Source organism: Aotus nancymaae, unplaced genomic scaffold, assembly GCF_030222135.1.
Source record: "Aotus nancymaae isolate 86718 unplaced genomic scaffold, 86718_ANA_hifiasm-v0.15.2.pri h1tg000046l, whole genome shotgun sequence".
In the NCBI taxonomy this organism is placed as follows: domain Eukaryota; kingdom Metazoa; phylum Chordata; class Mammalia; order Primates; family Aotidae; genus Aotus; species Aotus nancymaae.
The window spans coordinates 7,190,884-7,767,599 of NW_026988460.1; the positions used below are offsets into that span (position 1 = coordinate 7,190,884).

Consider the following 576,716-nt stretch of genomic DNA (forward strand, 5'->3'; position numbering starts at 1 on the left):
TGGGCCCCAACCCTGAAGTTTCTGATAGAGTAGATTTGAGTGGGGCCCAAGAATTTGAATTCTAACAAGCTCCCAGGTGAAGCTGATGCTGCTGGTTCAGGGAGCCCACATGGAGAACCACTGTGTAGACTTTCTCTATAGCTTGTCACAGCATAACCTCTAGGCCGGTGTTTTTATCCTTAGCTTCACCTGGAGAGCTTTTAAAAATACTGACCCCTGGGACTCACCCCACACTGATGGAATTGTTGTCTGTAGGTGGGGCCAGCACATCACTATTTTTTAAATGCTCTGCTCCAAGGGTTGTTTAACAATGTGCAGCCAGAGGTGAAAACCACTGGCTTGGCCTAAATCACATTTCCCTGCTTCCAGTCTTGTGCCCTATCACTGATTCTGTGCTCAGCAGCAGAGGTTATTTTCAAAATATGAATTAGCCAATATCATGGCATTTCTCTGCTTGAAGCAACTTCATTTGCTTCCCCGTGTGCTCAGGACCTGTACTGACCTCCAGACTCGGCTAAGTCTACACCCTCCCAACAGTGCAGCTGCACTGTCTCTGCATCTCGCATAGGCACCAGCACGTGGGCCTCCTTTCTGTTCCTCCAACAGGTCAGCCCTGCCCCATGCCAGGCCTCGGCCTTTGTCCTTTCTGGCTAGGCTGCTCCTTCCTTCTGTCCTTTGAGCATCAGCTCAAATGTCCCCTTTCCAGAGAGGCCTTCCTTGACCATCCACGTTTACATGGCCACCACGTAGATTTGTGCAGCTTAAGGGCTGTACAGTTCGATAGGTCCCCCTTCATATCATGGTTATACTCTCATATTTCTTTGCCTACTGTCTTTTTAGTGCAGATCAAATTTAATGTCTTGTTTATTTACTTGACTACTAGCGTATAGTATGTCTCCCAAACTAGAAATTGGCTTCCAGAGGGTAAGGACTGTGTCTGCCTCGGTCACTGCTGTTCCAGGTGCCTGCCAGGTAGTAGGTCCACAAATACATTTGAAGTGAGTCTTTAAATCGGGGGCTGCAGGTACTTACTCTGTTCTGCGACAACGGCTGCAGAGGACCAGCAACTCCAGACAAACCTGAAGATAGATTTTTACAGCCATTGGGCTACATCTGGGGACACTGGAGGCCAAGTTGGGCTTCCTCTTGCTCTGAGTGGACTTCTCACTGTCTGCCCATTACAGCCTAGGTCAGTCAGTGATGGGAGGGCCTGGCAGACCAGCACCCACACTGTGCTTGGCAGGGAGACATGACAGGTGATTAAGGGGCCTGGAGTGCTTCTCTTACAGAAGGGTGGAGCTGAAGTGTCAGTAATTGATAATTGTCCATTTTATATGGAGGGTTTATAGGCTAATCTCAATTAATTGTTTCTGAAAGAGTAGTAAAATTAGGCAAGGAGGCCATCCGTGATGATGACTCGTGAGGGGTGGCTGCACAGACAGGCGATTAGCAACATGGAGGTCAGAGCAGTCTGGATGTGAAGGGCATCACATGCCCAGAACAAGGCTTCCTGGCTGAAGCATAGTCTTTCAAGGAGCCTAAATGGCAATTGCAAGGTTGCACTTGTAGTGTAAGAAAAGGCTTGGAGGACAGAATTCTGTGCTGCAGAGAAGGGATGTAGAGTCACAAAGGGTCAGATCTGAAAATCTGGTGATCAGAAGCAAGCAGGTCTTTTTTCTACAGATTTTTTTCCTTAAGCACAAAGAAGTTTTTCACAATTATACAGATCCCTATACTTTTTGCAGGTGCAATATTTTCTTGCAGGATTCATATAATGTATAATGCAAATTTCTATGCAAAACTGAAGTGAGATGGAAAGAAATGAACAATCATATAATTATCCTTGAATTTCAGGATAATAGGTAACATTGTCCAAAATGTAGCCACCCACTTATACTCATTAGGTCAGGGAGTGTGTTAGACATATTACTATTCAACAAATTTTGGTGGGGTGTGGTGGCTCACACCTGTAATCCCAGCACTTTGGGAGGCCAAAGTGGACATATCACTTGATCCCAGGAGTTAAAGACCAGCCTGGGCAACATAGTGGGAACTCATCTCTCAAAAAAAAAAATAGCTGGGCATGATAGTGCATGTGTATAGTCCCAACCTATTTGGGAGGGTGAGGTGGGAGGATCACTTGAGCCCGGGAGCTGAGGTTTGGAGTGAACTGAGATCATACCACAGCACTCTAGCTCGGGTGATAGAGTGAGATCCTGTCTGAAAAAAATAATAGTAAATTAAAAAATATGTCACTAGGACCTCAGACTTGTGTGTTTGCCTCTGTATAGTGGTACAAAGTCACTTGCATACATAAATTTAGATAGAAAAGTATGAGTTGATTTTAAAGAACACAAACAACAAAGAGATAGAGCAACAATTATATAGAGGCTTGAGAATTACTGGGAACTAGGATTAGTGCATTCAGACCTAAGCAAATGATTATTTTTTTCTTTCTTTTATGGATGGAATTGTGGGGAAAATTGGTTTGCTACACATTTTCGGCATAAAAATTTGAGAAGAGTGGGATTAACTGGCACCTTTGATCACCTGTTTATTCTTTGAATGGATTGGATGTTTCTTAAGGGAGGTTCAGGGAGGAGGGCTGAAAAGCAAGGAGAATCTACTTAATCAACTGGATTAGCCTCATCAGTTCTGGCTTTCCGATCGATGGAAGACAGATGCTGTCGTCAAATGATGCTAGCTTCCTCCAAAAATCTGCACTGCCTCTGGACACAACCTGGAAATCCTTTCTAGTATCCTTTGGCCCTGACAGGAAGACAGAGTTGGCAAGGCTCAGCAAACGGCAATCTTTTCCTACATTTAAAATTTAAAGCTTAGATTAAAATTCTTATTTGTGGGCCAGGAGTTGTGGCTCATGCCTTTAATCTCAGAATTTTGGAAGGCCAAGGTGAAGGGGGTGGGCGGGGGAGTGGGGGGAACATCTGAGGTCAGAAGTTCGAGACCAACCTGACCAACATGGAGAAATTCTGTCTCTTGGAGAAAATACAAAATTAGCTGGTGTGGTGGCACGTGCCTGTAATCCCAGCTACTCAGGAGGCTGAGGCAGGAGAATTGCTTGAACCTGGGAGGTGGAGGTTGCGGTGAGCTGAGAACGTGCTGTTGCACTCCAGCCTGAGCAACAAGATGGAAACTCAGACTCAAAAACAAACAAACAAAAAAACCAAAAAGCAAAAAAAACCAACATTCTTCTTTGCACTAGCCACATTCAAATGCTTAATAGCATCATGTAGGTAGTCCTACCGTATTGGATAGCACAAATAGGGAATATTTGTTCCTGAAAAAGTTCATTGGCCAATTCATTGATTCAGAACTTAGTGAGGCAGTTCTGAATGAATTCTTTCTGAAACTTTGGACCAAATCAGCCTATTTTCCAGGAGGATCATCCAATCCTGAGGGATTTGGGGTATGTGGGTGGGTGTGTTGCGGTGAGGAAGACGATCAGCAGCCAGTAAGTTTTTTTTTTCATTTTCCCATTCCTCCCCATTTCTTAGTCTACCTGCATCCCCCCAGGATATGCCTCTTGTCAACATGCTACTCCATCTGGAGTTGATTGGTTTCTCTATACGAGTTCTGTGTCTATCTCGGGTTTACTAATTCAAAGGAATTCTTGCTATTTCTGGAAAGGGTTAATATGCAATGAATCAAAAAGAAAAAATCACGTCCTTTCCCTCAAGGCAGTGAAATAATCCACAGGCAATGATAGCTCTCTTTGGCAGACAGTATATTTAAAAGAATAAGAAAAGAGGTGACTTAAAGGTGGAAGGAAATTTATTTTGGAGTTTCTCCAAGTGGAGCCAGGAGATTGAACTAGAAAAGCCAGAAGTGGCTGTTGAAAACTCTGGATGTGGTTGTTAAATGGGTCTCATCCCTTGCAGCACAGACTCACCTTGCACTTTGAGTGATGCAGAAAAAACATCGATTGAGTGCTAAGAAAACAAGTATCGCCACTCGATTGGAGAAAATACATTGTGCCACATGCTTAGTGAAAATCAATAATGCAGGAAAATTTACTGGCTGCTGTTCATATCTTAGTGCCCCTAATTGTAGGGGCTGGCAAAGTCACTAGTTTTTAAGATTTAGAGGTTAAGCAGAACATACCAATCACTGGCTCTTTGGTAGACCTGAAAAGAGTCTTAATTGAGTTGTTTTCTATGATCATGGAATGAGAAACAAGTAGAGAAAGGCTGCTAAAAAACAGGCCTGCTAAAAAACAGGCCGGAGGCTCCTGCGCTGAGAACTGCTCCTAAGAGTTTAGGGTTTGTTGTGTAGGAGAGAATGTGAAGTGCTTGGAGCAAGGTTTCTCATCTAAGTAGGAATCCTTACCCGGCTTGCTTCTTCCACATAAGTCATCCACCTGGCCCTGATTGGGATTTGAGTTTATGACCTTGCTTTGGGGGAAACTTAAGCATTGCTTATAAATAGTCCAATTTGAAGGCCCAGAGAGAAGGGAGGGAGAGCCTTCAAGGAGCTCGGGACTGGAGGAGTTGTCTGTTGTGGTCAGAATTGGAGGTAAAAGCTGCCTACCATGGGCCATCCCTTTGTGAGCCATTTTAAAAAAGGGAATTTAGAAACAGAGTGAGAGAATTAAAATGTAGGGCAGGGGAGAGCTAGTGGAAGGGTGTGGATACAGGACTGATGATGACTGAACTCTGGGCAGTAATATGATGAATTATAGTTCCAGCCCTTGAATGACGGCTGGAAGTCATCGAGTTTTTCAGTTTTACCAAGTTGTCACTCACATGTTATATTAGCTGAACCGATAACTGCTGCATACTGCTCAGAAGGGGAAATAGCCCTCCATACTGTATTGCCACTTGCATGGTATTGATTTTGTGTGGGTGGATAGTAATTCATGGAAGCCCTCCTCCTTCTTTGTCTAGCTCCAGATTTTCAAAAGTCTTTTGTGAATCGCACATGTTTAGCGATAACCCACCATGAAATCTTATTGTGCATATAGATGATTGCTTGAGATTTTGGGGAGGGGGAGGACTAGTGAGAAGATCACCAAATATGAGGTGACATAAACAAGGCAAGGAGTAAGGTGACATCTGTCAACCAGGGATTGAAGAAAACAGTTCTGACTGTAGCTCTCACCCTTGAACTCAGAGGCATCCCTGTGGACAAAGAGAGGGGAAAGTAAATGTTTGGAATGTTGCTATTTCCATGTTACAAAGTTGTTTCTCATGCCTGTAATCCCAACACTTTGGGACGCTGAGGCAGGTGGATCACCTGAGGTCAGGAGTTTGAGACCAGCCTGAGCCTGACCAACATGGCAAAACTCTATCTCTAATAAAAATACAAAATTAGCCAGGTGTGTAATCCTGCCTGTAATCCCAGCTACTTGGGAGGCTGAGACAAGAGATTCACTTGAACCTGGGAGGCAGAGGTTGCAGTGAGCCAAGATCGCACCACTGTATTCCAGCCTGGGCAACAGGAGCGAAATTCTGTCTCAATAAATAAAATAAAATGACATTATTCAAGGCAGTATCTCTCTGTCTTTTTTTTTTCTTTTGCTGAAAAATTTGCTCCAGAAAGGAAGATCTGTTTCTGGAGACAATAGACCAGGTGAGTCTTAGTGAGGCAGATCTAATGTTGCTCAACACTATATACTTAGGTGCTGTGGGAACTTTTCTGCCTCTCTGCTTAGCTGGGATTTGGGATCTGAAGCTGACTTCTGCTGATTATCAATGTTCATTTAGACATGGTCCTGGAATACTGATTCTACTCTCCTCCACACCCTCCCCATACTCTTGGCTGATGTCGAAGAGTGACTTTTGGGAGAATCTTGAAATCGGGAGGTGTTTTATATGAGTAATATCTTGACCTTGATCTTTGGCCTAGGAATTTGGGACCTCATTCTTGGAATATTTTCACTGTAATTGTTTTCTTTTACTCCATTCTATCTCTTTTATCTTGTTTTTTATTTTTTGAGAGGGAGTCTCTGTTGCCCAGACTGTAGTGCAGTGGCGCAATCTTGGCACACTGCAACTTCTGCCTCCTGGGCTCAAGCAATTCTCCTGCTTCAGCCTCCCAAGTACCTGGGATTACAGGCATGAGCCACCACACCCAGCTAAGTAGCTGAAACTACAGGTGTTCACCACCACACCCAGCTAATTTTTTGTACTTTTTTTTTTTGTAGAGATGGAGTTTCGCCATGTTGGCCAGGCTGGTCTCAAACTCCTGACCTCAGGTGATCTGCCTGCCTCGGCCTCCCAAAGTGCTGGAGTTACAGGTGTGAGCCACTGCACCTGGCCATATCTCTTTGATTTTAAGTATCACATTTAGCAAGTAACTCTGATTCAACATGCGATATAATAACAATATACAATAATGATAACCATTGTTATATCATTAATGCATTACGTATTAATCATATTATACTAGTTGATATTGTATACCTTATCACTGCTGATATAATTTTTATCACTAGTAACATTTATTGAGCCCCTAATATGAGCTTGTTGCTGTGCTAAGGACTTTTTATGTATCATCTCATTTAATCTTCTTAAAACCCGTAGGTGAGTATTATCACTTTGTTCATTATAGGTGGGCAAACTGAGATTTGTATACAGGATTTAAGAAATGGGCACTGAGACATATAGCAAGATGATGGTAGAGCCAGGCCTTCTACCCCCATTGTCCTCATTTGTCATCTTCACCCCACTCACCCTACCCACCTTTTAAGCACTGCTTAGTGATTTGATGTGTGATGGTGGGTACCTTCAGGCCCAGGAGGCTGTTCCTCCCTCAAACCTTCTGCTCTCAGGATGGTGAAGCCAGTATTAACAACCTCCAGGAAGATATCATTTTCCAATTACCTGATGATGGCTCCAAGCCCCATTAGTTGACTGGCACTGTGGATTTCAGGGTGACTGTTTAATGGATCGTAGAGCCAGTTCACTTCTGGGTCACCCCATCCCCACTGACCCTTAGCAATACATTCATAGATGGGTGCAGAGCTCATTCTTCAATGGTGAACTCCACAGGGTACAGCTCCTGGGGCAGAGCAGTGATTCAGATCTGTTGACTAGCAGGTTATTCTCCCTGCAGTATGGGCTGCCACCTCTAAATAATGTGTGAGGGACTGTGCAGGGAGTCATGTGATGATGAATTATGGTGGGCGCCAGGGCTGGGAAGTGGGTGAAATTGACCCAGGCTTGTCTTTGTTCTCATTGATAAGAGTAACAACAAATCCCAGTGGCTGAAGATGGAACCTTCCACCCCCATCTCATGGAAATATGAGCTTGGGTTTGTCTTATTCATTCCCTGCTCTGGGGTGCCCAAATCAGCCTACAAAGCTAGTTTTGGCAGTGAAATGCTGGTATGTATTTTGGGAGCACCAAAATGCAAGCATATGTAATTTGTCATGTAACAGATAGCTGGGAACCTGCACTAGTGTTGTCCTTTCAGCTATACTGGGATCCCCTGATGGTTCCAAGGGTGCAGCAGACTCTCCTGCTGGCAACACTGCAGAGGGGCAGCATAGCCTAGTGGTGAAGCTTTGCCTGGGACATCTTGATTTGCCTAGGACAGTCGCAGTTTGTACTTATTATCTTGGAATGCTTTTTTTAAATTAAATTTAATTTTTTATTGTATTTCAGGTTTTGGGGTACATGTGAAGAACATGCAAGATTGTTGCATAGGTACACACATGGCAGTGTGATTTGCTGCCTTCCTCCCCATCACCTGTATCTGGCATTTCTCCCCATGCTATCTCTCCCCAACTCCCCACCCCCTGCTGTCCCTCCCCTATTTCCCCCCGATAGACCCCAGTGTGTAGTGCTCCCCTCCCTGTGTCCATGTGTTCTCATCGTTCAACACCTGCCTATGAGTGAGAACATGCGGTGTTTGATTTTCTGTTCTTGTGTCAGTTTGCTGAGAATGATAGTTTCCAGGTTCATCCATGTCCCTACAAAGGACACGAACTCATCGTTTTTGATGGCTGCATAATTCCATGGCGTACATGTGCCACATTTTCCCTGTCCAGTCTATCATCGATGGGCATTTGGGTTGGTTCCAGGTCTTTGCTATTGTAAACAGTGCTGCAATGAACATTCGTGTGCATGTGTCCTTGTAGTAGAATGATTTATAATCCTTTGGATATATACCCAGTAACGGGATTGCTGGTTCAAATGGAATTTCTGTTTCTAGGTCCTTGAGGAATCATCACACTGTCTTCTACAATGGTTGAACTAATTTACACTCCCACCAACAGTGTAAAAGTGTTCCTATTTCTCCACATCCTCTCCAGCATCTGTTGTCTCCAGATTTTTTAATGATTGCCATTTGAACTGGCATAAGATGGTATCTCAGTGTGGTTTTGATTTGCATTTCTCTAATGACCAGTGATGATGAGCATTTTTTCATATGTTTGTTGGCCTCATGTATGTCTTCTTTTGTAAAGTGTCTGTTCATATCCTTCACCCACTTTTGAATGGACTTGTTTGTTTTTTTTCTCGTAAATCTGTTTTAGTTATTTGTAGATTCTGGCTATTAGCCCTTTGTCAGATGGGTAGATTGCAAAAATTTTTTCCCATTCTGTTGGTTACCAATTTACTCTAATGACTGTTTCTTTTGCTGTACAGAAGCTGTGGAGTTTGATTAGGTCCCATTTGTCAATTTCGGCTTTTGTTGCTAATGCTTTTGGTGTTTTGGTCATGAAGTCCTTGCCTACACCTATGTCCTGAATGGTTTTGCCTAGATTTTCTTCTAGGGTTTTTATGGTGTTAGGTCTTATGTTTAAGTCTTTAATCCCTCTGGAGTTAATTTTAGTGTAAGGTGTCAGGAAGGGGTCCAGTTTCTGCTTTCTGCACATGGTTAGCCAGTTTTCCCAACACTATTTATTAAACAGGGACACCTTTCCCCATTGCTTGTTTTTGTTAGGTTTGTCAAAGATCAGATGGTTGTAGATGTGTGGTGTTGCCTCCGAGGCCTCTGTTCTGTTCCATTGGTCTATATCTCTGTTTTGGTACCAGTACCATGCTGTTTTGATTACTGTAGCCTTGTAGTATAGTTTGAAGTCTGGTAGTGTGATGCCTCCCACTTTGTTCTTTTTGCTTAGAATTGACTTGGCTATGCGGGCTCTCTTTTGGTTCCATATGAAGTTTAAGATGGTTTTTTCCATTTCTGTGAAGAAGGTGATTGGTAGCTTGATGGGGATAGCATTGAATCTGTAAATTACTTTGGGCAGTATGGCCATTTTCACGATATTGATTCTTCCTAACCATGAACATGGAATATTTCTCCGTCTGTTTGTGTCCTCTCTTATTTCGCTGAGCAGTTGTTTGTAGTTTTCCTTGAAGATGCCCTTTACGTTCCTTGTTAGTTGTATTCCTAGGTGTTTTATTCTCTTTGTAGCAATTGTGAATGGCAGTTCGTTCTTGATTTGGCTCTCTTTAAGTCTGTTATTGGTGTATAGGAATGCTTGTGATTTTTGCACATTGATTTTGTATGCTGAGACTTTGCTGAAGTTGCTTATCAGTTTCAGGAGATTTTGGGCTGAGATGATGGGGTCTTCTAGATATACAATTATGTCATCTGCAAATAGAGACAATTTGAATTCCTCCTTTCCTATTTGAATACCCTTTCTTTCTTTTTCTTGCTTGATTGCTCTGGCTAGAACTTCCAATACTAGATTGAATAGGAGTGATGAGAGAGGGCATCCTTGTCTAGTGCCAGATTTCAGAGGGAATGCTTCCAATTTTTGCCCATTCAGTATGATATTGGCTGTGGGTTTGTCGTAAATAGCTTTTATTATTTTGAGATATGTTCCATCAATGCCTAGTTTATTGAGGGTTTTTAGCATAAAGCGCTGTTGAATTTTGTCAAAGGCTTTCTCTGCATCAATTGAGATAATCATGTGGTTTTTGTCTTTGGTTCTGTTTATGTGGTGAATTACATTTATAGACTTGCATATGTTGAACCAGCCTTGCATCCCCGGGATGAAGCCTACTTGATAATGGTGGATAAGCTTTTTGATGTGCTGTTGCAATGGTTTGCCAATATTTTATTGAAGATTTTTGCATCTATGTTCATCATGGATATTGGGCTGAAGTTTTCTTTTCTTGCTGAGTCTCTGCCGGGTTTTGGTATCAGGATGATGTTGGTCTCATAAAATGATTTGGGAAGGATTCCCTCTTTTTGGATTGTTTGTAATAGTTTCAGAAGGAATGGTTTCAGCTCCTGTTTGTATGTCTGGTAGAATTTGGCTGTGAACCCATCTGGACCTGGGCTTTTTTTGGGTGGTAGGCTCTTAATTGCTGCCTCAACTTCAGCCCTTGTTATTGGTCTATTCAGGGTTTCGATTTCTTCCTGGTTTAGGCTTGGGAGGGTGCAAGTGTCCAGGAATTTATCCATTTCTTCCAGGTTTACTAGTTTATGTGCGTAGAGTTGTTTGTAATAATCTCTGATGATGGTTTGTATTTCTGTGGAATCTGTGGTGATATCCCCTTTATCATTTTTTATTGCATCTATTTGGTTATTCTCTCTTTTCTTTTTCATTAATATGGCTAGTGGTCTGTCTATTTTGTTGATCTTTTTGAAAAACCAGATCCTGGATTTATTGATTTTTTTGAAGGGTTTTTTTGTGTCTCTATCTCCTTCAGTTCTGCTCTGATCTTAGTTATTTCTTGTCTTCTGCTAGGTTTTTTAGTTTTTTTTGATCTTGCTCCTCTAGCTTTTTCAGTTTTGACTCTAGGGTGTTGATCTTAGATCTTTCCTTCCTTCTCATGTGGGCATTTATTGCTGTGTATTTTCCTCTAGACACTGCTTTAAATGTGTCCCAGAGATTCTGGTATGTTATGTCTTCGTTCTCGTTGGTTTCAAAGAACATCTTTATTTCTGCCTTCATTTCATTGTTTATCCAGTCAACATTCAAGAGCCAGTTGTTCAGTTTCCATGAAGCTGTGTGGTTCTGAGTTAGTTTCTGAATTCTGAGTTCTATCTTGATTGCACTGTGGTCTGAGAGACTGTTATGATTTCCATTCTTTTGCAATTGCTGAGGAGCGATTTACTTACAATTATGTGGTCAATTTTAGAGTAGGTGTGATGTGGTGCTGAGAAGAACATATATACCGTGGATTTGGGGTGGAGAGTTCTGTAAATATCTACTAGGTTTGCTTGGTCCAGGTCTGAGTTTTAAGTCCTGGATATCCTTGTTAATTTTCTGTCTGGTTGATCTGTCTAATATTGACAATGGGGTGTTAAAGTCTCCCACTATTATTGTGTGGGAATCTAAGTCTCTTTGTAAGTCATTGAGAACTGGCTTTTTGTATTTGGGTGCTCCTGTATTGGATGCGTATATATTTAGGATCGTTAGCTCTTCTTGTTGCATTGATCCTTTTACCATTATGTAATGTTCTTTGTCTCTTTAGATCGTTGTTGGTTTAAAGTCTATTTTATCAGAGACGAGAATTGCAACTCCTGCTTTTTTTTGCTCTCCATTTGCTTTGTAAATCTTCCTGCATTCCTTTATTTTGAGCCTTTGTGTATCCTTGCATGTGAGATGGGTTTCCTGGATACAGCACACAGATGGGTTTTGGCTTTTTATCCAATTTGCCAGTCTGTGTCTTTTGATTGGGGCATTTAGCCCATTTACATTTAGGGTTAATATTGTTATGTGTGAATTTAATCCTGCCATTTTGATGCTAGCTGGCTGTTTTGCCCATTAGTTGATGCAGTTTCTTCATTGTATTGATGCTCTTTACCATTTGGTATGATTTTGGAGTGGCTGGTACTAGTTGTTCCTTTCTGTGTTTAGTGCCTCTTTCAGGAGCTCTCATAAAGCAGGCCTGGTGGTGATGGAATCTCTGAATACTTGCTTGTTTGTAAAGGATTTTATTTTCCCTTCACTTATAAAGCTTAGTTTGGCTGGATATGAAATTCTGGGTTGAAAGTTCTTTTCTTTAAGAATGTCGAATATTGGCCCTCACTCTCTTCTGGCATGTAGGGTTTCTGCTGAGAGATCTGCTGTGAGTCTGATGGGCTTCCTTTGAACCCGATCTTTCTCTCTGGCTGCCCTTAGCATTTTCTCCTTCATTTCAACCCTGGTGAATCTGACGATTATGTGTCTTGGGGTTGCTCTTCTTGAGGAGTATCTTTGTGGTGTTCTCTGTATTTCCTGGACTTGAATATTGGCCTGCCTTGCTAAGTTGGGGAAGTTTTCCTGGATAATATCCTGAAGAGTATTTTCCAGCTTGGATTCATTCTCTTCGTCACATTCAGGTACACCTATCAAACATAGATAGTCCCATATTTCTTGGAGACTTTGTTCATTCCTTTTTACCCTTTTTTCTCTGATCTTGCCTTCTTGTTTTATTTCATTGAGTTGATCTTCAACCTCTGATATCCTTTCTTCCGCTTGGTCAATTCAGCTGTTGAAACTTGTGTATGCTTCGTGAAGTTCTCATGTTGTGTTTTTCAGATCCATCAGTTCACTTATTTTCCTCTCTAAGTTGTTTATTCTCATTAGCATTTCATCAAATCTTTTTTCAAGGTTCTTAGTTTATTTGCATTGGGTTAGAACGTGTTCTTTTAGCTCACAGAAGTTTATTACCCACATTCTGAAGCCTGTTTCTGTCAATTCATCACACTTATTCCCCATCCAGCCTTGTTCCCTTCCTGGTGAGGAGTTGTGATCCCTTGTAGGAGGAGATGCATTCTGGTTTCAGGTGTTTTCATCCTTTTGGCATTGGTTTCTTCCCATCTTTGTGGATTTATCCACCTGTTGTCTTTGTAGTTGTTGACTTTCAGATTGGGTCTCTGAGTGGATGTCCAGTTTGTTGATGATGAAGTTATTTCTTTCTGTTTCTTAGTTTTCCTTCTAACAGTCAGGCCCCTCTGCTGTAGGACTGCTGAGGTCCACTCCAGGCCCTGCTTGCCTGGGGATCACCTGCAGTGCCTGCAGAACAGTAAGGGTTGCTGCCAGTTTCTTCTTCTGCTATCTTTGTCCCAGAAGGATACCTGCCAGATGTCAGTCTGAGCTCTCCTTTATGAGGTGACTCTTTGGATATATGGGGGTCAGGGAGCTCCTTGAGGAGACAGTCTGTCCTTTATAGGAGCTCAAGTGCTGAGCTGTGAGCTCTGTTGTTCATTCAGAGCTGCTGAGCAGGTATGTTTAAGTCTGCTTCAGCAGAACTCATAAACTGCCTTTTTTTTTTCCCCCAGGTGTTCTGTCCCAGGGAATTAGGGCTTTAATTGTGAGTTTCTGTTGTGCTGCTGCCTTCTTTCAGGGCTGCCCTGCCCAGTGAGGAGGCAGCCTAGTCCCTGTCTGCCTGCAGAGGCTTTGCTGAGCTGCTGTGGGCTCTGCCCAGCTGCTGTGTGAACTTCCCTGCAGTCCTGTTTATACGGGTATAGTTAGAACTGCCTCGGCAATGGTGGCCCATCTCTATAATGGTGGACTCTCTCTGTAATGGTGGGCTGCCTCGGCAATGGCAGGCTGCCTCAGCAATGGCGGACTACTTCTGTAGTGGTGGACTGCTTTGGTAATGGTGGATGACCCTCCTCGACAGAGCTGGACCATCCCAGGTTCAGCTGTGCTTGCTTTGAAACTCTCAATCCAGAGCATTTCAGATTGCTGTTTTTTTGTGGGGGGGGGACCAGCCAAGCCTGATCACCTGGCTCCCTGCCTCAGAGCGCCCCCCACCTTTTTTTTAGTTGAATGGTTGACTCTGTCTCCCAGGTGTTCCAGTCGTCTGTTGAAAAGGTGCAGGGATCTGTGTGATTTCCCATGCAGCGACCCACTGCATCTGCTCCAGCTGAAACAGCCGAGCTGAGATTCATGGCACTTTTTTGCCCGGGAATCTTCTGGTCTGGCTCCCTGTTTCAGTCCCCTTTTTCATCAGTTGCATGGGCAGCTCTGTCTGCCAGGAGCTCCAATCACCAGCTAAAACAGTGCCCGGACCCATGTATTTTGTATGGAGAACCACCGCGCCAGGGTGCCGGCCAAAACAGCTGCGCCGGCCAAAACAGCCACACTGGCCAAAACAGCTGCGCTGGCCAAAACAACTGCACTGGCGACCCGTGGGGCTTCTCCGCCTGGGAGTCTCCTGGTCTGTGGGCAATAAAAATCTGTCTGGAAATGCGGCATCCACTCACCCTCCACACATTCGCTAGGAGCTGCAATCCTGAGCTGCTCCTAATTGGCCATCTTGGATCCATCCCCTGGAATGCTTATTAATAGCTTCTTTCACTCTCAGAAGTGTCCTGTTAGAAGAGAAAATACATGGTCATTTTATGACATGGTAAAGAATGCAGGTGCTGGAGTCCATAGCCGAAGTGTGAATCTTGGATTTTCCTGTTACCAGCTGTGTAAACTTGTACAATTAGCTTTCTTTTAAAAATGGATATATAATAGTTGTACATATTTTAGGGGTATATGTGATATTTGGATACCTGCATACAATGTGTAATGATCAAATCAAGGTAATTGGAACATTCATCACTTCGACCTTTTTTTTGTGTGTGTTGGGAACATTACAGATCTCTTCAGCTCCAAATAAATAATTAGAAATGACAAAGGGAATGATACTGACTCCACAGAAATAAAAATGACCATCAGAAACTACTACAAACACCTCTATGCACACAAACTAGAAAACCTAGAAAAGATGGGTAAGTTTCCTGGACACATACACTCTCCCAAGACTGAACCAGAAAGAAATTAAATCCCTGAACAGACCAAAAATGAACTCCAAAACTGAATCAGCAATAAATAGCCTATCAACCAAAAAATGCTCAGGACCAGATGGATTCACAGCTGAATTCTACCAGATGTAGAAAGAAGAGCTTGGATCATTCCTATTGAAACTATTCCAAAAATTTGAGGAGAGACTGCTCCCCAACTCATTCTGACAGAGACACAACAATAAAAAAAGAAAACTTCAGGCCAATATCCTTGATGAACATTGATGCAAAAAGACTCAATAAAATACTTGCAGATTGAATCCAGCAGCATATCCAAGTGCTAATCCACCATGATCAAGTGGGCTTCATCCCTGGGATGCAGGGTTAGTTCAACATATACAAACCAATAAATGTGATTTATCACATAAACAGAACTAAAGACAAATACCACATGATCATCTCAATATATGCAGAACGACCTTTCAATAAAATTCAGCCCTCCATGTTAAAAACTATCAATAAACTAGGTATTGAAGGAATATACCTCAAAATAATAAGAGCCGCATATAACAGACCCACAGCCAAGTTCACCCTGAATGGGGAAAAGCTGGAAGCATTCTCCATGAAAACCAGCACAAGACAAGGTTGCCCTCTGTCACTGCTCCTATTCAACAAAGTCTTGGAAGTTCTGACCAGAGCAGCCAGGGAAGAGAAAAAGATAAATGGTGTCCAAATAGGAAGAGAGGAAGTCAAACTTCCCTCTTGGCAGATGACATGATTCTATATTGAGAAAACCCCATAGTCTCAGCCTGAAAGGTCTTTGAGTTGATAAACAACTTCAGCAAAGTTTTAGTTTACAATATCAGCATACAAAAATCGCTAGCATTCCTAGACACCAACAACAGCCAAGCCAAGAACCAAATCAGGAATGCAGTCCCATTCACAGTTGCCACAAAAAGAATAAAATACCTAGGAATACAGCTAACCAGGTAGGTGAAAGATCTCTGCAATGAGAATTACAAAACAGTGTTCAAAGAAATCAGATGACACAAAAAATGGAATAACATCCCATGTTTATGAATAGGAAAAATCAATATCATTAGAATGGTCATATTGCCCAAAGCAATTTACAGATTTAAGGCTACTCATATCAAACTACCAGTGACATTCTTTACAGAACTAGAAAAAAACTATTTAAAAATTCATATAGACCCCAAAAGCCTTAATAGCCAAGGCAGTCCTAAGTAAAAGAACACAGCTGGATGCATCACACTACCCTGCTTTATATTACAGGGCTAGTAACTAAAACAGCATGGTGCTGGTACAAAAATAGACACATAGACCAATGGAACAGAATAGAGAACCCAAAAATAAGGTCAAACACCTACAACCATTGATCTTTGATGAAGCTGACAAAAACAAGCAATGGGGAAAGCACTCCCTATTCAGTAAATGCTGCTGGGATAACTGGCTAGCCATATGCAGAAGATGGAAGCTGGACCCCTTCTTTGCACCATATGCAAAAATAAACTCAAGATGGATTAACAACTTAAATGTAAAACCCAAAACTATAAAAACCCTGGAAGACAACCTAGGCAGTGCCATTCTGGACACAGGAATGGAAGAAGATTTCATGACAAAGATGGCAAAAGCAATTACAAGAAAAGCAGAAATGGACAAATAGGATCTTACTAAGCTAAAGAGCTTCTATACAGCAAAAGAAACTATCAACAGAGTAAATAGACAATGTACAGAACGGGAGAAAAGTTTTGCAAAGTAGCATCTGACAAAGGTGTACTATCCGGCATCTATAAGGAACTTAACTTTATAAGAAAAAACTCCATTAAAAAGTGGGCAAAGGACATGAACAGACAGTTTTCAAAAGAAGATATACATGCAGCCAACAAGCATATGAAAGAAAGCTCAGTATCACTTATTAGAGAAATGCAAATAACAACCACAATGAGATACCATTTCATGCCAGTCAGAATGGTGATTATTGAAAAGTAAAACAATAACAGATGCTGGCAAGGTTGCAGAGAAAAGGGAAAGCTTATATACTGTTGGAGTGTAAATTAGTTCAACCATTGTGGAAATCAGTGTGGTGATTCCTCAAAGAGCTAAAAACAGAACTACCATTTGACCCAGCAATCTTATTACTGGGTATATACCCAAAGGAATATACATTATTCTCTTTTAAAGACACATGCACACATGTTCATTGCAGCACTATTCATAATAGCAAAGACATGGGATCAACCTAAATGTCCATCAATGATGGATTGAATAGAGAAAATGTGGTACATATACACCATGGAATACTATACAGCCATGAAAAAGAATGAGACCATGTCTTTTGTGGGAATATGGATGGAGCTGGAGGCCATCATCCTTAGCAAACTAATGCAGGAACAGAAAACCAAATACCACATGTTCTTGCCTATAACTAAATGATGAGAACTCATGGACACAAAGGGGAACAATAGACCCTGGGGCCCTACTTGATAGTGGAGGGTGGGAGGAGGGGGAGAAACAGAAAAATAACTGTGGGGTTCTACACTTAGTACCTGGGTTGCAAAATAATCTCTATGACAAGCCCCTATGATACAAGTTTACCTGTACAAACCACATATGCCCCTGAACCTAAAAGTTAAAAATATTCCCCCAAAACAAACCTAGTTATTTTGAAATATATAATAAACTATTGCTAACTATAATTTCCCTACTGTGCTATTGAATACTAGAACTTATTCTTTCTAACTGTATTTTGTACCCCTTAACCACTTTGTCTCATTCCCTCTCCCCACTTCCCTTTCCAGCCTCTGGTATCCACCATCCTAATCTCTGCCTCCCTGAGAATTACTTTTTAAACGTTCACATGTGAGTGAGAACATGTGCCATTGGTCTTTTGTGTCTGGCTTATTTCACTTAACATGATACTTTCCAGTTCCATTCATGTTGCTGCAAATGACAGGATTCATTTTTTTTTGAGACAGGGTCTAACTTTGTCCCCGAGGCTGGAGTGCAGTGGTGTGATCTGGGCTCACTGCAGCCTCAACCTCCCAGGGTCAAGTAATCAATCCTCCCATCTCAGCCTCTCAAGTAGCTGGTTTATATATATATATATATAAATTTTTTTTTTTTTTTGTAGAGACAGAGTTTTGTCATGTTGTCCAGACTGGTCTCAAATTCCTTAGTTCAAGTGATCCACCAGACTTGGCCTCCCAAAGTGCTGGGATTACAGGCATGTACCACCATACCTGGCTGATTTCATTCCTTTTTTAAGGGTGAACACTTCTCTATTGCGTATATGTACCACATTTCTTTATCCATTCATTCATCAATGGGCATTTAGGTTGATTTCATACCTTGGCTTTGTGGATAGTGCTGTAATAAATTCGGGAGTGCACATACCTCTTCAGTGTACTGATTTCCTCTTTTATGGATATATACCCAGCAATGAGATTTCTGGATCATGTGGTAGTTCTGTTTTTGAGGTTTTTGAGAAACCTTAATATGGTTCTCCGTAATGGCTGTCCTAATTTACATTTCTACCAACAGCATATGCAGTTTCCCCTTTCTCTGCATCCTTGCTAGCATTTGCTATTTTTTTTTTTTTTTTTTGTCTTTTTGGTAACAGCCATTGTAACTGGGATGAGGAGATATCTCATTGTGGTTTTGGTTTGCATTTCCCTGATGATTAATGATGTTGGGCATTTTTCTATATACCCATTGGCCATTTGTATGTGTTCATTTGTTCTGTATATATTCTGGTTATTAATCTCTTCTCTGATGGATAGTTTGTGCATATTTTCTCCCATTGCTTGAGTTTTCTCCTTTGTTTCCTTTGCTGTGCAGAAGTTTTTAGCTTGATGTGATCCTATTTGCATAGTTTTTCTTTGGTTACCTATGGTTTTGAAGACTTACCTTAAAAAATCTTTGCCCAGACCAATCTCCTGTAGCATTTTCTTCTAGTAGTTTCATAGTCTGCGGTCTTAAATTTGAGTCTTTAATCCATTTTGAGTTGATTTATGTAAATGGTGAAAGACGGGGACTTAGCTTCATTCTTCTGCATATGGATATCTGGAGTGCAGTGGCGCGATCTCGGCTCACTGCAATCTTTGCCCCCCAGGTTCAAGTGATTCTCCTGCATCAGCCTCCTGAGTAGCTGGGACTGCAGGTCTGCACCCTAACACCGGGCTGAGTTTTGTATTTTTAGTACAGATGGAGTTTCACCGTATTGGCCAGGCTGATCTCAAACTCCTGACCTCAGGTGATCCACCTGTCTTGGCTTCCCAAAGTGCTGGGATTACAGGCATGAGCCACCACGCCTGGCCTCTAGCACTATTTATTAAAGAGACTTTCCTTTCCCCAGTGTATGTTCCTGGTCCCTGACAATCAGATTTCTGAGCTTTAGCTTCCTCATTTCTAAAATGGGAAGAACAACGGCTACTACTTTTGAGGGTTGTTCTGAAGATTAAATGCATTAGGTTTATATATGTGAAGGGTTTAGTATGAGGGGCCTACCTGTGAAGCATTCAATGAAAATTGAGTCTATTATGCAGTGCATGTGAATCTTGTGAATTCTGGTATGCAAGAAATAAAAATTGGCTTGTTTTCTACAACTTAATCTAATTTGCAGCTCAGAACCCCTTCCCTACCCCCTCATTTCTTGAGGCTGGCAATACTTCACAGTCTGCTCAGATCTTGGCCCTGCCAGTTACTAGCTGGGCTACCTCATGCAAGTTATTCTGCAGTTCCTCTGTCAGTGTCCTCTTCTGTAAGTTGAACTGGTTATTATAGCATAAAATCTGACACTATGGGCTCTGAAGCTGAAACAGACCCAATAGTCCCATAGACAGTTTTTTGGATAAAACCTAGAAATTGAACCTCTTGTCTTAAAACTTGAAACTTATATTTCTCTGAGTTCCTTCCTTAGGAAATGACCTTAAGGTCATTCAAAAAAAGTATCAAAGAATTGAAACTTGCCAGATCACCACATCCAGACAATGAGATGCCAGACCTTTCATTCATCATGATTGCTTCCTGGCCTCTCCCTAGTTCCTACTTTCTTACACATTGTTACATTTCTTCCCGGCTGTGTAAATCCCTAGTTTTAGTTCGGCAGGGAGATGGATTTGAGACAGAGCTCCCATCTCCTCATCTGCAGCCCTCGATGGAAGCCTTCTTCCCTGGTAAGAATTGTCTCAGTCACTGGCTTCCTGTGCAGCAAGCAGCAGGACCTAGCCTGAACCCTGGTGTTTCGGTAACAAAGCCAGGAGTCTGCTTTTGCATCCTGGTTCATCTGTCTCCGAGCTGTGTGACCTTGGAGGAATTCCTGTACTAATTTGTTTATTTTCCTTATCTGTAAAGTGGGGATAGAACTACCTAAAGTGTTTGTGAGGATTAAGTCTCTCTGAACTGTGCCCAACACATAGTGAGCATTCAATCAATGTTAAATATAGATAGTCTTATTTTTCAGGGAGATATGAAGAAATTAGTGTTTATGATTCCATTATCTAAAGGCATCCACTGTTAACATTTTAGTGTATTTTATTAATATTTTTATATGTAACTTTTCAAAGTACAGTACTCTATTAGACACCTGGTTATTCTTTTTCTTACATCATAGCCATTTCCTCCATGTCATTGGTTTTTAGAAACCTATTCTTTATTAGCAGCACTGTATTCTGTCATATGATGAAATTTATTTTTTCTTCCTCTATTGTGTATTTACATGGGGTCTAAGTTTTTTTATGACAGTTACTTTTGTAATAAATGGCTTCAAGAAGACATTTCTGGACATTCTTTGGTTACTTCCTTTGGCTAGAGTCATACCTTCGTAAACACTAGGTCCTGTAGCATGATTGCTTTTAAGTCTTTTTACAAATATATTGCCAAATTGTGCTCTAGGAATACTGCACCAAACCTATGTTCTCAGCAGCTGGATTTAACAGTGCCCATTTCACCACACCTTCACCAACATTGAGTGTTTTTTTAATTTACCCACTGGCTTTTGTAAATACTCTACTCTTATCTCTAGCCCAGTGAGGTCCAACAGAATTTTGCAGTGATGGAAATATCCAGTATCAGCACTGGCCAACGTGGTAGCTACTAGTTACATGGGGCTATACAGTCCTTGAAATACAGCTAGTGAAACCAAGGAAGTGAATTTAAATAGCAACATATAGCTAGTGGCTGCTGTATTGGACATTTCATCTCTGAACTCTCTTTATGGTGAACACAGAGTGCATGATTGTTCTAGACCTCATATAGTGCTCTCTTCTATCTGTGATGGGAGCTGGGTGACACAGCAGGACAACCACCAGGGATGTGATCCTCTTTTTTCTTCTTGTGTCACTGTTCCCAGAAGGCTACCAGCCCAGAATGCTGGGGACACTTCTCATTAGAGGGATTTAAATTGTGTACCCAGTAATTGGCTATATTCTCTTCTTTGTATCCAGAGTTGCTGCCTCTCATACCCTGATATATTTAGACCTATTTCCAGGGTGCTATAGAAACCCCAGAAAAGCTGTCTCTGTTGCTTTGCCACCTGGCTTGTGTGTTTGGAAATTGATGAGCCTGCTTCCTTCTGCCTCTTCAACAATAGATGACAGTCCTTGCTTAGAATCTAGGGTTTTGGTTTCTCACACTTTAAATGCTTTGCTTGTAGCATATTCAGTATTGTGTGTTCTGTCCATGTAACTAGTGACACAGTATGGCTCACTGCAGGCCTGAGCTCAATACCTCCGATAGAATCAGCCGGGTCCCTTTGCAAAGTGTTGCTCCATCTGCTCAGCCCTGACCAGTGGGGCCAGAATTGAACAAGAACAAGACCAAACTGCCCAAGGCAACAGCTGCCAAATGGCTCTTGGCAGACATGGAGATGCCCTGTGGCCTACTCCTGACCACATCAGAAGAGAAATTAATGTCATACTGTATTGTCTAGTTACTTAATTCTTGGCAAGCCCAAGCTATGGATAATCTCATTTGTAAATAGATCAAATCATTTCAAACCTCTAAAAGGAACAGGCCACAAGAAATGGTAAAAAGGTTTGAATCTGCTCTTAGATTGAAGAGGATGTTGTAACTTATCTACTGTTCTAAGAGTAAACCTATGTGGTCCCCTGTGGTCTGACTACCATTGCATTTTTTTTGTAAATCATAACTAATAGTTCCACAAATTGAAGAAGAGATCAGGAATCTACCCAGTAAACTATTATATCTGAATTCCATCTAAGGCAAATTATTTTCAAAGTAACTGGGATAAGAGACAGCCCTCTTAGATGTTGGTTGTGTGTTTGCTGAGTGTCTGATATGATGCTCAATGCTTTGCATGGATTATTCCCTTTAATTCTTACAATATTCTCCTAGAGGCAGTGACATTTTAATTCTTATTTGCAGGTGAGGAGGTTTTAAGGATAGTGGCTTGCCTAATGTCACCAAGATAGTAAGTGATGAAACTAGAATTGCAATACAAGCAAATTGACTTGAAGGGTCTATATTTCTACCTCCGGTGCTAGTAATTACAACCGTGAACATTTGGGGGCCACTTTCTATGTGCCAGAAACTGCTATGCACTTCATGTGAATTATCAGAGTTTTCTTATTTGGTTTTTTTCAATTATCACAACAGTCTTACAGGCCATGGATATCACTCTTACCCCCAGTTTATAGAAGAGCAAAATGAGGCTTACAGACTAGAAGATTGACCAAGGTCAAATGGGAGGAAAGTGGTGGGCCAGGATGGGCTCACAGGTTAAGTCTTCCTAAAGCCCAAGTTCTTAGCTACAAGGCTGCATTCCTTCCCCTGCCAGTTTGAGGATTTGTCCTGGGAGGTAGCCAGAGTGTTGCTTCTTAGAAATTTTCAACTGATAAATAACACAATAATATGTTTTTAAATTAAACTATGAATTAGGGCAGTGCTACAGGTCTGTGGTTATGGAGTAGAAGAGATTTATGGTATAAATCAATGCTTCTCAAACTAGTAGTCATGGTGAAGTACTAGGTTTTAGTTTCATTTTGTTTTGAGACAGTCCCACTCTGTCACCCAGGCTGGAGTGCACTGGTTTGATCTTGGCTCACTGCAACTTCCATCACCTGGGTTCAAGTGATTCTTATGCCTCAGCCTCTCTAGTAGCTGGGACTACAGGCATGTGTCACAATGCCCAGCTAATTTTTGTATTTTTAGTAGAGACAGGTTTTGCCATGTTGGCCAGGGTGGTCTCGAACTCCTGACCTCAGGTGATCTGCCTGCATTGGCCTCACAGAGCGCTGGGATTACAGGCATGAGCCACCCCACCTGGTCAGTAGTAGGTTTTATTTCCAGTTCATCACAGATTTGTTCATGGTCTTACTACTGATGCCGCTTGGGCCACACCCAGCTCACCAGGGAGCTAGCACCCTGAGTGATCTATACCTGGTTTGGTAAGACAAGCCACAGACTCTTTACTCAGATATCTCAGTAGTGTCAACTTGTTGTAAAAGTTAGTAAACTTATTCTCAATTTTGTGACTGATCTCATTTTAGACAGTTAACAAATAGTTAATGAACTGGTGCCAGGATGGGCATCTCAATTATCATTGAGAATCATTATTGAAAAATGAAAGTTTTCAGGCTCAGAATCCAGGAATCATCAATTCTAGTTCCTGCATGTACCTTGCTGTGTGGCTTTCAGAAAGTCACGTAAACTCTCAGAGTTCAACTTCTTTGTCTGTCAATGAATGAGTCTGGAGCTGAGAAATAAAAGATCCCTGCTAGCTCCAAGACACTATCATTCCATGTTGATTTTAAGAGTCTTCTGTGCGGCAGATGCCAGTGGCCAGGAGCATGAGAACAACATACAATTTAGAACATATCAAAATGCTCTGTTTCTTGACAAAGCCTGGCACAAAAGAGTTGGGAGCTTTGCCTAATAAAGTGTTCTTGTGATTTACAGCCAGTGACATCCTTTTGTTTGACAAATGAATTTCAAGGGCACCAGAGTAGGTTGAATATGCTGAAAATCAAAGCGTGCACAATGTGCCAAAGTGAGCTGTGTGTGATAAATCTTTGAGTTTAATTACAATGATAGTTAAAATAACAGGAAATATAATGAGGTTTGTGAAGTACAATTCCTTTGTTGGTTGTTAAGTATGGTTTCTTTCAACATCAGTCAGGAAGCCAGGCCCAGGATCCTGGGTTTCTACATCAATCGTGTTTGAGAAAGTGATTCAAGGGCCTCCACTTCTTCTATGGTACCTTCAGAGGGATGCTTTTATTCTGTTTTCTAAATTCTTGCCATCCAAAGTGTGATCCACAGGCTAGCAGCCTTGACATCTCCTCCCAATTGGTTAGAAATATAGAGTCTCAGGTCCCACCCCAGGCTGAAGGAATCAGACTCTATATTTTGACAAGACTCCCAGGTCAACTGGAGTGTGGAGAGAGCAGCTCAAGTCATGGAAATGGATGCAGAAATGGGGAAAACGGAAGCAGCGCTTTCAATGGCCTGTTATATACCAGACCCTGTGCCAGGTACCAAGGATGGGGCCTAGGGGACAGAACTGATACCCCTTTTTAAAAAAGGATCGTCTAGTCACTCATGTCACACTGGACTCAGTACTGTGATGGAGCAAGTGAGTGGCACCATAGGTATACAGAGGACAGGTGCCCAACTCAGACCTAGGGGAGTTGGGAAGTCTTACCAGGGACGTGGCTTTTAGGCTGAGACATGAAAGTCTAATCAAAGTGAAGAGAAACATGCAGTTTCTCTAGTGGGGGTCATGATGTGGGGCCATAGGGGCTTTGCTTTGCTTTCTAGCTTGGAAGGAATTTAAGGTGGGTTTATAGTTGGCCCTTGCTTCCCCAGACCAGGGGCCAGCAAACTATGTCCCATGAAGTAACTTCAGCCTGCTGTTTGTTTTTAGGAATAAAGTTTTATTGGATTACAGCCGTGCTCATTTTTTTACACACTGTAGTTGGTTTTGTGATACAACAGCAGGGTTGAGTAGTTGAAACCAAGAGAACTTCTAGTCTTTTAAAATAAAAAACGTTTACTAACTAGCCCTTTCCATAAAATGTTAGTGGACTCTTTCTAGACTAGTGGTTCTCAAATTGTTTCTAGCTAAGTAGCATCAGCATCCCCTGGGAAATTGTTAGACGTGAAAATTCCCTGGCCCTACCCCAGACCCATTGAATCAGACCCTCTGGGGATAAGACCAGGCGATCTGGGTTTAACACATCCTCCAGGTGCATCTGATGCATGTGCAGTCTGAGAAACACTACCTCATATCCAGCTCCTTCGTGCTTTAGGGTCTTCACATAGTCACTTCTCTCTGGACTGGCTTTCCTCAGATCATTGTGTGCCTGGCTTCTTTTGTCCTTCAGGTCTCAGCTCAAGTGACCCTCCTTCAGGAAGACCTTCCTTCAACACCAGTCTAAAGATGCCTCTTTGTCCAGTCTATACTATCATCTCTTTTTTTTTTTTTTTTTTTTTTAAGCAGGCAGTGACCCTGACACAGAAAGACATATTCCATGTATCAAAACAAAATAATATATATATTCCAAGTATATATTTTATTATATTGTAGTACAGTTAACTAATAACTTTTACTAAAGGTAACCATATTACTATTAATAGTAATTTCAGCAGTCAACATTTACTGAGCCCTTACTTTTTTTTTTTTTTTTGGGGGGTGTCCTCTTCAGGCAGTAAAATTGATAATTCAATTCTAAATTTTCGTATGTGTTTTTTTTTTTTGTGGATTTCACCTAAATTTATTTATTTATTTTAAAAAGGAAGAAAGAAAGAAAAAAGAATGAAGAAGAGGAAAAAAAGGAAGAGAAAAAGAGAGAGAATGGGAGGATTGCTTTCTTGCCCAGACTAGAATGCAATTTAGTAATGGGTATTGAAAACCTCTTTTATACCAATAATTATACTTAATGATGTAGACAGGAAGGAATAAGGGAAGAAAATAATAAACAAGCAGCCAACCAATATTTCATTTAAACCTATGAAATGCTGTGCGATTACTGAGGAGTGATTTACTTCCAATTATGTAGTCACTTTTGGAATAGGTGTGAGGTGGTAATGTATGTTTTGTGTATTTGAAGTGGAGAGTTCTATAAATGTTTATTTTGTTTACTTGTTCCAGGTCTGAGTTCAAGTCCTGGATGTCCATGTTAATTTTCTGTCTCATTGATCTATAGAATCGTTAGCTCTTCTTGTTACATTGATCCTTTTGCCATTATGTAATGTCCTTCTTTGCCTATCTTTGTTGCTTTAAAGTCTACTTTATCAGAGGCGAGAATTGCATCTCCTGCTTTTTATTTATTTATTTTTACTCTCTGGTTGGTTGGTAAATCTTCCTCCTTCTCTTTGAGTCTTTGTGTATCGTTGCATGTGAGATGGGTCTGGATGCAGCATACCGATGGGTTTTGTCTTTTTATCCAATTTGAATATATATGAGTTTGATACTGCCATTTGATGCTAGCTGGCTGTTTTACCCATTAGTTGGTGTAAATTTTTCATTGTGTTGATGCTTTTTGCTTTTTAATATAATTTTGGAAAGGCTGATATTGGTTGTTCCTTTATATGTATAGTGCTTCTTTCAGAAGCTCTTGTAAAGCAGGCCTGGTGGTGGTGAAGTCTCTAAGTATTGTTTGTTCGCAAAAAATTTAATTTTTCCTTCGCTTTTAAAGCTTAGTTTGGCTGGATATGAAATTCTGGGTTGAAAGTTCTTTTCTTTAAGGATATTAAATATTGGTCCCCACTCTTTTCTAGCTTGTAGGGTTTCTGCTGAGAGATCTGCTGTAAGTCTGATAGGTTTCCCTTTATGGGTAACCTGACCTTTCTCTCTGGCTGCCCTTAGCATTTTCTCCTTCATTTCAACCCTGGTGAATCTGACGATTATGTGTCTTGGGTTGCTCTTCTTGAGGAGTATCTTTGTGGTGTTCTCCGTATTACCTGGAGTTGAATATTACCCTGCCTTGCTAGGCTGGGAAAGTTTTCCTGAATGATATCCTGAAGAGTATTTTCCAACTTAGATTCATTCTCTTCGTCACATTCAGGTACACCTATCAAACGTAAATTAGGTCTTTTCACATAGTCCCATATTTCTTGGAGACTTTGCTCATTCCTTTTTATCCTTTTTTCTCCAATCTTGTCTTCTCGTTTCATTTCACTAAGCTGTTCGTCGACATCTGATATCTTTTCTTCTGCTTGATCAATTTGACTGTTTAAACTTGTGCATACTTCGCGAAGTTCTCATGTTGTGTTTTTCAGCTCCATCAATTCACTTATATTCCTCTCTAAATTGTCCATTCTCGTTAGTATTTCTTCAAACCTTTTTTCAAGGTTCTTAGTTTCTTTGCATTGGGTTAGAACAAGTTCTTTTAATTCCCAGAAGTTTCTTATCACCCACGTTTTGAAACCTGCTTCTGATAATGGAACATACTTGCTCTCCATTAAGCCTTGTTCCGTTGCTAATGAGGAACTGCGATCCCCTGTAGAGGGAGAGGCATTCTGATTTTGAGTATTCTCTGCCTTTTTAGGCCGGTTTCTTCCCTTCATTGTATATTTATCCCTCTGCCGTCTTTGTAATTACCGACTTTCTAAGTAGGTCTCTGAGCAGACGTCCAACTTGTTGATTCCCAGCTCCAAAATCTGAGCAATCCACTGCGCCGGCCAGAACAGCGGTGTTAAGATTGATGGTGCTTTTCTGCCCGGGAATCTCCGGACTCTGCACCAAGAACTGCTGCGCTGAGGCGCCAGCAAAACCACTGCGCCAGCCACAAGAGTCGCCCTGGCGACCCGTGGGGCTCCTCCGCTGGGAATCTCTTAGTCTGTGAGCAACAAAAATTCGTCTGAAAGTGTGGCGTCCTCTCGTTCTCTGTGCTTTCACTGGGAGCTATGAGCCCGAGCTGCTAGTGATCAGCCATCTTGGATCTCTCTCCTCATCTCTTATTTTTTATGTCACACACCCTATTTCTCCACATTTTTTCAAATTGACAAATAATTGTATATATTTATGGGGTGCAATGGGGTATTTTGATATGTGTATGCATTGCAGAATGATTAAATCAAGCTAACTGACATATCCAGCACCTGATCGACTTCACTTGTTTGTGGTGTGGTGAGAACATGGGAAATTTACTCTTCTAGCATTTGGAAACTTACAATATTATTAACTATAGTCACCATATCGTACTATAGACCACTAAAACTCATTCGTCCTGTTTAAACTTTTTGTCCTTTGATCAACATCTCCCTTTCACCTAACCCCAGATTCTGGTAATCACCATCCTACTCTCTACTTCTATAGTTTTGACTTTGTAAGATTCCATATTGTATTAGTCCATTTTCACACTGCTATAAAGAATTACCTGAGACTGGGTCATTTATAAAGAAAAGAGGTTTAATTGACTCACAGTTCTGCATGGCTGGGGAGGCCTCAGGAAATTTACAATCATGGCAGAAGGTGAAAGGGAAGCAAGGCACATCTTACATGGTGCCAAGGTGGTGGGGGAATACCACACTTTTAAGCCATAAGATCTCACAAGATCTCACTATCACGAGAACAGCATGGGGGCAACCACCATGATCAAATCACCTTCCACCAAGCTCCCCTGACATGTGGGAATTACAATTTGAGTTGAGATTTGTGTGGGGACACAGAGCAAAATCATATCACATGTATGTGAGAGGTCATGTGGTATTTGTCTTTCTGTGCCTGGCTTATTTCATGTAGCATAATGTTCTCCAGGTTCATCCATGTTACAGATAACAAAGTTCCCTTCTTTTTAAAGGCTGTGTAGTATTCCATTGTATGACAATTCGCAAAGTCATTTATTCTCTCTTTGCTTCAGTTTCCTCATCTGTAAAATGGGGATGATTATTGCACCAGTGTTACCAAGTTGTTGTGAAGAGTAAATGAATTAAAGGGCTTAAACCTGGCTCACATAGGTACTTGCTTAAGAGATGATACAGTGTTTTAGAAGTTCCCTGGCGTAACTTGTCAGGAGTCACTTGCCAGAGTAGGGAATTCGTTTTGGTTTGGACCCCACATCTCCTGAACACTAAGCTACAGTTAAAAAAATTGTTTTTATTTCCATAGCTTTTGGAGTATAAGTGGTTTTTGGTTATGTGGATGAATTGTGATGAATCTGAGGTTTCAGTGCACCTGTCACCCAAGTAGTATACATTGTACCCAATATGTAGTTTTTATTCCTTACCCCCTTCCCAACCTCCTCCTTCTGAGTCTCCAAAGTCCATTAAGCAAAATTTATTTATTTATTTTTTTGAGATGGAGTCTCACTGTCACCTGAGCTAGAGTGCAATGGCACAATCTTCACTCACTGTAACCTCCATCTCCCAGGTTCAAGCAATTCTCCTGCCTCAGCCTCCTGAGTAGCTGAGACTATAGGCACCTGCCACCACGACCAGCTAATTTTTGTATTTTTAGTGAATACAGGGTTTCACCATGTTGACCAGGATGGTCTCGATCTCCTGACCTTGTGATCCACCCACCTCGGCCTTCCAAAGTGCTAGGGTTACAGGCATGAGCCACCGTGCCTGGCCGCTAAAGTTATTTTCAACTGGGCTCCTTCAGTCTCTTGTTCCAATAACTGGACCAGTAGAATGCTGGTGCTGATAGATCGTGAATGTACTCAGAATAAACCCTCTTGTTTGATAGTGAAGGAGATAAGTCCTCGGTAGGAACTCCTGGCTGCTCTATTGTTGTGGAATGCTTTACTGGTCTTAGCTCTTTCATCCTCCAACCATTCTTCCTTACCCCCAATTTTAGCGGAAATACCTGTGGCTCAAAGAGTTTGACTGTGTTGGCTAAAGTCACACAGCTAGAAATGGCATAGGGGTGGCTCGTACCCAAAGGTTTGTGTTCTTAACAGGTGTCTGGGACTAGTCCTAAAGCATCCCAAGTGAACATGATTTCTACCTGTGTGGCTCCTTTTGAGGTTGTATTCTGGAAGAGTAGAATCCAAGCTCCCAACAATGACATAAAGCTCGTACACATCCTTATTGCTGTCTACTGAAATGGTCCCAGTGGGCTTTTCTTTGTGGATGCATGATTCAGAAAATCCGAATAGAGGAAATGCCAAAAGGACTGGTTAAGCTCATTTCCCTTGAATGTTCTGCTTCTTTCATTAGGTTTGACACTGTTGACACTGAACTTGGTGCTGCTAGGATAGCCGTTAGCATTCGGCTAACTTGAGATCTTGCTGGGCAGGGCGAGGGGTGGGGGGTGAAGGGAAAAAGGACACTATGTGGAAAATTGAATTGTCAAGGTTACTTAAAAAGGTGAGGGTGGACCAATATCCACTCACCTGTAGGAAAGTTTCAATGCAATGACTATAGAAAAATATTAACATGTGATGAAGAATTGCTTGCAAAACCAAATATGTAATTCCTTATGGCCTATGTTTTAAGGGTGAGGCACTTTGAAATAAGGCAGGCATGAGACTGATAATTACATAAAGGTAGGTCCTCCTTGTTCAAAGAATTAACAATAAGGGGTGCTGGCTTTCCCTGGCAGTTCGTCTCACGACTTTATAATTACTTTCATCTTGATAACATCCCAGGTCAGTTTATTTTTATTGCTTGCAAAGAAGAAGTGCCCTCAAGTTATCTAGGAAAAGCCAGCCAAAAGCACATTTATAAAGGTATTGACCTTAAAATAATAAAGTGTGTGGTTGAGGGAGTGTAAAGGCATATTGGGCTTCTGCAGGATTCTGAGGCAAGGGTATTGTCGTTGGGGAGCAACTGAGGGTGGAAGAAGAACTGGAAAACTGGAACCTAGCAAATGATTCAAATGCATTTGGATACATTTATTTGTTTATTTATTCTGACTTTGAGAAATCAAAAGTAATTACAAATCATAAATATCCATTGTGCTCAGTGTTCACATAGCTTTCTTTGAGGCAGCTTCAGTGGTATGGAAAATATAGGAAGAAAAGAAAAGCATTTAAAATAGTTGCAGTGCTGAAATCTTAGCCACAGAAAGGTTCAGTAATCAGAGGCTTTTGGATGGAGCTTCAGTTCTCAGATGTAAAGTACAGACTTTGGGGAAGCACTATGGGACAAATAAAGCCTTTTTCCTCCTTCTCTGAACCAAACATTGTGAAAATCAAGCCAGCTCTTGGCCTTAAGTGTGGACATGGGCCTATGTTGTGGGATTCAAGGGAAGAAAGTAGCTAACAACACTCAAAACATCTCTCAAAGTCCCTCTCTGAGATCGCAACCCATAATGACAGGTGGGTCTCTTTCTTTGGATAACTCTGATTTATTGGTAGTAGATGACTGAAGGGCCGTGTTGAGAAGGATTCAGAGGTCATCTCTGGCCTTGGCAAGAAAGAGTGCCACAGTTGATTAGTAATGTCTGCCGTGGAATTGAGAGGGGCATGGTTTTGTGTGTATTAAACAGTGGCTGTCACCAACTTACTGTTGAGCTAAGGTGCTATCCCAGGAAAGTACTATGCAATGCAAATCCCTTACATAAGTTGGACAGTAGCCTCATTCTTAATGATTGACTGAGAGTTTTAATATACAAATATGTCTATTTGCTTAGGTTCTGTGGTAGATAAGTGTCCAGTTGTTCCGAAGGCTAAAGTGACTGTAAAGCAAGAGTTGGCAAACTTTTCCTATAAAGGGCCAGATAGGAAATATTTTAGGCTTTGCAGGCTGTTCAGTGTCTGTCACAGCTATTCAGCTCTGCCACTGTCATGCAAAAGCAGCCATAGACCATATATAAACAAAAGGCATGGCTGATTTTCAATAAAACTTCATCTACCAAAACAGGCGGTGGACCAGATTTGGCCCTTGCGTCATAGGTTTGCCAACCTCTGTTGTAAAGTAACTGCAGATGCCCTCTGGTAGAGGGAACAGTTAATAGACTGTGACTCTGACATGAGGTGGTTTTGATGAACACCTGTGTTCACAGGTTGAAAACTCATAAGTAGAGGAGCTTCTACAGCTATGACCCATGGTCTCTCGCTTGTTTGCAGGCAGGTCTTACACAAAAGAGGAGGATATCACAGCTTTGGTTTTTGGGCAAGAGATTATGGCCAAGTATCTACTTCTCCTTTGGTTTGTAATTATATAGTTGCTTCTGGAATTTGTTCAGTACTTACATAATGTGAACCAGATTTAGAAACCTCATAGAGACTAGTGTTTTTGTCCTCTATAATAAAATGATACAAAATACAAGACTGTCTCATTTAAAAACTTAAATAAAATAGAGTTTATATGTTATAAGCGCGCTTAACTTTCCGTAACTTCCCACTTCTGGACTTGTCTACACCCATTCTCATCCTGTTTCCTTAGAGGTTGAGTTAAGGGTCCTTCTCTGGGCTCCCAAGTCACTTGACATATACCCCTATTGGCACATTCAACACTTAATTGAAATGAGCTGATTACATACTTGTCTCTTTGGTTAGGTTCAAGTAGCTTGAGTGGCTTTTCCTTCTCATGTCAGTGTCTGCAACACCTAGTGTAATTTGTGGTATATGGCAGATATGTTTAGTGAAAACAACATAGTATGTTTAGGGAAATAGTGGTAATATGGTTAGTGAAAATAAGTATTAAATAGTCACTAATATTTACTGTGTGCTTTCTTTATGAAGGGTGTAAGGTGTTCTGCATATATTATATCATTAGATCATGATATCAACCCTATGAACTTTCATTAGTAATTTCAAAAAGTGTTTCAGCAACCCTATACATAATTCTGATCTTACAGATAATAAAATAAATATGCAAAATGATATATGAAGAACTTATGGTTATGAGTTGAAATAAGTGTCTATTTTCTACCTTTCAATTGTTGAGTCCACAGGAAAAGCTTGCAAATATTTGACCTGTGTTGCATTGAGTTCAAATGCTAATTATGAATGTTTACTAATAGGAAAGTTAACAGTTCTTGAACAATTAGAAGATGTGGCCACACCAGGCCTGCACTTATCCATGGCAACATGGTTGTACGTATAGGAGTTGCCAAACTTTTTTTTTTTTTTTTTTCTATAAAGGGCCAGATAGTAAATAATTTTGTAGCTCAAGAGACAAAATCAAGGATATTATGTGGTTATTTATATAATCATTTAAAAATGTAAAAACCATTCTCAGCTCATGGGCTATACAAAAATAGGCAGCATGCTGGATTTGGCCCATGGGTTGCAGTTTGCTGACCTCTGATATAGTGGATTCAGAGACTTTGCTGTGTAGATAGGGCATCCTCCAGGTTCCCACAGACCATTCCCTCTTCCAAACTGGCTGCTGCCTTTATTTACATAACCTACTGGATTTTTCTAGGCTATTAAGTTTGCACCTTCTAGGCTGTAGGAATGAGCTCAAAGCATAACATCGTCCTTCAAATTCTTCGTATGTCATGTCTTCAAATAGCTCTGCTGGGTGGGAGGGGGAGGAAGATGGACACTTGAGGGTAGAGAAGAGAGAACAAGGGCTGGCAGGCTCCAGCAGATGGTTCTGTTAGGTTGGAGTCATTTGTTAGTAGGAAGGCTAAGCCTGGCTGTGCCATTAACAAGCTGTGCGACCTGGTCTAGCTTAGGCTTCCTGAGCTTCAGTGTCCTCACTTGTACAATGGGGCTGCTGATGTCTGCCTGCCCTGCCTGCCTGCTGCCAAAGCTTGTTCTAAGACTCAGGTCACATTCTCTTATTACTTGAAGTTGTATTGGGAAATGTAGTGTTTAATCTTATTTTCTTCTGTATTTAGTATCTATAAACTTTGAGTCATGGACGATTGAATGAAGGTGAGTTCCTAGTGTAATTGGAGGGCTTGAAGACCACATCCTGAGAGACCAAAATTGGAGAGCACCCTTTCACCCTTGAATGGGTTAGTCTTAGAAATGAGAGCAGAAAACGTCACCATTTGGCAGGTAATTCTTAGCAACAGTTACTGGGTAAAGCTTAATGATGGGAAGTGTCAATTTAGTGTCTTAATTGGGTATGGACAGAAGCTCTCTTTGGTTCAGGGTCTGGCCCTCAGCCATGGGGCCTCAGACTCCTGACTCAGCACTGTCACCACTGTGCCTGTCTTTCAGGGAAGAACTTGTGCTGACCAGGCTCCTGGGACTGATGCCTGAAAACCAAACTATTAACTTATTCATTTTCCATGAAAACTACAGTTGCCAAAGAGATAGAAATGTTCATGCCCAGATAACCACCTGCTTCTCTCCCTCTTAGCAGAACCATGTGGAAAGCCAAGCCCTACCCAGAAGGCTGCTTGGGAAGCAGGGAACTCACACCAGGGTGTTGAATGAAGTAAGTCCACAGGACACAGGCAGAGGTTACGTGCTTTTGCCATCTCCTAGATGTCCAGGGATAGCTTTATCCATGAGACTGAAAGACTCAAAGTGAAAGACTCAAAGTCTATTGCCTAAAATTTTTCCTAATTGCCTTTAACAAAGAAAACGTTTTTACTAGAATACCATTGAGAAAATCCAGAGAAGCACTAAAAAGAAAACAGAAATAATCTGTAATCCCATTATGCAGTTATAATCACTCAGTTAATATTTAATGGGTATTTTTTAATATTTATACACCTATATTAGCAAAAATGACATTATGCAATACAGTAGTGTTTTAGAATTACTTTCTCCACATCACATATTGGCAACATTCTCCCATTTCCCTATATCATCTTCTGCAACACCTTTTAAATCACACCACATTTTAATGAACCATTTCACCATTGTTGGATACTTACACTGTCATTCTTAGGTTTTTGATGCAGTTACCGAAAATCATTTCTGGAATGAGAGAGATGTAAGTAGGGAAGTAATATATTGTGGTGACATCATAGGGGACAAAAGGCCTCCCTACAAAATGTTTTGTTGTTCTACCACCAGAGATGGCTCATAGACCTAGCTTTACAGGACAGCTCTACCTTCGTTGCCTGAGCCGCCTTTATGTACTATACATCCTATTCATTTTCTTCATAAACATCTACCTCTATCTAAAATATTCTTATTTATTACTTCCATTCTCAACTAGAATGGAGGCTCCATCAGCACAGGAACCATTGTATCTCATGCACTGAGCACATAGTAAGTGCATAACAAATATCTGATAAATGAAAAACATATATCAGAGCAATATTATATCAAAGAAATCTGACTTGCTAGAATCTAATTTGTTGGCCTGGAAAGGAAAGGTATCTAACTTTTTAAAATAGTTAAAAATAATAACAAATGTGAAACATATACGACTTTTTGCTTCAATTAGACTGAAGCTGTGTTCATTTTTGGTGGTATTCTGTCGAATAAAATTCTGGGAAGCAGGTCGTGTAGATACAGTAGTTTTTTCTTGCTCTCTCTCCTCTGCCTTTTTTTCTTTTTGAGATGAAGTCTTACTTTGTCACCCAGGCTGGAGTGTAGTGGTGTGATCTCAGCTCACTGCCACCTCCGCCTCCTGGGTTCAAGCAATTCTCCTGCCTCAGCCTCCCAAGTACCTGGGACTTCAGGAAGCCACCACCGTGCCTGGCTAATTTTTTAATTTTTAGTAGAGACAGAGTTTTGCCATGTTGGTCAGGCTGATCTCAAACTCCTGACCTCAGGTGATTCATCTGCCTCAGCTTCCCAAAGTTTTGGAATTACAAGAATTAGCTACCGATGCCTGGCCTCCCCACCTTTTTTTTTTTTTTTTTTTTTTTTAAGCTCAGCATCTTTATCCTTTAAGTCTCCCCATTCCAAATAAAAGGGCATCACTGAAAAGCTGGCAGATAGTATTTGGAATACCTGTGAGTCCTTGCCATATCTGGAATGTGCCTTATGTGTGAGAGCATTGTGGGTGAGGGTGGCAGAAGAGGGAAGGAGCTTGTGCACAATCCAGAAAGACCTCTGGGTCTTCTTACCTTTGACCTCTTGATTCCAGTAAGTAGGAACCTTATCCTGTAGGCCAGAAGGCAGTCTGCGAAAGAGCTGAGTTGGTCAGATAAGGCTCTGTCAGTCATCACCGTGTAAAAGGCAGTCCCCTGGGCTTGGTATCTGCCATGAAGTGGGGTTCTTTCTGGCAGTGAACATTATCAGTGACATCTTTTGGTCTCCAGTGATGTTGAGTGGAGCTCTGCTCTTCACGTGAACTAGGAAATTTTACAGTACTAGCAGTCAGCAAAGTTTTTGGTAACGGGCTAGAGAGTAGATATTTTTGGTGTTACAGGCCAAGGGGTCTTTGTTACAAATACAGTAAGTCTTTACTTAATGTTATCGGTAGGTTCTTGGAAACTGCAACAAAGTGAAACAACATACAGCAGGTCCTCAGATAACGTCATTTCCCTCAATGTCTTTTCATTATGTTGATGAGGAAAAAAATTGGTTTTATGTGGTTTCACTTAGTGCCACAGTTTCCAAACACCTATCGATGGTGTTAAGTAAGCACTTATTGTATTCAGTCCTGCTGCTGTAGCTTGAAAGCAGCCTTCTCCAGTACATTCACAAATGGCGAGGCTGTGTTCCAATAAAGCTTTATTTATTTATTTATTTATTTATTTATTTATGAGACAGAGTCTTGCCATGTTTCCAAGGCTGGAGTGCAGTGGTGTGATCTCAGCTCACTACAAACTCTTCCTTCTGCATTCGAGCGATTCTCATGCCTTATCCCATGTAGCTGGGATTACAGGCATATGCTATCATACCCAGCTAATTTTTGTATTTTTTGTAGAGATAGATAGGGTTTCACCGTGTTGGCTAGGCTGATCTCGAACTCTGGGCTTCAAGTGATCCACCTGCTTCAGCCTCCCAATGTGCTGTGATGAGAAGCATGAGCCACTGTGCCTGGCCTCCAATAAAACTTTATAGGAACGTAAGGTGGTCTGGATGTGGCCCCTGCAAGCTGTAGTTTGCATGCCCTTTCACTATAGCATTGTAATTACAAATGTGAATTCTGGAATGAAACACACCTGGTTTCAGATGCCAGCTCCATGGCTTTCTGGTGGTGTGACCTTGGGGAGGACACTGATTCCCCTGAACTTAATAAAGTTTGGAGGAATCAAGGAGCTTCAATGAGGAAAATGCACAGGCCTTCACATTACTGTTATCAACCCAGAGAAATTACATCAGGAACATTTTACCTTCCACTTAGAAATGGAATCTCTTTAGTAGGAGAGAAAAAAAAAACTCCCATTTTAAAGCAGAAGATTAGGCCTTTTAACCTTGGCAAAACACGATTCTGTGGCCACTTGAGGTTCTAAGCAACATAAAGCATCAGAAAGGAAACTGATCTATCAAAAATCTTTTGCTTTAAAAATCATGGAATAAACCAGACTGGCATCCTTTAAACATGTTAGCATTTTTCTCATCGAGAAAATAAAGATACATTTCTAAAATCAAACTTCCCTTCGTTTCCCATGAAAAATGTATTTTAGAACAGACTGAAAAGCCTCAATGTGCCTGCAAAACCACCTCCGTGCAGTCCAGCCGGAGCTGTCTGCTGCAGAGTCTCTCATGGTAGTGGCTGTTCAGCAAAATCCAGGGGGGTTGCTTAATGAGGGGTGAAGACAATATGGACTCAGAGATGCGGCCAGTTGTTTTTTCACAGTTGGTAGGCAGTGTTGCAGGTGCATTCTCTTAATGAGGGTTAATTTGTCTCATATTTTAATCTGACAGAATCTGGCCATGTTGTTATGTATTCCTCGGAGGTAACTTGCTTGTTCTTAGTTGGCATAAAGAGAGAAAATGGAGCATAATTTTGGGGTTATTCGAATGATGAAGTGGCAAGCTGGAGTCTGTAAGAAATTTTGCTTTTCTAGTGCCCCGAGTGACATTTACATGGAATAACATTTTAGCAGAAATGGCAAAGATGAAGGTGGGCTAAATTGCGTTTCTAGAAGACTCTAGTTTGCAGCCGTTCCCTATACAATGAACTGAATCAAGCAAACAGACTAGGGGTGTGATTTTGCACAGCATCTGTAGTTTTGCCTGTTTCAGATATTGCTGCCTACAGGGTATGCTATGGTTCCTACCTTAAGAGTGAATACAGATTCTGTTTTTGAAAAAAAACAACAACCAATTTTTACTTAAAAATCATAAAATAATAGCTTATTGTAAAAAGTTAAAATTAGTGAATAAGGTTGATATTTTTTTCCCTAACTCAAATCGCAATCAGATGTAAGTACTATTAAACTGACTAGATATGTGTTGAATTTGGGGAGGGGTCATGCATAGGTATCTGTGTGTATATTCAGGATATCTAGGAGATTCTTTTACTTGCACAAGACAAACCCAACTGAGGCTCGCTTAAGCCAAAGTGAAATCAGTTGCTTATATTATTGGGAAGTCTAGGCATGGATCTGGCTTCTGGCATGATTCCATCCTGGGGTTAATTTGAAGTCTTCCCTCCTCTTTCTGCCTTTTGCCTTTTCCATCATCTAGTTGTTCTTCTTTTTTAATTTCAATTAACTGCAGATGGACTTCCTTCCCTTTGTGGGAAATATGCTCACCTGCACGCCCAGACTCACAATGCACCTATTCAGTGATTCCGGTATAAGGAGGAGTGTCTATAGCCACAAGCCTGTAGATCAACCCCTGAGAAGGACAGTCACTTCTTGCTCTGTTAGGGCCATGTTCCTACTGCTTAGACCAAACCCACTGCAGCTAGTGGGGTTTCCAACAGGTTGGACTTGGGTCACCCCTATCTCTGTGCCCAAGTGGGGTGGTGGTTATCACTGGATGCTGCAAATGACAGTACCACATGAACTCAAGGCAGGGAGTTGCTGGCACTAGAAAAAGGAAAGAATGCTGGTTAGACACATGAGCACACACATACACTTTAAAAAACAAGAGGGATGCCCTATAGAATCTTTGCTATTCTGTAGCTTCATTTTTCACTCGTGTACACACGGGTTCTTACAGCTTTCTTTTTAAATACTATATAGTCTTCTTACATAGGCTATTTAGCAAAAGGAAAATCCATTTAAATAAATACAATCATTAGCATCCACCTCAGAGCCTTACGCATTTATATCTTGATGTTTTCTTGTGTGTTTTTGGCTATCCCTAAAAACTCCTGATTTCATTAAATAGATTTTTTTTTTCTTAAAGCCAGAAAACAAGAGATATCATATTATGCGTAGGATTGGCCATCATCAGCAAAAAGGAAAGCAGAGCTTTCCAAACATTCAGGAAAGCCCTGACTTGTTCTTTGTTGCCTAGAATTCCACCTCAGCGGCTCCTTTCCTTCTTTGCTTGAAAAATGAAAATCTTAGCCCTGGAGGGGTGATAATGTAGCACTGAATCGCTTTTATTCCTTAAGGTAAATAAATGTTTGTCTCTAAGCCTTTTCCCTGTGTGGGGGTTTGGTGGGAGGCAAGAGAAAATCTTGGACCTCTGAGAACAAGAGAGTGCTTCTTGGCTGGGGGGACGGAGAGAAGTAAAGAGACGTGAGGATAACACCAAATACACAGGTGGTTCTGGGGACACACTGGAGCTCCGGGCTTCATTAGATGAAAGACAGAAACTTCCTTGCCCCTTGGAGATTCAGCTCCATTTGTACCGGACCCTGTGAATCCAGCATACCCCCACAATTTTTGCTTGTGTCTTTCTGCCTCCACTCCCCCCACCTCCATCTAGACATGCTGCTTTGCTCTTTATTAGTTAATATCTAAACAACAAAGTGCAGGTCCTTTCCTGGTTTCCAGAGAACACTGACTCACACCGTAGCAATGATAAGCATACGAACTCTTGAAAATTTGTGGGAGTGCACAGAAAGGAGCAACGTTAGGATCCATGTAGCTTTTTCTGCCACCTCCTTGTGCCACTGTGTTTCTATCTTCCTATTTGCCTCCCTTCTGGAGTCCAAAGACATCCTTCGTGTGCCTTCTATAGCATAGTTGTGTACAAAATTCCTGAGTTTTCACTTTATACCACAAGCACTTTTCAAGAACTGAAATATTGTTCTCCATCTGGCTAGAGCAGTGGAAGGGAAAGAGCAAATGTGTTGGATCAGGCAGGCTTGATTTCACACTCTTGTTCTTTTGCTTACTGACCGTATAACTGGGCCAGTTACTAAACCTCCCTAGACTGTTTCCTCACTGGTAAAGATGGCAGTAATAACGCCCACCTCAAAGCATTGCTGGGAGCATGAAATGAAGTGGGGCTGGCAGAGAGCACAGGGTCTGGAGACTTGCGAGGCTGGAGGAGAGGAGGCCATTGAATGGCCAGTTGGGGGCTCTTAAAGGTGTATTGACAGAGCTGGGTCTTAGAAAGATAGTTCTGAGAGCACAGAGAAAGATGTATGGTTCAGTGGGTCCATGTAAGTGCTAATGAGCTCCGGGGCGAGGACAATAGCAAATTTGAGCCTTGTCAGGAGAGTGTCAATTGAATTTGATAATTTACTAGATTTTACCTTGGAGTCAGCTTCTGTTCATCAGTCACCCTCTGCATTTATTTTTGTGATTTACTACTACCCACTCATGCATGTAGCATATTTTTCTAATTACATATTATTTTCTAATGGCAGCCAAGAAAATGCCTCAGCAAGATTTGTACCCTTTACACTGGTTCCTAAGCATGAGGGCTTCTTCTACCGTGGTACCCAGGTTGGCCCTGGGACACTGAGGCCCTTTAATAAATATTACATGAGCCATCATCTTTGTACTTGTTCACTGTAGAAGAATTGAGAGGTATGAAACATAGGTCCTCGGTGAATTCTTTGGAAGAGAATCTTTTTCCCAGGCAGAGTTGCAAACACCTGTCTACAAACGGTAGTTACCTCTGATCACAAGGATTATCCAGAGTAGGTATCTCAGTAAAATTCTGTTACTGTAATTTTTGCCATCTGCATTGAGAAGATGCTTGATGCTACTCTGATGCTTACTGTGTGGGGTGGGATGGTTGAAGAAGAGGCGGAAGAGTATTTGCAAGAAAAGGGATTGGAAAATGCCATGAGAAACTGTGTTTTCAGACAAAACACAAAACTGTCAGGAATGAGTTTTCTGTTTTGGCAAAGTCAAACAGGTTTCAGAATTTCCCCCAAATTTCAGGTGTGAACAATGAAATTACCTCTAGGCTGTTTCAGCTAAATCATGTGATTGGTAGTCGTTTGATAAGCCCTGTCTCCAAAGGCTTGGTAACCAAGAAGGCTGCTCTTTCGTTGGATCGTCGAGCAGTTCTCAGACAACTTCCCTAGTGTTTGAGGAACCAATTTTCTTCTCTAGGGCTGGCAGCTCCAGTGGTACAGCCTTCTGCCTTGTTCCATTCTTGAGTTTATTTGCTATGGGGCAGATATAGCATGAAATTCCCAATTCTGTTTATGTCTGACTTGAACCATGTTTATCAGACTCATCACTCCTTAATTATGAAACACTGAGATGGACCTTTGAAATGGAAGCCAAGTCTTGTTAAAGGCTTAATCACAGGTCTTCAAGCTGTAAATTGTTTGTGATGCTTTCTCCCTCTCTACTTGTGCAAAGCAAGTGTGGTGTCTAAAATTCTGTAAGGTCATTGAGCTAGAAGAGCTCGGATCTAGTGTGAACTTGTTGAAATTATAAAAAAAAAAGTGTGTAAGGAGAATAGATTCCTGTTACATACACTACCTGTTCATTTAATCTTTTTAGTTTTATGTTCTCATTACTCAGGTCTAAATTTGGGTTTCTTTCCGGGGTAAGCCCTGGAAAAATGAGTCTTACAAGCCCTGCTTGTTGTGCAGAACGATCGCCTACTTTCATGGCCTGTAATCACTTAAGTGCTACCTGAGAGTTTGATGTGGGAGTCTGTATCGGGATTTCTGTTTCAATAGGGTCTGGGACCTTCAAATCTCACTCCCATGGGTCCATGAGACCCATCTCGCAAAGAAACCAAGGAAATTTTCCTGAGCTAAATAATGTTCAGGTCTGCCTGAGGGCTTGTGAGGGAATGAGAAAGACAGGAGAACTGTGCTTATTAAACAAAGCTGTCCATCCTGAGTTCATCCACCCAAGGTTAAAATAAAAAGAGAAAAGAATGAAACAGGAGATTTTGTTTGGTTTTGGTTATTGCTGGTTTTTTGCCTGCTGTCGTCAAGTACTTTCCTTTGTCCACTTGCCAGCTAATACGCAGGTTACCCCCTGTTATCCTGGTCTATACTTGGCAACTCTTGAAAAATCAAACTGCCCTTTATTTTGACTGTTTTTCATCAAATACAAATACTTACAAATACACCAAGGCATAAGGTCAGAAATCAATTCCATCTTCCTAAAATTACTTGTATGCGGTAGACTGCTGCTCCAGGGAACCCAGTTCAATATCTCATATTTTACTCTTGGAGATTACTTGTTTAGATTCCTAATATCTGGAACATGCTACGGGATATTTTCTTATTTTCTTTTAAAGCAAGTAATTCAAAAGTGCTTAATGAAAGGAGACTAGAAGACCAGAGAAGGCCAGTGTTTAAATTGTGTGCAAATACAGCTTTTAGCCACACCAGATAAACAGCCGAATCCTGGGTGCTGCTGGCTCACTCATCTGTGCCATTGTGTGGCTGAGGATTTTGTCACAGGGTCTACGAGTCCTTACCCCTCAAAAGGATGCAGGTGCAATGCATTAATGGTATCACTTCCTTTCAAGGTGGGTAGTTTTTCTTCTCTTTTTTTTTTTTGAGACAGTCTCTCTCTGTCACCCAGGTTGGACTGCAGTGGTGTGATCTCAGCTCACTGCAACCTTCCCCTGCTGGGTTTAAGTGATTCTCCTGCCTCCGCCTCCCAAGTAGCTGGTACTATAGGCGTGTGCCACTATGCCCAGCTAATTTTTTATATTTTTAAAAGTGTTGGGGTTTCACTGTGTTAGCCAGGATGGTCTTGATCTCCTTACCTCATGATCCACCCACCTCAGCCTCCCAAAGTGCTGGGATTACAGGGGTGAGCCACTGTGCCCTGTGCAGTTTTTCTTAATAAATTAAATATTTGTCACAAAGGCTCTTTAGTCCCATCAACAGATGTCTCTACTCATTGTGAGCTGTGTTGCAAGTGATTTGATCCTAATAGTCAAAGTATCAAAGCTATCCATTATATATTATTTTCAAAAGTAAATTAATAATTTCAAAGTCATTTCTACAATAGTATTCTTCCTGAACACCTGCTATGTGCTAGGAGCCAGGGCCATAGTGGTGAACAAGGCAGACAGGCTTCCTAACTTCACAAACCTCACAGTTTATTGGGAATAAGATAAAAGGTGAACATAATATTCGTCATAATTTTTAAAAGGCAACAAAATAATTTCAGATAGTGGTCACTGGCATAAGAGAAGTAGAACAGTGTGGAAGAGGGAATGAGATGACGGGGAGCTAGATGATCAGATAAGATGATCAGAAGATTTTCCTGGGTGGTCAACACTGCAGCTAAGGCTTAAGCCATTAGAGAGATTGGGCCATGCAAAGGTCTAGGGAAGAACATTATAATGAGAGGAAACAGCAAGTGCAAAGGCCCCATGGTAGGAATCAACTTGGTGTGTGTGAAGAACAGTAAGGAGATTAGTAGAGAGGAATCATTGATAATGGAAAGAGAGGCAGCATGCAGTTGTTTCTAAGAGCATGGACTCAGGAGCTGGCCTGCCTGCACTGGAATTCCAGTTGCCTCACTTACTAGCTCTGTGGCCTTGGATAAGTTTGTTGACCTCTCTGTGCTTTGTTTTCCTCATCTGTAAAGTGGGGGCAGTGATAGCCCTACATCATTGTATTTGTGTGATAATTAAATGAGCTGACAGTTGTGAAGCTCTTGGAACAGTGTCAGGCACAGAGCAAGCACCGTATAAATATTTGTTAAATATTTTTCAAGAAATTAGACCAAAGAGAATTGTATGGGATAAATTTTATGCCTAGGAATTACGTTAATTCCACAGACATAAATCTTTCAATGCCATGGATATCACTATTAAAGGAAGAAATGGTTGAAATGCAGACCTAGTTCAATACCCTCATCCTAGAAAAGAAACTGATCTTCACTTGCGGTTTCATTTAAATTATTTATTAAGCATAGTATCTATGGCTATGTTCTTGTTATAAGACATTCATATAATGCTGCCAAAGCTAAATTCTGCACTATTTCTATCCTCAATTCAAGTCCTCTCTGGAGGTCAGTATCTGGCCTTGTTGACATTTATCTACACATTCATATGTTTAAGCCATACATATGAGAAAATATAGCTTAGTTTTTTATAGATGATATTATAAAAATGCCTTTTAAAATTATGAAACACTGAGATAAAATGCACGTAACATAAAATTTACCATCAACCATTTTTAAATATACACATAGTAATAGCATTAGGTACATTCACATTGTACCTTAAAGTTGTTCTCATTCTTAAAATTGTCTTCTCGACTTTTAATGTATATATTTTAACTTAACAGCATGTCTTAGAGGTTTTTCTTCAGCATTGATGTAGCTTTTCCTCATTCCTCTTAACTGCAGCCTGGCATTTCATGGTGTTGTAAATAGCTCTTTGCATTATTTCCATATTAGTAGACATTAAATTACTTCCATTTTTTTTCGCTGTTACAGGGAAACTGAGTCTTTAAAATATTTTCTCCTTTTACTGCTAAATAACAAAATGCAATTCAGAACCATATTGAGTCAGAGCGCAACTTTTCAACATTTTCTTGTCGCTTTTAAGGCAGAATGGTCCCTTCCGCCTTGGCAGAAGGTAGAGCAGTTGATCTGCTGTTGCTCGGTAATAACCATCTCGGGTTCCAAGCTGGCCCAAACAGAGCTTTGGCGTAATGAATTATGGAGGCGAGATACCTTTTAAATACAGCCCTGCCTGAGAGAACTGCAGTCTGCTTTGTCTCCCATTTGTTTGCCTGCCTTCGTAATTTGAGGGGTGCTCAGATGTGGCCTGGTAAATAATGGCGGTGTGATTTGTAATCAGACACCTGTCCATCCCATCACAACTGTCGGGATTCACAAGGGTCCCTGCGCATCTGGGGCAGTGCTGGCAGCCACACGTAGAGCCCAGCAACCCTTTATTGGCTGAGAGGGCATGAGAGAGTTGGGCTCCTGGGGAGATATGACACTCTCTGAATCCCAGGCGCTGGAGGCCCGGAGCTCCCCGTGGATCGGGCGTCGGTTCTTCAGCACTTCTCTACTGGCAGGGCTTCCGAGTGGAGTGTGGCTGTGTGGTGCTGTTAGGGGCTGACTGTGGGCTGCCTTATACATGGCATGGACTGTTCCAAAGGGGAGTGCCTATTACAGATGAATTAAAATACAAAACAGCAAGCGTTTGTAAAGAAGCTTTCATTTACATTTTATGCACGGTTTATGATGTCAGATGTCCACATCAAGTATTATTACTCTTGCTGTGGTTACTGCCTTGACTACTGCTACCTGGAGTGCTTTAGGGAGACAGATTATTGGATGAGCCTCAAGACTTTCTTAAAATAGTCCCTCCATAGCGCTGCTCTTCCCTTCACCCTTGCTTATTTGTTTGCAAGAAATCTCTCTGCTACCCTTTTTTGATGAAGAGGATTCATGGTCCAGCTTTCCACAAACTAGACCCTCCTTTCACCTCCCAGGTGTGCTAATATTGGCTCGATTTGAATTAGTAGGATTTAATCTTGAAACGTGTACTTAAAAAAAATATATGAATTTTCTGCCCAACACTCAAGTTTGGCCAGAACATTAAAGAATGGGTCTGCTTGAGCATCTGATGACTCAGGGAGACTTGGCAGGCAGTCAGGTTCCAATTATCCCATAAGTACTATGGTAGGCCTGGCTTTGCTTTGATATTTTCAAAGGGAGAGAAAAAGAGAAAACAAAAACCAAAGCAATAACAGCCACTGCCACCAAAAACAGCCTGAGATGTTCCCACCTGAAGGGGCAACCTGAACTAGATCTCGAGAAGACAGGAAAATGGTGTCTTGCTGCTTGGCTAGTTAATATTCTGATATTTTGTCTGGAGCATGCAGAGTTTGGTGTTTTAGAAATTCCAAGTTGCTCCAAAGTGAGGAAGGGTGTGTGTCCATTCTCAAGTGATTTCTGTCACCTGCAGACCATTCACATTCCTAGGGATTTAGTGCTGGGGACGTGCACTCTGTAGTTTGTAACTGACCAATTCCAGTCTGTCTAAAGGACAGCCTTCATGTACCCTGAGAATCACTTTTCATTTGGAAACATCAAATCATCAGTTGCCAACACTGCCTGGTCAATGCCAACAACATTGGAAATGCTGACAACTTGGTCCTGGTCTTGTGAAGAGACTGGTGTTTTGGTGTTGCCACAGAGAAAGTGGCCGTGTAGCTCAGGTTAAACCTGGTTAAAGGTTTGTTCATAATGAGAGTTGACATTTATTGAGCACTTATTATGTGCCAGGCATCACGGTGACTTTTTCACATTAATTCAATCAGTTTTTATAGTAACTTTAGTGGGTAGGGGATATTACTATCCCATTTTAGAACTAAGAAAACTGAGGCTTGGAGTTAACTCATTCAAGGTCACATTATACATATCACTCTAGAACCTTCAGTCTTAATCAGGAGCGAACTATGCCCCACAGGCCAAATCCAGCCCCTGCCTGTTATATAGTGTGGCCCACTAGCTAAGAATAGATTTACATTTTTAAAAAGGCCTTAAAAAATTAAAAGAATGATATTTTGTGACAGGTGACAGTGATATAAAATTCAAATGTCAGTGTCCGTAAACAAAGTTTTATTGTAACAAAGCCTTCGTTATTTTTTTATGTTCTGTCTAGAACTACTTTCACTATATAACAACAAAGTAGAGTAAAATTAATTACAACAGAAACTGCACGATCTGAAAAGCCTAAGATGTTTACTAAGTATTTGGCTATTTACAGAAAAATTCTGCCCACCCCTGCTCTTGATCATCACAAAATTACCTACCTGTTAATCATCACTAATAATAGTGAACATTTACGTCACATTTGCCATATACCAGATACTGTTCTAGGCACTTATATTAATTCAACAGTGGCTTTGACTCACATGTCATCATTAACCCCCTCGTTACCTGTGAGGAAACTGAGGCATTAAGAGCCACAGTTCTAGGCACTTTGACATCTGTGAATACAACCTTATAGAATAGGTGCTCACCTTGCATTTGATAGATGAGGAAAATGTGGATGGAAGGGTCGGATGACTTTCCAAGGGTTCCACAGTAAGCAGGAACTAGACTCCAGTCTCCCACCTCTCAATACCATGCCCTACCCAAAGCAAGCACTTTTTTGGTGGTGGGGGAATGGAGTCTTGCTCTGTCACTCAGGCTGGAGTGCAGTGATGTGATCTCAGCTTACTGCAACCTCCACCTCCCAGGTTCAAGCAGTTGTCCTGCCTCAGCCTCCCTAGTAGCTGGGACTACAGGCATGTGCCACCACGCTCAGCTAATTTTTGTGTTTTTAGTAGAGACAGGGTTTCACCGTGTTGCCCAGGCTAGTATCGAACTCCTGACCTCAGGTGATCCGCCTGCCTCGGCCTCCCAAAGTGCTGGGATTATAGGCGTGAGCCACCACGCCCAGCCAGCAAGCACTTTTGAGAACACACCATGCTACAGCATTTTTAGAGAAGCACTGTCACCAACAGGTGAGGCTCTCACCTTCCATGGGTGAGTCTGACAGCCTAATCCAGGCTGGCCGCAACTGTCTTTGATCTTTGGAGAGCTGCCTCCCCACCTTCTTTCCTCAGTGCCTCCTACTTCCCCGGCAGCCCATTCATTCATTCTGGGGGAACCAAGCCTCAGTAATGACCTCATTTGCATCTAGGAGGAAGAAGATTTAGTTCAAAACCGAGTGGGCCAAGACGCATTCCAGTGGCATGCCTCTTAAGCTGTGTGCTAATGCAGGTCTTGATAATACCTTCTCTCTCTGGAACCAGAGGATTCGAATCCCAGCAGACCATGCTTCTTTTAAGTCAGATAAATGGGGGCTCACGTGGCATCTGTGGGAATAGTTTTGATGGTTTCACAAGGTGAGCGTCCCTTGCTTTTCCTTTGAAGGCATTGCTTTTTAGGAGTTATGACTGAGTCCCTGTTAGAATAAATTTAGTTGGTATTTCTCAAAAGCCCTGGTGCTCACTCTACGGTGGCATAAGTAGGGCATGTGTTTTGGAGGCATGAGAGGAGAAAGGTACTGCTTACATTCTTCCAGATTTTTTTTTTTCCATTTCGTGCTGCTTTCCCTTGCAGCACCCATCAATTCCAAGAAAATGCTCATTAAGCATCTCATGCAGAAAGCATCCTTATTTAGGTTTCTTTTCTGATTTTTATTCTTAGAAATATTTTTCTCCTTAAAAAATTAAATCAGAATTTCTGACATTTGAATCTACTGAGAGAAAACTGTGTGTAAGTCTTGGTCTACAGGTATGAGAGATATGTGCATTTGAAATAGACAAAATATTTTAAATTCGAAGAAAAGGCAGAGTATGAAGTACTACGATTTATGTCGATTTACAATAACTTAGGAGTGTGAGGGGGAAAGACTAATTGAGAATAGGTGGCTGGGGGCAGTTCTGGGAGGCTCTCTGATGGAGGTGGGATTTGGAATCAGCTTTGAAATGAGAATCGGTTTTACAGAAGAGCATTGGGAATGGATTAGCAACAGGAAAATGGGTAACATCATTCAAGAAGTTAAAAAAAATGAAGAAACATGTTTAGATTCCTAAGCATGGCCAGTTAAAGAATAGATCCAGGATTGGCAATCCACAGCACATAGGCCAAATCTGGCACACGACCTGTTTTCGCAAATAAAGGTGAATGGAGCGCAACCACACTCATTTGTTTGTGTGTTATTTATGGTTGCTTTTACCATATAGTGGCAGAATCAGTAGTTACAGCAGGGTCCAAATGGCCTTGCAAAACTTAAAATATTTACCATCTGATCCCCTTACAGAGAAACTTTACCACCCCCTGGCATTGATAAGGATGTACTAGGTAAATAGGATGGGAAGGAAAGGAGGGAAATGGGGAAAAAGAAGGAGGTTTAGAAGAAGAATGAGGAGAAAAAGTAAGTGAAGAGGCAGAAGGCAAGAGCTTTCTAAATTTTATTTGTGCAAATGTGAGCTCTTTTTTCAGTTCAGCCTGTTTCCCGCTTTCAACCAAATATGGAATGACTGCTATTCACAGGCCTTGACAGCTCCACTTTCTGTGGGACTATGGAGTTACAGTATAATCAGTTTCAGCCCAAGGAGACCTATGATAACAACTTGCCCTGAAGAGTTCAGTGTAATATAAAATTCACAAGAAAAAATTCAAAACTCCAGAGAGCCATAGGACGCATGAAGATGTGCCACATGGGGCCCAGGGGCCAATGCATTAGCATCCTGCTTTAGAAGCTCCACACTAAATGCGACAACTAGTAGAGCAGCTCACCAGCGTGAACTTAGCATTTCCCCAATTTCTGGATGATTCTCTGGCATTACATGTCAGATAAGTTAGAGAAATGCTGGATTAAAGAAAATTAAACATATTTACTTGCTGCAGGACTTCTCAGAGCCTTTTAATATGACTCACAGAGCTCTGGGAACAGAAGATAAAGTGTTGCGTTTCTCAAATATATTTCACATGAGCTTCACCCACTCCCACCCTTTTTATTTTTTTTGATAAAGCATTTTGGGACGAAGTGGCCTAGGCATCATTTTGAGATCAATATATTCCATATACATTTAGATCTAGACAGAATCTTAAAGGTCATACCACCCCATGCCCTCATAATTGTTATGAATTATCTTTTCAGGAATTTTATAAAATCACATTTAGGACTGAGAATCTGTGCTATTGATATTAATGTTGCTCTTAGAAATTTGTTTATGGTGTTTGGGTTTAGAAATTTTATAATTGCAGTTTCTTATCAAATTCTGGCCTCAAATTCTGTACTCTTCTTAGCCGTTAATTCTTTCCTTCCCAAGGGGGTAATGTCAAAAAGAGGGTAAAAGTGATAAAACTTAATAATTGACACTTAAAGGCCAGCCACTGGAAAAAATGAACCAGCGCGTTGACTCAATGGTCGTGGATGATGAGTTTTGGTTAAAAAAAAAATCCCGTATTTCAAATACAGCACAGAATTAGCCCTAATTGCCTGAACCGTGAGCTTCCAAATGAGTGTTTGGGAATTGGCAGTCAGTACCAGTCCACATCTGCTGTGATAACTCCTGACTCTACCGCATCCCCCATCACGTGAAGAAGCCTTACTCTTTTCCCCAGTAATACTGTCACTTTAATGCAGATTTTGCTTCCTTTGTGACAAGCTTTGTGAACAAGGGAGGGTTACCCTCAGGATTACCCAAGGGGCGGTGTGCCACGGTCTCCTCAGAGCTCCAGAATAAACCCAGAGTATTTTCCTGAAGAGTCATTTTAAAAATCACTTTTTATTGAAGTGTAACATACACACATACGGAAAAGCACACATGACGATTGCACAATTCAAGTTTTCAACCTGTGCACATGCCACAAAATCACTCCTGGAGTATCAATTTTAATCACATATTCTACATTAAAGCAAGCACAGATATATTACAATAGTATATCTCATGTTTAAAAATAAAATATCAGACTTCAAAGAAGTCAGAGCTCTTCATGGGTTGCTGTAGGTTCTGACACCAGAAAAGCTGCTGTATATTTCTCCAGGAAAACAAGCACACTATTCTTTGCCATTAAGTTGTTTAGTGAAAAAAGTTCAGGAAGAACTGACTAGGCAGGGAAAAAAGTAATCATCCCTCACACTGCATACTTACCCTGGGTTAAGCATTGTGTACACAGTACCATAAATGTTCACAATGAGCCTGAGGGCAAGTACATGACACACTTGGGCAACTGAGGCGTCAGGGAGTGGAGTTAGCTGCCCGTGGCACAGCCAACTGAGTTAGTTAGGACCCCAGATCTGAATGGCTTGAACGTCCATTTTCTTATTAATCACTCTGTTCAGCTGTCTCTGTGGCATTTCTGTTTTCTTTTGTTTAGGGCAAGTAATCTTACAAAGATCTCTCTCTCAAGATATTTCGATCTCTCTTTCACCCCATCCTGCTCTCTGTATGGATTGAATATCCTGGCCTCTTGTTGTAGCACTCCAAAAACAAGAAATTCATTTTTAGGATGGAGACACACACTGACAATCTTGTTGCATAGCCCTCTGTCGGTTTTAGAGCAAAAGCAATCCAAGTTGAATTTGGAATGAATTACCTTCAAATGGCTATGCTTTGCAATGTACTACTGTAATCTGGGATATTGCAAGGCAGCTTAATGTGCTGGGTGATGACACGTATGGCCATTATGTGGCTCTCCCTCATTGAATGCGCTGGGCGCAGCCCAAATCATAAATCTGCCAGCAGACAAAACATAAAATTTACATGCAAGATCAAATCTCCCCTGTCCTGATTTTTACACAAGGGTCACCAGTGGGTAGTAAATTAAGATTCAGAATAAAAGTTACCTGCAGGTGCTAAATCACTAGACCATGTCAGGATCATAGAATTTTCTTTTGTTAATAATGCCAGTGTGTGTTATCAGCGCCTGTGCTTATATAAAGCACGGGTCAGTGTTTGTATAAAGAAAGGTGCCCTTTGTCCCTCAGAGATTTTGGATTTCTTTTGTCAAACATAGTTATATTGTTTTCCCAAAGAGCAGGATATCTGGTACAAAGACCTGGGTTTGAAAGCTAAACATAGGAGACCAGACATGCTTGGATGGTCTGTAGTACTAATAAATCTCTGGTTGCTAAGAAATTACACATATATTTTAATTTCATTAGCTTTCAGGAAATATTTATTGAGCACCTGCTGCCAGATACTGTGCTGGCCACTGAATGTGCAAATATGAGTAAGACAATTCCATTGAGAAATGATCAATCAGGGACCAGGGCAAGAGAAGGAAACTACTCCGGGTATTTTAAGCAGGCAGAGATTTTATGTTGGAAATAAGAGGCTTATAAAATCCCAGGAAGCATTGAAGGAATGCTTCAAGTCTTGGCTTCCAGAAATGATGCCCTGAGCACCGCTGAGGCACTATCCAGTCACCAGGAAGGAGGTACTAAGAATCCATTGTCACCAATGCTTCCACTGCAAACTGTCTCCTGACACTCAGAGTAGAGAATGCGTTCTTCCCAATTTCTACCTCACATGTCTCTGAATGAGTGTGTAAACATAAAAGATGTATTTTTTGTAAGATGTATTCAGGAAAAAAACATTTTCCTGACCAGACCTGGAAATTGCTTATGTTGTATAAAAATACTCTACTTAGGGCTAGAGAGCGCCACGTAAAGATCTTTGAATCTTCCAGCTGGCCTGTAATGTGCATAACTGATTTGTGCTGCACTTTCTTTCAACTCAGTAGCATTTATTGAGGAACTGCTGTGTACTTATTAGCACTGAGTTAAATTCTAGAAGGAATACAGAAGACATGTATGATGCAACATCTGTTTTGTAGGGGTTTACAATAGTACCTTGCAAAGACAATATTTTAAAATTACAAAGTGCTCCGGAATACATTTTCTTCCTATGCACCTAACAGCCACACACCTGCCAGAGTGGGTATAGGGGTGTGGGGACAGAGTAGCAACAGGAGGAAAGCCGCATCAAGTGGCCCACGTATCTACTCTCCATCTGTAAAATCGCCTCTTTCTTGCTGGCAGAGTTTTATACCTGATAGAACAGGGACCATGGGATGGAAAGCAGATGGGAAGCAGCATGCTCTCCCCTCCCACTGCACTGTGCCAGAACTTCCCTTAAAGAAATCCTCTGTGTGCAGAGGATGACTGGTGTGTTGGCAAAGGTGGCGTGGGTGGGTTTGGGTATGAAGAGAACCCAGAGGTTTGCATTTTATTGTCTCATGCTTGTTAGCATCCCTACATCTACCTTGTGTAAATGGCAGTCTCCTTCAGGTAGAGAGGAATAAAGTGATGAACCAGCTTCCTTAGGTGATGCTGGGGAAGGGTAGAGGGAAGTTAGCAAAAGGATAGCTTATAAGGAATGCAGGACATCCCATAATATCAGGGCTCTTACTGAGGACATAGCAGGAATCTGAATGTCTGATAAAGGCTCCCGTGATGATGGTAATTATTATCATAACAAGCCACTAATAGTTGCTGAGAACTTATTTCATTCCAGGCACGGCACTAAGAGCTGTATTTCCTTACCTCTTTTTTTGTTTCATTTTTAACTTTTATTTTTTTAAAACAGATAAAAGAGTCACAATTCAGAGAAGCATAAATGGATATTCCTGTTCCCTGGACAACTGTGTTATTATTTTTGTGTATCCCTGCAGAGATGTCTTATGCATATATAAGCAAATATCTGTATTTATTCTTTATCTTTTGCTTTTAAAACACAGAGGCATTCTGTACACCTGTTCTAGACTCAGCATTTTCACTGAACGATATGTTGTGATATTACTGTTCTTCCCAGGGAAGAACATTAAAGAACCCATTCATTTTTATTTTGGGGAAGGCAGCACTATATCCTATTGTTTGGATTAACATAATTTGGTTAGTCTTCTGTTTATAACTGTTGAAATTGTTTACAAATAGAAATAATGCTGCAGTGAAAAACCTTGTGTGTTAACACATTTCTATTGCCAGTAGATCTGTAGGATACTCCTGGAAGTGGAATTGACAAGTCAATAGGTATATGCCCCTTCTTCCCTTTCCCTTTCCCTTTCCCTTTCCCTTTCCTTTTGAGTGGGAGTCTTGCTCTGTCACCAGGCCAGGCTGGAGTGCAGTGGTGCGATCTTGACTCACTGTAACCTCCACCTCCCAGCTTCAAGTGATTCTCCTGCCTCAGCCTCCCGAGTGGCTGGGATTACAGGTGGATGTCACCATGGCCTGGCTAATTTTTGTATTTTTAGTGGAGAGATGGGGTTTCACCATGTTGGCAAGGCTGACCTTGTGATCCACCTGCCTCAGCCTCCCAAAGTGCTTACAGGCGTGAGGCGCCACGCCTGGCCAGGTGTGTGTATTTCTTTGTATGTTTCTGGTCGTTATCCTAATACCATTTATTGAAAACCTATATTTTCTCTCTGATTTGAGATGTCACCTTTATCATATACCATTATTTCATTTAATTTTCATGAAATCCTTTGAGGTTGGCATCAGGTTCCCATTTATATAGATGAGGAAACTGAGGCTCAAAGAGGTCACATAAATCATGCCCCTAGAACTGGGGCCACCTGGGTTTGAGCCTGGGTCTGCTCTAGTGGCCATTGTGCTACACTGCATCTGTCAACGGCAATTCTACAAGGTCTCAGTCAGGAGTTGTGCTTTCTGCTCCAACTCATGTTACTGTGGCTCAGCTTTTGTCTGTCTCTGTTGTTACTGCTCCAGCATTATCTACTAACACCTCCTCTCTGCAGCTTTTGGGTTCAAATGCTTTAAAAGGGAGGCTGATTCAACAGCCTACAGCCATCCACTGGAGCACTCCTGTTGGGGAGAGCTCTCAGACAAGACCGCTTCCAATGCCGTGACCTGTTTGTAGATCTGCTGCCTACCTTGCTGGCAGCCTCAGTCAAGGTAGAGAGACCAACCTCTGTGATGCAGCCACCCATAGAAGAGGGGTCCTTCACTCTGAGACTTCCCAGAAGGAGGCAGTTTGCACAGCTGTCTTGGGGTATGGGCAGTTTTCATCATTCTTGGCATGAATAAAACCTTATATCCTCTCTCTACAAATCAGGGCTTTTGGGTTGTAAGCAACAGAAACCCAACTTGAACTAACTGCAGCCAAGGGGAAGTTATAAAGAACAGCGGTCTAACTAGTCCAGGGATGCCAGGATTCAGGAACTTCAAAACCAACAAGGGTCTGTCTGTCTTCTCTCTTCCTCTTCTTCTCTTTCTACCACTTCATAAATCCGAAAGAGGCCATGTGAGCTGACAATTTGACAGTGCGGAAAATCCAAGAGAAAGATTCTGACAGGCCAGACTTGGATCATAGATTTTTACTGAAATAATCGCTATGGGCAGGGAAGGGAGGCATGAGATGTGTGAATGGCCCTGGGGTGAGGGTGAATGGGAATTGTCATTGGAAGTTGTACCAAAATCGTGTGGTTGGAAGGGGGAGGGGGAGAGAGGGTGACTTTTACCAAAGAAGAGGAGGAAAGATGTAGGGGTAGAGAGCAAAACTACAGATTGCTCCTACTTTATTCTGTCCTTTGGCTTACAGCCAAATCGAAGTCCTTTGTCTGATGTTATCTAATTTTGGCACCAAATAATGTCTCCTTCTTCCCTTCTTATTTCTAGGCAGTCTCATTCTGCCTAGAAGTTCCTGTGAATTTTAAAGCAACTACCTTCTTGGATTTGTGGCTACTGATCAGTTTGTCTCAGATAAATGTATTTGCATACTTACGGCTTCTCTTATCCAATAAAATGTTATTGAATTCTATGTGCTAGTGGCCTGCTCTTTGGATTGGAGATTCAAGATCTATAAATGTCAGTCCCCTGAGGTATCAGTTAGGAGAAACAGAAATCCTCTAGCACTAGCTCAAGCAGAATGTGGGATTTGAAGAGGATGCCTTGGAAACGAGACCTCAGAAAGGAACCAGAAAGAGACTTAGGAAGGATTCAGGATTTCTTGTGTACTTTTTTATGCTTGCTTTTGCCGGTAGGTTTTCTTCCGTCTTGGGCTCAGTGTCCACATGTACCCTATTGCTCCATCTCTGGAGCTTATATATTATAGTTCTGGACACCTACAGAGACCAATTGTATTCATTTGCTAGGGTGGCCATAATAAAGTATCACAGACTGGGTGCCTTAAAGTACAACAGATATTTGTTGTCTCACAGTTCTGGAGGTGTGAAGCTCAAGAACACGGTGTCCACAGGGTTGGTTTTCTGAGAGCTGTGGGAATCTGTTCCATGCCCCTCTCTCCAGTGGTTTTCTGGCAACTTCTGTGTTCCTTGGTCTTTAGAAGTATTGCCTCCATCTTTGCCCTCACACTCACATGATGTTCTCCCTGCATATATGTGTCTGTGTTCAAATTTCTCCTGTGTAAGGACACCAGTCATTGGATTAGGGCCCATCCTAATGACCTCATCCAGACTAGTTATGTCTGCAACAACCCTATTTCCAAATAAGGTCACATTCTGAGGTATTAGAGGTTAGGATTCCAACATACGGATTTTCAAGAGACACAATTCAACCCATGACACCAGTTCTCTCTCTGTTTAAATTTCACACCTCCAGAAGACAGAAGCTGACTTGCCTATTTTGAGTCAAGTGGCAGGCATCTACCTCCAATCAAATCAACATGGTAGATTGGGGTCGGGAGAAAGAACACCTCTCCCTGTGTACTGGGGAGATTTACAAGAACTACAAAAAGTCTGCCTTGGTAGCTTTGCACTTTGACTTCCCCCACCCACTTCTAAACTGCCACTGCCCCTAAGTGGCCAGTCATTATCGCCAGACACCTTGGCAAGGACTTAGCAGAGCTGGCAAGACATGATGTCTTTCAATCTGGTAACCAAAACTCAGACTCGCCCTGACCAAACGGAACCTGGTCACATTCCCCAGACTTCATGTTTGGCAAAATGTTACATTTACACAAATCCTTGTACTCCTTTCTTATTTTCGCTAAGAAAGAAACAAACTTTGTTACAAGTTATAAATGTTATTTTTTTTTTTTTGCGGAAAATTGGATAATGCAAAATATGAAGCAAATATAAAGCACCACTAATCCCACTTGCCTGAAATAGACACTGTTAACACTTTGATATACTTTCTTCCATACTTATTTGTTACTTAAAAACAAACGTATGGCCGGGCGCGGTGGCTCAAGCCTGTAATCCCAGCACTTTGGGAGGCCGAGGCGGGTGGATCACGAGGTCGAGAGATCGAGACCATCCTGGTCAACATTGTGAAACCCCGTCTCTACTAATACAAAAAAATTAGCTGGGCATGGTGGTGCGTGCCTGTAATCCCAGCTACTCAGGAGGCTGAGGCAGGAGAATTGCCTGAACCCAGGAGGCGGAGGTTGCGGTGAGCCGAGATCGCGCCATTGCACTCCAGCCTGGGTAACAAGAGCGAGACTCCGTCTCAAAAAAAAAAAAATACAAACGTATGTACATGCAAATGCATGTGCACATGTTAACCTAAGTGGGGCAGTGTTATATGTAATATTTTGTCTTTTTAATTTAAATGTTATTGATATAATTCCATGTTAATATATATAGATCTACATCCAAATAAAAAAATAGCTACATGGCATTTCATATTTACTCCTTCTATGCATAAATGTTATAGATTATTTTCAAATTTTTGTTATTAGCAATAAATTAATGACTTCTTATCTCCATATCTTTATGAATTTTTAGAAGTAGAATTACAAGGTCAAAGGGTATGCTCTGTCTTAGATAGGAAGATAGGAGAATAGGTTAGTAGTGGCCTGGTAACTACAGTCTCTCCCCAAACATACACAGACAATTAGGAAAAGTCTGTTTATGAGTAACATGAAGTAGCTGAGAGAATCAGTTTCCCAAGCCCCCGATAGGTGCTGTTTCTCAGCAGGAGTTTGCATCAGGTTGCTCATGTTATTGGGCATGATTTCTTTTGCTCTCATATATCAATTTATAGGCTATAGCCCTGTTCTCCTGAAGTGGCAGGCACAGATCCAGTGATGAGGCTGCTACTCTCATCACTAAGGGTTGATGAGTTTTTCTGTCTGGTTTACAATTTAGCTGTAGATTTCCGCTCTTCATACATCTGGGTTGAAATCTTGCTTGTGAGATGGTCTGATCTCCTGTGGCCTCAAACTGGGTGCTAACTGGAGCAGGTGGTGGGCCTGCTGTGGCCCAGGAGCCTGCGGGGAGAGGGCGAATTTTTTTATTTTATTTTATTTTTTATTTATTTTATTTTTATTTTTTTGAGAGGGCGAATTTTATGTTGAATGCAGTGGGCAGCGGTTTTCCTGTCTTAAAGCCAAGCATAAACCAAACAAAACAGAACAAGAGACAAGTCAAGTGGCTCTTTACTGTCCAGGAAAATGTCCCTGCATTCCTGCTTTAAAGGCCTTCCTGCATTAAATCGAGGCATTGATGCTATTTTGATGCTATTATGGCATTTTATTCAAGCTGGAATTATTCTTTATGTCACCAAAGACTGCTTTCAAATCACCTGCACATGACAGATTATAAAACTCAGGCAGTTCTGACATCTGGGTTGACAGTTCCCCAGTAGATCTTTGTCTCCTGGGTTGTCGGTAGATCTGTAATTCTTGGCTTGTTTGTCTTTTGGTTTCTGGAGCCCGTGGGGCTATTCTGTAGGAAGGGGACAGGAAGGCTATGTGTGTGCATGCGTGCACTCACCCATATACACATATCAGGCACAGTTCCTGTATCATCAAAGGAGTTTAACCTGGGTCCAGTTGCACAGCTTCTTATAAAGCCTTACACAGAAATATATCTATTTTAAAGTGTCCCCATACTCACTCCTTGTGATTCATCCTGAGATTATTGCAATGACTGGCAGACTTTTTGCAATTACAGACAACTAGTCCTCAACTTGTAGACCACAGTGACTGAATTAATGGAGCAATAGAGAGGTCAGAGAACAGTAGATCCCAGTAGGCACAAGGTACGATGGTTTGAAGGAAAAAGGAGGTGCTAACTAGTTTTTTTTTTTTTTTTTTAAATGAGTGTTATAGGATGTGAAGGAGGGGAAACAGGCTAAGCGAATCCAGACAGACCCTTGAAAATGCATATCCAAGGTGCATTTGGAGATGAATTGAACTACCCTAATTTTATAATTTAGAAAGTGTATCATGTGTACCCAGAGTTTACTATGCAACAGGAACTATACTAAATGCTTTACATACATCATTTCATTAACTGCTCATAAAACCCATCTGTAGCATCATTATTAGCCCATTTTACAGATGTGAAAGCCAGGCCTGGGAGAAGCTACATAACTTGCCCAGAATCATACAGCTAATGCACAGTGAGCTGTGATTTAAACCCAGTCTTCTCAGACTCCAGAGCCCTCCTGTGCTCTTACTGATGGTCCTAAATCCCTCTCCATGTCCTCAACCGCAACCACAGTTCACATGTGGCTTTTGGTTTTGAAGATAATGCTTACCTTGAGACAGTAGATAAATGCTGAGTGGACATCATTCTGACAGCAGTATGATGCTTTTTTTTTTTTTTTGAGATGTCATTTCGCTCTTGTTGCTCAGGCTGGAGTGCAGTGGCGCGATCTTGGCTCACCAGAACCTCCACCTCTCAGGTTCAAGCAGTTCTCCTGCCTCAGCCTCCAGAGTAGCTGGGATAACAGGCATGTGCTACCATGACTGGCTAATTGTTTTTTTTTCCTTTTCTTTTTTTGAATTTTTAGTAGAGATGGGGTTTCTCCATCTTGGTCAGGCTGGTCTCAAACTCCCGACCTCAGGTGATTCACCCACCTCAACCTCCCAAAGTGCTGGGATTACAGGCGCAAGCCACAGCACCCGGCCAGTATGCTGCTTTTTAATGCTGGAAAGATGGTTTTTCGGTGGTGAGATTATAACAAAACTTATAATACTTGGAGTTAATTGAGCATGGACTAGGGACCAGTTTTTGCACTAAGGCCCTGACATGTGGATCTCATTTAATCCCCACAGTAACTCAGTGAAAGAGGTAGTGTTACAGTCCCTACTAGTTGTAACGTTTTTGTCCGTTTAATTTTGTTTTGATCCCCTTATCTCCATTAGAATCTGAACTTCATGAAGGTAGAGATCATTTCTTCTGGTTCACCAGTATGTTGCTAGTATCTAACATACCTAACTCAATGTCTAGCAAATGAGGATTCAAAAAATTACTATTGAATCCACAAATGAATGCATAAGTGAAGTCTGGAGAGATTAGGTAAGTTGCTCAAGGTGGCAGGGGACCCAGGAGCTCTTTAATCATTTGTCTACTCCAAGTAGAAGTTAACAGTTATAATGAGGGAAAATCAGGCCTTTAGAAAATTTTTTAGGAATAAAATTGCGGCCCACTCTACCTTGGGTCAGCAATATGTACCAGCCATGAAATTCCTTTAGCCAGCTATGCTTCTAGAGAGCAAGGCTGCACAGCTGTGGTCAAGTTTGCCACATTGATGTCCCTGGACCATCTATGGTGGGTATGCTGAGGCTGCTATAACAACATACCCCAGACTGGGGTGGTTTTAAACAACAGACATTGATTTTTTTAAGAGTTCTGGAGGCTGAAAGTCCAACATCAAGGTGTTGGTAAGATTGGTTTCTTCTGAGCCTTCCCTCCTGGGCAGGAGATGGCCACCATCTTGCTATGTCCTCTTGTGGTCTTTCCTTTGTGCGTGCACATGTCTGATGTCACTCTGTATGTCCTTATCTTTTCATAAAGACACCAGTGAGATTGGATTAGAACCCACCCTTATATAAGGCTTCATTACCTTAATTATCTTTTTGAAGACACTGTCTCCAAATACAATCACATTCTAAGTTACTAAGTGTTAAGACTTCAACATAGGAATTTTGGGGACACCACTGTTCAGCCCATAGGAATTACAGGAATTTGGATGTCACTATTCCAGCTTAGGAGTTGGAACAAGATATTCTTTATAATTTATTTGTATCTACGTTTGAACACTTCAAAATTCCTACAAGAAAACTGCACTGACTTTTTTGCCAGAAGGCGTCTAGTTTCCTCGGCACTTCTTGCTATGTGCCTCGCTTCTTATAAATCTGTTTAAAACCCTGCCTTGTGGTTCTGCAAGCAAGAGCACTGTCCCAGGCACACCTCTCTCTCAAATCAGCAGGGAAACTTGGAGGAAGGCATTTATAAACAGAAGCTACGGAGATACTGCAACATGGAGCCAGATGCTAGTCCATTTAGACTGCTGGGATGTGACTATCTACCTTTCTTAGGGATAGGAGTTGTTGAGATTAGGCCAGGATGGACTGAGAAGACACTAATCTAGACTTCAGGAGAAAAAGAAATCAATTTACAAACAGCACCTTGTCTTTTTTTTTTCCTTGCTCATTTTAGTCACTCCTTACTTAAATATATTAAGCACCCGCTGAGTCCCTTCTCTGAGTAAGACACATCACAAAGGGTTCTGCAACCTGGGCATTAACAACATATTTATTGGACAGATAATTCTGTTAAGTAGCATCCTTGTTCTCTATCCACCGGATGTTCTCTATCCACCCTACTCCCAGCTCTGAGAACTAAAAATACCTTAAGATATTACCAAATATCCCCTGGGAGGCAGAATGCCCCGTTGAACGTCACTGTGCTTCCTGAGTGATTTATATACATTAAAGCATTTAATAGCTGCCTACCAGCAATTATTTCCTACTCTGCACAGTTGGAGCCTGAGCCACAGGAAGTTAGATGTTACACCAATTGTCCTTACCCTAGACGGCAGCAAGGGTGCAACATATCCCCAGAGCTGAGGTTTTAAATTGCAATGCCTCTTGTCACCCTGAGAAGTGCCATAAGGTCTGACTAGAAACCCAGGTTGCATACCTGAACTGGGCAATTTCTACTGAGGAGAAGGCTTCTGATTTGTTCTTTTGTTTGTGCAACAAATATTTTTAGAACTCTTATGATACGCCAGGCACTGTTCTGCATGTTGGATGGGATGCTGAAGTGAATCAAATGATACAGATCCCTGCCCTATGGGGTTGGGAATGTACAAGTAGGTGACGTAACATTCCCTGAGTCCTCAGGATATGTGAGAGGGCAGTGAGACCACGTTATCACACAGGTGATAGGTTATGTTGACATTTTGATTTTCTTCCCATTATAATTACTGTTGTTGTTGTTCTATCAGTACTGAATCAGCTTAAGAGCTTTACTCCAGCCAAACTTTGAACTCCAGGGCATTGCATTTCAGCTACTGAAAAAAACCTCTACACTGCTTTGGTTGAATTGAAATAGGCTCAGAAGCAGAAAGCCTATGTATTTTTAACGCAGTATTGCAAAATAGCTGCTCAGCGTTTTTTCAAATCCTATCAGTTAAATTTTGTCTCATTTCTCTCCTTACCTGGATAAATGATGGAGTTTTGATGTTCTTGCAAGTCATTTAATAATAAAGGCTTAAAGCTAGCCCATTTAAACTCCCTCCTAATGGGTAGAGTTGATGCTAGTTTTTTTTTTTTCCAAAAAAAAGAATTTTGTTACATTTTAAGGTCCATGTGAATCCTTCCCATAAGAGCACACACATAAGTTTCTAACACTTATGGAAGTCTTTTGATAAATGGCACCATAAACGTAGGCAATTTTCTACATCTTGTTCATAGGCTTTTGAAATTTACAAGGTTTCCTTTAATACAATTGTCTATGCCAGCTAACAGGCAGTTTTATGGTCTATCTGTATTTATCATTAGGATAAAAAATACCCTCATCTTAGGTTCTTTATTCTCACAGGCACATAAATAATTCCAAATAACCAGCAATATCTTGGCCACTATTTGATTTGGTAGCTTTGGGGGAGATAGCTCCTATTTTGCTTACCATTAAACCACTTTCTACCGTGTACATTTTCTTGAGTTTTGAAAGGCAAGGGCAAATTCTAAAATGTGTGATGTGAGTCTGACTAATGTATTCAGGAGCATCAAAATGCAGTTTTGAAACAATCCTGACATGACTGAAATTCACTGGAACCCTTTGCGTACCTTTATCTTAGAAGCTGGGGGAGGTGGGCACAGGGAAATGCTTTCAGAATGGTGGGTGGGTTTTCAGGTTCTATTTAAGACTGTCATAGCTCACAAATTTATAGAATTGTTAAAAATTGAGTTACATTTCCATTATACCAGAGCAATCAGTTGAATAGTTTGTCATCCTCTTAAGACACTAAACTCAAACCAGTTCGTTCTCCAAAAGACTGGAATTAACCTGTTTTGACAGTTTTTAATAATTATTTTAAAAATAAATTTTGACCCCTACTATAGTTACATCTACTTCCAATGTGGTACAAAGCACAAAAAGATATATTTGTTGTTGCAGGAGAAATATTACATTATATATTAGGTATTTAAAAATTATATTTTCTTATGTACTGTTACTGATCTCATATAGGTCACATGCCATTGTATTAAGACTGTTTCAGCTGTATATTGTAGTAACAGAAAAATGACAGGAAAAAATAAGATTAACTTCTCTTTTATGTTCAGAAAACTAAGTCTAGAGATGGAAGTTCAGGGCTAATATATATGATGGTACCACAAAGGCACTGGAGACCCTGGCTGCTTCTAGCCATTTGTTCTCCATCCTTACAGCGATCATTGGCTCTTGGCCCACAATGGTTGCTGGAGTGCCAGGCATCACAGCCAGTTTCCAGGCAGCAGGAGGGAGGAAGAAGAGAAGTCTCTGCCCACAATCTTTTAAGGAGACTTTGTGGGAGTCTCACACAATATTTCTACTAACATCTTTTTTTTTTTTTTTTTTTTTTGAGACGGAGTTTCACTCTTGTTACCCAGGCTGGAGTGCAATGGCGCGATCTCGGCTCACTGCAACCTCCGCCTCCTGGGTTCAGGCAATTCTCCTGCCTCAGCCTCCTGAGTAGTTGGGATTACAGGCACGCACTACCATGCCCAGCTAATTTTTTGTATTTTTAGTAGAGACGGGGTTTCACCATGTTGACCAGGATGGTCTCGATCTCTTGACCTCGTGATCCACCCGCCTCGGCCTCCCAAAGTGCTGGGATTACGGGCTTGAGACACCGCGCCTGGCCTCTACTAACATCTTTTTAAAAAATTACTTAACTTTTATTTTAAATTCAGGGGTACATGTACAGGTTTGTTATATAGGTAAACTTGTGTCATGGGGGTTTGTTGTACAAAGTATTTTGTCTCACGTATTAAGCCTAGTACCCATTAATTATTTTTCATGATCTTCTCTCTCCTCCCACCCTCCACCCTTTGATAGGCCAGTGTATTTTGTTCCCAACTATGTCTGTGTGTTCTCATCATTTAGCTTCGATGGATAAATGAGAACATGTGGTACTTGGTTTTCTGTTCCTGAGTTAGTTTGCTAAGGATAGTGGCCTGAAGCTCCATTCATGTTCTTGCAAAGGATGTGATCTCATTCTTTTTATGGCTGCATAGTATTCCATGATGTATATGTACCACATTTTCTTTATTCAGCCTATCATTGATGGACATTTAGGTTGATTCCTTGTCTTTACTATTGTGAATAGTGCCACAGTGAACATACATGTGTATGTGTCTTTATAAGAGAATAATTTATATTCCTCTGGGTATATGCCCAGTAATGAGATTACTAGGTCAAATGGTAGTTCTGTTTTAGATCTTTGAGGAATCTCCACACTATCTTCCACAGTGGTTGAAATAACTTACACTCTAACCAAGTGTGTTGTGTTCCCTTTTCTCTGCACCCTCACCAGCAACTGTTATTTTTTTGACCCTTTAATAGTAACCATTCTGACTGGTGTGAGATGATGTCTCATCGTGGTTGTGATTTGCATTTCTGTAATGATCAGTGATTTTGAGCTTTTTTTCCATAGGCTGCATGTACATCTTCTTTTGAAAAGTGTGTCTTCATGTCCTTTGCCCACTTTTAATGGGATTGTTTTTTTCTTGTAAATTTGTTTAAGTTCCTTATAGATGCTAGATATGAGACCTTTGTCAGATGCACAGTTTGCAAAAATTTTCTCCTATTCTGTAGGTTGTTTACTGTTAATGTATATATTGCTGTGACGAAGTGTTTTAGTTGGATTAGATCCCGTTTGTCAATTTTTGGGTGTGTTGCAATTGCTTTTGGCATCTTCGTCGTGAAATCTTCACCCATTCCTATGTCTAGAATGGCATTGCCTAGGTTGTCTTCCAGGGTTTTTATAGTTTTGGGTTTTACATTTAAGTCTTTAATCCATCTTGAGTTTCTTTTTGTATATGGTGCAAGGCAGGGGTCCAGTTTCAATCTTCTGCACATGGCTAGCCTGTCCCAGTAGCATTTATTGAATAGGGAATTCTTTCCCCATTGCTTGTTTTTGTCAGCTTTGTTGAAGATCAGATGGTTGTAGGTGTTTGACCTTATTTTTGGGTTCTGTATTCTGTTCCATTGGTCTATGTGTCTGTTTTTGTACCAGTACCTTGCTGATTTGATTACTGTAGCCCTGTAGGAAATATCTAGAAAACTCTATAATCTCAGCCCAAAAGCTCCTTAAGCTGATAAACAACTTCAGCAAAGTCTCGGGATACAAAACCAGTGTGCAAAAAATCACTAACATTTCTATACACCAACAACAGTCAAGCAGAGAGCCAAATCAGGAATGCAATCCCATTCACAATTGCCAGAAAGACAAAAAAAAAAAAAAAAAAAAAAAATTACCTAGGAATACAGCTAACCAGGGAGGTAAAATATTTCTATAAGGAGAACTACAAAACACTGCTCAAAGAAATCAGAAATGACACAAACAAATGTAAAAACATTCCATGCTCATGGATAGGAAGAATCAATATTGTTTAAATGGCCATACTTCCCAAAGCAATTTATAGATTAAATGCTATTTCTATTAAACTACTATTGACAGTCTTCACAGAACTAAAAAAACAATTTTAAAATTTATATGGAACCAAAAAAGAGCCCAAATAGCCAGTGCAATCCTAAGCAAAAACAACAAAGCTGATGGGATTTATTTATGTCTTATTGGTCAAAACTGAATTACCTGGTCATATCTAGTGACAGGGGAGGTTGGGAAGGCCAGTCTTTTGGTTTGGAGGCAGTGTACCCAGTTGAAAACCAGGATTCTGTTACTGAGAAACTTGAACAAATAGTAGTGTTTGCCACCTGCCTATTCCACTAGGCCAAAGAAACAGACTTGCCAAGGAAATGTAGCTGGGCCTCTTCTGGTTTCAAACAGCTACCCTCAGCATAACTGTATCTTCTTTGAATAAATGTTGATTCTCTCCTCTCTTCCCCTTTCTATTCTCCCTGAGTGGCATCTGGTTGAGGAGTAGGCTAACCACCTCATGGGACAGCTGGTTGGTGGGAAACCCTCTGTGTTTGGACTGCTGCCTGCTGTGGTGTGGCTGAGATGGGCTGGGCCGTCGTTCTGGTGAATGCTTGGTCTCTGAGGTTTGCACCTGTCCCCTGCTACTGGTGACTGCAGACTTGGCCACCCCTCTGTTCATGAGGTCTCTCCAGTCCTCTGAGAACTTCCACCACTGCCTCCTGGGTTCCCTAGGAACTTCTCATCTAAGCACATGTAGATAGAGGGAATCGGAGGCCAGACCTGAGGCCAAGATCTTTACCTGGGGCTGTCTCCTTCCCATACTTCTCTAGAAGGGGTGAAGAGTACCCCCAGGTGATCTAGGGGGAATTAGGGTGCCAGCCCCAAAGTTTCTGCCGTTTCCTTCTTTCAAGGTTCAACCTTGAGGGTGGAGGAAGGAGCGAATCAAGGGCTCTGGGCTGTTGAGTCTCTGTCTTGCTTTCTCTCTTGTAACTGCTGCTTCTGGTTTCTTGATGTCTCCCTGCTCTGTGGACTTCATTTTTGTGGGGGAAACTGCCTTTTCCTTTCTCAGTAAGCATCATGGCTTAGCCTTAGTGGTGAAAGGGCTTAAGGGAAAATAAAAAGAAAGAAAACTTTAATTTTTAAAAATTTACAAAGGAAAAATAGTAAAATATCCTTTTGACACATGCAAAAGCTGCTTATTTCCTGCAATATAGGAGAAACATTGTGTGTGTGTGTGTGTGTGTGTGTATTTTATTGGAGCTGCAGTAAAAAATCAGCTTTTATTCTACCTAGTTATCAAAAACATCAAATTAACAAGAAACCTTGTTAAAAGTTGTTGTTGTTTTAACAATACTATTAACGCATGGCAAGATTAGAATGTGTACTATTTTTAAAAATACTGAGTTATTTGGATTTTAAAAGTGTTGTATTTTACTATTATTAGTGTTTCCAGTTCCTAGCATGTGTTTCTTGAATGAATAAATGAACTAAATATGTACTTGAAATCAAGAATGCAGAAGGAAGAAAGAAAACTCACAAATCTCAAGATGAGTCCCTTTTTTTATTTTTAACTTCAGATATTCTTCCCCCCTTTGGCATTTTGATGATCTTAATTCAAACTCAGACGCCCCTCGGCACATTTTTTATCCTGCTGAGAGGCGATATGAAATTTACACTGTCTGTCATTGGCAGTAATTGCTTTAGGAAGCGTCATCGATACCCTCCTCCCTCCGGCCCACTGCTCTGGAGTTGTGCTTCCAGCCACGTCTCAGCTTCTGTCTGTGGAAATGCATGGCGTCCACGTTAAGAACATGTTTTATTCTGTCTCCTTTACTGAGTGACACTCAGAAAGGAGGATGGTTACAAAGCTGAGAGGGGAGCACCACTTTTTCTAAAGCAATAAACATTTTCTTTATCTTTTTCTTCTTTCACGTTTGTGGCTGTTAATTGTAAACTTTTGTGATATTGGGAGCAGTAAAAAGAGCAATGAAATTGTTCCTGTGGATTGTGGGACTTTGGCCCTGTGGCATTTATTTGTTTAGATATTTATTATTTTAAAAGTATATATACTTTAAAGATCTAATAAGTTTTCTTGACAGACCCAGGGTAGCGGCTTTTTTTTAAATTAAGGTGGCCAAATATTAATCTAAAGATTAATGAAGTTCGGCTAGTTTCCTGGGGCTATACAAGGTGCTATGACTTTTGTTCATACTTACCTCATTTTTTTTTCCAGAAAGGAAAATGCCTTATGACTTCATGAGGGCTTTACTGAACTGTGACTGGAAGTTTGAGTCTTTGTAATTCATCTACCTAAGAGAAATGGCCATTTTTGCATTACTAGTGTAATATTTGCTGGGTGTTTATTTGTGGGAAACATTTGCTTTGGAGGGAGAAGGCAGGTTTTCAATTCACTCTATAAGCTATTGGATGGTTCTTTTGGATGGATTAACATGGCTCCTTTGAGGAATTTAAACCTGTCCAATCTCCTAAGTCTTAAACTGCATTATAAAGCAAAACTTGAGGGGAAATGAGTGGCTGGCACCTGTATGGTAGACAGGAGGCTGTTTGCCTCACTCATACTTGGAGACAGAAGCTACCATCAACCCCATCACTGGTGCCCTGTGAGTTGAGCTAAATGTTTATGTTTATTTTTTGCTTATGGCCAAACTATGTATTTCTGAAAAACCAAATAGTACAGAAATATAAAAAAGTAGACAGTGAAAATCTATGTAAATCACCTTTAGAAATAAGTTATTACTTGGTGTGTATCACATTATGTGGATTTTAAAAGACTTGGAAAACTCAGAATGTCTGGAAACCGTATGGTTTATGAAATAGACCAAAGCAGAGGAGGTATGGTGACTCCACAGATCAGTGATCCCAAATCCTGACTGTCCATCCAAGGGATAGATTTCACCAGTTTCTGGTGAGATGAGAAAATAAGAATAATGCATTCTCTCCTTCCTACTTTTATGGTGTTAAAAGATCATTTTTGAAATGATAATAGATGTTAGTGTTATTAAGTCCTTCCTTAGAGTTGGAGATTAGGTGGTCATTCAAAGTATTTGTTGCCCATCTGCAGAGAACCACAGATACAAGGCTTGGTCATGAGACTTGCTTTGGCTATTTCATTGGCCAAATGTACCCTTTCCTAGCAGAATCTTAAGAGATAGCATGTTTCTCTAGTATCTCTCTTCCTTCTTCCGCAGGGTATTGCCTGTTCCATCTGCCTGAGTCTCAGACTAGGGTGACAAGGAGCAGAGTGTCAGCCAACTCATATTGGGCATTTTGTTGTTGCAAGCTGTTGAGATTTGGGGTTGTTTGTTAGTGCAGCATAACTTAGCCTAAGCAAACCAATATTCTTGGCAAAATTAAATATGGTCAACTCTGTAAGGCCTCATCAGGTAGTTACAATTTTTTTTTTTTGGAGACAGAGTCTCACTCTGTCACCCAGGCTGGAGTGCAGTGGTGCAATCTTGGCTCACTGCAACCTCCACCTCCTGGGTTCAAGTGATTCTCCTGCCTCAGCCTCCCGAGTAGCTGGGATTATAGGCACGCACCGCAATTCCTGGCTAACTTTTTGTATTTTTAATAGAGATGGGGTTTCACCACATTAGCCAGGTTGTTCTCAAACTCCTGACCTCAGGCAATCCGCCCGCCTTGGCCCCCCAAAGTGCTGGGATTACAGGCATGAGCCACGTGCCCAGCCATGTATTTACAATTTTATAGGTCTACAAATTTGAGCATTTGGGGCTCATCACTGTATGTAAAAATGAAATGGTAGGTAGCAATGCTGAGTGTTAGCCTAGGCCTATGCTCTGATACAGTCACCACTAGCCACACATGTCTATTGAGCACTTGAAATGTGGCTAATCAGAATGAAGATGTGGTATAAATGTCAAATACACCCCAGTTTTTGAAGACTTAATACAAAGGAATATATGAAATATCTCAATTTTTATATTGATTACATGTTGAAATGATAATGTTTTGAATCTATTGGGTCAAAATCAGAGTGGTCGCTTTAATTTGACTAGTTTCTTTTTTTAATGTGGCTACTAAAATGTTTAAATTACATATGTGGATCATATTAGATGTTTACTGCATAGCTCTCCTCTAGGCTATTACATCAAACAGGCTTTGGTTTCTTTCTTCATTCTGTCAATGTCTCCTTGTGACCTTGCAGAAGTCACTTCATATCTTATACTCCTCAGCTGTAAGACAGAACAATACTTGCCCCCTGCTTTATTATAAGGACTCAGTAAGATTGTGAGCATAAGTTGTACCACCCATAGTAAATGCCCTTCTTTTCTCAAATCACACAGTGATGTATTTTTTGGAGGCTTCCTTTTGAATTAAAATGGGCTCATGATTTCTGTCAGGAAGGGCCAGTTCATTTAATAAATTCCAAATGCCTCTGGATTTTGGGACCTCAGAGTAATGTGTGAGATGAACTGGTTGGGCCAGGGTCTTGCTCTGAATAACATGAGAGGGAGCTTCTCATTCCACTTGTATACTTTGGCTTCTCTGGAAGGTAGAAAACTCTTTTGGATTACTCTTCATCCTGATTTCATTATTCACATCTTTAGAAAATGCAAATGGCCCATGCACTGTAATGGATTATATTGGGATGTTCATCTTGAAATGGTTCATCTTTATTGATTCTTTTGACACAACACAATTGGGTGCATGAAAAGCAATTTCCTTGTGGACTGCAAGCTAATTTCCTTTATGAGTCCACCCAAAGATGCCAGGTTAGTTTATTTTTCCTGATGACTGATCCATGAGACAAATTGAGCCATTTGAAAAATGTCTTACTGAGTTAAAACATATCCATGTAAATACTTCACCTTACTTTAAGTAATTCACTGAATCTATATATTTGTTTTATAAATATTTGGGATCCTTTTGAGAGCTCTTGGCATATATGTATAGCAGTTTGCAAAGTTTGAAAGCATCATTAATATCACAAACTGGTTGATCAAAGAACTTCAACTTGTGGTGAGTTGCTTGATGCTGTGAGTAGCAAATTGTAAAGCTGTGAGCCCTATAAGTTCTACAGCCCGTGTCAGATGTGATACAGTTTAGCTGTGTCCCCACACAAATATTACCTTGAATTGTAATCCCCATAATCCCCACGTGTCAAGGGCAGGACCAGGTGGAGGTAATTGGATCATGGGGGCAGGTTCCCCCATGCTGTTCTCATGATAGTGAATGAGATCTGATAGTGTCACAAGATCTGATGGTTTTACAAGCATCTGGCAGATGCTTGCACTTCTCCTTCCTGCTGCCTTGCAAAGAAGGTGCCTTGCTTCCCCTTCGCCTTCCATCATGATTGTAAGTTTCCTGAGGCCTCTCTAGCCTCAGATTTAACTTACGATTACTCTCTTTTCTTTATAAATTACTCAGTCTCAGGAAGTTCTTTACAACATATGACAATGTACTAATAAAGTTTGTTTCTCTCCTGTCTAAACAAAGTTCTGAGATAGGCAATTCAGGCTGCTAGTGTGGCCTCCCAAATCCCCAAGGACTCAGCTTTTTCTCCTATCCTGCTGCTCTGGAATTCTCAATCTCATAGTCCCAAATGGCTGCTTGAATTCCTGTCATCATGACCTCATGCCTGTAAACAGAAAAGAAGGTAGAAGAAAGGTCTGCCCACAGCCTTTTAAGCAGACTTTCTAGAAGTTTCACATAACACTTCTGCTTACATATGACTGGCCAGCACTTAAGTCATATGGCTGCATCAAGCTGCCAGGAAGACTGGGTCACGTCGTCTTTATCCTGAGCAGCCATGTCTCTGCTAAAAATTGGAGGTTATATTAATAAGGAAGATAGGGAGAGCAGATATTGAAGTAATGAACTAGTAGTTTCTTGCCATCTTTTATCTAATAATTTTTAAGGAGTTTTGTGGGCCTTATTTTATAATACTCGATTAGTTCTTGACCCTAACAAATGAGGAAGTTGTATTATCTCCATTATTCAGATAAGAAACTGAAGGTCAGGAAGGTTGCCTTTCTACGAAATCAAGGTCATAAGGTTATAATAATAATTATCACTCTGAACGTTTTATGTGCATTACCACCATTAATTTTGGTCCTGGTCCCTCCAAAATCCAGTGAATTTGCTCTGTTGTACCCCAGTTTTGTATCCAAGGAAATGTTGGATAACTTGCCCAAGGTCACAGGCTACTAAATACAAAGAAGAACTAGTAAATAGAATCCAGTCATCTGATTCTAAACGCCTGCACCAGAAACTGTCAATTTTTTTCAAGCCTTTTTTAGTTTTCTACTGCTGCAATAACAAATTGCCACATATTTGGAGGATTGAAACTATGCCTGTTTATTATCTAAAAATTCTGTAGGCCAAAAGTCCTGTGGGCTAGGTTGTTTTCCTGGTTTGAGGTCCCACCAATCTGAAATTACTGGGTCCACAATCCAGGAAAATTCCTGTATTTCTAGATTAGCTAATTAGTAACCTTAATTCTATCTGCAAAGTCTCTTTTGCCATGTAATGTAACATATTCACAGGTTCAGGGGATTAGGGTGTGAAAGTCTTTGGTGATGGCTCTGGGGACTGTTACTCAACCTATCATAGACTGTAACCCATAGTAAGACATACCTTCTATGCTGCAACCCAGTACACACATGTATATGAGCTGGAATGAGTTTCACCAAACAATACTTATTCTATCCTATTTTATTATTTAATTTTTAAGAAGTGGTGGCCATGACCCAGCAAACTGATTTCATGACCCACAGCTTGAAAAAACACTGCAAACCCTTCTCCCATTTCTACTGCTATTACCTCAATTTGGCCATCTTCCTCTCTTGTCTAGATTATTATGAGGTGGTAGCCTCTCAAGTGCTATTCATGCTTCTAGGCTCTCCCCTTTCCAGGCTCCCTTTAATATAACCTGCCAGCCCTCCTTACTGTGCATATGCTGCCTCTTACCAGATATCTGCATTCACTGTGGCTTATGAGCTAAGATCCCTGATGGGTATTTCAAAGAGTATCCCTGAGTGAGATGATCTCTTGTTTTCATAAACAAGGCCTTGAGAAAGACTATAACTTCAAAGATGGCGCATGGGTTTAACGTTGATATATTGGTAGTGTCTGATGCTCTGGAGTGCTATGAAAGCACTGTGAAATCTCAGAAAGGAGAGGCAGAGGACACTGGTATCAATTAGAGATGTCTGCTGTGGACATAAGAGGACAGAGAGAGATGGAACAGTGGCCAGACATATGCCATCTTGGTATTAGTGGATGTCTATCACAGCTGCCATTCCAATTAGCAGGGGGACATCCCTGAAAGGACAAAACTAAAATAAAAGGGGAAGAAAATTAAGGATGAATGAATTTGAATTTTGAGAAGAAAAGAGTTTTCTCCATTTGTGTGGAGTACAACATAAATAAGATAGAGCAACTTGTAGGATGCAGGGAAAAAGAATGATTTTTGTCATTTGGGAATATAGCACTGGGAGATACAAATCACTTTTCTGGGCTAAGAGAATTCTTAGCTCATTAAAACCTATTGCTGCTTTTACAACCATCTTCAGCATCATAAAACTGTGCTTTATCATTTCAAGACCTCTTTGTATTTTCCTTGCTCATTTTTCTGTTTCCCCAAATACCTACAGGGAAGTCATTTGGTGGCAATGTGGTGACCTGGTTCAGAGCTCTGCTTTGGAGTCAGGCTGTGTTTAAATTCCAGCTCTGCCATTTACAATGAGCTTGGTTTTTGAGCAAGTTGTTCAAAAAATGGAGGGACAAAAATGGACCTCTTGGGGCCTCCATTTATCATTGTATGCTGTTGACAATGTGGGTGCTGAGAAACTAGGGGGCATTTGCCATTTGATGGCCTGTGGCTAATGCCTGCTCCCTTGTGGAGTGTTTTGGAGGAACAAGCCAGATAAAGTGTAAGGAACGTGAGGCACGTGGTCAGTGAGTGAGAAGTGGCAGTCATTATCGCTGAGTCAGAATTGATGGCTCTTATTCATACCATGGCTTAGCCATGTTTGAGTGATTTGTTTACTTGTTTCTTTCCTCCATCAAAGAAGACCAAATGCTGTCTTCATCTTCTGTCCCTCTCAGTATCCAACAGAGGGGGTCTGGATTTTGTCACATTCTATATGTCCACCCTTGCTCCCATAGTCTCCTCCACCCAAATGGCCAGGTCAGTCTTTATAACACCTTTCACACCGGATCATGTTGTCCCCTGGTCAAGGCTCCAGTGGAGTGGACTTCAGCACCCTGCGTGATTTGCTGTCCCCACGTGTACCCCTCTGACTTTGACACCTACCATGTCCTACTCCACTCTAGCATATCAACCTCCTTGCAGGTCCTTGGACATGGCAAATATTCTCCCCCCTTAGCCTTTGAACTAGCTGTTCCCGCCTTCTAGAACACTCTGCCTGTGGATATTTTCATGGCTCGTGTTTTCACTTTATTCAGGGCCTTGTTTAAATATCACGATCTTGGGGAGGCCCCTTCTAACCACCTTTTCTAAATTAGAACCACCCCATCACTCTGTCTTCTTGCTCTTTGCTATTATTCTTTGAAGAATTATTTTGTATCCTGATGTGTTGGATTTTTGTTATTAGGTTTTTAAAAAAAATTCCAACTTTTGTTTTCAGTTCCAGAGTACATGTACAGGATGTGCAGGTTCGTTACATTAGGTAAATGTGTGCCATGGTGGTTTGCTGCACAGATTATCCCATCACCCAGGTATTAAGCCTAGCACCCATTAGCTATTCTTCCTGATGTTCTCCCTCCCCCAACCCTCAATCCTGCAACAGGTCCCATTATGTATTGTTCCCCCTTTATTAGTTTGTTTGTTTTTTTTTTTGTTTTTTTTTTTGGTAATCTGCCTTCACCCATCTAGGGCTTGTTTGGTTTTTTTCACGGCTGTATCTGCTGTGCATGGAATTCTGTGTAGCACACAGTAGGCCCTCAATAATATTTATTGAATAATTGGATATATACAAATTTATGCCACAGATTTTGAGAACCTACTCTGTGCCAGTCCTATATCAGGTTCAAGTATATACAAATTGAGCAAGACTGGACATGGTCCCTGTCATCTTAAATTTTGTGATTGATTGAAAGATACACAGACACAAGCACATAATTTCTTGAATGTGTGAAGAGTGTTATGATAAAGGAACTTGAAAGGGCTCTGGGAGATATTATGACAGTCCTATCTAACTTAGGGCCTTCCAGAGAAAGGGATATTTAACCTGTAACTAGAAGGATTGCAGGACTTGAGTTGGATGAAAAGGGGTATTGAGAGTGGGGAAGTGTTTCAGGCTGAATTGAAGATGTAATCACTGAAAACTTTTATGGCTATCTGGATTTATGACACTCTAGGAGCCGTTTTACAAGTTGCAGTAGACACATGTTGGGGACTCCAGCATTTCTATATAGTAGAGATTTGGGGGCAACAATTTGATGGAAGGAGAGAATTGCTTTGAAGCAGTATTTGCAGAAGAAGAACAATTTGTAATTGGATCTAATTCTTGGTTTTAGCAGGGGCTTAGGGTCTGAAGAGGTTAAGGACCAAAGCTTACCCGTCTGGCCACCTATTAGTGCCACAACCATGGGTGCTTCTCAGATAGGCTGTCTGGTGCATGATTTCTGGGGCCAGGCCACTTTAGGCACCATGACTTTCTGCATGTCCTCTCTCAGTCAGCCAAGCATGATGCCATGAAGATAATTAGTCCATGAAGAGTCCACAAAGGAAGGAACTGAGGCCTTCTCCTAACATTCTGCACTGTGGGAATGAACTATTTTAGAAAGGATTCTCCTGCCCCAATTGAGCCTTCAGATGACTGCAGCCCCAGCCAACTTCTTGAATTAACTCTCATGAGAGAACCTGAGATAGAACCCACCCATCTGAGATGGTCTTGAATTCCTGACCCACAGACACGACAAGATAATAAATGTTTGTTTTAAGCCACTAAGTTTTAGGGTAATTGACACACAGGAAAAGATAACTAATCCACAGTCACACTCTTATTGCTGTTATTTCTCTCTCTTAGTAACTGATACTTTTCTCTGCTCTTATCCCAACTTCCAAACGTCTTTGTTTTATGGATCACATCGAATAAAGAAATGGATAAGGAATTTCTTAACAGTTTTGTGAAAACTGAAATTTGTCCTATCTGTGCTATCTGTGCCTTTTTATCACTCCTGATTTCAACTGTTGATTGGGCATTAGCTGTGTACCACACATCTCCCTGTGACCTTTTGAATACATCATTTCACTTAATCTTTTCACCAACCCCTTGCAATTGTTGTTGTTATTTCCCTTTATTTTTAAATGAGAAAATGGAGGCTCAAAGAGGCTAAGTAAGATTACAAAATCCAGACCACATGTCCTGTCAGTGACAAAGCTGCCATCTCACTGGTTTCACTCTGGGAGCCATCTGGCGCTTGAGGATAAAGGCAGGAATGGGAGACGTGAGGGAACTGAGGGTGTAACCCAGGGATCCCAAACCTTAGCAAGCATACACTGTAACCTCAATCCCCCCAGGGGATGTTGGTACACTGTAGCCTCTGACTGAGGTCTGGGCTGGGGCCTGGGATTCTGCATTTCTAACCAGCATCCAGGTCATACCATTGCAGCTGACCCAAGACAACACTTCGGTTAGCACAGATGGAGAAGACTTGAAATGTGAGATAAAACTACCAGGGGGAGGCTCTGGCCCCAAGCTTACTCCTTGTCGCAAAGCTCTGGAGATCAGATTTCCCTGAGCAGTAAGTGCTGACAAAGCTGTAAAAGGATTGGCACTTGGGAGTTTCGCCTCATTTTGGAAGCAGTTAGCCAACTAATTTGGTTTAATCATCACAGGAAAATGCAAACAGAGAGAGGCACACAGCCCTCATCCACCACATTGTATTTCAGGCTGCCAGACCTCTGGACTCTTAGCTTTCACTGATACTACACAACGGATTTATATGTGGAATAAATATTCTTAAATCTTTATAAGGTGCCTAAAATATTTATGGCTGTTTTAGTTTGGTTTGCATGCCATATTGCACTCTTACATTAAGCAGTTTTTACACCATCAAGCTTTCCTATTAATCATTTTGGCCTGTTCCCAGTTATCTAACTGAGGGGAGATCTATTACATTCAGCAACCAGGGCCAAAGGATCTAATTTCTCCTTTGGCTGTTTCATCGAATGGTTCATAAAACCATGGCTATTATTGTATTAGGAAGACACATTGTGGTTCTCTAGTGTCGTGTTGACATGTTTATGTTTCTTTTTCTTAAGAGAAATCATGATTAAAATGGAATATTCTTTCACAGAGGACATTTTATAACAATTTTGGCCTGATGAAATTTAAAAAAGGAACAGCCAGCCTCCAACAAATGCTGAACTGGTTGAATCGCTGTCACTAAAAGATCAAAACCATCTTGCTCCTTTCTTCTTTGGCCATGAAATGATTTCAAGAAGCTTTAAAAGAAGATATTTGCTTAGTGAGAATATTATCAGGGGAAGACACCAAGTTATGGTTTTATTTTAGGAGGGGATTTGAGGGCTTAGCATGGGAACATTTGATGGCATTATTTCACTGCCCACTGAGTGTACATGCTTTTGAGAAATAATTTTCTTGGTGTTTCAGAGTCCAATTTGACTCTTGTAACTTTAATATCATTCTGAATTAATGTTGAAGAATTGAAAAGAGGAAAATTACCTCAAATAAATTGTTGGTTTTGATTGATTTGTTTGGGGCTTTTTGTGTGGTTCCTTAATAGCAGAAGGAGAAATGGACATAATCACCCTTGCACCTGAGCCATATTTAGACTTTCTTATAATGCAGACTGACATTAAACAACCATCACCATAAAACAAACCACCAGCTTAACCCCTTTAAACATGCAATAGTTTAGCTGTTATGAGAAAGCAAACTCTTGGTCTATTTAGGTTATAAAATTACCTTAACTTTAAAAACTTAACCTTTGATTCTATACATGTTCACAGTTATATTGCATCTGGAAGGAAATATGGCATTCTTGGCCTCACAGCATGTGTGGAGAAAATCTACGTAAGTTCAGAAGTCATTTTTGGTAAACAATTGCTTTCATTCACTAAGTCATTATTACTAGCAGAAAATATACACACATGCCATATTCCTTAAAATCACACATCTGAACAGCAGTTTTCACAAGCCTCTGTCTTTGCTTTTGGCTGTCATTTTGCATTATTATGGACAGATATGAACCACCTGTGCAGCTACCTACCATGTAAACCTGATTAATTTGCCACAGTATCAAAAAATACACATTGGCAATCAGGGAAGGAAATTCACATGTAATCAAAATGAGTCCAAATCAGGTCAAATGGGCTCAGTCACCAACCCCGGAGACCTCTCACATCCATCCATTGTCAGGACCCCTTTTGTGAATGCGAGATCCAAGATTCTGCATTTTATTCTTATTTTTCTTACAACTTCAATTTTGTTAATAATTCTTGCTGGAGAAGTAAGTTGGTAAGGAGGACTAACCAAGAGCTAGAATTCAATATTGTTGACCAAAATTCAAAACCAACCTAAGTTTTGTTTGCACATTGGCAGCCCCAAAACGGCCCATTAAAAATACATGAATGCAGATGGCTATACGCACAAAAGTCACAGCTGTTCAACCCAGTACGATTCACAGGCACATGTCCTCAGCTGAAGGTATCTGAAGCTTTAAGCAAAAAGGCACAATAGGAGGTGCCGTTATTTTGATATAATCATCCCTTACCTCTGCCCTCATTTCTCCCCTCCTCCATTCCCTTCCCCAGCATTATGAGGCATGAAACGCAGCCAGGCTGTGTCCCCCAGGGCCATGATTATTTAATGATAACAACACTCTCTGGAGTGGTCTTATTGGTATTATAAAAAGTGTTTATTGTGGAGAGAGCCTATATTTTTGGTGATGGCAGTGAAGGCTACTGCAAGGCAAGCACAGCTGAGGTTATGATTCGCATCGATTAACCTCATCTCGTTAGCCAAAGAGTAATCCTAAAATAAGGAAATTCGTAGAAAGAAATGGAGCACATTCAGAGTGAGGCCATGACTTGCTGACTGCTGCACACTGCAGTGAAGTTTCTCCCAAGTCTGAGTACCGCTTGCTCCCATTGCAGGAGAAATGGATTTGTTACAAACCATCCCCTGGCACAATCAGTTTTGGGTATCTGGTTGGCCCTTGTCATGTTTTCTGAGCCATGACATCATCTGTTCCTTGTTCTCGTCCTCTGAGAGGAGACTCAGAGCTAAATAATGAAAGCAGCCAGAAATCAAGAGGAGACTATCATGAGTATGGAGAAATTTGCAACCTGACGGCTGTGGGGCAGCAGTGATTCCCATGCCTTCTGGAGGGCACTGAATATATCCACTTGTCCGGTCAGCACCCTCAGAGTCTCACTTCAGCTCCTGGGTGGAGTCCTCATGTAGGTTGTGGAAAGGGGTCCAACTGTCCATCTCTAACACAGATATCAAACATAAAATTGGGTCTTGCTGTTAGCGGCAGAGCAGATACTTCCACACTGAAATGGGTACATGTGGGCACAGATCAGTAAGGAAGAGTGAGAGGCAGTAGAAATGGTCAGTTCTCTCCAGGACTGAACTGGCTAAGAAAACCCAGTTAGATCTGCCTGTCTCTAAAATGCAGCTTTCTGTACTTACCTCAGTGACACAAACCTCACTGTGCCCTGCTAGCAGAGATGCAATGAGCAGCCTATCAGGGACTGTTTATTGAGCATCTATTATGTGCCAGGCACTGTGCTGGGTGCCAGCAATTCAAAGGTGAGTGACACCTGGACTTTGCCCTCAAGTCAGAGAGCTCACTCTCTGGGTTATTGGGGGAGGAGCAGTGTGGCTTTTAACCAATTGTATGCCATGGATCCTATTAGCCATCTGATGAAGACTTGGGTTCCCTTCTCAGACACTGTTTTAAAAATTAAGTCATGATAGGCATGCTGCTGTTCATTAGGTGTCTAGAACTTACTTGTCTTATAATTGAAAGTTTATACCCTTTGACCAACGTCATCTCATTTCCCCAAACCCCAACTGCTGGCAACTGCCCTCATCTCAATTTCTATGAGTTTGACTTTTTTAGATTCCACCCATTAGTGAGATCTATAGTTAACAATAATGTGTGCTTGAAATTTGCAAAGAGTAGATCTCACCACAAAGAGGACACCACGTGAGGTGATGAATGCATTAATTAGCTTGATTGTGGTAATCATTGCACAATGTGTATGTGTATCAAAACATCACATTTTATACCCTAAATATATATAATTTTTATTTGCCTATTAGTTTATTCTTGCATTCCCATAAATAAATCTCTGAGACTGGGTAATTTTTTTTTTTTAAAGCTCATTTGGCTCACATTTCTACAGGCTGTTCAGGAAGCATGGCAGCATTTGCTTTTGGGGAGACCTCAGGAAACTTACAATCGTGGTAGAAGGCAAAGAGGGAGTGAGGCATCTTACATGACAGGAGCAGGAGCGAAAGAGTCAGGGAGGTGCTACACAATTTTAGACAACCAGATCTCGTGAGAGCTCTCTATCCCCATGATAGTACCAACAAGTAGTGTTACGCCATTCATGAGAAACTGCCTCCATGATCCAATCACCTCGCATGAGGCCCCACCTCCAACATGGGGAATGACAATTGAACATGAGATTTGGGTGGGGATGCAGATTCAAACCATACCACCAATTATACCTCAGTATAACTGAGAAAATGCATTAAATTGCAGAGTCACAAAGGAAACCAATTATACTGGCAATTATCAAAAGATAAAAAAACTTTGATATATTAGTGAATATGGTTCTTTATTAATGCCTTCAATAACTCAGCTAATGATGGAGCTAATAGATAATTTCAGATTAAAAATGTGTATAAATAATATTTTGACATATCTATAATAACTATGATGTAGTATAAAAATATATGCAATTTCTATTAATGGGGAAGTCACAGATACTTGTTGCCTTTATTTGTAACTGAAATATATGCTCAGTTTGTGAGAGTGGAGGTGTAGGTTTGTTTTGCATCTACGTTCAGGGGGCCTTGTATTCTATTCCTAGAACCCAGGTTAAAGCTGAGATCAAGGTGGATAGACAGAACGTCGTCTACCGCATCTCAAGTCATTGTGATATGGATGATGGAAGTAAGAATGAGAGGAAATCGCCCATCTGAGAGGGTCAGGAAACCCTTTGTGGAGGAGATGGTGTTTGGGCTGAAAGATGAGATAGAGCTCCTCAAAAATGGAAGTGTGGGGGCCAGGGATATGTCAAGAAGAGGCATAGTAGGTCTAGAATCTTTTTCCAACAAATTCTTTTTTCTCTTAGTCTTATGGCTTCTTACTACTGGGCTGAGTGGGCAGTGATGCTCCTGTGCAGGACCCTACAGGTACATGGCCCAGGTACTGCCTCTCACTAATCCCATGCCTAGAGCAGACCTAACTAATCAACTGGAATTATAAGTATAGATGTGGTCCCACAGATCTTATTAAAAAGAGTTTCAAATGGCCATTGCCAGTTCATGGGTATGCTGATTAAACATGTTTGCCATTTCAGCTCCAGGTGCAAAAGTCTCCCAGACAGCGTTTAGAAGGATGACATTTACAAGGTTAGAGACTGAATACCCAGCTCTAGCTATGCTGAGCTCATGATTGATGAAGTTATCAAGTTCGCTTAGTCTTATTTTGTTTTCTCCATTTGTGATACTTCTGTACAGTCAAATGAATAATGATTGCTTTTAACAGGGCTCCTGAGTATGATTGTTCAGGTTGTACACTGACCAAATGTGCTAGGTTTGAAGGCAAGTGGTGCTGAAGCCCAGCTTACATTCCTGGTTCAGAGATGATTTTATCTGCAAGAGCCTTTTTGTTCCCTTAAGTTGGCCCGCGACACCTTTTGTGAAGAAAGAACCCTAAGTCTTGGCTCAGTCTCTCCTTTAATTCCCTAAAAAGTATGTTATTCTTTTTCTAGCTCCATCTTCCTCCTATGCCTGGCTCAAGTAAAAGCCCCTGCTTGGTCATTAGAGAACTGAGAAGCTCCCCGGTTGTAGGGGGAGGCCATTTAAGATGTCCTTATAATGCTCTGCTTCCACTCTACTGGCAGAAGATCCCACATCCTATAATTTTGTTCCTCCAAACTTGAGTCATTTCTATTTCATGTCATGTTTTTACATATCCACTTGCTGCCTTTGCTATTAATAACTTAATATTTTAAAAATTATTCTTAAATTGGTATGTACAAGAAAAAAACTAAGTTGCAACTGTCAGTGGAAAATAGATGTTAATTGACATTTATTTTGGAGGTAATTGTGAAAGTAAATATTATGCTATGAAATGCAAAACTATAAAACTCCTGGAAGAGAACAGGACAAAATCTAGAGGACCTTGGACATGACAATGGCTTTTTAGACACAACATAAAAGGCACAATCCATGAAAGAAATAATAAGCTGGACGTCATTAAAGATGAAGACTTCTATTCTGCAAAAGACAATGTCAAAAGAATGAGAAGATAAGCTACAGACTGGGAGAAAATATTTGCAAAAGACATATCTGATAGAAGACTGTTTTTTGAAATATATGAAGAATTCTTAAAGTGCATCAATAAGAAAATAAATATGTCAAGTAAAAAGTGAAGATGTCTTTTGCAAACATTTGGAACATTGACAACACCAAATGCTGGCAAGGATGTGAAGCAAGAACAACTCTCATCATTGCTAGTGAGAATGCAAGATGGTACAGCCAGTTTGGGACAGTTTGGCAGTTTCTTACAAAAGTAAACATACTCTTACCATATGATCCAGCAGTTGTACTCTTTGTTGTTTGCCAAAACATTGAAGCAACCAAGGCGGCCTTTAGTAGTGAATGGATAAACTGTGGTACATTCAAACAATGGAATATTATTCAGCACTAAAAAAGGAGCTGTCAAACCGTGAAAAGACATGGAAGAACTTTACATGCATATTACTAAGTGAAAGAAGCCACTCTGAAATGGCTACATACATACTGTATGATTCCAGCTACATGATGTTCTGGAAAAGGCAAAACTATGGAGATCCTAAAAGCATCATTGGTTGCCAGAGGTTGGAGGGAGGGCAGAGGTGGAGCACAGAGATTTTTTTTTTTTTTTTTTTTTTTTTTTTAAATGGAGTCTTGTTCTGTCGCCAGGCTGGAGTGCAGTGGCTCAATCTCTGCTCACTGCAACCTCCGCCTCCCAGGTTCAAGAGATTCTCCTGCCTCAGCCTCCCAAGTAGCTGGGACTACAGGTGTCCACCAACACGTCTGGCTAATTTTTGTACTTTTAGTAGAGACAGGGTTTTACCATGTTGGCCAGGATGATCTTGATCTCTTGAGCTCCTGATCTGCCTGCCTTGGCCTCCCGAAGTGCTGTGATTACAGGCGTGACCCGCCATGCCTGGCCCAGCACAGAGGATTTTTAGGGCAATGAAACTACTTTGTATGTATGATACTACAGTGATAAATACATGTCATTATATATTTGCCCAAACCCATGAAATGCACAGCACCAAGAGTGAATTTTCATGTCAGCTATCAACCTTGGGTGCTACTGATGTACAAATAGATGTAGGTTCATCCATTGTAACAAATGGACCACTCTGGTGGGGGCTGTTGACAATATGGAACACTATGCCTGGGCAAGGGCAGGGAATATATGAAAATTCTCTGATCAATTTTGCTATGAACCTAAAACTACTCTCAAAAAATAAAATGTGTTAAATTTTAAAAAATTTATTGCACTTTGGGAGGCCAAGGTGGGCAGATCATGAGGTCAAGAGATCAAGACCATCCTGGCCAACACGGTGAAGCCCCATCACTACTAAAAATACAAACAAATTAGCCGGGCGTGGTGGCACGTGCCTGTGGTCCCAGCTACTCGGGAGGCTGAGGCAGAAGAATTGCTTGAACCCAGGAGGCAGAGGTTGCAGTGAGCCGAGATTGCGCCACTGCACTCCAGCCTGGTGACAGAGCAAGACTCCATCTCAAAAAAAAAAAAAAAAAAAAAAATTATTGCCATAGGTTTTGGTGGAGCAGGTGATATTTGGTTGCATGAGTAAGTTCTTCTGTGGTGATTTGTGAGATTTTGGTGTACCTATCACCCAAGCAGTATACACTGAACCCAATTTGTAGTCTTTTCTCCTTCATCCTCTTCCCACCATTTCGCCTTGAGTCCCTAAAGTCCACTGTGTCATTCTTATGCCTTTGCATCCTCATAGCTTAACTTCCACTTATGAGAACACATAATGTTGGATTTTCCGTTCCTGAGTTACTTTATTTAGAATAATAGTCTCCAATCCCATCCAGGTTGCTGTGAATGCCATTAATTCATTCATTTTTATGGCTGACCAGTATTCTATCGTATACATTCACCATATTTTCTTTATCTACTCATTAATTGATGGGTATTTGGGTTGGTTCCACATTTTTGCAATTGTGAATTGTGCCGCTGTAAACATGCATGAGCAAGTATCTTTTTCATAAAAAGTGTATTTAAATTTTAAAAAGTTTTTAAAAAGAAAAACTGAGGATGTGGGCCGGGCGCGGTGGCTCACGCCTATAATCCCAGCACTTTGGGAGGCTGAGGCGGGTGGATCACGAGGTCAAGAGATCGAGACCATCCCGGTCAACATGGTGAAACCCCGTCTCTACTAAAAATACAAAAAATTAGCTGGGCATGGTGGCGCGTGCCTGTAGTCCCAGCTACTCAGGAGGCTGAGGCGGAAGAATTGCCTGAACCCAGGAGGCGGAGGTTGCGGTGAGCCGAGATCGCGCCATTGCACTCCAGCCTGGGTAACAAAAGTGAAACTCTGTCTCAAAAAAAAAAAAAAAAGAAAAAAAAAAAAACCTGGATGAAGAAAAACTGAGGATGTGTTCTAGATTAAATGAGAGTAAGGAAACATGACATGTAAATGAGGCATTTGATCCTGGGTTAGGTCGTGTACAGAAAAAGGACACTAATGGGACGATTGGTGATATTATAATCAGGCTTATAAACTAGAATATAGTATTTTATGAGTGTAAATTTCCTGATTTTGTTAAAAGTACTAGGGATATGTAAGAAGTTATATTTGAGGAATCTGAATATAAAGTATGTAAGAATTCCTTATGCTATTTTTCAACTCTTATAAGTTCAAAATTATTTTAAAACACATACTATAACAAGGATAAAAATTATATATGCTGTTCTTGGCAAAGCAGGTTATTTTTATTTTCATTTTAACTAGTGTTTTTATTAGGAATATTTTGTAAATTTAACAATGTTAAATACATTATTGATTTGATCATATGATATTTTCTTATAACTTAATGATTTCTTTATATTGAACCACCCTCATATCTCTGGAATAATTCCTATATGGCCATTTAAAAAAACAATAGATAGCAGGGCCAGGCATGGTGGCGGCTCATGCCTGTAATCCCAGCACTTTGGGAGGCCGAGGTGGGCAATCACAAGGTCAGGAGATCAAGACGATCCTGGCTAACACAATGAAACCCTGTCTCTACTAAAAATACAAAAAATTATCCAGGTGTGGTGGCATGTGCCTGTAGTACCAGCTACTTGGGAGGCTGAGGCAGGAGAATCACCTGAACCTGGGAGGCAGAGGTTGAAGTGAGTCGAGACTGCGTCACTGCCCTTCAGCCTAAGCAACAGAGCGAGACTCCATCTCCCCCCCCCCAAAAAATAGCAGTAACAATAAAAAATTATGCTATGGAAACTAAATATTGATGTTTAGTTCAAACTGATGTTTAAATAATGTTGTCTGAGGGCTCTGAGCCACAGGTTCAAGCCTCTGTTAGAAAAAGAAATGGCAAATATTACTGAAGTTTTTAAGGATCCATTTGCACGAATCTGAGGCTATCTAAAAGAACTAAAAGAGAATTAACTCAGGAAACAGCTTTCTGTCTGGTTTTGAATCCAGCATTATTTGATGTGCCATCCAGAGAGACCAGATGCCTTAATGCAGCCTACCTTGTCCTACAAGGCAGATCAGGGTCTGTTTCCTTAGGGTCTCATTTCACAAAATGTTGGGAAGTGGTTTATACCAGACAATTTATCCCTGACTAAATGTGGATTAGCACTTTCCAGATTTCAGCACCTCAAGCCAATAGTTATTTCTCAACCCTGATTTGAGTGGGTCGTAAAGAGGCAGCTGGCGAGATAGGGGTGGGGTGCTCATTACCAGGCAGTCCTTTGCCTTCTTTTGGTCCCCATGCATATCTGTGGGATCAGGCTGAGCCCAGCCTCACAAGTGGCCCCATCAGTATAATGTGTCAGTTCCCAGGTCCCCCAAGGGCAGGTCATTTGCTGGGAAAAAAGCATGACATGTAGTTTTGGTCACTTAGGGGACATGGTCCCATGGCTTTGTCACCACAGTGTCCCAGGCTGCTTTCTCACTGCCTTCTTGAGCAGGGATTCTTTTGGGCTTACAGCAGAGTTTCTCAGCCTTGGGCTGACTGACATTTAGGGCAGGAGAATTCTTTGTTGTGGGAGGCTGTCCTGTGCATTGTAGGATGTTTGGTAACATCCCTGGCTTCTACTCAGTAGTGCCAGAAACACCTGTTCACCCTCCAGCCCCTGCCTACGTGACACCAAAATGTCTCCAGATGTTGCCAAATGTTCCATGGCAAAAATATCTACCACCTACCCCTGTTAAACATTACTGGTCTAAAAGCATGACATTTCTTGGTGTATCTTGGGAATGAAACAGAACCAAGCCCCCAGGCTAAGCATCTCCTTGGTCTCCTCCCTCTTCAGACACTTTCTGTCCCACCTGTGATACCAGCTAGTCACTGGATGGGCACAGCTAGTGAGTGGGTAATGGCTGGTGAGGTGACATGCTGTCATCTTGCTTACTCCTGAAACCCCAGTGCCAACACATGACACAGCCCATGGCTGATGCCAGCACCGTGTGTATGGGATGAATGAATCTGACAGGCAATAGGAGCTGTTTTCGGGACGTTTCTTGGGTCTAGAGTGGCATTTAAGGAAGGAGTTTTGGAATGGATTGTGGGGTGGACTGATGGAATGAGGAGCAGCTCATCCAATAAGTAAAATACGAAGATTTAGGCAGTGATATTGTCCTGAGTTGCTCCAGGCCAGGCAACTTGATAGGGTTTTGTATCTCTTCTTCCATTTGGTCATTAAGACAACCTTATCAGTCAGGTGTTATTATCTTAATTTTCTAGATGAGAACTCTGAGGTAAGTCAGTTAAACAACTCACTCAAAGTCAAATGGGGTCCATTAACCATCACCAAGAAGCTGTGCGACTTTCAGACAGCACTCTCTGTTCCCCATTTTCATTATTTCTAAAATTAGGAAACTATCAGTTGTTTGGAGCTCTAAAACTCTCCCATAAACGGGGTTGCTTAAAGCAACAGAAATGTATTCTCTCACAGTTCTGAAGGTTAGAAGTCCAACATCAGTACATCAACAGGGGCACACTTCCTGTAAAGGCTGGAGAAGAGAATCCATCCTTGCTTCTTCCAGCTTTTGGGGTCTCCAGGTGATTGTGGCCGCATCACTCCAATCTCTGCTTCCATCTTCACATGGCCTTCTCCTATTTATCTTCTTCTCCTCATCTGTCTAAGAACACTTACTGGATTTAATTTTTTTTTCCCCAAGACAGAGCCTTGCTCTGTTGCCCAGGCTGGAGTGCAGTGGCAGGATCTTGGCTCACTGCAGCCTCCATCTCTTGGGTTCAAGTGATTCTCCTGCCTCAGTCCCCTGAGTAGCTGGGATTACAGGTGTGCATCACCACACCCAGCTAATTTTTGTATTTTTAGTAGAGATAGGGTTTCTCCATCTTGGCCAGGCTGGTCTTGAACTCCTGATCTTGTGATCAGCCTCTCAAAGTGCTGGGATTACAGGGATGAGCCACACGCCTGGGCACTTATTGGATTTAGAGCCCACCCAGATAATCCATGATGATGTCATCCCCAGATTGTTAATTATATGTAAAGACTTTCTCCAGTAAGGTCATATTCACAGATTCTGGGGGCTAAAAATGGTCATACCTTTTGGGGGCCTGTCATTTAACCCACTGCACTGGGTCTCTGCTCCCCATTTGGGAATGGAAGAAACTCAGTAACACTGACAATTCTAGCCAGCCCTAAAATATTGAAACCCTCTGCTTTGTATTAGGATGATGGCACTGAGAGGAGACAGACAAAAATTCAAGAGACACTGAGATCTAAGAAAGGATGTATCTCAGTGGTGGCTTTTACAGTAAAGGTTTCACCGACTGCATTCTTGTGCCAGACCCAAAGCCGAGGTGCTTGACTCCCTGTCTTCCTTCCAAGTTCAGAGCACAAGGGTTTCTTTTCCTTCCTTCCTTCCTTCCTTCCTTCCTTCCTTCCTTCCTTCCTCCCTCCCTCCCTCCCTCCCTTCCTTCCTTCCTTTTTTTTTTTGAGACAGAGTCTTGCACTGTTGCCTGGGCTGGGTTGCAGTGGTGCAATCTCGGCTCACTGCAACTTCTGCAACGTCTGTCTCCCGGGTTCAAGTGATTCTCCTGCCTGAGCCTCCCAAGTAGCTGGGATTACAGGCATCTGCCATCATGCCCAGTTGATTTTTTGTGTTTTTAGTAGAAACAGGGGTCACTATATTGGCCAGGCTGTTCTTAAACTCGTGAGATCGTGATCTGTCCGCCGTGGGCTCCCAAAGTGCTGGGATTACAGGTATGAGCCACCTTGCCCAGCCAGCACAAGGGTTTCTTAGAAAAGCTGCCCTGGAACTGCTCTGACACATAGCTCACCTCAAAGTCTGAGAATTCTCCCCAGGTTTTCAGCTCTGTTTCCCAATGAGCTGCCATCAAAAATAAACCAAGTTATCATTCAGAAAATGCCTGCTGATATCCTCAAATTTGCATACCCCAGATGAGGCTGCAAAGCCATTTATCTCTCAAGAGCAGCCTGCTGTGGTCCCTTTTATATTTTTATGGGATTGTCCTTAAATGGCTGATTAGTTTGGGGGTGATTTATAAATGCTTCAAGCTTGGCAATTTCCCCCATAGTGATTGGACAGATTTGTGTCTGGCTTTAAGCAGACTGGGCTTTTTGTTTCTTCAGTGTGTCATCTCACCACCCACCACCCCTAATTCACAGCGGCCTCACTTTTCCCAGTCTAAGTCAGCTTAGTCTTTCACCAAGTTCTTCCAAAGCTTTAAAATCGAAAGCCTTTGGTTGTTTATTTTTTGGAAGGGCAGATCACCAGGTACAGTTTCTTCTTTCCATTCCTTTCTTATTCAGGGACAAGAGGGAATTGTGCAGACCTTGGATCAGTTATTTATCCTTTTTGGGACTTGGTTTACTCATTTGAAAATGGTGAAATGATAGAATCTTGTTCTGACTAAGCAGTGGAGAAAGGAATTAGCTTCTGTTAGGAAATTGCTTGGCACTATTCTGTGTTCACAGTACACCCTGATGTTAGCTGTTATTTTTACTGTTATGATGATTTGGCAAGACATGAGTGTGAAAGGCGAGGACACTTTCAGCTTCATGAACTTGGACTCCATATGATCTACTTATAGTTATTCATGCTTGGCCTCTTTAAAGTGAAGCTTATCTATGGTAGGTCCAGCTTTCTACCTGTCTGTGATGATATATCCTCATTTATTAATTGACTTTATGTTTTGTTTTGTTCTATTTTTAATTTAAATTTTAATCTCACTAAAATAATAAATTTACATCAGAAGTCACATTCCCATTCTTGGATCTTCCTCTGCAGAGGCAAACTACTTTTATCATTTTCCCTGTTTCTTATGTGATGTTTGTTTCCATATTTTTAAGAAATACACATACCTGGCTATTTCTTGGGTTACTCATTTTGGACTACTTATTGACTTCCTAAAATGGAAGATGATAGATGTACTTCTTATATGTCCCCCACCACATGCAGACACAGCCCACGTGCAAGCTTCCCCTTTCCACATCTTCCACTATTGTTATGTCACAATTTTCAGTCAATTACTATTCTGTATTAATATTGTTTTTATTATGTAAATATTGTTTACTGCCAAACCATGGAATATGCTATAGCTAACTTTTCCTTTCTTGTACAGTCTTTTGTTTTTCCTGGAGTTAATAATTGCTTTGATTAATTTATTTTAATTTGCTTAATTTTCCATGTTCTTGTCATTAATTTTTTCTCAAACACTGATAAACCTGTAAGACTCTTCTCAACATGGGCTAACACATCAGGCAAACCATCAGTTTTATTTCTGGAAAGGCATTCTTTCTGCATCAACCTGAGCTAGTTGCCCTGTAGGTCAGCTGTACAATTATCTTTCAGAGATTTCCTTTTACCGTCAAATGGGGGGTTTTCTTTTCCTCTTGTGATTTGTACTCTTTCTCTTGGATTTCTTGGAAGTTATTCTTGGTTTACTCATTTTAGTGGCTCACATCTCCTAATAACTTGCTAAGAAAGGATACATTGAATACCAAAAATATTAAGACTTTATATGTCTGAAAATATAAAGACTCTCTTTTTTTTTTTTTTTTTGAGATGGAGTCTCGCTCTGTTGCCAGGCTGGAGTGCAGTGGTGCAATCTTGGCTCACTGCAACCTTTGCCTCCCAGGTTCTGGTGATTCTACTGCCTCAGCCTCCCGAGTAGCTGGGACTACAGGGGTGTGCCACCACACCCAGCTAATTTTTTTATTTTTAGTAGAGATGGGGTGTCACCATGTTGGTCTTGATCTCTTGAACTAGTGATCTGCCTGCCTTGGCCTCCCAAAGTGCTGGGATTACAGGCGTGAGCCACCGTGCTTGGCCATAAAGACATTTTATTATTACATTTGATTAATAGTTTATTAGGATATGTAATTTTGGGTTGGAAGTAATTATTTCTTAGAATATTCAAGGCCTTACTCCATTGCTTTCTGCTTTTCAGGTTTGCTGTTGAGAAGTCTAATGCTAATTTCTGTTTGCAGGTGATATCCTGTATATATTTATCTCTCAAGAAGTCCTTAGCTCAGAGTCTTCTCTCTATTGCTAGTGTTCTGAAATGTCCTAATGATATACCTTAAAGTAGACTTTGCCAATTCCTTTTGCTCCACATCCAGAGGCCATTTCATGCTAGAGATTCAGGTTTTACAGTTCTAGCACGTTTGATTGATTTTTATCATTGATGATTTTCTTTCCATTACTCTCTGTTTGCTCCTCTGAGCCTCTGATTTTGGATTCTCTGGATTGAGCCTCTGATTTGATTGATTCTCTTCTGCTTCCCATATATTTTGTCTTTTTGTTATACTTTGAGAGATTTTTCTCAACTGTTTATACCACTTCTTGTGTTGATTCTTTATGATTGTATTTTAATTTTCTAGACACTCTTTGTTATTCTCAAAGTGTTTCCTTTTACAGAATCCTGTTCTTGTTTAATGGATGTGATATATATATTTTAAATCTAAGTATTGTAATTATAGTATTTGAAATTCCTCCTTTTCTTTCTCCCTCACTCACCATCATCTTTTTTTTTGTTTTTGAGGGTTAATTCACATATCTGGTTTGATTGCCCATTCATATTTTAAGAATCAGCTGCTTGGAATTGAGTGTGTGTGTTTGGGGTGTTTGTAGTATGTTTCCATGTCTGGAATATGTGGTATTTGGGGTGTGTGTGTGTGTGTGTGTGTGTGAGAGAGAGATATGTATTTGGGGTGTGCGTTTGGGATGTGTACATATATAGTCACACATTACTTAATGTTAGGGACACATTTGGAGAAATGTACCATTAGGTAATTTTGTCATCGTGAGAACATCATAGATTGTACTTTCACAAACCTAGGTGGTATAGCCTACAACACACCTAGGCTCTCTACAACACAGCCTATGTCTCCAAAATTACAAACCTCTATGGCTTGCTACTGTTCTGAATACTGTAGCCAATTATAACACAGAGGTAAATATTTGCGCATCTAAATATATCTCAACATAGAAAAGGTACAGCAAAAATACAGTATTATAATCTTATGGGACCACTGTCATATATATGGTTTGTCATTGACTGAAATGTCATTATGCATTGTACGACTGTATGTCTTTGGAAGGATGTGTATGCATTTGGGGTATATGTGGATTTGGGTGTGAGTATGTTTGGAGTGTGTTTGGCAGGGAAAGATTGGAGGCTTCACTGTAAGGTAAGCAGGCCCACTCCAGCCATTTTGCCATGATACTCTTCAAATGTGAGTGTCTGGAGGTTTTTTCTCTTGGATCAGTCAGTTTCTCAACCTAGGAATCTTTCGTCTCCTGCCTCATGAACAATAAGCTAGCTCCTAGGATGATTCTAGGGGCCACAATGGGCAGAAGGGACAAGGGCTCTCATTATTTGGTGTGTAGACTTTTGCTGCATCCCCATTTTCTCTTCAATGCTTCCATATTTTTGCTGTGCTTCAAGGGTTTTCAGTTTGGAAAGCATGTCTGGTTTGACATCTACAGATAAAAAAACCCCATTAACTCTTGGGGTTAGAATGGGTTCCAAACTGGCTGTGAGGTGTTGCAAAAAGTGCCCATGAGGTCTAACTGTTCCTTTCATGAACTTTGAGCTAATCTCTTTTTAGTCTTACCCCTTGCCTTCCTTTTAGGGATACCTGGTGCTCCAATTCCTTCATCTTTCTGGAGTCCAGCACACATTGCCATCCCCCACCACCCAAACACATTAGGCCTCAGCATTTTGTGTTCAGAAATTTTTGGATGTCTTTCAGCTGTTGGCATCTTATCTCTTGTTCTCTTTCTCCTTGTGAATTTCTGTCTTTTTGTACCTTTACTGATATTTAAATGGGATTTTGGAAGGAAGCAGAAATAAATGCATGTTTTCAATCAGTGCTTTCCAAAGTCTCAGTTACTCTTTGTTAATGTTTCTTAAAGTCTTCACACTGCTGAGGAGTGTGACAGAAAGCAGGGGCAACTGATGTTTTCTGTTCTTGCTGGGCTGTATGTATTATGGTAGGGCTGTACAAATTAATTTTTTTTCAACATATATCTATTGAGCACCCCTCATATGCTAGACATAATTTTAAATGGAGAGGGGCAGAGGCTAACAGAGTATCTTTTGCTTGTGGTAACCTGTGTTCTAGGTGGTGGTGGGAACACAGGCTGTAAACGAATCAGTAATGTCAACATCATCAGGTGTCTGTAAGTGCTATACAATGTGGAAACTAAAATAGACAAATACTGGAAAGTTATGAGGGAACATACTTTGATTGAGTAGTCAGGGCAGGCCACCCTGGAAAGGGTACTATAAGTTGATCTCTGAGTAATCAAGAGGAGCCAGCTATGGCAAAGCCTGGGGGAAGGGCAATATGAGCACAGGGAACATCTATAGCAGAAGCTCCAAGGTGGAAACAGACAGAGAGATGGCTGGGGTGCAGGGGGTTAGAGGAGAGAGTAGTTTTAGAAGGGGTTAAATATTCAACAGGATAAGACTGTGTGAGTTTCTAGGTGAGGAGAGGCATTTGAATCTCATCCTAAGTGCTGTGGGAAGCTTTGATAAGTTTAAATTTTTGCTGCGGGGAAAGTAGAAGAAGTAGCATGACCTGATGACAACGTTTCTAAGTCCATTCTGGATGACGTTCTGAGCAGAATGGATGATAGGAGGTGTATTAGCTGGCTCAAGCTACTACAACAGAATGCCACAGACTGTGTGGCTTAAACAACAGAAATTTATTTTCTCACAGTTCTGGAGGCTTGAAGTCCAAGATCAAGGTGTTGGTAGGGTTGGTTTCTGGTGAGGGCTCTCTCCTTGGCTTGCAGACAGCCACCTTCTTGCTGTGTGCTCACATGGCCTTTCCTCTGTGTGTGCACTCCAGGTGTCTCTTCCCTTTTTTTTTTTTGAGACAGAGTCTCGCTCTGTTGCCCAGACTGGAGTGCAGTGGTGCCATCTTGGCTCACTGCAACCTCCACCTCCTGGGTCAAGCAATTCTACCACCTCACCCTCCTGAGTAGCTGGGATTACAGGCACCTGCCACTGCTCCTGGCTAATTTTGTTTTTTTTTTTTTTTTTGAGATTGAGTCTCACACTGTTGCCCTGGCTGGAGTGCAGTGGTGTGGTCTCTGCTCACGGCAGTCTCTGCCTCCTGGGTTCAAGTAATTCTCCTACCTCAGCCTTGAGAGTAGCTGGAATTATAGGTGCCCACCACCACACCCGGATAATTTTTTTGTATTTTAGTAGAGACAGGTTTCACTGTGTTGGCCAGGCTGGTCTTGAACTCCTGACCTTGTGCACCCAAAGTGGGTGCACTTCGGCCTCTCAAAGTGCTGGGATTACAGGAATGAGCCACCACGCCCTGCCCTATATTTTGTATTTTTAGTAGAGACAGGGTTTCACCACGTTGGTCTTGAACTCCTGACCTCAGGTGATCTGCCTGCCTCGACCTCCCAAAATGCTGGGATTACAGGCATAAGCCACCATGCCCGACCTCTTCCCATTTTTCATAAGGACACTAGTCCTATTGGATTATGGCCATATATTTATAACCTCATTTAACCTTAATTATCTCTTTAAAAGCCCTGTATTCAAATACAGTCACATTGCGATTAGGGCTTCAACCTGTGAGTTCTGGGAAGACATAATTCAGTCCATAACAGGAGGCTGGAATGGAACCCGCAAGGCCAGTAGAAAACTGTTTCAGTAACTCAGGTAGAGGAGTTGATGGCTCAGCCAGATGGTGAGCAGGCAGCTGAAGTGGGTGGGATTTGATTGGCAGTAAAGAAGGCAGGACTTAGAGTTGGAGTAGATGTGAAACAAGAAGCATCAAAAATAATGTTGGGAATGATTTTCTGCCCCTCAGAAGAATGTTGACACTCCCGATCACCCCTTTTGCCATGAAAAAAGTTGATTTTCACTGAACTTTCAGAGGGTGAAGAGGAAGCTTTTTCTTGACTTCTACATGGGCTGGAAATAAATAACTTCTACTTAGGACACCCTGGCAGGGACTTTCCAAACCAATCCCAGCCCAGGAAAGAAAGATAATGATGTGCCCAAACAAGTAAGTGACAGTAAGAAATTACTGAGTGCGGTAGATGTTGGGAAAAGCTATGCAGCCTGTTGCTCCTGCTCTTTGGAATTTCAAGTCTCAACTGTGGTCACTGGCAGTGTGCTGTGAAAGAGGTGGGTTGCCAGTGCTAAGGGAATAGTCAAACAAGATTACCCAAGGATACTGTAAGCAGCCGTGAGTCCGCACAGGTCTTCAGCCACCTCAACTCTGTCCTCATTAGGAGAAAGAATTCCACGGAGGGGCATAAGCAGGAGAGACTGAGGACATGTGTCCATATGCAACACGTGAGTGATTTGCAGCACAGCCGGGACATGGCTCAGTTCTCTTGACACGTACATCAGCTCGCAAGCGCTGAAGCAGCGAGGCTGTTTGTATCTTCTCTTCCATGAGAAGACATTTTAGGCAGAAATAGACTGTGTCTTAAAAACTTCCGCCAAGATGGCTGAAAGGGAGCTTCTCTGGAGTGCAGCTCCCAGTGAGTGTGACACAGAACGAGAGTGATCTCTGCGTTTCTGAATGAGGTATTGGGTTCATTTCAAAGGGACTGGTTGAACATCGGGATTAACCCAAAAAAAGGTAGCGAGAGTAGCCCAAAGAGGGCTAGCCGAGGCAAGGTGGGGCATCTGGCATGGAGGATCGGGGGCTTCACCCCCTCGGTACTCGGATTCAGATACTGTGCTTCACTCTGTGACTTCTGTCCAGGAAAATGCTGCCTGGCTGAGAACAGCCTCAATTTGTCAACACAGACCTGTCCGACAGCCCTAGTCGACAGCCCCAGCCAGCCTGGTGCCACTTGTTGGTGCAGACCTGGGCGTGACTAACACAGAGAAGGCCTGCAGGACGGAACTGGCCGTCCCACAGAAGGAGGGAGAGTTGAAAGCGGTGAGTTGAACGATGAGGCCAGACAGGTCTCACATCCACAAGATCCAGCAAGCAGAAGCCCTCTTACAGGAGAGTTTTGCAGTTAACACATCAGATTGAGCCCCATTGGGGATGAGTGGGCTTAGCAGAGGGAAAGATGCCATTGAGAAGATGGGGCTAATCTCACCTGTATAAGCAGAAACCAGGGCAAGAATAAACAGCAGCCTGGCTGAGACCGAGACAGCCCAGCAGCACCTCCACAGGCAGACAAGGGACAGACTGCCTTAAGTGGCCCACAAAAGCCTCATACAGGAGAAAAAAACCCAACTTTAACAGAAAGGACGTCCATTCAGAGATCCCATCTGAAATCACCAACTGCAAAGATCAAAGATAGATAAATCCAGATGATGGGAAAAAACCAGCGCAGAAAGGATGAATTCATCCAACTCCAGAACACCTCTCCTCCCTCAAGAGATCGCAGCTCCTTATCAGGAAGGGAACAAAACAGGTCAGAGAATGAATTTGATGAACTGACAGAAGAAGGCTTCACAAGGTGAGTAATAAACTTCTCTGAGCTAACAGATCATGTTCTAACCCAATGCAAAGAAACTAAGAACCCTGAAAAAAGGTTAGATGAAATGTTAACTAGAATAACAGGACTAGAAGAGAAATAAGTGACTTGATGTAGCTGAAAAACACAGCACGAGAACTTCGCGAAGCATACACAAGTTTCAATAGCCAAATCGATCAAGCAGAAGAAAGGATATCAGAGATTGAAGATCAACTCAACGAAATAAAAAGAGAAGGCAAGAAAAGAGAAAAAAGAGCAAAAAGAAATGAACAAAGTCTCCAACAAATACGGGATTATGTGAAAAGACCTAATCTACGCTTGATCAGTGTACTTAAAGAGGATGGGGAGAATGAATCCAAGCTAGAAAACACTCTTCAGGATATTATCCAGGAGAACTTCCCCAACCTAGCAAAGCAGGCCAACATTCAAATACAGGAAATACAGAGAACACCACAAAGATATTCCTCAAGAAGAGCAACCGCATACATTGTCATGTATGTACCTATGCAACAATCCTACATGATCTACACACGTACCCTAGAACCTAAAGTATAATTTAAAAAAATAAAATAGTGAAGAAAAAAAATAATTTGGATACGAAGACTTAAGAATGATACAATAGACTTTGGGGACTCAGGGGAAAGGATAGGTTGGGGGTAAGGGATAAAAGAGTACAAATTGGGTTCAGTGTATACTGCTCAAGTGATGGGCGCACCAGGATCTCGCAAATCACCAGTAAAGAACTTACTCATGTAACCCAATACCTCCTATTCCCCAAAACCTATGGAAATAGTTGTTTTTTTTTTTTGTTTTTTTTTTTAATAATGTTGGGATTTTGGTTTCTTTGGGGGATTCTAGAGGAGCAAGTTTTCAGAAAAAGCAATTAGCAGCACTGTTCTGGAATGTTAATGTTTAAAAGTAAGCCTTTTAATTAAAAGTACAAACTATATACAGAAAAGCAACAACCATCATCAATGATGAATTTTTACCGAGTGAACACTTCTACAAAAGCACTTCACAGATCAAGACACTAAACCTTAATGGCACCCAAAATGTTTAGTTTGAGTAGTCTCCTAGATATCTGAGTAGGGATATTAAGTAAGTGTCTGGAAGACAAGCTACAGGGAAAACTCTGGGAGCCATTTGGTGTATACATGATATTTAAAGCCATGGAACGAGATGAAATTAACAACAAAGAGATGATGGTTAGAACCTGGAAGGTTTTCCTTACTGCCATAGCCTGGAGAGTACTGACTGTCAGATTTGGAGCAGAATCGGCAGACTCACACTAGGAAACTCAACAGGGCCATCATCAGGTAGGAGAGGCAGTGGCTCCCTGGTGGGCAAGATTGTGTTTTGAGGAGAGAATGATCAAATATGCTGAAAGCTGCTAAAAGACTGAGTAAAAGGAGGCCAGAAATGTGTTCTCTGCCCTGAGTGACATGAGGGTCCCTGGTGACTCTGAGATGTACTTTCACTTCTTGGCGGGGGAGATGTCCAGCTGGTGTCAGTGAAGAAGGAAGTAGGATGTGAGGGAGTAGAAACATCAAGAAAACACAAAATTGGATAACTGTTGTCAAGGGGAGCAGAGACATGCTATGTTGTTTGAAGGGGGTGGTGGGATTAACCAGGAGGATTTTCTAAGGATGGGAGATAAGCATACAGATTTGTGAGCCGCTGGGAATGATCCAATGGAAGTGATGACTCGGGAAAGAGTTGAGTCTGTGTCCCGGGGAAGCAGAGGGGTCCAGAGCACAAATGTATTTTAAGGAATAAAGATATTTCTCTGATGATAACAAACTGTAGGCAGATAGAGTGAGTTTTTTCATGCATGGAAGGTGGTGAATCTCCATCCCCCTGCTTTTGTTTTTTTCCTGACGTATCAGGCAAGGGCATTGTCTGGGAAGTGGGTAAGGGGGAGAGAGATACAGGGGTCTGAGGATGGAGAAGAAGGTGCAAAAGAATCATCGAGAAACTAGGGAAGTAAACATACCAGAGATGTGTAGTTGGCCAGGAAGTTCTCAGTGTCTGCTTGAGATTTGCACATGTGAATTTCAAATGCAACCAGTCTTGTGACTTTGTTTCTCCAGCCATGTTCAAATGCTTGGGTGCCAGTGAGGCACAGGTGAACATACACCACAAATGACATCCTTAGTTCCAGCAACAAACCTAGGAGGGATTAGGTCAGTTGCCCAGAGATACAGAGCTTGCCCATGGTGGGGCTGCAGCAAGGCCACTTGACTACAAGGTGGTGCATGCTCTGCTCCCCTCTGCACAGCCACCGTCACAGTACCGAGATAGAATGCAAACACAGACAGAGAACAGGTGACTGCCTTAAATTTGGTGCTTTTCGGCTTTTAAGCTGACAAGGGCTCTTTCTGATTTCCATCAGAAAGCAGAACTGATTTCTGGCTTCTTCTAGGTCTGATTGTCAAAAGAGATCTTCATCAGTTTGCCACACACATTCTAGCACATGATTTGGGGATTATGTGACATGCTGTGTCATCTACCTGTGTTATCTTCTTGATTGATGCAAATAGTAAGGAATTCAATCTATCAGGGTAGAAAGTAACGTTGGTACCTGAGTTGCATCCCCTTAGCCTGCCTCTGGCTTCAGCTAAAGCCACAGGGGGCCATTCCATGCAAGTTCAAAAGCACTTTGAACCTTCTGTGACCCACCTGAAGTCTACCCATCTCTCTGAATTCTGCCCCAGGGCATTGTCACGGAAGCTCACTTATCTGGCACATGCACCACTCAGAAGTAGGTGCATGTGTGTGAGAGAGAGAGACAGAGAGAGAGAGAGAGAGAGAAGGAGGGAGGGAGAAAGAGAGAGAGAGAGTGGGGAGGAGGGCGGGCACCCCTGGATCCAGCCTTCAACCCAAGGGGTCTGGAAGCTGGAATGTTGCAGTCCTCCCACCTTTCTGGGTGACTGACTCTGGGAGGCAGGTCCATCTGCTCAGGTGGTCCCAGGGGGACGCTGCCCCAATGTTCACGGCTGCCCCTGTGACCTTTACGTTGACATTTTCTTACTCCCTCTTTTGTTCTTTCTGCTCTCTTTCTCCTGTTATCTGGGACTGCCTCCCAAATAAACCCCATGTCCCCATGTTCCTGTTTCAGATTCTTCTTTCAGGTAAACTTAAGACAGTCACTTACTTGAGCAAGGACTCCCTTGGGGCAGCTCCCACAAAACTGACTCCCCCAAATTTCCAGCTAGGGGAACTGAATTTGACAAGGGACAGATTGAGCAGAAATAAGCTCCCAGATGCAGTATTGCACAGGAGTTAAGAGCTTGAGCTTTGGAGTGAGACAGACTTGGCGTCCTGTGGATTCTGCTCATGTCTAGATAGGGCATTGAACACATCACTTAAATTTTCTCAGACTCCTATTTCCACCTTTTTGAAACAGGTGTGATATGTTAAGTGTTCTCCAGTTTAGATGCACATAAAAAAGCTGGGGTGCTTGTTAAAGAGTGGATTCCCAGGCTCCACACTCATAGAGCTTGAGTAACTTGAGCTGTCTTGTCCAGTGTTTGCAAGAGATTCTGGCACAGGTCATTGTGCACTGCACTTTGAGAAATGCTATCCTGGAAGATTATGAAATGATATAGCTTATGTAGGATACTGTACATGGTGGAGAAGGGGAGAACCTGCTTTGCTGCCTACTAAGCCCTCGATAAACAGTGATGGTGAGGATGATAATGACAGTTTGTAGTAATTGTTCCTAAGGCGCCACTTGCAATTACTGTGCTAAGCCTGTCGCCTCTAACTGTCCTTCTCCAGAAAAGGAAAGGGAATTGGGGAGGTAGATAGTGTCTGGGCAACCACACAATGAGACCACAGATACCTGGAGGACCCTGAGCAAGCAGTTCCCAGTTGTCAGTGCCTGCAGGCCGAAACAAGGCTATCAGGGTTTAGGCAAGGCAAAGAAGCCACTACCTCATGCCCTTGGCTCTGGGGCATCCAGGGAAGGGAGTGCTGTCTCTCTTACCAGCTGGAGTGGGGGCAACAACACCTCCCTGAGGTGTGCTGGTTGCTGCTCTTAGCACAATATTTATCTCACCACGTAAACCAATCTAGCTGGTTAAAAAAACAAGTTTTATTGCATTCTTAGACGGTGCACTTAGCTGGCTGGTCTCCTATAAAGCCATCTGTGTCTGATGGTAGAAATAACTTATCAGCATAAAGGCTGGGAAAATTAGATTAAGAAATCACTGTGTGCTGAGAAAGTGGACAGAATAAATTTAGAAAGGGAAGAAAGGAGACAAAAAAAAATAAAAATAAAAAACCAGGGAGGAGGAATGTAGCGGTGTCTGAGCCAAGCTGTAGAGCCAGCCTGCCTGGGTTTGAATCCCAGCTTACTTGCTGTACTAGCTGTGTGACCTGGGGCAAGTTACTTAACTTTTCTGCGCCTCAATTTACAAGAAGGGGAATTCAATGAATGAATATAAGTGTTAACAAAGTTCTTAGAACAGTGCCTGGAAACAGTAAGAACTCAGTAATATCAAGTTATAATGTAACAGACCTATGGAAGATTGGGATGTGGTCTTTGTAGGACTAAGTGGGTGATGAGTATGGGGTACTTCCTGGAAGTGTAGATATAAGGGGGTAACACAGAACTCAGTAATCAAGATCAGTAGTACTTTCTTGTAATTGTTTTTTTTTTTTGAGATAGAATTTCGCTCTTGTTGCCCAGGCTGGAGTGGCATGATCTTGAGGTCACTGCAACCTCCGCTTCCCGGGTTCAAGTGATTCTCCTGCCTCAGCCTCCCAAATAGCTGGGATTACAGGCATGTGCCATCATGCCCAGTTAATTTTGTATTTTTAGTAGAGAAGGGGTTTTTTCATGTGGTCAGGCTGGTCTTGAACTCCTGACCTCAAGTGATCCACCCGCCTTGGCCTCCCAAAGTGCTGGGATTACAGGTGTGAGCCACTGCACCTGGCTGTCTTGTAATATTTTTAAAACGTCAAACTCCATGATGCACAAAATTTTAAATAATGACATGATCTGACCCTGCAAGTGTGCCCCCTGCCTCACTTGCCTTACCCTAATTCTGGCCTTGAACTTCCAACAGAATGATATTAACAAAAACAGGTGGCTGACACAAGAGCCATAGTTTAATGACTTGATTTAAAAAATATTATTGTCTTAAAATAATATTCTTATTTTTGAGTTTTGGTCCCCCACCCCTTAAATTTTATAGCCCAGGTGAATGCCTCCCTTGTCTCATGCTATTTTCAGACCTGGATGTTTTCTTTCTCTAAGAAGCTCAGAAAATCTAAATTATATTTTGACCTAAGAGCTCTAGGGGCTAAGAGTTTCCCAATTAGTGGGAGGATGTAGAATAGGAGTCGATTGTGCGTGTGGCACTTTGGGATAGTGCCAGGCTTCAGGAACTGCTCCAGGGTCACCTTAAGGCTAAATTCCCAAGCCCAGAAAAAAAAAAAATCTGGTTTCACATACTCGCCTTCCAACCACAAAGTGTATTTGTGAAATTAAACTAAATGAAGGGGGAAAGGAAGGGCAAAGGGCGGGAGACGGCTGGATGGAAAATCTCGGGTCCCAGAGTTGCTGTCTTTTTCTTTGTTGTTTTAACCTTCTCAGCGCTCTTCAAAAGAAGGCATTTGTCAGTGACACTATCAACTTTAGTGCCCTCCGTGTTTATGGCTTTGGATTTAATAGCAAAGACATAAACATGTACTTTTCATCCATTTTCACTGTTATTCGCTTAGCTCAGACAACAGCTAGGATTATCACAACTCTTTGGAAGGAGCTATTATGGGGCCTGTGGTTTATCCTTGCCCTAGCAGAGCCGTAAAGGACAGCGCCTGGGTGTGCAGAGACACACCATTAACACATCCCAGTCATTGTCAAAGGCCCCCACCCCATTTGTTAGAATTAATCCTCTGTTTTCAAGGCTTAAAGTCAACCCGTTTTACCTCTCCCCTGACAGTTGCTTATAAGTTGCAGTGGATGCGTGTAAAATTCAGGCTATGAACTGACCTTTCTCGAGGGCAAATATGTTAGAGCTTGCCTTGGAATTTGTGTTCCTCTGGCTCTTTGGCAGCAGCACTGGCATTTCAGCCTTTGTCTGGGGCCAGAGAGCCACCATTGTAACCACTCGCTCCAGAGAGCCAGGGAGGAAATGTCCATTCTCTCTGATTTATCTGCCAGCAGCTCGTGTGATCTGAGCCAGGCCACTTAACCAGCCTGGGCCTCGGGCCTCCTGTCTGAATGTAGTGGGTACGATGTCAAAGCCACTACCAACCTGGGAAGGCTGTAAGACTGGGAGTAAGGGCCAGGCTGGAGGGAGGGAGAGATCTTAACGCTGTGTCCCGTATCAGTCGCCCGAAGGTTGTGCTTACAGATTCTGTGACTTTGCAGAGTCTTCAGGAACTCAAAGAATCTTTTAGCTATTTAAAGTGATGTGAAGTAAAGTATGAAAATGACTCGAAAAGGAAAATCGAATACATACACACATACACACACACACAGACACACCCCCCGAAGCAACCATCCTATCATAGAGGAAATTCTGACACAGCAAAACAAGGGTTAATTTTCAATTCTTTCTATGCCAGTCTTTGGTGTGGGGGTTTGCTTTTTCCTATTAATGTGAATTTTGTGACATCTTGGAGAGTATAGAAACTACTCAGTAGTTATTTCTAAAGTATTCAAGTTATTAAAGTTATAGTCTAATTTTTCCTCAAACTTTTAATTCTAATTTATAAATCTCATTATCCTGTTTATATAAATCTCACATTTTAACAATCTCATTAAAGGAAATTTTACCATTGGAGCTTATTTAACTGAGTTAATTCTTTCTAAACATTTTAAATTGCTCTTATTAGCAGACTATATTTAATTTCCTTTTTAAGAACTTTGGTTTACTTTAGTTGTGTGAGTGTTTAGAACTGTGCATGTGCTTAGTAATTCTTATAACTCTAATAAATTGAACTATGTCAATATGGTGAGTATTAAGGTCTCTTAAATGTTGCAGTATTATTTTTAAAATAGATTGCAGCTTAAGTATTGCAAGCCTAAATCAGTTATTCAAGTACATATTTCAAACTGGAATTTATAAGGGTGATTGATTAACTCGATCAGGCTAAATTTTCCATATAAGAAAATAAATGAGCATAGATTCTCTAAAGCAAAAATATTAAATGGCTTTGTTGCTCATAAATAATCCTTTACTTAATTCTAAATATTTATTTAAAAGATAACCAGGAAACAGATGCCATTTCAAAAATGTGGGGGCCTACCTTTTCAAATGTATTTGACCTCATTTTCTCAGGTTCCTAAAGTTTCTGAAAGAGCAGAGATACCATCTAGAATGCAGATTAGATTTATATCATGGCCCTAAAAGACACAGCTCGGCAAAATTGTTAGTTTATACCAGCATCTCCGTAGCTCAGCCCACTGGTCATACAGATCCACATAGGCTGTACTGGATTTTGTAATTCTCTGTCGTTTAAAGTATTTGAACTTTGCAGACCTCTGTCGTTAAAATCCTATATATTTTTCTGTTTGCAGAGTTAAATTCTTACTGATATTACAGTTATATCTGATTGGCTTCTGTATATCACAGGGCTATATTGGATGCATGAATGCTCTTAAGGATTGAACTATATCTCCCAAAAAAAGATATGTTGAAGTCGTAACCCCCAGTACCCTAGAATGTGATCTTATTTGGAGATAGGTCTTTACAGAGGTGGTAAACTTGGAATGAGGTCCTTAGGATGGCTCTAATCCTCTGTGACTGGAGTTATTGTAAAAAGGGGGAAATTTGGACACAGAGACAGACATGCACAGTGGGAAGACCATGTGGAGGTGGCCAGGTGATGTGGGAGTTGGGACTGGAACATTGCATCTTCACACCAAGGAACACCTGAGGCTACCAGGCAGTGGGAGAGAGGCTTGGAATGGATTCTTCCCCAGCACCTTCAGAGGGAGTGTGGCCCTACCAGCACCTTGACTTTGAACTTCTGGCTTCCAGAACAATGAAACAATAAGTTTCTGTTGTTTTAAGCCACTCAGGTTTGTGGTACATTGTTATAGTAGCCCTAGGAAGTGAATCCAAGTACTGAGGAGTCATTTCTGTGACAGTTTGTTTCTGCCAATTGGAAGGTTTTTTTGTTTGATTGTTTGTTTGTTTTTGAGACAGAGTCTAACTCTGTTGCCCAGGCGGAGTGCAGAGGTGCAATCCTGGCTCACTGCACCCTCCGCCTCACAGGTTCAAGTGATTCTCCTGCCTCAACCTCCTGAGTAGCTGGGATTACAGGCGTGTGCCACCATACTCGACTATTTTTTGTGGTTTTAGTAGAGATGAGGTTTCACTGTTTTGGCCAGGCTGGTCTAAAACTTTTGACCTCAGGTGATCCGCCCACCTTGGCCTCTCAAAGTGCTGGGATTACAGGTGTGTGCCATTGCACCCAGCCCAGTTGGAAGGTTTTTAAACCTCAGCTTTAGACTAAGTTGAGTTCATCTTGTTTTAAAAAATGCCCTTCAGGATCATTAGTTAGGTGATTTCTCACCTCAAGGCGTTTGCCCTTGGTGTCCTTCAGCCATTGAGCACCCTGCCCCAGTTCTTCTTGTGGCCATCTCGTCTGATGTCACCTCCTCTAAGAGGCCTTCCCTGACCATCCCTTCTGTCCCCTCTGGAACAGCAGTGCCCACTATTAGGTTGGTGGAAAAGTAATTGCGGGTTTTGCCATTAAAAGTAATGGCAATTACTTTTGTGTCAACCTAATATCACACTTGATGCATTTCTTAACACCCCGCAGTGTCTGAGACTGTCTTGTCCAGATATTCATTGATTGTCCATTTGTTCTCTTATCCCCTACCCAACTAGGACACATGCCTCAGGAGGCTAAAGACCTTGTCTGAGCTATTTCCTGCCATATCCCTTGTGTCTAGAACAGTGCCTGGCACATAATAAGCTCCTGATAAATACGTATTTAATGGCTAAGTCTAGAGCAAGTTCTAGATCTTCCTCCTCCTTTCCCATTTCCCAGGAAGATCTCTGTGGAAATTTTTCCTCTCTCCCTTCTTTTCTTTTCTTTCTCATTTTATTCCCACTTCCTTGGAAGATCTCCATGGAAAACCTTTTCCTTCCTCTGACCCTCCCTCCTTTTTCTTTCTTCATCCCTTCTTCCCATTTCTTTGGAAAACCTCCATGGAAAATCTACCTCTCTCCCTGTCTCTCATTCTCCCTCTCTTCCTTCCTCTTGCTTTCCCTTTCTTCCTCCTCCCTTTTTCCCACCCTACCTCTCCTTATCCCTCCATCCGTCACATCTTTATGAAGTATCTACTGTGTCATAGGCACCATATATGTATCTAGTGTGTAGTACTTAGCGAGAGAGCTGTGTGCCCTGTCCTCATGGAGCTTCCAATCTATTAGGGGTGACAGACATTAAACACATTGTTACAACTTCTGTAAATATTAGGAAATAAAACTCCAAGGTGCTTTGCATGTTTACAATGGAGGACCTCCCTTAGTCTGGACGGTAAGTGTGAATGTCAAAACTTCTCTAAGTATACAGTCATGCTGTCTGCAAATAGAGACAATTTGACTTCCTCCTTTCCTAATTGAATACCCTTTATTTCTTTTTCTTGCCTGATTGCTCTGGCTAGAACTTCTAATACTATATTGAATAGGAGTGGTGAGAGAGGGCATCCTTGTCTAGTGCCAGATTTCAAAGGCAATGCTTCCAGTTTTTGCCCATTCAGTATGATATTGGCTGTGGGTTTGTCGTAAATAGCTTTTATTATTTTGAGATACATTCCATCAATGCCTAGTTTATTGAGGGTTTTTAGCATAAAGGGCTGTTGAATTTTGTCAAAGGCCTTCTCTGCATCTATTGAGATAATTGTGGTTTTTGTCTTTGGTTCTGTTTACGTGGTGAATTATGTTAATAGACTTGCATATGTTGAACCAGCCTTGCATCCCTGGGATGAAGCCTACTTGATCATGGTGGATAAGCTTTTTGATGTACTGTTGCAATGGTTTGCCAATATTATATTGAAGATTTTTGCATCTATGTTCATCACAGATATTGGCCTGAAGTTTTCTTTTCTTGTTGAGTCTCTGCCGGGTTTTGGTATCAGGATGATGTTGGTCTCATAAAATGTTTTGGGAAGGATTCCCTCTTTTTGGATTGTTTGGAATAGTTTCAGAAGGAATGGTTCCAGCTCCTCTTTGTATGTCTGGTAGAATTTGGCTGTGAACCCATCTGGACCTGGGCTTTTTTTGGGTGGTAGTCTCTTAATTGCTGCCTCAACTTCAGCCCTGGTTATTGGTCTATTCAGGGTTTTGACTTCTTCCTGGTTTAGGCTTGGGAGGATGCAAGTGTCCAGAAATTTATCCATTTCTTCCAGGTTTACTGGTTTATGTGCATAGAGTTGTTTGTAATAATCTCTGATGATGGTTTGTATTCTGTGGAATCTGTAGTGATATCCCCTTTATCGTTTTTTATTGCATCTATTTGATTATTCTCTCTTTTCTTTTTTATTAATCTGGCTAGTGGTCTGTTTTATTGATCTAAATACCCATTGATGATAGACTGGACAGGGAAAATGTGGCACATGTATACCATGGAATATTATGCAGCCATAAAAAATGATGAGTTCGTGTCCTTTGTAGGGACATGGATGAACCTGGAAACCATCATTCTCAGCAAACTGACAGAAGAACAGAAAATCAAACACCACATGTTCTCACTTATAGGTGGGTGCTGAACAATGAGAACACATGGACACAGGGAGGGGAGCATCACACACTGGGGTCTGTTGGGGGGAACTAGGGGAGGGACAGCAGGGCGTGGGGAGTTGAGGAGGGATAACATGGGGAGAAATGCCAGATATAGGTGATGGGGAGGAAAGCAGTGAACCACACTGCCGTGTGTGTACCTATGCAACAGTCTTACATGTTCTTCCCATGTACCCTAAAACCTAAAATGCAATAAAAAAAAACAAAACTTCTCTAAGGAGATAACATCTTATCTATAACCTAAAAGAAGAGAAGTTACTAGGGAAAGAGGGGGCTGGGGGCAGGGGATTCTAGAAAATGAAATAGCATATTCAAAGACCCTGAGTGTGAAAGAATACTCTGGAAAAAAATAGACATTTGTGTGATTGGGTGCTTTTATAGTTGTCAAATAAAGGTCATCTCTTAACACACAGTTAGAGAGCTGGGCAGGGTATCAGTTGGCAGAGCCTCCCTGGAGGCAGTATCTCTCAAACTGTGAAATGATGTTATACTTCCACTTGTGGGATTGTAAGATAATGAAATAATTTACCAAATCTGCAAATATGGTTCTATTAGGAAGTTTGCTTCAGTGCTGGTTATAATAGACATTGGCAACAAATTAAATAGCCTTTCTCATGGTCTAATTGAGTATATGGTGTACTATTCATTTGTGAAAAATGATAAAACACATAGTTCTTCATCAACCTAGAAAAATATCCCTCAACAAACCAAATCTGTAGCACATCAAGAAGCTAATTCACCATGATCAAGTAGGCTTCATTCCTGGGATACAAGGCTGGTTCAACATACATAAATCAGTAAGTGTGATTCACCACATAAACAGAATTAAAAACAAAAACTATGTGATCATCTCAATAGACAGAAAGAGGCTTCAATAAAATCCAACATCCTTTTATGATAAAACCCTCAAGGAATAAGGCATTAAAGGAACATACTAAATAATAAGAGCCATCTATGGCAACCCACAGCCAACATCATACTGAATGGGCAACAACTGGAACAAGACAAGGATGCCCATTCTCACCAGTCCTACTGAACATAGTGTTGGAAGTCCTTGCTAGAGCAATCAGGCAAGGCAAAGAAATAAAAGGCATCCAAACAGAAAACGGAGAAGTCAAACTATCTTCTTTTGCTGATGTTATGACTCTATACCTAGAAAACCTTCAAGACTCCGCCAAAATGCTCTTGTAACTCATAAATGATTTCAGTAAAGTTTCAGGACGCAAAACCAGTGTACGAAAATCAGCAGCATTTCTTTCCTTGTTTTTTTTTTTTGTTTGATATGGAGGGAGTTTTGCTTTGTTGCCCAGACTGGAGTGCAGTGGCACGATCATAGGTCACTGCAACCTCTGCTCTTGGGTTCAAGTGATTCTCCAGCCTCAGCCTCCTGAGTAGCTGGGACTACAGGCATGTGCTGCTATATCTGGCTAATTTTTGTATTTTTAGTAGGGATAGGGTTTCACCATGTTGGCCAGGCTGATCTTGAACTCCTGATCTCAGGTGATTCACCTGCCTCAGCCTCCCAAAGTGCTGGGATTACAGGCATGAGCCACCATGCTCAGCTATCAATAGCATTTCTATATACCAATAACCTTCAAACTGAGAGCCGAATCAAGAATGCAGTTTTATTTACAGTAGCTGAAACCAAACCAAACCTAGGATTGTATTTAACCAAGGAGGTGAAAGATCTCTACAAGGAGAACCACAAAATGCTGCTGAAACAAATCATAGATGACACAAACAAATGGAAAAACATTTCATGCTCACAAATTGGAAGAATTAATATCCCTAAAATGACTACACCACCCAAAACAATTTACAGATTCAGTGTTATTCCTACCAAGCTACTAATGTAATTTTTTTTTTTACAGACCTAGGAAAAAACTATTCTAAAATTAATATGGAACCAAAAGAGATCGAATAACCAAAGCAACCCTAAGCAAAAAGAACACAGCCAGTGGCATCACACCACCTGACTTCCTTACTATAAAGCTGTGGTAACCAAACGGCATGGTACTGGTACGAAAACAGACACATAGACCAGTGGAATAGAATAGAAAACCCAGAAATAAAGCTGAACATCTACAGTCATCTGATCTTTGACTTAGTTGACAAAAGTAAGTGGGGAAAGGAATCCCTATTTAAAAAATGGTACTAGGACAGCTGGCCATAAGCAGAAGAATGAAACTGGACTCTTATGTTTCACCATATAAAAAATTAAGATGAAGTAAAGATTTAAATATAAGACCTCAAGATATAAGAATCCTAGAAGAAAACCTAGGAAACACTATTCTAGACATTGGCCTTGAGAAAGAATTTATGACTAAGTCCTTAAAACCATTAGCAAGAAAAAGAAAAGCTTAAAGAGCTTTTGCCCAGCAAAAGAAACTGTCAACAGAGTAAAGAGACAACCTACAGTATGGAAGAAAATATTTGTAAACTATGCATCTACAAAAGTCTAATATCTAGAGTTTATAAGGAACTTAAGCAATTGAAGAAGCAAAAACCAAATCCCAATAAAAATGGGCAAGACATGAATGGACACTTCTCAAAAGAAGATATTCAAGTGGTCATCAAACATATGAAAAGATGCTATGTATCACTAATCATCAGAGAAATGCAAATGAAAATCATGATGAGATACCATCTCATACCAGTCAGATGGCTGTTATCAAAAAGTCAAAAAACAACAGATATCGGCAAGGCTGTGGAGAAAAGGAAACACACACCATTGGTGAGAATGTAAATTAGTTCAGCCACTGTGAAAAGCTGGAGATTTCTCAAAGTACTTAGAACTACCATTCAACCCAGCGATCCCATTATTGGATATATATCCAAGAGAAAGTAAATTGTTCTGCCAAAAAGACACATGTACTCATATGTTAGTTGCAGCACTATACACAATAGCAAAGACAGGGAATCAACCTAGGTGCCTATCAATGGTGGGTTGGATAAAGAAAATATGGTACATATACACCATGGAATACTACACAGCCATAAGAAAGAATGAGATCATGTCCTTGGTAGCAACATGGATGCAGCTGGAGGTTATTATCCTAAGCAAATTCATGTAGGAACAGAAAACCAAATACTGCATATTTTTACTTGTAAGTGGGAGCTAAACATTGGGTACTCATGGACATAAAGATGGCAACAACAGGCACTAGGGACTACTAGAGGCATAAGAGTTGGGGAGGGGTTGAAAAACTATTGGGTATTATGTTCAGTACCTGGGTAATGGGAGCAATCACACACCAAACCTTAGCATCATGCAATAGACTCATGTAACCTGCACATCGAGCCCCAAATCTAAAATAAAAGTTGAAATTATTTTCGAAAATGTCCACAGGGCCTCTTTTAGGGGAAAAAGAATGTTACAGAAATTGTGATCCTATTTTTTGTTAATAAACAGAAAAGGATAGGCCACCTTCCAAGAAAATATGTAAATGCTTTTTAAGGTATTTTCTTGTGCAAGAAACTTCATAGCTTGCTTTCACTAAGGCACGAGGAAAAAAACAAAAAGACTGCTTTTGCGAGGATTTAGGTGGTCACTTGCCGTGACATAAGGACCAAGTCAGAGTGACCTCACGAGGCCACTCTCTCTCAAGCCATTGGTTTTAGGACTGTCTTTGTAATTCTAAAAGAAAATCCAAAAATGTTTGCTTATTTATTTAAAATGGTGCCCTCCACAATGAGTACTCAGCAGGCCACATAGATTTTGGTTGAGAGCACTGGCCTTGGAATCCTGAGTGTGTATCCAGCTCTGTTGCTTGCTATGCGTGAGACTCTGAACAAGTCACTCAGCCTCGCAGAAGCTTGGCATCCTCACCTTTGCAAAGGCACATAATCTCAGAGGGTTTCCTAAGAGCCAGGGGACATTCAAGAGCTTGGCTCAATGTTTGGCACATAGTAGGGTGCTCGATAAATCTGGACAGATTGTTACTACCTGCTTCCAGGCACCTGACTGTTTTCCCTCTATTTTATTTGGCTTTAACAGCCTTTGGGGACCCTGCTGAAAGGAAGATGGTGTATTAAGAAAAACAGTGGACTGTATGCAAAGAATTGGGTTTTTCTACCGTTGTTTTTCCGTAAATCCTCTGTATGACCTTCAGTACCACTCAGTCCTACTGTTTCTTTAACTTTAAGGAAAGTTAAGTTAGACTGGGAAGGCTTCTGTGTCTCTAATTCTGTGACTACACAGTCTAAGGACCAGATAATACCTATTTGACTATCTAGTTCCACCTTCCAGGTAGAGGTCTGTTATCTGTGTGCCCTAGGCTAGAAGGGATCACTGAGGGACTAATAACAAAGAATTGTGTTTCTATTTACTTCCTGATCCTGTTGCACTGGCTGATAGGCCTGCATAAGGCTGTTATCAACAATTTATGGTCACCTCAATGCCATGCTTTTATCAGCAGAGCTAACCACATTTTAAGCTCTTGGAGTTGTTCTGCTTCAAATAATTGCTTGCTTTTACTGCCTAACAAATCTTTAAGTTTGATTCTTTGGTGTGGGATAACTCTGGTAGATGGTTCTGGAAAACTCCAGCTATTTCTGCCCCAGGGAGAAACCTATCAGGAAAAAATGGCAGCAACACATTTTTCCTTTCTTTGCAGGGTGCTATGGGCCTTGGCTCTGGCTGAGGCTGGCTACATGTTGGTGACTGCTTTCTCTTGTGTGTCTCTCTTTAAAAAGTTATCCAAGTTCATTACCAGCATTTCCCAACTACGTTTCTTAATAAGTTGTTCTCAGAGATGTGATTGGGTGTTGTGAAATGAAATATAAAACCAAAGAAGTTTATAATAAAATTAGTGTTTATTTTTTGATATTTGTTAAGTCCCTTGTCATATTAAACACTAACACTTCCCATGTAGTTTAATCCAATGTGTCCATAATCTTTTCAGAATATGGAACTGTTTCGTAAATAATAACACTCTTTGGCATATTGGTGAACTAGTATTTTGAAAAGAGTCTAGATTGTGCTGTTGGCCCTTTGAGCAGAGTGAAACCCTAACTGTAGCTTCTATTAAGAAGAACCCTTGTAGAGGGTTCTGAATTTGACCACCACCCCTCAGCTATGATGCAACTGTATGAGATCCCTTTGTTGAAGCTCATGCATTCTCCTGCCTTCCCTACCAGATTGTGTACACCTTTTGGGGCGTTGTTAGAGATCTCTCTTCCCTGCCTCTTGTGCCTTTTTATAGCTGGGCTAGGATTCCGGAATCAGATGTGAGGGATGTAGAGAACCTCCTCTTGGACAGCCTTCTTCCTGTCCTGCACAACTAGGGCAGGCCAGTGGTCAAGCAGATGTTCTGGTCCCTAAAATCTTCTAACAGTGGAAACCTAAGTCCTCTGCTTCCTGTCAGGAGACTTGATACTCCCTATCTCTACCCCAGCAGGCCCCAGCCTCTCCCCCACATATTGACCCAAGGGTGGTACCTGTGCCTGGCACTTTGAAACTGGCTCTGATTTTATTTCATTTTTTTAAGTAGGCGCTCATAAAAACAGGTAACAACCCTATTGAGAGAAGCCAAGAAGAATGATAAGTAACTTTAGAATAGGCTGGGTGCCACGGCTCACACCTAAAATCCCAGCACTTTTGGAGGCCAAGGCAGGTCAATCACTTGAGGCCAGGTGTTCGAGGCCAGCCTGGGCAAGATGGCAAAACCCTGTCTCCACCAAAAAATTTACAATAAATTAGCTGGGTGAGGAGGCACATGCCTGTAGTCCCAGCTACAAGGAGGATCAACTGAGTCTGGGAGGTCGAGGCTGTAATGAGCCATGATTGCATCACCGTACTCCAGCCTAGGCAGCTGATTGAGACCCTGTCTCAAAAAACCAAAAAACACTTCAAAATAAACAGGCCAAGGCAGCGTTTTGTCCCTGTCCTCTGTTGAAGTATTATTCGGCGAGGGCTGCCATAACAAAGTAGCGCAAACTGGGTTGCTTAAACAACAGAAATTTATTCTGTTGCAGTTCTGAAGGCCAGCAGGCTTAGATCAAGGTGTTGGCAGGGTTGGTTCCTTCTGAGGCCTGGGGGAAGAATCTGTTCCATGCCTCCCTCCTCACTCCTGGTGGTGTGCTGGCAAGATCAGCGTTCCTTGGCTTGTAGACACTTCCCTTCAGTTTCTGCCTTCGTCTTCACGGGGTGTCCTGTATGTGTGTATCGGTCCCCAAATTTCCCCTTTTTACAAGAATATCAGTCATGTTGGGTTAGAGCCCCTCCTGATGACTACATTGTAACTTGTTTACCACTGCAAAGACCCTATTTCTAAATAAGGTCACATTCTGAGGCGTGGGAGTTAGGATTCCAATATACGAATTTGGAAAGTGGGAACAATTCACTTAATAACATTGAGCATTGGTGATCATCAGAAAGGTGATGCTACCACGGCATCTCCCACTCCTCATGGAAAGCTGGAGGAAGGGGGCTGTAGACATTGCCTTGATGTGACCCGTAAGAGGCCCAGGTCATGTCTACACAGCACCAGATGCTTTGCATGTGTTGTATAACATTTGAGAACTGTTTTGGGTACCCATCCACTCTGCAAAACACTGTTATTTTAACAGAGCAAACACAATTAGTTGAAGGCCTGAGTAGATCAAAATTGCTGACCATCATTCAAGAAGAGTTCTTTCTGCCCTCATGGCCTTTGGACAGGGACATCAGCTTTTTTCTTGCCTTCATACTGAAACTTGAAACATAGCTTTTCCTGGGTCTTGAGCATGCCAGCTTTGGGACTGGAATTACACTGGAGGGGACCCAGACCTCTCCTGGGTCTCCAGCTTGCTGACTCATTCTAAAGCTGTTGGTACTTGCTTGCCTCTATAGCTATGCAAGTCAATTTCATGTAATATACTATTTCCGGTAAATATTTTGGAAATATTTATATGTATTACATATATGTGTATATGTGTGTTTGTGTATGTGCGTGTGTATATATATATGTGTGTGTGTGTATGTGTCTTGATATGTGATATCCGCGATTAGAATCCTTAGCTCTCACTCTCAAAATATATATATTTGTGTGTGTGTGTGTATATATATGTGTGTCTTGATATGTGAGTATGTGCATATACACACACACATTCTATTTGTTCTGTTTCTCTGAAGAAACCTGACCAATACGTGGTTTTGTCCACCCCTCTTGCAACACACAACTTTGCTCAGACAATATATGGTCTAAGCCGGGAGTTAGCAAACTATGGCCCACCAGCCAAACCCAGCCTGATGCCTTATTTTTATTTTTATTTTTATTTTTTGTTCATAAGATAAAAATGATTTTTACCAATTAATATTTGTAATCAATTTGATGACAGGGAACACTAACTTCGGACCTCAAGCAAAAAAAAAAAATATTATGCTTCTCGAATTCCATTCTTCTCATTAGAACTATATTTCAATTATATTTATGTACTTTGAAGTTCATTAATTTAAAAATTGTGAAAATTTGTTTCCTCTCTTCTTGTCTAAGTACCTATATAGCAGCTTTGATTTTGTCTTTTGGCTCATGTATCCTATGTATGATATTTACTCTTTGGCCCTCTACAGAAGAAGTTTGTCAATCCCTTGTCCAAGTTGTGGGTATCTTTTTTTGTTTGTTTGTTTTTGAAACAGAATCTTGCTGTGTCACTCAGGCTGGGGTTCAGTGGTGCAATCTTGGCTCACTGCAGCCTTTGTCTCCTGGGTTCAAGCGATTCTCCTGCCTCGGCCTCCTGAGTATCTGGGATTACAAGTGCCTGCCCCAACGCCTGGCTAATTTTTGAATTAGCAGTAGAGACAGGGTTTCACCGTGTCAGCCAGGCTGGTCTCAAACTTTTGACCTCAAATGATCCACCTGCCTTGGCCTCCCAAAGTGCTGAGATTATAGGCATGAGCCACTGTGCCCAGTCTATTGTGGGTATCTTAAGAATATCAACAGCACGATTATTTTTTGCCCTTAAAAAAAAATCTCTCAATATTTGGCAGGTATTTTTTCATGTTGAAAAATGAAATCAAGAAAATGTTCCCAGTGGATACAATTAGAACAAAGCCTGCATCTTCTTCTCACTGCCTCATCCACGTTTCCTTGGCTGACTGGCTTTGTGCATAGCCTGGCCTGGCCTTGGTCTGAATGATGTCATCCGCATCAGGCTGGACTTGGCTCCAGCTCCCTTGCTCTGGCTCCAGGAGGCTTGAATCACTACAGTGGATTTTCTCAATACTGTCTCTTCTGTGCTGCCTTTCATCTGCTCTTTGTGATGCCATCTTGAATTTGTCTTGGAGCAGTCTTTGTTTACTGTCTTGAAATGATGAGGACTGGGCTAGCTTCAAAATAAATTGTCAAAAGTCAGAGCCTCTGCATGCTATGCCAGTTTTCATTCCTTGCTCACTGGAAGACACCTGGGAACCCCTTTTGTCCAGGGTCGCTGAGAGTTCATCCTGACGGGAGAACAAGCCAGGCTTTGTAAATGATGCCTGTGTCTGCAATGTGGCCCTGGTTGGTGGCTTTATATATGTACAGCCAAACAGGAAAGGCAATTGTGCTTGGAGAAAAGGCAAGTTTTTAACCAGATAGTTGAGCTAAGAGGAATCCCACTCTATTCCTTGGATAGTTAAGACTCTGGGTCCCAGGGTCAGAAATGGGACTCTTCAACTGCAAAGGGTGGCTTGTCAGGGAGTCTGCTCCCTTTTGAAGAAAGTTCTTTCCCCAAGGCCTTTGCATTTGCTGCTTTAGTCAGCCTAGAATATTCTTCCCCAGACTCAGTGTGACGATTTCTCCAACTTTTGATCTAATCTTAAATATTCAGAGAGTTCTCAGATAACCCAACTTAAAGTACCCACCTTGGTACTTTAGGTTCCACTCAATTGCTTGTTCATCTCTTTAACATATTTTAGAAAGTACCTATTATGTCTAGGAACCGTTCTAAGGACTGACAGGAGGTTCAGTGATGGGGAGGGGGACCAGTCAAAATCCCTGCTTAGTTTGAGTATTTCTCAAACTGTAGCCTGTATCCATCTGCATCATCTGGAGGCATGGGAAAACAGATTGCTCGTCTCCCTCCCCTGAGTGTCTGAATCAGCAGGTCTGGGGCAGGACCTGACGATTTGCCTTCCCAGCAATATCCCCCGTTATTCTGGTGCTTGGGCCCAGGAACCCGACTTTGAGAACAGTTGGTCTTTGTGGGTCATGTTCCTGTTGGTCCTATGCTTGTTCCTTCTCATGGTTTGCAATTTCGTCTTTTCTTTGTTTCCTTGTGTTGCTTTTTCTGCCTCCCTCACCAGAAGAGGCAGTCTCTGAAGGGGAGACCATCTCCACCTTGTTCTCATTGCATCTGGGTGCCCAGCACACAGTAGGTGCTTTATAAATACTTGAAGGGGTGAAGGTGCCTTCAAGTGACTGCCAATAGAAAGGCTGTCAGCAAGCAAAACTTCTCCCTGTTTCTCCACACGTGCCTTTCTTCATTCAGCTGCATCCATTTCCCATGGGAAATCCTGGCAGCAGGACAGGCAGAACTTGGGTTAGCTTCTTATGCCCCACAAAAGTCTCGTGAGTTCTGTTAACTGTAGAGCAAACAAGGCTTAATGCCACAAGGAGTAAGATTATAAAGCAGGTGAGTAAGTAAATGAGAGTGGGAGCTAAGGACTCTAATCGCAGGTGTCCACAGCTGTGGGATAGGTAGTGAGAGGGAAGGTTTTGTAGCCAGAGATCCTGTGGGATTTAAACATCCAGGCAAATTTTAAGAGTTCCCAGAATTTGGGCAGTTAAGTGACTTGTTGAGAGCTCCCTTCATGCCTAGGCTTTTTAAAGGCTGAAATTGACCTAGAAAACTCTGTGCCACGAAATCTCCCTATGAGGACAACAAGAGGCAAGTCAATCAGCTGTACTCCTTTCTAGAGATAGACCCCTGGCCCTACTAGTTTTACCAGAGCACAGAGTGTCTTTGGAACTTACATCTGGGCATCTGAAGGAATTTTCTAAAAAACTATTTTGGTATTATTTGGCACCATTTATAATTGATACTTCCTCGGAGAGGTCTCAAAGAAGCCTTAGTCCATGCCCTGGACAGTCTTCAGACCTAGGAGACATGGGCGTAATTCATTTCCTGGGCACCAAAGTTAATAAAAGCTCTCTCAGTGAAGACAAAGGAACACTAGACTCATTTTGCCTCAGATCCATTTTACTTCAGATCAGAGCAACCTGGCATCTAGGAGGGCTTTTGTAAAAACTAGGAAGCTCCTGGGATTGCAGATAAAATGTGGCATATATGTTCATTTGTTGGGGGACTCTCCATAGCTTTCAACAGTGCTTGAGGCAATCTATGCTCCTAAAAAACAAAGGGAATTTGATTTGAGTTAGAAGGCATGATTTTTTGTAAATTATAATTAGGTACATATACTTGAAATACAATTTTCTTTATATGTAAAATATAGACCGGATGCAGTGGCTCACGCCTGTATTCCCAGCATGTTGGGAGGCCAAGGCAGGCAGATCATAGGTCAAGAGATTGAGACCCTCCTGATCAATGTGGTAAACCCCCATCTCTACTAAAAATACAAAAATTAGCTGGGTGTGGTGGTGCACGCCTGTAGTCCCAGTTACTCGGGAGGCTGAGGCAGGAGAATTGCTTGAACCTGGGAGGTGAAGGCTGCAGTGAGCTGAGATCACGCCACTTCACTCCAGCCTGGCAAAAGAGCGAGAGTCAATAAAGACTCTGTTTGAGTCCCTATTTTCAATTCTTTTCGGTATATACCTAGGAGTGGAATTGCTTGATCATATAGTGCTATGTTTAGCTTTTTTAGTAACTTCCAAACTGTTTTCTAGAGCACTAGTAATGTACAAGGGTTCCAATTTCTCCATATCATTGTCCACACTTATTATTTTCTGTTTTTTTTTTTTTTTTTTTTTTTTAGTAGTAGACATCCTGGTGGGTTTGAGGTAATATCTCATTGTAATTTTGTATTTCCCTAATGATTAGTGATATTGAACATCTTTTCAATATCACTATTGGCCATCTGCATATTATCTTTGGAGAAATGTCTACTGAAGTTCTTTACCCATTTTGTAAATTGGGTTATTGTTTTGTTGAGATGGTCTCCTAATGCAAAATGGCTGGAGTTCTGTACGTATTCTAGGTACTAGACCCTTATCAGATACATGATTTTCATGTTTACCCTCCTTTAGTTTGCTTTTTTCATTTTCCTAACAGAGTCCTTTGTGGCATTAAAGTTTTTAATTTTGATAAAATTCAACGTATACATTTTTTCTTTCATTTCTCATGCTTTTAGTGTCTTATCTAAGAATCCATTGCAAAATCCAAGGCTACGAAGATGAATGATGCCTTTTGGCTTAGGAGATCAAGTCAACATTTATCATATCTTTGCTTAGGATGACACATTGGTTCTTTAAATCCCTCCCCATTATCTGAAAAATTGTGTGTGTTCTTTATAGCTTTCTCTGGAGTTTTAAAAGAGTCTGTGTGTCAAAAAGAAATAACAAGGCAACTTTTTGGTATACTATGAATTACTGGTTGATTGATTTGGGGTTCTGACTACTGACACTTCTTAAAGCATTAGTTGAAAGATATGTTCACTGTATGGTAAGATTTTGAACATGCCGATTGGGTTTGGTGGTGGAGCCATCATTCTTGCAGGGCTTTTCATATAGGCTGAGGTATTCACTGAGCTCTTGTGTGTTTTAAAAAATACATTAAATATTTGGCTTTGTTTCTAAATGCAAAACTATGTAACAATGTACATACTTCTTTTCAAATTATGCTCGATGCTGAATGAAGGAGTCACTCCAAGCCTGTTTTATAGATTGTACCTGTTGTTCATAAGGGAAACATCATGATAATCTTAGTCTTACACTAAGGAGGAGGAAAAAACAGGAGAGTTGATGGACTAGACATATAGACATAGAAACAGGTCTCATTCCTGTAAAGACTGGGTCAAAAAGAGCCAGAAGTTTAGCAGCCAGTTTAAAAAATTGGTATATATTGGTGCATGTGTGTGTGTGTGTCTGTGTGTGTATATATATATATATGCGTGCATATATATTGGTTTATATTTGCTATGCCTTCCCAGAAAAGTGCCACTTAAACCATTGGTGGCTTGGAATCCAGAATGAGTGTGCCTATGTTCTTAAGGTAACAAAGTCTGTAAATGTTTGTGACAAGGCCCGGTTTAAATTGGCAACTTCTAAAGACACAGGTCATACTGAAAGTGGTACTTAGATTCCCATTTTTCGGTCAAAACTCAATCTCCTTTATCCATAAGATTCTCCTCTAAGACCCAACAGGCAGATTTTGTTTGTTCTAGTAACTGTTAAGCATTTATAAAACCCACATTCTGTGTCTTTAACATCCTGCTTCTCAGAAAATGACAAAGCTTAAATTATAATTAATTAGGAATTCATTTAGCCCCTGTGTGCTGTCTGTGCTTCCAGTTCATGGGTACTGAGAAACTTCTTTATACAGGTGGCTGTTTAGTGCCTGTGAAACCTTGTGGCCTGTGCTTATAATGCTTTGGAGATCATTTATGGAAGGAAGATTTGATTGGGTGGCAGCAGGGTTTGGAAAACCTTGCTCTTCATTGTGGAATCACCCACCCTAATTTACACAGCAAGGTACAATTCAGGAGAGGTATTTCAGGGGCATGGGTAATCAGAGAAGCTGTGGTCCTCAAACCATTTAAATTGCCTTCTTCATTATCCATTCAATGGGACCATCTCATCAGGTCAGGTACTTCTCAGGGGTGGGAGTGAGAACTGGTGGTAAAGACTGTAGCTGGTAAGCAAGGGCAAAGAAGCTCTCTTCCTATGCTCCTGTGTGTTTCCTGTTGGATGATGGAAAATGGAGCCCTGGATTGGGAAATATGTTCTATCTAGTAGTCAGTGTGGTTGACTTTGCAGAAGTGGATTGACGAAACCTGTTAAGTTTATCATCTGCTGTAGCATAAAAATGGGAAGCAACAGGGTTATAAACAGATTTAGTCCTGAGTAGAAAAAGGCAGGTACAAAGTAGTCACCAAAGGTCTCCAGACACTAGGTATCTGCTGAAATATATAAGCCTCTTCCATGGTAAAAACCTGTAAGCTGCCTGTCATGGATGCTACTTCCAACCCAGTGATTCAGTGGGGTCAGAGAGAGCTGGTTTCACTTTTCCCTTCAGCCATGCACCAGTTGGTTGCTTTTCTAAGCCTTCTTTATTTCCTTATTCACAAAATAAGAGCAGTCTCACCCATCAGGTAGGCTATTTATGGTTAAGGGAGTTGGTATACGTAAAAGACTTACCACAGTTTCTGGCACATGTTAGATGCTCAATAAAGGTTGGCCATAATGAGTAGGTATTTATGGTCAAGTAGACAGTGTAGTTCCTTCCTAGCTCTCTTTTTGCACTCAATTCTCTCTATTCTCTTTTCCATTGTTTTTGAGCTCAAGTCACATCTGACTATCTTGTTTGTTTCAAATAGGTCACATCTGTCTCACTTCAGGACCTTTGCACATGCTGTTTTCTCTATTTAACTACCTTTCTAGTTAACTCACGTTCATCTATTGGCTCTCAGATCAACCGTAACTTTTTAAGGGAGACCCTCTCTGAAATCTGTGGCACTGACTTTCATATCTGACCCTTATTCCAGTCTCGTTGATACTTCGTAAGTATTTGTGTGATGATTGGATTACTGTTTTCTTTCTCACTGGACTGTAAGCTCCAGAGAACTCCCCATGACCCTAGACTGAGTATGCACATAGTAACTAGTAGATGAAGGAGTCTGTGCTGGTTTCTGACATGGTTCCTGGATGCATAAGGTTGTCATAATTCCACAGAGCTGTTGCTAAGTCAAACCCACAATGATTGGGAGACATGTAGTTCTCACAAGGGAACTAAAAACACAATTTAATTACTTTGTAGTATATTTTTGAGAGACTCTGATGAGGTTTAGGGAGTTTCCTTTGGCTTTTGAGGATTTTAGTGAGACTTAATAATTGGTGCGCAAGTTTAAATTTGCAATAGCCCCAATGAAGGAGGGATCATTAATTTCCCATTTTTCATTTTTCAAAGATGCTGAGTGCACGGAGGTCAGCATTCTACCATTGAAAGGCAAAACCACATTATAGGCAAATCTCATGTCCCTGTGGACTGTGCCCTTTCAGGATTAGTTGCAACTGGAAGCTAAATAAAATGAACCATTTAAGCAGAAAAACCCCATCTGAATGAAACCCAAAGAACCACACTTTGTTTTATAACTGCTTTAGGGAATTCACATTTAATCAAAATTGAAGACTACAGCATTTGCCAGGAGAATTCTTGCATCTTATCTCCGTTTTAGTGATTTTCTTTTTAATTAGCTGATGCTCCACAGAAATCCTAAAATACTTAAAACCGACAAACAGAAATAAAAGTAGGAGTCTCAATTGCTTGTGGCAGAGTTGTGTTTGCTTCCTTGATTTTGGGTGGTGTTGCTGACAAGTAACCTGTAACCTACTTCTGAAGGCTACCAGTAGATAATTACTTGGTTAATTTTCATATTTCAGTTTATAATCTTAATTAGTTCTTCAACTAGTATTCCCTGGGCGATGTATAATCCTACCTCATCATATTTGTGATTTTTGCTATTTGGGATTTCCTGTTTCCATTTAAAAGATGAAAAACTTAGCTGGTGCTCCCATGTTCCTAGATTTTTATGCATTGTCATGTGTTCTTGCCAGGAGAGTTAGAATATTCTGCAATTTAAAAATGCTTTCTACTTTGAAGTAATTTATTGTGATCATGAATATGTTACAAATATTCACCTAACCTGAACATACTTTGAATTGCTTCTTGAGGAGGAGATGGAAGCACAGGCAAAGGGTTTGGTATTAGGCGGATGTGAATTCAAATTTTTACACTTGTCTGGGCAAAGTTCTTAATCTGAGTCTAAACTGTTAATAAAGCATCTGCCTCATAGAACTGCCCCAAGGATTTAGTAAGATCATTTAGTATGAGGGCAGGCATTTAGTATGTACTTGCCCGATATGTTCTGTATCTGTGCTGCCCAATAGAAGTATAATGCAAGCCACATATATAATTTAAAATCTTCTAGCACTCACATTAAACAGTTTAAACATGTTAGTGATAACTATGTATTTTATTCAACATATGCAAAATATGATTTCTACATAAAAATTATCAAAATATTTTTCATTTTTAAATACAACGTCATTGAAACCCATTTTTTCAGAACATTTCAATTTGAACTAACCACATTTTAACTGCTTAATAGCCAGATGTAGCTAGTGTCTACTGTATTGGGCAGTGCAGCTCTAGATGGTCAATACATTCTCATTTTCTTCTCTTTGTATTCTAGAATTAGTTTAAATCTGACTTATCCAGCCAGTGGGGTGGCTCCTGTGGAGAATCAGAACTCTGTATTCATCATTCCTCAATTCATGTAGCTGTTAGAAAAACCATTAGCACAATGACTAGAAGAGTATAGATACTAGTGATTTGCTAAATTTTAATCACATTAAAAATAAAAGTTATAATAGGAAGAAAAGTAGTCCTTGATATTAAAAGTGGGCATTTAAATCAAACAGTGTGCTGTAAGATGCAGCTGAAATAAAAGTCTGAGAAATAAACCTGTAAAGGTACCAAATTCAGTTATTATAAACTTGGGGTTCTTGCATAGTTAGAGGGGATCTGTGAATGGACTTTGGGGCATGTGAAGTCTCCAGTTATATGCACGTTTTAATGTATTATTCATTGTAAGTACATTTTCTGAAGGAGACAGTCTATAGTTTCCATCAGATCCTTCAATGGGCCCAAGAAGTAAAGTACATGTAGCCAGGGTGGTAGAAAGGCCTATTGGTTATTTCTGTTTACACAGAAGCTAGGGCTTCACATCAGTGAGAACAGAAGGTAGAAATTGTCTCATCACTATTACCCAGGAAAATCTTCAACCCGACCACCAGCTCAGAAATGCACTGTGAGGCACTTGGAGCTCATACTCGTTGAAGAAATGGGAGATTCATGATTCCTTTTAGGTTCACTCTGGAGCATCCCCTGGTGAAGTGCATTTGTTTTTTGGTTGAGGGCACAGGATTTCATGCATCTAAGTTAACCATGCACATGAGGGCTCCTCTCCAGAGTATGGGGTGCTAAGAATTGTGGAACCTTGTGTTGGGTTCTGAGTTCAAATCCCAGTTTGGTTATGAATGAGCTGCACTGGATTTTTTAGCCTCTCTGAGTACCCTGTTCATTGATAAAGTGATGATTTCTAAGCTTCCAATTTCTTTTAAAATTTAATTGGCTAAATTAGATTTGAGAAACCTCATATTACATGTTAGACTAAGTATATCTAGATGATAAAGTGATTTTAAAATAAGTAAAAATCAAAGATCTAGAATTGGATTTGAATGTATGTTATTATTTCCCTCTATTATTTCATAAGTGCAGAAGCTGACCCACAAATTGAGACATGTGGGGAGCCCTGATTAGAAACCCCTGTGCTTGACTGTTGAGGCTAAAGCTATTCTTGTGGTCATGAGCCCCTCTGGCCTTCAATGAGAACACACAAGGAGAGGAAAGCTATTTCCCCATATATACTCATATGCTTATATATGCCTTGCAGAAATTTATAATTCATCTGACTGATGCTATGAAACATTAACTAGGAAGACAGGGTATGAGGTGAGAGGGCTGGGAAAGCGGAGCTTCTCCTGGGAGGTAACGATTGGATTTTGTGGCAAGTTAAACTTGGAGAATATTGGAAAACCAAGGCCCTAAGAGTAGATTCTTTGCAAAAATTTCACCTTGGAGGGCTGATTAGAATAATGTAGCAGATGTAATTATCTTAACAATGCCTAGTTCTGGAAGAGGTAATGAACAGACATCTTAATAATGGGGAATAAGTATTTCAGTGTTTTATTTTCATTAAGTTGTTTTATTATAAGCATGACTACTAATTAGTCTTAAGATTCTGGCCCCAAAGGAGGGATTGTGGTTCCAACAGGGTCTGTGGGAGGAATAGATGTCTGAAATGCCTAAAACACCTGGTCATTTCAATCAAAATTCCATTTGGATCAGTGAGTAAACCAGATGTATGGCATCATGGGAAATAAAAATGACACCCTTCCTAATCCTATCTTTATCTTACTGTTTTTCAACATCACAGCTGAAATCGGTGTCAACATTACAATCAGGAAACGATTTGTAACAAATAATTCATTATTTAGGATCCCGGTGGTTGTAGTAGTCAGCTACCAGATTTGAAACCCACCCACGTTGGTGACCTGTTATTCTATGAAAATATTGCCTGATTTGCAGATGCATCTTAGAAATGGAAAGCTGGACCTACCCACCCGGAGTTGTTAGTTATTACTGATAGGCAGTAATGGTTGCAATAAACCAAAGAGATTTCATTGTAAACATGACCCTGATTGATAAACTTGCTCATAGCTATTCTTGTTCATAGGATATTGGGCCAGGTTGAAACTTTCTGTAAGACAGGCAGTCAGAATGCAGGGTTGTGTGGTCAATTTGACCCTGTATTCTTCACTCCTAGACCTTGGCTTTACATCCATCATTAGGTCTGAGGCTGAATGTGAAGGCAGCAGATGGTCTAAAATCCTTAAATCCTTCCAAGGTGGCATGTAATATAACCAAGGAAAAAGAAGCAAACACTGCAAAAGGCTTTTATTTTATAGGCACCACTGCAAAATGAGGAATCACATAAAAACATATCAAATAGAAAATAATAATTTATTTTAACTTCATTTTACTTAATGTTTGTAACTAATCATGATTTTGTGAACTTGCTTGTATAAGTCTGTACCTTCAAATCTACAAAGCAAAAGTTTACTACAATGAGCACTTAAAATTCCACAAACCATCTCCATCCACAACTTTCCTGTACATGCAATTCTTTCGATGGGCTGCAATATTTGCAAACATGCTTTAAACTTCCATAAAGCTGCATGATATTTTGCTTTCTGTTAAAACCTTTACACTCTCTTGGGAACCTTAACCAGGAAAATGTTTAAATGTATATCCCAACTCTAAACGCTGTGGGTTTGGTTATGTGTACTAAATCGTTAACCACCAGGTTGGGTAGTTTTGAGTTGAAACCTTCACCTAAATAATATCTTAACGGTCACGCATATGAAACATATTCAGTAACGTAACATTATAAAATAGGGTTCCATTAAAAATACATACTGGCAGTTGTACTTGTGTTTTAGGCAGGAAAAAAAGCGTGTTTAACTTTTTTAATATGAATATAGTTTAAACAAATTATTCTGTGAAAGTATGCTTAATAAAAGATCTTTCTGAAATTTAAACACTTTATGTAAAAGGGTACAGGTAGAAAAGTACAATTGCTATTTGAAAAAAGCTCTGTTTGTTTGTTAATATTGCCTTCCAAGATAGTAAGGGTGTTTTTTTTTCTCTCTCGCCCCTTAAAATAGACCTATGACACCCAGAGTTGTAGGGTTTGCAAATTTGGACTATAAACATGAAGACCGTATTTATCTTATATACAAAAACTTGCCGCATTGAACGAGGCAGGAATTTCTACCCTAGTGGTAGTGGTCTCTTTTATGTACATAATGCAGAAATGAAAATTATACAGTAGTCACCGATAGGAAGGAATTGTATACTCTAGTGCCGTCTGGGGATTTTGTGCCATGGGTTAGGAGTTCTTGGATCGTCATCCAGTTATCGAAGATCTTTTTATTCCTCTTCTTCATCATCTTTTTGTGGCTCAGTTCGAGGATGTTCATCTCCTTCCTGTCGTCGGCTGCTTGCTGCTCCTTGAGACAATCCAACCTGCTCTGCATCATGAACTCGCGCCGCCGCCGCTGCTCCTTGGCCTTCACCAGGTGCTGCTTCCTCTCCTCCTTGCTCCAGTAGCGCCCCATCTTCATCTCGCTCACCGCGTCGTCGTCGGTGGTCATGCCGCTGCGCTCCTCGCGGATCTTCAGGGCGCGCTCCCGCAGCAGGCGATCCCGCACGGGCCTCTTGGTGATGTAGCGTGTCCCGTCGCTGCGGATCTTCACCTTCCACTCCATGCGTGGCTCCGACGGGGTAGGGGAGCTCAGGTCCTTGCACATGCTCACCAGGCTCATCTGGCTCTGCGCGTACTCCACGGCCGACTTCTGCTGGATCAGCTGCATATAGCTCTGGTAGTGCTGGGCGTGCGCCGGGATGTGCGCGTGCTTGTACGGGGAGTGGTGGTAGGAGCGCAGGTAGGCGCTGCCCAGCTTCTGACTGGGCGTGGGGCTCGGGCTCCGGTCGCTGGCTCTCCGCTCTTTGCTCTCCAGGGGCTGGCTGGGGTCCAGCTCCTTCAGGGACGGGCTATAGCCAAGGGTGCCCACTTCGGGATCTTCCGTGATGGAAAGCAGATTCTTTGGGGCTGGCCCGTAGGCTTCCGTGGTCCCCACGGCCCCTTCGCTGCCCGGGCAGCTGATGCCCTCTGCTGCTCTCCTCAAGGAGTTGTCGGGGGAGGTCTCCAGGGTGAGTGGGGTGCTGCGGCAGCTCTCGCCCGTGTTGTAGGCGCTCGAGCTGTCCTTGTCGGATTTCTCTGGGAGCTCGGTGATGTCCGAGAGCTCGTGCCTGCGCACGTCAATGCTAGTGTTGTAGTTGCGGAAGCCGCTGTTGTGCAGCATCCAGGACTCGCGGTACTGCTCCTTGAGCTGCTGCATCTTGTGGGCGCGCACGATGCTCAGGCACTCCAGCTCGATGCTGCGCAGCTCCTCGTTCAGCAGCTCCAGCTCCTTGTCCACGTTCTCGGGGTCGCTCTTGCCGGGGTCCAGGGGGCTGCTAGGGTAGTACAGGCCGTAGGGGGTGGCACTCTTCACCTGGCACTTGAGCTCCAGGAGCTCGCGGAAGCGCTCGCACTCATCTACTGGGATCCCCAGGTAGTCAGCGTCCGTGCAGTCGGCCGAGATGAAGGACTCATTGCTGAAGGGCAGGTCGCCGCTGCCCAAGGTGTCCTGGCTGCAGGTAAGCTTCCTCTGCCCCGCCAGCGGGTTGGAGGATGCGGTGGCGTCGTCGCCATTGTTCTCCTGCTCCGAACTCTCGTCATTGCGGGTGCTCTCGTCGGTCCGCCCCACACCGCTGTCCTTCTCATGCTGGTTGGACAAGATGGTGGCTGTATCTGTGGTCCCACCGTCTTCCTCGTGCTTCTTCTGCATAAAACAAGAACAAAGGGTCACAGTGAGGGAGGCCAGCGCAGCAGGTACCTGTGTTTCACCTTCCCCTGCAGTGTTTCTGGATAGGGCGAGCTGTACATTTCTAAGGCCGAGGGGCAGCATCTGATAGTAGGACCAGGTCAAAGGTGTGGGCCTTAGCCCCACCTACCCATATCTATCCGGGAAAGTCACTTATTCTTGTTCTTGTCCTCAGTTTTCTCATCTGTAAAATGAGGATAATAGGCACTTTATCTCAATGGATGATTCTGATAAATGAATCAGTACACAGATAGAAGGATGTATAAAGAGCCCTGTTTAGCTCGTACAGACTCAATAAAAGGCTCATTAAGACTCTCACAATGTAGTAGCATAGTAGGGAGCTATAGAGCTCCAAGCAGCTCAGGTTAAACAGAGGGGACTGCTTTACTGTGGAAAACATGGCTTTTTCCAATCTACGGTAATGTCGACACATATGTTTTCCAAACAAATTATCAGAAGGTCAGCTTTGCTTCAGCAATGTTGCTTACATTTAAAAGCTTGGCAAAGCTTGGCTAGGGACAGTACCAGCTTGCATTTCACTGGTCTGGTGCTCAAAGAGAAAAGTATTTAAGGCTGTTTTCTTGCTGTCTTCCAGGTGGGTGGGCTTCTGATGGTCTTTAGCACCATAAAGGGGATGGAGGAAGCATATTTTCCTCCAGCTCAGCAAGGCAGAGTGTCAGGGACTGGTGCGTGGGTGTTACCTGCTGAAGCACACTAGCTGTGAACTGCATGGCTTGGTGGTGCTGCTCCTCCAGCATGTCCATGTGCAGGTCATCCAGAAAGTCATTCCTGTCATCGTCCATCCAGCCCTCATCCAGCTGCAGGCAAGAGCAGCCAACACATGCCTTAGACGTTTCCTTCATATTCATGTTCATTTATGTTTTTTAAAAAATGACATTACTTGGGGAAAAGTATTTTTAGAGCTTCCTCCAAGAGTCATCAAAATGCAATCTGCCCAGTGATTTGCCATAAGTTAGGAAACTACCCCACCCTCATATTAAAGAGACCCCCAACCCTACACTACATCTGAGGAAGTCTTTAATATCCATGATTTTATTTTGCAGGGTGAAACTCTTTCATCCATCTCAGCTACTTTCAGTGCAGTAAGACAACTGTGTAGAAGGCTCAGGTAGATCTAGCTGTTGCCCCTGCTTGCTGGACCAGACAGGAGTTTAACAGGTCCCAGAGAGAAACTATTTTTAGTGTGGAAAGAGTTCTTTCTGATACAGTAACTAGCTGTTTGGCTTGGGCAAGGATAGCCCTTTTTTTTTTTTTTTGAGACAGAGTCTCGCTTTGTCTCCCAGGCTGGAGTACAGTGGCCTGACCTCGGCTCATTGCAACCTCTGCCTCCTGGGTTCAAGTGATTCTCCTGCCTCAGCCTCCCGAGTAGCTGGGATTACAGGCATGCACCATCATGCCCAGCTAATTTTTGTATTTTTAGTAGAGATGGGGTTTTACCATGTTGTCCAGGCTGGCCTCAAACTTCTGACCTCAAGTGATCTGCCGTCTTGGGCCTCCCAAAGTGCTGGGATTACAGGCGTGAGCCACAGAGCCTGGCTGGATATCACTTTTAAAAGGCCTTTATCTGCCTTGCCCAAAAAGGAGTGAATTATTAAGAAGTTGGCACCCTATGGCTCATGGGCTGAATCCAGCCTGCTATTGTTGTTAAAAAAAAGAAAGTTTAATCAAAACACAACCATGCCCATTCATTGACATACTGTCTATGGCTGCTTTTGCACTAGAGTGGCAGAGTCTGGCAGTCATGGCAGAGATGCAGAGATGGTATGGTCCCCCAAGTCAAACATTTACTATCTGGCCCTTTAAGAAAAAGTCAGTGATTATGTGTGAGATCGTTGCTGAAGTTCCCTTTGAGCTCATGAGGCTCCCATCTGTGGAGAATCAGATGCCTTGTTTGCTGCTGTCCCTAGGTGACTTTTTCAATTGGGTTCCATACTCATATGGTTTGGCTGTGTCCCCACCCAAATCTCACCTTGAATTGTAGCTCCCATAATTCCCTTATCTGAGGGACCTCATGGAAGAAAATTGAATAATGGGGGCAGTTTCCCCATACTGTTCTCATGGTAGTGATTAAGTCTCATGAGATCCGATAGTTTTGTAAGGGGCAACCCCTTTTGCGTGGCTCTCAATCTCTCTTCCCTGCTGCCATATAAGACATGCCTTCCGCCTTACACCATGATTTTGAGGCCTCCCCTGCCATGTGGAACTGTGAGTCCATTAAACCTCTTTTTCTTTATAAATTACCCAGTCTTGAGTATGTCTTTATCAGCAGCATGAAAATCGACTTATACCTCTACCTAAAGAGATCTACTAGGACTGCCCTAGATGTGTTGATGGAGCCATTCTAAGTGGATCAAGAGTGCTACCTGGGAGAGTTCATGATTCCTTCTGTGGAAGGAGTTATTACAACAGTGGTTTCTGAATCAGATTACTTGGGCCTGAACCCCTCCCTGCTCCATCACCCTCCTCTGGGCCTTTCTGGGTAACTTTTGAACCTCTGGAAACTTCATATCCTGGGAAGGCTCTCCTGTGTGTAAAGTGCTCCGTGGAGGGCCTAGCACTTACTCAGTGGTCATATCAGTTTTCATTATTATTTATCATTCAATGTTTTGTTTGTTTTTGAAGGAGAAAGTTTTAATTCCCCATACTCTGCTATTGTAAATGGAACCCACACAGATCAAGGCTGGAACATGTGTCAGCCCTTGGGAAGTCAAATGTCTTGACGGTCATGATTCCTGCTGTGTTTTCCATTTCATTCTGTTTCTTTTCCCCTCCCTATGATCCCTGCATTAACGAACTTGGTGGGCCTGCAGTATAGATGCCAGGGTGGGTATCTAACCAACCTTAAATAGCTAAATCATAAAGTGGATTCTAAGTCACAGTAAGTTTGATTACCTTTCCAGGGTACAAAGCACCTTCAAGTTCACAGCCAATACTCAGGTGCTGTTTGGCAGGCCTGGGAACCTGAGCTTTTGATTTTAGAAATACAGACCCAGTTTCATCTTTTAGGAAGCCAATTTACCTGGAGTTCAGGTCTTGCAATCAGCAATGAAAAGTTTTTGTTTTCTTCACTGGTTAGAAGAGCCACAGCCTCTTCACGGTTCTGCACCTCTATTCCATTAATCTTAAAAAATAAATAAATAAAGGGAATGGGGGGATAAATAGCATGATTAGATGGTGTAAAATCATTCTACTTTATTTCAGACCTGCATTTGTCACCCACTCACAGCTGGAACATAAACCTTCCCTGTAGCTGGAAAAGAATACTGATTTTGGGAAGGAAAGGTCTTGCTCAGACCAATGGTCTATGAGGGAGTCTCCATGAATGTAGTTCATGAGGTGACTGTGATGGGGGGAGTGTGAACAGAAGGGGCTGGACCTCCAGAAGACAGCACTGAGAAAAAATAATGTTGTGTGGAGGGAACATGGAAGCAATTAGACATCATATTCAGGCAGGAGTGTATGTCGACATTTTTGGATAATATAGAAGAAAAAGCGCCAATGTGTATGATGTGAACATTATGGAAACAGGTTAAGAAAAGGGAATGGAATTATACATGGCATTTTGTGCCCCCGGTTTGACACTTTAATTTCTTTAGGCCAGGCAGAGGGTCAAGTGGGTATGACACTCTCACTATCACACTTGATAACCCACTTGCATGGCCTGGTGACTTTGAGCTTTGCTGGTTTGGAGGTCTTAGTCCTGGTGGGATACTGCCTCCAGGGGACACAGCAATGGTTTCACTGAATTGGAAGTGGAGCCTTCCACATGCCTCCTTACACCAGTGAGCCAACAAGCAGTAAAAGGGGTGACTCGGTTGGTTGGAGTGATTGCCCTCAATTACCAAGGGGAAATGGGCTTGCTGTGACACAGTGGAGGCAGGGAGGATTGTGTCTGGAACCCAGGGTATTCCTTGGAGTATCTTTGAGGACTTCCATTCTCAGTAATAAAGGTTAATGGAAAACTCCAGCAACAACAAGAAGGCAGCAATGCTGAGGACCCTGAGGACCCTGACCCTTCAGGTGTGAAGGTTTGGGTCACTTTCCTAGGGTAAGTGATCCTGAGCAGCACAGGTTCTGGCAGAAGGCGAGAGAAACCCAGAGTAGGCAGTGGGAGAAGGAAATCAAAATGACTCATAGTGAGATATGAAATGAGAAAAACACAGTGAATTAGGAATGAGAGGATACAGATCAGAAGAGGTAGAAAGCTAAGACTTGCGGAGATGGTGAAGCCAAGAATCTCAATTCTGTGAGACTAAAGAAGGTTGTAGCCAAAAAGAGATATGAATGGTCTCATTTGGACTAGAAGGAACAACAGGGCTTGAGGTCAAGTAATTACCCTTAGAAGCATTTCCAGTATTAGATGTTGAGTCAGAAAATTTATAAGACTTTTCAATCGATTCTGCTAAATTTGCCAAAAATGTTCCCATTTTATGGACGAGACCCTGAAACACTTGGTCCAAAGTTAATCTTTCAGAGAAATCTAAAATGAGAATTATTTTAGTTCACAAGTTGTAAACTGTTGGTCTGATTTTGGCTCACTGATATTTGTTTTGATCCAAACAGAATGAAAGAAAATGAGGTGAACTGGCTCAAATTCTGCAAGGCCGTCTTTTGAGAGAATGTGCCCCATCTAGTTTGTCTCAGTCCTTACCACTCCCTGTTGCGTCTTAGGACTCAGAGTTAGCCTCACAATTAGTTTAACTTGTCTGGCCTCACTACACATCTGCGTTTGTGATCCCTGTTCTTTAACCTCTCCTGCATTTTCAACCTTAGACCTATCATTAGAACCAGTTTGTTCTTCAGTGACAGGCACATTATGAGGCCACTGTTTGGAGGTGGACTTACCTGGATAATGCGGTCTCCTTCTCGGATGCGCCCATCCTTGGCTGCAATGCTGTTAGGGTCAATCTGAAACACACATGGACCATCTCAGCACAAACCCAGACATGCATGAAAATAAGCAACAGCACTTTCCAAAGCCATCTCTAACACACAGTCATGCTCATCCCTGTGTTTGTGTTTTACACAGAAATAAACTAGACTTAGTGTCTTGTAAGGAGAGGCAAATATGAGCTGATCTGCTTCTAAGCCCTTTCTAGGGCCAGTTCTTGGATCCCTGCATAGCAACCCTGTTACACAGCAGAGGGTGCAGGTTCTGCCAATCTGAGGGGGCTGAGGGGGCACAGCTGACCTTTGTTGTATGCATGGTTATTAAAATCAAATCAATGATAACCTTTCATTATGTTAACTAGCAACCATACCTTATTTTATACCAAATACTTGTATTAAAATTTGGAAAATAACTTTAAAAATATAATTGAGACAAGGGGGACTGATAAGGGGAGGGATGCCCCCAGATGCAGAAAGCCTGGGCTAACTTAAGCTTGGTAGATGACATACAATCAAAAAGATAATTACTAAGTCTAGTAGTTCATTCTGTAGTGACAGATATTATTTCCTGACAAAATCGGGTTTCTGTGCTTGCAAGGATGGGTGTGCACTGTAAAGTTTCCATACTAAAATCAGTTGCTTTGTATTATCTTCTCAAGGAAGATCGAAACAGTGTGCATCTATGTAGTTTGATATGTACATAAAAATCACATTTAACTTAACTGAACTCAACTATATATACTTCACCAGGAGAAAAAAAATGAGAGAGAGAGAGACTTTAAAAAGTGTAAGTGATTCTATCCACCATTCCACTCCATGAACATGAGTTGGGAAATGTGAATCTGCCGTTCCCTTGGGGCTAAACACGCAAAATCATGTAAATGGCTCCATTTTATGGCTGATTTGCAGGCTTCTCAAGGGTGATTTTGCCGTAACTACTGACATTAGGACTTAACCTCCATGGAAAGATGCAATGCCATGGAGTGTGATGAAGGGGACAGAATAATTTATTTGTGTCTTTTCAAAGAGTTCTTGATGAGGTGGGTTAGAGTTGGTGAACAAAGAAAAAAAAACCCTTTGGTGTTGATATGATAGTTACAAGAACAAAATCAGCCTTTGTACCTCACTGATATAAATCCCAATGTCGTCTTCGTCGTCCGTCCGGTAGCACACAGTGAGGCCCAGCTTGTCCTGGCTGTTCATTCTGTAGAGGTCCACTTCCTAGGCAAAGAAAAGCATTCCCAGTGAGACTCCAGCAGGCAATGCGAGTGAGGGGATGTCAAATGCTTTGAAAATATTTTCTTTAAATGATGAACTGGATTTCTTTGCATTCAGCTGTGTACGGCCGCTTAACTTACTAAACAAAAAGTGATTATGGACACAGGATCAATGCCTAGGGCATTTCTGACCTTTCAGTCAATATAAAGTCATTTTGAAAATAGTTATTTCATCGATCCCCCAAAGAAAAATTACCCATATTTCACTCAGCATCAAGACTTCTGGGGCAGCGCTTTTCAAAAGCACTTTTTCAATGTCTGCCACAGACAAGAGTATTTCCATACCCCAAACCACCCAGCCATTTCAGTACAAATGTTTCCAATGTGTTTGGTTAGATTATTTCACATTGCGTTCCCTTAATATTCAGTCATAGAACTTGCAAACAGATTACACATAAATAGATCCAAGAAAGGAGGGTAACGTAATAGTGTGCAATTAATGTTCTCCACAACAGCTGTGATATTTACAGTTGAGAAATTAGTTTCAGCCGCTATTACTGCTAATTAAATAAGATAAAAGCAAAGTGAGCCCAAATGCGGGACACATGCCATTCTATCTGCCAATTGGTCTGTGCTTCAGAATGAAGTCAGAACTTTGGAAATTGTTGGACATCCTGGGGCTCTCAGTGTAACCAGGCTAAGTCACTCCTCACCCACTTTGCCAATGACTTGTGCAAGTTTTTGTAGCACTAAGCTGCAGGCCTATTTGAAGGGCCACGTGGTAAGTTTTCTGGCAGATCCTTTGGTCTAGTTTTTAGTGTTATCTGCTATCAAGCACGAGAATGGAGGGGCTCTGATACGGGGTCTTCACGCCACTTTTATCTGGGGACTATTTCCAAGTGGCCACTCTTGAGGGTCTTCTTGGAGGGGAGGGAGGATGCAGCTATCTATGTGGAGAAGCTCAAAGCAGTTATATGGCAGATACTTCTTGAACTCTCCCTCATATGAAAGGCAGGGTGCCTGGCACCATGAACACTTCCCATGTGGAGGAACTGCAGGTGCAAAGGCCCTGGGCCAGCACGGCCAGAGCCCTGTGTGCAAGAAGAGAGAAGTGGGCTGAGGGTGGCCAGGTGGCACACCTAGACCAGGCAGGGCCCATAGACCAGCATGAGCAACTAAGATTTTATTTCAGCATCATGGGAACCCATGAAAAGGTTTTAAGTGATGACTGCCATGACCTTAATGACTTTCACTAGTCTCTCTTGGTGATATATGGGGTATAATGTGGTGGGGAAGAGTTGGAACTATGAACACAGATGTTCAGATCCCAACTCTCCCTCTTTCTAGCAGCTTGATCATGAGCTGCTTCTTATATCTAAGGCTCTGCATCCTCACTAGCACCTGTCACCTTGCCTCCCAGAGTCACCAATGAGGCACACAGAGCTCTTAGCACATTGACTGGCCTGCAGAAAGTCCACAGACACTGGTGGTATAATCATTACACGCAGGTATGGTTACCTGCCTGAAGTCACAAGAAGTTGTTTGTGGCAGAGTGGGTATATTTCAGTGACCCTCTTAATAAGATTATTTTCTGAACACTGATATGTAATTTAATAGCTTCCTAATTATAGCTCTAGCAATATGGTAAATTCTCATTAAATGAAACCCCATTAATTTCTGATAATGAAGTTAGGTGGAAATTTCTTCATTTTTGAGATATACACTAAGCACGGGTTTATGAGAGCAAGCCTAAATACTTATGAATAACCAATTTGCATACCACAAATACACTAGTCATACATCATCCTCTTATGTTTCATACACAACCCCCTCTCTCTCTCAGTGCTTCATTTGAGTATGCAGAAGAGGGACCACTTTTTCAGTTTTGACGTTTCCTCGAGGTTAGTGTGAATCAACGAAATATCATGACTGTTTAGGTCCAACTGCACAGATGCAGTTCATATGCTGCCACTTAGCCCTGTGCTATCCCTGCAGGAGCCACATCTTGCTGGAACAGGTCCACGTGCAACCCAAGCAGAGAGAGCAGTGGGAAGATTGTAGGAAGAAAAATGAGAAAGATGAGAAATGTTGATAATTCAAGTTGCAGCTTTTTCTGAATGGCTGGCCGCCAAGGTGATTATCTCTCAAGGAAGTCCCAAAGATATTATAGTTCGACTGGACTTTATTCTGCGGCTGCTACTCAAAACATGCTTCCTGGTCATGACGAGGTGAACACAGAAGTTGAGGGAAGTGTTCAGAAACCTCTATAGCAGCTGAATATTGTCACCATAACCAGGGGCATGATTAACAGACTTGTCTCACTGTACAAGGTATAGACCAGTTCAGGTGTTGGTGAACGTGCCCCGCAGATGGGGCGAGTTACACAGTCACACACCGTAGGAACATGTATTGGTCAGAGACAGACAGAAAAGTAAATAAACCAGCCAACCTGGTCCTTGTGGCTTTTCAGCACAATCTGACAATCACAACTCTGTAATTTCTAGATCTGAGTGTTCCATTTGAGAAGCATAAGGTACGAGGAGAATTCAAGTAGGAAAAAGGCCCCTAAAGAATGTGATAGTGAAGCTCTGTTATGTAGAAAACGACTAGATTTATTTGGTGTACTACCAAACATGTAGGTGGTCTGGTATCACGAGGCTTTAGAATATAATTTTGATAAAACCTAACCTGAAACGCATTTCTGTTCTATCTTTTGTCAGTATTTTGATTGACGGAGATCTGGAGGACTATCATACTATAGAGTTGTTGACATTAGCTCATGTGGCTAATCATGATTACTTTTTCTGTTTTCTTTCTGAATCTGTCAATTCCTCCAACGAATCTATGACTTTTTTTAGTCAGAGAGAAAACTTTCTTAGAACAAAGTTTCAGGCTAGAACAGAAGGTACTAAAAACACTTACTGCTTTAAGATATTTTCATCTGAATCAAGAACCATTTACGCTTCCTTCCGTATATACTTTACTTTTTTATATGCTGCCGCTAACTTCACGTATGTTTAGTAAATTACTAATCTATTCTCCATGAATGCTGTTTGACATTTTTGCATGGGAGAGAAGAGGGTCCCATTAGTAGTTCTGTTCCAGTTAGTGTTCCTTTTAGAACACATACTCCTTCAAAATAGCAGAATGGTGTAAAGCCCAACACTGTGTTTGGCCTTTGACTCCCATCACAAATCCTCTCAGGACAAACCATCATGGAGACAGCCATGTTCTCAGTTTCATCTTTAAAACAGATAAAAGAATGGCAGTGTTCTACTTCAAGGGTAGCACTCTGGGAGCAGTTTTCTATCTTAGAAGTGGTCTGTGTTATCACAGGATGAGTGATATTGGAAGAACAAATGCTGGTGAAGCACATTTCCAATAATAACAAAGCAAAGCGTATTCTGGAGCTTATTCTAGGTATTTACTTGACATCGATGTGAGATAGGATGGTGTGGGCTATAATATTTCCTTGCCTTATCTGGCCCTTCTTAAGAACTCTAAACAAAAGCCAAAAAAGCTTCATTTAGAAGGCACAGGATACAACTTAGCCTCGGTCATTTAATTTCTAAGGGATGGTTCAACATCACAGAGAATAATCTGGTTGCTGACAGTTAAGCACAGAGTGATCCATAATAGGTTTTCAGAAGCTCTTGAAAAACAATAGTGTAAGTAAGAGCTGGTATTGTCTCTGGATCTGTATGGATTTATGGTTTACCTTGTTTTCTTATAAAGAAGATTACTGTAAGGGAATAGTAGCTGAATAATGAATTGTGCAATGAAAGCAGTGTCTAGACCTGTAATGCTGTGCACAGTAGGTGCTCAATGAAATTGAATGAATAAGCTTGAGAGTCTAAGGCAGGATGATCCAAATGAAAAACCAATTTGGCTCTGTCTTTAATGAATGAGGTTGCCTTGAGCAAGTCATTGAACTTCCACAAAACTCAGCCATTCTGTAGTTTTAAAACAAGACACAGTATTTTTGGGCTCAGTGGAAAGTAAAATTCCTCAAACTTATTGGGTGGTTTGTAAATTCTCAACATTTCTTTGTAACTCTGATCTAGTCTTACACAATTGAGCATATTGCTGAAAGCATAGAGGTTATCAATAGATATCTGTGATGGAGATAAGATTTCAAAGCAGACTATTAATCAAACTGGTATGAATAATGTAGTAGCATTATCTGGATTACAGCTAGCCCTGTTACTGGTATCTTGTTGCCTACTGGTCTAGATGGACTGTTGATAAAAACGAACGCTAAGCCTAACATTTCAGATGAAATTGAAACGATACTCCAAAAGAGTATTAAGGGGGCCATTCTACCTTGTTGACTCAAACTCTGTTTCAGCACAAGCTACTTTAATCAAATGAGATCTCAAAGACCAATTTCAATAGTTTGTCCACCCCAGGAAGACTGGCCACTGAAGCATAACTCTTCAACTTTTTGGTCCAGGTTGCTGTGCACATTTAAGTTATCTCAACAGTTTCTTTTTCTTTTTTTTTTTGAGACGGAGTCTAGCTCTGTTGCCCAGGCTGGAGTGCAGCAAAAATACACAAAATCCCATGCAAAAATGTCAATCTTGGCTCACTGCAACCTCCATCTCCTGAGTTCAAGCAATTCTCCTGCCTCAGCCTCCCCAGTAGCTGGGATTACAGGTGCCCGTCCCACACCCAGGTAATTTTTTTGTGTATTTTTAGTAGAGATGGGGTTTTACCATGTTGGCCAGGCTGGTCTTGAACCCCTGACCTTGTGATCCACCCACCTTGGCCTCCCAAAGTGCTGGGATTACAAGCCTGAGCCACCACGCCCAGCCAACAGTTTCTGTATCTAGTCATGGTGCTATGTGGGATATAGAAATATCTCTAAAGACTGCATTTTCTCTTGAGGACCTTATGTTTGAGATAGGGTAACAAGGATTTCCTGGGTACCTACTCTATGCCAGACATGGTCTAGGCAAAAGAAATACATAGTAAATGAGTTAGAAAAGAGCCCAGATCTCATGGAGCAGCAGTTTCACAGCCTACATAGGATGCTACTGATGAATCGCCTGGGAAATTAAAACAAAAGACAAAAGAAAAAGCCTTCTTTGGGCATGTATTTTCTTTCTCATTTGCCTACAGGAAGATCTAGAGCAGGTGTTCAGTGCCTGAAAATTTATGGGTAATTATTTGTCTGCTCAACCCTGGGGTACACTTGGGTGTAATCCCTTTAAGCAGTCTCATAATAACAGGGATTTGACACTTACCTAAATATGATCATTTTGTGTACTTTAAAAGAGAGAACATCTGTTTTTACTTTTTCCTTTTTTTTTTTTTTTTTTGAGATGGAGTCTTATTCTGTCAGCCAGGCTGGAGTACAGTGGCATGATCTTGGCTCAGTGCAACCTTTGCCTCTCGGGGTCAAGCAATTCTCCTTCCTCAATCTCCCAAGTAGCTGGGATTATAGGCATGTGCTACCACACCCAGCTAATTTGTGCATTTTTAGTAGATATGAGGTTTTGTCATGTTGGTCAGGCTGGTTTCGAACTCCTGACCTTGTGTTCTGCCTGCCTCAGCCTCCCAAAGTGCTGGGATTATAGGCGTGAACCACTGCATCTGGCCAGAACATCTGTTTTTCTCTGTGCATTTGTTTCAATATCCCAACACACTCATACATATTTTCCTCATATATAATATCCATGGAATGAGTTGTTATTTGGAAGGTGCTGACTTTAGTCCATTTCAATTTAGATGATGAGTGGTCTGTTGAGATTGGCCCCTTTACTTTAATAACAGCCTGCTTTTTCTAAAATTGAACCCAGCAGTTAGAACACAACAGGATGGAATCTAGAAGACAGACTGTAACTATTCTAAGAAATCTCGTGTAGAAGCAGGGATGACAGGCACGTGAAAACTGGGGCGACTTTAGAAAACTCACTTCTCAGCATGTAGGGTTTATTAGTTAACCTTCTCCAACTGACTGACCAGAGGACACCTCTGAAAAAGAGTAATGCTGGAGGCACAGCTACTATTCTCTAGAGGAGAGACCTTTCTGGTAAGTGGCTGCAGTAGGCCGCAGCTGATATGTTCCTAGCCTAGGTGGCCTCAGCCATCACAACCACGGAACTGAGAATGACATCTGTCCAAAACTGCCAGGTTCGCTTTAAGAGAAGGTGCTTAGGTAACAGAAATGACCTGGTGACCTCTAAGTTGCTGTGGACAAAAGACCAAATAAATGTTAAAGCAAGATGTCCGACTCACAGTACTCCATGCTAACCGTTGAAAGGGGCTAGAGATGGAGAATGCCTCTATTCTGGTTGTTTAAGAAGAAATGAAAAGCTAATGTCTAACGGTCCTAATGGCTTGTGAGCTCCTTAAGGGCAGGCAGAGTGGCGACTTCCTGATTTTGCATTTCTAGGACCAAACATTATATTTAATGTAAGAGATATTCAGTAAAATGAACAGAATTGAAAATAAGCATGAATATAAAGTCTGATGCATCCAAGATCTAGCTTAAAATATTAATACTAGACTAGCTTTCTAAATACCTGGGTTCTTTGTCTCTGCTTTTATTCAGGAAAAGAGAGAAGCAGTCTTAGGAACACAGTGTCACATGTCTACGAGGGGCTCAGTCATTCCTAGGCCCTGATAACTTTACATGGACAGTGTGGACCATATTCGTGATTTGGGGGCACATCTCTACACTGCAGTCAATGAAAGGCACCACCCAAAGCCTCGCTGGTGTGACTCATGAAAACAAGAGGAAATGATAGCTTGGACTTCTTTACCTGGGCCTGTGGCCTGTAGGTCAGGGGTCCTCTGGCTTTAATGGGCACCAGGGTACCTAGGGACCTTGTTAAAGTGCAGATTCTGATTCTGAAGGTCTGGGGTGCCAAGGTTCTGCAGTTCTCACATCTCCCAGGTGAGAACTCTACTTTGACCAGCTGAGCTGCTGGTCCTCCTACCACACTTTGAACAATAGGGTTCTAGGGAATAGTTTCTGAATGGCTCCCTCCTGCCAAAGGCAGGATGCTCTCAGATGCTTCATACTCAGGGGAGAAAGACTCAGATTGGGCTAGCCCTAACACTTCTTTATACTAGCTAATCTCCTTAGAGAAAAGGCAGGATGCAGTGGCCCCAGGCTCCCAACCCTCAGCAGGCACCCGTATTGAGCACCAGGATTTAATAACACTGGCTTGTGTCCACTGTATTTAATTGTATGGGATTTTCTATTTAAGGCAATGGATGCTGACTTTCTGCTTGAGGCAGTGGTATAGCGTTTCCTTTAAAATAAAATTACCGTAGTTTAAATAAGTTGAGTCGAGTTAAAGGGAAATAGAAAGCACATAAGAGTTCTGGTGATATTCAGATACAACAAAAAACTGTAAGGCAGAATGGCCCAAATTGGGCAGATACTGTGGGGGTTCAGTGACTCTCCTGAAACCATGTGCAAGCTCTCATAGACAGGAGCATTTTTCCAGAGAGGGACTGTAAGTTGTCAGATTCTCAAAGGTGTTAGAAACTAGAAAAAGAGCTAAAGAATCCACTGCTATAAAGTCAAGTTTAACTAAATATCAAAGACTGCAAAGTCTCTACGACCTCACAACTCTAGCTTCTGAGACACTTGACAGCTTTTTAAAGGAACTCTACTTAGCCACAATTACATCATCAAAAAGCAGTGTCATCCCATAAAGATTATTAAATAGCCCTTCTGTTTGGAGAGCAGTGTTTCTCCAACAGTGTTCCAGAGAACTGTAGACTGGGGAAATATAAACAGGTACTTGGCCAGAGAGGTAGGGGAAAGTCTGCCCACTCCTCCAGGGGATTTACCAATGCGAATTAGATAGTCAAGATTCTCAGAAGTCCTCCAAGAAATCTGTTTAGTTTTCTTCAATCTAGCATTTCCCAAATGTATTTGATCATGAACCCCCTTTGGAAGGAACATACATTAACAAATTAAGGAACACGTGTCCTGAAGGAGTCATGGCTGCTTCACCAAACAGCCCTGAAGTTGGGGTGATAGGACACTAAGTGAGAGGCAGAATCCTGATTTTTGAAAATGACAAGGCTACATTTCCTGTAACAATCATTAAATGGCAAGTGCTTTGGTAAGTGGCTGACAGCAAGCAGAAACAGTAAGGTTCTTATAGTTAGAATAGTGGCCGTTCCTGTTTAAACCAGGTGCATTTAGGGAAAATTTTAAATTTTTAAAACTTGCATTGAGTTAGTCATGCCACTGGCGACAAGCCCTTTGATTTGACTGTATCTGGCGATGGTGTACTGTCAGTTAAGTCGTCATTTGTACACATTTACTGATTTTTAATTTCTGTTTTGGAATGAGAACTCTTGGTAACTTTCAGTTGAGGAACACAGTTCTTTTCTACTATTGGACTGCTTCTGTCCTTGAACCGAATCTACTGCCACTAAACAATTCAACTTCAGAAGTATTGGCAGGATAGCACAGATTACACAACAGTTGGCCATGAAATTGGATAAAATGTTCGATTTTTCCTGGGTAACCTTTTGATGGTGCCCAAGGGCTTACCTGTCAACAACAGGTGTCTTTTTACCTTATTCCATAAAATCGGCTTTCAAATATGCTCTTATATATAATTTTTGAAAACCCATTGAAATATACAAGTGTTTTCCCCAAAATATAAATGCACTGTGCAAGTTAGTGTTTTCTGTATTTTCTATCACCCTTATTAAAAGGAAAATAAGAAGTGGAACTCTGTCGGTAACCTGGTGTCCTCTAAATATTTTAAACCTTAACAGAGATTTGACACTATGTAGCATCTTGAATCTTTTCTCCTGCCTGGCCTTAAATAACACTTAAGAAGAGTTATGGATTTGTTTAATTTCTTCTATATCAGTGTTAGCAAACTTGAAGCAAATGAAGCAGTAGACAGATCCGTTTTTTGGCAGGGGGAGGGGGCTTGCATTCACTTAAGTAATTTACCTACCTACTCTTGAGCCATGCCTTTGAGTATAGAGTGTTGATGACATAAAAGGGAGGAAGGTGAGGAGACTTACGTTAGTTACAAGAATATAAGAATGTATGGATTATGTGGATTCAAAGGTTGACAACAGGATTTACTGTCCTATCTTTTAAGTGATTCAAATAAAAACAAAACTTACATTTCTGCTTTTGGGACTTGATTATTAAGCTCTGTTTCCAAGGAGGGAAGAAAACCTTAGTTGGGCCTTTCAAAGGGCATCAGTAAAAGTGGTTCTGCTTTTGTTATTTTCCATCGGCATCCGTAAACTAATTTATGCTTATAGAGAACTTATTAGGCATTCTGTGTTCTTAATAATGACTCCTAAAATGAGACAAGGACGTTCTTCCTACCTCCAGCTCCAGCTCCTCCCTGTCCATCTCCTGATGGATGTCTCCAATGTAGTCATTTGGATCGTAGTATTCATGGGCTGAGGGATGCCTGAAAAGAGATGCAACATCTTTACAGCCCTGCTTCCAGTGTCAGTATCTGTTTCCCTTACCCCCACTGTCAGGCCAGTGGCACAGTAGCAATTCCCGGGGTGTGGGGCCTTTCACGACTCACTTTCCTCTGGATGGGGCTCTCAGCACAGTCAGGACCTCCATCATCCTAATTTTACCATTTGCCTTTAAGTCCATTTCCTCCGGAAGGACTTGAGATGCAAGGTGCTAGCCTGATGCGCTTTGTTGTTTGCAGAGCCCATCCTGGAGCCTGCCAGTTATGTGATTCAATGTGACTAATTTCTAACTCCATCTTTAAGCAGGAGACAGGATCATATTTTACTGCTTATTGCTTCATTGTTAGATTTTGTCCTTGTAGAGAACTAGAGTCGAGCTCAGGCAACAGTCTAAGATATGTGCTGGCCTCTGAGATCAGTTCAAAAGGCTGAGACTGAAACTGTTCTGCTGTTACTTAGGGCAATGTCTTTTTGAATGTTACCCGCAATAATAAACATGTTTGATATCACAATGCAGCATGCATTTACGTGATTGAAATGTACATACAAACATGTAGGCATAAGTGCATATGTGTGTATATGTTTACATATAATGTGTACACACACACTCATTCTGATAGGAGACTGGAAGCTTTTGTTTCCCTAGGACAACATACGCAAAACATAATTCACAGAACTCACGACGTCTTTGGAAACGTCATTAATGGAACCTCAAGGAGCAAAGGCAGTGGGAATCATAATATGCTTCATCAGCAGCTTTGAAGGGAGCTTAATGGTCCACAGTGCCAGATGCAAAGCTTCAGCCTCTGATTGTTGGCGGGGGACCCAAACCTTCACATTCTCAAAGGTCAGCACAGCAATCAATAGGCTCTGGTCTTCCCTCCCAAGCACTTAGGTTTTGAAACAACAGATCAGACATGAGTGGCCATTCAAACAAGAGCTAGCTTTCAATTTTCTGGACTCATCAGGCAAATACACTACATGCACTTAAAGGGCTTTTAGTATGGAGGATACTGTTGGAAGGTCTGGGCTTTCAAGCATCAACTTAACATTCCCCATTCAGTCCCGACGCACGCTCTTGCTGTTGTCTGACCTTGCAGCCAGAACCTGAAGAGGCCTGACCTCTGGACTCTTCTGACATTTCTCAAGTCACCCCCAGGGGATAAGTCATGTCATGTTAACTAGACTTAAGAGGAAATTACAGGTTTGGCTTCTAAAAGGCCTGTCACTCTGACAGGCCAACATTTAAGAATCAGAAGTAGCTTTAAAGGCCTCATCAATAATGTGAGGCAGTTTGGTCTATAATGTCAGATAAATGGTTTGGATAATCATACTCAGTGAATCAGCCATTTGTTCTAGAGGATCCAATGGGCCACTATACGATATTGTAGTTCAGAGCTGGGAGTCAGGGTCCACTTGACCAGCCTTTCCACCAGCTCAGTGAAACCTGGTGAGTTTGCAGTTCCTCGTCTGTATAAAGGGACAGTCATGAGAAATAAAGGAGATAATAGTTCTTTGCACATATGCACACTGTGAGTGAATGTGAGATGGATGCCCTGCCCTCTGTCTTTACACTACCAGCTGCCACCAAACCTACTTTGTCATGTTCAGGGAATTATCCCTGGGTTCCAATGATAACTACCACTAAAACCATGGAATGAAAGGCAAGCCTTCATTCAGAACTTGACAAAAACCACAGGAACCATGTGCTCACTCTAGCTACTAAGTTACTAATGGGAATCTAACAGGTATTACCCAGTGGATTTTCTTGTAAGAGGTGAAAATGCCCTTTGAAGTAAATAATGATCAAGTCAGTGATCTGATCTGAGATGGAGCTGATGTGGAAAAACACAGGGGTGACCCTAACATCAGCTGGAGAGGTTGTGTCCTCAGATGTGCAAAGTCACACACGAAAAGCTATGTTAAACGTTATGTCAGACTGGACGCCTTGGAGGCCAGCAGTCCATCACAGAAAGTATCTTGCTGTTCATTTTTTCCTGAATATTTTACACCAGCCACTAAATTAACAGTGATCGCTGCTACCATTTACTGAGTGCTTACCATATGCCCCGTGAGAACTTCCCACGTATTGTTTCATTCAATCCTTCAACGATTATGAGAGACTGATAGTATCTCCATTTTAATAAAGGAAAAATACAACCCCACCAAACAAAGTAAGTTACCCAAGTTCCACAGCTAGAAATCGGTGTAAGCATCCAGTTTGTCTGACTTGAAGGCTCTGAACGACTCTTTGTCGCTGGCAGAAATAAGGTGAGAGAAGAGGTGTGTGTAAAGAAATCCATGTGGCGTGCCGAGTTGCAGCTGTTATTTAATTGGTTGATGCAGTACTTAGATGAGGCATGTGCGGGCTTATTACATGGATCCAGGCTTGAAATGAGACCCAAGAAAGCAGAAGCCACCACCTCCAGGGCTCTCTTGATACACACAACTTACTTTGTTGTCTATTTAAAAGAACAATCAGCATTCCCTCTAGTAGTAACTACAGGATCTTCAAATTACCATTTGGGGTGATTAAATTTTATTCTGAAACAACTTTTACAACATTTGTAAGTAATTTTGTTCTTAGGATATAATTTGAATAAGTCTGCTCCAGGCTTATAATAAAGTAATTAATATGTCAGAGCGGTTTTGAGCAGGATTCGATTTATTGCCTCTATAAACAAAGTTAAACACGGGCAACTTGGAGGAAAATTATAGGCTGCATTAATTTTTTCGCCACATGGAAGGGAAAAGAACCAACTTCAAAATACTTCTTACTTAATGCATTAGGGGTTCAAGATTATGTTACTTACTCCTCTGGTAAGAGATAGGGATCCAGCACGGGCGGACTGGGAGAGGACATCTTAGTAAGGGCCATGATGTGTTCAAAGGTGATGTCGGTTTGGGTTCCTGTGTCTACCAGCTGCGACTCTGATGGAGGTGTGAACATTTTGGTCCTCGGCGTTCTTCTCAACACCTGCACCACTATGGGCTCCTTGGCTGTCTTGAAAGCTTCCACAGCCTGGTCATGAGTTGCTCTGGATAAGTCTTTGCCGTTGACCTGTGAAAAAATATTTAGGGTGAGATGAGGTTAGAATGAAGCAGAAAATGGAAGGATGGATACATGGATTGGCTGCTTTCATGTGTAAGCAGCTAAAAGAAGGAAGCATGTGGTGGTGTCAGAGAACGTTAGTTCTCTCTGTTTAGGTCTCCCGAAGAATGCCTGGTGGAGAGAGAGTGAGTTTGGAGGTATTCAGATCTGGCATGAAATAATAAATCTCACAGCTTGGCTTTCCCCTGGAATGTCTTTAACACAATTTCATCACGTGTTAATTTTGCCTGTGAAAGAAAAGGTCAGCCTCAGGCTTTGAGCCTTTATCAGGCAATAATAGCTAACTAAAAATTCATTACATTGTTATGTTTTAATAGCGTGTATTTTTCCAGTTTGTGTCAGATGATACTAGTCTTCCCTTCACAGAAGTAACACGAAGTTTCCTTTTAAAATTAATCCTCCTTTTGCTCTTCTTTAAAAAGTCCATTGAAAATATTAAGTAAATGACAGTTCAGGCCATAGGGGCATACGGCAAGTATTACGGAGAAGGAACTCAAATGGCTAATGTTTGGGGGAAGTGACCACTGGCTTAATTGCTGTTTTGTTTCCCACTGTGTACAGTGCTTAGCTATTGCTGCATCCTCAAAGCCTGCACTTACTGAGTGACTGCTGTCTGCTGCATGGCTTAAATGAAGATACCTCTCAACAGTTCTCTCATATAGTCCTGTAAAGTTGGCGGTACTGAAAGTAAGATCATCTCCCTCTTTACAGCATCAAATAAATCTCATGAGAGGACCGTACTAGTTCATGGTGGGTCAGAACGTTGGCTACTGTGTCCAGGATTCTCCCCAATGGTACAATCAAAACTCACTCAACCCAGCTATCTTTAGAACAGCTTAGATAAAATGAAATAGAAATCAGTCTTAATTCTAAAAATTGAAGTCATTCCAAGTAAGATGCGAGTTCAATGCTTTACTTTATCCTCTGTTTTCCCTTCCCCATAGAACAAAGGAACTATGTTCAAGTAGTTATATGCAGAAAGTCTGGTAACATCTTATGTCTGGACTGCATAAAATGTATCAGGCTCCACAATATTTTAATATTACAGTATTCCCCAAGTGGTTGGTTGGCTTTTAAAAAGCAAATGTAAAATGATGGTATAAAAATCATATTACACAGGACACATGGCTGCAGAAGTTGCTCAGCTTCTCTGGAGAACAATGACCCATTCAAATCACTACACATAGAAATTCCTGAGTTTAAATCTCTTAGATTAATGTTCTGTTCGTGCAGTGTGCATGTTTTTAGCATGTATTTTTAAGTGTCAAAATGAACACCAAACCACAGCCTTTTCCCATCTCCTCCCTTAGTATCTTGGACTTCAAAGTTGGCTGACAATTAGGTCTGTCCTCAGAGCACTTCAGTTTCTCGCTGTCCAGGCAGAACATAAGTATTGATTTAAAGCTGTTTTTCTCTTTTTTCCCCTCTAAACCTTTTCACTCTGGCCCTGTAGGGACAACAACTCTTAGGTTGAAGTGCGTTGTAAACAACTGTTGGATTGAGGAATAGATGTTGAATTCTTTCCTTGTAATGAAGCCCAAATGAATCGTGTCAGTGGAGGTTATTAATGATTTGGATTCAATCCACTTAAGTAATTTATTTACATGATGAGGGAGTCCGGCAGAACAAGAACTCTGAGTCACAAAGTGACTCGAATGCGCTAGTAAATAAGGAACTGTCTGAACCACCAAGCTTTTCAATTCCCCATCCTGGGGGACTCGGAAAGCAGGGTTTAACACTCCAACTGTTGCCATGTTTCTCCTTTTGAGAAAAGAATAAAAGGACAAGAAAGAATTCTTTCTAGCTTTCTGCACCAACTGCCCTTGGTGAGCGCTTCCCTGCTTAGACCCTAGAATGCTGAGGGCTTGGGATGGGAGGGACTGGGGTGTAGATGAGGATGAAAAGCCACTTGGGGTAGGTACTTTGGAATTCATGCCGGGCTGAACAGTTTGAGGCATATCTTTCATTAAATGTGTGACATCAAGAATCAAATAATGCAGGAATTTACAATGCTACCGTAAATTTGTTCCTGAGAATACACTAATGCAACGTATAGCACCCTTTGGAGATGTGGGTGTGGTCAATGCCAATCAGTCACACTGGTCTTCTGCCCTTGGTATTTATTCCCTGGGGATGGCCTGCACCAATGTTAGTTATACCCAAAGTAAATTTTCAAGTGGGTGCTACAAGATGTGTCAAATTTGTTCTTCCGGTATTTATATATAAATACTAGGCCTTTTGCCAAAAGGGAATAAAAATGGGATTTTCTTACTATGGTATCCTTTTTGTTTTTAACTTCCTGTTCTTGTTAAGAGGAACACTAAGCTAAGTGAGGAGAGGATGGTGAATTGGAATCCAGGAATCTTCTAGTTATGTCTAGAAAGGAACCTATGGGTCTACATTTTTTAGGGTCACGTAATTAAGTCTTACAAACACTACAGCAGACAATGTCAGCTGGCTGGGCAGCACGTACCCACCGTCACCCCAGTGCTTCCTCTCTGCTAAAAGAACTCTTTGACTCCTTTCTACCAGATCCTGTATCTTTCCCTCTGGGGGAGATTTGAGGTGTGGGTTTTGATGGGCTCCCGCCTACCATGGTGGTCTTGGTCCTTTTGCCTCATGATGGATTTAGGCATGGGTATACAGTATAATTCTGGCTGGCTGGCTGGGATGGGAGAGCTGCTAGGGAGCTCTGAGGTTTTGTTCATCCTTAAAGTAGGACATGAGGTAGGAGAGGGCCCTTTTCTGCCTCCAGGAGAGTCATCTGCATGTTTTCTTGGACTTGTGGCAGCATCTTGGGACCATGTGGGGAACTGGTCTCAGAGGCCAGGTTAACACACTGAGGATGACAGAGCAGAAAAATGAGAGAATTGTGGTCCTAATAATATCACTGAGTAAGTGAATTAACCAAGCTTAGAACCTCTTATCCCCAAACTTCTTGTCATATTCAATAATACATTCCTTATACTTTAGGCCATTTTACCTACAGTCCGAAACATCCTAACAGGTGTAAATATCACACAGATGTATTGTAAAATTAGGCACCAATGTTTTCTCATTCATTCCTAGAGACATTCTCCTACCTCGGCAAAAGAATTAATGAAAATCCTTCTTCGATTAAGAGTACAACTTAGCTCATTTTTATAGCAAGGTGATGGAAACTATTGCTTTACTTGGATAGATTGTATAAACCAAATGCTAGAACCATTGACTGGATGTTTAAATGGTACCAAAAAAATGATACATGAAGGACCCACTTGGATCAGTCTAAAGCTAAAAGGATTCTTGGCTGCAAAGTATTCCTTTGTGTTGAGATGCACTCAATTACAAAAAGCAGGAAAGCTGTTCTGAATCTGTCCAGGTTTGGGTACTGTAAAATGACATTGATGCAACAACATCCATACTGCCCAGGTTACAGAGGGAAGAGCAGTAGCAACACCAAAGGGAGGCCTGGGGCACTGTGGTGACTTGAGAACCGCCCTTTCATCCCACGCAAGAACGTCCCCCCTGCCTACGGCTGGGTTCCACAGAAAAGCACTTCTGCCAACTGTGCCCAAGAAAACAATTTCAGTAGCCCAATGTCACGCAGTTTTCAATCAAATGCAATTCAAATAATACGCTCCACAAGCCAGGTGACTTCCTCTTTTTTTTTTTTTTTTTGATATGGAGTCTTGCACTGTCTCCCAGGCTGGAGTGCAATGGCGCGATCTCTGCTCACTACAACCTCCGCCTCCCAGGTTCACACTATTCTCCTGCCTCAGCTTCCCAAGTAGCTGGGATTACAGGTACACACCACCACAGCCAGCTTTTTTTGTGTGTTTTTAGTAGAGACAGAATTTCGCTGTGTTGGCCAGACTGGCCTTGAACTCCTGACCTCATGATCCACCTGCCTCGGCCTCCCAAAGTGCTGGGATTACAGGTGTGAGCCACTGCTCCTGGTCAACCTCCTCCTTTCTTACAGCTCAGAGGTGGAGTGTGCAGGGACGGTAATTGTGGGATGAAGCCAGGGTAGGATTCCTGGCTGTGGGCTTTGGGCAATTTAACTGTTCTCTCTGAGTTTGTTTCCTCATTGGCAAAATAAATATAGTGTCATACTTCTTAGGGTAATATAAAATTGAGATAATTTACTTGTAATGCCTAACTTGCCAATAATAAAGATTTCACTAAGACTCCAGTGCTTGTGGGGATTCTATAGCAGAAGAGACACATTTTCCTAGGAGGAAACAATCTATAAATCAAAGAAGCAAAACCCAGCCTAGTGAGGTGTTCTTAAGAGACATTTGTATGCCGAAAGGCTTCTTGACTTCCCAGAAGGTCCCTGCTTATCTTTTGTCTTCCTCTTCCTGGGGTATCAGTATGCACAAGAAAATGTTCAGCCCTCAAGTTAGGAGTCTTGGGGAAGAGGGGGGTGCTAGATAAATTTTACAGGACTTGACCCCTGCCACACGAGCTTCTTGACAAGGTATTTTAGGGATCATTACATTCTCTTAAAAGACGATGAGACAAGGCGGGAGTTTACTATCCTAGACGATCCATTTTTGCAGCCAAATTTGTTTTGAATTACCTTGTGCACATAACACTTATTACACTGTCATCTTGGAATCACATCACTGAGAGACTTAGCGAGGTGATGACTCCGGTGCGTGCCGTCAGCCAACCGAGAATGACAACTTTTATTCTCGGGATTAGCATTGCATCTACATTACACAAAACAGCGGCGATGATGGCTGTGATTATAGACGGGATGCTCACCCGGTGACGTTTGGCCCGGTCAAATTCAGTATCATTAACTCGCCCAATTGAGCAGATTGCCTTTAAAACAGTTTATGCAGCTTTAAAACCAAGTAAATGGAATGTTTTGGAACAGGAAATGCTGATTGCAAACTTTATCTTTATTATAAATTAAATGCTTAAATTATTCACCTAAGGCTCTGGCTGGTCCCCTGGGACTTAGGTGCAATTATGGTGAAACTCCAATCAGTTAGTCTCAAGGCAAACATCACTGCTGCAAATATGACATGACACTAAGGGACCTTAAAGAGGTCCTTTAGCATAGGGTCTCCCAAGGCAAGACAGTTATGCTGAGGGCATGGAACCATTCCTTCTTGGTTCAATTTAGGCTCAGTAACATTGCTGCTACTCTTCCTAGGAGGTACTTGTAGCTGTCTTTTCCACAGTTGGTCCTGAGAACTAACACAAAGCTTTCCATTTGGGAGGTAAATTTCACTGACAACCCATCTGTCCATCTTTCAGTCATTCACTCACTCAGCAAGAATTTACTGAGCTTATTTAGTGAGACCAGTTCCCTTCTTGGCTGACAGAATGTCACTGAAAGAATTTCTGGGAGGAAAAATGAGGCTACAACACATGGGAACCACTTAAGAAATGGGCAGATGTATGCATTATGGGTGGCGTTTTACCAAGACATCCACCGACTCGGAGACTACACATGATGGAAAGCTAGCCGGGCCCATAACCCAGAGAGAGGCTTGGTTTTCACTGTCTACTTAGAAATTCTATGGGTTAAACTATTGCCATACAGTAGCATCTTTCAAAACAGAGTCCTAGAGAGCCTTCAAAGTTTTCTACAACTTCATTGTAAGCAGTTCAGGATATTTTAGAATGTAGTATTTGGAAAAGGCATACTATACTCTCTCCAAATTAGAAACTAAGTACCTATTTATGGGGGACATTTGGTTTCTGAGGTTCAGGATATCACAGTCACCTCTATTTCTATTACATGTGCAAATGACCCCATATAAAGTACAAATGCAATTTTAAATTCAGCCTAGTATAAATTATGCCCCTGGCTGAAATCCAGCTTTTATAGGGTTCATTTAATTAAATACAGGGGCAGTGATTTCATTCTGTAAAATATCACACCTATGTTTTCAAACTAATTAAAACATAGAATCCACTGGAAGCAATAGATGATAATAAACTATAAACTGAAAAGTAAAAGCTTTCAAGCTGTGATTTAGGTTGGATAAAAAAAATCTTTTTTTCATTTAGGAAACTCCTGTCTGTCTTAATTTATTTCAAATTTATGGTCTCCTCTAGGGCTTGGAGAAGGGAAGGTAACTTATCTAAAATGCAGGTATTATGGCAATGAAGAAAGAATGTGAGTTTCAGTGAATGAATGGTGTTCAAATTAAGGTATTTCTGAGGAAAGTACTTCACTTCAGAGATGTGTATCTGTAGATGGCACTGCCACAGCTCTGTTTCTATGTATGGGTGCATTTGGGTTCTAGTTGGGACCTCAACAGAGTTTGTCCCTGGTATTTTCTAAATGCATCCTGATGTTACTTCCCTAGATTCGGCATTTTTAAAACCATCAAAAAAATCCCCTCCTTACTCCATTTCAAGCATCCTGCACAGATAAATTTATAGCCTGGTAATTATCTTGTTAGAAAAAGTCTTTCTTGTGTCTAACTTAAGTGTCTCATATTTTAAAATCCTTTACTATTTTCCTAAATATGGGCTACCAACCCCTGATTAGTAAAATAGATAATGTGTCTTAGATGCTAAAAACATACATACACTTACTTTTTAAAAAGTAAATACTTTAAAAAATGTTATAAATACTTTGAAAATATTATAAAAGACTTGTTTTCAGATACCAGTTTCACCTTAACATGTCCTTTGGAAACCTTGGTGTCATCACATGAAATCTCATTTTAAGCAATGGCATCCAAATAAATGTCCATTGAACTACAGTGTATTTGAATCAGTATGAATAAAAAACTTAACATACATTTTTGCATCATCTTACAGGTGATAATTTGAAGCAGCAGGTCCAGATATTTTAGGGAAGCCAATGGCAAGTACTTGGCAACAAGCTGTTTCTACAGCCAAGTCTCCCTGTCTTCCACATCTCCTAAGTTCTTCTTTGAAACTCGAGTGTCTTCTCCAGTAAAAAATACATACATATTTAATGCTCTTATACTAGACCATTTCTTGATAGGATCGAAATAGTACCCAGGAAAGTATCCCCTGCTTCGTAGAGAATGAAAAAATGAGGTCCAGAAAGGTCTTGGAGTGTTTGCAAAATAATCAAGTGGCTCTGGCCAAGCTCTCCTGCTGTCTCTGGTTTCTGTACTACAGGTGACAAGGTGGGGCCACTTCAAGTGAAAAATGACATAGGGAGGAAAGAGACAAGAAATACCAAATTTGTAGACCTCACAGAAAATCAAAACTGCAAAGTGGCTTTTCTTGGACAACTGATTTCTCTCTCTCTGTCTCTCTTTTAGAACTTCTCTGACGTACCCCTGCTTAGGGTTGTATAGGCTGAGGTGTGAGCAAATGCAAAGTGGCAAGTTGGGCAGTGGGCTAGAGGCCATTTCCATCCAGAGGAAGAGAAGCCTTCCTCTAAATCATGCTGAAGTGCCCAGAAGGGCTGGGCATTCGTCCTGCTTCGGGCTGTCACCAGGCTGGGAGCCCAGCATAGCAGCAGCATGTGATGATCTGGCCTCCAGACTCCTGTATTTAAGCCCTGGACACATAGAAGGGGCTGGTGGGTGACTCAGCTCCCTCTATACCAAAAGGGCTTGCAAAGGGTATCTCCCAGAGCACTCCCTGCTTGAACAGTTCATGAAAGTTGCCATCAGCCACTCTGTGCTTCATTGTTCACCTTTTTATGTATGAGTGTCCAGAATACTTCAAATAAAATGCTGGAGCTTTTGACACTTTAATCATGGTGAAGCCAATAGTGGTACAACACTTCCTCTGGGCCAGACACTATTCTATGCACTCTACCTACATTTACTCATGTAATCCTCACACAAGTTAAGTACAACTACTATCACCGTTTCACAGATGAAAATGAGAGGCACAGAAGGGACCTGTACATCTGCAGACACTTCATTTAAGATGCCAGTGGCTTTCACCTTGAATTAGGAGAGGCATGCTCCAAGTTCAGAATATAGAAGATGACATGTTTCTTTTTTACACGTCAATGTTATTGCATTTAATGATCCACTGGCATTATCTCCTGCTGTAAAGGCAAATACAGCCACAAATTGAAGGAGGAAGGTGTGGTTAGGTTTTTGCAAGCATCATGCCGGAAGCCTTTATGAAAGCCATTTTATTATGCCATTTCCTCTCCCTGGTGTAAACTTCATATTGGTCTCATAAATACCTTGAATAAACTTGAATTTGTTAACTGTTTTCATCAGAGTCTAGAGGGCTGGCTACAATAAAATTTCTACTCTCAAGCCTCTAGTCATCAGAGAAAAGGACATGAAGGAAGAGTCCTCCATCAACGGAATTGTTATCACACAGAGTTAAAAAGTGTTTAATGATGTTTTATATTTTGTGTCACCATAGTCATTTACGTTTAAAATTAGAGGATCCTTAAGGATGCTGCATGAAGATGCAGAGGGGCAGACAGGAGTTCTATTTCTGATGAGGCCACTGTCAAGGTGCAAAGCTTTGGGTCTGTTTGCCTGGGGTTCAGTGTAGGCTGTAGCACTTGTGAGCTTTGCTGTCTTGAGTAGCTTATGAATCTATTGATGCCTTAGTTTTCTTCTCTGTAAAATGGGTTAATAGCAGGACCTAACTCACAGAGCTATTGCTGGAATTAATTAGGCTCAACATAGAAAGTAGTTATGGCTCATGCCTGGTGCATAGCGAGTGCTCGATGAAGGTTAGCTGTTTATTATCCTCATTGATCTGCAGAATCAACGTGCCATGTATTGATAAAGTAGTGACCAACAGTCGGTAACACTGGGTGAGAGTGGGCATCACTGGGGCTTTAGGGTGAGACACATGGGGGTCTAAGTCCGTGCTCTGCCATTTATCAGATGTGTGACTTTGGGTAAATTACTCCATCTCTGTGTGCCTCAGTGTCCTCAACAGAATATGAGGAATATTTAAATACATGCTTCAGAGGTGATACCTGAACAATGTAATTAAAGTTCTTGGCATAGTGCCCAACATCAGCTGTCATTATAAACTGTCCACACTTAGACAAGTTTCCCAGCCTCTTCCTGTGCCTCGTCTGTAAACGGGATTGCAAATAGTCCTTGGAAAAAGCTTAGAAGAGTGCCTGGCTCATAGCACACTCAGTAAACACTATCTTTTCCAGGAAATACTAGCCTTGATTTGGGCTCCTAAAAATTCCAGCTGCCAAATTTCAGTAAAAACCATACTCCAAATAAGTCACATAAGAAAACCCATGAAAAGCAGTTTATGTTGCAGTCATGTCTATGGGAGGAGCCTTTTCTGGATCCTGGGAGCCATCTCAAGGATGTGACACTGTGAACCCCACATACTATGTTTGTTCTGTGTCAGGCATTGCAAGAAATGCTTCACATGCATGATTTCATCCCATCTTCAGAATAAGGAGGTCACTTGTGAGGTGGGTGATGTTATTTCTACCACCTCAGAAGCTAAGCCGCTTCCTAAAAGTTGTGCAACTTATGAAAGTAGAGATGGGGATGTGATCGAGGTCTGCCCGACTTCAAAATGCATGTTTTAACCACTGAGCAGCACAGCCGGCAGTGCTGTTACCTGACCTGAGCTGTAAAGCAAAGGAAGCAGAGGTGTTCATATGATCCCAAGAGGTGAGGGTGTGGTGAAAAGGGGCAGTCCTCAACAAGAGGGAGAGGTGGGGCCCAGAGGTGGAAGGTGATGTTCCAGGGAGGACACTTGCTAAAGGAGGACGTCCACAGCGCATGCCACAGCAAGGACGTGTGAGCTTTACCCTGAGAACCAAGTTAGCTGAGTCTACTGACCTTTCCCAGGAACTTACCTTGATAACGGTATCATATTTAACAAGCAGGATGGAGAAAACACTAGTTATAGATATTCACTAACCTACCGGAAATAGATTTTCTTCTGTCAATTCATTTCTTACTAACTTGTCTCATCACGTTTCAATGTTTTTGTCCTACAAATGTCCTACAGGCAATGTGTAAAGCCCCTGGGATGAAACGTCATTTAAAATAGTACAGTTAGGACAAAAGTAATGTCAGTCATTTCCCAGAGTCAGAGAAGTCTCTGAGCAGTAAGAAAACAAGCAACATCACACATTTTTTGAAGCGCCTGATAATTAGAAAGCAAATTTTGAAAAATGCTTATTGGACTTAATGTCCTATACTTTATTTGTTCGTCTTATTAAAAGAGTATGGAATTTCCTTACTTTAAACAACACAAAGGTCAGGTAACAAACAATGAATGTCAGAAAAAAATCAAAGCTAAAGTTGATTCACTGTAAATAGAATTTCCTGGCTCTTGTGGATTTGTGTTTCAGAATTTTAGTGTAACCTATAAAGAGTGGTTTGGCATCTTTTTTTTGTTTTGTTTTCTATCCAAAGAAATAAAATTATGATGTTATCACTTTGATAAAAATTAATTTTGGCTGCTGCATAGCCAACTAGTTCATCTTCCAGTTTACAGACCATGTGGAAAAACTTTCATTAAATTGATTGTGATAGGATCCTTGGAAGAAAATGCTGTTTTTATTAAACAATGGTTTTAGTGGTTCAAAACAAAACAACTCAGTTGAAAAGAGCCTGGTGCCAATATGAATATAAAACTACCAATGAATGTTGATAGAATAGGCTATTTTTTCTTTTGTTTTCCTATAACAGTAATCATGAGTTGGCTTGTCCATAATCAACAGTCTAAATAAATTATGATAGATCTTCTCAAATGCCTCCAATTTCCTAGACAGCATTTAAAAATAATTCCACACCAGCGATAAAATAAAGAATATGGCATGAATTTGAAATATTCTTCAAGGACTAAAGCCACTTGATTGCAGGAATCACCTTTTGCTTTTTTGAATCTATAGCAATGCTTAATACCGCCGAGTTATTTTCTGCATACCATGCCCCATGCTTGGCACTGTACATTCAATGGCTCATTCATTTGTTTATTGGTCAAATAATGATTGAGAATGACTCCGTGTTCGGCACACTGCCTGGCGCTGCCAATACAGTGGTGAGCAAAACTAGAAATGGAAGCTTCCCCTAGGAAGTTGACAGTCTGGTGAAGGAGAAGGATGGTAGGAATCCCACTACTGAGAGATGGAAAGAAAACCTGGCAGGGAGAGGGACTGGGGTTGGCCAAAGGGAGGTCCCCTGAGGAAGAGGTGTGGAGCACCAATCCAAAGAAAGGGCAAGATTTAAGTGGGGAGGAAGAAAGGAGAGGATATACTCCAGACAGGGAAAGGCATGTGCAAAGGTTCTGTGGTAGGAGAAAATCTGGTGTAACTGAGGGGCTGCTGGTGCACATGAGTGGAGTGCAGACTATTATGTGTTGAGCCTGGAAGGCTATGCTGACCCTTGGAGGCTTCAGATCAGACTTGGTTTTTAAAAACATTTTGATTGCTTATATTTAAGGTGTACAGCATATTTTGATATACAGATGATCCCCAATTTATGATGGTTTGACTTAGGATCTTTCACCTTTACAGTGAAAGAGATACATATTTAGTAGAAACTGCATCTTCAGTATCCACATAACCCTTCTATTCTTCACATTCAGTATAGTATTCAATAAATAACATGAGATTTTCAAAACTTTATTGCAGTTAATGATTTTGCACAACTGTAGCTAATGTGAGTGTTCTGAACATATTTAAGGGAGGCTAGGATAAGCTACAGTGTTCAGTATATTAAAAATATTAAGTGCATTTCTGACTTAAAATGGGTTTAAGATGTAAGTCCATCATAAGTTAAAGAACACCTGTATATATGTGTAATAAAGTGATTACTACAGTCAAGTAAATTAACATATCCATCATGTTACAGTTACCTTTTAAATTTTTTTTAGTATTAACTATGGCTAATAATAGTGTATTACATACTGGAAATTTGCCAATAGAGTAAATTTTAGGTAGTTTCATCACCCAAAAAAAAAAAAGACTTGGATTTTGAGACGATTTAAGAGGAGGGTGGAAAATGGACAAGATTAAAGTTTTTGTTTGTTTGTTTGTTTTTTCCCTTTGGTTTGTAACTTAGAGACATGATCATGGGAGTTGGCTGCTGTGTGAAGAGATTAGAAAAATTTTGGATGACATGGCTCAAGAAGAGGGGCCCTCCCACTGCGAGCCCTCCAGAAAGTAAGTGACTTGCCTAAGGATTATTAGCTATTAAATAGTTTGGGAGCTTTAACTTGGCCTCTTACTCTCCAAATACATTATTCTTTTAAGCTAAAATACTTGAGGTGTGAAGTCTCAAGACAAAGCAAATGCAAATACCAAATTTCAAAAGCTTGAAACAAATTAGGACCTAGATAGATTCTGGGCTTCGTGAGAATTTTCACTGTTCTGCTATGAGATCACTCCATACTGACACAGTCTTTCTGCAATGGGCTCTGGATCCCAAGTCACTGTTCCTTCCTGGGGGCTTCCCTCACAAGTACATGTGGATGTTGAGGACGCTGTCTGCTGTTCTTACAACCTGAGGTATTCTTACAACCTGAGGTATACCCAACCTGAGGTATTATTTATTTCTATAAACTTTGCTTCCTTAAACTCTGGAATCATTAGTCTCCCCCCACAAGGAGGGTACAGAAGGAAGAATGGTTTATTCTGTGACTGATTAGAAAAGCCACTGAATCTTGTATCTCAGACACTCTCTGCAAAATGAGACTCATGTTCCCTAGTTTCAGTGGGGGAAGCTGTACCCACTTGCTCTTAAAACTGTTCTTCGCATGAACTGTCCCATATTGTTTTTAGAACCATATTTAAAAATCCAAACCATATTCATTTTCAACCTCCATATATATATATATATATATATATATTTTTTTTTTTTTTGAGACAGAGTCTCACTCCATTGCCCAGGCTGGAGTGCAATAGTACAATCTTGGCTCACTGCAACCTCTGCTTCCCGCATTCTAATGATTCTGGTGCCTCAGCCTCCTGAGTAGCTAGGATTACAGGCATGCACCACCATGTCCGGCTAATTTTTTTTGTATTTTTAGTAGAGACAGGGTTTCACCATGTTGGCCAGGCTGGTCTCAAACTCTTGACCTCAAGTGATCCACCTGCCAAAGTGCTGGGATTACAGGCATGAGCCACCACACCCAGACAATTTTTAGTTTTGATTTTTATTGGATATCAGCAGTTCAAAGTGGCATTATGATGGGTGATTTTCTTCATTTTCATTGTGAAAATTTTCATAATCTTCTTTCTTCTCCTCCCATGAGAAAAACTGAATAGAAGCCTGCAGTTAGCGGGACAGCCCTTGTAGCTCTCTTTTTTAGAGTGGGGAGCAGTGGTCCGTTTTTTATTTTGCTGAGTTATGACAATTGAACTACTCTGGAGAATGATGATGTGTGTGCACGTGTGGAGAAATAACATTTCATTGCTTATCTAGTTCACGTACAGAATTAAAGCAGAAAAACTTTGTTAAAATTCTGTATTTTAATTGCAAATTATTGCTCAACTTGTTGGGGAAATTTAGGTTACAGGAGAAAATATTTGCCTCTTTTCTGCTGTGTTGATGAAAAGTTGTAAGAGAAAAAGAAACCCTCCCTATCAGCTCAAACTTAATTTGTAAGGTGTATGAATACTCCATTTAGGAGTGCTTACATGCAATAATGAATCTGGATGTATCTTTACTGAATTGGCAAAATATTCTGTTTGCTGAGACCCTTCCCTGCAACCAGAGACAACTTTTATCAGTAGAATGGATACACTGTCTCTGACTATCTCCACTGAAATGTGCAATCACTGGGAGAAATTGATGCAGATTTCTGGAAATACTGGGTTTGCAAGAACCAATGAAAATGAGCAGGAATCAATCACTAACAGTGAAGACATCTATGATGGAAGACACAGAAATTGGGAAGATTTAGAAACTATATGAATCAAAGGTAAACTTAAGTGTGTACTTCTTTCTCAAAGATTTATAAATGTGATTTACAAATGGCACAAAAAGAATAATGATGACATCCTAAGATATTTATCACTTGTAAAATGGGAAATAAAATGACTCACCCTCTCGACTTCACAGGCAGAGAAGGGCTTTAAAATATGACCGCATTATAATAATTGATCCTTGCTTTTTGTGATTACATTTAAAAAAATAAGAATGCTGGGATACTACCATATTTTAGCTGCAGAGAACACCTGACTTAAACATAGGAGGCCCATGATACCTTTGGAGAACTGAAAAGAAATAAAATTAAACATTTTGTGGAAGTATGAACTGGGCTAAAAACACTACAAGATTCATATATAGGTGAGTCAACTGATAAATGCTGAGAATTGAACGATAAAGTAAACAAAATAGTATACTTGCATCTAAAGAGACCACTGATCATTTCTGGATCTCAATTTCCTTATTTGTAAAAACTGGGAAATTAGATAATGATGACTTTTAATATAAGAGCAACCTCACTAGACTGGTAGTTACAGCCTTCTGGATTATTTCAGATCACTCCTGACCTGGTCTTCTATGAATGCTTTACATTCTTCATAGATACAACTCCACAGTCTCCTGCCCCAATAATCCTATCACATCCTGGAAGCAGGAACTGGGCCCCATATCCTTCCCCACCCTGTGGCTATGCAGTTACAACTTCCTGACTTCATTTTCTTGTTCTTAGGTTAGTTACATGGTAGCATCACATCAGCACAGCGGATCCTTCATCTCCCTGACTCCACAGAAGTGATGGACGCCTACCTGTGTGCACCTGGAGAAAGTTTGTTTAGGTGATAAAATAACCCTGGGAATATTCCAGCTCAGTAAGTATTGAAATGAATCTGGGGACTTGGCCTGGCCAAAGCATATTTCTGAAATTTTCTCTGTTGTCGAAGTGTTAAGAGTTTTAACAATGAAGCTAAAGGGCTTGCTTTTAGTGAGAGGAAGGAGAATAAAACTTCACAGGGGCACAGAAATTAGTGTGTGGACTCGATCCCTATGATGGAGAAAAACCTGCAGCATTTTGTAAGATGATTTATTAGACATGGGTAGAATTTGCTAGAAACCTACCAGGAGCAAATCATCTGGGAAGGAATTAATGAACCAAACAAAACACTTGATAATGCAATTAGAACTCGAGGAACTGTAGGGGTTTTTCAGAGAGAGAAAGGGAGGTTCATGTACATGGCTTTGATTATGTCAAATGTAAGGCTGGAAAAAGGATGTTAACAAATTTTTAAAGAGTAAAGCTATCAGAGGGTAGAAGGAGATGTCGGGGGTGACATTTACAGTTCTGATGCATCAGTGTAGTTAGCAAGTGTGCCCAGCTGGGTGGAAACGCACTAGGAGCTTTGTTTCAGCAAAATGGCGTGTGGGTCTGAGAAACAGAAATGAGCTTGCTGGAGGCAATAATATGGATCCCCTATGCACAGAACGGCAGAGAGCAGCCACGGGAGAACGCGGTGTTTTTCTTTAGTTGCTTTAGGCAACACTAAGTTTCCCCTGCTTTTGTTTGGGTCAGGGATTTTTCCTGTAAATCTTTTCTCAGTTGAGTTTAAAACCATGAGTATGAAGCTCTCTAAGCTTTTCTTTGACCTCATTTCATCGTGCCTTACAGATGAGCTCACTGAAAAACGTGTTTTGCAGTGGTACCATCCGCTATGTCCAGAGGACATTTCTGGCCATATACTTGTCCTAATTGCTATCGTAGGCTCAGCATATCAACTCTATCTGGGTCTAACATAGATTATCTTTTGTTGATATAAACATACATGTTTTAAAATGTGTAATTGGAAAATACATTCCCAACATCAGCTTTTTAGTTTGCAGGGGGATGTGGTTAACATTTTTAATGACTTTCCAAAACATTTCTTCTTTTAAATATACATTGCAGAGTCATACACCACCATCCACACAGAGCTTTCATACTTTCCTGTTTTCACATGCTTTAGCTCCAGGAATATGAGTCAAACTTGGGACAGCCCCTTAGAAACACAGCCCTCTCTGGATATGAGACAGTGTAGGAGACATATGCACATTGAAGTATTATCAGTGAAATGCTTTTCCTAGAAATCCATGACTCCTTCTGCCTTGGAGCCTCTGCCCGGCTGATGCTGACTACTCTATATTCAGATGGCTCAGGAAGCCCAGCTTGGCCATGGTAACTGGGTTCCATCCTCCGTTTTGTTCTCCTTGCACTTGGCACTGGCCACCTATAGTGCTGGCTGCTGGTGCATTTTCATCTGTGTGATAAAACTTGGTGGATGTCTTTCTCCATCTAGGATCACAACCTTGTTAGTTTGACCACTGTAGTATTGCCAGTGGCTGCCCCTACTTGGCACACTAGAGGTGTTCAAGAAATAACCTGCTGAACAAATACTGAATCTGAGAATTTTCTCTACAAGTACTGCATATTTCCACCTCTGCATATTGTTTTTAAGAAGCGTTGGCCTTACAAACTTCTGCTGAAAGCCTTATTGTCTTCTGTTCCTTTAAAGAAAATGATGTAGCACCAATGACCCCTGAAGATGTCCACATAAGTTGACCTTTCTGGATCTATTACCATCATTTTAACTGTCCCGCAAGAGACCTTAAACCCATAACGATGACCCTCTCTGACCCAATTTTGGAAGCCTGGCTGCCCCCACCTTCTCTAGAAATGCTGGCTTTTTCCTTCAACACCCAGATCCTTGATTGGCTTATTAGACAGTAGAGTCACCTCCCCATATCCGTAAGATACTGGCTCCAGTATCCTCCCAAATCCATGAATTCTCAAGTTCTTGATATGAAATGGCACATGTAGTATTTGCATCCTCCCATATAGTTTAAATCAAATGGCCATATACTTGTCCTAATTGCTATCGTAGGCTTGGTATACCAACTACCCCTACATCCTCCCATGTATTTTAAATCATCTGTATGTTATTTCTAATACTTAATACAATGCCTGCACAGCATTTAATTCATGGGAATTCAACATAGTACTTGCCATGTGGAAAATCCAAGTTTTGCTGTTTGGAACTTTGTGGAATTATTTTTTTCCCAAGTATTTTTGTTCCTCAGTTGGTTGAATCCACAGATAAAAAACCGATAGCTATGAAGTGCTGACTATATGCCCACATACAGAGCTAATACCATGCCATACAGGTTCCAGATACACTTACACACACATTAAAGATCACCTTGACACTCTAAACACCCTAGGAGAAACAGCTCATATTCCTGAGCTTCAGAAGAAGAGTCCAAGGTTCAGAGAGGCCCAGAGATTCCAGAGCCACTCCATGGCAGAGCCACAAAAAGAACTTCTCTCCCCCTTTAGTAACTGAGGCTCTGAGGGAGAGGGAGGTCCTCTGAAGTAGGCCATGAACACTGTGAGCAAGTGGCTATTTTAACCTCTCCCTCAGCACATGACCCAGAGAACATAGTAGGTACTCAGTAAATGCTGCCTTTGAGACAATCAATCAATCAGGTGGTTCTAGACTGTGGCAACTTGCAAATGGAAACCTTCTCTTTAACAAAATAGGATGAACTTCCACTTGAGCAAGATATCACCTTGATACCTCAATTTAACGCTACAGCTACAAAACTGCCTCCATTTTTTGGGGGGGTTGGGGGACAGAGTCTTGCTCTGTTGCCAGGCTAGAGTGCAGTGGCATGATCTCGATTCACTGCAACTTCCACCTCCTGGGTTCAAGCGATTCTCCTGCCTCAGCCTCCCAAGTAGCTGGGACTACAGATGTATGCCACCATGCCCAGCTAATTTTTATAATTTTAGTAGAGATGGGGTTTCACCATGTTGGCCATATGGTCTTGATCTCCTGACCTTGTGATCCACCTGCCTCGGGTTCCCAAAGTGCTAAGATGACAGGCATGAGCCACTGCACCCGGCCAAGTCCCTCCATTTTACAGAGGAGAAAACTGAGCAGAGTTTCTGGTTTAGGCTTTCATATGATGTTTCTGCAGTAGAACCACATTCCTTTAGAGTCTTTACTCCACATTGTAATTATATTCTCATCAGTGTAGTATTTAACTTCTGATCCCCTCTCTCTGTAGAATGTAAGCCCCTTGAGGGCAGGGACTTTCCTTTCCATTGTGCTGCACTGGAATGTTCCTCCAGGAACACTGGAGGGAGACACCCACTACTGTGTGGTGACAGGATGAGTGAGGGAGCCTGTCCAAAGTCACTGGAGTCAGATGGTCCTGTGTTATGATCTTGTCTCTGCCACTTACCAGCAGTGTGACCCCAGGCCACTTCGTTAACTACTCTCACTCTCAGTTATCTCATCTGTGAAATGGAAATAATAACAGTATCTATATTTTTAAGGGATTGTGTGAGAATTACATGAGCTTTTGTATATAACTGATGCATTTAAGCCTGTGGAGGATAAATAATACTCAAAAGCTATTTATCATTGTTCTTATGAGGATAGGAAAAAAAATCACTAAAATATTAATCTTGGGCTGTCACTTGTTAATTCAAGGATAAATAAACAACACTGGAACTGTGTTTCAAGTAAATATCCCTCCCCTGGCTATTTCTTAGCCATGGTTGGATATGGAATAGAGTTGATTCTGGGACTTCATGGACAACTGAGAAGGATGCATGGACCCTTTTGGTCGATTTCTCTGTGGTGGCTGACTCCCTCCCTTTCCTCTTTGGGGAACAGTCACTACTTTTCAGTTCCAATCCATGGCGCAACTTGGACAAAAAGTTCAAGTTAATTTAATTGGGCAGGGAGAGATTAGACAGACATGCTAAACAACTCAAACTCTAAATACTGGGAAGTTTCCAGATACCCAGTCCAATGCTACAAATCTTAGATTCAGAAAGTTGCCAGAGAAAGAAACAAAAGGAGAAAATACCAAGCCAAGGGAAGCAGCGGTATCTCTTATTAAGGAATTAGTCCAAATAGGAACACATCAGTGGATGCAGTTGGCTGCAACATATAGTAACTAGTATATAGAACGTACAGTATGTGCATTACAAGTTATTCCTGCCAGTCATCTCCTAACTAGATAAAAAGGAACGTAATCTTGAATGTAAAATACATTGTGATTCTGAGGGGAAATAGCTGCTGGTTTTCATCTCCCGCTGCTAACTGAAATATTGTTATGAAGGATAGTAATTTCTCTGTTTTGAGACTCCCAAAATAGAAAACAGCTGCTTGATAAAGGAAAATTGGTTCATATTCTTTAGAGTTTTACTTTATTAAAATGCATGTCACTTCTAATGTTATGTGCCACAACCGCTGACACTTTTGGGCAGGGGAGGGGAATAATTAATTGTCATGTGTGGCAAAACAGGAATGTGTCTCTGCTATGGTAAACTGCTTAACGCACTGGGAGAAACTGTTATTCTCCCAGATGTCTGACAAATTACCTCTGTTTTCACTGGTTTAGTGCTGTGAATAGTAAGTGTTTGTCTGCCTTATTTGGTTCATGTGTTGTTTGTTCACAAAAAATAATAAACTTTTTGCTTAAGATTTCTTTAGCTAGAAACCTGTAAACTTAGGAAATGTGTTTATAAAAACATTAGTTCTAACTGCCATCTTACAGATGTGTCTTCTTTTACAACAAATGTTACAGTTTGAGAAAATCTTTTTACAGATGAAGAATGCTTTCTATTTTTTTAAAAAGCGACTTTTTGTACTTTTTGTAAAGATGTTTACAGCCAGCTAACTCCACCTTTCCCGTTACCATTTCTGATTTACTTTCCTTTAGAATTTGGGGTAGTGAAGGCTTTTAATAAAATATATTTCTTCTTGGGTCTCCTCTTAATGTTTTCTTAAATGTCAAATAAGTTTAAAAATTTCTTGAACTCCTGACCTCAGGTGATCCACCCACCCTGGCCTCCCAAAGTGCTAGGATTACAGGCGTGGGCTACCACGCCCGGCCTAAGTTTAAAAATTTCTAAGATATATGTATGGAATTACAAAGAATGTTACAACGAATGCCTGTAAACCTACCAACCACAGAGGGAAACTGGCATTTCCCCGTGATGAGGAAGAGATGGGCTTGTCTATAAGAGGTACTAGAAAATCTGTATTTGTACAGAATGAAGTTGGACTCTAACATCATACCATGTATAAAAAAGTAAATGTGATAGACAAAATTTATATAAAACTTTAGGAGGAAAATATAAGTAAGTATCTTTATGACTGAGATAGGAAACACATTTCCTAACAAAGATTCAAAAAGCACAAACCAAAAGAGAAGAGATATATTTGACTATATGAAATTAAAGAGATTTGGTTATTGGAAGACATCATAAAGAAAATGCAAAGACAAGCCACAAACTGGGAGATGTTTGCAACACTTACATCTGAGGGGTTGGTATCCAGACTATGTGTTTCAAAATTCTAAAACCAAGAGAACTAGATGAAAAATCCAACAGAGAAACGGGCAAAAAAGTTGGAGCAGGCACTTTACACACAATGAAGAAACTCAAAAATGGCCAAGATACATAAATATATACTCAACTTCATGAATCAGCGAGAAGTCAATTTAAGCCACAGTGAGATACTGCTTCATATTCACTATATTGGAAAACTAAGAAGTCAGACAATACCAAATGTTGGCAGGGATGTGAAGCCACATGAACCTCTCTACCATAAAGACGGAAAGCAATTTGACACTAGTAGAACTGAAGAGGCATATAAATGCCCTGTCTTCCCCCATCCTTTCACTTATCCACTCATCCATCAGTCTTATCTAATTATGATTCTCCTAGAGCAGTGGATTTCAAAGGATGATCCCCCAGTCCAGAAGCATCTAAAGTCTAGGGGTAGAGTGCAGAGCCCAGTGTTTGAACAAGCCCTCCTGGTGATTCTGATGCCAGTTCAAGTTTAAGAACTATTGCCCTAGTGGAATTTTTGTACCTTGAGACTGGTATAAGCATGCAAGTTAAAAACAGGATCCCATCATTTGCCAGTCTGTCACCTTTACAAGCTGATAGGCAAACAGATAAGAAAAAAAAAATCCCCTTCGTACCCAGGGAGTACTGGGGTAGAGAGCAAGTTAAGGCGGATACTCATACACTGGTAGGTATTACACAGACTGACTCATTTGGGGGCAGTCTTTATTAAGACTTTTAAAAATGGTCATCCTCAGATACAAAAAAATCTACTTCTATAAATGTATACTAAAGATTGTTCAATGATGTTAATTGACAGGCTGTAACCTGAAAGCCCCTCAGATGTGGTGTCTATAAATCATGACCTGTCAGTATGGTGCTATATGCCTCTCATCAGAAAGAGGCCCCTGCTCAATTCTGCAAATTTGGATTCATTTGGGTAATAGGGTCCTTCCTAAAAATACATTCTCTTCTGGAAGGAGAATTCTACCCATCATCATTCACATTATTGGAAATTAATCAGATTACTTTCTTATTTACTATTGGGAAGGGAGTATTTGTAGGAGTGGGGTGTCTTGTTTAGGAGGATGCAGGATAATGGTGCAGCCTGGAATGATTCCGAGAAGGAATATGGTGAGATATATACACACATACATATGAATACATTATATAATGTATGCATACTATATGTAATGTATTGTAGATACAGCAACTTCCAGAGACTCTTCCACAGTCAGAAAGGCTGTCTTTATTTCCTACTGCCACTCAAATCAAGACCAGTGTGCAACAGAAACTGAACACTGGTGCCAATAATATTGTTTCACTTCTGCACTATTTCAGCTTATTCTTTATCACAAGCTGATGAATATGATCAGATGTATCTGAGAATTTTACATACTTCTCTCTCGCCTTTACAGACAAAACTTCAATAACCTTCAATTTTCTACTTGTAAACTAGATATTACAGAACTATTTGCTTGAAAAAATTCTCAAACAAAACAATTTATTTTTGGTATTAACCAACAGATGGCTAAATTTTTGATCCACATATAAGTGTCTGAGATGTGACTTCTTTGCTGCCTACTCATCCAACAAAGACTCAAGAAAATCTGTCAGAAGGCTTAGGTCACCTAGCAGTCCTCCTCCTTCCAGCATTTTTGCTTTAATATAGAACAGAGTCTCCCAAATGTGAACTTGCACCAAACCCACCTGAAGTCCTTGTGAAATAAATTGCTGGGCTCCACCCCAGAGTCTCTGATTCAGTAGCTCTGGGGCAGGGCCTGAGAAAGTGCATTTCTAACAAGCACGTTCCCAGGGGATTAATGCTGGTGGGCCAGGACCCTACTCTGAGAACTAACAACTTAAGAGAAACTTCCAGAGACTCTTCCACAGTCAAGCTATCCTTGCCTCCTACTGCCACTAAAATCAAGACCAGCATGCAACACAACTGAAGATTAATGCCAACAATATTCTTTCGCTTCCGTACTATTTTTGCTTATTCTTTATCACAAGCTGATGAATATCATTGAATGTATTTGAAAAAAAAAATTATCCTGTGAGGCAGGCAATTAGTAGATGGAAAGGGGACCCTTTCCTCAAAGTTCACCAATGAGCACACAACTCAAGACACCCTTGATGAACAAGTAGGCAAGCAGGTCACTCCAGGCAGGACACATTCATTCCTGACATTTCTCAGAGCAGCACTAGCTCTTCTGCAGCACAGCTCAGCTACATTTCACCAACATTATGACACCTGTCACATAAATGATGGTGGCACTGCTAGAAATTGGCTTTGTGGGCTTTAGAGAGTGAAGACTGTTCCCTGCCTAATCCCACACTGGTCAGAGAATGCAGGAGGGTTAGCATGCTCTACTGTGCCTTCACCCCAAACTGCTAAGGGTATTCTTTTGTGCATTACCCACCCCTCACCCACATTTACCCATGACCTTTTACTGCACTATTAATGAACATGAGACAACTCATTTATTAAACCTGGATTTTTTCACTGTTCCATATGTTTCCTTCTGCGTGCCATGGCAGGTGGGTGACAGAAACACAGAGAGAGGGGCTCTCTTCTCCCCATGACCTCGTACCATCTGCCTCATGGCAACATGCAGCTGTAATTCTGTGGAAGCCATTACAGACCAGGGACATGGACTCATCTGTCAGGGTAAAACCCTTCCCAAACCAAAGTGGGATCCACTTGATACATTTCTCACTCAGAAGTTAATTTGGTAAACATATCCTGAACAGTTACTAATCATGTGCTAGGACCTGGGGTTTCACAGAGAATGACGCAAAATAACTACCTTCATGGGGCTGGGGTTCACGCCCAGGGAGACTGGGGTTAAAAACAGGTGATAAGTCAACGAAGTGCAGGAGCTGTGAAAAATGCTTGGAAGGAAATCAACAGTGCACCGAGAAGTTAGAGTAGGTAGGGGGATTTTCTTAGGTCAGGTAAGGTCTCCAGGGAGAGGGACATTTAAGCTGTTCTCAAGGATGAATTGGTGAACTAACTTGCAGGAAGAAGGGAACAGCCAGTTGCAGTCTTGAGAAGGAAGGAATAAGGTGGGTTCTGGGTCCCGAAAGGAGGCCTGCAGGACCAGGGCAGATGAGCAGGGCATGAGGTTTATGGGAGAGGTCAGAAGAGGCTGGATCTCACAGGGCTCTGTAAGCCACAGTTAATTCACTGAATTCTAAGGGCACTGGGGAGCCAGAAGAGCAAGTGGGTGAGCACCTTAGTTCTCAGTGCTTGGTTGGTGGGTTGGGTGAACGTGTTGGCTGAATGAATGAAAAATGAATGTCTTGTGTCCCCTCTGTTCCATATCCTCAACTGCTTGGTCCAAACCATGGTCATTTCATTCAACACCTAGTTCTCTTTCTAAATTCCTAACTTGTATTCTTTTCTTGCTCCTCACTCTTCCCCACAAACACTATAAAATCCAACTTATTCAACCAACCATGTGCTGAGAGTAACAGTGGTGAAGAGACCTCCGAAGAGTCTACAGTGCAACATGGGCGGCCAAATTAACATATATAAGGAAACAATATGGAGGGAAGTGCAGGGCACCCTGGTAACACTTCATAAGGGCACCTAAGCCAGGATGGTGTCAGGCCCTAGTCCTAAGAGAAAGGAAGGAAAACCCCTTTATGGTCCTCCAAAGCTTTGTGTCTTAAATAGAAGACAAGCAGGAAGAGAAGAGGTAATCTCTGGTCCCACTCTTGGTAGTTCCTTTTCAGAATCAACACAAAAGTGGCTTATAATCCACTGTTAATTGACAAGAAAAAAAAAGTTAGTGACAAATAATGCCCATGTATTAAAAAGTGACTTTCTTAGCCATACACTGGCCCCACAGTCAATAAAGGGCCCTGGTTTGTCAAGGTAGGAGGAGGAGAAGATGGACTTCCCTCCCCTAATCCGCCCCAGAGAAGGGGTCTTGCTCTGTCACTCTCACCCAAGATGGAATATAGTGGCACCATCATAGTTCACTACAGCCTCCAACTCTCACCTCAGCCTCTTAAGAAGCTGGGACTACAGGCATGCACCATCATGTCTGGCTAAATTTCTCTCTGTGTGTGTATGTGTGTGTGTGTAGAGATGGGGGTCTCATCAAGTTGTCCAGGCTGTTCCTGAATTCTTGGGCTCAAGCAATCCTCCTACCTCAGCCTCCCAAAGTGCTGGGATTATAGGGTGTGAGCCTCCATGCCCGTAGATGAGCTTTCTTTTTCCATATCTACTTCGCCTAAATGAATTCACAATGTAAAGCTGCTTCTAAAACAAAGCTTTTAGAATTAATAGGCTGTTTAAGCAAACACACTCCTAACTTGCAGGAAAAGTTTGCCAGGTTCAAAACTGCTAGGCGGAGGTCAAGTTTATGTTCATCCAATTAACCGTCATTAACTGGGTCCATACTTAATCGAACCGTGACCCATCTGACTCTCAGCTGATGCAGAGTCGCTTTGCTCTACAGCAGTAAACTCATATGAGTACTGCATATAGCTAATTAAATATGCAAGCAGGATTGTGCAAAGTCAAGTTTCCAGACTTCTCCATTAACTTGATTCTGATTAGTACTTACTGTAGAAATCTGTGTTTTTCTAGCCAACTGGCTACTAGATTGATGTATAAAGAGTCACAAATCTGTATCACATCTATAGTTTTCTGGCAAGTCACAGTTACTGGTAAAGTTTTTGCTTCTCAAAGCCAACAACTTCAAGTGGCACAAGAGGCACAAATTAAGCTTATGTGATATTATATTTCCTGTTATTACTGAGAGGCAAAAGGACACAAGTGTTCTCTGATCATCCATTCTTCAGGCTGCCTGAGAAGCCAATGGGAACTCTGTGCTACTCTGGAGCTTATTTTTCTCTGCACGCCACCCTCCCCTGATGTGAAGGACCAGCACAGGAACCCTTCTTAGGAGGTACCACGTAGCACGTGGGCCTGTCTGAGACTTTATGTTAGCCCTGCAAAGGCAAGCATGATTTTTAAAAAGTGGCCCACAGGTTCCCTATAAAGTCAGTCATCATTCATTCATTGACACTGCTGGAAAATGATTTATACAAGGAAAGAATCCACAGACTTGGGAATTATAGTGCAGATCTGACTCCCAGTCCCACTATAATTCCTTGGTATGTCAGTTTCTTCTTTTTGAAATGGGGAAGACAGTATCACCTATCTCTTCATGCTTGTGTGCAGGTCTGATTGGAAAATGCACAGCTGACACTCAGCGTTGTGCTGACACCCAGGAAGTGCACAATAAATAATGCTGTGGCTCTTGGCAATGAAGAGTTCTGTAATTTTATAGATAAGTTTTCCTTATTATCTTGAAAATGTGCATGTGGACTTTAGGACAATGTGCTAGCCATAATTTCTAGTTTGAAGCTTAACTCTCAACTAGCATTATTTCCTTGTTGCCTCAACAAATTAGTAAATGTCACCATTTTACAAAGAGTCTCTGGTCGATGTTAGAAGAGGTGGAATGGCTGGGTTGCCACTCTGTTTCCCTCCTTCTGGCCTCCATTGGAAGACCCTCCTCAAAGCATCCACAGACTGGCTGTCCCCTTGACCTGACAGTATACAGCTGCATACAAGGCTGGTGCTTAGCCTGTGCTGGAGTCACTGGCATCAAAGCCACAGAGCTACAGACATTCCCATCCTTACACTGCCAACCCCCACTCCCTGGCCTCAAAACCTGGTAACCACCCTTAGCTGGATTCCAGCCATAGCCCAAGAGCAGTGAGGCTCCCTATCCCTTTACTCCCAGAACATGAGATTTCCTGTGCCAATTAATTTATCCAAGTAGGAGACTGTACTCCTTGATAACCCTCCCTGTCCTTTCACTTTAATAGTGCTTCTGAGTACTCAAACTTACTCAAGACAGGCTAAAGTTTTCCAAATCATGAAGCAACTGTTAAATTTCAAATTTCTGGTAGGCGGAGACCCTGTCTTGATGTTCCACAATGCCCTGCAACCCCCACCACCTGGACACCACAGTTATCTTAAAAGCACAAAGAACCACTGTACTTGACTGAACCTGACCTTACCAACCCCAGGTAGGCAGGATGCTTTCTCCCCAAGTGTTTGAGTGTCCCTAAATGTCTTGGTGCATCTTCTAATGCATGGCCCCAATCACTGATGTGTCTGCACTCTTTGTAATGCCCTTTAATGACCAGGCAACTTTATGTGTTGTTTTTCTAATGTGATTAAAGGTACAATGAGGTATGTGTGCAACAAGAGGCAAAGCCATTGTTCTGCATCATTAAGCTCACAGCAGCCCCCCAAAAGAAACTGTAGGCAGCTTGCCAACGGCCCTAATGAAGAGCATCTCTTTGAATTATCTCTGGATGAGGAAAGGATAAAGTCTGAGCCCTGGAATATTTGATCCTCTTTGTGCTGCTGTTACGAGGGCTTACTGAAGCCAGACACACCGGACCTTCTGGAACTGTAATTTATGGAAACCTTAATTTCTCTGCTCTAATAAGGCTTTGCATAATAAGAGCGAGAATGCAATTATTAATTCCTGCAAGTGTTTTGTGAATTCCGTTATGCTACGGTTCAGAACTCCCAAAGAATAGGAGAAAGGGGGATTTTACTTAGTTGGCACAAGGGTAATGGGTCTGAAAAGTAGTTTTGAGTTTCTTGAAAATAAATCTGCATGGCTTCCTAAATTGCTGACAAAGTATATTCCAGATGGAAGTCATTTATCAGCAATTTACTGCACAATGCTTCAGCCAGAAATATTTCCACATAAATTCACCTAGTTAAAAACAAACAACAGAATCCAGGCTCCCTCTTTTGGGGGCAGTTTTATGTATGTGTGTGGGTGGGGTGGGGGTGGGGTGGCTAGGGGGATTGAGCACAAATAATACAGAAGAAGAAAAGACAAGTTCACTTATTTGCCAGAGATGTGGTAGTTACTTTTTGTGGGGGGCCAGTGTAATTAATGCATCCACAACCATGACTGCTGAATGATATTTTCTGTGCATTGACGGTAAAAAACAAAACATTTTAAAATGCAAGTTTTAAAAATTACCTTTGACTTACTATGTTGAGCTATTTCAAACATCATGGCAAAAGTCTGTAATACAACCGCCTTGCCCAAATGACGGTGTCTGCTGTTCCACTTGTTTCATGTCTGCATGCTGGACTCACTGAGAACTCCCCAGCTCACTGAATGGGATAACTTGGCAAACTGAGGATTACAACTCACCACATGATCACACAAGGGATGGGGGCCAGATCGCTAGTGGCGACAGCACTTTTGCACAAGATCTCCAACACGTCTCTCAATTGCTTTGGAAAGGACACGAGTCCAGTAAAGTCCTGAGTGTTCTGAGTGTGAAATGTATTTATTCCCAAGACTTATTAAGATGCTTGTTTTTTTGTAAGATATGTACCCTTTGCCTACATAGAGTACCAAACTTCAAAAGGTTTGTTTCGACTCTCTCTGTGTGTCAGTGGGGAAGGCAGACAGACAAACAGACATTTTTTTTCACCTAGGGTCATTTTATTTTTAGGTTTTGTCCAGAGAGACAGCCGACCCACTTTTCACTGCTCTCACGGCGTCTCTTTAAGCATAGCACCCCCTGGTGGCTTAAGCAAAAAATGACACTAAACTGATGGAGAACCAAATTCTTTTTCTAAAAGTCTGGCTCTTTAAAAAATATATTAATATGCCATTGATGGTTATAAATCAAGAAACACACACCCTTTGTTTCTCACTTGCTATAACAACCTTCTTCTAAAGTGCTTCTCTAAAAAGAAAACCTTGGCTGGATTATGATTTTTTTTTCTTATTACTTAAGACAAATTTGAAGAATGATTTTAGGAGAAAATCCTTACCTGCCAAGGTAGGTTACCAACAGCGGTATTAAAACCTCCTAGCTGAGAATAGAACTTGAATATTTAAAAATAAAACATCTGACAAAGATGTAAGATAAATTATCTGGGTTGTATCATAAATATCCCATCTCGCCTCAACTGAAATTTCATGTTGCTCACAATGACTTAGAAGATACAAGTCACCTGATGTGAATGACAGCACCCAAGATTGAGTCACTTGCTTTTGAAGTTCTTAAAAATTTCAAAGAGAGAGAGACAGAAATGGCAAATGAGAAGTACCAATTTGAATCATATGTCCCACTTCAAGAATTGCTAAAAGAACCAAGTCAGCAGAGGGCTTGAGCTGTACTGAAAAGAGCGCCTTAGAACTGTTTGTAAACACAGACAAAACCTTGCGAGCATTAATCATCATCCACGTCTTCTCTAACTTGTTCAAAGAGTGCATGACCACTCTTTGACCCTTCGAGTTCGACACTCTGGAGAGAGGTCAGTTGTGAAGAAGTCTTGTGGCAAGACTGCTTGAAACACATTTTATGACCATCAACATCTATTTATATTTTCAAATGCAGACACCGAAGTGCCACTGGATGGAAAATTTTGTAACAGTCTTAAGAGAAAATACACAGAAAAGTCAGAAAGGCTGCCTCTTTCAGAACACAAAATATGCACAAAACCACGCACAAAAATCCCCAGTACCTTTCCTAGAAGTTACACTTGGCCAGGTGGGTGCCTATGCACTTCTACGGAATAAAATGCAGGGCATTACCTGACAAACTTCATAGAGTAATTTGTACTGCTCCTCTTGCTTCTGCAGACTGCACAAACTGCATCCCATGTTTAGAAAAACGTCAAAGGAAGGCTTCCGTCCTCGCCAGCACCCGGGAAAAGCAGCTCCCTTACAGTGCAGGCATTGAAGGTATCCTTGGAAAGCCTCAGGTGACTCAGGCGACTGCAGCGCTTCACATTGGTACTGCTCTCAGAGGCTAGAAAACAACTCTCTTCCCTCTTCCCCGCTTCCCTTCCTCCCCTCGCGGCATGCATGCATGCACGCGCGTGCACACACACACACACACACACACACAGACATACATGTACACCACTCCCTCCTCTGAGTGACTCTGGCAGCTGGATTGTGGTCCAATGCACACGCTATATATACTGCTGCTCATGCATATTAATCAGCTCTCATTGACTATTCATAACAGACAATGATACAGAAGCTGTAATTGCCAACTATGACAGTTTAAATTTCTCTAATTAACAAGCAAGTGCTCCAGTGGTAGGGAATAATAAAAGACACTAACAATTTTGCAAGCTATTTTCTGGCAGTTCCAAATAAACATGACTGCATTTTTAGCAAGGTCTCTCAGGAATAATCCCTAATGTGTTTCAGCTAAGTAGAAATTCATTTTTAAATATATCATAAAATTTCTGATGATATAAAATGTATTTAATGCTGCAGATAATGATGGCGTATAAACGGACTTTATGGAAAGGACATGTTTTGAATGATGTTCATATAATATTTAGTGCTCTACAAAGTTGCAGGAAAAATACTCCACATATGAATAAAATATAAAAATTTAAATTGCAGGATATATCCATGAGTATGCAAAGTAGCTAGGGGTTATAAGGAGAGAGGCTGCCCTACAGGTGAGAAAGCAGATAATCATTTCCCAAATGCATTTTCAATTCCAAAAGCAGAAAGTTATTTGTTGAAGGGCTGCCCAGCTAACTGGGAGGAAGAGAAGCAGTCAGCTTCATGCCATCCCTCAGCTATACAGATGCTGCAGATATTTCAGAGATGATATGGCTGGGCTGATTGTCACTGGTTACTACGAATCTGTATCTGACATTCCATACTTGCCTAGACCTCTGAAGCTGTGCCCTGCGTTGTGTCAAGAAAGCAGAGAGCTGCCAGATTATACCTGGGAGGTGAGAACAGACAGCATTGAAGAGTTTTGGTTCTTGCTTCCCTGCTTCTCTCCTCCCCCTTCAGCCTCTGTCCCACTGAGTAAGCCTCACAGCTTTTCTAAAAACTTTGTTTTTAAATAAATGATTGTCCCATTGCCTGAACGAAATGCACAGGTACCTTTTGCTCAACAAAAATGGTCGACGTTTAAAATTCTTACAATTGCTTCCAAAGCCTTCACCATTTCACAAAGGTTTCATTTTACAAAGGTTTAACTGTCTCCGAGGAGGACTCCCACGTCCCCTACTGAGACGTGTCATGGGGCCTGAAGAATAATGCTCCCTTTCTCAGGGAGCCGAGACACACCTGAGACATGAATAAACCAGTCCCAGTAAAATCCTGCTTGGGCTGGTGGCCAGCAGATGCCTCTGGACCCATTTTTCAGACACAGAAGACAAGGCAGTGAATTGGCTTACACCAGCTAACAGACCTGACCTACTGGAGGGGGAGGAACTTTCCTTCCAGGCCCTCACCTGGTGTCACCATTTGGACTGGGGCAGAAAGCTGGAGCATGCCACCAGGGAAAGGAAGCCACAGATGAAGCAGGGCAGCTGCAGTAACTGCCGACTTGCTTTGATGCTGTGCAGGGCCCTACTGACCCATGGGCAAGTTATTGGCACTTTGGTCTCCTAATCTCTAAATAATAGGTATGACGCTAACCACCTTGCAGAGTTTTGTTGCAATGATTTGAGAAAAGAAAAGTAGCTCTAATAAAAAAATAGAGGTCATGCTTCTTCACTCTCCTTGTCTCATCCCTACCCCAGAAGTGGACAGGTTTGAGATCTAATATGGGGTAGAACAGACCAGACTCCATCAGTTAGATCTCAAACCTGTCCACTTCTGCCTGTCACCCTTGCACACCATGGGTTGTCACCTGATGATGTCTAGAGCCTCCTGGGTGCTCTCTGCCTCTTCTCCTGCCTACCTACCAGTTACCTCCCTCCCCCAGTTCATTCCCTACACAATCACCAGGTTGGTCTTCGCAAAGCAGAAATAAGATGACTGAACCGTTTGCTGAAAGGCCCTCAGATCACTTCCCATCCTCTTGGACTGAAACCCAAATTCCTTACCAGCACCTACAATGCTCTGTAAAATCTGGTCTTTGTCCATCGATGTCTCCATACCCATCATCATTCAGCCACTCTGGTGCTCACCACACTGCCAGCAAGCCATGTCCCTCCATGGGGCCTCTGCAGGTCCCTCTGCTAGAAATGCTCTTCCCCTTCTCCTTCTTAACGACCCCTTGCCCCTAGCTCTGCTCAAATGAAGACTCCTTAGAAAAGCCTTTGCCAGGTATCTTACATGAATTTACTTTGGAATCTTCCAAAGTACTGTGTCGTATCACCCTGTTCATTTCCTTTGCATCACTTTCCAAAATCAGTAAAGACTCTGTTCACTTAACGCTTATGTATTTGCTGACTGTTTCCTTGTACGAGCCTTTTGGCTTCCTGAAGGCAGGGACTGGGTCTGAATTTCTACCAGCCCAGGCTCCATAAAGGTGCTCAGGAAACAAACTCGTTGGCTGTATGAAGAGATGAAGGATGAGCTGTGCGGTCTCACAAACCCACCATTCATAGCACAAACTGGCAAGAGCCAGCAGGGAGAGGAAAACAAAGTGTGCTTGGGTGTCCCCAACAAGGAAAAGGCTTGCCATCATGGTTGGCTCTCCCCCCGCAAAGCTGAGGGCCTTTAAGTTATGTTTTTCATAAGACTCTGTGGTTTCAAAGTCGTTCTTCACCTTTCTCCTGCATATCCACAAATAAAAGTAGAAATGGGCCTAAGCTACATGATGAGGGAACTTTTACTCATCCTTTTACTCTTTGTTAGAAAGCTTCGCAATTTCATTAAGAAGCTGGGAGAATTTTACTGCATATGGCACTATACTTTTGAGCAGTGGCTTGCTAACATTTTGGTTTCAGGAACTCGCTCACTCTTAAAAATTACTGAGAACCCCAAGGACTGTTATTTATATGGGTTATATTAAGCACTATTTATCATATTAGAAATAATCAGAAATTTCAAAGTATTTATTCATTAATTCATTTTAAAATAGCAATAACAAACCCATTACATAATGACATTTTTATGAAATGACTGTATTTTCCAAAACAGAAGTTTTTGAGAAGGAAAGTATAGTTTTACGTTTTCCAAAAGCTCTTTAAGGTCTAGTGTAATTGAAGACAGCTGGATTTTCACATTTGCTTCTGGATTCAAACGCTTGTGATAGATCGTGTAGCCTCTAGAAAACGCCACTGTACTATATACTCATAAAGGAATGACAGTGTAACATCTTAATATTTTTACAAAAATGGTTTTGACCTCACAGATCTCTGGAAACAAGTGTCCTGGACCCCCAGGGGTGCCTGCGTCTCTTTGAGAACAGCTGCCTTACAAGGGCACTTTGGTGAGCCTGGCGTCTAAGAGCCTCACTCTGCAGGGTGCAGAGAGGAACGGAAAGGACACTAATACAAATTCAACTCATGGTCGGGTTTCCATTCTTGTGATTAATACGTGTTATTTGGAATAAAAAATGCAAAACACTCATGCACCCATTATGCCTAAAACAAGACATACCAAAGTGATTTTTTTTTTTGCACTTAAAGTACCCTTTACTTCGGAAAATCATCTAGCACATTTAGAATGGTGTTTTATTTTCAAAATGTTGCTTTCCTATAGTAAGAAACACACAATTGTGTAAAAATGGAGGTTCACCTGCTTGAGGATACACACCCTAGCAGTCAGTAAAGCTCATCCCAGAGACAGTGTAAGGGCAAAGAAAGGCTGTCAGTGATTGCAAGTTATTTATAATAGAACTGTTTTTGAGAGAACAGCTGTCCCAGTAAAAATGAAAAAACTACTGGCCATACAAAGGCACACATTGTTTGATGAAGATGCTTAACGTCTTTTTCAAGTTAGTAATCACATCACTGGAAAGTGCCTAATAAGCTCACCAGAGCACAAGGCAGTCTTCTCGGGTGCTCTGCACCATCAGACGCCTGCCTCTTCCTGCCTTCATGGAAATTAAAAATAAAGTGCAAAGAGGGGTCAGCAAGGAACACACAATGAGACAAAGAGATAGACAAGGCATATACACAAAGGGCTTAAAGTACCCAGGGAATATCCCTCATAATCGTTCTTTGAACTTCTGTAAGTTATCAGGGGTGCTACAGACAGTCAGCAGATGTAGACATGAACTTATATTTAATTGCTGAATATGCTACCTTATTCAAGCATATTATTTTCAGCACACTGACTGGGTTGTCTATTTGCCTGATACCTGAAATAAAACCTTGTTTTCTCTACTGTAATGATGAGCACAGGTCTCACCATGCTATGAACTTCCACTCCAGCCATATGGACTTCTGGAAGAGTCATGTCAAAAAGAAGTGAGATAGCAGGACTGAGGAGGAAACAGGTCCGTGTGGAGCAATGGTATCCCTTTGTTAGGCACGGGCCAGTCACGGCACATGTTCTTCCCCTCTCAAATCTCTCAGACCCGCCCACTGGCTTTTCTTTCCTGGGGGTCTTTCCATCTTTCTCCTGGATCGCACAGATTCACTAACTTGTCTTCTTCCCAGGTGGAACCCCACTCTCCCTTGAGTTGCTACTGTTCACCAGACTGGAACGGTCCTTAACAATACACACACAGCCAATAAACCCATCCAGCTCAAGACACAGCCCAATTTCTCATGTGCATGGACCCAACTTCTCTTAGTCTGCCTAGCCCCATCTGTGTTCTCTGGACATACACGCTGTTTTCCAGCAGCGCTGAATGAACTGTATCAGGTTCTTTCACACCTCCATGTCTATACACAGGCCATGCCCTCTGCCTGGAACACTCCACTCCATCGCCTTTATAGTGCCCCTTAAGTCTCACCTCCTCTGTCCCACCCTCCCCAGTGCCCTGCTGCACTTCCCAGGTGCTTCCTTATGGCACGCTTCACATGTGTGGTTACTGTGTGTTTGCATCCTCTGTTCCTCCCTGGAGAGCACTCTTCCAGTGTAAGAACCAGGCCTCACTCAGTGGTATATGCCCACCAACTTCCTCCTCTGATGCTCCATAAATATGTGATGAATAAATTCAGCATCAGATACTTATTAAGTGCATGCTCTGCACCAGGCACTTTTCTAGGCTTTGGGAGTACAGGAGTGAGCAGATGGACAACAGTGTCTGACATGAACAAAGAAGTTGGCTCTCACAAGAAGGTCAAGGCCATAGACATAGAAGAATCGCTTTTTCTGCCTTTGGTAGGACAACTGCTCCCACAAACCCTGTATACTATTCACGGCTAGAGATCCCAAATCACAATCTGTTAAGGAAATGATTTAGTCACTTGTGAACCCTCACCCTTGTCAAGGTGACTTTTCAATAGCTTGTCTGAATCCTATTTAGTGAGTGGCCACTGGTTCTTGAGCAAGGAGTAAGAGGTTGCTAGAAAGCCAAGAGTAGATGAAAATTGTGTCTTTACAGCAAAGAAAAAAGCAACTTCAAAGATGTCAGAATGCACACACACAAAATGTCAGATGAACTGAAAACCGTAATAGCAGCTGTGAGTGCAGTTTTTGTTTCTGAAAGGCTATGCAAGGCTAATTTTTGTATTTTTAGTAGAGGTGGGGTTTCACCATATTGACCAGGCTGCTCTTGAACTGCTGATCTCAAATGATCCACCCACCTCGGCCTCCCAAAGTGTTGGGATTACAGGTGTGAGCCACTGCGCCCAGTCTCTTGTTTTTTAATGAAAAAATACTCTTCCTTTGCCAAATTGATTGAGTTGCTGCTGTCTTGAAGGCATTTTCTTTGGGGACCTTGAGGAACATCCTGGCTGCCTGAGACAGATGGCTCACTGTTTCACTTAAAGTATTAGTCTGGTGCAAAAGTAATTGTGGTTTTTACAGTAACATGGAGAGGAAGCACACACTGAGCCCTGCTGGGAAGGGGAGCAAGGTGCATGACCAGGACAGCCTACTGTGTGCACACCACGACTGGCTCCAAACACCATGTATGCCAGTGACCATCAGTGTCTGAGAGTCATGCAACAGACCCTGCAACAGCCACAGGGACTCGGAATGGGGAGGCCAGAATACAGGCATCTCTGCCCTGGGCCACCAGCAGGAAGGAGATTTCATGGGCCTTGACGTCAGAACGTACAACCCAAGCTTTCTGAGGGACTTGAGGCCTCAGGGACCCCCTGTGAGACACTTTTACTCCTCGGAGGTCTCAGAACACACAGTTTCCTGTCACTGGCGACAAATGGGTACCCCCATTTCTGCAACTAGATTTGAAATTCCAGAGGGCAGTTCCCGAGCAAGTCATCTTTGTAACCCCTGAAATGCCTAGGACAACACCCAGCCTCAAAAGGCCCATGCTAACTGTGCTAACTGTTTGGAATGAACAAGTGTGAGTTCACACAGTGAGTGTCTCGGGCATGGGGCAGGGACGTGTAGTGACTGAACTCAGCCCAGTCTCTCAGAACAACTTGCATAGATCATGGGAAATTCACAGCCTCTTGGGAACTTGGTTTCCTTCACTTATAGTGGGGCAATCCCCCAACTAGGGGTAGGGCTCATGAAAAGAGAGACAACCTTGAAAGGTATCAAAGCACAGTCTGTGGGTGTGCAATAAACCAAAGGAACAGTGACAAACCAGGGCCAGAAAGCCCTTCTAGCATGTTCTGGTGCAGGGGTCAGCAAACTTTTACTAAAAAGGACCAGACAGTAAATATTTCACACTTTGTGGGCCAAGAGGCAAAAGCAAGAAGAGTATATGGATACTTACATAACCACCATTTAAAAATGTAAAATACATTTTTAATTGCAGGCTGTACCAAACCAGGCTGTGGGCTGGATTTGGCCTGTGGACCATAATTTGCCAACAAAACAATCACAGACTGAGCCAAGAAGTCTTTGACACTCAGTGATGATACAGTCAGGGCAAGTATTCCTCTTACCCCCGATTTACCCAGAAGGGAACTGGGGCTCAGGGAGGCAAGGCAATTTGCCCAAGAGCACACAGCCTGCAAATGGCAGAAATGACATCAGAATTTGTAACCCCAAAGCAAGTAAGACCTTACATCTTCATTAAGAATGCTGAGGTGGGCAAACAGGCTTTCAAAACTGGCTTCTTGGGAAATGGCAGGGGCTGGTAAAGAAAACAATCCAGGAAACACAATGTACTCATGAAGATGCTGATCAACCCACAAAGTCTGTAAATTACTGGCCTGTTGAACAGGACAAGGCATGACTTGCTGAGACTATCTCCTTCCAGATATGAGGTTTCCTTTTAATACTTACAGCCACCAAACAGCTTGATCACAGAGTTCCTGCTGAGTCTGGGGGATATGAATGGTCTCAATCATGGTCCATGGGTGTTGTCTTTGCCCATGTGAATGTGATCAGTGCATCACAGGCTCCATTCCAAATGGCATGGTGGAGTAGTGATGGGCATTGTGGCTCTGTGATCTGGGCCAGGCTCCTAGCCACCCTGGGGGTTCCCTGCTGGGCTCCTGGAGGACCTGTCTTAACCCTGGACGTGGGGTTCCACCTGACAGCAGGAAAAGAAATTGGAGGCCTGGAGTCTCCAGGCAGGAGAGATGGTAGAAACAAATGGAGATGCGTGGCGAACACTCGAGACAGAGGAGAACCGGGAAGGGCATCAGGCCAGGATTTTTAGGAATTCAGATGGGGGCCTTTGCATGCTTCAAAGTCCTAGGTAGCTTAAGCCAGGCTTAGCTGCAAAGAGAGAGACCCCAAGGAGAGAAAAGGGAACAAGTGATACAATGAAGAAAGGGAAGAGATTCAGAACTGGTGCTACAGGGCACGTGAACGTGACACCAATTGTGTTATTGTGGATTCAGAGAAATGACCAGAAAAACAAACTGGGAAAAATGTTACAAGGAAAACTGGGTGTTACAAATCCTTGAGGGAGATGTGATGGCATTAAGTTAAAACAAAAGAATTAGGTGAGAGGTCACAAACTCTATGGTGGGCTGTTGTGGTATCTTTAACATTTTACATTAGGTACTAATTCAAAAAATCAGCAGCTGTCATCTGAAAATGTATGGATGTTTTTGTACATCTTTTGAAAATTCCTAGTATGTGGCATATATGACCTTGCATTCCCATATGACGAAAATGAGCAGAAGCAGCGTAAAGCTGTCCCTTGAGATTGGGTGTGTGGTCCCCCTGTGCCACAGCACAGGCCTCCTCACTGGTCACTTTCAGCTGGAGTACACTAAGGTGCCTAGGTCCCTGTGGTGTTGGTTAAAAATGACAATATAAAATAGAAGAGCCTTGGTATAAGATCATAGGCAGAGACTGCAGCCTACCTTCCTCCCTCCCTTTTCTCTTCCTTCACCTGAAGGGAGCTCTGTCTCCTCTGAGCTCACTTTAAGAGGGGGCGTGGGAATCCAGCTGCTCCCAGCCGCACCCCACCACCAGCTCAGTGGGTGTCAGTGTCATGGGTGGAAATAAAAACCTCACCTCATACCTTCCATCTATTCATTCACACCTCCTTACTGATCGCCCACTGTGAGCCAGACACTTGTTTAGTGGTAAACAAAACACACAAACCCCCCCTACCCTCCTGAAGCTGCTGTCTGCATCTGACCCGCAGCCACCCCAGAAGGACAGCTGCTCTAAGTCTGCAGATGGCTTCCCAGTTGCCAAACTCAAACCATCCCCAAGTCTTTGGAGTCCCTGTCCTGGGTGACTTTCCACATGGGGTCTTCCCACTTCCATATTTGTGCATTCCAAACTTCCAGCTGCAGGGAACCACCATGATTTTCTAATTTTTGTATTTTATAGTAGAGACAGGGTTTCACCATATTGGCTAGGCTAATCTCGAACTGCTGACTTCATGATCCACCCATCTTGGCCTCCCAAAATGCTGGGATTATAGGCACGAGCCACCACCATAATTTTTGATGTACAGCCTCTACTACTATTAACTTGATTTCTTTTTCTATTTTTTTAGGGACAGGGTCTTGTTTTGTCACCGAGGCTGGAGTGCAGTGGTAAAATCATAGCTCACTGCAGCCTTGAACTCCAGGAGGGCTCAAGCTATCCTCCTGCCTCAGCCTCCTGAGTAGCTGGGACTACAGGTGGGCACCACTATGCCTGGTTATTTTTTTTATTTTTTGTACAGATGAGGTGGTCTCACTTTGTTGCTCAGACTGGTCTTGAACTCATGGCCTAAAAAAATGCTCCTGCCTTGGCCTCCCAAAGTGCTGGGATCATAGGCATGAGCCACTGAGCTGGTCCAGCTTTTTCTTTAAAGCTACTCACATGGTTTTACTTAAAGTATTTTTGAAATAAAATCTAATCCCTATTGTAAATGGAAAAATCAGCATCATTTGCTATGTATTAAAAATTACTATAAAAATAATCACATGAATTTCAAAATTAAAAAGGGCTCATCTTTATGCCACATAATTCTGATATTCTACCATATGTAACATGGTTGGAACAAACACCCAATTGGCACTGAATTTCAGCCTCACTGTGACCTTTCCCACATCTGTCTCTTCAGCCTTTTCTTTTCTTTCTTTCTTTTTTTTTTTGAGACGGAGTTTCGCTCTTGTTACCCAGGCTGGAGTGCAATGGCGCGATCTCGGCTCACCGCAACCTCCGCCTCCTGGGTTCAGGCAATTCTCCTGCCTCAGCCTCCTGAGTAGCTGGGATTACAGGCACGCGCCACCACGCCCAGCTAATTTTTTGTATTTTTAGTAGAGACGGGGTTTCACCATGTTGACCAGGATGGTCTTGATCTCTTGACCTCGTGATCCACCCGCCTCGGCCTCCCAAAGTGCTGGGATTACAGGCGTGAGCCACTGCGCCCGGCCTCATCAGCCTTTTCTATCTGTCTCCTGCTACCTGCCTCCGGCAACCCCCCTGCCCCTCCAGGCTTAGGTCTGCTTTCTGACCGACATCCCTAATCGTTTCACTCCATGATGCTTTTATTGACCCCATTAGCCCTACCTGGAATATCTGGTTCCAAACATACCTTTGTGCTGGTTGAGATATGAGCTCCATCCTTCCAATCCCATGCATATTAAAGCCCACCCCAATTTTTCCATCAGAATTGATCTGTAGCTCCCAGGTGCTCTGCCAGAGCATTTGCTGCTGTCTGCACTGTGCCAGTTTCTTGAGGGCATGTCCATCTGTCCTCCTACTCATTTCATTTAAGCAGGCAAATGTTATGCTAAGTGCCTAGGACAGAATGGTGACTGTGACCAGCCTCTTCCAAGAGGAAAGCGACAAATTCCTGAAGACAAAAACCCCACCATGGTTTATGACCAATAATAGCTTCATTACCGTGATTAATCAACAAGCAAGTGCTTATTGAGCATCTGTGCTACACATCGTCCCAGCTCAGGGAGTACAGAAAAACTGTAAAACCTGTCTCTATACTCCAGCAGCTTACGACGTCTCCTGGGAAACAGGACTAAACCGTAAAGCGGGAGAGGAGACGTCAGCTGTAGAGAGCGGAAGTAGTGGCGCAGCGAGGAAGGTTTCTCCCGATAACCCCTATCGGGTAACTACAACACAGCCCCTGGGGCCACGCTTTTTGGTTTGCTGTGGATACTACAGCCTTTGTGGAAAAGGCACAATCTGAGCTGGGTGTTACAAGATGGAGGGAATATAGGCATAGTTAAAAACAAGCCAGGCTGGAGCCACAAGTGAGGAAACGCAGAAAGGGGAACTCTTTGACTAGAGATGGAGCAGGTACATGAGCCGTGGTGCCTAGGGAAGGTGAGTCCATATGAATGGTGATCTTGAAGGCAAATGAATGATGGGACGGAAATGATTGCTGGCAAAGAGGCCTGTGACTGGCATGTAGGCTGAAGTGAAGCAGGAAGCTATGAAATGGCAAGAGGGTGACACTAGGGCAGAGAGGGAGAGCCTAAATCTGACTTCAGAACTGGGAATCTCAATTGCCAAATTACTTAGTATCTTGTTTGGTGGATCTCAGGTTGAACCCCAGCCAGAAGTGGATCTGGGAAACACAGCTGTTCGTTTTCATTCTTGGCCAGACTCTAGGATTCAGGACACGCCCTTGTGTAGATGGTCCTTTCCAACAGCTAGTAATTGAGTCATCGGTGAGTTGGCTGTTCATGTCTGAAAGAATTTGGAGGCTAGGAGAAGCACGAGTTGGATGGATAACTTGGGCACTAAAAGGAAGCTAGTTTAACATTTTAAAGTCACCTAGAAGATAAAACAAGTAGTTGCAAGAAAGATACTTGAGGAAAAAAAATAAAACCTTGCAAAGTGAGGCTTCATAATTCACTTGTACCTATAAGGTTCATGTGCTATCAAGTCTGAAATTACTTATCAAGCTTCTATCTTGGATTTACTTTCTATATAAAACAGTACTTCAGAGAATAAGTAAGTAAACACCATTATGACCAATGGTTTGTTTTAAGAGAAAAATGCTTCCACAAATGGCAATACTAATTTTTTAACATTCTCTGGGAAAATATAACAACTCAATAGACTTGAGAGCCGGGTAAGAACTATTGATGTTGTACTTAATCTTTAAAACTGATATATGTGTGTCCAAAAGCTAATAAAGTTCCTTCTCCTATAAATGGGGGAAAGGAAAACACTAGATCACAGGCAACACATGCTTAGGATTCTGATCTGATGGCCAGAGCCCAGGGGCAGGGAAAATTGAAGTGATTTAAAATAGTCCCTGATAGGATATATCTGATATTAGTGGGCTTGCTGAAGCGAAACAGTAATATCAGAGAGATACAAAGGTGTAAAACCCATTAATGTGCGTCCAAATGTTTTGATGCCTTGACCCCAACATCTTTCAGGTGATTCGTCCCTGGGGGTAGGCACAAGTGTGCTGGGTGATATCAACTAGAAAGCTGGTAAGTGGATGCTCTGAAACCACAATTTATTTTTTGGAATGAAAGGGGGAACATTAACAGCTTATTTCATTTTACACCTTTCACTGCAGAGGGGTCTCTGTCAGCACTATGAGTTCTGCCCACCCTCTCTTTAAGTCCATCTACCATGACCAACCTTGGGGTGAGGCATTTTATTTCAGGAAAAGGAATAAATACACAGTTACATGGACAGTGAGTGTTTCTTCAAAGCTTTGCTTGGCCAAGCCATGCCACGATCCCACCACACCAGCTAATCACACCGTGTGCTCTACACACAAATACTGTTCCATTATTTGGATTTCATGGACTGGTAAAATTAAAGGGAACAATGCTGAGGACTAACAGAGTGGCCAAATACATAGTTGTCTTATAAGGACCTTTAAAAAATTCATTTGTTAGTACCTTAATTGGAAAACAAAAACCTGAAGAAATTATCAGACATAACCTCAGGAGTTTCAAAACAGAGTAAGTTTAAATTTGCAAAATACTCACTACACTTTCTTATCTGCCTGACTCTCTGTACAAGGATTCGGTTGCTGGCAGGGACAGTCAACAACATGTCCCAGGGAAGCTGGGGAAGAAGCTGGATGGAAAGCAGATTGCTTCTGGCGACATGAACCCTCCTTTACCATGGCAAGAAGGGTAACCAGAGTGCACAGAAGAATGGAGAATTGAGCACCTTTTCTGCTCAGTTCCATCTTTAAAATACTGAATCATACTGAATCGAGCAAGTAGGTTTTCATGTCTTACCTTCATGACCTGTGCATTCTGTTGACCTCGACAGTGCCAGGTGAGCTGACTCCTAGCTCCTGCCTTCTCCTACTTCCCAGCTTGCTCCAGCCCTCTTGTGATAGTCAGACAATGATATGGAAGGATTCCTGACTCATTTCAGACAGATGTGAGCTGAACCTTCCCCTGCTGCTTGCCAACCTCTTGAATGAATATATCTATATATCTATATATTATATATATACATATATATTTTGCATTTTTCATGGTGGAGAAAAACTTTATGCCCTTCCTTAAAATGCAAATCCTTGCTCTGCCCTCCCTTCGGTTGCACTGCTCCTCTTAGTCTATGCAGGAAATCGAGGCCTTACACCCTTGGATTCAGGCTCTCCCAGACCTCCATCCCTCCCACCCATGCTGTCTGTCCTAGCCTCCTGCTGCCTGTCTCCTCCCTCTCCAGGCCAACAGAGGTTTCTCAAGGCATTCCAAAGACTCCCAAATACGCCACTCCCCCGTCTTCTTCTCTCTCCTTTTGCTGCCACATTCCTCAATAAAGCAGTCTATACTTAGCTTCTCTTCTTTCTCACCTCCACCCATGCTCTTTGGTTTGCCCTCCGTAACCCTTCCTCCATAGCCAAATGCAACTACTACATAATAACCTCCCAATTGCTGTAACCAAGAGCTTGTTGTAAATCCTCCATTCAAACTATCTAAATAGAAGGACATAGAGGTCCATAGTCTAAGCTTTACCTCCACCAACTTTAGAGATAATTCAGTTGCAGTCCAAAAAGACTACTTAGTGGCAGGCAGAACTGAGATGTGGCCCTAGCCTTCTGGTCACCATATGTTGATGTTCTTTGCCCTAAAAACTACCACCTGCCTTGATATTCCCTGTAATATCTGATCCTGTTGACCACACACTCCTTCTTAACTCTTCCCTAGTCCTCTCATAGTATACATTCCTGATCTACACAGATCCCTCTGGTAATGCCTGCTAGCTCCTTTTCCTCTTGCCTTCTACATAAATGTCCATATACCCTAAATATCATAGCTTTCCCAATAGTAAGCATCATATCTAGCACACACATTTTCTTCTTCCCACCTCTCTTCTGTCTCTATATACCTACCAGTGGGAGTTAAACCTATTAGAAATGTCCTTTGACAACCAAAAACATCCTTCTCTTTCACCACCTGTACATAAGCACCTACAGTGTGAGATTTAGCACAGGAGGGGAATCTGGGATCAGACTGCCTAATTTCAAATCCAAGCTCAGCCTCTTTAGCATATGCTATCGTGACCTGGCAAGATTCTTCCCAAGTCTTCATCTTCTCCTTTAACCACCTAGGATTGTTATGAAGACTAATGAGAAATTACTCATACACAGTTACTTAGTGAGGTGGCTGGCCTGAAGCATTAATGGTAAATGCTCAGTAGATTTGAGTTTTCTTTCTTTTTAATTTTCACTTTTAATGTTTGCTAGGGATGATGCTGAACCCTAGTTCCATCCCTTGTATAGCTCAGTGTCTTGTGTAATTAAACTTTAGATGTGTTAAAGCAGCTGTTTGCAGAATAGATGGGGAGAAAGGAGTGAAGAGTTAATTCTACTTAGGTCATCAGAAAAACTTTCATTTGAAGAGCTCAACATTGATCTGAATCTTTTTCCTCACTAGCGACTAAGCTCCTATAGAGACCACATGTAAATTTCATTTAAAAAGAAGCTTCACAAGTGAGCAGTATCATGGCAAGAAAAAAACATTTAGAACAGAGTTATTCAGACTTTGGGGTGCATCTAGTTACTAGGGTGGGCAAGAAACATAGGCCAGAATAATTCGTGGCTATCCCTGAGGATGTTCACAGTATGTGACACCTCAAGCCAGAGAAGCCATGGAAACGCCTGGTGTGATACATCTGTACCTGCAGCACAAAAGTCAGGACAGGCATCTTTTATATTTAAAACCAATCACCATGGCTACTGCAACTCAGTTTCTCATGCTACCACAAACCTTCTATTTCTCACTGCAATGTGGTGTGTGGCATGGTTGGAGTCACAAGGCTGATTTTCATGAGCCTTTGAACCTCTGATTCTTATGTTTCTTCGAATTTCATTTTAAGCCTGGTCTTTGCAGAGACGGGGGAAGAAATCACAGATAATTAAAGCATAAAATATTCTCATTTCATGATGGGGCTAACAAGTGAAACTACAAGTAATGATGTAATCCAACTTGTCAAAAAGGAAAATGAAAAGAGGCGACAGAAGGCAGGACAGAGCCTTGGGACCCAGCGTGCCATGTCATCTTCTAATTAACTAACTGATCCTTTAAACTGTCAAACTCGGCGAGGAACTCCATGGCCTGGTGTCTGATTAATATTCATATTTGGGCACTGGATGCTCTGATTTAGGTCCCAGCGGCTGTAGTTAAACATCAGTCTTTAAAAAAAAGAGAGAGGGAAATAAAAACCTGCCTGATGAACCAAAGTCTCCAGGTTTTACATTCACAGGGAAATGAGGTAAGGCCACCCTGAGGTCCATAATCCACAGTGCAAGCAAATCCTCCATGGATGCATATTGATTTCTGAATCATGATGAGGACTTGTATATTGAAAAAATAATTATTTTGCTTCTTTCTACTGGCAGCCACATTGTTAATCATACCCCGTGCCTCAGTGTTAAATAAGCAAACAAGGAGTGTAAAATTACATAGCATTCGGTGATATAATCAAGCTTTTAATTTCAAACAAAAATAATTGAATATGTAATTTAATCAAAACAGGCTAGAATCCATCATTCAGTTAAACTGTAATAAGTGGCAACCTGGACTTTTATTCTTATGGCACAGGCTGCAAAAGAATATATTGCCTCCCTTACACGGACTTCTCAACTAAAAAATGCTTCAGTCTGGGGTGTAAGAAAAGCCTATTCTAACTGCATGCTTTATGTGGACGAGACAAGTGACTAAAAAAAACCCAAACCAGCACCCCCAGACAGAGTCTCAGTCTGATTCACACTCCCAAACACCAACAGCTGGGCAGGACATGCCACAGGTACCCCCTCTGGAGGACGATGATCAGAAGGGTCCTTAGGAGGCACTGGCTGGACTGTGCCCTTTCTTTCTCAGTTCACTTTTTATTAAAGACCTCTGAAGGAAGAAAATAAGTCAGCCCAATTCCACTGCAAGTTCTAACACCACTGGTTTTTAGAAAATGTTTCCTAACATATTTTTATATTTAATGTGAGAGACTTCCCTCTCACAGTGCCAGTCCATTCTACCTTACTGTGTCCTATATTGACATGCCACCGATCCCATAAACCTTCTCACTAGCAATTCTTCCTTACCCTATAGAGCGTACTAAACATTCTCAAGTCCTTGTTAAACATACTACTTAGCTATTTTCTAACTTATATTTAAAAATGGGTGACATTGCTCATTGGCATCATGATCGATACACACACAAAATACACACCGTGTGGAAGAGCTAGGCTCAGGCTGATCAATGCATCCAATAGATATCAAGGCCTATCATGTAATCAGACACATGAATAAGTCACAATTTGTTTCCTTTTTGGCAGGGAGGACATGCTATACATCTAATCAGTACATTTTTAATGAAGGAATAGCCCACTTGTAATACATACATACATACATTCCAAATGGCTTGTGGGATTTTCCAGACTGAGCAGAAAAATGTGGTCAAACTGGTTTAGGGTACAAGTGTAAATTCCAAAGGGCATTTTTGCATTTCTGCTAACTAGACTAGGAGGAGTAGGAAAACCATCCAACAGCACCATTACTCTCTCTGTGTCATGCCTGCCTTTGAAAGATCAGGACTGAAAAGGCAGAGGAGAGACTGGCTGGTACTGCCTCTCGGGAGCCTTAATTCTTTTCACCCCTCTGGATAAGATTTTCAGAAGCAACAGTCAAAAAAGTTCTTCCCCTGAAAATTATTCTAGGATGATTTGGAACATTTCTCATGCTCTTAAAAAAAAAAAAAAAAGCGCCCACCTCTATTCGGAGTTCAGCCCACTGGGGAAACCTACCGTCAACACCAATCCTGTAAACTCCAAGTCAGGAGGAATCCAATAGGAAGGCAGAAACAATCCTGACATCTCACTTCAGAAGACAATGTCAGTGTACTGCTTGCCAGATGACATCCTACGCTGTGTTCCTTGGAGCTGCAAATACTTCTTCCGGGTGGGGAGCAGGCTCCTGGGACACCGAAACTGGCTCAAATCCACAGGCAATAAAGTAATTAATGGTGTTTTTCAGGGCAAGCGCAGTAAAAAAAAAAATAATTGCTCTCAAATTTTTACTGCTAATGGATGATTGGTACAGTCAATATTTGGGTTGTTGGGAGTGGACGTGTGGCTCTATGCATTAGAGGATGGGGAGGAAAGTCTTTTGGATGCAAATATCCAAACCAGTCTATCAGCTCAGTTAATAACTCTGACCTGCCAGACCACAAGTGCTGAATATGTTGACTTTAAATGTCTACAGGGAACATATGTCATGGATCAGAGAACACACTGATTAGTCCAACAGAGACCAAAGTCTGTCACTTTGGTCATGGTGCAAAGATGTGCCAAACAGAGTCACTAAAGAGAGTAAATAAATGGGAGGAAAATACCAAAGCAAAGATAGGTTGAGAGAGGGGCTGAGCTGCCACCTACCTGTCTAAATGCTACTCTATTAGGTAAAATATATTTCCTGCCCCAGCACATCTGCCCACTGTGTTAAAACATCGCTTCCCCTTTCTTAAAATAACTACCAGCTTGCTGATGCTAGGTAAGTTTCACTCATGTCATAATCATTTACTATCATATATTAGGTCATCAGCTTTCTGCCTATTGAATCCCACTGATGCTCTAGCTTCTCATTACACACACACACAGCCTTATAAACATAGATTTAAAGATGACTGTGCTCATGTTGTTTACTGGGAAGTCAGTTCTCTTAAGGAACAGGAATCCCTTGCTGGTATGAACTATGAACGCCAAACAGAATTGAATCTTCACTAGTGTAGGTAAGCAATAACCTGCCATGTCTTTATGGGCTAGTTATCTCAGCTGGTTAGACCATGGATACAGCTCAGGCCACAGCAATAAGTCTGATTCCCATGCGAAGAGGACAAACGACCTCCTGGCTACAGACTGCCTCCTTTATCTTCAGCCATCATTCCACGAATATACACTCTTGGGGTGGAATGTGGGGCTACACAATTCAAAACAAAGATACTGTCAAGGAGGTAGTTTAGTAGCAGGGTCTCAAGTACAGGTCTCTAAATCCATTTATTTTCTCACTAAAGACAGTAAATAAATGGATTTAGACTTGAGCCACAAAACACATGGCATTTCTCTGCCACCAACATGATAATTATTTGTTATTTTTCTCCAAGAAACCACAAAATAGCTGCCACAGAGAATTCTCCAGAACTGGTATGGAAATACACTTTTTAACTTTGCAAAGGTAATTCCATTTAAATTTGTTTCTATTATTTCACTGAAGGCAGAGGAACGTGCTGGGACCTCTACTTTCACAGGGAACAAGATGTATGGCCAACTCGGTCCTGGCTGGGCCAGGCAGGATCATCTCATTCGCCATCCTAACTGGTGATATTATTCAGGCATTGACTGAAAACTTGGAATTCTAAAGCATATGCATTTCCTTTCAGATCTTTTTGTGGGGCACCAGATTTTACTCGGTTTTAAGTTGTGAGTTAACTCTGATGTTATCTCCCAAACCATGCTAACACTTCGCTCGGTGGTTACGGTTGAACAATTTTATAAGATATTCATGAGGCAATGACTAGTGCCAACAAAGCAAGCTTTCCAAGGGAAATTCTCTAACGCCGCCCCCCGCCACCCCGTGCACGTGTGTGTGTGTGTGTGTGTGTGTGTGTGTCCATGCAGTTGTCTTTAACTTGTTCTTCTGCATAATTTATTGGGCAGCTGTCAAACACGCGTGTTCTCTTGTCTCATAGCTGACATTTGTACAGTGATAAATGACGTAGGAAATGGACTACGAGCAAACTGACACTCTGCCATTGAATACATGGAAGAAAAGAAGTACAATGGTAAGAGAAACAGGTGGGAGAAAGTATGCCACTTTTCCTTTCCAGCATGCAGGCTACAAAGACTGCATGTTAATTCCTTGCTGTTAATTCCTGAACAGTACACAGAAATGGCCTTACTTTCCAGAGATGCTTGCTTTACTCTATGGCTATTATGCTTTCTTTAAAAAAGGCACAATAATTTCAATATATAGATAAATGAAGTCTTTCCTTTATGCTTTAAGTATATATACATTTACATATAATTGTATATAATCTACAATGATTTTATAAAGTCAGCAATGTTGATACTATAATGCAAAACAGTTTGAAAAACTTAAATTTCTCCAAAGAGAATGCTTAATTCCTGTAAGTGGGCCAAATACCGCAATTCTGAAAACCTCACACACACAGACAATTGATCTCCGTGTTAAGCCACAAAGCATTGTTACTAATCTCACATACTCATTCTTTTTGATCTCTTTCCATTTCCTGCATCGTATTCAGTGCCTCTCATCCTTGTCCAACATCAACAGGTCATTGCAGAGGGTCAGTGTTGGCCAATATAAATAACCATTATAAAACCTCTAGCATGTTTTAAATCAACAACCAAAGTGGCCTACACTGTTTAAAGTATAAATTCCAAATATTTTCATGGCAGAGAGTAGGCCAGGCCTGTGAAAAGTACAGGTAAAAATTATAGTTAAATAGTCAGATCACAGAAAGCTATTCTAGCACAAGTTTCCTGATTTTAAGACCAGCTTAAAAACAAGTATAGCTGATGGTATGCCCTGAGCAGGAGAGGAAGCCTGGGTTTCCTACCCCAGGCACATATGTTTCACAGGAGTTTCCCACACATGGCAGAAATTACCACCATCTGTATAAACCAAAAGAAGCTCTGAAAAGCCTACAAAAGTCAGAGAACCAGAGAGTATAGAGAAACCTGGAGTAGGGAGAGGAAGTGGCCTAAGCACCTGGAGCCACCTCTTTCTTTTCCCTCACCAAAAGTCATCAGCGATGACACCCCAACCCCGACCTGAGCAGGGCGAGGCACTGAAACATCAATGTGTCTCCAGACCACTTTCCTTTGGAAGAAGTAATGGAAAGGGGGCTGATTTGAGTAGTCCAAGAGTTCCTGATACCTGGCTTTGGGAAGGACAACATGTAGCCTATCCTCACTCCAGATTTACTCTTGTTTGCTTTGCCTGGGTTGTTATTGGAAGTAATCTGCAACATCTAAGAATACAGTCCTTGAGCTGGGTGGAGTAGTATCTATAAATGCTAAGAGCGACAGGACCAAAGAGGCCAAAAATAATATTGACCATTAATTTACATTTACTGCCATGGTAAGATGGCCAGAATTATGGTACTGATTGAGGATAAGGAGGTTCTCAAAAGCACGAAAAGTGTGGCATTATTTTACTAGTAACTAAATAGATTTTTAAAAAGCACGCATAAGTAAATGAATATAAAACATCCAGAGGACATATACTCAAATATCATGTCTATGTATTAGGATACTACCCATTTTTAAATTTCTTAATTGTTGGTTTTTTAAATTGCTGTCTTGGTGGGATTGACTTATCATCTCTAGGAAATGTCTTAATTTTCTTCTCTCTCTTAATTAATTTCTCCTTGAGTTGAGTTCTATCCAATTATGCCCCTCTTATTTCAAACTATTTGTTTACAAGTATAGTATTTGCTGGTATATGGAACCCTTATCATTTGAAAGTTGCCCTCCCAGTTTTCATAATAAGTTTTTATATCAGGAAAAGAAGCTGTTCTTATGTTGGAAAAAAAATCACCATGAGTAATGACCAAAGACTATTTTCAGATCAACATCATCATCATCCATTTGCTTTAAGTATCATGTATTATTTCATTTAGTCCTTACAATGACTTTATGAGGTAAGAATTCTTGCCAACAATATTATTTTCGGTTTGTAGACAAGAAAGGTGGGATCTAGAAGGTTAGGTAACCTAACCTGCTCAGGATCACACAGTACCTAATAGAACCAGAATAAACCTCAGTTGACTCAGCTACAGAGCTTATGGTCTTCATGACTAGATGATGCTGAGCTGACATTAAGAAATGGCTATGTTCCGACTCCACACTTGTGAAAAAGACATATCAGATCCGGGAAGTCAAGGCATTGGCCACTACATGCTACTTATAGAAATCTACTTTTTTAGCCTGCAGAGACTCTCAGCAGCAACACATATATGATTTCTGAACTTCTGTTTTTTTCCTCACCTGCAAAAAAGATATTATAATAAATCTTGTTTGAAGGATGAACAACCTTTATTTATCTCCAAAATCCTCTGAAAGGATGGGATGTAATATGCTAGTTGAAATAATAATAGATTGTTTTTCTCTAGCATGGAGCAAATAAAAGCATAAAACTGCATTTAAGTTTCTCAAATACAGACTTGGACAAGTCAAAAGGTACATTTTCTTCACTTTCCTCACCAGGCCAACTGTCCTCTTCTGACCCCCTGCTAATTTTCCTGATGATGTTTGAACAGAACATGCTGATTTGGGTAATTCCATGTCCATGCACAAAAATAATTGATGACATCAGCATAGTTATGGGAATTAGACTTATTAGTTAATTACAGAACCAGCAGAGGGAGCACAAACCCTGCATAAATAATAACTATTTCTTCTGGGTATCTTATAAAATAGTGGTAATGGTGGAAAGAAGAAATATATTCAAAAAATAAATCGTTAGTATCAGAAAATGGGCTTTGCTTTCTTGGAATGATGTTAAGGCAGAAATCTAATACATTCTTCATATGGTCTATGTATACATGTTGACTTCTTAGGTATTGAAGAGAAGAAAAATGTGTTGTGAGTGTGTGTATGCACGCACACGTGCACTTCTCCTTATCATAGTGAAACCCTCCCCTCTGTGGAATAATTAAGGTCAGATGGCGAGACTTGCCTAGAGTTGGCAAATACTTATTGTATCTGACCCTGATAACACAGGAGCTTTCATTTTAGTCTTGCTCATCCTAAACAAAGTCCCAAGTGAGCCAATCTTATTCTGCTAAGAGGCAGTCAAGATTTATATTTATGGTTGAATAAAGATTTGACAGAAGTAAAACAAAATAATGTCTATTGCTACAAAGAAAGAAAAAATAAAATTATTTTTTAAAAAATACTATCTGCCTTAAGTCCTGCTAACATTTTAAATAGTCACCATTTCTAAATTTGAAGCCAGATAATGTTCAGTTTTTCCCCTGAAGAATAAATGACTGATAGGCCAGTACACATATATATGCCTCCCATCAAAATAACACTGTTATGTATAAATGGGAGCTAAGATAAAAAGCATCTATTTATTCATCCATTGATAGGTTAAGCAAGATACATAGGTCTGAAAAGTTTTGTTTGCTAGACTAACATTCAAGACTAGGCCAAATGTTAAAGGCAGCTATAATCATACCACAGGCATCAATACTGCTCAGCATGATATAAAATTTAGCCAGAGAGATAAATAATATCATAAAGCACTTGAATTTCTTCTGTTGATTTTTGAGAGGATGATCTCTCCATAAATGGAGCGGGGGCAGGGGGGAAATCCTGGTACTTAACAGACTTTACCATTTAAAATGTATGTATTCTGTTGGTATGTTAAAACAAAATGCTTACTTTGAAAAAGTAATAGGAATGGACTCATGGCAGGGAGAAAGAAATTTCTACCTTAGCTCATATATATATATATATATATATATATGTTTGAGACTGAGTCTCACTCTGTCGCCCAGGCTGGAATGCAGTGGCATGATCTCAGCTCACTGCAACCTCTGCCTCCCGGGTTCAAGTGATTCTCCTGCCTCAGCCTCCCAAGTATCTGGGACTACAGGCGTCCACCACCATGCCCAGCTAATTTTTGTATTTTTAGTAAAGACGAGGTTTTACCATGTTGGCCAGGCTGGTCTTGAACTCCTGACCTCAGGTGATCCACCCATCTCGGCCTCCCAAAGTGCTGGGATTACAGGTGTGAGCCAACATCCCCAGCCAATGGGGATGGTGCACTTAAGTCATGGTACACTTAAGTGCATCATCAAGGCTCTGGAGTAGAGAAACAGTGTAAAGACATGTTATGTTGAATGGAAAATGGCCCCAATATGGGTTTGTCGGGCTCCAGAGAAAACTCGCTCTGGGATATTGACAGCCACACTCCTAGGGTGCGTGCTTTTCCATGTGCCCCCAGCTTCCCTTACCTTTTCCTCCATATCTGGCCTGGTCCTGTTTCTCATCATTTTGTAAACCCACTACTTGCCACCACAGGGATGTCACTGTAGTCTGAATGTCTGTGTCTCTCCAAAATTCCTATTTTGAAACCTAATCACCAATTTGACAGTATTAGGAGGTGGGGCATTTGGCAGGTAATTCTGAGACCTCACGAATGCCATAAGTGCCCTTCTAAGAGGGTCCAGAGAACACCTTTGCCCTTCCCACCATGTGAGGATGCAGCAAGAAGGTACCATCAATAAACCAGGAAATGGGTCCTCACTAGACACCAAATCTACCGACATCCTGATCATGGAATTCCCAGCCTCCAGAACTGCAAGAAATAAAGTTCTATTGCTTATAAGCCACCTATTTTATGGTACGTTGTTATAGCAGCCTGACCAGATAGAAACAGACATGCAACAGCAGAGGCAGCAGCAGTTCTACCAAACTGGAGAGGCAGGCACACAACGTTCAGAGACCGAGGGTTTGGTTACCAATGAGGGAAAATGTGGTCTGTCCTTGCTTTTTATTCTTTCTCTCCCTTGAAGGACTCTGAGCACAGTGGACCCTCCGAATCTGGCCCTTGTCAATGGGTTACAGCTTAGCTTAGGTTTCTTCATCCACACAGTGGAAAAACAGGAGGCAACAGAGTGGTCTTCACAAATGGATTCTGCTTGGTGCTCAGTAGATGCCTGTAACTGCTGTTAACTGACCACTCCCAAGTCTGATGCCAATACCTCTTTCAGAGACTTGGCTGCCTCTAAATATTGGTTTCTTCTACTGCTGAAGAAAGCCAAGGGACTTTATCTTACAGGGTCAGGTAAACTCCCTATGGATAGATCCTATGCCTTAATGAGATGTTTTTAAATAGTTTTTTTTTCCCATTTAAAGTAATTTTCTCTAACTTTTATGCTTATTTGGAGTTTTCATGACAAATGAGCATTTATTGAATACCTATTACATACATACTAGATGCGGTGCTAGGAAACTGACCTGCATGATCTCAAAGCATGCATTTGGAGCATCTCATACATTTTGAGTTGTATTAGTCCGTTCTCACACTGCTATGAATAAATACCCAAGACTGGGTAATTGACTCATGGTTCTGCATGGCTGGGGAGGCCATGTTGTTTCTAAAACCATCAGCTCTCCTGAGAACTCACTATCACAACAACAGTATGAGGGAAACTGCCCCTATAACAATTCAATCATCTCCTACCAGGTCCCTCCCATAACATGTGGGGATTATAATTCAAGATGAGATTTTGGTGGGGACACAGCCAAATCATATCAGAATTAAGTACTTTTTAATTTTCTTGCATTTCTAACTTTTATTTTAGGTTCAGGAGCACATGTGCAGGTTTGTTTTATAGGTAAACTCATGTCATGGGGGTTTACAGATTATTTCCTCACTCTGGTACTAAGCCCATTATCCAACAGTTATTTTTTCTGCTCTTTTCCCTCCTTTTACCCTTCACCTCAAGTAGGCTCCAGTATCTGCTGTTCCCTGCTTTGTGTCCATGAGTTCTCAACACTTAGTTCCAACTTGTAAGTGAGAACATGTGGTATTTTTTTGTTATTGTTGTTCCTGCATTAGTTTGCTAAGAATAATGCCCCCAAAGTCCATCCATGATCCTGCAAAAGACATGGTCTTGTTCTTTTTATGGCTTCATAGTATTCCATGGTGTATATGTACCACATTTTCTTTATCCAATCTGACACTGATGGGCATTTAGGTTGATTCCATGTCTTTGCTACTGTGAATAGGAGCACTCTTCTTTTATATCCACCTAACAGATGGGGAACCTGAGACTCAGAGCAGTTAAGACCTTGCCCATGTCACCCAGCTAATAAATACGTGGCAGGCAGGAGTCACATCCAGCTGTCTGCCTGTGGAAGTCCAGGCATGCCTTTCCACTAGAGCTCATTGCACTTCCCCTTCCAAGTGAAAAATGCAGATGACAATGTTTATAGAAGATGGTAGAATCTATTATTGCTAGAATTCTCATATATATATGATGGGAGATTTTTAAAGAATTTATTGAGATAAAACATACGTATATAATGTGCCATCTTTACCATTTTCAAGTGTACAATTCAGTGGTAATAAATACATTCATATTCTTTTTTGTGGTTGTTGTTCTAAGCAACTAAAAGTTTGTTGATTTAGAAAATTATTATAACAGCAAAAAAAAAAAAAAATCTGAGTAATAGAATCCTGTTACTGAAAAAAAACATCAACAGGTGAGAGTGCGTTGATGGGGCAAATCCCTGCCTATGCTGACATTCTCTCCATTGATCCTTACTGCCTGCATTATGACTTGTGTCCTTCATGGACATGAGCTTTATTCTCCATCATGATGGCTGAAGGTCACTACAGACCCAATTAGCAAGCCCAGTGGCCCCTCACCTGTTGGAGTCATTAAATCAAAGTAAACATGACCAACAATCTTCAGCCTCAAATCCTGATTCATCTTGACCATCCACTGGAAATGATAGGCTTCTTACAAAGTAAGAAATTTAAAAATTCTCTACAGGTAGCATGTCAGGTATCTGGCAAATGTGGCCTCGCCATTTTCTTTCTTTATGATACCACATTTTCTAAATGCAAAGTTACGGCTCTGAGTATAGTGTGAAGGTACTCTTAGTAAGAGTTCTTAAATAAGAAGTTGATCGAAGAACAAAGAAACAAATTAATAATACTTATTTTCATCCAGTAAATGAATTTAACACAGCCTTTTCTATGACTAGGCAGAAACACAGAGATTGATTTTGTTTTGTTTTGTTTGAGACGGAGTTTCACTCTGTCACCTGGGCTGAAGTGCAGTGGCACAATCTTGGCTCACTGCAACCTATGCCTCCCAGGTTCGTGCAATTCTCCTGCCTTGGCCTCCTGAGTAGCTAGGATTACAGGCCCTTACCACCAGGCCCGGCTAATATTTGTATTTTTAGTAGAGATGGGGTTTCACCATGTTGGCCAGGCTGGTCTCAAACTCCTGACCTCAGGTGATCCACCCACCTCAGCCTCCCAAAATGCTGGGATTATAGGTGTGAACCACTGCACCCAGCTGAGATTTATTTTATATTTGCTATTACTCATTATAGTGTGTGAAGGTTGATTTCAGAATGAATCAATCAACAGAGACCAGCACTGTTTCTCATTTTATCATGTTAGGAAGTGGCTTAAAATCTAAACCCTATCATTTATTTCAGTGAAAAGAGCTATGCCTGAAAAGAATTAACCATTAGTCAGGCTTATGCTACATGTATATGTTTTTATTTTTAGCATTTTGCAGCATTCTTAGTCAGTTTTGCAGATAATTCAGGCAGCTATATAAACATGGAAGAGGCAGCAGGAGTTTGGAGACCAAAGAAATCTCAAAAGAAATCATCTGGACACCTCTCCCATTTAATTAAATAAACACCAGAGAGATCTGTATTAGTGGATCCCATCTCATGAATGGATTAGGCAATGATCACCCCAAATGCGTTTATGTTTAAAATGGGCAATTGCCTTCATTCATCTATTGAGACATATCATCTCCCCATCCTCACCCTAAAACAATAGTTGAAGTTCCTAGGATAATCTGGACATGAAACACAAAACTTTTCATGTAGATTATTGACTTTCTCTTTTAAGACAAAATCTGGAGAAGTTAAGCCATTTAGATGGTTTTGTGTGCAGTAGATGCATCATATCACAGACTTGTCATGTGTACACAGAAAAGTATATGTCATGGCAACTGCCAAGTCATTCACAGCCTCAGGTTCCCCAAGGACAGGGGTTCAGCCATGGGGCGGCCAGAGAAAGGGTCGTGATTCACTCTGGCAGGGCCAGCGCTTGCACAGAGTTGTCTTTAATTGCCTGGTTGTCATCTCCCAGGTACTCCTGGGTGACATTGTGGCTACAGTAATGAAGAAAATAAATACACAGGATCTCATATATTCCTTGATCTTGAAATGCTCTATTTATTTGCTCAATATTCATTAATGAGAGAAAAAAATTAGACCATCTCTCATGTTTCACATCGATACTGTACATCATTTTTGCTTGAGTATAAACTGACATATGTGTTCTTTCAATTACATGAAAAGCAAGATGTCAGATAGATTACATGTTTGCAATGATGCTGTTCTTTATGCTTACACTTTTGATTGGGAAGGTTTGCAGTTGAAAGGCATGGGTAATCAGCTCAGAACAATCTGAATGGTAATTTTGCTCTAGAGATATAGAGTCATAATTTTGTCATTAAGAGGTTACATAGTTTGTGAACCTTTAAAAAGGAACCTGGTATCATTTGAGGTCTAGAATTTTTCACTGTATTGCATAAAGTGGCAAGAGGTAAGTCTGAAACACTTTAGTTTGGGTGTGATGGCATGTCAAGAGAAAACTGAGCTTTCCTCTTGTGTTCTCAATACCTGTCTGTGTGTGCTGGAAGGGGGTTGTCCTCATTCTGTCACTTAACAACAGCCATCGTTTAAGTGGCCTCCACCGGACACAGGGACCACCCTAAGCTCTTTGTACACATTAGCACATTCAACATTTTCAACTATTTTTTGCCTTATTATTGGCCACACTTTTACAACTGAGAAAGGAGGCTTAGTGGGACTAAAGTATTATGCCCAGAGTCAGGATTCACAGCCAGGTCTGTCTTGTTTCCAAACCTGTGCTCTCGACCACCTAAATATGCAATCACCTTCAGTCATTTTGTTTCGTGACTACTTACTATTGAGACCATCACTGATAGAAAGGAAGAGAAAAGAGAGATGCTAGGACAAACTGTTACCACTGCAAGTAAGGTCAGCATACATGTGAGAAGAGAAGACAGGTGTCAAAAAGAGGTGATCATCTTGTTGGGCGAGCCATGGCAGAATTCCTCCTTACCCAGGGCTCGCTGCATTGTGACTTCAAGCAGGGCCCATCCTTACTTGGTCAGACTCCAGCAAGGCAGGGTTACCAAAGCATGAAGCAGAGACCTCAGTCTCTCAGGTGAAAGAAGCTAATTCCTATAACGCAGTATTTGGAAGCTGCCTGGTTACTTAGGCTGAAAAGGTGTTGTCCTTGAGATGAGCAGAGACACTAGTAGCACCAGAAGCCACTTTTTTTTTCAGTCACATGTACTACTTATTATAGACGTTCTCCATTATTCGGAAGCTCCCTATGTGTACATTTACCATGAGGGGATCTGTAACTTATAAAAGGGTGTCTCCAAGTCAGAATGGCTATTATTAAAAAGTCAAAAAATAGATGCTGGCAAGGTTGTGGAGAAAAAGAAACACTTTTACACTGCTTGGGGGTGTAAATTAGTTCAACCATTGTGGAAGACAGTGTGGCAACTTCTCAAATACCTGGAGACAGAAATAGCATTTGACCCAGCAATCCCATTATTGGGTATATATTAAAGGGAATATAAATAATTCTATTATAAAGACACATGCACATGTGTGTTCACTGCAGCACTATTCACAATAGCAAAGACATGGAATCAACCTAAATGCCCATCAATGATAGAGTGGATAAAGAAAATGTGGTACATATACATCATGAAAAAATAACTAATGGATACTAGGCTTAATACCTGGGTGATGAAATAATCTGTACAACAAACCCCCATGACACGTTTACCTATGTAACAAACCTGCACATCTTGCGCATGTATCCCTGAACTTAAAAGTTAAAAAAATCCTATGTATTCTTTATTGGGTAATTCCTAGATACTTTATTGGTTTTGTTACTATTGTAGTATCTTCCTTTTTGTCATATTTTAGTTGGTTATTATTAGTATAGAAAGTGTGCTGGTGATTTATGCCAGTTGATCTTGTATCAAATAATATTGTTGAACTCTCATATAAGTTCTAATTGACATTGTTGAACTCTCACATAAGCTCTAAACTCTGCTAGATTTTCTAGGTTGATAATTCTATCATCTATAAATGATAACTGCTATGTCTCTTCCCTTCCAGTTTCTGTATCTCATTTATTTTTCTTATTATATTGGCTAGAATCTCCAGTACAATGTTGAATCATTATTAAAGATAAAGGGTATCCATAAATTTTCCTGTATTTTGAAAGAAAAAAAAGGGTGTCTCTCTTTTTTTAAAAAAATCTAGAATCTACATTCTGCTCTAATTTTTTTAACTGATAGGTAAGATTGTATGTATTTATCATGTATGACATGATGTTTTAAAATATATATATACCTTGTGGGATGGCTAAATCAAGCTAAGTAACATATTCATTACCTCTCATAGTGGTCATTTTTGTGGTAAGAATACTTAAAATCTACTCTCTTACCACTTTTTAAGAATACAATATATTGTTATATAGTCATCATGTTGTACAATAGGTCTCTTGAACTTAGTCCTCTTATTTAACTGAAAATTTGTAACCTTTGACCAATGTCTTCCCAACCATCTGCTCTGCTAAATTTCTGAATACCTGTGATCACAAGTTTCTGTTGCTAAGTTGTCTCTAGGTTGATTATCAGTAATACAATGAGTCTTAATTATGTTGGAATAGGGTAAGCATCATCTCTTTCCCATGTTAAATGAAAGCACTCACAGGCAGAGGTGGTATAAAATCTATCACTTCATCCCTAGAGCCCAGCCTGGTGCCTGGTACATAGCAGGTACTAAATGCCAATGAATGATGAAGTGTACCTTCTTCTGTGTGTTTTAGTTTTTGCATTTTAATCTCAGTCTCTCCTCTTCTTTTGTATATTTCCCTTCCTTTACCTTAAGTCAATTAGATTCTTTCTATAACAAACTGCCTTGCATTGGTGGTGTCAGAGAACGTGGTCTGAACATCCACTGAGTTACCCGTTTCCAGCCTGCAGAATTAGAGAAGACAATCTGGAAAACAAAGCCCAAAATGAACAAACAAAGCAAAACACAAAATATCCCCTACCAATTTTGCAAGGAAAACCTCTTAGGGGACAGAAGTTGGTGAACAAGATCTCACCATTATACAATGATGAAGCTAGCCTGGCCTGTGGATGAGAAAATGGCTACTAGGAAGTCACAATTATTGTTGTACATTATTTGTGTTTAGTGCCAGAGAAACGATTTTCTTTCTGCAATATCTGTGCCTCAATAAAATTAAGAATGTAGTGTAAGATCCAAATTCCCCCCAAAGGGGTCAGCTTAAAAAAATTTATTAGCTCTACTGTCATGGGGATTTACAGTTTCTCTTTTAATAGTTATAGTCTGATATACCATAAGTTTCGTTGGTCACTAGGTGGATTCATTTATCTTTCTTTTGAAACACACACTGACTGTTTTAAGCAAATTCTGGCCCTTCAATTGATTGAACTTTGCATTGAGGAATGAATTGCTGAATAACTTTGGAATATGTCTCCAAAACAAGAAGACCTTAAAATAAAAACAGAAACTGAAGATTGTATTTTCCTGATTGTCAGTCAAGCTAATTGTGCTTTACTCCAAAGCTTTGACTATCTGGGGGCTCTCTCCTTGCAGAGCCTGATGTCTGGGAATATAACACCAGTTTATTCACAGCAGGAGCCTGCTGTAATTGGCAGTTCCATTTTCCTCTACTACAGGGTAATTCTTTAGCGAAGAAAACACAGTGTTAACAAGATTTTACAAATTTGACATATGGTATCCTATCTAAAATGACCAACAAAAGTTCCTTATCTCCCCAAACAAATGCAGTTATCATAGGATAGGACTACAGAGTGATAGAAAAAAAAAACGTTGGAGTTTTTTTATGAGGCCTGTAAATTTGTGGTCTTAACAAACAAAATAAAAACCTATTAATAACAACAAAAGGTAAGATACTCATAGTGGCTGTGTCTCCAAGAGTTGGTGATGAAAGGACTACAAAAACCTCACCTGAACATGGTGCTTCATTAACGGCAGTTGATTATGCCTAGGGCATTCAGAGTGAGGATTCAGACCCAGGAGGAATCTTTAGTGAGTCTATTCAGTTTAGGATGGGGCTGGTCCACAGAGCAAGAAAGAGGAAATAAAAGACATGCAGGAACTAGCAACAATTCTGGGTTTATCCTCATCCTCTCCCTTAACACACAAACTCTAGAATGAATTTTTAGAAGGGATCCAGTTGCTTTGGTGTGAATCCAAAAAGGGCTTCTTTATTATAACATAAATCTTGTTTAAAACCATACAGCCCCAATGAGGTCTCTGGTTTCTATTTTAACTAACAAAAGAATCAAAGAAAGATTATTCTGGAACATAAAACACTAGGCAGAATATATGCAAATTTTCCAGAAAAAGCAGAGCAAGCGTTTGTGTTCTTTATCCACTTGAACATGTTAAGTGATGCATCATTTCATTCTTCCTTGGTAGGACATTTGGGTAGATTTTAAAAAGGGGCAAAAATGGGTCCCCAGAAATTTATCCTGGATCTGCTGCTAAGATACCCACAGTTTATTGTCTACAGCCATAATCTAGGGACTGCCATCAGACCCCATCTGATGTTCCATCTGACCTCAGCTGCAGAGATGGTGCAGGAAATGGAGATTCACTTTCAGGTTGATGATCTCAAGGGCATTACAGAATGGGATTAATGAGCAGCTTCCAAGCACCATGTACTCGCAGTAAAGCCACGGAGTCAGGTTAAGTCCTAATTTTCATGGGGAATTAAACTGCCTTTTGATACCACCTGGTGACATATAATTGACAATCAACTGGAATCTACCCAGGTGAAGGAAGTAGCAGGACGGTAAAGCCAATTTTTTTGTTTCAGTGTACTCAATGACACACACATTCAAATACGAAAGGACAAATATTTGTCTCTCCACAGATTATTTGCTCACTCAGTGTTCCTGTTCATTTCTTCTTTCCTGCCTAGATGTTCTACACAGCGATTCTCAGTAACACCTGAGCTGTTTTTAAGTAATGGAGGGACAGGCAGGCCTTGAGTTAACACTGAATCACATAGCAAGAGAGTTAGGCTTTATTAAATGTCTTGCCATCCTCCAGATTAAGAAAGAGTCTCAGTTTGGTGCTGCTACATCTTTTGCACCTTGCTAATATTTGCTAATCTCAGTGGGAGATAAGAACCTCGGAGTGTCACACAGTAGAACCCAGCTAGCATCTAATAATGGGCTGCTTTCATTCTGTTCATTTTTATGGCTATTCCCTCTATTTATGACAAGGAATACTGATTTTCCATTTCTAGAAGTCAGAGAATGTTTTCATGGAAAATACAGTTACTCATGCTAAGTGAAATAAGCCAGTTACAAAAGGATAAGTACTATATAATTCCACTTATATGAGGTACCTAGGGTAGTCAGATTCATAGAGACAGGAAGTAGAATGGAGGCTGCCAGGGCTAGAGGAAAGAGGGAAACAGGAGTTGTCATTTACTGGATAAAGAGTTTCATTTTTTGCAAGATGAAAAAATCCTGGAGATTAGTCACACAAGAATACAAATATATTTAACACTATTGTACTGCACACCTAAATATGATTAAGATGACAAATTTTATGTTATGTATATTGTACTATAATAAAAAAATGCTGAAGGAGGAGGCAGAGATGAGGGTCAGAGAAAGCTGAGGCTATGGAAGCAGGATAAGAGAGATGGAACACTGCTGGCTTTGGAAAATGGGAAGGGGCCATGAGCCAAGGAATGTAGGCAGCCTCTAGAAGCTGGAAAAGTCAAGGAAACTGATTTTCCCTTAGAGCCTCCAGAAAAGAATGTAGCCATGCTCACACCTTGATTATAGTCCAGTCCACGCAATTGGGGACTCCCTTACAGAGTCTGATGTCTGGGAATATAACACCAGTTTATTCACAGCAGGAGCCTGCTGTAATTGGTAGTTCCATTTTGATTCTGGCTTTCAGAGCTTACAAATTTTTGTTGTTTTAAGCATCTTTCTCCCCTTCCCTATCCCTCAAATACAGTTGCTATTATTTTTTTCTTTGAGTCAATTAAAGCAAATTTGGAAATGATAGTGATGAGGTCCATGTCTATGGAAAAATCATGACGATGGCATGTGAATTCTTGATGTTTGAACACAAACTCTATCATCTGGGCTGTAAAAGTCAAACCAAGTTTTCCAAGATCTGTTATATACAAAAGGCATCAGGTTTATGGCGACAGACTGAAATAGGTATTTAACATGCTTTAAATAACCTCAACTGAGACAGTGTTAATTTTTAAAAGCACCCCCACCCAAACCCTCTCATTGTTGACCGATGCAAAATAAGCCAGCAATCCTGGAGCCAGCAATCCTGGGTTTAATCCTGGCTCTGCCACTTACCAGCTGAATAAACTTGGGCTTGTCACCTAACCTCAGAGCCTCAGTTTCTGCATTTGAGAAAAGGGATTATGAGCACCTCCCTCAAAGGAGCTACTATGAGAATCAAAGAAGTTGCATGCCAACATTTGGTTCAGGCCTGACACCTGATAGGTGTTCAAGTAACACTGGCTCCTATTATTATTATGATTATGCTTATTATTACTAGGCATTCTCATGCTACCAAATATCTATTTTATTTCTTTCAAAAAATGATTAATCTCTTTAATACAAATGAGATCTGAGCAACTCTAGCCATTAGTGGAGGTCGCATTATTTGGAATCATGGTGACCTTGGAGTCTTCCATCAAGGCAGGGTATGCATGCTCTTGGGGACGGCTCTGCTCTTAGTGAAATTCACCAATGCTCTGTGCTTACTCACTGTGATTACAATCATCGTTCACATAGGGGTCAGCCCAAAAGCTTTTGGCCAACTCATGTTTAAAGCCTGACCAAATGCCAGGTTTGTCCACCGCTGTCATTTATCAGCAACACAATACCCCAGGGCGATGTATTCATCAAATGCTTATTGACTTAAGCTGATGGTTTTTTTTTTTTCCCAGAACATTAGAAAATATTACTTCTGATTTAAATATTTTCTTAGCAGGATGGAAATAAAAAAACAAAGTGCTGGGGAGATCCAAGATGGCCGCTTAGGAGGAACTCGGGAATGCAGCTCCGAGAGAAAGCACAGAGGGTGAGTGGACGCCGTATTTCCAGACTGATTTTTACTGCCCACAGAACAGGAGATTCACACGCAGAGAAGCCACATGGGTCGCCAGCGCCGCTGGCGCCGCTGGCTTGAACGGCGCAGCCGCTGGGTCGGCACCCTGAGGCAACAGCTCACTGTATAAAGTGAGAGAGTCTGAGTCCCCTATAAGCCAGCAAGGGGAGCTGAAACGGGGAGCCAGGCCAGCGCCACGAATCTCAGAGCCGCGGCTTTAGCCAACGCAGCGGCTCCGGAGGCAGATCGGATGAGACGGTGTCCCCTCTTACCCAGCAAGAAGACCTGAAACACAACTGAAACCGGGACGGTCCAGCTCTGTGGAGGAGGGGCGTTCTCCATAGGCACCCTGCTGTTCTGTACCAAGGCAATCCGCCACTACAGAGACTCCGTCACTACAGGGGCGGGCCAACATAGCGGAAGCAGTTCTAACTACACCCAGAAGTTCACACGGAAGCTGGGTGGAGCCCACAGCAGCTTAGCGAAGCCTCTGCAACCTGAGTGTGACTAGGCTGCCACCTTGTGGGCAGGGAAAACAGCAACCGCACAGGGGAACATCAGAAAACAGTAACTCCCTGGGACAGAACACCTCGGGGGAAGAGCAGGGGGTTTATGAGTTCTGCCACAGCAGACTTAAAATTACCAAAATCAGAAAGACAACAACTACAAAGTCAGCAGGTGGAAAAATCCACAAAGATGGGAAGAAACCAGCGCAAAAAGGATGAAAACACCCAAAACCAGAACACTTCTCCTCCTACAAGGGATCACAACTCCCCACCAGCAAGGGAACAAGACTGGACGGAGAATGAGTGTGATGAAATGACAGAATCAGCTTTCAGAAAGTGGATAATAAGAAACTTCCGTGAGCTAAAAGAACATATTCTAACCCAATGCAAAGAAACTAAGAACCTTGAAAAAAGACTTGACGAAATGCTAACAAGAATGGACAACTTAGAGAGGAATATGAGCGAATTGATGGAGCTGAAAAACACAACACGAGAACTTCGTGAAGCATGCACAAGTTTCAACAGCCGAATTGACCAAGCAGAAGAAAGGATATCAGAGGTCGAAGATCAACTCAATGAAATAAAACGAGAAGGCAAGATTAGAGAAAACAGGGTAAAAAGGAATGAACAAAGTCAACAAGAAATATGGGACTATGTGAAAAGACCTAATCTACGTTTGATAGGTGTACCTGAATGTGACGAAGAGAATGCATCCAAGCTGGAAAATACTCTTCAGGATATTATCCAGGAAAACTTCCCCAACCTAACAAGGCAGGCCGAGATTCAAGTCCAGGAAATACAGAGAACACCACAAAGATACTCCTCTAGAAGAGCAACCCCAAGACACATAATCATCAGATTCACCAGGGTTGAAATGAAGGAGAAAATACTAAGGGCAGCCAGAGAGAAAGGTCGGGTTACCCACAAAGGGAAGCCCATCAGACTCACTGCAGATCTCTCAGCAGAAACCCTACAGGCCAGAAGAGAGTGGGGGCCGATATTCAACATCCTTAAGGAAAAGAACTTTCAACCCAGAATTTCGTATCCAGCCAAACTAAGCTTCATAAGTGAAGGAAAAATAAAATCCTTTGTGAACAAGCAAGAACTCAGAGAGTTCATCACCACCAGACCAGCTCTACAAGAGCTCCTGAAGGAGGCACTACACATAGAAAAGAACAACCAGTACCAGCCACTCCAAAAACACACGAAAAGGTAAAGAGCATCAACACAATGAAGAATCTGCATCAACCAAAGGGCAAAACAGCCACCTAGCACCAAAATGACAGGATTGAATTCACACATAAAAATATTAACCCTAAATGTAAACGGACTAAATGCCCCAATCAAAAGACACAGACTGGCAAATTGGATAAAAAGCCAAAACCCATCAGTGTGCTGTATCCAGGAAACCCATCTCGCATGCAAGGATACACAAAGGCTCAAAATAAAGGGATGGAGGAAGATTTACCAAGCAAATGGAGAGCAAAAAAAAGCAGGAGTTGCAATTCTCATCTCTGATAAAATAGACTTTAAAGCAACAAAGATCAAAAGAGACAAAGAAGGACATTACATAATGGTAAAAGGATCAATGCAGCAAGAAGAGCTAACGATCCTAAATATATATGCACCTAATACAGGAGCACCCAGATACATAAGGCAAGTTCTTAAAGACTTACAAAGAGACTTAGACTCCCACACAATAATAGTGGGAGACTTCAACACACCACTGTCAATATTAGACAGATCAACGAGACAGAAAATTAACAAGGATATCCAGGACTTGAACTCAGACCTGGAACAAGCAAACCTAATAGACATTTACAGAACTCTCCACCCCAAATCCACAGAATATACATTCTTCTCAGCACCACATCACACCTACTCTAAAATTGACCACATAATTGGAAGTAAATCACTCCTCAGCAAATGCAAAAGAACGGAAACCATAACAAACAGTCTCTCAGACCACAGTGCAATCAAGTTAGAACTCAGAATTCAGAAACCAACCCAGAACCGCACAGCCTCATGGAAAATGAACAACTTTCTCCTGAATGTTGACTGGATAAACAATGAAATGAAGGCAGAAATAAAGACGTTCTTCGAAACCAACGAGAATGAAGACACCACATACCAGAATCTCTGGGACACATTTAAAGCAGTCTCTAGAGGAAAATATATAGCAATAAGTGCCCACATGAGAAGAAAGGAGAGATCTAAAATTGACACCCTATCGTCAAAATTGAAAGAGCTAGAGGAGCAAGATCAAAAAAACTCAAAACCTAGCAGAAGACAAGAAATAACTAAGATCAAAGCAGAATTGAAGGAGATAGAGACACGAAAAACCCTTCAAAAAATCAATAAATCCAGGAGCTGGTTTTTTGAGAAGATCAACAAAATAGACAGACCACTAGCCAGACTAATAAAAAAGAAAAGAGAGAATAACCAAATAGATGCAATAAAAAATGACAAAGGCGATATCACCACAGATTCCACAGAAATTCAAACCATCATCAGAGATTATTACAAACAACTCTATGCACATAAATTAGAAAACCTGGAGGAAATGGATAAATTCCTGGACAGCTGCCTCCTGCCAAGCCTAAACCAGGAAGAAGTCGAAACCCTGAATAGACCAATAACAAGGTCTGAAGTCGAGGCAGCAATTAAGAGCCTACCACCCAAAAAAAGCCCAGGCCCAGATGGGTTCACAGCCGAATTCTACCAGACATACAAAGAGGAACTGATACCATTCCTACTGAAACTATTCCAAATAATCCAAAAAGAGGGAATCCTTCCCAAATCATTTTATGAGACCAACATCATCCTAATACCAAAACCTGGCAGAGACTCAACAAGAAAAGAAAACTACAGGCCAATATCCATGATGAACATAGATGCAAAAATCTTCAATAAAATAATGGCAAGCCGATTACAACAGCACATCAAAAAGCTTATCCACCATGATCAAGTAGGATTCATCCCGGGGATGCAAGGCTGGTTCAATATACGCAAGTCTATAAATGTAATTCACCACATAAACAGAACCAAAGACAAAAACCACATGATTATCTCAATTGATGCAGAGAAGGCCTTCGACAAAATTCAACAGCCCTTTATGCTAAAAACCCTCAATAAACTAGGTATTGATGGAACGTATCTCAAAATAATAAAAGCTATTTACGACAAACCGACAGCCAATATCATACTGAACGGGCAAAAACTGGAAGCATTCCCTTTGAAATCTGGCACTAGACAAGGATGCCCTCTCTCACCACTCCTATTCAATATAGTACTGGAAGTTCTAGCCAGAGCAATCAGGCAAGAAAAAGAAATAAAGGGTATTCAATTAGGAAAGGAGGAAGTCAAAATGTCTCTATTTGCAGATGACATGATTGTATATCTAGAAGACCCTATCACCTCAGCCCAAAAGCTCCTGAAACTGATAAGCAACTTCAGCAAAGTCTCAGGATACAAAATCAATGTGCAAAAATCACAAGCGTTCCTATACACCAATAACAGACTTAAAGAGAGCCAAATCAAGAACGAACTGCCATTCACAATCGCTACAAAGAGAATAAAATACCTAGGAATACAACTAACAAGGAATGTAAAGGACCTCTTCAAGGAGAACTACAAATCACTGCTCAACGAAATAAGAGAGGACACAAACAGATGGAGAAACATTCCATGTTCATGGTTAGGAAGAATTAATATCGTGAAAATGGCCATACTGCCCAAAGTAATATACAGATTCAATGCTATTCCCATCAAGCTACCAATGACCTTCTTCACAGAACTGGAAAAAACCACCTTAAACTTCATATGGAACCAAAAGAGAGCCCGCATAGCCAAGTCAATTCTAAGCAAAAAGAACAAAGCAGGAGGCATCACACTACCAGACATCAAACTCTACTACAAGGCTACAGTAATCAAAACAGCATGGTACTGGTACCAAAACAGAGATATAGACCAATGGAACAGAACAGAGGCATCGGAGGCAACACAACATATCTACAACCACCTGATCTTTGACAAACCTGATAAAAACAAGCAATGGGGAAAGGATTCCCTGTTCAATAAGTGGTGTTGGGAAAACTGGCTAGCCATATGCAGAAAGCAGAAAATGGACCCCTTCCTGACACCTTACACTAAAATTGACTCCAGATGGATTAAAGACTTAAACATAAGACCTAACACCATAAAAACACTAGAAGGAAACCTAGGCAAAACCATTCAGGACATAGGCGTAGGCAAGGACTTCATGACCAAAACACCAAAAGCATTGGCAACAAAAGCCAAAATAGACAAATGGGACCTAATCAAACTCCACAGCTTCTGCACAGCAAAAGAAACAGTCAATAGAGTGAATCGGCAACCAACAGAATGGGAAAAAATTTTTGCAGCCTACCCATCTGACAAAGGGCTGATATCCAGAATTTACAACGAGCTAAAAAAGATTTACAAGAAAAAAACAAACAAGCCCATTCAAAAGTGGGCGAAGGACATGAACAGATACTTTACAAAAGAAGACATACATGAGGCCAACAAGCATATGAAAAAATGCTCATCATCACTGGCCATTAGAGAAATGCAAATCAAAACTACATTGAGATACCATCTCACACCAGTTAGAATGGCAATCATTAAAAAATCTGGAGACAACAGATGCTGGAGAGGATGTGGAGAAATAGGAACACTTTTACACTGTTGGTGGGAGTGTAAATTAGTTCAACCATTGTGGAAAACAGTGTGGCGATTCCTCAAGGACCTAGAAATAGAAATTCCATTTGACCCAGCAATCCCATTACTGGGCATATATCCAAAGGATTATAAATCGTTCTACTATAAGGACACATGCACACGAATGTTCATTGCAGCACAGTTTACAATAGCAAAGACCTGGAACCAACCCAAATGCCCATCGATGATAGACTGGACAGGAAAAATGTGGCACATATACACCATGGAATATTATGCAGCCATTAAAAACGAGGAGTTCGCGTCCTTTGTAGGGACATGGATGAACCTGGAAACCATCATTCTCAGCAAACTGACACAAGAACACAAAATCAAACACCACATGTTCTCACTCATAGGCGGGTGTTGAACAAGGAGAACACATGGACACAGGGAGGGGAGCACTATACATGGGGGTCTGTTGTGGGGGAGTGGGGGGGACAGCGGGGGGGTGGGGAATTGGGGAGGGATAGCATGGGGAGAAATGCCAGATATGGGTGAAGGGGAGGAAGGCAGCAAATCACACTGCCACGTATGCACCTAAGCAACAACCTTGCATGTTTTTCACATGTACCCCAAAACCTAAAATGCAATAAAAAAAAAAAAAAAAAAAAAAAAAAAAAAAAAAAAAAAAGTGCTATTGTAATTTCTAATTGGATGCACTGATTGAAGGTGAGCATTTACTCATGAAAATATCTTGGTAGCTTAAGGCAGGGTTTCTCAACTTCAGCACTATTGACATCTTGGGCCAGATAGTTCTATGTTGAAAGCGGGTAGTTAGTTCAATGTGCTGTATGTTGTAGGATGTCTAGCAGCATCCCTGACCTCTACCCACTAGATGCTAGTAGTCCTTTCTCCTTAGTAGTGACAACCAAAAATGTCTCTAGACATTGTTAAATGTCCCTTGGGGGCAAAATTGCCTCCAGATGAGAACCACTGCATTTGGGTATGACATCAGCTCTGAGATTACTAACTAATCAAGATTAGTGGCTGTTGGCTAAAAAAATAATTAAAATATTGAACATAGGAAGATTCATAGTTATGGCTACCAGTTGTGAATAATTTAAAAGAAGCATTTTTATATTTTTAATAGTGTCCCTCAATCAATAAATATAAATTAAAGGTAGTATGTGAAATTGCTTTGTAAACCATATAGTGTTAATGATGATTAAAATTATACCAGTGTGTTCTGAGGCTATATAAAGGATGGGCTGCTTGAAGAACTAACCTTCATGAAGTCTGTGCTGTGTGTGCTAAGTACTTTGTTCATACCAGCTCATTTGAGCCTCATCCACTAGCTTTTATGGAGGAGGAAAAGCTCAGGAAAGAGAAGTAACGTGGTCAAGGTCACTCAGCTAGTAAGAGGTGGTGGCAGCATTTGAATCAAGGGCTGTAACTCTCCAAAGCCTATGCTCCCCTACCCCACCTACTGCCCGCCATGTGCTGAGGATGCTGTTGTTGAATGAGAGGAGATACTCCTACGCACCTTGACAAGTCCTTCTGGAAACATGCACAGACATGTAGAGAACCCAGCCACAGGTGGAGTGAAATCTGTCACTTAGAGCTGAAGCCATCTGAAATGGATAACTCAAGTCTACATTCAGGACCCAAAGATCCACTGTGCCAATCATTCCAACCAACGAGTCCCAAAACTGACATTTCTGAGATCCATTTTTAGTATTCGCTGTTCTTTTTCCCTTAAACATCCAGAAAATTAAGTTTCAATGAAAATATCTGGGAGAAACACATTCCAAATTGACTTAAGAAAACAAAAGGAAAGAATTTAGATTCTGTTTTGCAATTTTTAAACTTGATGTCTGTAATGTGTTGAAATGTGCCCCTCTACCCTCTAACCCACTCAAAAGATATGCTAGTGTCCTAAGAGCCAGTACACCTCAGAATGCAACCTTATTTGGAAATAGGTCTTTACAGAGGCACGTAAGTAAAAATGAGGTCATTAGAGTCAGCCCTAATCCAACATGACTAGTGTGTTTATAAAAAGTGGTATTTGGACACAGAGGGACGAGGATGTGAGGAGACACAGAACACCATGTGAAGACAGGGCATTGGAGTGATGCATCTTCCAGCCCAGGAATGCCAACACTTGCTGAAAAACCACCCAGAAGCTAGGAAAAAGAAATAAAAAGGTTCCCCTACAGGTTTCAGAGGGAACATGGCCCTAAAAACACCTTGATTTTGTATTTCTAGCCTTTAGAACTTTGAGACAATACATTTCTCTTTTTTCAGCCATCTAGTTTACAGTACTTTGTAAATGCAGCCCTAAAAACTCATATAGTAGCTACGTAACAAATTAATACAGGGGCTTCTAGAGAACTTTACCTTTATGAGTGTAAACCAAACCAAGTGTTCTGAGGTGGCTTGTCATCTGAGTGGTGCCTGCCATATGCATGTCTTGGACCTGGGCCATGTCCTCTGAGGGGTCCTCACCCATGCCAACTGGCAGCTGGGCCCCGTCAGCCTTCCCCACTGGTTTTGCCCTCAAGGAGGGCTGGGACTCCCTTGCTGTCTGTCACTGGCTTCTCCCCACTGCTTAGCCTCTCAGTCCACATCCTCAAGCCTTGTCTTTTCTAGTTCCCAGGCAAAATGGCCTCCTGGCTTTAGCCCTTTCAGTTTAGAATGTTTATTCACATGGATTCTAATGGATTTGTAAAATATCATATCTTAGACTAAAATTTTACCATGTGACAGCTATAGAAATGGGTCCAGGATAAAAAGGGAAAACTAGTAATCACTGAAACACAAGTGGCATTAATGTTATACTCACCTGGAATGTGGGTAGACAGGGATAAGTTAGTGGGCTACGGGGAAAAGACCAACACCAAAGCCTTTTCTCAGAATTCTTTGAACTGAAGTTTTATGCTGATTTACTAGCTTTAAAATACTGTTGTGGAGAGAAATCTAGGTGAAAGTTAAAAAGTTCACATCTGGTGTTAGCAAAGCAATGCAGAAAACAACACACAGCTTCTCTCTTTGGTGAGCGAAGCCAGTGCTGTTATTTGATTATTTCAATTCTGGCTTTGTCAGAGCTGCCAGGCTGGATTTGTTTATAGGTGTCCTTTCCTTCAAATCTGCCCATAGGGGCTCACCCACGTCATTTGTCAGGGCTAAATAGCCCGAGGCCAAGAGTAGACATTTACTTACAGAATCTTCAGACTCTTTTAAATAGGCCTTTGGGATCTTACCACTGACCATTCTGTCGCAAGAGGCTCAGGGACACCTTGCTGGGTGTTCCTTTTAATTGACTAACTGCAGTGTCGCTGTTCAAAATTGCTGTAACCCATATATGCCCTCGGTCAGAAGCTTCTAATGACCTTTCTCTGGCCCTCAACACATATGGCTGAGACAATGCAAACATCATTTGGAAGATGAGTAAATTCAATAACTCAATTACAGCTGCACCAAAGCACCATTTATCAAACTCGGACCATAGCACTTTGTCTCTCTTAACTCTCTGTTTTTCTGTGGCCAGGCATTTGGGGAAAGTCGCTAATCAATTTAGGAATGATTAAATTGAAATTTGTAACACTTTCCATTATTAAACCTTCAATCTTCATTATGGCAACTTAATGATTATATCATGGCTGAGAAAAACAAATTACGGGTGGCTGGTGTCGTTCAGAAAGCTAGAGTAGCAAGTAAATTGTCAAAAACACCAAAAGTTTAACATGTGTGGTTGTATAAATGATTGTTTGACATGTACAAAGGAACGTCAAATTGCTATTCACTTTCCAATACAAATTTTCATTAAAGATATACTACGTTGGTCTTTACTGCATTCTTTGTTTATATAGACTTAGTTAATTAACCTGCAGTGAATGAATGAAATTTGGGGACCTCTCAAAAGTCTGGGCAAACCTGGATGTATACATCTGAGCCTTATCACTGCAGATAGTCCAAAGATCTCAAAAGCCCTTGAAAGGGGTGTAACAGATAGAGATGCTCTCTACTTAATATGTCTTATTAAGTAAACTCTGTGTTTATATTCTACAACCTTCCACCATGTCTTCTTTCCTGTGTTTCCTCTCAAACTGTAGTTGTAGTTCTCTGACCAAAAACTCTTTGGCAGAAGTATTTTTTTTTTCTCATTGCTTTAATGACAGGGCCAATAATTGGCACAAGTTCTCTGCAAATTCTACCATTGGCCACATCCTTCCATGTCCTGGCAGCCCACTGAGACCCAGCAGGGCTCCCTCTGTCTTTGGGTATTGACATTTTGATGCGTTCTAATTGTGGTTAGCCAGGAAAGAATGTGAAATTCAGAGGAATGGGAGGATTGTTAGTGGCAAAGAGGAAAAAATCTAGGAACTGGAGATACACAGGCCCATTTAAATATTATAGGAATTATGGGATAGGTGACGATCACAATGATGATAAAAATGGTAAGAAGGGTAAGGGAGAGTTTATCATCAGTCAGAGGATGTGCGAAGCACTTTCGCTGAAATTCAATCTTTGCTTCAATCCTTTGAAGTATTACTATTTCCCTTATAGGATAGATAAAGAAACAGAGGTTCAGAGAAGTTAGGCACTCACTCTGAGTAATATGCCAGGAGCAGACCCATATGGTGAGGAACTGAGGCCTCTTGCCGAGAGCCATGGGAGTGAACCTTGAGGTGGATCCTCTGGCCCCAGGCAAGCCTCAAATGACTTTGCCCCAGTTAACATCCTAACACAGATTCGTGAGAGACCCTGAAACAGAACCACTGGGGTGAGCCACTCCTGGGTGCCTGACATTCAGCAACTGCGTGACATAATAAATGGTTGCTGTGTAAGCCACTAGGTGCTGGGGTAATTTATCACACAGTAATAGATAACTAATATACTTCCCACACATCTACTAAGCAGCAGAGCCTGGACTCAAAGCTAAACCTATCTGGCTGTAGGGTCCATGTTCTTAACCACAATGCTACCCTGTCTCCTCGATGTTTCTAAACCACTCCTTTACACATCTAGTATCTTCTTTGAGGGAAAACACACATTAATTTTGCTCCCACTGCCACCGTGATAGGCACTTTCAGAAGCTGCTATGGTGTTTTCCAGCCGTCAATCACCAAGGAAAAAGCTCAAAGGTAACATGGCTTATGGTACAGACAGATGGGAAAACTCCCAGCACTTGGCAGGTGTACCCTTCTCCTTCCTTCGATCAGCTTACGAAGTTTACTTTACACACGCAGTATTTCTAAAGCAAACTGCTATCAGTGGTGTATAATGAGCAAATATAATCATATCTTATAATTACCTTATTCATTAAAAAAGGTGGCGAGATTAAACTCACCAAATACCATCTTCCACCATGGGGTTTATATATTAGAGTAAATTTACTGAACAATAAGATCATCCTCTTGTGTTCCAACTTCATTTAAAAATTGACTCAGTGAAGAAGGCAGCCTGCAGGTCCGTAGTTTCCTTGAAATCTAAGCATTTATGGTGAGAGCACTGAGCAAATGCTACGGTTATGGCGAGGGTGTACACTTTTAAGATCACAGAATAGGGAGGCATGAAACAAAAGAGGAGCAGCAGGAGCCCCATCCATTTCAGGCCCTGGGAAAGGTCCCTCTTGCCAAGTGAAGGGAGGAAAATGAGCCGTAAGGTATTAAGAAAGGCGCAAGCTGTGAAATGAACCAAGGGGTGGATGGTGAGGTTCATGACCCTGCAGCCTCATAACACAGTCCTTCAGCCCTGGGGTGGCTAATGAAGGGTGATGCTTGGAAATTAATGGAGTGTTGTGGGGTGTGAGGGTGAAAATGAGAGCACAGTGGTTTTTCCACAGTCTTTTCTGCTCAAAGAGTAAGGCAGAATGGTTACCAAAGCTTCCAGTATTTAGATTAGTCAGTATTTCACCATTATATTATTAGAATGAGCAAGCCTGGGCACTGAGTATCCAAGCATCTTCTTTTTGAAAAACAGAAGGGACCACCAGCTCTACATAGAAGAAAGGGAATAAAGACAGGCCAGTCTGACTCCAAGCTCTCATGTTCATGAGGCAAGGGCCTTCATTTTCTTCTGTTTTAATTCAAAAGGCCCCTTTAACCAAGTGGACCCTGCAAAAACCCTCCACTGAGAGAGCATACCCTAATCACATCCTTCCAAAAGCCTCACAGATAGATATTTATGGCAAATACAAAACACGAAGCGTGCTGACTTATGAAAGGCGATTTGTTCATCTGTGAATTGAGACCTGAAATCTTTCTACTTTCCTGTTAGCTGTCATTTTTCTCCCACAAATGGAATGAATAATTCCTCCTCATGGCAGTCAATTTCAAATTCACAGGATTCCCCCCCACTCTGAACCCATTATGTTTTGTTGCATAAAACCCATCTCATAAAATAAACCTCTCAAAGTTGTAAATTAAAAAATAAACATTCTTGAGAAAATGTCAAATGCCAGCCTGAGATAAAGGCCAAAAAATCCATTTAAGGGAATACTGCAGTGAATCCGTCCCCAGAAAATTGGGGAAAAACACTTAGATGGGTGATTGAATATAAATTCACTGCCTTCAGCCAGTTGGTAATGAAATGAACTTTAAGCTAGGAGTTGCTATATACTTCTAGAACCGACTGTAAGATGACCCATGCCCACAATACAGGAAGATAAAAAAAAATATGTACCAGAATATTAAAATAAAAGCTGGAATGAACAAATGGCAGAGGAGCAAATATAAGCTTTTGGCACCATCTCAGGATATGCCACAGACAACATCCTTCAAACATGCATGGTGGTTGCACCTCCCTGAAAAATGTACCACTGATTGATTGCTGAGGCTGATAGGCTTTTGGTGGCAAATCCTTACTTTCAGGGAAGTTTTCCTAAGCTCAGCTTCCTACCTTCGTGGTCTTGGAATGTGATTTGACATTCTTAGGAATACAGACCACTGTGACAGCCTCCAACATGGCCTTAATGATCCCTGCCTCCTGGTTCGATCTTGCATTGCGATAACTACCTGAGACTAGATAATTTATAAAGAAAAGAAGTTTAGTTGGCCCACAGTTCCACAAGCTATACAGGAGCATGGCTGGGAAGGCACAATCATGGCAGAAGGTGAAGAGGAAGCTGGCACGTCTTCACATGGCCAGAGCAGGGACGAGAGAGACAGTGAAGGGAAAAGTGCTACACACTTTCAAACAACCAGACCTTGTGAGAACTCTTATCACTAGACAGCACTAAGAGGATGGTGCTAAACCGTGAGAAACCACCCCCATGAACCAATCAAATCCCACCAGGACCCCGCTTCAACACTGGGTTTACAATTCAACATGAGATTTGGGAGCGGACACAGAGCCAAGCCGTATCAAGTAGTGTGTTCCCACACCGTCCCACGGGTGTTCTGTGTGAGCAACAGAAACTGTATCAAGTAGTGTATTCCCACACCGTCCCACGGCTATTCTGTGTGAGCAGCAGAAACCGTATCAAGTAGTGTGTTCCCACACTGTCCCACGGGTGTTCTGTGTGACCAACAGAAGACGGCAGGAGTGATGGCACGCTACTTTCACGGTTAGGTTATAAAAGACACTGCATCTTCCGTCTTTTGCTTATTCTTGTACACACATACTCTCTCTGTGATCATTTGCTCTGGGGGAAGTCAGATGAGATATCTCAAGGAGCCCTTTGGAAAGATCCAAGTTGAGAGGAACTGATGCCACTTGCCAACAGCCGGTGAAGACTTGAGGCCATGGCAAACAGCCCTGTGAGTGAACCATCATGGAAGCCGACCCTAAGCTGAGCCTTCAGATGACTGTAGTCCCAGTAGACAGCTTGACTGCAACCTCATGGGAGAACCTGAACCAGGCTACTCAGCTAAGTGTCTTCCAGGTTTGTGACCCTAAGAAATTGTGTGAAATAATCGCTTTTTTTTTTAAAGCACTAAATATGGGGGCAATTTGTTACACAGCAACAGATAACTACAGTAACTACCACGGATACCATATATTTATTGAGTTCTTATAATGTATCAGACACCATGTGAAATGTTTTTCAGGAACTGTCTCACTTAATAATGCATCATATTCTATTATACAGGCACCATCATTAATATTCCTTAATATACCTCATGGGGATGTATCATAGATTAAATGAACACCAAACATTTAGAACAGTGCACACAGTAGGCACTTATTAAATGTTAGCTATGAAGACTGTTATTATACACATTAAACAGAGGTGAAAACCAAGGCTCAGGAAGAGGAAGTATCTTGCTCCAGCCCATGCAACTAGGAAGCAAAAAATATAGGTTCCAAGTCTCTCTGGTTTCAAGATCCATCTTCTTAACTCAGGACATTATCTCTGACAAAGCAGTCTCCAATAAACAAACAAAAATGCATGCTAAAAGTGAGGCAGATAATTCCTGGACTGTCCACAGTCTTGGATTAACCATAGTCTTGAATTATTCAAATTAAATTCCACTTGTTGAGGGCTGCTGACCGAGCTGACAGCACTCCCGAATGTCCAAAAATGTTCTCCAACACTCAAAAATAATGAAAGCAGAGACTTGCAAGCAAAAAAAAGCCCATAAATCAAGATTTTTAAAATTTATATTTAAGGATTTATTGAAGATCAATGATATTTAGAGTATGAAACCATCAGATCTCATGAGATTTATTCACTATTATGACAATAACACAGGAAAACCCACCCCCATGATTCAATCACCTGCCACCAGGTTCCTCTCACAAAACATGAGGATTGGGGGAATTATAATTCAAGATGAGATCTGGGTGAGGACACAGCCAAACAGTATCACTTTGAGATGAAATCAAAGCAAAGAAGGGTGAATTTGCATTACTCTGACCAAATCCTGAACCTGTACAGAATTGTAACTTAAAACAGGGATCCTCAACCCCAGGACTGCTAAGAGTCTGTGGCCTTTAGGAACTGGGCCTCACAGCAGGAAGGGAGAGGTGAGAAAGTGAGTGAAGCTTCATCTATATTTATGGCTACTTCCCATCGCTCACAATACCACCTGAGCTCTGTCTCCTGTCAGATCAGCAGCAACATTAGATTTTCATAGGAGCATGGACTCTATTGCAAACTGTGCTTAAGAGGGATGTAGGTTGTGCACTCCTTATAAAAATCTAATGCCTGATGATCTGTCACTGTCTCCCATCACCCCCAGATGAGACCATTCAGTTGCAAGGCTTCCACTGATTCTAGATTATGGTGAATTGTATAATTATTTCATTATATATTACAATATAATAATAGAAATAAAATGCACAATCAATGTAATACGCTTGAGTCATTCCAAAGCCATCAACCTCTGCCCCCTAGGCCGTGGAAAAACTCTCTTCCATGAAACCAGTCCCTGGTGCCAGAAAGGCTGGGGACCACTGACTGAAAAGGTTCAAAAGGTTCTGTTACTGGACTCAGTAATAGCTGTAGAATTTTAAACTGTCAAAAGAAAGGTCCTGTTCTCTGAACTATATTGCTTTTTTCTTCAGTGCATCCCGGGTGGGGTTATAACCCATACAAAATTAGAATGAGGCTAAAAGGAACCACATGCTGATAATGGTTAAAAACACATTTTGGCTAAGTCTTCAGAACTGATTAATCAGCATATAGCCTTTATTCTCAGAGCAGAACCTTAGGTTCTATGTGTAATGGCAAAAATCACAATTACTTTTGCACCAACCTAATAATTCACCACTGAAGGTTCACCATCAAGACTGACTTGCCATGAGCATTTAAAAGAAATGTAGCTTCCAGGGGGTGACATTCAGCCAGCTGTTAGAGCAATGGACTTTCCATCCCAGAACCAAGGCCCAATTTGTCCATAATCTTTCGGAGAAGACCCCGGCACTGGTGAACGCTGCTGTGACTTACTCGAAGCCTCAATTGGCCAGATTTTGGTACTACGCCAAGGTTGAGCTGATTCTTCCCACCCCTGCTGAGATCCCTAGAGCTATTCAGAGCCTGAAAAAAAATAGTCAGTAGTGCTCAGACTGGTAGCTTCAAACAACTTACTGTTAAGGAAGCTGCGCTGAATGGTTTGGTGGCCACTGAGGTGTTGATGTGGTTTTAAGTTGGAGAGATCATAGGCAAGTGTGGCATTATTGGCTATAATATCTGAACACCAATCTTTAACATTTGATACTTATTGAGTGTTGTTTGACCATGTGTGATCAGACTGCTATCTGGATAAAATAAGATTTGTCAAACAAAAGACAAAAAAAGTAATGTGGCCTGAATCCTGTTCTACCTTCAAGAATTCTCTGCTCCTTTGAGCTTAGGCAGCTTGAAAAAGATCCTGGCTTTTAAAGATCTCATTTCTTTGGGATACTATCATTGTATATCAGAATAACCCAGCAACTTCAAATCAAACTGTCACTCTGAGCATCCATGCTCTTTCAGCCCAAGGAAGAAAAGTTAAATTCCTCCTGTTGATCAGTGTTTTCAAGTTGTAAAAAGACCAATTAGCAGAATATGACAAAGGTCTCTCTGACATGGACGGGCTCCTTTTTGCCACCGTACACATTCTCGAAGTAAAAAAAGTGACTTCCCTTTTCACTGTTATTCCAAAAAGGGACTTCCCTTTTCAGTGTTATTCCATTGTTCAATAACTCTCTGGGAATACCAAGGGGGAATCATTCATCAGCCTGCTGTAGTTCAGGCCAGGCACCTGTTGGAATTGATCAAACCCATCATTGATGCATGGCTCAGCCTGAGAAGCCGATCACAATATGTGCTGCCACAGAGGGGTGCTTCAAAATGGTCTTTGTAATAAGAGTTTGCCGAACAGCCCTAAGCCTTTTCCTTTTCCCTTGATCTCAGCCTCCTCACACAGCATAACCAGATAGATGGAGCAATCCCCAAAATCCCATCTGCCCTGCCTGATGCCAGCCCAGGCCTGTGCTCCCAATTCCTTATATGAAATCAACTCCTCTTTCACAAATGTGGTGGGGACTCATATTCACTAAAGAAAAGAACTACAATTCATACATGGCTATAGGTGGTATTATTTTGCAAAACTAAATGTGTATGAGTTGGGGGGATAGATACTGGGGGAAAGGAAAGAAAATCAGGTGAGCTGCAAAGGACAGGGTAGTACATTGGAATACAATTTCCAATATAGATGGAGGCACCAGGTGTTCCAATAAACTCTTTTGTTAGTAATGTGATTTTATTGGGGGCAATCCAATTATGAAGAAGTTCAAGCCACCATCCTTGGCGTAGGACCTGAGGCCAGCGTTTAACTATTAATATCTCTACTAATACTCCCCCCTCACCAGACAAAGCAGTCTGCCCTTGGCCATTGTAACTACCTGTCAGAGAGTACCCTGATTCTAAAACCACTGGGGCATGAAGGCCAGCCTGGCTGAAGCCACTGCTGTCAAAACAGTGGCCAACAGGCTATAATGGCTGAAAGAATTTAAACCTCTCAGAGCACCTGGGGCAGGCCTTTTGTGATTTGGTTTTAATACCTCCCTTGACCTTCCATATTCTGCCTTTGTTGAAATTTAAGCAGAATTTCTTGGCTCTTGTTCAAGATCTAGGCAAGCAGGCTCAGACCTTTGGTTTTCTGCACACATAGGTCTCTTGGCTTGGAAAGGCTTCAAAATTTTAGCTAACTTCTTTGTCTGGTTCTCTTCTCAACTATGCTGACTGCATACTCCACCCTGTTCTTTCCTGGACATACTCTCTAGTCAGCTTTTCAAGCATGACATAGAAAGTTCTTCCCTGGCGCTCTTGCCTACCCCATCACCAACATTGCATGCTTGCTTCCGTAAAAGCACTGACTCATGGAGAAGCAGGATTGATATTTCCACTTCTCTCCCCACTATACTGTGTGTTCCTTAAAAGTAAAGACTTGTCCTTAATTGATTTTTTATCTCCAGCATCCAGTACAACAGCATCACTAGATGATACATCTATCTAAAGAAACAGTGTCTTACCCCAAGCCCTGGTCCCAATTGAGTATGCAAATTTTGGCCAAAGCCCCTTGCATTCATATTACTTTCTTAACATGTTCCATCCATAACATTTTCTCTCCCATCAAAATAAGAGTACAAGCTGTGTCTATACTTTCTTCCAGTCACTGATGGCTTGTTTCTATATCCTATTTCATTTAATACCAATCATCCTAAGAATTACATAGTCATTATTCATTTACAGCTAGGAAATTAGGGCTTGAGTAAATGACTTGCCCATGGTCATGACAGTTTAGTAAACGGTAGAGTTGGGATTTGGCCCCAGCCTGTACTGACACAGATACCCATGCTCTCACCTCTTCCTGCTCTTTAAGAATTCCTATATGGCTCTGAGCCCTCTGACACTAAGACTATGTGTGGTGACTAGGCACAGCAGAGGATAAATGGGTCATAGTGCTCAGCCAGGAGTTTATCACTTCAGAGACTAATCTTTTTCCCTTGACTTAAAAATAACTAAGAATGAAGAGAATATAATTTATTAAAATTAATAAAATGTTTGAGGGCAGGATTCCATCTCCTGTAAGACTGAAAGCTGGACACAGAGATACCCATTGGGTTCATGGGCAGCAAACCTCTTACTATTATTTCTTGCCCTTAAAAATGGAAAATTCAAATTTATAAATAGGTTGTTCATAAAACTTAAGAAAGTATAATTTTTAAAGTATAATGGACATCAGAGATTATCCAGTCATTTTACAGAAAAGAACAGAACGGTCCAGAACAGAGAAAAAGACAAAAAAGAATTCCTCCCTCCCTCCTTCCCTCCCAAAAAACAAAAACCATCCCTTTGCACCCATATACAAAGCCAGCTAGTGGTGGTATTAGCATTAAACACAGATGTCCTGAATCACAGCCATTCTTTCCATTATGCGAGGATGGCACACAAATGGGTTTCAACATTAAGAGCATCTTTGATAGATTGGTAGTGGCTGCCTTGAGTGATACACTGAGAACATTCTAAAGCCTGGGTGGACTCTAAGGATAAGAATGTGATGATTGATTAGTTATGTCTGATGCAGGTATGAGCTGGAAGCACGGAAGAGCTAGCTGCTCCCTTATCAAGTTCGTTTTTCACTGAACTGTGTCTATTTAATTGTATCGTATTTATAATTCATTTCAAGAAAAATTCTATGAATACCACCACAGGTTTAGTTCATTAGATTGTTTCTCTGTTTCTAAGATAAAACACATTTTGATATAAACCCTAGACCCATCCTTAAAGGAAAGCCACAAAGAAAAGGAGACATAGCTGGAACTCACTGGAGAAAAATCCACTGTAGAGTTTCAACTCTTCATTCTCTTCTCAAAAAAACAGCGGACAACTTTAGATACACACAACCTCTCCTACATGTCTATAGTGACTGTCATTCATCTAGGTGTCTCAGAATGGCCAAATCACACATTTACTACTCAGCTTCTTTGAGATTTTTTTTTCTGTTACTGTTGTTGTTGTTGTGTTTGTTTTTAAATCTCTGACAGTCTTCAACTCCATTTTTTTTTTAAAAACATCATGTACCCCAAAGTTGGTAATTCTCCTCTATCTTGGAAATCCCCTGGACAAGCTCAATTAAATACCTAAACACACTTCAAGGAGTAGGGTAGTGCCCTTGGAAATCCTCAGGGCTGGTCTGGAAAGCCCCTCAGTAACAAAAGTAAAGGACCCCAGGTTGCTACCAGACACCATTATACAGTGACACAGAATTTATGGAGTCTTTAACTTTCACTGTTTCTGAGGACAGGGCACAACCTGTCTTTATGTAGTGCAGATTCAGAAGAAGCTATGCTACTTGCTTTGGGTCAATCCAAAGTAAGCACTGCTCTTCAGTTTTCATCATTACATATGCATGATTTTTCTTTGGACACCACGGGGCTTAGGAAATTGCTCTTGATGACACTTATTTTGCAGTAAATTAAACTCTAGTGCATTAGAGAACAGAAGAGAACAAACATGCACACCTTGCCTTTGCTTTATAATCCAGGGTAGAAGATAAAACTTTCTCTATACTTCAGGGGAGGTCAATTAAAGAAGAAAAGATTACTGTGATTGTCACAGAGATACCAGGCATCTGAGTGGCTGCTCAAAGCATTCAGAAAGGAGAATGTCACCAAGAAAAATCTACGAGGATGAAGGGAAGAGGCTTCATTTTGAAGCAATCTATAGGAAGCCACAGAGATGTTCTTTCTTGAACTTGCTTTTTCCCCATTTGTAAAGTCAACATAAAGAAGATGTGAGAAAGAGCAGTTAGCGTAAAGCCTTTTAGGTAGATGCATTTTTAAGCAAGCTATATGCTCTGTCAATCCTATCTTCACAGTGCTGTTGGCTGTCCCAGGGAGGAAATGTGCCCTGGGTTCACAAATGCTGAAGTGTTTACAGAAAAGGAAAAATTTATTTTTGCATTTGCCAGATGCTATCATGATGCTCTTTCAGGTTTCCTGCCATTCTTTCTTGTCTGGGGAAAGTAGGTGCCACACAGTTAAATATATTCTTATTCTTTAAGTGGCAAATATGGAAGTGACATAAATTAATTACGTATGCTACAAAGTAAGGTAGATAATACGAAATCTAGAAATGACAACTGCAACCCAATCAGTGAAAAGATGAGTTGGGTTTAATTGACAAGACCAGGAAGGGTAATCCAGATGGAAGAGAGAGTGAATACAAAGGTGTGGCAGCAGGACATTCCCAGATGTATTTGGGAGGCAGTTTGGCTGATGTTTGGGTTGGGCAGAGCAGGCTAGAGCAGGAAGTGGTGGGTGTGAAAGGCTGTGAAGGGCCTTGGAGGCCAGGCAAAGTAACTAGAACCATATACTCTACTGGGAAGCTGTCAGAACTTTACCCATTAGGAAAACATATAGCAAATCAAGGTTTTAGAAAAATTTTAATGCTTGAAGGTATTATAAAAGAAAGTATTGCAGGAAGGAAGGAGAAAGTGGAGGGAGGTAGAAACTAAGGAAGGAGGAATAACAACCCTGCAAATGTGATTGAGGGGAGTCTGGACTAGATAAGGAGGTGATTAATATGAGAAAGAATTTAAAGTTAGAACTGGAAGGAACTGACGGGTGTGTAAGAAGCAGAGTCTAGAGCATCTCTAAGGTATCCTATGTTAAGAAAGACTGGAAAGGCAAAGAGGAGGGGAAGGAGAGAGAGAAAGTACAAGAGTCTGGATTCATATACCTTAGGTTTGGGGTATACTGACATTTGAGCAGAGACATCCCGGATCAGGGTTATGGAGCAGAGGCATGGATTTGGGAGTTGCCAAAGTCATGAGATTACCCAGAGCATGCATAAGAGTGGTGAGGCCAGAGGATCATTTTCCAATGGAGGCGGGTGGTTGGTTCGATGCCTCGGAGAACAGAGGGAAAGGTGAGAACTGACAGTATTTGTTGGATGTGATGGCAGAAAGGCCCTACAAATCCTCTGCCAGAAGAGCTTTATGGAGAGCTGGGGGGAAGAAGACAGACTGTAGCACAGATAGTAAAAAAAGAAAAGAACACAGCGGCAGATTGTTCTTTCAAGCTGATGAGTATTAAAGGATGAGAGAAAAAAGTGGCAGTAGTTTGAAGAGGACTAGGTATGGCTTTTGGAAGGAGTGAAATATAGAAATATACTTGCTGCTCCAAGTGTGGTCTACAGACAGCAGCACCAGCAACACCCATGAGCTTCTCAGAAATTCAGAATCTCAGGCTCCTCTGCACACAAAATGAATCAGAACCAGCCTCTAAGATTCCCAGCAGATGTGTTTGCATATGAAAGTCCGAGAAGCTGGCATAAAGGAGGCCTGGGCTTTCTATTTGAGCAGACTGGGAGGCACCTGAAACCAGGGTGAGCCAATCTTCTCCTAGAGAAAGTGAGATGATATAAAAATAGAAAGAGTAAATTTAACTTTAAAATGAAGCCAGAAGGATTCATCTATTCTAACCTTTCTTACTTTACCCAAAATAAGTGACAAAAACAAGCTTTTTATTAGTTTCAATTCTCTGACTTGTAAAACACGGAGAATGAAGATACCTGTCTCAAGACTGTTCTGAGCATGAAATATTAGGTTGGTGCAAAAGTAATTGCGGTTTTGCCATTGAGTGGCAATTACTTTTGCACCAACCTAATAATACATGGCAGACACACACAGCCCCACACAAAAAAAGTCTGACATACAGATTCAGCACTCAAGAAAATTACCATTTAATATTTTAATGCATCATCATTGTGGAATAAGAAATACTTCCCTCAAACTCTTTTACGTATTTGCAAAATAAGACCCTTATAGATTCAAGCAAATTTTGAAATATTTTTCAGTGGTTTAGATATTGCCTCTAATTCAGATTCTTCATGGTTGAAGTCATTTTCCTACCACTACTTGGCTACTAAAACTTCTGGCGGTTTCTAAGTCAAATACTACAAAGCACTGCAAAGAATTAAGCTCTTATTTTAGCATAGGTGAGAGCATTTTAATCTTCTGACAACTTCCTGAATGAGATCTTGGTCAAGTCCAAACTTACTGGTAGCAGGAAACGCTAATTTTCAACTATAGGATGATGAAAAATGATTTTTCTAATCCAGGCACCCAAAGAAATGTAAGTGGCATGCAAAGAGTGACAATTAAATAAGTCAATTTCAGGGAAACTGGCAAGTAATTTGATATGCATTAGCCTATCCATTTCCACTTGTAATGTTCATAAGGAAATTTGGAAAAACTTACAGGCAAGGCAAAGATGATAAAAACCTCTAATTACAACCAAAAGACAGTTCATATAGCATCTCTATCAAGTAATTAACAACATGTCTGACAATGATTGCACGTGACTCGCTGTTTCCAATTTCTTTAAGTGAATTTTAAAGCTATTACCAATGCCCTTGCCAGCACACAACATGGAATGCGGCTGAGCATTTTGTGCAAAAAACCTTTATCTTCATCAGAGGAAGTTAAGTGGATAAGGCTGACAGGAAGATGGGAAAGAGCACGCTGCAAGAAGAGATTGCACAGTGAAGGAAACGGAAAAATAATAAGCACATTAGCAGGCAGTGGGGGTTGGGAGATGCCAGTGGCTGGGAATGGCTCACTTTTAGGTCAACAGCTTGAATTTGACTCTGATGGGCAATAACTCCAAGTTCTATGGCCTGTGTAAGAGCCCATGGATAGGGGAGGGGTGGGATTCCAATCCAGGCACAAGTGTACAGCTGGGAATTCCCATGGCTTTGGAGCGGCAGGGCACTCACAGAATGGAGAAGAGCATGAGATGGGAAAAAATGTATCAGTCCACCAAGCATTATGATTCTTAAAAGCCTGAAAACAGCCCCATTAAACCAGATAAAAAATAAACAAAAAGCCATACATTTGTTCAATGGTTATAGAATTTCTGTGTGGGGTAATGAAAAGCTTAAGAAATAAAAGTGATGAATGTCAGACAATGTGAATGAAATGAATGCCGCTGAACTGTACATTTAAAAATGGTTAAAATGGTAAAACAGTATATATATTTTACCACAATTTTAAAAGAAGGAAAAAGCCATACATGCAATTTGTCAGGTCTACAAAAGTTTCCTCAGTATAGCATTGGTTAGAGAGACAGCTGGAAGATATTTTGTTTTCTGATTATTTGCAAAGCTGTTGGAAGCTGATTGGCATAGATAACAACTAAACATTATCATCAGACATATCAAAGGTCAGATATGTTATTTCATATCAGGAAAATTAATTATTTGGAAAAGACTGGAGAGATATGAATAAATCAACCTAAGAAACAGCCTTAAACCTATGGTCCATTATAAGGTAAATCTTCGTCTAGTTAAAACGTCTTTTTGCTCCAAAGTTGGTGCTCATTGTATTTTATACTTTGTTTCCTCTTCCCCCAATAAATTAGTTAAAACATCTAAATATTCCATACTTCTCATCTACATGAGAATCAAATAAATTTTTATAGCAATATAATAAAAATCTGTAGTATTAATTGACTTTTAATAGGGGCATCTAAATGTCAACCTGCAGTATTTTTTTCAATAACTTCAGTATCTCTAAATTTATAGATATTTCCTACATGACAGTGTCAGTTTCTAAAATTCAAGGCACTTTCTCAAAAAAAAATCTTTAACTGTAATAAATTTAAGTGGCATTTAATTCTATGCCGCATTATTAGAGGGTCATGTTCTTCTTTTTACCTCTGGGGGAAAAAGCCACCAATACACGTACTTAAATAATACAATGGAGCACAGGAACCTAGATAGCCATTTTAAACGTTCACTCTTTACACCTCCCAGGAGAGCTGTCTTCACTTTTCTATGTTTTCTGAGGGTGGACTAATCAGTTCATTACAATACACAAGATGAAGATGTCACAGTTGCTAGATCCCAGCTAATGACTGTTGGGACTGTCCAGGCCGTTTCAAAGCTCTGTTCTCTTGTGATCCTAAGCTTTCTTCTCTGGCTAAAACTTTCTTTGCCTGTAAATTTGGGACAAATATGCACCATTAAATAGCCCAAACAATCACAATCTTGATTTTCTCCAAGCAGCTATAAACATCTCTTACGTAAGCTGAATAATTCCCGTGTCACTATTTGAGGCAAATGCAGAAAATTTTTGAAACCCATCTGACCTTTGCGGCAATTTCTCACTCCCTGCCAGAAGTGGGGCCTTTGACTGCTCATTACTTAAAGCATTCACCTTTAAGGCCATTTCACAACAGCGCAAAGCCTCCTAGAAACATCACCTAATGAGAACCCTAGAAACCATTCTCTTATCTCACAGCAGTGTGTAAGTGAAAAACACATATACCTACTGTGGGCTGATTTTCCCCAATTTTAGATAAGCCCTTTTCAATAAGGTTGCACTGGTGACACTGGGCTTTTATATTTCAAGGGGGCAAATAAAAGGCACAAAGTGTGTTCTGAGTTTTAAATTAACTGCCACACAGGTGCCAGCACAGGTCTGCTAGCTACCAGATGAAACCTGTTTTAAAGGAAACAAATGAACTAAAGTGTAAGTTTTTCTATTAAAGGTTTCCTTGGGATTAAAGCCTACGCCTTTTAGGAAGAAATCAACCCAAGATGCGGAGGAGTAGAAAGACACAGCTACCACTTAGGGAAACTAAGGGCTATGATAATAAAACTTGCCCTGTCTCCAAATATCTGCCTGCTCCTATCAATCTTTCCTACTATCTCCCACAATTCTCTTCTGCTTAGTCCCCAAGCCCCAGCCACAAAACCTTCTTTCAGTTTTTCCCATGAGCCAGGTTCTTTCCTACCACAGGGTCCTTGCATAGGCTGTTTCTGCTGCCTGGAACAATCTTCCCAGCTCTTCCGTTGGATGCTACCTTCTCATAGTTTGGGACTTGGCTTCAATGACTTGTCATCCAAGAAGTCACCTGCCTCCCATCTCTACAAGTCTCTCACCTTCTTGGTCTTTCTTTGCCCTGACTTCTTTATGTCTTACCTAGCCCTTAGTAGAAATTATATTCATAGGTAAGGGGAGGCATCTTCCTGACTATCTTCCTCTTTTATCACCAGGAGGGTGGCTTCGTGCACTTAGGAGAACCCTGTGCTTGCGGCTTAATGCTCTGTGATTACTGTCTTAAAATTCTTAATAATTTTATCTTAGAATTTGTTTTTTAAGTGAAATCTGATGGGATCATGGAGCATGCACTGGGGACCTGGAGACTTGGCCCCTCCTGGCCTCCTCCTCTCTGTCTCTGCTGCTGACTTCCATCCTTGGTGAGGACTGGGAAAGGTGAGGGTTGGAGTCAGATGTGTGTGCCTGTAGTGGGTGGGTATGACAGTGTCACAGTGTGTTTGATAGGCCTAACACATCCTGGCACACTGGTTGCCATACCTTTGGGTATCATGCATTGGGTATGGATTGCAGGCCCATGGGACAGGGGAGATACCTGACTTGATTTCCCCAGCCCCAGCCAAGGCACAGTGCGCTGAGCAGGTGACTGGCAGGAGGGGGACCCAGCAGCTGGTGGGCAGGGTACGGCTTCTTCCACTTGTCCTGTATTTCCTAGCCTGAAAATGCATGACATTAAATAGCAAACACCAGGACAGGTAGACAGAGAGATTATGGAAGAAAAGAAAAGCTTTATATTTTAGAACCTTTAATGGTACCTTTTCCTGCTTTTTAAAACAACAGATCCCTATATTTCATCTTGCAATGGTCCCTGCAAATTATGTGGCTGATCCTGTTTAGCACTGTATCATTGGTATCCACTACAGAGCAGATACTCCAGCTTTCCTGAAAAAACTCTCTTTCTCCATTGTCTACCAGAAATAGTGTAAGGCAGTGAGAAGTGAGAGGAGGACCTAAAAGGAGTTGCATTGCATAAGACTATACAATATGAAGGCTGTCCTAACCATGCATATAGGCAGCGTTTTTTTTTTGTTTGTTTGTTTCATTTTTTTTTGAGACAGAGTCTTGCTCTGTTGCCCAGGCTGGAGTGCAGTGGCATGACTTTGGCTCACTGCAATCTCCACCACCTGGGTTCAAGTGCTTCTCCTGCCTCAGCCTCCCCAGTAGTTGGAATTACAGGCGTCCGCCACCATGCCCAGCTAATTTTTTGTATTTTTAGTAGACATGGGGTTTCATCATGTTGGCCAGGCTGGTCTCCAACTCCTGACCTCCAGTAATCTGCCTGCCTGAGCCTCCCAAAGTGCTGGGATTCCAGGGTGAGACACTGCACCCAGCAGTAGTTCAAATATTCCTGCAGGCACCCAAAATGTTGATGGTTCAGAATGTCACTAAGGCATCTATACCCACAAATGTGATTATAAAATAATGATCTGATTTTGTGAGTAGCTTGTGGAATCAGCCAAGTTACTTATAATCACATCTCTTTACGTGTGAATGTATGGATTGACTAAAAAATCCTTTGATGAACTGATTTTAATTGGCATGATCTGCCCTGCAGAAACTTAAAGACATTATTTCTTTCCAAACAACTAATTTTATCTTCACGCCCCAGCACACCTGCAGCCCTGGTGAGGTGCACCGCTCCCTCTGAGAGGAGGCAAAAGCAGCAGAGCCCGCTTTCCTTGGGCTTAAAGGGAGTGCCCCAGCCGGGCGCGGTGGCTCACGCCTATAATCCCAGCACTTTGGGAGGCCGAGGCGGGTGGATCACGAGGTTAAGAGATTGAGACCATCCTGGTTAACATGGTGAAACCCTGTCTCTACTAAAAATACAAAAATTAGCTGAGCATGGTGGCACACGCCTGTAGTCCCAGCTACTCGAGAGGCTGAGGCAGGAGAATTGCTTGAACCCAGGAGACGGAGGTTGCGGTGAGCCGAGATCGCGCCATTGCACTCCTGCCTGGGTAACAAGAGCGAAACTCCGTATCAAAAAAAAAAAAAAAAAAAAAAAGAGGGAGTGCCCCATACAGAATGCTTGCTTGGCTGAAGTTAATGCTGACCATTCTACTTTGGGGACCAACTCTCACTGATGCAAATGGAAACCCAAGACCGCATAAGCTCACTATCAAGAGAAAACACACTGTGCTCCTGTTAGGATTCTTATTGAAAATGTACAACCAGCACACCCTGACAGTTTTCAGCTCCATATTTGACTGAAAAAGGCTCCCAGCCCCTCCCAACACCCACTGCAAGAGCAGATCTTGCTCCTATTGGCATGGGCACCTGCATCATGCCAAATGTGGGCAACAGCCTCATAGCTGTGTTTGTACCAAAGATCGAATAAAGATTTTTTTCTTCACCAATTCTCCACCTATAAATTCGAATATGAGCAAAAGCAACAAAAATGGGGGACATGGACTTATTCTTCTTTACTGCTGAATCAGTGCAAAATCCCACCTAAGGGGAAAAGGCTGGACCATTAAGGCATGGTCACATAAAAATGACCTTTCTAATGAAGGCCTGGTTCTCTGCAGGTAAGCAATGGCAGACCCCATGCCTGCCTCCTGGAGAAAGGAATGCAGGCAGTGGCTACTGCTCCCTGTACCCCTGAACTTTAAAGGAATTCAAGTGACCCAGACCAGCTGGCTGCCAAAGAAAACAGTGTACAAGGACTCCCTGACTAGAGGTAAGTGCGGGCACAGCGGTCCTTCAACGCACAGGGCCTCTCTTTCCTGCCCCTCTCATGTTGAAACTACAATATCAGGAGCCAGCAAAAGTCGGCAAGGCAAGTCCTCCAAGTTCAGGGTCAGTTCAGCTCACTCCAGGAAGGCTCAGGGAGACAGCTGATTCCCAACAGCCCCATTTGCTCAAGCTCGTAAGTGCGACCCTCTGGCCTTCTTGCAGGCAGGCACCATAAGCCCTGCACCATGCAAGCTCCTGCTCAGGTTACAGAAACTCATATTTTAATCGGTGAAATTCTCTCTGGGGTGCTTAGGAGGAATTCTTGCAGCCCATGTCATTCCCTACTTCAGGGACTGTACTAAGATTAGCCTATAAATGACTCAGTGGTTCACTAGGGGCCCCTTTCATGGCCTCTCCTATGGAAGAGGCAGCCAGGAGGGGAATCTTGACATTTAAATGCTTTTTGTACCACTCCTGGGTTCTGGGCTGGCTCTACTGGCCACAAATTTGCTTCTTGGAGTCCATTTCAAGAGGATGCAAATTTATATTGCCAGTTAGATATTGCATCCGTTGCTCAAATGCACATTTTAAACTGAGAGTATAAAAGAAGAGGGCTTGTTAATTCAAGTAAAGAGACATCCAGTCAGCAGGAAGGGCAAATGAAAAACCTTGTGTGGAAGGTTCCTTTTTTTTTTTTTTTTTTTAAAGAGGCAGGGTCTTGCTTTGTTGCCCATGCTGGAGTGCAGTGACACAATCATAGCTCACTGCAGCCTTGAATTCCCGGACTCAAGCAATCCTCCCATCTCCTACAGAGTAGCTGAGACTACAGGTGGCACACCACTGTGCCTCGCTACTTTAAAATTTTTTTTTAATAGAGATGGGGGTCCCTTTTGTTGCTTAGGCTGGTTTTGAATTCCTGGCTTCAATGATCCTCCTGCCTCTGTTTTTGATAAGTGTTTCTTCATAAAAACACATATCTAAAGGAAAAACACACAGACCACCGAACAGCAATCTTTAAAAGATTCTGAAAATTAGTGATGAAAATGTTTCAACTAGTGCTTCTCATATTCTCTAACTGTAGAATCCCTTTCCTGAGCATATTTAGAAATTTCAGAGGCCCAATACCAATTTCAACGGCCTCTGAAATTTCTAAATTGGTTTTCAACGTAAAATTATCAAAATGTTTCACAGAAAAACCCAGATTTCTGTCTTCACTTGCAAAAATGTGGATGTGCAGGCAGCTGTGGGCTTCTGTCTCCTCCTGGGGATAACCAGGGCTCTGTAGTAGCTTATATCACAGGCTGGGTTGTGTACCTGTGAGCTCACGACAGTCCCTGGTCTCATTCCCTCTTGTCCTTTGACTCCTTGGCCCTAGGAGGCATTTGAATTTATGACCCTTGCCTTGAATATGCTCTTAAAAATACAGGACTTAAAAATTATCCAAAGCACAAGTGAAGGGCGTTTACCGGATGTCTGGCAGTATGGTGCTGTTCTTGGTGATCTGGGGCTATAGACGTGTTTAAGAACACCCCTCCTCACAGAAGCTTAGAGCATGGTGAAGAGATGAGGCACATTAATCTGACGAACCAGTGTGGTACTGAGGCCCTGCTGCTAAGCACTAGCATTTGGACAGCCAGATAGAAGAAAAAGACTCTGGTGTTCCATAGCCCCATGGGGTGACTATAGTTAACAGTATTATCTATTTCAAAATGGCTAGAAGGATTTTGAATGTTCCCAATGCAAATAAATGATAAATGGTTGAGGTGGTGGATATGCAATTATCTAATCTGATCATTACATATTGTATGCATGTATTGAAATATATGTACCACCTAAATATGTACAATTATTATGTATCGATTTTAAAAAAGTAAAACAAAAATAAAAAATAAATGAGTACTCTTAGGGTTAGACTAGATGGAAGGTTTTCAACCTTTTGTTTTGCCCTCCTTAAATCTTGAACACTCTTCTCTTACGTGAAATTTTATAAAGAATGAAATCTGAAGGGGGTGGGAGAGAGTATGTCCAGGCCCCCACCTCCTTGGTGTTCCCTTCTTATGCTACAACTTCTCCTTGGCCTCAGAGGGACCTTTACTGCAGGCCAGGGCTCTTTCAAGGCCACATGGAGTCTCAACGGCTTGGGTGATACCCAAGGTCTCTCTACACTCTTATGTTCCGCCTATCTGAAATCCCTATGGAGTAGGGAGAACAGGCACGACATGGTTAAAAAAAAAAAAAAAAAAAAAAAAGGAGCATTCTCTAGCACCTGACTGAAGAAAATAACCCAGAAGAGAGACAGTGACAATACTCATGATCTCACATACATGGAGCACATGACCATGAACCATGAACTGTAACATTAGGTATCATCTCAGAAGCATTCCAAACCCAGGTGACTGAGTATCCCAGTAGAAGAGGAGCAGGAGGCTGTGCAGAAGGTCACATACAGCCCCCCTACTACCCTGCCCAAGAAAATAATAACCGGTGGAAAACCAGAGAGACTGCAGACTCAAATCCCTGGTATCCCTGTAATGCACAGCTCTTGTTTCTGCCCACCCTCCTCATCCACTCTTGGTAATAGCTCATTTCCACTTGGGCAACCATCCCGCCTCTCCTTATCTCAACAGGGTTCCACTGAAATTGACTCCATCATGACTAGCTTTAGTGATGAAGACATGCCTCAGAACTGGCCAATCAGATTGTTGATTGGTTAAGGGATGGCACATGACCTAAACTGGGCCAATGGGTGACCTCCCTGTGATTTTTGCTAGAATTATCAAGAAAAGGACTTGCTTTTAGCAGCCACTGGGATTGCTGGGCTGTGACAGGATCAATCTTGGGGGTGCTAAGGGCCACTTTCACCATGTTTGGGAAGAACATGCCCCCAAACCAAACCACCAGAGTTTAGCACAGCTAAGTAAATTGAAAGAGACCAATCAATGTTGGAAGACCAAGTTTGAATACCTGGATCTAGCTGAGCCTCAAGCTAGATATCCTTGTATTTTTCCATTGCTTTAGCCATTGAATTGTCATTTGTCTTTGCTATGTTTTGCTTTCTGCTGGGGCCAATTTGGCTTGGGGTTTTGACACAGGCATTCCAGAGAATCCTGACCAATAGAATCTTTCTTCACTGACCATCAGTGTAGTTGAAGTTAGTTAAGTGCCTCAAACTCATACTGAGCCTTTCTTACTACAAAACAAGATCAAAATCAAAGAATTAAAAAGTAAAAGGCCATTTACATTATCTCTATAATTGTAGTTACACATCTTTAACAACACTCATTAGCAAACTACTTTTGGCCCATGTCCAAATCTAACATTCCCTAAAATAACTCACTTTTATTGGTTAACTGTGAAGCTCAAAGGACAGTCCTGACATAGTTACATAAAGCTACTCTTGAAAAGTTGTGTGACTAAAATCTACATCTGCCTTATGTAAAGTCATTTGCTATCATCCAAAATATCAATAAAGGAACTCAAATACCTAGTATAAAATTCATCAAGAGAAATGTTCATAACCTGTGGAAGAGTATTTGCAAAAAAATGTTTCATAGCAATTGTATATAAATTGTTTTAATTGAAATAGAATATTTAAGAGCTGTTGGTTCTGGATATAATTCTTTCACTTCTTTAAAAAGCTTAATTTATTAAGTAATTTTTTGCCTACCTTTGATCTTTTTCTTCTGCATTATTTGAAGGACACTTATGGAGCCTCAAGGCCAAAACATAGTATCTAAAGAGTACACATATTTTTGTAGAAAATGAAAAATATGATCCTGGTTCCTGAACTTACCACAGTATAGAAGATATAGCTTACTTTTAAAACACCAAATAAACAAAGCAGGTAACTTAAAGAAACAGTATCACAAGGTAACAGAAAACCAACTAATGCATATTCTCACTTATAAGTGAGCTAAACATTGGGTACTCGTGGACATAAACATGGCAACAGCAGACACTGGGGACTACTACCGGGGGTGGGGGCGGGGGCCAGAGGAATGCAAGAATGCAAATATTGAAACACTGCCTATGGGGTATTATGCTCACTATCTGGGTGACAGGATCAGGCGTACCACAAACCTCAGTATCATGCAATATACCCATGTAACAAACTTGAAAAACAATCACTTGACAAAATGATTTACTGAAAAGCTTCTTTAGATAGCAAGAGTCATTCAGCAAGTGGTGTGCTTTTTTTTTTTTTTTTTTTTTGAAACAGTCTCGCTCTGTCACCAGGCTGGAGTGCAGTGGTGCAATCTCAGCTTACTGCAACCTCCGCCTCCTGGGTTCAAGCGATCGTCCTGCCCCAGCCTCCCAAGTAGCTGGGACTACAGGAGTGTGCCACCATGTCCAGCTAATTTTGGTACCTTTAGGAGAGATGGGGTTTCACCATGTTGACCAGGATGGTCTTTATCTCTTGACCTCGTGATCTGCCCGCCTCAGCCTCCCCAAGTGCTGGGATTACATGTGTGAGCCACTGCGGCCATCCAAGTAGTTTGCTTTTTTCTTTTTGAGATAGGGTCTCGCTCTGTCGCCCAGGCTGGAGTGCAATGGCGTGATCTCGGCTCACTGCCTCCCGTGTTCAAGTGATTCTCCTGCTGCAGCCTCCCAAGTAGCTAGGACTACAGGCATGTGCTACCACGCCCAGCTAATTTTTGTATTTTTAGTAGAGACGAGTTTTCACCATGTTGGCCAGGCTGGTTTCGATCTCCTGACCTCAGGTGATCCACCCGCCTTCGCCTCCCAAAGTGCTGGGATTATAGGCGTGAGCCACCATGCCTGGCCCTTAAAATAATTTTTAATTATGGAAGTAACAAATAGACTTTGTAAAAAAAAATTAGAACATACCTAATATAGCTAAAATTCCTTTTGATCACTTCCTCTTCCAAGAAGAAACCACTGACACCTTCCTGCAGTGTGCCCTCGCAGATCTTTTTACCTATAGATTTATATTGATTCATATATATGGCTCTTCCCATAAATGCCATCAAATGTTATGTATTATTTTGTAACATTTTTTCTCTCAACAGCATGTTTTAGAGACCTTTCTTAACAATCAGTACACGTAAGTTTGTCTCATTATTTTTAATTCTATACTTTATTCAACCATTCTACTATTGATGGACATTTAGGATGTTTCTGATTGTCTTTTTTCCCTATTATACACAATGCTGCAATGAACATCGAGGTATAAGCCTCTTTATACACATAAGGCTAGAACTTCTCTAGGGCTGATTTATGCTCACTTTTCCAGGAAGACAGCTGTTATAAAACACAAGGTAGACTTTTATGATATTGGCAATAGCAAAAATACAGTGCCAAAGAAAGTTTATATAAATGAAAGCTGTTTATTTTTCTCCGCTTTTTAAGGATCAGATCACCCTTCTTGCTTTTCAAGAACTGCTGTATCTTTAAAGAAGGTTGCCTAATTAAGATAGAAACCATAGCTGGTACTCAACATCGATTTTTTTACTTGATCTAATTCCCTACCCTTCCCCCTACCCATATTCCCCCTGCCAAGATTTTCAGCACCATATATCTGTTCTTAATTGATGTGTTAATTATAAGGATTATCTATTCTTCAAAGTATAGCCTGAAAGACTTACTAAGTCTCAAGTCAAGATATGTACCTGAAAAAACAAAACTGCTCCATATTGATGGACTTCATTCATTTTTAAAGTGAAATGTATGATACATACAAAATAATGTACACAGGGTGTATACAGTACAAAGAATAAAAAAGACCCTGTACCCAACATTTAGCTTAAGAACATTCTCCGAGTCGTTGCTGCCTATTGAGGGCTACAATCCAATTACCTGATTTTCTTTCTTTGAATAGGTAAATATTCTGATCTTTATGTTTATCTTTCCTTTGATTTCTTATTAACACTATTAACGCTTTATTATGGAAATTTTCAAATATACAAGAATGTAGAGAGACTAACTTAATGAACTCTCAGGTACCCAACACAGTTTGAATGATTAATTAACATTTTGCCATTCTTGTTTCATATGCCCACTCCCCATTCTTTTTATTTCCTGGGTGTTTTTCCAAAAGCAAATCCCAGAGACCATGTCATTTCACACAGAAATACTTTATAATGTATTTCTAAGTAAAGAGGACTTAAAAAAACAAAATCATAACTACGATGCTAATATCACACAACACAATTAGCAATTCTTTAATTTCATCTAACATCCATCCATAATCAATTTTCTTCAACAGTCTCTTTATAGTTAGTAAAAAAAAAAAAAAAGGTAAAAAAATTAAAAAGATACAAACCCAAGAAAACCCCACATTATTTAAAAAATATTTTACTTAAAGATTTACCAAGTGGCCAATCCATCCCTCAAATTAGCAAACAATAGTGAGGTTTTTACTATGTAATCAATAGCTCAGTGAACATTACTAGTTATATTCAAAGAAGCTAACTGAAGACACAGTTTCCTCCTCTCCCGTCCTGTATTTGGCCTTGTGTACAGCAGAATCATTAGCATATAGGCACAGCAATTGTTAGGGTTTTGAGATTTGCACGTGTGCTGATGCAGTTAACAAATGAACTAAATTATACGGTGATTCTGATGTTAAAATGTGATTAATACACACTTTGGGCCGTATTTTCTAAGCTTAAAAATAACTGGGTAATACTACAGAGTATTTGGGTTTGGAGCTTGTTTATTTTGCTTTCTTTAAGATGGCATATGATTAATTTAAATGTAGCCATTCAGGAACATTTGCTTCCCTGTTCTGTTTGCTTTCTACACTCAGAAAAAAACAAATGTATGTTTGGAGAGCAGTAACACACATGCATTTTACAGAGAGACTGTTAGGTAAATGCGGAAACAGCTTCTGTGGGATTTTGGTCCTGCTTTTCCTGGTGTATTTGTCAATAACAAAGAAATCCATGAAAACTCATGTTTAAGCTAAATGATCAGATTGTTGTGAATTCAGGTATTTTTCTTTTTAAAAAACTTTTTACTAATCAAAAGAGAGCCGGAATGTCAGCTACTATTCTAAAACAAATGATCTATTATCGCTGCTGATATTAGAGATGCATCCTGATTTAAGAAAATGCAAAGTATGGAAAGGGTCAAGAATTAAAAAGTGATTATTGCCATTGTAAAATTTTTTATTATGGAAAATTCCAACCATATATAAAACTAGAGAAGATAGTGTCATGAAACTCTACGTACCCATCACCCAGCTTAAACAGTTATCAACATGTTAATCTTGTATCAAATATACCTCAAATGGTTTTACAATGGGGATGGCACACAGCAACAGATTTGTCTCCATAAATATCTAGGAATATAAGGGAGCAAAGAAAACTCATCGAGGGCTGGCACAGCCCTCTCCCCGCCAAGAGCTTGGTGCAGTGATGGGGACATAACAGGGTCATGGCTGGAACCTCTGAGCCCACACCCACAAGAACCCCCACCACTGCCCAAGGGAGAAGAACTTCAGGTGTGGTACACCGATCCTTGAAGAGAGACCTGAAAGGGTGGTAGGGTCTGGGAAGATGCTGAGGTAATAACAATCAAGCTTGCTGGTTCTAACTCCTCCCTCTCCTCTAGGCAGAGATCTGTTGTATCTTAAGTTCTGCCAGAGAAGGTAAGGGCACAGATCCTGGTTATTTGCCTCTGTCATGTATAGATACAAAAGTCATCTTTCTCTCCCTCACTTTCCCGACAAAGTAAGTCACCAAGCCCTGTCACTCTACTTGAAAATATTTCCTAGACCCATTCCCTTTTCTCTAGCCTCCTGACTTGAGTTTCTTTCTATCTATCAGATCCATCCACAATGACTTTATGTGTATCCCAACTAATCGGAAAAGCTCCTGGCCTTCCCAGCTGGGATAAGGAGACATTCAGTGGTTAGTGCTGGGGGACAGTTGGTAGTAGTACATACCAAAGTACTGCTTCCTCTAGTATCAAAAGAGAATACAGAACTCTATGCACTGCTTTCATCAAAGAGTTAAACAACAACAACTAAGCATCTGAAAAATGCTGGAGTAAGTTTGAGTACTTTTTCCCTAACTGCAACATCAAAAACAATGAATTAATTGCCGTTCCCTATAATCTAACACTACCTTTTTGTGTTAGCAGGAAAAAGGGAGTAAGTGAAATGCCCCAAGTCCACAGTGATTCATAGGTTCACTTCTTACAACACACAGCATAGACCCAGATGCTGCCTGTGCAGGTCACTGGTCAGGCTTGCCGCTTGTCTTCTGAGGTACAAGCTGGGATGGCAGGGTTTTAGCACAGGCAGAAACCAGGCTCTGTTCCTGCCTGAGAGGTGAGGTTTCACCAGGAGATTCCCAGGGGCCAGTGGCACCACATGAAAGGGATAAAAGACCACATGGCTGGTTCTTATGCTCCATAATCACTCTGCCTAGTGTCCTGGATCCCTTAGCAGCCTGCCAACGGCATGCCTCTTTCCTTGTTCCCTTCAGCAAGTGCCAGGCACTGCTCTGGACACTCTTTACCAACATCATGAAGACTGGCGAGTCCTGATCTCAAGGAGTTTTCATTTGTAATCCGTATAGTGTGATTAAGCAGCACCCATGACCAAATTATAAACCTACGAAGCCTAGGCTGGCCCCAGATGATGTTGGTAACTCACATGGCCATGAGCTGTAGTTTTCACAGGTAGAGGCTGAGCCATGAGCCGGTCACTTCCAAGGCTCTCAGACCTGACCCGAATCCACCTCTGTTTTGAGTCCTTACACCAACTCACCACCTAAAACACATCTGAGGCATCTGCTACTATTCATGTAAGGTTCTGGGGTGGATGCTCTAGATATTAACAACCACAAGTTCTGGATTTTTCTGGAATGATCCTAATTCTGAAACGATTCTAGTAGCTCGCTAGATACGATATTGATGCAATCTTAATATTGTGGCATCTAAGTGACATCCTCTAAAATGCTCAAAGCCTGAGGTGGTGGCGGTGGCTGGGGTCTTCTTTTAGATTACAAAAGGCAGTAGGGGATCTGGGGAAGCTTCCCTGGCTCGTACTGGGGTTTTCCACCTCCTAGTCGTGCCTTCTTGGCAACTTATATAATCTCTCCATGACACAATTTCCTTGCCTACAGTAAATGATGATAATGGCAGTACCTGCACCTCTACATTACTGTGATGATGAAATGAATCAACACACAGAGCCTAGACCATACCTGGCCACACAGAAAGCCCAGTGGATATTAGCTAATATTGTTGTTGTGGTTGTTATTTCTACTTAGTGTTGAAGATTTCTTTCATTTATTTGGAAAACCCCATTACCACAGGAATGGGGGTTACAAAGAATATCAGGAAAAATCCTTGCTTTTTTCCCTCCACCTTCTAGACAGGGTCACACTACGTCACCCTGGCTAGAATGCAGTGGCGTGATCATGGCTCACTGCAGCCTTTACCTCCTGGGCTCAAGCAATCCTTCACTCCTGTGTATCTAGGACTACAGGCATATGCCACCATGGCTGGCTGATTTTTAATTTTTTTTGTAGAGACTGGGTCTCACTATGTTGCTCAGGCTGGTCTTGAACTCCTGGGCTCAAGCAATCCTCCTACCTCAGCCTCCTAAAATTCTGTGATCATAGGCATGAGCCACTGTGCCTGGCTGCCCTTGTTTTTTTTTTTTTTTTTTAAATCTGTGACTAAGATTGAACTTGGCCTTTTAAAATGCTTTCTGATACTCCCCTCCTCAACCCTCATTTCCACATGAGCTGTGCAATATTTCACTTTGGGCCCTGAATATTTCTGAGCTGAGTTACCAGGACTGCCTATTGCTAATCGCCATGGCTCCAGTCTATGTAAGAGTTGTTGCCAGAATAATCCTCTTAAAACACAGCCTAAACATGCTCTTTTCCTCCCAACAAGGCCGTCTTGTTCTAGACTGGATTAAGGGTAAGCTCCTCCTTTTATGTTGGCATCTTACTACCTAGCCTAGCCCACCTGCCAGTTCTCACCTCCACCCAAGCTGGGTCACCCCTTTAAGCCACCTATAAATATATTTCAGGTCATTTCTATCTCTATCCACTATACCAATGCCTTCTAAGGAAGCCTGTGTGAATTTATCCACCAACTCTTCTGCTCATTTTGAGCTATATCACTTTTTTTTTTTCTTATTTAGTTTGCTGTTTTGCCCCCTATGTGCAAGTCTGATATCCCAAGACAGACTCTAAATTCCTCAAGGGCAAGCATAGTGTTGTATATTCCTTCTGTTTTCCACCTTCTCCTTCCCCAACATCCAGGTAGGCAATTCAGAAATACTTGTAATCTCTGAAACTCTTCACACATCTTATCATTATAAACTCTTACTGACATTTGGCCTGATTAATGAACCTGATTCAAGTTGCAAAATCGAAACACATAACCACAGCTGTCAGGCTCTTGACAACGGAGCCAGCTTCCCCACTTGATTTCCACCTCGGTTTAAAAATCACATCCGCTTCTCACCTGAGCTAGAGGCATCTCTCTGAGTCCTTTCCACTGTCAACTGGGACATGGGCTTGGGAGGTGATGCCCTCGACTCAGGGTCTCATCTACTTTTAGCACTTTCCTGGAGTTTGCTCACAGATTCTATGGAATCTCTCTCTCCAACAGGGCACATCCATCCCATCTACAGCTTCCCCTTTCCCTATACAGGCCACTGTCATCACTCACCTTGACGACTGAAGACGACTCCTAATGATTCTATTTTTGGTCTTCCCCACTTCTAATCTAGCAATGGCTCATTCAACAAATACCTATTGTGCACCTACTATGTAAAAGCATAAACAACAATGTTGGAAAGAAGTGGATGCAACGCTAGGCTCTCAGGGTGTCAAGGGAAAACCTTGTTACACTTGGCCCTCTCGCTCCATATCTGAAGAGAATTAGGTGAGTGACACTGACATCTACATTCTAAAACAAGTCATTAGAAGGCTGGGCGTGGTGGCTCACGCCTCTAATCCCAGCACTTTGGGAGGCCAAGACAGGCAGATCACTTGAGGTCAGGAGTTCAAGACCAGCCTGGCCAACATGGTGAGACCCCATCTCTACTAAAAATACAAAAAATTAGCTGGGTATGGTGGTACACACCTGTGATCCCAGCTACTCAAGTGAGTCAGGAGAATCGCTTGAACCCGGAAGGTGGAGGTTGCAGTGAGCCAAGATTGCACCACTGCACTCCGGCCTGGGTGACAGAGCCAGATTCTGTCTCAAAATAAATAAATGAATGACATGAAATAAAGCAAGTCATGAGAAAACAGAGCTCCTTATGCTAGCTTGTAGACCAAATGCAACCATTATTAAGCAAAGAGAAAAACACAATGGTGGGCTAAGTGAGAGAAAAATAAGGTGCTACTTACACATGCATCTTGATTTAGTTGCTCATGATGGGGAATCAAGTGAAGGGTCATGAAGAATCATGGCATGGAATCAGGTGTAAAACCTTTTGTTTGGGATAATAATTATGCATTCAGTCAAAATTATAACTTGGTTACAGTCAAAATGATAGGTTTTTATTTTAAAAAGATTCCACTTCCATAATGGTGTTTTCTGGCATCTAAATAATTGCTTTCCTATAAGAAGGCAACTGTCAGGTGGATCTGAGAAAAGATACTGAGTTCTCCACAAGTTAAGGCCACCAACAACAAAAATTATTTCCTCCAATATCCATGATTCTCTTTAATATTTACCTTTCTGATTTCTTTTACTATAGTGGTTTCCCTCCACCTTCACAGCCTTCCCCATAAGTAAGTCTGCGTGGTCAGAGCTCCTATTTTGTGGTATGCTATGTTCTGAGACTGGCATCATGAAACCAGGCAGCTATAAGAAATGACAAATTTCAACAGTACAGCTATAGAGAAGGCAGCTCAGTCAAGGATGTTAAATGGTCAGATGGAAAGCAAATCCCTCAGGGGCCAGGTATTTCTAAAGATCAGCTGTGTAGCAGCTTACAGAAAATCCTATAGCCTGGTATCACTGAGACTGCAGCCCTCCTCTCCCAGTTGAAAGGAATGATCAAGGAATGATCAAGAGGTGGTATCAGAGCACCACCTGCTGGCTCATAGGTGTCAGTGTCATACACAAAATACTGCCTACAAGATGGTCATTTTGATCTGTTAAAATAAATAAGAAAAATGAGATTCTTTATATTTGCAAAAGAGACAGGTGTGAAAGCACAGTTGTGGTTTTGCACTTCTGGGGCTGTGTATATGAATACTGTTGGTCAGAATATCATACTAACATGGATAGTAGTTTTGTTGTTTTGAATAAAGCAATTTTATCTCAATGCTTTCTTGATCTCAACTTTAAGATTTTATTATTAACATAAAATGTCATGAAGAACTTTGGTAAGCCAGTCCTTTTAAAAGAAATCAAACTACTTTTAGAGATTAGTGTTTCCTTTATAAGCTAAACCTATACTTGTTTTAATGGTTCCCTCAAATTTTTTCTATTACGTGCTACCTTTACAAGCAAATGTATAAGTGCTCCTTTATTTACTTGAAGATTCTGCTGAGGTCATAAATCTGATGTAAGTTCCATTTACGAATGATGAGTGCATTAAACATCTGGTAATGCATAACCCAAGTCTAGCATTACACACGAATATTTTTAAGCCTCAAGGAAGTATGATTTCATTCTTTAAATACCAGGCTTCAAAAAAGTACAGTTTTTCACTTTAAATCATTTCTTTATCCATAAAGCTTTAATCAAAGTATCATTCCTATTGCTGTCTACTTGGCCTTACCCAATGAACAATGAAAAATCCTTCTTTTGCTGAATTTGGTAGTTTTCAATTATAGAGGACATCATCTAATGCTTTTCCCTACGTACTCTGCAAGGTCTTAAATGGCAATACAAGTACGTTTCCAAAAATACAACACAGCATTTACTGTGTCTGAACTCAGCTCTCTCAGTTCAACCATAAATGTGCCTTGAGAAACTTGGTAAAAGCTTTAAACTTCTTTGGGGCAGAAAGGTATCACAAACTGAAATTAAACCTACAATTAAGGCTTTTATACAAAATGTATACATAGATCAAGTTCTTCTCTCTGACACATAGGCAAGAAAGCGAGAGCGGGTGGGGGGAAACCTAAACAGATGCGTTTTTGTATTACGCAGTCGACTTCTGCATCTGAAACGTAACTCAGTGAAACAGAAACCCAGCCATGTGACTCCTTTTCTGTAGAGAATAGAGGTGAACACAGTATCCTGAAGTCAGAGGGCATGTGCTAGACATCCACTTATTCATATTTCTGCCTTCTTTATAAAGAGAAATTAGCATTACACTGCTGACTGTGTATGTGTGTCTGCTTTTCTTGAGTACATTATTATTCTCTCCAGATGACCACCTGATGTACCTCATTCTCACAATTAAAACAGTTATATGGTTAAATACATAGGAATAGAGTTAGTTAGCATGTGGTGTAACAAATGAACTCACATAAAATTTACATGTGATTTAATTAGCTGATAATGGGTCTTAATTGAGGGACTGAAGAAAGGAAACATATTCTCTTGGACACATAAAGGCGCCATTCAGGAAGAATAGATTTGTTTTTACTCAGCCCTTCTCAGTTAGGAGAACCACCTGTGCAAATACGGGGCTCAAGTCAGATGACAAGCAGGGTTTTTATGGGACCAGGAAGATTTTCATCTCCATGACAACGTTTCTGGCTCCAAACAGAGAATGTTATTTTTCTGGACTCCCCATCTCAGCCACACCAGCAGACTCGATTCGGCCCTGACATGCAACTGAACACTCTTTCTTGGACAGCCATTATTCATTCACCTGGGCTGCTTCTGCCAATTCATTATTGTTTGGTGATTACAGATCCGACATATTTTGTAATGACTCCATCTTCTGAGGGCTTCATTTTCGAGAACTGAAATAATGCTCTGACTCAACACTTCACTGCAACTACAAGCCAGTTTCCCATCTCCAAAGTATACACTTTTTATTAAGGCAGTCTTGTACCTACATAAGTCACCAGCTTGTACATATAAAGATAACTGCATTAGTATCATTTAAGTGCATGCATATGATTTAATTTTTCACTATATTAATCAACAACATAATTGATTGACCTGTGGGGAAATACACAAAAAGGCTTCCCAGGAAATCCTCTCCAAGTAAGTATAGAAAAAACAAAACAACAATGTTTTCATACGAATGTGCTTGTGACAGAAAAAGGATAGTTTCTGCAGCAACTCCAGCAAGTGCTCCTGGCTCTTTGGAAATGATATTCCATTAAGTTTTTTATTTATAGCCAAACCCTGGTCCTAGTCTAAGATAGCCTGACACCCACAGGAGGTGGCTTGGAATTTGAGAGCATGAGATTACGAAGCTGAAGGCAAAGATTTTGCTTTTTATTTAAGAACTAAACTATAGTTTTATACATGATGACATTTTATGTAACTGGCTGCCCATGAATAATCATTTGGGAGTACTTCTGCTACAAAATGACCCCCTGATTGAGCCCTTTGAGCAAATCCATCCTTAAAGATAGACTTTGCTTCAGGATTCAAGGCATAGAATATGGCTCAGAATTAAAAGTCACAGAATTTAATTCCTCCAACTTTCTTTACTTTGTCAAGATTTTTGTCATTGTTTTAGTAGAACCAGACTACAAATACACTGGGTAGAAATAACAATACAAAAATACCTCTCCCAAACAAAAACTGTAAAACATCAATTGATTATTCAAATTAGAGAAAACATATTTCATTTAACAAACCAGTAGACTTATCAGCCAGAAAATCATGATTTTTCAAATTGTCTACATTGTGGATGATCGTTTATTGAATTTGTCAAACCTTTGAAGCTTGAAACCTTATAAAATGAATTACTATTTGTTTAATATAAATATTACTAAATAATTTGTTTATTAAAGGTCATTTATTTTCATCATTAGAAACTTACTGGGTATCAGAAGAGCATACATTTTCAAACTGTATTAGTTTACAGGTGATTTTATATGTCCTTTTGTTTTAAAAAAAAAAAAAACAGCAGATAAAGTCAGTGAGGAAAAATTAATTCTACTTAAAATTTTGAGACAAAAAATAAAGTTGTGCTGGATTAGAGACCCCAACCGACTTTCCAACCCAATCCCTCTGTAATGAGCACAGAGGAGGCACTCAACCGTCTTCTGGATGGTCAAGTGAACTCATTTATGTGTGACAAGTATGCCCCTAAGACTCCCATGAACTGGCACGGCCACAAACCATGGAACTCAGGTATGGACAGCTAGAGAGAAGGCAGAAAAAAAATAAAAGAAATGGTGTCCACTGTGGTCCCCATCCATGTAAAGCTCATTATCTCTGCACTGAGATAAAATACACAAGATATCTTCAGAACAACTTTAAGTCTGAATATAAACACAAGCAGAATAATAGGGTGTGGGTGGCACCTCAGTGCTGAGAGAGCACAGGCCCCAGGGCTGGTCAGGCTGATCTTGCAATGTCCATTTCTGAAGCCAGGCCCGGGAAGCATTACAGTTTTCTGATCATATAATTAATAATTGCATCTCTCAAGTCTTAGGAAAAGACAAACCACATACAGGGAATAAATGTGTGCAACAAAGATGAAAAGGAAAGCTTTTCATATCAATAAGAAAAGGATAAACAGACCAGCCCAGTAACAGGGAAGGTAAGTGCTGCACCAAAGAAGAGACACACAGGCTAATGAAAAAGGAAACCAGATTCAATCCAACTAGGTAACAAATAGCTACTCATTTAAATAATCTAGTGCCACTTTTTACTCAGCAACATGGCCAAGGTTGAAAATAACCCTGTATTCTTGAAGGGGCAGGGAAAAGACTTACTCAAATATGATCTGTGGGAAAGCATTAGTTACAACTTTTCTGGAGAAGTATCTAAAATACTGATGCAAATATTCCAATTCTAGAAATTTTTCTTAAGGAAAATGCGTAAGTTAATGGAAGGATTTACACATACGTATCTTCAGACCAGGCACAGTGGCTCATGCCGGTAACCCCAGTACATAGGGAGGTTGAGGCAGGGAGATGGCTTGAGCCCAGGAGGTTGAGGCTGCAATGAGCCATGATTGTGCCACCATACTCCAGCCTGGGTGACCATGTGTTAAAAAAAAAAAAAAAAAAAAAAAAAAAAAACTTCAACCCAGTATTGTTTTTAATGGTAAAAATAACCACGTAATAGGTGAGGGAAATTGCATCACAGCCAGCACAGACATAGGTTGAATGCTACATAGCCATTAAAAGCCCTGAGGCTGAAAACTGCCTAATGACAAAATATTGTTTATGGCACACTGCTAAGCAAAAGCAGGCCACAATACACTCAGAAAAATGATGATCTCTTTTAAAAAATGTGTATGTGCACATATAAGCATATATTTCATTCTCATTTTCTAACACTCCCTCATGAAGCACACATAAGGGATACACCAAAATAGTAATAGGTATTTTTTCTGTATTGTGAGATGACAGGTTACTTCTCACTCTGAGCTTTCCAGTGTTTTTAGAAATGAGACTATCACTTCTGTAGCTTGGAGAAGTTATGGAGTTTGATAATGTCAGGTCTAATTAGAATCAGCCATATGAGAAATCACTACTTGCAGCTGAACACTTGGCAAAGAAAAGATGTATTTAAATGAAGCCTTAGCGGAGCTCTAAAACTGCATACAAAAGAAATTCTTCAGGTATTGGCAACTGTAAGTCAGACTTGCTAACAAAAATTCTGTGACTGAGATGCAGCTGGCCAGGCATGGTGGCTCATGCCTGTAATCTCAGCACTTTGGGAGGCTGAGGCAGGCGATCACACGAGGCCAGGAGTTTAAGAACAGCCTGGCCAACATGGTAAAACACTGTCTCTACTAAAAATACAAAAATTAGTCAGGCGTGGTGGTGCATGCCTGTAATCCCAGCTACGTGGGAGGCTCAGGCATGAGAATTGCTTGAACTCAAGAGGTGGAGATTGCAGTAAGCCAAGATTGCGCCATTGAACTCTAGCCTGGGTGACTGAGTAAGACTGCCAAAAAAAAAAAAGCAGATAAAAACAGATGCAGCTACTGCTAGCCGTGTTCCCACTCTTCACAATGGGCTTTGCTATCGACTAGCAACATACTTCAAAAAAACCTCTCTTCCCCCGCACATGCTGGACACCCTTGCTGAGCGGCAGCCACCTCCATACAACTCATCTCATGGTGTTGCCTTGAACAAGGAACAAGACCTCAGCAGAGTAATTTTCAAGGAAGATCTCCCTCCCACTTTGGTCCTCAGAGCTTTGTGCATAAACTCACTCCTGCATTGGTCTTCAGAAATCTGGAAACAGTGGTGGAGACATAAAGGAAAATCCTGGGAGTGAAAGAAGAAAAGCCAACCAAAGTTTCTCCTTGCAGGATTCTGTCATCGTGATGGCCAATTTCACCTTGGCAATGTAACCAAAAGATGATGGTGCCTCCAACTAGGACGGGCTGTGCAGCTCCTCAGGCAGGAGACAATCAGTGACTTAAGGGACCACTAGGGGGCGATCTAGGAGTGAACAGTTTTATATCCTTAAGAAAGATAAGCCAGGAAGCCCTAATTTCAAACTTTTAGTCATAGGAGGGTATTAGCTCCCAGGTAAATCCTGTTTTCAATTTCAACTATAAATGTAAACAGGGTCTTTCATTTTAACTTCTCCGGAAATGTAAACATAGAGGGCTTTCTGAAAGAGATCTGTGAAAAGGCAGGGTATGGCACACAAAATTGATACACTGGAAAATAAATATTTTTTTTCTCTCCCCTGTCCACTTCCCTAGCCATAACCACGGCCTCCTCATACAAAACCCCCCAAAAAATAAATAAATAAACCTCTGGCAACAGAGCCCCTAGTGTCCCTTTGAGGTTCTATTTATATATTATGCCTATAGTTTATACAGACAGGCCTAAAACCTTTCTGCAGCAGCAAAGACAATTTCCCCCACCCGGGCTCTCAGCATTTATCTGTAAGCCTCATGTGGCAATTAGTTACTTACTGTGCAGTGAGGGCTCTGGTGTTGGTGTTTAACTCTCCTAAGCTGCCTCAAATCCTTTGTGGAAGGAGGCAAGATATAAATAATAATTTTTAAAACACACAGGCTTACTCTGTTATTTCCATTTCTCATGTGTTTTGACTCTTCCTTTTTTATTTTCCAAGCCCCCTGTGAGGAAGCAACTTTGTGCTCATAACCACATTGGAAACCAGCCACCTGGGGAAGGGGTGGTTTCAGGGTAACATGCTCCCTGAGCACCTACCATGGGACAGGCACAGGGTGGACTTAGGAGGACACAGACCCACGTGGTCTCTGCTGAGGTGCAGGAACTGGACCTCTGTTTGTATGTTTGTTTCCTAATTTCTCCAATATGTGGGAACCAGGCTGATCATTTCATCTCTCCTGCCTCAGTTTCCTCTTCTATAAAAACAAGATCATTGAACGAGATGGTGGCTAATGTCCCTTCTGGATCTCACAGTGCTATGGCTCAAAGGGGCGTTCCCTCGGTACTTGCTAACTTAACTGATAAATTAAGTTTTGAGTCTTGGAGGGCAAGAAGCATCTCTCACCTGGGATCCTGTAGGAAAATCACAGCAAAATTTAATTTAAATTGGCGATTTAGGCTTTTAGGCCTTTCCAAGGAAAACAGCCTCTTCTCTTACTGCCTAAGCAACTCCTAGCAGTAACTTTCAACTCTGATTGAAAAATCAGTTCTTGCCCAAAGACGCCTGAGTAAATACCAAACAGACAACTTCCTGCCTTGAATCCTGGTATGGGTGGGCTGCTCTTCTCTGTGACTTCCCTGAAAACCCGCTGCAAATGTTTCCACCTGGGGAAATCGGGGACCAGGGCCTGCAGCCACCCTTTCCTTGAAAGCAATAGTTGGAAATGTTTTGAAAACAACAGATTATCTTTAAAGAAGCAGCAACAACAAAAAGCCATTTGTTTCTTCTACCGTGACTGATTCATTTGTCGTACACTGGAGGTTGGGAGTGGAGGAGGAGAGCCCTCAAACAAATGTTTCCTATCAGAGGCAAGTATTTTGATAATCAGGAAAATACCAAATAGATTTGCAACCAGCTTGAAAAACTACTTAGCTTGAGGATTCAACAGGATCCCTACTGCACGCTTTCTGACTCCTGTAGCTAACTGTCCATTTTTGTGTCACGTAATTCTTCAGCCAGAACTCAGGAAGGACCGAAATAAATATAGTTCATGGGTATGTAAACTACTGCTCCTTATGTATGACCTTTTATGTCTGGTCTTGCCTGGAGACTGGTAGCTCCATCTCTAGATCTCTACCCAAGAAACACTAGCACATATACATGTGCAAGGAAAAAGGTCTAAGAAGGCTTGCAGCACCATAGCTTGGAAAAGCAAAATAACTGCCGTCTAAATATCCAGTAATAGTGGAATGAATAAAGCATGTGCTCTATGCCAGTGAAGAGGCCTGAGCAGAAGGAAATGTAAAAGACCACATAAGCACAATATACAGAAGGAAAGAACACACAGAATTGATAGAGACTGACCCCTGCAGTGGGGACGAGGCTGGTGTGGAGCTGGGAGTGGAGGAGGCAGATCCAAGGACAGCTTTAATGACATATGTATAGTCACCTCCCCCTTATCTTCTAGGGATACATTGCCAGAGTCTAAAGGCAGGCCTGAAACCAAAGATGGTACCAAACCCTACATACACTACATTTTTCTCCTATCTATAAACAAAAAGCTTAATTTATAAATTAGGCACAGTAAGAGATAATAAAATAGACCAGTTAAAACAATACACTATAATAAAAGTTATATATGCATATGGTCTCTTTCTCAAAATACCTTAAGATAGGTACTATACTGATCTATTTTCAGACCATGGTTGACCACAGGTAGCTGAAACCTTGGACAGAGAAACCATGGCTAAGGGTGGACCACTGAAATACTCTACAATTCTAACATGAAAATGTGTAGGAAAAACATTCAGATATCACTTTTCAACATACACACAGAGGGAGAAAACAAAACACTGAAGGCGGAGGTGGCGAAACGTTACCAGTGGCTACTTTTCTATGGCAGAAATATGGGTGACTTCGTTTCTCTTTCGTGTTTTTCTCCATTTTTCACTCCTCTCTTACCTCCAATAAAAAAACAATTAAGCAAGCCTGTATCCCATTGTGGTCTCTGAGACTGTCACCATCAGAGAAAGTGAAGTCTACTGAAGAAGCCTCTAGCCAACGTGAAAACAGAAAGATCCAAGCAGGAAGCGGGATGACTCTCTTAGCCCTTTGTTGTCCATGCTAGAAAAGCGGTCAACCTTTATAAACCACCCCTACTCCAGCCCTGGGTGTCCGCCAGCCCCCCGTCTGCATCCTCTAGAGCTGGGTTTCCAGGGGATGAATCTGGTGGGATTTCACACTTGGTTTTGCTTGTGCATTTGGACATTCTTGGTAAGGCAAGCTTTTTCCCTTCTTGTTTCCTGATTGCCCCTAGAGAAGATGGTTTGCTGCAGGCCTCCCCCTGCAATCCCACCCTGGAGCCAATGAGGGGAACAGATCTGGGGATGGAGGCAGATAATGGTAGCATTTCTCACTGACCTAAAGTACCGTCCACCTCGCCAGCAGACAAAGCAGGGCATGTTGTAAAAAGCAGTTCTGCTGGCAAACAGCTAACAAATCCATGTATTTGCAACCAAGGATTGGCGGCTGCATCTAAAACAGACACCTCATTGTGCTTGGTTTAAAAGGAGCCCTTGGAAGCAGGGCCTTTCAGGCTGACAGTTAAATCACAACGGCCCATATTTACATGAACGGCTTCCAACCGTCTGGGCGAATACATAATATTTCCATTTCACAGAAACCAGGGATGGTGACAACACTGAAGCCAGAGAGACCAGAAAGTAAACCTCTGATTGGTACGAATGTGTTTCAGCAGCAGAGCTTATACGCTTGCGGGAGTTAACGCGCTCCTTCAGTAAGCAAGTTTGTTGCTGTTTTTAATGCCGTGACAAATATAACAGATCAGCATACACACACCTAAGTGTCTCACGAAGGTTTTCTACTCATTAAATCAAGTGTGTTCCTGTGAGTGCTTTCAGCCGCTCGAGCATTAGCAGGGAAGCTGCGTGATTCTTCGGTTCTTACTAAAAGCTAAGGGAGCACAACTCAGTAAGCCCCTCACAGCAGCAAACCGTTCCAAATTCAGACAGGAAACACCTGGAACTCTGCACTCCACTCGGAACACACTTTACATTTCAAAACAGATGATTCTAAATTGTTCATAAATATTTGTCTTGTTTCAATAAAACACTCTTCAACCAGTTTCATAAACTCTTGGTTCAGAAGGCTAAAAAACGTACACGCTACTAGGCGTCCACATTCTTTTCACATTGCATATATTTATGTGGACAATATCCTGGAAACATAAAACCCAATGGCAGGCATTTAGTAGCGTCATATAGGAATTTTAGGTTTTTTTTTTTTTTTGTATGTGTGTGTGGTGGGGGGAGAAGGACTACTCTCTCCTTCCATAAATAAAGCCCAATCGCACTTGTTTTCTAAAGAAAAGTGAATTGAAATATAAATTAAAGTCAAGTTTTTTTAACTTGCCTATTACAGTAAATAAGACCCAGACAAACTCTTCTGGAGGCTTAGAAAAGCTTTAATATAATTGATTATTAAACCTCCAGGTATAGGATAGGGTCATACTGAAGGCCTTATAACCAAACATTCCCTCATACTTGAACATGCTGAGCCCTTTAATATGTTTCAAAAAACTGTTTTTAAAAAGACACTAAAATGAAAAGTAGCTTAGCATATAAAATTAATCTTTAAAAGCCATTTCTGTACATTTTTAGTGTTGTCCAGATTCTCTACCATGTACATGGACATGTATTGCTTTCATTTACTTTAATGTATAATTTGATAATCAGAAAAATGACAATGATTTACACACACATCCAAGGAGGAAAGAATGGGGTACCAACAGTCAGTTTCCAGGTGCTGAGATTGCGGAGGCTCCAGCTGTAACCTCAAACGCAAGCCAGCCTGCCGGCGCACTATGAATCTAGCCCAGAGACCTCCGAAGTCGAAAACAGAGCAACCCAGGTTTCCCAAGAGTTAAATGGGAAAGTGGGTCACTTCGAAGTACTGTCCAAAGATTGCTACAAGTGAGCTGCTCATGGTCATCTTCTTCTTTTTAAACAGTTATAATTAAAAATTCTTCAACTGACCATAAACTTCTAATTCTGGTCTAACTAAGAAGTATCAGCACACTGTTTCTGGTAAATGAAGATTAGGCATGGCGGTGATAAGAGATTTCATAGAGGCTCTTTGGAACCATAAAAGGCAGTTGTTATAGGTAATGATAAACTAATTCTGAATACATCAGGCAGCAGATGCTCAGCCCTAGGTTAATGATTAACGTGCTGGACCCTGGCCAGTTAAGAAGTTGTTTAACCAACGCCCGGAGAAGCAAACCTGTTAACATTCACTTGTCCCTAACTACAGCCACTGTTTTCTTTCTCTACACTAACTACCCTGCAAATAAGTTTTCACCTTTCCTTGCCTCAAACCAAGAATTTAACATGGAGGTCCCGAACTAAGACCTAAGCATAAAGCTCATTGAATTTTCTAAGACTTTTGAACCTTTACTGAACCAACCAAAGAAATACCGCTCTCCCACTAGACTAAAATATTCTGACCCACAGTTGAATGGTAATTGGTAATAGCTTAGTTTGTTGTTCTTGGATGAATTTTTATTGCATTTGAAAAGATATCCCCACAAAATTTAAGCGCATTGATGAAATTATATTTCAGAGATGACACAACAGAAAAATCTCACTTGTTTCTATATACAAACTTTCCACGTCTTTTTAATTGGTACATTCATAGATAGGATATTTAAGGCTCAGGCTGCCACTGTTAAACAAAAAAATCCATTCGGAGACATTTAATCTAATTTTAGGAACAACGCATTTGAAGAAGGTGATTAGTAATGCAAATGTAAAATTGCCTCTGGTTAGGATAAGCAAGACAAACAAAGGATACTTAGAAGTACTTGTGTTGTCTTCAGGATTAGGGAATGCTGCTTTGATCATGTTGAAAGGAAGATTGAAGAAAGATTGAAAAGCTGGGTGTCTATGGTAGAAGGTCTGGGATCTGTTTATTCTACTTACTTCAAGTTGGAATTAATGCTGTTTAACATTTGGGATGACTCTAAACTACTCTTCAGGGTGAGGGCAGCCCTGAGACAAATGGATGATCTAGGCAAATGGACTATAATGTGCAATCTGTGCATGTGTGTAACAATAAAATATGGTTCTATCAAGATTTTGGTTGAAAAAAGATAGTGATAAAAGAACTGGGTTGGAAGACTGGGTCAGGGAATGAGAGTGGTACTTAGGGTTTACTTAGGTCTTATCTAGGCAAATTTTCTGGTCTTGATTTGGGCTACAAGGGCCATGAATACACAAATATACTTGAATTCCTACATTTTCAGTAAACATATAACATAAGAAATTTCAACCCCAATAGGTCTGACTCTTCTATATTTTGAACTTCTCATCAGGCACCTAGCCAACGGTTGAGGGCTGATCTTCTGACTTGCTTTCCTGGCTGACCAGTGCTGGTTCTTTTTTTTTTTTTTTTTTGAGACGGAGTTTCGCTCTTGTTAGCCAGGCTGGAGTGCAATGGCGCGATCTTGGCTCACCGCAACCTCCGCCTCCTGGGTTCAGGCAATTCTCCTGCCTCAGCCTCCTGAGTAGCTGGGATTACAGGCATGCGCCACCATGCCCAGCTAATTTTTTGTATTTTTAATAGAGATGGGGTTTCACCATGTTGACCAGGATGGTCTCGATCTCTTGACCTCGTGATCCACCCGCCTCGGCCTCCCAAAGTGCTGGGATTACAGGCGTGAGCCACTGCGCCCGGCCCAGTGCTGGTTCTTTAACCCAATTAATGTCAGAATTCCAAGCAATGAACTATCTAAGCTTATTGGTTTCATCCCGGCAGAAATGAACATAATCTTGAGCTAAAATTGTAAAGTTGTGGTCCAACAATAATGACAGTGTTCCAGGTACGAAGATAAGCATTTCACCTGCATAATCTCATTTAGCATTTAACAAATCTGTAAGGGAAATATTATCCCTAAACCCATTTTACAGATGAGGAAAGAAGCTCAGCTAGATTACAAAGTGAGAAAGCGATGGAAGCCACATCTAAATCTAGTTACATCTGACTGTAAAGCAAAATCCCCCATACTGTTTTCTAACATGAATAACCACCCCCATCCCAAGAATTTACCCCCACAAATTCATTGGTGATCCAGAAACAAAGGGCTCCAAAGATGCAAAGGCCAGGTGTCCTTTTCTGACTGGGTAACTGGGTGAGAGCCTCCTTTTCCACCAAAAATCAGCCCCGCTTAATCACCTAGAAATAAATAATGTGCTTCTCTCCCAACTCCAAAAAGTTCCTATAAGGAAATGACTTCACACATTACAGAATCTCTACTTCAAATGTAACTCCACCCAAGATTTTTAAAAGATGATTTCCACAGAAAAGCAGAGCCCAAGATACATCTGGATCATACTCTGGAAATCAGCTCTCAGCTCCCTTTTATTTTTTCCTTTCCAAAAACCTAGCTCTGGACAATTAGATTGCAGAGATGACATCAAGACTTAAAGCTAAATTATCTATAACTGTTAGAGCCATTTTCACATGGATTTCAGTCAAATTTTAATTTAAATTGATAATGCATGAGTGAAAAGTCCTTTTAAAAAGTATAAAATAAAAACAAGACAAAACCAGGCCTATACACATTCCTAAAACAATAGTCCCCTAAGTGTAACTACTGCTCATTTTTAATGTATCCTTTCGGATAAAAGCTATACCGGTATATAGATCTCATTTTAAGAAATCACTTCTATAAATGCTTGCCACAAAGTTTGAAGATAAGTCCAACTGTGTTTGAAACTCTACTTCATTCTTTTTAATAAGGCTCCCTGTGGTATAGATGTATTGTTATTTAACATTTAACTTGTTTCTAATTTGTGAGAAAGGGATATACTATGGTGGTGTGGGTTTTCCATTGCATAATGTTACAAGTAGCATTCTTGCGTGCATGTATGTGTTCCTGTATACATACATATCTTGGCATACTCTTTTGTGATTACATCCACAGTGAAGACGATGGAATTTTTAAGCCAGACAGCATGAAAATTTTAATTTTAATAGATATTGCCAAAAGCTGCACCAATGCAAATTCCCACTAACGGTTTATGAATGGTTATGTCAACACACCCATCAATGTTGCCTATTATTCAACTGTTACATCTTTGCCAACATCATTTGCTTATGCATTTTCTTAATTATGAATGAAGTTGAGTACCTCTTCATATGCTTATTGATTATATTCTTAGCTTAATTTTCTATTGGGTAGTGTATCTTTTTCCTTAACATGTAGAAACATGGTAGGAAAGGAGAAAATTAGCCCCTCATCTGCTCTTGCCAGTGTGTTATTTTTTGCCATATGTAAGTTTTAAATTTTTATATAGTCAAATGACCAATCTTTTTCTTTATGGCTTCTGCGTAGGCTGGATAAAAAATAGATTTAGATTCAGACCTATAAATAGGTACCCATGAAAAATGTAAAAACAACCCTGGCCAAAATTATCCTCAAGTTCTGACATTTAAAACAAACACTCCAGAAAACGTTTACACTTGTTACAGGACATGGAGTCCTGGATACCTGCCCAAACCTTCCAGAGCCGAACTCTACAGGTCCATTTATGGTCTTGGTCTGGTGCTGGCTGTGCTCATGTGCCTAAAGAGTGGGCTGTGAGGAGCCTTTCGGGTGAAAGCAAACACTACACACAATGGAAAACTGAATACAAGTTGCTGTGCTGAGTTATCACAGCCATGCTGACGTTTTGGTGGCTCTTCCTCAATCCTGGTAACCCAAATTCCATCACTATGGGGAGAATACGAAGTGCTTATTTCACTTCCTACCTGGGGAGAGTACTCTTGGTCTACCACCAAGGGTGTGTTGAAACAGTGTGAACATCTGAAGGGAGGTGTGTGTGCACCTACCCTATCACATGTAGAAGGATGGAAAGGTGATTCAGTGGAAAGATCCAGTCTTAAAATCTGGATCCTCCATTTCCTAGCCCTGTGACTTTGGTTAACTTAGTAAACCTGTATAATTTATATGTGTGACTAACTTTTGGCAAGTTTTAACACAATTCAGAACAAATCACAGTTTCTTTTAAATTTATAATTCTAGTTTACCAAGGATTTTTCAAAAAGGTCTTCTATGTGAAAAAAGCTATGTTGGTCATGTTTCTACATGAAAGAGCTCTCAAGATGACATTGCATAATTATTGAGAACGTTTTGGCACCTAAAATTTACTTATAGAAGAATAGATACTAGGTAAACAAAAGCCCTCAAAGTTAATGTTCGAGCGAGGCTAAGGCCCAAAAGGATGCTAACAGATTCTTTAGAAGGCTGAATGAAATGTACGCAAGAGAATAGTCTCAAAATGGCAGGGAGGAAACTAGAGGATATTTGTAGAATCTGTAGCCATGGCAATCGAAATATTCAGTATGCCATATAATTGAATCCAAATCTATAATTTACACATCTGCATTGAAAATGGCTTCATATTTCACAAGCAAGATGATGTATTGTTTCTGTAATGTATAATACTTTGGTAATACGTTTCGTGGATCAAAGTATTTTCCAGCATCAAAATTATAAATAGGTTGAGACAAAAACAGCTGACCTCACATGCATGACTAAAATAAGTTTCTTTGATGTGGGATACCATACAGATAGGGCAACTATAACCATTAAGTCTTTCGGGTCAAAGCAAAGAATACACACAACTGGAGATGAAAAGAGTATAACAATCCTCAAAACATTAAAAATACAATTACCATATGATTCATCAACTCCACTTAAGGGTATATACCCCAAAGAATGGAAAGCAGGGTCTTGAAGAGATATGTGTATGCCCACATTCATAGTGGCATTATTCACAACAGACAAAAGGCAGACACAACCCAAGTGTTCATTTTAGTAGATGAACTGGTAAACAAAATGTGATATACAATGTCATATTATTTAGCCTTAAAAAGAAAGGAAATTCTGATACATGCTATAACATGGACGAACGTTGAAGATCTTATACTAATGAAATAAGCCAGTCATAAAAGAACAAATACTATATGATACCACCTATGCAGTATCTAGAGTAGTCAAATTTAAGAGGCAGAAAGGAGAATGGTGGTTGCCATGGGCTGGGGGATGGGGAAATAGGTAATTATTGTTTAAGAGATACAGTTTCAGTTTGAGATGATAAGAAAGTTGGGGAGATGGATAATGGTAAAGGTGGTACGATAATATGAATGTGCTTAATGCCACTGAATTGTACACTTAAAAATGGTTAAGGTGGTACATTTTATGTTACTTATATTTTACCACAATATTTTTTTAAAACTTAAAAAAGACTGAGGTATACCTACTTTCACAGTTTGCTTGGGTTACCATAATATAATACCATAGTCTGGGCGGCTTATAAACAACAAAAATTTATTTTCACAGTCCCAGAGGCTGAGAACTCCAAGATCAAGTCACTGGCAGATTCAGTGTCTGGTGAGGGCCTGCTTCCCCGTTCATAGATGGTGACTTCTGTCTTCACATGGTGGAAAGGACTAGGCAATTTTCTGGGACCTCCTTTATAATCACTAATTCCATTCATGAAGGCAGAGTTGTCATGGCCTAATCACCACCCCAAGGCCCCAGTCCTAACACCATCACTATGGAGACTGGGTTTCAACCCATGAATGTTGCGGGAGCACAAGTATCCAGCCCATAGCACCTATGTAGTGAGGTTCCCTGAGGAAACAGATGACATACTTAAGATGAATCAAGTCTACTTGCAAAGTAGGTGCAGAGGGCAGAATGTGCTTGGAAAAGGTGCAGTGAGTTCGGGAAACTTCCCTCCACAGCCACAGCCAGCATGAGACAACCTCACTTTTCTACTTCACTCTGATCTCCTGCAGGGCTCCCGCTGGCCACACCCACCTGGAAGCCAGCGAGCACTGGTTGATGGAGTCTCCTGGGCAGACAGTAGGGTTGGAAACAGTGGATATGAATAGCAAGGTGGTTCAGCAAAATCTACACATGCCAGCATAAAGAGGAGGCCAGAGCACACAGCTAAATGAAAAACAGCAAGCTATGGAACAGGAGGTCTGGTATGATGTGAATCACAGTAAGGAGGGGGAAATGCCAGCACGAAGGGTATTTTCTACCAGCAAACCCAGAATAGAGTCTAAAAGGGATACACACCAAGCTGACAAGAGTGTTAACTTCTGTGGCAAAGATGAGAGAAAGAAGGAACTTTAATCTGCAGTGTTTCAAATTCTTCCAAGAGGAATGTGTTCATAGGCTTCATGGAGAGTTCAGTATTAATTTAAAAACAGTAAGTGGAATCCTTAATTGCTTTTATAAAATGGAGATATCTCCAGCTTTTGCAAAATTGGGTGAGGTAGCCCATACCCAGGCATGTCCTGGAAGCCCTAAGTAAGTAAAGAGTTGTAAGAGAAAAAGCATCAAATTATGTCAAGCTATGGCTATGCCAGTGGTTCTCAAAGTGTGTTCTCCAGATCAGCAGCATCACATCACCTGGGAACATGATAGGAAGTCAGATTTTTATACCCAACCCCAGAAATACTGACTCAGAAACCCTGGGATTATCTACTAGGGAGAGGGTCACATGTGACATGGTGGGGCCAATGTCTAAGGCCAGGCATTGCTAGACTTCATGGGCCAGAGCTGCCACAGACAGCAGTACAGACTGTACAATGCTCCTACAACTGTAGGAGGTGCTATTCACACAGTCTCTGATGAGAATGGCGTTCCCTGGGGTGACACAGTGCAAAACCTGCATCCTATACCTGTCAGCCCTTAAAGCAGTGGGGAACACGGAAGAGTTGTAAGCAGGCAGAAGACATCATCAGATTTGCATATAGAAAGACACCCTTGGCACCTTGATTAGAGAAGAAAGAGGTAATGGAGAGCTATTCCCAGCTGATTTGTCTCCTGTATATCTCTGGGGCTGTTAATTAACTATATCAAGAGTAAACTAGGCTGGGTGTGGTAGTTCACACCTGTAATACCAGCACTTTGGGAGGCCAAGGTGGGCAGAGAGTTTGAGCCCAGGAGTTTGAGAGGAGCCTGGGCAACATGGTGACGCCTTGTCTCTACTAAAAATAAAAACATAGCTGGATGTGGTGGCATGTGCCTGTGGTTCCAGCAACTTGAGAGGCTGAGGCAGGAGGATCACTTGAGCCAGGGAAGGCTGCAGTGAGCTGAGATTGCACCACTGCATGTTCCAGCCTGGCCAACACAGCAAGACCCTGTGATGACAACAACAACGAGTGAACTAAAGTAAAAGACACTTTGAATGGAATCCAGGTTGTCCTTATAGCCCAATTCAGGCCTCCAGATACTTGGGTCTCAATTAGCAGAGGGACAGGGGAAGGAGAAAGGAAAACAATGAAAGACTCCCAAGTCCTATATTACATGCACGTGTGTACACACACAAGCACACACACAGAAAAAAATGAAGGCGGGTGTGGGAGGAGCAGGGGCAAGCAGGTGTTGATGAGGACGAGGTCAGCACCTTGGGTAGGTAGTTTGAGGAAGATCCCTGAAGCTAGAGGGCAGATCTGGCTGGCGATACTGATTCAAAAGCCATCAGCACCCAGATGGTAATGCAACTACAAGCAAGGCTAAGATCACTCAAGGTGTGTGTAAACACTGGAAAATCAGCGGGCTGGGGCCAGAGCCCCAGAGAACCTCTACATTTAAGAACAGGAGCTAGTGGGGGAACATGTTGCACATGGCTTGGAAGCTAGGCAGCTGGAAAAGGCCAGCAGGAATACAACCAAAGAACTCTTGGCATGGCAGAGTCCAGGATTTAATTCAAGTGAGACGTGTCAGCAAGAGAAAAAGGAGTAGACAAGCACAGGGAAGTGCAGCCAATGTATGTTCTCCCTCAGGAGCACTGGGCTGCTGGTGGACTCTTTAAATGGGTCGGTGTGCATGCCACTCCGTCAGCACCCCTCCTCTACTCAGCCTCAAGAAAGACTTCATGCTCTGGACATCTTTTCTGGGGCCAGCGCACAGCCCCCCAGACCCCCGTTAACTCTCATTTTGAGGAGCTGAGATCAGCTGAGGAAAGCTTCGCCAAGCTTCAGAGGATCAAAAAGTGCATTTGGGAGGGGTAGGCGGGCAGATGGCGCCAGATTAAAAAGATGCTGGGCTCGCTCACTGCTCTGAGGTCTCTGAATTGCCTCCAGCACAGCAGTGTCGAATCAGGAACTCCATCATATGACCTAAAACCTTGTGAGTCTCTCCAAAAGACTTAGCCTGCTACAAGATACTGAGGGGGAAGACAGATGCACGTCCAGAGGGCTTGAGAGTCTAGAAGCCCAGCATCCACCAGATGCCTGCTGAAGTTGATGGCTGTTGCACACGCTGCGGTAAGTCTAAAGCATTTTGCATACTGTGTTGTAATTGCTTATTTTTTTTTAACCTCTTCCACCCTGCAACGCCTCTCCAAGTAGACTGCAAAATCTCTAGAAAAAAAATTTGTCTTGTCTCTGTATCTTTCCTGCCCAAATTGGGGCTGCCCTGCAGTAGCAGGCCCTCAGAAATGTATGTTAAATACCTGTTGACATGGGGAAGAACGATTTGTAGAAGCAGTGGTTGTACACACCTCTCCTCTGTTTTGTCAAAGACTTCAGTGTAGTGAGTGGGGTTGATAAACTACAGCCTGTGAGCCCAATCTGGCCCATGGGCTTATAAGCTTTTCAGTGGTTAAAATAATAATAATATTTTATGACATGTGAAAATTATACGAAATTCAAATTTCATTGTCCACAAATCAAGTTTTATTGAAATACAGCCGCACCCATTCACTTTCATCTTGTCAGTGGCTGCTTTCATGCCACGTCAGTAGTGTTGGGTAGTTGCGACAAAGTCTAAAATATTGACTCTCTGGCCCTTTACAGAAGTATGCTGGCCCCTGATCCACAGTAACACTAAATGTACATCCAAATATAATCTTCCTCACAAGTGGAATTCTTTTTAACTTTTAGACTTTCCAGTTACTGACATAAAAATGAGAGACATTTTAACTTACCTTGGGAGCATAAGCATCAAAACAAAGCAGTGCTGTAAAGTGAGCAGGCTGTGTGCTCGGAAAGGCTTGCATTTATCACCATGCTGAGAATGTCTAACAAGTTTTACTTACTTTCTAGGCCTCAGTCTCCTTATCAGTAAAAGGGGCACAATGGTAAGACCTTAAAAATTTGATATGAGAATCAAATAACTGAGTTTTTACCTCTTAACCTGGTATCTGACCTTTGGAAGTACCTGATAAATGGAACTACAATAATTTTTCTCTTTGTTTTTATAGGAATATTTCACTTTACAGAAGATACGCTCTTTAACAGTTGTACCTAATATGAATTACTTGTATCAGACAGCAGTTTCTATGTTTTATGACAAAATTGGAATTACTATTCTAGGACACAATTGTTAACTATGAATTCACTCAAATCTCAGTGATGAGTATCTAAATGAAAAGTTACGATAGTACGGCATGTTCTAGCCGGTGAAATATGACAAGAAAAATACAATAAAAGAAAGAGAGCTTTTCTTTTCTTTCTTTTTTTTTTTTTTGAGACAGAGTCTCGCTGTGTTGCCCAGGCTGGATTGCAGTGGCGCAGTCTTGACTCACTGCAACCTCCACTTCCCTGGCTAAAGTGATTCTCCTGCCTCACCTCCTGCATAACTGGGACTACAGGCATGTGCCACCATGCCAGAGTAATTTTTGTATTTTCAGTAAAGACAGGTTTTCACTATGTTGACCAGGCTGGTCTTGAACTCCTGACCTCAGGTGATCCACTCACCTTGGCCTCCGAAAGTGCTGGGATTATAGTTGTAAGGTAACATGCCTGGCCAAAAGGAATAGATATTTGAAAGAGAAAAACAATTCTCATTATTTAGAGATGACATAATGGACTACCTTAAAAAGCTTTAGAGCAAACTATAATACCATTTATTTAAATAGTCGCAAATTGCAATAGCTATATATTTATGTATACAAACTGATATATACATACATACAAATACACACATTTATGGATATAAAATATCAAACAACAAAAGCATTGTATAGCGATTCTCTGCAGGAAGAAAAAATACTCAATGTTTTACTGAGGGTCATAAGAAATGTTATGAAATAATATGAATTACAGCCCTTCAAATAAATGAAAAATATGACCACAAAAACAGAACAGTTGGTTAAAGGTCCAAAGAAAAATATGATGGCACAACTACAGGGATGGAAAGGCTTCAGACAAGCATCAACTCAATGTTACACAGCAGGACAGCACACAGCCCTCCCATTGCTCTGATGTCCTTGGCCAGTGCTTTCCGGAAGCTGCATTCATTTAGGAATGAACAGATGCAACTGGCAGAAAGGAGGCAGAAGCCTTTTCAAAAAGCAGCAGGAAATGAACAAGTAGAGAATGCATTCACTGAGACCCTGGCAAAGGATCCAAAGTGTTCTGTAAAAGGAGTTCAGAGTCTGGGAGTGAGTTTACTAGATTTACAAATCAGTAATGGATGATTTCAGTGAAATGAAATATTTCTTACAAGCAGATAGCAAAGGGCATGCTTGGACTTCCCTGAGACCTCTCCTTTTGCGAGGCACTGTATTCTGCGTATTTGGGAAACCTTTGGACTAAAGGGCTGACTTTTACTATTTAATATAGAAACCTGCAAAAAAGAAGGCATGGCAAGATACCACCATCCATTTTAATAGTCAAGGCTGTAAATATATCAAAGAATTCTGGAGACTAGAAGACAATCTAGCTGCAAAGTTAAAAAAAAAAAAGTTGAGGTTTAATTTATGTAAAGTTAAGAAACTATAAAACTCCTTTGTCCTAAAGATATTTAAAGTAAGTCTTTAAAAAAGCTTAAAAACCACAGTGATGCATATTACCACCAGCAGTCTGAAGGAAATCACAGGGAGATTTCAAGTTCCCTCTGAGTAACAAATTAGTCACTCTGAACAGATCAAGTTCAGTTTTAGAAAAAACAGTGACCTCTGAAAGCACAGGCTTTGACTGCTGTGGGCCACTCATCACAGGCTGCCTGTCCTACAAGCACACGGTCAGGTGTGCCGTTTGAGATCAGAAAGACTCTTTATTAAAAATGAAAGAGAACTTGGTCTTCTCTTGCTGCTTTGATGTGAGATCAACAATTTCTAATAAAAGGGATTTTTTCCCCCTAGACAGGGCTACAGACTAGAAATCTATGTTTAAAAGGATATGTTTTCATTGGCAAGCTCCAGTTTAATTAATTTCGATTTATAAAGGAGTAGCAAAGGTTAGTGACATTGTTACCCAGGCATGCAAATTACAAGTGAACATAATTCTAGTTTGCATTTTGGGAAAATATTCAGTGTGTCTCAGGAGGTGAAACATACCATAGAAGGGCAGGAGATGTATACTTTTCATATATATATGAAAGATCATATATATATGAAAATCATAAATGTGAATCATATATATGAAAATCATAGCTCTAAATTATATATAAATAAATATAACAAATATATATTTATAATATATATAAAAGTATATATATTATATAATTTTTTAAAAAAATTACCTCCTCCTGTAATCCCAGCACTTTGGGAGGCCGAGGCGGGTAGATCACAAGGTCAAGAGATCGAGACCATCCTGGTCAACATGGTGAAACCCCGTCTCTATTAAAAATACAAAAAAATTAGCTGGGCATGGTGGCACATGCCTGTAATCCCAGCTACTCAGGAGGCTGAGGCAGGAGAATTGCTTGAACCCAGGAAGCAGAGGTTGCGGTGAGCCGAGATAGCGCCATTGCACTCCAGCCTGGCTAACAAGAGCGAAACTCCGTCTCAAAAAAAAAAAAAAAAAATTACCTCCTATGGCAGAGTCAAAAGGTATGGGTAGGTACTAGCAGAAAGACTTTTCACAATGTGGCTCTGTTAAAAGCAGAGCAAATAAGTTAACATTCATTAATTTTATGCATTGCATGTTTCCACATTTACAGTAACTATGCTTTTTTGAGGGCTTCCTTGCTCACAGTTACGATTTTGTTAAGTCATATATATATATGTGTATATATATATGTACGTGTGTGTATATATATCTGTATACGTGTGTATGTGTGTGTGTACAGACAGAGGAATGCCATGTTTTATGAACACATGTCAGTTTCTAAGGAATCAAGCCCCATAGAAGACCACTGAGGAAGTATTTGGAGGCAGAACTTCAAAACTTCTCCTTCCTTCTGTTTTCCCACATTTGGGAGAAGGGAGAGGATTTGTGAAATGTGGCCAGTTATAGGCATTCAAGAAAAGGCTGAATCTCTTTCATGTTCATAAATTTGAACATATGTAACAAAATAGAGAAGGCACTAAATCTGGAGAGGCAGCCGTAGAGTCCTTTTTCAACCGATTGGGAATACATTTTAAGCTCAAAGTATTCTTTACTAATAACCACATGCACTAATGATAAGCAGCTACTCCATTTGAGCCCTGGTATCCAGATTTTTCCCATCTCTAGGCTCACACATAGTGTCCTTTCTGCCAAGGAGAGGCATGCTGCTCCCCACTTGCTGCCTCCTGTATTTTCTGGGTCTCACCCTCTCAGCCAAGGCTTCCCGGATTCACCAATCTCACATGGTTTTCCATGCTTGTTTCTCTCATCTCACCCTGTCTCTTTCCTTCACCACGCTTAGCTGTGCACTGTCTTTATCTCTGCTTCACTTCTGTCCTTTCCCCACTGGACTGTGGGCTTCCTGAGGGCAAGAACCCTTTGTGTCAGTAGAGCCAGACATTAGGATGTCATGGTGAAAATACAGGCTTTAGACATAGATTGCTGGGTCCCAATCTCAGCTCTGCTGTGCACACGGTGTGTGATCTCAGCAAGTTACTGAACCTCTCTGGGTGGTAGTTTCTTCATCTTAAGGGGATGTAGGATTAATATTACCTACCTCACATTTTTTCTATGCTTAAAATCAAAAGTGATGATGCAAGGAAAGCATTTAATATGCTCTCTGGCACATAATAAGCCTTTCGTAAAATGAGCACTATTATTATTCACCATTGTATATCTAATGCCATCCATAGCCTCAATACTAAGATGCTGAATAGTCATTAAATCGATTTACTTATATATTTAAAATTATATCAGAGTATTCTCACACCAACCCATAAAGTATCTGCATACCCATTCCACAGATAAGGAACTAGAGAGCTGGAGCCTTCTGTTTTCTAAGACCCATCCTTGCCAGCATAAACCCAGAACATTATCTCCATTACATCTCTCCTGTCAGGTTTTCTCATCAACTTTGCATGCAGGAGCAGTCAGAAACAAAGTACATATATCTATGAAGAACAAATCTGTAGCCATGAAACCAAAGCTTATTCAATTATGAATTGAGGACATACAGATGGAGCGATGTGGAGAATGTGCATATTCTCCAGTCCTGTCCCATAAACTCTTTGAGTCTTAGGTTTTTTTTTTTTTTTTTTGAGACAGTCTTGGTCTGCTCCCCAGGCTGGAGTGCAGAGGCATGATCTTGGCTCACTGCAACTTCCACTTCCCGGGTCCAAGTAAGTCTTCTGGCTCAGCCTCCTGAGTAGCTGGGACTATAGGCATGTGCCACCATGCCCAGTTAATTTTTTTTTTTTTTTTGAGATGGAGTTTTGCTCTTGTTGCCCAGGCTGGAGTGTAATGGCATAATACTGGCTCACTGCAACCTCTGCCTCCTGGGTTCTAGGGATTCTCCTGCCTCAGCCTGAGTAGCTGGGATTACAGGTGCCCATCACCATGCCAGCTATTTTTTAAAAAAATTTTTAGTAGGTTTCACCATATTGGTCAGGCTGGTCTCAAACTCCTGACCTCAGGTGATCCACCTGCCTTGGCCTCCCAAAGTGCTGGGTTTACAGGCGTGAGCCACCACGCCTGGCTGAGTCTTAATTTTTACCTTCTGTGAAATGGTGACAATATAACCATCCTGATGCACAGTGGTAAGGATGGAAGGAGATGATATATGGAGAAGGCCTCATGCATGGCTTGGCATTAAGTAGGTGCTCAGTAAAAGACAGCATCCATTACTCACTTCCTATCCTCCCCACAGGATATAAACCAGTAAATGATTTTTAAGGTCACAAGTTATACTTCATCCTGGATCTTATCAATTCAATATTGAAAATCCATTAGAAACAGATATTTTGCTTTTGTAGTAAAAGGCAGCTAGAATGTGCAGTAGGTATTGTTAGGTGATTCTTTCTCAAAGTTTCCAATTTCTCTTATGATAAAATACAAAGAATCAAAAACTCCATCTGTACTAGAATCTGACTGTCAGCCTTGCTATTTCCAATTCCTAAATCTAGGACATGAAAAAAAAAATCATACATTCTGAGCTGTTCTCAGAATTCTCAGGTCTATGAATAAAGTTGTTTCAGGGAAAGTGGCTGTCTTTCTTTGAGCTATTTAAAGTAGTCTAACTAATTATGAAAAGAATTTGCCCACTCCTAATAGTAGAAAGACTCATTTTCCAGAACTCTGGTTAGCGTGGACTCAGCACTGTTGAAAGGAGGACAAGAGGAATTCTAAATAATCACTTTTCACGTCATGTCCCAGACCACCCAGAAAGACCACTTGACCTAAAAACCAAAGGACGGAAATAAACTCCAATTATTATTTTTTTAGATGGAGTCTCGCTCTGTCACCAGGCTGGAGTGCAGTGGCGTGATCTCTGTTCACTGCAACTTCCACCTCCCAGGTGAAAGCGATTCTTCTGCCTCAGCCTGAGTAGCTGGGACTACAGATGCCCGCCACCACGCCCAGCTAACTTTTGTATTTTTAGTAGAGATGAGGTTTCACCATATTGGCCAAGCTGGTCTCTAACTCCTGACCTCGGGATCCACCTCCTTCCAAAGTGCTGGGATTACAGGCATGAGCCACCATGCCCAGTTATAAACCCTTATTTTCTTTGATTGGGAAAAACACGAACAAGAGAACTCTTCTCCCAGGATAAGCAGACATGTGAGGCTCCATTCATTAGGTCTCTGTTCTGGCATAGCCAAAAGCCCACCAGTTTATGTCCACACACAGTAAACCTGGAGAAATAATTCTTGCTGACACTCAGAAGTACAGAGGTCAAGGTCAAAAAGCAGTGGTCTCAGAGGTCAAGGGCTGCTCCCCCAGACTGAAAAGATTGAGGGCTGGATGGCTCCTTGTTACTGACGTGGTTGCTTGGATTTCTCCTCCCTAGACCTGCCTGGGATGCAGGTGTCTTGAGCAGCTGGCTTTAAAAAAACCTTCCAACATCCAGTCCTGCTTTATCTGGTGTACCAGAAGGCTGACTATCTGTTATCCTTTCTGAAGGCCAGGGGAAGCTTGCTAAGGAGTCTTGAGGCTACCGGTGTAGAGAAAAACATTTCAATGGGAAGAATGGCCAATGGAGGTAAGTAATCATCAATAAAGATTAGACAAATCACACAATATACAGTGGAGCACTGTTAAAGTTAGATTAACATTACCAAAAGAAAACATGGCCCAGTTTTAGCCCACAGGAGACTCTTGGGGATAAACTGTCAAGAATAAACAACTGACTCAGAAAGAGGATGATCTTTTATATGTGATTATGAAGTAATGTGGATGATTTCAAATTCTGCTAATTTCAACATTAAATGCTATTCTTCACTCTATTTCCAACTGGATTTTAATTATATTCACAGAATAATAGGGCCATGTTGTGAAGCTCAAAAAAAGTAATAAAATGAATCACTTTTACAGGATGGTCCAACAGCATGAACTAGGTTGTGGGATTGAATATTGCTAAAGAATTTCTTAACTTGTTGTACACAATTTGGCATTGAGGTCTGTGCATCAGTGCTTTTTGGACTGGAGGAAGAAGTGGAATGGCAAGGTAAGGTGGACACATTCAGTCCTAAGAATCTTTTGGGGGAAACACACACACACACACACACACACACACACACACACGGCAAACCTTGTAAAAAACTGCTAACCCAAAGGATAGTGGAGATAAAATTTGCTGATCAGGCTGTTTTTCATAATAACTCTGACAAGGTTAATGAATACTTATAAATATTTAAGGGGTTTTTGTTTTGTGTCCCCATGGCCAGGGCTGTGGAGCAAGGATTTGGAACTGGGGTCTACATGTGCAAATAAAAAGTAAGCACCTCTGCTGGAAAGAATCTTACACCACCTTTCTACATAAGCTAGGTCTTGCTCATTATCTTCTAAAGATGGACTAAGAAATCTCAAGAGCTCAGTGGTCTAGCTTCTTGTTTAGTAGCTGCAGGGAAAGAGACTGTGCAAGTGTTCAATGCCGGCACCCTGCCACTGGCATATGCTTGTCCCAAGGCATTAAGACAAAACTGTACCAAGCCAGGGCAAACACCTGCCTCTATCTAGGGCTGCAAACAGGTGGCCTGAGGCTTCTGTGCTACATGCTCTTCACTGCCCACAGTCCCCACCTTTCCCTATTGCTTTGTACCTCTGCTACAGCAGGAACATTTGCACTGTCACCTTTGGGACTCCTTCTGCCTCACTGCACCCTAGTATCCCTCAGAACATCCATTTCTAATTCAAGCCGGCAAATACTGACTTTCTATCATCTGGAAAGCACTTTGTTAAGCAAAAGGGCTCTGGGAGTATGGGGCGAGCATATCACAAAAACAATAAAATAGAGCTGGTTCTCAAGGTGATGGCAAGGGGCTGGATAGAAAGATAAGAAATCTATTTCAAAATGCCTGCGTCCAACTACATTGTCTTGATTGACTTACGCATTAATTCCCTCAAACAAACCAAAAACAAATACATGCCAGGCTGCGTTGAGTCTAGGTTCTACCACTTCATTAAATGAGCTATATTAGGCAAGTCATTTAATCTCGTTATGCCTCAGGTTCCTCATCTATGAACAGGAGAGAGTAATAGTCCCTTCCTTATAGGATGGTTGTAAAAAATTATATGCATTAATGCACAGCAAGCCCTCAGAACAGTAAGTGTAAGCATTCCATAAATGTTAGCTGTCACCGTCACCATCACCATTATTAGCATGATTTTATTTCTTACCTATTCATGTAATCATAATTTCTTAAACTTCTGGTAACCACTAGAAAAGCCTGATGCAAAGCCACAGAACACAAATTCCCTTTGCACTCTGGGGGTCAAATTTTGGCCTCACCACGGTGGTTCTGTTAAGCTAAATTCTCTATCAGCCTGAAGTTAAAGGTGGAATGGTAGAACAATTACCACAAAGATGTCTAGAGAGGTCTGGTTCTTTTACTAAGCACGGTGTAGACACTTTTTATGACTTAACACTCTTGCAATAAAAATTAAGTGGTTACATAAGACCACTACCAAATGACAAAACCACGATTATATACTGGCTCCCTACAAAATCCTTCACAGAAACGGACATTAGTTGAGAACTAGTATTTAAAATGAATAACCTCAGTATCGATGACAACATATTCAAGTTTTTATGAAAACCAAGGCAATTCTTGGTGCTTTGAGAATTTTTTTCAATCAAAGTAACCATTAAAGTGATCTTGTAAAAAGTCCTGATACACCTGGGTATGCTAAATCCAGGTCAAATATAAGAACAAAACTATAAATGGCATTCATAGCTTAATGTGGTCACTTAAATTGGGGTGAAAACAATACAGATCGAATGTTCTTCTTCTTTTTTAAGTAAATTTAAACCAGAAATTTTGTATTTATTTCTTAAGGAGAAAATAGGAAAATCTCTGGTTTCTACTCATTACTCATGTACCTCAAAATGTAATCAATCAAAACTTTGAATTTTAAGAAAAAGATGTCACTAATTTGTTCAATGGACCAGCATATTGACAACTCCTCTGTTAACTTTGTTGTGACAAATTTAGCGGGTTATGATGAAGATCAGATAAAGGATACAGCTTTGAAGAAAGCCAGATAAATGGAAAAAATTATTACTTGACTATAATTTCTAATTATCTTTATCAAGAGTGCTAACACTGTCCCAAAAGGTGTTGGAAAATAAACTATCGTGTTTGTTTTGAATCAGGTGAATCCTGCCTTTCTCCCTGGCTCCTCCACAGTCAGTCATGTGTCCTATTCTACTGATGCTATTGCCTTAAATTTCCCTTGTTCATATCTCTATCATAACCATGTTTGCCTGTGTTACACTTGAGGATGACTTGGGTTTGTATGTATCACTGCACTCCACGACTGGTTATAGGGGCTGATCTTCCTGTCTGACCCAGTGTCCCAACCCCCTTCCCAAATGCTACTTCTGGTTAGTTGCTACCAAAGCTGCATTGTCAATCAAAGAGATACCCTCCTTGGAAGGAAGTGTCTCTCCTTCAGTCAGGGGTGTGCAAGGGACTGCCTTCCTGGTCCAGAGCCAAACACATCTCAAGGCCTACATGTTGCCTCCCAAATTCCCAAGGCAACACACATAAAATACACACATTTGCTCATTGAGTCTAATTGGCCTAATGTTTAGACTGGGTATCATCAACACTTTAGCTGCATTCAGGGTTCAGGCAGAAACATGAAGGAGGGAAGTGAACTCAGCGCACACATCTCCACCCAATGGAAGCAGCCACTTTCAGCCCCTGCTGATAGCTGGCCCAGTGGGGACTCAGGGAGAGGCAGAGTGTCACATAAAATAATGCCAAAACTCCAGACTTTTCTGTAAAAGTCTCCCAATTTTCAATCATTGGCAACAAATTCCAAATTTTTTAAACACAGTGTTAGTTCAACAAAACTCTTCTTTGGTGACATTTCAGCTCAAGCCTACCAATTGTGGAGCTAACTCCCAAACAAGGTCAGGACACCCAAATAATAATTTCCATCTCTCCAGCTTTGCAAACATAAATGACAAATAACGAGCGCCTACCGTGCACCATGCGTTGTGCTGATGGCGTTCCATGTATCATCTCACTTTCATCCTCATTACACACTGACTGTGATATTGTTACTTCTGGCAAACACATGAAGAAAGGTGCTGAGAAAAGACCTTGTCTAAGTTTTCACAGCCCAGTAGAAGCAGGATTAGAATTTAGATCTGCATGACTTTAAGCTCTATCTGCTTTCCACTAAACAACCTGAATTGCATCTAGAAACAACCAAGAACAAAGACGACCTCGCAGAAAGGGCATATTCAGTCCTGGGAGATTAAGCGAAGCGGCATTACAGATCTCCATGTTACTTGCTGAGGGCATATGTTGCCATGGCTGTTGTTTAGAGGGTCAATGGTCTATTGTGGTAATCTAAGAAACAAGAAATTTGATCTCATTTCAAATTTATCATTCAGCCCTTTAGTGTAGTGACTGCTGGCTAGAGTGCCACTGGCCAAAAGAATCTAGAAATCTGGCCACTAACTGCATTCACAAACAAAACTGCTACTAAAAATCATAGTTCAAAAAAGGCAAAACCAGAATCTCTTTGAGAAGTCGTTAACTCAATGGGTCTTTATGTCCATAGGTTTCGCATTTGACAAGTTGATTTTAATCTGATTATTTCAACATCAAAGACAGAAAAAAATGTTAGACATCAAATGGATCAGAAATGAAGCATTTTACAAAGGAAGTCTAATAACCTCACTAGCAATCTCTTAATTAAGTTAGTTTAATCAAGTTTCCATATTCTTTAATGCTATTTTTGGTGAGAGTTAAGGCAAAAGCAACTGAATCCCAAATTAGTGCATAGGCCAGCTGCAATTTTTATTTGCCTTAATTTTGCTTGACAATGGAGTCACTGGGAAGGATATCACTTCCTCCCAAAACTTCTACCTCTATCCCCTTACTCTAATCTTTTCAAAAACAAATTTCAATTATTTATAGAGCTGTAGAATCACCAGAATTTTAAATCACCTATCAATCTACTTTTTATTTTCAACTCCAAATGCAATAATTGAAAAAAATCTACCCATGGCATATATGAAACTTAACAGGCTTTTAAAAATTGTTTTTCTTAATTTTGTAACAGGAGTGGCCTAAGGAATGATCTTGGGGACCTATCCCATATAAGAAACAGAATATCCACCAAATGTCCAGAGTAACAGTTGAAGTCATCAGTTGCCCCTGCATTTGAAGTGGGAGGGTCTTACAAGGTGTAATACCCAAAGTAAAAAACCCAGGATAGAGAAAGCCAAAGAAATCAGCTATTGACGGTGTTACTGGGTGTTCCATTCTGTACTTTGTGTTTCTTCACTGAGTATCATCTTCATTTTCTCCCTTCTGTGTGCAGGTCACCTATTCAATGAGATTAGCCTGACCACCCTATACCAAATAACACATCTGATTCCAATTCTCTAGTCCCTACTCCCATTCTTCTTTCTTCATTTTTTGTTATACCACTTAGTACCACCAGATGTCTTATATGTTAATTTGGCAGTTATTATTTTCTATTTATAACTTATTTTCGATTTATTCCCCCATTAAAATGCAGATCCATGAGGTCTGGACCTTTGACTCTTTTGCTTACTGTTGAGTCCCCAGCACCTAATAGTTAATCAATAGATTTTTTTGAATTAATTTACAAGTAAGCAAATGATCAATCATTAACTGTCACACCGACGAGAAGGTAAATGCTTCAAAAGCAGCACTCTTGCTTTTCTCAGTCTTTCCTCTAACCTCTCAAAACCTGCAACAATGCCAGGCACATAGCAATGAATGGCTGAATCTGCGAGTGAATGAGTGATTTACTCTTGTTTGTTCTGAAGCTATGCTAACCCCATTAGCAGTAATCTTCCATGTTCAGTCAAGATTCCAGTGGAGGTTAAATTCTCTCTCTCTCTTTTTCTGAATCTGGGACCTTTCCACATCTATGGAAGTGAATTTTACAGCAAGTGCATCTCATTTTATGATTTTATTATTTTAACTCTTAGAGTTCTGGTGAAAGGAGCAGATTCATTCCAGTAGTTTCTTGGAATGGAGTGCTTGTAGAAAGGATTATGTTCATGGGAACCAATGACCAGATCTCAGGAGGTTCAGAAAACCATGGGTCAAGATTTACAAGGGGTCTGTGAGCCAGCAGGAGCCCCTAGGTCTTGCCTCGGCAGTACTGCCTCTCTTAACCTCATGTTCTCCTCAGCTTTTCACAGATTTCCTATTATTCTCTTCACATCTTATAGATAACATCTTTTGACACTGATGATTCCAAGACACCTTTATAGACCTGAGGCTCAGAAAAGAGGGTAGATTCCATTTCTGTCTTTGTAATAGTTTGCTATAAGGTCTTCAAAACACTTCTTGTTTACAAAGGACAGCACTGAGCAAATCACTCTTGCTTTGCTGAGTGCAGTAGATTGTATTATTTATTGCTCAGTCTATTTGCTGCCCCTCCCTGTGGGAAGATGATACTTCCCTGTCCTGGTGATGTCAGACTTCATCCTGTCACTTGTTAATGCAATGTGCCATCAGTTGCCCCTTATGAGAGGTTAAGGCTAAGGACCATCACCTGGGTCTGCCATGTTGTCTTTTCCTTCTGCCTTAACACCAGCAATGACCCAGGTGGCAGGTTGCTCCTTCAGCCTGGGTTCTGGAAGGGACATGGAACAGAGCAGCTGCTGACCCAAAATGGTAATATATCAAGAGCAAGAAACAGATCATTGTTGCTGGCCTCTGAAATTTTCAGAGTTGTTTGTTATTGCAGCAGAGCTTAGTCTAAGCAGAGCAATACAGTGACAATCATTTTGTGATGATCATGCATTTCTTCACACGCCAGTATATCAAGATATGCAAATAAGGACCTGGAATTGCCCTAACAGTATCCAAGGATTCCTCTCTACATCTGAATGGAGACTCACTGGAGCATCAGTAACACAAATGCCCAGTAACAGCAAAGGCAAAGACGTATCACCTAAGTCATGGACTATCAGTGCCTCTATCCCTACTCCCAAAGCTTACCAGTAAAAGCAAAGGCTCCAGAGAAAATAAAAACAGACGCACAGCCACAGAGCTGTCTTTTTGGGGAGAGAATATCTTGTGAAAGTTTCACCTGACAGTTCACATAGGCTGACTGCAGTGTGAAAACAAGTCAAGTTCCATTTAGGTCCATAATTAGAGTAACTGCCGGTTTACAACCTGCATTTCCTAAACTGTCATTCTCCAGTCCTCCATTGTTACACATGGTGTAAACCTCTCCCATAATGTACACCTTGAAGGTGATTATAGAATACTATTTATTTTGCACCCACATGCATAGGATATTGCAAAACAAGCAAAGCAGACTCTAGCTGTGCCCTGAAGTAACCTGGCTTAGGATTTAACTGCAGGTAAAGGGACATTTTACAAGGATTTGGATTTGGGGTTTCTCCATAATTATATATTATGTAACACCAATGTAAAAGGAAAATATGATATGATTTAGGCAGGTCCCCTTAACACATACAAATAATGAACGTGATTGAGTTACGACAACAGCAACAACAATCCCAAGCAATGTAACTGTAATTTCTTTTTTTGGGATGTAACTTTTGCTCATGGTAACAAATACAAAGGTCTCTGTCACTGCACTGCACTGTAAACCATTTCTAATAGGTCTTGTCATCTGCTACCTTTAATGACTCCAAGCAACCAACTGTGCATCCCAGAGATGTTGAAAGCTTCATTACATTGAACTAATTAATAAAATATCAAGAATGAGCATTCTAATTCCAGCGCTATGTTCCATACTCTCCTGGTAGAGGAGTTGACAGGATGGAAATGGTAGAGAGGTTCCCACAATGGGCTCCCCAGCAGTACTGCTTGTGGCAGTCCGGAGCCCACCCTGACAACCCAGGCATCACTGCTGCCAAGGCAGACACCCTGAGGATGTGGCTTTGCTGGCATGACAGGTATGTGTGTCATTTTGGAGCATCTGTCATGCCCACTGAAAAAATACGCAGAGGCACATCTGAAACCTCTGCCCCTTCCCAAAGATTTCCAGCTGCTTCTAATCCTGAGCACTGAGAACTTATTTTGAGAAACAAAGCCTTCTTTAAACCAATATACGTAATTTAGAGACTGAAAGGAAGGCCCTGTGTCTAGAATGCCACACGTGTTATTCAGCTGTCCTGGTCCTTAAGTCCCTCATGGTGGTAGGTCTCTACCTAACGGGAAGAGATTTTCCACATTCAAGAACCGCTGTATCAGAGACAAGAAAGGAAATGGATGCTGAGGGAAATATGACCAAATGGCTTTACTTCTGTTAGGTTGTCGGGGTCATAGAGGTGGGGTCTTAATCTCTCTGTTTGCAAAGAATTTCCCCTGTATTGCAAGAGTTGTTTTCATTGCATACAATCCAGGCCCATTGGAGAGGCCTCCTACTTTTGTACTCAGACTTAAAACTATGTCTGAGTGTCCCAGTTGCTATGACCCTTTGCCTTGGTCCTCAACAGGAAAGCTAGGGTAGAGACTGCTAGTGCTCACTGATGCTGCTCTGGGCTCTGAGCTCAATTCAGCGTTCAGTCTCTCTTGCAGTTGGCTGCGGGTCAGGTAACAGAGTTCTGGCCAACAGAATGTGAACAGACACGATGTACACCACTCCTGAGCCTCCCCCATAGAAATCTCCCCTGTTGGATCTTCATTCTCTTTCCAAGTGGAAAGATTCAGAGGTCCTAGGGAAGGCGGGGCCACAGATGGATGAAGACTGTGTTCCTGAATCCTTGCAAAGAACAGCGCTCTTGCCCCTGATGAACCGCATTTGGCCTTTGACTTGAACAAGTAAGAAACATTGTGTTAAGCCTCTGAAGTGTTAGGATTGTTTGTTACAACAGTTAACACACTGTAATAAGAGTGAAAATTTCCCTTTTTTTGACCAGATGGCTTAAACCTGTGATACTAATTAGTCTACTTGGCATCAACAATTCCCAGGCAAGGGCCTCAACTTTCCACCTTTCATGGAATGTTCTGGAATTATGGACAGTACTAGTTAATAAATGGCCAAAAAAACCTAAAATCTAATTGTTAGCTTCTTTTTCTCCAGATGGAGTCTCATTTTGTCACCCAGGCTGGAGTGCAGTGGTATCCTCCATCTCCTACATTCTAGCAATTCTCCTGCCTCAGCCTCTCAAGTAGCGGGGATTACAGACCTGCGCCACCCTGCCTGGCCAATTTTGGGATTTTTTTTATTTTTATTTTTAGTAGAGATGGGGTTTCACCGTGTAGGCCCGGCTGGTCTCAAACTCCTGACCTCAAATGATCCACCCACCTCGGCCTCCCAAAGTGCTGGGATTACAGGCATGAGCCACTACGCCTGGCCCAACTGTTTTCTTTAAGAAACGGTGGGAGGCCTTTACTTGCAGGTATTATGGTCAATATCAGCACCCAATTTAATGTTTTAACAGGGATTTCTGGACGAAAATGACTCTTTAATGCTCTGTTATGTCTCGAGTGGGCATAACTGTAGAATCCATGAAGCACATTTACAACTGGGAACACAAAGTCTGTTCACTTGTCCCAGGCCTGGGCCATTACCTGAAGATTAGGACTCCCAATGATACATTCTACTTTAATTTTACACTTCAGACTTCTAGGAGTCTTGCATCTGTTTTCCAGCAGCCACAAAAGACATTCTCTAATTACTTCTGGCTGAAAAACAGAGACTTTTAATTTTCTTGCAGAGAACACGCATGAACTACATACACTTCAAGTATACTGTGGTTGTCTCATTTTGTGTAAATACTGTACTTTTCCTTGCTGGCAAAGAAGAGCTTTTTCAAATCAAAATAATACTCCTAAAAGAGTCAGTGTAGTTTTCTGAAGGTCAGCAAAATGAGCTTTGCCAGAGCACCAGGGACTCCAATTACACATATTTACCTGATGTACTTTTATAGGACACATAATTCAAAAATTGCAGACTGCCTTTTACATTGTATACTATGCATTTTAATAATGTATTTATTATGTCGAGCTCTTTCTTTTGTGGTTTCTTGATGCTACTCCTCATTTAGAGTAGTTTCCTGGTTTTTCCTTATGTCAGGCAATGCAGTTAACCTTTAGCAATACAGAGCACTTAAAAATTTTGCAAGCCTTGTTTTGCATGATTTTTCTCCTGCATAAAACATTTGATTTTTCATCTGGTTTTCATTTTATACAATGATGTAGGTAGAGGCAAACTCTAAGACCTAGTAATTACAGCCTCATGGCAGCCCAACTGATGCATAAGAGATGTTTGCTAATTATAGCGATACGACGGCTCCCCTCCTCTGAAGGCTCATTGTGTTTCTTAAGGTGTCTCTTTTGTTCCTTAATCTAGTCGCTTATACAAGAGTACCCTGATCAAACTGCTTTCTAGTAACAAATCATATTCTCAAAGAAATGTTAATTTTATAAAGTAGTCTCCTAGGCTTTGACAGCAAGACACAGTGCTGTTCCCCCTTAACCAGGGCACCACCAAATTGCCCCATCCTTCAAGGCTCATGACAGATTTGCATTTCTCTATGGGTCTGCTTCGCTGGCTTTACTACCTTTCCAAAAATATAACGTAAGGTCATCATTCCCCAGACTAGGCAGTCACCTCACATCTGGGTCCTTATATAGGTTTTCACAAGTCACTCTCTTAATTACTTAGTTTTGAGCCACAAAACATTGCTGAAGGAAGATAGGTCGCCTTGAGAGAGTTTCAATCAGGGGATGTTTTCAATGCTTATAGAAGAAGTCATTAGAGACAATCAGTTAAAATTGAGGTTGTAGTGGGTTAAAAATGGCCACAAATTATTTGCTGCTCCTCTCAGCAAGAGGTGGAATCGATTTCCTCACTGCAGATCTGGGCAAGTCTCAGGACTCATTTGAACTAATAGAATGCAGAAGTGACAACAGGTGACTTCTGAGTGAGATTTCAAAGACCAGACAACATCCACTCTTGCCCTCCAGATGCTCTGAAGCTGCTGTATCAAGAAGCCTGTGTGCTCCTCCTTGGGCATGCAAGCCACTGAGAGAGGGCCCACCACTGTCCAGCACCAAGTGCAAGACGAACAATCCAGCCATCCCAGCTGGGACATGAGCAAGTCCACATGAGACCAGGAGAAAGTTCTTATGAGCAACAATGAATCCTGGGTGTTTTAAGCAACAAAGTTGAGACGGTTTTTTACACAGTAATAGATAATTAGAACCAAGGGGAAACCCTGATACAGACTTAGTATTTATTCCTGCTAGGTTTATCTACACAATTCCAAGCATCAGATGACACTGGAAACAACTTTTTTAAAATATTTATTTAAAAAGCAATCAGTAAGTAGTTAATTGTGTGAGCATATATACACTTTCATAAAATGAATGGAAAAAATGTTAAAGTACTGCATGGATGAAGATTTATGGCTCAAAATAACAAGTCCTATGACATGTATGACTCAGGAAGTGCTGTGTCTCTAACGACTTAGACAAAAGTAAGGACAGATGCTCTGAAAAACGGTTGGATAAACAAAACAGTTCTCATGAGATGACAAAGCCACTGGTGTTAAACACTAAGGAAAATTTTAATAAAATTTTTCATAAAATATGAGAGTAAAGAGTATTTCTCACTTAGCATTTTATATATGACGAGATTATCTGTGATCCTAAATATATATAGATAAAAAATTTTATGAATGAACATTTCACCTGCCATTGTAAATATTTACGTATTCAGTTCAGGTTGCTCCCCTCCAATAAAAACAAAAACAGAAAACATGTTTTTGAATCTTCTTATTTGGGAAATAAGGGAACTACACTCTATATTGGATGTATGTCGTATTTTATAAAATGTCTGATATGGTTTGGCTGTGTCCTCACCCAAATCTCATCTTAAATTGTAGTTCCCATCATCCCCACTCGTTATGGGAGGGACTTGATAAGAGGTAATTGAATCATGGGGGTGGTTACCCCCATGCTGCTGTTCTTGTGATAGTAAACGAGTTCTCACGAGATCTGATGGTTTTATAAGGGGCTTTTTCCTCTTTGCTCAGCGCTTCTTATTCCTGACATTATGTGAAGAAGGATGTGTTTACTTCCCCTTCTGCCACGATTTTAAGTTTCCTGGCGCCTCCCCAGACATGCAGAACTGTGAGTCATTTCAACCCCTTTCCTTTATAAATCACCCAGTCTTTGAAGTTCTTTATGGCAGCGTAAGAACAGACTAATACAATGATAAAACACAAAAGTATAATAACTGAATAGAGACTACAACCTAGCAGAAAATTACTTTAAGAAGGTATACAAACTTATATTAATATTTTCTAGAAACAACTGCAACACATTACATTACCTCTGAGGTGCATGTTTACCCAATTCTTAAAATATATCTTACTGTTAAAAGTGATAAAGGGAATGAAACTGTCTACTCTAATGTATGCTAAAACTTCTTAAGAAGCAAAGGGGTCCTGGGAACTTGTGGAAAACTTTTAATTCCATTTATGGAGGTTAATGAAAAATTTTGAGTTGAATGTCAGCAAAAAATGTTGCCTAACCTTCATGAAAAAAATGCTCAAACTGGCTTTTCAATCATCAAAGTATGACTCACATGTGATATATATATCTTTAAAACCTTACTGAAAGACCTGACTTCAGAAATATTTTTCTTCTAAAGTCCAACATGTTCACCGTAGCAAGTCCAGAAAATTTAAGATTATGAAGAAAATATAATCTCCTTAATCTCCCCATTCAAATATGCCCAATATAGCTAACATTTATCGAGTACTCTGTAGGTCAGTGGTCTAAATTCTTGATATACATTAATTCATTTAATCCACATAAGCCTATGAGTTATGAACCATAATCATCTCCTTGTACATGAGAAAACTGATGTGTAGAGAAGTTAATTAACCTTTAGTTATGTGGTCCAAAAGCCAGTAGAAGGAAGAACTAGGCATTCTGGTTTAAGGCTGCAAGCTCTGAATCACTACACATGCTGCTGCCACTTGGCTGGGATTCTGCTACTTCTTTCCAGTCTTTTTTCTACATTATATATGTGATATATACATGTTGGACTTCTACAGCAATTTTTAAAATAACTATTAGCAAAGTCTCACCTTTACCAAGAAGTCTTTTTAGGTGTCTCCAAACCCACAGTCTCCTAAGTGGCTAATTTAGCAATTTCAAGTATATAGTATTTTACACTGTGATGTTTAGCTCGATGTATTGCACAGGTCACTGAATGCAGAGACCACATCTTATTTTATTTTCACTTTCCAACTTTCTGATACTATTTAAATGTTTGTAAATGCTAGAAACCTATGGGTGCTTGACATAGTTTCAGCAGAGTGGTAAACTAAAAGGGAGTATTTGAGTAACAATTTTCAAAAGACCTTTGGAAGTATTCCAGACCACAAGCGACTGATAAAAGAGATGCCATTAGAATCTAAAGTTATGGGGGAAAAACAGAAAATAAGAATAATCTGGAGGTTTTTCTGGTGAGGGAACTATTAATGGGGTTGTGTTAGAACAGGTCCTCACAGTTCTATAAACAACCTAAGGAAAAAAGGACACAATGCAATTCCCACTTTGACGGCTTTATTAAATAATTATGGGCAGAGAAAGGCAAAGCAAAAATAAAATCAGCAGAAATATTTTACAGGTTTCTCTAGATGACCAGAAAGCAGCAGGTAACCAGCACCTGGGCAAGAATACAAGGATGTGTTTGTTTACGTGGTTGCCATGAGCAATGGCTCTACGATCACACTGCCTGGGCTTCAATCCCAGGTCAGTTACATTGTCTCAGTGGATCTTCAGTAACTGATTGTCCTAGGAGATTTACAGGTTAAATGTAAACAAATCTTCCACATGGACCATGACATAAAAAAAGGCATTTTAAGACTTTCTTGCTGGCCAGGCACAGTGGCTCAGATCTGTAATCCCAGAACTTTGGGAGGCCGAGGCGGGTGGATCACCAGAGGTCAGGAGTTCAAGACCAGCCTGGCCAACACGGTGAAACCCCGTCTCTACTGAAAATAGAAAAATTAGCTGGGTGTGGTGGTGGGCACCTGTAATCCTAGCTACTTGGGAGGCTGAGGCAGGAGAATTGCTTGAACCCAGGAAGCGGAGATTGCAGTGAGCCAAGATTGTGCCATTGCACTCCCGCCTAGGTAACGAGAGGGAAACTCCATCTCAAAAACAAACAAACAAACACTCTCTTGCTGAAGATCATTACACGAGACACATACACACATATTTATTAACTTCATAGAGTTATGTGGAATGTCATCATCAAGTTTGGTACTTCATGAACCTCAAGCATTTACACCCCTTCCATAACTGAAGTTTGCTACAGCAAAAGATACTTTCCATTGTGTATTCCAAGTGTCTGGCACTTCTGGACACTCCATACTCTACTTAGGGATTAATATTTTACCTTGATAAATGCAAACACACACTGCTCATATTCACAGACAGCTTTAAGAAAGTAAAGATGACATCTAGAGAGAAACCCCAAGCAGTCAGGATTGCTAACAGGAGTGGCATGCCAAGACAAACAGCATCCAGAGCAGACAGGGGATGAAGGGTCTGGTTTCAGCAGGCAGGCAAGTCCAGAGCCCTGCACCTTGGAGGCCAGCACTGGGGTATGAGCACCCAGCATATAGGATTTCCCAGGAGCACAGCAGAACTGCCTTATGCACATTTAACCGGCCCATCACCTCTGCAGAAGCAAAAAGCCAGCTTCTGCAGTGAGATGCAGGCAGCACCTGAAAGGCGAGGGGATTCCCTCTTTTACAAATGAGGCAAATTTGAGTTTTACATTGAAAAGAAAAATCGTATCTCATCCAGACTTTAAATTTGTTCTTGCATGTTTACAATGGAAGAATTTGTTCTTGCATGCTTGCAATGCTATTTGGTGTTCTCTCTTTCTCTTAATTAGGGTTAAAGGACTCAACATTTCCTTTAGCCTTTTCACCTCTTCCACAGCCCATTTCCAGGGAAAGTTGTAAACGTAGATGACACTGACACGTCACAGCATGCTGATAAAACTGGACCAACTATTTAACTTAGAAATAAAGTGCACTGCAGAGAAATGAGCTCAGCAAAGTCAATCCTTGGGGCTACTACACAGAATATCTGATACCTTTAACATCTAAAACAGAGTATTTAAACTGACCAGAGACCAACAAGCAAAAAGGGTGTTCAACTTACCTAACTCAGATTCAGTAGTTTTAGCTATTGTTACCAAAATAAATACAGGTTCATTACAAAAAGTTTCAAAATTAAAACATGTATAAAGAACCATTTAAAGGCCAGGCATGATGGTTCACACCTCTATTCACAGCACTCTTGGAGGCTGAAGCAGGTGGATGGCTTGAGGTCAGGAGTTTGAGACCATCCTGGCCATCATATGAAATTGTTTCTACTAAAAATGCAAAAATTAGCCAGGCATGGTGGTGTGTACCTGTAATCCCAGCTACTTGGGAGGCTGTGGCAAGAGAATTGCTTGAATCCAGGAGGCGGAGGTTGCAGTGAGCCAAGATTGAGCCACTGTACTCCAGCTTGGATGACAGAGCAAGACTCTGTCTCAAGGAAAAAAAAAAAAAAGAACTGAAGTTTTGTATGCCTATCCAACCCCAACCCCCACATCACTGGTGTGTTTCTTCCCATTGTTATTCTACTCCCATGTCCATTATTATATTATACAGATCAGATAATATTATACAGAGTATTTTTAAACTTGCTCTTTTAACAATGCATTTTGAACTGTTATGTATTTTTTGATTTTTTCCTATTAAAGCTTTAAAAGAGTGGCTTTTTCCCCCCAGTTTTATGGAGGTATAGTTGACAAATAAAAATTGCATAATTTAAGGTATACTAGTTGATATGACAGTATGTGTATACATTGTGAAATCACCATAATCAAGATAATTAACATATCCATCACCTCACGTTTTCTTTTTATTATGTATATTTGAATGATAAACACTCAAAAGACACCATCACTCTGTTGTGCCAAGATATTCAGTTTTATTGAATATTTTCCATTGACTACCTTGCATTTCCACTATCTTTTTTTTTTTTTAGTTACTGAAAAGACTGAGTTGATGAGACACCCTGGCATTTAAAAATGCTATAAAATCATGTGCTTTTGTTTTGAGAAGGAAGGAAATAGCTGTTGGAGTTACTGTTAATCACAGCATTTTCTGAGGAGCTGATTATATGCCAGGCATCACCTTGTGGCACATTTCCTCACAGATTTCAGAATGTGTAAGGTTTGATATGAAAACTAAATCCAATATTGTGCCTCTTCAAAACCTCCATAGCTGTATTTCCCATCTCCAAAGACATACACACATATATATATAAATAACAAAATAACAGAAACTATGTGAAAGGGAAGAAGTAAAAGGAAATAAAGAGGTCCATTTAGATTATTCTGTTCATTTTACAGCATGCCCACCCACACTGGCATTTAGTAGCAATAACAAAAATCATTGCTAACCTTTACTAAGCCTGCACTGGGTGCCAGGCGCCTGGTGTCTCCTTACAGGGCCTGGGAAGAGGTGAGTGGAAGCCCTTACCACAACTGATGGTGTTGAATTTGCACCTGCTTTATCTGCTGTGCCACCAGGTCCCTTTCATTAAAGCCTCCAGAGGTAATAACGGCAACCTCTTTCCTAGAAAGGTCATCATCTGAGGATCAGAGGGTTTAGGAAACTCTCTGGGGAAGGGAGGATCATGCTGTGAAAAATCCTATTAGCTACTGCTGTAAAGGTTATGAAAACCAAGCTTTAATAAAATGTTCTACAACTTTAGCTACATAAGAAAAAAACGCAAAAGGGACAAGAGGCAAATGGTTAAGACTGCTCAGAGATGTCTGAGTACCTGAGACATAACAGCAATTCTGGGTACATTTACTGAGCACTTACTACGCATCAGATACCAAGAGAAAGGAAATGTCACAGCCTGCACTATGAGGAATTGCCAATGTCCAACCTTTCTGACCTATAAGAAAAAGGAAGTTTCACAGGGCACCCTCCAGCAGTTCCAGTTTTGAGACTCTATCAACTAGAAACTACTTAAAACATGTCAAAAGAAGTCCCGGGATCTTTAAACTTCTTGGCCACAGCAACTCTCTGATGAAAATGCTTTTCCCTCAAAAACTTTTAGCGTGTGGATTTTGCTGAGGGCCATGGCGGAGTTTTTTCCATACTACATTAGAAGGGCTGTTTTGAGGGGTGGGGGTGGGGGTGAGGTGAGGGGGAGAATTTTTTTTTTTTTTTTTTTTTTTTAACAAAGCTAAAAGGCCCAGGTTCACCATCTGGCTCTGCTACTCCCTGACTGCTAAAATATAAATAAGCTCCGTCCACAAGAACAGAAGCTGTGTGAGGGCAGGAGCCTCCTATGTCTTGGACACTGTGTCCTCAGTATACAGAGTAAGACCCAGTACAGGGAAGGCACTCAATATGTGTTGAATAAATGAGCAAATTAATGAATGAATATATCTGGGTGAAATTCACTGGAGGAAGCTTAGCTTCTGTTTCTCCACCTGGCATGATACCACGGGTGACCCAGTGAGGATATTAAATGGGAGATGTGTGTAGTGCTTCATTATCTGTAAACCAATATTTTTGGAGAGTACAGACCTGAAGACAATCTTACCACCACATTGCATCAAATAATCGTCACTGTCTATAAGGCAAATTTCAAGCCACTCAAAAGTACTTTTTGCATGGACTCACAGTTGTCTGTCCTTATATTTATTTCTCAGTAAATGTAACCAAATAACCCAGCACACTTGTGCCATGGCCATTCATCAGTGAGGAAACAGCTTCAATGCAAGTTTTTTTGTAATGGCTTCCCCTACTATGGGATTTCAGGTGAAGCTTGGATTTCAGGTGAAGCTCGGATTTCAAGGGTTTGCAATACATAATTCAGATGGCTTTCCAACTTGTCTAAAACATTTTATAGTTGCCATGAAGTATTTCAAAAATTCTGCTGAGAACGATTCTCCCATTTACATATAACACAAAATGCGTATGAGTAAAATTTAAATGCAGTGTCTTTACGCTGAAGCTGAGCAATGAATTTATCAAATTCTGTATCCTGGAAGATGAAGCATGTTTCTGAAGATGCATGCTTGGAGTTGATCTAATTTATTGAGAGAGCAGATGATTTTTTATTATACCATATGCATCCACATGAAGAAATAAACAAATTCTGGAAAAGCCTAAGTTCAGCAGCTGGAAAGTGGGATGAGAACTTCCAGGTCCAGCTCTGCTCCATTTCCATGCACCCAGGTTCTGCCTCTCAAAGGCACAGCACCATTCTGAATCAAGTAAACAAGCCAGGACGTGCAAAGATGAGGGCAGAATTCCTTCCACTCCTCTGAAGACAACAGCCCAAGTAAGGAATACTGAGCTCTTGAGTGGTTTTCCATAACTCATCATCCTAGGATAGAGAAGAAAAAATACCCCGTAACCTCTCCCTAGCCGAACTCTGGAAACAGGTTGACTCATTTCATTTCTGTGGTTTTTCAGAGTAAAAGCTCTGGAGCCTTCATGGCAGTAGATGGATTTTTTCCTTAACGCTTATAAGCCTTTCTTGACGAAGAAAAACTAAACACTCGAAAGTATCGGTAAGTGACAGCAACACCAACAATACCACCGTGAAGCCTGGTATAGTTTTGAGTGCCTCTGTCATGGTCCCAATGAAGATACAAGTCCCTGATGCAAAGGCAGTTCCTTGGTAAGAATCTGGCCTGGAAAGTCTCAGAGATACAGTGCAGTGACCTGTAAGCGGGTAGAGGAGACCGCTTCAAGGAACTCCTACTTAAGCTTCTGGTCCAGGTGCAGCCATCTGGCTCTATCAGCTTTCTGCTCACAGGACAGAGGGAACAGGCTCAGCTGGAAACAACTGCATAGAGTCAAGAGGCTACCTCCAAGAGATGCTGAAACTCCCTGTCACGTGAGGTCACGTGGGGTATAAGTGGGATTACTGCCTACTTTCATGGCTCCAGGAGAAGGGTAAAGGCAGTCTTTTCTGTTGTTGCTGAAGCTGAGTCCACTGCAGACTCAGACCAGAAATAGGTCAGGCCAGAGCCAGAGTCAACTCTAAAGCTTGCTTTTATTTACTCTTGGCAAGTCCCAACTTCCTGGTTCTAAGGGGAATGGAGCGGGGGAGGGTTAAAAGTCTCATAAAAAGGCTCCAAAGGCTTCTTGGACACCAAAGAGCTCTTACAAAACTACATTTTGATGAGCTATATGTAAATGAATCAGAAACATATGGATTTCATTTCCTTCATAATACACAGGGGTTTCAGAATGAAGAGGTGGGGGAGTGCTTGCTGAGATGAGTCTGGGCTCTGGTGAAAATGTTAAAGCGGGGGAAGCTTCAGACATATGCTAAACCTAAATTAAGACTAGGCCAACATCCCTGCACCCGCACCCCTTCCTCTTTAGGGCTTTGGTATCCACCAGTTAATCTTAGGTGTTAAGGAGAGAGACAGAAAGCACTACATACCCAAATCTGACAGGAGCTTGGGGTCTGTGGCTTTCTCTGATGATGTTTGAGGATTTGGAAGTTTCTTGTAACCAGCTCCAAAATACTGAATATTTTGCTGGCTGCTGGGAGTCATGAAGCAGAAGATACAGACATTTGATTTCCCCAGATTCCACTAAAGGGGATGCAGGCAGAATTTCCCCGAGAGGTGAACACTATGTATGCTGAAGCAGAGGAGGGATCCTACTTTTGAGCACTGTCTAATTCGAGGCTCTTCGTAGCACACACCCTGGAGCTTTGACTGTCTTGTGGGGAGCTCAACCTAAATGACTTCCCTGGGATGTGGGCTAGAGAGGGAGTGGGCAGACATCCATATTGTAAGATTGGTAACCTTGGCCTCTGCCTTTTCACACAAGCATTTATTAAGCTAATGAATTATGAGGGAGCAATAAAGAGGCTAGGAGGTTTCTACAGTGAGCTGCTTGATAGGGTCAATCATTCAACACCTGTTTTAGTTAAAAATTAAATGGATTGTTTTAATTTTATATGTCAGAAAGCCAGTGTGTCTGAGTCAAGAAAATTGATTGTCCCCACATAAAGAAAAAGATAAAACAAAAAGCAGGGTAACAGATGCTGGCGGAGAAGTCATAAGGAAAAGTGGAAAACCGACAAGCGTTACAAAGGCAGTCACGAGAAGGGATGAGAAAGAACTTTAACACAGCTGGAAAAGAGAGAAAATGGTGCAGAAATTGGCACCTGCCCCAGGCAAGGCACAAAGCTGGTTGTTAGGGGGAACATCAAACATCACAAAAGCCATTTTCTTTACATAGGTCAAGTGGTTGGTGGAGTATCTCTTCTCGCCTCTGAACACAACTCCAGTCACTTTCTGTTGATAATAATGTTAAGCTTAATTATACAGAGGTTGCACTTGAACATTTCCTTCCTTATAGCTAAACTGATGCCATTATTTTTCATTTAATTGCAGAATAAGGGGTGCTCTGTTCATGAAGTCCAGGAATTGCTAATATAACAATGGTGAATGCAGTGGCGGTGCATGACTTCAATTTTCATGATAACTGTTAATTAGGGGTCTGTCAAATGGACAGAATAGGCTCTTTTCTTCTCTATCAGCTACCAAAGGGCACTTTACCCGAGAGAAGTTGCATGGCAGGAAGAGTGAATCAAGCTGCACTATCTGCTGTAGGCTTGGGTTCAAAGTCCAGCCCTACAAGCCCAAATCTCAAGTCTCTGGACACAGAAGACTGCTTATAAAAGTTCACAGTTCCATAAAATCAGGTGAGGACAAATGAAGGATGATGCAGCAAGGATACTCCTGGTACTTGGCAAAGGTGGCATCCTTTGATGCCAAACATTTCATAATGGGTTTTTCACTTAAAGACTGAAGGAAATGTTTGGAAAAGGAAATGGAACTACAAGTTTCAAGAACTGGATAAAGAGAAATTTAGGGTGTGCAATTAAATAAGAAATGGATATGTCTCATCACAGACTGTACATTGTACAGTTAAACTGCCCTCTGTAGGGGGCCAAATAACATGTTTGAGTCATCTCCGCACTTCTGTGCCATATTTCATGCTGCCCAGGGAATTATTCACCACATCTTAAGCTACACGTCTCACAATCCAAAGGCAATTTGCTAACCTTAGTACAATTCTATGGTTTCTTGTAGCATTTTTTACTTTAAAAAACTTCTCACCTGCCTCTAATCCATGTCCTTTCAGCTCCTGGGCCCTGGCTGCCTGTTAGTTAGTGTAGATGTTGGCTTTGGAAACATAGGGTATGGTCCAACTTGCCTATGAAGTGGGAAGCATAATATTTTAATATTTGTGCCTTAAGCAGTTGTTTAACTTAAAAGCACGGGAAATCCTATCTTTTTTTCTTGTTATAAAATCATATAAACCTACTGGAAAGATCCCTGTAGGCCAGTGGTTTTCAAAGTGGGTTCCTAGAACTAGCAACAACAGATTCACCTGGGAACTTGTTAGAAATGCAGAGTCTCGCCACCACCCACGGACCCCCAGACCTAATGAACCAGAAATTCTGGGATGTTACCCAGTGGTCTGCATTTTAACAGGCCCTTTAGGTGATTCCGCTGCAAATTCAAGTTTGAGAACGGCTGTTCTAAGGCACTGGTTCTCAATCCTAGTTGCATATTATAATCACCTGGAGAGTTGTTTTTAAAAATACTCAATACCTGGTCTTACCCTAGACCAATTAAACCAGAAATCTCTAAGGTAGGGCCCAGGCATCAGTCTTTATTTAAAAGACCAGCTGATTTGACTGCAAAGTCAAAATTGAAAACCACTGTTGTAAGTAGAGCTGCGCTGTGCAGCTTCAAGCCAAATCTCATGGCAACAGACATTGCCAATAACTGCAAGCAGTTACCCCAAAGCAACTTACTATTGTTGATTAAATGCTTTCTAAAAAATGAAGGCATACCTCGATATGGTGTGTTTACCCAAAGATGTCCTGGTCTAATCAGGTTTATGAATTACAAAGAAACAGAAATGCCAATGATCAGGGTAAGGAGAGGATGAATAAACTGATACTGAAACAAAATCAAAACAAAACAAAAACAGCTTCTGGGCCTGCTTCAGGAATCAGTGGGTTTGTTGGAACAAGGATCATATACACAGCAATGCTCCGAAGTGTCTCTGCCCTGGAGAAGCAGAATGTTGCACAATGTATTTTTGTTCTTTTAAATGTTTATAATGAGAGTATCAGTAAGAAAACAAGTTAAAATTGAACAGTATAGAATAGTGCTGTATGCTTTCAGAGAACACCTTATGTTTGAAGTTGTAAAAACTGTGAGTGAAACAAGACTTTGAACAAGTAAACCAGCTAAAACATCCCTGTATGTGCAGGGTCAAAGGTATAATATTGCCAATTTTTAATTTAGGTTTAATTTTGTCATTCCTGTTGTGACTTGTTAAGAAAATGTATTTTTTTGAGAGGTGAATACTGCAGTCTGTAGGAGAAAATGATACACTGTGTTGGATGAGCTTTGAAATACTTTGGTATAGAAAGGAAAAAGGGAGGGAACCCAGAAAAGTGAATGTAGCAAAAATCACCCGCTTTGTCAAATGAAAGTAATGGCTACCATTGTTCAATGTTCCTTTGGCATCATTTGAAACTTATATAAGGTCAGGTGCAGTGACTCACACCTGTAATCCCAGCACTTTGGGAGGCTGAGGTGGGAGGATCTCTTGAACCCAGGAGTTTGAGACTGGCCTAGGCCACATAGTGAGACCTTGTCTTTATAAAAATAAAAGAAAAATAGCTGGGCATGGTGGCATCTGCCTATGGTCCCACCTACTTGTGAGGCTAATAGGAGAGAATCATTTGAGCCTGGGAGGTAGAGGCTGTGGTGAGCTGTGATTGCACCACTGCACTCCAGCCTGGGCAACAGAGTGAGACCTTGTCTCAAAAAAAAAAAAAAAGAAAGAAAAGAAATATATATAATTATCTTCTCACTTCTAATATTAGAAGCCCACAGAGAAAATCCTAAAAGTGCTAAAGGATCATATTCTTGAGATGCTACCTCCTTGAAGCAGTAGACTAAACCTATGGTTATACCTGAATGTGATTTTATTTATTTTTCATAGCAACACAAAGGCCATTACCTTTCCCCTGTTGTACCTGTGAAAGGCTTGAGGCCTGGAGAAGGTCAGTAATTCTTAATGCCACACTGCTAGGCAGTGGCTGAGCAGAAATACCCATGCATATCCAAGTGACTGATGCCTATGACCTTCTATCCCCATTCACTGCCTCTCCTTCCTTGTGGACAGTCCTCTCTATGCTGACTTTAGGGTCAGTGATACAAAGAGAAACACTCCAGTCATGTGGGGCACATACATTTTCTCACTCCTTCTCAAGTCCTCATCTTCTGTCCTCCCAGTTACTCATCTCAGGACCTCAGTTTACCCACCTAAATGTTGCCTCTCAGGTTTCATGTGGGAATTAAAGGAGTGTGTGCATACCAATATATCTTAGAACAGTCCCTGGGAAATAGCATTATATACATAATCACTATTATACTTCTTCTGCCCTAGTAACTTTCTCACCACTCAAAACTCTCTCCCTTATGAAGTGTCTTTATGACTAACTTTAATTGGATAATAACTGGACATGGCAGCAGATTCACTGAGGAGTTTACACAATTATCTCATTCATTCCTCATAACCCTGTGAAGTTAAGGTGTTTTCTTCTCTAGAAAAAATATGAAATACCAAGAACATATGTTTATGGTGTGTACGAGGTGTGCGTGGGCATATGTGTGTGTGTGTATGTGTGTGTGTGTGTGTGTGTCCATAGTAGCTTTCAAAAAAACAGTTCATTCTTATCAACTAGATTCTGGAAAACATAAGAGAAATATGATTAAAACATTACTGACAAGGCATCACTATTTAAGTTAGCGAATTCTAGTTGGATCTATCTAGATGTCTGCTTATGAATTATTTGCCCAAGGAAAATACATGCTATTCCTTGGAAGAAGTATGATTAACAAACACTGTTTAGGATTTGAAGATACTCAAGGTATTTGGAAAACAGATCTTCAGAAGGAAGGTAAATGTTTCTATTAGAGGATAAACAACACAATCCTACTGAACACAGTTGCTCAGTGTGATGACTCATGCAGCCTCAGCCTACTTGAGACTCACTAAGGATCACACTATAATAAACACAACCTACTACGTGCTCACCACAGTGGCTTGATTCCCTGGTGAGGAGAAGTATCAGGTAACCCTAGTCTGAATACTTTAAAGAGGGAAAACTAACATATAAAACAGAATAATTAAAGGTCAAGGTAGAGACTACAAGGAAGGGAAAGTGTTTTGAAAACGTGAAACATTTCATACTTGACTCAAGGTAAGCGGACATGTCTTAATTCCAAAAATAGCCTATAAAAATGCATCAAGATGGGAAGGTCATGCACTAAGTTCAGAATAGTCCTTACACTTCTGAGGATAATTAACATGGTTGACACAATTATCTCATTTATTCCCCCTATGAGGTAAGAACTATCAGAGACAAGCAAACTAAAGGTCAGCAAAGCAAAGTAGCCCAGACCCAGTATTTGAGCTCAAGCCTTCTAATGTCACAGTTTATATCTTAAGAATTCCATGGTATGACTTTAGAACACACAGGGAGAAATGTCAATACAGCCTGGAGGAGTGGGCCAAGGTGACAGGCAGTAGATTATCTTGAGCTCTGGCAAAGTAGTGGCAGCATTTGGAGAGGAGAGGAAGGCATGGACAGGGTGACAGGAAATGCTGGAATATGCATGACGCACACATCATCAGGAAGCTCATGCTGGCCAGAGCCACAGAGGGCATAAGGACTCATGGAAACAAGAATGAGAAAGAATGGAGCTGGAAGGAAGAAACTGACAACTATATATATATAACTATCTCACTGGCAGCTGGAGGTGCAAAGTGGAGGCCCATGACGCCTGGACATCTGGGCATGACCAGCACAGAGCTGCTGAGTGAAGGTTATATGCAGCCTTAGATGGAGAATAGAGGGCCAAGGACTGATGTGGAGAATGGCCACCACTTAGGGCAGAAGAAAGGCCTGATGAAGGAAGGGGAATGCGTATTTTTACAGTCTTATATATACCTATCAAGTTCCATCTGGATTCAAATCCAGCTATGCAGCTTACTAGCTGTGACACTGGCCAAGTCACAAAACTTCTCTGAGTCTCATTTTACTCAAATATAAAATGAGAATAAGGAGGTATATAACCTCTCATGGGATTGCTGAGAGGACAAAACACACACACACACACACACACACACACACACACACACACACACACCCCGCCCCTCAAGATGAGAACAAGGCCAGGCACAAATAAGTGCTCTGTAAGTGTCTGCTTGCTGCTGATGTCGTCGTCGTCATCATCATCATCATCATCATCATTCACACAAGCGTGGTCCACAGTGTTGTTTGCAACAGTGAAAAATTAGAAACAATCCATAATGTATGTTCAAAGGGAAATGGCTGAAGAAATGAATTATCTATACCATGGACTGTCACACCGCAGTTTTCAAAACTGAGGTAGAGACTTCTATATCCTAACTTAGAAAGGCCTCCAAGACATAAAGATAAGAGAAAAAAAATAAGCCGAATTCCAGAATTTTCATCCACACTCACTGGCAGTGACTATGCTATTTCACACAAACATCCTCAGTGCCTTGGTAATTTATCAGTAGAATAATAATAATAATAATCATACTTCTTCCAAGGAACGAGCACCTATTTTCCTTGGACAAATAATTTGTAAATTATGGAGATATGAAAAGCTCCAGAAAGGATAGGTGTCCATGTTGACAAACTACCAGATTCTCAAAACGTGTTGCTTCTTTATCATGACAAATGGGCGAACCAGAACAATTCTGCTCTAGATGACTTTTGGAGAGCATGTCTAGTAACTACTAGATTTCTCTCTTACATTTTTTCACTTGATGAGGTTTGAGCCCAAGCCCTCAGTGGCAGCGAAAGGAGCAGATTCCAACAGGCCTGATTAGCTGTCACCTATTTTAATCACCAGACAAAGCAGGTAAGTTGTAGGGGGGATAGAAAAATTAAACATGTCTGTTTTTGCTTTTCAGAGGCAATTAGAGGATTTATAGCCAACGTGGTGTTGTTTTTTGAATCAGAGCCAGTAATTTGTTTTTTTTTTCTTTCAGAGAGGATGATTATACCATAATCACTGACATTTTTAAGGAATATTTTGGAGCCACAACTTTGTTTCTCTAGAACAAGCACTAGTTACTAAAACTTGCCATGTCACTTGGGACAAGGAAGAAAATTTGAGTGTGAGGCCCTGCCTGGGGAAGCTCTCAGAAGAAACACCTTTGTTCTCAAAGTAAAACAACAAAATAAAACAGCTGCAATGGTTATTGAAATACAGAGTCAAACTCTGAATCCACAAACCTGTAGGGAGAATCCTAATTTGCAGAGATTCCCACAGTCCAGGATGTTTAGAAAGAATCCAACTCTCTAAAGTAATTAAAACTTTCCCACTGGCATTTTGTTAAAAGTATTGTTCTCCTTGGTATCCCCTTTCCTTATGGAAAATAAGGGTTGTCTTCAGGCTTGTACTAGTATGATGACCTCCCATTCCACATTGCTTGAGTCGGAAATTACAAAGTTCTATACTTTGGGGAGGTAAAACTGACAGAAGATGTATGCAGTGAATTTAATAGAAGGATAAGAGAAAACTCTAGGAAAAGGTCAAAGTTCAGGATTTGAACTTTGGAGAGGAGAAAGGAAAGAGTCCATGTCAACCTTGGCTTTCTATTTCTGAATTGAAAGCAACTATTTAAAGTGTAGGAAAATAAAAAGAATAGGCTTAAACACAGACAATCTATAGCTGGATTTATGTTTTCCTTCCACATCCTTATCGTTCTTACATACATAAATTCAATTGTAACTCTAGTACTTAATACATGCAGAGAACTGTGCTAATCACTGGAGAGGGTGATATGGAAAAAGCAATAATTATAAAATATGCTTAAAGATTCATAAGAGAAAATTCCTAGAAATGCTGCCTACCTCCCAATTTTCTTTTCTCAATTCACCGCTGACTATGAAATCCTCTTAATATCCTCAATATCCTTATCTTTACAATGAACATAATAATTAACAACACACTCTTTCCTCTTTGAATTTTTCTAGTGGCTTAAACATCAAGAAAATCTCACATTTAATAAGCAATAATAATGATATATGAAAGTTTTTCATTCAAGAAAAATATTTAAATAAAAAGTTAAGATTTTTCCAAAAACGGTTTCAGAAACTAAGGATATAAAAGTTATCTAAAACAGCAAATTATCATTTTAGAATATAAGTATATTGAAATATAATAAATACATAATAATACAAATAGTAATATAATTTGCCCTTTTCCTGTTGGAAAATATAATGCTATCTCACCCAAAAAAGAGGTGCCAAAACTTTCATACATATTTTTATCAAAAGATTTCAGAAAGCTAAATAAAGGTCATCTTTTCCTTTGATGAATTTTTATGGTGGACTTCAGGATGTCAGGTGTGGGGCCTGATGCTAGGGATAAAATGGTGGATAAATAGGGGGAGGAAAATATTACTCAAATAATCATGCTAATCCGTAACTAGAAACGGTGGTAGGGACAACCCCTCAGTGCATGGAGATGCTTTCATGCTAGGAATCAAAGGCAGCCCTGAAGAATGACATCTGAGCAGCTCTTTGAAGGACACCAGAGGTCACACAGGAAGTCAATTTCAGTGAGCCAGGAACTCCAGTACCTTCCAGCCGGAGGGTCTTCCCGACTTGTCTCTTTGAGGAATGCTGGAGGCTGCGATTCAAGTGCTCCTCCTGGAATTCCATGGTGGAACCCTGAACCATGCACACCTGACCGAGGAGCAGTCTTTCCTCCTGGCAGCTGCCCCTGGGAATCTGCCTGTCTTCCTCTTTCCAGCCCCTTCCACATGACCCTGAGTCTGTCCCCTGTCCTGTCCCTCCCATTACTGAGAGTTTATGACAATGAGACACCCAGCAGCAAGGCTGGTGCTCACAGATGCAGATATGGTTTATCCATCCTTCTTTCCCAATCCCCCGACCACTGTGCTCATACCCCGCACAGAACTTGGTCAAAGGCTCTTTCCTCTTTCACCCTGTCCTTCCAGCAGCTGCACAGGGAAAAACCTCTAAGAGCCTCAGCCTTCCCTCTCACAAGGAAAAAGCTAAGAGCTGGAGTTCCTGAACTCAAAAACAGCTCAATGATGGGAAGCCAGCTGCTTTAAAAAAGAAACAACACAAGTATTCTTTATTTTATAAGACCTATTCCATTTCTCGGGGGCAAGGAGGGTGAGTCACATTAGAGACAACAGCTGCTTCAAGTTAATAAAATCTGAGGTATCTTCCCTTGGAACCTGATCACTAGTTTTAAGTTGGATTTCTGTGACTATTTCTCATATTATGATATGAATTCTTCATTCTTGTGTGGCAATAAAATTGAGCATGTGGTTATTCTTTATTCCCATTTTAGGTTAATAATGATACACTTTAAATCCAAGGCCTTGTATTACACACTAGGTAATCAAACTAATGACTGTAAATAACAGAAAAGTAATTACAAAGATGGAACTTATCTCAGCATTTTTAACCAATTAATTTCACTGGCAATTTTCTGCCATTTACTATTTAAATGTTGTATCTTATGTCTAACAACTAACATTAAATTTCTGAAAAATATTTAAAGATATGGGAGACTATGTTGTTATGATTCAAAAGGCATGCAATAAAATTTTAAAACATTGTTTAAAATCACTTAACTCTGTAATCAGTGAGTTTTATAAGATTAAATAACATTTACTTCAACTTATGTCTTACAGACAAGAAACAAAAATACAAAAATTCAGAGTTAAATGGTATGACCTCAATTTTTTTCTGTGCGTAAAAAGAAAAAACACACTAAAGTGTTACGTGATTATCTTTGGGGAGTTGAATTTCACCTTGTCACGTATTTTTCTGTATGCACTATACAGTGAAAATGCATAATTTTTACATTAAAAAAGTTTATATCTTTAATACTTTTTTTCTTTAGGACTGAAAAAATCAAATACAGAAATTCTGTTTCCAAAAATAACCCTCTAGTATAACCAGTTATGTTTACGTAATACCAATACAATTTTTGGCTAGCTCTATACCCAGGAGGGAAAGCTGCTTGGGTATGTGGAAAAAAAAAAAGTCTCCAGGATCATATCTGGAAAGTAAGCAGGGAGATAATTTAAAAAACAAAGTACTAAATATCAATCTTAAATGTCCTAATTTTTGTATAGTATGATAGTTTCTTCTAAGGTATAAGTATCACTGCAAGGATCAAAAATACTGTTTGGAAAACTAAATTTTCTTAATCTATCATTAACAACTTCCCACAGAGCAAATTTTGGCTTCTTGCAAAATATGATATCTACTCCAACAAAAGAGACATAAAGAGACATATAGGCAAAAGTGGATAAACTAGATGATTCAGACTTCACTGGCCTTTCTGCAGTCAGAGATACAGCACCCAGACACAGAAATGTGAATGAGCAAACTCTCCTTCCTCCTGTTTTTCCTGTTCAGTCCCGCTCCCTGGGTCAGGGGCTGGGACCCACAGGACCTGATAAAGGTGAGAAATAGGTCTCTAAGCCTTTGGAGAATCCATTCCAAGAGAAACACAGCAGGCTCCCTTGATTCCTTGCAAATGCAAATGGAAGGGGAGGGTAAATAAAGAACTGTAATTAACTAAATATGCTGTGTAAGCTTTACAATAACCTCTTAATCATGGACTCTCTTAAGCCTGTGAGTTTCGATATTAACCCTGCAAGCTGGGAACACCACAGAGCTGCACTGTTTGACAGCCTACGCAGGGGGATCACAAGTGCTTCCAAGGACATGCTTCTGCTCTGCTTGACAAGCTGCAGGACGCTTCAAGTTTACCCAAGAACTTGTTGATGGAACCCACTATATGCCTGTTCCTAGGCTAAGATTTCAAGAGAAATGCTACAGTACTGTTGAGACACAGTGCCTATCCTCAGTAAGACCCCAGGCACACCAAGCAGCCGGAACACTCAGGCAGACACAATTAACCACAATTAGTGGGATGGCGGGGGTTGTCAAGGCCTTTCTCTGGCTGATGCCTTTCAGTGGTTTTGGAATTAATATTATGCGGGGTTGACAATGTTGTTCTCAACCTGAAGGCTTAACTGAGAAAGAGTTACTCAACACCGTGGTTTTGTTTTGTTTTAAATGCAGTTTCACAGTTTGACCCAGCAATGCGTAGAACTTTATTTTCTTTTGTTTCTGGTGCTATTTTATGGAAGGGGTAACAAAACCCCTCAATGATAGTGATATTAATAAAAGATGAGGTTATGACATTAAATGAGGTCTAATCTACAAAATATGTTGACATAAGAATCCAAACAAGAAAACCTTCCAAACTTGTCTCAGGAGTCTATATTAAGGAGAACCTCTCTGTTTGGTGTGAAAGTGTCTTAAACACCTCTCACACACTTGCTAATTTCCCTTTTGCACATGGGTTCAGGCCTTGGAGGCTTCAGCTGATGTGAAGATGCTGTTTTTCACTGCACATCAAAGCCACCTTCTAGTTACTGAATGTGATACTTATTTCCTATTTATATAAGAAAGAACGGTTTGCTTTTTAAAGTAAGTTGACATTTTAAAAGAAGGGATTTAAATAAAAATATTAAATAACAACGTGGATAGAAGGATAGATGGTGGTATCTGAATGACTGAAGTTTGGCCAAGGCTGGAATATAGTTTCAATGTGTGTGCAATTAAAACAAAGTAAAATGAAAGCCTAAACAACTAGAGACTATCTCACCACAAAATTATCTTAGTTCTTCCTTAGAGTCAATATTTACATTCCCAGAGAACATGTGAGTACCCAGTTCATTTACAAAGTACATACTCTATTTTCTGTCAAGGGCGGGAGCAGCTCTGCCATGCCCACTGTCACTGACATGATGTAATTAGCATGGGCTATGTTAAAACTTAGGTTTCTGCAGGGGACATCTCCCAGAGTCTGCCCCAGATAGTGCCTACTCTCAAGAGAACCAACAATCTGTAGGTATGAACATGACTTTAATCCAATAAGGCTTGAAATCTTTTTCCTCAAAACCTTTCCTCTGAAAACCCTCAAGAGAATAAAAACATTTTCGAAGAGCTTCTTTTATGTACTAAAAGCTGTGCGGAACAATTTGCACCAATCTGCCAAATTTGACTGTTACAAGCATCCTATGACCATATTACTGTCCCCATTTTACCGATGAAGAAACAGAGGCCAGGAAAGAGAGAGAGAGTGGAATAAGTGGCAGAATTCAATTTTGAGGCTGAGTGCTCCCCACCCCCCAACTATACAAGGGTGTGTTTGGGAGCAAAAGCTCTGGAGCACGATATACAGATGGAGAAACAAGACCTTCCATAAGAAAATCTGCACCACTGTATATGTGGTGGAAGAACTGGGAAATCGTTTAAGCATATCTGCTCAATGGCATGTCAGACACATTTTAGTTCACTGAGAAATACTCAACCTACTCCTCATTCAAAGGGGTTTAAATGTTTAAATGCACCTTTGCATACTCAGTTGTATCTGCCCCTTTTCCCATATTCTTGGGATGGAAATGTTCCGCAGATGGATCCCTTTGTATCAGCATGAGATTAATTTTATGGAGATGGAGGTTTTAGAACACAGATATTTCTGTGTTTAGCACAGCCAGGGCCGATCCTCACTCATGATCCAGAAAACTGCATTATTAGGAGTAAAAGATTTCTTAATGCAGAAAGCCTCCTAGGCTCCAGGTGACTGACAATGAGTCACAGCTAGTGTGCATGAAACGAGTCTGGCACATTTGTACACTAAAGTCTATTTCCTAGGTCTAAATGGTGTTGGTCAGAGAAACAGGGAAGACGAGGGAAGAGAAGAGAAGAATAAGCAACTGGTAAACAGCTCATCTGCAAAAACCATGCAAAAATTAATTATATTTGCCTATAAGCAGAACATAACCACATAAAGAGATCCAGACAATAAACTTTACACAGACGTTCTCACCTTCAGTTAGGATGCTTTACTTCTCATTGATCTACTGTATGGTTGAATAAAATACGCAATTTGTTTGTAATTTAAAATCCTAGAGCTGCAAGCAGTGTAACTGTTTTGTCTTTACATTTGTCAAACTGCTCTGGTGGTGCTGCTTTTAAAGAGAGGTGGCAAACATTCTGAAAGCTGCTAACCTTTCAACCATTAGAGCTCATCCACTCTTAAACTCCCATACTTTATCTGTCACTACTGCTGTGACCAGAGCAAGCTGCATTTCTGACTAGTGGCTACAATGAAATGAGCATTCCCCAGCTGCTTCCATAGCATGTCAAGAAGGGAATAGGTTAGTGTACTCACCAGGGAAAGCTGGGGTGCCTCAGAGGTCTAGAGGTTCCAGGGATGTTTCTGTTCACTAAGAGAGACATCTCAGGTGTATCCTAATCATTTGGATTCGTAAGCATGGAAGCTTTATTTTTCAGCATCTGACTTTGCTAGTCCGCTCACTTGCAAGGCTATTATCTAAAAAAGGCTGAACTGAACTACTGTTGAAAAATGATGCACTTGCACTGTGAGAACAGGAAAGGAAGCTGTGGTCTTCACGTGCTTCTTTGCATGCAGATCCTCACATGCAGATGCTTGTGCACTTGTCTGCCCCATTTTCTGAGGCACGTGTTTGGGCCAGAACTCCTGAAATCCCATGTCTCAATTCCCAGACAAGCAAACTTTAAAAAAAAACCTCTTTCCCCAATTTTTACTGTGATTTGAAACACATAATCATAACTTGGTACAATTAACATCACAGAGAAACCCAAGTCATCTTTTTTTTTTTTTTCTGGAAAAGTTGTTTGTTTATTTTTCATTAAGAATTCATGTGAGCTTCCTGAATTTCGAGAAGATAACATCTGCTCCTTAAATTTCAGTGCCAACACTCACTAGGAAATTTATAAAGTCTGGTCAAAACCATCTTTTGATCTGATTTGATTTATAGTTTCTAAAATGGAATAGAACAGCTTAAATCTCCATGACACTCACATATATAGAGATGTATGAACTGACATCTCAGTATTCTCTCCCCACCTCTCTCTATTGCACATAGTGGGAGCTAACTGACCCATTTTACATTAATGTCCAACAGATCAAAAGAGTCACAAGAATCATTAACATCAACAGGGTCAAAGCTAATAAAGTAAATCTAGTAGGTGAGTGTAAATATAAACAGTGTTTTGTACATAGGACAACCAGTACAAGATGGGCATGAGATGCCTTTCCTAGGAAACTGACCTGAAAAACCCCTGGCATTAGGAGGTATTAGATTGAAATTAGACATGCTTTCTAGAGTCCCTTTAAAAGAATAAACAAAAAAGTCTCCATTCCCTGTAAACTACACACAAAGTATATCATTACTCAGACCTCACTTTGCTTTTGGAGAATCTGTGTCACAAAACCATCCTCCCACCCACAAATCTATATTTACCAAGGTCAGCTCCGTTAAATGCACGCCATCTACAGCCTTCATTTAGCGCCAATGCTTCTGAAGCCTATATAATTTGGGGTACCATGGATGCACAGGGGCCCCACCCCCATCTCACCATTAAAGCCTGAATAGACAGCACAGCAACAAGGCTTTTGTACTTCATTTGCTTTTCCTCCTCTTTTTAATTCGGGGAAAGGACAAGATAATTCCTTACCAGAAATGACTCCAAAATACACTTCTCAGTTCTGTCCCACATTAAGAATGAAGTGTATCTCCTTTAAGTGATACTGTCAACATAAAACATTTCTAAGTCAGCTTAACCCTTTTTTCTGTAAATGGAAAATACATTTTCAGACTTTCTGGTGATACTTATTTAACCATGGGCTGCAACTTGACAACTTATATTTTCTATTTAAAAAAAGATAGATGAGCTGGATAAATCAAAAGCAGTGTTTAGGAGAAAGCTAAGCAGAACTGTAGAAGGAACATGCATCTTATAATCACCTTTACATAGACGAAAAACTTTATATATTTTTAAAAAAGTTGTCTGTTTTCTGCGTAATTGTGTTGATAATTTGGAATCAGAAGTCTAATTTGTATGGTTCCTATTTTATACAATTTCATTTATAAATCAAGAGACATTTGCCTGCTATGGGCTTTTGCCAGTCTCCTACGGCAGACGGTTTTTTGAAATGCCTGAATTTTCTACCAACTTAAGGCAGAGTTAAATAGTCGTGACAAAGACTATATGGCTATAAATGCCAAAAATATTTACTATTGGGTCCTTAATAGAAAAGGTTTCTGCCTCCTGCTCTACATGCTTAATGACTCTTACAACATCCTATGAGGTACAATTATTATTCCAATTTTGCATAAGAGGCAACTGAGGCCCAGAGAGCGAAAACAATCTAATAGAGGTAACCAGCGAGAAGATGCAGAGGTAGAACTTGAGGCAGGCTGGCTCCAGAGCCCAGGCTCATAACCACAAAGGTAACCTCTCTGTTATTGGGTATTAGCATAATTATGATCATGAACATGCAACCACCCTAAACACATATGTTCTCCCCTGGGTTTCTGGGCTGCCGTGAGCACAGTTGCTGATTTAGAGGCTGTGCCTATTCTGCCCTCTTCCTGGCTCCTCTAGTTCTCTCTGCCCGAGTCATGCCTTCTGTAGCCAAATCTGTATAACCCTACACCACTTACCCCAAAGATGGGGACTGACGATCTTAGCTGAATGATTTAGAACAGTCACTTAACATCTAGAAAATTCTGTCTTCTCATGAAAAATGTGTTTGCTAATCCTGGGAGCCATGTGCCTACTTTGCAGAGCTATTGAGACCTTAGCTGTTGTTTGCCCTCCCTACCCTTCTTTGTGTCCTTGTCCCACCTTTTATTGAAACTAGCACCTGGGTCTGTTTTCACTGACAGCCATGTGGCCCCAATTTGGGGTGTGTGACATGGCGGGGGCCAGGATCTCAACCTCTGCCCCAACTACATTCCATCAGCCCTTCCAGCGCCTGTAGCCAACTTCTCCTTTCAAAGCTCAACCCCTTTTCTTGAGGTTTCTTTTCTGCCCTGCACTTTCTCTTGTGGGTTGAAGAGGCAGCTCCTATTTTCACCTGATCTACACAACCCCTATGCCCATTGGATGGTCTTATCCTTCTTAGGGCTTTTCACTTTTCCAAGTCATTCCTGATGCCACTCAGGAACTTTCCTTCTCAGCATCATAAACACTATCTTCTCCCTCCCCAGTAATTAGTGGTAAGCCTCATAATTTAGAGCTCAGGCTCTGAAATCAGGCAAATATGAGCTAGAATGCTAACTCTGCTACTTCCAGCTGTGTGACACTGGGCAAGTCTAACCTCTAAACTTCACTTTCTTCATCTGTAAAATGGGGCAATCATATAATTATTGTGTTATAGCTAGTAAAGCTATAAACATTCTGCCCAGCATACAGTAAGTGCTCAATAAATTATGATTTTCATGGTCATCCTCATCATCATTACCACCATCACTACCAGTTTCTATATCTGCATTATCAAAGTTACCAAAGTACAGAATGTTAAGGTAACTGTATACACAGTATTAGACAGCACAGCACTATACAATACTATATATACTCCCTGTTCTTCAGGGCTTTAGGGAAATATTATATCCAACAAAAATTAATGGAAGTGCTTAAGTCACTTAATCTCTCTAGGCCTACATCTCCTCATCTGAAAAGAAGAGAAAGTTGAATGAACTGACAGTTCATGTTTCTGAATGTTGTCTCTAAAGATCGGGCTCCTAAATCTGTGGTCTTATTTCACCTTCCATCATGCCCTGGGAAGTTGGGACAACTCCTACCGCTTTCCAACCTCTTTGTTGAAAACTATGTTTCTAATTAAAAAAAATTCCTATTCTCATAAAAGCCAGGTTTGTCTTCATTCTTCAAACCAATTCCTGAGGCTTAGTCTGTGAGATAAGGATTTTTATGTCAAAGAAATGAGTCACATCTGAGAAAAGTGAAATAAACTGGATACCTTTTCTTACCTCCAGCAAAGTCAAACAGCTGAAAGCCTGAATATCCAGAGCATTCAGGTTATAGGGAAAAAGACAAGGGAGTAAAAACCTGAAATTTCCAGATGTGAAATGATCATCGTTTGACAATTTTAAATTATATTTTAAATTTTTGTTGTGTGAGAGAGAAAGGGATATCTTGATTCAGCAACTTTTCAGTTAGACTTACTTGAACCAATTTCTTTTCCTAGTTTACACAAAATGATACTTTCTTTAGCACAAGGATTGTAGAAAATCTCAACTGATAAACAGGCAGGCTCACTAGTCTTCAGATTAAAATGCAATGATAATGTTTTCTCAAAATAGTCACATGAACTGTGAGCACAATCCGTAAGAGAAAATAGTGAAGGAAAGTCTTTATCCATGAAATTCTCTCAGAAAATTCAGAGGGAAAATCTGAATTTATGGAAGGAACTCTGCATCAAAAGAACCACCTCTTTGTCCTGATTTTGTCAAATGCTCATTATTTGAGAGCAAAAAATGTATCCAGAAAGGGGCTTCCAGTAGGATGAATCTGGTAAGGCAATGCCCACTTATTGCCTACTCATCTCTTTGCTGCCTTTCCTTTGATGGCGTGACTCATATTTTATTCGCCCTCAGAGAAAGTGCATAAATCCCAATTGGTCCAAGCCATTCACAGTAATTTATGGCCCACAGTACTATTAGTAGTGTGACTGATTCTGTCCAGCAAACCACTGACAAAGGGCAGTCTAGTCTAGGGCTTCTTGGAAAGCTTTCTTCACACCTACGGAGACAAGAAAATGATGTCTTGCTGGTGTCTCTAGAGACTGTCATGCCTTGATGTAATGCCTGAGCCTGTGGCAGCTGTATTTTGACCATGAGGAGATTACTCCGACATGCTAAGGATGACCACAAACAACTTGGATCCTTGACAAGGCCACTCAGCTACTCAACTCACTAACCTGGGAATCACCCGTCCTTGTACCTAAAATAACATGTTTAACCTGTTTGGATTTGAAATCTCTATTACTTGTAGCTCCAAATACTTACAGTAATAGAGTTGGACCAGTGGAAAACCGTTAAGAGAAAAATCTAGCTGTTATTAGGCAAGCCCTCCAAAAAGTCATCTAGAACAGAATTGTTCTGGTTCACCCATATGGCATGATGTAAAAACAACATGTTTTAAGAATCTGGTAGTTTGATCAACATGGACATCTATCCTTCCTGGAGCTGGAGCTTTTCATAACTTTCCTGGATACTTCCACATTGAGCAGACAATATCTTAATTATTTCCATATGTTGGAGTCTACAATCTGTAAAATGGGGTTTTAGGAACGAGACTTTCAAACTATATATGAATATGAGAAGGCTTTAAAAAATTAGTAACAATAGAATATATATTTTTTAAATGCCACGTACATTATCAGAAATAGAAGTTCAAAATCATGACCTGAGTTTCCAACGTTTAAAAATTCCTCAAGGGTTTAAAGCAAAACTGATGATTAACAGATTTTATCAATTCTACTCAAGCAGAACAAGAACAAGCATTGGAATTCCTTATAATTCAAAGTCCACTGAATTAAAAAAAAATTTCCCCCCGAATGCAAGTCTTATTTATCTGCCAAACATGATTCAGAAAATTCTACATATATTGAAGTATAAAACTGGTTCATTTGTAAAAATGCCCTTTTATAGTTATTCTCATACCTCAAACAGCCTTCCTCCTATCCACTTTGTGCTGTTGGAACATGGGCACTCATGTTCAGCTTAGCTTCTATCCCCCTTCCAAAAACATTAACTAAGAAGACGTAGCTTCTAGCCCCCTTCCAAAAACATTAACAAAGGGTGTCTGGTGTGTCAGGCACCTCCCTAGAGCAACAAAAATACAACCATGGGGTCCTTGCCTTCATGGAGTTTATGTGTTTTTGTTCTAATGCTGGAGAGAGACTAATCAATAAAATTATAGTTGAAAAATCTAATAAAGAATAAGAAATAAAACTAGTGGCTAATACAATAATGAAATAAATAAGGGCTTCGTTGAAGGGAAACCAGAGGTGGGAAAAATGGTTTAAATTCCAATAGAGAAATCAGGTACAACTTCTTTTGATAGGTAACAGACAAGCTACAAAAATAGGGGTTTAGGGATAAGAAGGAGTCAGCCAAAGGAGGAGCCATATGAAGCCAGGAGTCAAAAATAAATGGCTTCTTGGACCAAAGCCACAAGCCACCTCAGGGATCTCACCTGTAAAATGGTGCAGATCATCACTAACCTGCTATCTCCCCAGAGCTGGACACAATAAGGAAGAGGAAAGTCTTTTTTTTTTTTTTTTAAATCAAGGTTAAAAGCCCTACAAACAATTATGTGTCTTTATTATAAATCTTGCCTTTAAAAAGCTGGAGGCTTGAGTTGCTACAAAAATAGACACTCGTTGCTGTCATATGTTTCATACTGCGTCTCTGAAGCAGTAAAATTAAAACTAGTTTTGACTTGAGAAGTTTTACAGCCTTTGAGATACCTGGAGATCCAAAGGGCTCTGTAGCTAAACCCCAGCTGAGAGTCGCTCTCCTATAGAACTGTGGTAAATGCATGTCATTACTATAATGATCAACACAAATACACACCAAAACGACCTTCCAAATATCACCCACATTGAGACAGACCGATGTCAGCAGGGGATTCCCGGGCAATTCGTTTGATACGGTAGCACATGGCAGCAGAGGCAGCTTGGGACTTGCTGGCCAACAACCAAACTGTTTGTGGCATACCCTTTTTATAGCTCTACATTCTAATACATGATATTTGCTACACGATTACCTAAATATTAAATAATCAGCCACAGTACAAGGAGGAAAGTAAAATCCTGAGATTAAAACAGGTGATACTCATATCTCGGGACAACACAGAGACCCAATTTTATGTTGTAACTGTTTCTATTTGATTAGTGGAAGCCAGACCTACAGTTTTCAAAAAAGATTTGCACTGTAGCAGGGGAAGGATAACTGAAACGATAGGGCCTTGCTGAAAATCTTGTTCTGCTCTTTATCTCTCAGCAGGTAGGTATCATTATTCCCATTTCTAGATGACAAACTGAGGTCCTATGAAGTAAAATAACTGGCCCAAGGTAAGTGCTGCTGAGCTTTGAACCTAGCTCACCTATTCTAAATCACACACCCCTTTTCATCACATTGCCTCACCTGGTTAATCATGTTCAATTCTTCTTTACTCTTTGATTCATCAGGAGGAATCAGATTTCTGAAGGTCCTTCATAAATACTTCAGTCTGTAAAGATGAACAAGAGGAGCCCGAAGAATGTCGTATGAAATGAAGACTGAGATTCTGAGATTCTCTCCAAACAGCCTCAGGTGAACCAGAATAAGCAGGTTAATAATCTTTAGTGAGGAGGCTGGGAGGGAGGGTGTCACATGTGTGCCGCATACCTGTACAAGAGTACATATTTCCTGTCTCTTGCATGTCACGTTCTTTTAAGCCCCAAGGCTTCTACACTGACAATTTCCACTGCACAGAATGTCTTTCTCCTCTTCTCTGCAATGAGATCAGCTGCTCCTCAGTAAAGCTTTCTCAGAAACCTCCCACCCCCCACACCCGCACACACACATATACAGACAGACACAGCAGACAGACAGCCCTGTGCCAAACCTCAGCCCTGTGGCAGGGTGTTCCCAGGCATACTCCTCATTAGTTTGGGGTCTTCTCTATGCAGGACCTGAGGTTACCTTTCTCTTCCTTCCCAGTGCTTGGCACAGAACCTCAATTCAAACATGCACTCACTGAGCCTGCCCCTGGCCAAAGCGCCAGGCGCTGGGCTGGACTAGGGCTGGCAATGGTGAACAGAAGAAACTCTCGAGGGGTTGAGAACAGAGGCTCTAAGTGACCTGAAATCTACCTGCTGTGCCATCTTGGCCATCTCTTAAACACTGTGCCTGAGTTTCATCATCTGTAAATGGAAGTGACAGTCCTGCTTGCCCCCTCACAAGTCTGTTTTCAGAATCAAAGGCAGGTGGCAGAGAGGAGTTGGTGACACTGACACCTGAGAGGGGCTGAGAAAATGAAGCCATTTCAGCCTTTAGCCTTCTATTACTTTCTGTTCTCTTACCCTGCTTCATTTTTCTTCCAAGCACTTATACCACCCCACCGACACATTATATATGTGGTATCACTTACTGTATGGCTCTGCCCTACTAGGATTAAGCAGCATGAAGACAGGACTCCTGTTTTCTACTCTGCTGTGTATTGGCACCAAGGACAACAATGGGCATGTAGAAGGTCTCAAGTACTTCTCAAGTGAATGAATAAATGAGAAAACAAATGAATACTGACTGACCATCTTATGAGGCACACATCTAGAAGAGACGACAAATATTAACAAAATTCAAGACCATGAATTGATATTTTATGGCATTAATTACAGGCATATTTCACTTGTTTCTGTACTGGCCAAAAAGTAAAGGCTGCATATGAAAACAATTCTTGAATTGATTTTTGGTGTTATGCTATGTGGCATAGGAGTCCTCACACCTGCACCTGACATATCCCCAGACACATAATTAGTGCGGCATTAACCCACATGCTCATTAATGATGGAATTATGCATTCATGGAGTCCTCTAAAAAAGAAGGAATCCTCTCTAAGATTATCTATTGCTCCAAATGACCGGCTGCCTAGATTCAGGCTTCCACAAAGGCTAACTCTTGATTTTGACTGATCTGGGAGCAGAGCCTTCCCATATACAAGGAAGCATCCTTGTCTATGGATGGCCCGTATGAGCCCCATCCATGTGGCAATGTATCAAGTTTCCACCAGCACAGGGAACAGAGGAGGACGATGGAGGTGCCCAGGAGGTCCCAGGCTCTATAACCACTCCCTGGACTCAGGCCTTCCAAGAGGTTCCCAAAACATCTCTAAGGTACTAGTTTTGTTCTTGCCCTTAACATCCCATAAATGTGTCTGCTTTTGTTTGCTCCTGACTACCTGGCTGTGGGCAGAAGAAAACTTGTGCACAAGATAAAAAGAAGAGAAAGATAGTAATTTCATCATCATCATAGCTACCTCTTCAACTTGCATGAAAGCCCTACATTAAAAAGCATGACTTTTGCTGCCCAGTGTGTGGACTAAGTTTTTCAAGATTCAGTTTTACAAAAATGTATCTTAACTATGGTTTTCCTCCAAATGAGACTAAAACATTTTAGTCAACAACATACACACGATCTCAGTCCTATTGCACTTTCTCTACTATGTGTTCCATAAACTACATGCCCTAAAGTGCTTTTATTTTTCCTATTTTTAAAAGGTCTTTGTATCCCTTTTTTCTCAATATCCAGTGGTGAGAAAAGTGATTTATCACCTGCCACACTACTGCTACTCAGTATTCCCACCATAAATCGTGCCTTTGTGACAAAACCCTTATCTTAAAAAACAGATAGCATCAGCCATTACTGCTTTTTATGTCAATGCCTTTTTATTTCAGAATGACTCTGTTTTCATTATAGACCTTTAAACATATTAGCAGAAGACACATTCGTAGCAGATGCTTTCAGTGAGGGGCAGTCCAGCTGTAGTCACATTCTCACTTCTAAGCGGGGTTAAAATCCTTAAGTAAACATGTTCCACAGGGGCTGTGCTAAAGTACATTTTTCAAAGACTAATGCCATTTGGTTGAAGTCAGCTCCAGAGGGCCACATACCTTTTCAATCAAAGCTGCAGCTGCCGGAGTGAGAGTCCTGCCCCCAGAGAAGAGCCTGGAGACCTCTACCTTTATCTCCCCTGAGCAGGCAGCCCTCACCTCATCAATAGACTGCTCCAAGAGCTGACCTCTAAGACGGCTGCTCAGAACTCAAAGAGCAGAAGTGGCAGTGCAAGTGTGGTCACAAATGTGTCCCAAGCACTGTTTTGAAAAAACAGGAATATACTTTCCACTCACTCCAATCCTCGGGCTGGGATACGGCAGGGTAAAGATGGAGCATGGGATTGGGTTTAGGAAAATTTTCCTAGGCAATTTTGTACTTGAGCAAGGGACAGTATGACAATTTTTAGAAATCTAATTAGGTTTGCGTCAACAAAATTTTGACTCAATGAAAAAAAGGTCTTAAAAATCATTTCGTTTGGTATCTTTCTTTTAAAGAAAAGGAAGCTGGAGTGAATCGGTAGAATTGAGGTACCCAAAGTCATTCTTGTTTCAATTTCTATTGTTAAAAAATTGATAAAAATAAACCATTAAATCTGTTTGCCCAGGCTGTGAATTTGCTAAGTTTTGGTCGATTTAATGTGTAGTCACACGGACTGATTTTCTTCCTCTATCTCTTATCCCTCTTTCAGAAATTTTAAAAAGCTCTTCCAAAGTAACAAAGTTCATGTGGTTCAATTGCTAGCTGCTAACTCAGTTGTATGGAAATCTAATGTTGTGTTCTATTCTAATATACTCTAAGTTGACATAAAAAAGTCCTGGATCGATTCATCACAGTGCTTAGATATGTCATTAGCATCCACTGGTTGCTTGGAGTGTATTCCTTTTCCCTGGACCTCAAAACTTCACATGGATGTCAGAAAACCAAGCTATCTGGGGATCTCTGTGTGAACAACTCCCATAAATCACACTGTACATTCCAGCTGTCAGGGTGCATATAACTCAACCACAGTTGGTTGCGTCCTGGTTCCAAGCACACCTGAGTCACTGCAAGCGTGCAACAGCAGTACAAAAAAGGAGAACTGTCCAGAGACAGCAACAAATCAGGTACTCAGAGAAATAGTCACATCAAGCCAAGAGGGATGAGGCAGAGGGAGCAGCTTTATTTTGCAAGAGTGCCCCCTCCATTTTTCAATAAAAAATGCAGATTCCTTACTGCATTTGGGAAATCTAAGGATATGCAACATTTGGATTTCAATGGTTTAATGGGGAACTTGGGAAAAACAGCTGGAATTCTAAAAAGATAGCTCCTGGAGCTGTTAGGCTAGAGACCTGAGATAAAGTGAGACAATACCACATAGATCATTAGCAAAAGGGAGATTTTCAGCTCTTTTGTGTCCCACAGTGTGCCAGAATTAGGCTTATCTCAGAGCCTACAGTAAGATACAGAGGTTGGTTGTTGATAGTTGGCTGGAAACCAGGGGTGACTTGTTGAAATGCTGATCGGTTTTACCTGTCCCAAAGGCCTCTTAGAGGTCCTACAGTGATCCTCTCTGGCAGGACAGGACCCCAGAACATATTAAAGTACGACCCCAGAGCAGATCAACAGCTAGACAAGATCTCCAGGTCCTTCGGTTGCCAGGGAAAGACAGAGTGTATATAAATCACCCCAGAATCATATGTTCTTATTATAGACTGCAGCAAGTGACAATCTGCAATGTGGTATCTGGAAAGATGAGGAGGCAAAGTGAGGGGCAGAGTATCCTCTAAGATGAAATCCAGACACAAAGCCAGAGCTATATTTAAGCAGCAGAACTTCCTAGCAGAGGTTCATACACCTCATCCTCCAGGTCATATATGGCCCACCACTTGTTTTATTAAATAAAGTTTTATTAGAACAAAGCCATGCTCATCCATTTACATATTGCCTATAACTGCTTTCACACTACAGTGGCAGAGTTGAATAGCTACAACAGAGACTGTATGACTCCTAAAGCTGAATATTTATCACCTGGCTCTTTACAGGAAAAGTTTGCCAAACGCTGTTCTATGGGAATACCTCAGTGGTAAAAGGTGAGTGTCAGAGATGGTTTTCATTTTTCCAAATCTATGCAAGTCCACCAAAAATACTTTATCAGGTTTTAAAAATAGCCACACACACACACAATACACAAATACACACACACACACACACACACACACACACACACACGGTCCTTACCATAGTGAGTACTAAACATTAACACCTTTTTTTTTTGAGACAGAATTTCGCTTTTGTTGCCTAGTCTGGAGTGCAATGGTGCGATCTCAGCTCACCGCAACCTATGCCTCCTGGGTTCAAGTGATTTTCCTGCCTCAGCTTCCCAAATACCTGGGATTACAGGCATGTGCCACTATTCCTGGCTAATTTTTTTGTATTTTTAGTAGAGACTGGGTTTCTCCATGTTGGTCAGACTGGTCTTGAACTCCTGACCTCAAGTGATCCACCCACCTCGGCCTCCCAAAGTGCTGGGATTACAGGCATGAGCCACCGTGCCCCATCTAAACATTAACACTTAAAAAACATTCACAGCAAATACAGAAGGGTGTTTCTATACCATTCAAGATAAGCTGGTCAAGTTTGCCTTGCCACACATGCAAAGTTCTAGTTGCCCAGAAGAGCATCCAGCTAGGCTCTTAGTACATCCTCTGGACGTGAGTGGTTTGCAGGAGGCAAGAAGGCCTGAAATTAAAAGGGCGAATACCCTTTATTCTAACATCAGAGAGAAGTAACAGTTGTCAGGATTAATGAGGGGGCTCTAGCCCTGTCCGATATTTGACACTCAGCCTATAAAGGGAAAAAATGTCAAACATCAATTATCTTCTAAAGCTGAAGGCTGTCCTCTAAGTATACTCTAACCCCTCTCTTGGAGCCTCTTAACTGCTAATCTTCTCACCATCAGGAGAACTTGCCCCAGGATAAAACCAAACTGAGTACTTGACCAGGCTAATTAGGCAGAATGAGCTGGTATAGCTGAGAAATCCTTCTTAGCCACTCCCCTCACAAGACTTCTTTAAAAACAGAAATGAAGTCAATGAGTTCAGTGGAACAAGCACTTTTTTTTTTTTCTGGGAGACAGAGTATCACTCTGTCACCCAGGCTGGAGTGCAGTGGCACAATCTCAGCTCACTGCAACCTCCGCCTCCCGGGTTCAAGCGATTCTTCGCCTCAGCCTCCAGAGTATCCGGGATTACAGGAGCCCACCACCACGCCTAGCTAATTTTTGTATTTTTAGTAGAGATGAGGTTTCTCTATGTTGGCCAGGCTGGTCTCAAACTCCTGACCTGAAGTGATTCACCTGGCTTAGCCTCCCAAAATGGGAACAAGCACTTTTAATACAGCAAAATAGCCAAAAGGCAGAAACCAGTATGGATTCAACCTAAAAGATAAGAAGGTGCTTTTTACAACAAATCCAGCATCCCTCCACATCTAGCCCCTTTCCGTCTGTGGCAGTTCAGCTCTGTGCTAAAGAATCCCTTTATAGCACAGTCCTTTTGGGGCATGCTGTCAAATATAACCGAGTTTTGTATCTCTCAAGGCTCACCAAAGGGCTGTGATAAGGTGTCATTCCTTTGAGGTGTGGTACAGGAGAGCAAAATGATGTTTTGTTTTTTAAAAATAAGAAAGTAAGTTAATACAGCAGAAAATCTCCAAGCTCTAAAGGATTTCATGTTTATCACAAAAATTAGTATTTCTGTAATTCAATGATTGCCTAAAAAAGCAATGACCATAAATGGTATTATACTGCACCAAAAAGGAAGAACAGGGGTTTATAATTATACAGATACTTCTTGAGAAAGTTCACAAATAACTATAGAGCAAATACAGTATGTGTGGTGCTCGCACTCCACATCGGTGCCAGGAACCTGGAAAAGCCATCTTTGCATGACTGACTCCACTGTACACTACCTTAGCCCTCCCAGTGGGCTTGGAGACCCCATTTTCCAGGCAAATCTCCTTTCCAAACTAACATGTGTCACGAGCTCAGTGAACCGCCACATGAGAAGTTGCTCCAAGAATCCTCATCTCATCTTATTCTCCCAGAATTTGAAACACAGTGACCTTCTGAAGTAGAAATGCGAGAAACGGCAGTCAAATTGAATAGAAAGTTAACTACCACACTTCATAATGTTTGCAGTTGGGACAAAAATGTGAGGTGTGCTTAAGAAATAAATTGCTTATTGGCAAATGTGAACCTTAACTAAGACAGTTCAGAAGGAGAGGGCCGGGTGTGGTGGCTCACGCCTGTAATCCCAGCACTTTGGGAGGCAGAGGTGGGTAGATTACTTGAGGTCAGAAAATCGAGACTAGCCTGGGAAACATAGTGAAAACCCACCTCTACTAAAAATGCAAAAAATTAGCTGGGCGGGGTGGCACGTGCCTGTTATCCCAGCTACTCGGGAGACTGAGGCAGGAGAATCTCTTGAGCCTGGGAGGCAGAGGTTCAACAGATTCTTGAGCTGAGATGACGCCACTGCACTGCAGCCTGGGAGACAGAGTGAAATTCTGTCTCAAAAAAAAGTTCAGAAGGAGAAAGGAGGGCATTTGAAAAAACCTGGATTGCATTGTAGAAAGGGCAAAAAAAGACCGGGTCGGGTCCCAGCTCTGTAGCCATCAGATGATGGAATGGGAACAAGTCCTTCAGCTCTGCATGCCTGTTTTCTCATTAGACAAGCAGGAGACTGAATTAACTGCTCCCTGAATCTTTAAATTTTTCCTATGATTCCTTATGGTGATCAAACCAATTTTTGCATATTACCTAAGCAGTAAGCCTCTTAACAAATGTATATTTGACTGCCAAAACTTAGAGTCACATAATTTGAAAGTTCAGGAGAAATATAATAGAAAGAAAGAAAAAGGGGGGCAGAGCAATGAGGCAAGAAGAAAGGGACAAAAGGAGAGAAAAATCAAGTGAAGTCATCTTCAATTATGTTGCTATCATTATTCAGGGAGTCACTATGTGTCTTACGCACGTGCGTGCATACACACACACACACATACATATACACACACATACACACACACACACACACAGTGGGTTAGGGAGCTGCCTATTTTCTGCCAACATCTTTTCTTTACCTTCCCCTACCCCAAACTGAGAAAATAAGCTCTATCCAGTGTTAAGGATGGGAGAACAGGGTCTAAATGAGATGGATTAAAATAACACAGTTTACGTATGTGATTAGAGTTGTTACCCAAAGCCATCCAAAACTGAAGCTGATATAAAGCTGATACGTATACACGTGACACAGGCTGAGCAAAACTGTATCCTCAAGACCTAAGTTGCACTGTGTCCCACAGTCAATCTACAAGTCAAGACAACTGCTAGTGTTTCTAGGTTCCAGTGTGCCAAAGGCGGCGGCCATTGCCTGACTTTAGCAGGGACTTTACATGTACTTTTTCTTTCTGAATAAAAAATCAGCGATCCCAGCTATAAAAAGGCAGAGAAACAAGTTTTCAGGGTGATGAAAGTGGAATTCTAAGTCCGCCCCAAATACTAGGAAATTTATCTTTTTAAGACAAGCATCACCACCAAACACACACAAGTTTCTTAAAGGGCCTGGTGAAATCATCAAACTTTTGCCTTTTTCAATTTAGCACAATTGAACTCACTGCCTAAATACACTTGTTAATAGACATGAATATCCTGTGTGCTAAGGGACGTTACAGAATTGTCATCTTGTTGGTGTGTGTTACTATACATTTAGAGTTACAGATAAAGAAGTCAAAGTCTTAAGAGATAAGTGAAATTTCTGGAGAAAGAATGATGAGACCAAAATAGAATAAGTTAAAAAAAAATCACATTAAATCAAGTACAACCCACATTCTCAAGACACTTATTTTTAATGCCTCTATTAGCACTGACTGCAGGGTTGTCAAAACACTCATTTTTGCTGACCTTAATCTGCCATGTGATGTGATGTTTTGGGACAGGACTAAATTAATACTTTCCTGAATGGAGTCACTCACTCATGCACGGTTGATGAATCATTCTCTAAGAGGTCAATTTTCATTCATTCATTCTAGCAAAGAGGGTTTTTCCCTGCTTTCAAACCCAAATTGAGAGCTTAGTATGTCTTTCCAAAAGCAACTTTTCAGACAGAGGAATCTAGAGGAAAGCTTGATCAACCCAAGGGATGAGAAACCCTTACATGACTAGCTTCTGCTGTGAGTGGATTTCTATGGAAAGTTCTGCTCATGCATGCTTCCTTTACTCACTTATGTTTTGCATTGTAACTCTACATGTAATCAGAGATGCAGATGTTTGTGATGACTAGGATTTATAAAGGCAAGAGCCCTTGGTACTGGAGGAATCCATGCTAAATGCATCGTGTGCCGTATCTCATTTCCTCCTCCTACCAGAGAGCTCCCCTTTTTCCACCTTCCCTCTGTCTCCAGTGAGAATATCCTGTATAGAACGATTCCTTGGTCTCCCTTACTCCCTGGCTTCTAGCTGGGATCAGTCAATGGGGCACAGCAGAGGAAAACCAAGGGAGAGAGGAGAAATGCAGCCTAGATTTGTGTCCCTCCTCAAAGCTCCCTCCTGTGGGATGTCTTTGATAGGGCTCTCTCTAGAGCACACAGCTCCGGGGTCTTTAGGAGGTGATTAAGTCATGAGGGTTCTACCCTTGGGACTAGGATTAGTACCCTTTTAAAAGAGACTCAAGGAAGCTCCCTTGGCTATTCTGCCCTGTAAGGATAAAAAACTAATGCACCATCTTTGATGCAGAGAGCCTTTCTAAACATTGAGTATGTCAGTACCTTGACCTTGGACTTCCCAGCCTTGAGAACTATGAACAGTAAATTTCTGTTCCTTATAAATTACCCAGTTTAAGGTATTTTATTATAGCAACCCAAATAGATAAAAGGCAGTCCTACTCTACGGGGTCTAAGACCAATAAACAGCTACTGCTAGATAATCATAAAGAGTAATCGATTTGAGAGTTACCAGTTATTTAGCATGTTAGATGTGCCAAGGCCCACATCAACACTTTAAGTTTTTTTATTTACAAATTCCAACAAGCTTATTTTGAAAGTGCTATTATGATTTCCATATTTTGGATGAGAACATGGAGGTGGACAGGTGTTGAGAATTAGCCCAAATTTGTAAACGACAGAGACTACACTTTAACCAGCTTTTCCGAATGTGGTACACTGCAAATTGCCCCTGTGTAAGAGTGAATTTCACTCTGAGAGAAGAAGTCTGCCACTGAGGATCTGACTGTAATAAGGGTGAAACAGGTTATTTTGTAAATCACTGCACCATTGTTGAAGTTTGCTCCATGGGATCTATTCTATTAGGTATGGAGAGAGAGAGAGAGAGAGAGAGAGAGAGAGACAGACAGAGACAGAATGTATATATATGTATGTGTGTGTATACATATGTGAGTGTGTATATGTGTGTCTGTGTATATTTATATGTGGTCATATTTACATCATAATATTTAGACTAAGCTCCTTCAGACCTATACAGAAAAACTTAAAACTTTCCAACCTCATTGAAGCAGGCATCAGATGATGAACTTAACTCATGAAAAGAAGGCCTTTCACATCCCCATAAGTCTCTACCTATCATTTCCATGCTATTTGGTACCTCAGACCCTCAAGTCTCCATATTCTGTAAAGTGCTCCTATGGGTGTTTATTTATTCAGTTGAAAAACTGAAAATCCATTTTAGGATTGAGTTGATCTTGACTGAGGAAGAATATCAATTTTCAGAGCTTTGTCTAGGACCCTGCAAAGAACTTAAGAATTCTTAACAGAGGTTTATGAATGGTCCCAAGGAGTCTATAAGTCCCATAAAATTGTATGTGTAAGTGAGAGGTAGAGGGGATGAGAGCCTCTGAGAATGTGCAGTTTTTGCCATGAAGATCCATAACTTTCATCAGATCCTAACAGGGTTCTGTCTTCCCCAAACCACAAAGAATCTGAGCTTCGAGATAATGCAGGCCTCTTGTCTGTTGTGCAACTGGCTCTCACAGCCATGCTGGCTTTGCCAGAGAGGCAAACACACCAGCATATTCCCTGCTCTACAGAATTCTCTCAAGTGCAGAGTGTTTCCCATTACTCTTTGCATTATGCCTTACCACTGACTCAAAGTGATCCTGTGATGTCACCAGGCACTATTTCCTACAGATGGGAACTTGACATAAAGAGGAGAAGGCTGCTCTGGCCTCCATCCAAATGGTTTAGTGACTCAAGTAACAACAGAACCTCTTCTGGGGCTGGGGCTGTTTCACCTGTGAGGCAATTTCTTGACATCCAGCCTAAGACTCAAAATTGCGCTTTTATTTAACCTTGACTAGTTTGCCTACAAAAAGTGCATATGGACCCCTTCCTATACCTCTCTGGACATCTGTGGCTGAGTAATTCTGCCTAAATGACTATGCTTTGTTATTGCTGCTATTTTCCCAGAGTGTGGCTTCAAGTGTATCTTGCTTTATAACAATAAAATCTACTTCATACTAATTCTGAAATACAGTGCAGCTGCCTTTACTGAATCCAGTCAACAACTTTGACATAACATACCAGAAGCAACCAGGAACAGATTTTATTTCAGTACAACGTCCTTTTTGGGGAGGAGGAATCTATTTTGGAGTTTGAGGTTTACTCAAGTGTAAATTTCCAAGGTTCAGATCTACTCCTACACAAAAAAAGACCTATGCAAAAGCATAAACAACACTCCTTTGGAAGTTTTCATAGAAAGAATCACCTGTGTGTGTGAGCAGCTTTCTCTCAAAGAGAACTGATAGTTTGCTTATGATGTATTTTATTTTTCCTCATATTGTAAAACATACTAAACACTCCCCACGCTACGAACACATACACCCAACCATGCTATGTTTGTCTTTGAATAAACATGTCTCTACTTTTGGAAGACACATCTTTCAATAACCAGCCTTGGAATTTGTGTGAGTCTGTCTGTGTGTGGTTATGAATGTGTGATTTAGTTATTTATATTTTATTTAAGATTTCATTTTTATTATATTTAAGATTTCTGATTGTAAAGAAATATCTGCTTATTGTGGAAAATACAATTTAAAAAATTGCATGAGTGTATATTATACACTCAACTTCTTGGAGTCTGAGTCCCAGAACCATAGGAAATAGATAGAAGGACATTACTACAGTGCTGTTTGTAGGTCCAAAAAATGCAGAACAATTTAAGGCTCTATCAATGGAAGTGTCACTGAATAAAGCGCAGTCACATTCATATGACGAAACAGCACGCATTTATTAAAACCAGTAAGTTACATCTGTATCTATTGGAGGAATGGGCACAGTATGCTGTTACAGAAAACATGTTGGAAAATGAGCACAGGAGGATTGCATCTGTGTAAAGACAATGATTTAAAAAAAAAAAAAAAAGAGCTGTAAGTGGTGGCTCACGTCTATAATCTCATCACTGGGAGGCCAGGGCAGGCAGATGGCCTGAGCTCAGGAGTTCATGAACAGCCTGAGTAACATAGCAAAACCCCAGCTCTACAAAGAAAAATACAAGAAATTAGTTGTGCATGGTGGCATGTGCCTGTGGTCCCAGCTACCCAGGAGGCTGATGTGGGAGGATCACTTGAGCCCAGGAGGTTGAGGCTGCAGTGGACCGAGATCATACCACTGCACTCCAACCTGGGTGACAGAATGAGACCCTGTCTCAAAAAAGAAAGGAAAACTGACATCCCATATGTGTACATGTGTTTCTATTTTGTATCATCATGAAGAAGGCTATGGAAGGCTTTGTGCTGGGCTGCAAACTGCTTACCTCAGGGCATGGGAAGACGAAAAGGATAGGAAGGCAGGTGGAAATTTGTTTCTTTCGTTTTAAAATATCTATTGTTTCAATGACTGTGGCAACTCTGCATAATATTTTAATTTGGGGGATGGAGCATTCAATAAAAATTTCTTTTAAAGAAAATAAACCATACATTATAGTAGAAAAAAATCTCAGAAGCCACTCCACTCGCCAAGATAGACCACTGCTGGCAACATGCTGTGTGTAAATTCTCATTATTTCCTATACCTATAGTAACAAAAATAATTTTTTAAAACTATATATATATATAATTGGCCAAATATTTTTATGATTATTGTTTATATACATACACGGTTTTGTATACACTTGCTCACTTAATAAGGCTCCAACAACTTTATTGAGGCTCCAACTGTCCACCTGCATGGGATCTGGCTAGACAGAAATGTGGCATAAAGGAGAGCACACAGAGCCAGATGTGGATTCAAATCCTGTTATGTGCAATGGTCAGCTGTGTGACCTCTGAGAAGGCACTTACCCCGAGTCTCGGTGTTGTCACTTGTAAAATGAGAATGATACTGTTATTGTAGTGTTGTGGGGACAAAGAAATGAAATAGCACATTAGGAAGCAGCCCATTCCTCCAATAGACACAGATATGACTCACTGATTTTAATAAATGCATGCAATTTCATCACACAGACTCATTTAAATCAGCACACCTAACTTACGAGATAGGAACTGTTGTGCTCATTTTTCAGGCAAGAACGTGAAGGTCCACAAAATTTAAGGACTAGACCAAGGCGACATAGCTAATAATATCAGAGCTGGGATTCAAACTGACACAGCTAGCTTACTCTTGATGATATATATTACTGCTCAATACCATGACTGAGGTAGAAATTTATGGAAGTAAATTCCTCCTACATAAGCACTTCTGTGGACCATGTAATAACAGATTAACTATACTGGTGAAAATTGCCTCAGGGTAGCAGCTGATATTCTCAGCACTGGTTTCTAGACCTTTTCACCTGGGAACACATGCGTGAACTTCGCTAGATACCCACACTAGCCCAGCCGTGATACTCTGCACCTTCCTCCCTTTCTCCTTGTGTGTTCATCTGGTCACACTCTGCCATGGAAACATGACAACCAAGAGCTTCTCTTTCCCCCATAAGCACCTTCAGCACCCAAAACAAAATTTAACAAGAAGGGAGAAAACTCTGCCAGCCAAAGAGGACAGGGTGGCCTCTGGTCTCTACTCACCTAAAACCACAGTACCTCACACAGTTTATCACTCTAGGAGTCCACCCTCAAGGTGGCCAACTCATGACAGTGAATAACTCACAAATGTGTGATAGAAGGACTGATCCCACATTAGACCCTGCTCAAGGGAATGCCATGGCCAGCTTACTAAACCTAGTAGGCAACCCTAACATCACGTAAAAATAGCTTATTTCCAATCTCCAGAGACATTCAGCAAGGTGTCTACCACCACTTTCAGTATTCTCCTAAATTAAATGAAAATGGCATTTCAGTTTCCTTAATAAGGTCTAAAAGAGGTCATGTTCTAGCTTTGTCTCCTAGGTGGTCTGTAACATGAAGTCACCAACAATTAGCTTTATGCTTTCCCTTCCAATGCCGGGCAGTTATTTTCTCTCTCTGACAAGGCCAGGACATTCCCTCTGTCTGGTGTGGTAAATGAGGGAAGAAAAAAAAGAGGGAAAAAAAAAGCAGGTCCTTTATAACCTGCGAGTTTTACTTCAATGCTCTTAATGAGCAGAATCTGGCATCCTTGTTACAGGAGCATCTTCCAAGATTGCTACTGAATTTTCGGTGGCACAGGGGTTACGTTAGGAAGGAAAGGAAAAAAAATGATGAACACAGAAAAAGAACCATTTCCACCCAGGATAATGACAGACAGACTCTTTCACTTTGGAGCTGAACTTGAGTGCTAAAAACACACTTTGCCCAACTAAGTAAGTGGCTACCTTTCCAGCACGAGTTAAATGGTGCTTCATTTAATGGTATCTGTGTGTGTGTGTGTGTGTGTGTGTGTGTGTGTGTGAATATGCCTATGTGTTGTGGATAAGAAAAGAAATAAAAGCTGATTTACAAAAGAGAGAAAACATTAATAAAATTTAATAAAACTACCTAGTTTTTTGTTTGTTTCAAAGTCACTTGTAACAGTTATTTTGATTCCTCTAGTGTTCTGATTTAGATTCTAGTATTACTAATGGTATGTACTTAACAGCATTCCATGGCAGTCTCTCTAAAGTAACACAAAAACTACATTGCATTCTATCATTAATATGTTCATTCTTGTTAGAATACCAAGCTAAGCAAAATGCTACATTAAATGCACTCAAAATTACCAATATATATGTTGACATAAGCAGCTAAATATGCAGAGTGCTTATCACTATCTTTGTAACTTTTGCAATTGGGACATCACCCACTAAAAACATCCATTTGAATGACTTCTGCCATCTCACACCCCCAAAAAAACAGAGGAACTGCACTGGTTTGGCTTTATCTTCTCCTTTACTCCTTTGGAAATCTTTAAATTTTTTTTTCAAAATAAACTATTTTAATGTGAGTCCAGGCTGCCTTCACTTTGAAGAGATAACATTTCAGCTTTAAATTGGCTGGCATATAAACACACAAGCAGATGCCCCACTAACTCTAAACAATTTTAGTTTCCTTTCTTGGCTGAGTGTTTAAAGCAAAAACTAAGATAGCTGCTGTTAGTTTTAACATTCTAAAGTTTAGGGATTCAAGTTTTAAAGTTTGTTAGCAAATGGAATTGGAAAAACAGATCAGAAATGTCTATTAGGGAGTTTCTATTTGGTCTGTTTGTTTATATTAAGATTTACATTGTGTTCAGCATAATTGTCATTCTATGAGAATATTCCTCAATTCGGATTGTCACATTTCCTCACAAGTTCAGCACAGAACACAAATTGACATTCTGGCAGATAGCTAACAATAAAAATGTAAAATAAATCTGTTTATCACTACAGGCTTTAAACATCATCTCGCTCATCAAAGCAAGGTTTTGGTCTGGTGGTAGGAAGCCATGAAGACCTTTCTCAGGTCCTTTGCTTAATGTCCTCATTTGCATCCACCCCCTTGCCACGTCCGTGCACCCCCAGAAACTCTCAGAAAGTTCCACTGTGCTTTATCACTTCACTGAGAATTTGGTTTAATTAAGAAGCTGTGGCAAAGGAATTATTTCCTGGAACATGTATGGAAATTCTGTGACAACAATACAGACTAAACTTCCATTAAGAAATGACACACTCAAAATAGACGTCAGCAAAGGCATCTTCCAGAACTTAGTTGCTACCGATTTTATATTGCCAAAACAGGTTTCAATAGGCAGATAAGATCCAAGTCAATGAAGGAGAGGAGAAAGATGACCAATTTTAAATATTTCCCAAATGCGGTGGCAAAGCTGGCACCTTCATAAGCAAAAAGCACAACTGCTAAAGGAAACTTACTGTCTTGCATGCAGCCAGTTAACCAGAGACAACACAATTTCCTAAGTCTTATTGTTAAACAGAACTGAGAAAAAAGTTTACTTAAAATACAAATATTGGAATTCATAAATGCAGCAAACGTTCAAAGTTTAGTTTTTACAAAACCTAATGTGGAATACAAAAAATTAAACTCCTGATTTTCTTATGGTACCATTATATTTATCTTTTTTAAAAAGAGCAAAATTAGGGATTCCTCACGATTTCTCTCTGGCAAGCCCATTCATTCCCCTGCTTCTAAATAAAGGAACTCTTTACTCCTAAATTCCTCCTGGCACTGGGAGAGATATTTATTTTAACCCGTTGCTATTCCCGTATGGACAGCTGGCAGATTCCACCTGTCTGCAGGAGGTGTTGTCAAAGTATCAAATGTCCCCAAGGCCTCATGACATACTGTCACCTGCCCTGAATGCTTCTAATGTTAGACTGCCTGCAGTTTTGCTCTCAGAAGTTGATTGTGTGACTTGAACATCTATTTCTGAGTCAGGCGACACACATTTACTGATTGAATACTCTGTACCAGGCACGGTGCTTGTACTGAGCATATGGGGTGTGGAGAGCACAATGTGTCCCGGCTCTCAAGAGCTTACACTCAAGCAGGGCCTTCCTTGATCTTTTCCCAACAAACTGCAAATCTCACAGGGACACTTCACCAGGGGGGTCTCAGAGATGCTGGATTCAGAAGCCTATTTTGGTATAACTTACTACCTTCTCACCAGAATCCAGAGTGCAGGCGATCACCATACATGCCACACAAAGCATCCACATCGAACATTAAGCTGATAGAAATGTCCTCAGCTGGAGATAAAATTACCTTGCACATGAAAGCTTCACACTTAGAAATGAGTTAGGCCTCCAAAGGCTGGAGCAACATTCCTTTGTGTTAAGTCTATGATGATGCAAATAAGCAGGAGTTAATACCATCCGTTTGTTGGTGCTGTGCAGAGCCCATGAACTTTGCCTCAAGTAAGAAGTTCGTAAATGGAAAGGTGACAGGTAGAGGAGATTATTTTTATAATTTAGTCCTATATAGTCTAATATTAAATTTGATTCATTCTTTCTCCAACAGGTTTGATTTAGTTATACCATGAGCAGATCCAACAGACCCCAGGGTACAATATCAGAAAGACATCTGCTATTACCACAAAGGCACAGCTCTGTCCTCCAAAGCAGAATGTTTTCAAACTGTGGGCCACTGCCCTTTAGTGAGCCATGAAATCAACTTAGTGGGTGGCAAACAGCATTAAAAGAAAAATGATAAAAATACCAGACTACATTTCATGTAGTAAGGGTAAATATCTCGCATGAAACTTTTTTTTCATTTTTAAACATATATACCAGACCCACTTACATTTGTGAATGCTGCACTGGGTCATATATAAAATGTATTTCTTACTGTAGGTCAGTACCAAAAAAGTTTGCAGAATACTCTTTCAAAGAACAGTGCAGAATGGTTGCTGTTTGAGTTGTACTTATATTTATGCTTGGGCTACATGACAGACAAATGTACATACAGTAAATGGCTACAAATGCATAAAGATAGTATTGTTTTTCAGAAATGTACATGAACAAACAAAAGTCTGTTTATCAAAGAGGGATTCCCCAATTTCTGGTCAGTGACATTAATATTTACCTTCCTGCCTCTGAAGTTTTTAGCAGTGAAAGAATTCTTCCTCTCTACAGTGGATTCTAATCTCCAAGGACTCTTCCTTTCCTCAATCAACCAAACCAAAGCAGCCACATGAAGAGGTTAGCTCAGACTGGTACACGACAGCCCTGGGCAAGCTGAAGTCAGGGAGCACTTCACATTATTTTAAGTGGCCCTGGGCTCTGCCATTTAAAGGACGTTGACTGACATGATGGCCATTGTCAATCTCTAACCCAAGTTAAAGTCATTCCACTGTCAATCTCTAACCTATCTGCTTAGATCTAGAGGACAGTCAATTTGGGGCAAAAATGTTTGTAACACCACTTAAAAAAAAATTCTTTCTTCTAAATAAAAAAAAAAACAGAGACACATGAGCAGAATGTGCAGGTTTGCTACACAGGTATATGTGTGCCATGGTGGTTTGCTGCACCTATTGACCTGTCTTCTAAGTTCCCTCCCCTCATATTCTACCCCTCAACAGGCCCTGGTGCATGCTGTTCCCCTTTCTGTGTTCATATGTTCTCAATGTTCAACTCCCACTTATGAGTGAGAACATGCAGTGTTTGGTTTTCTGTTCCTGTGTTAGTTTGCTGAGGATGATGGCTTCCAGCTTCACCCATGTACCTGCAAAGGACATGATCTCATTCCTTTTTATGGGTGCACAGTATTCCATGGTATATATGTACCACATTTTCTTTATCCAGTCTATCACTGATGGGCATTTGGGTTGGTTCCATGGTCTTTGCTATTGTAAACAAGTAGCATCACTTTTAAAAATAAAGTTTATACAAATGTAACATATAGAAAGTGAACTCATCCCAAGTGTACATCTTGGTACATTTCCACAGGTGAGCACGCTCCTTAACCACTACCCAGATTGGGAGCAGAATGGGACCAGCATCCTCAAAAGCCCTCCTCAGGCCCGTTTCCCTCCCACTGAATAGTTTCACTCTTAGACAAAGAGAAAGCAAGGCTCAAGGACCAGAGTTTTCGGCTAACTCTCTAGTTTAAATTGACTAACTCTACATTTTCATTGTTTATTTTTACTCTTCTATTTACAACACATGACAATGACTTTCCATTTACAGTCATGACACACAATTTCTTTTCAAAATGAAGTTAAAGGAATGTTGCTTTAAGAATAATGTTAAGCATTTAGCAAAACAGGTGGTGCGTATGTGGCAAAAACTGAGCATGTGGTATATGGCTGACTCAAGTCTGAGAAACACTTGTTTAGGTTTGATGATCAGTGCAAAATGCTAAACAGGCTTCACTGACCATCCTTCACTCTGATTTTCCTCCAGTGAAGGGGGACTCTCTCCACTATCCCGTGATACATCAGAAGGACTGATTTCCTCTCGCGTATTCATAAAACAGTTTAATGGTCCATTCTCCTAGGAGATAGGATGTTATTTTTATATGCTTTTGGTTTATATTTCTCATAAACATCATGCTTAATCAAGACTGGAAGAAGCTGACTCAGAATGAAAGGAAGCACATCGAATTTCTCTCTTCTATCTCTACTAGTTTAAGTTTTAAAATATCACCTAGAACTGGGATGGGTTATTACAAATGGCCACAAACAGCTCTTATTATTGAATCCTTTAATATTCTAATGACGAAAGGAAACGAACACTTCATACGGGCTTAACTTTTAAAAAAACTAAAGGAGAAAAGAAAAATGTTATTTAAATAGAAATAGCAATTTCCTTCCTTGTCCTTTTCCCTCTGAATCAGTGTAACTCCCTGTATGTTCTGTTAAATCTAGTAAGTACAACAGATGAAGAATCTCTGGATTTCACTTTTAATATTTACTAAGTATATCAAGCAAACCAACCTAAACTTACCTATAAATACACTTCACAAGTAATTAAGTCCCTATGTGAAAATAAAGATTTCCTTGTCACCACTTTACATAATACCATCTGCCCAAAGGATTCTCCTTTCATTTATTACAAAGCATGAACAAAGATTATTAAATGCAGGCTATATACAAAACAGCTTGAAACTTCATCCAATTCATCTTGGGGTCTTCAACAAATGACTTAAAATGAAAGCAAAATCTCCTAAGTTACTAATGTGAAGCCAACAAAGTGTATATGTTCAGCATTAATGTTCATGGATTAATATATATAGAGTTATACATATACATATGTATTTTACAAGCCCTTTAATGCTAAATAATCTAAAGAATATTATTTCTCAGAACATAGATTAGCTGGGATTGGTAGCTCACACCTGTAATCCTAGCACTTTGAGAGGCCGAGGCAGGTGGATCACTTGAGGTCAAAAGTTCAAGATCCTCCTGGCCAACATGGTGAAACCCCACCTCCACTAAAAATACAAAAATTAGTTGGGTGGGATGGCAGGCACCTATAATCCCAGCTACTTTGGAGGCTGAGGCACAAGAATCACTTGAACCTGGGAACTGGAGGCAATAATGAGCTGAGATCACGCCACTGTACTTCAGCCTGGGAGACACAGCAAGTATCTGTCTCAAAAAAAAAAAAAAAAAAAAAACACACACAGATTTAAAAGACTGTAGCTGATAAAAGTTAAAGTATCCTCTGGAACTTCAGTAGAATTCAAATACCAAGGTTTAGGTAACAATTCTCTGAGAAAACAATTCCACCTAACTTGGCGCTTAGTGTCCTTCCTCTGATTAGGCCTCTCTCTACTGGTTCATAGACCAGAGGGAATTAGTCCTCTAGGTACTAAGGTGCTAACTTGGGCATTTGAATGGAGAAATAATAAATGTCAACAACTTTGGTACCATCATCTAAAAAGAAAGTAGTTTTTTAAAGACTTAAACATAAGACTTAACACCATAAAAACCCTAGAAGAAAATCTAGGCAAAACCATTCAGGACATAGGCATAGGCAAGGACTTCATGACCAAAACACCAAAAGCATTGGCAACAAAAGCCAAAACAGACAAATGGGACCTAATCAAACTCCACAGCTTCTGCACGGCAAAAGAAACAGTCATTAGAGTGAATTGGCAACCAACAGAATGGGAAAAAATTTTTGCAGTTTACTCATCTGACAAAGGGCTGATATCCAGAATCTACAAAGAACTAAAACAGATTTACAAGAAAAGAACAAACAAGCCCATTCAAAAGTGGGTGAAGGATATGAACAGACATTTTACAAAAGAAGACATACATGAGACCAACAAGCATGTGAAAAAAATGCTCATCGTCACTGGTCATTAGAGAAATGCAAATCAAAACTACATTGAGATACCATCTCACGCCAGTTAGAACGGCGATCATTAAAAAATCTGGAGACAACAGATGCTGGAGAGGATGTGGAGAAATAGAAACAGTTTTACACTGTTGGTGGGAGTGTAAATTAGTTCAACCATTGTGGAAGACAGTCTGGCAATTCCTCAAGGATCTGGAACTAGTAATATGATTTGACCCAGCAATTCCATTACTGGGTATATATCCAAAGGATTATAAATCATTCTACTATAAGGACACATGCACACGAATGTTCATTGCAGCACAGTTTACAATAGCAAAAACCTGGAACCAACCCAAATGCCCATCGATGACAGACTGGACAGGGAAAATGTGGCACATATACACCATGGAATATTATGCAGCCATCAAAAACGATGAGTTTGTGTCCTTTGTAGGGACATGGATGAACCTGGAAACTATCATTCTCAGCAAACTGACACAAGAGCAGAAAATCAAACACCGCATGTTCTCACTCATAGGCAGGTGTTGAACAATGAGAACACATGGACACAGGGAGGGGAGCATCACATACTGGAGTCTGTTGGGGGGAAATAGGGGAGGGGACAGCGGGGGGTGGGGAGTTGGGGAGAGATAGTATGGGGAGAAATGCCAGATATAGGTGAAGGGGAGGAAGGCAGCAAATCACACTGCCACGTGTGTACTTATGCAACAATCTTGCATGTTCTTCACATGTACCCCAAAACCTAAAATGCAATAAAAAATAAAAAAAAAAAGTAGTTTTTTTTTCTAGTTTTCAAACTTACCTTGATTCTCTTGCTTCTACAAATTCCCAGATCCCAGCAATTCTATTCCAATTCCCCCTCATATGTTAATATTATCTCACTCACATTTCTTATAAGCACACTCTTTCAGATATTTCAAAGAATGACACAAAGTATCAGAAATCCAATAATAATGCTGCAACAAAATAATACTTAATCCTATTTTGCTTGAAGTTCTCCCACTTCATTTAAACTAGACTTTGGAACAAATAATGAAAATATTATCTGTTTCCTTATGCAATTCCCATGCCCCATCAGATTCTAATACAGAAGCCACTGTATCCATTCCTGAATGAGAAAACTGATAAAGATTTTGTCAAGATAATACTTAGTATCAGTAAGAATTTCTATATTCATCTTTATGTCTTACTGTATTTTTAAATTTTTCTACAATGGTGTATTATATTCATATCAAGACATAAAAATGTGCCCTAAAAAGAAACTCAACTATTTCAATTTTAAGGAACATTTTTGCTAAAGAAATACGAACTGCTCATAATTTTAAGAAAATCCCAATATTCCTTGTGAGTCAACATGGAAACAGAAATCTTAATGTTTTTGGCACTTTAAAAATAGCTGATATTGAACACTCGATTGTTTGACTTTATTTCTGGAACACTTATGTCAGCACATATGCAATGAATTACCATGTTGTTCACACTAAGATGTAAATTAAGAATTACTCCTGATTGATCAATTATTGTGATTTATATGGCCATAGGAAGTGGCAGCTCTTACTCAATCCAGATTCAAAGGGTCACTAATATCAAAAAGAAATAAAAAACAAATTAAAACGGTCTATTCACAAGTGTAGTTTCGGGTTTGTGAAACTGTGCCATATAGCCGTCATCAAAGTGTTGGCTTGCTGTAAGGCTCTGCCAGCCCAGTCTCTAAAGACCCACAGGAAACAACGTAGCATAGCTAATCACCTGGTGAGCATTTATTCTGGGGCCAAATTTACACAATTCAGACACACAAAGAATATTTTCTTTATTATGGCAACTTTATCCATATTTTATAGAAGAAAGCAATGCTCAGAGATAAGAAGCTTCTCCAAGATCATGAAGCTGGCAAATGGTAGAAATAGAATTCAAAAGCTGATCTGATTCCAGAGTCCGTGGCGCTTAACCTCTGTTTTATACTGGCTGCGCTTCTAATTAACTCAGTGTCAGTTATCTTCCTCTAAACATAGGTCTCACATATAAACTCCCTAGAGCCAGGGAATTTACTATGTACTAGTTCTCTGGGTATCCTGACCTATCTCATATTAGGCAGACCTCAGTGCACACCAACAAATGAACATATGACTACTAATGGTTTCTCTTCCACTGTTATCCTAAGAACTGATATAACACGAAGATTTTTAACAATTCACAACAATTATATAGATTATGCTATATAATTCATCCCCTATTCAATGTTTAAAATCAACCCCTAACCAGGTTGCATGTATCTGGCTAATGGGTCCCTCAAATTAGTATGTCTGGGAACATACATACATTTCCTAGCAAAAATCATTCTATGAAAAGAACAAAAAGACTGTCTTTTAAAATTAGATACTTGGCATCAATTTTGCTCCACCCCAGAGTGTCTCCAAATGTTGAAAAATAAAAAATAAACATACTTAGCTTGTTTTAAAAGCTTACTTGCATTTGTCTTTTGTGGGGAAAGGAAGTGCCTAGGAAACCAAACACTTAGGCTTTAGGTTCTCTGGATCCCTGAAAGCTGTCAAAAAACCCACTAGGGCTAGCAGGAAAGAAGGAAGAGAAGAAGGAAATAAAGAGAATCAAAAGCGCCAAAAGGGCAGAGAGGAGTGCCACTCTCAGGAGAAAAGGGGTAGGACCTAGTTTCTAAGCAGTCCACGTGGCCATCAAAATAGACTTAACAGGGTAAAAGCCAGAGGTCTCCACTGAGCACTGTGGCACTTGGTGTGGCAGACTCATTCCATACCAGCTGCTCTCCACTGTAAGGCTCAAAGGAATCATTAATCCTCATTAGAAGCAAGCAAGCTGTGGCAGCTACCCACCCCGGAGTACTCAGAGTTCCCAGTGAAAGTGGCATAATTGCAAATCAGTGCTTGCAGCTGCCATTCTGCCCTGTGTCTCCTTATTTGCAATTCCCATTGACAATTCTTGATTGTCAACACTCTTTCCGCCTGTTCATACCACCCTAGTCTATAGGCATTGCGCTTAGTTTTGCTCCACAATAATGTCTGCCTACTGCTTTAAATGGTTCCCCTAGTGCTCTCTCATGTTACATATACTTCACAGATTAGCATTTAAGCCAGGCCATCCCAAACACACCTTCCAAATTCAATAAAAAATGCATCTGGCTCTTTTTGTGTTATAGCAACAGATGAAAAGACAAAACTTACTTAAAAAAAACATAAGGTTACTGCTCTCAAAACCCCCATATTTGTTGATTTTTAATTACACTTTAAGTTCTGGGGTACACGTGCAGAACATGCAGGTTTGTTACATAGGTATACACACGCCATGGTGGTTTGCTGCATCCCTAACCCTGTCACCTACATTAGGTATTTCTCCTAATGTTAGCCCTCCCCAATCCCCCCACCCACTGCTATCCCTCCTTTAACACCCCCAATACCGCCTCACAACTGGCCCTAGTGTGTGGTATTCCCCTCCCTGTGTCTATGTGTTTTCATTGTTCAACACCCACTTATGAGTGAGAACATGTGGTATTTGGTTTTCTGTTCTTGCGTCAGTTTGCTGAGAATGATGGTTTCCAGGTTCATCCATGTCCCTGAAAAGGACAGGAACTCATCCTTTTTTATGACTGCATAGTATTCCATGGTATATATGTGCCACATTTTCTTTATCCAGTTCTCTTTGATGGGCATTTGGGTGGGTTTCAAGTCTTTGCTATTGTGAACAGTGGCGCAATAAACATACATATGCATGTGCCTTTATAGATGAATGTTTTATAATCCTTTGGGTATATACTCAGTAATGGGATTGCTGGGTCAAATCGTATTACTAGTTCCAGATCCTTGAGGAATTGCCACACTGTCTCCCACAATGGTTGAACTAATTTACACTCCCACCAACAGTGTAAAAGTGTTCCTTTTTCTTCACATCCTCTCCAGCATCTGTGGTCTCCTGATTTTTTAATGATTGCCATTCTAACTGGCCTGAGGTGGTATCTCAATGTGGTTTTGATTTGCATTTCTGTAATGACCAGTGATGATGAGCTTCTTTTCATACGTTTGTTGGCTGCATAAATGTCTTCTTTTGAAAAGTGCCTGTTCATATCCTTTGCCCATTTTTTGATGGAAAACCCCCATATTTAACGTGTCTAGATATCACAAGTAAAGATGACAATATAAAACATATTTGACCTGTATTGCTGTCAAGAGTTTAGTGTTTTGTTTTATTGTCCTCAGGAAACTACCCAAGATTTAATTTTTTGACCTAATCGTTACTCAAAAACTTTAATGGGGACACTGGTTACTTCTAATTTATTCTTCATTTTAAAATGCTTTGTGGATTACATAATTAAATCTTTTTATGAAAGGAAGACTTTGGGGAATAGATTTAAAACTTCTGTGGAGTCAGAACTCCCACAAAAGTACACAGTGTCGATACAAAGTAAACTCTAACCCGGGCAGAGGATGGGAGAGACACTCTGCCGAAGAGAAGCACCCAATATCCCGACTGCAGGGTTTCAGCATGAGACAGACACCTATGCATTTCCGTACATGGTGCCATATGCTATGAGCTTGTAGAAATGAGAATGTTAAGTGACTCTTAAAAGGAAATATACAAGCAGGAGTCCAGCTACCCACCCTGGAGTGGTATTTGATATTTCAATATCACTTTGTGATATTGAAAATTCAAAGGAAACTCTTAACTCACCAAGTTTTCCATTCTGTTTACTGAATTATATACATAAAAAATACTCACTTTAGAAAATTCCAACATTACAGAAATGTGGCTTTACTTATTTAAAGTTCCCTATAATCCCACCAAATAAAATAACTATAATAACTATAAAATGCTCATTAGCTCAGAGTATTTTTCCCCTGCAAAGACTAATCTAAATAAATGCCCTAAAAACAAAGAAAAACACATCATACCATGTTTTATTCTTTTTTTTTTTTTCCTACTGGTTTTTCTAGTAAAAACTGAAAAATCTGCTAGGTAAATTCTGAAAGAGCTGTAGCACTCCATACAGTCCACTCTTCACTTAAGTTTTATGTTTATCTGACTAGTAGAAAGCAATGTATGTTAGAAAGATATTCACTGAAAGGCTAGTTTTGATAACAAAATAAGGAAAATAATAACAGTAATAAATATAACAAAGCCCAATCACACAATAAGCTATGTATGTTTATTAGTAAGAAATTAATACACAATATATTGTTTAAGGCAACCATGGATTAAAGGGAGACTATTTGGTTTCAATTGGATATACTGTTTTTTTTTGGATACATTGTTAATTATGGAAAGTATGTCTGCATGAAATAGTTTAAGATTTTCTCAATAATGCTACAGCAGCTCCACATTCTTGCTGATATACATAAATAAGAAGGAAACAGATCTCAGAAATGTTTTTGCTAACTTCTATATTTGGCTTTGATATTAAGATCACATATCCTGTACAAAAAATTTTAATCTGAAGTATTAATTCTCCACCTTTGTACTTAATTGCAAAAATCCTTTACCTACATTGTCTTCTTTATCCATCCAGACAGCATGACAGGTAGGAAAGAAAAGCAGTAAAAAGTCCTCCCATTCTAGAGATGAAGACTCAAAATTTAGGATTCCAAGACCACAGAGTGAATACCTGGGTGGAGACTTAAACCTGGGTCTCCTGATTTAAATCTTAACAGTTCTTTCTACTCCAAGATGTCCCTTATAATAGTAAGATCAGCTGCATTTCCAAGATGACTTACCTAACTGTGTTAGGGTCTTCCCTCTCCTTATTTGTGTGCCTGTGACAAACGTCACTAAATGATCACAAGGCTCATCTCCAATCAATCCAGGAATGTCCTCAGAATTTTTTGACACCATAATCCAAGGTGATGTCATTGTCATTGTATGTACTGAAATTGGTATATAAGATGAAACTCTAGTTTCCACCCCCGGAAATGGAGAGTTGGAGTCCATTACCAGTAACTGATCTCTAAAATCTGCTTACTTTTGCAGCTAACAATGAATCTTTTCAACACAGCTTGAATTATATCAAGCCTCTTTCATCAAAACAGAACATTTGGGTAACTAAGTTAGAGATTTCAAATTAACACGAATAGGTTTTACTTCTTAAGTTAGGTAACTGCTACCAAACTTTTCATACTCCTCTGCTGAATATGGTAAATGGGGATCAGTCCCTGTGGAGAAAAGCAGTACAGCCTCATGTGTTTATTTCCCACATTAACCAAAAATGGATTATGCATATCTGTGCCTGTTTAACAAAATAACTTTCCTGTATATAGTTAAGGAGAAATATCAAGCCTTTCTTACTCCTACAATGACAAGAAAAATATAATTACAAAGTCATTTGGTTTACAGCATATTTTTTCTCCAAAACCAAACCAAAAATTAAAACATTTTAAACAATTTTCACTAATAATTTTTAATTCACTCATAACATCTAAGCAAAGATCACAGATTTAATTCAAAGGAAAAAAGCACATGGATCAGTATTTTAAAAAGGACTCCTCTAGAAATTACAAACTGAATTACAAACTGACTTGGACTAAAATTGGAGGTATTAATATAGGCATAGTTTCCAAGATATGTAGATAGATGAATGCAAAGAGAGGTATATGCTATTATCGTGGTGCATCTGTACATGTGTTTATATTACATATTTACATTTTCTAGCTCTATCTATGGAAGGTGCCTAGAAGCAATGAAATCTCAACCATAATGAGCACCCTAGCACCCATATTTTGGTTTCTAAATACTATTCTCCACTAAATGAAGGTAGAGGTCCTTGAAAAAAATGCACATCTCAGAACTGGGACAAGGACAGTAGATTAACCTGGAATATCTTGTGCTAGGAAGTAGGAAAGTGCTCAAAACATGATGAGAACATATTAAAAGGGCACAGGTTAAAAGCTTAAATGAGCTCCATTTGGCCAAAACTTGGCCAATGTGACCACCAAATTATAAAAACTCATGAGTCCATATTGATAGAGAAAGAGACAGACAAATAGATTAAATAGGGGAAAAAGAAATACTCCTTTTTTTTTTGAGACAGAGTCTTGCTCTGTCGCCAGGCTGGAGTGCAGTGGCACAATATCGGCTCACTGCAACCTCCACCTCCTGGGTTCAAATGATTCTCCTGCCTCAGCCTCCCAAAGTAGCTGGGACTACAGGTGTGCACCACCACACTTGGCTAATTTTTTGCATTTCAGTACCAACAGGGTTTCACCATTTTGGCCATGATGGTCTCCATCTCCTGACCTTGTGATACGTCCGCCTCAGCCTCCTAAAGTGCTGAGATTACAGGTGTGAGCCACTGCGCCCGGCCAAGGAATACTTCTATTTATAGTAGAAAGTCAACTAATGTGGAAGGATTGGAGTTAGAAAAATCACCATTTGTCAATCATCACAATAAGAATAGATTCAATCAAACACAGTCAATGGATGATAAAACCAGTGTGTGACAGTTTGAGGAGTAGCAGGATGTTTACATAGCCTCAAAGTATCTACCTACAGGATAATTATTGATTATAAAGAAGAAAATAGTAACTTTATAGTGGAGACAGACACATGACTTTAATCAACTGGTTCAAGTTAACATAAATAAAGGGATAAATTCATCTAATGTGAGTCCTGACATTATGTACTGAGAAGGACACACTATCACTTTCGTGGTATTCTCACCCAAAATGTGTGAACCAGATCCATCCAAAAGGAAACATCAAACAGAAATTAAGGGACAGTCTACAAAAGATCTGGTTTGGATTCTTTAAAAATATCAGTAATATGGAAGACAAAAATTGAGCAATTGTTCTAAAGTAATAAAACTAAATAAATATGAAAATGGAATAAAACCCATGGAAGGGCTTTATTTTGCTATAAAGGGCATTATGGGGACTGTGAATAAGAGCAGAATAAATTCTGATGATAATAGTTTTGTAGCAATGTGAATTTCCTGGTTTAGATTACCGTACTGTGACATAAGAGAATGTCTCATTCCTAAAAAGTTCACACTGATGAAGTTAGTAATAAAGAGTAGAGAGAGAAAAGAATAAAGTAAATGTGGTTAATGCTGATATCTGGTAAATCTGGGTCAATGGTGTATAGAAATCCACATCTACAAGTCTGAAATTATGTCGAAATGACACATTCCGATTTTAAAGGGGAGTCTTCTATTGCTTTTTTTTTTTTAATAAATACTCCAGCTTAATTTACATGCCATTTTGCAACTTTAGTGGGTCTCAGAAAAGTATCTTCTTACCTAACAATAACAAGCAGTAAAATCTCACTTTGTTCCACCAAGTAGCCTGGCTCTGGGAGGGAAAGCACTTCTAATCCTTTCTAGTTGACCGTGCAACAAACCTTGTTGGCAATGACAGTCCAACTAAACCAAAAATAAACAAAAAAAGAGAATGATTGGTTTATACAAAAGCCTTTGAGGTTCTACAGCTTCTGTAATGATATCCTTGGGTTTTAAATCATAACACTTTCAAGATGAATGCATATTTACAGAAGATTGTATGAAATAATGGTTATTGGGAATAGAGGGCTTAAGTATCCCACTTTCATTGCATCCAGAAAATCAAGATTGCTATCTCAAAGCAGAACAGCATTTAACCCACACAATTGCTATGCAGATTCATTTATCACCAAAGGCAAGCCTACTATAACACAAAAATGAGCTCGGTTCTCCAACCTGTATGGCTTGAAGACTGGCAAGAAATATAGATGTGGATGGCCTCTACAAGTCTTTGAGAAAGAATTTCAGTAGAGTTAGATCAGAGGTGTGTTTAACTTATAGGCAAGGCATGCCAAAAGAAAAAAAAAGTGGATGGAGAGAAAATATTGAATACTACATGCCTCAAAGTGAATTTGCTGTTTTCTTAGTAGGTCTCAGTTTCTCGGTGCTTTTCTCAGCATGAGCATTTTGCCAAATGAGGTAACAGAACAAGCCAAACACTCCATATGGCAGTCAACTGAGAGACAGTGAGGTGATCCAACGCCGTGCAAAACCAGCTGGCTGGACTTACAGATAGATGGTATGTTTCCACATGGCACCTCCCCAAAAGAATTTTGAGGGTAATATTGACCTTGTGTGATTTTTTACCTTTTTGCACTCTTGTAAATAACTTTCAGTAGAATAAGATTTGCCTAAAGTAGACTCCCGAGTTCACAGAGAAAGGTGATGTATTTGTGGATGAGGAAATCTTCTTCAGTTGGATAACCCACACTTTGGGCACTGGGAAAATTCTTCCACAGTTCTCAAACTATTTGAAACAATAAGAATATAGTTCCTTTAAGAAATCTGGTGATATCAAAGTATAGGAGCCTTTCACTGTCTTTAAAACACAGTTCAGATAGTAGGCTCAGATGCGGAAAAACTAAAGGCACTGAGATATTTACAGTTTTGAATGAATATTAAAAGACACCAGGGAGAAATTAAATTTAGTTTTCTAAAAGCAATGAGTATATGCAATCAAAAGTGGGGTCAGAAATTGTAAAAAGGACCAGGGGCAGCTCACAGGTAAGAGGGGTGCAGGGAAGATACAATAATATCAGAAGCCAATACCGAGTAAGTCAGAACTTGCTGAATCCCAGTACCAAATGTGAGATGGAATAGGTATGATGAACGTCTGTCCATCTAGACCCAGGGCAGATAGACACATGGGATTCCAGGGGACAGCATGGGCCCTGCAGCCACGTGGGCTGCGAGGGCATTTAATCTAAGGGGCCTCCAGATTCCCAGCCACAGCCCCAGGACAGGCCAGCTCAGGCTTTCTTATCAGGCCTTGGGAGCACTCGTGCGAGGAACCCAATTAGGGGACATCATGTAGGCAGTATAGTTGGAAGAGACGGATGTTGACAACTCTGTCCCTGAGCTCCTATCTCAAGGTTTTGGAATAAATCAGACCTCTACCTCAGTGATTCTCCCTGGTGTCCCTGTCACTCCCCAGTGGGAGTTTTAGCAATCTGCAGACGCATTTTTCACCATCACAGCAATTGGGGTATGCGCCAGAGATGACATGAAGAGTCTCCTGCAATGAAGAATGGTTCTGCCTCCAGCACAACTTTCACATATCCCACCAGATGGTCATGAAGATAAAATAACAAGTTTTTTATAATTACCTGAACATAGACCTAACTCTGTTTTAAATATAAACACAAAAGAAATTTTTGCAGTTTAAATATACACACATTGTACACCCATGTCCACAGCAGCATTATTCAAGACAACAAAAAGTCTGAAGCAACCCAAGTGCCCATCACTAGGTGAATGAATGAATGAACAAAATGTGGTAAATACAGACAACAGAATGTTATTTAGCCCTAAAGGGGAAGAAAATTACAAGATGCTACAACGCGTACGAACCTTGACGATATTATGCTGACTGAAATAAGCCATTCACAAAAGGCAAATACTACATGATTCCATTTACAAATCAAATTCCTAAAGACAGAAAGTGGAATGGTGGTTTCTAGGAGTTGAGGTGGGGAGGGAGTATTTAGTGGGTGTAGAGTTTGAGTTGTGGAAGATGAAAAAGTTCTGGAGATGATGGATAGTGGTACTGTTTCTGCAACATAAATTAATGCAATTTATGCTACTGAACTTAAAATGGTTAAAATGGTAAATTTTGTTATATTTTACCACATGTATTTCTCGCCATATATATATATACACACAGAGACGTTACAGGGAATACAACTCCTATAAATCAAAGCAATACTGTAGTTGTTTGTGTCAGAGCCATGACCTGTTCACTACAGTAGAAATTCACATCATGTACAGCAAGGCCACTCATGGTGCCTGGGCCACCAGCAGCAGCCTCTTGTATCCGACAGCATCTACAGCCACATAAGGTGTATCCCAGAAAGTCTACACAGAGGTGTGAGCATCTGACAGTGCCTTGGTGTCATCTAATGTCACTGTGGCAGAACACTGGCATATCGATATATTTTATTATAAATTATCCTCCTTTTATTTTCTATTATGCTACAACCTATATATTTTTACAATTATTTGTGTATATATGCATATATATGTTATTTGTAAATTTCATTTTACCACAGTACTGGTGGAATTCCAAAGTATTTGTTATAAAAAATGTGGAGGAGCGAGGCTGGCACTGATGTGGGTGAGAACCACTGCTGTGGTCTTGGAGAACAGATACCATTCAGAGCAGAGGAACTTTGCACCAAAGAAAAGACTCAACCAGTATCTCTGGATTTAATAAAAAGTAGCCCTTTGTAAGAAGTAAGGGTCTTGTGGTAAGGATCTGGTGGTGGTTTGCCCACTCCCCTGAAAAAGAAGACATTAGGTAGATAACTAGGGACTCTGACTCTTCTTAGTGATGAAACACACACACACACACACACACACACTCACTCTCACACTGTCTTTCTCTCACACATTCATGCCTCCTGGTAATAAACTCAGACATAGACGAGGTAAACCAGACAACATATTTTCAGTCATGGGAATCACTGTATCATGTCAAAAGAGATTAGAATTTGACTGCAAAGGGCACAGTGTGTCAATTGCAATTACATATATATCGTTTCTCTATTGTGGTCATCCTTTCCATCTCAACACTGAGACATGATTAATATTTTACATACTGTCCAAAAGAGGAATGTGACTTACCAGAAACCGTACTGAACATTTCAAATACAGATCATCCTTTGCCAAGAGAAAATCCTGCCCAGCTGTAGATTTCTCGTTTGCAAAACATAAGAGCAATGAAATTCCATTACTTAGAGAAACTGACTGTTCCGCCAAACCCTTGGCAACGGAAGCTGTACTTATCTTTTTGAACAATAGTCTCAGAAAATGTATTCACCCTCGAGAAAGACTGTAAGTAACACATTTGAGTTCTTAAGAAAGCACTCTTGCCCAAGCAAATTCCTACTAGGGAAAAATCCACTCTCCTGACCTGGGAAGCACAAAGACTGACCCTAAAACATGCAGCAAAAAAAGCTCCAAGTTTAAGAACGCTTCAAACATTCAAAGGGGATGCAACAATATTAGTAAGTCCTTAAAACAAAATCAAGTATCATTTTAACATGTAAGTTAGCACACTGCACTCCCTCCCTCAGAGGAGGGAGCCTTACACCCTAACTGGTTCAGTTTGCTTTCCCTGTGAGATTTAACTGTGTATTTTCCTGAGGATTATAAATTATCCTGAAGCATACTGCACATTGTAGAATGTGTCCAGATGAGACTGGAAACGCCAAGACTTTATTCTCTGTCTTGCTGAGGCTCCTTTCCCCGGAGAAGCCTGTGGCCACGATCCAGTGAGAGACGTGAACTTCACTTACGGCTTAGCTCTTGGTCCTAGCTCCCACTCAGTCCAAAATTTTGAAATGGGCCATGAAAATACTCAGGAAATACAGACATTATAAAAATGTGTGTGGAAAACAAACACCCGCTGGTATCGGTGCTGTTTTTCTGGTTTCTTCTATTTGTACTGTATTACGGCTATGGCCCATGGATGAATTTCTTGTGGAGTCTGGCATATCATCGTGGATTCTCAAATTTTTTTTTTGCCTAATAGGAAAGCCAATCAATTTAGCCATATATGTATCCATCCAAAGAGCTATGAAAATGGTCAAAACATCAGTAAAAACTACTCCTTTATATCAAACTTTGCAACAAGAGCCCATATGAGGGAGCAACAAATCATTCTCTCTCTTTCAGTGACTCAGAGCATCGTAGAACACTGCAACCCTGTTCTAAAGTGTTGTATGGTGGGGCTGAGAGATCCACTTCCCCTACATGAATCTACAGACTTGCTGTATAAAAGTTTGTAACGACGAATGAAGAACTAAAAATGGAGTGGGTGATGATATGTGAACCCTAATATCAACCTCTGCCTGCCCTGGCAGTCAGGTTTCACAACTAACAACAGGCAAAGAAGACAAACATAACAGAGAGAACACATTTGTAAAAGTAAGTGTGTGCTGTGAGATCTAAGGACATTGGAATGACCCCAAAGCTGACACAATTGTACCCTGATAATCAATATGAACAGAGTGCACAATTTGTACGACACGGATTATTCATCTGGTTCTAACAGCCAACTCTCTAATGGTTTTGGCGCAAAACTTCAACCAATGCATATGAAACAGAGTCAGGTCCACATGGAAAAAGCCAAATTGCAAACATTCCACTCATCATCTGGCTTTTCTACATTTAACAAAAATTTAACACCAAGGCAATCAACACTCAATCTGGTCCCACACAATCAGAGAAGTGTGACTCCTGCTCAACCATCTACCACTTCAGGCCTCCCTCCCCAACCAAACATCTTGCTTTGAGCTGGATGAAGACGGGATGGCATTTAGCCTATTAAAAGACACTGGCCAGTATTCACATACCTCAATAATCCTGTCATGAATTTGCAGGCCTCCTTCCTTGGCTGCGGGCCCACTGTCAACTATCTTGGATACAAAGATTCCTTCACTGGATGATCCATCGTGGTTGTCCTTTGGGTTAAAAAAACACATGCATGAATGCTAGGCATTAAGTTGGGCATGAAGGCAAAGCTTACACTCTTAAAACAGTAATTGACTCTTGCTGCGTCAAAAGCGGCAATAGGGTAAAAGGTGTTTGATTCTCCTAATTTCTGTTTTAAACTAAAATAAACACACAGTAAAATATTTCAAACCACACCAAAGGACGTAAAATAACATCCCTGCTATCTCCAACCCATTGTCCTTCTTCCCCTCTATGGTAGCTATTTGACTTTATGCATCCTTTCTAAAGCATTTTAATGCATCACCTTCCTAAATATGCATTTATTCCTTTTTGCACACAAATGGGATTATGCTATATCTTAGGTCCTTGCCTCTCTCATTTAACTCAAAATCACGAAGATCTTCTGCTACCAATTCCCCACGTCTGCCTTACTTCTTTAAGTGACTGAATAGTATCCAACATGAGGCTAATAAACACTGTTTTCATTTGTTGTGATTAAACGATGCTGTGATAATACTCTCCTACTTGCATTTTAAATTATCTTTGCTATTATAGTTCTAGGGCAAATCCCTAACAATGGAACTGTTGGGTCAAAGGATATGTACATTTCATAGATATTGCCACTGGCTTTTCAGAGAGTTTATACTGATTGTTCATTAGACAGAGTGTTTTCCCACATTCTCATTTGCACAGAGTATTATTAAGCTCGTAAATATCTAATAATTTTACTGTGAAAACAGATATTTTGTTTTTGTTCTGATGTACTACCACCACTCCAGTCCTAAAAAATTCTAATCTCTGGCCTCCTGGAATCCCTTTAGATCTTTGAATTAAATGTCAGAAGTACAACTTTTTGGAAATGAAAACAGCTTACTGCTCAAACTCCTTCCTTTCCTTAAAATCAAAAGGCTCCAACAAGCTCATAAAACAGCTTGTTCATGAACTTATTTTCAAACAGCACTGCAATGAATTCTCTCCAAGTGTGTGGATTAAATTTCCAGTGATTAACAGATGGATTTATAAATTAAATGGCACAATCGTGATATTTCCAAACAAAATCACTTGAAATGTAAGCTCAGAACGTTCCACAAAAACTCCAAAATCTAGTCATGGTAAATTCCTTGCCATATGTCATTAGAAGATTTATTTCAATAACAATTACTCTGAATACAAATATATAAAAATTCCATTTGTTAAAAAAAACTCTGAAAATAAAACATTTTCCTCTTTAAACAGTAAAAAACAAAACCGAAAAACAACCCCTATATTCTACTGTGACTTCAAGTGTGATTCAATCTACCCCTTCAAATGCAACAGCAATAACTAAGATTGGAAAAACATACATTTCTCAGTCCTTCTCTCTTTCCCTTTTCACATTTCCCAAACACACACACGCACGCGCACACACACACACACACAGAGACAGAGACAGAGTGTGTGTAAAATGTCATATGATTCATCAAAAGAAACCAAAATCACAACCTAAAATGAGCATTAAGTGTTTTTCCCAACATTTATCCCCACGTGACAAAGATACGTCTCTAACTGGCATCTGGATTCCATCAACGCTCTTCCAAGAGAAGGGTCAGGGAGCCTGTGGGTGCTGTGTAGGATCAGCTATCCTCTAAAGGCATCCCTGTTGAGCATCACAGGGCTCCGCACAGGCCTCCTAACTAACTCTTCATCGTCTGAATACATCTGTGCCTCCTTCCTCTCTCACAGCAGCCTTACTGATGCACTAGTCTGAACACATCTGTGTAGCTCCCTACATGCACAGCTGAAATGTGTGTATAAAGCTGCACAACAGCTTCCTTTACTGAGCACATACTAGATACCAGGTATGCAGTGAGTGCTCTATGTGAACTGTTTAATCCTCACAATAACCACAAGTGATAAGTACTATTATTATCCATTCCACAGATGAAAAATCTGAGACTGGGAGACAGTCAGCAATTCACCCAAAAGTGGTATAGTTTCAAACTGAGGCAAAGCTAATCCTCTTGCACATGATCTGTATACAATACTGTCTCCCACTGAAAAAACTCAAAATATACAGAAATTCAGAGTCCAACATTTCAGGCTATGGAATATTCCACTAGATGAACTTGAAGAGTCTCAATGGACCACAAAAGATTTATGAACAAGCTTGAGTTCCCTAAGAGGTGATGTCAATATATCAAATGAAAAGAGATCTGTGTTTACTCTGATTTAACCACTTTGCATTTCTTGGCTGGAGGAAGAGGGAGATAGGGGATGGGATTTTGGCTTTCGTTTGTTTTGCAAACTATCACACTGCACATAAGTAATAACTCTTAAGGAGCACTAGAAAGTTCAAGCAAAAATCAGAGAGGAAGAGGCAAGAACAAACACCAGAAGTTAGATTAAATTAAGGCAGTAGTGAGGGGTGGGGAAGATGCAAAAAGCACATAAAGCAGGCTGGGCGTGGCAGCTCACACCTGCAATCCCAGCGCTTTGGGAGGCTGAGGCTGGTGAATCGCCTGAACTCAGGAATTCAAGACCAGCCTGGGTAACATGGCAAAACCCCATCTCTATCAACACAAAAGATCAGCTAGGCATTTGTGGTCCCAGCTACTTGGGAGGCTGAGGTGGGAGGATGGCTTGAGCCTGGGAGGCAGAGATTGCAGTAAGCCAAGACTGAGCCACTGCTCTCCAACCTGGGTGAGTGAGACCCACATCTCAAAAAAAAAAAAAAAAAGTCACAAAAACCAGGTAGCTAGATTTTTCTCTTAAAAGGTAACTCTTTATTCTTCGTTTGTTTGGCTCCTCTCCTAACACATTTTAAGTTAGAGTTCACACTTCCCCAAACACACACACACACAGAGCTATTTATCAAGGTGAACTAATATGACTTGGAATTCATTTCATTTTGCTGGCTTGAGTAAGAGAGAAATGAAAGGGATTGTTTTCATAGCAGAGGTACCTAACAATAAAGTATACTTCCTGAAGGCTTAAGTGAAAGGTTTGATACAACAGACTGGCTGCTGTTTCTTTAGGGATATGAGGACTAACAAACGAATGATATGATTTTGCCAAGAGCATTATATACTGATCATGCAATGAAAGCCTTATGTCAGAGATATGGCTGGGCTATTTCATAACCCAACCAAGCATCTAACACAGGAATTCCTTGGGAAACACAGACATCATTTGTACTGTACTCTTCTAGTAACTAACAACGTGTGCGCTGTTGCTCATCTTGGCTTTGTAGCATGTACTCGATGACCTGCCAGATTTTCCAGGCAACGGCGCAGAATACATTTAGGTTTCATTATGCTATTTCTGCTAATCATGACAAATTCTGAAAAACACTATGGCAAACATATGCACGTGGAATTAAATTTTCCTCTGGGGGCCATGCAGGCAGTTCTTGCAAAAAGGCCATATAAACTGAAAATACGAATGCAAGCTACAAAATCAGGTCTGGCTCGTACTCAAATCACCTTTTATAAAAGAAGAAGAAAATAACTTAAACATGCACTTTGATAAGCACAAGGAAGAACTGTATTCCAGTGGGGCTGGAATGTCACTTTGCACCTGGTGAGTGTAGAAACTGAACACCATCTTCACTGGCTTTAACATAGTAGGTTTCCCAACAATCACTTGGCCACAGGCCTCTCCATTTTGAGCAATTTCCAACATTAAGCTTTGGTGTGGTTTAGACCTGAGGCAGAGAATAGGTCTTCTTGGTTTGGGTTCTTTTGTTTGCTACAGCTTGTGAAACATCTAATTGTGAAGTGAATCTTAATTTATTGAAGTTGTTTCTCAAAACTGGTAACAGAGGGTGGAGGAATAATTATGAGTATAAACAAAGAACAGCCAACACATCTGTGCTAAATGGCAAAACATGTTCTTGAGGGTAAGTTGCAGAACATAGGCTCATGTTCTAACCCATGGGCTCAAATATGACCCTGCTGCTTCCTGGAGTCAAACTTTTAGATATTTGAGTGCAGTTTGCCCCCTCAGTCCCTCCTAAGGCTGCAGAGTGCGGAGGACCCCTGGCAGCAAGGACTAAATCACAACAGCACATGATGACACGCAGCCTGTGATCTCAGTCAACTGGTAAAAGGTAAAAATTAAAATATATCAACTTCACGCAGTTCTATAGTTTTTTAAGAATTCCACGGAGAGAAAGCAAGAAACACAACTATGTGATCACATCCCTGGGGATCGATAAAGTGGGAATGATCCCTGTCCTCACCCAACTTCATATTTATAATTTAGTCTCATCACTTAAAATGTTCTTTTTTATATGTGTGTTTGATAAGACAGATAATGTTCATCATTTTAACAACTACAAATCACATAATTAAGCTGTCATTTCTTATAATAAACCATTTGTTAGTTTGTTTTTGAAACTGCGGAATGGGCTAAAAGCAAAGCGAATTTAATCATAAATCTCTTTGTGTCACTCCCTTCAACTGAAGCCATGTGTTAGCCAATCCCACCCTAGGTAATTTCAATCCCAGATCCAAGACTTAGGCCCTTTGGGGAAGCCCTTGTTTTCTTCATCAGTCCTCTTCCTGACCACTTCCCTGGCCGTCCCTCAACACTATCCACACTCTACTTACTTGCAGTTCCCCAATTCCCAGCTTTGTTCCTGCCTTGTATGAACTGCCAACCCCACCCCTGCAAAGCCCCAAGGTCCAGCCACTTTCTTTTAGCTCAGGGGTCTTCAAAGGTGGATGTATGTAACACAATGCATTGGAATGGCAGGAGAACATACTTGACATTTTATTCATAGACACATTTTAATTTCATTATTTAAAATACTCCCTTTGGTATGTAACTTTTTATAAGGCAAATAATGTATTAGCTTGGTAGTGTGTGCACATTATATATATACAAATAAAATATGGTCCTCTCATCTAGCAAACTCCCGCTGAACCTTCTGAACTCAGCTCCAATGGTGCCCTCCCAGGACACCTCCTACCGCAGGGTTAACTCATCCCAAGGCATCATTAGCTGGAGGCAGACACAGAGTACATCAATGAGAGCAGTGCTATGCTCTCCCAACTCATCAGTCTCCCCATCTGGAGGTGAGCTCCACGAGGGCAGGGCACATGCTATTCTTATCTGGATGACTGGCATCTTCTCATCCTTTAGGTTTCCGCTTACTACTATCTCCTCGTCTTTCCTGATGACCCAAGCTAATGATACTCTTTGCTTCTTGGTTGGTATCTGCCATGTGCCACCCTCCCATTTTTTTCCTTCATCATACTTCTTCCAATTCAATCTATAATTATTGTATTCACTTGCATCTTGTCTGACATCCCCACCAGGACTCAATGACCATAGAGCCTCAGTCTTTCTGAGCCTCAGTTTTTCCTCCATTGTATCTCCTGGCCCCTAGCTAACAGCCTATGTTCAATACTTACTTGTTGAATGAAAGATTTTTGTTTTCTTTTCCTTTAACTATTTTCCTTTTAAGCAAACAAACAAGGAAACGGTCAGGAAAAGAAAAGAGTAAGGGATGGCACAAACTCAGATAATCCCCCTTGAAAGATGAGATTCTGAAACACATCCATTGCTACTCCCCAGAACCTGTTCTTTGAACATTTTCCCCATGATTAAACTGGCAGATTTGAATTCGGCCTCTTCTTTCTAGAGGAGGGGCTACTGATGAATGTGGTGGTCAAAGAGCTGCAGTGGGAGGAGAAAGCAAAGAGATGCAGTCACCCACAAATTAGGGAATTGTCTCTGACTAATCAACAGCTGACTGAGCAGAACTGAAGATCAGGCTTCCAGTCTGGAGCCCACACTCCAACTCAGTTTAGGAGGGTGGCTGGTTACCCAATTCCAACTGCACACATCTCACACAACTTCATTCAGCCGAACTGCTATGCAATCAGAAATGTACACCTTAATAAAAAACAAAATTAAAAAAAAAGAAATGCAACCCCAAAACCAAACAGTTCGAATTCACTGTTATATTACTAGGACAATGCTGTTTTAGGAGACTAGGAAATAAAAATCCCTAAGTGTGAAGATGTTAGATAGCCAATGAACTCTCTAATTACACACAGCAGAAAGAAGTGAGCAAGGTTTCCTGTTCCTCACCGCCCCCTTCAAACCTTTACCTCTCTTTCCAGCTACACCAGGAAAAGGAAAAACACATTTTAGTAATTAACATACCACACTCGGCCGGCCACCAATAATATTGAATCCCAGGGAGCCAGAGTCCCGATGCAGGACGAGAGTCAGGCTTTTGGTTTCTTCACCCTGCAGGTAACAAATGAGATCAAATTTTTATTTATAAACAGGGAATAGACAGTAGGAGTTTTCCTTCTATCTAAGTGTACTCAAGGACTACTCAGCTAATCATTACAAATCTTTTTATCTCTTGGGAAGTTAAACCAAGGAAACTTCTGGAACCCAATCTGAAATTCTGTCTTGTGTTTTAAGAGCTTGTAAACATTTCTAGATACCGTCTAACCCTGGAATGACCACATAAGAATGTCTGGAGTTATCTAGACATGCGCAATTAACATTTTCTATGAATGACACCTTGGTCTGCAAATGCATCTTTCTTTTGAATGGCCCATCGTATGCAGGCTGTCTAGACCGCTACTTTCTGTTTGTTTCTCAACAGCAGCAACCATTCTCAACAGCAGCATTCATGTCATGTCATGAAAGGTTCAAATAGCAATCCTTTCGGAAGTGTGAGTGCATGCATGGCCCATCAATAGTCATCTCTGTTTGGGAGACTTGGGGAAAAATAGTGCATGAAAAGTGAGATGCAAACACAGACAAAAAACAAAAAATCCTGAATCTTACTGAAAAGGAGGAGGGGGCATTTTCACAAAGTAATTACTGTCCAATCCACATGAGACGCAGAGCTGTTTAACAGAAAGCACTCTGTTTAAGGCTGGTCAATGTGAACCCCTTTAAATCAAACAAGTAAAAGTGACCCAGGGAGGTCACAGAGCATAATGTTTGACAGTCAAAGGCAACGGAGATGCCAGGGAGAGTGTTCTCAACTAACACTCTCAAGTAACAGCAGATGGATAAAAATAGATTTAACCTTATGTGAAAACTGTCACGCAATATTCTTTGACATAAACATTCAACTCGCTGATACACCTTTGGCATGTTTCCAATTATATGAGTGATATGCAAAACATCATAGCATGTGTACCGACTATAAACCTGCATTTGCTTCACTTAACATTTTCTATTTAAACATGGTAGTACTTAAATGTGGGTTTTTTTTTAAATATAAAATATTTCTTAATAAGCTGTTTTAAAAATAACACTGACAGCTTATGACAAGAGATTTTACTCTGACATTTATTGCTTTCTGTTCAAACTTTTGTCTTCTACCTTTTATTGGGAAATAACTGGCCATATTTGAAAGGCATGAATGCAACTCTCTGACTCAGCCACACTGGCAAAGGAAAGTACTGTTTCTACCTGCGGTGGCCTGTGAGTTTTCTGCAGCACTGCTTCATTTATTGCTATAGCTGTCAATGTGCAACTCTGGTTTCACATTTTGCCAGAACTGTGCCCAGAAGAGCTAAAAAAATATTAAAGATCAACGGGCTTCACCATGTAGAATTATCTCCATGCTTAAAGTCTTAGTAACCATACCCCTTTCTCACGACTAGTTATTATACAACCAAATTAAAGATATTTTCAGAACTTTCTTGTGAGCCTAAACATTAGAAATATACTGTAAAAACAAAAATGACAATTTATTATAAGAAAAAGATGTTTCTGATGAAGGAACTAGGCGTCCTATAAGAACAATACAACATTCATTTCTTAAGAGTCACTTAATATATTAAATACAGAATTATCTATAAAAAAGAAGCTAGTCTCTATCAAGTGACTGTATCCAATGAAAAACAGCAGAACCTCTTTAATGACAGCTTATTGTTTTTAAAATGTTCTGATAAACAGCACCACCATCTAAAGCATCTATCCTTCTTCATAACCAATTTGCAAGTTAATAGGCAATAACTTTAACTGCTATAAAAGAAAATCCAGAATCAACCTAATCGTTTTAAAATATAAAGATGATGATTTTCAAATTCAAACAGTTTATATCTTTCTGCTTAGGACAATGAAAATCTCACTAAATCCATTTCTTGTTTTGGTATCTTAAAGGGATGAAAAGTTAGAAATACATGGGAATTTGGCAAGTTATCTTACATATGTTACATGCCTGGCTTTCATAATTAATCAATGATAGAAACTGCACAGTTACACCGTAATCCAAGGCAGATGGCTTTAGTTTGACAATCTCAAGTGATGCACAAAGAAGAATGCACAATCATATGATTTAAAAGATTGATTTTCAATCTACTGTGTGATAACCACTTATTCAAAAAAAAAAAAAAAAAAGGAAAATCTTATTACACTGCATTGACAATAACAGCTAACATTTACTGGCTGCTAACTATGTGCCAGAAACTATATTAAGCATTTAAGTGCTTTATTCTATTTTCTAATTCAGCCAATCTTAAAAACTGTACATTACCAACTTTATGATACAGGTGGGAAGACTGAGGGAGAGTGATTAAGAAAGTTGTCTCATGCTAAGTAGCCAGTGAAATGTTGAACTGGGATTCAGACCCATACTTCCCAATCCTACATCTTACTTACACTTCTATACTGCTCTCTTTCTGTGTAGAATACAGAAAATAATTCCACATAGGCTAGCAACATTTAGGTCCTGTTCAAGATGGTTTTATTGTTGAAGTTCCAGAAAGGAACTTATCAAAGGAGAGTTTACCCAGGAGACCTATGTCAGAACAAAATTCCAAACTATTTACTGAACTGTTTATCTCCAAAGGAACCAATCTGAGATGTCTGAAGACATCTAAGTCCAGCCCTGACCTCAGAGATAGCTCCCGAGGGACAATTAAAACAATGTCTGAAATACAGCATTTCTCAGCCAAACGACATCTTGCAAAGAATGTTTTTGAACAACCAAGTTGACCTTCTTTGCTTCCTTGCCAGATGCAATGCTGGGGAGAAACAAGGATGTTCTTATTTTCTATAAGCATCTTGATCTAGTCTACTGTCCATTAGGGTCAGACATTGGCTTTAGGTTGCTTTGCCTATTTTAGGGTTGTTTTACAGTAGGAATACAACACGTGGAAGATTCAACACAGGATGCAGAGAGGGATAAAAGAAAAGTGCAGTCTGGGCTGAATTCCTTTCATATCTCCAACTAATTACCAAAGGTCATTTGCTATTCTGACACCCCAAACTTGATTTTGATTTTTCCTTTCCACTCCTCTCCCCACAAACAACCTTAACTACTTTAGTTTAACTTCTAATTTTTCAAAAGTATTAATTGAGATTGTAAACAGTCTTCCTACAAAATATTAACATGTTAACATTAGTCTCTGCTTAACCATTTAACCTGTTCCTAGGGTCAAAATGCTTCAGGACAGAGGGTACTTAAATAATTCTCATTCAATTACATCCCACTAATTGAAGAGAGGTGTAAATGGGATAAGGGCAAAGGCTCTCATTGCAGTTGCTTTCCTGACTGTTCACAGACATGGTAATTGTGATAAGCAGCAGCATCTTTCATTTACAGGAAAATTTAACCAATACTGGTCTGTTTGGGCAGTTTATAATAACCCCTAATTTGCAATGGTCTCAAAACGTAGTATGTTAAACAGAGAAAAGAACCCAACTTCGTATAAACTGATAAACCAACATATTTGCCTTCCGAAGCAGGCATTGTATCATTGCTCTAAACCTGGAAAAACTGAGGCTCAGGGAAAAGTCACACACTTGTTCATGATCACAAAGTGGCAAAGTGGGAGGGTCAGGATTGGAACGCAGGTCCACATGTGACTCCAGTGCCCATACCCTTTGTACTGCTGGTAAATGTTTGCACCCTATTCTAAATCCTTCTGCCTTTAAAGACTGAGCCTGGCACGAAGGATCAGACAACTAATCCATCCAGTATTTAGAGTTTTAAGTAAGCCTTCTTTGGACTATGCAATAATAACTGCAAAGATTGCCTATTATACCCTGCCTATTATACCCTGAAAAGTATCGTAAGACTACTATGCCATGACAGGAGCAGCATAGTGGTTAAGTTCTCAGATCATTATGTCCATTGTACCTGAAAAGGAAGCATAGAAGGTGAACTTGGTTGTTCAAAAACATTCTTGCAAGATGCTGTCCAGCTGAGAAATGCTGTGTTTCAGACATTGTCTTAATTGTCCCTTGAGAGAGATCTCTGAGTTCAGGACTGGACTTAAAATACCTTTGGCATCTCAGATTGGTTCAATATCAGAGTCAGAACCTGAGATGGTTCCTCATCCACAGAAAGGAAATAATAGTTCCTTCTCATGTCACCAGTTCTCATGTCACCAGGTTACTAGGATGCATGACTGAGACAGACAGATACCCAAAGAGTGCCTCGGTACAGCACCTGGCCGATAGTTAGCACTCGAAACACAAAGCACAATGCTGAGCTGGACATTCACACAGCTTAACATTGAGGCCATGATGCTCTTTTCCCACATACATTACTCTTCTACAAAATCTAGGCAATGGAGAATGCCTAATCTTGCTTTAACTTAGTCTAAAGAAAGTTTGAGAGACCTGGGGCCTGAAAGTTAAGTAAATAAATATCATTACATATTCCTAACTATATATATCTTTTTCCATGATTGGAAAAAGAGTGGCACATTTTAGGGGACCAGTGGAGTGACCATCAGGTAGACAATTTTTATTCTGAAGGTGGTGAGAGAAGACATGGGAAGTAAGTCAAGGGGAGCAGCTCAGCTTGGACTTTCAGTGGAGCACAGATAAGACAGGGAAATGATACTGACCAAGCGAGCTGTGGGCCAGGAGAAGGGGAAATCAGATACATAATATGGCCACACCTGGAAGGGGATGGCCACAGGAGCAAAGGGGATGGGAAACAGATTTTGGCTCCTAACAGGACATGAGAAACACTAAGGCTGAGAAACGGTGGACTTAGGAACAGTGGAGGCAGAACACAGCTGGGGAGTTTGGGAGCACAGTGTACTTGGGGACTGCTACACACTACAGACTGCTCCAAGTTCTACCATATCAGTGGGTCTTGATGGGTTGGTACAAAAAGAAGGTGAAGAATAGAGGAAAAACAACAACAAATGGAAATGGAGTGGCACCTCCTCTGCAGCTTTCACAGAGCTGCCTTCTATTCAATAACTCTTCCCAGAGGGCAAGGCGAGGGTCTCTTGCCTTCAGTAACCCAACCCAGGAGAGTGAGGAGCTCTCAACAAGAACCTGGATGCAGGGTACAGAAGGGTGGTTCCAGTCATATTCTGGGGTCCAGTGACATCTCTGTTTTCTTGGGCTGGGCAGGAAGCACTAACAGATCCTTATCACCCTAGCTCCCACCCAAACCCAATTCAAGAGGTTATTTGGGACTCTAAGGCAATGCAGGATCTCCTGGGCAGAAGCTTCGGTCTTTAGGATCAAGAAAAGATAGAGACATTAACTTTGCAGAAGGGGATGTTGGTATCCAGACCTTAACACTGACATGAATCATCCAAAGCACCCAAGCCAAGTCACAAGCAGAAATGGAAGCTTACTTTTCAAGAAGATACAGTTGATTTTGTTTTAAAGAAGCTTTGCTATCATATTTGAACATGTAACTATTAGATCAACGTTAAAATTACCCCAAATAATCTTCTCAGCTTTCAACTCAAGGTCTAATTGGATAAGAATTGGTGGGAGAAAGAAAACTCACAGTGAAAAATCAAAAATTGAATGTACTTTGAAAGTCAAAAAGACATCTTATGGTGCTGCATTTTTTTAAGCATCCGAGAATGTGAACCTTCTTTTGGCAAAAGTCCCTTTTCTCTTTAGTATTACTCTGTCACCATTCTCCTGCAAACCATCTAGCCTCAAAAGCTTGGATACAAGACATCTAATCAGTGTGGTGGTTCGCAGGAGCAAACCATGCCACTGTCAATGTGGACTCTTTTAAAAAACTCCTTTCTGCCTAAGGACAGCGGTCCCCTGATGATTTCTGTTGTGGTACTTACAGCAGAGAACTGGTTAGACTGGAAAACTGCCCAGTGGGTTTTGAGAAATGTAACTGACTGACTGCTAGTCCGTGTGACATAACACCTTGCAGCCTCAGATTATGCAAAGCTCACAGAGACTCAGTAGTCTTCACACAGCTGGAGAACAGCTCTGTTTGTTGACTAGTGACATGAAAGCACTGTATATTTGGCTGTTTCCAGGCAAAAATGTGCAGAGATGGAAGCTGAGGAGACCAAGAGGCAGAAGTGGCTGCCAGAAATTCTGTACTGAGGAACTGAGGATGTCTTCACTCCCTACACTCAGATGCTTTTGTTCTCTTTGCAGTTCAAACTTTGTGATTCTTAATGGTGAGGCAGTTTGGACCAGCCCTGCCTTGTAATTCAACCCAGCTCTAAGGAAGTGATTCTTGGAGAAGAACATAAGAGGAAACTGTTTAAAAGCCTAAGACTGAAGATAGTCATAAGGACGGTGCTTGAAATTCAGCTGAAATTGGATGAGACACTCAACAGAAGTATTAATAGGATGTTTCTGTCATCAAAAAAAAGGTGTAGAGAGAATAAAGAGAGACAAAGGGCATGGGGAAACAGGTAGAAAAAAAAGTGCTTTTCCCAGAGTCACAGTATATACACAGTCCTAAGCCAAACGAGGTATTTTTGAAAAATAAGAGAAGACGTTTCAGTACTTCCCTAGTTTAAAAAAGTCTGCTACTATATTTATATAACCTGAAAAAACCCATAAATGTCTAATTTTTTATTTCCATGAGCTTGATTTCAAGTTTTAGCTCTCATTTTTGTCACTGACTCATCTGCTTTTCCGGTGAATAACCACAAGCAATGCTTCGCCAAAAATGACACCAACAAACCTTTAAGGTTGTCACCGCATAGATTAAGGGGTATGCTATGATCTGAATGTCTATGTGCCCTGAAAGTTCAAATGTTGAAATCCTAGTCCCCAAAGTGATGGTATTGGCAAGTGGGGCCTTTGGGATGTGACTAGAGATTAGTGCCCTTGTAAACGAGGCCCAAAAGACACCCCCTCACCCATTCTACCATGTGAGTGCAGCAGCAGAAAGGCAGCCATCTATGAACCAGAAAGTGGGTCCTCACCAGACAATGAATCTGCTAGCACCTTGATCTAGGAGCTCCTAGCCTCAAAATTATGAGAAATAAATTTGTTGTTTATAAGCTATCCAATTTCTGGTATTTTTGTTACAGCAGCCTAAATGGACTAACACAGTGTGGTTTGAGGTTTTTCAAATGAATACATCCAATTACCAACCAGAAGCATTTTCTTCCCTAAATTAAAATAAAGTCCTATAGTTTGCATGATTGTCCCCCCAAACCTCATGTTGATATCTAATTCCAACACTGGAGGTGGAGTCTAATGGGAGGTGTTTGGGTTATGGGGTGGACACCTCACGAAGAGATTATTGCTGTCCCAGGGTGGTGGTGGGCAGTCAGTGAGCTCTGATCTATTTAGTTCTTGCAAGAGCTGGTTGTTAAAAAGAGCCTGGAACCTCTCTCCCCTCTCCCTTGCCCCTCTTCCTTCCATGTTATCTCTGCACATGCAGGCTACCCTTTGCCTTCTACCATGACCGGAAACAGCCACCTCACCAGAAGCTGAGCAGATGCTGGTACCATGCTTCTTGTGCAACCTGCAGGATGATGAGCCAACTAAACCCCTTTTCTTTACAAATTACCCAGCCTCAGGTATTTCCTTATAGCAACACAAATAGACTGTGATAGAAAGCAGAGGCTACTTATCCATGAAACCCTAAGTGTACCTGCTTACAGGAAGGTAGAAGCTTTGTCTGGCCAACCTCTCCTTAGCTTTGTTAATTTGGGTGGGAAAACTATAAACAACCCTGTAACCCTTATGTTACTCATAAGTGTTAGCCCTCCTCCTTTACTTCTTAGCCCAAATGAACCTGAATATCCCTCTTTCACATATTTCCACCACTGCAAAACAGATGGAGGATAGAAATCCAAAGAATGGGTCACTCAGGGACAGCAGGAGGCTCACAATGAAACTGAATCTTTGAGTAACAATCTAAATAACCACCACTTCAAATTCCTAAAGTTTCTTCAGTGATTTATTTGAAAAAGTGTTAAAATCCTACAGGTTGAGAGAGAGATATCCAAGATGGCCGGTTAGGAGCAGCTCAGTATTGCAGCTCCAGTGAAAGCGCAGAGGGTGAGTGGACGCCGCATTTCCAGACGGATTTTTATTGCCCACAGACCAGGAGATTCCCACGTGGAGGAGCCCCACGGGTTGCCAGCGTGGCTGTTTTGCCGGCGCCCCGGGACGGCGGCGCGGCGGTTCCCAGTGTAGAGTAAACGGGACTGAGTCACCACCTAGCCAGCAAGGGGAGCTGAAACAGGGAGCCAGGCCAGGAGATTCCCGGGCAAAAAAGCACACAAATCTCAGAGCCGCGGTTTCAGCCGGCGCAGTGGGTTGCCGCATGGGAAATCACACAGATCCCAGCACCTTTTTCAACAGGTGACCAGGACACCTGGGAGAGAGCCGACCGTTCAACTAAAAAACAAAAGGCTCTGAGGCAGGGAGCCAGGTGATCAGGCCCGGCTGGTCCCACCCCCACAAAAACAAAAAAACAGCAATTGGAAACACTCTGGGTTGAGAGTTTCACAGCAAGCACAGCTGAACCTGGGATGGTCCAGCTCTGTGGGGGAGGGGCCTCTACCATTACCGAGGCACTCCATCACTACGGACGCAGCCCACCCTTGCCGAGGCAGCCCGCCGTTGCCGAGGCAACCCACCATTACAGAGAGAGTCATCATTACAAAAGCAGGACACCATTGCCGAGGCAGTTCTAACTACACCCATATAAACGGGACTGCAGGGAAGTTCACACAGCAGCTGGGCAGACCCCACAGCAGCTCAGCAAAGCCCCTGCAGGCAGAGAGTGACTGGGCTGCCTCCTTGTGGGCAGGGCAGCCCTGAAGGGGAAAAAAAAAAAAGGCAGCAGCACAGCAGAAACTCATAAAGCCCTAACTCCCTGGGACAGAACACCTGGGAAAAAAAGGGGTTTATGAGTTCTGCTGCTGCAGACTTAAACGTACCTGCCCAGCAGCTCTGAATGAACAATGGAGCTCACAGCTCAGCACTTGAGCTATTATAAAGGACAGACTGTTTCCTCAAGCAGCTCCCTGACCCCCGTATATCCAAAGAGTCACCTCATAAAGGAGAGCTCAGACTGACATTTGGCAGGTATCCTTCTGGGACAAAGCAGAAGAAGAAACTGGTAGCAACCTTTACTGTTCGGCAGCTGCTGCAAGTGATCCCCAGGCAAGTAGAGCCTGCAGTGGACCTCAGCAGTCCTACAAGAGAGGCCAGACAGTTAAAAGGAAAACTAAGAAACAGAAGTAACTTCATCATCGACAAACAGGACGTCCACTCAGAGACCCAATCAGAAAGTCAGCAACTACAAAGTCAACAGGTGGATAAATCCACAAAGATGGGAAGAAACCAGCACAAAAAGGATGAAAACACCCGAAACCAGAACACCTCTCCTCCTACAAGGGATCACAACTCCTCACCAGCAAGGGAACAAGACTGGATGGAGAATGAGTGTGATGAAATGACAGAATCAGGCTTCAGAAGGTGGGTAATAAGAAACTTCCGTGAGCTAAAAGAACATGTTCTCACCCAATGCAAAGAAACTAAGAACCTTGAAAAAAGATTTGATGAAATGCTAACGAGAATGGACAACTTAGAGAGGAATATGAGTGAATTGATGGAGCTGAAAAACACAACACGAGAACTTTGCGAAGCATGCACAAGTTTCAATAGCCGAATTGACCAAGCAGAAGAAAGGATATCAGAGGTCGAAGATCAACTCAACGAAATAAAATGAGAAGGTAAGATTAGAGAAAACAGGGTAAAAAGGAATGAACAAAGTCAACAAGAAATATGGGACTACGTGAAAAGACCTAATCCACGTTTGATAGGTGTACCCGAATGTGACGAAGAGAATGCATCCAAGCTGGAAAATACTCTTCAGGATATTATCCAGGAAAACTTCCCCAACCTAGCAAGGCAGGCCAATATTCAAGTCCAGGAAATATAGAGAACATCACAAAGATATTCCTTAAGAAGAGCAACCCCGGCCGGGCGCGGTGGCTCAAGCCTGTAATCCCAGCACTTTGGGAGGCCGAGGCGGGTGGATCACGAGGTCAAGAGATCGAGACCATCCTGGTCAACATGGTGAAACCCTGTCTCTACTAATACAAAAAATTAGCTGGGCACGGTGGTGCGTGTCTGTAATCCCAGCTACTCAGGAGGCTGAGGCAGGAGAATTGCCTGAACCCAGGAGGTGGAGGTTGCAGTGAGCCGAGATCGCGCCATTGCACTCCAGCCTGGGTAACAAGAGCGAAACTCCGTCTCAAAAAAAAAAAAAAAAAAAAAAAAAAAAGAAGAGCAACCCCAAGGCACATAATCCTCAGATTCACCAGGGTTGAAATGAAGGAGAAAATGCTACAGGCAGCCAGAGAGAAAGGTCGGGTTACCCACAAAGGGAAGTCCATCAGACTTGCAGCAGATCTCTCAGCAGAAACCCTACAAGCTAGAAGAGAGTGGGGGCCAATATTCAACATCCTTAAAGAAAAGACCTTTCAACCCAGAATTTCATATCCAGCCAAACTAAGCTTCATAAGTGAAGGAAAAATGAAATCCTTTGTGAACAAGCAAGTACTCAGAGATTTCATCACCACCAGACCTGCTTTACAAGAGCTCCTGAAAGAGGCACTACATATAGAAAAGAACAACCAGTACCAGCCACTCCAAAAACATACCAAATGGTAAAGAGCACCAACACAATGAAGAATCTGCATCAACTAACAGGCAAAACAGCCGGCTAGCATCAAAATAGCAGTATCAAATTCACACATAACAATATTAACCCTAAACGTAAATGGATTAAATGCCCCAATCAAAAGACACGGACTGGCAAATTGGATAAAAAGCCAAAACCCATCAGTGTGCTGTATCCAGGAAACCCATCTCACATGCAAGGATACATAAAGGCTCAAAATAAAGGGATGGAGGAAGATATACCAAGCAAATGGAGAGCAAAAAAAAAGCAGGAGTTGCAATTCTCATCTCTGATAAAATAGACTTTAAAGCAACAAAGGTCAAAAGAGACAAAGAAGGACACTACATAATGGTAAAAGGATCAATGCAACAAGAAGAGCTAATGATCCTAAATATATATGCACCTAATACAGGAGCACCCAGATACATAAGACAAGTTCTTAATGACTTACAAAGAGACCTAGACTCCCACACAATAATAGTTGGAGACTTCAACACACCATTGTCAATATTAGACAGATAAACGAGACAGAAAATTAACAAGGATATCCAGGACTTGAACTCAGACCTGGACCAAGCAAACCTAATAGACATTTACAGAACTCTCCACCCCAAATCCACAGAATATACATTCTTCTCAGCACCACGTCACACCTACTCTAAAATCGACCACATAATTGGAAGTAAATCACTCCTCAGCAAATGCAAAAGAATGGAAACAATAACAGTGTCTCAGACCACAGTGCAATCAAGTTAGAACTCAGAATTCAGAAACCAACCCAGAACCGCACAGCTTCATGGAAACTGAACAACTTTCTCTTGAATGTTGACTGGATAAACAATGAAATGAAGGCAGAAATAAAGATGTTCTTCGAAACCAACGAGAACGAAGACACCACATACCAGAATCTCTGGGACACATTTAAAGCAGTCTCTAGAGGAAAATATATAGCAATAAGTGCCCACATGAGAAGAAAGGAGAGATCTAAAATTAACACCCTGTCATCAAAACTGAAAGAGCTAGAGGAGCAACATCAAAAAAATTCAAAAGCTAGCAGAAGACAAGAAATAACTAAGATCAGAGCAGAACTGAGGGAGATAGAGATACGAAAAAACCCTTCAAAAAATCAATAAATCCAGGAGCTGGTTTTTTGAAAAGATCAACAAAATAGACAGACCACTAGCCAGATTAATAAAAAAGAAAAGAGAGAATAACCAAATAGATGCAATAAAAAATGATAAAGGGGATATCATCACAGATGCCACAGAAATTCAAACCATCATCAGAGATTATTACAAACAACTCTATGCACATAAACTAGAAAACCTGGAGGAAATAGATAAATTCCTGGACAGCTGCCTCCTCCCGAGCCTAAACCAGGAAGAAGGCGAAACCCTGAATAGACCAATAACAAGGTCTGAAGTCGAGGCAGCAATTAAGAGCCTACCACCCAAAAAAAGCCCAGGTCCAGATGGGTTCACAGCTGAATTCTACCAGACATACAAAGAGGAGCTGGTGCCATTCCTTCTGAAACTATTCCAAACAATCCAAAAAGGGAATCCTTCCCAAATCATTTTATGAGACCAACATCACCCTGATACCAAAACCCAGAAGAGACTCAACAAGAAAAGAAAACTTCAGGCCAATATCCGTGATGAACATAGATGCAAACATCTTCAATAAAATAGTGGCAAATCGAATGCAACAGCACATCAAAAAGCTTAGCCACCATGATCAAGTAGGATTCATCCCGGGGATGCAAGTCTGGTTCAACATACGCAAGTCTATAAACATAATTCACCACATAAACAGAACCAAAGACAAAAACCACATGATTATCTCAATTGATGCAGAGAAGGCCTTTGACAAAATTCAACAGCCCTTTATGCTAAAAACCCTCAATACACTAGGTATTGCTGGAACGTATCTCAAAATAATAAAAGCTATTTATGACAAACCAACAGCCAATATCATACTGAAAGGGCAAAAAATGGAAGCATTCCCTTTGAAATCTGGCACTAGACAAGGATGCCCTCTCTCACCACTCCTATTCAATATAGTACTGGAAGTTCTAGCCAGAGCAATCAGGCAAGAAAAAGAAATAAAGGGTATTCAAATAGGAAAGGAGGAAGTCAAATTGTCTCTATTTGCAGACAACATGATTGTATATCTAGAAGATCCCATCATCTCAGCCCAAAATCTCCTCAAACTCATAAGCAACTTCAGCAAAGTCTCAGGATACAAAATCAATGTGCAAAAATCACAAGCATTCCTATACACCAATAACAGACTTAAAGAGAGCCAAATCAAGAACGAACTGCCATTCACAATTGCTGCAAAGAGAATAAAATACCTAGGAATACAACTAACAAGGAACGTAAAGGACCTCTTCAAGGAGAACTACAAACCACTGCTCAACGAAATAAAAGAGGACACAAATAGATGGAGAAACATTCCATGTTCATGGTTAGGAAGAATCAATATTGTGAAAATGGCCATACTGCCCAAAGTAATATACAGATTTAATACTATCCCCATCAAGCTACCAATGACCTTCTTCACAGAACTGGAAAAAAACACCTTAAAATTCATATGGAACCTAAAGAGAGCCCGCATAGCCAAGTCAATTCTAAGCAAAAAGAACAAAGTGGGAGGCACCACACTACCGGATATCAAACTATACTATAAGGCAACAGTAATCAAAACAGCATGGTACTGGTACCAAAACAGAGATATAGACCAATGGAACAGAACAGAGGCCTCAGGTCTACAACCATCTGATCTTTGACAAACCTGACAAAAACAAGCAATGGGGAAAGGACTCCCTGTTTAATAAGTGGCATTGGGAAAACTGGCTAGCCATATGCAGAAAGCAGAAACTGGACCCCTTCCTGACACCTTACACTAAAATTAACTCCAGATGGATTAAAGACTTGAACATAAGACCTAACACCATAAAAACCCTAGAAGAAAACCTAGGCAAAACCATTCAGGACATAGGCATAGGCAAGGACTTCATGACCAAAACACCAAAAGCACTGGCAACAAAAGCCAAAATAAACAAACGGGACCTAATCAAACTCCACAGCTTCTGCACGGCAAAAGAAACGGTCATTAGAGTGAATCGGCAACCAACAGAATGGGAAAAAATTTTTGCAGCTTACCCATCTGACAAAGGGCTGATACCCAGAATTTACAACAAACTAAAACAGATTTACAAGAAAAGAACAAACAAGCCCATTCAAAAGTGGGTGAGGGATATGAACAGATACTTTACAAAAGAAGACATACATGAGGCCAACAAACATATGAAAAAATGCTCATCATCACTGGTCATTAGAGAAATGCAAATCAAAACTACATTGAGATACCATCTCACGCCAGTTAGAATGGCAATCATTAAAAAATCTGGAGACAACAGATGCTGGAGAGGATGTGGAGAAATAGGAACACTTTTACACTGTTGGTGGGAGTGTAAATTAGTTCAACCATTGTGGAAGACAGTGTGGCGATTCCTCAAGGACCTAGAAATAGAAATTCCATTTGACCCAGCAATCCCATTACTGGTATATATCCAAAGGATTATAAATCGTTCTACTATAAGGACACATGCACATGAATGTTCATTGCAGCACAGTTTACAACAGCAAAGACCTGGAACCAACCCAAATGCCCATTGATGATAGACTGGACAGGAAAAATGTGGCACATATACACCATGGAATATTATGCAGCCATCAAAAACGATGAGTTCGCGTCATTTGTAGGGACATGGATGAACCTGGAAACTATCATTCTCAGCAAACTGACACAAGAACACAAAATCAAACACCACATGTTCTCACTCATAGGGGGTATTGAACAATGAGAACACATGGACACAGGGAGGGGAGCACTATACACTGGGGTCTGTTGGGGGGAAATAGGGGAGGGACAGCGGGAGGTGGGGAGTTGGGGAGAGATAGCATGGCGAGAAATGCCACATATAGGTGAAGGGGAGGAAGGCAGCAAATCACACTGCCACGTATGCACCTATGCAACAATCTTGCATGTTCTTCACATGTACCCCAAAACCTAAAATGCAATAAAAAAAAAATCCTACAGGTTTCTGGCACTTAACAGATGGTCAAGAAATGCTTAATAAGACTTATCATACCCTTAAATACATCATCTCATTTCATCTTAGTAACAACCCTAACAGCAGGCATATTATGAACCCACTTTAAAGGTGAGGCAATTAAGGCTTAGAGGTTAGAAGGGCCTCCCGGGGACCTCAACAACAGGGCAAAAGGAACACACGAACACCAAGATCGCTGATCCCAGGATCTGGATACTAACCACACACAACACACTAGCTCTATTCAGGGTAACCTGGAATAAGCCTGTGGACCCAAGGCCTGCATCCAACCTTGACCCGCTATCTGATGGGACTTCATCCCTCACCTATCCAAATACAGCAAAGATACGGGGCACCTAAAAATAGCTTTTAGCAAAATATTAGGGGTGATCTGCTGCCCAGGATTCATCTCTGCACACACTGCTGATGCCAGGGAAAAAGCTCATCACTTCCCTCCCTGGGGATGGAGTGGCTGCAAGGCCTGAAATATACAGAGATTACACAGTGCCTCTGCCCTTTAAGTTCCCTGTAAATATGTGGATGGAGTGAGTGAGAAAGACTGCCGCTCAGGTCCATCTGGTAGTTATTTTCTTTACAAGAGTAATCATTATGTTACACCACTTCCCTTTCTTATTGGAATTGGCTTATTAGGATGCTATTAGTCAACGGGAGACAGAGGTTAACCCATGGCTAAAAAGCTTGGGTGAGCAAAGAATAGTAAGACTTGTGTTTTCAAAGGCATACGTGGGTGTCTGATCGATCCCCTGGGTTAAAGCTGCTCAATTTTACCTTTCTATCCAATGGTGCCTACCACAGGGCCTGGCACTAGGGGTATGAGAATGTGAGGAGCTAAACTGCAGAACACATTTGGAAGAACTTCACTTCATTCCTACTGTTAACCACTCTTAAAATTACCAGGATAAAAATTAAAGACATGTGTTCATATTCCATCCAGGATATCATCTCTTCATTTTGTCTAAATCTTTTTTTTTTTTTTTTGACAGGGTCTCACTGTTGCCCAGGCTTAAGTACAGTGGCATGATCTTGGCTCATGGCAAACTCCGCCTCCAGAGTCGAAGCGCTTCTCCTGCCTCAGCCTCCCCAGTAGCTGAGACTACAGGTGTGTACCACCATACCTGGCTAATTTTTGTATTTTTAGTAGAGACAGGGTTTCACCATGTTGGCCAGACTGATCTCAAACTCCTGACCTCAAGTGATCTGCCCGTCTAGGCCTCCCAAAGTGCTGAGATTACAGGTATGAGCCACCGCGCCCAGCCTACATCTCTTTTATAGGTAGGATGTTTCGTTTTGTACTCCATGCGCTCTACACTGGACCTGTTTAAGTGAGAACATGGTATGGGATGAAAACACTTCATGGACCAGAAGCCAACAGGTAAACTAACATGAGCCAGCAGAGGATACTTGCTACGTTAAGTCTTAACTTTCTGAGCTTCTGTTTTTTCATCTGAAAATGAAAAGAGTCAGGGTAAGAGCACCTATCTCGCAGGGTCTTTCTGAGGATGAAATACAATAATGCATGTACACCTCCAATCCAAACAGTACTTGGCATCTTTAATAATGGTACTTTGGAAGCTTCTGTGAGACTTCAGAGAAGAGCACTGTCTCAGGAAAAAAATTTTTCTTATTTTGGTAACAGTGTCAGCTCAGAGATAGGCAACACTGGGTTCAAATCCCTGCTCTACATTTAGAATATAACTCCTAGTCTTAATCTTTCATAATCTGCCACTCTCATTTAAAAAAAAGAGCTCTGTCTAATGAAGAAGATGGAGAAGTTAACGTATGCATATATAGAAAGCATCTTATGTGTACGGCATCCGGTGGAATTCAATGAATACTATTTCCTTTCCTTTTAAGCTACTTGGTCCATGGTCCAGTGCATAATTGCCTTATAAATAGATTCTTCCTCATCAAATATTTTTATAGCGAGGCAATCGCCATTTCTGAACACAGAAAGAACCACTTACAGATAAATCTCAACAGAATTGCCAATTCAAATTGTCTGGTTATGCTCATTTAATCCAGTGTAGCTGGGTAACATATTTGTAAACCAAATCCTAATTTTTCTTATAAATCACTGAAATGAAATAGAAGTGACAATGTATAATTTTGTTTTTTTAGCAGAAGTAGGCTGTTTTGTTAGATAAACTATGGAATGGCTCTATGTAGAAGCTTTTCAGAAACAAAATTTACTTCATGGTGAATACTCTAATAGATACATTTTAAAATATTTGGACATCTGGAGCACCTTTTGATACAATTGTCTATCAGATTCACTTATTTCCAGTTCTGAAAAGGACAAAATAGTTTCTGGGATTTGGGGTTTATAAAACTTGATCTGGGTGGATCTAGTGGAACAAAAATAATGTCTTCCCTAAACCTGGAAACAATTTTGTTAACTGGGGCATCACGGAGAAACTCATTCTTCTTAAACACAAGCCCGCTTTTGGTTAGCAACCTGAAAAATTCTGATGACTGCCAAGACAAGCCTTTCAATCTTGAACTCATCACCAAATGACTACATATCAAGAGCTTATATAGTACACATGGCAATGGATTAGTGCCACAGACATGGCTCCGGACAAGGCAGACTCTTCCACTTATTTAGTTACAGCTATGATAAATGTCATGCAGGACAGTTACCAAAGTGAGAGTCTCAAGGCACGAGATGTAGTCTGTGAGGTCCGAGAGGCCTGGCTTCCTAGGGGCAGTGATGCTTGAGCTGAGATGAGAAGAACAGAAAGAGAGATTGTCTAGTGATGTGCAAATCCTAAGTGCAGACAGAAAGGCTGTGGACAGGAGGGGAGAGGTGGAAAATTTGCGGGTTCCTTAGTGCAGAGTATGGGGCAAGACTGTTCCAGGTAGACAGAGGAGCAGGTGCAAAGGCCCAGAGACAGAAAGGAGCTCAGTGGCACACGAGTGGACTCTCCGAGACATGAGAAGCTGGAAGAAGAGGATGAAGGGGAGAAGAATCTTGGCAGATGGAAGCCAGTAGGATCTAAGCATGTTGGACCTTACAGCCACCCAAGAGAAATGGGAAGGCATAGGAAGCTTGAGGGAGAGTGATAAAAGATTTACATTTCTAAGAGATTATTCCTGATGCTAGGAACAGAAGGAATTGAAGAAGAGCAGTAAGATTTGTAGAGGAAAGAGTTATGGTCCAGGCAAGAGACAGTGCTTGAGACAAAGGCCAATTTTGCCCCCAAGGGACTTTTGGCAACGTCTGGAAATATTGTTGATACCACTTTGGAAGTGCTACTAGCATCTAGTAGGTAGGTAGGTAGATGCCAGGGATATTGCTAAATATCCTACAATGCAAAGGGCAGCTTCCCACTCTCATCACCACTACCACCACCACCACCACCACACCCACACCCAAGAATTATCCAGTTCAAAATGTTGGTAGTGCTGAGTTTCAGAAACCCTGGTTTGGACCAAGGTGGTCATTTAAATGAGGTGGAGAGCTGTGAATAGATTCAAGATGTATTTAGGTGGTAAAATCCACAGGATTCAATGATAGATTGGGATGGGAGGTTAAAGAACAAAAGGCATTGAGGATGTATCTCAAGTTTTTCAACAAATCCAAGGAAAGTTATGTCCAGAATGTTTCTTTTCCCAGAAAGAAGAGCAAAAAAGACGTTTCCTCTGGAGTGCTTTTGCTTTAAGAATCAGAGGGGTAAGTCAGAATGGGAAACTGAAGCTGGGCGCAGAACTCTTTCACTCAGGTATAGCAACTCAAGTCTGCTGCAGCTCAGATGTGGCCTCGGTGAGCTCAGAGATGCCTGTCTAGGCTACGATTATCTGTCATTTAACTACTAGACAGTCTGAGCTTTAAAATTTTATCCTGGTTTTAAGATCTGCAAGGTGTTTAGACAATGGTCAGTAAATCCGCAACTGTGTGAAGACCAATACATGTTTGGTCTCTACCTACCTGAGCGTAAGCTCTTCATCTAGCTTAGTAGCTACTTAAATGACCAGCATCATCTGGGAGCTCATTGGAAATGCAGAATCTCAGGCCCCTAGCCAGTCTTAATGGATCAGAATCTCTAGGGGTAAGACTGAGGAATCTCTGTGAAGCTCTCCAGTGACTCCAATCATGCTAAGGCTTGAGAATCCTTAATATAGCTCACATTGTAGAACAGAAGAAACAATGTCTATGCTGGTACAGCACTAACAAACCCTAAGTGCTCAGCAGGTGTCAAAAAAACCTGAAACCTAAGATAATTTAAAGAATGCCACATCATTTATGCAAGTTCTAGGCTGCTGAAGAGCTGGTACTGGAAATCTGAGTGTTTCTAATCTCCTTCGGCTTATAAGAGAGAAGCAAACATTAGGGCTTATTTTAAAAAGAAAATAAAAATGTTGCACATGTGAGTTTCCAGGCCATATAAATCTTTCTGCCTTTTAGAAGAGAATAAACAGTACCCAGCAGGAGCAGAGAGCCGGCCCAATGAAATAAACAAGTTCTTAAACAGCTTCCAGTGGGAGGGGTTTTATAGTTGACGCAGGAACAGCAAAAGCATTCAGCAAGGGCCACTGAGGGTTAATTCTGGGGCAAGGAGAGACAGCAAGCTTCCCTGTGGCCTGAGGCCAGCCAGGGTCTGAGGCCAGGGAAACCATCTAGAGCAGCTTGTGGGCCAGGCCATCCTTGGCTGTTCTGAAGGCTGGCACTAAGGTTCGTCAAAGTTCCAAGCAGGGCTCCAACTCCAGAACAAACCTCCATAAGTTCAAAATCAACATCTTGTCCCTAAGCTTAACATCCTTGTTTATGCTACTCACCAACCCAACGGAGCCTCAAAAACATCCACAGTTTTGATTCAAGTATCACATTTTTGACTCTGAGATTTTACCCAAACACTCCAGAAAGAAAACAGAAAGTTAAGAAGAATAATAAACTAGCTCAACAATAAATGATGCATAAACTCTGGGGCAGTGAATGGCTTATTTATAAATACGCGTCACTTAAAACAACGAAGGAAGTCCAGATGACAGCATAAACAGCAGAAACTCAGGAACTCCTTCACCCTAAATCTGGCGCCCGATTGAAGACCAAGCTTTGCCCTCTGTTTTGGTGATTCGAAGGCTCACACACTCACACCAGTCTTTTGTGTGCCTGTGAGGTCCTGGGTGAGCCGTGGAGCTGTAAATATTTGCCCTTCGCCCAGAGCTGGCCAGCTGCTGAGACTGCAGCTGACAGACAGGCCAGGGGCCAGGAAGGGAGGCCAGGTCGGAAAACTTGCAGGCCTGGTGTGCATGTATGGAAGGGGGGCGGGGAGAGGGAAGGGGGAGGCAAAGCAGACACAGGCCCCTGGGGGACCCTCGGGCAAATATTTTCCCCTTTCTGCCACACCATCTGGAGCAGGCAACCAGAGAAGGGCAGCAGGCCCAGGCCCCTCCCCAGGAAGGCAAAAGCACCCAGCTGTTGAAAATGTGGCTTTAGCAATCAGGAAAACCACTGGTTCTCAACCTGGGCGACTTTGCGCCATGCTCCCCACCCCCACCCGCACCACGCCTGGACACTTGACAATATTTGGATTGTCACTATTTGGGAGGAAGGCCAAGAATGCCACTAAACATCCTACAATGCACAGCACAGCCCTCCCTGCCCCCCCCAACTAAGAGTTATGGGGCCCAAAATGCCAATATGCCCCAAGCCTGAGAACTCTGAGGTAGAATCTGAGTACAAGTTCTGCTCCCTGGGTCACTATTTAATTTTGGACAAGTTCTATAACTTCTCGGAGTCTGTTCCCTCATCTCAAAGGATAACATAGGTAATGCATGTAAAGTGCTTCCTATTGTTGGTGGCACTTAATAAACACTTAATAAATGGTAGTTGTGGTTGCACTGAGGGACAACACGATAATGGTTAAGAACTGGGGCTGGAAAGATAGGCACACAAAGGTTCAACACGCAGCTTTGTACTCAAAAGCTGTGAGCCAGGCATGAAACTGACCCTTAATGAGCCTCAGCTTTTTCATCTACTAAATGGGAAGGGTCACACCTACCTCACTTGATTAAAAAGGAAATGACTGGGAAGAATGCAGCTGCCAGCCTGGAGCAAAGTAAACCCTCGCTCGTGGTGGCTGTTACAATTACACAGACTACCACAGCAAGGGAATTGCTCAGGTGGAGATCTTAAAAATAATTGTAGGTAACACTTGTTGAGCATTTACTCTCTGCCAGGCACAGCGCCAGGCCCTTCTTCTATAATCTCTCCCTGAAGCCTGACAAAAACCTTTCGCACTGAGGGAAATTGAGGGACCTGAGAATTAAGCCAGAAGGTCACCCAGCTGGTTAGCAAAAAAAATTTTGATTTTCAAATTAAAAAAAAATTGAAAACAGTTTTAATTCCAGAGGACTCACAATTATTACTTTATACTTGTTGAGGGCACAGTGGTCCTTTAATTCTTTCTGAAATCCCTGGATGAATACCTCAGGGGGTGCCTGGCTGTGTTTTTGCTCTGTATGTCACATCTCTAGGGACCATAGTTTCCAACTTTAGAGAGGTTAAGCAGCTTGCTCAAGGTCAGCCAGCTAGTTGGCAGCAAAACCCACGCTTGCATCCAGCTTTTACCCCAGAGGCCTCTCTTCTGGCATCCTTCTTAACTTACATTTGGCTGTAGGTTCCCCTCCCTCCACTTTTTTTTTTCTGGAATCCTAGATGATGCACGCATACAATTCACCCAATGTGTCCATCTTTCCTTTCCTGTGTGTCAGTCTATAGGTTTCCGACCTCGAGAGGGTCAGCAACTTGCCCGAGATCCCCCAGCTGGTCTGAGCAGCAAATCCTTTGAATGCAGTTTTGACTCTGGAGCTGCATTCTTCATTCTTATCCTACACTTGCTTATGGATTCTTTTTCGTTCTTCTAGAACCCCTGAAGCTGTGCAGCTATACTTTATAGGTTACTAGACTATAGGGACCATAGTGTCCCACCTCAGGCAGGTTCAGCGACCTGCACGTAGTGATACAGCTGGTAAGCACTGGAAGAAGAGAAAGGAAGCAGGGATGCTCCCGAGAAGCTCAGGGCATCCTGTACCCAAAGGGATGGGGCCGGGTCCTGGGTCCCCAGAGGGCTTGGTTGGAGGTCGGGGCGGGCAGCAGGCGCCTACCTTGCCGTCCGGCGGCGCGGCCACGCAGCGGCTGAGAGAGTCGAGGCGCGCGCTGTATTCGGTGAATTTCTTCTGGTAGCGCAGGGCGGTCATCTGTAGTTCGAGCTGCGCGGCGGCCAGCTGGGCCACCAGTGACTTCTCGCGCTTCCCAGCGCGCAGCGCCTCCTTCTTGAGCGCCTTGTGCAGCGCGCCCAGGCGGGCCTGCAGAGCGCCGTTGTGCGCCCGCAGCGCTCGCGCGCAGCAGTGACCGCCCGCGCGCTGCTCGCCGTGCGTCAGGGGCAGCCCGCAGCCCTCCTGGCAGCGGCCCACGGGCCGCGCATCGCACGCGTCGCGCATGTGCGCCTCCACGTCGCGCCGCAGCAGCACCTGGCCGCAGCCCGCGTGGCGGCAGCGCGCGGGCGCGAAGTCGCAGCGCTCGAGGTGCTCTGGCAGCTGCTGCAGCTTGACCACCCGGCCGCAGCCGCGCGCCGCGTACGCGCACTTGATGTCCAGCTTGAGGATCAGGCGCTTGAGCGGCAGGACGTGGTTGAGCTCTTTGGCAGACAAGCGACCGCGGCAGCGCGCCGGGCAGCTGCCCTCCTGCACCACCCAGGGCAGCACGCAGCCGGCGCAGAAGACGTGGCCGCACGGCGTGGTCAGCGGGTCCTCTAGGACCTTGTGGCACAGAGCGCACTTCAGGTCCGGGTCCACGTCGCCGTCGAAGCGGTCCAGCTCGAAGCCCATGGTGACGGCCAGGTCCCGGGGTCGCCGCCGGGCGGCCGGGCGCCCCCTCCCTCCCCACGAGGCGGCCCAGACAGGCCGGCTGCGCCGCCCGCCCGCTCGCTAGCTCTCCCCGGACTGAGCCTAATTGCTCCAGACTTCCTCGGAAAATGCCCGAGGAACAGGACTCCTCCGACCGTATATGCGCGAGCGCGAGCGCACATACATCTTGTCTCGGAGGCCTCCCGCCAGCCCCCAGGACAGGCGAGGAGGCTGGAAGGCAGAAACGCGTGGGAGGACACTGAGGCTCGCTAAACTGGACGGGCCCGCCCAAGACGCCAGACTGAAACCTCTTGGGAAACACTTTTCTGTTCTCTTACAGTCTACGCTATAGGAGACAAAACGCCAGCCGAGAAAAGCTCGCTGGGTTTGAAAGTGAGGCTGCTGCTTTCGCCCAGACGAATTCTCTTGGAGCCCCTTCCGGAACGGATCAAAACTTTTTTACTCCCTTCTCCCTCCCCCTTCCTCTAGTGGCTGATTGCAGAGGACTAAAAATATCCTGGGGCCCGCTATCTCAGCACTTACGGTCTTTATTTATTTATTTCATTCCAGGGAAAGTTACAAAACCTGCGGGACGCTCCGGCTGCAACTTCAGTTCCTCCGACCAGAGGTTCTGCGAACCTCCAGGATTTAGCAGGTTTCCAGGACCGGTGAATGAATCTAGCAGGGCAGATTTTGGGGGTCGAGAGCGGCTCGCCAGCTGCTGGAGTGGGAGAAGCCGGCGTGCTGGCTCCGTCCACTTCACCTAACACCTCTGAAGTGTCTGCACTACAGTGTGGCAAGCGTTGTGCGCTTCTAAATCCATTGCTTTAAAGATCATCAGTACAATGTTGTGAGAGGGTTAGCTCCATTTGAAAATTATTTTCCCTTGCTTACAAAAGAAGCGATGCTGACTCCATTAGTTAGAACTAGGAGAAGACCCGATCTCCCCCATAATCATAAAAAAACTGCCCTCCTTCTGTTTTGGTTTGTTTTGTTTATGCGTACACTTTGTCATCGTTCCATTGAGGAAAAACTTGCCCTGTAGGGTCCTGTAGATCAGTGTTTCTCACATTTTAATGTGGTTGTGGTTCTTATCCAGTGTGTTGGGGCAGGGTCTGGGAATCTCCACACTGAAAGCACTTCCAAGTGATGCCAATGCTGCTAGTCCATGCTGGTCCTTGAATTCCCACTTGATTGGAAAACCCTGGTGATCCATAGATCTGGATATTTATTCCCTGCTCTGGTGTAGCTTTTCAAGCAGTACAGGAAACCTGGCTGGGTAGCATTCAGCAACACTCCTGAGCGTTGGAGGAATATTTTTGGAATTCCAACCCGAGTGGAAAGTTCATAGCATCATCCATGGATTTTATTTTATTTTTACCTCCCAAGGCTATAGACATTCCTAAGAAACACGCAGTCAGCATTGGTGAGAGTGAAATCAAGCTATGGAATTCTCATTTGGAATCTGCTGCCAGTTTCTGAACAGTGAAGCGAGAGAGTTGGAGATCTGTATTCAGTGAGACTCTGGGGCCCGGAAAGTGGGATTACAGCATCCATTTTGTCTAATTGCTTTCCTTCTTTCTTTTATGTGGCTGCTAAAGCCCGATGACCTTCACTATTTAACTGCTTCATCAGAGTGAAAGAATTGCCTTGATGTTCATAAGGATTACTTGTTTCTAACTGACCTTTAAAACGTTGACACTCACTAGATTTTTCAGTGCATGGTTGAGGTCACTGGACAGTTTTCTTTAATCAGTGTTGGTGGCATTTGTTGCCTATTTGTAGTGGAGACTTTCTTTTAATTGCTTTAATCAATTAATGCATTGCTTTGATAGGATTCCGCATGGGGTGGAATATTATTGGCCTTTGTTCAGATAAGCTTGTGCCAGGGAATCCTCCATCAGTATATTCATTAAACTACTCATGGGCTCTCAGATAATGGGTAAGAAATTCTTTCACCAAAGGTGTGTGGGCTTGTCAGTTTCACAGGATGAGCTAGTGTCAACAGGGTGATAATCTTCAAACCAAACTGGTTTTGAGAAACAGGGAAGCTCTGTCCTACACCATATATGTAAATTAGTGCTTACTTGGGGTGTACACTTCTTTTTGGAGGTGTTCTACTACCCCTCGGGTGGTCTTCCAGATGGCAGACTGAGAGGTTGTTGATGAAACGCTACAGCTGAGGCCACAGAAAAGCCATAGCCTACTGTGGATTGGCCTCTTTAAGCAAAAGGAAAGTCTGTCTGTGCCACTCCTCATCAGTTAATTTTAGTATCAAAATTCTTGGAGGTTAGAAAAAAAAAAATCCTACAATGTCAGAGCTGGCAAGACCATGCATATTATTTCAGTCACTGAACTTAACACACAGGAGAAATGAGAGCCAAAAATATTAGGAAAAAGGAATTCAAGGGCAGAGTTTCTCAACTTTGGCACTACTTTATGATTCAAATAATTATTTGTTGGAGGGGGCATTTAGGAGCACCTCTGGTCACTATCCACTAGACATAGTAACAACCCCTCATTGTGACAAGCAGCCATGGCCAGTGCCAGATTGAGAACCACAGTTTTAGGGAAGCTTTTTGCTCATTACTGAAGTCAGGCAGTGCTGTCAGCCCACATTTTCTGCTGGCTGTGGAACCACCTGGTGAATGCTGCATACTGAGAGAGGGATGTTATTATAAATCGAAAAGTCAAGGCGCCATACCAATCAGCATGAATAAAAACTGTAGGAAGATGAATGTTTGGTGTGGCAGGCCTCCTGAGAAAAGTAGCTGATTTTTCTGACATGGATTAGACACTTACTCAACCGTCCCAGAAGCATCTGAGTGTTTATATATGGAGGAATTCCTTGTGGACAGCTGGACTGGTCACTTTGCAAATGACTTTGCGGCTTCCACTATCTCTCTTCTTACCCCTTCCTTTTATTTTCTGATTCTGCACTTTCTGTGGCCCAAGCCTCATAAAAATACTATTTTTATTTCTATATTCACCACTATCCCATTCTGTTTTTAGTGTCCTTTCCATCAGCATGTTTAATCAGAGGGTGATAATATCTACCACTTTTTTGGAATCTTACTAGGTATCAAGCACTGTGCTCAGCACGTGATCTTCATTGTCTCATTAATCCTCACAGCACATAGAGAGGTAGATATGTTGTCTGCCCTGTTTTACAGATGGAGAAACTGAGGTTTATAGAGGTTACATAAGGTACCTAAGTAGGTTAGGTACATCATTGAGTACACAAGGTAACTTGTGTACCTTATAAGATTATGTAAGGTATCCCTCCAGTCAGGGATGTTGACAGGAGAATTTCAGAATCCTCACTCTTAATCACCATGAGCATTATGCATCCTCCTCCATAAGCCCCCAGCTCAGGAGGCACTCCCTTACAAATAATATGGATAATCACTCCACTCCTCCATGTTTGCTGGCTATCAATCCTCAGCTGCCCCTCAGGTCTGGATAATTTGTGGCTTCAGTACTAGAAAAATAACCAAAAAAAAAGTCAAAAGGTTTTTTTTGTTTGTTTGTTTGTTTCCCAGGCTTAAATATTTGTATTCTGCTAGCTAAAATAGCACTATACAATTGGATAAGGATCTGCTTTTACCAAATGAAAGTACCACCAGAGTGTACAAAGGTACAGCAGTCATCCACAGAAACAAGTGTGAAACATTTTGGTCAGACTGCTTGCCTCTTAACATTGCCAATGTCAGCCATCCTGGGGGGCCTGACACATTCATTTGGCCTTGGGTTGAAAGGTAAGGAGAAGAGAAGGTAATTCTCTATTCTGGAGACTTTTGAAGACTTTGGTAAGTCAGGATGAGTTATCATAGTGGGGACATCAGACAGAAGACTATAATTGCAAAAATGCTTCTTACAAATTTGAGCAAAAGTCTGGTCTGCAAAGTCTGGCTCTCCTTTCCTAACTCTCCAGATAGGATTAGCTTCCACAGCCACATGCACATACCCTTGTATAACGTTGATCACACTTGAAATGTCTTAATTTATCCAGTAATTATTTAGTAGCTATTACACGCAAAGAAGAGGCTGTTCTTGCACTGGGGCTACAGAGGAAAACAAACAAACAAAATAAACAATGTCCCTCCCTTCTTAAGCTTTCGTTTGAGGGTAGGGAGCAGTAGATATCAATAAATGAATAATAAATGAGATGATTATGGAATATGATAAGTTCCCTAATACAATACTGCTCCAAGTGTTGTCTGAGGACCAGAACGTAGTTCCCGGGCATAACCTGGAAGCATGTTGGAAGTGCAGAATCTCAGGCCACACCTTGGATCTACCGAATCAGAATCTGCCTTTTAGCAAGATCACCAAGTGATTTATGTGCACTTACTGAGTGAGAATCGCTGCTCTAAACACCGTAGAAGAAGCTCATGTGCTGGAGAAAAATCAAAGGGGCCCATTTCACATAGGGCAGTCTGGGGAGGGGAAGTGTGAGTTGTTGCTTGAAGGATGAGAATGAGCCAGCAATAGCTGGAAGAACCAGGCTCAACAAGAGAAAGTGCTGAGGTTCGAAGGGAGTCAAGCACATGGTCTATTTGAATTAGACAGAGTGTGCCTAGAGCAGAGTAAGCCAAGCAGAGAAGAATCAAATAAGGGTAGAAAAGTAGACAAGAACCAAATGGATACGGGCCTGCAGAACCTGCGGAGGAAGGAGTTTGAATTGATTCTAATGCTGGATGGCACTGAAGTATTTTGGGCAGCAGAGGGGCACAGCTTGATCAATGTCTAGTTTCCATGCCACATATTGCACTCTATTGCAGAATAGGGCAATCGTTCACGTTCTGTCCCCCATGCTTAACACTTAGTTGAAACGTAATAAATAATGAACAAATAACTGTTCCCCCTTCCTGCTGCAAGTAAGTTCCTGCTGCTCAGATCCTAAACGTGGGTTGGTACTACCAGCATGAGGTATATGTACCGCAGTATGAGTTAAACAGGCCTCTGTGGCCTAGTCAGAGTACCTATCAATATTTAGAACATTGTTCCCATAACAAAATCAATTCAGAATTGTGAACAGCCAACTCCCATATGAATAAGTAGATCACTGTCTGGTTGTGAATTGGCAGGCTTTGTGTGTATATATACATATAAATGTTCACATACATAGCTATGTATTTATAAACATACATGTACCTACATACATGCAGGAGGAACAAAAAAATTGTTTAGCTAAGCATAATAGAACATCCAAATAACCATGGAATAAACTAGTTAGAAATTGGTTTCTCTCCCAAGTAAAAAAATATGAGCCATAGTTAGCAGGCTGAGGCTGGTAGAGTGGCTTCCAGGTCATCAAGGACTCAGGATTCTTTTCTTTTCCTGTTGTGCAGGGCCTGGCCTCTATGCTCATTTCATTTCATGGAGCAAGATAGTTGCTGCACAGCCAACCATTTCAGGCAGGAAAATGGAAGAAGAAGGGGTAGGCCAACCTGATTAAGCTAAGGGAAGTAGCTTAACTTAATCAGATTGGCCTGCCCCTTCCTTAAGGAGCTTTTCTGAAAGCTCCACCTAACTACCTTCTCTTACATCTCAACAGCAACACAATTTATGAAATGTACTCTTTTACAAGGTACAATGCTTCCTGGAATATTAATAGGTTCTATCATAACAGATCACTTCACACCCAAGGAGTACGACCAAAGTAAAAAAGACAGACAATAACAAGTGTTGACGAAGATGCAGAGAAACTGGAATCCCCACATATCGCTGTTGGGATTGTAAAATGGGGCAGCCATAGTTTGGCAGCTCCTCAGAATGTTAAATATTGAGTGACCATATGACCCAGCAGTTCCTCTCATGAAGAGAACTGAAAACACATGTTCAACCCAAAACTCATACACAAATGTTCACAGCAGCATTATTCATAATAGCCAAAAAGTTGAACCAATCCAAATGTCCACCAACTGATGAATGTATAAAACAAAATGTTGTATATCCATGCAATAGAATGTCATTCACCACAAAGAAATGAAGTACTGATTCATAATACACCATGGATTTATATTGAATATGTTATCCTACGTGAAAGAACAAATGAGAGACCACATGTTTATTATTCCATTTATATAAAATATGTAGAGGTAGAAATTAGATTAAGGTTTACCAAAAGCTTGGAGAAGGGGGAAATGGGGAATAACTGCTAATGTGTAGGAGTTTCTTCTTTTCATGTGATGAAAATGTTCTAAAATTAATTATGCCAATGGTTACCTAACTCTGTGAATATACTAAAAAACACTGAATTGTACCTTTAAAAGGGTGAATTTTGTAGCATGTGAATTATATCTCAATAAAGTTATTCTAAAAGTGCAAAAATAGTAATAGGGTTCTGTTAATAAGGAAGAAGGGATTGATGGCTATTAGATAAACAGGTGTCATTCTCCGTTTGTCTACATACATGCATAAGCTATTTTTTTTCAAAATTATTTGTATTAGACTAGGGTTTATTTTCTTGTTCATGCTAAAGGCTGTGTGTTTAAAGATTATTGAATTAAATTGCATTCAGACTCTTTTTGCCTGCAAGTTTCTGAAGCCCAATTCAAAGTGAATAGGGATTGGCTGGGTGTGGTGACTCATGCCTGTAATCCCAGCACTTTGGGAGTCCAAGGTGGGTGGATCACGAGGTCAGGAGATCGAGACTATCCTGGCCAACATGGTGAAACCCCGTCTCTACTAAAAATACAAAAAAAAAAAAAAAAAAAAAAAATTAGCTGGGTGTGGTGGCATGTGCTTGTAATCCCAGCTACTCGGGAGGCTGAGACAGGAGAATTGCTTGAACCAGGGAGTTGGAGGTTGCAGTGAGCCAAGATCTTGCCACTACACTCCAGCCTGGCAACAGAACGAGACTCTGTCTCAAAAAGACAAAAAACAAACAAAAAACAAAGACAAAAAACAAAAAAACAAAGTGAATAGGGATTTTTAAAAATGAAAAAATAGGCCACATCATTAAAAAGTCCAGGAAGTAAAGTGACTTCAGGCATGGCTGCATCCAGATCCTCAAGGGAACACATTAAGAATCTGCCCTGCTTTCCTCTGGGTTAGCTTCCTTCTCAGGCAGACTCTCCCCACATGGTTATACAGCTTCTGCAGTTCATGTTTGCATCTCACTACTTTATCATCCGTAGCACAAACAGCACTATTTTCCTAATAGTTCCAATAAGTGTTCAAGGCATGACTCCTGACCTGCCTTAGGCTATCTGCCAACTCCTGAGCCAGGGAGTGGAAACATTCTCACCTGGACCACAAGAAATGAAGGTAGGAGAATGAGGGGTTTCTCACAAAGAGATGCCAGAAAGACAAAAAAAATGTGTTTCCACTATAGTCATATTACAGGAGTCATCACTAGTCCAAAAGAGGGGAAAAGCATTACTTATAAAATGTATAACAACCATTGTGCTGGAATGAATTTCAAAAACTCCTGTTAGCCTCCTTAATCACCATCAGTTATAGGCTGACTTGAGGCAATCATCAGTGTAGGGGAAAAATACACAAAATAAGGCAATGTAATGCTCTTTTTAACAAACACATTGCATTCTACATTTATACAACAATGGACTCTCTTCCTTCATCTAAATCACATGAAAGGTACAGTGGAACTTAAAGTTTTAAAGTGTAAAAGGTATCTGTAATGTTGGACAGTGTTGCATCCCCAGGACCAGGAATGTTGTTTGGCTCCTACCGGCCACTCCATAAACATGTTGATTGGCTTTGTAATTTACCCATATATTTCCTGGTCCTAACACACTTTGTAGGTTCTTAAACCTCACAGATACTTGGTTATTCCTAAGGTGAAGAAAATCAAGGCATGACATCTAAACAGTAAGACTTATGATTACATGAATTCCTCTATCAAAAATAAGACAGCGCAATCATCACAAATGCATGGGAAGTTATAAAATCCTAATATATATATATACACACACACACACACACATGCATACATATATATTTATACATACATACAAATACACACAGACACTAATTTCATTAACAACTAATTTGGAAAAGCTGCTTTTCCAATGTTTAAGTATCACTTTACAGTATGTTCGTTAACATAAACAAGCTCTTTAAAGTCCTTGCAGCTCAAGCCTGTGATCTAGGAACTCATTAATTTTAATTTTTCTCCTGGCACCTTCTACTGCACTCTCATTTACTCAGTCTGTAAAATTATGATAATACTAATCCATGTTTACCTAGCATACAGTAATAATTGCTAATTAACTAATTTTTATATGTAGAAACCCCTGAAGACTTTACACAGGTGTCAAGTATTATTATTTTAGGGTGGTGGTGAAGATTCGACTTTCTGTTTTCAAGTGAGACAGGTCACACTCAAATGTTGCATTCTCTTCAGGAATGGAACATTACAAACTGCTTCCATGGGCTATCCCATTGCGGATTGATTTGACATGTGAAACCCTGCAGTATGATAGCACTTTCTCTTGATGTCTAGAGCCTCAAATACCCAAAGTTGTGTTCAGTGTTTCATCCGGGGCGGGGGAGGGGAGGCTCTTTACAGTAAAACATAAACTGCTTTGGCAGGGACATCAGCAGACAGAGATCTGAATACAGATGATGCAGTTTTGCCACTCTCAAAACTAGTGACATCCAGAGAGCCTCCTGCCCATAATATGCAGCACACAATTGCTTTCATTTAAATGTCATTTGATCGTACTAAAAAAATAGGCTTGCTCTTTGTTTTGCTTTGTTTTTCTTTTGCCGTTTCTTCTTTAGCATTTTTATGACAAAAGAATAACATCTATTCTTTTGGGAGGGCTTCAGGCAGGACATTTTTGAGGTGTCAGCCAACCAAGAGAAATGTGACATCCCTGTTCTTTGAAATCATGTCCTGAGACTGTGGTTTTGGTACGCAGATCAAACTGGCACTTGACAATGAAAAAGCCAAAACAAAATATTAACAAAAATAGTCCTACAATGGTATGGTGTTTCCAGGATAATCGTTTGTTATATTTTAACAAAGTTCACTTCATTCTATTTTCATTGTTGTACAGGAACAGACAGGTAACGTTTCACAAAGCTGGCTATGAAAGTCTTTCTATAGGGACAAAAAGTAATCATGGAAACAAATTCAGCAATGGTAATATTTTTCCAGACAGGTAAAATGGAAAATGTGTCCAAAATCTGGCATACTCTCTGTAGTTTTGGCAAATAGCACACTCCATCTTGACAGAATATAAAGAGCCTTAGAAGTGGAATCCAGAAAGATGAAAAGACTTGAAGGACAATGAGTCAGTTTGTCATTGGTGAGAATCTTTGCAGTAACTTATAATTTATCTGTGGGTTGTATAAGCTTACAGATGAAGATAAAGCTGGAATCAGAGAGCTCCTACTGGTTTTTTCTCTATTCTAAGTTTCTGATGGTTCTTTAAACTGTAGGAGTTAAATAACAGTGTTTTTCTAACTTTTATAATGTATGCTTTCTATTTTTCATTTTTTTTCCAGAAGGGTCATAACTGCCTACTCATGATTGGGATTATCCAGTTTACAAATAAAAGGGGGTAGGCAGGGATGTGGAGTGATGGTGTGAAAACTGCACACAACTCCAGAGACTAGCAAAGGCTTACGAGTGTCTTCTGAGAAGAGCCAAAAGATGCTCCCCATTCCATACTTTAATTGGGAATGGTGCATTTTTTTTTCTCCTTGCATCAATCACCCTATGGATAGACTTCTTATCTTGTTTTTTTGGCATTCGATAAAAAACTCATTGAATTAAGCAAATAGTGTATATGGTTAAACCGACCCTGAGTCATTGAATAAGACGAGTCTATTCATTAGAGAGAATTTCATCAAAGAAACAATATGTATGATTGTGCTCTGCATCAGGGGTTGGCAGGCTTTTTCTGCAAAGAGCCAGATAGCAAATACGGTCAGTTTTGTGGGCCATGTGGTCTCTGTCACAACTCCTCAGCCCTGATGTTGTAGCACAAAAGCAGCCCATGGACAATAAGTAAATGAATGCATGTGACTTGCTCTAATGAAACTTTATTTCCAAAAGGGCTGGATTTGGTACATGTGCCTTAGTTTCCTTAACTGTCTATGAATATGTTACTTTTTCGGCAAGACAAAATGAGTGGAACTTCAGACCGCTGAGGCCATGATAACAAAATAGAGTAATATGGACTTTATAATAAATAGATGCTCAATAAATGATTGCACAATCAGCCTGGGCAATATAGGGAGACCCTATCTCTACAAATAATTTTTATTTAATTAGCTGAGCATGGTGGCACCCACCTGTGGTCCCAGCTACTTGAGAGTCTAAGGTGAATGGATCAATTGAGCCTAGGAGGTCGAGACTGCAGTGAGCCATGATCATGCCACTGCACTGCAGCCTGGGTGTCAGAGTGAGGTCCTGTCTCAAAAGAAAAAGAAATTGTTTAAAGGAGACAGTAGCGCTATATGAATTTGGGAGTCAGAAAAACCTACCTTCAAATCCTGATTCTACTACCTATTAACTGTACAACCTTTGCAAGTCACTCATTTCACTTGAGTTTCTGTAAAAGGGAGATGTTATTAGTACCTGCTTCATAGAGTTGAGGTAGATTAATTGGAAACACAGGTAAAGTGCTTGGCATAGTGCAGGGTATATACCGAGTTGAGTAACATTACGACTAAATGAATGGCAGTAAGGAGGGCGAGCATTGTAGTGGATGGCATTGCCTGTGTTTCTTGAAGCTATCACCCACAAACTAGGCCCAGGCTCAGATACTCTGCCCTGGAGCCACGGAATTCAAAGATACCATGCATCTACAATCAAGCATTGCTCAGCAAAGGGGATGTGTTCTACGACCTGTCATTAGGCAGTTTCGTTGTTGCTCGAACATCGTAGAGTGTACTTACAAACCTAGATGTACAGCCTACTGCACACCTAGGCTATGGGGTATAGTCCATTGCTCCTTGGCTACAAACCTGTACAGCATGTATTGTAACACAATGGTAAGTATTTATGTATCTAAACACAGAAAAGGGACAGTAAAAATACAGTCTAAAAGATTAAAAATGGAACACTTGTGTAAGACACTTACTCTGGAGCTTACAGGATTGAAGTTTCTCTGGGTGGGTCAGTGAGTCAGTGGTGAGTGAACTGAAGGCCTAGAACATTACTGTAGACTTTATAAACACTGTACACTTAGGCTACATCAAATTCTTAAACATTTCTTTCTTCAATAATGTTAATCTTAGCTTACTATAACTTTTTACTTTTAAACTTTTTAATTTTTTTAAACTTTTGGACTCTTGTAATTTTTTAAACTTTTGAACTCTTGTAAAATACAAAAGCATTTTCTTTCTTTATATGCTTATTCTATAAGCTTTTTCTTATTTTAAATTAATTTTTTTTTTTTTTTTTTTTTTTTTTTTTTTTTTTTTTTACTTTTAGACTTGTTAAAAACCAAGACACCAAACACATATTATCCTAGGCCTACACTGGGTTAGGAAAATCAATGTCACTATCTTCCACCTCTACATCATGTCTCACCGGAAGGTCTGCAGGTCCAATAATATGCATGGAGCTGTCCTCTCCTATGATAGCTGTGCCTTCTTCTGGAATTCCTTCTGGAAGTCCTGCCTGAAACTGTTTTAAAGTCACCTTTAAAGAATAAGTAGAAGGAGTACACTCTAGAATAACCATAAAAAGTATAGGTTAGCCAATACTAGGCTGTAGGAAATTTTCAGCTCCATTATAATCTATCGAACCACCATTGTATACGCAGTTCACGGTTGGCAGGAATGTCATTCTGTGGCACATGACTATTTATGGGCTACAGATACGCAAGGAGAAATGGAGTGATATTAAGAAGCAGTTTTCTGGCAAATTTTGCCAGAAAGGAATTAGAGGACAAAAGAGAAGAAGAGGCCATGTTAGAGTTACATGTGAATCATCTGTCTCTTGTAGTTATTTATTATTCTGTTTATTAGCTAGTTACTCACTGTGAAGATTTTGACAACACATGAAACAAATGAAGACACAAAGAACGTGCTGTCCTCTCTCTTTAGAAAAAGAAATGGTGCCAGTAGTCTTTCAGGCAATTCCTTGAAAGTGAATAACTAGATGTCATTGTCTTTCAAAGCCAAATATGTTCACCATGCTAAATAAAACACCAAAGGAACTTTGCAGGAACCCTATAACTGAGATTGTCAGTTAAGATGCCCTCATTACTAAAAATGCATTTTTACCAAATGAGGAAAACATTCGTTCATCCTTTGTTTATAGGGACCAACTGGAGGCAGAAATTGGAGAGCTATTTGTTTGAGGAAGTCATAAGTAAATGTCTTATTCACCTCTGTGTCCCAAGATTGAGCATGGTCCCTGGCATACAGTAGATGTTCAATAAGTGCCCATGGCATTGTTGACTGAAAGAAGAGAAGGTGCCATGGCTTTCTCAGGCTTCCAAGGGCACAGACACACAGGTCTGGAGCACTCTGCTATTCAAAGCCCTTTCACAGCGCTGTGGGGCATATTGGAGACAGAAAGTGATTGCATCATATTATATGCTTGGCATAATTACACCATAGGCTTTTGTCTCTCTTGGTGCCTGCCAGTCTCAAAACACATGTGACATCCTCCCTTTGCTTATGTCAAGCACTGGGGTTGCCCACTCATTATATTTGGGACTTGTGAACTCTATCTCTACATTCTGAGTCACTTAAGCCCAGAGTTCCACGCTTGGGAGAATCAGGATGGCTTTTGTCCAAAGAAGATGATGAACAATGGGCATTCGAATCCAGAAGGAAAAAGATAAAAGTAGCAGACAAGGACCAGCTGAGGCTGAATCAGATACCAGTGTGGATAGTGCGGATAGAGATCGTTCCTCAGTTTTCTCTTAGCTTTAAAAAAATTATGAATAGAATCGCTTTTTCTTAAATCTTAAAGTGGGAGTCTAACCTGTAAGATGCTGTAGACTCTCCCTTCTAAATCTCTCTCCCATATATTTACTTTATTCTTTTGCCACCATCCTCATTCAAGCCACCATCTCTCTTTCCTGGATGATAAATGCTTTTCAAAGTAGCCTACCCCCATCCCTGCAGGACCCTTGCATTTTATTCAGCACACTGCTGCCAGAAAGCTCTTTTTAAAATGGAAAAATGGTCCAGAATCACCCCCTGCTTAAAGCTGTGTAATAGCTTCCCGTTTCTCTTAAGAGAAAAATTGTTATTCTGCATTTTACTTTTAAGACTAGGCATGATCTCACCCTGCCTGTCTTGTCACTCTGCCTGTCTTGCCAACTGATTCGGAGTTCCTTCGACTTCTGCATCCAGCAATTACAGACACTGCCAATTGTCTCCCAGTAGCCATTCTTCCTTGTGTGTGTGTTGTTTTTTTTTTAAACAAGCTGAGTTTTTCCTGAGCCTGTGATGAACCATCCAAAAACTACACCACTTCCAGCCTTTCAGAGTTCTGACCAGAAAGAAACAAGCAGAAATGATGCAGAAAACTTCCATCTTGACCCTTAAAATGAGGGAGGCCTATCCTCCACTCCAACTCTTCTCCCTCCTGCTGGCTAGCATGCAGACCAAGCATATTTGACAAGGCAGGGGTCCACATGATAGCCCACAGGCCAAACTCATCCCACTACCTGTTTATGTAAATAAAGTTTTATTGGAATATAACCATGTCCATTTCCTTAGGTATTGTCTGTGGTTACTTTCACAGTACAAGATTAGAGTTGAGAAGTTGCAACAGACATCATCTGAACTACAGAGCCAAAAACATTTCCAATCTGCTCCTTTATGGAAAAATTTTCCAACCCCTGTCCTAGAGGATGCAGAGCAACACAATAGAAGGAGCCTTGGTTTACAGCAATATAGAGCTGGCCATATCAGCCGGAACAGCCCATCTGGGATGTTAAATCTAAAAAGTAAACCTATCTTGCTAAAGCCTATGTATGTGGGCTTCTGCTGAAGAGTTCCTCAACCTTGGCATTACTGACATTGTGGATCTGATAAATCCTTGTTTTAGGGAGCTGTGCTGTACATTGTAGGATGACAAGCAGTGTGCTTGGTGTCCACCCATTAGGTGCCAATAGCATTTATCTTCTAGTTGTGACAACTTAAAAATGTCTCCAGACAATGCCAAGTGTCCCCTGGGGATCAAGGTCACCCCCCTGGTTAAGAACTACTGTGTTAGAACAACCTAAACAACTATTCCAGGTTTCTCACTCTCCTCAAGCATGCTAGAACCTTTCCCCAATCACTCAGTACTCACATGTGCTGTGTCCTTTGCAGAAATGCTTATACCCCATTCTCCCTTAGCTACCTCCTACTTAACTTCACATGTCACCTTCAACGTCACCTTTTCAGGGAAGCTCCAGTGATCCTCTGACTAAATAAACACTCTGATAGTTGCCTTTAATGTTCCTTTGTAGCAATATTGTGATTACCGGTATATCATTCACCACTCATAGACACACATAAGCTCCCTTATTAAATGGTTGTTGACTGCTTACTGATGTGCCATTGTAATTTTTAGGGGAAAGCAAGAGACCTCTAATTGCCTCTTGTGTTCCCTAAAACTGCAATTACGTTTGCACCAAGCCAACAGTTACGGTAGTGGAGGCAAAAATGGGTCTTACCATGGTCCTGAGTGAGGGGAGAGGAGTTCATATTTCTCATTAGAAAATGAGAGGGAGTTTTTTTCTTTGACAAAATTCAACAGCCCTTTATGCTAAAAACCCTCAATAAACTAGGTATCGATGGAATGCATCTCAAAATAATAAAAGGTATATATGACAAACCCACGGCCAATATCATACTGAATGGGCAAAAACTAGAAGCATTCCCTTTAAAAACTGGCACTAGACAAGGATGCCCTCTCTCACCACTCCTATTCAATATAGTATTGGAAGTTCTAGACAGAGCAATCAGGCAAGAAAAAGAAATAAAGCGCATTCAATTAAGAAAAGAAGTCAAATTGTCGCTATTTGCAGATGACATGATCATATATTTAGAAGACCCATAGTCTCAGCTCAAAACCTCCTTAAGCTGATAAGCAAATTTGGCAAAGTCTCAGAATACAAAATCAATGTGCAGAAATCACAAGCATTCCTATACACCAACAACAGACAAACAGAGAACCAAATCATGAGTGAACTCCCATTTACAATTGCTACAAAGAGAATAAAATACCTAGGAATACAACTAACAAAGGATGTAAAAGACCTCTTCAAGGAGAACTACAATACACTGATCAGGGAAATAAGAGAGGACATAAACAGATGGAAAAACATTCCATTTTCATGTTTAGGAAGAATCAATATCAGGAAAGTGGCCATACTGCCCAAAGTAATTTATAGATTCAGTGCTATCCTTATCAAGCTGCCACTGACCTTCTTCACAAAACTGGAAAAAATCACTTTAAACTTCATATGGAACCAAAAGAGAGCCCACATAGCCAAGACAATCCTAAGCAAAAAGAACAAAGCTGGAGGCATCATGCTACCTGACTTCAAACTATACTATAAGGTGACAGTAATCAAAACAACATGGTACTGGTACCAAAACAGAGATATAGACCAATGGAACAGAACAGAGACTTCAGAAGCAATGCCACACATCTACAAATCTACAACCATCTGATCTTTGACAGACCTGACAAAAATAAGTAATGGGGAAAGGATTCCCTGTTGAATAAATGGTGTTGAGAAAACTGGCTAGCTATATGCAGGAAGCTGAAACTTGACCCCTTCCTTACACCTTATTCAAAAATTAACTCCAGGTGGATTAAAGATTTAAACATAAATCATTCTATTATGAAGATACATGCACACATATGTTCGTTGCAGCGCTGCTTACAATAGCAAAGACCTGGAACCAACCCAAATGCCCATCAATGATAGACTGGACCAAGAAAATGTGGCACATATACACCATGGAATACTATGCAGGCATAAGAAACAGTGAGTTCATGCCCTTTGTAGAGACATGGATGAATCTAGAAACCATCATTCTCAGCAAACTGACACAAGAACAGAAAACCAAACACCGCATGTTTTCACTCATAGGTGGATGACGAACAATGAGAACACGGGCACAGGGAAGGGAACAACACTTACTGGGGTAAGTTGGGGGGATGGAGGGGAGGGGAGGGACAGCGGGGGGCAGGGAAGATGGGGAGGGATAACACTGGGAGAAATGCCTGATGTAGGAGATGGGGGCGGGGGAGGGGGGATGGAGACAATAAACCACCATAGCATGTATGTACCTATGCAACAATCCTGCAGGATGCAGGATGTGCACATGTACCCCAGAGCCCAAAGTACAATTAAAAAAAAAAAAAAGAAAGAAAGAAAAAAGAAAATGAGGGAAAAGCAGCCAGGGAGAAATAGAGTTTCTTATGTCCCAGAATTCCCATAAACCAAGGGACCTGCCTTCCCTTAGCAGGCCAGGACATCTGCTAAAATTGGTGCATTTCTGTATTTCAGAGCAACATATGGATTTATACTTTGCCTTTGGTTTTGAAGTCATTTGCTTTTTAGCACTGTGCTTTTCAGGCTAAGCTAAATGTGATATGATTTATTAACCCTGTACTACCCTCTTCTAAGTAAAGTTGAAAATAATCCCTAGGATCACATTTTACATTCACATGCAGATAAATATGTGAGCGCTACATTCTCCAGTCCCTGCCATCCTCTGAGGTAAGAGGCGAAACATTCCGACAGGTCTGTGTGCTTCCTTAGCACAGGGCCATAAGGAGAGATGTATGTGGTCTACTTAATACTTAACTTACTTCCTTTTTCTCTTCAGTCAATTAGATTTTGTCTTCTCTCTTAACCCCTCTTGTCAGACTTCTGAGCCTACAGAGTGAAAACCTCTTCTTTCTCAAGATCCTAAGAATTCTGTAAGTGAACCCAGACACTGTAATAAAGGGAACCTCTTCACCCTCCCTTTCTAGGACATAAACTAGTTGTGCACATGTGTGTGCTAATGGTTGCAGGAGATATTTTATCAACATACCCAAAGCATGTATTTTGGAGTCAGATCTGGTTTTGAGACTTATTTCCACCAGTTATTACGATGCTAGGATGACTGTAAGAAATTACATGATCTCTCTGAGCCTTAGTTTGCTTACCTTTTTAAATGGGGCTAACAATACTTACTTCAAGATAACATTATGTGAACTGAATTACACAGTGCCTTGAACATAGTAAGGATTTTATGAATATTAGTTATTTCTACAATAACTAATAGAAATTCACTCTGTCCTCCTGGGACCCCTGGGACTGGTTACAGACATTCCTGAGCTAACCAGCTGGGGGATGGGGGAGATAGTGACTGTCCTCTGCTAACCAGACCATATGGGACTTTATGACTTTACGTTGATCCATCCATTTGAGGTAGCCCCTGGCAGATATTTCAAGGGACAGAATATCTTTATCACCCTAATTCCAGGAGTACATAAGGCAAGCAGTACCTGTGTACTGACACTAGTCCTTCCATAGATCTTCAATCTATGCATGTGTGCAAACATGGGCACATGTGTGCAAGCTCATGCTTGCTTCTCAGAACCTTGGTATGCTACACAAGAAATCTTTATCTTGTGACTTTTCTGTGGAAATCACTGTTCCATGCTCTGTCAACTTTGCAAGAAGTCTCTGAAGCTGCAGACATTTGCCCAGCTTCAGAGCCTTCCTTTTTCCTCCTCTACTTAGCTAGAATTGTCTGGAGTCATGGATAAAAGGTGTGCATAACAGCTGAAAGAAGCCTTGGAATAAGAAGAGGGCATAGATAGATGGTGAAGCCACATCAGAGTGAAGGTGGGGCTGGGAAGACAGAAATAGGAGGAAAGTGTCAGAGAATCCTAAGCTGTAAATTATCAAACAGCATAAATAAACACTGGGGAATTTTGTCGGTAGTTGGGTAATACTGATAGTAATAGCTGGAATTTGCTGTGTACTTACTCTATGCCAAAAATTTAGCAAAGATGCAAATTACTTCATTCAGTCTTCAGAACAACCTTAGTGTGGTAGATACTGTTAATCTCATGTGAATGATGAGAAAGGTGAGGCCCATATTTACCCAAAACCTCTGGGCAGATCTGCAAATAACCAAGCAGAATTTCAAACTCCCACATGTTGCCAGATCTTGAACCCAGCATGGTATGTGGTGGGGTCCAAAGTGTTCCATGTAGCAGAAAGGCTGAAGATTTTTGTGGTGGAGGATGCTAGCTCCACTTCAAAGCCATTTTCCCCATCTGTGACATGGTGATATTGCTGTGAAATGACTGCCCAGCCAGGAATAACATTTGTTTGACAATTTTTGCATTGCGGTGTACCATAAAACTCACACTCACTAATGGAGTGTGACTGGAAATGATGTGTGCCCCTTCGGGACAAACATATTTATGAAGGAGGCATGCCTTCTCCATGTTCTTTTTCCCCTTCCACTATCTGAATTCACAGGACCGGAAACACTGAAAGGATGAACCGGGCATGGTGGCTCATGCCTGTAATCCCAGCACTTTGGGAGGTCGAAGCAGGAAGACTGCTTGAGGCCTGGAGTTCAAGACCAGTCTGAGCAACATAGCAAGACTTGTCTCTACAAAAAAAAAAAAAAAATTTAAAACAACTAGCTGGGTGTGGTGGTGCATGACGGTGGTCCCAGGTACTCAGGAGGCTGATATGAGAGGATGACGTAAGCATGGGAAGTCGTGGCACGGCACTCTAGCCTGAGCAGCAAAGACCCCGTCTCAAAAAAAAAAAAACCCCAACAACAACATATGAAAACCAGTATGGATTTTAAAATTAACATGCACATCTATACAAAAAATTTTTTAAAAAATTAGCTGGGGTGGAATGTGCTTACAGGTCTCACTACTCAGAAAATGGAGGCGGGAGGATCCCTTGAGCCAGGAGATCAAGGCTATAATTGTGCCACTGCACTCCAGCCTGGGCAACAGAGTCAGACCCTGTCTCTAAAAAGAAAAAAAAAAAGGATGAGTGAACTTGGGATGAAGGGAACCTTGGTCTCTGATTAACTGCACGGCATGGAGGAGATTGAGGCTGATCAGCAACGCTCCCTCAGGACACTTCCCTGAGTAAGAAATAAACTTTTATTGTGACTACGCCATCAAAACTTTTAGGTCTTATTGATTACAGTAGTTCAGACTACCCTAACTGATACAACTTCTTTCTTTGCCTTATTTTCCCTTTTCTGGTCTAACTAGCAAAAAAGCAGTCCCCAGACAGCCCGAGAAAATGGAAAATGAATCCAGTGTCTTCATGAAACAAACTTCTCCATAATCCTGAGACCTTAACTCAAAGATGACTGGATAGACATGGCTATTATTTCAAACTGTTTATGATTGTCCATCCCTTTAAATAAAGCAAAACAGCTATTTGGCAGGGAAACTGTGAAAAAGACAGAAGACAATGCTTCTTTTCAAACTCTGAAAAGTGTTCTGACTATTCAGTTATTTCAGACTAACAACAGGAGAATGCTGTTTATTGTTATTTTTTTTAAATGGTGACTTTTCTTTTTTTTGGCCCAGACTTTATTCTCCTTTTCCTCAGTAACATGTTATTTAGTTGAGTATCTGGCTTCTGGGCCAGCTTGACTTTTATGAATTTTCCAGGTGGTCTGAAGACCAGAGAAAATAAGTGACATCTGCAAGGTTACAGTGAGCTGTCGAGTCTGCAGGTTCTTCTCCTTCAGCTCGAGGCTTCCTTCTGCTGAGCCTTCTTGTACCCCATGGCCGCAAGCAAAAGGAAAAAAAAAAAAAACCCACATAGAACTGAGGTAGTTTTCTTGGAAAATGAGCATAAGAACCTCTTTTAACCTTAACATTAATTTACCTATGGATCATTCCTAAACTGTTGCATTTTAAAAGTTTGGGAATTGATACTTGATATACCAAATCCTGAAAGCATAAAGACCAAGAACCTTTACTGAAGTTGATGCCTGTTACGTATTCCCAGATCATTGGAAACAAAGCCTCTGCTTTCTGCTCTATACTTTGCACTGGGGTGGAGAAAGGAAGAGTGCATAGAATTGAGGTGTAGACAGGGCACCCAGTTACAGCCCCCGTGGTTCTGGCTTTATGCTTTTATATGATGAACAAAGACTATAGCTAGTACATACGCCTAATTACTCTGTGTGCTACTTGCAGGCTGCAGTCTGGACCTGGGTTTGATTTAGTATTTTTGAATGGAGCATATAAAGTACCACTAAGACTTATTACCACAATTGTGCTTTCCAAGCTACCACTACACAGAAATGTTGGGTCAGACTCTATTTTTAAAATCTACAAATATTTAACCTAACAACTCAACACTGTTTCCTGCAGAACTTAAAAATGAGTCTGTAAGCTTTGTGTATTAAATGTACTTGTTGTCATACTCACAGTCAAAGTTTCCTTATTTGGGTCCAGGCCCTAGAACCTGATAGAATTGTCAGCCATTGGCCTTGGGCAAGAAGAGGTATACAGGTGGCTCTTAGATATCAATCACACCACAGTGTCACTCTGGTTTAATATCCTGAGATCAGCCACTTCCATAAGCAGCTACTCTCACTTCTTCTGACTTCCCCTATATCTGTCCACTTGTATTCTCAATTTTTAGGGAACAAGAAGTTAACCTGTTTATTTTGACTTTGTAATTTTGGGGTTATCCTGCGACAGCTCCAGTCCCATCCCCACTCACAGCTGTCTTTAGTATTTGACACACAATAACCACCCACCAAAGGTAAGACAATTTTTATGTTGGTTGTCTGATGGGAAAAATGGAAATTTCAGATGCTGAAATGTAGTCAGCATAGTTCAGAGAGAGAAGTGATCTCTATGCATGGCTGTTGCTTTTCCTTGCCTAGCATTGATAATACTCTTCTTCTGGAAGTGATACCCTGATTTTTTTTTGAGGTATCATGTGTCCCCTGTTTTCAGGTCAAGTCATTGTCCACACCTCTTGGATCTGAGGATGGGCATGGGTCCCAGGCCTGGTCAATCAGCACATTCTGAGTGCAGTGATCCATACGCATAAGGCTGGATACATGATCCAAGACCGTACAATCAGAACAAATCCATGAAATTTTCAGGAGTTCTTGGAATGAAGAAGCTCTCTTTAGTACTACATTTGATTATAGAAGAATGTAAGTTTGCCCTGTTAGGTACCACGCAGTGAGAGCTAGCTTGGAATGAAGCTAACATAGAGGAAAAGGGAGCCAAGAAATGACGAATGACTAAGTCCTGGTGACATGTATGATCTCCTGAATCCATCTGTGCCTGAAGGCATACGGATTCTTGGTCTTATACTGTATGAAACAGTCATTACTTTTTTTGGCTTAATATAATTTTAATGGGGTTTCTGTCATGAGTGACCAAAAGAGTTGCTTAAAATAAGGCCTGTGTAACTCTATTCAGTGGTTTTCAACATGTGGGGCATGGAGAGACTTAGAACTGTTCGGGTTCACTAGGCTCCTTTCTTTAGTTTCTCTATATTGCCTCATTCATTTATATGACTTTAAATACCTTTTGTGCTTTGATGACTTGAAAATTTGCATGTGTTTTCCAGATCTTTCTTCAGTGCCTCAGTCAAAATTATTTCCTGATGTGTTCATCAGGTATATTAGTCAGGATTCTCCAGAGAAACAGAACCAAGGGAGATCTCTCTTTCTGTTTATAGATGCATAAAATGGGATTTATTATGGGAATTGACTCATGCAATTATGGAGGCCAAGAAGTCCCAGGATATGCCATCTGCAAGTGGAGACCCAGGGAAGTCAGTGGCATAACTCTTGGTCTGAGGCCAAAATCCTGAATACTGGGGGCCACTAGGGTATGTCTCAGAATCTGAAGGCTTGAGAAGTTGGGGTTCTGATGCTCAAGGGCAGGAAAAGATGATGCCTCAGGTCCAGAAGAAAGAAAATTTGTCCTTCCTCTGCCTTTGTATTCTATCTGGTCCCGCGATGGATTGATTAGATGATGCTGGCCCACTTTGATCAGGATAGATCTGTTTTACTTGACCTACTGATTCAAATGCTCATCTCTTCTAGATGCACCTCCCAGACACACCCAGAAATAGTGTTTACCAGCTATCTGGGCATCCCCTAGCCCAGTCAAGTTGACACCTAAAATTAACTATTACAGTAGGATACTCAGAAACATCTTCAATGTTACATTTTCAGAACTTAACTCTTGATTTCTTGCCCACAGACATTTTCTTTCCTTGCTCTCATGTAAGAGCCATTGCTGTCTATTATTCAACTGTTCAAGCCAGAAACTGGAGAGACAGCTTCGACAGCTCCCTCTCCTTCACCTCCAACATTCAAGACATTCAGAGCATCTTGTCTGTTCTACCTCGGGAATGCATCTCAACTTCACAGACTTCCCTACTGCCTCTGCCTTCACCCTAGTTGAAGGATTGCCAACAGTCTCCAGGATTACTAGAGTAGTCTACATCTATTTTCTAATCCATTTACTTCCAATCCATTTTCTACACTACAGCCATTATAACACTTTGCTTTGCATTGAATATAGAATTATCTCCTCATGGTGGTCTAAAGGGCTCTTCATGCTCTGACTTTACTGGCATCTCTACTGTGATTTTGTACCAACTCCTTTACACACATCCAATTCCCTGAGATTTTTCTTGGTTTCTAGTATATATGCAAGCCACTTGAAGGTAAGCTCCTGGTGTGTTACCTTAACGTGCTTGTCCCTCTTTTCCAGTTCTTCACATGATTCTCACCTTCCTGACTTTCAGTTCCCAGTTTAAAGAGACCAACCCTAGGTACAGGTTATTCTTCATCTCAACACCTCATTTATTCCCTTTGCACACTTCCACATTTTACACTACTTATTTATTGGTTTACTTATTTACTGTTTGTCTCACCACTCAACCAAACTCCATGAGGGCCCATGGTGAGCATCTGATAAATAGAAGTGAATGAAAAGGAGATCTTTGAATCCATGTGCAGACAAGGCATTTTCCACAGACAGAATAAATAGCATGTGTTGCACACACATGGGCTCTTTGTCAAATGTTTGCAGATGCTGTTGTGTGTACCAAAGCACAGGTTCATTTACGATGTTAATAAGTAAATATTGGCTTTTCATCTTTAGATATTTTCTTAATCCAGGTTTTGTTTTGCTTTTTTAAATGAGATTTCCCCCAGTTCCACCTCCTGACCACTAGACCTTGGTAATTTATATGAGCTGTTTCTCAAGTTCTATTCCCATCTCTTTTAATGGTCAAAATTTGGTCCTCATTAAGGCTTTCACATTAAGACAGTCTCATTTTGAGGCTGTCAAAAATAAAAGACATGTGTCCCCAGGAAATAAAAAGGTATAGATTTAGTGAAAAGATATAACAGACAATAAAGCTGAGTGGAAGCTACAGATTGTTTTAGCACTAACTCCTCTAATTACACCACTCCTCACTGCCTTTGGTGGTTTGTGTGCCTCATTCAAAGATGAGCAGTAAGAAAAGAATCAACATGCAATATAAGCATAAAAAGTGGAAAATAAGAAAAATAATTGTGATGGTTAATACTGAGTGTCAACTTGATTGAGGTATGCAAAGTATTGATCCTGGGTGTGTATGTGAGGGTGTTGTCAAAGGAGATTAACATATGAGTCAGTGGGCTGGGAGAGCAGATCCACCCTTAATCTGAGTGGGCACCATCTAATCAGCTCATAAAGCAGGCAGAAAAACATGAAACCATCTAATCAGCTCATAAAGCAGGGAGAAAAATGTGAAAAGACTAATCTGGCCTAGGCTCCCAGTCTACATCATTCTTTCATGCTGGATCTTCCTGCCCTCGAACACTGGACTCCAGGTTCTTCAGTTTTGGGACTCAGACTGTCTCTCCTTGCTGCTCAGCTTGCAGACAGCCTATTGTGGGACCTTGTGATTGTGTGAGTTAATATTTAATGAACTCCCCTTTATATATATCTATCCTAATAGTTCTGTCCATCTAGAGAACCCTAATACAATAATATAAGCAGAAATAATTAAACATGTTATCTGTCTCTCATTCTCTCTATATATGAAAACCAAGAAGAAAAACAGAAAATATGACAGAAACAATCCCAAAGAAATTACATACAACATAGTGTCATTAAGAAAATATCTCAAATAAGAGATACAAAGATTCAAAAAAGAGACTATAAGACAACAGAAGGAGATAAAAAGTAATTGGGCATATTTGGGGAAAGAAACGAAAAAGAAAAAAGCAGTACATAGTGAAAATCTACGCTAAGTGGAACAAAAAAGACATTATAACTCCAAACTAGTGAAAGTCTTGAAGAAATTATGCAAAATGAAATGTGCATAATAAAGAAATAGAAATAGTTGTAGAAAAGACAATTAATATAGAATAAAGACAAAGGAGATTCCACATACACATAACTGGGTTACTGAAGAAGAGTAATAACAAATGCAGTGGGATATATTTAAAGATAAAGTAAAAGAAACTTTCCTAAAATACACACTTTCATTTGGAGACCAAAGGCCACATCAGTTTCTTAGAAAAATAACACATTGCAATGAACAAAAGATATATTCTGGGACAGTTTAACATTATTTAGACTTTTGTTTGTTTGTTTGTTGTTTTGGGGACAGGGTCTTGCTCTGCTGTCCAGGCTGGAGTGCAGTAGCACAGTCATAGTTCACTGCAACATCAGATTCCTGGGCTCGAGTGATCCTCCCACTTCAGCCTCTGGAGTAGTAACCACAGGTGTATACCACCATGCCTGGCTAATTTTTAAAAAGTTTTTGTAGAGACAGGATCTTCCTGTGTTGCTCAGGCTGGTCCCAAATTCCTGGGCTCAAGTGATCCTCCTGCTTTGGCCTCCAAAAGTGCTGGGATTAAGCCATGAGCCACCACACCTGGCCTATTTGATGTTTTTTTTTTTAAAACAAGAAGAATGGGGCATTCAGGGCAGAAAATCAAATAATGTGCAAGTTGGCAAGATGTTTCCATTGGGATGTTTTTGACCGTAAGGAACAGAAAGGCGTACTCAAATTGGCTTGCAACCTTGCTACTCCAAGTGTGATCCTTTAGCAGCAGCCTTGGCCTCACCTGAGCGCTTGTTAGAAATGCAGAATCTAGCAGTGAATCTGTCTCCTTCCCAAAGGCTCCAGTGGGGTCAGCCAGGAACTGAACTTGGCCTTCTGCCTTGTGGGCTCATCCTCCCTTGCCAGTCACAGAGGCATCGTTAACACTCAGACATGCCACCACTGGGACTGCCTCAGCCCTCAGAACCCCAGCCTGCTCCACCAACCCCTGCAGGTGGGTCTTGGAACAGCCAGGGCTAAAGGCTTTGGGAACTCCAAATGGAACACCCTTCTTGCCCTTGAACAGCTATGCCAGGTTCGCCATGTTCCCTGGCTCCCCTCCAAACATCTCCCTTGCTGGGAAGGCATCTCCCACCTTGATTGGGACCATGGCTGCCATAGCTCTGCTGAAACTGTGGACCTGGCCAGGCACCCACCCTCCTTCATGTAGCTGTGTTGGTGCCACTGCTGCTGCCACAGACTGAATGACAGTCCCACCAGCAGGGGAGATGGCTCAAGAGGTTCTCCATGGCGATAGAGGATGACATAGTGAAGCCTCTGAATGTGGAAGCAGATGGCACAGGCCTCACCAGCAGCCTGGCACTCAACATCATCTCACAGCTCAGAGGCCCCAGGCTCAGCTACACTCCCTCTACTCTTTCCTATCTCATCTGCCCAGCCCTGGGAAGAGGGCTCCTAGGACCCCCTAAATGGAACCTTAGCCAAATTTTCTGCAATAAATACTTATGGTTCAAAAAGTAAAAAAAAAAAAAAGAGAGAGAGAGAGAAAAAAAAAGCCGGGGTGGGGTGGGGGTGGTGGTGGTGGTGGGGGGTGGGGAGAAATACGGAATCTGAGGCCTTATCTTAGATCTATTGAATCAAAATCTGCATTTTTACAAGAATCCTGTCAAATCCCTAGTGATTCAGATGCACATTAAAGTGTGAGAAATTCTGGCTTAAATGATAGAGGATTTATTTTTAAACGTTGTTCTGAACCTTAGCTGCACATTAGACTCTCCTAGTAGCTTTGAGGAATTTTGCCACCGAGGCTATACCCCCTATTGATTAAATGAGAAACTCTGAGATTCAAGCTACATTTCATTTTCATTTTTTAGCAGTTCAGACAATTCCAATGTGAAGCTATAGTTGAGAACTTCTGCATTAAAAGTCTAGAAGTAAGTGGGATCTCAGGGTTGGCTGACACAGCTCGATAGCATTGTAATGAGTCCATACTCTTTCCATCTTTCTGCTTTGCCATCTTCAGGACTGGCTTTAATTTATAATATACGTTCCTTCTTTCTCCTTCGTTTCCATCCCTCCCACCTGCTGCTTCTTTCATTTACTTTGTTTTTCCTGCCTCTCTGCTTTCCTGCCTTCCTTTTCTTCTTATGCACAAAGAAATATTGAACAAAATTGTCATATGGTATTAAAAAATGTTATTTCTGGGTATTCTGAGCAATTTTGGGGAGGTATAATGTTATAATTTTATATAACCATATTACTTTTTTTTTTTTTTAAGACAAGAGTCTCACTCCACCGCCAGGCGCCAGCTGAGTACAGTGGCGCGATCTTGGCTCACCGCAACCTCCGCCTCCCGGGTTCAAGCAATTCTCCTGCCTCAGCCTCCCGAGTAGCTGGGATTACAGGCACACGCCACCACACCCAGCTAATTTTTGTATTTTTAATAGAGACAGGGTTTCACCATGTTGGCCAGGATGGTTTCGATCTCTTGACCTCGTGATCCGCCCACCTCGGCCTCCCAAAGTGCTGGGGTTATAGGCGTGAGCCACCGCGCCCAGCCCATATTACTTTTTATATATCTCAAAATTATTACTTTTTAAAAATGTAGGCTGCGTCCCCATAATGAAAAATACTGAGAACCATTCTCTTAGTCCAACACCTTCATCTTACAGGTGAGGAAACTGAGGCCCTAGAGTGTATCATTAAGTCCAGTACTGAGGGAAGGGAAGAGGGTAAGGAGTCCTTGTACAGCTTTATGTGGTCCAGAGCCACCAACAATACCCACTGTGTAGCTGTGTCTCCTGCACCTTTACTAAGTGATTCCTGCATAAAATTCTTCTAAGCATTGAGAGTCCACTGAGAATAGGAGTGGGAGTGAACTAGAGCAGGATTCAGCCAAATAATTGGGGTGCTAGAGGTGCAGCGATCACTGAGAAGAAAAAGAGAGACTTCCTATTGAGGGCATCTTCAGTTGGTAACAGTTATCAAGACAGAAACCATGTAACTGAACTCACAAGTGACAGAGAGGACATTTGCTTTCCAGACCATGCAAAGGTAAGTGTGGTTACCTCTCTAAGAGGTGACATTGGAGTAGAGACTTGAATGAGGGGAAGAAGTAAAATTTAAGATACATCTCAGCCAAATTATACCAAAGGGCTCAGAGTTGTTATCTGTTGATTTGTTTATTTGTATATTTTCATGGTGGAAAGGAATGCAAACTTCTCTTTTAGAGAATGAACAGAATAGCTTCTTATATTCACAGTTTACATCACTGATTTTGTGCTTTTTCAACATCATTTTTTTATGTTTCAAATAATTGCAATTGTTTTTTCTGTGGAGTTGGGAACATGTGAATGGCCCCATGAACTACTCTGACAGTATATTTTTAGTCACCCCAAATATATTGTTATTATCAAGAACTACACTGCCCAAAATGGTGGCCAGAAACCACATTTGGCTATTAAGCACTCAAAACATGTCTAGTCTGAAATTTGATGTGTTGTCAAATGTAAAATACACACTGTAGTTTGAAGACTTAGTGTGAAAAAAGAATAAAGTATCTCATCAGTAATTTCTTTTATATTGATTACATATAAAAATCATATTTAAAATATACTAGGTTAAAGAAAATTTATTAAAATGAATTTTATCTATTTTTGCTTTTTAAGATATGACTACCAGAAAAATATATCTTATATACGTGGCTTGCATTATATCTCTATTGAACAGTGCAGTGCTTTCCAAAGCTCAGGTCACTTTCCAATATGTGAGAGTTACCGTTCACCCTTCAGGGCCTAATTTGTTGCCACAGTGATTGAGGTAAAGGCAGGAGCACTGCTAACAGTAATAATGTGAATGCTCATTAGTGTGAACTATTACTACTGCAACCACTCTAATGCTACAATTTTTGCTACTATTACAGCCACTACTAAAACCAAAACTCTCATTTTCAGAGTTCCAGATGTTGAGGCAAGCTCTTACTTACAAACATTATTTCTGATCCTTTGCAAGCAGACTAGGAATGCGTTATGGTCTAGATGTTTATGTTTCTACCCAAGTTCTTATGTTGTAATCCTAACCCCCAAAGTGATGGTACTAGGAGGTGAGGCCTTTGGGAGGTGAGTTGATTATGAAGATGGAGCCCTCGTGAATGGAATTAGTGCCCTTATAAAAGAGACCTCAGAGAACTAGCTAGTTCCCTCCATTATGTGAGAATTCAGGAGAAGTTGCCATTTGTGAACTAGAAAGTGGGCTTTCACCAGACACTGAATCTACCAGTGTCTTGATCTCGCACTTTCCAGTTTCCAGAATTGTGAGAAATAAATCTTTGTTGTTGATAAGCTACACAGTCAATGGTATTTTGCTATTGCAGCCTGAAGAGATGAAGACAATATGCATTTGTTTTTCTCACCGTTAACAAAGGAAGAAACAGAGGATCAGAGAAGTTACATGCTGTAGATCACACTGGAACTAAATGACAAAACAGGAAATCAAACCCAGGTCTCCATTCTCTGCTCTTCTCACCCACTGCAGCCTCTGACATTTGGCTTTGGGCCATCCGCAAGCCTCCCATTGTTGAGAAGGGTTTGTCAAGGGTCAGTCTAATAAGCTAGCGGTGCTGAACATGAACAAATAAATGCATTTATTCTCTCAGTTAACAGCAGATGTGGAGCCAAAGTAAACCAACTGAGCTTCTCCAGAGGATCCTTAAAGAAGAGGACAAATGCCAGATATTTTAGTCGAGGGGCCAGGCCCATGAAGTGGTAGATATTTTTTATCTAAGCACCTATAGGTGACCCTGAAATTCTATGAAGTCATCATCTGCTCCGCTTACAAAGAAATTTGATTCTGTAACCAACAATAAACTCAAATGTTGGAATTCTACCTTTCTAGGTGAAGGGGGGTCTATGATTCCCTTTCCTTGAGCACATTTTCTCCGAAGTTTTGCCTCACTAACTCCTGTTTCTCCGTTAGTTCTAAATTTAAATGTTAACTCCTCAGAGAAGCCTTTTAATTCCTTTATCTAGAGATAAGCCCATGTGAGTTTCTCTTTCTCAGTTCCTTGTATATTTCATAGCAATTATTGCCACCATAATTGGTTTCTTTTTCCTTGTAAATCCTCCTGCTGTTAAGTTAAGCTCCATGAGAGCTGGCTGTCATATCTGTATCCTTTAGCTTACTGCCTGAGATGTAGTAGGTGCTCAGTAAGTATTTGTGGCATGAATATATGATCCTGACATATTTCTTTTCCTTTGACTTAAAAGAGTCACTACTAAGAAAATATCCTATCACAGTTTAATATTAAATAACGGTCACAGATGCATCAAAAATAACTTGATGACTTTTTACCCCAGTGCTACTACCATAGGTGCAGGAGCACCTAGCTCTGCTACTTCCTATCAGTGTGACCTTGGGGAAATCATTCATCCTGTCTGAACCTCAGTTTTCTCACCTGTATGATGAAAGTAATAACATCAGTTAAAAAGATTATCTAGGTAATGCTCTTGAAGCATTTGCTAAATATTTTAGAGTTATGCAAAGTAATGAGTTCTAAATACTATATATCAAAAGGCAGAACCTGAAGATGCTCTTGTAACCCTGTGCTTAGATTGGGCCCCAGAAGCAGAGCCTTACATAAGGATTTCTGTGAAAGCAATTTATTAGGAAGTATTCCTGGGAAAAAACAGTGGCGGAGTGGGGGTGTGAAACTAGAAGGAGGTCAAACATGGATGCCATATTATGTACCATATCCTCCCAGAGGTAACTTAGGCCTATGTGGGGAGTTCTGGACACATCATGGCTCACACCTCAATGTTTTCTCAGTCAGGGGTGAGGGAGTGGGAGTATTTATAGTCCCTCACCCGTCAGTCATTGGCTAAGGGCTGCCCCAAGAACAAGCGTGCATAAATTCCTAGGTACTTCTACTTCTGCTCTTCTGCAGGTAGGCAAAGCCCTCTCAGGTAGCCCAAAGGCACTCGCTGACAGCTACAGGTGCTGGCTGTTGGGTGTGATCGTTTTCTAAGAACTAGTGTGTACAAAAATGGTAAAAGGATTAAGAGGAGCGGAAACATGAACAGAGCACACACCAAGAAATTCCTGTCTCAATAATAGACTCTTGTACTTGGCAGTACAGTTCACCATTATGAGTTAAGATTGGATTTGAGTGCACTACTACCTTGAATTTATGCAGCATTTCTCTTTTCTCTTTGAAGTGCTTCTATATATAACTCATGCATAAGGATAGCTGAGAACAGGCTTGGTTGGATCACGTGCGAACCATAAAAAAGCAAATTTTCAAGGGCAGTAGGTTAAATAAAGGAAAGAGGTTCACTGGTTTTACAACCACGAGTGGTTTCTATTTTTCAATAAGTCAAACCCCTTAGAAGACATGGCTGAATGGGCAAAAAACCCTCTCGGGGAAATTCATGCTTTTATAGTTTGATTTTCTTTGGGGTAAAGAGGAAAATGCAAGCCATGGTTCAAAACTATCCATTTCATCATGACCCTGAAAAAGTATGCAGTGTTTTGTGATGGAGAGGACATTTTATAAAACATACTTTAAAAGTACTTTTGGATTTTAAGTGTTGCTTTCCACAGTCTACCCTAGCTGGAAACATACAGGCTTCTTTGCAGCACTGGTATGGTTTATCTCTTTTTCTTTCCATCCACCGGAATGCTCCAACTTTAGTGACTGTCAATAGCTGACTCTAAGGGATGCTACTCTTAGCCTATGAAGTAAAAGTAGATTTTACATGCTTAAATAGTTGAAAAGAAGCCAAAAGAATTGTAATCTGTGTCCTGTGAAAATTATATGAGACTCAAATCTCAGTGTCAATATATGAGGTTTTATTGGAGCAGAGCCATATCCGTTTATATTTTGTCTATGGTTACTTCTGTACTGTAACAGCACAATGGCATAACTGGGACAGATACCTAAGGCCCACAAAGCCAAAAGTTTTACTATTTAGCCCTTTACAGTAAAGGTTTCCTGATACCTGACCCAGGGCAACTTGTTTCCCTGAGCCTCACTTTCTTCATCTTCATGAAATGAGATAATAATGGTACCTACCTTCTAGGCAGACAGCTTAGGAGACAATGTAATACATGGGCAACAGCACCAACTTTGAAGCCAGATGATCGAGATTTAAATTCTCTCTATAATCCCAGCACTTTGGGAGGCCATGGGCAGGTAGATCACTTGAGGTCAGGAGTTCAAGACCAGCCTAGTCAACATGGTAAAACTCTGTCTCTACCAAAAATACAAAAATTAGCCAGGCGTGGTGGCACATGCCTGTGGTCCCAGCTACTCAGGAGGCTGAAGCAGGAGAATTGCTAGAACCCGGGAGGTGGAGGCTGCAGTGAGCCTGGATGGCACCACTGCACTCCAGTCTGGGTGATGGAGCAAGACTCTGTCTCAAAAAAAAAAAAAAAAAAAAGATTCAAATTCTATCCCTGTCACTTACTAACTGGGTAACTTCAGCACATAACAATTTCTCTGTGCCTCAGTTGCTGCTTCTGTAAAATGGGGATAATGAGAGCCTCTGCCTCATAGCCTCATAGTCCTGAGTTTATTATATGTGACTCACTTGAAACAGTAACTAGCATGTATTAAATACCATGTGTTAACTATGTAAGAATTGCTACATTCACTGGGTTGTGGTGAGGAAACACATTCATGTTTATTGAAAAGAAAAAAGGTGAAATTATGGTTTTTGTTCATAATGCCCTGGTAGCGGCTCATTTCACAGTAAAGACCCTCATCCATGGCATAGGAAGAACAAGGACTCTAAAGCTAGACTGCCTGTATGCTAATCCTGGCTCCCTCCGTCACTAGCCCTGTGATGGTGAGCATGTTACTTAACCTCTCTGGGCCTCAGTTTCATCATCTGCAAAATGTGAGTAATACATAATACTAGCAATCGTCTCCTTAGGTTGTTGTGAGGATTACTCGAATCTGAATGTATGTAGAGAGGTTGGAACCATGCCTAGCATAGAGGAAGTAAATGTTACTTGCCATTATATAGTTCTGAATGCCATTAAAATAAATGCATAAATATGAAAAATGTTTATCCTATAGCCACCTAAAAATCACCTCTTATATCACTAATGATGTGCGTACCATTATTTGGGGAACACTGACCTGGGGGAAGGTGTTGTGCTGACAGATGGATGGCAGAAGTGTTTAGAAGAGAAGAATAATTTTGTTTGTTTGTTTGTTTCTGAGACAGAGTCTTGCTCTGTCGCCCAGGCTGTACTGCAGTGGTGCGATCCCGGCTCACTGCAACCTCTGCCTCCCGGATTTAAGCCATTCTCCTGCCTCAGCCTCCTGAGTAGCTGGGACCACAGGTGTGTGCCACCACGCCTGGCTAATTTTTATTTTTTTTAGTAGAGACAGGGTTTCATCATGTTGCCCAGGCTGGTCCTGAACTCCTGACTTCAGGTGATCCACCTGCCTTGGCCTCCCAAAGTGCTGGGATTATAGGCATGAGCCACTGCTCCCACTGAGAAGGGGAATGTTAATTAATAGTGTTCACAGGCATCTATCTTGTCTCTGCTCTTTCAGTGTTTAAGATCTACCCCCAAAATATCTAAGGATGGTAGAAACCACATCCATGAGCATTGGTTACCTGCCTTTAAACTTTGGCCATAAAATATATCCCAACTGATTCCAGTTATGACTCAAGGTCTCTGATCATGTCTTTCCTGGTTATTCGATGTCAATTGCAAGTCACATCTGCTCCCATTTCTCAGCTACTGTCAATGTTGCTTCAACCTCTATTTGGGGGAACCATCTCTGGCTCAGCTTCTGCTCTCTCTCAGACACAGTACTGGCTCTAGACTCAGAAGGAGTAGTCCTCTGATATTTTGACTACATAACCTCTGAATATTCTACACTGGGGGCTTCCAAGATGAGAGTAAAGGAAGGCCCAATAGCTAAAAGGGTGAAGGCCCAATAGCTAAAAGGGTAAATGCCCATGCCTATGCCCTCTCCTGGTCCCTGCAGTGAGAGCAAGGGTTCATGAGCCATCAGGTGCCGAATCTTGGTGAAGAAACAAAGGCACAGTATCAGAGACGATTTTCTGCAGCACTGAGAGCCCACGGGCATGAAGGGAGCCATCAATGTCAATGGCTTCAGTGGTAGTGACAATGGCCCTGAGAGCACTCTACATGGATCATTCCTGTGGCTAAACTTGGAATCGAACGCCTTCTCCTGGTTTCTGCCTGTGCTGTGAGTGTCTCCGCTTTCTTTGAGTCTAAGAGCTATCGGATTTCCTTCCAATAAATTTCTTCTGAGTAAGCTAACCAGAGATGTTTCCATTGTTTGTGACCAAGAATTTCAACTAGTGCATGAGGGTTGTGGAAGTGGATCATAATTGGCGATCTACTCCATTTACACCCATGGTGGGTCTCCCATCATTGAACCAGAATCTATACTGTGAGGCTCTCCAGGATGTACAGTCTATGACCTACATTTCTACCCTAGCAGTCTTATTTTTAGTATCATTAAATTGCCACATTAATAATTTTCTGCTATTTGCCATACTTTTCTTGCATTCCTCATTTCTTTTTGACCACAAAACGTTCATTTGGTTTACAATATTTAAAAATGCTGGAAGCTTGGGATTAAACTAACAAAAGAGGGAAAAACTGTCATTAAAACAGAAGTAAAACTTCTTCAGATGAAGCCAAGTGACATTAACTGGCAAAGAAGTCTGTCCAATTTTCTTGATTGAATTTTCAGTGATTTGGCAACATTGTGTCATCTATTCCATGGGTGGTTTTTAACTTTTTCATTTTCATTGTTGTCTTGGATTTCTAAAAATTGCATGCAAAAAGCAGATCAGTTTTAGGCCGATGGGGGTGATGTTTAGAGAAGAAATGAGGACGCACTCTTGACTCATGAAATATCAAAGCAACATTAGGAAAATGTAAAACACACAAACCAGCTTCTTCACACAAAGTAGTCACTACTGTTCATATAATTCCCAAAAATAGAAGCAAGTGCTTTCCAGTGTCATCTAATAACTTAATAGATTGTTTTCTTTCCAGTGATTTCTCTTGTTGAATGTATTTATCACCTAATTTATGACCCTTTCAACATAGATATTCACTTAGCAAATATTTATTATGAACTCACCTTCTTCCAGGCACATTAAAGATATAAAGAGAAAATATCTTTTTTTTGTACCTTTGTTTTTTTCAGATTGGGAGCTCACCAAGAACAAATTTATAGTCCATGTCTTAGTCATCTTTGCATGACCAGGGCACATCCCTGTGCCTGGTATATAGTGGACGTTCAATAAAAGTTGAATAAATGACTAATTTTATTTTCAGGGAATTCATGAAATAGTGGCATAGGCAAATATGTATAATATAAATGTGGCACAATGGGATAGGTGCTATTAATGGAGACAGAATGTAAACTAGGTGGGCCCCCAAGAGTTGAAGGATACTAGTCTATTTAGGGAGGTGAGGACGAATACTTTATTATTTTTGCTTTCTCCATGTAATGTAATGAAATCTCCCTACCCCTTTCAAATCCCCCCTCTTAGGTATCTTTATGAAAATGGGGGTTGCTCACCATGCTGACCCCTCTGTGGTCTCTCTTCTTTTCTCTTTGTGCAGCCTCTGGTTTTGTCTTTTCGGCACTGCCATCTACTTTCACCACCTCTATCCCGGACTGGACCACTTTTCCTTTCTTTCCCTAAAGCACTTTAAGCAGAAATGTGGAGAGTAGTAGCCTCTTACTGAACTTTTTGGTAATCACAGACCATAGCAATGATTCCAGATCTGGTGTTTGACATCCTCTGTCCCCACAGTTCCCACAATTCAATAACCATTCCTCACCTCTGGAAAATTTCTCCCTGATAATACCTGTCCTCCCCCACCCTCAATAGGCAGCTGCTCACAAATCCTGATTTATTCTTCATGCCTACCAGGTGAACTCTTCTTTTCCTACTTCCAATTCATGTCTGGACTTTTGTGCATCCCCAAATTCCTGGTGGTGTTCTGCTACATGACAGACCATCAACACTCGGTGTCTGGCCTTAGCACAACAAAGAGCTGGAGGGAACTTCACACTTTGAGATCATACTCTTTCACTGGAATCTCTTCTCCATGGACCAGAACAAAGAGGACTAGGGCAAGGGTGAAGAAATGTCTTTCCTGTTACACATCTTAGCATAGTGTTAGACATGGACAGGCAGTCAAAGGTATTTAAAAACAGCTTGAATGGAATATAAAGGAGGCAGAAGGGTGGATGGTTCACCAGGGAATTTCCTAAGGAGAGTCAAGCCGAGATGGATACAGGCTTACAGGTCAGTCTTGGCAAGGGGCTATTTTTTCTCAGAAGCAAGCAAAGGAAGACAGGGACAGTGAAAATAAAAAAGTAAATAAAATCAAGGTGTATGTTTTCCCTTTGATTTATTCTGTATGAAGATAGGAGTGGGTTAGGCTTGGGGAGCACTCACTACTTTGATTTGCTCCCAGGGAAGTGAGACACGTGGCATATTTAGAGAGGGAACTGGAAACTTGGGAAAACTGAAGAAATCAATGGGAAATAAAGAGTTTAGATCTTTATACTCCCTGAACATGTGGAATCAGCTGTAAATGTGCCTTTCAGAACTCTTGGAGCTCTTTTATCAAATTTATAGGAGTTACTTCTTGTTCCAAAAAACAAAATGTCAGCAGGTCTGGTTTTTATTTCTTTTCTTTGGTTGGTCTGGGACTCCCTTTATCATCTCTGCCAGTTCCAAAGACAGTTAACACACGGAGCGAGGCATAGTCAGATTCCCAGCCACTGCTTTTTATAGTCCACTACCCTACCAGACTATACAGACTGGTACAATTTTCCAGCTTTATACCGAGAAAAGAACAGAAAAGAGAAAGAGTAAGAAGTCCTACTCTGTTGTTTTCCTAGGATGTTCTGACTTTGAAAAGGGATTATCTTACACTTAAGTCACTTAAGTAATAAACAGTTTGTTGCGGGACAGATATACCAATATTTGCTCTCCTCAATTTGCCCAAGTCTGAAACAAGTAAAATAAAATTTGACTGTGTATTTTTATTCTCTTTTATAGATATGAACTGAAATAGATAATGAGATAGTTACAGAATCTGTAAACCTCCTGGTTGGTGAAATTTCATGATCGGAAGGATGCTTTCAGATCACTGAGTTCCACACCTTACTACTCGCATTTGCCATCCCTTTATGAAGCCTGACCAAACACGCCAACCTTACCTGTGCCAACCCCCTGTATGCATAACTCATCATCTTTGGAGGTATTAGATTGGTACAAAAGTCACTGTGGTTTTGTGATTACCTTTAACGGCAAAAAACACAATTACTGTTGCACAACCTAATACTTCATTCTTTCTTTTTCCAGATAGGACTATTGAGAAGAGTTTATTTACATTGTATTCCAGTCCATCTACCATCAGTCCCAATTCAGCCCTATGAGGCCCTACAGTAAATGGAATCTTTCCTCACTCAGTTGCTCATGTCAAAAATCTAAGAGTCATTCTTTATTCTCCTCTGTTGCATACTCCCTTTCCAATCCACCCACAAACACTGTCAGATCTACCCTCAAATTTTATACTAAGTTTGGTCACTTTTCCTCTCCAAATCCACTGCCCTAGCATGAGCCACCAGCATTCTCTTGCCTGGACCATGGCAATAGTTTTGTAACTAGGGTTCGTGCTTTCATAGTTGCCTGCCGCCATGTGTTGTCTCTGTAGCATCTAAAGAGGATGCATTTAAAAATACAGTCGTGCGTCACTTAACGACAGGAATACTTTGTGAGAAATGTGTCATTAGGCAATTTTGTTGTTGTGTGAACATCATAGAGTTACACTAACTTAGATGGTATATGCTCCTACACACCTACGCTGTATGGAATAGCCCATTGCTCCTAGGCTACAAACCTGTGCAACATGTGACTGTCCCGAGCACTGTAGGCAATTGTAAAACAATGGTAAGTATTTGTGTATCTAAATGTAGAAAAGCTGCAGTAGAAATAGGGTATAAAGGATAACAAATGGTACATCTGTTTAGGGCACATCTGTTTAGGGCACTTACAATGAATGGAGCTTGCAGGACTGGTGTTGCTCTGGGTGAGTCAGTGAGTGAGTGGTGAGTGAATGTGAAGGCCCAGGACATTACTGTACCCTACTGTAGACTTTAATAGCACTGTACACTTAGGTTACACTAAATGTATTTAAATACTGTTTTACTTTCTTCAATAATCAATTAACTTTAGTTTACTGTAACTTTTTACATTTATAAACTTAATTTTTTAAAACTTTTTGACTCTTTTTGTAATCATACCTTAAAACACATTTTACAGCTGCACAAAAATATTCTCTCTTTCTCTCTCTATATATACATATATAGATAGATAGATATTTCTTTTATATATATACATTTCATATATATATATATATTTCTTTTTTTTGAGATGGAGTCTAGCTTTGTTGCCCAGGCTGGAGTGCAGTGGCATGATCTCGGCTCACTGCAACCTCTGCCTCCCAGATTCAAGCGATTCTCTTGCGTCAGCCTTCCAAGTAGCTGGGATTACAGGTGCCCACCATTACGCCAAGCTAATATTTTTGCATTTTTGGTAGAGATGGGGTTTCACTGTATTGGTCAAGCTGGCCTTGAACTTTTGACCTCGCGTGATCCATCCACCTTGGCCTCCCAAATTGCTGGGATTACAGGCATGAGACACCATGCCTGGCCTCTATATTCTTTTTCTATAAACATTTAATTTAAAATTTTACTTTACTTTTTAAACTTTTCTGTTAAAAACTAAGACACAAACACACATTAGCCTAGGCCTACACAGGGTCAGGACCATCAATGTCACTGTCTTCTACCTCCATGTCTTGTCCCACTGGAAGGTCTTCAGGGGCAAGAATATACATGGAGTTGTCATCTCCTATGATAACAATGCCTTCTTCTGGAATACCTCCTGAAGGACCTGCCTGAGGCTGTTTTATAGTTAACTTTAAAAAATAGAAGTAGAAGTTGTATGCTTTAAAATAATGATAAAAGCATAGTACAGAAAATATATAAACCAGTTAACACAGTTGTTTATTACTCTTATTATATACTGTATATAATTGCATGTGCTGTTCTTTTACACAACTGGCAGAGCAGTAGGTTTGTTTACACCAGCATCATCACAAACAGGTGAGTAATGCATTGGTCTATGACATTAGGATGGCTATGAGGTTACTGGGGAACAGGAATTTCTCAGCTCCATTATAATCTCACAGACCCCTGTTATTGTATATGTGGTCTGTTATTGACCAAAACATCATTATGCAGCATGACCATCTATTCTATGTTATTCTCTCTGTAAAAACTTGCTAGTGCCTTTTCAACTCACCCTCAACTCCTCTGCCTCTTTCTAATTTACTGCTCTCTAACCATGCTTGGACATCCTTTGAAAAAGTCCAAGCCTTTGCATCTGCTGTTCCTTCTGCCAGGAATGCTCTTCTTTCAGGTAGCCACATGATTAGATCCTTCTCTTTCCACAGGTCTCTGCTCAAGTGTTTCCATCTCAAGAGAGGTCTTCTCTGGCCACCTAATCCAAGATATCACCACTGCTCTTTATTCTCAAGTTTGATGATCTTCATAGCATTTCTCATCTCCTGCTAGCTGATATGTCTATTCTATAACCCACTAGATTGCAAACTCCTTGAGAGCAAGGATTTTGTGTTTACTCACTTTTGTACCCCTAATGCCTACCACATTTTAATGAAGTAATTTTATGAAAATAGTGAATGAATAAATGAATATAGATCATCTTTAATATTTCCTCCGAACAACTATCCTTCTATCATTTGAAGATATGTACTTATCTCCACATCATTTTTTCCCTAGAATAAACAACCCCGTTTCCATCACTGGTCTACACATGGTTTCTAACCCTCTTTCCTTTTTGCTTCCCTTTTCTTTCCTCCATTCAATTTGCCAGCTATGCTGGACCAGTGTGGTAGTCAAGTATGTGAGTTCTAGAGTCAGACTGCAAGGTTCAAATCCAGTTTCCACCACTAATGACTTGTTTACCTTGACATAGTCATTTGATATTTTTGAGTAATAAGCAATGGTAACTGACTAAATTAAACAACAAAAACATAAATTTATTAGAGATATATAGACTGGCTAAGACATATGGTAAAAAAATATATATATAAGGTCCTAGGAAAGTCAGAAAGGAGAAGAGCTTAGAAGCCAGAGCTCTATGGCCATCCCTTCAGAGGACTACTGTTGAGGTTTTGGGGTGTTACTTTATGTTCTTATAATACTTTATTCATTATTCAAATTCCTAAAAAAGGTAATACTATGAGTTTTGTTTGATTCAAATTTTCACCCTTTGGCTTAGAGTTTGATTAGTGTGTAACTAAGCTTGTGCATAATGGTGGGTAGGTAATTATCCAAAGAAAAAGAGATGGAATCGATTCAGGCCAGGCCAATAGGCAGATGGCCACTGCACTCTCTAACCTTCCATATCCTCACTTGTAAGTAGGGGATAATAACAATTACTGCCTTATTTGTTGTCTTGAGGCTTAAACAAACTAATGTGCATGAAAGGTTTAGCATAGTGCCTGCATGTATTGAGCACAGTAAGCCTCTGGCAAGTAGGAGACCCCACATGGAATTTAATACTCCAGGTGTGTTAGAGTGGGATGCCAGCTTCCTCATTTCAGATCCTTAGTAACAGAGCCTAAGGTGAAATGTACATTTCATCAGCCACAGTCAACTCTAACTGAGATTCTTGTAGTTGTTTCCATAAGTGCTTCTTCTACCAGCTCTCGAACCCCACTCCTTGCACAGATACAGCTGATTGGTCCTTACCCATACCCCACAAATTAATCTTGTTAGATATGATCCATCATTGCCCTACATAGCCTGAAATCTGAATTCTATCTTCTAACAAAAACTTTTAGCTTTATGTCACCTGCACATTTATGATGACCAGATTAACTGAGATTACAAGAGAAAGTACATGTGAAGTCCTTTGCAACTATGAAGCATAACACAAATGAAAGCTATATTTTTGTTCTCATTCAATAACTGATGAATGTAAATTACTTAGTGCCGTGTCCATTTTCCCGGCATATGCCAAATCCCCTATTTCCCCCTCGTTTCAGTTCCCCAGATAATCCTGTGCACCTTCCCAAAGGAGACAAATTTAAATATGTTACCAGCACGTGGATTTTTCCCATTAGCATCAGTCTTGATAGTTTCAAGAAATTGAGCTTTAAATAGACAGCAATCTAGTTCTTAAGTCATAAGGGCATATGTTCTCCATCCTCTAAGTTTGACCTTGGCTAGCTTCAAAAGCAACAACCAGTGCTATTTCAGAGCAAATGTAATTTACATTATCTGATTGTCAACAATTCAATATCTCTACATAGTCATGACCATGGAAACAGCTACAATAAAGACTTTGTATGAACAGCTCTGGTAAGGGATTTAGGGTAATGTTATTTACATAACTTTAGATTTTTCTGTGGAAACTATGCAGAGTACTGATACTCTGTGAAGAATGTATTGATGACATAATGCCTACTGGGTACATGTCCTTTACCATTTTACAAATCTACTTAGATGCCAAACAAAAATCCTTAGCACTACTGATTCACTTCACTGTATTAAAGCAAAATAAATATGTCTTAGCATGTCAAAATAAACATCCACGTGCTTTAAGCCATAGATGGTACACCTAGGTACCCAATGCTGTCAGATACTGCAGCATAGTTCTATATTTCTATTTCCCATGACATTATAAATGTTCATGTCTTTCCCATCAATCTTTCATATTGACATTTCATGTGTTTTATATTTGGGGAAAGTTAACGCCTTTCTTGTTCTGTTCTAAAAAGAACCTTCTCAGGAGTTACCAAACTCATTAGATTATACTTTTGTAGCATTCAAATCTAGTCACCTTTGAAGCATGAAGTGAGGATATTGAGAAATAATTAAAGGCCATTTTTCCCAAACCAGTGCTTGCTCCTCAAAGGAAAAATGATTATATTCATAATTAAGCTTTAATGAAATCAGGCAGAGAGAACAGCTGAATGCAAGAGTGAGTGCTTAGGGCAAAGGCTGACCATCAGCAGGCACTTTTCTGCTCTCTTTGAGAATTCCCATTCTTGAGTTCTGATCAAGCCATATTTCTGCTATTTTTAAACAGTCCTGGGCCCTTTGAGGGCACTCTGGTTTCAATCCTCCCATAGATAAGAAATGTTCAGCTGTGACAGGAGGCTTTTTCAGGGTAGAGCATGTACTGTTATAGCACAGGACCTGGAGGGCTGTGAGGTTTACTGAGCTGTGGCCAAGAGTATTCAAAGCAAAGGCCTCTGAAAGGGAAGTTTCCATTTGCAGAGAGATATGATGATTTCACCTTAGCTCCCCCTCCTCAGGCATAGAAAGGATTTTATATCTTGTTAGAGCTTTTATGTTCTGCATGCTAATTTAAAATGTAAGCCTAATAATGTTTCTCTCCCATCTATTTATTATTTGTACTTGTATGAATTCTGACCTCACAAGACATGCTCATGATGTTGGCATAAAATTCTTTATTTGGGCAATGTTTTTATGTTTCCTCCATACTACTTTTTAAACATCCTGGGGCCAGATTCCATTATTTTATCTTTCTCCTCCAACTTCACCAGGCAGATAATTATTACAGGCAAATGGCTGCCTCCCTTCTTTTCACTTTTTACTGGTAAAAGATGACTCCTAAAAGACAGATCTGAGTAAACCTGGACAGTGATATATATCTGAAATGGTATAATTAATTAAAATAGAATGCAGTTTCAATAACATGACATCCTGACTTGGTATTTGGAAAGTAAATATAGGCCGGAATTTAAAGACAAGATATAGATTAGGTGGAGGAAGATACAGGTTGAGGGCTTACATAGTAAGAATTTGCAATCTTTAGTGATTGGAGGCAAGATCTCAAAATGTATGTAAGCTCAGCATAACTTAGGGAATTCAGTGCAGTGCTGATCATGCAACGTTGTAAATGGCCCTTAGGTCAGAGATGGCTCTTATCTCACTGTCTGCTTTGTGTCATCCCTTTGGTTTCACTCTTCCATGCAGCTCATGATCTTCACAGCCCTGGGCTGTGCGGTGGAATGTCACGTGTGTTATACCAGATGACCTTCTATGCGTGGAGGCAGATGCAAAGTGCATATCCAGGCATCAGGGCCTTGTTTTGCATATCTTGTTTCATACCATGTGTGGGAAAATAATCTGCTTTAGGTTTTGTTGTATGGAATTAGTTACCTTAGTTCACTGTGTCTTTGCTTGAATTGCATAGCTCACTAGCATGGCAAACGTGCTATGCCATGCTAAGTTGTATCCCATCATTTACTAAGGTAAAAGAAGGAGCAAAGAAGTCAAATGCCCCCAGAAAAAAACAGATGAGGGCGGAAGTCTTCTCCAGAAGACAAATGGGTGAAGAAGGAGGATAGTTGGGGCAGCAATTTTCAAATTACTTTGTATAAGATTGACCAGGAACTTGCTAAAGCACACACTCGCATGCATGTGCACACACGCGCACAGTATCCGAGACCCCAGTCATGGAGAATCTGATTCTCTAGGTCTTAAGCAAGGCTCTCTGTACTTTTAACAAGCTCCCAGGTACTTGGAGGTAGGTAGTTCACAGACCACCCTTTCAGAAATAACTGACTTGGTAGGTGCTAATTGGTACAGGAAAGAACTCACACTTGGGAAGCCAGATGGCATGGGTTTGGCTGAAGCATTGATCACTAGTCAAAGTCTTTAACTTCCTTAGGTTTTATTTTGCTCATCTGTAAAATCAATATAATGGTATGCCCCCTCCTGAAGTGTGGATTGGTGTAAGTCAAATCCCTACTATGCTGTTGGATAGATGATAAGAGTTCAATATTTCACAATTATTATGATTATCACTACTATTATTTTAAAAAGTCATATTCAAAGAAGTACTAAAGTCACTTAAATATTAGACAATGGGGTTCTAGGACCAAGCCAAGACATGGGCTTTAGGTAACTGGTAGATAGACTACTATCAACTAATTATGTTGGTCAGTCCCATCTTCTGTACTTGCTGCTTTCTTTATTTTAATCTCTGTGACACTGTGCTCTCTTCTTATTTAATAGTATATGTCATGGGAACTTGTTTTATTACCATAAATTGTATTTCCTTGTGGATATACCAGTAAAACTACAGAGTGAAACATTCTTATTTTTCTTGATTTTTCCCATACCTCTATAAGGTGATATCACTAGGGGTGCTGTGCTGTTCCAAAGAGGTAAGTTGAAAACAGCGACTGTCATAAAGGAAAAATGCCAGAAAGATATATTCTGAAACCCTGCTACTTTCCAGTGATGGGACTGCATGGCATATACACAGTTCTGTCTTCCAAAGCAGGATTCAGTGCTCCAACGTGCTGGTTGCAAAAATAATATAATATTTTGGAGGGTTCGTGATGGTGGCAGTGGAGACAGCACTAGCATCATGGTTGTGTGACCTGTGTGGTTGCATGGTACCTCATGTTTAGAAAGATCCCACATTCATTTTAATACTTCCCTATTACCATCTTGAAATTTTTAATAATTTTCAACAAGAGGACCCACATTTTCATTTTGCACTGGCCTCCACAGGTTTTTTTAGCTAGTCCTGAGTATAAATGGGATGGCTACTACGGAGACATTGTAGGTTATAGTTAAAGAACTCATCAGAGGATTTTTTTTTTTTTGAGATGAAGTCTTGCTCTGTCGCCCAGGCTGGAGTGCAGTGGTACAATCTCCACTTACTGAAATCTCTGCCTCCCAGGTTCAAGTGATTCTCCTGCCTCAGTCTCCCACGTAGCTGAGATTACAGGCATCTGCCACCAAGCCCAGCTATTTTTTGTATTTTTAGTAGAGTCGGGGTTTCACCATATTGGCCAGGTTGGTCTCAAACTCCTGACCTCAGGTGATCTCCCTGTCTTGGCCTCCCAAAGTGCTGAGATTTCAGGCATGAGCCACCACGCCTGGCTCATCAGAGGATTTTAAACATAAATAAACTTTGATTTATATTCTGAAGAGATCTTTTTATTTACTTATTTTTCCTGCTGTGTGAAAAGAAATCATAGGCGAATGGAAAGAAAGGAGGTCATTTTTCTATTTAGATGAGAGTTGACAGTGTATTGGGGTAGATTGTCAAAATGGAGACTTCCAGGCCCAAAAAGAACTGAGTTGAGACATATTTTTGGATGCAGAACCAACAAGTCTGAAAGTTTAGCAACAAAAGAAAATTATTAATGTCATAAACTTCTCTCCTCTGTAAGACAACTTCTTTTCAAGCCAGAGGAAGGCTCAAAGAACCACGCTGGTGGCAGCAGTAAGTTGAACACAAGATTCTTGGCACTGACCCCAGCAACTTTTGGCCCGGAGTCTAATGACCAAGCCCGATGTGAGCTCTGCTGAGCAGGTTTCAGGCCGACCAAGGTCACCCAGCAGCGAACCCTGTAGATGGGGTCATTGGAAGAGTCTAACTTGTAGCTGTGGCCTAAAGCCACCAATGACAGCAATTATTGATGGCTGTCCTTTGTCCTGACTTGGGGGCAATCAGATGACAATGAATATAAGAATGAAGAGGCCAACACGGGACTAGGTACATGAGTACAGGCTTGTTAAGAGAAAACAGTTGAAGAAAAGCCCCCAAACACCAGTTAAATGGCTCTTTTTAGAGCTCCAATGTTGTCTAGATTAGAAAGGGCTGCATTTTAATATTTATAATAGTTTCTTGTTTATTACATCTTGTTTGGCCTTTGGAAAATATTTCAAGGATGAATTTCATAGTTGTTACTGATGATTAAGTTGCACAATTAATTTTAAACTTAACGTGACCTACTGCTATTTCTTTAATCTATCTAATGAGACTCCTTGGAATTTACATTGGCCAATTAATCAACATGACTATGGGGAGGATACCAGGGTGGCATGCTCTCACAGCCACAAAGTCAACACAGTTCATTCAAATTTAGAAACCTCAGAGTTCTAAGCCTATTTTATCCCCACCTATGTTGACTTTAATCATGTTTAAAAAGTGCAGTGGGGTACCATTACTTTTTCTTTAATTTCTTGAGATTATTCTGTCTACTGAGCTGAGGATGCCACGTGGCCTTGAGATAATGAGCTTTTTCTGTAGTGGCCCCATGATGGGCTTTTGTAATTGTTCTATTAAAATGGAAAAAGAAAGATAGATTGTCCATTCTTACATGAAAAACAGTTCTCCAAATCGGTGCTGGCACTTTGAATTAACAAGTTCACAATCCTATGTTGAAATGAAAATGGAACCCTAAGACTGCTCACTGCCCACTCATCCATTTTCCTTTAAGAACAACTGAAATGCAACTTTAAAGTTTTCAAATCACTTCTGCCTTGCTCTGTTTTGTTGTCTTTTTGCTAAGGCAGTATCACCATTTGATGAAATTAATGTTAAGGGGAGGGAGAAGCATAAATTCCTCCAAAAGCAAGATAACAAAATCAAAGGAACTCTTTTATTCCAATTAAACCTTTATATCTGTTTTCACGTGCAAAGCAAAACTGGGCCTCAGAAACGCACTGGCCAGCAGGCAAATATATTTGTTTTAATTTGTGTATTTAATTGATCTTAGAATCCACTTTAAAAATACATAAATATTTTCCTTGGAAATGCAGATACTTCCTGAATTTATGAAGGAAAAAAATAAATGAAAGCCCTGTTTGTTTTACATGACCAGATGTGGACTGGATACCATGTGGGATGGAGCTAAAAAAGAACCAGACTGTCTTGGAGCTCTAATCTATCCCCAGCTATGACCCTGGGTGAGTCATATCCACCCTCCTTCCAGCCTCAGTATCATCTCTAAAATATCAACCAAACAATAATGTGAATGCTAAAGATTCTTCTAGTTCTGTAATGTATTACTACCAAGAGCCACTTCCTTTTCTTCTTTCATTTCTTACATTTTCAATATTTTAATGAGTTTTGTTTTTTGCATAAATGTGAAACTTGGTTCAGTACTTTCCCATACCATCTCATTTTCTCTTCTCTTAAATTTTTTTTCTTTAACCCTTTGGTAAGCCTCCAAGGTAAAGCAAACTGTCTGTACAGAGGGATTTAATTGGAGGTTTATTGATCATTTTGTCTTTTGGTTGTTTGTAATCGTACAAACTTGTATTTAAGTATTTACAGGCATAGATTATTTCAACGATTATTGTAGAGTCAAGAAAACATATAATGACAAAATGAGTTGGTTGCTGATAAATTTAAAAATAATACTTGACTTTTCTTTTGGAAAAAACAGAGATGAAGAAATGTAGAAATAGCCTACAGCCTACATATATGTTATATAAACTTAAATCTCATCTAATTCATTCATCCAATCACCTATCTTTTTCCTTAGCAGAAGACATTAATGTATGTAGTATAATGGCAACATCTGCTGATTTTAAGAATGATACGAATTTCAGTACTGTAAGTCTTAGAGTTGCCCTGTAATTTCACTTTTTGACTAACTGATGTTACTGTCAAGCCAGCACACATATTCCAAGCATTAAGACACAATTATGAAGACCCAATGAGCTACCTACTTTACAGTTGTTAATATTCAGCTGTAGGATATCTATATGTTGTTAGTAGAGGGTGCTGATTTCATTGGTCAGATTGTAAAATAATGTTATAGATGATAAAATTGAAGTTTGGTGGTATCCCTTAGACAAAAATAGAAATTACATTGTAGATTTTGAGTATCTTAATACTTCATTAATAACTGAGAAAAATCTAAGGTAGTAAGCACAAATCTTGACATAAAAGTGTCATATCTCCAGAGTAGCACTGTCTCCTAGAAATACAATATCAGTCAATAGACAATTTTAAACTTTCTAGTAGCCACATTTTAAAAAGTAAAAAGAAATAGGTAAAATTCATTTTAATAGTACGTTTTATTTAATCGTGTATATCCACAACAGTATCATATCAACATATAATCAATATAAAAATGATTAATGTGCTATTTTACTTTTTTAATACTAAGTCTTTGAAATTTGGTGCCTCTCTTACAGTTAAAATACTTCTCATAGGACAGAGAGAAGCTCATTGGTGGGGCCACAAGCTTGAGTGCAGGGGGAAAAAACCAGCATCTTTTCATTTGAATACTCTATTTGCATAGGAAATTTTTCAAATTTACACTTGAAAAACTAGATTCGCATATCAGTTTCAGATCGTGTCCAAATTAAACAAATTCACCACTCTTATGTCAATTCATAATTATTAACATCAAATCAAAATAGGTATAAGATAAATTGAAAAGCAACTCACAATTTTTCTAATATCAACAAAGCATTCCTGAATTTTTTCTTGTAGTTTTAAAAGTGACTTATATAATGCTAGCACTTGTAACAATTATCTTCTGCATATTGACAATGTTAGAAAATGTATAAAATCATCATTATTTATTTGTATTATGAGAATACTTGTCTAGCTGGGTCACAAATAAGCTTCAACTTTAGCTTGTTCAAATCCAGTGTGACATTGGTGAAAAAATATCATCCTGACATTTTTTTGCTTTGATTATTGAATATTTGCCAAGCATTCATTTTGTTTCAAGATAATCTAGGATTGGAGTTAAATCTTTATAAAACTCTTCCATCACTCAACCAATGATATTGACAAAATACATAAGATCATTACAATCATTGTCCTCTGTTCTTATTAGCAAGTCAGTAATGTGGCAATAATTTCTAGCATTTACACATATATTGAATGATTTTTAACAATTGTACCATTACACTTTTCATAGATTATTCTCTAAGAAAATGGAACACAAATATTTTCAATATAAATATATATATATATATTTTTGACATGGAGTTTCACTCTTGTTGCCCAGGCTGGAGTGCAATGGCATGATCTCAGCTCACTGCAACCTCCACCTCCTGAGTTCAAGTGATTCTCCTGCCTCAGCCTCCTTAGTAGCTGGGATTACAGGCACCCACCACCACACCCAGCTAATTTTTTGTATTTTTAGTAGAGATGGGGTTTCACTATGTTGGCCAGGAGGGTCTTGAACTCCTGACTTCAGGAGATCCACCGGCCTCAGCCTCCCAGAGTGCTGGGATTACAGGCATGAGACACGGGGCCCAGCTCAATATAAATCTTACAGTAGAATCAAGCAAGAAAGAAATCATCTATTTCTTGCTTTAAAGTTGCATTAACTTTGAATTTTTGACCTAACATACCTGGAATGCCTCCATCGTGCTAGAAACTTTCATATCTAGCTAAAATTCTTCTTTGACAGATATAAAAAGTTGAAAAACATATATCCAAGTTTGATTTTTTTGTTCGATTTAGCATTTCTTAGTCAATTTGGAAATCCCTTAAGATCAAATATACTCAGAGTAATAATTGTGTAGTGTATCCGCTAAAAGAGACAGCTAAAAGAAAGTAGTTGCAATGTTTTCATATTTTGAACAATTCAATCTTTGACATCATTAGAAAAGTATTTAATTCTATGGGCAATTGTTTGCTGAATGATGTTTAATTTTTTATATATTTTTTGTCTTTTTCTAGTTTTATTTCCATAATGATGGAGTTTAATTTCCTTACCATGTCTCCATCTGAAATAGCTTTTTTTTTTTCTTTCATGAATCCAAGCTCTTCATAGCTGGCCAAAATTATAAGCCATATCCTATTCAAAAACATTTAAAATTTGTGTTTGTTGGATATTTAATTTGGATTTTAACTAATTTCACTGATCCTTTTTTGACTTTTGAAAAGCAAATTATTAATATCATTGAGCAATATTTTGTAATGGATTTTATAGCCGAACGAACATATAAGTAATAGACTCAATCATCCTTAACCGAATCACAGAGTGGCTGCTGAGAACTTAGTGTGAATAGAGTTTAGTAGCTAAATTCAGGCTTCTTGATAAATGTTCCTGGTTTAACCCAGCCATTTCTGTCTGGGGCATGGAGTGGGAGTGATAGCCAATATACTACTTATCTGTTTTAGAAAAATCACTTATTTGAGATTGAGAAGTCAGACTGCTTACTGTGTGTAACCTTGGGTAGATAACTTACATTTCCTGTGTCTAAAACTATGAACTATAACCTTTAAACAAGAAACCAAAATAGCCCCATGACCTAGCTATTACAATCATTGTCTTTCTCATAGTCTGTTTGCTATAGATTCTTCTATCTGATAAATGCCTTTTTCTGTTTTTTCAAAAATTCTGTGGCTTTAGAACATGGCTTCTGTTTGCTGTGGCATCCTTTCTAATCTGTACCATCTTTGTGGCACCCTTTCAGTTCTTTCTACCCATTTTAACTGGCTCCAGCTCTCTGTGTTTCCCAGGTGAAATTCCTATGAGCAATGATGTGACTGGATGGCTCAGTCTTTTCATATTTAGCACATCACTCGCCAGCCCATTGGGTCGGATATTAAACATCCCTGAGCACTTAGCAATGGAAGCAAGGTCCCAGGACAGAAAACAAGGCCATGTGGGCTCTAGTGGTTCTACATAGGGTGGTTCCCCTTAGAAAATGGTGTGGGCAGGCCAGAAGGAATTAATTGACATCGGAAATACCAAGGATTGGCACAGAAAATCACTCTAGCTTCTATTCTGATGTATTTTCAACCAAACCATTTGAAAGACTTAGAAGAAGCAGAGAGATTTGTGAAGGAGAGTTATTTATCCTAATATAAGAAACTAAGAAAACAAGGATTTCAATATTATCAGTGTCCCCAAAGTAATTATGTCCAAACTTGATCTCCCCTTTCTATCGTTTTCCAACCACATCACCACTGAACCCAATACCCTTCACCTGTCTCTTCCCATACAGACTCCTTCTCTGGCCACGAGCTTCTGGCTGGCCTCCCTGCGGCCAACTCTTCTCCTTTTGATTTGGTCAACGCACAGGGAGAGTATGTTATTTTACTTAAATGTGATGCTTGAGCCCATCTTTCTATTTCCCAGAACTGAGTTATGACTTCTAATTAATTCCATGTGATAAATAAATACTGAACATACACTATGCTAGACGCTTTGGAGAATAAAAATGTGAACATGATGTCTATCCTGCCCTCCAGGAATGTACATTCTAGAAGGAGTTTTACAACTTGTAACCAACCATCTGTAATACAAAGGAGAACACAGTGTCCTAAAAGGTGTAGATTTTTTTAAAATTATGAGCATTCAATAGAAGGATAAAAGTAATGCTATTCTACTAAATATTTAATACCTGGCTCTGGATTGGGGAGTGGGAAGAAGCCCTGATTTGTAGCAGCTGCTGGTTTCCATGATGAAAATATTTCCATTATGGCTAACTTTAACCATCTGAAATTACTGAACAAAGAGTTGGGAAGAGACATGTCGTAGCCCACCATTAAATATTATCTCTACCATACAGATAGGATACACCTAAATAAGCTCAAGACCATAGCAGTAAAATGTATCAACAGAAAAATAACTAGGAAGTGTTATTTTGTTTTTAATAGAAAGTGAATTTTTATTTTTAATATAATTCATTGAATTTTAATTTTTTATAATTTGATTTTAAATTGGCTTAGAAAATTCCTGAAAACTTAACAATTGCTGTTCTTGAGCTGGTAGAAGCTTGCTCCAGCATACTGCTGGACAAAAGGCTTTGAAAATGTGGATTCTAAACTGGGGATGGAATAGAGCAGGAGGAGGCCCTTGAGTTCTGGAGGTGAGCCCAAAGCCTATGTAGGATTTTGCTTCTGGGTATTGGGGTAGAGTGAAGAGGCATACTCCTGACACAAAATCAGGAAAGAAATCTGAGGACAAAAAGCATGGGGCAGGAATGGAAAAAGTGAGTAAATTGTTTCCTTACGTGCAAATTGATCTCCGGCTACTGACCTAACTCAGCACTAATCCTCATTTCCAACCCCACCCATTATGTACCAGTGACAATGATACAACAATAATAATGACAGCTAATATTTGTTGATGATTGCCCGGTGCCAGGGACTGTTCTAAGGAAGTGCTTGTTATCCCTCGCACAAACCTTCCCGGTTCCTTATTTACTGTGTTGCCCAGCAGCCACAGCCTTCTCTGGGTGAGGCCCCTGTCTTCTCGACTCACCACAAAGCCTACCGCTTACCATTGTTTTTCCCACACCACAGCGCAAACTGCCATTTGTTTTTGAGCTTGCAAAAGTACTTTACACGGTGAGGAAATATTTCTCTGTATCCATGACTCAGAAGAGTGAAAAAAAAAGGTACAGATGACCATATCCTTCAAGAAAGATGGAAAGAGTGTATTTCTTTGTAGAAGTAAAGAAGACATCTATGTATTTCATGTGGAAATGTCTGGCTTGTTACAGTAATTTATATTCTGTTGATCCCTGTGGGCATTTGAGTTTGGGGTCCTATTTCGGTAGATAAGACAAATAGAAAGATAAAAGACAGCTTTGCCGTCAAGGACTTGCTGTACACGGGAAGTCTACAGATTCAATATGTATCTGATAATTGTTTTTAAGTTGGTATAGAACTTGATAAGTACCAAAACAATTGTGAGAAGGGCTTTCTAGACAGGAGTTCCGAGAGGTGAGGATTAAGGAAAGAGAAAGAGACTTAGTTTTGTTTCTTTCTACCAGTTTCTCATATACCCTGTCTCTCTGAAAGCATTCCTATTTCTCACAATTTCAGGTTAAGAAATTAATAGGAGCATCTCACTGTATTGTCCCTTAGATTCCAAGCATTATAGGAAATTGAAAAAAAAGTGGGGGGAACAAGATAAATGATGTTTCAAATTTTGCATGACCAATAATTCTGTTTTTATTCGAAGATCCATTTATTTTGGTAAAATTCACCTGCTCTCAACTTGGAAGAAAAGTTCTGCTCAGGGAGAAGCAATTTCTATGGTTCTTCTTGAAATTTGTTTGTAAGGATAGACGAAATGTACAATTGGAAAAGAAATGAGAGCAAACTTAAGGGTTACTTGCACACTTGAAGGTTACTTAATTCTTAATTCAGATTTCACATCAGGCTTCTCACAGGAGGTAATGTTAATTGAGAAACTCTATAGCTAGATACACTCGGCGGGGGGAAAGAACAGAACTCCTTAATTACAATGACAAAATGTGTGTATGCACCCATGTGTGGGGGTGGGGGATTAACCAAATTATGGTTTATTTTCTTGCGCTTTGTAGTTTGTCTTGATTCTGCAAAACACCTCAAAGACAAGTATTCTTTCCCTTCTCCATTAAGGAAGGCATGCTGATTACATATATCAACATTATTTTCATGTTAAAGATAAGCCCTGTTGTTTGCTGAGGGTAACATGAGGAATATGGCTTTAGAATAACCACCCCCACTCACCACCTCTGCCAATAAACAAGTTTAGTGAACTTAATTTTCCCTAATTTATAGGCAGCCTGTTTAAATTATTGTTACTTGGCCAGGATCATTTCATAGGGATTTAATTGTGCTTGTAAATCGTGTTTCTTTCAAATTCATCTCTTTATTCACTCTGTTTCCCTCCTCATGTCTCATTTTGCATATGCTCCAAAACATATCAATAATTTATGCCACGAAGCCTTGTTTTCTCCTTTGTAACTGCGCACATGTTCTGCATTGTGTAATGATGTCAAAGGAAATGTGTACATTGAGTAAAGGTGTTGAATTTTTCATGAAGGTTTGTTGGAGACAAATGGCATTTTGCAGATTGGGAGAATAACAAATCCATTTTAAAAAAAGGGTTTCAGAACTGAATAAAAACAAAGTAACAAAGATAAGATTTGTTGAGCATTTTTTTCATCATAGGTAAATCTAAGTGTTTACATGCACTATCTCATCCTCACAATCACATTGCAAAGAAGGTATTGTTATCTCCATTTTACAGGTGAGGAGACCAAGGCTCATTACCAAGACATCACTTGCTCAATGTCACACAGCTAGGAGGTGACAGAAAGAGATTTGAACTTGGGCCTTTTTGATCTGAAAGCCCAGCTGGTTGTCTCATAAAATCACTTGAGTAGCTTTCTCAGTTTTGGGCCACTTAAATTCCAACAAATCTGTTTTTCCTTTCCTCTAGGTCTACTATGAGAACCCCCAACTCTTCTTTTTATAAAAATTAAAAAATATTATCATCTTGTCATCCTCCTCTACTCTGGATGACTCTTAACTGACAACCAAATTAAGTGAATAAAACCTGAGGAGCTGATGGAATTTACAGTAGAGAAGGAAGGGAAGGAGATATCATCTACACTGATGTTCGTCAGGACACAGTGTGAGATCTACCTGAGCTGATACTGAGTTGATACTGAATATTCATTCATTCAGTATTTATTGAACTCTATTTGCTAGAACAGGAGTCAGCAGACTGTGCCCACTTTCTATTTTTGTAAATAAAGTTTTATTGGAACACAGCCATACCTGCTCATTACACGTGTCTATGGCAGCTTTTGCCCTATAATAGCAAAATTGAGTAGTTGCAATCGATACTGTATAGCCTGCAAAAATGAAAATAGTTAGTATCTGGCCCTTTATAGAAAACGTTTTTTGACTCTGTGCTAGATCATGATCAAAACAGACACAACCTCTATCCTTATGAAGTTACAATCTCATGAGAGAGTCAGACATAAATCAAACAATATATTATTAAAAGCTATGATACATGCTCATCACTTGCCACTGGTTTTGGAAATTTAATTATTTGGACCTTATTCTTTTACATTAAAAAGTTCTTCTTGGCTGGTATAACAAAAACTTCATTCATTCGTTTATACTCATTAATTCAATTCAGCAAATAAACACTATCTAATATATGTTGGACATTATATTATGATCTGAGAATATACAAGTGAACAAAAGTTGATAGGCTCTCATTTGTTGACTCTTTGGCCTTATATTCCAACTGGTTCAGAACCCAAAAAATGAAGAAGTCTATTTATTGGGCCTCCTCAGCCTCCAACAGAGTTTATTGTAAGGTCTGCTTCTTTTTCACTCTTGTAGTCTCTGAAATGGTCTAGTGTCCTTACAGTATATTCCTCTTTTTAAATTGAAACGAGTTTGAGTGGGTTTCTGTTACCCAGAACTTTCCTAAACTTGGAATTGTGAGACTTAATCAGCTAAGTGAGCATCAGCTTTCCAGACTTTGTGGTGAAAGGAAGCAATGACAAGGGGTTGGGAAAGAGAGAAAGAGAACAAAGATTGGTAAACTATGCTGCCCATTTTAGCATGGTTTATGACCTAAGAGTGATTTTAGTGTTTTTAATGGATGGAAAAAAACAAAAGAATAATTAGTGACATGTGAAAATTATATGAAATTCAAATTCCAGTGTCCATAAATAAGACGTTATTGGAACTTAGCTGCACCCATCATTTATGTATTGTTTATGGTCACTTTCATGCTACAATGACAGAGCTAAATACTAAATAGTTGTGACAGAAACCATATGTCCTGAAAAGCCAAAAGGATTTACTATGTGGCCAACTACATCTATATGAGTTATTATTATTATTTTTGAGACAAAGTTTTGCTCTTCCTTAGCAATTGTGGTTCACTGCCACTTCTGCCCCCTGGGTTTAAGCTATTCTCCTGCCTCAGCCTTCTGAGTAGCTGGGAATATAGGCGCCTGCCACCATGCCTGGTTAGTTTTTATATTTTTAGTAGAGATGTGGTTTTGCCATGTTGGCCTGTCCGGTCTTGAACTCCTGACCTCAGATGATCCACGTGCCTTGGCCTCCCGAAGTGCTAGGATCACAGGTGTGAGCCACAGCACCTGGCCAACATCTGTACTAGTTCTGATACTGGTTTCCTCATCTTCCTTACCTATGTGTTCTTTTTGATCTCGTCTTTGAGGATCTTAACTACTACTATTCTCTCAGTGGATTCTGGCTATAGTTGTGCCTCAGTTCCTCACTTCCAGTTGTCTGTTGTTCGTGTATACTTGACTGTCCCACTGGCACCTCAAACCCGACACATCCCCAGTAGAACACATCAACTTCTTTCACTCCTGTGTATATACTTCTCATCTTGGCTACACCCTTGGAGATAAATATGGATAATAGAAACGGCTGAAACCACAAGTACATGTCACGCCCAGGTGGGGAAAACACTGCAGGGGTAGGTGGAGGCCACACTGTTAGAAGCATCCAGGTGAATTCTGTTTCCCCGTCCTTAGTCTCGCCCAGTTTATAATATTGAGGACACGTCTTTCCTATCCTTTCTAGCTCTAACCTCTGTCTCTACTGAACTTTGACTTGGTTCTCTGATTCTCAGACTGAAGTTTCTGAACTTGATTTTGTGTTTTCTAGTTCTGTGTCATTCTTGATGTTTACCTTTGTACCTGTCCATAGCCTAAGTCTATCACATAATAAATGTTTATTTAAAAGTTATTGAATATTTAGTGCTTCATATATATCTAGTATAGTCCTTAAAGCAATCTTGTGAGGAAGGCAGGATTATTCTAAGTGCTATTATAATCCATTTTCCAGGTGAGGAGGCTGAAAACAGAAGTCTGTGTTTGGAGTTAGGATTCCAACCAGGCTTGTTTGGCTCCAAAGTACTACCCCAATTTCTTTCTTCATATAAATGCAAAATGATTTCTGTTTCCTTCTTTCCTCATTGTTTACTTTAGGGGTACTGCTCTTGTAACTTACTTTAACACCTATATTAAGAGTCAGCAAACTTTTTCTGTAAAGGGCCAGATAGTAAATTTTTCTGGCTTTTCAGGACATATGGCTTCTGTCACAACTATTTAGCTTTGTCATTGTAGCATGAAAGTGACCATAAACAATACATAAATGATGGGTGTAGCTATGTTGTAATAACATCTTATTTATGGACACCAGAATTTGAAGTTTACATAATTTTCACATCACTAATTACTCTTACTCTTTTTTTTTCCATTTATTAAAAAAAGTAAAATCATTCTTAGCTCATGAGCCATGCTAAAATGGGCAGCATAGTTTACCAATCTTTGTTCTCTTTCCTTTTCTTTTTTTGTGACAGGGTCTTGCTTTGTCACCAGGCTGGAGTGCAGTGGTACAATCATAGCTCACTTCAGCCTCGAACTCCTGGGCTCAAGGGATCCTCCTGCCACAGCCTTCCAAGTAGCTGGGACTACAGGTGCACACTACTGTCCCCAGCTAATGTTTGAAAATTTTTTGCAGAAACAGGGTTTCACCAAAGGGGTTGCCTGGGCTAATCGTGAATTTCCGGCCTCAAATGATCCTCCCACACCTCAGCCTCCAAAAGTGTCGGAATTACAGGTGTGAACCACTGTACCTGGCCACCAACCCTTGTTCTATACCACATTACTTAACTTTGGGTTTATAATTGTTCTGAAACACTCAACCATTTGCTGCTGTTTATGGCAAGCTTACTATATGTCAATGTTCTAAGCATTATTATATATATGTTACCCATTATTACATACATATGAGGGAGGTACTAGTATCATCTCCATTTTATAGATGAAGAAAATGAGCTACAGAGAGATGAATTCCTTGGCCCAAAGTTGTACTAAACTAGGAAATGGTAGAGTTCAGATTAGAACCCAGGACATCTCACTCCTGGTCTGGCATCTTAAGTACAAAGTTATGCTGCCTCTCTGGTTCCTATGAGATAATGTATGTTAAAGAGTTTTGAAAACTATGAAGGGTTATATAAATATAAGTTAATAACTATCATAATTATTCATGTTACATCTTTAGGTTTCTGAAGTTATTAGATTGCAATCAAATTGATGTTAATCAAAATAAAAACACTCAGGCATCTCGTGCGTTGGTATTTATTTTTCTGTCCATCTTAGCATTAAACATTTTTAAGCATTGGATTTCTATCTCAAATAAGCAATGGAGGAGACTTATGCTTTTATGTAGTTTGCTATTTGCTCCCAGCTTCCCTGAATTTGGCATTATGCCCCATTCCTGATTAAAACCAAAATGAAGCCACAGATAGGAAAGAAGTTGCATATCAATAAGGCTTGTGATTAAGTTTTTGTCAATTTTTTTCACTCGTTTCTTTCAGGTTCTTAAATTAGATAGCAGGAGAGACATGACTTAATTATTGAGACTACTTTGGAGCCAAATGGAAAATTATACTACCACTTACTCAGATGCCAGAGTAATTAGAGCCCAATTATTTCTCTCATTTGGCACTAATGAATGAAGATCAATTAAAAAAAATAATGTAACTGTGAATTGCTTGTATTGAGCAGAGAACTGTAAGCAGCTGAAATAGTCTACTCTTTCACTAATTGAAAATACGACGTGAAGGCAACCCAAAATGTGCTTGTCTCCATGTAATTTTAGAGCAGTTCGATTTTCAAAAATCACGCAGATGGCTGAAGCTTTGTATTATAATTATTTTCTGGCTACAGCACACTGCTCTCTCTTCTATAAGGAGAGTCAAAACATGGCTCAAGAAATTCCTATTTCCCTAGCGATAACATCAGTTTTGCTGGCAGGACTTTATTGTTGCTTCTGGGCTGGTCGTGCTTGGACTAAGATGGAATGTCTGATTTACTTGGCTATTTCACTTTTCTCCTGATTGGTATATCCATTTCATCAAATGTATCCTGAAAACAACATTTATTTCACTGTAAAAATCTGATTGAAGGAGATATCTTCTTGATTAAAAATTTAGATTGAGATTATGTGGACATGGACCTACCTGCTTAAAGATACCTTGGAGTTCAGAGTTCACCTTTTAAATATCTGGTTAAATAGCAACCACTTAAAAAATTAGCCTACCCTATTTTATGTTATTTTATCTAGCATATATTTTTTTGAGGGAAGTGGTGTAAAAATTTTAATTCTTTACATTTGTTTGTAGTCTGAATAAACATTCCCTTGTAGTAAGTATAGGGTAGACTGGGAGACTCCATTCTAGGGATAAAGTAACTGAACCAATTTTAACAATGGAATTCTGCTTATAGAAAAGCAGCTAGGCCGGGCGCGGTTGCTCACGCCTGTAATCCCAGCACTTTGGGAGGCCGAGACGGGCGGATCACGAGGTCAAGAGATCGAAACCATCCTGGCCAACATGGTGAAACCCCATCTCTACTAAAAAATACAAAAATTAGCTGGGCATGGTGGCGTGCGCCTGTAGTCCCAGCTACTCGGGAGGCTGAGGCAGGAGAATTGCTTGAACCCAGGAGGCGGAGATTGCAGTGAGCCGAGATTGCGCCACTGCACTCCAGCCTGGCGCCTGGCGACAGAGCAAGACTCTGACTCAAAAAAAAAAAAAAAAAAAGAAAAGCAGCTAGCCAATCCTCTCACCCCATCCCAAAACACACACTTTCACGCCCTCTCTAATAAACTTTGCAATTCATGAATCGTGTTTACCTCTATTATTTCATTACATCCTCAAACGACTTCAGAGAATGAGGCAGGTTTTATTTTCTATTTACAAACGAAAAATTGAGGCTCCAGAACTTAAAGGGCACCAAAGCACCTTAGCCAGAGCTATTGAGTCTCACTGTGTGGTCTCTGTAAATGGTGCTCCCAAGAGTTGTGCAGTGCGCAACCCGCACACTGAGACAGTACCCTTATGACAACTTCAGCTTAAAAGAAAATGAGAAAGGAACAGCAAGAAAAAACTCTGAAATGCATGAGTCATAATAAAGGCAAACCTTAAAACATTTGTTCTCTTAGCATTGCCCCAAATAAAAAAGAAGTGGGTGTGACCAAAGTCTAAATCAGCTTTGGTCACTGGGGCTTAGCTAGGTGGCTGAGCAAGTGAGAACTCAGAAGAACACATTCCTTTGTCCTGGTACACATGTCCCTGTATGTGGATTGTGTCATTACGCTAATGCAGGAGGCCTCAGGATGGGGGTTCTGAACTCGGTGACTAGGTAAACTTGTCCAACCCACAGCCCAAGACGGCTTTAATGCAACCCAACACAAATTTGTAAACTTTCTTAAAACATTATGAGTTTTTTTTTTTTTTGATTGATTGATTTATTTACTTTTTAGCTCATCATTACTGTTAGTGTATTTTATGTTTGGCTCAAGACAATTCTTCTTCTTCCAGTGGAGCTCAGGGAGGCCATAAGATTGGACATCCTGCACTAGGTTTTGGCTTTTGCCTCTATGGTCCCCCCAGCTACAATGGACTTCTCAAGCTCTTTTAATCATTGTCAGGGCCTATTGCAAATTGAGAAACAGGTGGAAGGAGGGCATTTTAGCCTGGGCCTTCCAGCAGCTAGGTGCCTCCAATTATTACTAAACTTATTACTGCCACATGAGGTCATCTGTATGATCCTAGATATGCAGTAATGGGATTAGAAGGTCACATTTTTCTTGTGTCATAACCGCATCTCCCTACCTACAGTTTACTGTGAATTACTACTTTCTTTTTAATCTTACCATCACCTTATACGTAGAACTGTTATAGTTCATTGTGGTTTTTGTGTGTGTTGTATGTGAAAAATATAACTGTAGGTGAACATACTTAAAATATTCCACAATTTTTTTTAACTTCTTTTGGCATGTCTTCATTAAAAACACAATGAAACATATCAAGAGCTAAAAAAAGGAACAGCCTGTTTTTTTCTGTTGTTTGTTGCTTGTTACGATTCTGGGAAACTTGCTTAGCATGTTGAGGATAAAGATGAGATGCAGAATAAGAACTCTGCATGTCTAACGCAGAGGATGGATGTTGGCTGTATGTCCTGATAGGTGATGAGGTTAGGAAGTAGAGCAGGCAAGGCACATATGTGTATGTGTAGACAAACTTAAGGACTTTGAATTTTATTCTGGCTGTATTAGTCAGAGTTCTCCAGAGCGAGAGAACTAATAGGATGTATGTACATATGAAAGAGAGTTTATTAAAGAGAATTGACTCTCACAAGGCAAAGTCCCACGATAGGCTGTGTGCAAGCTGAAGGAAGAAGCCAGTAGTGGCTCAGTCTGAGTCCAAACGTAGGGAAGCCAACAGTGCAGACTTCAGTCTGTGTCCGAAGGCCCGAGAACCACTGGCAAACCACTGGCGTAAGTCCAAGAGTTCAAAGACCGAAGAACCTGCAGTCTGATATCCATGGACAGGAAGCATTCAGCACAGGAGAAAGAAGCCAGAAAACTCAGGAAGCCAGCTTATCCTACCTTCTTCTGCCTTTGTTCTTGCTGCGCTGGCAGCTGACTGGATAGTGCCCACCACCACTGAGGGTGGGTCCTCCTCTCCCAGTCCACTGACTCAAATGTTAATCTCCTCCGGCAACATCCCCACAGACACACCCAGAAACAATACTTTACCAGCCATCCTTCAGTCCAGCCAACTTGACACACAATATTAACCATCACACTGGGGTGTGATGGAAAGCAAATCAAGGGTTAGAAGTAAGAAAGAAAGAATCTGATTTGCATTTTTAAAAGATCACTTTTCAGTTGAAATTGTTACTTAGGCTTGAAAGTGTGGCTTGGGAAGGCTCAGGACTATGTTGCTCGTAAATGACAAAACCCATATAAAACTGGCTTAAGCCAAAAGGGGAATTTACTGGATCATGTAGCAGAAAAGTTAAGCAACTAACTTCAAACAAGAATGCATCCGAGTGCTAAAATAAAGTTGTCATGAATATGTCTCTATTTTTTTGAGACATGGATTGAGAAGTGGGCCAGGGTTATTCTGCAAATGCAAATTAAGTTTCTGTTACCAAAAATAAGGGGGAGGGATGATGGAGAGGCAAAAACAACAAACGTCCGCTGTAGCAGGGTAAGAAAGAAAGGAAAATGGGGACTTGTTTTACACATGATTTGAAAGGTGAGGTTTGTGTTTTTCAATGATATTTTAAAAACAAACAAATGAATGAACAAAACAGGGCAATGGGCTCTCAGCAAAAAGGGTAAATGTGACCATGACTTGGACTTAGAAGGTTTTCTTTATGACTTGGGAAGGAGTAGGTCAGGAAGACAAAGGGTATGGCCTGACCAGTAGGGCTCTCTGGTTCTGTTTTACCATGCACAGCAGACTGGAAAGTTAGAAGAGGACTTAGGTTTCAGCATATATCTGATAAATGTTTAAGCTTCTAATCTTGTCATTTTTGCAAAGATGGTATTGACAGCTTGGTGCAGTAGAAAGGGAATGTGTCTCACAGTTCAATACGGTTTCAAGCTACAGTTCAGATTCTTAGTCATGTGACCCAGGAAATTTACTTTACCTCTCTAAGCCTCAGACTTCTCATCTGCAAAATGGAGGAGCTAATGGAGTCCAATTCTGAGGGCTATGATAAAGACCAAACAAAAACCTTCATGACCTGTGCCTAGCGCAGTGCCTCGCATGTAGTGATCACTCAGTAAAGGTGATGACTCTACCTCTTCTTTCTCATCCTTATGATTGCTGTTCTTATTTTGGCTAAACTGAATTCATAGTGCATGATACAATGCACACAAGCCTGACTCAAGGCATTTTATTATCTGCTTAGACCCAAAATAATTATGTTTGTCTAGAAATAACCATTTATAAACCTGTTTATAAACCATTTATAGACCCAAAGCCAATGGCTTAGCTTTGGTTGCAGAAAGACTTAGCTGTTTTACCTTGAACCAGGTAATTTCATTTGTTAAGCTGAGCCTCACCTTCCCTATCTAATAATCTTCATAAGATTGTGAGACTAGCATGAATAATTCGTGTATTATGTTTAACACGGTACCTGGACCTTATACAATTTTAATAAAAATAATAACAATAATAATGTTTATTATTATTATTCTCTAGCAATTTCTGCAAGGCTACCTTGGGTCTTGCATAAAGAAGGGTTCTGATGGAAACGCAGAGTTGTCTCTTGAGGACAAAGTGGTTGTCACATGATAAGCCTTCTCCACCATATGAGTCACTTTTCTCATCTTTGTTGGTTGGTTGGAATCTGACATCAGAATCTAGTTGCCTGTTGGGTTCCTTTAGAGGCGGGGACTTTGACTCCATTCCACCAATGATTTATTTTAAAATGCCTGGAAGTGGAGGGACACAAAATGCTCTGAAAAGTCAACGTGTGCATCTTGTCTCAGAGTGATTCCATGACTCTTCATTTGGTGTTTACATGGCTTAAACTGTCTAATTTATAGACTCTGAAAGCACCGGTGAAAGAAACAAACTAGCTTTTGGATCGCTTGATATAGTTTATAGTGCAACCGTAAATTTGGAACCATTTATGGAACATTATGACTTGCAAACATCTCCCCCAGTTTTATTACCCAGGGGAAAAAAATGTGTGGTGCTTACAATTCCTCTAAAAACTGTAAAAGCATTAAAAAAAAAAAAAATCCAAACAGCATTCACAGACTACATGGTGCAGGATGAAGCTTTTATCTTGAGCAGTATATTGAAAGCCCAATTTTCTACTAAAATGTCAGCTTGTTTCAAAACACACGAGATGACTGCCTTGGAATCCTTGCTGAAAAGAACTCTTCTTTGCTCTTTCTTATTCCAAAATGAATAAATGTACTATACTTAAGGAGGAATTTAGCAATTAGATGATTGCTGTAAAATAGCAATTGACATCTGCCCTATATGTATTTTTTCTTAGCATCAAAGATGTTTAATTTGAATAAAAGCTTTCTCCTCCACAATCTGACATTTTCCCTGAGTTTTATCTTACTCTAAAGTCATTATCTTACAATTAGGTCTGAACTTAGGGGTAAAACAACAACAAAAACCAGGAACTCCAACACAGGGATCTTACTTGGGCTGCAGTTTTCCGATGTTATCTGAGTTGAGCTGCTTTTTATCATCCTGGTGTTTAAAGGTAAAAGTCTCCATTCTGCCTCCTGTCCAACCACCCTCAGCCCCCACCTTATGATTCTTTTCACTTGAACCTGTGGAGTAGGCCCAGACCTGTGGGTGTCAGGCCGACATAGTGCTATCATACAAACGAATGTGGAGGTCATGCATTTATCTTTGTCTCTGTCTCCCCAACAGGATCCAGAGAAAGACAAATTATGGATTAGGTTATTTTATCCAAGCAAAGTTTGAATGGAGATAAATGGTATGGGGTAGGGGGCAAATAGGAACAGAGTGAGGCTAGGGAGAGTCTTTGGGGAGAAGATTCTGTTCTTTTGAGCCCTACAAATGGCACCACAGAAGGGATTCTAGAGACAATCTAATGAGGCTCCATCATGGCACAGAAGCAGTGCAGCATGGGATATTTGAAAGGGCAAATTTCTTCCACATTGCTCTTACATTAGAGGTTAAAGGCACAGGGAACCTAGGTTAGGTGTGTGGGGTCTGGGGTCAGACAGTTTGCTTTGAGTCTTGTTTGTGTTGCTTTTTGGTTGTGTGTGGTTAAGAAATACAACTTTTCTCAGCCAGAGTGCCCCAGCTGCCAAATGGGGAAGAACAACAGTTCCCACCTGATGTAGTATTGAGTGCATGACTTGGAGTAATGGGTGGGAGAGCCCTTCCTGCCTTCCTTCCATCATTCATTCCCTTACTCAACAAATTACTGAATACTTATGATGTTTCTAACCTGTTCTGGGCACCTGGGTTATAGAATAAACAAGATAGTTGGGGTTTCTGATCTCATGAATTTTATTAAAATTTTAACTACCATTATTATAATAAATGAGGAAAATTGAAATTCCAAGAAGCTGAGTCATACAGGTATATTAATAAAAGGGCTTGGCCAGGTGTGAAGGCTCACGCCTGTGATTCCAGCACTTTGGGAAGCTGAGACAGGCAGATCACCTGAGGTCAGGAGTTTAAGACCAGCCTGACCAACATGTAGAAACCCTGTCTCTACTAAAAATACAAAAATTAGCTGGGTACGGTGGTGTGCACCCGTAATTCCTGCTACTCAGGAGGCTGAGGCAGGAGAATTTCTTGAACCCAGAAGCAAAAGTTGTAGTGAGCCGAGATCAGGCCACTATACTCCAGCCTCTGTCTTAAAAAAAAAAAAGCCCCTGCTTCTTTGTCGAGGGTCTTTTGACTACATTTGCATAAGTCTATTTCTGGGCTCTCTATTCTGTTCCATTGATCTATGTATCTATAGTTTTCTCAATACCATGCTGTTTGTAAGTCTTAAAATGTGGTAGTATGAGTCTTACAACTTTGTTTTTCTTTTTTTCTTTTTAAATCTTGTTTTTGTTCTTATTCTTTACTATTATGTTGGATAGTCCAGGACTTTTACCTTAGTGTGTGTGTATTATATGTATTATATGCATTCTAATATGTATACGTGTGTGTGTGTGTATGTGTGTGTGTGTGTATATATATATATATATATATATTTTTTTTTTTCCAGATGCAGTCTCACTCTGTTGCCAGGCTGGAGTGCAGTGGTGCAAACTCAACTTACTGCAACCTCCGCCTCCTGGGTTCAAGCAATTCCCCTGCTTCAGCCTCCTGAGTAGCTGGGACTATAGGCATGCACACCATGCCTGGCTAATTTTTTGTATTTTAGTAGAGATGGAGTTTCACCATGTTTGCCAGGATGGTCTCAATCTCCTGATCTGGTGATCCACCTGCCTTGGCCTCCCAAAGTGCTGGGATTACAGGTGTGAGCTACCATGCCCGGGCCCTAATATGTGTGTGTGTGTATGTGTATATATATATATGAATTAGTTTGTCAATATCATCAAAATAGCTTGCTTGCTGGGCTCTCGATTGAGATTTCGTTGAATTCTAAATTCTAGATCAAATTGGGATAAATTGAGTTTTCCAATCCATGAGTACAGAATGTTTCTATTTATTTACATAATCTATGTTTTTTATATTAGAGTTTTGTGCTTTTCCACATATAGATCTTGTACATTTTAAAATATTTATAGCTAAGTATTTTATTTTTTGATACTACTGTAAATGGCAATTTAAAAAATCCAATTTCAATGGTTCATTGCTGGTATATGGAAAAACAGTCAACCTTTGTATATTAACTTTATATCCTGCAACCTTGCTATACTTACTTACTTATTACAGAAGGGTTTAAAAATTTATTTGGTATTTTCTACATAGACAATCACATTGTCTACAGACAATTTGGTTTCTTTCTTCCCCAACTGTATACCTTTTATTTTAGCTTCTTATTCTATTACACTAGTTGGGATTCAAGTATGGTGTGAATAAGAGCAGGGAAAAGGGCCATCCTTGCTTTGTTCTCAGTCTTATGGAAAAAGCACCCATTTTTCCCCAATAAGGATGATGTTAGCTGTAGGTTTGTTTGTTTTGTAGATGTTCTTTATTTAATTGAGGAAGTGCCCCCAGTTCTATTTTGCTGAAGATTTTTATCAGCAATTGATATAATCATATGGTTTTTCTTCTTTCATCTATAGATGTGGTAGATTACACTGATTGAATTTAGAATGTTGAACCAGCCTTGCATACCTGCAATAAATCTTACTTGACCATTGTGTGTAATTTATACATGGTTGAATTTTATTAGTTAATTTTGGGGAGAATATTTTTTGCTAATATTTTGCTGAAGACACTGGAGGATACTAGTCTGTATTTTACTTGGTTGTAATGTCTTTTCTTTTTCTGGTATTAAAGTAACATCGGCCTCATAGAATGAGTAAGAGAGTATTTCCTGACACTTCAATTTTCTGAAAAGGATTATGGGAATTGTTATTTCTTCCTTATATGGTTAATAGATTGCATTGGTGAAACCACCTGGGCTTAGTTTTTTCTTTTCAGAAGTTTATCAATTTAATTACTATAATAAACATAGGCCTATTCAGATTATCTGTTCCTCCTCATGTGTGTTTTAACAGTTTGTGTCTTTCAAGGAATTGGTTCATTTATATAAATAATAAAATTTGTATACATAGAATTTGCTTACAATGCCACAAGTGTAATTCCTTTACTATACTTTTAATGTTCATGGAGTAGTGATGGCCTTTCATTTCTGATAGTAATAATTGGTGTCTTCTTTGTTTTTCTCTTGGTCAGTCTAGTCAGAAGTTGTCAATGTGATAGATATTTCCAAAGAAACAGCTTATTCTTTTGTTGATTTTCCCTTTGTTTTCCTGTTTTCAATTTCATTGATTTCTGCCCTAATTTTTGTTATTACATTTCTTTCCTGCTTTATTTAGGCTTAAGTTTTTTTTCTCTAGTTTTCCAAAATGGAAGCTTAAATTCTTAATTTTTGATTATTCTACTTTTCCAATATAAGCATTTAATGCCATAACTTCCCTAAGCTTTCAGTGGATCTCACAGATTTTGATAAGTTATGTTTTCATTTTAGTTCAAAATGGTTTTAAATTTCTCATAAGACTTCCTTTTTGACCATGTGTTATTTAGAAGTGTGTTGCTTAATTTCCAAATGTTTGGGAAATTTCCAGCTATTGTTTTGTTATTAATTTCTAGTTTAATTCCATTTTGGTCTGAGAACATGCATTGCATGATTTGTATTCTCTTAAACTTATCAAGGTATGGTTTTATAGCCCAGAATATATTCTCTCTTGGTGAATGTTCCATGTAAGCTTGAGAAGAATGTGTATTCTGCTGTTGTTGGGTGAAGTATTTTATAAGCATAAATTACATTTAATTGATTGATGAAGCTGAGCAGGTCTACTACATCTTATAAATTCTCTGCCTGCTTGATCTATCAATTACTGAAAGGGGGGTTTAAATCTACAGCTATAATAGTGGATTCATCTATTTCTCCTTGCTGTTCTATCAGTTTTTACTTCATGTATTTGACATTCTCTTGTTAGGTATATACACCTTTAGGATTGCTATGTCTTCTTAGAGAATTGAGCTCTTTGTCATCACGAAATGCCCCTATTTATCTCTGATAGTTTTCTTTTTCTGAAGTCTGCTTTATATTTTTTATACGGGAGCTGATCCCAAGAATTGAGAGGGAGTAAGAAGGATAAAACAGGGAAGGAACAAAAGCCAATATTAAGACTGTCACTCTGGGAAATTGTAGCTTGATTCTGTTCGGACATCTGAGAAGTGTATGAGATGCTTTCCAGAATTGTCTACTCCAAAGATGGGAGACTGGGGCATTCATCCACTCCTAACCCCCTTTAGATGAGAGTTGCCCCTAGGAATTAGCTTCCTCACCCTCAGGAGCTACGCTTGCTCTAGGTCCCTTAGATTCTAGAAGCCACAGAGAAGTACTAAGGCGGCATGTAAGGTATGGGGTAGGCACTTGTGGTGACTGCCAACTGCCAGCATGAGGTGGGTGGGACTGTGACTGAAACAGGAAGCAGGCCTAGCTGATGGAACAACACAAAAAGTAAGTAGTCTGCTATGATGGATTCCTATTACAATCCTTAGTGCGGAAAATTGTTCTAAAATACATCCATTTACTTTCTTACCTAAGTAGCACACTTGAAGGCGAATGGCCCCCAGGTGCCAAAGGGTGCTATTTATGCCTCTTCACCAAGCTGAAAGTCACCTCAAATAAGCAAACTAGGAGAATCCGTGTGTTTACTATGATCTGTGGCTTCAAAGCAATTTATTTGGCTGTTCATTTCCACTCAGATGGCTGCTCATAAATTAAAATTCTGAAGGCCTGATAACCTGCAGGGCTGCTGGTGCAAGTCTTGAAGTCCAAAGGGCAGAGAATCTTGAGTCCTGATGTCCAAGGGCAAGCAAAAAAGGTTGTTCCATCTCCGGAAAAGAAAGAGAAAAAGTTTTCCTTTCTTCTGCCTTTTTGTTCTATCCAGGTTCTCAGTTGAATGGCTGGTGCCTTACCCCACTCAATCCACTGCTTCAAATGCTAATCTTGTGAACATGTACTGGAAACACCCTCACAGACATATGCAGAAATAATGTTTACTGGTTATCTGGGTATCCAGTCAAGTTGACACCTAAAATTCACCATCAAAGGTATCTAGACTGGTTGATGAAAGAGAGATTTATTGAATATCAATCACAGTCTTAGGACCAGCTGTAAATAATATGATAGCCTGGTTCACTAACATCCTTGCATTAAGTCTTTGCAGAGATTGTAGTGGCTATCACCCTGAAGGAGACTGTGTAATTGTTTAAACTTAGAAGGGAAAAGCATAGCTGAGCTATTCAAGAGGTAGACTATATCAAACACATCTCATGTATCATCTCAAAGTTTCTGATTTTCTTTTATCCTCCCTTCTCATTTCAGTCAATCCAAGACAGCTGATTCCACACATGCTTCATCCAGCTTCCTGCAGGAGAAAAGTGACAGTGTTGCACCTCTGGCTTCCATGGCATGCCTCTTTTGTTCTGCTTTAGATTTTTCTCATGTCATGGTATGAGATGCCCTTGGGAACCCATGTGGCACTCACATGGCATAATCCAATCAAGAATTGAGCCACAAGAAATGGCAGCCAACAGATAAGTGGTTCCTCTTGTATTCCTCTGGGGTAGATCAAGCTTTTCAGACAGTCCTATGGGATTAAGCATCCAATCTCCCCCAGTAGTAACAACTTGATAATGCATCCTTGTATTTTGTCTTACTCATTCTCTGTGTTTGTCTATCTAACACCCTGAAAATAAGGTACTTGCACCTCAGTCTACTCTTGTGGAAATCCAGAACTAATAAAAATTAAAGCAGTTTGAGAAAACTATTGTGGACAATTAAGATTTTCTCAATTTGGGTAAATTAAGAATGCAGAGCATCTTTAGAAATCTTTGACACTTTGTTTTAACTGTCAAATATAATATTATCAAAAACATCAAGGCTTCTTTGCAGATACAATATTGAGATAAAGCCTCTTCCAACCAGATCATAATCCCTATAGAGGATCGTAGAGATGCCACTGAATCAGAAGTTCTGACATCTTGGGGAGCAAGCACAGAATATGAGAAGGGGCTAGAGAAAGGGTCTAGCCAGAAGTAGATTTTCTGCAATTAGATGGTAGAAATGTTTCCACTTTTAAAAGCACATCATAATTTTCCTTATTTTTCTATTTGTCTCATGCTCTGACCATTGATGTTTCATTTAGGTACTGAAGAGAGGGACCCTTGTGTTTCTTCTAACATCTTTTCATCATGGTCTGAATGTCATTAAAGATTCATTAAAGATACTTTACTAAAGATACTTCATTAAAAATGTGGCACGTTTTGAGAACATGTATGTTTCAGTTATCCATTTATGTGTAATGAACCATCCTAAATATAGTGGCTTAAAACAACATTTTTTGGCTCATGGTTCTGCAATTAAGACAGGATACTGTGGGAACATCTTGTCTCTGCTCCACCCAGTATTAGCTTGAGTAGCTGAAAGGCTGGAACCTGGAATCATCAGAAGGCTTTTGGGTGTAGAGTTTAATGCTGGCTCTCAGCTGCAGCTGTCATAAGAACTGTTGGCCAAAACACCTTCATGTGGCCTCTTCATATGGCAGGTGATTTCTTACAACATGGTGGCTGAGTTCCAAAGGTGAGCATTTTAAGAGAGCCAAGCAGAAGTCCTATTGCCTCTTCTAACATAGCCTCAGAAGTCCCATAACATCACTGTCATCTCACCATATTCATTAGAAGCAAGTCATCAAGTTTGGTCCATATTGAAGAGAAGGAGAATTAGATTCCACATTTTTATTGAAGGTACATCAAGGAATTTACGGCACCACCACAGTGTTTGGGGGTACAACAGCTCCCCTTGCTCCTTAACTAGCTCTGGCCCTATTTATCATGCAAAGCATTTGTTCCATGATGCTTAAGCTTATTTCCTAGAGCAACACTGCCCAACAGAACTTTCCATGATGATGGAAATGTTCTATATTTGCTCTGACCAATACACAAATGGCTATTGAGCACTTGCAATATGGCTAATGAGACTGTAGAACAGAATACGAATTTTATTTAGTTTCAATTGATTTAAGTTTAAATAGATAGGCACATGTGCATAGTGGCTACTATTCTAGGAAGCTCAATTGTAGAACAACGAGGAAACGGATCAAGTTAAATTCCAGCAGTGATGAAAGCACTGGGCCAGCTTTCTAGTACAATGTTACAACATTCCAATTACAAGCAAAATGCTTCCAGGCCTAACTGCATTCAAAGGTCCAAATCAAGATGATTTGGCATAGGCTGTCCTAGAGAGAAGAAATTTCCTAATGTGTGAGTGTGGAAATGCAGAATAATCACTGATGAGAAGTGTCAGGACAACTCCTCCGGTGGGCAAGATGCTGGAATCGTTTAGACATGCAGATCCTTGCTCAACAACCCATCTCTTCACACAGAGACTCTAGCCAGCTGCTTTTGGCCTGTAGTGTGAGGAATCTGCAAGGCTGGAGCTCACAGGATGATGACTTCTGAAACTCCTGTGTGTGCCGGTCTTCCATGCCTGCTTCCCTGAGCCTCCTTATTTTCCTTACATTTATTCTTCTTGTTCCTTTGTATTGAAAGTTGTGATTTTGAAGTGCGTAGTTATAATCTTGAAAATGCCTTGAATATCCCATTAAAATAATGAACAATCATCATCTAAAAAATTTCTTGATCACCTATTAAGTGTAAGACTCCATGATAGACAGGACAGTAATCTTCATCCTTGGAATGCTATCATCTAATTGAGTGATTTAATAGAACAGTTAACATTTATGGAGATGTTAGTGTGTGTCAAATACCATGCTATTATTTTTTTTCCTGTCATCTAACCTATAGACAAACCATGCTATTTTGATGAATATGATCTTATTCAGTCTCTTTAAAACCCTATGACACAGATATTTTTTTAATCCAAACTTTGCAGATGGGGACACTGAGGCTTGATGAGGTAAAATAGCTTCGCCCAAAGAAAAACATCTATGACACAGTTGAGTAGAAATTTCAAGCTAGGCTGGGTGAGCTTCCAAGACTATACTCATAACCACTCATCTCCAAAGTCCATACTCATAACCACTCATAACTAATGTCTAAATGATTCCAGCAACCACTCTCCTGTGCTTATATCCCATTACTCTGAATAGCATTTCCCACTTCTTTGGGGCCTTATGTTTGACAAAGCCAGTTTATACATAGTTAGCAAGACCTACTGGAGTTTCTGAAGAACAGTAAGACATTGGTATTTGGGGCATGGCAAAGAGTGCAGATAGCAAAATTTGCTTGTCTGCTCCAAAGACATTATAATAGGTTTGAGGAAACAGTTATCAAGAGAGGCTGTGAGAAAATTTTCTTTTTAGCATTACCTATTGGAGGCAAATACCTTAAGAAAAACAACGAGGTAACTGGAAAGGACTAAGTGGTAAACGAGAGGCTCTTTGGAGACTCAGAGCCCGTGTGAAATGCTGAATCCTGCCAACTTACTCTACCTGGGAAGGAATGTTACATCAGGTGTACATGTTTCAACTTACTTAGCTCATCGGAAAGCCTTGAGGAACTGCATTCAAATGCCAGCATCAGCCTCCCTAAGACCGTGAACAGATCCATATCACCATGAAATCCAATTTGAAGGAAGCTGATTAGCTATAGGGAGGGAAAAATATCTCTACTGAGGACACATAGAAAGACAAAGAATTTAATGGAATAATCATTTATCTAAAACTCATTATAGGAGACAGACTTATTACTCCAGCCTTGGACTCAGAGATCTGGATTCAAATCCCAGTTCTGTTATTAACTAGCTTGGTAGCTGTGGAAAACATAGTTCACCCTTCATATCTGCAGGTTCTGTATGTGTGGATTCTACCAACCACAGATCAAAACTATAAAAATATATTTTAAAAAACACACCAATAAAAAAACTACAGATAAAAATAGATTATAACAACTATTTGCATAGCATTTACATTGTATTAAGTGCTATAATCTAGAGATGATTTAAAGTATACAGGAGGATGTGCACATATCATGCCATTGTATATCGGGAACTTGAGCATCCAGATTTTGGTATTTGTGGGAGGCCTGGTGCCAATCTCCCCACAGATACCAAGAAATAACTGTACGTAATTTCTGCCTTCCTCATTAGAAAAGTAGATGCAGTTATAAGAACTATCTTGCAGGCTAGTTGTGAAGATTAAATAATTAATGTAAAATACAGTGCCTGGCACATAGTAAGTGTTCAGTAAATGGTTGCTTATCTTATTTTTAAAAGGTCAGTAGAGAACAACATGGACTCTGGAACTCCATTACCTGGGTCTGAGTCCCAGTTCTCCAACACTTAATAGCAATCTGACCTTGGGCAAGTTATTATTATTTTTTTAACATCTCTGTGCCTCAGTTACAAAATGAAGATTAAAAATAGTCCCTCACACCTTATACCTGTTAGCATGGCTATTATCAAAACAACAGAAAGTGATAAGTGTTGGCAAAAATTTGGAGAAACTGGAACTCTTGTGCACTGTTGGTAGGAATGTGAAATAGTGCAGCCTTTGTAGAAAACAGTTGTCACTTACTAAAAATGTTACACACAGGATAACCATTTGATCCAATTCTACTTCTGGCTATAAACTTAATTAAAATCGGCAGCTAAAGATGTTTTTATACCTATGTTCATGGCAGCTTTATTCACAACAGCCAATAGGTGAAAGCAACTCAAATGTTCATTGATGGGCAAATGGGTAAGTCAAATGTGGTATATATGTACAATGGAATATTATCCAGCCTTAAAAACAAAAAAAATTTACATATGCCACAACTTGAATGCACTTTGAATGTATTACACTAAGTGAAATAAACAAATCACAAAAGAATACATATTGTGTGATTCCTTTGTATAAGTACTTAGAGTAGTCAAAATCATAGAGACAGAAAGTAGAATGGTGGTGGTCAGGGGCTGAGAAGAATGGGTAACGAGGAGCTATTTTTTAATGGGTACATAGTTTTAGTTTCAGAAGATGACAAACTTCTGGAGATGGATGGTAGTGATAGTCACACAACTATGTGGATGTACTTAATGCCAGTGAATTGTACTCTTAATTATGGGTAAGACAGTAAGTTTCAAGTTGTCTTTACTTTACCATAGTGAAAAAAGAGTTAATTTGTATCAAGTGTTCAGAGTGTTGCCTGGCACTTAGTGTAAGGCTTTGTTGTGATGTTGATGGTGGTGATTGTCCTTATCATTATTTATTAACAACTTTACTTGTGCACTAGCCCTATGTAATGCTGCATAAATTAATGCTCCTGACTTTCTGCCTCCATATGGCAAGGATGACAATAAGTCAAGAGTTAAACAGAAGATTAGTTCTTGGCGTAACCTATCTACCTGCCAAATTCTTCACAATGCTGACTTTTTAATGTCTGAGAGAAATGAATATTAATGACTTCCAATTTCTTTCTTTGACCTTCATGAGTAACCTTACAGCATCCAAATAAAGAAGATAGAGATGCAGGAAGATTAAACTGATTTTATTTTTTAAATAGCAATTCATAAAATAAAGTGTCTTACTATTGGTAGAATCTAGAAGAGACTTTGAAAAATAAATAAAATATGTCATCCCATCATTAGTAAAAAGGTTAAGGAAAAACTGCAAATCACTAGGCTGTGAGAAATTGCTCACATGCTAAAAGTAATAATAGTAATTTTCAAATAAGACGCCAAAATAGTTGAACTGTCAACTTCTGGGAAATTGTGTGTTCCCATTGACAGTAATTCCTAATGCTGAGGAGAAAAAGAAAATGAAGTGACAGGTTTGTTCGACTTTGCTAATTTCAAAGGCTGAGGCTTATATCTTGGGTTTGTCTGAGAACCAGGGTCACTGAGACCCCTGCTATCCATTAAGGCAGCAGACTCCAGAATTTAACCCAAACGCTTATAATTTGTGTTGACAGTAGTGTTTGCATTTCCTTCATTCTTACATCTCCACAACAGCATCTGGCACATACAATAGTAGGTGCTCAGTGCAAGTATGATAAATGAATAAATGTGGAAATAGTGACCCAAATAAATGCATGCATTGCACACTAATACTTTCTGGTGTTTTAGATTTACAAAGAGTTTCTGTGTAATTTCACTCAGTCCTCATAATATCCTTGCTGATGCCTGAATATCTTTAGCTCAGAAAGCCTGCCCAGGACTTGCAACTTCAAATCACAAGTGCTTTCTCTCCTGCTGCTATCCTTGGACCTGGCATCGTGGAGAGGCATTTGATGCAATTGTATTATTTCCTATTTCTCATATTTACTTTCTTTCTCCTTCACTAGGCCATAAGCCCAATGAGGGCAGAGCTCCTGTCTAAATCCTTGGAGCGAAAAAAATTTGTTTTTTAAATGGATGAATTGGAGCCTTCCCACATTAGAAAACATGAGGTCATGCTTTAAAGTGGCAGTCACGTTCTTCACTGTCATTGTGTTGAAATTGGTTTGAACTCTGTTTACCTATTTGTTTTCTTAAGGAGCAAATTACTCTTCATATTATTTGTGCCTCGTGGGCTCATTCAGCTCTGAATCCACATTCATGACTCAGGATTGGAACTTTATTCTCTGACTGACTGAAAAACATACATGTGGGTACAAGAGCTCTGTTTTCCCGGTATATGCAGAAGTATCCAATTCTTTCTTTATATCCTGCAAGACTCCTCTCATATAAATGCCAGCTAATTCATTCATTCACACATTCATGATCAAATAGTGTTTGAGCATCCCTTTTGTCAGGTGAGGTACCTGGGGGGCTTATCAGGGATAAAGCAGATGTGGTTCCTGCTCTAGAAGGATTTAAAATCTAGATGGGAAGATGGTGACAAACAGGTAAATGTGCAAGTGAATTACACACAAGCTGGCTATGAGGTGACCTATTGATGTGGAGTTTTGTTTGCTTGTGTTTTACTTTATATGGTACCTTGTGTAAGAAGGTGATACCCATAGGAAGCTCAAGTTAAAAGAATTTGGTTAAACAAAACAGCTATTATCACTAAGAAGTTTTGACTGCAGGGCATTTTACTGCTTTACTGATTGGTTTTGTTTTCCTGGTTAGACTCTAAACATAGGCAACTGAGGTGGGAGCAGAAGATGAGGTCTTAAAGGCATCTGAGCTCTGAGTAGAACACACAATTAACAATATTGTTAAACCCAAAATGTTGTAACATGGTTGATTTAATTCAACTTTTTAAGTGCGTTATTTTGTAATAATTCTAGATTTACTGAAAATTTGCAAAGATAGTATAGAGAGCTCCTGTAAGCTCTTTAACCAGTTTCCCCTAATGTTAAGACCTTATACTACTGAGGCATATTTGTGAAAACTAGGAAATTAACGTTAGTGCCTTTCTATTAATTAAACTCCAGACTGTATTCAGTTGTCTCACTAATGACTTTTTCAGTAACAGAAGTAAATATTGTGTGTAATGTTACTCATTTTGGGAAAAAACTATAAATTAGAAAGAAGTGCTTAAAAAACTCCTCCATCAGTACATATGATTACTTTTTAATTTTATTTTTTAAAAGAATCAGGCAGGGTCTCACTCTGTTGCCTACGTTTGAGTGCAGTGGTGCAATCACAGCTGACTGCAGCCTTTAAGTCTTGGGCTCAATAAATCCTGCCTCAGTCTCTTGAGTAGCTGGAACTACAGGCGTGTACCACCATGCCTAGCTAATTTTTAAATTTTCTGTTGAGATGGGATATCACCGTCTTGCTCAGGCTGGTCTCAAACTTCCGGGCTCAAGTCATCCTTCTGCTTTGGCCTCCCAAAGTGCTGAGATTATAGGCGCGAATCACTGTGCTGGCCACGATCACCTTTTGAAATTACTTTGTTTCTATATAAGCATGTATGAAAGATAACTAAAGTATAACAACTAATTAAAAATTTGCTTAATGTTCATGAGAGCCTATACAGGTCAAAATAACTCCTGATATTTAACAGGGAAACTGACAAAGACAGAAAAATTAGTTAGAAAAATTAAAAGCACAAACTTTTTTTTAATAATAATCACTGAAGTTTAAGCACATGCCAATGTATAAGTAAAACAGAGAAGAATAGAGTATCATGTTTGCTTACCAAAATATGCATTTGAAACACAAGAAATGCCCTATGGCAACTATTTTTGAGCGAAAAATATTTATTTAAGAAACAAAAATTCATCTAACTGCTGCATGAACTTTTCTTTTCTGTAAATTCTCAAACAGTATGCACAACTGGATTGCTTGCAAAAACACTGTAAGCAATGTACTTAATAGTCTGAGATATTTCTCTGCTAATTTTAGCCAATAATTCATTTTTATGGGCAAATCACAGTTCTCTGAAAGAGAAATGCTGACAGGCCTGAGGTTTCTGAATGGTGTTTGTCTCTGAATTGTACAGTGATCCCTTGTTATCGGTGGGTACTGGTTCCAAGACCGCCCCCCATTGATGTTCAAGATTCATGGATGTTCAAGTCCCTAATATAAAATGTCATAGTATTTACATATAACCTACTCACATCCTCCAGTATATTTTAAATTGTCTCTAGATTGCTTATAACCCAGCTGCAGGCGTATACTGGTCTGTGGCCTGTTAGAAGGTGAGTAATGGACAAGTGACAGCATTACCCCCTGACCTCTGCCTCTTGTTAGATCAGTGGTATTAGATTCTCATAGGAGTGGGAATCCTGTTGTAAACTGCACATGCAAGGGATCTAGGTTGTACGCTCCTTAAGAGAATCTAACTAATGTCTGATGATCTGAGGTGGAACAATTTCATCCCCAAACCATCCACCTCTCCCCCTGCTGTCCCGTAGAAAAACTGTCCACAAAACCAATCCCTGGTACCAAAATGGTTGGTGACCACTGGCTTACAATACTGGACACAATGCTATGTAAATAGTTATCATACCGTATTGTTTAGGGAATAATAACAGGAAAAAAGTTTGTACTTGTTTACATATACATATATGCTATCCTTTTTTCTGAATATTTTTGATTTGTAGATGGTTGAATCCACAGATATGGAAACCACAGATATGGAGGGCTGATTTTGTTCAACTGTGCTAATCCTTTGGCCAGGTCACATCCCGGTACCTCAGCTACTTTATAATCTGAAAGCTGTTCCTGCATGGAAAGGGTAAGCTCCTCTTATCTTACATACACAGCAGTGGCAATTGCTTTCAAACCAGACTGCAATTGGTTTCCATTTGGTGCTTGACCCTGAGGTTAGCAATGAAATTAACATGGAACATTTTGAACTATGACAAAAGACACCTTTGGAATTTGTAAAGGCATTATATGTTAATGTTTTCATTTTGGCCATAGAGGAGCCTGGGTCTACTTAATGTTTCTCAAAGAATGTTTCTCAAGAATAAAGAACAGGGTTGCATGTTGAGAATATGGGTGTTGGCCAGGCACAGAGGCTCAAGCCTGTAATCCTAGCACTTTGGGAGGCCAAGGCAGGCGGATCATGAGATCAAGAGCTCAAAACTAGCCTGGCCAACAAAGTGAAACCCTGTCTCTGCTAAAAATACAAAAAATTAGCTGGGTGTGGTGGTGTGCACCTGTAATCCCAGCTACTCAGGAGGCTGAGGCAGGAGACTCTCTTGAACCTAGAAGGCAGAGGTTGCAGTGAGCAGAGATCACACCATTGCACTCCAGCCCAGGGCAACAGAGCAAGATTCCATCTCAAAAAAAAAAAAAAAAAAAGGGAATATGAGAAGTGTTGGAGTTGAGCAAAGTTTCAATTCTGACCTCTCCTACTTACTAATGGTATGGTCATGAATCAAATTAATTAACGTTTCCAAACCTCAGTTTACCACTTTATAAATAAGAATAATAATAATTACCTCTTAAGGTTGGTAGAAGAATATTTAAGCATGTAACACAGTGTCTGCAATATAGTAAGCACTTCATAAGTGTTAACTGCCATTATTACTACCATTATTAGCCTGTAGAATATTAATAGGTCTTCCCAGGAAAAAAAAATTTGGAAGCAGTGATTTCAAGAAGTTAGAAAAGTTTCTTTAGTGCACTATTTCTCATGGTAGTTTTCATTTAAAATCTCTTAACAGGAGGGTTTATGGGATTTCCAAAATTTATTTGATCAAGAGGTCATTTTTTCATAAGCCACCCATATTAGTTCTTTGTTGCGCCTATAACAAATTACCTCAAACTTATGAGTTCAAAACCACAAATGTGTTCTTTTATAGTTCTGGAGGCTGGAGCTCTGTAATGAGTCTTACTAGGCTACAGCTGGCAGCACTGTGTTTCTTCAGGAACTTCTAGGGGACAATCTATTTCCTTGCCTTTTCCTACATTCATTATCTTCAAAGCCAGCAGGTAGCATCCCAAGTCTCTCTTCCTCTCCTCCCTTTCTTTGTCACATCTGCTTTACTAAGACCCTCCTGCCTCTCTTTTATAAGGACCTTTGTAATTAGATTAGCCCTCTCCCCTCATCATGTAAATAATCTCCCAATATCCATAACTTAATAATATCAGCAAGGTCCTTTCTTTGCCATATAAGGTGACATATTTATAGGTTTTAAGGATTTGGACATAAACATCTTTGGATGGGGGGCATTATTTTTGTCTACCACCCCACTTAAGAGGTCTAGATTTTTGAAGAATCAATTAAGAAAAAATCCTTGCCTGGATTTCTCAACACCTTTATAGATTGGAGAGAAGCAGAGAGGGGACACGAGAATATAATTGAGTAATACCATTTAAGTTCATAATAAATATGGCTTGTATACCAGTCATGGTACCAACAGGAAATAGATGACATACTCAAAGGGTTAATAAAGTGACTTTTTCAAAGGTGTTTTCCAAAAACAAAACAAAGCAAAAACAAAAACAAAGGTCTTTTCCAGGGGTAGGAGAACCACAAGGAATAGTTCCAATGTCCCAATTTTTTTCCCATTCTTTCTCCTGCCAGGGCTACACATAGGTCAGACCCAACCACAAAGCCAGAAGACAGGAGAGCCTGTGGATACTGACTAGTTGTTCTCAAACTTGGGCATGCCTGAGAAACACCTAGAGGGCCTGCTGTGCCATAGACTGCTGGGGCCTATCCCCAGAGTGTGATTCTGCAGCTCTGTATGGGGACCCAAGGGTAATTTGCATTTCTAACAAGTTCTCAGGTGATTCTGACACTGCAGTTTGGGGTAACACTTTGAGGATCACTGCAGTAGATGGAATAAGTCAGCCTCCAGGGGCACAGAACATGGTGAGAAGGCTGAAGAATGGATTTAGAGGGGAATACAGAAGATATCTGGAACAATAGACAATGAAACACAATGGATTGTGGAGTAAAAAGTATTAATTACATGTGTGATGGGAGTCCAAGCATGGTTGAAAGCCAAGCGGACTGGAAGAGTTGAAGATTCCATGGAGGAGGTGGAATTTCATCAGAGGGATTACAAAGGTTTCAAAAACAGGGGAGAAGGGAGAGGGCATTCAGCAGCCAGGAAGTGCACAGACCAGGGTACATTGGCATGGTCTCTTTCAGGAGATTTAATTGCCTAAGGATAGCAATCTTGCTTGATGAGAAGGTCAGTTTTTAGGAATATTTAGAAAAATAGTTAATTGTATAAGAGCGGGGGCAGGAAGGTGGATAACAGTGTCTGGGATTGATGAGGGTGACAAAAGGGAGCTAGTACAGGTTCTTGAGTAAGGGAATGTTATGAAAGACCAGGATGACTAGAAGGGAAAAGAGGACCGACTTAGTGACCCAATTAAGAAAGCTATTAAGATAGTCAACTATAGTAAAAATAAAAAAGAAAAAGAAGACATCCCCAATCAATTTGGGGACAAGATACCAGGGTTTAGGTCAGCTTTTTGTATTAACTAGCTGGGGGAGGTTGATCTGATTGCTGAACCACTCTGAAGGGAGTTGCTGCATTTTATTATAAGAGTGAGTTGATTACCAGGAGAGGAAACAGCAAATAGGAGGCACATTTCAAATGTTACCCACATCCACACTTAGAAAACAGATGTCTGACAACCAGGGCATAAACCTTGTCAGTCTTTGGTAAGAACAAACTAACCCTTGCTGGTGCTGACTTGTTACTGACCAAGCAAAGATTATGGCTCACACTTTGATAGATGAAATACATCACTGGGGCCGGGTGTGGTGGCTCACGCCTATAATTCCAGGACTTTCAGAAGCCAAGGCAGGTGGATCACAAGGTCAGGAGATCGAGACCATCCTGGCCAACATGGTGGAACCCCATCTTTACTAAAAATACAAAATTTGGCTAGGCATGGTGGTGTGTGCCTGTGATCCCAGGTACTTGGGAGGCCAAGGCAAAAGAAATCGCTTGAATCAGGGGGTTGGAGGTTGCAATGAGCCGAGGTCATGCCACTGCACTCCAGCCTGGCTACAGAGAACTCTGTCTTAAAAAATAATAATAAATGAATAAATAAAAAGAAGAAAGATAAAAAAGAAAAAAATTATACCACTGAGTTCATTTTACTTTGCTTTAAATATTTTTAATGTTTTTATTTTAATTACTTTTGTTTTTAAATGAATTACTACTATAAATATGAACACTAAGTCTTGGAGACTCTGAGAATATGCCTTAAGTGCATAGTAGCTCTTGTTGAAAAAATTTACTCTCTTCAAAGTAATAAACATGGAACTGACATGAACCATCTGTCAGTAGATGATACTGGAGGTTTTGTGTATGTACTAAGCATGGTGCTTACGTTGCTCTAAAAGACAAGAAAAGGAGAAATTTTTTTGAAACAACATTTACTTCTATTCAAATACTTTTTTTCAGATTTATTTGCTTCTGCTGTCCTTGGAATGTTTTGGATACACAGAACTTAAGTTTATCTAGTTAAATAAAGTAAATCATATTTCTGATATAGCTCAGAATTAAAAAAAAAATAAGAAAAGAAAAAAATACAATAAGCATTGAAATGGTACTCTGTTCCCTGCAAAGTCAGGCAGTGCAGGTTAGCAGAGTGTCATGTTTACCTTCAGTGAAGTGATCACTAATAACTTATACCTGTCTAGTGTCTGCTATGTGCCAAGTAGATATTTCCTGTGCATTTTGTCTTTTGATCTATAATAACTGTGTGAAGTAGGTATTATTATTTTGAGAACACAGACAAAAGAAGACACTGATGCTTACAGACTCAAGTGTTTGCCCAAGGTCACATAGTTAATAGGTGTCAGTCCTGGTTTCAAATTCGTGTCTGATTTATCTTAAAAACCCACGCTTTTTACCATGTCAGTATTCTCTTTCAACCTCTGCTCCCTCCAACTCCACTCTACTGCTTACTGTCTCTTTCTTTTTCTGTTTGTTAAAATTTTTGGACTGGTGGTTTATATCCAATGTCTCTATTTTTCTTACGGTATCTATCCACTGCTCATAATACATTACCCATAGACTTAGTGGATTAAAGAAAAACCCCAAACATTTATTATCTTATAATTTCTATGGGTCAGAAATTTAGGAATGCCTTGCTGAGTAATTCTGACTCTGGTTTCTTGCATCAGCTGGGGCTGCAGTTACTGAAGGCTTGACAGGCTGGGGTTCTTCTTCCAAGATGGCTTGCTTATCTGGCAGCTGCCAGCAGGGCTCAGTTCCTCACTGGCTATTGGCAGAAAGCCTCAGTTCTTTACCATGTGAGCTCCTCCATTGGGTTTCTTGAGGGTCCTTGTGACACAGAAGCTGGCTGCCCCCAGGTGAGTGATCTGAGACAGCAAGATGAAAGGCAGAGTGCCTTTTATGACCTAGCCCTGGAAGTTGTGCTCCATTATTCCTGCAATATCCTGTTGGCTACATAGGCCAACCCTGTTCAGCATGGAAGGAAACTCTGCAAGGGTGTGCATACCAGGTGAGAGTGCTGGGAGCCTGGCTAAACACCATCCACTGGGAAGCTGCTGGACACACCTGGCATTCACTTCTATCTTTTTTTTTTCTCTCTCTCTTTCTTTCTTTTTCTTATATTTAGTTTTTGAGACAGAGTCTCCCTCTGTCATTCAGGGTGGAGTGCAGTAGCACAATCACAGCTCACTGCAACCTCTGCCTCCCAGGCCCAAGCCGTCCTCCCACCTCAGCCTCCGAGGTAGCTGAGACCACAGGCATGTGCCATCACTCCTGGCTAATTTTTGTATTTTACATAGAGACAGGTTTCGCCAGGTTGCCAATACTGGTCTCAAACTCCTGAACTCAAGTGATCCACCCACCTTGGCCTCTCAAAGTACTGGGATTACAGGCATGAGCCACTGCACTTGGCCCTTAATTCTTAATAATGTAGCTTTTCTTCTTTTTGCCTGAGTTTTTAGAGACTTCCTCTCAACAAACTTAATAATTTCCTTCTTACTGATCATACTTTCAAGTTTCTTTGCTAAATTTAACAAGTTCTTATCGCCTCCTACTTCTTGTCTTGGTTTTTCACATCTGATGCTTAGCACAGTCTTGGGTGCATATGAAGGCCACCGGAATGGACATCTATTGAATGAATGAATCCTTGACTTTATCTCAGTTTCCTCCCCTGCTGCTCTTCCCTCATTCTTCTCCACCAAGGCTCAGTTGCAGGTTGGCCCTATTTAGGCTAACCAATGTGTTTTATTTGACACAAAGAGTTTTAAGGTTATGAGCCAACACTGAAAGTTAGGAGGTCTCACACAAAAATATGAGTTCCTGCTTTTCTTGAAAAATTAGAAGATCTGGCATGGAAACAGTTGCTAGAGTGAAGGAAAGAGGCCCCTTTTAGAGACGACAGGTGCCCTTCTTTTCCTCATGGTCCCTGGCATTCTTGCTTGTTTCTCCCTGACACCGAAGCTCCTTTACTTGTCATTTCTTACTGTGTTTACAATGTTGTTGTTCTTAGAGTATAGAAATCATCATAAAACCCATGTTTCTATAAAAGTGGGAAGAATGAAAGATAAACCAGGTGTTCATGTGATTTTTCTCATTCCCATCTGACTGAAGTAGGCAAGAGAGTTAGTAGAGGTTTGTGTTCTGTGTTCCCAAGCTGTAGAAAATGACCCTTTCATGTAATTTGCCCTGCAGGCCTCCTGCCTCCTTATCTTTGATCTCTTTTCTTTCTTATCACTCCACATTTGAAATGGAGAATGAGGTCAGTGCTCCAATGCAGGAGAGATTAACTTTTCTATTTCTATAAGGGTGGAGAGAAACCAGTATAGAATGCATAGTCTTCTGATAAAAATATACTTCACTCATGCACACACTTTAATTGTTTTGTTTTGTTTTAGAAACCTATTTGTTCAGCCAGGTGCGGTGGCTCACGCCTGTAATTCCAGCACTTTGGGAGGCCAAGACAGGTGGATCACCTGTGGTCAGGAGTTCGAGCCTGGGCAACATGGTGAAACCCTGTCTCTACTAAAAATACAAAAGTTAGCCAAGCATGGTGGCGGGTGCCTGTAATCCTGACTACTCGGGAGGCTGAACCACAAGAATTGCTTGAACCCAGGAGGCAGAGGTGGCAGTGAGCCAAGATCACACCACTGCACTCCATCCTGGGAGACAAAGCAAGACCGTCTCAATAAAAAAAAAAATCAATTTGTCCAAGGCTTCAGTTCCACTGTCAGAAACTGTTCTTGAATTTCTTCTCATCTTCCTATTCAAGACATCCTTGCATGTCTAGATCAGAGCTCATGTTTCTATGTGTGCCTGTGTGGATCAATGGAAGAAGGGGAAGATGAGAGTACAGTATTCAATGGTAAAGCTGTAGGTAACTGAGGGGTGTTCATCTCCCCAAAGAAAAAGTGAATACTAGGTTAAATGGAAGGAGCAGATTATTCCCACAGAGGCAAGTGACAAATTAAAAGGGAGACACACCGGTTATAGCTGTGCAAGTGTTCGTTGGCAGGACAACAGGAAAGTGGATGGAAATTCTGAAGATTTTCAATATTTAGTGTATTAGTTAGGAATTACTTTTTGCTCTTGATAACAGAGACACAACAATATTAGCTCAAACCAGTTAGGAATGAATTTTCCCTCATTTAAAAGAAAATTGGTGATAGTAGTCCAGGGCTAGTATAGAGACTCCATAGAATCACTGTGGATCCAACTTCCCACTGTCGTTTTGCTCTCACAGCTTCAATGCATGACTTCCATCCATCTTCCATCCTTAGGCCCTGAGATGGCTGCTAGAGCTCTAACTCTTAGCTTGCCAAGCAGAAGGGAGGGGAAGAGCAAGGACAAAGGGCTCTCCCAGAAGCCCTCTGCCCAAGGTTTCTGTACACATCCCATTGACCATCCCTATGTATAACTGAGGGTGGAAAAGTAATATTTTTTCAGCTGAACACATTGCTCAGAGTTTTTATACTAAAGACCAAAAGATGAATTAATATAACAAGCTCTGCCAAATCTATTTAACAAAAGAAAAGTAATGGTCATTTTCTGGCCATTTACTAAGTGCTAGCACTGTACTGTAACTCATCAAAACAACCATATGAAATCAGAGAGGTTAAGTAACTTGGTTGAGGTCACATTTTGGTAAATAGGTGAGCATTTCCAAAAGCTGCTGAGTCATCCTTGGAAATTTGCAGGAGTTGAGATATCCTTCTCTGATAACTTTCTTGAGTTTCCTGTTTCTCCTAGCATGGTAGAATTCCTGCAGACCACCGTGAACTCCTACCATGAACTCTCCTACTCTTTTCTATTAAGCTTTAAAGCCACAATAAAACAGCAGTTAAAAGCCTTTGGGAAATTTAGACCAAGTAATAAACTATCTTTGGATTGTCACCATTCCCAGACATTTAACTTTATATTTATTGAGGCTCTACAACGTACAGGGTGTTTTCTTTGAGCTGTGTTCCTGTATATGTAATTTGCTAGTGCAAATCAGTATTCTTTGCTCTTTGTTTATGCATTTTGTCATTTCAGGATGAGAAGTTGTACTTATTCTAGTCAAATCAAGTATAAATTTTGTCTTATACACTTATTCTTTGAAAACTGTCTACTGTAAAAATAAGAGCAGAGTTTTGTTGTTTTAATATACCAGTTCATTCTTATTTGTAAGATTAAACTCAGCAATTTATGAGTGAGATTTTCAAAGAAAGTATATTACTCATAAATGCTCATGATGGGAAATTTGGAAGTTCAGCCAGACTAAACATAGTGTCATGGACTTTGTGTTCTGTGGGAGAACAAAGGAGGGGATTTCCTCAAAACCAGGAACAAAACAAGTTGCACCTAGGAGATTGAACTGTGGATCAAATGTTCAAAGCCCGAAATAAGTCATTGTCATCTCAACGAAACTCCTAGTGCTGAGTTAAAAAGACGAGTTACTGCTAAGTCATCCAGGTTTTTCTCAGTCTCTTCCAGAAACAAATTTCAAAGCTCACTGTGTTAGCCTATCTTCTGAGGAATCTGAATGGTGGTGTGCAGAATATGCAGTTGGCCCTCCATATCTGTGGGTTTTGTACCCGTGAATTCAACCAACCATCATCTAGCATATTGTTGGGGGAAAAAACTGCATCTGTGCTGGACATGTACAGACTTTTTTCTTTGCCATTATTCTCTAAACAATACAGTATAATAACTACTTACATAACATTTGCATTGTATTAGGTATTATAAATAATCTAGAGATGATTTAAAGTATATGGGAGACTATGCATATGTTACATGCAGATACTACACCATTTTATATTAGGGACTTGAGCATCTATGGATTTTGGTATCTGAGGGAGGTCCTGAAACTATTCCCCTTCAGATACCAAAGGATGACTATACTAGGATTGAAAGCTTTCCAGAGGAAGTAATCATTGTATATCTGCTTCTGTTCCCCTGGAAAGCTCACATAGTGAGCACTCAGATATTTATTCAATGAATGAATGAAAGAATATCTAATTTCCTAGTTCCCTCTAAGTCTGAGGATCTAGTTAGGGCCAAACTTGTGGCTTCCAGACCTTAAAAGCACACCACCTCCACCTTATCACCTCTTAACCTATTTGAAATCCATCCTCTGTGTACTTTGGTCTAATGAAATGGCCTTAACAATCACCCCTTGCTTCTTACTCGCCAACTCCTCTGACTTTCTCTCAGTCCTTTTCCTGTCTGGTATGGGAACAGCATTGGTCAAGGTTGGCTTGACCTTGTAGTTGTCTCCTCTCTTAGTTCCTGTGACGCTACATGAGCTTGATTCTCTTGCCCTGTCTGACTTCATCTCTGTCATTGTTTGGTTTCTCTTCAGTTGTTATATGAAAAGTCATAATGTTCAGTTGTCCACTGAGGTCTTCTCACACCTTTCTAAGCCCTCTTTTTTGAGGATCTTGTCTCTACAATTGTTTTTAAATATTTTCTCATTTGCTTCTAACTTAATTTCTCAGTCTTGTGTCTTTTTTTACTTTCACCTCATACTTCCATTATCCAGCAGCCTGGAAAGCTTCTGTACACATGTCTAAAGTAAGAGTGATTACCGCCTCTCCAACACCTCCCCCCACACACTCACACACCCATGCTCACACTCACACAAGCAGCTCCTCACTAAAGGCTTCCTAATCCTGGATCCTGCACACAATATCTCAAGGAACAGTCTTCAAGGTGGCTTTGACCCACCCACTCCTTCATTCTTCAAAGCCCAACCATTAAGCACTGTGGATGCCTCCTTTTTTGACACCTTTCAAAGATAATTTCCATGCCATTTAAAAAGTTGTTTAAAAATAAGTTTAGTCTTACAGAAAAGTTGAAAACTAGTACAGAAGATTCCCATGCATTCATCACCCAGCCTCCCTTAATATTAACACCTTACACAACCACTGTACTATCATCACAGCTGAAAAGGTAACCTAAGTATAATACCATGAACTAAACTACAGGCTTTATTCATATTTTACCAGTTTTCCCAGTAATAACTTTTTTTTCAGCTCCAGGATCCCAAAGTACATTTAGCTGCCATATCTCCTTACCTCCAGCCTGAAGAAATGATAATGTTCATTTAATTACTTGGATAATATGTCTTCTGGGTTCCTCTGCTCTCAAGTTTATATTTCCTCCTTTGTAATTAATAAATATCTTACGGAAGGTGCTTTGAGATTCTACAGATATGCCATTGTATCATTTTGTTGCCCACTAATTTTAGCATCCATCAGTGGATCTTGCCTGTCTTAATTATTATTACGATGTTCTAATGGTGATTTTCTATTTCCCTCATTCCATTTACATTTATTAATTCCTTCCACTTCATTTGAATTTAAAGTTGTTACTGTAAAAATAGCCATAGATAGTTTTTTTTTTTTTTTTTTGAGTGCGTACTCTGTGCCAGGTATTGGACAAAACACTTAAAGACTCACGATGTCATTCGATGCCCATGGTAATCCTTTGAATTAGATACAGTTATGTCCATTTTACAAATTCACAAATGGAGGCCCAGAGAGGCCAAATACTTTGACCATGGTCAACAGGATTGAGTCAGCATCCCACCCATGTTTGTCTGATGCTAAAACCTGTTATCTTGCTCCCTACATGATGCTGCATCACTTTGGTTAAAACACTTATTTCTTTAGAAGTTCTGTGAGAGAGCTTGCTGCCACCAGAAATTCACCCACAAATGCTTCCCAGGGTTGAACTCATTTCCCTAAGGCTTAACATTCTGCCATGTTATTTTTTTCCCAAAACATTGCCATATTTTTCATTGAGGACAGGATGATGTCAGAAGTTCTTAACCCACACTCAAGGAATCTATTATAATACATGACTCCAAAGTGACCTCCAATGCCTTCCCTGTATTAATTCTCCACTCCAGTCAAATTTTCTATTTACAATGAATGGCCTGTTAATTCATTGTGTTTTCTTTCTCTCAGCTTTGCTTTTCTATTTCATTTAGTTTGGAATGCTCGTTTTCTTTCTCTTCTTGTAAATCCTGCCCATTTCTTAAAGCACATGACCTAGTGTAGGTGGAAGGTACAGCCATAGGGAGTGGAAATCCTGTGGGCTTTAGCTTCAACACTTATTCAGAAACTGGCTCAACCCTGCTTCCAACAGCTCTTACTCAGGTCCCAGCTACTATCAACTTGCTCTGGGATTGATGCAGTTGCCTCCTAATGGTTTTACCTGCTCCTATTCTTCTCCTGCTACAGCCTGTCCTCTACACAGCTGCCAGAGTGATTCTTTAAAAATGTACGTCAAGACCCGGAGCGGTGGCTCACACCTGTAATCCCAGCACTTTGGGAGGCCAAAATGGGTGGATTGTCTGAGATCCGGAGTTCATGACCAGCCTGCACAACATGGTGAAACCTCATCTCTACTGAAACAAAACAAAAATACAAAAAAATTAGCCAAGTGTGGCGGCATGCACCTGTAGTCCCAGCTACTCAGGAGGCTGAGGCAAGAGAATTTCTTGAACCCAGGAGGCATAGGTTGTAGTGAGCCGAGATCACGCCACTGCACTCCAGCCTGAGCGACAGAGGGAGACTCTGTCTCAAAAAAAAAAGAGAGGCCACTCCTCTGCCTGACCCTACAATGGCTTGCAATCACTAAGGTTCTGTCTAAGTGTGTAGAAAGGCCAGGAAGACCCAACCAGGTCTGCTTCACTTCCCACTTACCCACCATCATCTCCCCAACCTGATCTCTTTCTACTCTCACATTTGTTCACACCAGCCCAGCTACACCGACCTCTGTGCTGTTGCTGGAATATTCCAGGTTCACTGAGGCTGCAGAACCTTTGCCTTGGCTGGTTCCTCTGCCTGGAATGCCCTTTCTCCAGATATTCACACAGCTTATTCAGCTCCTTCAGTGTTTACTCACATGTCACCTTCTCAATGAGGCCTACTGTAATATTGAAGCATCTCCAATCTCCCTAACTTTACTTCATCTTTTCCCCTTTTCACATACTTATTGTCTTCTAATAAACTCTACAGTTATTTTTACACATGTGGTTTACTGTCTGGAATGTCAGTTCTAGGAGGACAGGATCTTTGTTCTGCTCATGGAAGTATTCCAAGCACCTAGGACCAAGGCTGGCAAACAGAAGGTCCTCAGGAAATGATATTTGAATGACTGACGTATCTCATTCAAAATGACCTCTTCCTCCTTTGTTGTCCAGTGATATGCATCATTGTCTAAATTATTCTTTTCACATATTGTATATGTACTGCCTCACTTCAGTTCTGGTATCCATGACCTGCCTTCCCAACCAGACTGTAAGTTTCGAATGGTGACATCTGTGGTTTCATCTTGCAAATGATCCAATCTACCTTCTTTGGCATAGTACTCTAATTTTCCCTAATGGAAACTATCCTTTCTCCATCTCCTAATCCATGTCATTTTGGTTGGGCTAACATTATTCTGCCCCAGGGATGGATGTGTGGCCCAGACTTATCTGAATAGAACATGGCATTACCCTAGCAACAGGGATTGCTTTGGAAATGTCTATTGACTCCACCAAGGTACTGATGGGGAAATAGGAGCACTTGTTTTCTACTGAGATTTCTAAAAGTTTCCAGTATATCTCTTTGCCCTACTTTTTGAGTTCCTCACTGGAATTAATGTTTTAACAGAAGAGAGCAGAGTCCAGAGATGAACAGTGGCAGTTTTGTATCTAGATCCAGTTATGCCTAAAGTTCAGCCCTAGAATTTTTCAGTTACCTGAGATTCAGTGTCATTTTTTAAAGAAACTAAAGCCAGTTTTACTAAAGCCAATAGTACAGTGCCTTATACTACTCATTTACTTATTCATTTATTCTTAAATTTGTTTCATGAAGATGCTTACAGAGGTACATACAACTGTCAGATCAAAAGAGTTTAAAAAATAGTTGAAGAAAACGAGATAAAGGAGCAAAAGGGAATAAAATATGTTAGTCTGCAAAGCATCTGCTGGGAAGTTCTGTACATGTTCATGGTGGGCCACACATTTAGCTCTGATCTTCAAGAGCCAAGGTGAAAGGTACAATGAAGTTGGTTCTAAGAGTCATAGCATACATAAAAGACACAAAACTGTGAATTTCCAGAGTAGAGAGATTGATCTTATTTACCACCTTTCTGGAACTCCATAGGTTTACTGAAAGAGTTAAATAAATGAATGCAAACAAGTTGTACAGAACTTCCCAACTACTCCTGCTGTTGAGGCCACAGGGAATTACCTGCAATAATCTATCTCACTCTTAGTTTCACAATACTATTCCAAATCATAAAATTCACTCATCCAGGTTCCTTTATGTGTTATAAACATTATAGTCATATAATGATTTGGAGTTCAATTAAAAACCAAAACCCTCCAAATTTCATTTAGTTTATGGGTAAGTTTTGCTTTGTGCAACAACTGCATTGTTTGTAAAGTACATTACATCACAAACATTATTTATCTTGACGCTGATATGCTTCTTAAGGCTAAAAGATTATCCTTGTTTTTATGTTTTGTACAAAACTTTGAAATTGTAAGTGATCTGAGGTTCTACATCAAATGGTAACTTCTCATTGCTTTGAGTTGTTTGCTCTTTTTTATGTTTTCTTGTTTTTGAGACAGGGTCTCACTCTGTCACCCAGGCTGGAGTGCAGTGGCACAATCAGGGCTTACTGTAGCTTCGACCTTCTATGGCTCAGGAGATCCTCCCACCAGAACTTCCTGAGTAGCTGGCACTACAGGTGTGTACTACCAGTCCTGGCTAATTTTTGTATTTTTTTGTAGAGACGGGGTTTTGCTATGTTGCCCAGGCTGGTCTCAAACTCCTGGGCTCAAGTGATCTGCCCACCTTGGCCTCTCAAAGCTGAGTGTTTGCCCTTTTTGGCTTCAATCTGCCAGCTCCATGATTGAGCCAACCCACTGGCCTCTCTGTTCTTTAACCTCATCACTTTCAATAATCTTTTCTTCTGTCTACCTCAATCGGCCCAGAACTACAATTATCAAGAAATACACTTCCTCTTAACCTTCCAAATCATTTCTCCAGTACAATAATTACATCCATTCCTTCAAGACTTCTAGCCATTGATTCTACCATGTTGTCTTCTTCTGAGAGATGTCTCAAATCTTTTCCTCATTTGCCCAAGTGAAAGTCCAAAGTCTAACATTATTCTTCTCTTGCATATACCCTCAAATGTCTTGCCCTGGCACATACTGTCCCTAGTTATATTCTCAGCTTAACCCTCTGCCAGCTCCACGCTTGATCCCCAGCAAGGAAATGTGATTTGAGGAAACACTGCCGATGGGGTCCATATTACATTTATAACCACAATATCAAGTGGGAAATAGTATCGTTCAGCAACTTGATTACATATCCTCAGTTTATCTGCTTACTCATCTAGGTGACTTGTGTTTATTAAAGCTTCTTGTTTTCCTAATCCTGGGTGGAAGAGAACTTGCCCATCTTCCCACTCACCCCTGAACATGTATTGCATCTGCATTCTCATTCTCTGTGTACTAGGTCCCTTCTTTTCTCATCTACTCACACACTTTACTCCTGCAGCTGACACTGCTCTTTCTTACGTAATCCATTTCTCCCTTTCTCCTGGATTGTCTCTACCTCCTTACAAACAGGATAAATGATCTTTCTTCCTGGAAAACCTTCCAAGTCTCCACTTCCAGGTCCCATCACTGTCCCATCTGCTCTCCTTTATAAAATATCTTCACTGGGATAGTTATCTCTACTCACTGTCATTTCTTCTTCATGTACCATTCTTTCCTAACTCATTCCAACCAGGTTTTCATCTCCACCACTTCCCTGATGCTGCTTTTGTCAAGGTCACTGATATGGGTATGGCTCTGTGTCCCCACCCAAATCTCACCCTGAATTGTACTCCCACAATTTCCATGTGTTGTGGGAGAGACCCAGTGGGAGATAATTTGAATCATGGGGGCAGATTTCCCCATACTGTTCTTGTGGTAAGTCTCACAAGATCTGATGGGTTTATCAGGGTTTCTGCTTTTGTATCTCTCTCATTTTCTCTGGCTATCACCATATAAGAAGTGCCTTTTGCCTCCTGCCATGATTCTGAGGCCTTCCCAGCCATGTGGAACTGTAAGTCCAATTAAGCCTTTTTTTCTTCCCAGTCTCGGGTATGTCTTTATCAGAAGTGTGAAAACAGACTAATACAGTCACCAAGGGCCTCCATTTTGCCTAATTCAGTGATTCAATGACCTCCCACTGGGTCCCTCCCACAACACATGGGGATTATGGGAACTATAATTCAAGATGAGATTTGGGTGGGGACACAGCAAAACCATATCACCAACCCTACTTTTGTTTCAGGGCCTTTGCACTTGCTGTACCTCTACCTGAACTCTTCCTCCACTAGATCTTCACATGACTACTCATTTCATTCAATTGTCTGCACATGTATCCTCAGAGAGGCCTTCCCTGACACCCCATCTAACATTGCCTCCTGACTCCACTGTTCTGTAACCTCTTACCCTGCTTTGAATTCCTTCATAGGACTTAGCACAAACTGACATGACTTTATAAATTTCTTTGTTTCTTACTTGACTGCACTACTAGGATGGAAACTCTCTGAGGAAACTCTTCTTTGTCTTGTTCACTGTGGAATTTCTAGTGCTTAGAACAACTTCTGATAAATTGTAGATACTGAATAAATACTAATTAGATAAATAGCTACAGCCATTTATTGGAATATGGATGTATAATAGACACAGCACTAGGTGCTATGAAGACTGGGACAAGTGAGACTATTCCTGCCCTCAAGGAGCTGCCAACCTTGGGCAATCATTCTTGACATGTTCTCCTTGGGCTATCAGCATTGGCATCACATGGGAATTTATTAGAAAGACAAATTCTCAGACCCCATCTGGACCTACTGAATTAGCAACACCATGGGTGGGGCATTTGTCTGCATCTTAACAGGCCCTCCTGACAGCACTGACATGGGGTGGAGTTTGGGAACCACTAGTCTAATGGGAAAGTCAGACCTTAAACAAGCAGTTATGGTGTAGTGCTGGCCAGTGTCATTAGCAAATGCTAGAAATTCAAAGAATTTCTTTGCTATAGATAAGACTACTGTGCCAGTGCAAATAAATCTGCCAGCACATTTCCATTTTCTTACAGTTTCCACTCTTGTAAAGCAAGTGAACTTACACTCTGAACAGAAGGGAAAGAAAACCAAAACCAAAACCAGAACTGTAGGTTCAAGACCAAGGGAGTTGCAGCCTAGTTTAACCAGTTTTCTAAATCCAGTTAAACTAGCCTGTAACTCTTGGGGCTGGCCCACGCTCTGTGCTGTTTAAATTACAGAATCTCAAAGCGGATTGGAACAGGCCCAGTGTTGCCTGGTGTGAGCCTGCAGAGCACCTACACAATAGAAATCACTCACAAACAAGGACTTAATACACTGCTATGGATTAAAACCTCAGTGGAAAGTTAGCCCTGGTCCAAGAAAACAGGCCAGCCCAATTTCAGTCCCACTCTGTCTGCACTGTCCACATGTGAGCGTCTCTGCTTGAGGTTTCTGTTAACAAGTTGTTAGCAGAGTTTTTAGTGAATAGCAGTGGGCTGTTTCCCCATCACCCTTACAAACATCAGTTAGTCTGCCCAGACCTCTGATTTCAGCATCAGATAAAAAGAAGACCTCCTGGATGTTTCCACCTCATATTTACCCACTGAGCAATACTTTGTGAACCAGTTTAATTGGCTTGAATACCTCAAACATGCTATCAGCTGATAAATCAGCAGGGGGCTCTTAGAAAATTAGGTCAACTTTAATCTTATTTTAGAACTTGGAGTTGTAGAGAAGGAAAGAAAGAAAGAAGAGAGAAAAAGAGAAAGACAGAGAGAAGAGAAGAAAAAGACAAAAATTTGAGCAGGTTTTAGTGCAGTGAATTTATTGGCTATTTCAAATCTTCCAGGATGTCTGCTGAAGCCCATATGAAAACAGTTAAATGCTATTCTAACAGACTCCAGTATGCTAGGAATATGATAGGGGATGTTGAATGGAAAATTCTCTAATTACTATGTTCATATTTCATGGTGAAATATATTCAAGATTAACTATATTGTAACGGGACGGTACATGTATCCAAAACATTTGGGGGCAGCTTGGTTGGGTGGGAAGGAAAAATAGCTTAATTAGGCCAGAGAGAGAGTTTTTGTAGAATTTCTTGTTGTGCATAGCTAGTTTTAAATTTCTTCTTTCACAACTTTGAGCCACTGTTTATGAAGTCAGCATTGTTAGGAAATAAACTTGGTCAGCATGCCCATCTTTCCATTTCTACACATGTGGGGCCATATTTGATGCAATGTGAGCCGTAAGTCAGGGCAGCTGCCTAAGGTTTAGGTCTTGTACATAAGGCCCTCTGTGGGTTTCACAGTCATCCACCGAATTTGGAAACCAGTCAGTTTTTCTGAAAATATACATGACGCTAAACTACAGGCTGAGTTTTCAATATGTTGTAAACATTCTCACAGTGAGAGCAAAAATAGCCCACTTTGATTCATTGCCTGCCAGTGCTTGCTCTCAAGAGTAGCCAAGCAGAACAAAGATGCTGGGAAGGAAAAAGAAAACCAGAAAGAGACAGTGACAAAGAGAGAGACAAGAGAGGGAAAGAGAGTCATGAGTTGAGAGAGACAGCGAGTCAGAGAGGAAATTTTAAAGTAAACAAGCAGCTCTAAGTACCCTGAACTTAAACTTGCTCAAAACTTCAGCGGAAAGGGCAAGCCTCACTTGGAGGATCCTTGGGTGGTAAAAGACATCTTAGTTTTATGAAGGTAACTAGCATTGGCAGAGCTGCTGGCTGCCTGCCTGCATAGTCCCACAACCTATAACTTAATTTGGATTTTGGATTCATGCAAATGTGAGCATCAGAGAGGAAATAAAGTCTCAGCTGACAACCAGAATGAATTTCCCAGCACAGCTCATGAGTACATCCTTACTGTGAAGAAATAAGGGGTTTTCCAGGGCTTCTCAATTCTCAATGCTTCTAGCACTTGGATATAAAATGATAAACAGGGTCCATTTATAGGTGACAGAGGGAGGAAAAAAATACAAGAAGAAATGATGTTCATAATATTTAGAGTATGTACCTGGGAAAGATATTTAAAATAAACAAAGCTCATTATGTAAATATTTTCACTTTAAAGTTTGATGGAGTTAATAGTATTTGTTTTCTTACTCTCTACCATTTTTCATTGCAAATTTATAGAATTTAAGTCTTTTTTTTCTTTTGCAATGGCATTTTTAACTGAGTTTTAAAAACCTTCAAGCATGTTTAATTCCATTGCATTCTTTTTATTCCATATTCCTTTGAGTAGCTCACTTGTTTTAAAAAACTTTAATCCTGGATCTCATAGACTCAATTTTAGAACTGATGTTCCCTGTTTCAGGCCACGATATTTGCTCTATTTAATAACATGTTATTCCCAAGATTTCATGGGTCACCAAAGAAGCCCTGGTTATCTGCTTCAGTCCAGATTCCTGGGTCCAAATCCCAGTTGCACAGTTTGATAACTGTTCAACTTTCACAAGTTACATATTTTCTCTGTAATTCAGTTTTCCCATTTTCAAGATGGAGACAAAAATAATACCTACCACATAGAGTTGTTGTGGAGGTTAAATTAGTTGATATAAATTAAGCACTAGAATAATTCCTGGCACATGGTAAGTGCCATAGAAATGTTAGTTGTTATTCTGAGTCACTCGATCATTAATTTATACATTGAAGTTTTATTTATTGGGCTTTCAATGCTCTACTCCTTTGGCTACAGGGCCTTTGCAACTATAGTTCCCTTCGCCTCACTGTTTTTCCCATCTTTACCTGATTAAACTATACTCTTCCTAACTTAACCCAAATGCCATTTTCTATCAGAGTTTGCCCTGTGACCCCAGAATAGATCAGATTTTCAATGTCCTGAGTTCCCTTCCTTCATCACATTTATTAGAGAGTTTGAATTATGCATTTGGCTTTTATTATTTGGCAACTACATGCTCCTCTCTAGACCACGTACCCCATAAGAGCATTACCATGCAAGTTTTTGTTCATCCTTGTATCTTCAGTGACTAGCAGAGAGTAGATGTTCAAGAAGTAATTGCTGCTGAACCAGTGGGTAAATGTGCCATCATTGCATTGGGCACTAATGAGTAAAGATCAGCAGTTCCTGCCCTTAAGGTGCTTGCAGACAACTAGAGGCTGGAGTCCAGTCTGGACTCAATTTCAATTGTCCAGGTGAATAATGACAGATCACCTGGCTCTGTAGCCTCATCACCTGCCCTGGTGGCCTCCAGAGCACTTGATGACAGGATCCCAAGGACAGGAAATAAAAACCTGACTAGCAAAGCAGGATAAAGTGCCTATGCCCGTTTAGAAAATTGCCCTTGAGAACCCTCAATTCCTACTGACTCTAGCTTAATGATAGCAGGAAACTCCAAGAAATTTCTCTCCTATTTTTTTCTTGGATAACTTATTCAGGCTGTTACTGACAGTGCCTCTGCAAAGCTTCCTTTTCCTGTAAAATAACTTTACATTTAATTGTGAGTTCAGTGGTAGTTGTGATTCTCAGATGTCTATTCTTTTGGGGGTTTGGCACAGGTCTACTGTTCTATGCATAACGTTTGACTGCATCTTCAACTTTTCCTCGTGTTTCACTACCAGGCATACTCAGTTAATCTATGTAGTGTGGACAAAAATGGAGATTGGAGGACTTCATCTCAAAATTTAAATCCAGCTGGGCTTGTATCTTATTTCTATTTCCTTTCTACACTCATAGGAATAATAGTTTTATAGCGATGAACATCATAACATGCATTTATTAAGTACTTGTATCTTAGTAAGTAGGTCATGGCATGTAGGACTTTAGCTTACAGGTCTTTTATAGCTCTACTAATAGCTGTTATATGACTTTGGGTTAATTACTTAATATACTGTGTGTAAGGCTGGCTGCGTCGCGGAGATTTCGGACACGCCTCCTCCCCTCGCGGGGAGTTCGGACACGCCCCCTTCCCTTGCCCGGAGCTCGGACACGCCTCCTTCCCCCGCCTCCGGGAGCCCGGGAAAAAAGCCCCATCAGGACCTACCTGTTACCATTTTGTCCCATCCAGGCTCCACTCCCTGCCTACTATTTTGTCCTATCTGGGCCCCACTCCCCACCATCCAGGTCCCACTCCCCTCCATTTTGTTTCATCCGGGTCCCACTCCCCTCCATTTTGTCCCATTCACCTTGGGCACAGCCAATCGGACGCCTCCACTCCCTATAAAACCCCATGCCTGAGCGGAGTCTGCGCGACTTCTCCGGCCCCACCTGTCAGGCCGCAGAATCTCGTCCGGGAGCTTGAATAAATTCCCTTGCATTGGATTATTTTCGTGCTGGCCTCAGTTTCTTCATTCCATCCTCGGCGAGAACAGACCTTACACTGTGCCCTTGTTTTCTTTCTGTATTATGCAGATTATTACGATACTTGCATCATAGTTTCTGTGAAGTTCATGTGTGAGGATACAGTAATTAGATTGGGGTCTCCAACCCTCAGGCTGCAGACCTATATGCGGGCCTATTAGGAACCAAGCTGCACAGCAGGAGCTAAGCAGCAGGCGAGTGAGCATTACTGTCTGTGCTCCACCTCCTGTTAGATCAGTGGTGGCATTAGATTCTCATAGCAGTGTGAACCCTATTGTAAACTGTGCATGTGAAGGTTCTAGGTTAAGTGCTCCTAATGATGCTCTTACTAATGCCTGATGATCTGAGGTGGAAAAGTTTCATCCCTAAACCATCTCCCCCAACCCTTCCCTGGTCTATGGAAAAATTGTCTTCCATGAAACCATTGCCTGGTGTCAAAAAGGTTGGGGACTGATGGCTTACATAATACATGCACGGAATGCTCAATAATGGTAGGAATAAGGCTGATGCAGATGCTGATAATGTGCTCCTCATTTGTGAAATTCATCATGATCTCAACTCAGGAATTTACATTAAAGTTGTCCTGGACTGCCTATGTATCTAGGCATGTGCTAGAGGCAAACTCGAACTACCTCCAGAGGAAGTCATCTTTAATTTAAGTTACATAGATTCCCCTCAAATACTTAAGGACAATGACCAACATACAGTTAAAAATAATAAGCACATGGGGCCAAGCGTGGTGGCTCACACCTATAATCCCAGCACTTTGGGAGGCCAAGGCAGGTGGATCACGAGGTCAAGAGATCGAGGCCATACTGGTTAACATGGTGAAACCCCGTCTCTACTAAAAATACAAAAAAATTAGCTGAGCATGGTGGCGCACTCCTGTAGTCCCAGTTACTCGGGAGACTGAGGCAGGAGAATTGCTTGAACCCAGGAGGCGGAGGTTGCGGTGAGCCGAGATCACGCCATTGCACTCCAGCCTGGGTAACGAGCAAAACTCCATCTCAATAATAATAATAATAATAATAATAATAAGCGCATAAGGAAACAAGGAAATAAGGGAACAAGAGTGACAGTTGAGAGTGAGAACCAGCAGAGATAACAGAGCAAAAAAAAAAAAAAAAGGTAAAGACTTCAGATATTGGACTCAACAAGATTATAAAACAATGAATTCAGAGTGTTTACATAAATGAAAAGCAAGCTTGAGAATAGCTATAAGCAATAGGAAATTCTAAAAATGACAGAGATGAGTTCTGGGTATCATTGTAGCTGAGTCTTTTCATTAGCTTTTCCCTTTACCATAGTCCTTTACACAGCCTGGTCTGCCAATTTCCCATTTTAGGTCTATGCCTTGACTTGAACCCTCATTTTAAAGTTGGGGTCACAGAACATACTCTTTGCTATGTCACTTCCTCTGGAATGGGACTGATTCCACTTCCTGTGCTTCCTTGGCAGAGTTGGAAATCTCGCCAGGAATGGACAGATGTCCTGGGACCTCAACTTGTTGTAGGGTAGTAGCAAATCTCACTCCCTATCCTCTGTCCTCTTTGGTTTCTATTTCACAGAAAGCAGACCTCAAAGTGGTTAAAACAATAAAGACCTTTATTATTTCACAAGACATGAAATCAAAAGGTAGCCTGGGCTATCAGGGTGGTTAATTCAGCAGTTCAACAACGAATCCAGATTCTTTCTTTCTGCCTTATCATGCATATCATTGGCTTGATTCTACAGCTGCTTTAGTGGCCATCAGGAGCAATCAGAAGCACTTGTGTGTTTATTCAAGCCCAGTCAGGGAGAGAGAAAGCGAGGCTCCCCAAAACCACTGGCTAAAAGTCTTTTCTTTGTTCTGATTGGGCCAACACAAGTCATGTGACCATTCTGGTCTAAACATATTTACTGATTGGCTTAAATCCGAATTTCTCAACCAATCACTGGCAAGAAAGAACTGATTTACTAAAGGGATTAGACCAGTGAGTGGTGCCTGATTCTCCAAGGGGCTGAAACTAACACTGTGAGAAAATGTAAGAGGCTTTTGTTGTCACAATGATTTGAGAGAACAGGTGGAATAGAAGTTAAATGTCTTGCAAAACATAAAGACAAGGACAGTATAGTCTCACACAGTAATACATTGTCCTCTGACCTGCAGGACATTAAAAAAAAAAAAACAGCTTTATTGAAATATAATTTACATACCATAGAACTCACCTATTTAAAATATATAGTTTAATGTTTTTTAGGTTATTCAAAGTATTTTGCAACTATCACTATGAACAGTTTTAGAACATTTTCATCTCTCTATCCCCAAAAAACCCATACTCATAGCAATCACTCGGCCAACCACTCTCAGTCCTAGGAAACCACTAGTCTACTTTCCACCTTTATAGTTTGTCCTAGTCTGGATATTTGATATACAGTCCAGTGTCCCTTAACAATGACAATACTTTCTGAGAAATGTGTCATTAGACAGTTTTACTGTTGTGTGAACATTGTAGAGTGTACTTATACTAACCTCTTACATACCTGTGATATATAGTATAGCTCATTGCTCTTAGGCTACAAATCTATACAACATGTGACTATACTGAGTACTGTTAGCAATTGTTACACAAAATTAAGTATTTATGTATCTAAACATATGTAAACATAGAAGAGGTACCTGTGTTAGGCTGTTCCTGCATTGCTCTAAAGAAATACCTGAGGCTGAGTAATTTATAAATGAAAGAGGTTTAGTTGACTCATGGTTCTGCAGCCAGCACAGGAAACATAGCTCTGGCATCTGTTTGACTTCTGGGGAGGTCTCAAGGAAATTTTACTCATGGCAGAAGGCAAAACAGGAGCAGGTGTGCCACATGGCCAGAGCAGGAGCAAAAGAGAAGTGGGAGGTGCCACACACTTAAAGAACCAGATCTTGTGAGAACTCACTCACTATCACAAAGAGAGCACCAAGCCATGAGGGATCCACCCCAATGACCCAAACACCTCCCACCAGGCCCCATCTCCAACACTGGGTATTATATTTCAACATGAGATTTGGTGGGGACATATATATATATATATACACAAATTATATCAGTACTATAAAAATATGGCATGGTAATCTTATGGGACTACTGTTGTATAGACAGTCATCATTGACCAAAACCTCAGCAGCACATGACTGTAAACTGAATGAAAACATATGTGGTCTTTGGTGGCTGGCTTCTTTAGTTAGCATGTTTTCGAGGTTCATGCATGTTGTAGTGTGCATCAGTACTTCATTCTTTTCCAGTGTAAATAAATAATGTTCCATTGTTTGGAGATACCACATTTTATTTATCCATTCATCATAATGAATATCCAATCATCACTGATGGACATTTGAGTTGTTTCCTCTTTAGGGCTCTTCTGGACAATTCATGTATAAAGTTTTGCATGAACATATGCTTCCATTTCTCTTGGGTATATACCTAGCAAGGGAATTGCTGGGTCATATGGTAACTCTGTTTTTAAACTTTGGAGGAACTACTAGTCTGTTTTCCAAAGCAGCTGCACCATTTTATGTTCTTCCTTGATCTGCAGGTGGGAATATCTCTATAATCATTTGAGTGCATTATATGACTGATTTACATATAAACTTAAAGCACTGATTTGCAAGATACAATTGGCAACCACACTATTTGTTGTATTCCAGTTACCCACAAAACACATCTTATATCAGTCTATACCAGTGGCTGTCAGCCAGAGGTAATCTTCCTCCCAGAGTTGGTTGGCAACGTCTGGAAACATTTTTGGTTGTGAAGTGTGTGTGTGTGTGTGTGTTTGTGTGTGTGTATGTGTGTGTTACTAGTCTAGTAGGTGGAGTCCAGGGATGCTGTTAAATATCTTACAATACATAAGACAGCCCCCAATAACAACAGAAAGACTTATCTAACCCAAAATGCCAATAGTGCTGAGGCTCAGAAAACCTGATATCAATTCATAGTTCTCAAATTCACAATGCTTCTTTTTACAAGTATACCACTTTCCTACTATTTATTATGTGCTTTAAAGGAGTCATGCCTGGGCATTTTCTGATTGGAATGCATATAATTTTACTATAGGAAACATTTAAAATCTTCTATATCATAGCCTGGAAATTATGTTGATTTTATAAAATATGTAGATTATACTAGCTTCGAATTTCATTTCTGGATAATACATCCGCTAGAACAGGAATCAATGGTTTGGATCCATCAGGTTCAACACTGGGAGCTGGGACAGGTAGAGCTTCCTCAGACACTATCGGGCCTCCAGGGGGTGAATGCTGGAGGGAGACTGGGGCTCTGTGAGTGAGGAGGAAGAGGAGAACGCTGGACAGACAGTGAACAATGTCTACTACAATTTCTAGTGTTTGCCAAGATCCAGATTTTAGCTCCTGGGGAACCCTAACTGTATTTCCTACCTTATTACTTTATAATCTCCTTTCTTTTGTAGCTTCAATTCATCTCAGTAGTTGATGTTAGTTGCAACCAAAAGAATCCAGAAGTAAAACAAAGGCAGGTGGGAAGATAATGTAAGTGGAGGAAAAATAGTATGACATTCTCATAAGTTTAAAGAAAGACTGTTATAGATATGAATTAAAACTGTCTGGCCTGTTGGCTTTTATCAGCAGATGTGGCTTTGGGGCTTATCTGTTTAAGAATTTGAAAAAGATGGAGAAAACTTAGCCTTCATATTGAAGATGGTGCAGAGTTTACATGTGGGCAACAAAGGCTTCATAACAAAAGAGGTGTCATGGGAAAAATAAGAGCTGAAAACACTTCCTGCCCCTGCAAAGTTGGTGCTATGAAACTTTCCTCTGCTCAGCAATCAAGCAGCACATTTCTCTACTGATCTGTGAAGAAGAAGGCAGAATTATGACTGACAAGTTAAACTTTTCTTTGCTGTTTTGAACTTCACTGTGCATGAGAATCTCAGCATGTGTGTCCATGCCTACATGTGCATGTTTGGGTTTAAATCAGATTCCTAGATTCAGTCCTAAGGTCTAATAATCTTAGTAGGGCTTGTGTGTGCCTGGGAACCCGCATTTTAAACAAATGCTTCCTCCCCTTCCTTTATTCCGCTGTCCTCTTCATGATTTGGATTCAAGCTTTGAGAATTTTGCTTTAGATGTAATGATTCTGGTATTTTCATGACCAAGGCAAGAGTTGGGAAAGAGCGCTGTCAGAGTTTATCGTGCTGCAGTGAGCTTACTCAGATCTGTTTGTCAGCTCAGCTTTCTGACTGCTTAAAGGGCCGGAGAAGCTGGCTCTTATGGGATTGGCTGACATTCCCTCTACAATGGAATTTCCTTCGCTGCAGAACCTGTGGCCTGCACCATGCTGTGCACATATTTTGCTGCTACTTGGTAAGATTTCCTTGAAGTGGCCTCAATTGAGTGATGGCTAGGAATGGGACTTGGAGGCCCTGAGAGCACGCTGATTGCAATGTGGACGTCATGCAGGGTTTTGCAATGCAGAGGAAAATGGTGTTGGGCCAGTGATCATGTTGGCTGCCTTATGAAATGTATCTCTTGTGCCCTCGCAGAGGAGTTACTCTTGATACTGACCAGGGTTAGAGGAAGTGATGAATATATATATAAAACCCCTGATGGGTTGAGGTTTCTGTGTTTCCAATGGACTTTGATGTGGAGGAGAAAATACATTTCAAGAAGAAATCCCTATAGGAGAGAAGGCTGGGTGCCTTCCCTGACCCCCAAAGGCATTCAGATAGAAAGCAGGCCCTGAGGATATAAAAATTTGAAGTGCTATGGAAAACAGGAATTTCAGCTGGGATTGCTGGTGGGTGTGGAGAGATGACTCAGATTCATGAAAGAGAATCAAAGACATCCTGGAAAGAAGAAATGTGGTAGCATACGGTTGTTTTGCCTTTTTCTTTCGAGAATGGGGGAGCTTCAAGAAGGAACAGAGGGCATATACTAGTATTAGGGAGGACTAGGGAGCTAGATGTCACCTGCCAAGGCCAGAGGTGTCCTCAGAAAGAACAATAGGCCATCTTGGTGACAGAAATGGTACCAGTGTTTCCTGGATAGCAAATACCAGGAACTCTGTAGCACTGCTGTCTTCACCCTTCCCCATGACAGACATTACCAATGGATCACAATGCCCTTTTTCACCTGAGGCAGTCATAAGCAGATCAGAGTTAGCACTTTAGATGAGACTGAAGATATTTAAGCATTCCACCAAGGAAGATCAGAGAGAACGTCTCAGCCCAGATGAAATGCAGAAACAAGGCAGGTATCACAGAATGATTCCAAAGCTTCAAAAATCTCATGGGATTCTCCAATTTCTTTCTAAGGACTATGAGAAACCTAAGATAATTCATATCAATGATGATAAAAGCAGCTATTATTTATCAGACACTTTCAATATGCAGGCACCGAGCTATTTTTGTTTCATTTAATCCTCACAGCAGTGTTGTGAGGGGCTGACATTCCCATTTTATAGGCGAAGAAACTGAGCTCAGGGAGGTTGATTGACTTTACAGCTGATAGGTTGTAGCCTATTGTTATTACTATATTTTACTCCCGTCATAGTTACCTCTTATCTCATTCCTCATACTCTCCCTCCAATGTTTATCTTATATTTAGAGCGTACACGTCACCTATAGTCAGGTACTGTTTCCTACACTCTAAAGGGTGCAAAACTGCATAGGGGTGCACACACAAATATACACACACATCCTCTAAGGGTAACTTAGGTGTCCCTCCACTGTACTCCCACAGTACCTTACGATTACTCTAATCAAAGCACTTATCACCCTGTTTTTAATTCCCTTATTACTTGTTTATTTCCCAATAAGACAGAAATCATTTAAGACAGGGACATTCTTGTTTATTTCTTGTAGGCTTTCTATAACTAAATTATTAAGATCCCAGTTGTTCTGTAATGTGGCAGAATACTATCTTACCATACACGTGTTGCTCATCGAATATTCTGACACCTCTCTTTTCAATAAACTTCTGTGTGGAAACACTGTGTGAACAGTACTTGCCAGTTGTGAAATACTATATATTTTTCTTTCCCCAAAGAGTATGAGGCACTTTGAGCAAAACACATATGTATATGCATACTTCTGTCTACATACATTTTAATAATAACAATAGCTGTCACTGACAACTATTAATTGACAACTTAATACATTCTAGGCCTGTGCTAAGACCCCAAGTAACATTCTCTCATTTATCTTTTGCCTTAGGATATGTTTTAAGCATAATTTTTCCAGAAGAGAAAATTGAGGCTCAGAGAAGTTAGAAAATCTGCCTGAGGCCACATAGCCAGGAAATGACTGAGCTAATATTCTGACCTAAAAGTTTTATCTATAGAGTGTTGGTTTTAAGTGGGCATTTAGAATCCAGAGGGCTTGGGCTCAAGATGATCTCCCTCAGTCTGGTGAATGTAGGGTAATGCAAAGGCTTAGCCCCAGCCAGACTTCTGATCAGCTCCCTGAGATTTGTTTATCCCCTAAATTACCTGTGAGAAGATTTCTGCCATCGCCATCTCCCCCTCTCTGCTTGTGGAGAGTGAGCTTAGGAGTGAGGGGAAGCATGCAGAAATCGTAAGCTGACACCTTGCCCTGGTCATTCCCATGACTTATGAGCGCACATCAGACACACAGTTGCCAAACACTCTTGCGTGATACTCATTTTCCTCGGGTCCCAGCTGCCTGTGAGTCCAGAAAGAAAGCTGGGGCCAGCGCCGGGGTCAGCCGAACAAACAGATGGAGATGAGCAGAGGTGACACCCGATCACTCCTCGGCATCTGCTGGGCCTGTTGTGGCTGCTCTCGCAGGCTGATGCCTTGACCCAGCTAATCCTGTTGGTCATCCTCATGCCGGCTGTGTTGTGTCACTCATCCTACCCTTGGGGTGACTTCTGCTTTCCTTTGGAAAGTCAGATGAATAGCGTTGGACTGCATGCCTCCGTCCTAGCCTTGGGTCAGCCAAGCCCCAGCATGGACTAAAGGGCTATCCAAGGTGCCAGTCTCTAGGGAGTTTACAGATAATATTAGTCTATCTCCAGGTACTTCCCTTTTTGGTGTTTTGTTATCTGACACCAACAGTGCTTATATTCCTGCTATGGTCAGCTAAGGTTTTAAGAATACTATGCTAAAAGAGTAAAAGACACAGGCATATGTGGGGTGGTTCTTTGGGTCTATGACCATAAATTTCATCCATCCCTCTACCTCTCTAATAGTTCCCGAGCACCTGCTATGTGCCAATCACCTTATTAGGGACACTACCAAATCAATAGTGAAAAAATCTAATCCTATTAGTGCCACCATGGAACATAGAATCTACTGGAGGAGTTGAAAAATAAAGTAGCTATAAACAGATCGATATAATTACGATTTGAACAAAGCCATACAGGAGAAGAGTGTTGCAGGAGGTGGTAGGTGAAGACCTAGAAGCAGACAAAAACTTGACTCCTTCTAGGAACTGAAAGGTGGCCCTAGGACTGGGGTGTGGTAGATGGTGGGGAGGAGGAAGGAGATTGGGAAGGCCAGGCGAGCACAGGTCAGATCATATGAGGGAGCTTGAGTTTGGTTTTTGTTTTTTTTTTTTGAGTTTAATTCTAAGTTCTGGGATACATGTGTTACCGGATGTGCAGTTTTGTTACATAGGTAAACGTGTGCCATGGTGGTTCGCTACATCTGTCAACCCATCACCTAAGTATTAAGCCGCACATGTAATAGCTATTTATCCTGATGCTCTCCATCCCCCACCCCCAAGAGACTCCAGTGTGTGTTGTGCCCCTCCCTGTATTCATGTGTTCTCACTGTTCAGCTCCCACTTATAAGTGAGGACGTGTGGTGTTTGGCTTTCTGTTCCTCTGTTAGTTTGCTGAGAATAATGGCTTTTAGCTCCATCCATGTCCCTGCAAAGGACATGATCTTATTCTTTTTATTGCTGCATAGTATTCCATTGTGTATATATACCACATTTTCTTTACCTAGTCTATCATTAATGGTCATTTGGGTTGATTCTATGTCTTTGCTTGTGAATAGCTTGGGTTTTGAGTTTCACTAGAATACACTGAAAGGTTTCAAGCAGTTAAATGACATAATCTGGGTGATATTTTAAAATAACTTGTCTTATTGCAATGTGGAGAGTATTTGGGACAGAGCTAAAGTAGAAGAAGTAAGATAAATTAAGTGGCTATCACAATGCCTCGGGAAAACTAAGATAGCTGTAACAGCAGTGCAGAAAAGTCAAGGATCTTGAGATTATTCTTTGCGGTCATGTGGACAATAGGTCGATGGCCTGGGTGACTCGACTTCTCTGTTGTAAGCTACAAATTCTAAAAAATAATCTATTTAGAAATTACCCTTCTTGTCATAGATTTTGTGCAAGAATATACACTGCAATGCTGTTGGTAATAGCAAAAAATTCTCCATGAGTTTCCCAAATATCAAACTTAGAAATTGTTTTACATATCACAGTTCACTGTGTAATGCTATTACATGAAACATTTATCAATGATATAAAATACATCAATTTATTGATATAGACAGATATTCATAGTGTAGTAGTGAGTGAATAGAGCATATTTAAAATCAGTATGGACAATATTATGATGTCATGTTTTTGGTTACATCTGCAAAGAAAACTCTTAAGTAACATGCAGCAAACATATGACTGGATTTGAGAAATTATAGGCAATTACAAATCTTTTTATCACCTGTACTTTCTGTTTATTTCACCATATACTAGATTGTGTAATTTTTTTTAATTTAATTTTTTTTTTTTGGAGACAGAGTCTTGCTCTGTCGCCCAGGATAGAGTGCAGTGGCACGATCTCGGCTCACTGTAACCTTTGCCTCCAAGTGATTCTCCTGCCTCAGCCTCCTGAGTAGCTGGAATTACAGGCACATGGCTAATTTTCATATTTTTAGTAGAGATGGGGTTTCACCATCTTCGCCAGGCTGGTCTCAAACTCCTGACCTCGTGATCCACCCACCTCATCTTCCAAAGTGATGGGATTGCAGGCATGAGTCATCTTGCCCGGCTGATTGTGTAATTTTAATAATTTAAAACTTATTTCCTCTACATAGGTAGTGGATTCGCTGTGATAAGCTTCAAATACAGTATATATATATTTGTCTATATTATTGCTAAACACATTGGTTTACTCACTGAGCCCTTGTACATGCCTATTTTCCCCCTTCCTCTTGTTTATAATCTTCATTGATGTCCTTTTGGAATATCTTTCTCACTTTCTTTCCTTGTATCTAAATTCACTCTTCTGTAAATAGGGTGACCATATAATTTCCTGCACAAACTAGAATACTTATGAGAATGAAAGGAGGCTGGGCACAGTGGCTCATGACTCTTAATTCCAGCACTTTGGGAGGCTGAAGCAGGTAGATCACCTGAGATCAGGAGTTCAAGACCAGCCTAGCCAACATGGTAAAACACTGTCTCTACTGAAAATATAAAAATCTGCCAGGTGTGGTGGTGAGTGCCTATAGTCCCAGATACTAAGGAGGCTGGTGCAGGAGAATTGCTTGAACCCAGGAGGTAGAGGCTGCAGTGAGCCAAGATCGTGCCATTGCACTCCAACCTGGGCAACAGAGACTCCATCTAAAAAAAAAAAAAGAAAGGAATGAAAGGAATAAATATGATACCAGGACAACAAGTATAAACTGATGTTGTCATAGCCAACTCAGTATACCTGGTCAATTATAATAACTGCTTACTCAGTGTGCATCTCCACTATAATATTTAGAGTATAATACTACTCTCTCTGCCATTTTGAACTCTAATTATTCTTATATTTCTTCCTTGGCAACAGTTACAAACATACCTTTTGCTCTTGGTTCTTTTGCAGATTACTATTTACATCTTTGATTGTCATTGATCATTTCACCTGCTTGTGAAATGTTAACTGCTCTGTTAACTAGATGACAAACTCAGGAATAGCAGATACTGTGTTGTCTACCAGGCCTCTCTCACTTCAATGTTAGTACAATGCCTCATATCTCATAAATGCTTAATAAATGCTGTCATTAGTTAGTAGTAAAATTGTTCCATTATTCCAGGCAAATGAAAAAAATATATAGTTAAGTCAGAAAGAGAGTGGAGGCAAGGCCCGCTGGGAAGGTGCAGCTAGCAGAAACGTTGCCAAATCAAATCAGGTTTCCAGTTTACCAAGAGTCAGTGAGCCCTATGGACATACTCTAACCCAAACTGGGGAAATGGGGAACAAATGCTTTTGGAACCCCACATGTTTGGGTGTGGGCTGGGGAGACCTTCACAGGCTTGTAGACCACATGGCAGTTTCAAGTTTTTCATATATAAGACTTGGAAGTGAAAGTCAGATGTGATTAAAAATACACGTCTTACAGATGTCTGGATACTGTTCAAATTCCCAAAAGTGTGATAGAAAATGCAGTTGCTTTCCAGATTTTTAGGGCGGAAAAAAAGGCCACCGTGGCCCCTTTGTCTCCCTATTGAATGGGTATGTTCAAGTGACGTTTTAAATTTGTAGTGTTATGTCAGCTGCCTGTTTACCTTTTCAGCGGCCCTGCTCACTGCCCTGAAACTGAAAACAGGGTAATTGGAGGAACACGTGATGTGTCCCAGGAGATGAAAAGTCCGTATTATTTTTAGCATATGCCAAGTAAGCCTAGGTAAGTGTAACATGCATATAAACATAATTTATGGAAATGAAAAATATAAAATCTTCATACTGTCTCCCTGATACCAAAATAGAACAAAATTATCTTCTTTTAACATTTTTTTACATTCTCATTCTTTATAAGAAAATTTTAATTTATTTTACTTTTAAAAAAAGCACTCTGTAACCATATCCAGCTGTTTGGCTTTGTTTATAATAACATGTTTACTTATCATCAATATAAACACATGATCTGAACATCTGTCTCCTTCTACCCCAACTTATTTGCTTTCAGCCTTTACTTTAGCTTGAACTTGAAGTCAACATTTTTTTTTTCTGGGGCTCAAAGGAGTTGCAGAGACCCTAGAGGTGTTTCTTTGCAGTGGACTTGAGAGGTATGTTTAATTTAAGAAGTCATATCCCCCTCCCTTCCCAAGAAAGGAAAAAAAAAAAAAAGAGAGAGAATTGTCTCTGTTACACAGGCAGAGAACAAAATGGGAAAGAAAGGCACTTTGTTTTGCCAGACAAAGACAGGCTATCAATTTTCATAAATCTGCATTCCCAAGACAACTGCTCATGTCTGGTAAGAGGTCTATTTCTTTGAACTTACATACCAGAAAGTATTTTTTCCCTTGTCTCAGAAAGCTGAAGAATACAGTTTAATAATAGTAGTATTTGCATAATGTAATCAATATAAGACAGATAATTTTGTTAATCTCAACAATTCTATTTCATAAGAATAGGGGTAGTGGGCGTGGGAAGAGGGTGCAGAGCTGAATAGGGAAGTCCTAAATACAATTTATACAAATATACTTTCTGATTGTCCACAGAAGAACACTCTTTGCAAATATAAAAATCATATGTGTGTGTATCTGCTTGTGTTTACATGTATTTATGTATATATGTCAGTTGCTAATTATAATATGGACATTTACATATAGCAATTTAACAACAAGAACCTGGCACATCTGAAACAAAATTGACAATCTGTGATTAAAAAGTATTTTGCAAACAGCCAAACGTTCTCCAAATTTACTGGTTTTCAAGTCTTATAACCTTTCTTCTTGTTCTTTTCCTTCTTCCCCTCCAGTTTTAACCACTGACCAACTGACATTCTTGGACAAATAAAACTCTAGCCATACATAGGTATCAAGATCAAGCATGCATATATATAGTAAGTATCTGTCCACTTTAATTCATTTCCCAGCAAAGTTTTATATCTGGGTCTTTGAGATAGAGGGGGCTCATGTTGTTAAGGCTGCTGAATATACATACAGTTAGTTGTATAATGAGATCCTATAAATCATTAAGCGTAGATCAGTTAAAACAACACATTGAAAGAGAGCACAACTTGGATTTTTAAAGTTGGTAGTTGTTCCTGTATATCCATGGTATCAGAAAGTGTCAGGCTTCGATTTTTAGGGTAATTTAGACCAGGGATTCCTGCCTGACTGATGACCTGCATCATTGCATGTGCCTGACAGATGTGTAGCTTTCTTGGTCTCTCCCCTAGAGATTTTGATTCAGCAGGATGGCAGTGGGGAGGGTGGGTGGTTCCTGAAGATGGTCATTTCTCACAGGTGCCTCAGATAATTATTGTGATGGGTCAATATGGAAAAGGGCACTTTAAATCTGTACTGCCCAGAGTGAGGTCCATGGATCAGAAACTTCAGCATCACCTGTGCTTAGCACCCAAATGTCTCAAAGAGGACAGCCTGGCTGATTTGTTTGTAGGAGATAGGAATTGATGACATTCAAGACATCCCAGAAATGGGGCTTAAGGTAAGCTGGAGGGCTTGGCAAAGGAAGGTGTGAGGCAATGTTTCCATTAGGGATGACTGGAAAAGAAAGAGGCTAGAAAGGAAATATCCATGGGTAGGTTGTTGGACTGCCAAGAAGAACATGACCTGCCAATGAGAGCTTTGTTATCTGAGCCTCTAAGTCCCTTCTTGAAAAGTGATACTTTTCCTGAGGTGGATTGGACTCAGGAAGAAAGCGATGTGGGAACCTGGATGGGTTCCATTCCGAGCGTGAGTGATACCAGACTACACTCTGCCGCCAGTACCCTCAGAGGCAAGGTATTGCAATTTCCCCTGGACTAAATTACAGATGTACAAACCTGATTGGCAATTGGAGGTACAACAGACCAACCACCACAAATCAACAAATCTCTTCCACAGAGCCTTTACTCATGCCTGGGATTTGTCTTTGCTTCCTTCTCTTCTTCTTCCACCTTTTCCCCCACATGTTGAAATTCTGCATTACTTTAAAGGTCAAGCCACAAATACTTCCTTCTCTAAGGATCTTCCTTGATCCTTTTAAGTTGGGACTAATTGCCCCTCCTTAGTGCTTTCATAGCAGTGTTTTGTCAAATCATGCCTTGCATATCATGCCTTTTACTGTATCAAGTTGGATAGACATTGGTCTTCTCTGCTATTGTGCATGCTTGTTGAGGGTATGAACTAAATCTTACTGTCCCTAGATCATGACTCAATGGCTTGCCCAAATATAAAGTCAATAAATATTTGTGAGTGGAATTAAAAAGGTTCATCTGCATGCTACAGATGTATTTACATAGTGAAGACTGTGGGATGAGGTAGGAGGCATACCTGGGAGAGGGAGGGAAGGAGGCGGGTATGATGTAGTCTGTAACAGATCCAAGATCACCAGAAAAAAGAATCAGCTACATCCGTTACCCTTTATCCTCTGAAGTTAATTTATGAACTGATCTGAAGTCAGTAATGATACTTAAGGACATGGAAGATTAAAGGGAGAGAGCACAGTGCTGCTGGAAGAACATCGAATTAGGATCCTGAATGTCTGCTCATCTGGCTTTAAGAAGGCCATTTAACTTCCATGCACCATAGTCTCTTCACTTATGAAACAGAGAGAAAATATTGGTCCTCCCTCTTCCTGGTTTGCTGTAAAGATGCATGAGGTCACTGTGAAAATGATCTGTAAGCAGTAAGGATCTTCTTTATGGCCTTTGGGTCAGCATCGTTGGCACACCTAGGAACTAGTTAGAAATGCAGACTCTCAGGCCCCACCCTAGACCTACTGATTCAGGATCTACTTTTTAACAATGTCTTCAGGCAGTTTGCATGCACATCATTGGTTTCAGAAGTACTACTCTAAAGGACTATATAATAAAAGTTATAATTGTTGTCAATAAGGTGCATGTGTGTTGGCAAAACTGAACATAAGCTCTCACTCTAAATGACTCAGCAATGGAGTGGCAGCAGGAAGGTAAGTGAAGGACTCTGGCACTCATGGGTCCCATCAGTAATGTAGGAAACAAGACTCCTTTTCTGTTGCATAAAAAATGGTGGGCCAGCAGACCCCTCAGATATGTGTTCTCTTGATGTCACCTCTTGCTTAGTACTTTTCCTTGTCCCTTTCCCTCATCAAAACTCCTCTGTGTTCCTTGTTCTTAAGAACTGTTGCCACATGAGCGCTAGGTGATATAAACTCTTGACTCAGTGTTAACAGGTACTGAGATGGTATTCCAGACATCTGTTATGCTAGAGATCTTCCTAAGATAGTGTTTTCATCCCAAAGAGCTAAATAGATGATGGGGAATTTGGAGTGTCAGGGAGGACCCCAAAGTGCTCATTAAACAACACCATATAAATGATCATGGCTATTAATGACCATAACTTTGTTTACCTCAGAATGGTGGAGTTATAGCTGGACTGTAGAGGTCACATTCATCTTTGGGCAGTAAGAGATCTAAGAAGAGGTGAGAGGAATATTATAACTTTTCATGAGAACTGCTGTATATTAAGTGCTTGCTGTGTGATGAGTACCCTGCAGGGCTTTTTGCCCTCACAGATACGATCCCATATAATCCATACTTAAGAATTATCCTATTTCATAAGCACAGAAGCTGAGGTTATGAAACTGACCCAAGGTCACACAGCTTGTGGAGCTGAGATTGGAACTCAGGTTGATGATGGCAGAGAATCCTACTGATAAGAGTGCAAGAAGCAGGGCTTTCTAAGAATGTACTGTGGACATCTAATTTTTGATACCATAAAAACAGATAAAATAAAATTCAGGGAGACTGGTTAAGATACAAAAAAGACTTTCCTTCTTTATAATTTATTTCTGCATGAAATAATATTTCATAATACAAGTGAATACTTCGGATTGTAACTAGAATACTCTTTAAATTGTATCCTCAATTTTTGTACTTGAAAAATAAAACCAAAAAAGCTGACCACTTTCATTATACCTTCATTTTGTTTTCTGCTGAATTGCAAACAGCTCTTCTTTGAAGACCTAATGAGGATTAATTGAATTTGACCCTAAAGAAAATCTCCACAAGTTTATATGGATAACTTCTGTATTCATAAAGGTAGATCTTGAATTGTATATTCTTCCTTTAAATTTTTAAACAATAGATTATAAAGAACAAACAATTAAGATTTTTTTTAGCTTACAGAGGTAGGAAAAGATAAAACACTAGTTTATACTTTCTGAAAATTTTTAAGGAAAATTGTAATATTGTTCACTTTTATATGTATATGCCATATGTATAGGCAAATGCCAATTTTTGCCAGATTTGTAATATGATAGTTTCAATTTCAGAAGATCAGGACTGTCGAACAATATAATATTAGTGTATTTCATGATTAAAGTCCTTGAATTTTCTTTTATTCAATGTCTGTTCTAGTGGTTACGTTGTTAGAGTCTGGAACACATGTGACAGTGTTCCTCCCAATCATTTGGGAACACAGATGTCTGTTAATTAATAGGGGTCATTTTAAGAAATGGCTGGGCCAGAACAACAAAACCTTTTGTGCAAACATATATTATGAGTGCATCTGTTCTGAGGATATCATAGAATTCTCTCCAGTTATCTGCTAAAATGAAGAAGACAGAGAAGATTTAAATTTACAAGGGAAGCAGGAGTATCCAAAAGTTTTAGCCATGGTTTCAAGTGTGGCTTCCATGACTTTTGTGGGAATCTGAACAGGTTATTTAACTCCTTATTCACAGTTTTCCAATAAAATGGAGGATGTGAACAATGTCAATATGCTGTAGATAGGGTTACTGGGATAATTCAATGAGATAATCCACGGTAAGCTCTTAGGACAGGGTCTGGCATGTTGGTTCAATAAGACAGAGCTATCATTACTGACACCAACAAATGTTTGCTCTTATTATTGTTTACAAAAAGAAAAGCAGTTCTGACTTGAGGTATACATGGGTGATCTGGATGAAAATAGGGGTTGATTAGAATTGGAATTGTTGAAGCTTGCTTTAGAACTTGTGCATCTTCCTCCTGGTTTCTGCTCACTTGCCAAGAACTGTGGTTTCTTATTGGGTCTTGTGAAGTCCTTAAGTCTCAGAAGCCAACAGTTGGGACTTAAGAAAATAGGGTCCTAGTAGATAGATATTCATTTGTATTTGTGCCAAGTCCTTTAAGATGCCCTAAAATCCTGCCAAGAATTGGGTTTTTCAGAGTTCTATCAGCTCTGAGAACTTGAAAACCAATGTCTAGGGCATGATGGGATATTTGATAACTAGAGCAATGTGCAGCGGATAATGTTCCCCAAAGATCAGCAAAATCTTGGATCAAGCTGTGGTTGACACTTATGTTCTTAATTGAAATGTTTCTGCTTTAAAGGCTAGCAATGGCCTTCACTAGGAACTGATAGCATATCATGTGGGAAAATGATAAATTGCACATGAACTTTTTCATCTTTAGATAATTATAGTTTAATTTTTATTGTTTATGTGCAACAATACAGATGAAATTGTATCTTCCCAGCAGCTGGTTTGAGAATTTTTTCTAACTGAGGAAATATGCTCTTTGCTGAGAAGTTGCATTCAGCCAGCTGTGGGGTAGGAGTCAGTATGGGGCTGGGACAAGATTTCATAGAGAGGAAAGAAGTGACTCTACATTTATATGAATTAAGAGCTGGAGTCGGTACAAGGGGCCATGGGAGACTGAGAGGCTACAGGGGGAAAAAGATGAGAGACAGCAGGAAACCCACCGGTTACTTGGAAAAGAGCCCCGGTGTAAGAGAATGTCTTGTGGGGATTTTTGAGATAAACACTGCGGGCTCTGAGATGAAAGCATCCTCTCTCTCTTTCACATAAAAACTTCCATAGAATTTACAGTGCTCACGAAAGCTCATGGGTGGAGTAGATTCTTTCTGGAGAATGCAGAGAGGTGCTGTGTCTGCCTCAAACTGGGTGTCAGGAAGAAACAGAGCCTGAGTGGGAGGAAGCCGACATATGGCACACACAAGAGGCGCATGCTAATTGTGGAAAAATGAGAAAATATGGGGGAGTCCAAGGAAGGAAAAAATATCCAGATTTCTACCAGCCCAAGATAGCTATTGTTAATGTGTTGAAGTCTGGTTCTTGTTCTAGATTATTGTGCACATTTGTGTTATTCTATTATATTTTTCTCAAAAGAAAATGAGATCCATACAGTATACACTGCTTTATAATTCTTTTCATTTGCTTGCAATATGTTGGGGTCATTTCTCTAAAAGTAGAGTGTCCTTGGTAGAGGCTAGAATATTGATACACAAAACATTGATTTCCAAGCTTTTGTGGTTATAATCATTGGTCTGATAAATATCCTGAATAGTTAAACCTTGTCCACTTATCTGATTGTTTTCTGCATATAAATTTTCCCTCCTCCCTTTCTTTCTCCCATCCATTCATCCAATAGATGGGAGGAAGTCATCAACAAACAGTTGCTGTCTTAGCTTGGGCTACTATAATAAAATACCATAGACTGGGTGATTTTAACCACAGACACTTATTTCTCTCAGTTCGGAAGCCTAGAAAATCTAAGATCAAGGAGTTGGCAGATTTGGGCCTTTTCTTGGCTTGCAGATGGCCATCTTCTCACTAAGTCCTCATGTAATGAGAGAAAGAGAGAGCGAGAGAGAGAGATAGAGAGAGGGAGCTCTCATTCATCTCTCTTCCTCTTTTTATACAAACAGTAACCCCATAATCGGGGCTTCAATCTCATGCCCACATCTAAACCTAATTACCACCCAAAGGCTCTGCCTCCAAATACCACCACATTAGGAATTGGGGATTAAACTATGAATTTTTTTGGGAAATAAACATTTAGTTCCTAACTGTTGCTGAATGTTTCCTTGGTGTTGGGCCGTAGGTGAGATTCTGGGGTTACAGATATATTCCCCTTCACGTGGAAGACATAGGCATTAATCATATAGCCACACAGAAAGAATTAACATTGTAGCAATTGCAACAAGTGCTATGCCAAAGAGATACATACCTCCATGGGGACCTAGAGCAGGGGATTTGGTTAATTTAAGGAAGTCATGAAGACTTCCCTGAGGAAGTGACACTGAGCTGGGATGTGAAGGATAAACAGGTAACAATTAGGTAAAGAGAAAAGGGAAGAGGACCACAGGGAAAAGGAACAGCATGTAGTCTTAAGGGCAGCAGGGAATTTTCTGGCCAAGGACTAAATAAAAGTCAATATTAGGGGTGTAGTCACAGCCAGAAGGTTGCAAGGAATTGCCAGTTGAAAGGATATAGTAATTCCAGGTCTTAGTTTAAGTAAAATTGCCCTTAAGAAACATATCACATTTAATTATATTACATTTTAAATGCCCCATTGAGTTTTAAACCATTCTAAGGAGCAAATTTAAATACTAGATTATGGATATGGTATTGAGAAAGTTGAGTAAACCTGGATGAATCTGCAAAAACATATAAGAAATACCACTCTATAGTGTTTGTGACTCCTTTTGATGATCCATATCTAAGATCCCATCTGGTTGGGCTTAAAGGAGACATCCACATTACAAGCTGAACGGATCAGCAGAATAACCAGACAGCCCTTCACATGGGGTAGGCTTCATCAAAGAGCCATTTTGCCACCACTAATCCTGGCCTGAGTCTCTTCTCAGTCAGATAAAAATATGGCATCTACAGAGCAGAACAATGTGGACTAAAGGCAAGAATGCTATTGCTGGATTGATACAACTCCATGATATTCTTGGACAGGGTGCTGAATTAGAACACACTTTCATGAAAACTACCATTATTTTTTGACGTGGTTATTTGTTGCCACTCCTGGTGAGGCTTCTAAAGAAAGTATCACTTCCTAGTCAAATGCAATACTTGGCAATCACATTGCTTTGCCTCAGGGCTGCTTCTAGCCCATATGGATGCTTTGTGTGAATTAGAAAGTGGCATCTCCACGGCAGGCACTTGGGATAGTGATTTTACATGTTGTCAGTGTGAATAAGGAAAAGATAAGCCTTCCCCTGCTCCATGAGTGTGGCATCACACTGAGATGTATGGCTTGACAAGGGGGACTGTAGGCTGCACTTCAGCGTCACTTATCTGGACACCTCTGTGCCAGGCACCATAAAGAGAAAGAAAAAGTCAGAGAAGTATTTGCAAATGAGAGTTGTATTTCTAGCAGAGCAGAGATAAACACTGTAAGAAAATAGCAGAAACTGTAAATGAATGGTGCCCTTAATCATAACTAAATTTGCTGAACTACCTTGTGGAAATAAGATGTCAGTTGTACAATATGACCTAACTTTCATCAGTATGAAAGAAAAGACCAGGTTACATATTGGATCAAATATTGAAAAGTGGTCTTGCTCTGCCCTGTGCTCATTCTGATGCAATGGATGACTGTGAGGTTGCTTGCCTTATCTTTTTTTTTTTTTAATTGAGATGGAGTCTCACTCTGTCACCCAGGTTGGAGTACAATGGCACAATCTCAGCTCACTGCAAACTCTGTCTCCCGGGTTCAAGCAATTCTCCTGCCTCAGCCTTCTGAGTAGCTGGGATTAGAGGTGCACACCACCACGCCTGGCTAATTTTTGTATTTTTACTAGAGACAGGGTTTCACCATGTTGGTCAGGCTGGTCTCACACTCCGGACCTCATGATTTGCCCACCTCAGTCTCCCAAAGTGCTGGGAGCCACGGTGCCCAGCTACCTCATCTTTTGATGATTTTTCACAGGAAAATTGAAAAATAAAAAAGAAATAGTTGCAAATCACCTCCTCTTTTGTATGCTTTCCAATACTTGATCCAATATGTAACCCAGTCTTATCTTTCATACTGATGACAATTTGCCATATTGTACAACTGACATCTTATTTCCACAAGGTAGTTCAGCAAATTTAGTTATGATTAAGGGCACCATTCATTTACAGTTTCTGCTATTTTCTTACAGTGTTTATCTCTGCTCGGCTAGAAATAAACTCTTGTTTGCAGATATTTCTCTGGCATTTTCTTTCTCTTTATTCCTGGTCTAGAAAGGATCCAACTTATAGCTCTTTATTTATGCCTTCAAAAAGACAAAACTGGTAGTTGGGTTTAAAGGGAACATGCTTAGCTTTTGAAATTTTTTTAAAATGTAGTTTTAATTGCTGAAGAACTTAGGAAACAAACAAAATGGTTTACTAGAAAGACTCTCCCCACAAACCACCGAGCCCAGGGAAAATTATCAATGGTAATAGAGAAAAATACTGTGCTCAATTGAATCAATTTTCTTTTGTTTCTGAATTGTTCTTCTCAAATATATAGTCAGTATGCCAAATATTGGCCCAATTTAGGCCAACCATTAAATGAAGCCTGGCACCAAATTTATAACAATTGTTCAAGAAAACAAAGCTAGCTGGTTCTTCCCAATCAGAATTTGTTGGTATGATCTCAAAAAATTCCAGACATATACAATTCCATGGAAACGTATTCTACCCATGGGTTTCTTTTGAGCTTCAATGGTACTTGAATCATTCTCTAGCTCTTTATTTATATTGCTTTTTTTTCATTGTAACACTGTCTTTTTCACTTAGAGGAAACATGATCTTTTTCTCTCAAATTCAAGATAAACAAAATGAGATTCCTCACTTACAATGTGCCAAGTTTTCTTGGGAATAAAAGCAAAAAGAGAAAGAAAGAAAAATACATACAGCAACAATTATGCAAAGCAGGATGAGAGACAATGTAGGAAGCAAATACAAAATGTGGCAGAAGGTGGGTGACGGTCGGTACCCTAGGGGAGCTCAGATGCTTCACCTAAGAATTAGGGTTCATCAGTGATTCCACCCCATAAATACTGATTCCTCTATCTTCTTCAGGAAATGGTAATTATGGTGCAAAACAAACCACCTGAAATCTCAATGGCATGCAGCATTGGTTTCTTGCTCACTGGACTATGGGTTGGCAGGCACAGGTTTGCTTCTGGTGGTGGGTCTGAGGGTCAGGTGGGGTGGCCCTGAGCAGGTGAGGGCAGGCCAGGCTGAAGGGGCAGTGGCTACCTGGGGCATATTCTTCTTCATGGAGGAGCCCAGAAACTGCTGGAGGCCCACATGGAAACACTTGATTCCTCTTAAGCCCTATGCTAAGGACTAGCATATGGTCACTCTACCCTGCTTAGCCTCTCTGCCTTAATTGACCAAATTGAGCTAGCTAGGCAAACCTAGGATGAAAGGGCAAGGTTAAGGGTGGGGCTGAGGGGAGAATATTCCTCCCTTAGAAGGTGATGAGGAGTAAACAAAATAGAATTTGTCACAACTAGATTTCAAGTTACGACTGTATTTCTATTTATTTTAATTTGTAAAATAAGGCTTTGGACCATATAGGCAGAGAGAAATCTATCCTGCCAAAGATAAAATCAGGAAACAATGTTTATGAAACTATCCATTCATTATTTTTTATTGACAAATAAAAATTGTATATATTTTTGTGTACAGCACGTTTTAGTTTATGTATACACTGTGGAATGATTAAATCAAGCTAGTTAACATAACTCTTGCCTTACATACTTATCAACTTTTTTGTGGTGAGAACATTTAAAATCTATTCTTGGAAGTTTTCAAGTATACAATACCTCATTATTGACTATGGTCCCGTATTGCAGAATAGATTTCCCGAGCTTATTACTTATGTCTAACTGAACTTTGGTATCCTTTGACCAACATCTCTCTAATACCTACCTCCACCATCCCCAGCCCCGGGTAACCATCATCCTGCTTTCTGTTTCTATGAATTTGACTTTTTTAGATTCCACAGGAAAGTGAGATCTCACAATTTTTATCTTTCTGTGCCTTGCTGATTTTGCTTAACACAGTATCCTCTAGGTGCATCCATAGTGTTGCAAATCGCAGGAATTCCTTCTTTTTAAAAGCCAAATAGTATTCCACTGTGTATATGTACCACATTTTCTTTATCCATTAATCTGTTGATGGGCACTTAGGTAGATTCCATATCTTGGTTATTGTGAATAGCGTTGCAGTGAGCCTTGTGGGGAGGTATCTCTTTGACATATTAATTTCATTTCCTTTGGGTATATTTCCAGATGTGAGATTGCGAGATCATACAGTAGTTGGTTCTATTAACTACCCTTTTTAAAAGTCAAAATTAAATAAATTTGATGATCTCCTTAAAATTTATAGATTCAGTGTATCATTAAATATCAGAAAGTCAATGAGAAAATTGTCATTGCTTTTTAACTTCTCAAATGTTTCTATATGGCAGCCTATTTGAGAAGTAGCCACCATGCTGAGGCAAACGTGCAGAGCTATCCAGGTTGCATGTAACAATTTCTCACTCTCACCCTGGGGTTTTTTGTTATTGCGCTAAATCGGGTTTACAAAAGTTGGCCGGTAGCCAAATCTGGTAACCATCAAATCTGGCCCACTGCCCGTTTTTGTACCACCTGCGTGCTAGAGATGTTTTTAACATATTTGAACTACTGTAAAAAACACAAGAATATAATCTGTGACATGTGAAAAGTATATGAAATTCAAATTTCAGCGACATAAAAAAGCTTTATTGGACCACAGCCATGCTCATCTGTTTACGCATTGTCTCCGGCTGCTTTTGTGCTACAGCTGCAGAGTTAAGTAGGTGGGACAGAGACCGTATGGCCCACAAAGCTGAAAATATTTTCTATATCTTTACTGGCCCATTATAGGAAATCTTTGCCAACCTCTGGACTAAATTATTCCCCCAGTTATAAAATGTCATAATTCTACATGGTTCTTAAAAGGTTTGACACTGAACACTTTTGTCCCATGAGACAGAGGTGAACAGAATACTTCATGCATCCATTTGCCTCTTTGAGTCCACATTCCGAGAAAGCAGGAAACGCAGATGAAATGGTCCGTCCCTGACACTCCCTAAACACTCTCTGCAGAATGCAACTCGGATCTGCCATTTTCTGTAAGGAAGATGGACGTGGCTCCTTTCTGTCTCCTCAGCAAGATTTCACACTCTGCTTTCTACGTATGTCTTAACACTGGGTATAATCAAACACTCATGCTGGACTCATGCCTGTAATTCCACACTTTGGGAGGTCAAGACAGGAGGATCACTTGAGCCCAGAAAATTGAGACCAGCCTGGGCAAGACAGTGAGAGCCCAGGAAGTTGATGCTGCAGTGAACTGTGATCACTGTACTCCAGCCTGGACGGAAAAAGCGAGACCCTGTCTCAAAAGTAAATAAATAAATAGAAATGAAAATTTAACTATTCAGTGGTTTATGGAGCATGTCTTCATGTCGTCTCCATGTATGTCTCATATTGAATTTTGAGTAATGCAAAAAATAGCTCTCCAAGCCCCTCCAGGGACATTGATTTACATTCCATGGTGGTTTATGCTGACAACTTATTTTTTGCCTATTGTTTTTCACACACTTTTTTAAAACCTTTGTAAGCTTAGATTTTGATTTAATTTTGGGTTTATAAAAACAAATGTCATCCCACAAGGGGAGATAACTCTTGGTATAAACACACGTGTGGAGGATTGTAAAACTTAATGAAATTCACAACCCAACCTTATAATAAAATGGCCTCAGGACAGAAACAATCTAATCAGCCTCCAGTGAGTCACAGATGATCGGCTAGAATCATACACAGGTGGCTGAGGGCACAAGGCCGTTGGCGTCTTGCCTCACAACGCACAGGGGACATGCGTTTTATGACCTAACTCTGCTTGCCCTGTCCCGCTTTATTGTTCGCATATTTTTGTCCAAACCTGCCCTGGCAAGGTAGCTGCATCAAAATTACATTTTGCAAATCATACTCATTAGGAAGTTTGCAAATATTTTACTGCCTGAAAAAGGACCAATTCTTTTGCAAAGCGGCATCCAGATAAAAGTAAGACTCAAGTTTTGGGTCCTTGATTGAGTATGCAGCTTTGAAAAGGAGCAAAAAGGAACAGTTACCCTCTTTCCCTCCTTATTTGCCTTCATGTCTTCATTAGATAATTCTGTGGAAGAATAGAAAGTATTTTTTACAAAGCTGAGCATGGTGGCTCATGCCTGTAAACCCAGCACTTTGGGACGCCAAGGTGGGAAGATCGTTTGAGCCTAAGAGTTTGAAAACAGCCTGGGCAACAGAGCGAGGCCCTGTCTCTCCAAAAAAACAAAACAAACAAACAAAAAACAAAATTAACTGGGCTTGGTGGCACATGCCTGTGGTCCCAGCTACTCAGTAGGCTGAGGTGGGAGAATTACTTCAGTCTGGGAGGTTAGCCTACAGTGAGCTGTGATAATTCCACTGTACTCCAGCCTGGGCAGTGGAGAGAGCGCATGTCTTAAAAAAAAACAAGATTTTTTTTTTTTTTTTTGAGATGGAGTTTCGCTCTTGTTACCCAGGCTGGAGTGCAATGGCGCGATCTCAGCTCACCGCAACCTCCGCCTCCTGGGTTCAGGCAATTCTCCTGCCTCAGCCTCCTGAGTAACTGGGATTACAGGCACGCGCCACCATGCCCAGCTAATTTTTTGTATTTTTAGTAGAGACGGGGTTTCACCATGTTGACCAGGATGGTCTTGATCTCTTGACCTCGTGATCCACCTGCCTCGGCCTCCCAAAGTGCCGGGATTACAGGCGTGAGCCACCGCGCCCGGCCCAAAAATAAGAATTTTTTACAATTTGTACTGTATGCTTTATTGAGAAAGTTGGCATGACTTTTCATTAATGAAACATAAACATTGCAGTTTTGAAAAGTAGCAAAATTGAGACAGATTTTCAATCTTTCATCCCTAAATTAAATTGTGAGCTCTATCACAAATCATGGTAGGTGCTATAAGGTTATTAAAATTAACCAGGGGGCCATTTACTGTACTCAATTATGCAATACTAAGCAAGATAAGTGACAAGCAGGAGCACATTCTAAGAAAGATAATACGGAGTTTGTTATGGCATTGACTAATGCTAAAAGAGGAAAATGTATGTGTTCATCAGTGATGTGAAACTAGGTGACAGAAAAATGTATGTACTTTGCAAATAAGTGTGTAAATAGTATTTCATTATTTTGAGAACAAATGAAGTACTTAGGTTTTTTGTGTGACACCAACTATGGCACTGCCACTACCAGCAACTGCTTCCAAGGACATCTGCGGTTCTTTTTATGGTGGCCTGCAGACAGCAAGTGGTCAGGAGTAAACTCTGGAACCAAGGCACCAGGGTTTGACTCCTGGTCCACCATGTATGAACTCTGTGATCTTGAGGCAATGTAGTTAACACCTCTGTGGCTCTGTCTCTTTTGTAGAAAGAAGGGATAATAACAGTACCTGTTCATAGGGTTATGGTGTTGATGTAAGGTTTATCCATGAAGAGAGCTTAGCACAGTTTCTAGCACATAGTAAGTGATTAATTGATGTTAGTTATTATTAATATAAGTATTTGGTCTATATGTTTACTCACCCACCTAGAACTCTATAATCACAAAGTTATCTAAGAAGAAGAAAGAGGTATGAGGACTAACACTTATTGAGGACTATGGGATAGGTCTTGGCTGATAGCTATTGATTATCTTATTCTTTTCATAATCTTAGGTAGTAGATACTTTCTCCACAGATGATAAAACAAATTCTAAAATGGCAAGGAACTCAGAAAGTGACCATCAGCTAAGTTGGTAGAGCTGGTGTCAGCCAACTACAAATCCATGCTTGGATTTAAGAGGTGGGGATGTGGATTTAATTCCACCTACATCTCTTATAAAGTATCTGATCTTGGGCAATTTAACTTCTTTAAACTAAGTGGATACTGATAGAAACTACCACACAGATATGGCAGAAATGTTAAATGAAATGTTAATACATGTAAATGTTTAGCACAGTACTCAGTACTTGAAAGATGGTAAGGTCAATAGCCTTAGTCATTATAATGTAATACCTATGTGTACTTGTGGCTCTGTGTTCTGCCCTCCTGGCATTTGTCACATTGTTAATCTACCCATCACCACTGCGGGAATGTGGGCTGCGTATTAGTGGTTACTCCAACCATATTGATCAATGCATATCCTCTGCTTCTGACACACAGGTTTAATACACATCAGGTATTCAGGAAACACCATAAATGTTTGTTGCATGACTAAATAAATCCATTTTTATATTTAAGTCATCCATCTTGTGTTTACATTGAAAATTTAAAAAGAAGCCACAAGAACTGAAATTTAAAAAAAAATTCATCTTAAGGGAACTTAGCTCAAGAAAATTATTCTGGTTCCTTCCTTAATTTGTCTTAAACAACTGATATGTTATGTACAACTCTAGTAGGCCTCTTATTTCTCTTTTGCTCTGTAAATAAAGAGAAAGAGAGAGAGCCACAGAAGCAGGATGTTATCACAGCCAACCCGGTCCTTTAAAGGCTCTGCCTAGTGTCACAGCCCCATCACCATCGCTTTGTTACCACCATTAGCTCTTTCTCTGTGGGGCAAACTATACCAAGACCTTATAAACAATATCTCCTTTAATCTTACCTGAAATTTATACATGAGAATTCTCATTCCTATTTTCTCAGGGGAGAAAAAAATATTCAGAAAGGTTAAGTGACTTGCCCAAAGTCACACAGCAGGAATGTGTTAGAGTGAGGTCTGCAGCACCACTTAATCTGAGCCCCAAGGTATACCTGGGGTCAGTACCCCTTGGTATATCCCAATTTTAATCCATTCTACAAATATTTATTGAGTACCTACCATGAAATGAGTTGATACTTTGTAAAGAGGTTAGAATAACGTCAGGCACAGAATAAGTGCCGTTTGCTTTTGGTAAATAAATAAATAAATTCTTGGCCTGAATGGAATGTATCAGTGAACAAAGCATATCTCCATCCTTGCTTTTGTGAAGCTTACATGTATGGAGGGAACAGAGTATGGTAGAAGGTCACACATGTGATGGGGAAAGTAGAGCAGGACAGAGGGAATCCATCGGGAATGTCCATGGGGTTGTAGGTTGTCATATTTAACTGGTGGTCAGGGTAGGACTTACTGAGAGGGAGAAACTTGAGTAAAATGTCGTGACTATCTCAGGGAAGGGTGCTCCTGGCAGGAGAACAGCTGGAGCAAAGGCCTGAGGGGGACAGAGAAATAGCATATAGACCAGTGTGTCTGGACTGGAGTAAGCAGGGCTAGCAAGGCAAGAAATGAAGCCAGAGAGGAGACACTCGTGTAGGGCATCCTGGTCCTGGCTGCTTTACTTAGATCCCATCTCCTGACCCCTATAGTCCAGCCCATTATTTACAATTCCTTCTTGGGGACAGTTAGGTCTCAGTAATCCCTTCCAATGCTTGACACCTTTAGGAGTGAGAGCCTTAAATAGAATGCTCAAGCATCAGCTGGTTGGTAGGGCCTGCTGGACCCATGGACATTAGATACCATGAAGGGGATGGGTTATCTGGGGGACTGCACACCTATAATCTCTCTCAGCCATGCACAGATATTACAGGAGGAAAAATGATTTAACATGCAACTGAGGCAAGGGCTCTCTGGGAAAATAAAAGCCTGAGCATCAGCAACCGCCCCAAAGTAATCCATATTAAACGGATACATTTAATTCAATTGCATTTAATTTAATACAGTTAAATTGCTATGTAGTAACTGCCTTCTATGTGCAAGTCACAGTGGGGAATACAAGAGAATTTTATGACGGGGAGTGAAATTTCAGTCATTTTGAAGTATTGGAAAGAGCAGTAATATTTGGATTGAAGAGTACGGCTTGGCGAACTTTCTCTGTGAAGAGCCAGATAGTAAATATTTTAGGCTTTGCAGGTGATACAGTCTGTGTGGCATCTCTTCACCTCTGCTATTGTAGCGTGGAAGCAGCCACAGATAATATGGAAACAACTGGGCGTGGTTATGTTCCAATAAAACTTTATTTACAAACACAGGCAGGTGAGGATTTGGCCCAAAAGCAATTTGCTGACTGCTGAGCTCGAGTATATTCCACTGATCCTGCAGATGTTGCTATTCACCGAGTGTCTCTACTCACCATGAGGACCATGCTTGGTGCTCCTCCTATCTAATCCTAGCATAATATTTTAGCATAAATATTATTGTCTCTATTTTACAGATGAAGAAATAGAGGTTCTGCCCAGAGAGGGTAAGAAAATTGTTTAGGTCACACAGTGATTAAGTTACAGACCTGAGAAGCAAATCATAGCCCATGATTCCACACAGCATATTCTATCACAAGCCACTGTATCTCACAGAAGAGTCAACACAGATAATCAGATGTTTAGGCCTCTGCCTAAAGCATGAAACACTACATGGAATTGAATTGAGACATTAGTCACTGGGTATCTTACAATAACAACATTCACTTCAGTTTTGGAGAAGGAAAATAAAGATGTTTCCATTTTGCCTTCCCTTTCATATATATGAACTTCCCTCCAGAAATTTCCAAGCTGCTTGATTTGCAGGTTCTGTATACATCTTGGAAACAGTCTGTGCCTTTGTGAATGACGCAGGGGGGCTTTTAGGCTATGGGAGAATAAATCAACACTCTCCCTTTTCCGTGCAATGGACTGGCAAATTTGAGAACGAAGTTAGCAGAGCAAAATGCAAACAATACTCCTTGAGTCAGGTGAAAACTTGGGACTCGTACAGAAGGCGTAATGCTGCCACTACACATCCTCTCTCCATTCTTCTATGCCTGCTTCTCACAGTGCTCAAGTCACATCAGCCTTCTTTCTGTCCACAAACAGAAACGCCAAGCTCAGTCCCGACTCACAGCTTTTACACTTGTTTTCTCTGCCTGAACATTTTACCCCAAGATTTTCACACGCTTGGCATCTCTTTTCATTCAGGCCTTAGTTCAGTCTTCACAATTTTAGAGGGATTGCCCAGACTCCTAGTTGAGATTTCCAATTCCAGGTCTCTGTTTATCATATTAACCTGTTTGTTTCTACATTGCATGTGTCACTGTCTTGTTTATTCATTTGTTTCTCTTCTGTTTCCACTGATGAAGTCATAAACTGCGTAAGGGCAAAAACTTTGTCTGTCTTGTTCCCTACTGCTTATGGTGCCCAAGACAGTGCCTGGCACAGAAAGGGCATTAAGAAAATGTTTGTTGAATGAATACATGATCAACCGCAGCAGCGACACACATATATTGAGTACTTATTATCTGGCAGGCACTGTTCTGAACCTTTACAAGCATTCCCTCACTCATCCTTTCAACAATTCCAATTCCCCAAGGATTATTATCCTCACTTTACTGATGATATAATGGAGGCTTGGAAAGTTCAGTCCCACAGGTGCCCAGCCACAGAAAAGGTATGCAGCAGAGCCACCGTTCTCATATAAGTCCATCTGACTTTGAAGATACTGTTTGCAAGATTGGTGAAACTGGAAGATTGAACTACACATTTTTTTATCCTGAAGGAGAATGAAAAATGTTCTAAGGGGCAAAGAGCCGGGTCAGGAAACACAGCAGAACTATTCCAGCCGCACTTTCTCAGAGGGCCTGCAGAATGGTGAAGGAATTGCCATCTGTGTCCAATTCAAAGCAAAGTTCAAGAAGGGCAGTCGGGCATGCTGTCTGCACATTTTCATGAAAGCCCACAGAAGAGTGCATGGGCACGGCTTGTTCTAGTGTCGCGGGGGAAATGGCCCTTCGGTCATTTCTGTTTGTGGCATTTGCAAGGTAGGTTATTAAAGAAGCTACTTTGAGGTTAGACTGGAGATCTTGGTAGGAAGCCTTAACCTCCACCCAGGCTGGCATGCCTAAATTCTGCTTTGGGTGTGAGTGTCATCACCTCTGCTGGTATCGTGGGATGTATGAAGAAGTGACACTTCATAAGTCTTCTCCAATTTGGCCTCTTCCATTTGGGCTTTTGGCACATTTGCTTTGAGGCCCCGGCTTTGATGTTGGGCCTTGTTCAATGAGCTCTGGGAATTGGGGTGTGTGAGCTTCAGCAAGCCGGAGGAAGGCTGTGTGTTTGAACTGGCATGGTGATTGATTAACCCTTTCTGCAATGTATCTGGTGATAAATGGATGGCTCAGCAAAGCAGTCTCCAGATGGCTGCAGGATGCAGGCCTCGCTTCCTGAGATGCTGATTTTGGAGATTGCAATACCCTTTAGCGGACCGAGTTTGACATGAGACCAAACTGACATGCAAACTCCTGGAAGGGTGGTTTCTCGGAGTGCAGTTTGCATGTTTGGGAGTGGAGATTTTATTCTCTGAGCAAAGTTTTAATCTCAGGATGACCCTGGTCCCCACATGGCAAACAAAGCCATCCAAACAGAAAAGACAAAAATAAACTCGAAAATAACAAATATTTACAACTTATTTGTGGTCTTGATTTTTTTCATTTTGTATTTTGTAGACTCCATCATTAACTCCTAAGCCTTGAATACAATTGAGTAGAAAGAAAGATAAAAAGAAAAGAAGAAATGGAGGGAGGAAGAAAGAGAAGGAGAGAGAGAGGAAACTACAGAACTAGTTTAAAATAACTGACCTTCTAAAAAGTTTAGGAAACATGACTCTGTTGACCCAACATGCATGAGCAAAAAAAATTTTAATTTCTGAAACATCACTTAATATTTTAAGGCAGCAGAGATTGGCTCTTCTTTTTCACTTATTATGTTATCCCGAACAAGCTTATTCTGAGGGTAAGGTAAAAATAATTCAGGTTTAATCTCTTGCTTACGTGAAAAGGGAGTGTTTACAAACATGTTTTTAATCATACTTCTATTCTTTTCTTTGTTTCTTGCCATGGACCAAACATGCTGCTAGTTCTTTTGAGGAAGAGAAAGGCATATGTGAAACTCGGGTTAATTCCCTCTGCTACTCTACCTATAGGTCCAGCATTTACAGTTACCAACTCTGAGAGTGGGGAGACTTGGTTATCCACCACCAGGACACCAACATGTAACTTAGGGACTAATTGCAGCAGCTGGGCTAAGCTCCTCACACAACCTGAGAACCCAAACCAGAAAAATAGAACAATATACCCTGCTCCATTTCTTAAGCATGTTTGTAGTGGGGAACTGGATGCAGATGCACAGAACGGTTCAATATTGACTTGGGCATATGTTAAAAAAAGCAAACAAGACAAGGCACCAGTAGTTCACAGTAACTCAAGCTGTGCCATTCGGCCAGAGCACATTCAGACATGGCTATCAGATATGTGAATTTTAGCCAGCTCACCATTTCCTCTGATGAATGCCATGGAGAAATGTTATGTATATCCAGCCTGGACAAACTGACTTTGATGTTGTTAGAATGGGGCTGTGCATATATGGGTCTACACTGCTCTTCCTCCATCTCTCATTTGTGGCAGACATCACTAATCAATGATTGCACTCATTCCTAGCAAGTCCATGAGGCCTCGAAATCTTGTCAAAATCAGGCTTCGGGTAGCCAGCCTATCAGTGTTTATCTCCAGGTGACCCAATAGTGTCCTGCATTTTTGGTAGCTTTTTACCATGCCAAGAATTCCTTCTTGGATCTGGGTCCTGGTCTCACCCTCCTCTCCTGAGTGTGGGCTGCACTTAATGATTTATAACTTGATCCCAGAAGTGACATCCCATCATTACTTTTGCTATGTGGTGGTGGGATAGCGAAAGTGATGATGAGATGTCACTTCTGGGATCAAGTTACAAAAGACTGTGTCTTTCATTTTGCTGCCATTTTTTCTTGTCCTCTCTCTCTCTCAGGAAACCAGCTGCCATGTTTCGGACTGCCCAGAGGAGGGGCCCACATGGCCAGGAAATGAAGGAGGCTCTAATGAAGAGCTTGAGAGGAACTAAGGTCCTGAGCCCAAAAGACAGTGAGCAACCAAATTCTGCCAACAATGATGTGAGTGAGCTTGGAATTGGATCCTTCCCCAGCTGAGCCTTGAGATAACTGCAGCCGAGGCCAACACCTTCCTTGCAGCCTTGTGAGAGACCTTGAGTCAGAGGATAAACATCCAGACTCATGGCAACTATGAGATAACAAATGCTGTTGTTTTAAGCCACCAACTGTTAGGATGATTTGTTACGCAGCAATAGATGGCTAGCACAGCAAGAATTTAGCTGACTTCATAAAAGGAAGTCTTTGAAAAGAAATTCGGTCTCTGAAGGAAGATCTAAATTTCTCTGGAATGGAAAAAAAAAAACACTTAAAGTGATAGCACAGGGCTGGGCTACTTAGATTTGAGATTTTATTATTATTATCAAACATTTATTGCATGTTTAGTATAACTAAGGCCCTGTGTGAGATGTCGGCATTTTAAAGAGATAAGCCCCAGTCTCTGTTCATAGATAATGCAGAGTTAGGAAACAGAAGTTTAAAGATAAGAATTCAAAGTAAAATAAATGTAGGGGGCATTTTTTTTTTTTTAATCTTCTCAGTAACCATCCTTTCTTTTCGTTTCAACAGGCTGACTTTTCTTGGGGAAAGCACCCTGAACTCTCCTAAACCCACTTGATCTGGGTGAAGTTGACCCCATCTTAGGTCAGGTTTGACCCTGAGGTTGCTAAACTGCTAGAATGTAAGCTTAGGAACATTGATGATCATCTGAATGCCTAGTTGAGGAGAACCAGTTTAAATGAAATCAGATAGAGGAAAGCAAAGCTGAGAGAAGGAAAGAAGCACATTCCTGATGTAAGATCTTGAGCACCTTGTCCCACCTGGTTCTGAACTGGGGTTTTCCGTTCTATTTGCTAATGACCCCCCAATCCCTCTACCCCCTACCTCTGCTTTTTTAAAACTTTATACCTGTTGGAGATGGGTTTCTGCAACTTACAATGAAAATAAACAAGAATACTACAGTATGAAAGATGCAAAAATGTAGAGAATTTAAAGAACTAGCACCCTGTAAAGCTGGACTTGAGGCAGATTAGTCAAGAGGAGACAGACCCAGGCAATCTTCTAGGCTGCTAAGCCCTTTGAAGACAATTCAGATGTAAACAGGGGCATCACTACTGATATGAACTCTGTGAGTAACTCTTGGTCCATCTTGGGTCAGGCGAGAAAAAGAACCAGGATATTAACAATATTCATTCATTCGGCCGGATTTATTAAGTTACTGCTACATGCTAGGCACCATTTGAGGTGCTGAGAATACAGCGATAAATAAAACACATTATCTGTGCTCAAAGAGTGCCTGAGAGTCTAGTCGATGGGGGAGGTGGATGATAACTAAGCCTCTCTGTATGATAAGGCTGATGGAGATGAGGACCACTAGAGACAAAGCAGAGAACAGCTAGAGAGAGATGCTGCTGCGTGCTGAGGAGTATGGGTAGCATTTTGGAAATATTGGCTAGGAATATCTGGCTATTGATGAGAGGCATAAATGAAATGGGGGATAAACTATGCAGATATGTGAGGGAGGTGTTCTCGGCAGAGGGAAGAGTAAGTGGAAAGGCCTTCAGCTGGAATGAAATATCTGGCGTGTTTGGGGAGTGCACAAGGCCACTGTGTTGGGGAGAAGTGTGAGTGGAGGATAGTGAAGGGTGAGGTCAGAGGGAGGTCAGATTGTATAGGCCCTTGGAGGCCATTTTAAGGCTGTTAGCCTTGACCCGGGTAGTAATGGGCATCTGGATTAGTGCCATGATCTGATTTGTTGGGATTACTCTGATTGCTTTATGGAGAATAGACTATCAGGGGATGGGGTGAAAATGGAAGACCAAGTCAGAGGCTACCGCAATAGTCCTGGAAAGAGCTGATGTAACAGTTGGGGTTGGATTCTGGACATAGTTTCAAGGTAGAACAGTATTTGCTGACACATTGGATGTAGCATGTAAGAGAAACGATGGAGCAAGTAAAAAGGTGGTGCTATCTTCAAGCAAGATGGAGAAGATGGATGAAGAGATTGGATTAAACCTGCCAAATGTGTGCCTGTTAGACTCAAGTCACTGAAGTGGTTGGATGTGTAAGTCCAGAGTTCAAGGGAAAGGTCTGGGTTAGAGACACACATTTAGGACACATAGTGGACAGAAGATATTTAAAGCTGAAATTGGATGAGATTACCTATGAAGTGAGTCCAGATAGAGGATAGGACAGGTTCAATGAACCCCAAGACACTCTATCATTTAGAGGCCAGGAGAAAGAGGAATTTGCTAGAAAAGAAGGAGATGGAAAGTCAGAGCCATGGTGCTTTATAACCAGGTACAAAACAAAAGTACTAATCTTTGTGCTTCTATTTTTTTCTATTTTACTTTATGCCACTTCCAACTTATTTAGTACAGTACTTTTTCATTAATTAGGAGACACACCAGACTGTAAGCACACAGAATTGCTGTAAGCAGAGTTTCTTTGCTTAAAGATAAATTTAAATCAAAGCATAAGACACCAACTTTAAAGAAGGCACAATGAATTGCGGATGCAGGCAGAATGGCAGGCACCAGAGAAACCAAGGCAAGCTTCAGGGAACCAGGGGGATATTCAGGATTAGAGCCACATGAGGAGCCAAAACTATAAAGGCAGGTAAACCTGAAATGAACAAGCACTGAGCATGGAGTTTGGGGAACCAGCAGGCAATAAGTAAGTTAGATAAGATCTGACAGGTCCAATATCCTGAAATTGAAGGTGGGAGGTCCAAGTCCAGGTACTCATTAAATATGCAGAGCAGGAGATGGAATGGCATTTCAACAGACGTGATGACCTAGTAACATCAATTAATCGTTGAAATAACTTTTTACATATGAGGCTTACCAATTATAAAAGGAGAACATGTCTTGGGGTTGTAGGTAGCGGCAAGTAGAACTACTCATCTGGAGAGAAGAACCACAGGACAGGGAGAAAAGTATCCATCGACACTAACATCCCAGAAGTCAAGCAGGACGTTGCTGTTCATGGCATTCATGGCTTTCTGCTACATATAGAATTAATGCACGAGCACTTGAATGCACTTTAGGGCAGCATCTTTGTCTTAACCCCCTCATGCCTTCTTCAGTACTTAATAGTGTGCCACTGTGCAGAGGACATGGGCTTTGGAACTAGCAAGTATTTTAAATGCCTTGAACACCTTTTATTTTGCATTTTGGAGCCTCCTTGTCCCCATGGAACTGGCAAATGATCAAGTTTGACTCTATCATTTGCTCACCTAGAATGTAAATTCCCTCACCTATAAATGAGAGCAAGCTCATTGTGAACATCAACAACGTCAGCAACAACTATATCAGAGTACTTTCCATGTGTCAGACACTGGGCTAAAGCTTCATTTTGATCTGACAGTGGCTTATAAGGCAGGGTCATTATCACCCCATTTTACAGATGGAGAAATTCAGATTTAGCAGAGTTAAGCAATATGCCTAAGTTCTCACAGCTTGTGACTAGGGGAGCTGCAGTTTATACCTAGAGCTTTCTGATTCCATTTTAACAGCCTCAGAGGTGTGCAGGGTGGGGGTTAAGTAAGTGCTGGGTGAAGTGAGACTGGATGAACCTGGGTTTGAATGAGGGGCTGCCTGGCCATGGGGGCCATAGTAGGTGCTGAGCAAAAGTGACAGCATGGGTGAATGTGTTCCATAGTCTGCCACCTCGGAGTGGAACATCTGCCTAGCAAAGACGTGTCCCGATGATTTAGACGAATCCGGGGAATTAGGATGCTGTGCTCTTTCTGGGCTCAGGGTCTGTGATCAGTAGCCTCAGTTCCTGATACGGTTTGGCTGTGTGTCCCCTTCCAAGTCTCATGTTGGACTGTAATCCCCACATGTTGGAGGAGGGGCCTAGTGGGAGGTGATTGAGTCATGGGGGTGGACTTCCCCCTTGTTGTTCTCATGTTAGAGTTCTCAGGAGATCTGGTTGTTCGAAAGGGTGTAGTGCTTCCGCCTTCACACACTCTCTCTCCTGCTCTGCCATGGTAAGATGTACTTACTTCCCATTCCCCTTCTACCATGATTGTAAGTTTCCTGAGGCCTTCCAGCCATCCTTCCTGTACAGCCTGCAGAACTGTGAGACAATCAAACCTCTTTACCTTATAAATTACCCAGCCTCAGGTGTTCTTTATAGCAATGTGAGAACAGACTAATACAGCCCCGTAGAGACGAAAGGTGGGAAATACATTTATTAAACATCTATGAGGCTAGATGACCACTGAGCTGGGCACTTTCCCCTATGGGATTTTAGTGCCTACATGGAACAATTCAACCTGGTAGGTATTATTCTCTCTGTTATAGATGAAGGAACTAAGACTCAGGTAATCTTAGTTCCTTAGTTTAGTTCCACCTAAAGTCTACACAAGTTTGCCCAATAGTGAAAGATAAGGTCAGTTTATAGTAGGCTGTGCTTGAGTCCAAAGCCCATGCTTTTTCCCATATTCCTTGGCAAAGAGTATTCTTTTTCCTATTTTCAAAATCAGTACAAAACCAGATGCATCTTTTCTTGCCAGATTTCCCTCACCCTCCAGTTCTGGGGAACATTCAAATAGTGAAAAACAATATTTCTTTCCCTCCCTCCTGTTTCCTTTCCTCTTTTAGTCGCTTAAGTACATTTGAAACTTTGCCCTCATTCCCTTCCTGCAAAGTGAAAGTTGCTGTCTTTCTGTTAACTCAGAACTTCAAGGATAAATTCTTAGGAAAGTCATGTGCTTTTTATTATTATGCTGTTTATTCATGTACTTGAAACATTTATATTGTTAGGCTATTCATGGACTAAAACATTCAAATGAAAAAACAATCTAGTAAGTTTGGTAGTTGTCTTGAGGAAACAAAGAGAAGCCTCCTAGAGAGAAGCACATTTAACTCTTCTTGTCTCATTTCCGAATTCAGGAACCCTGTTGACCACCACCATGGGTTGAAATGGATCCCAGCTTCTCCATGTGAAAGTCATCATGGTTGAGGCTTGGAATTTGTCGTCACCATTACAAAGGAAACTAGTTGCCCATACCTTACTGGAATCATTGCAAAATGAACAAAATCCATGTCTACAGCTACCTGCCTCCAACTTTCCATTTCAGACTTCTTGTTGGGAGTGTAAGCTGTTATGGGAGGAAGGGGTGTGGAACTAATATCTATAAGGTACTGTGATCAAGCACTCTACAGTGTTGCTACTCAAAGTGTGGTCCAGGGACCAGCATTATCGGCACACTTGCAAGCCTATTAGAGATGCACACTTTCAGATTCCACCCAAACCCTACTGAATTAGAATCTGTAGGTTCTCATGTATGTGAATGTTTGAGAAGCACTGCTGATAGGATTTGGCTCTGTGTCCCCACACCTCCATGGGTTCAGCAAGCTAAAATCTCATCTTGAATTCCAATCCCCATTATCCCCACATGTCAAGGGAGGGACTTGGTGGGAGGTGATTGGATCATGGGGGCAGTTTCCCCCATGCTGTTCTTTTGATAGTAAATGAGTTCTCACGAGATCTGATGGTTTTATAAGTGCTTGGAAGTGCCTGCCTCCCCTTTCACCATGATTGTAAGTTTCTGAGGCCTCCTCAGCCATGTGGAACTGTGAGTCAATTAAATTTCTTTTCTTTATAAATTACCCAGTCTTGGGCAGTTCTTTATAGCAGTGTGAGAATGGACTAATACAACTGCTCTGCAAGGCATTATTATCATCATTATCATTATTATTTGAGATGGGGTCTCTTCCTGTTGCCCAGGCTGGAGTGCAGTGGCATGATCTTGGCTCACTGCAGCCTTGAACTCCTGGGCTCAGTTAATCCTCCCACCTCAGCCTTCTGAGTAGCTGAAAGGACAGGTGTGTACCACCATGCCTGGCTATTTTTTTGTAGCGATGGGGTTTTGCCATGTTGCCCAGGCTGATCTCAAACTCTTGGGCTCCGGCCTTGGCCTCCCAAAGTGCGGGAATTACAGGCATAAGCCACAGCACCTGACCTGCTAGGCATTTTATTCAGGCATTTAATACCCTTAGGGAACAGTATGCATGTCTTTAGAAAACAAAAGCTCGGGGTGTTAAGTAACTTGGCCAACTTCTCAGTTAGTTAGTGCAAGTTTGGTACTTGAACCATGTGGCATCTGATTTTAAGTCTTGTTTATTTTCTACTCTCTTACACTACCTTCATTTTTACCTTGAAGCTTCATTGTAGTGTGCAGCTTTAAGCTCAATGAGAGGAAATATGAGACCTGAATTTCCAAAAGGGGAGAACTAGTGAAGCAAGAATTGAGGTCATCAATAATCATGGACCAAGGGAAGCACAGGGCAAGCCAATGAAGGCAGTGTGTCATAGGTGGGGAGTGAGGAGGGCGTGGCCTGAGAACTGGGCTGCTCTGTGTGTATACTCAAGTCGTGATAGTGTGCGTTGGAAATACATCTGCACATGCTGGAACAATAGCTATGTCTGGCTCTTTCTTTCGTCTCTTGTCTTTGACATAAATGGTAGAAAAATTAGCATTTTCTTGCTCTTTTAAATTCTCTAAATTAAAGCTTATAAAGAATAACCTTGAACGCTTAATTCAGCCCTGAGTTGGGGATTATTTGATCTACATGATGTTGGCCTAGATAATGTTTCAAAATTTCCCTACAATTTCAATTACTTGCCAACGCATTTAAAAACTTTTCATGAAAGTGTAATATACATACAGAAATGTGCATATATAAGTGCCTAGTTCAATGAGTTTTCACAAAGTTAATACATCTGTGTAATTAGCACAAAGATCAAAACCCATTACCAGCACCCCAAAGTTCTACTTGTACTGTTTACATAAGAGTAATCAATATTTTGACTTCTAATTGCATTGATCAGAATACTTGCCAACATTAAAAAACCAGAAGGTTTAATATAAAAATCTGAGATTTCTGGTTTTGCTTGAAAAACTGAAGCATGTAGGCACATTGGACTCTTGTTCTCACAGGGTACTGATCAGCTGGAGCTAAGGAGAGACTACCCTCTTTAACAAGGCACAGCCTTTCTAGTTTGCCACAGTCCCTACCACTCCCTGTTACCCCCAATAGTCAGCCTTAGTGACAAATATATTTAATCAATGCACTTGCAGTTAATAGATTAAAAAGAATTAAGACTTAAGTAAAACATTTCTTATACTTGTGTGCTTCCCTTGTTTACATTATATGCCTGACCACCATGTACATTTGAGTTTGAGATCCCTTCTTGATGCCTGAGGATTCCCAATCTAATTATCAACCTCAGAAAGTATCTCTGATAAAACTCACGACACAATACTGTCACACAACACTTTTGACACCAGATGTGTGTGTTTTTCCCACACTAAGCAATTCTTTGCAGACACCAACTGGGGGACTGTCCTATAATTCAATCGGATTCTGACACTATCTACTTGGAGATAGCATCAGATTTCATGGGTTGAGGACTCAGTCTCATAAGACTGCCCCAACTTCAGACACCAGTCAAAAGCCCCAGGTTGTCACCTATGTTGCTGATTAAACAGCTATAAATTTGAGGCTCCTAGAACTCCTTCCTTGGGTTCGATCATTTGCTAGAATGGCTCATATAATTCAGGAAGACACTTGTGTTTACTGTTGTATTATAAGAGATACAACTCAGGAATGATCAGATGGAAGAGATGTGTAGGGCAAAGTATGGGGCAAGGGACATGGGCTTTCCATGCCCTCTCTGTTTACACCCTTCTCCTAGCACCTCCGTGTGTTCAGAAACCGTAATGCTCACAAAATCTTATTTTTAAATAATTTTTATGCAGCTATATCTCCAGCCCTGTCCTTCTCAGAGGTGAGTGGGTGGGACTGAATGTTCCAACCCTCTAATCACTTAGGCTTTCTGATGAGCAGCCCTCTCCTGAGACTCTCTAGGGACCTTTCTCTAAGACAACTCATTAGCATAAACTCAGGTGTAGAAAGAAAGGGGCTGGTTATGAATAACAAAAGACCTTCCCATTACTGGGGAAATTCCAAGGATTTTAGCTACTCTGTACCAGGACAAAGAGTTGGGGAAAAAGACCTAATGTATTTCATATTACACCATAGTATAGTATCTCAAATATTTCTTAAGAATAGAAATTATAATGATCCTTACCCTCACAGCTTGGCTTTTGGGATGCTAAGTAAGTGGTTATGTATATTTGTTAAAGTTAATTCAAAGAGAAGTAGATTCAACTTCGTAACAGGTTTTTTTCTTTTCCTCAGTGTTTTAGTCTATTTTATTTTATTCTAACAGAATTCCTGAGACTGGATAATTTATGATGAACAGAAATTTGCTTCTTAAAGTTCTAAAAAGGCTGGGAAGTCAGACTAAGAGGTGGACACCTGGCAACAGCCTTCTTTCTATGTCATTCCATAGTGGAAGAGCAAAGAGAGGGAGAGAGAAAGGGAGAGAGAGGAGAGGAAAATAGAGAAAGAGAAGGGAGCCAAAGTAGTTCTTTATAAAGAACACACTCTCCCCATAGCAAACCCACTCCAGCCATAACAACATCAACCCATTTGTAAGGGCAGAGTCTTCATGACCTAATCACCTCTTATTAGACCCCATCTCCCAACACTGCTGCATTGGGAATTACATTTCCAACGCCTGCTTTTTAGGGGACACAGTCAAACTGTGAATAGCTAGCACTCAGTTTGGCATAGCTAGGTGTTTTTTGTAGGGAGTTTGGGAGTGGTACGAGCAAACACGGAAGGAAGCTTGAGGATACAGCCTAGGCAAGTACACCAAAATGACTACATCCAGACCTAAGTTCTGGCAGCGACACGTTGCTCTGCTAAAATAGCTATCTCTCCTTGTTTAATTTAACTGCAGATTGTCAATTGAAGAGAAGATATTTTCATGGAATAGGTGTTGCTCTGAAGAATTCCAAGAGTAAGGAAAGTAAACCAGGAATTAGGCAGGAGCATTCCATAGGAGGAAAGGATAAAACAATGACAACAGAAAACAGATTTTTCCCAGTTGGAAGGGTGGGGAGTCTAAGGATGATGGTAAAGGCAAACCTATAAGGAATGCGTGACCCTTTCTTAAGGCCCTACCTCCTCTGTCAAGAGAAACCCCATCACAGTTAAGAAAACCACTTTGATTTCAAGGAAAGGAAGTATTCCATTCGCTGATGAATAACACAGGTATGAAATGATCTTTTAAGGTGATATGGGTTGAACAAAGTTAAAGGTTTTGATTAATGATTCTAGGCTAATATGAGGAAGGTACAGGTCAAATTTTGTCAATGAGGACAGATTTATCCATTTAAAAAGTTTCCAAGTACTGAGAAATTAAATTTGGCTGGATATCTTCAACAAATGGTGTTGGGGGAACTCGATATCCACACGCAAAAGAATGAAAATGAAGCCTTATCTTACACCACATGTAAAAATCAACTCAAAATAGGTTAAAGCTTAAATGTAAGACCTGAAACTTTACAACCGAGGAGAAAACTATAAAATCTAGGGGAAAACCTAAGGGAGAAACTTCTTGACGTTAGTTTTGACAATGATTTCTTGGCTATGACACCAAAAGCACAGGCAATAAAAGCAAAATTGACAAGTGGGATGAAATCAAGCTGAAAAGCTTCTGCAAAAGGAAATAATTAACAGAGTGAGAAGGCAAACTATAGAATGGGAGAAGATATTTGTAAATTATATGTCTGATGAGGAGCTTCTATCCAAAATATATAAGCAACTTCTTTAACTCAATAGCAGAAAAAAAATGCAATTTAGTGAATGAGCAAAGGACCTGAATAGATATTTCTCCAAAAAAAAAAGACATACAAATGGCTAATGGGTGTATGAAAAGATGCTCAATACCACTAAACATCAGAAAAACACAAATCAAATCCACAGAGATATCACTTTATACCTGTTAGAATGACTATCTGAAAAAAACAAGATAATAAGTTTTGTCAAGTTTGTGGAGAAATTTGTTGGTGAGAATATAAAATGGAGCAGCAACTATGGAAAATGGTATGGAGGCTCTTCAAAAAATTAAAAATAGAAATACCATATGGTCCAGCAATCCCACTTCCATATATTTATCCAAAAGTGTTCAATTAGTATCTCAGCCCTCTTCTGTTCATTGCAGCACTATACACAGTCACCAAGATGAAGAAACAATTTCAATGTCCATCTAGGGATGAATACATAAAGAAAATGTGGTATACGCACACAATGGAATATCATTCATCCTTAGAAAAGGGAATTCTGCTGTATGTGACAATATGGATGGAGCTTGAAGCCATTATGCTAAGTTTAAAAACTCAGTCACAGGAGGGCAAATACTGCATGATACCACTTAAGTGAGGTGTCTAAAATAACCGAACACAGAAGCCAAGTGTAGAATGGTGGGTGTTTGCTATTCAGTGGGTATAAATTTCTGTTATGCATGATGTATAAGTTCTAGGGATCTGCCATACAACATTGTGCCTGTAGTTAACAATATTCTACACTTAAAAATTTGTTAAAAGGGTAGATCTCATGTTCAATGTCCTGATCACGTGAAAACAAAAGTTTGCTTAGTGTTATAGCCTCTCGCTCCATCCTTGTTGCTGCAAAGGGCATTTTCTTGTTCTTGTTCATGGTTGCATAGCTTTCCATGGTGTATATGTACCAGGTTTTCTTTATCTAGGCTGCCATTAATGGGCATTCAGGTGGGTTTCATGTCTTTGCTATTGTGAATAGTGCTGTGATTAGTGGATAGTACTATTGTGAATAGTGCATGAATATCTACATGCAACCAATTCTATTCAACATGGTACTGGAAGTCTCAGCCAGAGCAATCAGGCAAGAGAAAGCCTAGATATACCATTTGTTCTTAAGGAAACAGAAAATGTGAGAGTAGAATAATCATCCTTTCTGGCTCAGCAATATACTCATCAGCTTGTGTGACACTGTAATGACAAAAGCCATACCTAGCACCACAATGGAACCTTTCCTACGTGCGCCAAACTCTGTGCTAGGCACCCAGCTGATGTGACTCATGGAATTTCAAAATGACCCTGTGGGGTTGTCCTGAGATTTCCTGTTTTTGCAGATGAGGAAATGGAGGATAAAAGGAGTCAAGCAATGTATTCAAGTTGCTAAGCTAGCATTTCTAAAGAGAGCTGTTTAATGCCAAAATTTGATTTTAAAAACCACGCCCTATTGCATCACCATTAAGATGAGGATTTGGACTTGACCCTTGGTGCCAGTTTCCCTTTCTAAGTGGGCTGATAAAGAGATAGAGATTGAGTATCAAGTGGGCGTGCACTGTGCCTAATGAGGGTTCTCTTTTGTCAAATGGCATCACATGGAAAGTATGAAGTGTTGTCACACAAATAATTGGCCACCCAGGAGGGAGGGAGTAGGAGAGCGCTTTTGCTTGTCAGAGTCCTGGATGGACTCTTCTAGATCTCTTGGTAACTTTTTACCAGGAAGTATCTTGAGTACATTTTCTATTTCAGAAAGATTGCTGCTAAAATTATCTAGGTTAAGAATGTGACAGAATTCTGGCCCCAGAGCATTTGGTATGGAAATAAACAGCAGAGCTGATTATCTCTACTCAAGCTTAAATAAAACCATATGAAGAGCTCAGCCGGATTCCTCCCCCACCATCCCCACCTCACCTCTTATGAAAGACCAGCAATTCTTGGAACATCTATTACAACAGGGCTTTTTTTTTTTTTTCCCTCCTTTCTCTTTTCCCCTTCTGAAAAAGGCCATTGTAATCCCAGCTGTGTGCTGCATGTTAGCGTATGCCTCCAACTCTTTCCCAAATGTTTTCAGGCTAGAGAAATCCCAAACACATTTCCACCAAGCCTCCTCCTTCTGAAATTTTGAAAGTGTGGACATTTTCGGAAATGTAATCGGGATGATTAGGATTCATTTGTGCTTTGCTCATCAAAGTTCTATTTTGCAAGAGCCATTTGATGTCAAGTAAGTTTTTTTAGTCCCCTCTACCCTCCTTCCCAAGTCTTTTATCTTAGAACCAGGAAGTCGCATTTTGCCAGCCGACTATGAACTAACTAACCACAAAAAGTTGGAAATTGGTTCAAAGCACAGGATTCATGAGGCTTGAATATGTTCTAACCTTGGCAGAAGGCGTTCCTCACTCATTTGGGGGTAACGTGTCCACAGGGGGCTGGTGGGGGAAGCTGTGTTACTGCGGACATGGCTGGTGGGTTGTTCTCACAGTCTGAGGTCTGTGTGAGGAAAGTAGCCTTGTTCTGGAAGGCCCTTAGTTTCATTTTCCACTCAGATGCAGTTATGGAAAGTTGTGAAAAGAATCATTCTCTCTGCTCCCTCTCCCGGTGTTTAGGCATAAGAAGGTTACACTAGAAAAAGATGAGCTAACCCAAATTGAGTGCCTACTGTATACACTCAAAATCTAGTTTGTGATTCTCTCTTCTTAGTTTTACCTCCTTCCATGTAACCTTCCTTGATCCTTAATCTTTATCTTTCCACCACATAAAACAGCTCAAATTTCCTAAAATAGCTTGTTTTTTGTCTTTCTCTCTGTTTATACACGATTGAAAGTGGACCTTTTCTTCCTTCCCTTAAGTCTTTCTGAAAACACCTTGACACTCCTCAGACTACTTTTTGAGTATCATATTTTGTGTAAAGGCTTTCATTAAAATCTTATCTGTATTATATCTAATCTAGACCTTCTTTGACATCACTGGAAAGAGTTTATCCTCCCTAATCTGTTTGACCTCCTCTGATAGCACTTTCCAAATGGGTCCTAAACTCCTGAGTTCATTTCACTTTTAGATCAGTGCCATCCAACAGGACTTTCTGCAAGAATGTAAATGTTCTGTATCTACATATCCAAATGTTCCAGATCTGTATAGTGACAGCCACTACTCACCTATGGCTGTCAAGCGCTTGAAATGTGACAGTGCACCTGAGGAAGTGAATTTTTAATTTAAATTTTAATGAATTTAAATTCATGGCTGTATGTGGCTAGTAAATACTCTATTGGAAAGCACAGCTCTAGACTGTGCCCTTCTTCAGGCACTGATTCTTTGTGCTTGACACAATGCCTGGCACATAGTAGGGGCTCAGGAAATATTTACTCAATCCAACTAGTGTATATAGTAATGGCAACAATCCTGCTGGGCAGATATTACTAACTCCAGTACTTTCGTCTTTGTATACCAAAACAAGCCAAACCAAAATGAAATAAAACAACAACAGAAAGTGGTTCAGTGAAGTTCAGTGATAGAATTGGGATGTGAATGACAATTTGTTTAAAATAAATCCTCCGACCTTTCTGTTCCCATGGGCAGTGATTTGGTACCTGTGAGCAAATTTGTATGTAAGTGGTTGCACAGGCAAGATGGGCGGAGACAACATTTTATGGAACAGCTAATTGTCTCCATACAATTAGACATGCAAAGATTTGCTCGTATAAAAGCCAATAGAAAGAAATAAAAAGAGGAAAGCTGGCATGCTGCTAATACAGCTTTAGTACTGTGCGCATATTTAAAGGATATATTGGCTAAATGGATCTCTTCTAAAAGAGAAGAAATGCATCATAAAGAAAAGGTTACAACAGCCAACAAATTGGGCAGCTGGTATGCAATTTGCAATTGTTAACTTTCAAATGTTGATAGCCTTTGAGTTGGCAGATGAAGTATAATGGTGGAGGCAATGCTGCCATCTTCTGGTGATCAGTCACAGTTAACTGACATTTCAGAATGTTAAAAATTCTGGAAACTGGGCAATTGTCTTTTTTATTTACCATTACTTAAACTTATGCATTAAAAATAGTCCCAAAATTATTTTAAATTTGCAAAAGAAAACATTATCATGCCTCAAAATTAGCATTTTTGAAAATTTTGAAATCTAACCATCTGCAGTTTTTCAACTCCTTCTTCTCATTTAGCTAGCTTGTCTGCTGAAACAATCTGATAACATTTTTAGTTGGCTTTCCTCTGATTCACGTTCTATCTCCTGACAAATGATTGCATTACGCTGGATTCTGATGGGACTACACATAATCATGGACCCTGATACAATCTGTGGAGTTCCTTCCTCTCTGGATCAAATCTGTTTTAAGATTTGTGTTGAAGGCTGCACCTGAAGACATGCAGTTGGGCCAAACTTTGGGATTTTGTGATTGCACTGAGTCAGATACTCTTCATTTAAATAAGTCTTTTTTTTTTTTTTTAATTTTACTTTGAGTTCTGGGGTACATGTGCAGAGCATGCAGGTTTGTTGTGTAGGTGAATGTGTGCCATGGTAGTTTGCTGCGCCTATCAACCCGTCACCTAGGTATTAAGTCCCACGTGCATTAGCTATTTGTCCTGACTCTCCCTTTCCTCACTCCCCTGCTTACAGGTCCTGGTTTATGTTGTTCCCCTCCCTGTGTCCATGTGTTCCCATTGTTCAGCTCCTACTTGGGAGAACATGTGGTCTTTGGTTTTCTGTTCCTGTGTTAGTTTGCTGAGCATGATGGCTTCCAAAGAAAACTTTAAGAGACCTACAGTTACAACAAATGAGGGTACATTAATGATATCTGTCAGAAATTAGAACTCATGCTGCCGTCTTGCTCAGCCATGAGTGCTCAAAAAGCAAAATAGGACACGGGATTTTGACATGCTATTCCTTGGGCTTTCCACAAAAGGAACTAGACTTTATCTAGCTAGGGATTTTATAGTGAGAATGACACTGGATACTCTTGTTTCTACATGGGTAGGCTACTGGGAGTGAGATATGAACCTTCAGAAATAGATGAACAAGAGAAAAGAAGCAATTGTATTATCTCTGGTTCATATATTGATTGTATATGCAGATAGGGGCTTCAGTGGACTTGTAGTGACAGTTGGTGGGAAGCCCATCCCATCATCAAACTTTTCCACTTCCCATGTTCCCCTTCCTGCAGGATTCAGCTGCCTCAGTGGGTCATTGCTCAACCTTCAAGCACTTCACCAGTCTTTGATCTAAGCAGTTCTTTGGATATACCTACTAGAGATTAGTTACATTGATGGATACTCACCCATTCATTGATTCAACAATTCATTCAATAAACATTGTTGAACACATACTGTTTGGTATAGTTCTAGGGACATAAAACAGAATGAGAATGCTCCCTGACTACAGAGAATGCATTGCTTCATCTTATATGTACTGTATATCTTTAAAGAACCTTTTTTGTGTGCCGGGTGCTATGCAGAATATTTTATAACTATTATATTAGTGATTCATTTGTTTAATATTTACTCAGGGCTTGATCTGTGTCAGTCATTGTGCTGAATGCAAAGATGAAACGGTACTAAGTTAGATATGGTTCTTGGTCTCATAGATTTCACTGTCTACTGAGGAAAGCAGACAAGTAAACTAGAGATTGCAACATGGTTTGTTTAACTTTTGCGATTCTTGTTGGCCACTCAGCATTTGATTAACTTTCTCTACTGAGAAATCCCTTTCCTTATCAGTCTGATATGGGGACAAAGACCTCCTTCAACTATAAAAGCTAAAAATGCTGGGTATTTCCTCCTAGCATCCCTTGCAGCTGTGTCACAGGCATGTGACACAGGTTTTGCCAATCACATACCATCTTGCTAGACTTTGAGTAGGGGCCTGGTACCTCAAGGAAGGGAGCAGGCGCTTAATTTTTCTGATGGTGACTGTGATGGGTGAGGCAACTTCCTCATCAGAATCTCTCAGAAGCATGGTTTTAGACATTTTTTTTCTGGCAATTTCTTCAGCCTTTCCAGAGATGCTAGAGCCCTCATTACTCTTTTAACAACTCCTTTTCTTTTGGATCTGTCTGAGTCACTTTCTATTGTTAAAAGTAGGTACACGGATGATGCCCACTGTGACGTAGAAAATACTGGGTGTGATCTCATTAGTGTGCAGGAATCACTGCCTTCCTAGATCAAGTGACATCTACACTTGCATCATAAAGACTAGTAAGCATTATCCAGGTTAAATGTACTGGAGGAAGAGGGCTGACAAAGGAAAAGTCCAAGGCAATATTCTGAGATGGGAATTCTTAGGCGTATTTTACATTTGAGAAAATTAAGACCAAGGAGTAATAAATTCTGGACTGACCATAGAGTGCATCGGTTTACCCACTATGTCTCCCTTCCAATTGAGGCACAGAAATATATTTATGCCAGAGGCTTCCAGTATGATTTTTAAAACCTCTTTACTCTGAAACAGACATATACAAAAAAGCATCTAATACATAAACGTAAAGCACAATAATTTTATTATAAAAATAATACCTTATAACTACCACTGAGATTAAAGATGTAGAATGCTCTGGGCGCTGTAGAAGATTCCCTGTGGCCCCCTTCCAATCAATACCCTTCCTTCCTCCCCAGGGGAAACCACCATCCTGACTTCTAACAGCATAGTTTTGTTGCACCTGGCTTTGACCTTTGTATAAAAGGAATCATCTCTTTTATAGTTAATCAATGTGTGATTACTTTCAGTTTATGAAAATTATAAAGTATATCGGTAAGCACATTCTCATACATGTTTCTTGGTGTATGTGTGATAAAATTTGTTGAACATAAACCTAGGAGTGGAATTGCCAGGTCGTAGAGCATACACTGTTCAACTTTAGTAGATTATGCCAAGTAGTTTTCCAAAATTATATCAATTTAAGTTTCCACACATAGTTTTTGGAAGTTTCAATTTCTCCACATCCTCTGCAACATTTGGTGTGGTGAATCTTTTTAACTTTAGCCATTCTGGAGGGTATAGAGCTATCCTGTTATGATTTTAATTTGCATTTCCCTGATAACTAGTGATGTTAAACAACTTACCATATGTTTACTGGCCATTTCCATGGTACTATTTATCAGATGGCCACTTCTTAGCATATATTTCAGGGTATAGCGCTTTATGGATGAATAGATATGGTTTCTGAAGATAGTGTAGTCATTTTTTTCAACTGTCCGAGTTCATGGTTTTTATTATTTCTTTAACATAGACACCCTCTAGATTTGTGGAGTTCTGTTCTTTCTCACAAAGTGGCTCTCTTGGGGCAAACTTTCTATAAGTGGAGTTGGTTTAATAAATGTAAAAAGTCAAGGAGAGACTGCAGGGAAAGCCAACTGAAGACTCTTGGCTGGGTCACTAATGGTCTCTTCGATGTTGTGTGGTGAACATTGGCCTGGCCAATATTTGCATTTTCCCACACATTTACTGGGTAAAAGTCTCAATGGACATGTTACTGTGAATTTATGATACTCTTTGAGGGGTTTGGGTTAGTTCTGTAATAAAAATTCTGGCATATGGAGACGTATGTCTGGTTCCCACACATTTAAGGCTAGAGAGCATATAACTACACTTTCTTAAGGTCAGCTTACTGATGTCTCCAAAGATAAAAGGCACCTTCTGATTGAAGGCTTGCTCTGAAAATATTCTTGGCAAAGGATTTCCAAGTTCCATTCTCTTGAGATGATCAAATTTTGTTTTGTCTGTTGTTTTGACAAACTCACTTTGGCAGGGACAAGGGTGTATTGCAGGCCTTTCTGCTTTAATTTCAAGATTTTATGGTCAGAAGCAAGAAGACAATTGCAATCAATGAAAACTATTCACTGAATATACAGACTAAGGTACAAATATACAATGGCAACCAATAACAGAAATTGTTGTCTCGCTTTTAGGTTTTACTTAGGCTAAGAAGTTTTCAGTCAAGTTATGTCTATAACCCCTATTATTTTTAGCTTTAAGTCATAACAGACTGATAAGTCTCTAGACTATTATACCGATGTTATGATGTCCACAGTTCCCCAAAGATATGAGTATCAATTATCCCCAAACTTTTGAACAAAGCTCTTTTGTATACACCAAGATTTTGGTTGCAAGCAACAGGCAGTGACAATAGTTACCCTAGAGAAGAGATTTGTCTAGGGAATATCAATGGCTTACAGATTCAGAGGGAAGCTGGAGGACGAGACTTGGAAAATGGGCCAGAATTCAGAGAGCTACAGAGAGCTGGACATACAGGACCTTGACCATAGTCACATGGCAGGAAGGCCAGCCTGTCATGATGCTGGCCCCTTTGAAATCTCTCTCTTGGGAAATATATCTTGTGCAGAAGTACATGGAGATGGGTCTCTGTTGAATTCAATTCATCTCATGGCAGCACCTGTGTGAATAAACTCTCCTTCACTCCTATTGTCCAAAGGCTGAAGCTGTCCTGCTTCTTATCCTTCCCTGTGCATTGCTGTTCATCTCTTCCATGGATTCAGTGAGCCACCCAGTATTCTTCCAAGAAATGATTTTGATGGCTGTTGGCCAGAGTTTTCCCTTCCTTACAATCCAAGAACTCTTAACAGAGACACTAATGATGATAGATGTGTTTTAGGCTGTGTTCTGCCATAGAAAGGATGAGAGAGAAAACATCTTTACCCTTAGTAAAGCCAGAAGACTCATGCAGTCCAAAAAGAGGACCTGCAACTGGCCTATTTTATATCTCCATCATATCATTCACTCCTTGCAGTCACACATGAAGACAATGGAAAGCAGAATACTTTGGGCATGGTGGGTCCTCAAAAGGTATTTGTTGAGTTAGGCAATAAATTAAATGCTTGGTTTTGAAACTGGAGTCCTATAGTCCTAGGTATTCCCAGGAGATATGTAAGGGATTACTGGGAAACAGTAAAGAAAGGGTTTCTCTTCTCTGCCTCCACCTTTATTCTGAGCCATTCTGCCAGTCTTGGTTTTATATTCTGAAATTCCATTTAAAATTTGTTCTTCAAATAGTGATTTCAAAATCACTGTGCTAAACCATAATTGTTCATTAATACTTCATTTTATTTCACTTACTATTTTGTTTAGAGAAGAGAAACTGATTCTTACTGGGTTCCTACTGAGTTGCAGGCACTGGACCATACTTTTCACCTATGTAATTCCATTTTATCTTTATAATCATGAAAGTCAAACTACCTGTGGGCCAAATATTCATTCATTATATTTACCAAGTCTTTCTCCTCTACTTCCCCATAAATTATTCCCTAAGTCTGCCTATTTTATTAGCTTCTCAAAGGGCTGGAGTTAGGTTGGGTTGATCCTCATTATGGTTTGTTTCTTTAAAATTTTCTTAAATTTTGCTCATCTTTATTATTTTCTTTATTATCTCTGCTGCTTGCTTGCATTTACTCTGTTGTTCTTTTTTTCAGTTTCTTGAGCTGCACACTTAGCTCATTGGCTTTCAATTTTCATTTTACTTGATATATGTTTTTAAGGTGATACATTGCTCTCCAAGTGGAGCTTTTATGCTATTATACACATGAGGGATTTTTTGGTCAGTTATTTTAAAACATTTTGATTTGCTTTCGTCTTTTACTAATGACTAATAGCAGAGTGTTTGCATTTGGAGAGATGACTGTTTGTTTTTATTGAGTTCTAATTTTATTGTATTCTTGGCAGAGAACATAGTCTGCGTGATCTAAATTCTTTGATATTTGTTGACACTGCTTTGTTACTTCATGTATGCTGAATTTGAAAAATATCTATGTTGCATATCCCTTTAAAGAAGATTAAAAGTATTATATTGTTGGCTGGGCATGGTGGCTCATGCCTTTAATCTGAGCACTTTGGGAGGCCAAGGTAGGTGGATCACCTGAGGTCAAGAGTTCGAGACCAGCCTGACCAACATGGAGAAACCCCGTCTCTACTAAAATTACAAAATTAGCCAGGTGTAGTGGTACATGCCTGTCATCCTAGCTACTCTGGAGGCTGAGGCAGGAGAATCGCTTGAACCTAGGAGGCGGAGGTTTCAGTGAGCCGAGATGGAGCCATTGCACTCCAGCCTGGACAACAAGAGTGAAACTCCATCTCAAGAAATAAAAAAGTATTACATTGTTGGGTAAAGGGTTCTAAACAGTAACTAGTTCAAACTTTTTAACTGTGTTCATAGCGTTTTAGTTCTTATTAATATTTAGCTTTTGATAAGCACTTTCTGAGGCAGGTGTGTTAAATCCCTCTCAACAATTGTAGAATAAATAATTCCTCTTTTTCATTCTATCAGTTTTTGACTTATACATCTGGAAATTCTGTTAGGTTCATATAGGTTCAGAATAGTTACATTTTTCATTACATAACATCCATGTGTATTCTTAATGATTCTTTTATTTAGCCTTGTCTATATTCTGTGATATTCACATTTTTTTTTACAACAGCTTTCTTTAGATTTGTGTTGGCCTTGCATATAATTTTTATACTGCTTTAGTTTAGACTTCTCTATGTCATTATGTTTTACATGTGTCTCTTGTAAACTGTGAATTTTATTTTATTTTTCTAAATCAAAACCTGAGAACCTCTGTCTTTTAACTGGCAAATTTTATTCATTTATATTATTGTGATTATTAATATATTTGGATTTATTTCTGTAACCTTTCTTTGAATTTTTCTTTGACTTTTTTTTATCTTTTTTTCTCCGCTGGATTCTATTACACAGGTTAAGAGTATATAGGCTTAGAGTGGAAGTAAGATTTGTGCTCAGTTCTTCATGTCGTTGGGACAAGAGGTCCCCTAACTGAAGCATGTGTCAGTCTATACAGCAGGGGCAGGATAAGTGGCTCCTCCCCAGTGACACTCATATTTCTCTGCACAACCTTTTCAATCTGCCACAGCAGAGTTATTTTTTTTTTTTAGCTATTTCTTTATTCATTCATTCATTTATTCATTTTCCTAATATTGACTAAAGGCCAACTATATACCATGCTCAGTATTAGGGACTAGATAATCAGTGTGGAATAAAATAGATGTGGCTTCTGTCCTCCCATGGCTTATAGTTTAGGAGGAAAGGCAGTGTATATATATGTACAATATTACATATTTTATTATGAGTTATAAAATAAATAATTTAAGTGCAGTGAAAGAAAACAACGGAATGGGGTTTACTCTGACCTGGTGGCTTGGCTTTTTCAGAAAGATAAATTTAAGTTAAAGCATATTTCTGAGTATTGTGGTACACACCTGAAGTCTCAGCCACCAGAGAGGCTGAGGCAGGAGGATTGCTTAAGCTTCGGAGTTTGAGACCAGCATGAGCAGCATGGTGAGATTCCATTTCTAAAGTACGTATAAATAAATAAACAAACAAATGGAGGGTGGGGGATGTAGTAGAGAAGTAGAGTTGGTCATTGTCCTCTTCTTTATGTTATTTTCTTCTTCCTTAGCAACTGTATTGGTCTACTTTCACACTGCTATAAAGATACTACCGGAGACTGGGTGATTTATAAACCAAGGAGGTTTAATTGACTCACAGTTCTGCATGGCTAGGGAGGCCTCAGGAAGCTTACAATTGTGGCAGAAGGAGAAGCCAGCACCTTTTTCACAAGGCAGCGGGATAAGTGAATGTATGAAGGAGGAACTGTCAAATACCTATAAAATCATCAGATCTCATGAGAACTCACTCACTATCATGAGAACAGCATGGGAGAACCTCCCCCATGATCCAATCATCTAATTCCCTTGACACATGGAAATCACAATTCAAGATGAGATTTGAGCGTGGACACAGAGCCAAACTGTGTTAGCAACAAATTATATCTGGGCCTAGAGACAACTCAGAATCAACATTTATATCTGATCATCTTTCTTATAGCAGGGTATGACCATGTGACTAGACTCTGGTCATTGGGATATAAATGGAAGTGGTGTATGCAACATCTGGGAGGTGTCTTTAGTGGGAAAGCCATAACCTTTTTTCCTTCCAGTTGCCTAGAATGAAGCCATGACAGCTAGAGCTAGAGCAGACATCTTGGATCATGGTATGAACTTGGGAATAGCAGCAATGAATGGTGAAGCAACAGTCTATGGAAAAGTGAAATCCTCATATTACCTATACAGACTTTTTCAAGAAAAATATATATTTCTCATTTTTTTTATCTTCTATTATTTTGAACTCCTAGAGCATTCCATGTCCAGGGAACAAAATTTTGTAGGGCAGTGACTCTCAAAGGTTAGCACTCAAAAAAAAGGAAAAGAAAAAAGAAAAATCACCTAGCAAGCTGGTTGAAACACAGACTTCTGGATCCCACCCCAGAAATTCTGATGTGGTAGTCAGGGTAGAACCTCAGAATCTGCATTTGCTATCACCTTTCAGATTATGCAGAAGATGGTTGGATCACACCTTGAGAAGCAATGGTTTAGGGGTCTGAGGAAGAAGAGTTGTACACATTTGAAAAATGGAACCAAGGTTAGTTTTAAAGAACAGTGAGTAGCAAGGGATAAGAATGGCAAAGTGGTTGGGGGCCAGATTGTGAAGGACACTGTAGGCCTGATAAAGGAATAGCTTTCTCCTCTAAGTGTGGTGGAAACCATTTGAAGAATATTGAGCAGGGATAAGATCTGATTTACATTATCAAAGATCACTCACTATTACATGGAAATGGACTGCAAAGAACTAGGATGCTCTATCAATAGTCACGGCCAGAAACGCTGGTAACTTGGTCCAGTGTAGTAGCAGTGGAAATGGATTCAAGATTAACTTTGAAAGTAAGAATAGCAAGTACTTTGCTGGTGGTTTCAGAGTGCAGAAGAAAGAATGAGGAGGAACCAGAGTTGATTCCCAGGTTTTTGTCTTAAGCAAAAGGGCGGAACCTTCCCAAGATATGCTGAGCAGATTCCTGTGTGACAGACCGCAAACCAGAGTTAGGGATGGTAGTCCACCACTCCCATTTCTGGCAAGTAGCACTTTCTGAAGATGCCAATGGTTCATATTATCCCTCCACCCCAAGATATTTATTGCAATTTCCCAACAGGCCTCTGGGATAGGTCAACTCCACCCCACTTCACATCTCTTCATAAGTACTTGTGCTTCAGATGTGGTTCAGAATTATTTTGTCTGAGAGAGAGAGAGAGAGGGAGAGAGAGAGAGAGAGAGAAGTTGTCTTCCTTTGGCAGGGTGCATTATGATTTTTCAGTCACTCTGAAAATTCTTAGACACAGTGAGCTCTTAGAATCCTACAGTTCTGGAGGTGTCTGGGTGTCTTGGCAAATGTGTACAAATGACCTGTCTTCCAGCACTTTTCAATGATAATTCACCTCACTATGGAATAACTTTTACAAGAAGAATTATTATGCTTTCTTTGACCTTAACTCCTATAATTTCTTGTTGCACCTAAAATAATGTCCTGAATCCTTAACAAGGACCTGCAGTTTTTCCTTCAGTCTCATTTTAGCTACTTGTCCTGATTTTCTTTCTGTATTAGCTCTACTTAAGTTATCTCAGTTTTACCCACTCAATTTGCTTTCGTCTGCCATGAATCTCCCTCCCTCCTTCCCTCCCTCCCTCCCTCACTCCCTTCCTTCCTTCCTTCCTTCTTTTCTCTCTCTTTCTTTCTTTCTTTCTCTTTCTTTGTTTCTATTCACATATACTGTCCCCTACTTCAAAAGAACAAGTAGGGACATTCTCTACAAGATACTCACCCATTCTGTGGTTAGTTTTTCAGCTTCCTAGATTAAAGCTAACTGCCTCTATCTTCAGATTGTAAAATTCCTCTAGCTGGGAGGTTTTCTGCTCTGTATACTTTTATAACATTTTGTAAGCATTAATGATATGCTACAGCATTTTGTAGAGTACTATAACAGAGAATTATATATTAAAGAAAAATTAAGGCCATCGAGCCTGTAATCAGGCCTCAGGAGAACTGCTGAATATCTCAAGTGCGCTTTAGATTTCTGTAAAATTTGACTTGACATTTATGTGGGATTCCAAATAGCTTTTAGCTCTCTCATCCTAATAGTCACCCAACTTATATACTCTGGTTTTCCATTTTGTAGGAGAAATCAGCAAAAAAATTTACAGATCAAGTCAGAACTGGTAGAATCAAGAACACACGTTACTCTCTAGGTCTGTTTATAAAGTAAAGAGAGATATTTTTATTTACCAAATATCCCAAAATTATGGACACAATTAAAATGTAAATATTAACAATTTCCCACATTCATCACAAAGAAAGAGCTTAAAGGAGTTAATTTGTAGGCTGGGCGCTGTGGCTCACACCTGTAATCCCAGCACTTTGGGAGGCCAAGACGGGTGGATCACCTGAGGTCAGGAGTTTAAGACTAGCCTGACCAACATGGTGAAACCCCATTTCTACTAAAACTGCAAAATCAGCCGGCCATGTATCCCAGCTACTCAGGAGGCTGAGGCAGGAGAACTGCTTGAACCTGGGAGGTAGAGGTTGTGCTGAGCCTAGATTGAGCCATTGCACTCCAGCCTGGGCAACAAGAGCTTAACATCATCTCAAAAAAAAAAAAAAAAAAAAAAGAAGTTAATGTGTTAAAAGGCTAGCAAGTGACAAGTCCTCTGATTGGCCCTTTATAGATGTTTTTATTCATACTCTCAACATTCCTGAGGAACAGACTATCTCCATGTAGAAGGTGAGAAAACAGGCTTAGAAATTAGAAATTAGGCAACTTGCTCCAAGCATTTATATACAGAAAACAGTGAGACTGAGACTATACCTAGATCTGTTTTATCATGTGCGCTCTTACTAAGACATGAATGATTCTGACCAGTTCTCTTCTCTCAAGGAGTTTAAATTCTAGTGGGAGATGGGTGGTAAACACATTGACAAGATGATTTCATGGAGAGGGAGAAATATAAAAGTGACAAAGAAAGGAAGACTATAGATTGAAGCCTAACCACTTTATATTAATTATAAAAATTTTTCAAAATTTTCTTTGTTATGGGAAAATTCAAACATACAAAGTAGAGAGAACAGCAAAATAAACCCCATATAACCACAGCCTCCTTTAAGAATGTCATCTCGCGGTCATTCTTATTCCCTCAATCTTCCCACCAACTCTGATGATTTCAGCTGGAAATCTTTCATTATGTATTTGCAAAAAATTACTAACCATTTCTTTTCTTTTTATACAAAACCATACCACCATGATCACATCTAAAGACAAGTTAATAATTTGTGGTATTATTTTAGATTTAGGGTTTGAGGAAGGGCCTATTGGAAGAGGTTATGTTCTGATGATAGCTGAGTTTAAAAAATGCCCAGCCATGATAACACAAGGGGATGGCACCAAATTTTAATTTGGACAACACCAAAATTTCAAAGTTTATTATCTGTAAAAGAAAACAGGGGGTTTGTCAAAATCAATTCTGGTTATTCCCTGTAAAATGTAAGCTTACAGAAAATTTGTTTCTAAGGAACAGATAATCTATGCTTTTGGTCCAAGGTATGTTGAATTTTTTCCTTCTATTTCAGGGAACAGATGGATGGAGCTGAATCTCTGAAGGTGTGTACTTGCCCCAAATGTGCAGGATAAATAAACACAGAAGTTACCAACAAAAGACCCAGTCAATGCTAGTGTCAGAGGTGTGTGAACCAGAACAACTCCATCTTGAATAAGAGCTGAGTAAAACGAGGCTGAAATCTACTGGGCTGCATTGCCAGATGGATAAGGCATTCTTGGTCACAGGATGAGATAGGAGGTCGGCACAAGACACAGGTCATAAAGGCCTTGTTGATAAAACAGTTTGCAGTGAAGAAGCCTGCTAAATCCCACCAAAACCAAGATGGTGATGAGAGTGACCTCTGGTCGTCCTCACTGCTACACTCCCATCAGTGACACGAGAGTTTACAAATACCATGGTGACATCAGGAAGTTACCCTATATGGTTGAAAAAGGGGAGGCACGAATAATCCATCCCTTGTTTAGCATATCATCAAGAAATAACCATAAAAATGGGTAACCAGCAGCCTGGGGGTGGCTCTGCATTAGGAGTAGCCATTCTTTTATTCCTCCACTTTCCTTACAAGCTTGCTTTCACTTTACAGACTCGCCCTGAATTCTTTCTTGTGTGAGATCCAAGAACCCTCTCTTAGGGTCTGGATCATGATCCCTTTCCTGGATCAGGACAGGGCCAGCCTAGAGCCACAGAGTCTTCTCTGTAGAATCGCTACACCCTCCAGTGCCTGTTGAGTGAGGTTCCATAGTTGGCCTGACTATAGATCCTGCCGCCTGGCTTTTTCATTATTTCTTTTTTGAAAATCCACATAACCAAACTGTTTTGGAACCAAGAGATGAAAATACTCCGAAAAACCGTTGAATTGCCTCATCCCACTCTGAGAAGTATCTCTGTGCTTGCTTGTTCCTTTCCTGGATGAAGATCAGCTGAACATAGCGGCAGCATTAATGTTCCTAGCTGGCATTTCAGTCCAACGTCTCCAGGCAGGCACTTGGCCAGTCCCTCCTCTGCCCATTTGAAATTCAAATCCCTTGAATAAGCCTCAGTGCCACCTTTGTTCAAAAACCCCAAAAGCCCCAGTCCATGTCGATCTGCCTTTAAATTATAAAGGGACATATGACTGCATAGGAAGGTAAACTGTGTTGAAATAACATCCAGGGCGGTTGTTAAATAAATTCAGGAAAACCAAGGCATTCACTGTTTAGCTGAGACTGTGTCCTCAACTCACCTCCCAGACAAGAAGTGGGCAAAGAAGCCACATGCTGGGAGCCCATACTCTTGAACTCTGGCTCAGTTTTTAGGATCTTCAATGGCTGTTTGTACTTAAAAATAATGTAATTTACCAACTTTTTGCAGTATCAGAGCGCCTGTTCCAGGCATCTGGAGAGGTGTTCTTAAAGTCTTAGCTTAGGAAAACTTCAGTTAAGATAAGAGAACCTTGGGTCCATTTTCTTTTTAGGCAATTCATGTGCTGTATGACCTTGGAAAAATCACTTGACCACCCTGAATTTTATTTTCCACATCTGCAAAATGGGGATATTCAGATGTAGATCATAGGGTTGTTGTGAGGGTCAAATAAGAGGCATGGGAAGATGCCTTGAGAGCTAAAAGTTCCAATGTAATGTAAGCTTTTTTAAAAAATGAAGACTCTAAGCGTGATGCAGCTGCACTTTGGGACTGATGACGGATTTGTTTGAAGCCTGTGGCTCAGTTCGATTTAAAAGGAATTTACCAGCTACCTCCTCTTCATTTAGCATGCTTTTCCCTGGTGCCAAAGAACTTGTAGGGGTGGAGTGGGGGTAGGGGTGGTGGGGAGATGAGAAACACAGAAATAAAAATGACTACACAGCAGTACACTGAACCAAGTGTCCTCAAGCAAGGTTAGCTTCTCCAAGCTGAGTTTCCTTAGTAATAAAATTGGTGACAATAACAAGGCATTTCTGTCGGCATTAGAAGAGATAGGAGGGGCAGAGCATTGAGCATAGTGTCTAGCACACAGGAAACTCCGTAAGTTTATATGCTTTTTAAAAGACAATTTAAATTTCTTTTCCTCAATAAAGGCAGTCAAGTTCTTATATTCTTTCCTCTCTATCAGCTTTTAAAAAAAAGGAGGTTTTTTTTTTTTTTTTTTTTTTTTTTTAATGTCTGTAATAGGAGCCAGGAAGGTTTCTGAACAGGAGTAACTGTGTAAAATTAACCTGGCAGCAGTTTTGGGAGGGAATGAATGAAGGTCAGGCAGTAGTTAGGAGACCTATTAAGATGATATTTTAATCATTTACAAGAGGCAGGCCTGGAAACTGTGATAAAGAAAAATGATAAATGTGGCTGGGCGTGATGGCTCAAGCCTGTAATCCCGGCACTTTGGGAGGCCGAGGTGGGCAGTTCACGAGGTCAAGAGATTGAGACCATCCTGGCCAACATGGTGAAATGCCATCTCTACTAAAAATACAAAAATTAGCCGGGTGTGGTGGCACGCGCCTATGGTCCCAGCTACCAGGGAGGCTGAGGCGGAAGAATCACTTGAACCCGGGAGGCGGAGGTTGCAGTGAGCCGAGATTACGCCACTGCACTCCAGCCTGGCAACAGAGCAAGATTCCGTATCAAAAAGAAAAAAATAAAAGATAAATGAAGGAGTAAAGGCTCAGAAGAGGCAAGAAGGACTAGGATGAAGAACATGGAACTTGGCGGCATGTATCCATCACTCATTCTGTCCATCTCCTTTCTGTGGACTAAGGCCCATGGCACCATTCGGTCATGGCAGTCTTTCCCCCTGAGCAAGCGCGGTAGGAGTTACTGCCATTGGCTGCGGCTTGGCACAACCTATGTGTTCTCTTTAGAGATGGAGGAGCTTATCTTCAAAGGGAGGAGCGTAACTTTTCCAGGAGTAGGAGCTAAGGAAGAGAGGGAGGGTGAATCTAGTAATGGAATCTCAAGATGGAAATTACCAGATAATCTCAACTGCCTCTTCAGTATAGGAATCTGATTTATGATTTAAGTGCACAAAATAGCAACGAGGCAGTGGGGGATGAGGAGCAGAGGGAAGATTTAGACTGCTCTCCATAAAATAATGACACATTTATTGTGCAATTATTATGTGCTAGGTCCTCTGTTAGATGCTTTAAATGCTTCTCTTGTTTATTCTTACTATAACCTAATGAAGTTAGTCATACTATTATCTGCATTTTGTAGATGAGGAAACTGAGGGCAAGTGGTCCCAAATGACGTAGGAGTAGATTTAAAGACAGGCAGTATGGCTCTAAAGCCTAAGCACTATGCTAAACTGAGTGTTTTGAATATATTAAGAAAACAAGAAATGGAAAAGACCCAATGAATTAGAAAGTGTGATGAATTTTGCATTCATACCCAGGGCTTACTTTAATTAATTTTTGAAACTATATTTTAATGGCAATCAAAATTGAGGAAAACTGGAACCACTTCTTTCACACAAACAAGGGACAAAAAGCTGTAAAGATGCTCTTGTTTGATAAGAAAGAAGAATTCTGTTTGTGTCTAACAGAGAACTGATTGTAAATGTTACAATGAAAACTCTTTTCAGTAAAAATGTCCTCTGTAAATTACCTGCTGATTGTTGGCACATGGTAAGAATAATAGAGTCAATGTCTGTGTGTGTGTGTGTGTGTGTGAACCTGTTTGTATTAGGTCGTTATGCTAAACACAACTAAAAGTTACATAAAGAATAGTCTAACCAGAAGACAGCTAAGCAATTGCTTACAATGGTTTGGTTATCATATTACACTCCTTTGATTTTTATTTTTGCTTTCAAGTTTCATTCTAACAAACCATTTAGTGGAGCTGCAGAGTGGAGCTTATTTATTCCTCATAGATAGAGGGACATTCACATGTGATTTTTTAATATATAAATGTGTCACATGTCCAAGAGAAACCCACTCCCAGGGTAAGATTGCTCTACACCCACTTCTCTGTTAAATAAGACTATTTACTGATAGATGGTGGCTTTCAAAAACATTCCTTTTCCCATTTAACAGTGCATAACATTCATGAAGTCAAATATTTATTTCTTATATGTTACACTCCTGTTAGAATTAATTTTTTTTGTTTCATGTTTCTTATCAGTGTCAATTATAATCAATTACTTGTAGAAAAAGATGGAAGTTCTAATTTATTATATGACGACACACAGTAGATACAGCCTTTCTGTTTAGAATTGAACAAAACCTCTGTATTAGTATTTTGTGAGTGCCAAGGGAAGGCTCTAGGGATAGACCTTAAATAAATAAAGCATTTTTTTTCTTAGCCTCCTTTTCTAAATACTTTAACTTTTAGAAATAATATTGGCTAGCCAATGAAAACACTTCTCTGATAAAAGCTAAGAATTTAAGATAAAAAACAGCTGGGCAGGTTTTTTCTATACAAAAGGAAACAACTTTGAACTATATAGACAATGTTGTTTAAACCCAAACAGATGTGGTTTAATCTTGTTTTTGATCCTCTTGTAGATTTTTCTCAAAATGCCTGCCTATGCATAGAAATGATGACTTTCAGATGTTTGAACATAATTTGTCTCTGTTAGAATATCACCTTGGTACATAGATCATGTACACCAAATACTCCAAGGCTTTGAACAGGGACAGCAGGGTACCAGAGAAAATTTATGCTGGTCTTTTGGTTTGGCCCAACAAGTCTGTAAGAAACTAAAGGGGAAGAAAAAAGCAATGGTGTCCACACAATGTCATTGTCAAAACAAGAAAGTCACATGTGTTCTCCACGACTTCACTAAATCATGGTGATAGTTTCAGATCCTCACACTTAGAAATGCTTTTAAGATGAATCATATCACATGAATGCTCTAAAAATAACACACATGGTAGATTTGTTCACCCTTCTGTGTCCCCACTGATTATTATCCACTTATCCTGCAATATCCTCATGCATTGGAGATTTCCCATCCTAACACCAGGAGAAGAAACCACTGGAGAGAAACGATTTTAAAACAAGAAATGTCATCAGTCAGACTGTGAAGCCACCTACTAAAATATACTCAAATCCACTTTCAACTTCAAAGCCTATTAGAGTTGTTACCTCAGGCAGCAGCCAAAAGGTTGAAGGAAGAGTTGTGCAGCCAGAAATGTGATACAGATTTTTCCTTTTCTTCTCTTTCCTCCCCCTACCTGAATTAGTACTACGGTGAATGGAGGGGAAAGGGTCTAGTGGAACAACATGTGGAGAGACTTATGATTTCTAATGGGAATCAAAAGGAAGGAGAACTCTAAGACAGAGGACACTGGCAATTAACACTCAGACCATCAAATGACCTTGAGGAAGTCCATGGACAGCATTGTTCCAATTTAGCTTTTCCTTCAAGGTGCCTCCTCTTTAGTTTATATAATTTTCTCCATGGTTGTAGCCCTTGAGAATATGTAAAAGGCCACATCTGGAGTGGGAGGAAATGAGATGCATATATTTGTTGGCAAAATTTTGAAAAAGAAGTGTGTGTGGTGGGGATATGTGGGGGGCAGAAGAAGAGGAGAGATGGGGGTGAGGTAGACTGAGGGTGGTGGATTTGTGCTTGAATCACTGGGAAACCAGCCTAATGGCTCCAATCAAAACACTGAAGAAGGATCCAATTCATAAGTGGTCAAACATTTTCTAGAACTCTGTTGGCTCTCTAGCAACAAACTATTGTTCTGTGTAATGTCTTGCCCCATCAAAACCCCCCTCAGGGCATACATGTAATGTGAGTTCATCCCTCGCCACAATCTAATCTACAACAATAATCGGGCATTATATGTGAATGCTTATTATTTCAGAAATGCAGATTTGTTTATACGGTGGAGTCTCTAAGTCCTCTGCACTATCCATTTGTGCTGTCTGTCTGGATGTGTTTCCCGATCTTTGTGTGAGGAAGTTGCCCCTGCTCAACATGACTCAGAAAGAAAATAGTAGACTCATTGGAGTGTTGTCATAATGTGCCAGGGGCATCATGAATGATGTCTCCCACCAAGAATGGCAGTAGCTGCCAAAGGATGCAGGAGGCAGGCACTGGCCCGATTACAGAGCAGTGAGTCAGTTTCAGGAGGCTGTGTGGAAATCCAGCTGATTCCTGGGGTAGTGGGGAGAGGGGAAGATTGAAGAAGGAACAAGGAGAAGCAGAGGATGCTGCCTTCATAGGAGGATGCTTGGGTCCTGAGCACAGTAGGAAAGGAACTAAAGGCCATGGCACTCCCTTTGGTGAGAGAGAAAGGAGAATAGGAGAATGACAGTGTTACATGGGACACACTAGAAGGCAGCTGAGAAAGATGGAGAAAAGTCCTCAGATTAGGGAGCTACAGAACTCGCGTCTAGCACTGGATCTCTAACTGTGTGACTTAGACAAATTATTTCTACGTTTCTTATAGATCTTGTGTAAAATAAAATGGCCTGATGTCTTCTAAAGGTCCTTCCAACTAGAAAATTATTTGAGCATAACAGTCCTATATGATACTGCTTCTGAGTCTATAAATGCACACATTTAACTCAGACTATGTCAACTGCATGCCTGTCAGAAAGAGAAAGAGTAGGTGGAGTGGGAAGGGGAAGAGAGAGAGCCCAAGATCAAGACAGAATAAACACATAAATGAAGCAGTGATGATAACTCTAGCCCATCTTCACATCTGTGAAGCGACTTAGCCAGAGTGACTTAGAAGAGACATGATCCTTCACCCCTCACATTTCATCTCAGTACCTATTGTAGGAACGTCTCACCCTCTTGAAAAGCACTCTGGTGTTTAAACATATTACTATTAAACACTATAGTGGTTTAAATATTTATTACTATTTTTGGTACAACATAGTTTAGAACACAAGTCGAATATTTCATTGGGTATTCAACCAAAGAATCACTATTCTATCGTGATTAGGGAAGAAAACCTGTTTGAGTTGGGTTTAGAGAAAAATGGCACATTGGTCTTTGAAGTAATTATCTTCCTAAATAATCTTCAATGGCAATTCATAATATATGTGATTTTTTTCTTACCTCATGTGCTGACTCCAAAAGTATAGAATACTACACCTACTACTTTTTGCTGTTGTGGGAATCTCTGTTTCAATTTAGGGAGTGTATTAAAGAGAGCCACTAAGCCATGAGGAAGTGGATGAGAGACAGTCATCATTCTTACAGTCTCTGTAGAAAAGTGATGATTAATAAAAATAACTAATTTGTGTCAAGGGCCTTTGTGCCATGTACCATGTGGAACATTTTACACATATTCTCATCTTTTCCACAACAATCTCATAGTTCACTGAGCAACTAGCTTACTTTATTGCTCACCTACTACATGACAGAAACTCTCCTAGGCTCCAGGGAGATAGCAGCAAACGAAATAAAATAAAGCTTCTGTTCTCATGATGTTGAATTCTGATGAGAGAGAGATGATAAACAAATAGATATGATATCAAGTGGTGATAAGCCCTACGGAGAAAAATGAAGCAGGATAAGGACATAGAAAATGCCAGAGGGAGGCTTACATCTGTAATCCCAGCACTGTGGGAGGTTGAGGCAGGATGATCGCTTGAGCCCAGGAGTTTGAAACCAGCTTGGGCAACATAGCAAGACCCTGTCTCTACAAAAATTTAAAAGGTTAGCTGGACATGGTGGCATGCACTTATAGTCCCACCTGCTTGGGAGGCTGCCTTGGAAAGATTGCTTGAGCCAGGGAAGTTGTGGCTATAGTGAACTGTGATCACACCACTGCACTCCAGACTGGGTGGCACAGCAAGACCTGTCTCAAAAATAGTTATACATATATATATATAATATTAAAAATGTAATATATATAATTATGTAAAAAGAGAGAGAATGCCAGAAGGAAAGGTGGGCAGAGAGATCTCTCTGGTAAGGTCAAGGAAGCAAGGGAATTAGTCCTATGCCCAGGCCAAGAAAACGCTAGGATTGCCCTGTCTACAGATGGGGAAACCAAGCTCCCCAAAGCTTTTCACTTAATAAAACATGACGATCTTACTACATCTCAACACAGCCTCTGCTTCACATATATCCAGATGCAGGTCAGAAGAGGGCTGTGACTACATGAGATTAGCAACTCTGGTTGAAACACCAAAAGTGCACAAGTCTCCTAACACACCATGGCTTTGTCTGTGTAAAGATCAATCTGGTTGATTTTTTCCTATTACATTGAATTACAGAATGGCAAGTTGCATTAGTATTACAGAGAAAAGGTGGAAGTTTTTCTGATTGTTTTCTCCCTTTTTCTTACTCCAGGAACAAAAAGTCAATGCAGCATGGTTTCAGACAGTGCTCACAGAGGGTCAGGGGACTCCTCAAAGAGGATACAGGGACTTCTTTGTCAGATGACAGTGAGTTCAGTGGTCAGAGCTCCAGGCTGACAACCCCTACTTTAACCAGAGCAGCAGTGACTCTATACTACACACTGTGGCTCTGAAAATGAGATTTCTGGGACCAGCACAAAGGTTTAAAATAGTGTACATGGTATGGCTCCTTGTGAAGAGTAAACAAAGATGTTTTTTGAGGCATCTTAAAAAGCTGGCTTTAAATGCAAAATTTCCTTACAAGTTTCCAATGGAATAAAAATCATAGGTGGTAGCTTGTATGTTTTGAAAAACAAATGTTGTGTGCAAGTATGCTATTGGATGAGAAAGGACTTTTAGGCAATTCTAATCAAAGATTTGAAGAAACAATGAAAGATCACTGTCTGACTATGCTTTTCTCTCTCATCTTTCCTGGTGGATATAATGGATATGTCATCTTCTATTTAAATACACAAATACGGATGCGTATGTATAGCCTAGATGTATAGAGTTTTTTTTTTTAAGATCAGTTTTTAAAAATATAAACATCAATTATTAAAAAACCTGGAGACAACAGATGCTGGAGAGGATGTGGAGAAAATAGAAACGCTTTTACATTGTTGGTGGGAGTGTAAATTAGTTCAACCATTGTGGAAGATAGTGTGGCAATTCCTCAAGGATCTAGAAATAGAAATTCCATTTGACCCAGCAATCCCATTACTGGTATATACCCAAAGGATTATAAATCATACTATTATGAAGACACATGCACATGTATGTTCATTGCAGCACTGTTTACAATAGCAAAGACATGGAACCAACCCAAATGCCCATCAATGATAGACCAGATAGAGAAAACGTGGCACATATACACCATGGAATACTATGCAGCCATAAAAAAGGACAAGTTTCCTTTGCAGGGACATGGATGAAGCTGGAAACCATCTTTCTCAGCAAACTGACACAAGAACAGAAAACCTAACACCGCATGTTCTCACAGAAGTGGGTGTTGAACAATGAGAACACATGGACACAGGGAAGGGAACATCACACACTGGGGCCTGTTGCGGGTTGGGGAGGATAGGGGAGGGATAGCGGGGGGGATTGGGGAGGGATAACATTAGGAGAAATGTCTAATATAGGTGATGGGGGGATGGATGCAGCAAATCACCATGGCACGTGTATACCTATGTAACAATCCTGCAAGACCTGCATATGTACCCCAGAACTTAAAGTATAAAGAAAAAATTGAGTGAGGAGGTACTTCTCTGACTCCAAACATTTCAGGAAATATCTAATTTTCATACTGATTAAATGAGAAGTCTTACCCATTAGATGAATAATAAAAGGAAGAACTGTAAAGAGGCATTGAAAGCCAGAATTTCTTGTCCAACGCAGTTAATAAGAAAATCATTTCCTCATAATTTCACTGTTTGTTGCAGTTTGGTTTTGAAAAATGGTGAATATTCAGGGCATATAGATAGATGATGTTGGCTGTGGTGATTGTGGTTGTGGGTGTATGTGTTTGTTTGTGTGTTTGGGGGTTGCTGAGAAAAAGGGCCTTTGTCTCCCAGTTTTTTTTTTTCCTAAAGGCCCAATAAAGCAGGAAACAGCAATTGTTCTCCAATTTGCATCTGCTCTTTTCTCCTGTGAGTGACAGCCCCTCACTGCTTTTTGGCAGGTCACATGGCTGCCAATTAGAAATATTAGAAATGTTTCTGAGTAGCTAAGTGATGCTTTGTGACTAAGCTATCACCAACGGAGCAAGAATGGAAGTGACAGGCAGACCTGCTGAGCCACCTCGTTAAATGCAATTTGTTTCCTCCCTATTTTCTCTCTTTCCTCCTCCCTATGAGCAGGAACTTGGATGTATAGTGTGAGCCATTCTTACCCAGGTGGGTGAGAAACACACTAGAGGGTGACAGAACAACATGAGAGAAGGAAGAAGGAAGAAGCATTCACCCAGGGATGCTTGGGTAATTTCATGGAGAGGAGCTGCCTACAACCTACACCACATGTCTACCTCTGAGATATTTCAGGAAAGAGAAATGAATCTCTGTTTTGTTTGGGTTACTGTATTTTTGTTGTTGCTATTGTGTTTTTTCTTTGTTTTAGCAGCTTATACTCACATCAATAACTTTTTGGATATGAGGAAAAATTAAAAGTTGACCTAGACCCAGAATACTGAATTTTTGAATCCCATTCTTAACCAGCCATCTACTGTCCTTGCAGATGCACAAGGAAATTGTATATGTAAGTGAGGATTTCGTCTTAAACTCTAGTTCTCCACTGAGCTCCACCGGATCATGCAGAGCAAATGTTGCAAACTTGGTCACCAACAGGGGCTGGGGAGGTAAGTGCAAAGAAGCACAACTTACCGAGCAGAGATTGGCGTAGTGGAGATTGTGTGATCCAGCTAAAGGACTGTTTGTTCTGGGACATGGGTCTCAGTATTCTTGATATTTGTACCTGTTTAAAAGAAAATGGAAATTCAGAGTTTTAAAAAAGTTAAATCCATAGATTTTAAATTAACAAGCTAATTTTCACAATATTTTAAAGTAAAAATACTATGTGCACTGTGATACTTAATTTTATATGTCAACTTGTCTGGGCCTCAGGGGTCCAAATACCTGGTTAAAATACCTGGGTGTGGCCGGGTGCGGTGGCTCTTGCCTGAAATCCCAGCACTTTGGGAGGCTAAGGCTGGTGGATCACAACATCAGGAGATTGAGACCATCCTGGCCAACATGGTGAAACCCCATCTCTACTAAAAATACAAAAAATTAGCTGAGTGTGGTGGCATGCGCCTGTAGTCCCAGCTACTTGGGAGGCTGAGGCAGCAGAATCACTTGAACCTGGGAGGTGGAGATCGTGCCATTGCACTCCAGCTTGGGTGAGAGTGAGACTCTGTCTCAAAAAAAAAAAAAAATATATATATATATATATATATGTATATATATCATATATATATATGATATATATATTATTTATATTTTATTTATAGTTCTCTTTCTTAGTAGTTTTAAAAATATATATATATTACATATATACATATATCTGGGTGTGTCTGTGATGGTGTTTCTGGAAGAGATAAGCATTTGAATTGGTGGACTAACAAAGTAGATGACCCTCTCCAGTGTTGGGTGGGCATCATCTAACCCTTTGAGGGCCTGAATAGAGCATGAAGGTGGAAGAAGTTTGAATTAACTCTGCCTAACTTCTTGAGTTGGGATATTTATCTTCTCCTGCCTTCGATGCTCCTAGTTCTCAGCCCTTCAGATCTAGACTGGAATTTATATCCTTGGCTTGGATTTGGATCAAAATCCTGAAAGACACAATTTCAAATGCCATAATCCTGAATGTTAAAATTCCAAAAGATCAAAATCCCAAAAGTCGAAATCTTGAAAGATCAAAATTCCCAATGTCCAAAATCCTGAAATTCACAGTCCCAAAGATTAAAATCCCAAATGTTGAAATCCTGAAAGCCAAATTCTGGGGAAAGGATTAGTGCATTTTCAGTTGTATGCAGGATAGTTACATCATGTTAGACATAACTATTATCTTGTTATTATCTTTATTTGCATTTGGTGAAAAAGTCAGATGAGTGGATTAGCCACTGCATACAGCAACAAAGAAAATTTTAGTTTAAAAATGCATCATTTACCTTCCTGCTGATTTCAGGATGTTTTAATGAATTAAAGCTGATTGCCTAAAGAAGCCAGCAAAGCTTACTGACTGGTTCAAAAATTATGTGCACAGTAGGGTAAGAAGATGTAATGTTCACAATGGTGTTGCTGTTCGATCACCAGCACTGTTTCTGTCAAACTTGCGTTCTGTAAATGAGTGCATGTGAAATGGATTTCTGTGAATCCTAAACAACACAGAAGCATGGCACAGAAGCTAGAAAGCTTTAATAAGAAATGCTCATATCAATATACATAGAATCATAGAGGAATTTTGAAAAGAGCAATGCCACGTAGAAAATGACTATAAACATATTATCTGAAGAGAACCACTCTTTAAAGAAAAAATCAACTATTCATTGTGATGAAAGACTTCAAAATATAGTTAATGACCATGAAAGTCTGCCAGTTCTTATGGACTATCTCCATGCAATTGCCCACAATCTCTGTAATAATATACATTTTCATATGTCAAATTTTATTTTTAGTTCTCTTTCTTAGTAGTTTTTTTTAAAAAAACATTTTGAGTTGTATTATTTTCTACAACTTGCTGTGTATTTTATCTTTGTATCATTTTCAATACTGGAGGTGTAAATTGTTCAGGAACTTTTAGAGAGTACTAATTCTTTTTATGCATTTTCAAATTTGATTCCATGAAGTACGTTATCACAATGTGAACTGTGCTTAAACATTATACTGCACATAAAAATGCTGAAACTTCCTCAATAAATAAAGAGATGTCCTTTCAGTACATCTACATTGTGAACGATAGAATTTCTCAAGATCTTGGCTTTTTGGGGGATGGTGTAAATGGTGGTTTTTGAATGGTCCCATCAAAAGTCTTAGGTGGTTTGTTGTGGTATTTCAGATGACCTCAGTTATAAAGCTGGGTGCGCACAATAATCAACCACAGTGATATGTGTTTATACATTTCCCTTTTTGACCTCTTTATGAATACAGCACGTCTGCATATGACTGTTATACCCATGTGACTGTTGTTAGCATATCTGAGTGTGTATGCTTGCAAATATATGTATATTATTGCTTATTTTACTATATAAAGTGGCCTAGGAAGTATTTGTTCATGTTTTTATGTTTCTCAGATAAATCCCCTTTTAAAAGTGTAAATAAACATTTTAGAGAGTTTTAAAATTATTTTTTCTAGAATTATAAGCTGGAGATTTTGATCTCTTGGGATTTCAGCATTTAGGATTCTGGTGATGGGGCTTGTGCCTTTGGTATTATGATTGACTCTCCATTGGCTCTCTTGTTCTCAGGCCTTGGAACTACACCAAGAGCTTGCCTGGGTCTCCAGCTTTCAGGTGGCAGAATATGGGACTTCTATGCCCCCATAATTGCATGAGCCAATAATTTATAATCTTTTATCTTTCTATCAATCATCTATCTATCTATCTATCTCCTATTGATTCTGTTTCTCTAGACAATCCTAATATATGTACCAACAAAAATATTTCTGCATAATAAGGCTCTAAGGCCTAAGAGAAATTTCCTGTTGCTTGGGCTAAAAATTAATCTAGGATCTATTACCAAAGTTAGGTGGTTGGTAGACTCTTTTGAGTCACTCTGTGAAGTCCCACACCAAAATCTGGACATCTAATCTGATGACTCTTTTGGTAAGATAAATCTGTTTTCGGCCAAATGTATATAGGCAGCAAAATGATGCAAGTCCAAAAAGAGAGAAAATTAGCCTAAGGTCTTGAGCAGACACAGTATGGGCCATTTGATCAAACCTTTCTTGGCCAAGGTAGAAGTTCTGGAGCCTATTTTCCTTGCCATTGAAATCAGTTAGGTTTTCCTGGTTCCAAGCAAAATAACTTGCCAACAAGCAAAATTAACAATTTACTGGAAAGTCACAAACATCTGGGAATTTGGGAAGAGGAGGAACCAATGAAACTTTTGGAATCTTTTTTTCTTTCCTTTTTTTTTTTTTTGCCAATGAGAAGACTCAGCATCAAGTACCTTTGACCCTGTCTTTACATCTTAGTGGGAGTTCCATACCCACAACTAATAGCTGCTAAATGGCTTGAATAATGTCTCAATAAGGGACCAGGTAATACCATGATACACATGGTCAATGGACTAGGATGAAGCCATCAGAAAGAATGTGGTAGATCTGTTTGCTACTTGGGGGAGTGGAGCACCATTGTTATCAGCCACACAGAATGGGACAGGGAAGTTCTACAAACAAAAACCACAGCGCTCCTTCTAAAACAAGGGGAAATTATTCTTGATTAGGCCAAAACAATAGATATTCATCATCGTAACAGTTTCCATGTGGGGGTTCCCTTCTGGCATTTCTTGGGAAAATGATATATTTTTTCTGAATCCCACATCCTGAGAAAATGGGTTTTAGAAATTAGAAAAATGGGGAGGGGAAGTATTGCAATTCTCCTGTGAGAATAAAAGATTAACATTCAACTTAAAGACATTACTTCTCAAAGGAATGCAGTAATGTCAAAAAGAAAGCAAGAGCAGGAAAAGCTGGCATGCAGAGTTGAGGGTCAAATCAACATTTCCAGTAACTGGGAAAGGGCAAGAAGGGGAGAGGCAATCACAATCTCACCATTTTTGCATGTAGCTGTGGCCATGTAATAAATATACGTTCATGACCCTGTCTGTCGCTAATGGTAAATTCTTACAATTAAAGTGAATGCTAAGGTTCTTGACATGTTATCCTCTCTACTAAGCCTATAGGTGGTGTTCCAAGAAATAACAAGTTTTGAAAGCAAAATAAGTTTTTCAATTGATCTCTACACATGGTTTTGTGTAGAGCTGTTAATCTTACAAGATTAGAATGTTTCATGATTTAAAAGCCACCCAATAATGTTCACATTTTCTAGTACTTATATATTCAATGTAGGCTACGGTTCTTTGTAAATAGTCTTACTAAACTTAGGTATCTTACTTACTGAACAATTTTTTGATCTTCCTAATGGGCTAGTATATGAGGAATATGGGAAGTATTTTAATCACAATTTATGATTTGGGGTATTCTGGAGAATTCTGTTCTTATTTCCAAATCCCTAACATTAATATCTGTCTAGAGTTTGGAAACTACACCAGTCACTGGGATGAGAGAGTGTTCAAAGACAAAGCAAGGGAGGGAAATAAAGAAGTAGAGCTGGCCGAGCCTTCATAAGAGGGAGAGCTGAGGCAGGTCTTACACTGTTAACCCTGAGAAGCAGAGAGAGAACTTTATGAAGGAAAACCAAAGGAGAGGCACATCAGCAGATCAGACCCCTCTTTTAGGGAGATGTGAGGGAGGAATAGGGACTGTGTGTGTGTGTGTGGGAGGGTGGAGAGAGAGAGAGAGAGCGAGAGCGAGAGAGAGAGAGAGAGACAGGCAGACAGAGAGACAGAGAGAGGCAGGAAAGTATAGAAGGAAAGGAAGAAAGCAGAAATAAGCTCTAAGGGGCCAAGGAAACCCATTAGAAATTCAACTTTTTTTTTAGTATTTAAGATTAGATAATTGTCTAAATGTGACTGTGAGAGCTCAGTCTGGGCTGACCAGGCAAGGACCAAGTGGACCCCAGGAGGACCCCCCAACGACCCTCATTGGGAGGGGATGCACATGCACATGGGTTTCTTATGGGGTTGGAGTATCCCTTCTGTCAGGGAATGGCTGTAATTCCCATTTGGTTTCAAGGTCTCCAGGACCTTGAGGTGGACCAGCTGGTGTCCCTAGACAATTGCTACAAACAGTGGGAATATATTATGGAATTTGTCCCCCAAACTCCACTGGAGATCCAAAAGGACTCACCTACTAGGACAAGGACCAGCTGAATGAGTGTTTAGAAAGAGATCTGTCTTATCATTGACTTGGATGACAATACAGAAGACATGCTTGACACGAACTGTACAAGTGTAAGAAGTGAAGAGCCTTCAAGGTTTAGACTGAGAGGAGACTCAGTGTAAATAAATATACAGGGATGCAAAAAATCTAATATGACATATGATGAACAAAACTCACAAGAACAAAAATTTCTTGTGAGTATTAAATGAGATACTGCATGTGGTGTCAGGAATGCACTAAGTACTCAAAAAGTGTTAACTACCATTAATACTCTTGTTGCTGTTTGCTATTGTTAACATGATGGTGAACAAAAGGGAGAAGAATGGTGAGTGCTCCAGGGCCTGCGGCCTTGCTCTGCCCTCCTATTTCTCTCTTTTCTTTTCTTCCACACTCTCCCTTAACACTGTTTCAGTGTTGCTGGGGCTGGTCAAAATGGAGTTAGGAACTGAGGGGAGATGGGGATCAGTAGTCAATCTTAAATTCCTTATACCTACTAGGCCTATGCCAAAATCTTTCTATGGGTCATATGACTGAACACTCACAACACCTCCAAAAGTTAGAAATTATGGCTTCCTTATTTTCCAGACAACAAACCAAGGCTCAGAAAGTGACTCTTCTAATGTTATAGAGCTAAGAGAAGGCAAAACTGGGATTTAAAGCTAGATCCTTTCATTTTTTTCATGGCATTCTCTATGTAACTAGAAACCCCACTGTAGCAGCTGCAATTTTCTGAGTCTGCAGCAGGGATGGTGGGGGGGTTTGAGGGTGGAAATGAGGGGGTGCATAAAACAGTTCTGGGGGATTCTGGATTGGGGGAGGAGAAGAAGGAAGATTCAACAGACATAAGTATATGTCTATGTTGTATTTCCAACCAATTCAAAATGTCTGTTCCCCTAAGGGTGGCTCAACAATAGTATCTTCGCTTTTTAGTTCCAGAAAAATGGTTGGGTTTTAGACTTCTAAATTTGCCCGCAGTCCCTGATGGGTCAGACGAAACACTTTCAATTTGAAGTGGCTGTACAAGGAAAATTGAGATGTGAAATTCATCGGTAAGTTTTTATTTTCCTTTCACCTCAAAGCTCTCATACTCAATTTAGGATAAAAAAAATTACAGGATGGAAAAAAGCTCTCCCTTTGGAGATAAAAATAGCACATGCTGCATCACTTCTAAGAGCAAGCCAGCAGCTGGAACAAATTATTTATGTCTTATCTCTGGCCCTTTTCTAAGTTTGTTGGTCACCTTTTCGTTTAATTTCTTTTGCCATTATGATTGAAAGCTCTCACATTTATGGCATTCATTATTTCAGTAGCACCTGCTTGTATGGATTTCTTTTTCTCAGCTTTAAAGTTTAGCCAAGTCATACCAAATAGCAGTTTTAGAAACTCATTACCTGCTTCTGAACTCTTTACTCTGAAAACAATAGCTATAATTTTAGGAGAAAAAGATCCTGACTAGTCAATGACTTTACTTATACTGCAAAATTTTCACAGATTATATTGTTCTGTATTCAGCTACCAGTTCCCAAAACTATGTAGAAAAATAATCGAGTCTGGAGATCTATCTTTGTTTTCTCTTCTCTTCTCTCTTATTTGAAAGTAAATAATATTTTAGGGGACATAGGGAAGAACATATATTTAAAATGTGATTTTTTTTTCACTCACAGAGAAATTTTCTGGTACCCAGTGGACTTGGGATAGGCAAAGACCTTATTATTAACTAAAATTTGAGAACTCTTTAGTTTGGTAACTTTGAAGTGGTTCTTTGTTGTGGTTTGAATTCTAGGACGGGAGCAAAAGCTGTCAACAACCTTGGAGAATTACTGAGCTTTTCCTGCATTTGTTCCTCACCAATACAAGAAATTGCTCTCTTCAGCGTAAGGACTAGTGGAGCTTACTTAAAAAAAAAAAATAAGGACAGAATGATGTTTCTCTTCCTTTGAACTATCTTATCCTTGGGAAGAAGGAATAACTTCTAAATGGGACTTTGCCTATCTATGGTGATTGAAAATTGTTGATGCTGAGAAAACGGGCAAGGAGAGATGACAAAATATTGAAGGAAGAATTGGGAAAGGTCTGTTTCCCACCATCCACACATTCAGATTAGAAGGCTAACAATTATTTATGAGGTGGTCAATTCATGAATTATCAATACAGAGTGATGGCTTTGCTAGTGAAAATCTTTTCTTAGTGCTATGTTTATTTTAGCAAACATTTGCTTCCCACACTACATTAAGAGTGAACATTTAAAAGAACTGTACCAAAATATTTTTGTCAGTGTGTTTGTCATTGAGAATTTGAGAGGAAATAGCACTGTCCTCATGCAGTGAAAGCTCTCACTTGCAGCATAGAAAAAGCCAGAGAGGTAGGGCCAGATCCGTATCTGCACTTGCATAGGTCAGAATAGGGGGGTCTGATTGGCAGGGCCCCTAGCCCTGTGAGAACCTTGTTGTTAGGAACAAATCAGGGCAAAGAAGCTCCCACTTTTCTGGGTTGTTCAAGTTCAAATTACCTTTGGGGAGTGGAAAGCCAGTCTCACTGACTGGAGAGTGGAATCTTTCAGGCAGAATGAGTCTCATGAGGTCAACCTGGCCAGCATCCTGCTTTTGGGCAGGATATACATAAAGGACACTGGAAAAGTAACTGTCCTATGGCAGACATCCCTTGAAAAGGCAATAGTTAACTGTAATAAAATAACAGTTCAGGGCTGAATTTACATTGAAATTAACAAATGTAATTTTGAATCTCTCATTAAGGCTGTCCAATATTTGAGTTAGAAATAAAATAAAAGAATGCTTCAGTTACAAACTTCTTGTTTATAATGTAAAAACTAAAAATTATAAATTTCTGATTCCTGTTTTACCTTTTTGATACAAAATTCAATGACCTAGAGCCATAAAATGCATTTTAAAATTTTGTTCCTTTCCTTTTTAGTTGACCACCTAAGACTAAAATTCATCTTTCTGGGGTTAAAAGTAGTTCACATTTGGCATGCCTAATAACTTCTTTCAAACGTATGGTTTTCATTAATTTTCAACACACTTGATCATTAGAATAAGTACTCTTGCTTTGCAATTTATGTTCATTAAAAATAAAAGCATAAAAGCTAAATTAAATATGTTGATTGTACAGTTTGAGGATCACCTGCAGGCAATAACGCCCTTTGTTTACAGAATAGTTTACTTTTTTTCAGAGCATTTTAGATAGTCTTACAAAAGCACTAATTTCTCTAAGAATATGCATTTGAAAGAATATTCATCTATCAAAGGACAAAATGAGGTTATTAAAATAGCTTTGTTAACTGCAATGATTGTGACATCAAAAACTAGGGCTTGAATTTCTTTTTTGAAAGTGGAGAAAATTAATTTTCTTTGAATGCAATGTTTACCCGATTCAGGCAACAGCTGCTTCATTTCCAGCTTTCTAATCTTTTCTTTATAAAACTAAATAACCTGATGACAACCCTTACACTTAAAAATTCTTAGGAGATAATTCCTTGTCTTGTGAATTTTGATAGAACAGCAAAATAGGCTAAACACAATAGAAAAGGCATGTGTAGAAATGTTCCACAATAGTCATGAATGTGGGCTCTGACATTGGGTAGGCCTGAACTGTATGCCCTGGCACTGCCACTTACTACTAGCTGTGAGACTTTGGGGCAAGCCACAACAATTTTTGTACCTCCTTTTCTTTACCTGTAAAATGGGGGATAGCAGTACTTGTTCATAATTGTTGGGTGAATTGAATAACAGGATGCATGAAAATATTTTAGAATAGGGCCTGGCTTAAAAATATATTAACATTTTGTTGTATTCACTTATTAATAATAATTATTTTCCCTTTAGCAATCATTTTTCCTTTACTCATCTATCAAAACCTTTATTTATTATTTTATAGGTACCCTGACTGCTTTCTAAATAATTTTAGTTAGTTTAAAAGAATACAAGAGATATAATAAGACCCAAACCAATTAATATTAAAGACAAAAATCTGAAAGAGAAATGCAACAATTCTGATGAGAATTCCTGGTTGAAGAAAGACACAGCAATGAACACATAACTTAGCTCTGAGATTCTTACCAGCCAGGGCAAAGAGGGAAACACAATGGATTCAACAATGATTAAATTGTCATCTAGATGAAAATATTCCAGTTTGTTTTAATTATCAATAGCAGCACAAAAAGCTACCCCAAAACTTGTGGTTTAAACTATAATGATTTATATTTTTTCATGATTCTGTGGGTTAGCTGAGTGATTGTTCTGCTGATCTTACTTAGGTGTCATATGTAACTTAGGATCATATATGTAGTTGACAGATCACTAGAGGCTGAGATCAGCTGGGGATGTTTATCTCGGTATCTTATTTCCTTTCCATGTGGTGAACTTGAGCTTTCTAATAGCATGGCAGTCTCAAGTTAGTGTTCAATGAGGGAGAGTTCCAACAGGACAATCCTTAATATACAAGTGCTTATCAAGTCTCTGCTCATGTGATATGTCTCATAATTAAATCAAATCATATGACCAATTTCAGAGTAACTCAAAGTTGGAATCCCTGAAGTCATGGGTTATGGGGTCCACAGTCCACTACAGTTTCTTAGGACAGGCCCAGTTAGAAATAATCTGGAACTCATTGGCCCCTATAACCACTTCTTTTTCTTTTTCTTTTTTTCTTGAGATGGAGTCTCCCTCTGTCATCTAGGCTGGAGTGAAGTGATGCAATCTTAGCTCACTGCAACCTCCACCTCCAGGTTCAAGTGATTTCCTGCCTCAGCCTCTTGAGTAGCTTGGATTACAGGCATCTGTCGCCACACCCAGCTAATTTTTATATTTTTAGTAGAGACAGGGTTTCGCCACGTTGGCCAGGCTCGTCACGAACTCCTGATCTCAGGTGATCTGCCCTCCTCAGCCTCCTAAAGTGCTGAGATTACAGGTGTGAGTCACCGTGCCAGGCCTCCTATAATCATTTTTATTATTTGCTTTGTATAAACAGCTGTCTTTATGCTTTATATACTTTTAATTATTAAATCTTGCTTCTGTGTGTTATATTCTTCTTCCCTTTCCCCCCTCTATAGTGAGACCACCAGTCTGTGGCTTATCAGCCCCTATCAGCCAGAAACTACAAAGGTTTTATTACCCTTCTGCCTCTAGCAGCCCTGAAACAATTTTCTCTGCCTTTTTGCTGATGACTCCCCAGACCTCCTTTACTAAAACTGAAGTTCAGCAATAGTCCTGTGCAGGCTGTCGATGGATGCAAACATTTCAGCAAATCTCCTTGAGCTGTGATGAATCACCATTCTTGTAGTTGTAGGAGGTGTGAATTAGACCAACTGAAGAAACATTCAAAGTGCAGATTTTGGGTCTATTATAGCCTTACAGAGGGATCATATGGGACATTCCATAAGCAAAAATAAAGATTGCCGTTTTAATTATACTCTTGCCCTTCTTTTCCCTCCTAACACTTATTTTTCTTTTAGCATTTTACATATCCTTGCCTATTTTACCTCCGAGTACATGAGTATGGGCAACAGAGTGGGAGCTACAACCAAACAGCCTTGGATTCAATTCTTTCCAACTCTTTTGATTAGGGTGTGACTTTGGAAAAATCATGTTGCCTCTCTGAGCTTGTTTCATCATTGGTTAAATGGAAATAATACTTCCTACCTCATATTTTCTTTGTAAAAACTAAATGTGACAATACAGGTAAAGTGCAGTGCCTAAAACATAGTAAGATTCCATTATTGCTATGATTGTACTTTCTGGATGCGTAAGAATAAACCTAATGCAGAAGAAAGCAGATTGACAGATAGGGAAGCTATTCAATCTCTGATATCAGTGTTTGAGCCTTTGGATCCAGCTGTGCCTGAAGCCCTGTTCTCCTTGCTGAACTTCTCAGTTACTAACATTAATGGGTTACTTTTTTGGTTTAAGCCAGCTGGGGTTAGATGTCTGCCACTTACAACAGACAGGTTCTGGCATATGTGGGACCCAAACCTACTCTGTGTCAGTTTCATCCTACGAATATGTTTAAAATCCAGATTCTTGATCCTACCATTAGAGATTCTGATTTTATTGGCTTGGAATAGGGCCCAGGAATATGCATTTCTAGGTACTAAAGATGACTCAGATGTCACCAGCCTACACATCCACTTTAGGAAACTACTGCCTTATATTAAGAGTCTTTTTATTTGACGGTCCCTTCAGGACTTTGTAAGGTACCTTGCAAATAGAAGGAACATTAGCCCATTACATATTTGTTGAATTGAACACACATTTCAAGAATATGAGCAATGAGACAGCCCATATTCCTTTTCCTTTTAAAGTATTATTTTTAATAGACAACAGTTGTATACTTTTATGGGTTACAATGTAATGTTTCAATACACGTATACATTGTGGAATGATCAAAGTAGCCTAATTAGCATATTTATCACCTCAAATATTTAGCTTTTGTTTGTGAGAACATTCAAAATTCTCTTTTTTTTTTAGCTATTTTGAACTATTCAATAATTATTCTTGACAGGACGATTATATGAAGCTGGCAGGACAGCTAAAACGAATCAGATTACGTCCAGAAATTTCTATGTACCTTTGGATATGATTGCATCTTGGAGTAGCTACCTTGAATTAATGTAGTACAAGTTTTAAATGCCATTTAGTTTTCTCTTTCTAGCTTTAAAGTTTTGGTTATGACTCATTCATCCCATGACCTTGGACCTGTTTCCTGACATAATGGAATTCTGCATTTTATTGTTTGTTTCAAATTAAGACCTCTTTGCTACATATAAAGATTTCATGTTACAGTTGCCCTTTAAGATAAATTTTATTCCCACTGAATGATTGTTTAATACAAATTTCAGTCTCATTCCAACCACATCAAGGAGTTCCCAGGGAACAGTTTCATACACTCAGGATCCTGATAAATGGGGTGGGAATCCTCTTTATTAAAGACAGGCTGTAAAAGGTGCTATTGATGAAAGTATTAACAGCATATGCTATCAAAGTGGGAGAAAAATCAGAGTCCACCTGAAACAGAACTTTGCTTCATTTATTTGATGATCAAATGGGTAATTTCATGCTCTTGGCTCCACAGATATTACAACTGCTCCCTCTGAAGGCCTATCTGGATGTATTTTTAAGGGTTATAGACTGAAGCTGAGAACGTGACCACAGGAGATTTATTCTAAAGACTTTCCATGGAAACCACTCATCTGCACTGAGAGGGAGGCAGCTTGGATGTGAGTTTGGAAAGATTATTTTTAAAAGCAGCAATACATTTGGTGGTTTGAATTACAAAGCTGAAGGAGGCCAAAGATAACTAAATTAGAACCATTGGAATTAAATTGGAACCCAGAAATTCACAAACCAGAGGAACACAACCAAGTATGTCTACTCACATATCAGGTCTCCCTCTGATTAGATGCACAATAGTGTACAAGGGTAAGAGGTGCTATCTCATTTTAAACATCACGATAAAACCTGTAGCCCCATCTTTTTACATGGAACACAGTCAACGATAACATCAAAACCATGAGTACTTCTAGTAGAAGAAGACATGCTAAGAATCTCCAGCAGGGAGAAAAATATCCCATTCCTCTTGATAAATTGACATTGATAAAATGACATTTTTAGATGGATGACAACTTTGGCATTATAAAGCCCAGATTTCTTAGCCTTGATTTCATGGACCTGTTGTGGGGAGAGGTTGTCAGGGGTTGAGGTTTATAGCATCATCGGAAACCATGAAATATGTAAATAAGATTGCATGTTTGTGTGTATATGAGATTTTATTGTGCAGGAGTACCTGAGAAAGATAAAGAACCATCAGTTTTCTCCCACGGATTCATTTTACAGATGGAAGTATTAAGGACCAGGCTGACATCCCCAGTGTCCCACAGCAAGTAACTAACAGGACTGGCTCTAAATCTTTGAATTATGGCTGATGGATGGGGGCCTGCTTGCAAACTTGAGGCAGAGGGTCAGGGGCTATACATTGAAAACCTTGGAGTGAACGTAACATGTGGTTCAGTTTTGTTTGATCTGCATAGTTTTTTATCCACTAGGAAAAGTCACACAAATATAAATTCTCCTGACAAATTTCAAGATTTACCAACGGGAGTCAGCATTTCCTGGGCATTTTCTCACCAGTTTGATCCAGTCTCTTCCACTTTCTACTATCATGTGCTTAGCTGCTTTCCTTAGTTACCTGTCCTACCTGATGATCTCTGTAACACTTGAGCTTATGATTCTGAGTGTAGGGAGTTCTAACACCTGCTGGTTCTCTTGGGAGGTTTACAAAGCTACTTTGGGTTTGGTTTTGTGTCAGTCAGGGTAGATGGCTTTGTTTGTAGTTTATATTAAAAATAACCTTGATATTGTCTGGCTCTATGTCCCCACCCAAATCTCATCTTGAATTGTAATCCCCAGGTGTTGAGGGAGGGAACTGTAATCCCATATCATGAGAGGGAGGTGATTGGATCATGGACGCAGTTACCCCCTGCTGTTCTCATGCTAATGAGTCTCATGAGATCTGATAGTTTTAGAAGGCAATTTTCCCTGCTCTTGCTGGCTCTTCTCTCTGTTGTCACTATGTGAAGAAGGTCCTTGCTTCCCCTTCACCTTCTGCCATGACTGTTAGTTTCCTGAGGTCTCCCCAGCCATGTGGAACTCTAAGTCAATTAAGCCTCTTTACTTTACAAACTACCCAGCCTCAGGTGTTTCTTCATAGCAGCGTGAGAATGGACTAATACAACTCCCAAATTACAATGGCTTAAAATAACAGATATTCTTCCTCATGAAACTTGCCCATCAGGATTGCTGTTATAGTCAGTCATTCGGGGATCCAGACTGATGGAGCAGCTGCCATCTCAAACGCTGCTGTCAACAGCCCTGGATGGTATGAAACTGACAAATGCTCGGGCCCCAAAGTGACACATGTTCCATGTGCTCAGAGCTCATTGGTCGCTACCAGTCACATGGCCTCATCCAACCTTAAGGGCTTGGAGGTGCGACCCTATCATGTGTGCAGAAGGTAGAGGCTGAGGAATACTTAGTGAGAACTACTGATTCCTTTTGTCAGCCTTATGGAAACTGAGTGGTGGGATGTAATTCCTGCACGTATGAGATTGCCTTGGGTCACCTGTGAACATCTTATCTACAGTAAAAAAGCACTCTGTGTGTGAGGAACATGGAAGCAGCAAAGTCCATGTGAAGTTCAGGATGTTCCGTGGAGATAGAAGCCTGGCATCTGGCCTGGATTGGAGTCCCAGATTTCTCACTGTGTGATATTGGGCAAACGCTCTGTATATTTGAGTCTCGGTTTTCTTATCTATAACTTTTAGTCCCAATATCAGCTGTCTTTGTCAGCATAGCAGCCTAAACTGACTAAGTACTATAAGCTGGGTGACTTATAGATGACAGAAATTTCTCACAGCTGTGGAGGCTGGAAGTCTGAGATCAGGGTGCCAGCATGATTGAGTTCTAGCAAGAGCCCTCTTCCAGGTTACAGACTGCCAACTTCCCATTGTATTCTTCTTTTGAAGAAAGAGGGTAAAAAGCTCCCTGGGGTCTCTTTTATAAGGAAACTAATCTCAGTCATGAAGGCCTCACCCTTGTGACCCCATCACCTCCCAAAGGCTCCATCTCCTCATACCATCTCATGGAGGTTAGAGTTTCAACATACGAATTTGGAGGAGACACACACATTCAGTCAATTGCATCATCTTCTGAGTTTTTAGAGATAATTACATTAAATGAATTCAGAGAGTAGGTATAAAGCCCAACATTGTATCTCCATCAGTGGTAGTTGCTATTTTTGAAGGTGCTACATTGTAGTAGCTATAAGAATGGGTTTACATGTGGCTATAAGACTTTGGGGAAGTCATCAAATTTTCTGTGTCTTAATTTAGTGATCTTAAAAATGAACACTTACTATGCCTGTGTCTTAAAATCATGATGATGATTCAATTAGGTTTTGTATGAAAAGCACCTCATAAAAATTAAGCATCTGATAAATATGGCATATTAGTATTTTTAAAATATGATGTAGAGGCCAAGTGCAGTGGCTCACACCTGTAATTTCAGCACTTTCAGAGGCCAAGGCAGGCAGATCATGAGGTCAGGAGATCGAGACAATCCTGGCCATGGTGAAACCCTGTCTTTACTAAAATACAAAAAAAAATTAGCTGGTCGTGGTGGTGCACGCCAGTAGTCCCAGCTACTCAGAAGGCTGAGGCAGGGGAATAGCTTGAATCCAGGAGACAGAGGTTGCAGTGAGCCGAGATTGTGCCACTGCACTCCAGCCTGGCAAAAGAGTAAGACTCCATCTCAAAAAAAAAAAAAAAAATGATGTAGATTAGTATGCAGATACACAAATTCATTTATTTTAAAAAGTTTAAAAAAAAACGACTAACAATTCTAGCCCAAAGAGGTCTAGAAAGCTCTCTGGGGGCCCTTTTATAAAGAAAATAATCCCACTGATCTCATTAGTCTCATCAACTCTGCTAACCAATATTGCTATCATTTGATTGGAGCCTATTTCTGTCTTAAAATGTTTTTACTTTACAATCTTCTTCGGTATAAGACTCTCTGTGGTTGAGACTACAAGCCTTCCTGGTGTTTTCTGAGGAGGATGAACTCTATTCTAAGAATTTGGCAGCTCTGCTGGTATTTGATCCATGTGGTACATTGTGCAGCAGACAGAAATTTATAACACAGTTCAGGGAGCTGCTGCCAGTACTCATTAGTGCCAAGCTGCTTAGGCAAAAATGAGGGGAACATTTTGTCTTATCTACTCAAATCCTTCCCTAAGAACCCAATGAACAAATTGATCCTAGGGAATCAAGCAATCAAGCAGATTACTATTGCCACAAATATCCCAGACAAGCGTAAGAGAAATAGAAGATATTACAGGACAAAAGAAAAAAAAAATCAAGAAAAGACTGGTTATCTGTACCTGAAACTTGAATCTCAGTTTTCCAAATATCAAAGTCTTTAAGGAAGACACCAAAGGACAAGCAAGCACACTTTTTGGAAGACTACCAAGAGCTTTGTTATTTTATTTAACTCTCCTGACACTAGTCCGAGAGATGGTTTTACTTGCTCCCCTTTTATAGATGGGGAAAGTGAGGCCCAGAGAGGTTAAGCAATTGTCCAAGGTCACAAGAGACACATGGCGAATCTTAACTTTAAACCAGACCTAACTGGCTCCTTCTACTATAGCATATTGACATGGTTTGGCTGTGTCCCCATTCAAATCTCAACTTGAATTGTATCTCCCAGAATTCTCATGTGTTGTGGGAGGGACCTAGGAGGAGGTAATTGAATAATGGGAGTTGGTCTTTCCTGTGCTATTCTCATGATAGTGAATAAGTCTCATGAGATCTGATGGGTTTATCAGCAGTTTCTGCTTTTGTTTCTTCCTTGTTCTCTCTTGCTGCCACCATATAAGAAGTGCCTTTCACCTCCCTCTGTGAGTCTGAGGTCTCTCCAGCCATGTGGAACTGTAAGTCCAATTAAACCTCTCTTTCATCCCAGTGTCAGGTATGTTTGTATCAGCAGCATGAAAATGGACTAATACAGTAAATTGGTACCAGTAGAGTGGGGCATTGCTGAAAAGATTCCTGAAAATGTGGAAGCAACTTTGGAACTGGGTAACAGGCAGAGGCTGGAACAGAAGAAGACAGGAAAATGTGGGCAAGTTTGGAACCTCTTAGAGACTTGTTGAATGTTTTTGCCCAAAATGCTGATAGTGATATGGGCAATAAGGTCCAGGCGGAGGTGATCTCAGAAGGAGATGAGGAACTTGTTGGGAACTGGAGCAAAGGTGACTCTTATAATGCTTTAGCAAAGAGACCGGGGGCATTTTGCCCCTGTCCAAGGGATTTGTGGAACTTTGAACTTGAGAAAGATGATTTAGGGTATCTGGCAGAAGAAATTTTTAAGCAGTAAAGCATTCAAGAGGTGACATGTGTTCTTTTAAAGGTATTCAGTTTTGTAAGGAAAGCAACACATAAAAGTTTGGAAAATTTGCAGCCTGACTATGTACAGAAAAGAAAAACCCATTTTCTGGGGGAGAAATTCAAGCCAATTGCTGAAATGTGCTTAAGTAGTGTGGAACCTAATATTAATCTCCAAGACCATGGGGAAAATGTCTCCACATCCAGGCCACATCAAAGACCTTCATGGCAGCTGCTCCCATCACAGGTCCAGAGGCCCAGGAGGAAAAAGTGGTTTTGTCAGCTGGGCCCAGGGTCCCCATGCTATATGCAGCCTGGGGACTTGGTGCCATGTCCCAGCTGCTCCAGCTTGGCTGAAAGGGGCCAACGTACAACTTGGGCTGTGGCTTCAGGGGGTGGAAGCCCCAAGCCTTAGCAACTTCCATGTGGTGTTGAGCCTGTGGGTGCATGGAGGTCAAGAATTGAGGTTTGGAAACCTCCATCTAGATTTCAGAAGATGTATGGAAACACCTGGATGCCCAGGCAAAATTTTTCTGTGGGGCCCTCATGGAGAACCTCTGCTAGGGCAGTGCAGAAGGGAAATGTGGGATCTGAGCCCGCACACAGAGTCCCTACTGGGGCACTGCCTAGTTGAGCTATGAGAAGAGGGCCACCGTCCTCCAGACTCCAGAATGGTAGATCCACTGACAGCCTGCACCCTGCACAGGGTGGAAAAGCCACAGACTCTCAAGGCCAGCCAGTGAAAGCAGCTGGGAGGGAGGCTGTACCCTGCAAAGCCACAGGGGCGGAGTTGCCCAAAACCATGAGAACCCACCTCTTGTGTCAGTGTGACCTGGATGTCTGACCTGGAGTCAAGGAAGATCATTCTGGAGCTTTAAAGTTTGACTGTCTCGCTGGATTTTGGACTTGCACAGGCCCTGTAACCCCTTTGTTTTGGCAATTTTCTCCCATTTGGAATGGCCGTATTTACCCAATACCTGTACCCCCATTGTATCTAGGAAGTAACTAACTTGCTTTTGATTTTACAGGCTCATAGGTGGAAGAGAATTGAATTATCTCAGATGAGACTTTGGACTGTGGATTTTTGTGTTAAAGATGAAATGAATTAAGACTTTGGGGGACTGTTGGGAAGGCATGATTGGTTTTGAGATGTGAGGACATGAGATTTGGAGGGGCCAGGGACTGAATGACATGGTTTGGCTGTGTTCTCATTCTAATCTCAACTTGAATTATATCTCCCAGAATTCTCATGTGTTGTGGGAGGGACCTAAGAGGAGGTAACTGAATCATGGGGTCTGGTCTTTCCCGTGCTATTCTCATGATAGTGAAAAAGTCTCACAAATATGATAGGTTTATCAAGAGTTTCTGCTTTTGCTTCTTCATTCTCTCTTGCTGCTACCACATAAGAAGGGTCTTTTACCTCCCGCCATGCTTTTGAGGCCTCCCCAGCCATGTGGAACTGTGAGTCCAATTAAACCTCTTTTTCTTCCCAGTCTCAGGTATATCTTTATCAGTAGTGTGAAAACAGACTACACGTGTAATTTCTCCTGCCAGGGGAAATGTTAGCTCCAAAATATCAGCTTTAGAGTCCCTTCAAGATGTGGCCTAGAAAGGTTAATACTTAGAGAAATAAAATAATTAGCTGAAAATTTCAGGGTTGGTTAGTTAGGGTACTGGCTCAAAAGCCTACATTCTCTTCCTGGTTCCTGGTTCCATACAGCCCTTCAAATCAGGTAGGGCTGAGTGCAAATAGTGGTTTTTAGACTCCTTCAGGTTTTTCCAATCACTTGAAATTTTAGGGACGCATTCAGGAATTTCCCCAACCGGCTTTAGGGCAAAAAGGTAAGTGCCAAGCCTAGCCAGTTTCTGCTGGCTTTGGAATAAAGAACTGTAGTGAAAGGCTGCATTCTAATCTCCCACATAGGGGCCATGCCATGCTGTTCCTACGCTGCTGAGTAGATTTGCATTTTGAACGAATCTGTTGGCCAAAGATCACTTTAATTTTTCATCTGTCTTTTGCAGGCAACTTTCCACTCTCCTGTGCTGACTGAAATGAAGTATGACCCAGTGCTGCCCAGGCAAGCTGCTTCTAGTGAATAGGAAGTGAGCAACACTGGATTCCAGGCCAGGGGGAGAGAGGTGAGAGGTGAGGTCAGCACATCTGGTTTCTGCTCTCAGACTTCTTTACAGTTGAGGGAAAGGTGCACTTTTTAAAAGGACAGTTAAACGGGCCTCCAAGAGACCCTAAGAAATCACAGGTGTTTGCTACCTGGGGTATGTCAGGCTTCTTCAGCATCAATCTGGCAGAGGCTCCCAGGACTTGTGAGGGACAGAGCAGTTTTACCATGTGATTGGGAACTTGTTTTAGAGACGTCAAGAGGGTTCTCAACTGAAGTTTTTTGGGGGATGGGGAAGGAGGGTGATTTCTAGGACAGAGGAAATATGCTGTTGGTAGAATATAGGATTGCACTTCTCTTGATATGTCTTGGAAATTGTCTTGGAAAATTTCCTTAGGTTTTGGAAGCCTCATAACCCTCCAGAGTTTCAATTTCAGAGGCTAAGTCTTTGAGTGTCCTAACAAGAAGTATAAACAGTACAGTCTGCTGGTGATAAAAACAACGGCGATAGTGAGGAGAGGAGGATGTTGAGGGAAATGTTTCTTCTTGGCTCATGATAGTTCCTTTCTGTGAAAGGGTGCAATCAACAGAAACGGTGGGGGCTTCTGTGGCATCGCTATCTCTACCTTAGCAAGGAGAGACTTATCTATTTGGAAAATTTCAGAAGAAAAACTAGCTCTTCCTTTTTGTCTTCTCAGGTATTAACTCATCAGCAGAAATGTGAGTTCTTCCCAGCTTCTCCATGCTGTAAATCTTACCTGGCACCACTACCTGGGTTGTTTGTGTTAACCTAACTGGCACAGGGTTGAGAGTGGGAGTACCTGAAACCATCGAATCCACTTCCCTGCAAATATAAACCACAGCTCCATCCTAGCCTTTATCTGTCATACAGGTTAGAGTCGCACTTTCCAATCTGCAACTCTTGTTTCTTGTTTCTCTGTGAAGAATTTGGGTGTGGACAGGCATTTTTATTGTGTCCCTGTGATGGTTAATTTTATGTGTCAAATTGGTGAGGCTATGGCACCTAGTTGTTTCATCCAAGGCCAGTTTATATGTTGCTATGAAAATATTTTTAGATGTGATTAACATTTAAATCAGTTGACTTTAAGTAGAACAGATTTGTGTCCATAGTGTGGGTGGGCCTCATTCAATCAGTTGAAGGATTTCAGAGCAAAGACTGAGATTTCCCAAGGAAGCAGCAATTTTGACTCAAGACTGCAATGTACAAACCCTGCCCGAGTTTCCAGCCTATAGATTCAAGACGGAAACACCAACACAACTGAATTTCCAGCCTGCCAGCTTGCCCTATGGATATAGACTGCTTAGCCCCCACAGCTGCATAAGCTAATTCCTTGAAATAAATCTCTCTCTCATATATATCTCCTAATGGTTCTGTTTCTCAGAAGAACTCTGACTAATACAGTCCCTCATGACCCCAACACATAATGACTCATAACTGTGGCTGATATCGCTGAGTCCTCATCTAATCCTCACAATTACTTATAAGGTAGGCAGTAGCATTCCTCCCATTTTAAAGATGGGGGAACTTAGATGTAAAACAGTTAAGGAACTTGCTCAAGGCTGTGCGACTAGTAAGTGGAGATGTAGCATTTGAATTCAAATTTTCCTGAAACTATAACTAATGTGTTTAACTCTTATACCATGCAGCCTCCAGACCAGAAAAGGAAGTATAGTGCATAATTAAGTTGACTACACCCATGTGATCATAGTCAAGAGAGGAAAGTCTTTGTCTATTAGTCTTATGCTGAGTTTTATATTTTTAGTGTCTCTCTGTTTCAGTGCTGGATGAAAGAATTACATGTTAAAGCTGCTAGTAATAACCCAGTGGTTACTCCTCTGGCCTGCCTCATTGGAGCTTCCAGCACTTGGTTTGGCATGTGATCTATGGCTCTCAGTGTTCTTTTTGTATTTGTTGCTCTAATATTTAGCATAATCAGCAACTCCCAAGGAGGGCTATAGGGAGCACACATACCAGCAAGGATAGTGGCATGATTTAAAAGATTCATCATTGATAAAATTCACCTTTGAGGATTTATTCATACATTCATCTGTCTCTTCATGTATTTATCTGATAGTCGACCAGAAATGTTTATTGAGATGTTATTCTGTGCATGTATTTTTATTTCATTCATGCATTTATTCAGAAATGAAATGCTTATTACATACTCTGTCTTGCTAGGTGGATCTCCCAAATTCACCCTCGTTTTATACCTTGCCTCCAACTTCTCTTCCACCTACCTCTTGGAAATGTACCTAACTTGTTTCTACTCCTTCAGAGCCTTGTTCTATATTGTCCATGACAATATTTAATTTGATAAATTAATACACAGAAATGGATTAATGGAATTGAATGGCATTGTGGTTAACACATACTTTGAGATTTTTAAAAAGCATGTTATCTTGATGCAGAAGTAATAACTTTTATGATGGACAATTTATGCAATATATTATGGGTGGTTTTGGTCTGATGAGCCTTTCCAGTGTCCATTCAATCTCACTACCCATGCTGAGGGTAGCACTAACATTTTGTCAGAAGCCAACAATATGTCATCTTGCATGACATTTTACTTGTTCATAGGATGATTTTATCATGAAATAAAAAGAACCAAATAAGTATTTACGTTAAGAAACTATTTATATAAGATAAAGATAATGATTCAAAGAGGCCAACAGACTTCAAAGCATCTCCTCTCTGGTTTTGTAAAAATATTACCTTACTCATGTAACAGGGACCGAAGCTGCCAAATCAATAGCCATTTTCCTGAACCAACATTTTGATTAGGATGTATTCCCACCAACATTTTGGTTAGAATGTCTAGCTAAAAGACTACATTTTCCATGCTCCATGTATCTAGCTGGTAGGGTGTTTCTGCTAGGAAGGTTCTACAAGTAGTGCTGACTTGGTTACTTGTTTTTCCCTCTTCTTCCTCCCTGGAAAGCATACATAAAGGCTGTAGCTTCAGCAGCCATTTTGGAACATGAAGCAACATTAAAAATTGAAGGCAAGTAATAGTATTGTAGAGTGAAAAGATAGGGAGAGCTTGGGTCCTTGGTGAGTAGGGAACTATTCCCTCCATATTGGACTACCTAGGTCTAGAATTCTTTTATGTAAAGAAAATATACATTTCTGCCACATTTCAACTACTTCCATTTTTGTTTCTGTGTATGTGTTCTATGCACCTGAATCTAACGGCAACTAACATATCCCCCAAGTTTATCATTAAAATCTATAAACCATATTATTCCAATAATAATGTTTCATTAATGGAGCCAGTCTAGTATCTTGAGTTTAATCACAGCTGACTGTTCCAGCTGGTTAGTGTGAAAGGAAAACAAGTTTCTAGACATTTTGAGTCCTGGCTCTATGTCTCTTCCTTTGAATATGTATCTTTAGTTTTCTTTGTTGCCTTATTATTGCTACTCATGAACTGTTCAATGTACTTTTAAGGAAGTCACCATTCAGAGAATCTAACTTTCACTTTAAGTGAAAAGCTCCTTTCTTTTTCTCTTCCTTCCCCTTCTCCCCCTGCCCCACCCAGCTCCCGAATTTGAGTAAAATTATGTCCAATGTAACTTATTGTGATTTCCCCCCTTTTTCTAAACCATATCTATGTTGGAGAATTGAACACCTGTAAAACATTGGTTATTCTCACTTGTCCTAATCAGGAATTCAATAAAAAGGCATTCTGAAATCTTGGAAATGCTGAGGTTTTTCTGAACTTAAACTGATCTGTTAAACCAGTTAGTTGAGCAAGGCCGGATGAGCCCTCAGGAAAAATCATGAAAACAAAATTAAATCGAATACAAAAAGCAATTTGCCAGCAGTGAACCTAATTCACAATTTGCCTCCTCTGGAGAAGAGTATTAGGCCTTGGCCACATGCCAATGAGAGCTCCATGTGATAATCTATAGAATCGCACAATTCCTCTTTGGACAGTAATGAAAGGAAAAATAACATTTGTTCTGCCAAAGTATGTGGACTTGCTGACATTTGCTGAAATACAGATATCATCTGAGTGAACAGGATGTTTTCCTGAAGGTGCTTTGGAGAGCCAGTAGGTTACACATCTTTTCCACACATACATAAGGCAGCTTGAATTTCTGGTAATTGTGAGGGCTTGACCCTTGCAACTATTTCCAATAGACCCCTGGTGGCTTTTGAACTTTGTCAAGATCATCTCATGATATAGGCAACCTGGTAAGAAACTTGCCTTAGTGATTTTCAGTAATGTTTGTCTATTTCTCCCCACTCCTCATTGGAATGATGATTTAAGGGAGATAGAATCTGGAATTAGCGGTGGAGAGGGGAGTCAGCACACTTTAAATCAACTATACCTGTCATTTAAATTGCCTGATTTTAGATTGAACAAAGGAAACGTGCTGGGAAAGTCTGGGGGAAAAGATACTACATTTTATATTCTCTGATGGAGCAAATGGGGGAAGATTTTAAAATGATGGAGATTAACACCTATTCACATTGGATACTTTCATGGCAGAAGGCGCCAGGGATGGATTTGTAGAAGGCAAAATACATTAAACTTGACAGCTAATGGGAAGTCTGGATAGTCTTGCCTAGATGATATACTGTATTTCAGGCATTTCTGGGCATTTCATTGTTGGAAGATTCAGATCTAAAGTAGGCTTGAAGGGATGAAAAGGAGATAGTTTCCAGCTAAGAATACAGTAGACATTGAGTATAATTAAGGTGAAACAGAGATGAGTAGTACTAAACATATGGTAAAAGCATCTCAGGATGAAATATGGTGAAGCACTCAGAAGCAGAAAACATGAGCAGAAATGGACAAATTATTCAGTAACACAGTCGATAAGGACTTGGCCAACAGGCCTCAAAATAGGAGGATCAAAAATAATCTTAAGGAATTAGAATATGTGTTTCAGTTAATATCTACCCCATATATTTTAGGGATAGATACATTGGTGTGCATGTATTCCATTGTGTTTGTATTCCGTTATGTATGTGGAAAATTATGACTGACAATACAACTGCAGAAGGTTTCATGTAAAGATAGATTAGATTTGATAGCTTCAAATTCATTTTTAAAAATTGTTTCATTCATTAATAAGTTGAAGGACCCAATTTAGACTCCTTATTTATAGTATTATAAGGAAAACAGTAGCCCTTTCTAATATGGCAACAAGTGTTTAAAGATCATGTATAATTGGGGGTGGGGTCAGTTGTAGGGAAAGAAATTATAAGTAATTGAAAATACTATGCTAGAAAGGGCCTTTGGTATCACAATGATATAAAGTCTTAAGAGTTAAACTGGAATGTAGCAGTCACACAGCCAGATTTGGGTGGGTAGTTTGGTTAGTGTAGTTGTCATTGAATCCAATCTAATAGTTATCAAATTAAATACAATGCAGATTGATGAATACACATATGGTGCTCACTGTATGCCACATATTGTGTTAGTTGTTGTGAAGTCAAAAATGAATGTCAGAGTTCCTGTTTCTAAGAAACTTACAGTCCACTGAAGTCACAGGAAAGATGTGGAAGATATTATAGGTAGTAAACTGTGGAAAGTGACAGGGCAGAATGTACGTAAGGAGACATATGCATTTATAGAACATGTACAAAGTACAGAAATAACATCATAAGAGAATAGTAACATTGTCTTGTGAGTGTGATTTTTCTTAGCTTGAAGGGGTGGGGGAAATGGGAAATTTTAGGAATGAATTTCTACCTGAGATTTTTAAAGATGAAAAGGAGCAAGTCAGAGACATTCAAGGATGGTGATATGGGTTGGTTATGTCCTCACCCAAATCTCATCTTGAATTGTAGCTCCTACAATTCCCAAATGTCATGGGAGGGACCCAGTGGAAGGTTATTGAATAATAGGGGTGGGGTCTTCCCTGTGCTGTTCTCCTGATTGTGAATAAGATCTCATGAGATCTGATGGTTTTATAAAGGGCAGTTTCATAAAGGGCAGTCTCATGAGTTTTATAAAGGTTTTATAAACGGCAGTCTCATGAGATCTGATGGTTTTATAAAGGGCAGTTCCCCTGCACACTCTCTCTTGCCTGCTGCCATGTAATACGTGCCTACACTGCTCCTTCACCTCTCACTGTGATTGTGAGGCCTCCCCAGCCTTGTGGAACTGTGAGTCCATTAAATCTCTTTCCTTTATAAATTACCCAGTCTCAGGTATGTTGTTATTAGCAGTGTGAGAATGGACCAATACAGATGCACAACAGGAAAATAACTGGAGAATATTGATTTAAACATTTGCTTTCTTCAAGGAAAGAAAATAGAGCCAGATCATCCATTCATCTCTCTTCTAGATCCAGTATTAAGAATCTAGAATGTCATGACTGATGCCAATTTTGGTTTTGCATATTCATCTTGTTCATTTTCACCATTTTTGATAGAATTGAACTGAAAAATGCATTCGATGCTAAAAGTTAATAACTTTTGGGATCATCTTTGACTTCTTTATATCATTTATTCATTTATTTTGAAAAATATTGAGAATCTACTCTGTGACAGCCTGTTAGATACTATTTTAGGCATATAGAATACATCAAGAAAAAGAGACTGATGTCTTTGCTCCCATGGAACTTAATGCTCTAAGAGGGACAGAGACAATAACTAAAATACATCAGAAATACGTGAATATAAAAATTTGTCAAAAGACAATAAATCCCAAGGGAAAAAAATCAGAGCATATTACATGTGGGTGGATATATGTCCCAGTTTGCCCAAGGTAGCCCTGGTTTATTTCTATTGTGCCAGCATCACTATTAGCAGCATCCTCTTTAAATCTAAAACATATCCTGGTTTACTTTAGATGCTATATAAATTCATAACCACAGTTAATGGAAATTAGGTATGTATGTGTGCACATTCCAGGCCACATACAATAATTGAACATGCTGATCCAGCCGAGTCTCATTGAGGAGGGACTTGAGCAAAGACCTGAAGAAAGTGAGAGAGTGAGCCACATAGGTATCTCAATGATAACTGCTCCAGGCAGAGAAACAGAGAAACAATTAGGGCAATGTTCTAACGTTTCTAAGGAATGTGGGGCTGGGGGTGTATGGTGCAGGTTTCATGTAGCAGGAGTGAATTAATGAGGGGCAAGCTGTAGGAGATGAGGCCAGGGAAGGCAGGAGTAGGGAGCAGAGAGTGCAGAGCTCTAGGTCATCAGAAAGGAGATGAGTTTTTCTCTGAGTCTGATGGGAAGCCATTGGGGGTTTCTATATAGGAAGGACATAATCTGACTTCATTATAAAAGCATCATTTTGTGGAGTCTATTCTTTGTGAAGTATACACTCTAAGGTGTAAAAGTAAAGGCAGAATGTATAGGTAGGAGGCCCCACAGTACACTAAGCAAGAGATGCTTATGGCTTGGAACAGGGTGGTAGCACTGGAAGGGCTGAGAAGCAGTCAGATTCTGGAGATGTTACCAGCCAACAGAATCTCCTGCTGAACAGGATATGAGGGGATGAGCTCCTCATATATTGCAGCAGTAACAAAAGATTACTTCCAGGACTAGTTCAACAATTTGGTGTTTTGCTTTAACTGAGCATTTAAAAAAGAAGCACTTCTCCCACCTTGCTTCAAAGCCTTGCCTCCTATATTAGTCCATTTTCACGCTGCTGTTAAAGATATACCTGAGACTGGGCAATTTACAAAAGAAAGAAGTTTATTGGATTTACAATTCCACGTAGCTGGGGAGGCCTCACAATCATAGTGAAGGTGAAAGGCTTGTATCACATGGTGACAGACAAGAGAAGAGAGCTTGTGCAAGGAAACTCCCATTTTAAAAACCATCAGATCTTATGAGACTCATTCATTATTGTGAGATCAGCATGGGAAAGACATGCCCCTGTGATTCAACTACTTCCCATCAGGTTCCTTCCATGACACATGGGGATTCAAGATGAGATTTGGGTGGGGACACAGCCAAACCATATCACCTCACCTTTAAAAGCATCTGCAAAATGATGAACCCCGTTAAAGTTTAGTTGGATACATAGCTGCTTCTGTCTGGTAAACAGTACAAATATTTCCAATGTGGATAGTTCTGATGAATTGCAATGTGGTGTATGTAAGAAAGAGAATTTTGCTAAACATGGGGCTTTCCAAACAGTAGCAAATAGGTAACGAATGTGTTTAATGATATGTTTACCTTCTGAAATGTTGGAAAGTGTTGATGGTGGGACATCCACATAGTAAGTAGAGCCAGAGTCTGCAGCTCTGCCTGTGTGGCTAACTGTGCAACTGTCATCACATCCCTCGACCCTCTGAGATGAATACCCTTCGTTGTAAATGGAGCATTATACTGTGATTATAGTTCTGTTTTTGTGTTTACTGTGCTTTCAGCTCTGGCATTCTGTGACTCTGAATAGCTTAGAGGAACAAGGCTACAGATAGACATACAGGATCTTAAGCTTTCATAGCACTTTGTGAGATTGTTATGGTTATCTCAGTCCTCTTATTTACATACTGCAAATTGCAGTCTAGGACTGATATCTTTTCTAACAATGCATTATTCCCATGGGTCATAACTTAGAGCGGCTCTTATGATGCTGATTAAGAACACAGGCATGTTTTTAAATTGGATAAAATACCGCCTACATCCTAGGAATATTGTGTCATTTAAAAAAAAATAGTGATAATTAATAACAATTATTATAACCAATGTTTGAAAATTTACTAGGAGTAAGGTACTATGTTAATGTCTTATGTAAAATCTTTTATTTAATTCTAAGCACAAAACAAGCAAGACTCTATGGGTAGGTCCTCTTCATATTTGTTTTAGAGAGGAGAAAGCAGAGCCAGAGAACTGAACAACTTGCCCAAAGTAAGACAACTTGCAAGTGGCAGTGTCAGGATTAGAACCCAGGCAGTTGTCCTCCAGACCCTGCATCATCCCAATCACCATACTTTACCCCTCTCAGTGCACAGAGAGGGTTAGTCCAGCATCTGACAATTGTGAGAACTCAACAAATGGAAACTGATGTGATGCCATATATTATTGCAGTGGGAATTCAATACCTGCTGGGTAACGAATTAATCTGTGAATCATCTACACTGAGGCACTGAGTGATAATTGAAATCAGGAAGAAATGAGCTCATGCAGGGGAGAGGGCAGAGAAGGGCTGAGGATTGAAATTTGGAGGATGGATAACCATATGCTCTAATGCACGCTTGGATGGTGTTCAACCTTGAAGTGACTGTTCTTATAACCTGCAGCAGAAACAAATGTTTCCTTCCAGGTCTGGTTGAGTGACTCTTGGATTTTGGTTCTAACTCTTTAAAACTGTTTCTCCCACTTTGCTTCAAAGACATGTCTTCCCTTTCAAAACATTTGCAAAATAATAAATCCTACCTCCAAAGAGTCTACTGAAGTTTAGTTGCAAACATAACCACTTCTGTCTGGTAAAGATTAACAATGTTTCCGATATGGATAGTTCTGATTAATTGCTGTTGAAACTCCTGAGCTGAATGTCAAAGCTGGAAAATGAACTCTTAAATGCACTCAAAAGACGAGACCCCTGTGTATCCTTGAACATAATCCAATCAAAGAGATTACAAAGGAAAACACAAGAGACAGTATTAAATTCATGGTGACATGAAAGTTTCTTGCTCCGTTTTTGAAAAACTACCAGGTCATTGCTTACTAAGAGACTTTTCTCTGATATTGACCCTGCCTGATAAGTAAAAAATAAATAAAAATAAAAATAAACATCTTTGTAAAACATTATTCTTGATTTCTCTTGTTAAACATATATTAGTCCTACAAAATTCTGGTTTGCAAATCCTGATGCTCAAAGTCATTTTAAAAGAACCAAGGGGAAAGGAACACTCAGTCAAGAAAATAGAAGTGCCTAATTGTCTATAATGTGGATTTGTAGATAAAAGAAGTGTTAGTTGGTAATGTCCATCGGTGAATTGGCATCCTATCAAGGCTTGGCGTTTGACCTTTTTAGAGCTGTCTCCAAGGAATGACAGTGCACAGGGAATTTTATGAGTTTTATTGGATGGTCATATTATATCTGAAAAGCTTGATGACCTTGGAAAAGTCACTTAATATTTCAGGTTTGTTTCATTCTTGAATAAAATGAGGATACCACCACCACTCTTGCTCACAACAAAGTTGTGTGCAAGTTGAAATGAGGTAATAAGTAGACATGTAACTTCTTTGTGAACTACAAAGCATGGTGTATGTGTAAGATACCATTACTATTGTTTTTATAAAGCTTCTCCTTTCTTCCTCATCTGATTTGGTTAGCTCCTGATGCCATGGGTAGCAATTATATGGGAAACATGGGGGAGAGAATTGCAGAGGTGTTTGATGTCTTGACTCTGGAAGTCTACTTTAAGTTCATGATCATTGATTATTAAAAGGGATGCATCAGTGTGCAACACTTTCAATAAATGTCAGCTATAAAATTTTTCTTTATGATACAGTCCATGTTTTGTATCTACTCTATTTGTCAACTATGTGGAAAATAAGATACGATGTCAGGTGAGAACTCCTCTGTTCTCACACAGTCACGATAAATAACAGCCTAGCAGCAATAGCTCTTGTAAAAATGAGAAAACATGTCTGATTAATGTTTACATGAGTAGAATTGATACATAAAATGGATATTTTATTTTTTTATTATTATTTTTTTAGAGACAAGGTTTCACTATGTTGCCCAGACTGGTCTCAGACTACTGAGCTCAAGTGATCCTCCCACCTCTTCCTCTCAAAGTGTTGGGTTTACAGGTGTGAGCCACCATGCCTGGCCTAAAATGGATATTTTAACATAATATTGATTGATAAACACATTTAATTCAAATATATTTCTTAGGGAAAAATGTATACCTGAAAAACTGTGTATATATATACATGCTGTTCTCATGATGGGAGTGAGTTCTCACAAGATCTGATAGTTTAAAAGTGTGACACTTTTCACCTCACTGTCTCCCTCTCCTGCCACCATGTAAGATGTGCCTTGCTTCCCCTTCCCTTTCTGCCATGATTATAAGTTTCCTGAGGACTCCCAAGCAAAGAGTAACTGTGTTAGTCACTTAAACCTCTTTCCTTTATAAATTATCGTCTTGTGTAGTTCTTTATAGTAGTGTGAAATGAAGTAATACGCCACCTCGTATGGCTTGACCTTGCTGGAGAACAATACTTAACAGCATTTTGGATATCAGTCTTGGCCATGGGAGTTGCTTCTTCAATGAAATGTGAGTAGAAGCGACCTGTGCTATTTTGGAGCAGAAACTAAGTTATGGCCTTGTTTGGTAATCACTCTTACGCCTTTTGCTACTCCTTCAGCCAGGATCAGAAACGAAGACAACTTGAAAAAGAGCTGATGTTGACTTCCATTGTCATGTTATATGAGTGAGAAATAAGCCTTTATTTTTTTGAACCACTAAGATTTCAGGGTTGTTACTGCAGCAAAACTAAAGAGACCTAACTAATGCAGTATGTTTATTTTATTCTGTTCTCCTCTTTCCTGTTTTATCTATGATCAACACTTAAAAATGGATGCTGAGAGGAAAGTTTTGCCAGAAGATTATCTTAGTATTGATGCCTCTGACAATGAAGTTTATAGCTGAGTGGCTGGGAAAGAGGAATCCTCTTTTTTGTGTTTAGCATAAAAACACTCATCTACCAGGCTGAGATGAATGCAGGGCATGAGGTGGGTGATGGATTAGGAACTGTGATTATATGCTTTGGCAGAAAGAAATACAATTTTATATTAGCCATGGTGACCTCTGTGGTCTATTTACAGTTTGATTCTGCTATTTCTCTTTGCTTTCTTTTTTGGGGGGGCTATCTTGATATATTTTTATTTTTTTCTCTCCTATTGGCTTTAAATTACACATTTGTTTTTAATCCTTTCTGTTGTAAGATTTCAACATGGATCCTTGATTTATGATAGTCTATCTTAAATTAGTACTTTTATCACTTCCCAAACGAAGCTAGAAATTTAAGAGAACCTAACTCTGTTTATCCTCACTCTCCCCTTTGAGTTATGAATGACACTTATTTTATTAGACTTTATAAACTACAAAAGACACTAGTAGGATTAATATTGTAACAGTAAATGTTCTTTGATTCTTATTCTAATTTTTTACCTGTATGGTGCTCTTCCTTTCTCACTACTATTTCATGCTTCCATCTGGAATTATTTCCTTTAGCCAAAGAACTTCCATTTGTAATTTCTGGAAATAGAATTCTGTTGGTGATAAATTCTCAGTGCTTTTGTCTTGATTTTATACTAATATCTGAAGGATAATTTTCTTGGATATAGAATTCTAGCATGATTTTTTTCCCTTCAGTACATAGAAGGTACCATTCTGTTTTCTTCTGGATTTCATAGTTTCTGTTAAAAATTCAGCTCTTAGACTTACTGCTTCTTCTTAGAAAATAGTGATTACTTTTTCTCTGGATGCTTTTAAGATTTTCCATTTTCTTTTGCTTTTCAAGAGTTTGAACATAATATACCTAGCCATGGTTTTCTATATTTGTCCTGCATGGAAATCATTGAACTCACAGAATCTGTGAGTTGATATCTTTAGTATAAGGACAGTATAAATGTTTTGTAACTGTCTCTGAGATTCAAGTTCCCATGCAAACAATACATCTGTCTCAAAATTTGAGAAGTATAAAACAAAACGATAAATGGAACTTTAATCAAATATTTAAAAGTTTGCTCTTTAAAGGACACCTTGAATAAATGCAAAAAGAAACCCCAAACTCAGATGGAGTACATACAGTAATATATTTATATATGTGTGTGTATAACATATATATTTTTATGGTTTTTGCTAAAAATTCAGCCCTTAGACTTATTGCTTCTCCTTTGAAAAAGAGTCCATTTTCTCTGGATGCCTTTAAGATTTTCTAATTTATTTTACCTTCTATTTTTCGTGTGTGTGTGTGTGTGTGTGTGTGTGTGTGTGTGTGTGTGTGTGTATGTGTACACACTACATATATAAAATATATCTGACAAAAAATTTGTGTTCAGTGTATATAAAGAACAACTGAATGTTAAGAAGACAAATAACCCAACTTATAGAAACAAGGAAAGGGGAGAAGATGAAAAAGTTCTCAATATCCTTATTCATTATCAAAAATACAAGTTAAAATTGCAATGAGATATCTCTACATGTCCACCCGAATGACAAAAATTAAAGTTTAACACCACAAAATGTTGGTAATTATTTTGAGTTACTTGAATTCTCATACGTAATTAGTGGGACTATAAAGTAGTACTACCACTTTAGAAAAAGTTCTGATAGTTTCTTCTAGATGTAAATTTAAAATACTCAAGGGTATATGTGAATAATCATAAAAGTATATTAAAAATCCAACATATAATCCTTGTGTAGATCAAGTCTCTCATTTATTCATTCACCTGAGCATGGATGTTTGGGTTGATTTTGGTTTGGGCCTTTATGTTTCGAGCTGCTGTGGACATTCATGTTTGCTTTGTATGGACATACAACGAGCATATGGAGAAAAACTCATACATTGTCGCTGGGAGGATAACTTGCACAGTCACAATGATAATCCATTTCTAAAAGTGGGACAAGTGGAAGCATTGTGGAGATACCACAAAAACTGACTGGTATTCTGTGCTTTATGGTCTGAGGTCTGAGGCACCTTTGGAGTAAAACCTAGATATTAGCCTCTGCCTTCCCTTTGTGGGTGCCTCTTGGAGCAATAATAAAGATAGATACCTGGAGTGGATCTCCTCTTCTATGCTAGGTGTTGACACTGTGATTGCTGAGTCAGGAATGCTCAGCTTGCCTCAGCATTGACCCTGGCCATCTCTCTCTAGTGTATTTGGAGATGTGAGGAGACAGCATTTGTCCCAGGTTTATTCTAAGGTTTCCCCTCAGTTCAGCTTGTGCCTCTGTGCTCTCCCTTCTCACTGGGTCCTACTCACTCAAGACTGTGTTGATAGTAGATGTTACTGGTCCTTCCGTGATATGAAACAGCTTCCCACCATTCATAGCTAACAAATAACCTACAAACTGAACATTAGCTCTTTATTTCATATAAGTGGCTTCAACTAACACCATGGCTTCCATTGCACCTCTGTGCCACCTGCCATGTTCCCCATCACCATTTTTAAAAAATCCATTACCAGGCCCTCCTTGCTGTTTGGCTTGTATTAACTCTCCAGTTTCTGCTTTTTGAAGTAGAAACGTTTAGTGTTATTTGTCTCAGTCTTCTAGCTTTCCAACCATGCCCCACAGGCACTAATACATGTATTCACTCAAAAAACATTTGAGTCCCTTCTAAGAACCTGGCACTGTGGAAAAGTGAGTAAAACTGTACTGAGTCTTTACCGTGATGGAGCTTAGTTTTATTAGGGAAACAAATGTTAAAGAGAGAGTAATACTAAAAAAAATGCCAAAGTGAAACAATGTAAAGTGTGGGGGAAAGGGGGAAGGAGAGGTAGAACTTTGTGGGGTTGTGGGATAGAGGATGGGAGGAGGCAGATTGGCTTCTGGGAGGAAATGATGATCATGTAGAGTTTAAGACCTAAAGAGTAAGAGGGAGGTGCTGTTAGCTGGTACCTACACTCACTGACATTCCCTGTGTAGGCACAAGAGGCTGGGGATGGAACAAATTTAAACCTGGTTCTCTCTTTACATACCTATATAAAATAACTTCATATATGAAACTATTGTTGAAGACAAGCAGGCCTTATTTTGAACTACCCACTATAGTGAGGATTAATAATGACCACTATTTCTGGCTTTATGGTTCCCCTGTGGGAGTTAAAGACATTGAAGAGACACAGATCCTCATAAATGAGCAAAGCACTTTAGCTCTATAGCCTGGGAATATTATTGTCAAAATACACTTTGAAAAAAGAGTTTAACAGTAATTCTCTTTCAAGTTCCATGGTATAATTGGTCCTCCATCTCGCTTCCTCCCCCATACCACTTAACCCTCTGAAACAACTTAGTTATTTTGGCCTTAAAATAAAAGAAATAGAGGTAGTCATTTTAACAAAGTTGAACATTTCTTAATAGGCTCAAATAATCTATTTATTAAAGAATAGATTTACCTAACTTTATATTATTTTAAAAATGATGTTATAATATAGGGATTAGAGAAAAATAGCCAAGAAAAATTATTGCAGGAAGGTTGGGAATTCCCAATATATTTGGGGTTTCTGGGTAACATAAAAATAGAGGAAATGAGTCGACTATTTATGATGATGTTAGTGGGACTCAATGGTTCATCAGACTGTGTAATTAATTTTAATATGACATTTGCTAATTACCTTACACATCAGCCTAGGATTAACCTAGACTGAATAGGGCAGAGTAAGTCCTCATTTACTTTTAGAGGTCGTTAAATATTTGATTCCTTCCCGGCAGGTACTTGAAGGTCTTGACTTATTTCTTACTCAGCTATGTTTCACTTTTGGGTGCCTTTCAGATGTCAAAGGTTAAGCTTAAGCCTCTATGTTACCCCACAGTGAGGGCAGCCATTATGCATGATACCACATAGCCAAAGCTTAATATATGACCAAATTTTGTTAAGATAAAATTGAAATAATATGTTGTACTTAAATATTGTGGAAATAAACATAGACCAAATCAGAACAAGCAGACTATTTATCCAGAGCTTGCTGTAGCATAGGAGTGAGCCACTATCACTTGCATTTGGCGGAGACTGAAAGGCTGGCAGAAAATTGGAAAAACTTTATAGTAGGAAACAAGGGAAGGCTTCAAGTGTGTCCTGATCGGAAGCTGTTGGCACAGGGAATCTGTAGGTGAGCTAAGAGGTGGTGCATCCTATCTAATTGGTTAGGGGTGCACATTCGGATTTCTCTGGTTCATTGTAAGCAGGGATGACAATTAGGGAAGCTGTCAGTTACTAATCAAGTCATGGCTGTTTGGAGCCAATTGATAACAGGGGTTGTTTGGCTTCCTGGATTGTAATGACATAGCAGTTTGGCTTCCTACAAGTCTGACTTAGAACAGCCTGGCTTCCTGGACTGCTGCTGCAGATTGCAAGTCAAAGTTCTATTATTATACATGGCCTAGACATTTTTCCATTGGTATATTCAGCCTCTTAGTATTTTTACTGTGCTCCGCCTTACAAGTTTCGCAGCACAGCTATACTCGGGGTATGTGTTTTCTTTACACAATACGGGCACTGGGATTTGCTATATGTCTGGCTGTTGCAAGTTTCCAAAGTAACTTCTTATCACACAATTCAAAGTATCAAAGTATTCTAGAAAGTAGGATAAGAATGTTTGCACTACCAAACTCAGTTATTTAATCATATGTGGGCACGGGCAGAAATAGCTAATTCAACTACAGTAAGATATACGGTAATAGGATAAGAAAGACTGAGACCTTAAAACTGAGCTGGGCACTGGTTGGACAAGGCATGCCAGGGGTGAGGGGAGAGGGAAAGAAGGTTCAGGAATCCAACTCCAATAAAGATCTGGGATAAAGTCTGTTTTAGAAGCAGAGAACACAATTATTATATTTAGTACCATTTAATATACTTTCATTTCATGCTAAGTGCTGTGAGAAGCATCTTTTTTTCCCACTATCTTGTGTAAGCATCATTAAAATCCTATAAAGTCAATATTAAGACTATTCCTTTATACAGTTGGGAAAATTAAGACTCAGAAAAATTAAGTGTGTTGCTCAAGTTCACATAGCTAGTGAGGTACAGAACTGGTACTTGGGAGCAGCAGCTGACCTGAGTCAGATTTGGGTTCAGCTCCCCGCTCCACCCCCTCAACTTCTGTTCTTGGTGGCTCACCCCACAACCTCCAGCTGTGTCTCTCTTGGCTGGAAGGCATGATTTAATAGTAAAGCAGCTCAAATTGTGAGAATTAAATGATTGTGCCTTTTTCTCCAGATTTCTTCTCCCTTGAGTAGAAAGACACCATGTCCATTGCCTAACCAGACATACAACCAGGGCAAGAATTGCCAGTTTCTCCCTAATTTCATACATTCTTCCTCTCTCTACATGAATGTCTCAAAACCTCCTTTCTCACTTGGATGGTGGAGTGTGATGAAGTCCTTGGGGAGAGGACATGGGAAGGGATTGGACTGTTGAGGAAAGTATTTGGCATCTGACTTTGACTCCCTTCTCCTCTCAAGTAGTCAGTTTTAGTGAATTAGAAATAGCAGGTGGAGGTTTTTTATTTTGATAAGGACTTTTTTGGGCAACTATTGGTAAGCCTTTAGAGCATGTTGTTGGAACCAGCTCCAGAGTGTGAAGTACTTTAGTGCCTGTTTTCAGCTTTGGGATTTTCTTTAATTGATATAATGAAGTTAGGCACACAGAAGTTTATGTAGTGGTGGGCAGAGGGGAGTGGTACCCTCCTTAATT

At 40.5% G+C, this 576,716-nt stretch overlaps 1 protein-coding gene, 1 long non-coding RNA gene and 1 other non-coding gene across 6 annotated transcripts; 1 reads left to right on the plus strand and 2 right to left on the minus strand.

The window, feature by feature from the left end:
* Positions 1–123,815: 123,815 nt before the first annotated feature.
* On the minus strand, positions 123,816–374,523 carry PDZRN3 (PDZ domain containing ring finger 3). 4 transcript variants are annotated; one of them, XM_012474234.3, is made up of 10 exons: positions 373,685–374,523; positions 351,732–351,818; positions 345,479–345,586; positions 144,738–144,985; positions 141,821–141,908; positions 132,398–132,496; positions 131,231–131,293; positions 129,405–129,506; positions 127,066–127,182; positions 123,816–126,322 (listed from the first exon to the last, which is right to left on the minus strand). In XM_012474234.3, exons 1-10 carry the CDS (start codon positions 374,405–374,407, stop codon positions 124,757–124,759), a joined length of 3,201 nt encoding a protein of 1,066 aa, XP_012329657.1. In that variant the 5' UTR covers positions 374,408–374,523; the 3' UTR covers positions 123,816–124,756. The 4 variants fall into 4 exon arrangements, with proteins under 4 accessions (XP_012329657.1, XP_012329668.1, XP_012329674.1 ...); XM_012474245.2 differs by lacking the exons at positions 345,479–345,586; positions 351,732–351,818; positions 373,685–374,523 and adding an exon at positions 311,485–311,881; XM_012474251.2 differs by lacking the exons at positions 345,479–345,586; positions 351,732–351,818; positions 373,685–374,523 and adding an exon at positions 304,653–305,121.
* Positions 265,411–298,847, plus strand: LOC135268869 (uncharacterized). Its single transcript, XR_010337203.1, has 3 exons — positions 265,411–265,709; positions 272,679–272,757; positions 298,399–298,847. It is a non-coding gene; the product is annotated as an uncharacterized LOC135268869 (long non-coding RNA).
* Positions 337,058–337,120, minus strand: LOC135268938 (U7 small nuclear RNA). Its single transcript, XR_010337273.1, has one exon. It is a non-coding gene; the product is annotated as a U7 small nuclear RNA (small nuclear RNA).
* Positions 374,524–576,716: the final 202,193 nt, after the last annotated feature.

Coding starts and splice junctions, on each gene's coding strand:
- PDZRN3 (XM_012474234.3), bottom strand. CDS start 374,407: ATGGGCTTCGAGCTGGACCGCTTCGACGGCGACGTGGACCCGGACCTG. Junction 351,819..373,684: donor CCGCGCCGCCGGACGGCAAG/GTAGGCGCCTGC, acceptor TGTTACCTGCAG/GGTGAAGAAACCAAAAGCCT. Junction 129,507..131,230: donor AAGGAGACCGCATTATCCAG/GTAAGTCCACCT, acceptor TTATTTTTTAAG/ATTAATGGAATAGAGGTGCA.